At 43.5% G+C, this 576,716-nt stretch overlaps 8 protein-coding genes, 3 long non-coding RNA genes and 2 pseudogenes across 21 annotated transcripts in view; 7 read left to right on the top strand and 6 right to left on the bottom strand.

The window, feature by feature from the left end:
- Positions 1–2,812: 2,812 nt before the first annotated feature.
- Positions 2,813–19,618, bottom strand: LOC135529425 (uncharacterized; annotated as a pseudogene).
- Positions 19,619–21,306: 1,688 nt separating this feature from the next.
- On the bottom strand, positions 21,307–26,823 carry LOC135529412 (uncharacterized; the record flags this gene model as incomplete). The annotated part of the gene is made up of 2 exons (XM_064958173.1): positions 26,373–26,823; positions 21,307–21,899 (listed from the first exon to the last, which is right to left on the bottom strand). Coding segments are annotated over exons 1-2 (1,044 nt in total), but the record flags the coding sequence as incomplete, so codon positions are not given.
- Positions 26,824–78,641: 51,818 nt separating this feature from the next.
- LOC135539906 (uncharacterized) lies at positions 78,642–94,448 on the top strand. 3 transcript variants are annotated; one of them, XR_010455678.1, is made up of 8 exons: positions 78,642–78,932; positions 91,248–91,379; positions 91,483–91,563; positions 91,845–92,010; positions 92,581–92,635; positions 92,963–93,046; positions 93,244–93,332; positions 93,982–94,448. It is a non-coding gene; the product is annotated as an uncharacterized LOC135539906 (long non-coding RNA). The 3 variants fall into 3 exon arrangements; XR_010455676.1 differs by having other exon boundaries at positions 91,845–92,635; XR_010455677.1 differs by lacking the exon at positions 78,642–78,932 and adding an exon at positions 79,267–79,472 and having other exon boundaries at positions 91,845–92,635.
- A 3,080-nt stretch (positions 94,449–97,528) lies between these two features.
- LOC135539905 (uncharacterized) lies at positions 97,529–100,836 on the top strand. The gene is made up of 2 exons (XR_010455675.1): positions 97,529–98,813; positions 99,062–100,836. It is a non-coding gene; the product is annotated as an uncharacterized LOC135539905 (long non-coding RNA).
- A 422-nt stretch (positions 100,837–101,258) lies between these two features.
- LOC135539904 (zinc finger CCCH domain-containing protein 10-like) lies at positions 101,259–106,146 on the top strand. Of its 2 annotated transcripts, none has more exons than XM_064966146.1 (3): positions 101,259–101,395; positions 103,184–104,460; positions 104,588–106,146. In XM_064966146.1, the coding sequence occupies exons 2-3, from the start codon at positions 103,321–103,323 to the stop codon at positions 105,110–105,112; spliced, it is 1,665 nt and encodes a 554-aa protein (XP_064822218.1). In that variant the 5' UTR covers positions 101,259–101,395; positions 103,184–103,320; the 3' UTR covers positions 105,113–106,146. The 2 variants fall into 2 exon arrangements, with proteins under 2 accessions (XP_064822218.1, XP_064822217.1); XM_064966145.1 differs by lacking the exon at positions 101,259–101,395 and adding an exon at positions 101,981–102,254.
- Positions 106,147–110,975: 4,829 nt separating this feature from the next.
- esyt1b (extended synaptotagmin-like protein 1b) lies at positions 110,976–151,891 on the top strand. Of its 2 annotated transcripts, none has more exons than XM_064966144.1 (52): positions 110,976–111,727; positions 112,996–113,037; positions 121,158–121,292; positions 121,483–121,556; positions 121,679–121,751; positions 123,502–123,591; positions 124,816–124,871; positions 125,096–125,216; positions 125,482–125,658; positions 127,546–127,628; positions 127,888–127,936; positions 128,015–128,104; positions 128,316–128,411; positions 129,048–129,119; positions 129,286–129,372; positions 129,536–129,685; positions 129,968–130,087; positions 130,223–130,399; positions 132,099–132,184; positions 132,417–132,465; positions 132,612–132,701; positions 133,106–133,201; positions 133,382–133,453; positions 133,989–134,075; positions 134,205–134,351; positions 134,484–134,593; positions 134,674–134,878; positions 135,029–135,205; positions 141,346–141,428; positions 141,643–141,691; positions 141,826–141,915; positions 142,060–142,155; positions 142,339–142,410; positions 142,494–142,580; positions 144,548–144,694; positions 144,985–145,118; positions 145,925–146,060; positions 146,246–146,352; positions 146,484–146,625; positions 146,807–146,983; positions 147,285–147,367; positions 147,709–147,757; positions 147,959–148,048; positions 148,283–148,378; positions 148,620–148,691; positions 148,773–148,859; positions 149,027–149,173; positions 149,256–149,392; positions 149,672–149,803; positions 149,911–150,013; positions 150,266–150,315; positions 150,512–151,891. In XM_064966144.1, the coding sequence occupies exons 1-52, from the start codon at positions 111,368–111,370 to the stop codon at positions 150,537–150,539; spliced, it is 5,565 nt and encodes a 1,854-aa protein (XP_064822216.1). In that variant the 5' UTR covers positions 110,976–111,367; the 3' UTR covers positions 150,540–151,891. The 2 variants fall into 2 exon arrangements, with proteins under 2 accessions (XP_064822216.1, XP_064822214.1); XM_064966142.1 differs by having other exon boundaries at positions 133,067–133,201.
- A 477-nt stretch (positions 151,892–152,368) lies between these two features.
- LOC135539901 (E3 ubiquitin-protein ligase DTX3L-like) lies at positions 152,369–170,427 on the top strand. Of its 4 annotated transcripts, XM_064966138.1 has the most exons (15): positions 152,375–152,477; positions 152,766–152,825; positions 157,966–158,042; positions 158,139–158,228; positions 159,255–159,341; positions 164,946–165,071; positions 165,183–165,218; positions 165,365–165,493; positions 166,007–166,057; positions 166,233–166,361; positions 166,569–166,791; positions 167,130–167,272; positions 167,375–168,952; positions 169,109–169,326; positions 169,509–170,427. In XM_064966138.1, the coding sequence occupies exons 3-15, from the start codon at positions 158,019–158,021 to the stop codon at positions 169,576–169,578; spliced, it is 2,904 nt and encodes a 967-aa protein (XP_064822210.1). In that variant the 5' UTR covers positions 152,375–152,477; positions 152,766–152,825; positions 157,966–158,018; the 3' UTR covers positions 169,579–170,427. The 4 variants fall into 4 exon arrangements, with proteins under 4 accessions (XP_064822211.1, XP_064822210.1, XP_064822213.1 ...); XM_064966139.1 differs by lacking the exon at positions 152,766–152,825 and having other exon boundaries at positions 152,369–152,477; XM_064966141.1 differs by lacking the exon at positions 159,255–159,341.
- Positions 170,428–172,373: 1,946 nt separating this feature from the next.
- LOC135539899 (low-density lipoprotein receptor-related protein 1-like) lies at positions 172,374–363,439 on the bottom strand. Of its 4 annotated transcripts, none has more exons than XM_064966133.1 (88): positions 362,843–363,439; positions 328,244–328,366; positions 291,533–291,670; positions 281,449–281,568; positions 281,090–281,218; positions 280,261–280,521; positions 262,550–262,712; positions 254,087–254,309; positions 252,746–252,935; positions 252,478–252,621; positions 251,157–251,393; positions 250,780–250,960; positions 248,748–248,970; positions 248,392–248,581; positions 244,954–245,079; positions 244,187–244,327; positions 243,674–243,799; positions 243,160–243,276; positions 242,844–242,924; positions 241,514–241,681; positions 239,334–239,516; positions 238,898–239,095; positions 238,399–238,644; positions 236,728–236,925; positions 235,598–235,802; positions 235,210–235,374; positions 233,281–233,525; positions 232,609–232,740; positions 231,428–231,655; positions 230,988–231,162; positions 223,695–223,789; positions 223,451–223,600; positions 223,110–223,250; positions 222,855–222,980; positions 221,151–221,282; positions 220,820–220,954; positions 219,941–220,070; positions 219,019–219,145; positions 218,779–218,930; positions 218,323–218,447; positions 217,711–218,085; positions 212,104–212,293; positions 211,375–211,579; positions 211,066–211,258; positions 210,166–210,297; positions 209,838–209,966; positions 209,616–209,735; positions 209,400–209,513; positions 208,604–208,750; positions 205,737–205,859; positions 205,508–205,624; positions 205,236–205,364; positions 204,468–204,590; positions 203,119–203,259; positions 202,698–202,885; positions 202,334–202,517; positions 201,090–201,175; positions 200,849–200,968; positions 200,546–200,733; positions 200,125–200,330; positions 199,767–199,961; positions 199,517–199,665; positions 199,265–199,358; positions 198,934–199,170; positions 198,566–198,688; positions 198,330–198,455; positions 198,040–198,156; positions 197,178–197,284; positions 196,789–196,921; positions 196,554–196,676; positions 196,341–196,463; positions 196,084–196,224; positions 195,827–195,964; positions 195,603–195,722; positions 195,057–195,328; positions 194,758–194,936; positions 194,309–194,415; positions 194,042–194,161; positions 193,607–193,783; positions 191,675–191,815; positions 179,165–179,338; positions 178,751–178,912; positions 176,506–176,689; positions 176,273–176,374; positions 176,111–176,184; positions 175,758–175,851; positions 174,313–174,469; positions 172,374–174,157 (listed from the first exon to the last, which is right to left on the bottom strand). In XM_064966133.1, exons 1-88 carry the CDS (start codon positions 362,937–362,939, stop codon positions 174,017–174,019), a joined length of 13,686 nt encoding a protein of 4,561 aa, XP_064822205.1. In that variant the 5' UTR covers positions 362,940–363,439; the 3' UTR covers positions 172,374–174,016. The 4 variants fall into 4 exon arrangements, with proteins under 4 accessions (XP_064822205.1, XP_064822207.1, XP_064822206.1 ...); XM_064966135.1 differs by having other exon boundaries at positions 174,325–174,469; XM_064966134.1 differs by having other exon boundaries at positions 199,773–199,961.
- Positions 214,677–217,105, top strand: LOC135539900 (delta-type opioid receptor). The gene has a single exon (XM_064966137.1). The coding sequence runs from the start codon at positions 215,574–215,576 to the stop codon at positions 216,573–216,575; it is 1,002 nt and encodes a 333-aa protein (XP_064822209.1). The 5' UTR covers positions 214,677–215,573; the 3' UTR covers positions 216,576–217,105.
- Positions 363,440–433,547: 70,108 nt separating the features above from the next.
- Positions 433,548–493,669, top strand: LOC135539898 (RNA-binding motif, single-stranded-interacting protein 2-like). The gene is given in 15 exon segments (XM_064966132.1): positions 433,548–433,712; positions 460,518–460,678; positions 469,743–469,801; positions 470,341–470,349; positions 470,352–470,431; positions 475,842–475,999; positions 485,195–485,274; positions 486,498–486,607; positions 486,850–486,893; positions 487,174–487,267; positions 487,482–487,532; positions 487,826–487,936; positions 488,388–488,465; positions 488,877–488,964; positions 489,433–493,669. Coding segments are annotated over 14 exon segments (1,188 nt in total). The 5' UTR covers positions 433,548–433,640; the 3' UTR covers positions 488,958–488,964; positions 489,433–493,669.
- Positions 493,670–495,270: 1,601 nt separating this feature from the next.
- LOC135529401 (protein lifeguard 2-like) lies at positions 495,271–504,076 on the bottom strand (annotated as a pseudogene).
- A 12,248-nt stretch (positions 504,077–516,324) lies between these two features.
- LOC135539897 (nuclear receptor subfamily 1 group D member 1-like) lies at positions 516,325–526,696 on the bottom strand. The gene is made up of 6 exons (XM_064966131.1): positions 526,070–526,696; positions 520,594–520,899; positions 520,271–520,504; positions 518,379–518,926; positions 517,899–518,295; positions 516,325–517,798 (listed from the first exon to the last, which is right to left on the bottom strand). Exons 1-6 carry the CDS (start codon positions 526,083–526,085, stop codon positions 517,602–517,604), a joined length of 1,698 nt encoding a protein of 565 aa, XP_064822203.1. The 5' UTR covers positions 526,086–526,696; the 3' UTR covers positions 516,325–517,601.
- Positions 526,697–565,144: 38,448 nt separating this feature from the next.
- The window catches only part of LOC135527401 (uncharacterized), an 11,652-nt gene continuing 80 nt past the window's right edge, over positions 565,145–576,716 (bottom strand). Inside the window, exons 1-3 of the long non-coding RNA XR_010453432.1 lie at positions 576,543–576,716; positions 574,540–574,675; positions 565,145–566,415 (exon numbers count right to left, since the gene is read on the bottom strand). The exon at positions 576,543–576,716 is cut by the window's right edge and continues 80 nt beyond it. This is a non-coding gene — a long non-coding RNA (uncharacterized LOC135527401). The remainder of the gene's footprint in view (positions 566,416–574,539; positions 574,676–576,542) is intronic.

The following is a 576,716-nucleotide window of genomic DNA, read 5'->3' as shown; positions in this document are numbered from 1 at the left end:
ATTCATCCCGAGTACAATTCCTGGGATTTGTAGTGGAACCCGGTCGAGTCCAAATGGACCCCAGGAAGGTAGGGGCGGTAGCGGATTGGCCCACTCCCAAATCCATTAAGGAAGTTCAGCGTTTCCTGGGCTTCACAAACTTTTACCGCAAGTTCATCAAGAACTTCAGCTTGGTGGCAGCCCCTCTCTCAGCTTTAACCAAGGGTGGCAATGCAAGGTTTTTGTGGGGAAGAGAAGCTGAGACGGCCTTCCAAGGACTCAAGCAGCGCGTCCTCTCTGCTCCCATCCTGATACTACCGACTACGGATGAACCGTTTGTGGTGGAGGTAGACGCATCAGAGGTTGGTGTTGGAGCTGTCCTGTCTCAGAGGGGTGAAGACAAGAAGCTTCATCCGTGCGCTTTCTTCTCACACCGGCTTACCCCGGCTGAGAGGAACTACGATGTGGGGGATCGTGAACTCCTAGCGGTTAAGATGGCATTGAAGGAATGGAGACACTGGCTCGAGGGGGCTTCTCACCCGTTTCAAGTGCTTACGGACCACAAAAATCTGGAGTATATCCAGCAGGCGAAGCGGTTGAACTCTAGACAAGCTAGATGGTCTCTCTTCTTCAATCGATTCCAGTTTATCCTCACCTATCGGCCCGGGTCGAAGAATCTCAAACCGGATGCCCTGTCCCGAGTCTACGCTCCTGCCATTCGAGATGACACGGACATGCCTGTCCTTCCTGCTGCTAAGATCGTGGCTCCGATCTCGTGGCAAGTTGAGGATACCGTGAGACGAGCTCAAGCTATCGAACCGGACCCGAAAGGAGGTCCTGCCAATCGGTTGTTTATCCCCAAGGCAGTGAGGACTCAGGTCCTTCTGTGGGGGCACTCCTCTCGCCTCACCTGTCACCCGGGCGTAGGTCGCACCTTGGAGTTCATCCAGCGTAAGTTCTGGTGGCCTACCATAAGAGAAGACGTTGCCACTTTCGTCAATGCCTGCCCCGTGTGCTGCCAGGGCAAATCTTCTCACCTCCGCCCTCAAGGACTCCTTCACCCTTTACCTGTTCCCCACAGACCCTGGTCCCATATCTCATTGGACTTTATTACTGGCCTTCCTCCATCCCATGGCAATACTACTATCCTAGTCATAATCGACAGGTTTTCAAAGGCGGCCAGGTTCGTCCCTCTGACTAAGTTACCTTCTGCCAAGGAAACGGCTGAGTTGGTAATTAATCATGTGTTTCGAGTCTTCGGCATTCCTCAAGATATGGTTTCTGACAGAGGTCTCCAGTTCGCCTCAAGGTTTTGGAAGGCCTTCTGCCAACTCAGACTGTCAGAAGCCCCCATATCTTCAGGGTACCATCCGGAGTCCAACGGCCAAACAGAGAGGATGAATCAAGAGCTGGAAACCACCCTCCGATGTATGACTCGTAACAACCCGTCCACATGGTCGTCCTTTATTGTTTGGGCCGAATACGCGCACAACACCTTGCGCTCCTCCTCCACTGGTATGTCCCCACACGAGTGTCAGTTTGGCTATGCCCCTCCATTGTTCCCGGACCAGGAGGCAGAAGTCAGAGTGCCTTCAGCCTTGAAGTTCGTCAGACGCTGTCGGCTCATGTGGAGGAAGACCCGTCTTAATCTTATGCGTTCCTCACAGAGGTACCAACAACAAGCCAACAGACGTCGCCGTCCCGGGCCTACCCTGCGCCCCGGCCAGAGAGTCTGGCTCTCCACAAGAGACTTACCACTATGGGTAGAGTCTCGCAAGCTGTCCCAAAGATACATCGGTCCCTTTAAGGTTGCCAGGAGAGTTAACCCAGTTTCTTATCGCCTACACTTACCCAGATCCCTTAAGATTAATCCCACGTTTCACATTTCCTTATTAAAACCTGTTGTTTTTTCTCCCCTTGTCCCGGCAGACAGACCTCCCCCTCCGCCTCGTGTCATTGGAGGCCAGCCGTTACACAGGTTCCCTCAACACTAAGGCCGATGCGCTGTCCCGTCTCTATGACACCGAGGACCGGTCCATCGAACCCACTCCCATCCTTCCAGCCTCTCAGCTTGATGGCCCCAGTGGTATGGGAGGTGGACGCGGACATCGAGCGGGCGTTGAGGGTTGAACCTGCACCTACACAGTGTCCGACCGGTCAAAGTTACGTACCGCTTGGTGTCCATGATGAATTGATTCGGTGGGCTCACACACTACCGTCTGCGGGTCATCCGGGGATTGATAGGACAGTGCGGGGTCTTAGGGGGAAATACTGGTGGCCCACCTTAGCTACGGATGTAAGGCTCTATGTATCTTCCTGTTCGGTATGCGCCCAGAGTAAGGCTCCTAGGCACCTTCCTAGAGGGAAGTTACAGCCCCTCCCGATTCCACAATGGCCATGGTCCCATCTCTCGGTAGATTTCCTTACTGATCTTCCCCCATCTCAGGGGAACACTACCGTTCTGGTCATTGTGGATCGGTTCTCTAAGTCCTGTCGTCTCCTCCCATTGCCTGGTCTCCCTACGGCCCTACAGACTGCAGAGGCTCTATTTACCCACGTCTTCCGGCACTATGAGGTTCCAGAGGATATCGTCTCCGATCGGGGTCCCCAGTTCACGTCCCGGGTTTGGAAGCCGTTTATGGAGTGTCTGGGGATCTCGGTTAGCCTTACCTCTGGTTATCACCCCGAAAGTAATGGGCAGGTGGAGAGAGTAAACCAGGAAGTGGGTAGGTTTCTGAGGTCGCATTGCCAGGACCAGCCAGGAGAATGGGTGAGGTACGTCCCGTGGGCAGAGTTGGCCCAGAACTCACTTTGACATTCATCCACGACTATGTCACCATTCGAATGCGTACTGGGTTACCAGCCGGTCCTGGCTCCGTGGCATCAGAGTCAGACCGAAGCTCCTGCGGTGGAGGAGTGGGTCCAGCGCTCTAGAGAGACCTGGCGGGCAGTCCAGGATTCTCTCAGGCAGGCCAGTGAACGGCAGAAGAGAGACGCTGACCGCCACCGTAGTGAGGCCCCGGTGTTCGCACCAGGGGACAGGGTCTGGCTCTCGACCCAAAACCTGCCCCTCCGCCTGCCCTGCCGGAAGCTGGGGCCGCAGTGTGTGGGGCCATTTAAAGTCCTGAGGAGGATAAACGAGGTGTGTTATAGATTGCAACTTCCTTCTTATTATCGCATTAACACCTCGTTTCATGTGTCTCTCCTCAGGCCGGTGGTAGCTGGTCCCCTACAAGACAGTGAGGTACCGGAGGTCCCTCCACCCCCTCTGGACATCGAGGGATCCCCGGCGTACACAGTACGGGCGATTCTGGACTCGAGACGCCGGGTGAGGGGCATGCAGTACCTCGTGGATGGGAGGGGTCCGGTCCGGAGGAGAGGTGCTGGGTACCGGGGAGGGACATTTTAGATCCTTCCCTCTTGAGGGATTTCCACCACCTCCAAATGGATCGCCCCGCGCCTCGTCCTCCGGGTCGTCCTCGGGGCCGTGGTCGGCGTGCTGTGGGAGCCGCGCGTCGGGGGGGGGGGGGGGTGGTACTGTCATGAAACTCGCCGAAGATGGTGCCTCTTCCTCTTCGGGCGGTGCTCGGCGGTCGTCGTCGCCGGCCTATTAGCTGCCATTGATTCCCTTTCCGTTTGTTTTGATTGTTGGGTAACTGGGTACACCTGTTTTGTGTTAGGGTTTGTTTGTAGGCTATTTAAGGGCACTAGGCCTGCTGGGTATTTGTGAGGGCTTGTTTCTTGTTACTCTGTTTGGATGGTGTTATTTTTGTTCGTGTCTTTATTCTCCGGACTATTTTGTCCTGTTGTTTGGACTGAGAACTTGTACACGCCCTGTGTGTTGGCGTGACCGGTTTTGTTGCACCGGTGAAATAAATTGACAAACGACTGAACCCTGCTCTCTGCGCCTGATTCCACCCACCACTTCTAGTTTATCGCAACACAGTCCCTGAGCCTTGAGCCCGATAGTGGATCCAGATTATAGTGCAGGGATTGGAATTCATTTGTTTAGGTTTTTTTTCATTAAAAAAAATAAGTTCATTAGGTTAAATCAATGAGGGTCGGTCTTCAAAGAGAAACTATCCACTGATGCCAGTGTGGGAACTTCTCTGAGCTGGGCCTCATTTGCATAATTATTGAATATTAGTTTCCATAAACAGCCAACATGGGGCCTGCTCCGACAACAAAGGCACACGTGCTATATACTGATGTACTTTGATGTGCCCCTCAGAGCACTAGATATTTTCTAGCTAAAATTACACAACCAAAACCCTGCCCTGATAGTACCAAAGAGTACAGTATGTGCTGTTGACTCTCAATGAGGGCCACTTTGCAGTGGCCCACTGCTGTGTCTAGAGAGGGTATTGAAGAACACAGATACAACCACCCTCACAACCTCGCCACAAAAAATCACTGAGTGCTCCCCCTACCCCCTTTCCCTCCCTCTCCTTCCCCCATGACTGAGTACAGTAGGTTTCATCACGCAGTACATCCAGAGGAACATGAAGTTTAAATATTAACCATATCTTCTGCATGGAAACAACATACGCTCAGGGACACCAGTGCAGATTGTGGGGGGCCTGCACCAAGACTCCATGGCACCATTTCTACACACTAACACTGGTCCAGAGTCAGTCCATCTGACTCTATAGAAACGAACCTGGCCCCAAAGCAAGTTACCAAAGGTCCAAAGGTTAACCCTGTGTTCCAGTCGTAGAGGAGACAGATCCTGAGCTGATCTTAGACCAGTGCTCCAGGCACCATCTCCTCTCTCCCATTTGAGTCTTTTGTTTTACTTTCTATCTCATTCTCCCATACACCCTGAAGGCAGTTGGAGTGAAGGCTTGGATAAAAATTTAAAATACAATTTTTTTTTTTTTAAGTCAGTGAATGGAAAAGCTGTGATTAAGCCAGCCTGCTAGCAATGACTACCCTCTGAGGAGAGGAAAGGAGAGAGTAGGAGAGGAGATGAGGGGGAGAGCAGAGCGGAAGAGAGAAAGGGGAGGAGTAGAGAGGAGAGGAGCTAGGAGAGGAGAGTGGTCCAGGGAGTCAGCATGTAGCTGTCCCTGATATCAGCAGTGGGCATCAGTCTGCTACTGCTGACAGGATGAGAATACAGAAAAGAGCAGGGGCATCCGCACAGCTGACTGAGACCACACAGAGAGAGAGTCAGACAGAGAGAGTGAGAGGAGAGAGGGGCAGAGAGAGAGAGGCAAAGAAAGAGACAGACATGAGAGTGAGAGCAAAATGTTTGGGCCCACAAAAGTGTTGGTTTGGTAACAATAGTTCCCAGTGCCAACAGAGACCAGCTGGTACACACAACACAAGGCTTCATAACATAACCATGGACCCAGCCCAAAGAGACACTCTCCAGTGCCAAAGGTAATCCCTCCTGGCAGCAGACAGCAGACAGCGCTCTGTAAACACTTTCACATTATACTCTTCCTCCTCACAGAGTGTCTCTGTCTGCCTGGCTGCCTGGCTAGTGGTAGCTAGCCTAGCGTCCAGCTATATGGGGCGGCAAGTAGCCTAGTGGTTAGAGCGTTGGACTAGTAACCAAAAGTTGCAAGATTGAATCCTTGAGCTGACTAGGTAAAAATCTGTCGTTTTGCCCCTGAACAAGGCAGGTAACCCACTGTTCCTAGGCTGTCATTGAAAATAAGAATTTGTTTGAACAGTGGGTTAAATAAAGCTAAAAAAAATAGTAATATATATTTAGCCTTCCCACCCTACTCCTGTTTATATCATGGAAATGAGCTTGAGAGTTGTGCAGTTCAGGTCTCATTCCCCAGTGGTTCCATTTGGTATTTAAATGGGTCAAGCGGTGGTGATTTATTCATGCTCTGGGTCTTTAGTGCCACTCAGCCTGGCTGGCTGGCAGGACAGTTCTGTGCTGTGTGATGTGCTGTCCTCCAGCCCCTCACATAAGCTCTCCCTCCCCTTTCCCTTCCCTGTCCCGTCCAACATACCAACTCCACAGCCACTGAAAGCGAATCTGAAGATTTATTTGACCTTAGTGTATTGCACAGTATGCATAGAGTCTTATGAGTCACAGGCTATCATACAACGTGAGACATGACTCTAAAAGGCTCTGCATGGTCAGTCCGACATCTGAAGTGGCCGTACAGCATTTACTGTGATGCAGCCTCCACAGATGTCAGGGCTTTCATACTTCTTGCGCTTAGCGGAGCAGAGCTATTGTGAAGGAAGTTGTCGAGGAAGTGAGTTTATTTATACAAGACGTACCGCCCCCACCTGCCGTCAACCAATCATATCAATGTGTAGCTATATGGAGCCCTCTGCATTGTTAAAACATTTGAGATGCAGTATGGAGCTTTGGCCTCTACATGCCCCCGGAGGCTCCGCAATTGGGTCACACCATACATACAAAGCCTCCGACCACATTTTTAGGATCAAGCATAAATTGGCTTTTAGTGCTGTGCCAAGATGGACCCATCCATGCGATTCAGCACCATGGACAGGTGAAAAGACAAAAACACATTTACATACACTGTAAGTGCATAAATACTGAGTGAGTTGACCTAAATTGTATTATAGTTTGAATCCCACCTACCCACAGTGAACAAGACACACACACACATGAAAATATGCTATAAGCACACACACACACGCACAAACACACTCGCACACAGAGGGAGGAAGGAAGCATCGTATCCCATAAGCAGATCACAACTGAGCTCTAATGTGGAGTGGCACTCCTGTCAACAGTCCTGCTCCTTGTCTGTATTGCAGGCTGCAGCCATTACATCTCCCTCCCTCTTTCTCTCCCTTTCTTCTCTCGCTCTCTCTCTCTCTCTCTCTCTCTCCCTTCTGCATATCTCTCTGATTCACTCATTCACTCCGCATTTCTGTATCACTCTCACTCATTCTTTCTTTCTCTTTCTCTCTTTGCTTTTAGTGCCAATCCATTCATTCAAAAAACTACCCCCCTCCTTCACAAAAAGGAGGGCCACACAACCCATCAGACAAACTCAAGTCAATTTCCCCACTGAAAGACCAGCTTGATAATATAATCCAACTGTCTTGAGTTTAGCCAAGTCCCAGCCCTGGAGACATCAGGTTTAGAGCTGAGACATTAGAATATGTTTCTATAGCTGATATAGAGTCAAAGCCCAGAGATGAACATAGACCATAATTAGGACCCAGAGGTTTTCTTGATAATGGGAGATTTTCAATTAGGAAAAAGTATGTTCTGTTTCCTTTCCTCGATTACCTGTGAACGTTTTCAAAAGGAGGTGAGGAGAGAACTGAGGAAAGGACGTGAGGAATTGAGTTTCTCTCCATATTACATGACGAGGAAAAACTCCTAGCTCTATAGTTGACGGGTGACAACAAGAACTGGATGGCAGAGTGTTGAAATGTCACCTCCATCTTTATTCCTTTGTTGGCCTGGGTTTGTCCCTTTCCAGGGCTAACCGCTCACAAGCAGAGGGATGAAAGAGAGAGCTCAATGTCTCAAGGGGTACACACAACTTAGACACCAAACCGGTTTGGATTGAGCTGCAAATGCAAAAGTTACTACCTTTAAAATATTGATTCACTGCCTCTACTAACCTACAATATTTACATTGTCCCCTGCAGACAATCTTATATATTCATTCACTCATACATGATCATCTTCAACGGTTGCTAGTTAAACACCATATACTGTACACTGAGTGTAAAAAACATTAGCAAAACCTTCCTTATATTGAGTTGCACCTCCTTTTGCCCACAGAACTGCCTCAATTAGTCCTGGCATGGACTCTACAAGGTGTCGAAAACGTTCCACTGGGATCCCAGTAGATTTGCAGTTCTTGACGCATTCAAACTGGTGTGCCTGGCACTTAACAGTTCGTACTGTTAGGCGACCTAAACTGGGATATGCGTAACACCCCTGCTGTCCTACAATCTAAGCTAGATGCTCTCAATCTCACACAAATGATCAAGGAACCTACCAGATACAGCCCTAAATCCGTAAACACGGGCATCCTCATAGATATCATCCTGACCAACTTTACATTTACATTTAAGTCATTTAGCAGACGCTCTTATCCACCCTCCTCCTCCGCCGGCTCGGATGCTGAGCCTATGCAGCTGGGGGGTATCCGCATCTCGGCCAAGGAGAAGGAACGGAGAATCACCAATCGCCTCTGTCTCTACTGCGGCTCCGCTGGTCATTTTGTCACCTCATGTCCAGTAAAAGCCAGAGCTCATCAGTAAGGGGAGGGCTACTGGTGAGCGCAACTACTCAGGCCTCTCCTTCTGGATCACGCACTACCTTTCCGGTCCATCTCCGCTGGCCCGGTTCATCTGCTTCCTGCAGTGCCTTGATAGACTCTGGGGCGGAGGGCTGTTTTATGGACGAGACCTGGGCTCGGGAACATGACATTCCTCTCAGACAGTTAGGGGAGCCCACGGCCTTGTTCGCTTTAGATGGTAGTTCTCTCCCCAAGATTCAGCGTGAGACGCTGCCTTTAACCCTCACTGTCTCTGGTAATCATAGCGAAACCATTTCTTTTTTAATTTTTCGTTCACCTTTTACACCTGTTGTTTTGGGTCATCCCTGGCTAGTGCGCCATAACCCTTCTATTAATTGGTCTAGTAATACTATCCTATCCTGGAATGTTTCTTGTCATGTGACCTGTTTAATGTCTGCTATCCCTCCTGTTTCCTCTGTCTCTTCTTCACAGGAGGAGCCTGGCGATTTGACAGGGGTGCCGGAGGAGTATCACGATCTGCGCACGGTGTTCAGTCGTTCCAGGGCCACTTCTCTCCCTCCACACCGGTCGTATGACTGTAGTATTGATCTCCTTCCGGGAACTACTCCCCCGGGGTAGATTATACTCTCTGTCGGCTCCCGAACGTAAGGCTCTCGAGGATTATTTGTCGGTTTCGCTCGACGCCGGTACCATAGTCTCCTCCTCCTCTCCCGCCGGAGCGGGGTTTTTTTTTGTTCAGAAGAAGGACGGGTCCCTGCGCCCATGCGTGGATTATCGAGGGCTGAATGACATAACAGTTAAGAATCGTTATCCGCTTCCTCTTATGTCTTCAGCCTTCGAGATCCTGCAGGGAGCCAGGTTTTTCACCAAATTGGACCTTCGTAACGCCTACCATCTCGTGCGCATCAGGGAGGGGGACGAGTGGAAGACGGCGTTTAACACTCCGTTAGGGCACTTTGAATACCGGGTTCTTCCTTTCGGCCTCGTTAACGCTCCAGCTGTCTTTCAGGCACTAGTTAACGACGTCCTGAGAGACATGCTGAACATTTTTGTTTTCGTTTACATGGACGATATCCTGATTTTTTCACCGTCTCTCTCGATTCATGTTCAGCACGTGCGACGCGTCCTCCAGCGCCTTTTGGAGAACTGTCTTTATGTGAAGGCTGAGAAGTGCACTTTTCATGCCGCCTCTGTCCCTTTTCTCGGTTCCGTTATTTCCGCTGAGGGCATTAAGATGGATCCCGCTAAGGTCCAGGCTGTCATTGATTGGCCCGTTCCTAAGTCACGCGTCGAGCTGCAGCGCTTTCTGGGCTTCGCTAATTTCTATCGTCGTTTCATCCGTAATTTCGGTCAGGTGGCAGCTCCCCTCACAGCCCTTACTTCTGTTAAGACGTGCTTTAAGTGGTCCGTTTCCGCCCAGGGAGCTTTTGATCTTCTTAAGAATCGTTTTACATCCGCACCTATTCTTGTTACACCTGACATCTCTAGTCAGTTTGTTGTTGAGGTTGACGCGTCAGAGGTGGGCGTGGGAGCCATTCTTTCTCAGCGCTCTCTCTCTGACGGCAAGGTCCATCCTTGCGCGTTTTCTCTCATCGCTTATCGCCGTCAGAACGTAACTATGATGTTGGTAATCGCGAACTGCTCGCCATCCGCTTAGCCCTAGGCGAATGGCGACAGTGGTTGGAGGGGGCGACCGTTCCTTTTGTCGTTTGGACTGACCATAGGAACCTTGAGTACATCCGTTCAGCCAAACGACTTAATGCGCGTCAGGCTCGTTGGGCTCTGTTTTTCGCTCGTTTCGAGTTCGTTATTTCTTATCGTCCGGGCTCAAAAACACCAAGCCTGATGCTTTATCTCGTCTCTTCAGTTCTTCTGAGGTCTCCACCGACCCCGAGGGGATTCTCCCTGAAGGGCGTGTTGTCGGGTTGACTGTCTGGGGAATTGAGAGGCAGGTAAAGCAAGCACTCGCTCACACTCCGTCGCCGCGAGCTTGTCCTAGGAACCTTCTGTTCGTTCCCGTTCCTACTCGTCCGGCCGTTCTTCAGTGGGCCCACTCTGCCAAGTTAGCCGGCCACCCCGGCGTTCGGGGTACGCTCGCTTCCATTCGCCAGCGTTTCTGGTGGCCCACTCGGGAACGTGACGCGCGTCGATTTGTCGCCGCTTGTTCGGTCTGCGCGCAGACTAAATCTGGGAACTCTCCTCCTGCCGGCCGTCTCAGACCGCTTCCCATTCCCTCTCGACCGTGGTCTCACATCGCTTTAGATTTCATCACCGGACTGCCTTCATCAGCGGGGAAGACAGTTATTCTTACGGTTGTCGATAGATTCTCTAAGGCGGCTCATTTCATTCCTCTCGCTAAGCTCCCTTCTGCTAAGGAGACGGCTCAGATCATTATCGAGAATGTTTTCCGAATTCATGGCCTTCCGTCTGACGTCGTTTCCGACAGAGGCCCGCAGTTCACGTCTCAATTTTGGAGGGAGTTTTGCCGTTTGATTGGGGCTTCCGTCAGTCTCTCGTCCGGCTTTCATCCCCAGTCTAACGGTCAAGCCGAACGGGCCAATCAGACTGTTGGTCGCATTTTACGCAGTCTTTCTTTTCGTAACCCTGCGTCTTGGTCAGAACAGCTCCCCTGGGCAGAGTACGCCCACAACTCGCTTCCCTCGTCTGCTACCGGTCTATCTCCTTTTCAGAGTAGCCTCGGGTACCAGCCTCCGCTGTTCTCATCTCAGCTCGCCGAGTCCTGCGTCCCCTCCGCTCAGGCTTTTGTCCAGCGTTGCGAGCGCACCTGGAAGGGGGTCAGGTCGGCACTTTGCCGTAATAGGGCGCAGACTGTGAGGGCCGCTAATAAGCGTAGGACCAAGAGTCCTAGATATTGTTGCGGTCAGAGAGTATGGCTCTCCACTCAGAACCTTCCCCTTAAGACAGCTTCTCGCAAGTTGGCCCCGCGGTTCATTGGTCCGTTCCGTATTTCCCAGGTCATTAATCCTGTCGCAGTGCGACTTCTTCTCCCGCGCTATCTTCGTCGCGTTCACCCGGTCTTCCATGTCTCCTGTGTTAAGCCCGTTCTTCGCGCCCCCGCTCGTCCCTCCCCCCATCCTTGTCGAGGGCGCACCCATCTACAGGGTTCGTAAGATTTTGGACATGCGCCCTCGGGGCCGTGGTCATCAGTACCTAGTGGATTGGGAGGGGTACGGTCCTGAGGAGAGGAGTTGGGTTCCCTCTCGGGACGTGCTGGACCGTTCGCTGATCGATGATTTCCTCCGTTGCCGCCAGGTTTCCTCCTCGAGTGCGCCAGGAGGCGCTCGGTGAGTGGGGGGGGTACTGTCATGTCTTGTTATGTCTGTTCCTGTCCTTTCTCTTCACTCTGTCTCTCTCTGCTGGTCTTTTTAGGTTACCTTCTCTGTCTCTCATTCTTCAGCTGTTCTACATCTCCCCTAACTAGCTCATTCACTCTTTCTCACCTGTTCTCTCTTCCCCCTCTGATTAGGTCTCTATTTCTCTCTCTGTTCCTGCTACTTTCAGTGTCTGATTCTTGTTTGTGTTTTTGATGCCAGAAGCAAGCTGTCGTCTCGTTTGCTTCCAACTTGTCCTATCCTGTCGGAGTCTGCCTGGCAGGTGCATCCTGCACTATACTACGTTCTTTTTGTTCCATTGTCAACGTTGGAAGAGGATTTATGCCATTCCTGTTTTTCATTAAAGAACTCTGTTTTCTGTTAAAACCGCTTTTGGGTCTTCACTCAAGTACATAACACAGGTAGTCCTGAGGCATGGTCCTAGGGCTCAGGTCCCCCGGGAGGGGAGGGAGAGGGAGAGAGAGAGAATTAGAGGGAGCATACTTAAATTCTCACAGGACACCGAATAAGACAGGAGAATTACACCAGATCTAACAGACTGACCCTAGCCCCTCGACACAAACTATTGCAGCATAGATACTGGAAGCTGAGACCGGAGGGGTTGCGAGACACTGTGGCCCAGTCCAACTATACCCCAGGACAGGGCCAACCAGGCAGGATATAACCCCACCCACTTTGCCAAAGCACAGCCCCCACACCACTAGAAGGATATCTGAAGACCACCAACCTATTACCCTGAGAAAAGGCTGAGTATAGCACACAAAGATCTCCTCCACCGCACTACCAGCCACCGTAATAGGGTCAAAGGCAGAGAATCCTAGTGGGGAGGGGGAACCGGCCAGGCAGAGACAGCAAGGGTGGTTCGTCACTCCAGTGCCTTTCCGTTCATCTTTGCACCCCTGGACCAGACTACACCCAATCATAGGACCTGCTGCAGAGGTCAGTCTTCAGTAAAAACGTAAAGGTCTAGACCAAGTCTGCGTCTCTCTCATGGATAGGCAGAACATTCCATAAAAATGTAGCTCTATAGGAGAAAGCCCTGCCTCCAGTAGTATGCTTAGAGATTCTAAGGACAACAAGGAGGCCTGCATCTTGTGACCGTAGTGTATGTGTAGGTATGTGCGGCAGGACCAAATCAGTGAGATAGGTAGGAGCAAGCCCATGTAATGCTTTGTCGGTTAGCAGTCAAACCTTGAAATAAACCCTAGCCTTAACTCAGGGCTTGTCCCCTTTTTTCTCCACTTCCTGTCTGAATGATGTGTTCAAGGTAAACTGCCTCTAGTTCAGGCCCAGGATATGCATATAATGCAGGATATGCATATAATTGGTACGATTGGAAATAAAACACTTTGAAGTTTGTATAATTGTTAAAATAATGTAGGAGAATATAACACAATAGATATGGTAGGAGAAAATCCAACCTGATTTCCTTTTTGAGAGACCATCCTCTTAGAAAGGCAAGAGAAAGGTCATATAGAAAATTAGCTCCCTGGATGCAATTCCTATGGCTTCCACAGGTTGTCAGCAGTCTATGTTCAAGGTTTCAGGCTTGTAACATCAAAAACAAATAACAAATATCAGTTTTAGCAGACGGACACAGTCTTCTGGATTGTGGACAAATTTGTGTTTGCACGCGCATGAAGACATTACGCACCTGCTAAAATCAGTTTCCTATTGAACATACTTCTTTCCGTGAGAAATATTATAGTTTGATTACATTTTAGGGTATCTGAGGAGTAAATAGAAATGTATTTTGACTTGTTTACGGGTAGATTTTCGGATTCCTTTCTCTGCATGTTGAACGAGTGGCTTACTCAAATCAATGGCGCCAACTAAACAGACTTTTTGGGGTATAAAGAAGGATTTTATCTAACAAAACGACACTGTATGTTATAGCTGGCACCCTTTGGATGACAGTCAGAGGAAGATTTTCAAAAAGTAAGTGAATATTTAATCATTATTTGTGAATGTATGAAACTTGTGCCGGTGGGAAAATGTTTTGATGTGGGGTGCCACCCTCAAACAATCACATGGCATGTAAATCGGACAGTGCAGTTAGATTAACAATAATTTAATCTTTCAGCCGATATAAAACACTTATATGTACATACATGTTTAAAATCCATAATATTTATGATTATTTATTTGAATTGCGCGCCCTCCAGTTTCACCAGAAGTTGTCCCGCTAGCCGGACTCCTATCCCACAGGAGCCAGTGTAGAGGGGCTAGCACTGGTGTAATATGATACAAATTTTGGGTTCTAGTCAAGATTCTAGCAGCCGTGTTTAGCACTAACTAAAATGTATTTAATGCTTTTCCAGGTAGCCGGAAAGCAGAGCATTGCAGTAGTCTAATCATTTTTTGGACAAAAAGTTTCAGATTTTTGCAATGTTGCGAAAATGGAAAAAAGCTGTCCTTGAAATATCCTTGATATGTTCGTCAAAAGAGAGATCAGGGTCCAGAGTAATGCCAAGAACCTCCACAGTTTTATTTGAGATGACTGTACAACCATCAAGATTAATTGCCATATCCAACAGAATATGTCTTTGTTTTTTGGGACCTAGAACTAGCATCTCTGTTTTGTCCGAGTTTAAAAGTAAGAACATTTCCTCCATCCACTTCCTTATGTCTGAAACATAGGCTTCCAGGTTGGGCAATTTTGGGGCTTCACCATGTTTCATCTGAATGTACAGCTTTCTATTGTCCGCACGGCAGTGACAGTTAACATTATGTTTCCGAACAACATCACCAAGAGGTAAAACATATAGTGAAAATAATAGTGGTCCTAAAACAGAACCTTGAGGAACACCAAAACTGATTTGTCAGAGGAAAAACCATCCACGGAGACAAACTGATATCTTTCCAACAGATAAGATCTAAACCAGGTAAGAACTCATCCATGTAGACCAATTAGGGTTTCCAATCTCTCCAAAAGAATGTGGTGATCGACGGTGTCAAGAGATATTCTGTAGGATAAAAAAAACTTGAGTGTCTCCATTGATCCTAGGTCCTGGCAGTGTTGTGCAGACTCAGGACAACTGAGCTTTGGAGAGAAATACACAGATTCAGAGGAGTCTGTGTATATTATTACTGTCCAATATCATGGACAGTAATGGTTTGAGACCATTCCAAGATTTGAAAGGCACATAAACATTACCAGGCAACTTTTCTTCTATGTTTACAACTTAGGTCAGCTATGCTGACTTATGGAGTCCCTCTGGAAACCAAACTAACGAATCATCCAATAATTTATAAATAAATTATCTGGGCTCCCGAAAGGACTGATCTCTATAATATATAAACAACTTTTGAAAAGTTGTTTATATATTAAAACATATTCTGAGCTAGCCATTAAACAAGTATGGTCCACATATCTGGTTTTTGTGTGGGGAGGATGCGGGCAGGTGGATGGGGACTGGGGACTTCAGTCACTACAGAAAGGCATTCAGTCACTACAGAAAGGTACCAAAAGACCACACACAGGCACATCACACACAGGCACACACAACCTAACTAACCTTGTGGGGACACAATTTATAACCATTCAAAATCCTATTTCTTATAACCCTAACGCCTAACCCTAAAACTAACCTTACCTACTAAACCTAATTCTAACACTAACACTACCTTAACCCTAAACCACCAAGAAATAGCATTTGACATTGTGGGTACTAACAAAACTTCTGGTCCCCACAAGTATAGTTAAACACGTCTATATACACACACACACACACACACACACACACACACACACACACACACACACACACACACACACACACACACACACACACACACACACACACACACACACACACACACACACACACACTCTGAAAACAATATTCTCTCTCTTTCCCTCTCTCTGATCCTTTGTTTTAGAAAGGTTCAGGTGGCTGCTTTGATTCTCTCTTTCTTTTTGGATGGGAGGGGTGCAGTGTGTTAATTTAGCTCCCCTGAGAGCTCTTCTGGTGGAGGGAGAGATGGAGGGTATGGTTTCACTAAGGTTTCATGAAGGTTTATCCGCAATTTGCCAACACACACAAAAAAGAAAGACCCATTCACCCCCCTCCGATGAAGCAAACAGCTAGATATTTTTGTATAGAGCGCCATTGTATCATTCCAACAACAGCAAACTATTATCACTTCTATTTATGTTCATACCGAAGCTTGTATTGCATTTTCCTCCGTAGTTATTTGCATAGCTACACAGTCATGCCACTTAATCCATGATTCCATCCTTCTTCCCTCCTGGGAAGGACACTGACACACCCCACCATCTGGCTTTTAACTCCAAACTCACCATGTGAGATGCCCAGATAAGCAGCCACTGTGAGCTTGCAGTATATATTGACAGTATTTGAACGATTTCTGTCTGGAATAGCTGGGCTTGTTTGTACAGTGAGTGACAGTGTTGGGATGTGTTGCATACGCACTACTGTGTCAATACCTAGAGGTCAATGTTATATAGGTTAAAATAGCAGGTCTGATTCAAACCCTGATGCACATTTACCCCATTCCATTGACAGTTCAGTCATTCCACTCACCAAGCTAAATGGCCTGTCTAGTTATTTTTGGGCAACAGTCTTAGACAACATTCTTGTCTATAGGCCTGGTACATGAGGCAATGGCAACAGCTACGCATGGCAGCCAATATAGTAGCCTGATCCAAGTCCTCTAATCATGAGAGCACAAGTCAGAGTCAGAATTCCCACACAGGCCACATTGGCTATGTCAACGGAGAATTAGGGCAGCTAGATAATGGAGGAACCATCAAGGTGAATGGACAGCCCCGAAGTCTGGGCTTATATCTCAATAACACCAACCAGGAAATCCTCAGTAACACCAACCATACCAACACAACACCCCCCCCCGTGTTTGTGTTTCTCCTAGTGTGTGTGTGTGTGTGTGTGTGTATGTTCATTTGTTGGGTCTCTGGGACACAGCAGACCAGATGGTCCCTTGAGCCCTATACTCATCCATATTCATGAAGCAGGGTTTGACCCCACGACCTCTGAATGGGTCACCTCTGACCCAGCTCTTTGGAGTGTCAATAGATATGGGTTGGGGCTGTGGCAGACCCATCACGCAAATTGCACCGATCCCCACACCCGAATACCACAACGGAGTGCTTGACGTCTTCATACTGAAGGCATCTGAGAGGCTATGTGAACACCTGGTTAAGCCCAACCTCGGCATGCCTTCTCTGGGGTTCTCAAGCTCTGCTGTGGGGCCTATCTGGAGGTGAACATCTGCACTAACCAGAGAGGGCCTATAGAGGACTTAGACAGAGGGAGAGGGGTGGATGGTTCACAGGGTACAAAGCCAAGGGAACAGGCTAATGATGTCAGACTGTGGTCATGTCCAAATATACATACTTGCTTCCTAAATAGTAGGCAGTTTCAGTATGCAAAAAAATAAAGTTTAATAGGATGCAACATTTCGAAAATCAACTTTAAATGCCCAGATGTCATACTCATTTCGGGTTTTAACAACAGCTGATCAATTAGATATGGGGATGTGCTACCGGAATTAACGGATAGCGGGAAACAATGCAATCACGCATGATGCATTCTCAGTATGTGAAAATAGTATGTGAATTTTCTCAAATCAGGTATGGTTTAAATGTCAAGATGTTATATTTTGGCTCTTCATCTTTTCCACAATGCATTGGAAGAGATGGGTTGGGAGTGATAGTCCCTAGTTCTCTTCAAGTAGCCAAACAACAAAACTAAGCTACTTAATTGGGAAGATGCCAAATTGCAAAGCTCAAATTGTTCAAATGTATTATGACGAACCGGCTTAAAATGATAAGGAGTATTGCATCCTAGACTACATCTTTGAAAACAGAAGTCTTTATTATTATTATTATTTATACATTTTTTTATGCCCAAAGTGAATTTCTGTTTTGTCACTGAAAAAGTTTGTTATCTTAGCATTCAACAGAGCTTGTAAGCTAAATACTAAACCATCTTTTGATTAAATAGTTATTTTTAGCTAATCTCGGCCGTTTCCGATATGCTCAACGATATATCGTGCATCCCTAAAAAAAAACACTCAGTATGTGGCTGCATTATTGGACCTTTTGATTTGAACATATTGATTGTTTTCATTTTGTAGGCTAGGCTAGGCTACCTATTTATTTATTGACTTTATGGATCAAGCCTTAGTAGTCATTCTGATCTCTTTCCCAATGATCAGTGCTTTTAGTTTATTAAGTTGCGGTTCTGAATTTGCAATGCACCTGACTGTCCACGTTTTTCTGTGCAACTGCCTTTTGATTTGATAATTTGAAAAGTTTTGGTGTGTAGTGGTAATACTATGAAAGTTCAGATGCCAATCACCATATAAGTTCAAAGATGAAAAAGCCTGGAAGAAGGAGAGATGACTAGAAACGATTCGGTTGACCGTTTTATGTGTGGATTAATTGTCAGAGTAAAGGACCTTGTGCATTTCAGGAAAAATAACAACTCAATCTGTATATCGCAGGACAAATTAGCTAGCAACAGAAAGCTAGCTAAATAGGACAAGTCAAGTGCAAGCAAAGTAGCTAAATTGCCATAAATGTTTAATGCTTTTCGACCTGTCCCCAAATTAATGTCATTGGTTCAGAGTTTTTTGATATTTTAACCTGCATGTCGTGATTGCGTTTGTTGTAGGGGGACAAAATAAATGTATGCATGATGGCGCACGCGCGCAGCCGGTTTGGGTTGTGTGTAAGGGAATATCTGAATGGAATATAATAAAATAAAATAAAATGTATTTATATAGCCCTTTGAGAACAGAAACCCAGCCTAAAACCCCAAACAGCAAGCAATGCAGGTGTTGAAGCACGTTGTCTAGGAAAAACTCCCTAGAAAGGCCAAAACCTAGGAAGAAACCTAGAGAGGAACCAAGCTATGAGGGGTGGCCAGTCCTCTTCTGGCTGTGCCGGGTGGAGATTATAACAGAACATGGCCAAGATGTTCAAATGTTCATAAATGACTAGCATGGTCAAATAATAGGTCTGGGACAGGTAGCACGTCCAGTGAACAGGTCAGGATTCCATAGCCGCAGGCAAAACAGTTGAAACTGGAGCAGCAGCACGGCCAGGTGGACTGGGGACAGCAAGGAGTCATCATGCCAGGTAGTCCTGAGGCATGGTCCTACGGCTCAGGTCCTCCGAGAAAGAGAAAGAAAGATAGAAAGAGAGATTTAGAGAGAGCATACTTAAATTCACACAGGACAACAGATAAGACAGGAGAAGTACTCCAGATATAACAGACAGATCCTAGCCTAGCCCCCGACACAAACTACTGCAGCATAAATACTGGAGGCTGAGACAGGAGGGGTTAGGGGACACTGTGGCAGCTGTGTGTCATCTGCATAGCAGTGAAAGTTAACATTATGTTTTCGAATGACATCCCCAAGAGATAAAATACAGTAGATAGTGAAAACAATAGTGGTCCTAAAACGGAACCTTGAGGAACACTGAAATTTACAGTTGATTTGTCAGAGGACAAACCATTCACAGAGACAAACTGATATCTTTCCGAGAGATACGATCTAAACCAGGCCAGAACTTGTCCGTGTAGACCAATTTGGGTTTCCAATCTCTCCAAAAGAATGTGGTGATCGATGGTATCAAAAGCAGCACTAAGGTCTAGGAGCACGAGGACAGAAGCAGAGCCTCGGTCTGATGCCATTAAAAGGTCATTTACCACCTTCACAAGTACAGTCTCAGTGCTGTGATGGGGTCTAAAACCAGACTGAAACATTTCCTGTACATTGTTTGTCTTCAGGAAGGCAGTGAGTTGCAGCCTTTTCAAAAAATGTTGAGAGGGATGGAAGATTCGATATAGGCCGATAGTTTTTTATATTTTCTGGGTCAAGGTTTGGCTATTTCAAGAGAGGCTTTATTACTGCCACTTTTAGTGAGTTTGGTACACATCCGGTGGATAGAGAGCCGTTTAATATGTTCAACATAGGAGGGCCAAGCACAGGAAGCTGCTCATTCATTAGTTTAGTTGGAATAGGGTCCGGTATGTAGCTTGAAGATTTAGAGGCCATGATTATTTTCATCATTGTGTCAAGAGATATAGTAATAAAACACGTGAGTGTCTCTCTTGATCCTAGGTCCTGGCAGAGTTGTGCAGACTCAGGACAACTGAGCTTTGAACGAATACGCAGATTTGAAGAGGAGTCCGTAATTTGCTTTCTAATAATCATGATCTTTTCCTCAAAGAAGTTCATGAATTTATTACTGCTGAAGTGAAAGCGATCCTCACTTGGGGAATGCTGCTTTTTAGTTAGCTTTGCGACAGTATCAAAAATACATTTCTGATTGTTCTTATTTTCCTCAATTCAATTAAGTTGGAAAAATAGGGTGATCGAGCAGCAGTAAGGGCTCTTCGATACTGGACGGTACTGTCTTTCCAAGCTAGTCGGAAGACTTCCAGTTTGGTGTGGCGCCATTTCCGTTCCAATTTTCTGGAAGCTTGCTTCAGAGCTCGGGTATTTTCTGTATACCAGGGAGCTAGTTTCTTATGAGAAATGTTTTTAGTTTTTAGGGGTGCAACTCAAATCAAATTTTATTTGTCACATACACATGGTTAGCAGATGTTAATGCGAGTGTAGCGAAATGCTTGTGCTTCTAGTTCCGACAATGCAGTAATAACCAACGATCTAACCAATCTAGCTAACAATTCCAAACCTACTACCTTATACACACAAGTGTAAAGGGATAAAGAATATGTTCATAAAGATATATGAATGAGTGATGGTACAGAGCGGCATAGGCAAGATGCAGTAGATGGTATTGAGTACAGTATATACATATGAGATGAGTATGTAAACAAAGTGTCATAGTTTAAAGTGGCTAGTGATACATGTATTACATAAAGATGCAGTAGATGATATAGAGTACAGTATATACGTATACATATGAGATAAATAATGTAGGGTATGTAAACATTATATTAAGTAGCATTGTTTAAAGTGGCTAGTGATATATTTTACATCAATTCCCATCAATTCCCATTATTAAAGTGGCTGGAGTTGAGTCAGTGTGTTGGCAGCAGCCACTCAATGTTAGTGGTGGCTGTTTGACAGTCTGATGGCCTTGAGATAGAAGCTGTTTTTCAGTCTCTCGGTCCCAGCTTTGATGCACCTGTACTGACCTCACCTTCTGGATGATAGCGGGGTGAACAGGCAGTGGCTCGGGTGGTTGTTGTCCTTGATGATCTTTATGGCCTTCCTGTGACAGGAAGGCAATAAAGGGTGGCGGGGTAGCCTATTTGTTAGAGTGTTGGCCTAGTAACCGAAAGGTTGCAAGTGCAAATCCCCGAGCTGACAAGGTACAAATCTGTCGTTCTGCCCCTGAACAGACAGTTAACCCACTATTCCTAGGCAGTCATTGAAAATAAGAATTTGTTCTTAACTGACTTGACAAGTAAAATAAAGATAAAACTTTTTTTTTTTTTTTTTTAATCGGGTGGTGTGGGTGTCCTGGAGGGTAGGTAGTTTGCCCGCGGTGATGTGTTGTGCAGACCTCACTACCCTCTGGAGAGCCTTACGGTTGTGGGCAGAGCAGTTGCCGTACCAGGCAACTGAGTTAGGTGGTTAACTGATTTTTGTCCTCTGACGTCCTTGGGTAGGCAGAGCGAGTCTGGAAGGGCATCAAGGAATCTTTGTGTTGTCTGTGAATTTATAGCACGACTTTTGATGCTCCTTGGTTGGGGTCTGAGAAGATTATTTGTTGCAATTGCAAACGTAATAAAATGGTGGTCTGATAGTCCAGGATTATGAGGAAAAACATTAAGATCCACAACATTTATTCCATGGGACAAAACTAGGTCCAGAGTATGACTGTGACAGTGAGTAGGTCCAGAGACATGTTGGACAAAGTCGATGATGGCTCCGAAAGCCTTTTGGAGTGGGTCTGTGGACTTTTCCATGTGAATATTAAAGTCACCAAAAATTAGAATATTATCTGCTATGACTACAAGGTCCGATAGGAATTCAGGGAACTCAATGAGGAACGCTGTATATGGCTCAGGAGGCCTGTAAACAGTAGCTATAAAAGGCTGCATAGATTTCATGACTAGAAGCTCAAAAGACGAAAACGTCATTTTTGTTTTTGGAAATTGAAATTTGCTATCGTAAATGTTAGCAACACCTCCTCCTTTGCGGGATGCACGGGGGATATGGTCACTAGTGTAGCCAGGAGGTGAGGCCTCATTTAACACAGTAAATTCATCAGGCTTAAGCCATGTTTCAGTCAGGCCAATCACATCAAGATTATGATCAGTGATTAGTTCCCTGACTATATTTGCCTTTGAAGTAAGGGATCTACCATTAAGTAGCCCTATTTTGAGATGTGAGGTATCACAATCTCTTTCAATAATGACAGGAATGGAGGAGGTCTTTATCCTAGTGAGATTGTTAAGGTGAACACCGCCATGTTTAGTTTTGCCCAACTCAGGTCGAGGCACAGACACGGTCTCAATGGGGATAGCTGAACTGACTCCACTGACTGTGCTAGTGGCAGACTCCACTAAACTGGCAGGCTGGCTAACAGCCTGCTGGCTGGCCTGCACCCTATTTCATTGTGGAGCTAGAGGAGTTAGACCACCAAGTGCTGACTGGCCTGCACCCTCCCGTAACGGGAGGAGTAGAGACAAGAGAAGGCTCGTCATCAGACGCCGACTCGCTGCTTACTGGGGAGAAACGGTTGAAAGTTTCTGTTGGCTGAATGAGCGACACCGGTTGAGCATTCCTATAGCATTTCCCTCCAGAAACCATGAGAAAGTTGTCCAGCTGCGGGGACCGTGCGAGGGGATTTATACTATCATTACTATCTGTACTTACTGGTGGCACAGACGCTGTTTCATCCTTTCCTACACTGAAATTACCCTTGAAATTACCCTTGAAATTACCCTTGCCTAACGATTGTGTCTGAAGCTGGGCTGGCTTGCAGCACAGCTATCCTCACCGTAAGGCGATCTTTCTCCTGTATATTATGAGTACAGCGACTGCAATTAGAAGGCATCATGTTAATGTTACTACTTAGCTTCGGCTGTTGGAAGTCCTGACGAACCACGTCCAGATAAAGCGTCCGGAGTGAAAAAGTTGAATGAAAAAAAGTTGAGTGAGGGAAAAACCAAAAATATAAACTGTAATTAAAAAGTCTAAAAAGTAAAAACCGTAAAGTTGTCAGGTAGCAAAGTAAGGTTAGCAAAAAAACGCACAAAACACACAGCAACACGTAAAGAAGTCTGCAAGTTTTGCTATCAGAAACCGCTACACTTGACCCCAGGTTTAAGAAGTTAGCCTTCATTGATGCCAGAGCGATTGATGAGGCTCTTCAAAGAATAACCTCAGTAGCAGGGAGGGACAACCCCAGCAGTCAACTAGCTCAGGCACCAGGGCAACAGGAAGAAGTGGGATCAGATGGAGCAGTAGCACCAGCAGTAGTGCCACAAACGTCTGCTGTTTGGATGCTGTTTGATGAGAGAGCAACTGGGGATGCAGCACGATGGAATCCCTCAGCAGATGCCATAATGGAGGTCCGATCCTATTTGGATCCTCTGAGCTGGTAGAAGAACAATACCTCTGTCTACCCACGGCTTTCTAAAGTCATGACAGGGAGACTCTGCATAGTGGCCACATACATTCCCTCTGAGAGGGTCTTCTCGAAAACGGGACAAATAATACCTGAGAGAAGAAACTGTATCAGCCCCTCGAAAGTGAGGCAGCTTGAATTTCAGAATGCAAATCTCTCTTAACAGCAAAATATGGTCAGCATTGCTGTGTGCTGCTGGTTATAACATGGCAATAAATCAAATCAAATCCAAATCAAAATTTATTTGTCACATACACATGGTTAGCAGATGTTAATGCAAGTGTAGCGAAGTGCTTGTGCTTCTAGTTCCGACAATGCAGTAATAACCAACAAGTAATCTAACTAACAATTCCTAAACTACTGTCTTATACACAGTGTAAGGGGATAAAGAATATGTACATAAGGATATATGAATGAGTGATGGTACAGAGCAGCATAGGCAAGATACAGTAGATGGTATCGAGTACAGTATATACATATGAGATGAGTATGTAAACAAAGTGGCATAGTTAAAGTGGCTAGTGATACATGTATTACATAAGGATGCAGTCGATGATATAGAGTACAGTATATACGTATGCATATGAGAAGAATAATGTAGGGTAAGTAACATTATATAAGGTAGCATTGTTTAAAGTGGCTAGTGATATATTTACATCATTTCCCATCAATTCCCATTATTAAAGTGGCTGGAGTTGAGTCAGTGTCAGTGTGTTGGCAGCAGCCACTCAATGTTAGTTGTGGCTGTTTAACAGTCTGTTGGCCTTGAGATAGAAGCTGTTTTTCAGTCTCTCCAGCTTTGATGCACCTGTACTGACCTCGCCTTCTGGATGATAGCGGGGTGAACAGGCAGTGGCTCGGGTGGTTGATGTCTTTGATGATCTTTATGGCCTTCCTGTAACATCGGGTGGTGTAGGTGTCCTGTAGGGCAGGTAGTTTGCCCCCGGTGATGCGTTGTGCAGACCTCACTACCCTCTGGAGAGCCTTACGGTTGAGGGCGGAGCAGTTGCCGTACCAGGCGGTGATACAGCCCGCCAGGATGCTCTCGATTGTGCATCTGTAGAGGTTTGTGAGTGCTTTTGGTGACAAGCCGAATTTCTTCAGCCTCCTGAGGTTGAAGAGGCGCTGCTGCGCCTTCTTCACGATGCTGTCTGTGTGAGTGGACCAATTCAGTTTGTCTGTGATGTGAATGCCGAGGAACTTAAAACTTGCAACTCTCCACTACTGTTCCATCGATGTGGATAGGGGGGTGTTCCCTCTGCTGTTTCCTGAAGTCCACAATCATCTCCTTAGATTTGTTGACGTTGAGTGTGAGGTTATTTTCCTGACACCACACACCGAGGGCCCTCACCTCCTCCCTGTAGGCCGTCTCGTCGTTGTTGGTAATCAAGCCTACCACTGTTGTGTCGTCCGCAAACTTGATGATTGAGTTGGAGCCGTGCGTGGCCACGCAGTCGTGGGTGAACAGGGAGTACAGGAGAGGGCTCAGAACGCACCCTTGTGGGGCCCCAGTGTTGAGGATCAGCGGGGAGGAGATGTTGTTACCTACCCTCACCACCTGGGGGCGGCCCGTCAGGAAGTCCAGTACCCAGTTGCACAGGGCGGGGTCGAGACCCAGGGTCTCGAGCTTGATGACGAGCTTGGAGGGTACTATGGTGTTGAACGCCGAGCTGTAGTCGATGAACAGCATTCTCACATAGGTATTCCTCTTGTCCAGATGGGTTAGGGCAGTGTGCAGTGTGGTTGAGATTGCATCATCTGTGGACCTATTTGGGCGGTAAGCAAATTGGAGTGGGTCTAGGGTGTCAGGTAGGGTGGAGGTGATATGGTCCTTGACTAGTCTCTCAAAGCACTTCATGATGACGGAAGTGAGTGCTACGGGGCGGTAGTCGTTTAGCTCAGTTACCTTAGCTTTCTTGGGAACAGGAACAATGAGAAGAGAGAGCAAAGAGGGACCAGTTTAATGTTTTAGGTGGGATGCTGCAGTTTTGCACATTGTTATTTATTTTTCTTTTATAGGGTGTGTCATGACGTTGGCCTGGGGGTAGGTTTATGACAGTCATAAATACCTTTTCCCCCATTTTTCCTCTCTATACCCTACTGATGTTACATTTGCAAAACCCTTGATTAACATAGAGATTCTGGGAACATCATAAGGTGGGGGGAAATGAACTATGTTCTGGTAATCCGACCAACTGAACATATGCGGTGGTACTTAATGAATATGATGTCAGTTCGGTTGTCTTCTGAGACATTCTGATCAATGATAAGATGACATAAACTCTACAGTGGAAAGTCTACACATCAGAGTTATTGGATTCACATGGAATTTTTGTTAAATTTAAATGTTTGAATATGAAATTATTCGTGATGGGATGAAATGTGATTTTAGCTTCTAAAATGTGAGATTTGGGTTTTCATAAGATAGGGCTCTGCTCAATCAGTGGCCCGCCCCTGTGAAGGGACATGGGCTATAAGACTTTTCAAACACACCCTCCTCTTCCTTCCTATATAAAGCCTTGACGACAATGTTCCGAGGACGTGGGTCCACTGTCAGAATGGTTCAGATAATAACTACAGAACGAAGCCAACATCAGCGTGAGCTTTAGTTGCGAATGGTATGAACTTTGAACTCTTATTCACTACAGAAGTGATACCTCCTAGCCGTTGAATTAACAACAGCAGATGCAAACGAGGGTTAGGAAGGAACAGACAGAGTATCCCGTCTATCACACAACGACGTTACTAGAACATATGCAATTTACCAGCAGAGACATTCTTCAAAGGACAAAGGACTCGGTTTGGCAACACGGCCTTCCATCTACCACCAACCTACCGAAGCGCAGCTCAGAGTAAATATTTATTGCATTTTCCTTTTCCAAATGGGCAGTAATTTAGAATGCATAAGATACTGTATTTACGATAGCACAGCTTCACCCTTTGTTCCTCAGTCTTTCCACTCTTTCACTCAATCCCAGCCCATTTTCTTTTGTGTAACAAGCTGTCATATCTGTTCCGCCCGCTAGGGACGTTTTCCTTTATGATGTAATTTGTAATCAAGTTATGATTTAATTATGTGTATGTGTAATTCTGTGTGATTAGTTAGGTATTTAGTAAATAAATAATTGAACCCAATTTTGCATTGCTGATTCAACTTGTTAGCCAGGGTTCGTGCAGATAACCAAGAATTTACAACTTTCAGATCCTCCATAGGACCCGCTCCTCCATAGGTGCTGGTCCTCCATAGGACCCGCTCCTCCATAGGACCCGCTCCTCCATAGGTACTGGTCCTCCATAGGACCCGGTCCTCCATAGGACCCGGTCCTCCATAGGACCCGCTTCTCCATAGGTACGGGTCCTCCATAGGACCCGCTCCTCCATAGGTACTGGTCATCCATAGGACCCGCTCCTCCATAGGTACTGGTCCTCCATAGGACCCGCTCCTCCATAGGTACTGGTCATCCATAGGTACTGGTCCTCCATAGGACCAGCTCCTCCATAGGACCCGCTCCTCAATAGGTACTGGTCCTCCATAGGACCCGCTCCTCCATAGGTACTGGTCCTCCATTGCCGAACATGTAGCACCCACCTGGATGATGCCATGGCTGCTGAAACGCCACCACATCTTGGCAGTGACTAAGAACAGTCCCTGAGCCTCTTCTGCCATCTCTGGACACAGCATGCAGTAATTGTTGTAATTCTTCCCAAGAGATGAAACAATAAAGCCGGAGCTAAATTATTTGAATAAAAACAGCCAGCTAGCTATAAGCCAAAACAAATATACTTTTTATCCTAGTTCTGCAACTCAAGACCACAACATGTAAGTGATCGACCCCCAGAGCTGCCAAACCCCAAAAATAACAAAATTAGGTACAATATTTACAGTTCTCTCCGCCTAGGCAACTTCTCGGGACTATGGCAACCACAGAACCAAGTAGACCCAGCCTAATTGAAATAAGTGTGGGCACTCAGGTAGGTATATCAATGATGTAACTAAAGTCTGGATTGCTGATTCTACGTATTGGCCATTGAGAGTCTTTGAAGCCATCGGTTTGCCATATTGGACTATACAACTACAAGTAGTGAGTGAAGTTACAAACAGACTATACAAGTTAAATGTTTTAACTGTGATTAAATGTTTTCCACACACATAGCTACGTGTAGCCTACTTGGACACCGGGTCCCCACATTTCCCACTCTCCCACGCGGAATAGCCTGAAGCCACAGGGCTCGTCTTGTATTTCCCTACATAGGAGCATTGCGGACCGTTGCTCAGGATTTTGGGGAAAATACACAAATACATAAAATTAGAAAAAATAAAACACTCGCTCAAGTCAGGGATATTTGGAAAACGACAAAAATATACTTTCTCTTTATTCATGTTTGTATCGGTTGCTGCACACTAACGGAAAACAATTATTTGATTGTAGCTGGAGACGTTGGAAGGAATCCAACAGGTAAGGAAGGTGAAGTTGCAGGTTGCGTTCCCCTGGTCAGATGTTGCATGCATCAACCAATGGTGAGTGAGTGAGTGAGTGAGTGAGTGAGTGAGTGAGTGAGTGAGTGAGTGAGTGAGTGAGTGAGTGAGTGAGAGAGATCTCTGGCAGACTGCATGGCCTCGTGAGGACTAGAAGCCACTCTAAAGAGCCTCATCCATATAAGCTGATTACATTGCCACCAGAGACCCCCATGTTCTGTATCACTTTATTTTAGGTAGCCACGTATTATGCAGTAATTATGTGCACAATGGCAGCTAATTAGCCTAGCATTTATAATTGATATCCTCAATGTATTAGGAACTGGTTCAGCTCTCTCTACAGCAAGACTTTCAGAGGCTGTCTGGTTGAGTCAAGAGTTTCTCAGCATTTAACAACATCGCACACTCATGACATCACTGACACATGGCAGACGGTCCTGTATATGCTCGTCATTCTTCCCTACACCCATTCCATGTGGTGTGTTACCGTTAGCGGGGTTGGTTTTCAGGGATACAGCAGCTAATTAAACACAGCTTCCTTTTACGCTGAAAACTGGATGTGGGAATTCCGCTCAGGGATTTTTTTTATGCCTACTACGTTAGGTTACACCCACAGAAATACAATGGAATATAATTTGAGTTTTGTGGTTTGTGGCAGGTAGCCTTGTGGTTAAAACTTTGGACTTGTAATTGAAACGTTGCAAGATCGAATCCCCGAGCTGACAAGGTAAAAATCTGTTGTTCTGCCCCTGAACAGGCTGTTAACCCACTGTTCCTAGGCTGTCATTGTAAATAAGAACGTGTTCTTAACGGACTAGCCTAGTTAAATAAAGGTAAAATAAACACCTACAGCTGTTAGGAAAACATGTGGTGAAGGCAGGGAGGTAGCGATGTCACCATGCTGTGACAGAGTTTGGTAAAAGAGTTGTTTAGGAGCGTTCTCTCCAGATTGCTGCTGGGGGAGAATTAATCAATTAATCACTGCATGTATTAGTTCACTCCTGGTGGTAAAACCAATGAAACACTCAAAGAACAAGCATTAATTTACACACCCTCCATTTTCTGCCTTTCAATTCAATAATTTACAGCTACACACAGTAAAATCAAAGGTGTACATTTAACTCTGATAATGTACAATGCACACTATTTTCAGTGGCATATGAGTCCCACTATATGAAAATTGAAACAAAGCTGTTGAAAGTGCAATGCCCGAAAGGCAACAACATTCTCAGTAATGGTTATAGAAACGTTTTATTTGCTATAACTGTGATATGTTGTTGTTTATCTACCTTCGTTGAATGCACTGACTGTAAGTCATTCTGTATAATATTGTCTGCTAAATTACCCAAATCTAAATCTATATGTGAAAATAAACATAACAAAATGAACTGCAAGGGACGCTGGGTATTGCTATCGGCCTTGTTTTGGGGTGGAGCTCATTAGAATAACACTGAGCATCCTTTGCAAGTGTTAATTTTTACATACAGTATATGTATATTTAGTTCATTTAGCAGACGGTCTTATACCAATGCAGGGTGAAGGGGGCCACAAAATTGTGAATCGCTATTTCAAAAAAAAATGGTACAGAAAAGTATTTTGAAAATACAAATGACAGCTCTTGTATGCATCCTGTCACAAAATACATTTGAGTTTAGTTCAGCCCAGCGTAACACAAATTTCAAAATATATATTTCAAATACATGTGACAGAAAAAGTGCCCATATCTGGTCTACTGTATAGCAATATGCAACACCTACAGTGTAAAACAGAACACTTAGTCCAGTAAACTGGACTTGACGTAGTGCTGACACTGTACACTTTTTCAGCGTAACATGCTGACCACACAGCGTCACGTGCGCGAGTGTTGCAAAATAAATGTACATATACATGTTATTCTATCATTGCACCCAACAATGCTCGCTCACGTGCAAGCGTCTGTGTTGCCAGGCGCTAAAATAGAAGTAGCTTCTATTTGTGGCGCAGAGCACAGCTGCAAGTACTACCTCTCCCATCTCCTCATTGGTTTATAGAAGCAGATCCTCACTACCATCTCCTCATTGGTTATACCCACTCAGGTGATTGAAAGACGAACAGGCCGGTCGTTGTCATGGTAATAACAATCGCCATATATAGTCCAAAGAAGAAAAAGCCTGGTAGGAGGAGAGATGACTAGAAACGATTCGATTGACCATTTCATGTGGATTAATTTTCGGAGTAGAGGACCTTGTGCATTTCAGGTAAAATAACAACTCAAGGTTTATATCCCAGGACAAATTAGCTAGCAACAGCAAGCTAGCAAAATAGGACAAATTAGTTAGCAACTGCAAGCTAGCTAGCTAAATTGCCATAATTGTTTAAATGTTCCCAAATTAATATAGAATTTGTTTTGATATTTCAACCTGTGTGTTATGATCGTGTTTGGTGTGGGGGGACAAAGTCTATTTTCCCACGATGGCGCACGCGCGTGACCGGTTGGGTACGATGTAAGAAATGAATAAGTAAATAACGTTTAAACCAGAACAACCATTTTAGTAACGGCAATAAATCTAACTAACTGATTTGGAATTAGTTTGGAAAAATGTGTTATTTATCTTTGTGTAGCATAAGATGAATCAATCAACGCAGATAAAAACAATCGTAAAAAGTCTACCTGCTGTAGAGAATGCTGAGAAATATGATTAAGATGGGTATGGTTTTGATGGGACTGTTTTACTCTCCACAATGTAAATCAATAACTCTGGTTATTACAGTTTTTCTCAATTGCTAAAACACAATTTCTGAAACATTGCTCCATTTCCTGAAAACATTAAACACAAAACCTCATCTTCAAGCACTATTTACATAACCTCTGACTCCTCTTGCAAAATGGAACATTCGCCTCAAAACAGTTTTACCTGTGTTCAAAATCAAACACTGCTCTCAAATCATAAACAAAGTGATCAAAATGATATACACTCTCAAGCAGTCAGTAAACAATACAACGAAAAATAGAAAACACATTGTTCAAAACATACAATTCTCAGGGAGAAGTACATTTAAAAAAAAAAATATTCACACTTTTCCCTCATTGTCCTTTGATGAACAAAAACATGTTGTATCATAGTAGCTCAAAATTGATCAGAAATTACTACTCTGCTTTGCTCCTTGCAATTTTTTTTCTGTTCTTCCTCCTCCTTGTACCCCTATTTTTACAATACTGTACCCTGCATCTCACAAACCTGTCCTTTGTCTCTGTGATACTGTAATTCTTGTTCTTTGTTGATATGAACCTGCAACTAGTCAAAATCTATTGAGCAGTCAGTACTGTTAATAAATGGAAAGCACAATGTTCAGAGCCATACAATTCATCCAGTGTACAGTATACAGCCTACAATGCACTGTACTACATTATCCATTCTCAGACTTTCTCCTTCCCACCTTCAACAACCTGTTTGCTCTCTGAACTGGCTTATATTGGTTGTGTCACATCATTTGAAACAGGTTAAATCAATTTTGAGTGGTTATGTTCAATCAATGACATATGTTCTCTATTTGTATTTGATTGTTGCCACTTGTGTTTACCAGTATGAATGACATGTGCATTAGAGTGCAGAATGTGTTTTGAGAAGTCTAAGTGAGATCTGCAAATTGTGTTTTATCATGTAAAATGGTTTAAGGTATTGACAACAGACTGCATAATTAGCTAAATGTGTCCAGGCAACTGCAAACTTTGTTCAGCCAATGGGTTTTTAGTGTTTTAGCAATTGAGAAAAACTGTAACACCAACAATGGGAGTTATTTTACACCACTGTGTGTTTATTTCACTCTTACAGAGTGAATTTTACTCCTGAATAAAAACTAGAAATGTTACTCTGAAAAATCAACACTGGCCAATTTGCTGTGTGTTAGAGAGCCACAGTGATCACAGCCCACCGATGCTGAGATATGATCCATGGTGCAGCGGTCACCAGTCCCACTCTGGACTCATTACTGGGAATGGTAAGTGTTGGATAATGGGGGGAAACCAGTGGCGTGGAGGCACTAAAGGAGGCCCCAGCAGCCGGAACAGGAGACGCTGCATTAGGCCAGTAATGGAGCACTGGGAGGCCTGCTTTAGCAGATGATCCTCTCCATCTCCGGGTGATGTTTTCTGGGTGATGGCAGAGGTAAGGGTACTCCATCCATGACCAGGTAACAGCTTCTACTGGTTCACAATAGACTGGCCGGTTGAGAAGAACATAGTTCATCTTTCAAATGAAGATGAATGCGGTCAAAATATCTGCAATGGTTGATGGTCTAGAATTCTGTCTATTATCTGCATAGATGACTCTTGTCCAATGTTTCTGTTCTGTCCAGGTTATGTGTATACTGTAGGTATCATGCTTATGGCGTGCTTTTCTCCACAGTATGGGTCTGTAATATGACTTTGAGGCATTTAAAACATAAGAACACAGCGAGAGTGTGAGGGGATAGAGACATCATACATCACGGCTTTATATCTTTATGTGACTTTTGCGACCTTTGTAACCACTGACCACCCTTTAATTGACACATCAATACCTCCCTCATCTGATTGACAGGCCCCATTAGAACAGGGACTAGCTTTAATCAGTAATGAAATGGAACTCGTTAGCGATGTTACATCTATTTTGTATGTGATTCATCAACTCACTATAAACACTGTGCTGTGATGTCATCACCAGCCTGTGTTGGAAGAGACAGATAATTTACTTGCCAACATGTCCATTGACAAATGAAACCAGATTTAGGGCTCTATTCAGTCTGTAAAGATGAAACGTTGCAGATTCTGAAATATACATTTAAAGGAAATTTCAGACTGAACCAACATATGCAGAGTTTACCGTGAATGTAGTCTCCGATAAAGCATGAACATTGCCTTCACTATTCTATCACGCTGTAAAGCTGAATTTCTGCGATGCGGATTGAATAGAGCCCTTATTCTTTAGGTGGTTGAACTCTAATTGCAGTAATCAGGTGATCAAAATACAGAACTCCTAAAAAATACTAATTCCATTTGACCTGGATAAGTTAGAGTTGTTATGGTCCCTGTGAATTGCAGGGTTACAGCACACCAGAGCACAGTCACATAGGACTTCACGGTGTATTTTAGAAAGAGGTCAAAGCTTGTTGCAACTCTCCCACCCACATTCTTTACAAAAGGGAAGAATTTACTTTGAGATCATATTTTACATGCACAGGCCATGGTAACCTAAAGATGGAAGGAGTGAGAGACAAAGCGACGCGGAAAGACAAAGTAAGAATCACACTCACAGAGAATGAGTAAACTGTTTCTGTGTTGCTCCGGTTTTCTGTTCCTCCCACAGTTCCTGCTGAGAGAGGCTTCTCATGACCTCACCCACTAAAATGTGTCTATGTGTATCCAGCATCCCTGCAGTATTACACACAAACCAACCCTTTCACCCATGCACAATCAAACACCAGACACACTCTAACTTGTTCGTTCATAAGCACGCACGCACACACACACACACTCATTCCCTCTGTGTGTGTGTGAAAGTGGGATGATGTACCTGTCCGTCACCCCGTCACTCGATGGTGAGGGATGGGTTCCACTCAGTGCCTCCCAACCATCAAGAAAGGACCCGAGAGAGACAACCTTCATCTATATTCATCATCCTCATCTATATTCATATAGTCTCATTAATATTCATCAGTGGTTACACAGCTTTGATTAGTAAGCTCTGTGTGTATACCCAAAGATAATAATTTAACAGTTAACGCTCAGATTGGGGAACTTTGGAAGTTTGCCTTCAACCGCTACCTTTTCAGGTAGACTACCCTCTATTATACTCTATCCTCTATTCAACTCATAGTCTGTGTGAAGACAACAAAACATAGATTGTTAAGTCTTTACTTTAAGTTAAATAAAGATTAAATTATATAAATACATTTACTGAACCTGGTGATGGCCTACATCTTTAGAGCAGGGTTGGTGTGCCAAGAAATTGCAATGGACAAGGAAGTTAGTGTGAGCATTATTTTGCCTCTAAACTTCTCTCATCCAATGAAAACATGTCGAGAATTGGCTCTGAACTAGGATAACCCTTGAGATGTTCAATGTGTAAAACTAAGGCTGGTCAAGGCAGCTCAGGAAGAGATAAATAATTTGACAATAACCCTGCGTCATCTCTGACCCAACCAAGTTTAATCAAAGCATTTACATAGGGGATGTTTTATGAGTGTCTAATTCATTCACACTGTGTGGTTATAAATTTACACAGCGGGATTTATCAGGTTTTCCTTCCCGCTATCTCCTCTGAGACTCCGAACACTATTGGCCCACTGGGGCTGTAACTGAACACATATTAAAGTTGGCCTGTTTTAACTTGAGTGTTTTAATAAGGACTTTTTACTGGGGTTTTAGACCAAGGGCACATTAATATGTATGAGAATAGGCCCAGCTATTGATAGTGGATTGGTTAGAGAATATGCTATATTCTTTTGGGCTTCCTGCTCACTGTGTTTTGGTTTACACACTCTTTTTTTTAATCACATCCGTGTGTCTAGTTAGAGACAACACATTTTGTGTTACTTTTAACACAATCACTCTGTTGGCACAACATGATTTGTGTAAATGTTTCAACACATTTTGTGTCAATTCCTGGAATTATTGTGTTAAAAGCTTAAAACCATAAAACACACCCTAGAAGCGTTAAATTATTGACCAATCCAAATGTATTGTGCATCTACTGTACACTCTTAGAACAGATGTGTTAAAAACAACACGTTATTTTGTCAAGACATCTGTGTGTATTGCTGTGTGTATTGGGATGACAATATAATTTCCCAGTGTGCATTTGGCTTTTTGAGTAAATTGTAGAGTTACCAACCATTACTGTATTTGTTAGTGACAGAGACATGGTTGTTACATTTGTTTGCATTCCTTTCTGTGTTTATCACCAAGTGAGTTCCTGGGTAAATATTATTGTTAACATTTTATTCTGTATGACAATACATATATCATAAGGCCTAGTTTCAGCTTTTTTTACTAGTGGCCTAAAACTCATGGTTTACAAGCCACATCAGGTCTGCAAGTAGAGTTGAAAAATTCCAGTAACTTTCCAAAATATCCTGGTTGAAGGATTCCAGATTTCCTGCTTATTCCCTCCCATTTCCAGGGAGTCTGGAAATCTGAGGACTACCCATTCAGTCTTTGAGCAGTCCCAGACATCCCGATATTTTCAAACATGCTTTTGTAGTGTGAGATGTGCAATGACAAGTTTTGAGAACTGTGATCAGCAATAGCAAGAGCTCACTAGAGAATAAGCCAGTGAGATGATGACACACTGTATATAACAAAGTATTGAGATAAACTTTTGTTATTGACCAAATACTTATTTTCCACCACAATTTGCAAATAAATGCATTACAAATCCTACAATGTGATTTTCTGGATTTTTTTTCTCATGTTGTCTGTCATAGTTGAAGTGTACCTATGATGAAAATTACAGGCCTTTCTCACCTTTTTAAGTGGGAGAACTTGCACAATTGGTGGCTGACTAAATACTTATTTGCCCCACTGTGTGTGTGTGTGTGTGTGTGTGTGTGTGTGTGTGTATATATATATATATATATATATATATATATATATATATATATATATATATATATATTTTTTTTTTTTTTTTTTTTTTTTTTTTTTTTTTTTTTTTTTATCTACCTGCAGTAGAGCATGCTGGGAGATATAATGATATTGACTATGGTCCAAATTTGCCTAACTAACCTAACTTCTTGAAAACTGAGACGTTTTATATTTTTATAAATCAGGTCTAAAAAGTTTCAGTTTCAGCTATGCATTAGCATAAAATGGTCACTTCATAAAGAGTACATTTACCTTGTTTGTTGTTTTCTATACCTCCTGCTGGCTGGCTGAGGCTCACTCCAGGCTGTCAGTGGTCACTTCACTTTACAGAGTGTAAGGGCCAGGGTCTGGGGCCCCGGCATAGATCCATGATGAGGGTGTAACAATGTACACCAATCATGTTGTGTCAACAACATGTTGTCCCTAATTAGACACACAGATGTGCTAAAAATATCCCATATTTTCTAAGAGTGCAGTTCTGGAACTTTAACATTCACTGTGTTATGACTGACTATAGGGTTAGGAAAGTTTAGGATATTTAGGCTATTAAAATTAATCAATTGATCACATTTATTTTATAAAGCCCTCTTTACATCAGCAGTTGCCACTAACAGTAATCCGGCCTACACCCCAAAGTGCAAGAAAAGCAGTAGCTAGAGCGCAATGTCCATGAAACACTCCATAGAAGGAAAAAACCTATAGAGGAACCCGACAGTCACCAGTCTCTGAGAAGCAGGGCTAAAACAGTTCCTATTTCACCAGTAGGCAACACTGCCCAAAGTACAAGGAAAAGGACACCATGTTTGCTACTGGTTATATGCATGTGGTGATAACATTGCGGCAGAGTGCACTAGGTAAGGGTTGGCCCATTATTGTGTACAGTCTCTCTTTCATTTCCACCCTATTCTCTGTAGTCTGCTCCATGTCACAGCTACAAGCTGTCATTCATTCAGAACATTTGAGAGCCCATAAAATAATGAATCACAATCTGAGAGTCAAAAGTGAATGAAATTCTTAATTTTGTAAAATTCAAATGAAAAGCTCAAAGCCTCAGATGTTCCAGGCAAAGATTGAACAGCTTAAAAGACAGAAATCAAAGGGGGAAAATAAAGCCTGCATGAAAGGTTTGTGGCCTAGTTGTGGTCTGTGAAGTTTGACTGCAGCTCAGAAGATCTGTCAGCCCAAGGTTGTTTAGACCTCATTAAAGTCTAATCACTGAGGTACACAAATTATGATTCATAACAATTAGTGTGCGTGTGCTTGAACGTGTGTATACGTGTGCGCTTGTGTGTTGTGTGTGACAGAGAGAGGGAGTGTAAGTCATAAGAATGTGTGGAAAGGTCATACTGTTATGATGCAAATGTAAAACACAAGAGGAGTGCTTCCTCTCTTGTGCACACAATCCCCCCCCCCCCTCAGTACTGCACCAATAAAGTGATTATAATTGCCATGACAATGAGATGGCAATAAACCTATCAATTTAAGCAAATATAATATGTTAGTATTGATAGAGATATACATATCTCAGCTCTGCTTCATGGCTACACAGTGGGCACTGGGAAGCATCTCTCTCTCACTCCTCTCTCTCTCTCTCTCCATCTCTTTCTGTATCTCTCTCTCTCTCTTTCTCCCTCTCTTTCTGACAGTGGGTCTCTCTTCACACCTTGATGCAGAACATGTCATTTTCTCTTCTTGAGGTATTCACATTGCCTGTATTAGACTTGCTAATTCGGTCCATTTCTCTGTTCAATGTTGAATGGACCCATACATATTAATACTTCTCCGTTCCCCTGTGACCAAGTGACCAGTCATGTGCTCAGGGTAAAGGTGACTAATGTTATAAAGCTGCAGTCAAATGGCCGAGTGGCCTCATGGCCCGAATGTTATTCATATTTTTCATAATATCATAATGAATTTTTAACAATGTAACTGCTGAAAAAAATCAAGTGTTTCTATGTCAAACAGTGTTGTTTTATTTCAGTCTTCTGTGATGTATATAAAGTGTAATATTGGGATGTAAACTTAAAATTGAAAACATTTCAACTCTATATCTGACGTGGTACAGGTGTCTTCTTTTGTTTCAAAGTAGATTTGTTTAAAACTACCAAGAAACACTCTGTGTGACTCTGATTTAGTCCACTGCAGTAATTCATTAATTGGAGGAATAATGCCACCACTCACCTCTCGGAAGGGCAGACAAGTTGAGGTGATGACATCGCTGTCACTCCCAATTACTCATGTATAGCAGCTAATATAGCAGCTCATTTGACTGCACGGATCAGCATTGGAACATTGTGTCCACTGTTCTGAAATTACATGTTCAGTATAATTGTTTTTTATGTAATCGACATTTACATGTTGAGGGATTTGCTTTCATTTTTGAATAACAGAAAAATTACAGGTTGAGGGTTTGCGGTGCAGGACTGACTCTGACCTCTTGTCCTTTCAGTACATAGATCTTAAATGAGACCAAAATCAGCCACAATCCTGTCCTGACAGACACGCAAAGCAATGGCTCCTGGGAGCAATCACATTGGGTGTTTTAATGTTAACAAATCACATGACATTTGCTGTGACAAGTGAAAATAAAATGTGGAGAAGGAACAGTATACAGAGTCAAAAACACGCGTGCACAAAAACAAGTGCATGATCAATTATTTATCGCTTTTTCCATCGCAGTCCGTCTGAACAGTGCAGCAGGGCACGTCATTTTTATTTTTAATCCCAGCCCCGGTCCCCGGTCCCCACAGGAAGCCTTTTGCCTTTTATTTTTTATTTCACCTTTATTTAACCAGGTAGGCTAGTTGAGAACAAGTTTGCAACTGCGACCTGGCCAAGATAAAGCTCTTGCCTCTTGGTAGGCCATCATTTAAATAAGAATGACTTGACGAGTTAAATAAAGGTTATATAAACTCAGCAAAAAAATAATCGTCCCTTTTTCAGGACCCTGTCTTTCAAAGATAATTTGTAAAAATCCAAATAACTTCACAGATCTTCATTGTAAAGGGTTTAAACACTGTCTCCCATGCTTGTTCAATGAACCATAAACAATTAATGAACATGCACCTGTGGAACGGTCGTAAGACACTAATAGCTTACAGACGGTAGGCAATTAAGGTCACAGTTATGAAAACTTAAGACACTAAAGAAGCCTTTCTACTGACTCTGAAAAACAACCAAAAGGTAGATGCCCAGGGTCCCTGCTCATCTGCGTGAACGTGCCTTAGGCATGCTGCAAGGAGGCATGAGGACTGCAGATGGGGCCAGGGCAATGAATTGCTATGTCCGTACTGTGAGACGCCTAAGACAGTGATATAGGGAGACAGGACAGACAGCTGATCGTCCTCGCAGTGGCAGACCACGTATAACAACACCTGCGGGACAGGTACAAGATGGCAACAACAACTGCCATCCCTCCATCAGTCCTTAAACTGTCCGCAATAGGCTGAGAGAGGCTGGACTGAGGGCTTGTAGGCCTGTGGTAAGGCAGGTCCTCAACGCCGTCTATGGGCACAAACCCACCGTCGCTGGACCAGACAGGACTGGCAAAAAGTGATGAGTCGCGGTTTTGTCTCACCAGGGGTAATGATCAGATTGCCGTTTATCGTTGAAGGAATGAGCGTTACACCAAGGCCTGTACTCTGGATCGGGATCGATTTAGAGGTGGAGGGTCCGTCATGGTCTGGGGCGGTGTGTCACAGCATCATCAGACTGAGCTTGTTGTCACTGCTGGCAATCTCAATGCTGTGCGTTACAAGGAAGATATCCTCCTCCCTCATGTGGTACCCTTCCTGCAGGCTCATCCTGACATAACCCTCCAGCATGACAATTCCACTACTTGTTCTGTGCGTGATTTCCTGCAAGACAGGAATGTCAGTGTTCTGCCATGGGCAGCAAAGAGCCCGGATCTCAATTCCATAGAGCACGTCTGGGACCTGTTGAATCGGAGGGTGAGGGCTAGGGCCATTCCCCCCAGAAATGTCTGGGAACTTGCAGGTGCTTTCTGGTGCAGTCCATGAGGAGGAGATGCACTGCAGTAGTTAATGCAGCTGGTGGCTACACCAGATACTGACTGTTACTCTGATTTTGACCCCCCTTTGTTCAGGGACACATTATTCCATTTTGTCACGTCTGCGGAACTTGTTCAGTTTATGTCTCAGTTGTTGGATCTTGTCATGTTCATACAAATACACTGCTCAAAAAAAGGGAACACTAAAATAACACATCCTAGATCTGAATGAATGAAATATTCTTATTAACCTCTTGATACTCCCCAAATACCAGCAGCTGAAAAAGACGCACCAATTTCGACGGAGGACACCGGGCGGACACCTGGAAAATGTAGTCTCTTATGGTCAATCTTCCAATGATATGCCTACAAATACGTCACAATGCTGCAGACACCTTGGGGAAACGACAGAAAGGGCAGGCTCATTCCTCTCGCATTCACAGCCATATAAGGAGACAATGGAAAATGGAGCCTCAAAAATCCTGCTGGTTTCCTGGCTGCCGTTTCATCTTGGTTTTGCCTGTAGCTCCCGTTCTAGGGCACCCACAGAGAATATCTTTGCAGTTCTGGAAAATTCAGAGTGTTTTCTATCAATTATATGCATAGTCGAGCATCTTTTTGTGACAAAATATCTTGTTTAAAATGGGAACGTTTTTCATCCAAAAATGAAATTGCGCCTCTAGAGTTTCAAGAGGTTAAATAGGTTTTTCTTTACATAGTTGAATGTGTTGACAACAAAATCACACAAAAATGATCAATGGAAATCAAATTTATCAGCCCATGGAGGTCTGGATTTGGAGTCACACTCAAAATTAAAGTGGAAAACCACACTACAGGCTGATCCAACTTTGATGTAATGTCCTTAAGACAAGTCAAAATGAGGCTCAGTAGTGTGTGTGGCCTCCACGTGCCTGTATGACCTCCCTACAATGCCTGGGCATGCTCCTGATGAGGTGGCGGATGGTCTCCTGAGGGATCTCCTCCCAGACCTGGACTAAAGCATCCGCCAACTCCTGGACCGTCTGTGGTGCAACGTGGCGTTGGTGGATGGAGCGAGACATGAATTCCCAGATGTGCTCAATTGGATTTAGGTCTGGGGAACGGGTGGGCCAGTCCATAGCATCAATGCCTTCCTCTTGCAGGAACTGCTGACACACTCCAGCCACATGAGGTCTAGCATTGTCTTGCATTACGAGGAACCCAGGGCCAACCGCACCAGCATATGGTCTCACAAGGGGTCTGAGGATTTCACCTCGGTACCTAATGGCAGTCAGGCTACCTCTGGCGAGCACATGGAGGGCTGTGCGGCCCCCCAAAGAAATGCCACCTCACACCATGACTGACCCACCGCCAAACCGGTCATGCTGAAGGATGTTGCAGGCAGCAAAACGTTCTCCACGGCGTCTCCAGACTGTCACGTCTGTCACTTGTGCTCAGTGTGAGCCTGCTTTAGTCTGTGAAGAGCACAGGGCGCCAGTGGCGAATTTGCCAATCTTGGTGTCTCTGGCAAATGCCATAAGTCCTGCACGGTGTTGGGCCGTAAGCACAACCCCCACCTGTGGATGTCGGGCCCTCATACCACCCTATGGAGTCTGTTTCTGACCGTCTGAGCAGATACATGCACATTTGTGGCCTGCTGGAGGTCATTTTGCAGGGCTCTGGCAGTGCTCCTCCTGCTCCTCCTTGCACAAAGGTGGAGGTAGCGGTCCTGCTGCTGGGTTGTTTCCCTCCTACAGCCTTCTCCATGTCTCCTGGTAGCACCTCCATGCTCTGGACACTACGCTGACAGACACAGCAAACCTTCTTGCCACAGCTCGCATTGATGTGCCATCCTGGATGAGCTGCACTACACGAGCCACTTGTGTGGGTTGTAGACTCCGTCTCATGCTACCACTCGAGTGAAAGCACCGCCAGCATTCAAAAGTGACCAAAACATCAGCCAGGATGCATAGGAACTGAGAAGTAGTCTGTGGTCACCACCTGCAGAACCACTCCTTTATTGGGGGTGTCTTGCTAATTGCCTATAATTTCCACCTGTTGTCTATTCCATTTGCACAACAGCATGTGAAATTTATTGTCAATCAGTGTTGCTTCCTAAGTGGACAGTTTGAGTTACAATGTGTTGTTTAAGTGTTCTTTTATTTTTTGAGCAGTGTATATATGTTATTTCTGAAAATAAACGCATTTGACAGTGTGAGGACGTTTCTTTTTTTGTTGAGCTTAAATATAAAATTAAACCAGCTGAGGTGTTGCCTTAACAGATTCACCACATAAGGTGGTTTGCAAATTACATATGTGACCGACCGGCTCAAATCGGGCTTATGCAGCAAAATGTAAAAAAAAAAATGTTTTTACATTGTATAAAAGTAGACACTAAGAGCTAAAAAATGTTATTTCATACACTACAGTTGAGGAACAATGGGAAAGTAATTCTGCTTTGAAAGTTGATAAACTTGTAAACTCACTTTTGAGTAAATGGCCTTCGAATATTTTTGTACTACTATTGGAGAGCTCTTCTTTGTCTACACCCATTCAACATCGTTCACACCCTCTTAAGCTTTAGCCCCACCCATCTCTTTAACATTACTCACACTAGCAGAGCTGGTTAGGCAGTTTCATATTATCCAGAGCAGTAGTGACTGTAACTGTGCTGCTGGTAACAATTTAATTAAGTTTTTGCAGATTTTTACTGACATTCAAAGAGTATTGAGAGTTCGTAAATTAATCAGTTATGCTGCACTCTGACACACACAGACGAGAGTAGATGGCCAGACTGAATTTACGAACGCACCCAAAATGGTATTTTGTTAAGACATGTAGCTAGCTATCTAGCAAAACAATGAACCATAATCCCAACTCATGGTGTTACTACCCTGCATGAATCTGCAGGTAGCTAACCAACCAGGTTCAATGTTAGCCTATAACTAGCCAAGCAAATGGCTCTTAGATACAAATAATAAGATCATACACGTAACTTTAGCTAGTGAGCCAGCCAGCTAATGTTAGCTAACTCACTTTAACTTGAAATTAAATCACTTTCTGACAAATTTAGAAACGTGTAACATCTGAAAATGTAGCTAGCTAGACTATCTTACCCATAAACATTGATGGACGTGTCTCCTATCACGGATGCCATGGTTGCCCTTAGTTTGAAGTTGTAATCCGGAGTCAGGTGTTTAAGTAAAAGATACCTTTCAAAAAAGCTGCATAAAACAGGATTACCTACACATATTGACCAGCACAAATAGACAGAAGCATTGCTATATGGCAGACCAATCCAATCTCATCTCTTGGCATGTCCAGCCCACCCATTATTTCAGCCTCTGGCTGTCTTTTTCTTACAAATGGCATACAAGTTTGTTATTAAGGCACATGAAAGTTCACATGTTGGAGAAGGCATTTCTGCATTTCTGCCGCCCCAAAAAACGCATAACATTTTTTTTTAAAGTTTACGTTCAAACGGCTCGCCTGTGAAGTAGTGACCCGTGACATACGACTAGTTTCCCAAAACGGGTCAGATATACAGCATGTGTCATCAACACCATGTCACGGAAACAGCTGACACACTCAAACGTGGGTCGACCCTCCTAATATCGGTATGCGTATGTCAGGCTACGAACTTCAACTTGTTTCTTTAAGCAATACTTTGAATTTGACAGATCACATTATCATAAGTTTCTACACTAAACAAACATATACACACAACAGGTAAAGTGTTGGTTTCATGAGCTGAAATAAAAGATCCCAGAAATGCTCCATACACACAAAAAGCGTGTCTCTCAAATTTACATCCCTGTTAGTGAGCATTTCTCCATTGCCAAGATAATCCATCCACCTGACAGGTGTGGCATATCAAGAAGCTGATTCAACAGCATGATCATTACACAGGTGCTCCTTGTGCTGGGGACAATAAAAAGCCACTCTAAAATGTGCAGTTTTGTCACACAACACAATGCCACAAATGTCTCAGGTTTTGAGGGAGTGTGCAGTTGACTGCAGGAATGTCCACCAGAGTTGTTGCCAGATAATTGAATGTTAATTTCTCTACCAAAAGTCACCTCCAATGTCATTATAAAGAATATGGCAGTACGTCCAACCAGCCTCACAACCGCAGACCACATGTATGGTGTTGTGTGGACGAGCGTTTTGTTGATGTCAACCTTGTGAACAGAGTGCCCCATGGTGGTGGTGGGGTTATGGTAAGGGCAGGCATAAGCTATGGACAACAAACACAATTCCATTTTATCAATGGCAATTTGAATGCACAGAAATACTGTGATGAGATCCTGAGGCCCATTGTGAGGCCTATTTTTTTAAGTATCTGTGACCAACATGTGAAATCCATAGATTAAGGGCCTAATGAATTTATTTCAGTTGACTGATTTCCTCATAGGAACTGTAACTCAGTAAAATCTTTGAAATTGTTGCATGTTGTGTTTATATTTTTGTCTATTATATTTGAACGGTTGTTACAACACCACATGAATATACACTGGTGTAGTAGGAACAGACAGTGACAGCTCATCTTCTCCACCAAAATAATGCAGCACAATAGCTAGACTTTCATTTACTCACTGCTACCTGCCTTCCCCTTGTCCTGTTTCTCTTATGTTGGGGCCTCTACCTCCAATGGGACCTGTAAGGAGGCTGGTTACAGTGTCGTTCCTGGTTTCCAGGGCTGCTGTTGCTATGTGAACTCCCTAGCGACCAGCTAAACATATAAACATTGAACACAAAGGATGAAAAGGAAAATATACCTTTGATGCTGAAGAACAGAATATTTTTGGGGGGGGTTGTGTTTTTTCCTTCTTGTGACTGCTCTTGTCCTTTTGGAGGGTGGAGAGAACATGATCTGAGAAGTAGATTTGATTCCATTTGATTTGATTTGTCACAGAATAAAACCTCTTGCCCACAGTGCCTTTGAGAACGTATTCTCAAGGTGGACATTTCAAAGTGAGTAAAAGCACATATCAAATAAAATCAAATTTTATTTGTCACATACACATGGTTAGCAGATGTTAATGCGAGTGTAGCGAAATGCTTGTGCTTCTAGTTCCGACAATGCAGTAATAACCAACAAGTAATCTAACTAACAATTCCTAAACTACTATCTTATACACAGTGTAAGGGGATAAAGAATATGTACATAAGGATATATGAATGAGTGATGGTACAGAGCAGCATAGGCAAGATACAGTAGATGGTATCGAGTACAGTATATACATATGAGATGAGTATGTAAACAAAGTGGCATAGTTAAAGTGGCTAGTGATACATGTATTACATAAGGATGCAGTCGATGATATAGAGTACAGTATATACGTATGCATATGAGAAGAATAATGTAGGGTAAGTAACATTATATAAGGTAGCATTGTTTAAAGTGGCTAGTGATATATTTACATCATTTCCCATCAATTCCCATTATTAAAGTGGCTGGAGTTGAGTCAGTGTCAGTGTGTTGGCAGCAGCCACTCAATGTTAGTTGTGGCTGTTTAACAGTCTGATGGCCTTGAGATAGAAGCTGTTTTTCAGTCTCTCGGTCCCAGATTTGATGCACCTGTACTGACCTCGCCTTCTGGATGATAGCGGGGTGAACAGGCAGTGGCTCGGGTGGTTGATGTCCTTGATGATCTTTATGACCTTCCTGTAACATCGGGTGGTGTAGGTGTCCTGGAGGGCAGGTAGTTTGCCCCCGGTGATGCGTTGTGCAGACCTCACTACCCTCTGGAGAGCCTTACGGTTGAGGGCGGAGCAGTTGCCGTACCAGGCGGTGATACAGCCCGCCAGGATGCTCTCGATTGTGCATCTGCAGAAGTTTGTGAGTGCTTTTGGTGACAAGCCGAATTTCTTCAGCCTCCTGAGGTTGAAGAGGCGCTGCTGCGCCTTCTTCACGATGCTGTCTGTGTGAGTGGACCAATTCAGTTTGTCTGTGATGTGTATGCCGAGGAACTTAAAACTTGCTACTCTCTCCACTACTGTTCCATCGATGTGGATAGGAGGGTGTTCCCTCTGCTGTTTCCTGAAGTCCACAATCATCTCCTTAGTTTTGTTGACGTTGAGTGTGAGGTTATTTTCCTGACACCACACTCCGAGGGCCCTCACCTCCTCCCTGTAGGCCGTCTCGTCGTTGTTGGTAATCAAGCCTACCACTGTTGTGTCGTCCGCAAACTTGATGATTGAGTTGGAGGCGTGCGTGGCCACGCAGTCGTGGGTGAACAGGGAGTACAGGAGAGGGCTCAGAACGCACCCTTGTGGGGCCCCAGTGTTGAGGATCAGCGGGGAGGAGATGTTGTTACCTACCCTCACCACCTGGGGGCGGCCCGTCAGGAAGTCCAGTACCCAGTTGCACAGGGCGGGGTCGAGACCCAGGGTCTCGAGCTTGATGACGAGCTTGGAGGGTACTATGGTGTTGAATGCCGAGCTGTTGTCGATGAACAGCATTCTCACATAGGTATTCCTCTTGTCCAGATGGGTTAGGGCAGTGTGCAGTGTGGTTGAGATTGCATCGTCTGTGGACCTATTTGGGCGGTAAGCAAATTGGAGTGGGTCTAGGGTGTCAGGTAGGGTGGAGGTGATATGGTCCTTGACTAGTCTCTCAAAGCACTTCATGATGACGGAAGTGAGTGCTACGGGGCGGTAGTCGTTTAGCTCAGTTACCTTAGCTTTCTTGGGAACAGGAACAATGGTGGCCCTCTTGAAGCATGTGGGAACAGCAGACTGGTATAGGGATTGATTGAATATGTCCGTAAACACACCAGCCAGCAGGTCTGAGCATGCTCTGAGGGCGCGGCTGGGGATGCCGTCTGGGCCTGCAGCCTTGCGAGGGTTAACACGTTTAAATGTTTTACTCACCTCGGCTGCAGTGAAGGAGAGACCGCATGTTTCCGTTGCAGGCCGTGTCAGTGGCACTGTATTGTCCTCAAAGCGGGCAAAAAAGTTATTTAGTCTGCCTGGGAGCAAGACATCCTGGTCCGTGACTGGGCTGGATTTCTTCCTGTAGTCCGTGATTGACTGTAGACCCTGCCACATGCCTCTTGTGTCTGAGCCGTTGAATTGAGATTCTACTTTGTCTCTGTACTGACGCTTAGCTTGTTTGATAGCCTTACGGAGGGAATAGCTGCACTGTTTGTATTCAGTCATGTTACCAGACACCTTCCCCTGATTGAAAGCAGTGGTTCGCGCTTTCAGTTTCACGCGAATGCTGCCATCAATCCACGGTTTCTGGTTAGGGAATGTTTTAATCGTTGCTATGGGAACGACATCTTCAACGCACGTTCTAATGAACTCGCACACCGAATCAGCGTATTCGTCAATGTTGTTATCTGACGCAATACGAAACATGTCCCAGTCCACGTGATGGAAGCAGTCTTGGAGTGTGGAGTCAGCTTGGTCGGACCAGCGTTGGACAGACCTCAGCGTGGGAGCTTCTTTTTTAAATTTTTGTCTGTAGGCAGGTATCAGCAAAATGGAGTCATGGTCAACTTTTCCGAAAGGGGGGCGGGGCGGGGCCTTATATGCGTCGCGGAAGTTAGAGTAACAGTGATCCAAGGTTTTTCCACCCCTGGTTGCGCAAGCGATATGCTGATAAAATTTAGGGAGTCTTGTTTTCAGATTAGCCTTGTTAAAATCCCCAGCAACAATGAATGCAGCCTCCGGATAAATGGTTTCCAGTTTGCAAAGAGTTAAAAAAAGTTTGTTCAGAGCCATCGATGTGTCTGCTTGGGGGGGATATATACGGCTGTGATTATAATCGAAGAGAATTCTCTTGGTAGATAATGCGGTCTACATTTTGATTGTGAGGAATTCTAAATCAGGTGAACAGAAGGATTTGAGTTCCTGTATGTTTCTTTCATCGCACCATGCCTCGTTAGCCATAAGGCATACACCCCCACCCCTCTTCTTACCAGAAAGGTGTTTGTTTCTGTCGACGCGATGCGTGGAGAAACCCGTTGGCTGCACCGCTTCGGATAGCGTCTCTCCAGTGAGCCATGTTTCCGTGAAGCACAGAACGTTACAGTCTCTGATGTCCTTCTGGAATGCTACCCTTGCTCGGATTTCATCAACCTTGTTGTCAAGAGACTGGACATTGGCAAGAAGAATGCTAGGGAGTGGGGCACGATGTGCCCGTCTCCGTAGTCTGACCAGAAGACCGCCTCGTTTCCCTCTTTTTCGGAGTCGTTTTTTTGGGTCGCTGCATGCGATCCATTCCGTTGTCCTGTTTGTAAGGCAGAACACAGGATCCGCGTCGCGAAAAACATATTCTTGGTTGTACTGATGGTGAGTTGACGCTGATCTTATATACAGTAGTTCTTCTCGACTGTATGTAATGAAACCTAAGATGACCTGGGGTACTAATGTAAGAAATAACACGTAAAAAAACAAAAAACTGCATAGTTTCCTAGGAACGCGAAGCGAGGCGGCCATCTCTGTCGGCGCCGGAAGTAATTATATATATATATATATAAGAACAGTGTGTCTTCGGGATCTCTGTTGAAAAGTTTGTCCACCCTCTCGGTCTTCACGTTCAATGATACCGAATTCCTAGCTGCAGACTAGTAATTAGTATCAAAGATTTGTTCTTATCGATAGTCTAACCACGTGGTATGGTTAAAAGATTCAGCAATCTACTTAAACCTTAACTCCCTCTGTGATGAGGTACTGGTCTACAACCTTAGCCCTCTCGTGGTTATGAGGTAAGCTGGTCTGGTCTCAACTCTTCGCCATCTCATAATTGAGGTAAGCTCGGTCTCAAGATAAATTCCCACTGTGGGGTTTTATTCGGAGGTGCAGAAAGAGCCGGTCCCATGACGCCAACTCAATGTCTGCGCTCATGGGTGGGCCTCTGATTTAGGTAAACTCAAAAGGGAATTGGAGTTTCCTTCATTAAACAGTCTAAAATTACATTACGTAATTTCACAAATAGTTTTATCTTTACTCATTCATATTATACAACAATTAGATGTAAGCCTCATAACTGAGACTCTTGTATAAACAGGTTATGGTAATGTGGCTGTATGATATCTCATGAGTTTCACAAAATTGTACCAAACGGACCAGTTCGTAGCTGAATTCTTCACCGATATTTTATACATTATCCAGAACATGAATATTGTTCGGTTGTCAAGTTATGTGAGGTGGAAGAAATTTCTTTGTTCTCTCTATGAAAACTCACTCTTTCTCTATACTCTGGCCATGAGGAGAAATCTCCTACAGGAATTTATGACCTCTCTGACCACAGCAGCCTGAGTGTAGGAGAGAGAGAGAGGGAGATGGTGGTGAGGTAGGGGGATGGTGCTCGGTGTGTCCAAAGAGGGCAACGTCATGACAGTAACAAGAATATTTCCCAGGATATAGACATATCTGATATTGGCAGAAAGCTTACATTCTTGTTAATCTAACTGCAGTGTCCTATTTACAGTAGCTATTACAGTGAAATAATACCATGTTATTGTTTGAGGATAGTGCACAGTTTTGAACATGAATAATAAGTATTAATAAACAAATGAGGCACATTTGGGCAGTCTTAATACAACATTTTTAACAGTAATACAATGGTTCATTGGATCAGACTAAACCTTTGGACATAAACCTGCTGCAATCTGGTAGCCAAAATCTAAATTGCACCTGGGCTGGAATAATACATTATGGCCTTTCTCTTGAATTGCAAATATGTTTTCATTCTTTGTATTATCTTTTACCAGATTGAATGTGTTATATTCTCCTACATTCCTTTCACATTTACACAAACTGCAAAGTGTTTCCTTTCATATGGTACCAAGAATATGCATATCCTTGCTTCAGGGCCTGAGCTACAGGCAGTTAGATTTGCGTATGCCATTTTCGGCAAAAACTTTAAAAAGGGGCCGATCCTTAAGATACTGTATTATCAGAAACAGTTGCATTTCTATGATTATTACAAGAGCATGTGACCAAACACTTGTAAACATTATTGTACATGTAACTGAAAATATTAATTAAGAAGACTATGTAAACAATTTAAACTGTAACAACCAGTTCAGTAATGGGTGCAATAAATCTAACTAGCTGATTGGATTAGTTCAGATGTTATTTATCTTTGTGTAGCATAATATTAATCAATCAATCAATATACATGCAAAAACACAGATATTAAAAACAATCCCCAAAAATATATCTGCAGTAGAGCAAAATGGGAAATATGGTAATGATGGGCGTGGTTTCGATTGGAACGTTTTAGTCTCCACAGAGTAAAACTGACACAATCAAACCCTCACACTCAACACTGATTGTTAACATCAACACTGGGGTTCTTGGTCCTGCTTTAAATTAAGTGCAGCTTATAAAGGCTTCATAAAGCATTCATAAATACTACATGAATCATCTATAACCGTATGCTATGCTTTATAAAGGGTTCATAAATGTGGCATAACCGTGTGACATAACCACCAATGTCATATGCGACATAACCCACTATTTCAAATATGACATAAACCAGTGCTTTATAAAGGGTGTCATAAGCACCGCATGATAAAGGCCTTATATATTATATGAAATGGAGGTTTCACAAAGCATTCATAACCCTGTATGCACCTTGGTAGAGCATTGCAATGTCAAGATTGTCAGCATTGTCAGGATTCCTGTGACCACTCATCCATTAAAAAAGTAGTCAATCATGACAGTAAGTCACTTTGGAATAAGAGTCTGCTAAATTATATATATATATTATATTTCCATAAAACATTTCTAGGATGGCCCAACCTCTTTCCTTCTTAGGTGCACAGTCAATATTCGTGCTGACCTCAACCTTCCCCAAAATGTTGTTCTGCAGAATGACACACACTACAAAGTGCAGTCATGCACAGCAAACAATTTTGGTATTGCCTTTTAAAATCTGTTTTTATTTTTTGCCTACTTCTGTTTTTTCTTCCCAAATTCCATTTTCTCTGTTTTAGTTTTTCCAGGTGTTCAATTTCACCATTTCCCTATTTCCCTATTTATTTCTGGTTTTCCCCGTTTTTTCTCACTTCTTTAATGGTAAAACAACACCATTTGACTTTATGTGTTTACAACCATGCTTAAACCACATCAGGGGATGACTTTTGAGGTCTGGGAAAAATCTAAGAAACTTCCATTTTTGAGTGTAGTTGCTCTTTAATTCAGTGAGCGTGCCCTGCAATGTTGTTTGGTTAGCAGGTTTTCTGTAGCCAGTAAGTGCACATGTGATTCGCATTATGGCTTCCAATGGAATGGGTGGATTGTAATGCCTGCAACACTTCATATTATTCAGAACCCCATGAAATCACACCATATATACATTCTACAGATCCTACTGAGTATTCCCTACAATACTTTTACTTTGGCACCCAGAAGAGTTCTTGCTCTAAACCAACATGTATTCCACATACAGTGATTCGCATTGGGGGCATTTATTTGACCTTGGAACATGTTTTAAAACCAGGATTTAATGCACATCTAACTTATGAACAAATATGAATCATTGCTCATGTTTAGACAATTATTTTTTATACATCATAAATAAATACATGTCATTGGCACTTGTCTACTATTCGGGGATCTGACTTTAAATTAAGTACAGCGTCATGCTCTATAGTATATTGTTATGGATGACCGAAGGTGTCTCACTTCAAACTACGTATCACAGGATATTACACAAACTGCCAACAAATAGGTTCTTAACGTTCTGCTGATTTATGAAGGTTCTCTCATGATCCACAGGATACTGTATGGTGTGAGAGGTATTTCAATGGGTTAATAGACCTGCAACGCTTGCATTTTTGTGTGTGTGTCAGAACCAAGATGATTTGGTGTAGTTCAACCTGAGACTACTGCACTCTTCTGTTCCCATGCTGGAGCCCAAGGCTTGATTAAAACCTTTTGACAATGGTGCCAACATTTTGTGGCTGATTTTTCACCAGGCGGAGTGGGTGAATGTGCCAAAGGCCTAACTTGGGCCCAGCACCGCACGGTATGGCTTGTTTTTATTGTGTACATGTTTGTGTACTGAGGAACATGTATAGTAAGAAGAATATAATTTAACTTAGCTGAATAAAATAACAATTATATTTTTCCCATTACGGAGAGAGAGTGTGCATATGAAGTGGCCATGTTGACCATAAAAGTGATGATTTGAAAACAGGTCCTATAATGCTAGATTTAGAATTACAGTATTTGGAAACTAGAATGCCTTAAAAATAAAAATATGGATGGGCTGCATGATGCGACTATAGGCTTTTAACAGTTTGAGAAAGCCGCGAAAAAAGCTTAACTCTGTTCCTTTTCACCTATCTCTTTTCACCTATCTCAATTTAATTTTGTCTTTACTAATATGACAAATTTGTTTCGATTTAGAATGGAGATGGAAGTGCACGGTGCTGGGATATTCTGTACCTAAAAGGTAATGTCTCAGCCTATTAATTATAAAAATATTTTAAAAATCCCTATCATTAGGCTATTCAAAATCAAATACAAATTCATTATAATGGTAGGCTAACTCTAAATTTGTTTAATTTGTTTAATTTAGGCGTGACCAATTATTTACCAAAAATATCTTAAAATCAGTATTTTTTTTGATGTTTTTCTGATATGTGTAATATGTGGTAAGCTATGTATTGTATAATGGCACAATCATTATTTTAATTCTGTTTTTTGGGGGTGGGAGGGGGGCTTGGGCTTAAATACTATATTGGCATATGCCTATGCATAAGCTCTAATATGCGTGTTTTGAATTAATCATCACCTTAAAAAGCACTGTCAATTTAGTTGTGCTAGGCTTTGAAACAACATCCACTCATTTTCAACCTGTTGTTGAACCTTTTTCTTAAATTGACCAGTTGCAGTGAGGTGAGTTTTAAAAGCACATACTGTTTTTGTGTTTGATTTGATTTTCGATTGCATTTGCACTGATGCAATAGCGGTTAGAGGGACAATAGGGCCCTGAGGCCAAGCTTCCTGACATCCAGGACCTATATACTAGGCAGTGTCAGATGAAGGCCCTAAAACTGTTCATAGACTGTTCTCTCTGCTACCACACGGCAAGCGTTACCTGGAGCGTTACGGGAGTGCCAAGTCTAGGATCAAAAGACTCCTAAACAGCTTATATACTGCTGAACAACTAATCAAATGGCCACCTGGACTATTTCCCTGGACTATTTACATAGCTAGCTAATGATAGCCAGCTAGCTAAGCGTTAAGCAGTCGGTGGCGCATATTGAAACTGGTACCAACCAAATGTGACCTGTTACAGAAGCCGGGTGTATGACTCACATCAATACTTCACAGGAAAGGCATTTGAATGTAAAAAAAAAAGGTTTTCATTAAAGTATTTTTGTTGTTGTTGCAGAAAGGCCTTCTTGAACATGTGAACTTTCATGTGCCTTGATAACAAACTTGTATGTAATCTGTAAATATAAATAAATGTGAAAACACAAAGCTGTTGAGACATGGAGAAAATACAGAATCTTGCCTAGCCATGATTGGTTGGGATAATGAGAGGCCTGTGAATATTGTGGATATTTGAAAGATCTATTGGATGTACTAATACTAATATTTTCATTATAGACTACATTGAAAGTGTAGCTACAGCTTTCAATACCAGTGTATCCTATATACAGCTGCTGGTATAAACACAGCTCTGCCTTCTGTGGCTAAAGCAGTCTGGACTGGTTGAAGCAGAGTGGGAAGGATTATTTTGAAATTGTTCTACTTTTCCATGAATTATTAAAATCCATACACCGGTAAGAGTCTACAGTTAAAATGCCATTATAGCTACGTGTACATCAGTGGAGGCTGGTGGAAGGAGGAAGGAGCTACAGGAGGACAGGCTCATTTTAATGGCTGGAATGATGTGTTTGATGCCATACCATTAATTCAATTCCATCCATTAAAATGAGCTTATCCTACTATAGCTCCTCCCACCAGCCCCCTCTGATGTACATACACTTTTGTCTCAACTGTATCAAAAGGTTATTTTCATTGCTTGTTATTGTTAGCTATATAGCTCGTTAGCTAGACAGTTGTATACAGGTAGCGTTATAGCTTGCTTCATCCCACAATGGGCCATTGTTTACGGATGGCTCATTGCGGGACGAACATTAAGCCAGCTAGCTAAGGTGGCCAGTTGTATTTCTGCTGTTAATGTTGATTGCTGAAGTGCTAAGGCATGCATGACATGGTGATTATCTTTTTCATGTTTGCCAGTTTGCCATGTTTAACTAGCTAGCTACCGAAAATAGCCACTGTAGTGTGAACGCTGATCAATTAGCAAGCTAATCAAACCTCATGTTACATTATAGGGACACATGCTAAGTTGGCTAGTTAGTTAGTCACAATGGAATTATAGATAAATAGCTAGCTATTGGATTATATAATTTTTTGCATGTTCAACTAGCTGTCTAGCTAGTTGAGTACCATTTACATCTAGCCAGCTGGTAATTATGAAGCTAAATATTTGCTAAATCTAACTACTTATTTTGTGTCTGCATTTATTTTGATTATTTTCTACATTGTAGAATAATAGTGAAGACATCAAAACTATGAAATAGCACATATGGAATCACGTAGTAACCAAAAAAGTGTTAAACAAATCAAAATATATTTTCTATTTTAGATTCTTCAAAGTAGCCACCATTTGCCTTGATGACAGCTTTGCACACTCATGGCATTCTCTCAGCCAGCTTCATGAGGTAACAAAAAACATCAATTTTCCCTGATTGGTCTTCATGGAACTCATGTGTTCACCAGAAACGTCTTCTAGTAAACTATTTGCCACTAGCGGAAATAAAAATTGTGGCCACAGATTTGCCACAGATTCAAATATAACCTTGAGAGAATTGTTTGCCAGAAAAAAACATTACATTTGCAAACTTCTGGCAGCATTTTGTGGCACACTACTGCAGAAAATCTACCACAAACTTGTGGGAAGTTTGCTGCAACAAATGTATTTTTGTAAGGGCTATTAAAATCCTCTCTGAGATAAGGCATGTTAAACTCTCATTAAATTCAACTCTGATATAACGCATGTTAAACTCCCATTATGTTTTGATTAGAAGGCACAGGGCCCGGCGCCATGGTGATTGTGTTTTTAATCAGATTTTTCCTCACTGTGGAGCAAAGATGAAATGAGAAGAGGGGAGAAGTAACAAAGCTAAACAAGCTGAGAAAGCAGCAACATACCATTTAACTCCAACAACGGAATAGACTTTCTGGCGTCGCATTTTTTGACATAACGAAAGTATATGAGAATGGATCCAAAATGGGATTGCTATTCAAAGTGTTATATTGCTATGTGGGTAGTGGACCTTGATGAATTGTTTTATGGATAGGAAATGAATGGAAAGAGTGAATTCTATCAATATTATTAATTTTTGCCTAGCAGTGTACAACTCACAAAGTGACACTGAATATTGTTTTATTCATATACCAGTGATCTATTTAAAAACATACTGCAGTAGGAAGCTCCACAACATTACAGAAAAAACATTGTAATACTATGGACTCACTCTAAAATACTTTATATAGTGTTCACAAAAGCATATTTTACAATGTTAACAGAAAGAATGTTGTGACGTGTGGGGAAGGATTTGTCATCAGTGTGGACTAAAAGCATATCACGGGCGTGTCGCAGAGATAGATAGCTGACCTGAACATAGTTCCGTTTTCCATTAGCCAATGACAGGTTTTATAAACACCCTGCTATGGAAACAGCTGAAGGACATTTAACACATCATAATCAGAGTGACACGAGATGGGGGTTTGTAGTGCAAAAAGAAAAGGGCATCATGAACACCTTCCTAAAATTGAGTTGCACACCCCCTCAGAACAGCCTCAACTCATTGAGGCATGGACTCTACAAGATGTCAAAAGCATTCCACAGGGATGCTGGCCCATGTTGACTCCAATGCTTCCCACAGTCGTGTCAAGTTGGCTGGATGTCCTTTGGGTGGTGGACCATTCTTTATACACACGGCTACTTGCTATCTAGCCAATGTTAGTCATGTTAAAGGTTGGTGTGTCTCTGTGAAAAAGATAGCTAGCTAACATTGCCTATCAATAATGAACTAAGATTGAATTGTACTACACTGGCTCAGACGCTCGTCAGATGTGGCAGGGCTTGCAAACTATTACGGAAAACAAAGGGAAGCACAGTCACGAGCTGCCCAGTGACACGAGCCTACCAGACGAGCTAAATAAATGCTATGCTCGCTTCAAGACAAGCAAAACTGAAGCATGCATGAGAACATCAGCTGTGCCGGACGACTGTGTGAGCACGCTCGTTGTAGCCGATGTGAGTAGACCTTTAAACAGGTCAACATTCACAAGGCCGAAGGGCCAGACAGATTACCAGGACGTGTACTCCGAGCATACGCTGACCAACTGGCAAGTGTCTTCACTGACATTTTAAAACTGTCTCTGACTGTCTGTAATACCAACATATTTCAAGCAGACCACCATAGTCCCTGTGCCCAAGACCACCAAGGTAACCTGCTTAAATGACTACCAACCCGAAGCACTCACGTCTGTAGCCATGAAGTGCTTTGAAAGGCTGGTCATGGCTCACACCAACACCATTATCCAAGAAACCCTAGACACACTCCATTTTGCATACCACCCCAACAGATCCACAGATGATGCAATCTCTATTGCACTACACACTGACATTTCCCAACTGGACAAAAGGAACACATGAGTACAGCTCAGCATTCAACACCCTAGTGCACTCAAAGCTCATCACTAAGCTAAGGACCCTGGGACTAAACACTTCACTCTGCAACTGGATCCTGGACTTCCTGACGGGCCGCCCCCAGGTGGTAAGGGTAGGTAACAACACATCCTCCACACAGATAATCAACACAGTGCCCCCTCAGGGGTGCGTGCTCAGTCCCCTCCTGTACTCCCTGTTCACCCATGACTGCTTGGCCATGCATGACTCCAACACCATCGTTACGTTTGCAGACAACACAACAGTGGTAGACCTGATCACTGACAACAAAGAGACAGCCTATAGGGAGGAGGTCAGAGACCTGGCAGTGTGGTGCCAGGATAACAACCTCTCCCTCAACGTGATCAAGACAAATGAGATGATTCTGGACTACAGAAAAAAGAGGGCCGAGCACGCCCCATTCTCATCGACGGGGTTGTAGTGGAGCAGGTTGAGAGCTTCAAGTTACTTGGTGTCACCAACAAACTATCATGGTCCAAACACACAAGATAGTCGTGAAGAGGGCACGACAATGCCTATTCCCCCTCAGGAGACAGAAAAGATTTGGCATGGGTCTTCAGATCCTCAAAACATTCTACAGTTGTACCATCGAGAGCATCCTGACTGGTTGCATCAACACTTGGTGAAGCAACTTCTCAGCCTCCAACCGCAAGGCATTACAGAGGGTAGTGCGTACAGCCCAGTATATCCTTATGGTTAAACTTCCTGCCATCCAAGAGCCCATGCTCTTTCAGTGGAAAGCTACCGGTCTTATGCAATTCCAGCTCCTAGATTGCAATTCCTATGGATTCCACTAGATGTCAACAGTCTTTGTTCAAGTTTTCAGGCTTGTTTCTTCCCAAACAAGGAAGAATTTGGAGTTTTGGTACAGGGAGTCAGAGTTGGACGACACGCATTTGCTAATTTAGCTTTTCTATTGAACATACTTCTTTCCATATGAAACATTATAGTTTAATTACATTTTAGGGTACCTGAGGATTAAATAGAAATTTATTTTGACTTGTTTTAACAAAGTTTAGCAGTAGCTTTTTGGATTCCTTTCTCTACATGTTGAACAAGTGTATTACTCAAATCGAGGGTGCCAACTAAACAGAATTTTTTGGGATATAGAGAAGGATTTTATCCAACAAAACGACCATGCATGTTGTAGCTGGGGACCCTTGGGATTGCAAATCAGAGGAAGATTTTCAAAAAGTAAGTGAATATTTGATTGCTATTTGTGATTTTACGACGCCTGTGCTGGTTGAAAAATATCTTGATGTGGGGCGCCGTCCTCAAACAATCACATGGTATGCTTTTTGTTATAAAGCCTATTGTAAATCCGACAATGCAGGTAGATTAACAAGAATTTAAGCTTTTAACCGATATTAGACACTTAGATGTTTAATACCTAGATGTTTAATATCCATAATTGTACCTAGATGTTTAATATCCATAATTGTTATGATTATTTATTTGAATTGCGCCCTCCAATTTCATCGGAAGTTGTCGGCAGGTGTCCCGGACAAGGACGCCTAGCCCTTGAACAGTTAATCAAATTGCTAACAGGACTATTCGCATTGTCCCCACCCTCCATTTTTACGCTGCTGCTACTCTCTGTTTATTATCCATGCATAGTCACTTCACTTCTACCTACATGTATATATTACCTCAATTACCTCAACTAACTGGTGCCCCTGCACATTGACTCTGTACCGGAACCCCCTATATATAGCCTCGCTACTGTTATTTTGTTGTTGCTCCTTAATTATATTTATATTTTTTTCATCTTCTTAAAACTACATTGTTGGTTAAGGGCTTGTAAGTAAGCATTTCACTGTAAGGTTGGATTCGGCGCAGGTGACAAATACAATTTGATTTGATTTTGTGTGTCTCTGTGAAAAAGAGTTCGCTAACCATTTATACACAGCCTATTTATTTATAGGCTACTGTGATGATGTGTTTGCTTGATAGCTACTTGAATTGAGAGTGCGTGCTCTGTGTAGGGGCCGCAGAGGTGCAGCACTGCAGTGTTTGAAGATTTTCTATGTCCAAGGGGATCGGAGAGCTAGGATAGTTCAAGGTGACTATGGAGAAGACCAGTCACGTGGAGCATACTGCTGTACGCACAAAGCCATGGAGCTACTGACAACACTCCCTGTGGTACAGCCATCACTGGTAAGACGGGAGAAAAAGGGGAGGGGGGAGGTGAAGAGGGAGAGAGGTGAGGGACACAGGTGGAGTAGGAAGTTTGAGATGGGGAGAGTCTGAGATTTGGACTTTCTAAGTGTGTGTTTACTGTTTCTGTTTCCAAACAGCCTACCAGTCTCTGAATCTGGAGACACTGGTGGTGTTTGGGGTGGAGAGGAAGGTGGACTCAGTGGAGGACATCCCAGCCACTTGGCAGTGAAGGAGTCTGATTAATCTCACCTTGTCGCCCTTGTAGGTGTGTTTTGCACAGGCTGAAAGTTGATTGCATTCCATTTGAAACCAGACTGCCCCCAGGACATGAGCCAGGTCCCCCGCTCTGGCCGACGTTGAAGTCCGCTCAAAACAAAAGGGACGTAGGTTAAGCACATGGATTAATTGGTAGGTTTCTGTGTTTTCACATGCAACAGTGATTGCTTTTGATAAGAACCCTTTATCTGCCATTCCAATGAATACTAGTTAGAAAATTTGAACATATATTGATGGTAAAGATATGTCGTATAGGTTTCTGAACAATGCTGCCTTGTTGATAACATGACCAAGCGGAGCAGATTACTGTTCGATTTCAGAAAGGCGCTCCTCCCTCACCGCTTTTGCCAGTTTACGTCACGGCGGCTCAGATTACAGTTTTTCTCAGTTACTTTGGTGCATTTCTTAGATCAAAAGTCCAATTCTTGATACTACTTGTACAAATTCCAAATCATCTAGTCACTTGTGCACATCATTAAAGCAATTTCTTATTCCTTTGAACAAATTGCAATTGATAATGTACAAGTGTCAGCTTTTTCCCACATTATCAATTGCTCATGTCATGTTGATCAAAATATAGTAGATGGTTCTCTGTTGAATAGTCTTACCCCTCAAAACATCTAGGCATTAGTTCCTTGCATAAGCCTTTACATGCAAAATTGTTGAACTATTTGTCATAAACTGTCAAGCATAGTTTTACACATTTCTATTAGACCTTTTTTACAAAAACGTGAATTGATGAATAGTGCAGGTGAAATTGACCCTCACGCATGAAGGAATGTAAAGTGTTAGTTCAACCAACAATCAACCAGTTGTCTAAATTGCTCAAAGGTGCATCTCATGAAGGATCAATTGGCAAGCATATATAGACAGACCACAACCCAGAGTTGCAATTTTCCAATAATGGATGGACCAGGAAACGAACAGGGTCAACAGCCAAGAGGAGGAAGAAGAGGAGCAAGAATGTGTGGTGGAAGGCAAAACAGAGGAAGAGGCAGAAGAGGACATAGGCACATATCTGATGACATAAGGGCCACTATTGTAGACCATGTTGTCAATCATGGCCTTACAATGGCTGAGGCTGGTCGAATGGTGCAGCTGAATATTGGGAGATCAACCGTGTCCTCAATAGTTCAAACGTTTCGAAGAGAGAACAGGTATGTCCACCAATGTACAGTGCACTGTTACTATATATAAGCAGTATACTGTATACTTCCTACAATGCTTCATATTACAGTAGTCCACTTGTATTTCACAGCATGTAGAAATATCTATACAGATACATACTGCACCTTACATGCACCCACCTGTATGTTTTACAGTAAAATGTGTGTTCGCATAGTTTTTGTCTATGTGAAAGTGTGCGACGCATCACTGCATTTTTCCCCAAATAGGACTGACTGCAAGATTACCTCAAACTGGTGGCAGAGGACGCCTTTTCACACCTCAACAGGAAGAGGCTATTTGCACCATGGCCCGAGCAAACAATGCCATGAGACTCAGGGGAATACAAAGGACCATTATAGAAGACAACAATGTCTTTGAAAACATCCATACGGTTAGCATCTCAACCATCGACAGGATGCTGCATAGAAACCAGATGAGTATGAAACAGCTGTACCGTGTACCATTCCAAAGGAATGAGGACAGAGTTAAGGAGCTACGGTACCAGTATGTACAGGTAAAACATATATCTATGTAACTACTTTACAGCAACATTTTATAGTGTTTCATAGTACAGTAAGCATAAACTGCACACATTTCCATTGCTGTGGAAGGAACATGCAATATATGTACATGTTATGTCACTCTTCCTTACCAAAACAAATTCAACTGTGTGTTCTGGGATATAGAGCATAATGGAGTTGAAATCAAGTCAACCCTGTCACAACTTTGTATACGTGGATGAGGCTGGCTTCAACCTGACCAAATGCAGAAGACGGGGTCAGAATATCATCGGTCACAGAGTTACTGTGGATTTGCCAGGCCAACGGCGAGGAAATATCACCATGTGTGCTGCTATTTCGGAGCATGGTGTTCTAAACCATATCCCCCTTATAGGGCCATACAACACCCAGCATCTACTCAACGTTTTAGAGACTCTCTACAGGGCTCTCATCCCTGATGATGAGAGGGGTCTGTTTAGAGAGGATTTGCCAAAGTATGTGGTCATTTGTGATAATGTGAGTTTCCATCGATCAAACATCATAAGGCAATGGTTTGTGACCCACCCGAGGATGCTCATAGAATTCCTCCCACCTTATTCACCATTCCTTAACCCAATTGAGGAGTTATTTTCAGCATGGAGGTGGAAGGTGTACGATCGTCAGCCACACACACAGATGACCCTGCTGGCTGCAATGGATGCAGCATGTGAGGACATCACAGTAGATGCCTGCAGAGGATGGATAAGGCATTCCAAAAGATTCTTTCCACGTTGCATTGAAAGGGTAAATATCCGGTGTGATGTGGATGAGAATATGTGGGCCGACAGACAGGAACGTCTGGATGTGTAGAGACAGTACAACAGTGCTGCGGGCAAAGTTGTGCCTTAGGGGTGGTTTCCTGTGTTTCTTTCTAATTTAGTTTTTTTCCCTTGGTGCCCCTTGTTGTCCAGTCTCTTTCAATCAATAACCCACATACAGTACTATTGAAATATGCCATATTGATATTGATATATGCCATAGAAGTGCAGCCTTGTGCATTTTCAATACAGTAACTGTCATCCAAACTGTAGCCTAAGTTTACATCAAGTAATACTGTCAAAGTACACAGTTACATTGACAACATTTTAAACATTAAACATTTTGACGACCTTGTTCGTGAACAATGACTCAATGACTTATCATTCTGATGACACTGACATGATCATTGGCATGAATATTTACTTTTGAGAAGTGTACTAAGGATTTTTAGTGACTGACTAGCTTTAGAAACATATCTATTGTATATTGCAGTTTGTACATTGTTCTGAGAAATGCACTTATTATTTTGCACATGTTAGGGATGATGTGAAAAATGCACCAAAACGACTGAGAAACTGTAATAGACCTCCCTCAGTTTTGGCACTGCTACATCCTACTGTGTGTGTGTGTGTGACATATAAAGTATTTCCCTACACCATGAGGTAACGTTATAATCATTACCATATAAATACCTGCTATGCTAATGAGGTAACATTATAAACACTATCCTATACATGTAGCCTTTGCGAAAGTAATTTGGGGTTGTTTTTTCTGTCACACGCGTAAATCCTAAAATAGGATAATGTAAGAGGGTATTCACCGCAAGGTGAAGTCACCGTAATGTTCCGTCTAAATCACCATCAAGGGAAATACATCTGTTAGTAAAGTGCATAAAAACAATCTGAGTACAATATGTACCAACGGTAATGGCTCTGCTTTCTATAAATAAATATAAAAAACACAAAGACCACAATGTTTACAGGTAGTAGAATAGACTTCCTAACATTTCAAATTTCTAAGTACATGATGTCCATAAACAAAATTACATCTTGCATGAAAAACTAAAATAAATATTGTCATAAAACAGATGAATACTTACAAATACACTGTCCACGTGATGTCCTAACCTCACATGGAACAGTAGATCCTCATCTCACCTATACAGCACTGGGGGAAATGACAAACCACCATATATAGTAAGTTACAATTAAAAAATGAAACAAAATACAACACCCTGAAGATTTACATGAAATAGAATGTCATTCTGATAATTACTGACGCTTCAAATAATGTTATCAACTCCACAATGTGGTTCTGCGAGCACTGGTATTCAGCTAGCAGGAGGCTAACATCCTCATGTCAATCTGAAAGTATCAACAGGCTAACATGGCCATCTGGCATAAATATTACAAACAAACTCTTATACACAGCAGATGATGCAAAATATAATATATTTCAGTACAAGAGTAAGATAAAAAAGTATTATTTACCAATCTAATGTAACATTGAACCCACAATGGATTACAACAGCTCTCCAGTGTAATTGCTTGCTCTCACAAATTGCACAGGTGCAATCCCATAACCGCTTTCACACATTATTAACGGATCACTTAAAGGAGCAGTGACATCTAGTGGATATACATGAATACAGCTATATGCTTTTACCACCTGACTACATACAGTATAAATAAATACTGTTACGCCTGCTCCTGCTCTTCCTCCCCCTGGCGCTCGAGGGCGCCAGGATCCCCAGCATTACGCACTCAAGCCACCATCAGTACGCACAACTGCCTTCCTCCTGTCATGCACGTCACCGATCATTGGAGTCACTTGGACTCAATTACTTGTGTCATTACCTTCCCTATAGTTGTCTGTTCCCAAACTCTGTTCCCTGCTTCGGGATTGATGTTTCTCATGTGTCCTTGTTTTTTCGTGTGCTGACGGTGTTCCTGTTGTGTTCTATGTCTGTTCCTGAATAAATGTTTGACTCCCTGTACCTGCTTCTCCTGTCCGGCGTCGGTCCTTACAGGCTATGCTGATGAGGTAACGTTATAGACACTACCATATAAATACCTGCTATGCTTATGAGTGAGACAGAAAGTGATATGAATTACAATGCCTTCAGCATTTTTATGGTAACGATTATAACGTTACCTCATAAGTATCCATGGTAGTGTCTATAATGTAACCTCATCAGCATAGCAGGTATTTACCGTGCCTTCAGAAAGTATTCACACCCCTTGACTTTTTCCTAATTTTGTTATGTTACAGCCGGAATTTAAGATTTTGTGTCACTGGCCTACGCACACTACCCCATAATGTCAAAATGTAATTATCTTTTTAGAAATGTGTACAAGTTGAAATGTCTTGACTCAATAAGTATGTCCAGGTGTGCTTAATAATGGGCAGCAGGTGTGTGTTATGATGGTTGCCAGGGCTGGTGGTTAGTAGACAGGCAACGTTGAGCTACTGTCACAAGCTCCGAGGGTATGGAGCGGGCCGGGCCGGACAGCGGAAATGGATATCCTGGACGATGTTGGGGTTCAGGATGTTGGCAACTGGGATCCAACTGTACTCCTCAGGACCATTCCCCTCCCCAGTCGACCAGGTACTGGAGCCAACCCCCACGGCGTTGGGAGTCCATAGGCGGGGGTCCCCTTGTTGTTCAGGGGAGGCGGAGGAGAGAGAAACATGAAAAGAGTTTGAGATCCGATAGTTGGTGGGGAGTTGTAGACAAAAAGATAACTCTGTGACCCTCTGGATGACCTTGAACGGCTCACCAAACCGGGGGCTCAACTTCCGGTAGGGCAGGCGGTGCGGGAGTTTACATAGCGGGCAACCTCCCGCGCCAATGTGGACCACCAGTACTTAGCAGAGATAGATTGAATGGTGCGGGTGATACCTGGGTGTCCAGCGGCGTGTGTGTGCCCAGGTCAATAGCCGATCCGTTACCCCCATATGGACGTATGTGCGCTCTGAAGGGCAGGTGGGAGACTTGGATTCCCTCTCCAGAGCCTGGCAGATGTCCACGTCCACAAAGCACCGGAGCAATGATTCGAGAGGATGGAATGATGGGTGCACTCTGGATCGGAACCTCTCCTGAATCTTGGAGACGGGACAGGACATTGGCTTTGATGCTCTTAGAACCTGAGCGATATGACAGGGTGACGCCCACTTCGGAGGCATCCACCGCCACAACAAAGGGCAGCGTAGGATCTGGGTGTTTCAGCAATGGGGCGGAGGTAAAACTACCCTCCAGTAGGTAGAAGGCCTCAACGGCTGCAGGACTCCACACCAACTTACGAGGAGAGAGGTGAGAGGAGAAGTGATGGAGCTGAAGTTCAGTTTCGTAAAAAAAAACGGGCCCTGCAGAACTGTTCGATGGTGACCAGTACCAACGGGAGACAGTATTGTTACTTAGTGGTGATAAAATTGAGACCTTTGTAATCGATGCAGGGACGCAGACCCCCATCCTTCTTTGTAATGATGAAGAAACCTGACAACGCAGGAGAGGTGTATGAGCAGACAAAACCCTGTTGGAGAGCCTTCTGGATGTACTCCTCCATGGCCTTGATCTCAGCCACCGACAGACGGTAGACACGGCGGCACAGAGCCGTCTAGCAGGTCAATGACACAGTCCCAGTGGCAATGAGGAGGAAGACAGATGGCTTGGGTTTTGGAGAACACCTCTAGAGGAACCTGGTCAACTGCTGGGATGTCGGGCTGGAGGGCAACCATAAAACTCTCAACCGATGTGTAACCGCAGGGCAAGAGAAAGTAATTATTTCGGCATCCAGGTGATTTCCATCCTTGACCAGGAGATGGCGTGGTCATGACATTGGAACCACAAATGGCCGAGAATTGCTTTATGCACTGGTGCTGTGATGATGAGGAAATGCTCTCCTGGTGCATGGATCCCACGGTGAAGGTGGGTGGTGCTGTGACTTGTGTGATAATGCCTGATCCCACTGGTCGATTATCCAGGGTGTGAACCAGAAGAGGAGAAGAGAACGGGTACGATGGGATATTAATGGAGGAGATGAGGGCCTGGTCAATTAAATTCCCCCGTGGCACTGAAATCCACTAGAGCGGTAGAATCAACAAGAGGGACAGCCAACCAGTGAAATGGAAACCAGGAACGGTATGGCGGAAGATCATGAAGGACTCATGCCTTTCCTATGAGATGGATGATCACAGGGCCGCTGCTCTGCTCTCATGGATCCCAGGTTGCGATGCACCGGATATTGTTGAAGCTGATGGACTCTTCCATTCCTCTCAAAATTTTTAGAAAAGGCTGTTGCGCAGCAACTCACTGCCTTCCTGAAGACAAACAATGTATACGAAATGCTTCAGTCTGGTTTTAGACCCCATCATAGCACTGAGACGGCACTTGTGAAGGTGGTAAATTACATTTTAATGGCATCGGACCGAGGCTCTGCATCTGTCCTCGTGCTCCTAGACCTTAGTGCTGCTTTTGATACCATCGATCACCACATTCATTTGGAGAGATTGGAAACCCAAATTGGTCTACACGGACAAGTTCTGGCCTGGTTTAGATCTTATCGGTAGCCGTGGCTCTAGCTGGGAATCCGGCTCTGGCGAGGCGGGTTGAACTGCCGGTGTAGGTGGCGCAGCGGAACCCCTCAGATGTTGCAATTGTTGGGTCAGCTGGGATACCTGCGTCGCAAGGGCTTGTACTGCCCGACCTGTGCTGGAGATGTTCTCCTCTTGTTGATCCATTCTCGTGATACTGCGGGAAATGAATTCGGTCAGACTCGTTGAACTCGCTGCATCCATGGTCTGGTCAGATCGTTCTGTAACAATACAGAGGCGGATGCAAGATGCAAGCAACGATGGTTTAATGAATATAGTTCACAGCAGCAACAGGACAGACAGACTGTACTCAGACGGAATCCGACCCAGGGACTCGGGCGCATCTTCCGATGATAGCGTGCTGAGAAAACCAGGGGAGTGTGTCCGGATGAGTAGGAAGGAGCACAGCAGATAATCCACACAAGAGAAGAGCACGGACACACGACACAACCTCAGGGAAGAAACAACGATCTGACAACAAGAAACACTGGTTACAGAACATATAAAGGGAAGATAAGTGGTTCCAGCTGGCACAGACAATCAGGCCGAGATTGGGAACCACGCCCACACAAACGAGAGAGAGAGAGAGAGAGAGAGAGAGAGAGAGAGAGAGAGGCAGAGGATTCATGAACCGTGACAGGTGAAGCCCCAAAATTGCCCTTGCTAGAAGCATATGTTTCAGCCATAAGGAAGTGGATGGCTGCAAACCTTCTACTATTAAACTCTGACAAAACAGAGATGCTTGTTCTAGGTCCCAAGAAACAAAGAGATCTTCTGTTGAATCTGACAATTAATCTTAATGGTTGTACAGTCGTCTCAAATAAAACTGTGAAGGACCTCGGCGTTACTCTGGACCCTGATCTCTCTTTTGAAGAACATATCAAGACCATATCAAGGACAGCTTTTTTCCATCTACGTAACATTGCAAAAATCAGAAACTTTCTGTCCAAAAATGATGCAGAAAAATTAATCCATGTTTTTGTCACTTCTAGGTTAGACTACTGCAATGCTCTACTTTCCGGCTACCCGGATAAAGCACTAAATAAACTTCAGTTAGTGCTAAATACGGCTGCTAGAATCCTGACGAGAACCAAAAAAATTGATCATATTACTCCAGTGCTAGCCTCCCTACACTGGCTTCCTGTCAAAGCAAGGGCTGATTTCAAGGTTTTACTGCTAACCTACAAAGCATTACATGGGCTTGCTCCTACCTATCTCTCTGATTTGGTCCTGCCGTACATACCTACACGTACACTACGGTCACAAGACGCAGGCCTCCTAATTGTCCCTAGAATTTCCAAGCAAACAGCTGGAGGCAGGGCTTTCTCCTATAGAGCTCCATTTTTAGGGAACGGACTGCCTACCCATGTCAGAGACGCAAATTCGGTCTCAACCTTTAAGTCTTTACTGAAGACTCATCTGTGGTCATCCTGTCTGGGTTGGCGCCCCCCCCCCCGCCCCTTGGGTTGTGCCATGGCGGAGATCTTTGCGGGCTATACTCAGCTTCGTCTCAGGATGGTAAGTTGGTGGTTGAAGATATCCCTCTAGTGGTGTGGGGGCTGTGCTTTGGCAAAGTGGGTGGGGTTATATCCTTCCTGTTTGGCCCTGTCCGGGGGTGTCCTCGGATGGGGCCACAGTGTCTCCTGACCCCTCCTGTCTCAGCCTCCAGTATTTATGCTGCAGTAGTTTATGTGTCGGGGGCTGGGGTCAGTTTGTTATATCTGGAGTACTTCTCCTGTCCAATTCGGTGTCCTGTGTGAATCTAGGTGTGCGTTCTCTAATTCTCTCCTTCTCTCTCTCTTTCTCTCTCTCGGAGGACCTGAGCCCTAGGACCATGCCCCAGGACTACCTGACATGATGACTCCTTGCTGTCTCCAGTCCACCTGGCCGTGCTGCTGCTCCAGTTTCAACTGTTCTGCCTTATTATTATTCGACCATGCTGGTCATTTATGAACATTTGAACATCTTGGCCATGTTCTGTTATAATCTCTACCCGGCACAGCCAGAAGAGGACTGGCCAACCCACATAGCCTGGTTCCTCTCTAGGTTTCTTCCTAGGTTTTGGCCTTTCTAGGGAGTTTTTCCTAGCCACCATGCTTCTACACCTGCATTGCTTGCTGTTTGGGGTTTTAGGCTGGGTTTCTGTACAGCACTTTGAGATATCAGCTGATGTACGAAGGGCTATATAAATAAATTTGATTTGATGATGCCCCTCCTGGCCACAACAGGTGCAGAACCTCAGCTGTCTCCGGGGACACCACTCTGCTGCGGGGAGGTGTGTAGACCCTATCTCCATGGGTTCAAGCTCTGCCAAAGGAGGGAGGCATATGGCATGATAGGCACCGGAGCTCCCGAAGAAGGTTATCCAGCCAGATGGCCATTGTGATAATTGCGTCCAAGGAAAGCGTATCATCCCGACACGCCAACTCCTTCTGGACCTCTTAGCGCAGTCCTCTCCGGAATAGGGTGCGGAGCGCCCACTCATTATATCCACTGGAGGCTGCCACAGTCCGAAAGTTGAGGGCGTATTCCACAGCGGTCTGGGCAGCCTGATGGAGTTGAATAAGTCGTTCACCTCCCTTTCTACCCTCAGGAGGATGGCCGAAGACCACCCTAAACAGAGCCATGAACCTCTCTTAGGAACCCAGCTCCTCCTCTCCCAGACTGTCGTAGCTCACACTAACGCCTGCCCGGTCAGCAGGGAAATGACTGTGGCAACCTTGGATTTCTCAGTGGTGGGGGCTCCCGTCTGATGGGCGAAATAGAGAGAGCACTGGAGTAGGAATCCACGGCATTTCGATGGCGTACCATCATACTTCTCCAGAAGGGACAGTCGGGCATCGCTGACCCTGGCGAACTGCTGGGTAGGCTGGGGGAATGGCTCACTGTGACGGTAGCAAGCCCTCTGACAGTGGTATGAAGATCTTCTCTTGTGTTGTCGAAGCGGTGGAGAACACAGAGGACCTCATCCGTAGCCGTAGTTGTGCGCAGCTGGTCGTGGTGTTGGTGGAGTAGATTACCCTGTTTGTTGACCGTCTGAAAGATGATTTCTCTTCTGTTGCTTCCATATGTCGAGGTAGTATTCTGTTACCTACACGCCAGGAAGCAGGTGCAGAAGGAGAGTTTAATAATGATACATGCAGATAGGCAAAACATAAGAAGCATATAGAACGTGAATAAAACAATACTACCAAGTGACTGATGGCTATATAAAGTAACCAAGGAAATAATGATGTCCAGGTGTGCGTAATAATGGGCAGCAGGTGTGTGTAATGATGGTTTTCCAGGGCCGGTGGTTAGTAGACTGGCGACGTTGAGCGCGGGAGTAGGCATGACAGCTTCCAACCACACCTGCACACAGTTTTTATTTATTTATTTTTATCTGTATTGCTGTTTATCTGTATTATTGTTTATAACTTTTCTTTGGTGAAAATAAATTGAACTAAAATAAACTAAATTGACTCAGGAGTGTAAATACTTATGTAAATTAGATATTTCTGTACTTCATTTTCAATGAATTTGCAAACATTTTTCAAAAACATATTTTCACTTTTTCACTGTGTAGATGGGTGAGAACAAAATATTTTGAATCAAGTTTTAATTTAGGCTGTAACACAACATAATGTGGAATAAGTCAAGGGGTCTGAATACCTGTATATGAGTTTGCTAGATGATTGAAGTGACAATCCATTCAGACCATCCTTACTGATTAAACATTCGTAAACTACATGGTATAGGGAATAGGGTGCCAATTGGGATGTAGCCTGAGATACATTTATGTTGTTATATCTCTCACTTGTTGATACGGAGCACCAGCAACAAACATCATCTTAAAAAATATAATGAGTCAAAAACATTGAATTGGAACTTGATAAGCAGACCACATTAATATTTTTGGAGATTTCAGCTATGTGGGTCTCGTCTCAAAAGGCTTGGGCATACCTAAGAATAGTAGTATTGTGTATCTGTTTACTATTGCTAGCGTGGACATGGTGGGCAGGTCTGTGTGTGTGCGTAAGACATTGTGTTTCTCGACAGATGGTTGGAGCTGTTTTAAGCTTGGCTAAGATGAGCTCCGAGGAGCCAGCAGCTGTCCAGGAGCCTCCTGCTGTTTCCTCCCTATGATTTATCACTGCCACAGTCAACCCAGCCACATTACTTATTGCTGGAGGAAAACAACCTGCAAGGTGTTTGCTCCTGTTCATCTAAAGTGTCTCAATGGAGAGCTTGCTTGGTTCAGTCTCCACACTGTTTTTGCATCACAAATAGCACCCTATTACCTATATGGTGTACTACTTTAGACGTTTGATGCAAAATACAGTGTACAGAGTGAACAAAGCAGTGCCTCAGTGGAACGCCTGGTTGGTTCACTCTTTCTATGAATAGTTGGGCCTGCAGTGTATAGGCCTATGGGGCGCCTTGAGAGAAGACCTGCTTCTCCTCAGCTGCCAGAGAGAGTGGTGATGTTTTCCTCAGAGAGATTGGCCGCTCCTGTAATTGGTGGTGATTATTAAAGGCCTTTTCCTGCTGATCACAGCACTTACAGTAGGTCAACAACACAACAATACAACACCCCCACCGAGTAACACAGCCAATAACATGCACACATACTTTCTCTGTTCTCTGAGTACTCACTGATCAGTGATTGATGCTATTATGCAATACTGTGTACTCCAGGTGGGATCTCTCTCTCCCCCTCTCTCTCTCTCTCTCTCACACACACTTTCCTCTCTCTCTCTCTCTTTCCCCTCTCTCTCTTTCCTCTCTCTCTCTCTTTCCTCTCTCTCTCTCCCTCTCTCTCTCTCTCTCCTCTCTCTCTCTTTCCTCTCTCTCTCTTTCCTCTCTCTCTCTCCCACTCTCTCTCTCTCTTTCCTCTCTCTCCTCTCTCTCTCTCTCCTATCTCTCTCTTTCCTCTCTCTCTCTTTCCTCTGTCTCTCTCTCCTCTCTCTCTCTTTCTCTTTTTCTCTCTCTCTCTCTCGAAACAGAACTTCACAAGCCTGCCACTCTGTGGACGGCTCTGTCCAAACTGCCTACCTCACCCCAGGAACCCTCCAGACCCCCAGATGGTGGCTCAACTCCCAGGGAGATAAGAGGGAGACAGAGTAAGGTGGACTGAGAGAAACAGGAAGGAGAGGAAGAAAATAAAGAAACTAAATGAAAGAAAGAATGGGGGGAATGGAAAGAGAGAGATAATCAGTCAATGATTCCCTGATGAGCGTCTCAAACACACCAGGGGAGAGAACATGCTAAGCATAGCTGAGACACTAACTAACAGTCTACCAGAGTAATTTAAAATGATGAGAGGCAGAAAGGAACATTTCAAACCAGGCTTGAAACACCAGCAGTGCCTCTGTAGCTGCTCTAGGGTTGGTGACACATGTTCTGGACTGTGAGGATAACACACGGTTCTATTTCACAGAGAGAGAGAAGGTCTGAACTTCCTCCCTCTCACAGCAGGAGACCGGCCAATTAGAGACTGATTGGGGCGAAATGAGGCGCTGCAGTGGGAAGCGAAGGAGAGAGGAGTGGCATATAACTAAACTTACACTAAAGAACATTGGAGGAAGGGAAGAATAAAAATATTAAAAAACATACTACCTTTCATGAAAAGTGAAATGAATTGGGTGATCTTCACAGTCCAGGTCTTTCTCTCCACATGGCGTTGGCGGTTTTAATCAAACGCAGACAGTTGAGTGAATTAGCGTGTGGTGTTGATAATGAATGATGAGGGAAAGTCCTGCTGCCATGTCTGAATGATTTCTGCAGAGTACTGAGACTCGATGGAAGAGAGGGAGTGGGATCTGGTAGAAATGACTATTACAATGCAGCTATAATTATGTGTGTGAGTTATGATTGTTGTAGCCATGGTTAATACAACAAATGGCAGAACTATACTGAGCTGTTGCTCTGGCATCACACTATTTCATACCATTACATCAATATTGCTAAACACTTCCTGCTATCAAAAAAATAGTGTTGTACATTACACACAAGAAGACAACAATGTTGAAAATGGGAGTCTTGGGATCGGCGGATCGAGACCAGGGAGTTATTCCTAAATTAAGGTATAATGAAGTAATTTCACTGCAGTAGGAAGTTGATTTCACCCTGGCCAGAGAAAAACGCAGACATAAGCGCTTTCGGGTCCCATTCACGATCATTACTAAACTATTTAATCAGATCTAATCTAATTTTGAGGGTGCTCCATTTGTAATCTTTGCAGGTTACTCAATAGCCAATATGCAGCAGGGCTCTTAAAGTGGTGCTGCTACAGTGTCGGTCTGCTCATCTGGGGTAGTCTTCCCCCATATCATCTATCTCTCAGTAAAATCATTACTCAGCAATGTTCTACAGCTTCAAATGCATTCAGAGGTGCACAAATGTTACATTAATTGCAGGAATAATACAGTGCATAGATAAAACAACAAATAAATAACTACCTACAGTGAGCTACAAAAGTTTTGGGACAGTGACCATTTTTGTTGTTGATTTAGCTTTATACTTCAGAACTTTGGATTTTGAAATTATACAATGACAGCGAAGTGCACACTGTTAGCCTTCATTTGAGGGTATTTTCAGCCATATCGGGTGAACCATTTAAGAAGTACAGCACTTTATGTACATAGTCCTCCCCGCTGTGTTACGTCTAATCTATGAGACCAGGCTGTAAAAACAGACCCAGACAAAACTGTTGTGTCTAAAAGCAGTGCATGGTTGATGTAATATAAATAAAACATATGCTACCAAATTAGTTGGTAAAAGCATTGGTTTATTACATCCTCAGAATTGTCTGAGCATAATTTCAATATTGGTACGATTTACTCATGTAATTTAAGCAGTGCTCTCTTTGTATTAAATTCTGCTCACAGGATCAGGCACAGAGAGAGAATGTTTCCCAGACTGATTGAATTGATTCCAGTTGTCGAGCACAATGATGATGTGGCTTCTGTATAGATTAGTAAGTGAAACATATACCAGTGGCTAACAGGGGATTTTATGTCATTTCCTGGGTAGTGTCATGTCTTGTTATGTCTGTTCCTGTCCTTTCTCTTCACTCTGTCTCTCTCTGCTGGTCTTTTTAGGTTACCTTCTCTGTCTCTCATTCTTCAGCTGTTCTACATCTCCCCTAACTAGCTCATTCACTCTTTCACACCTGTTCTCTCTTCCCCCTCTGATTAGGTCTCTATTTCTCTCTCTGTTCCTGCTACTTTCAGTGTCTGATTCTTGTTTGTGTTTTTGATGCCAGAAGCAAGCTGTCGTCTCGTTTGCTTCCACCTTGTCCTATCCTGTCGGAGTCTGCCTGGCAGGTGCATCCTGCACTATACTACGTTCTTTTTGTTCCATTGTCAACGTTGGAAGAGGATTTATGCCATTCCTGTTTTTCATTAAAGAACTCTGTTTTCTGTTAAAACCGCTTTTGGGTCTTCACTCAAGTACATAACAGAAGAATCAGACCAAGAATGGACCCAGCGGCTCCGGACCCTTTTCACTCCGCCGTCGAGATCCAGGGAGCGATGCTAGGCAGACACGAGGAGGAATTGTCTGCTGCTCGACATGCCGTTGAGACCCTGGCCGTCCAAGTCTCCGACCTCACAAGACAGGTTCACCAACTCCACCTCGATCCACCGCCCACTTCCAGGGTTTCCGAGTCTCCGGAGCCCAGGATCAACAACCCGCCCTGTTACTCAGGGGAGCCCACTGAGTGCCGCTCATTCCTCACTCAGTGTGATGTGGTGTTCTCTCTCCAGCCCAACACTTACTCCAGGAGCGCAGCCCGCATCGCCTACGTCATTTCTCTCCTCACCGGACGGGCGCGTGAGTGGGGCACGGCAATCTGGGAGGCGAGGGCTGAGTGTATTAACCAGTTTCAGGACTTTAAGGAGGAGATGATACGGGTTTTTGACCGTTCTGTTTTTGGGGAGGAGGCTTCCAGGGCCCTGTCTTTCCTATGTCAGGGGAATCGATCCATAACGGATTATTCTATTGAGTTTCGCACTCTCGCTGCCTCTAGTGACTGGAACGAGCCGGCTTTGCTCGCTCGTTTTCTGGAGGGTCTCCTCGTCGAGGTTAAGGATGAGATCCTCTCCAGGGAGGTTCCTTCCAGTCTGGACTCCTTAATAGCTCTCGCTATTCGCATAGAGCGACGGTTTGATCTTCGTCGCCGAGCACGTGGAAAGGAGTTCGCGTTCTCCGTTGCTCCCCTCTCCACATCACTGCCACCTGCCGCATCACTGCCACCCTCCCCCGCCGGCTCGGATGCTGAGCCTATGCAGCTGGGGGGTATCCGCATCTCGGCCAAGGAGAAGGAACGGAGAATCACCAATCGCCTCTGTCTCTACTGCGGCTCCGCTGGTCATTTTGTCACCTCATGTCCAGTAAAAGCCAGAGCTCATCAGTAAGAGGAGGGCTACTGGTGAGCGCAACTACTCAGGCCTCTCCTTCTGGATCACGCACTACCTTTCCGGTCCATCTCCGCTGGCCCGGTTCATCTGCTTCCTGCAGTGCCTTGATAGACTCTGGGGCGGAGGGCTGTTTTATGGACGAGACCTGGGCTCGGGAACATGACATTCCTCTCAGACAGTTAGGGGAGCCAACGGCCTTGTTCGCTTTAGATGGTAGTTCTCTCCCCAAGATTCAGCGTGAGACGCTGCCTTTAACCCTCACTGTCTCTGGTAATCATAGCGAAACCATTTCTTTTTTAATTTTTCGTTCACCTTTTACACCTGTTGTTTTGGGTCATCCCTGGCTAGTGCGCCATAACCCTTCTATTAATTGGTCTAGTAATACTATCCTATCCTGGAATGTTTCTTGTCATGTGACCTGTTTAATGTCTGCTATCCCTCCTGTTTCCTCTGTCTCTTCTTCACAGGAGGAGCCTGGCGATTTGACAGGGGTGCCGGAGGAGTATCACGATCTGCGCACGGTGTTCAGTCGTTCCAAGGCCACTTCTCTCCCTCCACACCGGTCGTATGACTGTAGTATTGATCTCCTTCCGGGAACTACAGTCGGGCATCGCTGACCCTGGCGAACTGCTGGGTAGGCTGGGGGAATGGCTCACTGTGACGGTAGCAAGCCCTCTGACAGTGGTATGAAGATCTTCTCTTGTGTTGTCGAAGCGGTGGAGAACACAGAGGACCTCATCCGTAGCCGTAGTTGTGCGCAGCTGGTCGTGGTGTTGGTGGAGTAGATTACCCTGTTTGTTGACCGTCTGAAAGATGATTTCTCTTCTGTTGCTTCCATATGTCGAGGTAGTATTCTGTTACCTACACGCCAGGAAGCAGGTGCAGAAGGAGAGTTTAATAATGATACATGCAGATAGGCAAAACATAAGAAGCATATAGAACGTGAATAAAACAATACTACCAAGTGACTGATGGCTATATAAAGTAACCAAGGAAATAATGATGTCCAGGTGTGCGTAATAATGGGCAGCAGGTGTGTGTAATGATGGTTTTCCAGGGCCGGTGGTTAGTAGACTGGCGACGTTGAGCGCGGGAGTAGGCATGACAGCTTCCAACCACACCTGCACACAGTTTTTATTTATTTATTTTTATCTGTATTGCTGTTTATCTGTATTATTGTTTATAACTTTTCTTTGGTGAAAATAAATTGAACTAAAATAAACTAAATTGACTCAGGAGTGTAAATACTTATGTAAATTAGATATTTCTGTACTTCATTTTCAATGAATTTGCAAACATTTTTCAAAAACATATTTTCACTTTTTCACTGTGTAGATGGGTGAGAACAAAATATTTTGAATCAAGTTTTAATTTAGGCTGTAACACAACATAATGTGGAATAAGTCAAGGGGTCTGAATACCTGTATATGAGTTTGCTAGATGATTGAAGTGACAATCCATTCAGACCATCCTTACTGATTAAACATTCGTAAACTACATGGTATAGGGAATAGGGTGCCAATTGGGATGTAGCCTGAGATACATTTATGTTGTTATATCTCTCACTTGTTGATACGGAGCACCAGCAACAAACATCATCTTAAAAAATATAATGAGTCAAAAACATTGAATTGGAACTTGATAAGCAGACCACATTAATATTTTTGGAGATTTCAGCTATGTGGGTCTCGTCTCAAAAGGCTTGGGCATACCTAAGAATAGTAGTATTGTGTATCTGTTTACTATTGCTAGCGTGGACATGGTGGGCAGGTCTGTGTGTGTGCGTAAGACATTGTGTTTCTCGACAGATGGTTGGAGCTGTTTTAAGCTTGGCTAAGATGAGCTCCGAGGAGCCAGCAGCTGTCCAGGAGCCTCCTGCTGTTTCCTCCCTATGATTTATCACTGCCACAGTCAACCCAGCCACATTACTTATTGCTGGAGGAAAACAACCTGCAAGGTGTTTGCTCCTGTTCATCTAAAGTGTCTCAATGGAGAGCTTGCTTGGTTCAGTCTCCACACTGTTTTTGCATCACAAATAGCACCCTATTACCTATATGGTGTACTACTTTAGACGTTTGATGCAAAATACAGTGTACAGAGTGAACAAAGCAGTGCCTCAGTGGAACGCCTGGTTGGTTCACTCTTTCTATGAATAGTTGGGCCTGCAGTGTATAGGCCTATGGGGCGCCTTGAGAGAAGACCTGCTTCTCCTCAGCTGCCAGAGAGAGTGGTGATGTTTTCCTCAGAGAGATTGGCCGCTCCTGTAATTGGTGGTGATTATTAAAGGCCTTTTCCTGCTGATCACAGCACTTACAGTAGGTCAACAACACAACAATACAACACCCCCACCGAGTAACACAGCCAATAACATGCACACATACTTTCTCTGTTCTCTGAGTACTCACTGATCAGTGATTGATGCTATTATGCAATACTGTGTACTCCAGGTGGGATCTCTCTCTCCCTCTCTCTCTCTCTCTCTCTCTCTCTCTCTCTCTCACACTTTCCTCTCTCTCTCTCTCTTTCCTCTCTCTCTCTTTCCTCTCTCTCTCTTTCCTCTCTCTCTCTCCCTCTCTCTCTCTCTCTCTCCTCTCTCTCTCTCCTCTCTCTCTTTCCTCCTCTCTCTCTCTCTCTCTCTCTCTCTCTTTCCTCTCTCTCTTTCCTCTGTCTCTCTCTCCCTCTCTCTCTCTTTCTCTTTTTCTCTCTCTCTCTCTCGAAACAGAACTTCACAAGCCTGCCACTCTGTGGACGGCTCTGTCCAACTGCCTACCTCACCCCAGGAACCCTCCAGACCCCCAGATGGTGGCTCAACTCCCAGGGAGATAAGAGGGAGACAGAGTAAGGTGGACTGAGAGAAACAGGAAGGAGAGGAAGAAAATAAAGAAACTAAATGAAAGAAAGAATGGGGGGAAATGGAAAGAGAGAGATAATCAGTCAATGATTCCCTGATGAGCGTCTCAAACACACCAGGGGAGAGAACATGCTAAGCATAGCTGAGACACTAACTAACAGTCTACCAGAGTAATTTAAAATGATGAGAGGCAGAAAGGAACATTTCGAACCAGGCTTGAAACACCAGCAGTGCCTCTGTAGCTGCTCTAGGGTTGGTGACACATGTTCTGGACTGTGAGGATAACACACGGTTCTATTTCACACAGAGAGAGAAGGTCTGAACTTCCTCCCTCTCACAGCAGGAGACCAGCCAATTAGAGACTGATTGGGGGGAAATGAGGCGCTGCAGTGGGAAGCGAAGGAGAGAGGAGTGGCATATAACTAAACTTACACTAAAGAACATTGGAGGAAGGGAAGAATAAAAATATTAAAAAACATACTACCTTTCATGAAAAGTGAAATGAATTGGGTGATCTTCACAGTCCAGGTCTTTCTCTCCACATGGCGTTGGCGGTTTTAATCAAACGCAGACAGTTGAGTGAATTAGCGTGTGGTGTTGATAATGAATGATGAGGGAAAGTCCTGCTGCCATGTCTGAATGATTTCTGCAGAGTACTGAGACTCGATGGAAGAGAGGGAGTGAGATCTGGTAGAAATGACTATTACAATGCAGCTATAATTATGTGTGTGAGTTATGATTGTTGTAGCCATGGTTAATACAACAAATGGCAGAACTATACTGAGCTGTTGCTCTGGCATCACACTATTTCATACCATTACATCAATATTGCTAAACACTTCCTGCTATCAAAAAAATAGTGTTGTACATTACACACAAGAAGACAACAATGTTGAAATGGGAGTCTTGGGATCGGCGGATCGAGACCAGGGAGTTATTCCTAAATTAAGGTATAATGAAGTAATTTCACTGCAGTAGGAAGTTGATTTCACCCTGGCCAGAGAAAACGCAGACATAAGCGCTTTCGGGTCCCATTCACGATCATTACTAAACTATTTAATCAGATCTAATCTAATTTTGAGGGTGCTCCATTTGTAATCTTTGCAGGTTACTCAATAGCCAATATGCAGCAGGGCTCTTAAAGTGGTGCTGCTACAGTGTCGGTCTGCTCATCTGGGGTAGTCTTCCCCCATATCATCTATCTCTCAGTAAAATCATTACTCAGCAATGTTCTACAGCTTCAAATGCATTCAGAGGTGCACAAATGTTACATTAATTGCAGGAATAATACAGTGCATAGATAAAACAACAAATAAATAACTACCTACAGTGAGCTACAAAAGTTTTGGGACAGTGACCATTTTTGTTGTTAATTTGGCTTTATACTTCAGAACTTTGGATTTTGAAATTATACAATGACAGTGAAGTGCAGACTGTCAGCCTTCATTTGAGGGTATTTTCAGCCATATCGGGTGAACCATTTAAGAAGTACAGCACTTTATGTACATAGTCCTCCCCGCTGTGTTACGTCTAATCTATGAGACCAGGCTGTAAAAACAGACCCAGACAAAACTGTTGTGTCTAAAAGCAGTGCATGGTTGATGTAATATAAATAAAACATATGCTACCAAATTAGTTGGTAAAAGCATTGGTTTATTACATCCTCAGAATTGTCTGAGCATAATTTCAATATTGGTACGATTTACTCATGTAATTTAAGCAGTGCTCTCTTTGTATTAAATTCTGCTCACAGGATCAGGCACAGAGAGAGAATGTTTCCCAGACTGATTGAATTGATTCCAGTTGTCGAGCACAATGATGATGTGGCTTCTGTATAGATTAGTAAGTGAAACATATACCAGTGGCTAACAGGGGATTTTATGTCATTTCCTGGGTAGTTAATCACATGCAGTAAACAGGAACTACACCACCAGTAAACACGAAGAAAGAGAGTAAGAAAACATGCCAACAGAAAACATGCTTAGTTAGATCAGTCAGTCAACTTCAGATAAATCCAGTAGCTTGGTACTGTCATGAATAAATGTACCAAACCAGCATGTCGCTACACCTGGAGTGAGTAACATTTGAAATGGGACAGACGACAATGGGGCCGATGCGGTGCAGTTAAAAAGAGTTTGGACTTCCTAATGTGCACTTCTCAGGAGTCGACCGTACTCTATGTCATAGTGTACATGTTGAGAGCACCAGCGGGGTTTACAGGTAGGTTATCTTGACTCCAGAACGATTTGATAACAGCAGTATGTAGAGATCATCTCTGATATGTCCAACCACCCCAGCTAGCAAAGTGGATCTGAGAGTCAGATATTTTTTTTCCATATTTTCCTCATTGTTTCTGAGATCAGAAAATACAATTAACATTTAAATGAAATTCTTTAAGGGTCCTGTGTAGTAGTTTAGTATTTTGATACTTTGTGGAAGGCAATTGATAATCATTAAAAACTTTGAGGCTGGAACTCCCCGATTGGCACAGTGGTCTAAGACACTGCATCACAGTGCAAACTGCGTTTCTACAGATGCTGGTTCGAGACCCGTGCCAGCCGCAACCGGGAGACCCATGTAGCGATGCACAATTGGCCCAGAGTCGTCAGAGTTAGGGGAGGGTTTGGCCGGCCAGGATGTCATTGTCCCGTCACGCTGTAGCGAATCCTGTGGTGGGCTAGGCGCATGCAAGCTGACACGGTCACCAGGTGTATGGTGTTTCCTCTGACACCAAATGTTTTTTGTGGATGGGTATAATTGGTATGTATAAAATGTATAACAGTCTTATTTAATATGACTAAATCAGGTAATTTTGTATACATTTATTTAAATTAGCATCGGGTCGCTTCTGGGGTGATTCTGGTAAGATGCTGGCAAAGTCGGCTGAATTCCGGTGGACGGAAACGGCCCGATGTACTTGGGCCGATTCTGGACAGTTATTCATTTTGGCCGAGTCCAACACCCAATTCTGGGTCGATTCAATCAGTTCTGGCTCCCCGGAAGAGGGCCACTTCTGGGCCAATTCCTCATTGCTAGCTGGGACTCACTGTCAGATGATCACATCCTCCTCTCCTGCTCTCTTCCTTCTCTCATTACGGCACTTATTTATCTCTCCACAATTATTGTGATAGAATAGAACAGGGGGGGGGGGGCAGTTTAAGTAAGGATCAATCAATCCCAGAATTGACCAACAACCACTTATGGAGGATTTGTGAGGTTTAAGAAATAGATGCGGTAAAGGGATCATTCAAACTCGACCAAAACAATGGAAATGCCATGGCAACGCCACTCACTCATGTGAGGGACAGATTCAGAATCTCCTCATTGCCCTTATCTAAATTAGCCCACATTTAGGATATTGTTTATATGGGTATTTAACACTATTTTGGTAAAGAAAATGGAGTATGGCGTTTGTATGGATGTTTACCCCAATACATGCTCATGTCATCGTCACCAATCAACTGCATTACACTTAAAACTGGCTTCAACTGCCACTACCAATTTCTATATGCTAGCTATGCTACCAACTTATTCAAACGGAAGTTAGCATTTAGCAGACATTTTTTCTAACCCTGAAAATGATTATTTCTAAATATTATTTTTAATGAAAACAGACAAATATATCCAAGTAGGATTTTAATAACCACATTATGGGTCTGTTAGAACACAAAAATCATGACTGATTTCCACTTTGTAAGATGTGCCAATGACGGCATCTTTGTTCTTTTCCCCACAGTCTGCGTTCAATTGATCTCTTTACCGCATGTATACTGTGATAATTCCACCTAGATTATCAGCGATATTACCACATTACTTGATCTTCAAGTGTCACAGAGTAAGGGGTTTGGGGTTGACTTTGAATTAGGCAATAGAGTACTCACATTCAGTAACACAAGGATCATCTGAGGGCCCAGCTACAGTTAGTTTAAGAAGCACCAGAGTAGTGAAAGGTCACTGAATCAGCATTTAAACCGAAACAGAGAGAAGAGCAGAGAGAACAGTCCCAGAGTCAACACAGAGAGAAAGACTGAGTGTCCTTGGTGCCATGTCCTTGGGAGGAGTCTAACACACTGATTAATGACCCTGGAGCGGGACACACACACAAACGCACACACACACAGCCAGGGAGTTGGGCAATCAATTCATCACACTTTATTTTATTTGACCCCTACTACTGATTTGGTGTTGGCTATAGATCTCCACAGAACACTCCTCTCTGTATGCACCATTGCGGTAGCACAGGAAGGCAGGCCCGGCAATGACTCGTAAGTGCGGCTGCATATACACGCTGCATATACACGCTGCATATACACGCTGCATATACTCGCTGCATATACACGCTGCATATACACGCTGCTTATACACGCTGCATATACACGCTGCATATACACGCTGCTTATACACGCTGCTTATACACGCTGCATATACTCGCTGCATATACACGCTGCATATACACGCTGCATATACACGCTGCTTATACACGCTGCATATACACGCTGCATATACACGCTGCATATACTCGCTGCATATACACGCTGCATATACTCGCTGCATATACACGCTGCATATACACGCTGCTTATACACGCTGCATATACACGCTGCATATACACGCTGCATATAACCGCTGCTTATACACGCTGCATATACACGCTGCATATACACGCTGCATATACACGCTGCATATACACGCTGCATATACTCGCTGCATATACACGCTGCATATACACGCTGCATATACATGCTGCATATACACGCTGCATATACTCGCACGCACACACGCACACACACACACTTCTGTCAGAGACAGAGGGAATCAAACTCCCTCTGCTAAGGAGACACCCCCATCTCCATAGGGGCTTCATTATTGTGTTGGGGTATGAGGGTGAGTGCGGTTTTGGACAGAGAGAGCAAGATAGGCAAAACTACTGTGTCCTTGCTCTAAGGATTCTGCTGATTTCATTACATTTATATGTTTGATGGAAGCAGTGCATGTCACACACAAGGACAGTAAATGAACATGTTTAGAGTGAGGTGCTCAGACAGATATAGACAGACTTATCAGGAGGGTCAGAGAGGGTTGTGGTGGTCATGAGAGGGCATGTGTCGGGCCTGTGGTGGTCACTCTCCCAGTTTTTAAAATTCCTGCAGGTGCTGGCTGATCACCTGCGAGATGGTCTGAGACCAGCCACCCGGACAGCTGATGAAACTGAGGAATATTTCTGTCTGTAATAAAGCTGTTTGGTGGGGAAAAACTAATTCTGATTGGCTGGGCCTGGCTCCCCGGGGCCTAGTTAATTTATTTAATTTGACTGAATTCCAGATATGAACTGTAACTCAGTAAAATCATTGAAATTGTTGCATGTTACCTTTATATTTTTGTTGAGTTATACAGTACATGTCAAAAGTTTGGACACACAGACTCATTCAAGGATTTTTCTTTATTTTGACTATTTTATACATTGTAGAATAATAGTAAAGACATCAGAACCATGAAATAACACATATGGAATCATGTAGTAACAAAAATAGTGTTAAACAAATCAAAATATATTTTATATTTTTGTTTCTTCAAAGTAGCCACCCTTTGCCTTGATGAAAACTTTGCACAAACTTGGCATTCTCTCAACCAGCTTCATGAGTTAGTCACCTGGAATGCATTTCAATTAACAAGTGTGCCTTGTTAAAAGTTAATTTGTGGAATTTCTTTCCTTGTTAATGCATTTGAGCCAATCATTTGTGTTGTGACAAGGTAGGGATGGTATACAGAAAGCCCTATTTGGTAAAATGCCAAGTTCTTATTATGGCAATAACAGCTCAAATAAGCAAAGAGAAACGACAGTCCAACATTACTTTAAGACATGAAGTTCAGTCAATCCAGGAAAACATTTAAAGAACTTTGAAAGTTTCTTTAAGTGCAGTCGCAACAACCATCAAGCGCTATGATGAAAGTGGCTCCAATGAGGACCGCCACAGGAAAGGAAGTCCCAGTGTTTCCTCTGCTGCAAAGGATAAGTTCATTAGAGTTAACAGCACATCAGATTGCAGCCCAAATAAATGCTTCACAGAATTCAAGTAACAGACACCTCTCAACATCAACTGTTCAGAGGAGACTGTGTGAATCAGGCCTTCAAGGTCAAATTGCTGTAAAGAAACCCCTACTAAAGGACACCAATAAGAAGAAGAGACTTGCTTGGGCCAAGAAACACGAGCAATTGACATTAGGTTGGTGGAAATCTGTCCTTTGGTCTGATGAGTCCAAATTTGAGATTCTTGGTTCCAACCACCGTGTCTTTGTGAGACGCAGAGTAGGTGAACTGATGATCTTCGCATGTGTGGTTCCCACCGTGAAGCATGGAGGAGGAGGAGGTGTGATGGTGTGGGGGTGCTTTGCTGGTGACACTGTCAGTGATTTATTTAGAATTCAAGGCACACTTAACAAGCATGGCTACCACAACATTCTGTAGTGATACACGGAGGGGGATTCTAACCTGGACTCTTATAAGAAATCCTGTATTACCATCGGACGAACCATGAAACAGGCAAAGCGAAAATACAGGACTAAGATTGAATCCTACTACACTGTCTCCAACGCTCGTGGGATGTGGCAGGGCTTGCAAACTATTACGGACCAAAATAGCAAGCCCAGCAGCAAGCTGCCCAGTGACAAGCCTACCAGATGAGGTAAATGACTTCCATGCACGCTTCAAGGCAAGCAACACTGACACATGCATGAGAGCACCAGCTGTTCCGTACGACTGTGTGATCACGCTCGCCGTAGCCAATGTGAGTAAGACCTTTAAAGAGGTCAACATTCACAAAGTTGCAGGGCCAGAAGGATTACCAGGGCGTGTACTCCAAGCATGCGCTGATCAACTGAAAAGTGTCTTCACTGCATTTTCAACCTATCCTTGGCAGAGTCTGTAATACCTACATGTTTCAAGCAGACCACCATAGTCCCTGTGCCCAAGAACAACAAGGTAACTAATCTCTATTGCACTCAGCACTGCCATTTCCCACCTGGACAAAAATAACACCAATATGAGAATGCTGTTCATTGACTACAGCTCAGCCTTCAACACCATAGTGCCCTCAAAGCTCATCACTAAGTTAAGGAACCCGGGACTACACACCTCCTTCTGCAACTGGATCCTGGACTTCCTGATGGGCCGCCCCCAGATGGCAAGGGTAGGAAACAACACATCTGCCATGCTGATCCTCAGCACAGGGGCCCCTCAGTGGTGAGTGCTTAGTCCCCTCCTGTACTCGCTGTTCACCCATGACTGAGTGGCCAAGCACAACTCCAACACCATCATAAGTTTGCCGACGACACAACGATGAGACAGCCTATAGGGAGGAGGTCAGAGACCTGGCAGTGTGGTGCCAGAACAACAACCTCTCCCTCAAAGTGATCAAGACAAAGGAGATAATAGTGGACTAGAGGAAAAGGAGGGCCAAGCACACCCCCATCCGACTGGGCTGTAGTGGAACAGGTTGAGAGCTTCAAGTTCCTTGGTGTCCACATCACCAACAAACTAGTAATACATAAATAAATAAAAAATAGTATGGTCCAAACACACCAAGACAGTCGTGAAGAGGGCCTGACAAGGCCTATTCCCCCCCAGGAGACTGAAAAGTTTTGTCATGGGTCCTCAGATCCTTAAAAGGTTCTACAGTTGCACCATCGAGATCATCCTGATGGGTTGTATCAATGCCTGATATGGCAGCTGCTCGGCATCCAACCGCAAGGCATTACAGAGGGGAGTGCATACCAGGCGGTGTCAGAGGAAAGCCCTAAACATTGTCAAAGACGCCAACCATCCTAGTCATAGACTGTTCTCTCGGCTACCGCACGGCAAGCGGTACCGGAGCACCAAGTCTAGGTCCAAAATGCTTCTTAACAGCTTCTACTCCCAAGCCATAAGACTGCTGAACAACTAATCAAATGGCTACCCGGACTATTTACCCGGACTGTTCGCTGCTGCTACTCGCTGTTTATTGTCTATGAATAGTCACTTTACCTCTACCAAAATGTACATATTACCTCAATTACCTCAACGAACCTGCCACATTATTATTGTTATTTTATTGTTGCTCTTTTCATTTGTACTTTAGTTTACTTAGTAACTATTTTTCTTAACTCTTATTTTTCTTAAAAACTGTATTGTTGGTTAAGGGCTTGGAAGTAAGCATTTCATGGTAAGGTCTACTCCTGTTGTATTCAGGAGCAATGTGACAAATACTATTTTATTTTATTTGAAGTTTCAAACCTTGAGTTGGAGATGAGAGTGATGAGAGATGATGAGAGTGCACTACTGACACCTGCTGGACACAGTAGGAACAAGTGATGCCTGATGTATACCTGCTGTGAACAAGAATGTTCACAGCAGCTTTCTTCACAGGCTTTGCTCTTTCGGCGTTCTTGCTGGCTGTCTCCAGCGCCACCAGTTTACCAATTCTTCTCTACTGCATCTCTTTCAACACACATACATACACATAATATAGTTGTGGCCAAAAGTTTTGAGAATGACACAAATATTAATTTTCTCAAAGTCTGCTGACTCAGTTTGTATGATGGCAATTTGCATATACTCCAGAATGTTATGAAGAGTGATCAGATGAATTGCAATTAATTGCAAAGTCCCTCTTTGCCATGCAAAGGAACTGAATCCCCCAAAAACATTTCCACTGCATTTCAGCCCTGCCACAAAAGGACCAGCTGACATCATGTCAGTGATTATCTCGTTAACACAGGTGTGAGTGTTGACAAGGACAAGGCTGGAGATCACTCTATCATGCTGATTGAATTTGAATAACAGATTGGAAGCTTCAAAAGGAGGGTGGTGCTTGTAATCATTGTTCTTCCTCTGTCATCCATGGTTACCTGCAAGGAAACATGTGCCGTCATCATTGCTTTGCACAAAATGGGCTTCACATGCAAGGATATTGCTGCGAGTAAGATTGCGCTTAAATCAATCATTTATCGGATCATCAAGAACTTCAAGGAGAGCGGTTCAATTGTTGTGAAAAAGGTTTCAGGGCGCCCAAGAAAGTCCAGCAAGTGCCAGGACCATCTAATAAAGTTGATTCAGGTGCGGGATCGGGGCACCACCAGTACAGAGCTTGCTCAGGAATGGCAGCAGGCAGGTGTGAATGCATCTGCACCCACAGTGAGGCGAAGACTTTTGGAGGATGGCCTGGTGTCAAGAAGGGCAGCAAATAAGCCACTTCTCTCCAGGAAAAACATCAGGGACAGACTGTTATTCTGCAAAAGGTACAGGGATTGGACTGCTGAGGACTGGGTTAAAGTCATTTTCTCTGATGAATCTGCTTTCCGATTGTTTGGGGCATCTGGAAAAAAGCTTGTTTGGAGAAGACAAGGTGAACGCTACCATCAGTAATGTTTCATGCCAACAGTAAAGCATCCTGAGACCATTCATTTGTGGGATTGCTTCTCAGCCAAGGGAGTGGGCTCACTCACAATTTTGCCTAAGAACACAGCCATGAATAAAGAATGGCACCAACACATCCTCCGAGAGCAACTTATCCCAACCGTCCAGGAACAGTTTGGTGACAAACAATGCCTTTTCCAGCATGATGGAGCACCTTGCCTTAAGGCAAAAGTGATAACTAAATGGCTCTGAGAACAAAACATCGATATTTTGGGTCCATGCCCAGGAAACTCTCCAGACCTTAATCCCATTTAGAACTTGTGGTCAATCCTCAAGAGGCGGGTGGACAAACAAAAACCCACAAATTCTGACAAACTCCAAGCATTTATTATGCAAGAATAGGCTGCCATCGGTCAGGATGTGGCCCAGAAGTTAATTGACAGCATGCCAGGGTGGATTGCAGACGTCTTGAAATAGAAGGGTCAACACTGCAAACATTGACGCTTTGCATCAACTTCATGTAATTGTCAATGAAAGCCATTGACACTTATGAAATGCTTATAATTATACTTTAGTATTCCATAGTAACATCTGACAAAAATATTTAAAGACACTGAGGCAACAGACTGTGAAAATGAATATTTGTCATTAATTTTGGCCACGACTGTACACACACACACACACACACAGACTGGGCTCACAGATTATACTTATCAATAGTGATAAATATAACACTTGATAAACTACTTCAATATCAATAAAATATGTTAAGTGTTTCCTGTACTGTTTGTGATCTCTATGACTTATCAACAGCTGAGGGGGGTTGAGGATTTTCCTCATGACCTAATGGAAATTACAGTATGTCGTTACGCAAACAGTGAGCACATTCAGTTGCAACACTAATGCCGTGTTGTTGTTTACCAATAACAGAGCTGCTACAACAGATCATGTAGACAGGAAAAACTCCTATCCTTGTTAATTACAGATGATGTTTGACCTTGACCGAGATTCCAGAACCAGCCCCAGGCCCATAGTGCTCAAGTTGTTCTCAGCAACACTCTCAAAGTATTTCTGCCCAAGCAAAAATGCACAATTAGTGATGCATAAGCATGAATCATGGGAAATATGTTCCCAGTCTTTTTAACTTTCAGCGTTTGGTCAAATGGATATTACCTTATAAGGCGATGATGACATTTTACCTTGACTGAATCTATGACTTCAGAAACTTGACACATATCCAGCAAGAAGAAACAGGGTTGATGAGTCCATTTTAGACAAACCACCGCTTCATATACATACACAATGAAGACAGACATTGAACTGTATCTAAATGTAGATATGGTGTCTGTGGTGCAACTCTTTCACTTTGAGAAGAGTCCTCCTCCTGCTCCACACAGGGGTGCAGAGATGTTGAGAAGTATCCACATGCCACTGCTAATTCTGTGGAAACAAACACACACTGGAGACAGAAAGTCATTTGCTGGTTCACTTCTGACAATCTAACAACACACAAATCATGTGTCACGACTTCTACCGAAGTCTGCTCCTCTCCTTGTTCGGGCGGTGTTCGGCGTCACCGGCTTTCTAGCCATCGCAGCTCCATTTTTCATATTTCCATTTGTCTTGTCTGGTTTTCATACACACCTGGTTTTCATTTCCCCAATCAGTCTATTTGTATTTAACCGTCTGTTTCCCATCATGTTTTGTGTGTAATTGTTTTCATGTCATACAATGTTCTTTTGCGCTTTACTTTATTGTGCCGTGTTTTTGAGCGCGTTTGTTTTGTTGTGCTCCCGTTTTGGAACTTTAATAAAGTGCGCTTTATTTATCATACTCCGCTCTCCTGCACCTGACTCCGCCTTTATACACACCTTATGCAATATGCAAAAAGCACATTTCCAATGCACAGCATATAATACCCACTTGTGTGAAATAAGATGAATATAAGCACCCACTAAATTATTATTATTATATGAAGATTTGATAAGGCATGTAGGGATGGGGTTAGTTCTTGTTTGTCTTGTATAATGACATGTGGAAGGGTTAGGTCTTGGTTGTCTTGTATAATGACATGTGGAAGGGTTAGGTCTTGGTTGTCTTGTATAATGACATGTGGAAGGGTTAGGTCTTGTTTGTCTTGTATAATGACATGTGGAAGGGTTAGGTCTTGTTTGTCTTGTATAATGACATGTGGAAGGGTTAGGTCTTGTTTGTCTTGTATAATGACATGTGGAAGGGTTAGGACTTGGTTGTCTTGTATAATGACATGTGGAAGGGTTAGGTCTTGTTTGTCTTGTATAATGACATGTGGAAGGGTTAGGTCTTGGTTGTCTTGTATAATGACATGTGGAAGGGTTAGGTCTTGGTTGTCTTGTATAATGACATGTGGAAGGGTTAGGTCTTGGTTGTCTTGTATAATGACATGTGGAAGGGTTAGGTCTTGGTTGTCCAGTGTATTATACTGAGGTACCTTGTGGCCCTCCTTCCTCATCCCCTCCATGGCCTGGCTCAGATGGTTAAAGATGTCCTTCCTCACCCTCTGACGACCTAGAGCCACACACACACACACAAACACACACACGAAAGGGACTGATTAAGGGTACGAGTAACTCTCATTACATTACACTACTCATAAATAAATATTGTTTTACTGTCACATAGGTGCAGTGAAAGGTGTTGTTATACAGGGTCAGCAATGGTAATACGGTACCCCTGGAGCAAATTAGGGTTAAGTGCCTTGCTCAAGGGCACATTGGCAGATTTTCACAAACAGTCTATCTTGGTTAGCATCATATCTCTCAACACCAGGAGACAGTGATTATGTGGATCTCTGTGTGTCTCTGTGTGTTCTTTCCTTCATATCACTGCAGGTGAGTCCTACAGTAGCTACAGAATATTGTTATATTACATGCATTTTCAACTGTTACTCAGCACAAGTAAAAGTATCAGAGAAATGTATCCCAAAATATCTTGCATGTGTTGAGACATACAAAGTTACCAGAATATCTTGCAGATTAGTACATCTGAAATTATAAGAGGGATGCTGGTTGCTTTTATAAGTCTGTATTTATCAATACATTTATCAACAGTCAGTCAATACAGATGGATGTCTTGTTTTGTATGGTTTACCCAAAATGTTTTATAGCATAGATCTGTATTGCCTGGAAAAAAAACTTTGATATCTCTCAGACCTGTCAATTCATGTTACAAAGTTAAAGAAAATATATTTTGGTATTTGTTTCATTAGTCCACTGTTCATACAGTAAAATGTTTTGCAAGTCAACAATCAAGCTTTCAAGATATAGAACTTTCAAAATACAGAAAGTGTCACAGTATGATGCGTTTTGCAAAAATGTTACAGTAAGAGTTTGTAAACTGGCCATCAATACAAAATAACCTGTAGATACAGTAACTGCCCGGGTCTTATATTTCATGGTGTAGTGTGAATGGAGAAATGTAATCCTGCATTGATGTAAAGACCATTAGAAAAGGATAATATTGCTCTGTGTTACAGCAGGCTGTACTCTGTCAGACACAATTAAGGCTGTGATGGTCATGAAATTTTGTTAGCCAGTGATTGTCAAGCAAATACTGTCGTCTCGCGGTAATTGACCGTTAATTAACATAAACACGTGAGTTGGGTGGGTTGTCTATGTTAGTTTGTCTATGATTTTCTATTTCTGTGTTTGGCCTGGTATGGTTCTCAATCAGAGGCAGCTGTCAATCGTTGTCCCTGATTGAGAACCATATTTAGGTAGCCTGTTTTCCATTGTGTTAAGGGGGTGGTTGTTTCCTGTTTAGTGTTTCACGGTTCATGACTGTTTGTTTGTTGTTTTGTCTCGTGTTGCATATTTCATTAAATAATATGAACACTTACCACGCTGCACCTTGATACTCCTCTCCTTCCCCAGATGACAAGCGTTACAAAAGTCTAATAAATCCATGTAATATAGCCTACACGTTCACAATAAATCCATATTTTACTTTAGACAGGTCTGAAGAAACATGATATAAAGAAAATGTAGTTTATTTCAGAAGAACAGAATAGCATACTCTGAGTTGTCCTTATGTTAGGTCCTGATATGGCAATACCATATGGCTGTGTGCTACACTAGTTAATTTGGCAGACAAGATTTGCTTAGAATTCCATGGCATTATTTTATATTTTATAGTATGAAGAATACAATTGAACAAAGTTGAATAAAATAGATAGGATATTTTCTCTAAATGAAATGAGGGAGTGTGCACATTCGGCTATTCTATGTTGAGCGGTTAACAATGAACAATTAAACACAAAGACATGATGGGAAACAGAGGACTAAATACATGTAGCTTGATTGGGGAATGAAAACCAGGTGTGTATGGAACAAGACAAAACAAATGGACATGTAAAAAATAGAGCGGTGATGGCTAGAAAGCCAATTGCCACCCGAACAAGGAGAGGAGCTTACTACGGCAGAAGTTGTGACACAGGTATTTTTTATTTAACCTTTATTTAACTAGGCAAGTCAGTTAAGAACAAATTCTTATTTTCAATGATGGCCTAGGAACAGTGGGTTAACTGCCTATTCAGGGGCAGAATGACAGATTTGTACCAGCACAAGTAAGCTCAGGGATTTGTCAGCTCAGGGATTTGAACTTGCAACCTTTAGGTTATTGGTCCAACGCTCTAACCACTAGGCTACCCTACTGGCTATACTCCAGTTGTAAAGAGAAGCAATGTGCTTAATATTAGGAAAGTTGATAAATAAATATAGTAAGCCTAGCCAATAGAATAGAGGCCATCACTAAGTTTTCTTGTGCAAATTTCATAGCCTGTAGAAATGTTGTGCAACATGAGCTCATGGGCCCTCATGAAGTGTTTGATTAGATTTTTGATTACACTTGCATTGATGTCAGAGTGATTAGAGGGACAATAGAGTGCTGAGTACCAGGCAGTTAGCAAGTTTGGTAGGCTACTAATGACCATCAGCAGCATCAGAGCTTGCCTTCATGATTCGTGACCGGCGGTGTGGCAGTAATACAGTCACCGCAACAGCCCTAGGCACAATCCACTACTATTCACTACAATACACAGACATTGCTATGGTAGATTCAATTAATTGAATTCCAACTTGGTCATATTTTGCTCTGTGTCTCTGTAGGTTGTACTCTCGTAGAATGTAATCTGAAGGGGATCCACGTCTTCTCAGGCCAGTCTGTTCTCCTGCCCTGCTCCTGTGCTGACCTCCAAGCTAAACCTCAAAGCCTCACATGGAACTTCCAAAAACAAAACAGTGAGTGTTGGATACCATTAACCCAGAGTGATCTCTACAGGTACAGCGTGGATATGTTATATATTGTGGGAACCTCTCTCTCCACCTCTCACACATCATTAAGGAGGATCATGGGGTGTAAAGGCGTACAATCAAGGATAGAGAAGACAGGAACACATACTGTACATCAGACTCTTTGTAAAAGGTAAGAGATGCATCTCAGGCTTAGACAGCTGTGTATAGAAAATATGACAGGAAGCAACAGTATAAGGCAAACATCTGTACAACAATTCATGGTTTGTTCCATTAAATATATAAACTATTTCAGATTACTACAGTATATGGCATTGATAATACTGAAGGCTATCAGTAATACTGTTAGTAATGGGTAGTCTTAAGTGTTCATGGTAGCAGTTGTGGAGAACCATCATCTAAAATTGATAAAGTAAATAAAACACATGCCCTGTTCCTATTCTAACCTCCCAGAATCACATGGACTAAATTCAGAGATGGACAGAGACCTGAAACTATATCAACCCAGAGTGATCTCTACAAAGGCAGAGTAAAGATGTTTACTGAGAACTCTCCTGGGAACCACTCTCTCCTCCTTTCAGTACTGTAGAAATCAAAGAAATACAACTCTATGATAAAGGTAAGAGCTCCCACTCCCGAAAAATGAGCCCCAAGATTTAATCTTCAGCTACATAGTATTGACACGGACCGAATGATCCACTTTTCTGTTAGTCCGAGCAAACCAAAACACCCACCACCACCACCACCACCAATAACTCAACCCACAACTAGAACATCCCAACCAACAACTTCCTCTAAAAGTCAGTGTAAATCATTAAAGTGTCTTATATTGCTAACGACTGTTGCTGGTTAAACCCATACTTGTGTGACGATGTGTGAACAAAAAGCTAGATCGATATGCAAGTGATCACAGACTCTCTTTTTAGCGTGGACTGGAAGAGTCACCAAGTCCTGTAGGGACAGACACTTGGGGGACTTCAGAGAAAGCTCAATCTACGATCATTTACATTGTACTGGCTGATCTACCAGTCATTCCCATCATGGCTGGAGTTGCTCTGTACAGATACAGGATAAATAATGGTTACTTGTCCACAATTGCAACCACATAGATAAGCAATAAGTTGAGTTGGGGAAAGTGACAGGACTTATTGTGTGTATTAAACTCACTGTTATTTTATCCCGAGGAAAGAAAAACAGAGGAGAAAAGTAGCTGGAGCAAAACAGGGGGAAAGAATAACGATAAGGTAAATAAATTATTTAGAAGCTCTATCTTCTAGGGGTGTCAAACGCATTCTATGGAGGGCCTAGTGTCTTCTGGATTTTGGTTTCTCCTTTCAACTACTTACCAATCAGTCACCTTAATTCCTCAATCAAGTACAAGGGAGGAACCAAAACCCACAGATACTCGGCCCTCCGTGGAATGAGTTTGACACGTGCTCTATCACATTGAGAGTGTGGGGATATTAAGATCTGATGAAAGAATACATCCCATTTATCATTGTGTTATTTATATGAGGATGGTCAATTAGACAAAGTTACTGTTTGTTTCTCATTGTATCTCTCCTCTATAGGATGATCCTTCTGCAATGTATTCCACGGTTGCAGACAGAAACACTGGTTTAGGTGACAAGACAACCACACCACTCATTCCACCAGTAAGATAATGTTTGTGTGCATGTGTTTGTCTTTAAGACTGTTATTGATTAAATCATGTCAAATTCAGTGGGAAAATGAATGTCTCAAGAAAGATTGCATCTCAACCATTGTGCTACTTGTGTGCTAATGGATGTTGCATCTGTATCATGTGTGTATTACGTGTCTCATTGTATTTCTACTCTTCTTCCCTCTTTAGGATGATGATCCCTATGCAATGTTTCTGTGTGAACCGCAGCATACATCAACCAAGAGGAGACAACAACACTCTACAGTGCACCAGTAAGAGTAAGTGCAGTGTGTGTGTGTGTGTGTGTGTGTGTGTGTGTGTGTGTGTGTGTGTGTGTGTGTGTGTGTGTGTGTGTGTGTGTGTGTGTGTTAATTTTGTACACTCAGTGTATTTATACTAAGAACAGCCTCAATTTGTCGGGGCATGGACTTTACAAGGTGTCGAAAGCATTCCACAGAAAAGATGGCCTGTGTTGACTCCAATGCTTCCCACAGTTGTGTCAAGTTGGATGTCCTTTGGGTGTTGGACCATTCTTGATACACACAGGAAACTGTTGAATGTGAAAAACCCAGCAGCGTTGCAGTTCTTGACACACTCAATCCGATGCGCCTGGCACCTACTACCATACCTTGTTCAAAATCACTTAAATCTTTTGTCTGGCCCATTCACCCTCTGAATGGCACACATTGACAATCCATGTCTCAAGGCTTAAAAATCCTTCTTTAACATGTCTCCTCTTCATCTACATGAATTGATGTGGATTTAACAAGCAACATCAATAAGGGTAGCTTTCACCTGGTCAGTCTATGCCATGGAAAGAGCACTCAGTGTATTTATAGTGTAAATTAGCACAAATCTACATCCCTAGATGCTGCAGTGCCTGTGTCTCTGAATGTATCTTGTGTTTCTTATCGTCCCTTTATATAGGATGATCCCTCAGTGATATACTGCACCATCATCCACATGACAGGAAAAGGGAAAGCAGCTGTGAGTCTGGAGAGCAGTGGAGAAATAGAGTATGCCAGTATCAAGACAGGCAGATCCTCCTAGAGCCACTATACAAGGCTCACAGCCTTATAATACAGAGAGATCTAACAGTATTGTGCCCAGTATCATGAGGCTTTATCTGGCGCACTTAACTATAAATATGTTTTACTCTTCACATTCAAATCTTGATCTTACAACGCATTTAAAATACCATATGATAGAATTCAAATTTGATACAAATTACATGTATTTTGTCTTTCACTTTTCTTCTATAATACCATAAATTAAATGCATTCTGTAAATATGTATGATATATTACGTTTCTAAATGAAATTAATATCATTATTTTTATTAACAGTGTAAAGAATAGGACAATCTATGGCAATAAGGCAATAAAGTTTGAACAAAAAGTACGCTCTTCTCTTCATTTTGATATGTTGTGGTGTTTTATGTACATACATTGGCAATGTTTAGAATCATAGTTCTGCTAAATTCATGCTTAGTCTCTAATGATGGTATGTGGAGTTATATTGCAATGTGTAACGTCTGCTTCCAACTCACTCTCAAACACATAGATCCCCTGAACGCAGCTCACGCTCCAGATCCCAATCACTTAAATTCTGATCACCTGTTCACACACCTGTATGTCATTATCACACACTATTTAGTTCAGTTCTTTGCACCCCATCATTGTGAGGTTTTGTTTTGTTACACGGTCTAGTCAGAGCTCTGGTTAGTTCTGTATTAGTCCTCCCGTTTATTGTAGTTTTTGCCCATCCTCACTAACGACGCCTTTTCCCTGCCTGTACTATTACCTTTTTGGAGTCCCTGTGTATGCCTCCTCCCATGGTCATTTGCTAATAAACAACTGCTGTGCCCTGAGCTGGAAACCAGCACTCTGTCTCCCATCGTATTGATTACACAATGATGATAGAAATTCTCTTCAACCAGTATGCCTTTGTATAGACCCTCTATGTAGGGTCTATACTTGTTATCTAAAGTGGCTGAGCAGTTTTCCTTTTATGAAATGACAGATTGATGGTCATTTTGTCATGGATACGATTATCATGGTCAAATGAACTATGATTCCATTCAAAAACGGACATTTTGAGAAGAGCTGACTATAAGGAGAGCAGAATGACTGGTTAGAGAAAAAGGAGAAGCAGGGAGGTATGTAACCGGATGTGGGCTGAGAGTCAGGACATACCATTCACACTCTACTTTTACTTCCCATGTCACACAGGTACACATTGTCAGTCTACACTCACAGGGAAGAGGAGCGCCAAACTCAGTCCTTCTCTCAACACACAGAACATACCATTTCTGTCTTTCAACATCAGGAGACCGTCATGTGGATCTCTGTGTTTCTGATCAGCTCAATCCTTCACATTACTGCAGGAAATGAAGGTGAGTCCTACTGTCTTAACCTGTATGTGGTCATGGAGACCTCACTGTTACTGAAAACAAATGTGGGAAAAAATACTGTGTTTAGTATACAAAGTGTACACAATCGCATAAAGTGTTGCTTGTTGCTCTTACTCTGGGGAGATTGTTTATCAAGTCATCCTTCTGCAGTTCTTTTTCTGGTTCATAAACAATGTTTATGGCATATTTTTTACTTGTGATTAAATAAACCTCTGATTTACTTTGGATAAAAGTATCTGCTAAATGGCATGTGTGGATTTTGTTGCAGATTTCTCAAATAATTGCTCATAGTTTCAGACTTCATTTTAGAAAGCACTGCCCATGATGGATTGTACTGTGTACATGCAGAATTGTAATAATACTCATAGTAATAAGAATGATGTTGCTCTGTGTTTCAACAGGCTGTACTCTATCAGGCACTAACCATCCACTGCAGGAGATCACTGCATTCACAGGCCAGTCTGTTCTCCTGCCCTGCTCCTGTACTGTACGTCAGTTTGATACTCCCAGACTCACCTGGACTAAATTAACCCTAGGTCAGGAGCCTGTGATATTAACCCAGAGTGATCTCTACATAGACAGAGTGGAGCTGTTAAATAGAAAACGTCCTGGGAACCTCTCTGTCCTCCTCTCACACCTCACTCAGGATGATCAGGGAGATTACAGATGTACACTCGAGGATAGTGACAACTGGGACATAGAGAGGGACATCAGACTCTATGTTAAAGGTAAAATATTCATCTCAGGCTTAGACAGCTGTATATAGAAAGTATAACAGTAGAAGGCAAACATCTGTACAAAACCATTCATGGTTTGGTCCATCAAATATATAAGCTATTTCAGATTACTACAGTATATGGCATTGATAATACTGAAGGCTATCAGTAATACTGTTAGTAATGGGTAGTCTTACGTGTTCATGTTAGCAGTTGTAGAGAGCTACCATCATCTAAAATTGATCAAATTGCTCTGTTTTGTTGAAAATTACTTAATTAGTCATGCTATCCTGTGTTTTACTGCTTAAAGAATAGTCTCTTGTTATATGTTAGTGTTTTTTCTAACCTGATACAAACTTGTCTTGGTGTGACTTAGTCATAAGACTGGTCTTACAGCTAAGAGACATTTGGGTGCCACCACAGCATGTGAAATCCTGTGGGTTTACTATCTACAGAAAGTCACATGTATGGAACCTTGCAGAAAGGAGTAAAATATAGTGTTTGTTGTTGTGAATGCAGTTAGATGTATGGGCCCTCTGGCTATCAACCTTGTGCTATCTTAAGTTTACACAGACAACAAATTACCTTTTACACACAATCTGCTGACTGCCACATATACAGAAAGGGGTTGTATGTTTTTCTCTATAAAAGCATTGAGCTTTTCAACTATGCACTGTTTAGTGGATAGTTGATTCTCCATTTTTGCAAATCTTATAATAAAGTGTTGTTTGAAAGAATCTGCAGTCTCTCTACCCTTTGATTAGATATTCCACAACAGTTTCAACAGGCTGCACTTTGTCAGGTGCCCAATCAAGGATAGAGAAGAGAGGAACACATACAGGGACATCAGAAGAGAAGAGACTTAGAGTCTCAGGCTTAGATGGATGTGTATAGAAAGTATGACAGGAAGCAACAGTATACGGCAAACATCGGTACAAACAAACAATAAGTACAGTCCATAAAAATATATCAGCTATTTCAGATTACTATTTGTGTACAAGAAGAATAGCAGTAATACTGTTAGTAATGGGTAGTCTTATGCATTCATGGTAGAAGTTGTAGAGAACTACCATCATCTATAATGAAAAAAGTAAGTATAACACATTTCTACGTGTTTCAACAGGCTGCAGTTTGTCAGACTCTAACCAACTGGAGATAGTTCGATCCCCGGGCCAGTCTGTGCTCCTGCCCTGCTCCTGCAATGAACTCCAAGCTAAACCTCACAAACTGACATGGACTAAACTCCCCGCTATACCATTAACCAATCGTGATCTCTACAGAGACAGAATGGCAATGTTTCATACTGAGAGCTCTCCAGAGAACCTCATTCATCACTAAGGAGGATCAGGGGTGGTACAGGTGTACAATCAACAACCAAGACACTAGAGACATACATATCACTGTTGAAGGTAAGAGATCTGATAATGATCCATTTTATGAGTGTTGTCTGCACACTGAAAAACAAGCACTGCATTCACCATTTAAGTTGACTTTTTCATGCTCATATAAGATGTGCATAACAAAATAAGTCTGTAAGGGGATAAAGACATTACCATATACTACAAAAGCACTACCAACAACTGCTTCTAATGGTCCGTTTATGTCCAATGAATATCATGAAATTATACTCCACAGGCAGAATATTTCAAGGAAATTATTTAAATGTCTCAAAATTACACACATCTGCGACTGGTTTCTATCAAATTGTCATTACATTTTCTGTCTGACAGGTTCGAATTGATGACATTTGAACAAAAAACTACATCAGCATACAAGCTGACCACAGTATTCTGTTTTGCACTGAGCAAAGCTCCCTGTTCTACTGTAGACTGACTAAACATGTCCATATCCTGTAGGAACTGACACAGTGAGGAGAAGCTCCATCTGCATCCTCTCTGCAAAACATTACAATCCAATACGTCTTAATGGCTGTCCTACCAGTCATACTGATCATCGCTGGAATGGCTTTGTACATATACTAGAGAAACAAAAGTATTTATCCACAATTGCAACCACTAAAAAAAGCAATGTGGAATGTGGGAATGGTTCATTTTGTGTATTAAACTCTGTTTTTTTTATCCCAGGAAAGAAAACCACAGGGAATAATAGTAGAGGGAGCAAAAGAGGAGGAGAGAATAATGATGAGGTCAATGAATCATTTAGAAGCTCTATCACAGTGAGAGTGATGGGGAATGAAGATAGAAAGAATACATCCCACTTATCATTGCGTTGTTATATGGTTATGGGTTCAAAGTTACTGTATGTGTGCCTTATTTTCTGTCTCCTAGGATGATCCTACTGCAATGTATTCCATGGTTGTGGACAGAAACACTGGTTTAAGCATCAACACAACACCACTTAGTGCACTAGTAACAGAATTGTGTTTGTTTGTTTGTTTTTAAGACTGTTCCTTGATTAAATCATGTCAAATTCAGTGGGAAAATGAAGGTCTCAAAAAAGATTACATCTCAATCCCTGTGCTATTTGTGTGCTAATGAATGTTGCAACTTCATTATACAGTATGTGTCTCATTGTATCTTCCCTCTCTAGGATGATCCCAATGCAATGCATGCTACGGTTCAACACAGAAACGCCAACCAAGAAGATACAACTACACCACTCAGTGCTCCAGTAAGAGAACGTTTAGTGTGTGTGTGTGTGTGTGTGTGTGTGTGTGTGTGTGTGTGTGTGTGTGTGTGTGTGTGTGTGTGTGTGTGTGTGTGTGTGTGTGTGTGTGTGTGTGTGTGTGTGTGTGTGTGTGTGGTAGTATAAGCGTTATATATCATGTAAAATAGTGTGAATTTGTGCATCCCCAGATGTTAGCAGCATTGCCTGTGTCTCTGAATGTATCTTGTGTTTCTTATCGTCCCTTTATATAGGATGATCCCTCAGTGATATACTGCACCATCGTCCACATGACAGGAAAAGGGAAAGCAGCTGTGAGTCTGGAGAGCAGTGGAGAAATAGAGTACGCCAGTATCAAGACAGGCAGATCCTCCTAGAGCCACTATACAAGGCTCACAGCCTTATAATACAGAGAGATCTAACAGTATTGTGCCCAGTATCATGAGGCTTTATCTGGCGCACTTAACTATAAATATATTTCACTCTCCAATAACACATGTTTACTGGTTAACTGGGCACAGGAAATCAAGGGCGGGTTTACCTATGCTAACATGTGGAATTGTTTTAAGATGGTGTAACTATCGTTTAGCTACTTTTTTTTTGTGAAGCAGAGACATGCAAAGTGCCTTGAATGGCTTGTGATTTACCTAGTTCCCTTTTTATATTGCTGTTTTATATTACTGTTTTGTAATAGAGACGGATGACTTCAGCCATTTAAAGAAAAGGGAGATGTGGTTTGATGTGTATAGAAACATCTTTCGCAATCACTATTGCAAGAGGTTTCATTGGTGGCTATTCAAACTGATGTATCACCCATTTTAACATATGAATCTTATATTTCTGCCAAATAGCTGGTACACCTTGAAGAATTCATAATCTTTGAAGTTGACAACAAAAATGTTAGGCTTAAAAATACAAAGTTTGTTACAGCCAACTATCTTTGTAAAAAACAGCCTATTGTCAAAACCAGTCAGTTTGCTACTTCCTCTTTGGTCTAATGGACAAATCACAAATTGTTGTATTCCTGAACAAGAAAAGCACTCTAGCAATGTCATCAACTGAAGCATATGCTTTTAAAGTGCACAACTAACAGGGAATGTCATGTTAAAGTGTGTATGTTTCTGTACAGACAGTATCTGTAACGGCTTTCGTCTGGTGAAGGAGAAGCGGACCAAAATGCAGAGTGGTATTTTTGAGACATGTTTAATGACGAATGAAAAATGACCAATACAAAAACAACAAACGGAATGTGAAAACCTATACAGCCTATCTGGTGACAACAAACACAGAGACAGGAACAATCACCCACGAAATACTCAAAGAATATGGCTGCCTAAATAAAGTTCCCAATAATCACCTGACTCTGATTGAGAACCGCCTCAGGCAGCCATAGACTATGCTATACACCCCCAAGACAAAACACACCACAAAAAACCCATGTCACACCCTGGCCTGACCAAATAAATGCAGACAAACACAATATACTTCGACCAGGGCGTGACAGTATCTCCATTTGACAAAGTCACATTTTCCAATTACTCACTTCAGCACACTCCCACAGACACAAACAGATGGCCATCTACAGTATATTTTGCAATATACAAATATACAGATATTTCAGGTTTTTTAAAAAGCTAAAAACCTGTTTTTGCTTCTTCATTATGGGGTATTGTGTGTAGACTGATGAGAGGAATAATTATTTAGTCAATGTTAGAATAAGGCTGTAACGCAACAAAATGTGGAAAAAGTCAAGGGTCTCAATACTTTCCAAATGCACTTATCAGATCTGTTTTTGATATGTCCTCATTCTCAGCACTAACATGTCTGTGACTTTTCCTTTTAAAGATGATAATATTAACATGCTGATGTAGTAGACGCTTTTATCCAAAGCGACTAACACGAAGTAAACATATTTAGAAGCCTATATGTAGCCCATGGGCAAGTGGCTAACCTTGTGGATGTTGCTAACCCAATGCTGATAAACTTCACAAAATAAGTGTGAATTAACTGTTTTTGCCTGTCTCTTAAACATTGTGTGGAATCTTTATTATTTGGTTATTATTCCTAGCTACTAAGTTTACCATGTTACGAAGTACAAGAAATACAACAGGAAATGGCAAGTTGTAACTCTAAATCCAACAGGGGATTATTGGTGAAGACCCACCACAACAGACACAAGTCAAACACATTGAGGTGATTTGACCAATAAAATGACAAGGAAAGGGTAGAACATTGAGAAGAGATTAGAATGAAACAGATGGAGAAGAAGGGCGTTTGGTGGTAATAATGTGTTCCAGGCATTTGTTCTTGCTGAGCGTGGTGTGTACACTTCTGCCATCTTTTCCCTCATGTCGGAATCACCCCACAAGAGGCGCTCTGATGTCGTTATTAGCACAGGCGGTCGGTAGTGGAAAGACAGGAAGAAGAGAGATCATGATACAGAAAGCAGTGGGACGTCTAGTAAAGAAAGTATAAAGAGGGCCAGGGTAGGAAGCAAGAGTAGTGATGTGTTGGAGTGGAAAGTGGTGCTAGTGTTGAGAAGGCTTCACTTACACGCTATCCGACTAACTAATGCTGTAGAGAAAGAGGTAAGTGAAGTGAAATTAGCCAGATTCATTGGAAATTGTAGATTGTTAATATTGTGTGATAGCCAGGCTCAGCAAGAGAACATTTTGAAAATGGAAAATCTTAATGGGAAGAAGATTAAAAGTGATGTCCCTGGTGCTTATCCTAGATTGAGGGCAGTCATCACTGGGGTCCCAATATCTTTGTTCATAGATTATATTAAAAAGATATAGGCTCAGTCATGATGTAAGGTTATCAATATGACCCGGGTTGTGGAAAGCAGAAATGCCAGGTTGAGGGTATTGTGGAGATGACAAAATAGATATTGGTGTTATAACAGATGTTACTGTTGGTTGTTGACATGCTGAGCAATCCTAAAGGTGAAGTGTTTCAGCATGATATAGATCAATTTCAATGAGGTTGGGGAGGTGTTTTGGGGGGAGGGTGTGGTAGAAGTTAGGGATTTATTTGGTTTTGAATTTTATGTTCATGGTAGTACAGAATTCCATTCCAGCACAGTTGGTGGCGGCATTCACTTTAACTATTATTTTCGGGCCGCCATAATATCATAGAATAATTCGAATTAGCGCAAACGCAGCAAGTCTGGTGTTTGTTTTCATCCCCTACGTGCAGTAGATGGCAGCAAATCTGCAGAACGATGTGGAAATATTTTTGTAACAGTAGAGGTAGAAATCTTCTTCTCTGGTGGTTTTGTTTTGAGTCTTTGGGGGACCAAAACAACACGACGTAAATAATGTGTTAAAAGCCATTAGGAATGATAGTTAAGCATTTGTCTCACATTCGTAAAATAGAAATACCATCAGCTGACATCGAAAGTACACCGTTCCTTCTGCATTAAATGCACCTGAAGTCATCATTTTGGTAAGTTCTTTGACGGCTCGTCATAGGTAATTTAGATGGCTAACGTTAGCTGTGTAACCAGACATTGTCAACACACTATGTATCAGATGAATGCCTGTATCTAGTTTGCTTGCACAATTGTACCATGTGACTTTGCGGCGTGTACGGTTGCGTTCGCTAGCTAGCCACATAAATTTGCACCGGTTAGCTAGCTATATTAATAGCTACAACGTTAGATCGCTCTCCTTCAGCTACCCTCCCGGCTAAGCAACCTGGGCTGGGCCGTGATTTAAAAAAAAAATACATATATTTAACATTTTATTTCTAGCACTGACATGCCTTAAACCGCTGCGCCACTCGGGAGCCCAGGGGCTAACGTTATGTCGCTAGTTAACGTCGTTTAGCTAACCAGCTCGTTAGGGCCAAGGTTGCTATTTACCTCTTAAACAGCAAGAGACTGTTGCCTATAGTCAAGACAAGCTAGCTATGTTAGTCTTAACAGAGATTGTCTTTGATTTTTTATTTTCTTATTTAACCCGTGTTTAACTAGGCAAGTCCGTTAAGAAAACATTCTTATTTACAATGACCGCCTACTTGTAAAGCACCCCCGAGCCCGAATGAAGCTGTGCCAATTGTGCACCGGCCTATGCGACTCCCAATCACGGCCGGTTGTGATACAGACGGGATCGAACCTGTGTCAGTAGTGACTCCTACTTAGTGCCTTACCCCCTCTGGAGCCTTGTTGTTTAATATTCCTGTACCGGGCATTTGGTCTGTATCATTATACTTTCCACTAACTTCTGTGTTTGTCCAGTCAATGATTTTAATTGCAAGCGTTTGTTTTCGCAGATGCCATTGCCTATGTGTAGATTTATTTAACTATCTAGCTAGATAAGTCACACAGAATATATTTCAACTTGTTAACAACCAACTTGACGTGTATCTTTCAGATGCCATGGTAAAGGACTGCATTGGTCCGAAGAGCATCTGAGCTACAGTCATTATCATGGAACAGAAAAGGCTTTCAGAATAAGTCACTTGCCCACACACATGAGTGCTGTATTCCCCTTGCGCTGGGCCAAGCGCCATGCCTGACCGGGACAGCACCTACCTGTCAGGTGGTGGTGGGAGCAGCGGCGGGGTGGGTACTAGTGTAAGCGAGGAAGTGGGGTCTGGTTTAGGAGGGGGCACGGGAGAAGGCCGGGGGGGATCCGCAGGAGGTGAAGACTGTGGCTCTGGTTCTGGGGGCATGGGTGGAGGAGGGGCCCTGGGGAATGGGAACAACTGCGGGGGAGGTGGAGCCGGGGGCTCGGGGTCAGGACCGGCCCCGGACGGGGTCTGCAGAGACTTCTTGAGGAACGTGTGTAAGAGGGGCAAACGCTGCCGCTTCAAACACCCCGACTTCAACGAGGTGCCAGACCTCGGGGTGCAGAAGAACGAGTTTGTTTTCTGCCATGACTACCAGAACAAGGAGTGTGTCCGCTCCAACTGCCGCTTCGTCCACGGCTCCAAGGAGGATGAGGACTACTATAAGAAGTCAGGGGAGCTACCCCTCAGGTTGAGGGGGAAAGTAGCTGCAGGACTGGGCCTGTCCCCCATGGACCTCCCACACAGCCGAGGGGAGGTCCCCATCTGCAGGGACTTTCTGAAGGGTGAGTGCCAGCGGGGCAGCAAGTGTAAGTTCCGCCACGTCAAGAAAGACAACGAGTATGAGCCGGCAAGAGTGGGTTTGGGGAGTGTGTTGGGCCCAGGGGCCAGTGGGATGGTGAACACAGGCGGAGGGGTTGGGGTGGGTGCCTGTGGAGGCATGGCTGGACTGGTGGGGGGTGGAGGTGGGGGCAACATGATGGGGATGGGCTGCCCCAGCCTTGGGGGTTGCAGAGACCCGGGTATCTTAGGGGTGGGAGGAGTAGGGGTAAGTGGGATTGGGGGTTGCATCTCTATGGGGGCCTCAGGACCTCGTCGTTTTGACAGGGGCCCCTGCTCGGCGTATGACCCTCTGTTTGAGAGCGGTCTGTATGAGACATCGCCCCTGGAAGCCCCTGTGGACCACACAATGCTGCAGCTGAAGAGACGCAGGCTGGAGGGTCTACGGCTAGACGGGAACGGAGGGGGACACTATGAGCTTGGGGTGCAGGCGGCCCTCTCACCCCAGCCCCTGGAGTACAGGTTTCTGGAGGAGGAAAACACCCTACTGAGGAGGAGAGTGGATGAATTGAAGAAACAGGTCAGTCTAGCAGACGGGTGATGATGAACATCCCTCCACACATAATCAACAACCACACATAACAATACGATGTATCTATTAACTTTTTAAGATCACTCCTCAAACACCTTGTTAATCTTTTCTTCAGGTCTCAAACCTCATGGCCACCAACGAGGTGCTGCTGGAGCAGAATGCCCAGTTCCGGAGCCAGACCAAGGTGTCGGTGATGACCCTGTCCTCCACCCCAGCCCCCTCTGAGCAGACCATGGCGTCCCCCGTGGGCTCGGTCAGTTCCTACAACCACAGCATCGCCCAGACCCATACCACCCTGAGCAGCGCCGGGCTACAGCCTCGTACTGTCACCCTCACCCAGCAGGACCTAGTGGCCCCCACCGGTGGCCCTACAGTGCCCCCATCTAACGCTGCCCCACCCAGCGCTCCCCTGCCCCACCTCAACCCCGAGATCACCCCGCTCTCAGCCGCCCTGGTTCAGACCATTGCCCAGGGCATGGTGCCTCCTGTCTCCATGGCACCCGTCACTGTTTCAGTGGCACCGGTGGCTGTATCCATGGCACAGCCTCTGCCTGGCATCACTATAAGCCATGCCACCACCCCCATGGTGTCATACCCTATCGCCAGCCAGAGTATGAGGATCACCACCATACCTCACTGATGCAGCACACTCTCTAGGACCCTCCCATGGAACTAAAGATGGAATTCTACATACCATCCTTCTCTCAAGTTTTAATTACCCACTGCTGAATGACTTGAGGGGAGACGTTGAGGTGGGTGAGCCCTAATGCCCACATGCCATGGGCAGAGAAAAGGTTTATGATGATAGGATGCCTTCACCACACAAACCCTGCTCTGTGGCAGTGTTGCAGGTAGTCCCTGAGGTGACCTCTGAACTTCTTAAAGGTTTGTGTGCCAAAGGGACTTCTTCAAAGCGACACCAAAAATAACAAACTGTAAAAACATCAGGGTGATGTTCTTTGACAAATGACTGTCATGACATTTCAGTAGCTTCCATTATTTATGTTTATGGGTTTTGCTTGTGTAACTTTGCTTGTGTAACTCACAAGAAAATGAATTTGTCCTGTTATTACTAATTAAGTTATCTAGAGTAATGTTATGGGAGGATAAGATTACTGATTGACACACCATCAGATACATTTTTCAGTGTTTGAAGCATTGGTATCTTTGCCCTTAAACTCAGTAGAGCCTAAACAAAGGTAAGTCTACCATGAAGGGAATAGGTAAGCTTGGAATAGAAACACCTTTAGTAAACATGTGTTTGATCAATTCCAAATGTACTCAGCGTTTTATACATTTACATGTGTAATTTCTTAGTCAGAGCGACTTAGTTAGTGCATTCGTCTTAAGATAGCTAGGTGGGCCAACCACATTTCAGTCATAGCTACTTTGAGGAAAAATGTGCTTACAATCTGTAAAGTCAGTGCCCAGGTGGTTCCACCTTGGGGTGCCAGGACAAAGAATAGCTTTGACTGAGCTGGAGCTGCCCTCCCGTAGGGGTGGGAGGGCCAAGAGACCAGAGGTGGCAGAACAGAGTACTTGGGTTGGTGTAGGGTATCAGCATAGTGTACTTCTACACCTGCATTGCTGGCTGTTTGGGGGTTTTGGCTGAGTTTCTGTACAGCACTTTGTGACATCAGGGCTTTATAATAAATTAGATTGATTGAGCCTGGAGGTAAGGAGTGACAGGTCCTCTTGCTGCTCCGTAGGCAAGTACCTTTTAGTGGATACAAGCTTTCTTGGGAAGGTTGAACACCATGCAGGCTGCGGCATTCTGGTAAGTTGCAGGGTTTTGATGGAACAAGCAGGAAGCCCAGCCAACAGCGTTTGCATTTGTCCAGATGGGAGAATACAAGTGCCGCTTCCTGTGAGAGGTAGGGTCATGCTCTGTTGCCACCTGGGTGTCTTTGCTATGTCATCTGCATAGCAATGATAGGAGAGACCATGTGAGGATAATACGGAGCCACAGGAGAGCAGTCTCAGTTGAGTGACCGGTTTTGAAGCCTGACTTGTTAGGGTCAAGAAGATAGTTCTGAGAGCGATAGCAAGAGAGTTGGTCAGAGACCGCACGCTCAAGTGTCTTGGAAATAAAAGGATACCAGTCTGTAGTGTGATGTCAGAGGGGTCGTGTGTTGGTTTCTTGAGGGGGGAGTGACACAGGCCATTTTGAAGTTAGAGCGGACGAAGCCTGTGGTCAGGGATGAGTTGAGGGAAGTAAGGAATGGGAGAAAGTCTGGAGGGGATGGGGTCGAGCGGGCAGGTTTTAGGGCGGCCGTACCTCGAGTCACAGGATTTCATCTGGAGAGAGAGGAGAGAGATGTCTAGCAGTAGTTCTGTTTGAATGGGACAGAGAGGGAGGGGGTGGAGGATTGAGGAGGAAAATAGTTTCCTGGGGTTAGAGGCAGAAGTTGGAAATTTAGAGTGATAGTGGCTTTAGCAGCAGATAGAGGGGGGAGTGAAAGGGAGATTTAGTTACCTCCATTTTCACTCAGCAGCCTGCAGCCCTGTTCTGTAAATTCACAATGAGTCACTCAGCGGGGGGGGGAGGGCCGAGACGGACGGATGCAAAAAAGATGGAGCGTACGGTTGAAGAGGCAAAATCAGGAGGGAGAAAGATTTAGCAGAAGGGAGAGAATTGCGACAGCACATGACTGTGGGTAGGTGTTGAGTGGATAGGGTTGGAGGAGATGGAGACCGACACTGAACCAAAGTAGGGATCAGCAACCTGGAAGGGGGTTTCAGTGAAATTAGTAGGCAAACAGCCTCTAGTAAAAATGAGGTCAAGCGTATTACCAGCCTTGTGAGTGGAATGGGACTAGGAAAGGGTGAGGGCAAGGAGGGAAAATGAATTGATGGCAGGCGTTGCGAGGTTGAAGTCACCCATTACAAAGAGAGGTGAGCCATTGTCAGGAAATTAGCTTATCAAGGTGTCAAGCTCATTGAGGAACTCTTTAAGAAATCGGCTAGAGTGGCAACAAATCTGCCCAATTAGCTGATTCGCTTTCCATACTCTGCAGATACCCATACTTGAATAAACCTGGGTCAATGGAAACCTGCCGACTGAAGCGGATTAAACAGCATGGTATTACACAGGTGCACCTTGTGCTGGGAACAAAAGGCCACTAAAATGTGTAGTTTTGTCACCGTGATTGACCACGCACTACCGCACAGTAGGTGGCGGTATGCACAAACAAAATGTAGGAACGCCATGATAATGAAGAAGAAGAAAGTGCCTGCTGATTTGAGATGATTTCACAAAGCTAATTTATGCTTGGTTCAAAAATGTGGTAGGTGGGGGCGGTATGTTCTGTATAAACAAACTTACTTTCTTGACAACTTCCTTCACAATAGCTCTGCTCCGCAAGAAGTAATAAAGCCCTGACATCTACGGATGCTGCATCACAGTAAATGCTGTATGGCCACTTCAGATTCGGATTAACCATTCAGATCCTTTTATGATTGATGCGACAATGTGATCCGGAGGCACGCTATGGAGAGTGTGACAATTGCGGCGCCTCTTGAGGTTTGCGGAGGCCAAATCGAGTTCCACCCCGCATCTCTGTTGGCCTCCCAATTGTATCAATGCAGAGGGCTCCGTATAGCTCCGCATTGAAATAATTGGTTACGACAGGTGGCGGCGGTACATCCTGTATATACAGTGGAGGCTGCTGAGGAGAGGATGGCTCGTAATAATGGCTGGAACGGAGCGAATGGAATAGCATCAAACTCATGGAAACCATATGTTTGATGTATTTGATACTATTCCACTTATTCCCGAACAGAAAGCGCCCCAGGTTAGCCAGTCCGTCTTCCCGTACTACACACTCAGTGCCCCCCTGCCAAAAAAAGCACCATACTAATTGCTTTAGTACTGTCCAAGGTTAGAGGTGCGCTATTTGATAGGGGGAGCGGGATAATCTCTCGGACTTTCAGTGGGGAGACCTGAGGTCAACCTACCCCCGCCTGCCTAGCTCACAAACTAGAATCAGGACGCTCACTCCGACAAGGTTAATTGACCCACAGGCCCACACGGTGACATTATATCATTGACGTGACGTGCAAATGAGCGATAGAAAACCGATCGCGCAAATGTCACCATTCCCAAAAAAATTGTGCGGGTGTCCCGTGCCACCCCCGCAAGATGCCCCTTGGGCGGTTGCCCATGTCGTCTATACCTAAATGCGCCACTGAACACACTAGACAACTGCAACACAGTTTCCCCTGCCATAAACCCTCACATTGGTGCCACAAAAGAGAGAAGATGATTATGTGGAGGTTCGCACACAGAAATTCCTAAATGTGTGTCTTTTAGATTAAATTATTTGTCTGCAATATGTGATCTTTATGGATTGAGAGGTTTGAATAGTGTGAAGACAATATATTTGGTGAGAATCACAACATAGGGTACAAAATCTATTCTTGCTCTTAAAGGGACAGTAGCCTTCCTTGGGTGTACAATTTTTCAATTACAATATTATATATTCTGCAGTTATTCCATTGCTATTTATTCTGTTACCAATCAAATGTACATGTTAACGGGCCCCCCGGGTGGCACAGTGGTCTAAGGCTGTGCCACCAGAGACTCTGGGTTTGAGCCCAGGCTCTGTCGCAGCCGGCCAAGACCGGGAGGTCCATGGGGCGATTGGCCTAGCGTCGTCCGGGTTAGGGAGGGTTTGCTGGTAGTGATACCCTTGTCTCATCGTGCACTAGTGACTCCGGTGGCAGGCTAGGCGCAGTGCGCGCTGACCAGGTCGCTAGGTGCATGGTGTTTCCTCTGACACATTGGTGTGACTGGCTTCAGGGTTGGATGCGCGCTGTGTTAAGAAGCAGTGAACAGGCAGTGAACAGGCAGTTAACCCACTGTTCCTAGGCCGTCATTGAAAATAAGAATTTGTTCTTGGCCCCTGCAAGCCTTCGGAGGCTCCGCAATTGTGTCACACCCTCAGTATGATTAGTAAGTGATACGCAGTAAGGGGCAGTCACTTCCATCAAGGGTCTTTTATATATATTTTTTATTCTGTGTTACAGCATTCAACCCACATCATTTATAATGAATGTAATATTTAAAAAATATATCGAACTCGAAAAAACATGATTATTTTTTAAATTACCGAAACATACTAAAAAAGCACTAATCCCTCAGCACTAAAACAACGCTAAGGGTAGCAGAGTTTAGTCTAGAATGGAAACTGATTTTGTCAAATTGGACTTTTCGTAGCACTAGCAGGTTATGATAATTAACGTAGTAGGTTAGGATAATTAGGTTATGGTTAGGTGTTATGTACCTCAGCAAGCAAACCAAAAATGTTGCTCAAACAGAGGGGGGAACTAACAGGTGGGATTTTAGGAAGTGTTCTGAAAGTTGACTGGCAACAACAACTGGGACCTAAGACACCCACCATGAGCACCCACTAAATTTGCCCAAGAAGAGCTCAACAAAATAAAAACTCACACAAAACTTAAAGACAGGAAGCAAAACATAAAAATGAGGGAAATCAGATAAAGGATTGTTTTTTAGAAATCAAATAGGGAAAGCCAACCAAAGGTGTTAACCCTCCACATCTCTCAAGCCAACTGGGGCACTGACTAAAGAGGTGACACCCATCGGTGCGCCCAATGTGCTAAGTCCAAACTCGAAATATAAACGGAAAAACCAAATCCTGTAAAAGTTAGGAAAGGGGTTAGGGTTAGCTAAAATGCAATACATAAATAGTTTGACATCAATTTGACAAAAGCTGTACCATCTAGCCATGACCCTGGTACAGGCTTTGGGGGGGGGGTTGCGTTGGCGACCTGTCATTCAGGGCAGGTGGAGCAGTTTGAAAGCAATGTAAAAAAATATGAAAAAATAAAGCTGCATACAAACAATCTCTTTTTTGCTTTCTTGAGAATGGCAGCTCCAAAATGCAGATGTTTGCCCCAGCAAGATGTACTAAAATCGCCACTGGGGGATTGGGAAAGAATAGGAGCTCTGCAAGTGTAAAATAAATAGAAGTGCATGGGTTGTAGTCTGTGAATTTCTTTTCTGTATTGTATTAATTTTGGGTACAACTCTGAAAAACATAATGAATAGGCCTACTATATGTTTTTTTGGGGGGATCCAATGTGTTCATTTCCCCCGCAGCTGTGCCTTCTCGTCTCTCAAACCGAAATAGATGCCTGGGGTGGGAGAATTTTTCATAGACATTTTTACAGATTCGAACAATTTAATACTGCTTTCGCGGCACTTCAGCACGCAGTGACAGTTCGCTTCAGTTTTTCCGCAACCCTAACCTTTAGTTGCCAACTATCGACCCATGACAAGTCAAGCATGCGAAATCAGGAATTGAGTCATAATACGACTGCTGTTTTCTCTTCAGTCCTTGCTATCTGGGATCCTTAAGACGTCGAACTCTGACGTCACCCTATTGAAATAGACATTTTAACTGGTAATAGTTGGTTAAGGGTTAAGGGAAGGGACGTCCCAAGAATCCCTGATAGCAGTAATCATTCTCATTTTATAGGCTGGGCGTATTTCGGTTCTGCTAACGGCACTGGCTAGATTCTAGAACACAGCCCTGGCCTAGTCTAGTGTGTTTATATGTTTTTCCTCCTTGAAAGACAACACATGGAAGAGTAGCTAGCTCCGTATTGGAATGTGTTATTCTAATTGTTTAGTAAATGGCTTATGAAGTTGTGTACTCAAACGTTTAATGCCACGCATTGTCTAAATTTGGCAGTACCCGCTAAGAAGACTGTCTGGATTATGAACAAATAGATATGCAGTTTTAAAATCAACTAGATACCTAGCCTATTCGTCAGTACTGAGTTGTAGCCGACATTAGACAGCAGTCTGTTGAAAAGTAGGCATTGAAGAACTTGCGCTAGCTTACATTTTCTGTCAGAAAACGCCACGATGCAAAATCCGGACTCGGGGCAGGGAGAATCCACCAAGGACGCATCTGGGTCGGCCCATTCCGAAAAGAATACACCGAATAGTTTAGAAATTGAAACCCCCAAACCACAAGGTGTTGACGCTGTATCGGTTCTTTGGACATTCGGTAAGTGCCTAGGTGCCTTGCTGCCCGTTTATCTGGCAGGGTACTACCGGGTTAGCACCAGTCTTTTGGTGTTCGGGCTCATGGTCTACACGGGATGGAAGCACTCACGCGAGGCAAAAGAAGCTCGTCTGCGGTCCGCCATTCACCACAATGACAACGAACAACAATATTCAGACATGAAAATGTTAAAAAGTAAAAAGGATCTCCCTGCTTGGGTAAGATAACTTTGATAACCATTGGTCACTGATAAGGTGCTCCATTATCTATGTTTAACGTGGTCCCCTTCTCCCCAATCAGATGCCACAAGTCGACCTCCTCCACCTAGCTAGTTCTATGGTCCTATCGAGCCAGTCTGTTCCACACACAGAAAATATCAAAGGACCAAATATATCCTCGCAAATGTATCCTAACCATAGCTAGTTTAATCGAAATGATTACTGTGCACTAGGAAACATTCACATAATTTGAACATAGGGACAACAATGGTATTATACAGTTATTACATCTACATGCTAAAATCCCTGGCTCTACCTGCCTCCAATATTTGTATAGCTGGTATACTGTATGCAGGCCCTATGTCATCATCCCCATGCAGCCGAGCTGAGACAGAATAGATTTTTCTTCTCATATACGAAGGTGCCTTCCTGTAAGGTACTAATCTGAAGCACTCAGACCATTGATGCCTAGGTATAGATGTTGAAGGCCATTTGAGATGTACTGATTGAGGCGTGGTCTTTTGATACGGTCTCTTTTTCCTCTACAGTGTTTCTCTCTATTCTCTCTACAGTTTAATTCTCTATCTATCTCTCTCCCTCCCTATGTATGATTCCTCAGCCTCACCAGCTTCTTCTATATTAGGCAATTCTCAATGTCTTCCCTCGGGACTAAGAGGGGGAAAAAAGGAGGGAGTGAGTCAGAGAATGAGTATTTCAGAATAACAGATAAAGGGAATTAACAAGCTACTGGTCACAACATAACCTTTAGCACTTAGTCTGTTTGGGGTGTCAAATCTGTTTGGGGTGAAGAATGGTGTTTGTTTACACTATAATCAGTACTTGACTGAAATAGGTTCTGGTACTCATTATTTGGGTGCCAGTGCTGTTTATATTTAGGTGCAGGAGCTCCACAATACTTTTGAGTTAATATTCTATAAGAGGAACAGGAGCTCAAGTGGTAGAACATTTGAAGTGCCTGTACTCAGCTCCGTTGAGCTCCTGCCCAAGTCAAGCACAGACTTAAGGGAGTTCTGTTTAGTGCCAAAAGAAGGCATTGAGATGATGGTGCACTTATGTCTTTCTCACCCACTTCCTGTCCCTCGGATGTGTAAAGTTTCCGTTGTGGCATTCACTAACAACAAAGACAAAAGCACTGGGAAAAGCTAGTCTGATAACCCTAGCTATACAACTCATTATGTACATGATAAGACAACTCCTGTATTCCTCCTAAATCTGTGACTGATGTATTTATTTATAATTCCTCACAGGTCAACTTCCCAGATGTGGAAAAGGTGGAATGGCTCAATAAGGTACTGCGACATTACCTCCCTACATCAGTTTTCATCTGGTAACCTCTCCGCTTACAAATGCCTGCCCTTTAGAGAGTGCAAAGAGAAACCCTATTCATCATTCTCCCATTAAACACACAGCAAACACACATGCCTATCGCTGTCTCTGTGAGCCAGCTGCTATGTTGATAGACAGGTGGTGGGGCATGGTAGCTGAGCGATTAGTGCTGCTGCTACGCTGTCATGTTACAGCAGGGACACCCACCCCAGTAGCCTCGCCACTGTGTCTGGGCTGTAGGCAGCTCTCTCCACTCCTACAGTAGAGAGCAGAGCAGGCCCATTGCCAGGCCACTCTGTCAACCTTTCCATATTAGTTCTGCCTGACTCACAGGAAGAGGGAGGGGCCAACGAAACCCCTAAAATCCAATCAAATGGCAACAATTGTCCCTTCTCCCCAAACCTCTCTTTCACTCTGTCTGCAGCCCTGCAAATTATTTGTATTATTTTTTAAATTGAACCTTTTTTTTAAACTAGGCAAGTCAGTTAAGAACAAATTCATTTTTACAACGACTGCCTACCCATTGTAGCGGCTCAGCCTGCAAAACCAGGCTGGTCCTGTTTTCTAAGAATAGGCCTCAGTCAAGACTGAAATTATGATGTTCGCTACAATGGGAACACGAGGTCTGAGCACAGCTATCTCTTAGACAAAGCAGATATTTGAGTTGGATATCCCAACAGGAGCATCAGCAGACTTTAGCTGCCATTGCCCAGAAACCCTTGCTGTTCATGTTGCTGATGACTCACTCTAGATTTACCAGACTGTAATTTCTTTCTACAGCACGCATCAACAGTATACAGTGCATTCGGAAAGTATTCAGACCACTCCACTTTTTCCTCATTTTGTTACATTACAGCCTTATTCTAAAATGTATTACATTTGGATTTTTCCTCCATCGACACACAATACACCTTAATGACAAAGCAAAAACAGGTTTTTATACATTTTTGCAAATGTATTACAAATAAAAACCAGTTACCTTATTTAAATATTCAGATCCTTTGCTATGAGACTTGAAATTGAGTTTAGGTGCATCCTGTTTCCATTGATCATTCTTGAGATGTTTCTACAACTTGATTGGAGTCCACCTGATTGGATATTATTTAATTGATTGGACATTATTAGGAAAGGCACACCTATCTATTTAAGGTCCCACAGTGGACAGTGTATGTCAGAGCAAAAACCAAGCCATGAGATTGAAGGAATTGTCTGTAGAGCTCCGAGACAGAATTGTGTTGAGGAAGGGTACCAAAAAAAGTTCTGCAGCATTGAAGGTCCCCAAGAACACAGTGGCCTCCATCATTCTTAATTGGAATTTTGAAACCACTAGGACTCTTCCTAGAGATGGCCGCCTGGCCAAACAGAGCAATCGGAGGTGAAGGACCGATGGTCACTCTGACGTAGTTCCAGAGTTCCTCTGTGGAGATGGGAGACCCTTCCAGAAGGACAACCATCTTTGCAACACTCAGGCCTTTATGGTAAAGTGGCCAGACAGAAGCCACTCCTTAGTAAAAGGCACATGATAGCCTGCTTGGAGTTTTCCAAAAGGCACCTAAAGGACTCAGACCACAATAAATAAGATTCTCTGGTTTGATGAAACCAAGATTGTACTCTTTGGCCTTAATGCCAAGCGTCATGTCTGAAGGAAACCTTGCACCATCCCTATGGTGAAGCATGATTTTGGCAGCATCATACTGAGGGTATATTTTTCAGTGGCAGGGACTGGGAGATGAGTCAGGATCGAGGGAAAGATGAACGGAGCAAAGTACAGAGAGATCCTTGATGAAAACCTACTCAAGACCTCAGACTGGGGTGATGGTTCACCTTCCAACAGGACAATGACCCTAAACACAGCCAAGACAATGCAGGAGTAGCTTCGGGACAAGTTTCTGAATGTCTTTGAGTGGCCAAGCCAGAGCCTAGACTCGAACCCGATCTAACATCTCTGGAGAGACCTGAAAATAGCTGTGCAGCGACGCTCCCCATCCAACCTCCCCATCCATCTTGAGAGGATCAGCAGAGAAGAATGGGAGAAACTCCCCAAATACAGGAGTGCCAAGCTTATAGCATTATTATGCTATACGCTTGGCACATCTGTGGTTAGAGCGTTGGGCCAGTAACTAAAAGGTCGCTGACAAGGTAAAAGTCTGTCGTTCTGGCCCTGAACAAGGCTGTTAACCCACTGTTCCTAGGCCGTCATTGTAAATAAGAATTTGTTCTTAATTGACTTGCCTAGTTAAATAAAGTAAAAATATATATACCCCAAAAGACTTAAGGCTGTAATAGCTGCCAAAAGGGCTTCAACAAAGTACTAAGTAAAGGGTCTGGACACTTATGTAAATGTGATATTTCCGTAATTTTATTTTAAATGCATTTGAAAAAATTTCTAAAAAACAGTATTTGCTTTGACATTATGGGGTATTGTGTGTATATTGATGAGGGGAAAAAACAGTTGAATCAATTTTTAGATTTATAATTTTAATGGAATTTTACCCCTTTTTCTCCCCAATTTTGTGGTATCCAATTGTTTTAGTAGCTACTATCTTGTCTCATCGCTACAACTCCCGTATGGGTTCGGGAGAGACGAAGGTTGAAAGTCATGCGTCCTCCGATACACAACCCAACCAAGCCGCACTGCTTCTTAACACAGCGCGCATCCAACCTGGAAGCCAGCCGCACCAATGTGTCGGAGGAAACACTGTGCGCCTGGCAACCTTGGTTAGCGCGCACTGCGCCCAACCCGCCACAAGAGTCGCTGGAGCGCGATTAGACAAGGATATCCCTACCGGCCAAGCCCTCCCTAACCCGGACGACGCTCGGCCAATTGTGCGTCGCCCCACGGACCTCCCGGTCGCAGCCGGTTACGACAGAGCCTGGGCGTGAACCCAGGGCCTCCAGTTGAATAAATTTTACAATAATGCTGTAAACGTAGCAAAATATAGAAAAAGTCAAGGTGTCTGAATCCGAATGCATTGTATATTCTCTGCCAGGGAGGGAGTCTTGTCCTGCTTTTAGACAAACGTGAAACCCCCCTAGAACTCGACAGAGATCAAATGTGAGGCGGTCTACGAGAATCGGTCTGATCTCGTGCCAATTCATGGTTGGAAAAAGGACAAATTGAAAAAAATATTTGTTGTTGTGGAAATTGAGATTTTGGTTGTTTTGGATACTTTAAAACCTCTTGATACTCCCCATCCCGGATCCGGGATCGTGAATAAAGCCTCAGGCTCATTAGCATAACGCAACGTTAACGATTTCTGAAAATCGCAAATAAAATGAAAATAATGCGCCTGCTCTCAAGCTTAGCCTTTTCTTAACAACACTGTCATCTCAGATTTTCAAAATATGCTTTTGAACCATAGCAAATCACTAATTTGTGTAAGAGTATTGCAAGCTAGCTTAGCATTTTGAGTAGCATTTAGCACGCAACATTTTCACAAAAACCAGATAACCAAATAAATAAAATCATTTACCTTTGAAGAGCTTCGGATGTTTTCAATGAGGAGACTCTCAGTTACATAGCAAATGTTCAGTTTTTCCTGAAAGAATCTTTGTGTAGGAGAAATCGCTCCGTTTTGTACATCACATTTGGCTACCGAAACGAAGCGAAAATTCAGTCACCAAAACGTCAAACTTTTTCCGAATTAACTCCATAATATCGACCGAAACATGGCAAACGTTGTTTAGAATCAATCCTCAAGGTGTTTTTTCACATATCTCTTCATTTATATGCAGTTCGTGGAAGCCTGCTTTCCCTTCAGAATCGCATGGAAAAATACCAGCAGCTGAAAAAGACGCACCAATTTCGACGGAGGACACCGGGCGGACACCTGGAAAATGTAGTCTCTTATGGTCAATCTTCCAATGATATGCCTACAAATACGTCACAATGCTGCAGACACCTTGGGGAAATGACAGAAAGGGCAGGCTCATTCCTCTCGCATTCACAGCCATATAAGGAGACAATGGAAAACGGAGCCTCAAAAATCCTGCTGATTTCCTGGTTGCCGTTTCATCTTGGTTTTGCCTGTAGCTCCCGTTCTAGGGCACCCACAGACAATATCTTTGCAGTTCTGGAAAATTCAGAGTGTTTTCTTTCCAAAGCTATCAATTATATGCATAGTCGAGCATCTTTTTGTGACAAAATATCTTGTTTAAAACGGGAACGTTTTTCATCCAAAAATGAAATTGCACCCCCAGAGTTTCACCCTTTTCTTTATTGAAATGTAAAAAATATTGTATGATTACTTAAGGAAAATAGTTCATTAATAAGTTGTTGTTTTTACGTTAGATAGCATGCCCAATGTGAAAAGGTTAGCTCTAACTTTCCAGACCTGAGAGTGTCACAGCTGACTTGACCCAAAATAACATGCTACAGAGAAAATAAATCAGGCTGGTTTAGATACAGAATAATTAGCTAGCTAATTAGTAATGTAGTAGTATAACGTTGTGATTTACAATCAACGTAGTTATGAATGTTCATTTTGTCTATAATTAGCTGTACATCGGTGCTAACGTTCATAAGAGGTTTCTTTCTTCCGATGTTGCTTGATCAGTGGGTAGGCCTATTAGCTGACCAGAATGACATGACAAGTGCTCAAAATATATTTACAGTATTGCTGCACTTTTAGCCATTCAGAATTATTTAGATTTAAGGTAGCAACGCAATCTCATTGATATCCTATCCTAAACTTGGAAGCGAGAGGCATCTCGAATGACAATTCGTTAGCTGTGTCATTTTGAGCTGCATCCCATTTCTTGCTATCCCTGGCCACTCCCCTCAAAGATATAAAGGTATTGGATAGGTGTAGATTAGTTATCTACCAGTACAGTTACACCAATCCACTGCTTTTAATCTTTGAAGGGGTGTGAATGAGTGCACAGGTGAGAGAGTGCAAATTGGGATTATGCTCCTGTCATTCTTGTAATAGCACACACCCGCAGTCTTTCTGTTTTCTACCCCCAAAAAATATATAAACGCACCATGGAAAGTGCTGCTCCCATGTTTCATGAGCTGAAATAAAAGATCCCAGGATTTTTCCATACACACAAATGCTTATTTCTCAAATTTTGTTTACAAATTTGTTGACATTCCTGTTAGTGAGCATTTGATGCCTTGTCAAGATAATCCATCCACCAGACAGATGTGGCATATCAAGAAGCTGATTAAACAGCATGATCATTACACAGGTGCACCTTGCGCTGGGACATTAAAAGGCCACAATGTCTCAAGTTTTCAGGGAGTGTGCAATTGGGATGCTGACTGCAGGATTGTCACGAAGAGCTGTTTTCAGAGAAATTAATGTTAATATCTCTACCATAAGCCGCCTCCAACGTCGTTGTAGAGAATTTGGCCGTACATCCAACCGGCCTCGCAACCGCAGAACACGTGTAACCATGCCAGGCCAGGACCTCCACATCAGGCTTCTTCACCTGCAGGATCTTCTGATACCAGCCACTCGGGCAGCTGATGAAACTAATGAGTTTTTCTCTGTAATAAAGCCCCATTGTGAGGAAAAACTCATTCTGACTGGCTGGGTCTGGCTCCCTAGTGGTTGGGCCTGTCTCCCAAGTGGCTGCACCCCTGCCTAATCATGTGAAATCCATAGATTAGGGCCTAATACATTTATTTCAATTGACTGATTTCCTTATATAAACTCTAATTCAGCAAAATTGTTGCATGTTGCGGTTATTTTTGTTCAGTATCATTAGTCAATCATCATTGAAGCTGACTTCTAAGATAAATAGTAACAATGCATGCTGTTTGATTTAGCTAATTAGTTATAATTACTTTGAGCGAAACTGCCAGTATGCTCTGAATTACCGGAAATCAATGATTATTTTACGAGTGGTCCCAACGATCTTCTGTCACCTCATGAATGGAGAGATGAGAGCCTCTTCAATGAGGAGCAAGCAAGGTATGTGAAGCTTTCCATACTTCGTAACTATCATGCCTCCACTACCTGCATCTACTTTGTATTTGTTTAAGGTAGGCTATAGCCAATGTTGGTAGAGAGTGACAGTACTATTGAAGACAAGCTGATATAGCTACATTTTCACCTAAATGTTTCACTGACTATTTCACTAACCATGGTATTTTTCATCCCTGTAGCTCACAAAACATGTTAGCTAGCTAACAAGTTCATGTTAATTAATTGAGATATAGGAATAGAGATAAGAGACACACAAAGGTGTGATAGAGAGCCCCTTTGTGTGTGTGTGTGTTAACTTTTGGTCTCCATGACAATTTACTTTATTGTGGACCCAAATAAATAAGACTGATAAAGCACTGAAACATGCTTTTCTTCCCCTCTGGGTAAAATGGTGAAGGGAAGGGGCAGGCTCGTGGATCTGGGGGCCAGCGCTGGGTACAAGGTGGTCGTCACCATGGAGCACTTAACTAAGATAAGAATGATGACCTAGTAGTTTGTGTTTGTTCGAGATATCTATGTTTGTTTGTCAGAGAGTCAAATTCATTCATATCAATATGATTTAAATCCTTCTTCCCCACTGCCATCCGAGTCTTCAACAACATCAGGTTGCAGTCAACACCTGACACTACCCAGCCACTTTATTTGCTTTGCACACTAGTACTGTACTATTTCACTCTCTCTACTGCTATATTTACGTTTTGTGTGATTGACTTGTTGTGTTGTGACTACTTGTATTGTTTTTACATTGCCTGTATGACAAACTCATTTCATCTCATCTCTCAGCAGATAAGATTGTTCTTCCAGGCCATGGAGACGTCAGCAACTTGTTCCAGTACCCATTCCTGCAAGATTAATTTAAATTACAATAATTATTTTGGACATCTATAATGCCATCCAGTGTTGTATATAGTCAAATCAAACAGCTCTGTCTTTAGTGTGTGTTTCTTTTTTGCGTGTTGTTGTTGATAGTTCATAATCGCACAGAAATGTACACTTATTTTGGCTCCACGTATCTATTATTGTACAGTATAATAATTTGTTCTAGTAAACGTAACCGAATCTTTGAATGCTGTTTTGTCACTTTTTACTTTTTGGCTGAAGTCAACTTTAAAAGCTCATAACTATGGTTCTGATAAAGATATCTCAGTGATAAAAAAAAAGATCTGGGACAGTTTTAAAAATGTGTAAACATTTCCGGATATGAAGGTTTCCCTACGAAAACCGATCAACAAGCCTGCTAATATTGTTGCACTCGCCAGTTCTAGGGGTCTTAGGCCTAGTTAACTGGTATGTAATCTGAATGAATGTGTGTATTCATGTGGGAAGTCAGTGTTTGAGGACTGTGTTGGATGCACATGTGCCCAGGGAGACAGCAACCATGGCCAGCTCTGTCTTGACTCGTTTGGGTCAACGAGCCCAAGTGGATTATTAGGTTCAGATGGTGACGGAAACAAATATATACAAAAAGGAGAACTACAAACTAAAGATTCAAAATCAAACAAAAGGCTTATGGCCACCAAACCAACCAGCAGCCTCACAGCTTACAAAACTGGGACACTGACTGACGACTGCCTTAATTGGCAACACCTGGTGTGCTTATCAACCAGGCTCAGCACCTGGACAAGGTTGCTGCTGCCCTCTGAGGGAATGGAGTGTGGAAGTGTTTCGTGGATAGTGTTTGTCTATGTCCAAACACTAACCTTACCCAATAGGAACCATATTATCTAAACAGTGAAGGCTGGACATAAACAGATCTACAGGTAACGGGTGGGCCCAGAATCCTGAATATGTGAAACTATTGTCTATCATGGAAAAGACAGATGTGTGCAGAGCTGAAGTCTAATCTGTCACCTGCATGTTGCCCTGGTTCTTATTGACACATTGAGTGCGACCACCATAAGATAATCATGCCTGGGTATTTGAAGCTGAGACATTTTAAAGTAGTAGGCCTATTGCCATTAGAGAGTGGTGTGCTTGTGCTTCCACTTTACCTCCTGAAGTAGCAAGGGGTAGAACAAGTCTTGTCTGTGTTTCCCTCAGAGAAAATGTTGCAATAACCTGATTTAGTATTGCTGAAAAGCAATTACCTGGTGTGCATTACACAGATTATAGCCATCATCCCTGCTCCTCTCCCTTTCCCCCCACCTCAGATCCTGCAGCAGGTGTGGCCGTTTGTGGGTCAATATCTGGAAAAGCTGCTAGTGGAGACCATCGCTCCATCCATCCGTGCCTCCAGCACTCACCTCCAGACCCTCACCTTCACTAAGGTGGACTTTGGGGACAAGGTAACTTCGAAGATAACACCCATACACACAAACACTACTACATGTCTCATCATACTATACATGACACAAGATTTTCTTTCACTCTCACTGAGATGGACAGTATTGGTTTATGGGCTTTCATAGTCTTACATAATTGTGTTCTCTTGGTGTGTGTATGTTCTTTGTTGACTATGCTGTATGTGTGTTGTAGGCCATGAAGGTGGTGGGTGTAAAAGCACACACAGAGAATGAGAGGGGACAAGTCCTGCTGGATGTGTACATCAGGTGAACTTCAACCCTTCAATGTTTAACTTTCCTCCAGGCCTCAGAGGCACCATTCACTCTCTCTTCCAAAATCGGACCAATTATTGCAATGTGTTACAGTATCCTTCTCTTTTACCTTGCAGCTATGTTGGAAATGTTGAGATCAATGTGGAGGTTAAGAGGTATTTCTGCAAAGCAGGAGTCAAGGGAATACAGGTATGTTTTATTTTCTCTCTCTAGTCTGTAATAAGGCTGTGGGATATTATGGAAAATAGGGAGAAAAGAAGGTATTGACCTGACAAAGAGAAAGAGAGAGGCAGGAAGAGATATTGGTAACACAATAATGTTAAAACATAACTAAGAAATTACATCTTTATTTTTAATGTACAGTACCAGTCAAACGTTTGGACACATACTCATTCGAGGGTGTTTCTTTATTTGTACTATTTTCTACATTGTAGAATAATAGTGAAGACATCAAAAGCTACAAAATAACACATAAGGAATCAAGTATTAAGCAAATCAAAATATATTTTATATTTGAGATTCTTCAAAGTAGCCACCCTTTGCCTTGATGACAACTTTGCACACTCTTGGCATTCTCCCAGCTTCACCTGGAATGTTTTTCCAATTGTTTTGAAGGAGTTCCCACATATGCTGAGCACTTGTTGGCTGCTTTTCTTTCACTCTGCGGTCCAACTCATCCCAAACCATCGGGAGGTCGGTTGATTGTGGAGGCCAGGTCATCTGATGCAGCACTCCATCGCTCCCCTTCTTGGTCAAATAGCCCTTACACAGCCTGGAGGTGTGTTGAAAAATAAATGATAGTCCCACTAAGCTCAAACCAGATGGGATGGTGTATCGTTGCAGAGTGCTGTGGTAGCCACGCTGGTTAAGTGTGCCTTGAATTCTAAATAAATCACTGACAGTGTCACCAGCAAAGCACACCACCACACCTCCCCCTCTATGCTTCACGGTGGGAACCACACATGCGGAGATCATCTGTTCACGTACTCTGAGTCTCACAAAAACACGGCGATTTGAACCAAAAATCTCAAATTTGGACTCATCAGACCAGAAGGACAGATTTCCACCGGTCTAATGTCCATTGCTTGTGTTTCTTGGCCTATGCAAGTCTCTTCTTATTGGTGTCCTTTAGTAGTGGTTTCTTTGCAGCAATTCAACCATGAAAGCTTTATTCACGCAGTCTCCTCTGAACAGTTGATGTTGAGATGTGTCTGTTACTAACATTTATTTGGGCTGCAATTTCTGAGGCTGGAAACTAATGAACTTATCCTCTGCATTAGAGGTAACTCTGGGTCTTCCTTTCATGTGGCGGTCCTCTTGAGAGCCAGTTTCATCATAAGACTTGATGGTTTTTGCAACTGCACTTGAAGAAACCTTCAAAGCTCTTGAAATGTTCTGCATTGACTGAACTTCATCTCTTAAAGTAATGATGGACTGTCATTTCTCTATGCTTATTTGAGCTGTTCTTACCATCCCTACCATGTCACAACACAACTGATTGGGTAAACGCATAATGAAGAAAAGAAATTCCACAAATGAACTTTTAACAAGGCACACCTGTGACTTCCTCATGAAGCTGGTTGAGAGAATGCAAAGAGTGTGCAAAGCTGTCATCAAGGCAAAGGGTGATTACTTTGAAGAATCTTTGAAGAAAATATAAAATATATTTTGATTTGTTCAACACTTTTTTTGGTTACTACATGATTCCATATGTGTTATTTCATAGTTTTGATGTCTTCACTATTATTCTGCAATGTAGAAAATAGTAAAAATAAAGAAAAACCCTTGAACGAGTAGGTGTGTCCAAACTTTTGACTGGTACTGTATGTATGTATAAACAAATAATTCACAGTCTATACTTATAAATCCCTAAGTGTTTTTATAAATTTTGTCAGTTTTGCGATTTTATATTAATGTATTCCCTCCTCTCTCTTCCCAGCTGCATGGGATGATGCGGGTGATTCTGGAGCCTCTGATTGGAGATGTCCCCATCGTGGGCGCAGTCACCATGTTCTTTATCCGCAGGCCGGTGTGTAGCTGAAACCATCCCCCTCTTTCCTTAACACCATCAGTCTGTCCATCTTTCCCTTCATATCCTCTTCTCTCCCAACACTCCACCATCTCACACTCCTTGTTACTTCACACGAAAAAAGAATGGTTCCAAATAGTACCAGGTAGGTTCTTTGGCTTGTAACCATAGCGGAACCCTTTTTGGTGCTATATAGAACCTTAGAACCCTTTTTGAAGGTTCTATAAATAACCATGCGCATTATGTTTGAAATGGAGCCTACGGTCCACAATGGAGCCTAAGGCCCACAATTCTGATCTTGTCTCATTGCTCCAATGGGCAGTGAAGGTCAAGTCATGCGTCCTCCAACACATGACCCGCCAAACTGCGTTTCTTTACACCCGCCCGCTTAACCTGGAAGCCAGCCGCACCACCTTTCAACTGAGGTCAGGCGCCACGAGGAGTCGCTGGAGTGCGATGAGCCAAGTGGAGTCCCCCGGCCAAACCCTCCCCTAACCTGGACGAGGCTGGGCCAATTGTGCTGATCACGTCCTGTTGTAATACAGCCCGGGATTGAACCTGAGTCTGTAGTGACGCCTCTAGCATTGCATCACAGGGCCTTAGACTGCTGCGCCACTTGGGAGGCCCCTTTGTAGATCATTTTGAAGAACTACAGGTTTATTATTCTGGTCAGCCATATTATATTGTTAAAATTTCATAGGTGTTATAATTGTGTTAATTGGCAAGTTGAATCAAATGAGCTATTTCTAGATCAGCTGGTGGTCCCTGGGGAAAGAATTGAGAATCACTGACTGATTTAGTCAACCAAGTGACACAAGATACTGTCACTGGCCATAGTCATATATAATGTGTGTTGGCATAACACAACACATTAGATTAACTGGAATGACACCCTCACTCACAGTTGCACAAAAAGAGCTGTGTGCAAAACCACACCCCAAAATATTCTAATGAGCCATCGCCCGAACATTTGAATTATCACTAAAAGAGCAAATTGCCCTTTTCTGATCTGTAAAGAACCATTGAAGAGCTCAAATTGTTCTTTGAGTAATTATGGTTCCACATAGAAACATAACCCTTCCCAAAGAACCTTTGAGGGACCCTCATTTTTTTGTGTGTTGTTCTACTGTACATGTGTTATGTATCTCTCTTTGTATTGGATGTCTGAAACCCCAACATTCCTCACCTCATATTTTCCTTCATCTCCTCACCTCTGTCCTATAGAAACTGGACATCAACTGGACTGGACTGACCAACTTACTGGACATCCCTGGTCTGAAGTGAGGCTGACTCTGTCTGTTGTTATTGTTCTGTAATTGGAGTCACTATGTCATGTGATGATAATTCACTTCATGTAACACTTAACTAAAGTTTACTGTATGCCCCAACTGATACAATCAGTGCTATGCTATGATATTGCTGTATTTTGATATACTGTGTTTGTGCACTTCCATGTGTCTACTGTATATATAACGTCGAGTGTTCCCTCTCCTGTGTTTCTCAGCATTATGTCTGACACCATGATAATGGATGCCATAGCTTCCCACCTGGTTCTGCCCAACCGTCTGACTGTTCCCCTGGTAGCAGACCTGCACGTTGCCCAGCTTCGCTCTCCTCTGCCGAGGGTGAGTCCACACTCTCCACAAACACACATTTATTTACTCAGACCACAGACTCTGTGTCTTGTCTGAGCTTAACTGCCAAACTGATATACAGACGTTACACACAGTAGAGCTTATACCAGTATCAATCCTCTCACTGTCTCTCCCTCCCTCCCTCCCTCCCCATTAAATAGTTCATTGTTCCCTCCTACTCTGTATCTGTGCCCTCTCATCCCTCTATTTCTCTCTCTCCCTCTCCCCTGCTTTCTCTATCTCCTGCCCCTTTCAGGGTGTGGTGCGTATCCACCTCTTGGAGGCTGATGACCTGCCAGCTAAGGACAACTACATTAAGGGGGTGATAGCAGGGCTGTCTGACCCTTACGCCTTGTGTAGGGTGGGTCCTCAGACCTTCACCTCCCACGTTGTGGACAACACTGTCTGTCCCAAGTGGGGAGAGATGTACGAGGTGAGGGGGCCAGGAGCCAGAGGATTGCGTAAAATCACTCATTCCTATTTCATTGAATGTCATTGCCATATGTTAGTGTTGCATTTACTGTTGAAAAACAGCATGTCTTCATTTCCAATTATTTGTTTAGGGAGAGAATGCATTACTTGGTAGAGAATGCATTGGTCCAGTAGCAATTTGGGGATTCCCCTATGTATGTTTGTCTAAGGTTATTTTATTTTTTTACAAGACAATTACTCTGCCAATGACACACAGTCAAACTGAGTAATCATAGAGTAAAGAGCCACATTGTCTCCACATTGATGTCTCAGTGTTGTTGGTCCTCATGGTGTTGTGTACAGTGCATTTGGAAGTATTCAGACCACTTGACTTTTTCCACATTTTGTTACGGTACAGCCTTATTGAATTACTTTTTTTCCACATTAACCTACGAACAAACCCCGATAATGACAAAGCGAAAAAAAGATATTTCGAAATGTTTGAAAAATATCAAAACTGAAATAACTTATTTACATAAGTATTCAGACCCTTTGCTATGAGACTCGAAATTGAGCTCAGTTGCATCCTGTTTCCATGGATCATCCTTGAGATGTTTCTACAACTTCACCTGTGGTAAATTCAATTCATTGACATTATTTGGAAAGGTAAACACCTATCTATATAAGGTCCCACAGTTGACACTGCATGTCAGAGCAAAAACCAAGCCATGAGGTCGAAGGAATTGTCCGTAGAGCTCCGAGACAGGATTGTGTCGAGGCACATAACTGGGGAAGGGTGCCAACAAATGTTTTGAAGGTCCCCAAGCATTGAAGGTCCCCAAGAACACAGTGGCCTCCGTCATTCTTAAATGGAAGAAGTTTGGAACCACCAAGGCTCTTCCTAGAGCTTTACGCCCCGGCCAAACTGAGCAATCGAGGGAGAAGGACCTTGGTCAGGGAGGTGACCAAGAACTCAATGGTCACTCTGACAGAGATCCAGAGTTCCTCTGTGGAGATGGGAGAACCTTTTAAGAAGGACAACAATCTCTGCAGCACTCCACCAATCAGGACTTTATGGTAAAGTGGCCAGACATAAGCCACTCAGTAAAAGGCACATGACAAACCGCTTGGAGTTTGCCAAAAGGCACCTAAAGGACTCAGACCATGAGAAACAAGATTCTCTGGTCTGATGAAACCAAGGTTGAACTTTTTGGCCTGAATGCCAAGCATCATGTCTGGAGGAAACGTGCGCCATCCCTACGGTTAAGCATGGTGGTGGCAGCATCATGCTGTGGGGATGTTTTTCAGCAGCAGGGACTGGGAGACTAGTCAGGATCGAGAGAAAGATGAACAGAGCAAGGAACAGAGAGATCCTTGATGAAAACCTGCCCCAGAGCACTCAGGACCTCAGACTGGGGCAAAGGTTCACCTTCCAACAGGACAATGACACTAAGCACACAGCCAAGACAAGAGTGGCTTCGGGACAAGTCTCTGAATGTCATTGAGGGGCCCAGCCAGAGCCCGGACTTGAACCTGATCGAACCTGTCTGGAGAGACCTGAAAATAGCTGTGCAGCTCCCCATCCAACCTGACAGAGCTGCAGAGACCCAAATACAAGTGTGCCAAGCTTGTAGCGCATACACAAGAAGACTCAAGGCTGTAATCGCTGGCAAAGGTGCTTCAACAAAATACTGATTAAAGGGTCTGAATACTTATGTACATGTGATACGCAAAAATGTCTAAAAGACAGTTTTTGCTTTAACATTATGGGGTACTGTATGTAGATTGATGAGTGGAAAAAACTATTTAATCCATTTTAAAATAAGACTGTAGCGTAACAAAATGTGTAAAATGTCAAGAGGTCTGAATACTTTCCGAATGCAACTGTTTGTCCATGTGTGTATGTCAGGTCATAGTCCATGAAGTACCAGGTCAGGAGCTGGAGGTGGAGGTGTATGACAAAGACCCAGACCAGGATGACTTCCTGGGAAGGTAGCTACATCTCACTGCCTGTCCATGTGTTTCTGTGTGCCACATTGACACTTTTGACTGTTTCCCTTCCCTTTCACCTCACATAGCCCTGTAACTGAGTAAAAAGAGTACAAAGTCTCCTAGTGTTTTACATGTAGTGTTCTCTTCTCTTCCTTAAATACTGCTGGATCTCTTTTCCTTCTTTTTCTCCATTGTCTTGTTTTCTCTCTTTTTGTTTATTTCTCTTTTTGTCTCTCTCCCACTCTGCCGTTTCCTACAGAACCAAGATAGATTTGGGTATTGTGAAGAAGTCCACAGTTGTTGATGAAGTGAGTTATTTTGAGTATTGAATATCTGACACGGTTAGACACTACTTTGTCATCACAATCTGTATTTTTGTTTCTCAGTGGTTCACCCTGAAAGAAACCAAGTCAGGACGGGTCCATTTCAGACTGGAGTGGTTGGTCTTGCTGCCCAATACAGAGCAACTGGAGCAGGTTTGCATCCGTATCCTCCCTATCATAATATTCCTCCCAAAGTTAATGTTACAGCAGTATGAGGCCCATTCCGTCTTGTTTGATTATACACTATTCTGACTGTGTACGCTGGCAGTGAGCTGTAGTGAAGGAATGTGCAGAATGAAAAGTGCTTAGAGCTAAGTGCCTCTCCCCTCTTCTCAACTCCTCCCCCTCTCCCTTCCTCTCTCAGGTTCTTCAGAGGAACAAGACAGTGTCCAGTAAGACTTCTGATCCCCCCTCGGCAGCCATCTTGGCAGTGTATCTGGACAAGGCTGAAGCCCTTCCTGTGAGTCACACCTCGTCAACCTCCCCCTCCTCCTCCTCCTCCTCTCTCAGCCCTTAAGCTGCATCCTGTCTGTGGCTGCGAGGGTAGCGCTGTAACTGTCACTAGGGTTCTTGTTACACAGAGTTGTTCCCTACCCTCGGCCCTTGTTCACTTCCCATCACTGATCTGAGATAATTGCAACATCGGCTTTAAAGGCTAGCTGTCACGGCATGTTGTTTTCACCTATCCAGTCCTGTCTGATCTGCAAAAGGAAGTGAATGGGAGCCAAGGAAAGGGAACAACCTTCTGGAATGAAACACACCCATAGTCGTGCTGTGTTTAGACTTCCTGAAACTCTTGGCACTCAACTCTGTTTCCTCTTTCTGTTGTTTTTCGGCGGTTGCTATGCAACATCTATGCCAGTGGTTACCAACCCTAGTCCTGAAGAGCTACAGAGTGTGCAGGCTTTTGTTACAAACCCAGCACAAACACATCTGTTTCAACTAATCAAATCTAATTATCAATAACTTGATTAGTTAAATCAAATGTTGATAGTGCTGGGCCGAAACAAACGCCCCCGTAGTGCTACATTAATAAAGTGTTAAAGTTGTTTGTGTGTTTTATATGTTGATGTGTGTTTGTATGTGTGTGTTTTAGATGAAGAAGGGCAACAAAGAACCCAGTCCCATGGTGCAGTTGTCTGTACAGGACATCACTCGAGAGAGCAGGGTAAGACTACCAGAGTAGTGACTTACTAGACTTATTCCATCCGGCTCCTATAGTGGAATTGAAGACCAAAGGTGACTACCATAGTAATAGACTATCATAACCCTTTGCTTTGAAGTCAAACCCACTCCTATTTAGCATTCTCCCTATTCCTTAACACTGTTTTTAGACCTGTTGGACGACAATCAACCCAGAGTGGGAGGATGCCTTCACCTTCTTCATCCCAGATCCACGCAAGCAGTCAATAGACATTCAGGTAACTTGATATTCTAACTCCATTACATGTTTTGCACCAATTTGTCATTATTTGAATGCATTATTTCTGTCTGTTTCCTCATAGCAATCTGTTGAATGACCACACTCGTTCCTATGTGTGTATTCTTCATTGAACATTCTCACTATCCTCCCATCTCTTCCAGGTGAAAGACAACGACCGGATACAGACTCTAGGTACCCTGTCCATCCCTCTGTCCCGTCTGCTGTCCAGCCCCAACCTGTCTCTGGACCAGTGGTTCCAGCTTGACAAATCTGGCCCTGCCAGCCGCATCTACATCAACACTGTACTCAGGGTAAGGACAGGTTCCTCCTCTCAATCCCAACCTACAGTAAGGTGGATGCACATCTCTAAAGCTCAGTTTGGCCTATGTGTAATGCATTCTTCTCTCTCTCTCTTTCTTTCTTTCTTTCTTTCTTTGTCTCTCTCTTTGTTTATCTCTCTCTCTTTATCTATCTCTCTCGCTTTGTTTCTCTCTCTGTCTCTCTCTCGCTTTGTTTCTCTCTGTCTGTCTCTCTCTCTTTCTCTCTTTCTTTCTCTTTCTCTCTTTTTTTCTCTTTCTCTCTTTTTCCCTCAGGTGCTATGGTTGGATGAGGAGAACATTCCCACTTCCTCTACAGAGGCAGCTAGCCTAGCAGCTGGTTTCTCAAAAATACGCCCCCAACAGACCTCCCCTGACCCCAGCTTTGCCACAGAGGTAAAGCATGTAATATACATGGACATACATGTTATTGTTAGTAACTAAGGTAGTTACAATCAAACCAAGTTAAAGTATGATTGCAATGTTGAAGAGTCTGAGTCTATGCTGAATTTCAGTGTTTTGTTGTTTTAGGGGGTGCTTAGAATCCACCTTCTAGAGGGCCAAAATCTGGTCCCAAAGGACAACATGATGGGGGGCATGGTAAAGGGCAAGAGTGACCCCTATGTTAAGATCAACATCGGGGGTGAGACTTTTGAAAGTCGGGTCATCAATAGGAATCTCAACCCCACCTGGAACGAGATTTATGAGGTACGATATCAACCTAATATTATCTTAATTTTCAAGTCGGAACATTTTAACAAAACAAATAAAGTAATTGGTTAAAACGGACAGTCATACAACTGTAGGGTTATAATGAGTTCAAGGAGGCTTCTGGTCATCAGAAAACAGAACCATAGAAAGAGTGCTTATCAATGATCAGTGATCATTTTGGAAGCTATTTTAGATTTTGTTTTAGTGTTCGTCTTTATGACTAAAATACCTTTTAGACTTCGTCACATTTGAGTATTTTCATCCTTAGTTTTTGTTGTCAGCGGCTAAAACTCTGGACCATTTTAGTCTAGTTTTAATCACAGTAATTTTATTGCATTTCCCCCCATGAAATAATCTATATCATCATTAAGATAGCCTTGTCCAACTCGACCCTCATATAGCTGGCACATTGCTATTGTGGCAGATTATAACCTATGCCAGCCATGATTTACCATAGGCTAAAAAGCCTTGGCTACAGGTAAACAATTTAGGCATACATCTCTTTTCTCCCCATCATAACCTTTTGGATTGGAGTAAATAATATTGACTCCCCTAACAGGGGGAGAATCTGTGCTTTCCAACAATGCCAGAAATGTTAGGCTACTGTACTCTAATATTCAGCAAATAGCATTCATATTTCCAATTGGGGGGAAAAAACTACTGCAGTCGCATTTGCAAAGCGCGAGAGCTACAACACAGATTAATAACATAGAGCTTCTGATGTGATCTAAGCAGAAATAGCCTACATGAAAGTAAGAGAGAGTAAACATGATTGTTTCTAGTTTAGGTTAGTTACAACTGAAGTGTCCTGAATGCGCATGTAACGGCTCTCGGTTGTAGAATGAAGAGTGGACCAAGGCGCAGCGTCGTAGGCGTACATCGTCTTTTTATTGATGACACCAAAACAAAATAACAAAGACAAAAAACGAAAGCGCACAGTTCTGTCAGGCTCAGATACTAAACAGAAAACAAGATCCCACAAACTTAGGTGGAAAACAGGCTGCCTAAGTATGATCTCCCAACTAGAGATTACGATAGACAGCTGCCTCTGATTGGGAACCACACTCGGCCAAAAACAAAGAAATAGAAAACACAGAATTTCCCACCCGAGTCACACCCTGACCTAACCAAACATAGAGAATAATAAGGATCTCTAAGGTCAGGGGGTGACAGCGCACCAGTTCAAAAGATTGACGAGTGACTGAAGTGACCTCACGGGAGCTGTGTGGAAGAGCCGGACCGCGTAATTGAAAGACGTTAATTCTGCCAATGAGAGGATTGCATTAAATATTCTGCAAAGGCATTCATGTTTATGATTGGACAAATCAGATAAAAAGGAGCTTCATGTCAAATTGAATGTCCATTAGTCTCACGTGAAATCCTCGTCTCGTCACAATTTAGTCAACTAAAATGAAAACTCATTTCTCACATTGTTTTTTTCATGGCATCTCATATCGTTATCGTCATTAGCTTTCGATAGGAAAAATTGGTCATGGGGCGAATATTTTTCGTCATAGTTATTGTTGACGAAATTAACAATGTTAACAACCAGGACAGCAGTCTACCAATGAGTATTTACCCATTATTTGGAGGACAATATTAGGTGACCTCAAAATCTCAGTGCTTCCCTGTGTGTTTCCAGTTTTAGTATGTAGGATATTGCTTTTACTGAAGCTGTTGTTGTGTTGTCTCCCAGGTGGTTCTGACCACGCTGCCTGGCCAGGAGCTCCATGTAGAGCTGTTTGATAAGGACATGGACATGAAAGATGACTTCATGGGCAGGTATGCAGGTTGTGACCTAAATGGCAATATATTCTCTATATAGCGCACTACTTTAGGGTGTCATTTGGGATGCAAATGGAGTCTCTGGGAACTAGATAGATTTCTATGTGTGGTGACTTTGGCACCCCTTGGGCATGGACATGTAACTCCCACGGATTAGATTTTGCTCCATTTTCCGTTTGTTTGTACAGTTGTTTATGCTCTAACCTGATATTCCTATGTACCTATACAGGTTGAAGATTAGTTTGAAGGATATCATCACCTCTCAATACACTGACCAGGTGAGATCTGCCTGCCTGCATCAGAGTTAACATGACTTCATACTTTCCTTCACACAAACAGACCAATGCATATGTTGCCATCCTATGTAAAAGCTCATTAGTTTCCCTGTGGTAGACTGCACTGAGTTGTTGGCTCTCTGTTCCAGTGGTACACTCTGAATGATGTGAAGTCAGGTCGTGTTCACCTGGTACTGGAGTGGGTACCTACAGTATCAGAACCAGGCATACTGGACCAGGTCAGCCCTTCTTCCTCTTTTATTAGAGATATCGTATTGTGATAAGATAATCTCTTTTGCAAAACATAAGCTTTATAATAGGCAGTATTAAACAGTAGTGTCATGGGGCTCCCGAGTGGCGCAGCGGTCTAAGGCACTGCTTCTCGGTGCTAGAGGCATCACTACAGACCCTGGTTCAAGTACAGGCTGTATCACAACCGGCCGTGATTTTTGAGTCCAGTAGGGTGGCGCACAGTTGGACCAGGTTTGGCCGGGGTAGGCCGTTATTGTAAATAAGAATTTGCTCTTAACTGACTTGCCTAGTTAAATAAAAAAATACAATCATTATACACACTGCCATCAGAGTAATGCATCCTTGTACACAGTGCCATACAGACCCAGTGACCGGTGTAAATGTCCCCAAGGTGTTCCAGTTCCAGTCCAGGCAGTCCTACCACAACAAGGTGGTTCCATCTATGGCTCTACTCTTTGTGTTTGTGGAGAGGGCAGACGGCCTGCCAGTGAGTCTTTGCACCTCTTTCTCAGTTTGGAGGGAGTCTTGTGATTTTGTGTGCAGGGCTAATGTTAATGATGTTTATGTTTAGAGGACTAATTCTATTTTGCATATGAACCTGGGTGCCTCTTTTGTGCACGTGTAGTGTGTTTGTTTTGAATGTTTATTTATTGTGGCGTGTTTCCAGCTTAAGAAGAGTGGGAAGGAGCCAAAAATGGGAGCTGAACTTGTTGTGGGGGGGACTTCCCATAAAACTACGGTGAGACATACAACCCATTCAATGTGTCCTGTTAAAAATGGACATATGACACTGTAAAACCATTTAATGTGTCTTAAAAATAATATGGTAATATTAATATGGTATTCGACCCCAAGCCATAAGACTGCTGAACAATTAATCAAATGGCCACCCAGACTATTTACATTGACCCCTTTTGTTTTTACACTGCTGCTACTCGCTCTTTGTTATCACTTTACCTCTACTTAGATGTACAAATCACCTCGACTAACCTGTACCCCCGCACATTGACTCTGTACCCCTGCACATTGACTCTACCGGTACCCCCTGTATATAGCCTCGATATTGTTATTTTATTATTACTTTTTGTTTTATTTTTTATTTAATGTAATTTAGTTCATATTTTCTTAACTCTATTCCTTGAACTGCATTGTTGGTTAAGGGCTTGTAAGTAAGCATTTCACGTATATGGCGCATGTGACAAATACAATTTGATTTGATATTTTGATCTGTGACAGTGAATTACTGCTCATGCCTCCTTTCTATCTCTATTAAGGTGTGTGATCGCACCATCTCACCCCAGTGGGACGAGGCTTTTTACTTCCTGGTTCATGACCCTAGAGAAGAGCTCCTCATAGTGAAGGTAAGTGTGTATGTTAAAATATATTTTTTAGATCAGAGCTTAAAGATGTGGGTTTTTATAAAAGGGTACTATACTCTTCACAGAATTACGAGGTTATTCATCCTTCTTCCATTTTCTCTTCTCCTCTAGTTGTCTCACAGTTGGACCTTGCCTATTGGTTCTCTGGTGGTACCAATCAGAGAGCTGCTGTCAGAACCAGATCTGGTCCTGGATCAGTGGCTGAGTCTGGATGGAGCCTCACCTGACAGTCAGATTCTACTGAGGGCTGAACTCAAGGTGAGACATACTTGCACTTAACAAACACTCGATTACTCTGTAGGAGTCACTTTAGACATGTGTTAATTCAATACATGATATTTTGTAATAAGGTTATATGGTGGTGTTATTAAATGTGTTGTTCTACTACAGCTTCTGTGTCCCAAGAAGTGTGAGATTGATGTGGAGAGGGCAGATCAATCCAGAGCTCAAGCCGCCTCTACTGCTGAACAGAGACTGGAGAGAAACACAGTGCAGAAGAGGTAGAACAAATGAGGGTGTACTAATACACACATACACACAAACACACACGATTAACCAATTTCTATTTTATTCCACCAAGTCTGCTCAGGTCTAGTTCAGTGGACACTCCCAGTGCTCCAGTCCCCAGCCTTCCCTCTATCCCAGCACCAGAGCCAGAGAAGGCTAAGAAAGTAACAGCTACTGAGATGGTCTCTGGGAAAGTACCTGAGGAGCTCACTGAGGAACCCAGTCCTCCTGAAACACTCCCCACACACACCAACCCTAATCCCAGTTTTGGCTCTGAGGTGAGATCCAGTATGCCAGTGAAGGCCATTATTACATTTTTTTTTATTTTTAGGTATACAGTATAGTACCACATACAGTACTGTGTGAATTAGGTATGTCATGCTATACTGCTGTATTTGTGCAGTCTTGTTACAAGTGTTTGTTTTTAGGGGCTGCTGAGAATCCACCTACTGGAGGCCCAGAATCTTATCGCCAAGGACAACCTGATGGGTGGCCTGAAGAAGGGCAAGAGTGACCCCTACGTCAAGATCAACATCGGAGGGGTCATGTTTAAGAGTCATGTGATCAAGGAGAACCTTAACCCTGTCTGGAATGAGATGTATGAGGTATGTATGGAGGGAGTTGTAGTTTTTAGGAAAAATGTGTTGTCTATATTTTAAACCGTAAACCCACATTAACTTGTATTTTGTCAGTACAGCTCCATGTACATAATATATTATACAGTATTACATAATACTTAGTAGTGTTACATCGGTCTAATCATAAACACATAGTAGGGTGTTCACCCATAAAGGGATGAATTAATTAAAGGTTTACACAAATATGTCCATTCAATTCAGTAAGAAAAATAACAGTCCAAACCCCATGTCTCTACCATACAGTGCGTTCGGAAAGTATTCAGACCTCTTGACTTTTTCCACATTTTGTTAGGTTACAGCCTTATTTTGAAATGTAACTGAAATCACATGTACATAAGTATTCAGACCCTTTAATTTGTTGAAGCACCTTTAGCAGCGATTACAGCCTTGAGTCTTCTTGGGAATGATGCTACAAGCTGGGCGCACCTGTATTTGGCGAGTTTCTCCCATTCTTCTCTGCAGATCCTCCCAAGCTCTGTCAGGTTGGATGGGGAGCGTCGATGCACAGCTATTTTCAGTTTTCCAGAGATGTTAGATCGGGTTCAAGTCCGGACTCTTGCTGGGCCACTCAAGGATATTCAGAGACTTGTCCCGCAGCCACTCCTGCATTGTCTTGGCTGTGTGCTTAGGGTCGTTTTCCTGTTGGAAGGTGAACCTTCACCCCAGGTCCTGAGCGCTCTGGAGCAGGTTTTCATCAAGGATATCTCTGTACTTTGCTCCATTATTTTTCCCTCGAATCCCAGTCTCTGCCGCTGAAAAACATCCCCACAGCATGATGCTGTCACCCCCATGCTTCACCTTAAGGATGGAGCCAGTTATCCTCCAGATGTGACACTTGGCATTCAGGCAAAATAGTTAAATCTTGGTTTCATCAGACCAGAGAATCATGTTTCTCATTATTTGAGAGTCCTTTAGGTGCCTTTTGGCGGGGCAGCCAGCTCTAGGAAGAGTGTTGGTGGGGATGGCATCCCAGGTGTACTCCAATCAAGTTGTAGAATCATCTCAAGGATGATCAATGGAGACAGGATGCACATGAGCTAAATTTCTAGTCCCATAGCAAAGGGTCTGAATACTTATGTAAATAAGGTATTTCTGTTTTAAAAAATGTATACATTTGCAAAAAAAACAGAAAACCAAAAAAAAGGTTTCAGCTTTGTCATTATGGGGTATAGTGTGTAGATTGAATAAGGCTGTATGACATTACTTTTGTGATTCAAGCATGACGCATCACCCATCAACTCACGTGGTTGCTATGACTTAAGCTCCACCCACTAAACCTGACCTGTATGGATCTCAGCCACTCCCACGAGTCTTCTGATTGGTCAAAACGTTCTGATCGTTTGAGACAAGCCAGGATCTATCTACTCAAATAGGGACCACAGAGCCTGCCTCATCCAAATATCCATGGATCAACGAATGTAATTTATTTTTGTATATATTCTGCTGTCAGTTCAATTACATTTACAGTTCATAAAGGTTAAAACATTGTAAAATAAACACCTCTACAGCAATGTTCCCTCTAAACTGGGCGCGTCACCGTCCGCGCACTTCGTCCAGGACTGCCGCGCAGAAGATATGCCAATGACGTGCAGAGACGCAAGAGATTAAATTTAACTGAATTCGCCCCATTAGTTTCACTATATATATCAACGTTTTTCCTGTGATGAAATCAACATTATATCAGCCCCTTTTCAATGTAAAAAAAACAAAATCTGACGAGTCTGATTTTTGTTGTAAGCAGAGCCAGAGCGCAACGGAGTAGAATTATTTTTGGCGGGGGTCTTTCAACCAATCACCCGCGAGAGAATGCACTTTTCAGGTCAGAGGTCAGAGCGCAGAGTCGTGCGTGTGCACATTTGTTGATATTATTTGCTCGTTGACGAGTTATTAGCCCAGTTGAGTATTATCCCAGTTATAGAGAAGTATAGGTCAGCCATGGGGAGTTACTGCTTCCTACAAGCAACACAATCTCACACTCAATTCATGCAAAAATATACACTAAGTATTTCAGCAGATTTCGTGACATGTACAAAAACTGTTTCAGCAGATTTGGTGTGTTTCTGTGTGGCTTAATTCGTGTGAAAAGACGAAAAAAAAGTGATTTTATTCGTAGGAAAATACACATTTTTGTGCGACTTCATTGATAGGAAAAAAAACATTGGGGGGGGGGGGCCAACGAGTCAGGACTATGGTAGATTTTGGCCAGTCGTGTTCTACACTGCTTTTTTTTGTGTCCCACATTTATTTATAGAAAAAAAACGTGTTAACAACCCAATATTGTTAATCAACCAGGTTGTCACCGAAATACATATAATATTATAGTTGCCTTACGTTTTTTTATTTTTTTTTATTTAATGGCAATGCTGTTTTATATGCTTGTTTTCACTTAATACTTTGGGATACTGGTACTATGTCGGATTTTATGAGGGTCGCCAGATTGGAGTAAAAAGCTGTATTTGTCTGTGGTTTTTGTGGTATCGATGAAGGTATTTGATTTGGGAATGGGGATACATTTTCTTGATGGGAAATTAATTCAATAAATGTGGGGAAACAAAAGACCGGCAAAAAAAATCTGTTTGGTTTAAATTCCCCTTGTGTACCTTCATGGTATTTTCAACTATAACGAGTCCGGACTAAGCTCAATTAAGCCATATCAATGCAGTTAAACAGGTTAATGTAAAAAATAATGAATTTTGTTGGTTTATACTTATGGAACTTCCAAGGCCATTTCATGATGATTATTATGGTCGTGTCAATCTCACGTCTAGTTATGTGATCTCGTGGTGGGAAGCATTCTGTTTTCAACATTGTGTTGGGTGCAATTACATTGATATAAGCTACAATGGGCGTGAAGGATAGAAGTAGTCACCACACGTGGGATAGAGCCTTACATCAACGTTGCCTGAAGCTGAATGGAAAGTGCTATGCCCTGACCAGTTATTCAGAAGAAAATCCTCTGACTTTTATCATTATTACAATGTCTGCTAACATTGAACATAGCTTAAGGTTAGGGTATTTAATTAATTTAAACTATTCCCAAGTGATATGGGCAATAAACGGTTTCTTTTCCCTTAACGTGACCTGACCTCGACCCCCTTATCCACAGCTCTCTTCCCCCCCTTATCAGTACTGCCACATGACCGTTTTCCCTGCACTCAGCCCCTCCCAAGCTTAATTGCACCCCTCATGTCTTTATTATAACTAATGATTAACAATAGTTAAAGCTCAGAAATCCATACCCATCACCTAAGTAATGTGTGGTCATTTGTAGCAGTTAACCTCAGATGGTCATACAAATAAGATGTCAATGTCTGTTTTCTCACTGAAAAATGTATGTTTAGCCTAAATACTAAAATAAAATGCAGGTACTTACCAACACCCGCCTTCACACAACTAACTCCAAATCTGAGTAACTGTCTGTTAAATGGAATCTTGATGTCATCCGCATTGGGATGTCATCATTTATGACCACTCTTAAGTTTCCTGAGCCCTGTGCGCAGTTGCATAAAACACATTGAGTGAAAATGTTGTACAAAATTCCCCATAATTTTAATCTCAAAATAATTGAAATGGTTGAAAATAAACCATTTTGTTACATTTAAATATTTCCTGTGAATTATTTATTTTTTTACATGTTTTTTTCCAATTACCTTGACTGTTCTCTGAACAGAAAAGATATTTGCTTCAAGTAGCTCCTAAGCAACCTGTATAGCTGTCACGACCGTCGCATGAATGATTAGACCAAGGCGCAGCGTGAGTAGAGTTCCACATTTTAATGATAGTGAAAACAACACAGATATAAACAACACAGATATAACGATCGTGAAATACGTAGCGCACATAGGCACTCATAATTGGGAACCATACACACACCAACATAGAAATATAATACCTAGAAACCCCCCTAGTCACGACCTGACCTAAAACACCATGGAGAACCCCCGAGGGGGTCCGCACCCAAAACCTGAAACTAGATAGGGAGGGTTAGGGTGGGCAACTTGCGTCGGTGGCTCCTCCGGTGCGGGACGTAGCACCCGCTCAGATCGTAGATCGTCGCTGGAGGCTCCGGGCCGTGAACCGTCGCTGGAGGCTCCGGGCCGTGAACCGTCGCTGGAGGCTCCGGACCGTGAACCGTCGCTGGAAGCTAAGCTCCGGACCGTGAACCGTCGCTGGAAGCTAAGCTCCGGACCGTGAACCGTCGCTGGAAGCTAAGCTCCGGGCCGTGAACCGTCGCTGGAAGCTAAGCTCCGGGCCGTGAACCGTCGCTGGAAGCTAAGCTCCGGGCCGTGAACCGTCGCTGGAAGGGAAGCTCCGGGCCGTGAACCGTCGCTGGAAGCGACGCTCCGGGCCGTGAACCGCCGCTGGAAGCGACGCTCCGGGCCGTGAACCGCCGCTGGAAGCGACGCTCCGGGCCGTGAACCGCCGCTGGAAGCGACGCTCCGGGCCGTGAACCGTCGCTGGAAGCGACGCTCCGGGCCGTGAACCGTCGCTGGAAGCGACGCTCCGGGCCGTGAACCGTCGCTGGAAGCGACGCTCCGGGCCGTGAACCGTCGCTGGAAGCGACGCTCCGGGCCGTGAACCGTCGCTGGAAGCGACGCTCCGGGCCGTGAACCGTCGCTGGAAGCGACGCTCCGGGCCGTGAACCGTCGCTGGAAGCGAAGCTCCGGGCCGTGATCCGTCGCTGGAAGCGAAGCTCCGGGCCGTGATCCGTCGCTAGAGACGCCGGGCTGTAGACCGTCGCTAGAGACGCCGGACTGTAAACACGCACTGGTGGACGAGTGCGGGGAGCCGGCAGAGGACGTACCGGGCTGGTGAGGCGCACTGGAACCCTGGTGCGTGGAGCCGGCACAGGTTGCACAGGAGTGATGACACACTCTTCAGGGCGAGTGTGGGGAGCAAGCATAGGACGTACCGGGCTGGGGAGGCGCACTGGAGGCCTGGTGCATGGAGCCGGCACAGGTTGCACCGGACTGATGACACGCTCTTCAGGGCGAGTGCGAGGAGCCGGCATAGGACGTACCGGGCTGGGAAGGCGCACTGGAGGCCTGGAGCTGGCACAGGTTGCACCGAGCTGCGGAGGCGCACTGGAGGCCTGGTCCGTGGAGCCAGCACAGGTTGCACCAGACTGATGACACACTCCTCAAAACGCCTGCGCTGCAGCATACTCCTAGCCAACATCTCTCCGATATCCCTCCTCAAACTGCTCCATGGACTCCCAGACGGTCTCTGGCTCTCTCCTTGGCCGACCACCCCTTGTGCCCCCCCCCCCCAAAAAAAAAACTTGGGGTTGCCCTTGGGCTGTTTGTGGCCGCGGACCCCGGCATTGTTGCTGTCCTCCTTTATTCCTCGGCGACTCGCATCCACCTAGTATCTCTTCCCATGACCAACTTTCCTTTACCTCCTGGGCACGCTGCTTGGTCCGGTGGGATATTCTGTAACGACCGTCATATGAATAATTTGACCAAGGCGCAGCGTGAGTATAGTTCCACATTTTAATGATAGTGAAACTTCCAAAACAACACAGCTATAACGATTGTGAAATACGTAGCACACATAGGCACTCATACAAAATAATATCCCACATCGCAGGTGGGAAAAAGGACACACTAAGTATGATCCCCAATTAGAGGTAACAATCATCAGCTGCCTCCAATTGGGAACCATACACACCACACCAACATAGAAATATAATACCTAGAAACCCCCCGAGTCACGACCTGACCTAAAACACCACGGAGAACCCAGAGGGCTCTCTAAGGTCAGGGCGTGACAATAACGACTATAGAATTGACCCCAGCTCTGGCCAAGTGTAACCAACATTGTATTCTGACTGTAGTCAACCTTGTTTTCGTCTTTAGCTCTCTGCAGCACGGTCTCTTCTTTCTCTATCTAATTGTGGTCTTTGTCTGTGGAAACTGTCCTCTATAACTCCATTTCATTAAATATATTCCTCTCTGATGAGTGAAAAGTGGAAATGCGTACTTTGTACACTTCACTGTAAAAATATTAGTATAAAGTATTTTACATTTTGTCTATCACTGTCTGTTGTGCTCTATATGTGTGATTCCTCCCTATGGTTTTAACATCATTGTGATGTTTGTCCCCAGACTGTGATGACACCACAGGCAGGTCAGGAGGTCCAGGTAGAGCTGTATGATAAAGACATGGACAAGGATGACTTCCTGGGCAGGTGAGAAACTGCTTTTGTGTCCCAAATGGCACTCTATTCCCTATAGAGTACATTACTTTTGACCAGAGGCCATAGGGCGCTGGTCTGGTACTCAGCCGATGTCCTGTAATGTTTTGTTACCCTGTTGTTGTCTTGGTTTGAAGCATGCTTTGTAGTTCCCTGTAAGTGTTTAGTTTTACTTTGGACTACAATGATGCTCCATTTTTTTGTACAGGTGTAACATCAGTATGAGAGACATCATACACTCCCAGTATACAGACCAGGTAAGGTTTACATGTCTCCCTCTTCTCTTGTACTAAATAATGTCTGTACTCTCTTACATTGGAACACTCATTTTCATATTGCATTACTTTTAGTTTCAGTACACAATCTTATGTGTGATTTGTGTCTGTTCCAGTGGTACACTCTGAATGATGTGAAGTCAGGTCGTGTTCACCTGGTACTGGAGTGGGTACCTACAGTATCAGAACCAAACAGACTGGATCAGGTCAGTTCTATTTCTCTCCTCTCTCTCTACAAATGTAGCTTTTTTCTCCTTCTTCTTTTGCCCTATCTCTCATTCTATTACTAGTTGTTAACCTTTTAACCACCTGTTTAGGTGTGATTTAACTCTAACCTCCTCATGTTCCAGGTGCTGCAGCTGCAGTCTCTCCAGTCCTACCAGAACAAGGCTGTTCCCTCTACTGCTTTGCTCTTCGTCTACATGGATAGAGCCCACTCACTGCCTGTGAGTCACCTCAGACACTGAGCCACTTTGAGCTTATGAACCCTAGCATTGGTTTGTTGTCATTGGGTCTGTTGTCTTTGTAATATGGGTTAAGCACAGATGTTGCTTTTTTATTTTGTTTCGTGTCTCACAATTAGTTTTTGTTATGACTGTTGCATTGTTTGATCTCTATGTTTTTTGTAGTTTAAGAAGAGTGGGAAGGAGCCAAAGGCTGGAGCTGAGCTAGTTCTGGGGAAGACAACCTACAGAACCAAGGTGAGATACAGTACATGTAGAGCTGAGATGTTTGACTTGTAACAGGATCTGCCTTGAATGTGAACTTATTTGTCTCTCTGAAGGTGTGTGATCGCACCAATTCCCCCCAGTGGGATGAGGCTTTCTACTTCCTGGTTCGTGACCCCAGAGAGGAGATACTCATAGTGAAGGTGAGAGTTCAGTCTGCTTCAGGATGGAGTTGCTAAACATGGATAATGTTTAATCTAAACATAATGTCTCTCACTAAGGGTGTAACGGTACACATATTCGTACCGAACCGTTCGGTAAAGGGACCTTAGTTCGGTCTGCATTGTGAACCCGAAGGAATAAATAAATACAAATATATTGGCAAAATAAAAACACTAAGCCTATATACTTTGCGTTGTAGGCCTATGCCTCTTGAGTAAATCTGAGCTGATAAAACATTTCAGGCTATTCCGTTAAAATAACTAGAGCAGATGTACACGTTGTAATCAAAATTAAAATCTTAATGGCCACATTTCAAATTGTCCTTTTGTGAAGCGCAGCCGGGAACTAGTTCTGTATGATGGCGAGTGGTGGGATCGATAAACCAGAATTGGAGGGTCCTCCATCATTTAGATGTCCAGGTTGGGAACATTTTGGATTCTCAGTAGATTACAACGACGATGGACAGAGAGTTGTGGATAAAAGATTAACAGTATGTCGCCACGCTCAACAAGAATAGCTTATGCAGCTGCCAACAACTCAAATATGTTGACACATTTACGCTGACATCACCCGAGTATACCGGAGCAAGATGGAAACGCAAAGAAACGACAACACAACATTGTCTCCCAATGCATTCAAGCAGCCTTTGGCAGCTGATTCTGGCCAAAGAAATTACAAGAGCGATAGGTAGGCTATATTTATATATATTTTTACAGTATTTGGTTTATAGCACCCTGTAAGTGTGGTGCTTACTGGCGGAAGAGAAGTCAGGCGCAGGAGAGCGAAAACTGATTTACAACGGTGTCGTTGAATATCCATAAACCACGTCAACAGAACAATACAATAAATGGGTCAAACAAAACCCGGTGAATATCAGCATACTGTGCATAAGCACTACAAGAAAACAATTACCGACAAGGACATGGGGGAACCAGGTGTGATGGAAGACAAGACAAAACCAATGGAAAATGAAAAGTGGATCCGCAATGGCTAGAAGGTCGTTAACCTCGACTGCCGAACGTCACCCGAAAAAGGAGAGGGACCAACTTCGGCTGAAGTCGTGACACACCCCTTCTGTGTGGTTGAGAATAGGGGGTTTCAGCACCTCGTGAAAGTGCTCGAGCCAAGTTATGAACTTCCCTCTTGCACCCATTTCAGCAAACAGGTAGTACCCGCTCTATATAAGCAAGCCAAAGTTTTCAATGAATTGGCCAATGCACCATGTGTTGCGCTTACTTCACAGTGACAGCCTATCATATTACGCCAGAGTGGGAGATGTACTGTGCTACAGACACGCCCCCTTTACGAGAGTCACAAGTGCGCATCTGGCACTAAAGGAGGCAGTGTCTTGGTGCGTTTGTAACCAAGTAGGAAGTGGAATTTTACCACATACGACTGGGAAAAATCCACTTGAATGGCCCTCCAACTTCTAATTTAGTGGGAAACTCATCTATAGTTCTGAGCACCCACTTGTCCCACATGGTGACCTCTGATGTAACCTACTAAGGAAATATCTCTATATATCAGCATTTTCGGGAGTTAAATGCAACAACAAAACATTATTCATAAAAAGCCATCTATTATTGTGTTTTTTTTTACTTTATAATTTGTTTTCAAGCCTAATTGCTGTACTCTTAGTTTATAGTTGATGTAGCTTGTTGGCAGTTAGACAATTGTTCAAATCACATGAATGCGTCCAACTGGTATTTACGTCTGGTAAATTTCCACCTCCCATAATGCCCATCATAACAATCCTGTCACAACAGTCAATCCTGGGAACATTGTGAATGGCATTTAATTGCCCCGCTGTACCGAAACCAAACCGAACCATAACCCCACTGTAAACAGCTTGCACAGTCACTGTTAAATGCAATTCATCCATACAAATCTCCCATTCTACCTTTTTCTCTTTTCCTTTCTAATTCACTCTGTATTTATATTTCTCTAGCTCTCCAGTGCTTGGGATCAGGCGATAGGTTCTCTGGTGGTACCAATCAGAGAACTGCTGTCAAAACCAGATCTGGTCCTGGATCAGTGGCTGAGTCTGGATGGAGCCTCACCTGACAGTCAGATTCTACTGAGGGCTGAACTCAAGGTGAGACACGCACACTCATACTCGCACTCACAAACATCAACTATCAATGTGAGGAACAAAATGTGCCATATAGTACACAAAGTGCATTTATGTAATTTAGCAGACGCTCTTATCCAGAGCGACTTGCATATATTTTTGGTCCCCGTGGGAATTAAACCCATAACCCTGGCGTTGCAAGTGCCATGCTCTGCCAACAGAGCCACATGGGACATGTTATGTACTTTTCCTGCACCAAGCAGTCTAATCTTAAAGCTATTGGTAAGTAATTAGCTGCATGTTTTCATTCACAGATCCTGAACTCAAAGATGACTGAGGGTGTTGGGCTACCACAAGGTCCAGAAACTATTACTCTTGGGAGATACAGTGAGGAGCAAGTTACTGCGACCAATGAGGAGAAACAACACAATGAGGTGCCATCTGAGGAGTGAGTTTTGTCTTGGCCCCTCCCAGTATTCAAATTGTTGAATTGTAATTATAAGTTGATTGCAAATGCAAATGTATGCAGTGTAGGGTTTTCACGTGGCAAGGGACAAAACATGAAGCGTACAACATTTCCTGAAGAGAAAAGTCCTAATGTTTGAAACAAGCAGCCTCATGTTTGTAACGTACTGCGTGTAGTGGGTGAGAAGTCAGGCGCAGGAAGCAGAGAGTTCAGGGTAGTGCTATATTTAATGCACAAAACGGCGAACATCAGCCAACCCCACGAAACACAGGGCGCACCACAAAACAAATGACCCAAACACGGGGACTTAAACAGTCCAGCAAAACCCACGAAATGGGAAACACGTAACCCATAGACGTGTACACAAGTTACACAAAACAATCCCACACAAAGAGCAGGCGGGCCTACTGGTAAATAAAGCCAGACTAATCAGCCTAAAACACAAACTGGTGAAACCAATAAACAGAAAGGGGAAAAGGCATCAGTTGCAGCTAGTAGGCCGGTGACGACGACCGCCGAGCGCCACCCGAACAGGAAGGAGAACCACCTTCGGTAGGAGTCGTGACAGTGTTGTCCCCCAGAATGACATGTTTTTTTATTGCACACAATATATTACATACAGCAGGTTTTTTAAAGGACCAAAGAGTTTAATCTGCTTTGTGTTTTCCTTTTTGCCACGGAAAATCAGGTATCGTATTTTTGTGATACTGGTACCGTGACAACCCTAATAAAGTGTATGTAAATTATAAAACTCTTCAACATGTGTGTATCTTTGTGTGTATTCTCAGGTCTGTTGCAGTCTCCAGCCAACCCGCTGTCTCAGAACCTGAAGAGGAAGAGGTCTTTGAGGCTGCCAAAGAAGACCCCAGCCCTCCTGAGACACTCCCCACACACACCAGCCCTGATCCCAGCTTTGATACTGAGGTGAGATCCTGGATGTGGATGTCTGTATATGGGTTTCGAGATGCATTCTGTGGATGTGTTTTTATTGAAACCAAGAGTTTATGTATTAACAAGACAGATTCTGATTGATTTTGATACGAATTGCATGACCGACTACAACTTTATAGCTGCAGGTGAAAGTATTGATGAGTGTTTTTGACCGACAGATAGAGGAGCCAGAAGACTGTGAGGTGGAGGAACCTATCACTATCACCCAACAGTCAGTCACAGCAGACACTGAGGAGCAAGAACCCTGGCAGAGGCCAACGGCAGGGTGAGCTCCATTCAACAACGCATGCAGAGAGCTTTTCATGTACTCTGACTCTGCATAGACAACCTTCAGTGTGGTGAAGCAACTATAAACATGCTGTGTGTGTGTTTGTGTTCCCGTGTGTGTATACTCAGGTCTGGTATAGAAGACATTGCCAGAGCTACAGTGTTTAGCCTTCCCTCTGTGTCTGTACCTGAGAAAGCTGAGGCCATGCCTGATGTCGTCCTTGAAACCCGCCCTCCTCACACAACACCGAACCCCAGCTTTGGCACAGAGGTGGGTGCTTCACTGAAGGGACAACACAAATATATTGCTTAGACCAATAGTTTGAACCAAAATGTAAAGGATTAAACCAAAAATGTATTAAAAAAAACTATAATATTTCATATTTTGAGAATACTAGGATGTCTTCAAAACGTGCTTGAGTGTCACTGGGGTTATGTTGTTTGTCCTGTAGGGGGTGATGAGAATCCACCTATTGGAGGCCAAGGATCTGGTTGCCATGGATAAACTGATGGGGGGCCTGAAGAAGGGCAAGAGTGACCCCTACGTCAAGATCAACATCGGAGGGGTCAAGTTTAAGAGTCATGTGATCAAGGAGAACCTCAACCCTATCTGGAACGAGATGTATGAGGTATGGAGGGAGTTGGTGTTTTTAGGAAAGCTCATCTCTCTAGGACAGGGTGTTGGACATTGTGCACATTTAAATGAGCAGTAAAATGTGCGGTGCCTTAAAAAGTAAAAGCTATACATTTTAGAGTAGAGATCGTTTGTATGAACTGCAGTATCTCATTATGAAGGGTTTTGTCGTAAAAATGTATCTGAGACCACTAGAAGTTTGTGACCTTTGTACATTTTCTTCCTTATTATCATGTAATAGTATTATTTGTGTTTAGTTTTGTTGTTATTGATTTTCATTGATGTGTGTTTCCCAGACTGTGCTGACCCCCCAGGCTAGAGAGGAGATCCAGGTAGAGCTGTATGATAAAGACATGGACTCTGATGACTTCCTGGGCAGGTGTGTTCTAACTGGACAACTATACACTGTTTAATTAGTAACCTGTTATTGATACTCAAGGGATAGTCCCAAATGGCACCCTATTCCCTTTATAGTCCACTACTTTTGACCAGAGCCCTATGAGCCCTGGTCAAAAATAGTGCACCAAGTGAGGAAACAGAGTGCTATTTGGGATGCACACAAGATAAGAGGTACTGTCTTTATACACTTTGGCCTTATGGTAGACAGCTTTGCAAAGTTTTCTACTTTTCTACTATTACGTATCAAACAGATCTATATAAAAAGTCACAAGAATCTAATGCCAAAAAGTTGCCAAAACATTTTTTTTTTTGTGTGTGCAGGTTCATGATCAGGCTGAGTGATGTCATCAGGTCCCAGTACACAGACCAGGTGAGTCAAGTGTCTTTATACAGGAAGTCAGGGCAGAGTTTGGAATTGATTTAATTCCTCTGTCCTGTAGCCCTTTTATGACTTGTAATATAAGTTTTGATTGTGAGGTTATTACTGTTGTCACAGTCTAGCTTTACATTCTACCTCTACTGATTGTGCTAGATTTGTACACAGTCTAAAGCGTATATTTCTGTGTTCCAGTGGTACACTCTGAATGAAGTGAAGTCAGGTCGTGTACATCTGGTACTGGAGTGGGTACCTACAGTATCACAACCAGACAGACTGGATCAGGTCAGTCCAACTCCTTTCTCAGTTTCTTCTGTCTCTCTCATCTCCTATCTCTTTCACTATGATTTCAGTTCAGCAATCTCTTTCCTCCCCGTCCTATCAGTCACTCCAAGAAAGTCTTTCTATTTTCAGAAAGCAGTTGATTCACATTACATAACTCTTGCTATGTGGCATAACAGAGCACAGCATTAGTATCACGAGATGTCTCAATGTAACTCTTTCCTTCCCAACCTCCAGGTGCTGCAGCTGCAGTCTCTCCAGTCCTACCAGAACAAGGCTGTTCCCTCTACTGCTCTCCTCTTTGTCTATATAGACAGAGCCCACTCACTGCCTGTGAGTCACCTTTGACCTTTTACCTCTGAAGGGATTCTGTTGTCATGTTGCCATGATCTTGATGGCCTATTGTCATCTGATGTTTGTGATAAACTGTGATGCTTCACTTGGTTATTTTCTCTTGTGTTGTTTCATTGCTGATACATTATCTCACCATAATAGTCTTACATTATCCATTTTTTCCCAGTTATCTCAGTTATGTCCCTAATTGACCTAGAGTGACCTTTATCTGTGTTTCTAGTTAAAGAAGAGTGGGAAGGAGCCAAAGGCTGGAGCTGAGCTAGTTCTGGGGAAGACAACCTACAGAACCAAGGTGAGACTCAGCTTACATTATCACGCTTGTAATTTGTCTTAGATTGACCAACTAACGTCTCTTTTCCCTATCTCTCTTAAGGTGTGTGATCGCACCCACTCCCCCCAGTGGGACGAGGCTTTCTACTTCCTGGTTCGTGACCCCAAAGAAGAGATGCTCATAGTGAAGGTGAGGGGTTGTTTGAGTGTCATTGCAAGCACTTTGCTTTCTCTTGCGTTACTCATTTACAACAATATACCATTTCTTTATTGTCCATTAACGTGGACATTTAGTTCAGTTCAGCAGCAGGTCAGTCACTTAAGGGTGTCTCTGTCTCTCTCTATCTCTACATGTAGCTCTCCAGTGCTTGGGATCAGGCGATGGGTTCTCTGGTGGTACCAATCCGAGAGCTGCTGTCAGAACCAGATCTGGTCCTGGATCAGTGGCTGCACCTGGATGGGGCCTCACCTGACAGTCAGATTCTACTGAGGGCTGAGCTTAAGGTGAAAAACACACACACACACACTTCTGTATCATCTATTGTTACTGTTGAAATTATTACTTACAAAGTGTATCTTTCAACAGATTCTGGACTCTAAAATGGTGGAGCTTATAGGTCAAGGGACACTGCCGTGCGCTGCAGGAAACTGTGGGCAGGTGAAGCTGTCTCTTTGCTATGCCTCAAAGGAGAAGAAACTCACCATTGCAGTCCATGCCTGCAGGTCTGCATCGGAGTGTCTGCATCAACTCAACTCTTCATATAGCAAGAGCACAGAGTTTGTCATTGTCAGGTCACATGATGGTCTGAAAACACTATTGCCCCCTACATATAGCCTAGCTTTGATCTCACTGCTAAAGAAAGGGTCCATTCGTGTAATGATATCCCTATTATATATTTTCAACAAATTCCTCATACTGTACCTCTTTCTCTTACTTTACCATTTGACCACACTGGTTTTTAAGGCAATGGATCATGTTACATGTTGTGTGTTTCTGTATAGGGATCTGGAGTCCTCCAGTAAAGATGGCCTAGACACCTACATCTCCCTCATGCTGCTGCCAGACAAAACCAAGGCCACCAAGAAGAAGACAAGCGTCAAGAAGAGAGACCTGAACCCAGAATATAACGAGAGGTGTGAGATGTTATGTGTGTGTGTCTCACTGCCAACTGAGTCATTTGAACCTGTCTGTGTTAAATGGCGGCAGAGTGTAAAAGTATTGTCCCTGCCCCTCTGTGTAGGTTTGAATTTGATCTGTCTGTGGAGGAGGCCAGGCGTAGGTGTCTGAGTGTGTCGGTGAAGAACAGCTCAGCGTCCTTCAGGAGCAGCGATATCATTGGACAGGTCAGCCTGGGCTTGGATTACAGCATCTTCTTTTATGGCTATATTTTACTCATCATACTAAACTGTATCAGCTGGGTAGCTTTGGAGTAAACATGGGTGTCTGAACATTGTTTTTTTTCTTTCTCATCTGGTGCAAATGATGACTCATGCTTCTGTTCCACCCATGCAATATCATGTTAGTATTATGCAAATGGCACTTGTTTTGAATGCTGTGTATAGTAATATTTGTTCTTATCAAACTTCTTCTTTCAGGTGCACATAGAGCTGGCTCAGATTGACCTGGCCTCTGGTGTCACAGAATGGTGAGTAGTAGCCATAAAACAGGTAGCAATTAATGAATTGATTTCGCTAACGAAGGTCGGTTGACTGACAATTTAGCCATAATACACTGACCTTGACGCTGTTATTATGTGTGCGTCTTCTCATTGGAGTGGTAGCCATACAAAATTATCGGTTAATTAACTAAACCAATTTTACTTTACTTTAACCCTCCCACAGGTTTGACTTGAAAGAGGAGGCTGAATAGTGGATCTGTCTGCAGCTGTCATACCTGTTATACCACAGATTTAAAATTAACCTGAACAGCCTAACTCACGCTGATGCCTTCCCCCAACTACCTTTACCGCTACTGCAGCCTGCTCTGTCCTTTCACCTCTCGTCACTTGTCTGCCTGTTAATGTCTATCTCTATATATTCACATATCAATATTATCACTAAAGACAGGGCAACTCAATACGTCAGACAATCTGGATTGGACCAGAAAGTCAGTATTAGACAGTTTAATCCGAAGTTTATACCTAGTATTAATAGTTATGATGTAATAGTTATGAAGGTCAAAATGTGTATATACTTACGGATGTTACACACTTTAAGAAGGTTAAGGCTTATACCTGCATACTTTAAGAACTGATGAGGGTTATACCTACTTATGAAAGTTACTTGAAAGTTACTATAATGTATATTACCAACTTGTTAGGGTTATTTGAAGCTCATTTGAAGGTTATGTACATTGAAGGTTAATGTACTAATGAATGATAGTTATATGCATTTATCTTGCCAGTGAGGAAGGAGTTCATGTTATCTAGGTAAAGAAACTCTTTCCTTAAACAGGAAGTGAATAGGGACCAGCAAAATGCGTTGTCAGGATACAGTATCAGTTCGGTATTTGATAATACCAAAGTAACAAACATGATTTGGAAGATATATCAGGGAATTCCATAATATATTATGAAATGTTATTTGTTGTGGGTTGTTAAGCATGTTAATATTAATAGAAGGATAATGAGGAATATGTAAGATTGAAAGTACAGTATTATGGGCTTAGATACAGTATGGGTCCTTGCATATTCAGTCTCATGTAGTCAGATACACAATACACCTTAACCCACACGCCTTTACTCAGTGTCTAGTCAGGAACCTCCCTTACTAAAAGAGCATTGCTTTTATGTTACCTTACTTTGCCTTATGTTATTAAACAGAGACTACCACTATAGTATATAACAATGATATATACAGTACTGTCATCCATATATTATCCATGTGAAATGCACCCAATAGCCAAAGTCACTCTGATAATACAGATTACAGATACTGACCAGTGGGGTTCAAATGTGTTAAATGGAGTGTTAACAGTTATTCCTTTCAAACTATTTATCTGCCATTTCATTGTCATAGTGTTTGTTATGCTCCATTCCATTTTGTTACATATCTTTTTGTTTAAACTTTTAAAGCATTTTACTTGCCCTTGTGTTACTATACTGCTTTGTGTTTTACATTTGTGTATTTTTGTTTTATTGCAGCAGATTTTTTAACGCATTACAGTTGTGCATATATTGTCCCTTTGCCAAAATGAAAAAATAAAGATGGTAATACAATCAGTGTGCATCGTGGCAGTCAAAACACTTTTTGCACCTTACGAGAGCAATCTCCTGTGGTACAGAAACTAGTCCTCAAGTCCTACAAACCTATTAGTGGGGTTCAACATTTTACCAAAATTATTCTGCAAACTGATTAAAATGCCATATTACTCCGTGTGGTATACAATAAACTATTATAAATGCAGCAAGCACAATATTTTTCAAACAACAGACGTGGCCATATTCATCAACGTTATTTGAGTCGCTCCTTGTAATTTTGGATAATTCCTATTTCCTTTCATTTCGGCAAGACCAAACGAGGAAATACATCGTTTTTAAAATACTTTTTCGGTTTGAAATCTAAAACTGGATATCAACTCGTTTTCTCGTTTATACTTTCCAAATTGTACATCGAGTAACAGAAACAAAACAAACGAAAAAACGTAGCCCATTTTTTATTTTTGTTCATACCTGGAAGTACACGCCCCCTAATATAATATTCACGGTGCATTAATGGCTGTGTTTAGTAGCTAGCGGAAGTAAGTTAACCTTAGTCTCAACCTGCTACAAAACGAAGTCCCCAGCCCAGAGGTACCTGCTGCAGAAAGGTGAGATTTCTACGTCTGAACCCACAAACACAAACAGTATCAATAGGCACCAGCCAGACAGAAGATCTAGCTACAGAAAGTAACGTAGAAAGTTTGTAGCAGGTTGAGGGACTAACGTGATTTACTTTCACTAGCTAGCGTTAGTTACCTTGAGGGACTAATTACTTTCACTGGCTATCATGATTATAGCCAGTAACCTGCTAGCTCTAGTCAGTTAGCCAACTTGCTAGCTACAGTAGTCAGCAGTAACGTTAGCTGGCAGTCTTTCATTTTCGTTTTCTTGTACAGCCCCAGTTGTCAAAATATGTTGCAAGAATTTTGAGTGAGAACGCCACGCAGTGCGCACTTGTAAGTAAACTTTAATCGCACCTAAATTGTATATATTTTCTTTTCTTTTAGGGTTGTATGTGGTTCTAGAACTTTTACCAGCCTATCACGAAAGCAACTGTTTACTAGAATTTTGTGGATTCATTTTAATCGATATGCAAAGATGATCAATTCTGTGTAAAACGAAAGTGATACTATTTTCTGTATTTGGGCAGTAAAGCAGGCTACATAAAACATTGAGTTGATCCCATATCTGTTTTAATACAAGAGACAATACACAATCTTATTTGTATCGACATTGCATTCGAGGTGTGTGTAAAGCAGAGTATCCCTATTTGACTGGAGTGTATGGGGGGGGGATGAAGGTCATAAATAATACTCGTGAAGCTACTGATACCTCTCCATGAAGTCACCTAACGTCTTCCTAGCGCCATAAAATACCACTATGTATTAACATGGACTGTCAATGGAGAAAAGTTTTTTTTTTCCCTAAGTCGTCAAACTACCGGCTCGTTCACGTCATGTAGATATAGTGTTAGTTTGCATGTATGTTGTATTGTAGCGACCCGCCCAGACAGGTGTGTGTTACATGGAACCCAAACCGGCTGCGCGTGTGCGCCATCGTGAATAAATTATTTTGTCCCACCACACCAAACGCGATCACGACACACAGGTTTAAATATCAAAACAAACAAGCAATTACATTAATTTGGGGACAGGTCGAAAAGCATTAAACCTTTATGGCAATTTAGCTAATTTGTCCTATTTAGCTAGCTTGCTGTTGATAGCAAATTTGTCCTGGGATATAAACATTGAGTTGTTGTTTTACCTGAAATGCACAAGGTCCTCTACTCCGACAATTAATTCACACATAAAACGGTCAACTGAATTGTTACTTACCTTACAGATCACAAAGACGTCCACATTCCACTCCATTCATATGCAAATACATTTGATTGTACACTGGCTTGCCTGGCTGGCATGTTTTTCATTTTAAACAGGCCTTTCCTTAGCTAAACTGAAATAATATTAGTCCTCTTATGATTTAAAAAAACTCAGCTCATTAGTACACCCTTGTGGTTGAATATATCTATTGTATGTCCTATGATACAACAATGTTGAACTAACAAATACCATCAGGGATAAGTTACAATTTACAATAATTAACACCTTATGAAACAGCTGTGAAAACCAATCTGGCAATATTTTAGATTTAAATTCATAAACTTAATTTTTTTGGTGCATGTGTGTCAATTTACTTTCAGAATTTTTTGTACACTCACATGGCAATCAGACTGAAATACTGAATTTCAATGTGTGGAATAGAGAGGTGGTGGGTATTGTGTGGATGGGAGGTTCTGCTTGTCACTTGTTTTCATCACGTAGTCAGTCTTGGAAGGTGGACTCGAAGAGGGAAACTGCAAAGTCCAGGTGCTGCTGCCGTCTTTGTTCTGAGTGTTTGCAGTGCTACTGTTTTTAGCTAATCTGTGCATCTCACATTATGTTCCCTGTACGATAGTTTTCTTGCTCTTAGCAGATAATGACAACTTGACAATAACAGTAGCTGATGTAATGAAAAGTTGGGGGGTGGTTGGTAATGAAGGACATCAGCTGGATCCATGTCTGGGTGTTGGGCAGAACCCCTAGGTCCTGGAGAACAGGAGCAGAGTAAAGGGAACAGGGTAGGAGACAGACGTAAACAAGCAAACACACAGGTTAAAGGATTATCAGATATGTAAAAATACAGTTATTGAATCATTTAAATGTTTGATTAGACATGCAGTAATGTTAATGGCAGACAGAAAAGAAAGGATAAGGGATGATCCCTCAAAGATAGATGAGTTGTGAGAGAAACTCCAGGGTGGTGTCATGACCACTGGAGTCATATACCTTAACAGTACCTACCTGGAGCTAGTTGATGACTTGGTGGACTGTATATTATTTAGGGTTAGGTTTTACTTAGCACTGTGTTCTCTCCCAGGTGCTTGTAAGAGCACAGATGACAGACCGGTATGATTCCAGTTGAGGTTGTTTAATGACGCTGATTCACAGAGCAGTAACAGCACAGCACAGTGTATGGCTTAACAATTGTGTTAACTAAGAGTTTGTGTGGTTCTGAAAAGGGGGAAATGAAATACAATAGTAAATGGCAGGTATAGGCTTAATACAACCTCCAATTACATAACCAATTGTAGCCATATTATTTATATCTTATCTGCTGCACAGGGCAATACAACCTAACAACATGGCTGTGACTTCACTAAGGAATGATCAGAGGAGTGCAACTACACAGCACCATCATCCTCACACTACTGCATGAACTTGAATGTATAATGCATCCACAAGGCTCATTGCTAACAAAATACCCACAATAAGTATACATCCATATAACCACAGGGCATAAGACTACGCTAATAACGCTAATTAGCATAACAACGGAGTGCGTCCATAACACATGTATTGTAAGAAATATGAACTCACATTTCTGAAGGACGCACACTGGCCTTGGCTAAAACAAAGAATGCTAACTAGAGGTAATCACAGGAGATGGCTGGAACTCATCCTTCTACTCAGAGATTGCCCAGCATGCTCTGCTCCACATCACCGGTGGGCTGAGTTACAGCTCTCCCAGGATGAACTAATATTTATTCTCAGTAGTCTTTCGTACACTGGAAGTAGCGGTTACTTAACGTGGCCCAGTGGTTAGTCTTGAGATTGACTATTTTGAGGAACCCTTGGGCCAGTGTTGGGTATTATTGACAGCATGGCGATGCCGCCCAACACGAGGCGGCAAATGCAAATAGTTATGAGATTTTTATATTCACCTTATCTGATGGTGACCCCAGCTAGGAGCACCAAGCTTTCCCGGGGCTCACCTTCCTTTCGCCCTTCTTCCAAACCAAGTCATTCGCCCGGATGTCAAAGCACTTGGTCCCCTTGATTCTTCACCGGTGGCTCTCCCTTTTTCTCATGCGCCTTGTCCATGTTCAGTCTCACCTTGATTGATAATATAAATACATATCTTATAGGTCAGAAAATACATTTTCCCTGGTCAAAAACCCCTACATCCTTCAAAGACCACAGTCAAGGTGTTCTGATCTGTTTCGACAACTTCCACCACATCAGGTGGAGTATCAGTAACATTTTTTAAAAACTTTTAGTTAATTAGGCAAGTCAGTTAAAAACAAATTCTTATTTTCAATGACGGCCTAGGAACAGTGGGTTAACCGCTTGTTCAGGGGCAGAACGACAGATTTGTACCTTGTCAGCTCGGGGATTTGAACTTGCAACCTGTCGGTTACTAGTCCAACTCTCTAACCACTAGGCTACCCTCCCGCCCCATTTGGGAAGTATACATAGCCACATTCGCTATTGACTTTCGGATATATGAACCAGTTTTCCAAAAACACTTGTGTTATACAGTTTTTATATACAGAGGAAGGAGACACAAACCTTCTCTCAGACTGAGGAGCAGGCAGACAACTTCCCAAATAGGGGAGAAGCACTCAAAACCCACTAGTTCTTTCAAAGAAAATAATACAAAAATGTTAAGTCCGAAGACCTCTCGTATTACCAACCTTACTACAAAGGCAGCAAATATTTTTTTATGAAAAGCCGTCATTAACATATTCCCAGAGATAGCAATATATTCAGTATTCGCTGAATGAAGTAGCCTACATCCCAATTAATTTATTTCATTGATGAATGAAATTGTAATACTACAGCACATTCAATTACAGAATTATTGTAGACTATAGACTACTCTTATCTACCGTGTACAATACCATAATCATTGATCCAGTTAGTCACAAAAATAAATAGGCGTTGGTTAAATTGTGATTTTAGTTAATGGAGCGAATTTGGAGTGACTTTTTCCCCCGCTGTGAGCACGGAGTGGTTTTTAGCTGAGCAGTTGGAAAGGACGTGGAGCGCCAGACATTTCCATGAGCGATGAGTGGGATTTCCAACTGCTCAACTCCACTCACATACTCAGGTGTAAATTGTTCAGTGTTGTCTGTCAGGTAAGCGCAGACTGGGTTGGTTGTCAAGTTAGGCCAATATAACTTCAGATAAGGAGGGTGCTGGGCAATAATGTTGAAAGAAAAACATCTTTGAAGGGGAAATCTGCGATTGATACATCCATTTTGACTCATAAATTAATGATATGAACCCATCGATTCTTGAAGAATATAACTTCTAAATAAATGCCTCATGAGTTTGTATCAACTGTGGTACCCCATCAGAACCCCAAATATATAAGCTTGTTTTACTCCAATGTCTGTAAACAATGTAAATGTAAACCAACCTTAAAACATGGTTTCAACTATAATTTTGATATCGTGGTTGGTCAGTCCTTGCATCCATAGCTCTGTTTATACATCTGAGAATGGTTATATTTCTACAGCCCCATCCCTCAGATTTTTACCAGAACAGGGGTGGGGAAATTGCTTTAACTACTGCTTGCCGCTTTAAAGGAGTCCAAAGCCTAGTTTATACCTGCAGCTAACGTGTCCTTTGCCCTGACATTCACATTCCGATCGTGCCCACATCTTCAGAAATAGTGTCTACATGTTATTAAAATGTCTTTTATTTGTGTCCTCGTTGTGACCACATTTCCTGGTCCTTCCCTGTATGCAAATTGTTTGACTGCTATTCTTTCAAAATGTTTATTTATTTTAAGACACATTGATGTCATAAGTCAATGGGGTCACCTGTCAGTGATTTTAGAATGTGGGATAATGATGATTTAAAGAATCATCTATACTTGTAATATATCCAGACCCAATCCGTGCCTGACGACCTCCGAAGGTGTTGAGGAAGATCTGATCACAATCAGACCACAATGTGTATTTTAATCATCTACACCTGTCTGGAAATGTGGGCACAATCAGAATGTGGACAAGATCAGGACAAATGATGCCTGTCAGAACCGGGTATAAACGGGGCTTAAGACATGCTGAGGAACACAAGAGTAATAGAAAAGTGAGAACCAACCCAGTGTCCCCTAATAGCCAGAGAAAGCAATTGCCTTTTCTATACTTTATGATAATACAATGAAAATTTTAGTTCTAATTTCACACACATAGTAGTTTTTCACATACCAGCCTGATGTGCATTGTGTTCAAATGGGCAATTAAAATGCTAAACCTATGGTGTTTAGGACTGGCTGAAGTGAAAGTGACGTCTTGAGTGGTGTAAGCACAGAGACTGAACATGTCAGACGTAGAGGACATGGATGTGAGTATATGCACTTGTATTGTGGCTAGATCATGGAACATTTTTATCCTAAAAAAAACTTAAGATGACAACTTAACAATCATTATTCCTTTCAAGACATCAACTGCAGAGATGAACAGAAACCATGAAGTCTCTGGACCAGAACAGCAACGACCCCATGACCTTTCGCAAATACAGATTCATGTGGTAGGTATCAAAGGATGGGACCAGGGGTAGCATATGTTACACCGGTGTGACATTATTAAAACCGGTGACTTAATTTGGGTATTTAGGGTTAACATCAACTAACAGTATTTCATAAAGGCCTACAATGTTCTTGTGCTCTAATTATGACTAAACACTTTTGTCTCGGGGTAGGCTACTTCTATTTAGAATGTGAAAATGTAGGCTATTGCGTTAACCACATGTTGAGGAGGCACAACCGTTCATCGATTTGACAGCTTCTCCAATGCAGTTACACGCCCGACATCACCGAAACAAAAGCAAAGAAACGGCTATGCATTTGTCAGTTATTGCGGGTTAGCGCTGGAACTGATTGAATATAGGCCTTAGGCTTGGATTCTATCCATTCGCAGTGTGTCGACCATGCACTATTTATGCACTGGATAAGAGCGTCTGCTAAATGACTTAAATGTAAATGTAATGTAAATGTAAAGGCAGTTTGCTATTGAGCCAACATGTGGAGCGTTTACCGTGAATGTGATCTCTTGAATGCGGGTATTGTTGCTTTTAACCTTTTGCTATTAAGCTAAATCAGGGTCACAGAGTGTTTCTTGGAAGTCTTAAACAAATCTACTTTGAAACAAAAGTATACACCTCATACACATGGTTATGGGCTTTAAAAAAAATAAGACACCTGTACCATGTCAGATATAGAGTTGAAATGTATTCAATTTTGAGTTTGCATCCCAATATTAGAATTTATATACATTGCAGAAGACTGAAATAGACCAACCATTTGACATAAACAACTGATTTGCGGCTGGTTTTGCATTGCCGACAATGAGGGATCGGCTTGAATCCTGGCCTTCACCTACTACTGGACTAAAAAGCATCCTCAATGGAGCAATAGAGTGCGTCCCGAGCCTTGTCCTAAGACTTCAGTTCAGAGCCACTAAGAGAGAGAATTCACCAATATAATAAGAACTATAACTTTGTGAAGGCACAGGTTTATGATGGTTAAATAAAAGTGCTCTCCACTGTCTCTCCCAGCCCACAGGAACATCCAGTGGCCCTGTAACAGTGATACAGTCACAGCCTCAACGGTCTAGTGTTTCTCAAAGTGCTTTTACTTACAAGGTAAGGAGTTTTATAGGACTCTATTGTGGTATACTAGCACCGCTTACTGATGCTCAGTATCTTTTGAGAGCTGTAAACAGTGTCATTTAACCCGTAAATCTAAGCCGGGACAGGGTTGGGGGGTTTACTAAGCTATAGGATCTTTAAAAAAAAGAAGGTCATACCAAGGCTAATTTTGCTATTTGATTTAGAATTTTCAGACCCCTTGAAGTATCGAAATATATTAGCTCACACAAACGGATTGAATAACAGATTCACTGCATGTACCAGATAGACCCATAAAGAAAATCTAAAGGAAGTTTGGTCTGATGTGTCTGTCCTGTATCTGAGAGATATAAGAAAGACTAGGAAACATTTTTTTATATATATATATATCCCCTTATTTTTGGCACTAAACATTCTAAGCCCCTGTCTAACCTGGGGGGGAACATTTTGTTATTTTTCTTGACATGTACAGTGCCTTGCGAAAGTATTCGGCCCCCTTGAACTTTGCGACCTTTTGCCACATTTCAGGCTTCAAACATAAAGATATAAAACTGTATTTTTTTGTGAAGAATCAACAACAAGTGGGACACAATCATGAAGTGGAACGACATTTATTGGATATTTCAAACTTTTTTAACAAAAAACAAAACAAAAACAAAAAATTGGGCGTGCAAAATTATTCAGCCCCTTTACTTTCAGTGCAGCAAACTCTCTCCAGAAATTCAGTGAGGATCTCTGAATGATCCAATGTTGACCTAAATGACTAATGATGATAAATACAATCCACCTGTGTGTAATCAAGTCTCCGTATAAATGTACCTGTACTGTGATAGTCTCAGAGGTCCGTTTAAAGCGCAGAGAGCATCATGAAGAACAAGGAACACACCAGGCAGGTCCGAGATACTGTTGTGAAGAAGTTAAAGCCGGATATACACTACCAGTCAAAAGTTTTTGAACACCTTCAACACATTCAATAGTTTTTATTTATTTATATTATTTTCTACATTGTAGAATAATAGTGAAGACATCAAAATAATGAGAACACATATGGAATCATGTGGTAACCAAAGAAGTGTTAAACAAATCAAAATATATTTGAGATTCATCAAATACTCACCCTTTACCTTGATGACAGCTTTGCATAATTCTGGCATTCTCTCAACCAGCATCACCTGGAATGCTTTTCCAACAGTCTTGAAGGAGTTCCCACATATGCTGAGCACTTGTTGGCTGCTTTTCCTTCACTCTGTGTTCCGACTCATCCCAAACCATCTCAATTTGGTTGGGGGATTGTGATGGCCAGGTCATCTGATGCAGCACTCCATCACTCTCCTTCTTGGTGGAGATGCGTTGGGTCAATTTCCTGTTGAAAACCAAATGATAGTCCCACTACGCCCAAACCAGATGGGATGGCGTATCGCTGCAGAATGCTGTGGTAGCCATGCTGTTTAAGTGTGCCTTGAGTTCTAAATAAAACAGTGTCACCAGCAAAGCACCCCCACACCATAACACCACCACCTCCATGCTTTACGGTGGGAAATACACATGTGGAGATCATTCGTTCACCCACACCTCGTCTCACAAAGACACTGCAGATGGAACAAAAGATGGAACATCTCCAATTTGTACTCCAGACCAAAGGACAAATTTCCACCGGTCTAATGTCCATTGCTTTTGTTTCTTGGCCCAAGAAAGTATCTTCTTCTTATTAGTGTCCTTTAGTAGTGGTTTCTTTGCAGCAATTTGACCATGAAGGCCTGATTCACACAGTCTCCTTTGAACAGTTGATGTTGAGATGTGTCTGTTACTTGAACTCTGTGAAGCATTTATTTGGGCTGCAATTTCTGAGGCTGGTAACTCTTAATGAACTTATCCTCTACAGCAGAGGTAACTCTGGGTCTTCCATTCCTGTGGCGGTCCTCATGAGAACCCGTTTCATCATAGCGTTTGATGGTTTTTGCGACTGCACTTGACAAAACTTTCAACGTTTTTAGAAATGTTCCCGATTGACTGACCTTCATGTCTTAAAGGAATGATGGACTGTTGTTTCTCTTTGCTTATTTGATCTGTTCTTGCCATAATATGGACTTGGTCTTTTACCAAATAGGACTTCTGTATACCCCCCCCACATTTCAGGTGACTACCTCATGAAGCTAGCCCATCCAACTACCTCATCCCCATATTATTTATTTTTGCTCTTTTGCACACCAGTATCTCTACTTGCACATCTATCACTCGTTAATGCCAAATTGTAATTATTTTGCCACTATGGCCTATTTATTGCCTTACCTCCCTAATATTACTACATTTGCACACACTGTATATAGATGTTTCTGTGTTATTGTCTGTACGTTTGTTTATCCCACGTGTAACTCTGTTGTTTTTGTTGCACTGCTTTGCCAGGTCACAGTTGTAAATGAGAACTTGGCCTCAAATGTAAAATATATTTTGATTTGTTTAACACTTTGCTTACTACATGATTCCATATGTATTATCTCATTGTAGAATAACAGTGAAGACATCAAAACAATGTAGAAAATAGTATAAATAAAGAAAAACCTTTTGAAGGTGTTAGGTGTTAACTTTTGACCGGTAGTGTACTTCCATTCAGATGAGTCTTGTGAGGCTTGTGGACATCCTAAAGCAAAACAACATGTAGGTGTTCGTGGGAGTCTCACCTTTCCAACAGAGGGGTCATATTAGTATGTAGCCCAAACTGTTTGGACGCTACAGACAGAAGTTAGCAGATCTCAATACACCTCTAACCTGTACCCCCTAACACTGACTCGGTACCTCCTGTATATAGCCTCGTTATTGTTACTTTTGATACATTTTTTACTTTAGTTTATTTGGTAAATATTTTCTTAACTCTTCTTGAACTGCACTGTTGGTTAAGGGCTTGTATGTAAGCATTTCACGGTAAGGTCTGCACTTGTTGTATTTGGCGCATGTGACAAAGTTTGATTTGGCGTGTTGGTGGAGCATTCCAGAGCTGAGGGGCCTCATGTCAGAAGGCCCTGTCACCCATGCTAGTGTGACCAGGCTGAGTCTGATGATCATAGTGTGCGTGCTGGGGAATAATTCTCTAGAAGTTGGCATGTGTATTTAGGCGCATCCCCTTGAGGGCCTTGAAGGTGAGCAGCATAATCTTACATTGTATCCTGTATTGAACAGAAAACTCAGACTATTTGCATTGTCCCCCCCCCCTTTTATACTGCTACTACTCTCTGTTTATTGTCTATGCATAGTCACTTTAACTCTACCTACATGTACATATTACCTCAACTAACCGGTGCCCCCGCACATTGAATCTGTACTGGTACCCCTGTATATAGCCTCGCTGCTGTTATTTTACTGCTGCTCTTTAATGATATTTTTTGACTTATTGTTTTACTTACCAACAATGCAGTTGTAAGAAAAATAAGTGTTAAGGGCTTGTTGGTAAACATTTCACTAAGGTCTACACCTGTTGTATTCGGCACATGTGACAAATACAATTAGATTTTTAGATTAACTAACTTCAAATAATGACTCGGGACGTCGGATTTGATACGAAAGCTTCTTTTAGTAAGAATACTGGTTCACGTTACCTTTTACAACAATTGTTTTGGTACAGAGCAATGCAGGTAAGATGCTGTCGGAAAGTCAGCTACAATCACTAAACACCTGCACATAATTGGCGTGTTATCACTCATTCCTCTCGCAAGGCATTCTGGGACTTGCAGTCCCAAAAAGCGTAATTCAACACAACCCAATACAATTACATATGCAAATAAATCTAAAGAAATATCTTTAGATACAGTTCAAATAATAAACTTAAACATTAACTCAAACACATTAAAGTTACAACATTGATAACGTTTGAAAATTTGATTTGATTTTCACCGCAAATGTGGAAGTGGGACATAGGCGGATACGGTGGATTGAGGCACATCCAATGCAAAGAAATACCTAAACCCTTTTTCAGGACCCTGTCTTTCAAAGATAATTAGTTAAAATCCAAATAACTTCACAGATCTTCATTGTAAAGGGTTTAAACAATATTTCCCATGCTTGTTCAATTAATCATAAACAATTAATGAACATGCACCTGTGGAACAATCCGAAATTCAGGTCACAGTTTTGAAAACTTAGGGCACTAAAGAGGCCTTTCTACTGATTCTGAAAAACACCAAAATAAAGATGCCCAGGGTCCCTGCTTATCTGCGTGAATGTGCATTAGGCATGCTGCAAGGAGGCATGAGGACTGCAGATGTGGCCAGGGCAATAAATTGCAATGTCCGTACTGTGAGACGCCTAAGACAGCGTTACAGGGAAACAGGACGGACAGCTAATCATCCTCGCAGTGGCAGACCACGTGTAACAACACCTGCACAGGATCGGTACATCCGAACATCACACCTGAAGGACCAGTATAGGATGGCAACAATAACTGCCCGAGTTACACCAGGAACGCACAATCCCTCCATCAGTGCTCAGACTGTCCGCAATAGGCTGAGAGAGGCTGGACTGAGGGCTTGTAGGCCTGTTGTAAGGCAGGTCCTCACCAGACATCACCGGCAACATCATCGCCTATAGGCACAAACCAACCGTCGCTGGACCAGACAGGACTGGCAAAAAGTGATGAGTCGCGGTTTTGTCTCACCAGGGGTGATGGTTGGATTGGCGTTTATCGTCGAAGGAATGAGCGTTACACCGAGGCCTGTACCCTGGAGCGGGATCGAGGTGGAGGGTCCGTCATGGTCTGGGGCGGTGTGTCACAGCATCATCTGCCTGCAATGACAACAAGCTCAGTCCATCTCAATGCTGTGCGTTACAGGGAAGACATCCTCCTCCCCCATGTGGTACCCTTCCTGCAGGCTCATCCTGGCATGACAATGCCACCAGCCATACTGCTCGTTCTGTGCGTGATTTCTTGCAAGACAGGAATGTCAGTGTTCTGCCATGGCCAGCGAAGAGCCCTGATCTCAATCCCATTGAGCATGCCTGGGACCTGTTGGATCGGAGGGGGAGGGCTAGGGCCATTCCCGCCAGAAAATCCGGGAACTTGCAGGTGCCTTGGTGGAAGAGTGGGGTAACATCTCACAGCAAGAACTGGCAAATCTGGTGCAGTCCATGAGGAGATGCACTGCAGTACTTAATGCAGCTGGTGGCCACACCAGATACTGACTGTTACTTTTGATTTTGACCCCCCCCCCCCTTGTACAGGACACATTATTCCATTTCTGTTAGTCACATGTCTGTGGAACATGTTCAGTTTATGTTGAATCTTGTGTAAATATTTGTATGAACATATGTTAAGTTTGCTGAAAATAAACACAGTTGACAGTGAGAACTGTTCTTTATTTGCTGAGTTTAGTTTAAAATGTCAGATTTATATGGGGGTATTTGTATTATGCTGATGAGATTTCCACGGTGTGCGGACATTAACCTTAGTTACGCCTCAGGGACCTGAAGTGTATGTATTACATGACCTCATGATACTGTGACTCAACTAATCTCTGAAAAAACAGGATTATTATCAAACCAATAATCAAGTTTTTCTATTGGACTGTCCAAAGTGGCTTCCTTTTTTGGACTAGAATTGCCGCTCATACTGATGTTCAGTTATTCCTTCAGGCAGAAATACCCGAGGACGTGTCTGAAGAAGACGCATCAGCCCGAGAGACTGCCGATCGGTTCTCCCAGACTTTTGGAGGAGGGACACCTTCAGCAACCTGTGTTAATATCCCAAGCTCTGATGATGTTAGTCATTTTATTTTTAGACAGCTGTGAATATTTGTATAATACATATTAATGTGCAACAAGGGCACACATTCACTGGACAAATCATTATTTCCACATGTTATAATCCAGGACCCTGACCTGTATCAAGCAGATAATGACTTTAAGGTGAAGCATCCCTCAGCATTACATGTTTTCTTTTTATTGGTGTTTTTAGAATATATATCTCCATAAGGCTAAAAGTATATCTCTTGAAGCATTAATGATGGTAGATATTTTACAACATGTACAATATTTGACATCACTCTCTCTAGCCTCATTCATCCTCTTCCAAAGAGATGAGTGTGGATTATCCTGCTGAAGGAGATAATGGCTCTGCTGGAAACAAACAATCACAGCGAGATCAACATTCTCCCATCAACCCCCAAAGCACTCAGGATGTGGTAATGATTCTATCTAGCAGATCAAAGGATGTCATTTTACTAGTTTTAGACACTACTGTAGTACTCTCTGGTCAAAGCTCAGGAGACAACCGTTTCTGCTATTGCCCCTGTCAATCAGGTTCTGATATCTGCCTTGAAAGCATGACGTCATCCTCTTATCTTATCAGTTACTAAGCCACCTGAACACCGCAAAAATAATTACATGTAATTTTTTCAGGACCTGAATCAGGCAAAAGACGAGAGAGGGGAAAAGCAGACCACTGGACCTCTAGATGAGGCTACAGTCTGTCAGTGTAGTGTGGCCTGGGGGGAAAAAACATCTCTACTTAAACTGATATATTTCTATGGGGATTCTTTATTATGCTAATAATAAAGCTGTGAATATTTGTATAATACATTGATTATTGTGCAACAAGGGCACACATTCACCAGACAAATCACTATTTTCATATGTTAAAATCCATAGTTGTCTCTCTAATGATTAACATCATATTAATATTCTGTTGTTTCCAGGACCCAGACCTGTATCAAGCACCCCTGTATGACCCCAGACACTTTGGCAATGTTAGTAATTTTGTCTTTTGTTAGCTGTGAAAATCTGATGAATGTACTTTACTGGTTTTCTTTTTTTTTGCGTTTTTCAAATGTATATCTCTTTAAGGCAACAATTATATCTCTAAAGCATGAATGGTGGTGGATATTTTATGGCATTTACAATATTTGACATCACTCTCTCTAGCCTCGGTCATCCTCTTCCAAAGAGATGAGTGTGGATTATCCTGCTGAAGAGGATAATGGCTCTGCTAGAAACAAACAATCACAGCGAGATCAACATTCTCCCATCAACCCCCAAAGCACTCAGGATGTGGTAATGATTCTATCTAGCAGATCAAAGGATGTCATTTTACTAGCTTTAGACACTACTGTGGTACTCTCTGGGCAAAGCTCAGGAGACAACCGTTTCTGCTATTGCCCCTGTCAATCAGGTTCTGATATCTGCCTTGAAAGCATGACGTCATCCTCTTATCTTATCAGTTACTAAGCCACCTGAACAACGCAAATGTAACTTTTTCAGGACCCGAATCAGGCAAAGGATGAGACCGAGGAAAAGCAGACCACTTTAGATGAGGCTACAGTCTATATCCGTGTGTTGTGGCCTGGGAAAGCAATATTGTCATGGAAGTCTATACTTCAAAAAAGTCTCCAGTCGTGGTTGAATAATAACTTTAAAGATACAGATTGCACCGTGGAAAGGCTGAACGGAGACTTGGCCGAAGTCAAGATACATCCCCCATCAGGTTAGAAGGATGCATTAATACCTGTATCATTTCAATGTTGAGGAGACGCTCAAGACATAGAGGTGCTGCTATAAGAAAATAATCTTCACTAACATTTACATTTAAGTCATTTAGCAGACGCTCTTATCCAGAGCGACTTACAAATTGGTGAATTCACCTTCTGACATCCAGTGGAACATTGATGCAAACAATGTGTCCCTGTTTTAAATGACCAAACCTTTAGCAAAGGTTTTTTGCCTTGTTAGCAAGTTGGATTTGGGAATACATTTGTCTTTTATTCTTAAGAGTTTTAATTATTATTATTGTGTGATTGTCTGCTATTCATCTGCCCTGTTAAGTCGTTGAGGACCTTCTGAAGCTGAAGGAAACGCGGGTGATCTTCAAAGACAAGGCCAAGACATCAGCCACTGTGCGGTTTCAATCAAACAGTGAACCCAGCTCAATGGAAGACTTGCCTCCAACATCCAACATGCCACAGGATGTATGTAAATCAAATGCGTGATTATTTGACAGCATTTTCAAATCAACTATAATATAAAAAGTATAATGTACATCTTTTAAATATTATTTCCCCTGCCTCTAGGTCAAACTCCCAATAACTGTAAGTGCTAGCATTGACATCGGTGGCTACAAACCTGAAGTACGGGCTGACCTTCACCGTCATAACCACACCATCGATCACAAGTTGGCTGTAAAATGGAGCTTTGATGAAGTGAACCAGTTCCACAGAGAGTTTACCAAGACCGTCAGGGAAGTGGAAACCTCGCCAGGAGCGGATTGGAACGATAATGCAGAAGCGGCACAAAGCATGACTCACAATGGAATGAAGACCCATGAAGACCCTGGGCAGAAGGAAATTACCTTTCCAGTACCACTGATCCACTTTGTGTACTTAAATCAGGCCTACCGGAAGGAGATGGAGGACATAGAGAAAAGAAATGGAGTCGAAATCAATGCAGAAGTGAAGGTGTCCATCAAAGAGGACACACAGAAAACAGGCAGAGATGTTATGCTGGCCAAAGCCCACCAGGAGTTCAGTGACCTCTTCCAGAAGTATGTAGTTGATTTGGACAGCATTTCCACCCATCTGACACCTGGGGATCCAGGAGACCTCATGAATACACTGAAAAACATCCAGAATGAGGAGACCAGGCTGGTACTAAATGTGTCTGCCAATGGCTGCGTTGTGTTTGGGCCGGCTCAGAGCATCATGGCAGTCGAGAAGGCTCTTGGGATGAAGACTACAGTAATGACATTTGGAATGGATCACAGCTCCACAGAGAAAGCATCTGGATTTGCTGGAGGACCTGTTTTGAGATCTCCAAAAACACCACGGATGATTGAGATGAACATCAAAGATCCACTTTTGTCACATGGGCTGGCCATGAACCAGACTCACTGGGATCTAATGAAATCTGCCTTTCATGAGAAAATAACAGCAATCAAAAATAAATTTAGAGTGGATTTCATGGAGGAAAAGTATCCAGGCAAATTAAAAATTAAAACCAGACCTACAACATCACACACTCCACCGGCAGTCTCTCTGGAAAGCCACGCCATCAGAGCTCTCATGCACCTCTACCAGAAGGTTGCGACATCAGCGATGAGCTGCCACGTGCTGGACCCTACCCATGCAAAGACTGTGGGGGACAAGCTGGAGGAGATCCACCCTCGACACCGCTGTGTCTGGGCAGGAGAAAACTATGGTCCCTGGAGGCTGATCGGCCTACCGCAACATTTGGGCCCTGCTGTCAAAGAGCTAGAGATGATGCTGAAAAGGCCTATGTTTAAAGAAGAAGACAAGCACAAGATTGAGTATCCTGGCGACAGATCCAGCACTGGAGCAGCCATGGGGGGAGCAGTCGGAGATGGAGGAGCAACAGGAGGGCCTGAAGATGGTAATTGCTCCATATGCATGGACAGATTTATCAACAAGAGGAAGTTGTCCTGCAGCCATGAGTTTTGCACAGATTGTCTGAGGAAGGCAGTGGAATTCTCAGGCCCCAGATGTCCTTTGTGTAATGATGTGTTTGGAAAGGTGGAGGGAGACCAGCCTGAGGGAACAATGAATGTGAAACATGAAAGTTACCGCTGCATACCTGGATACCGTGGCTCAGGCATGATAGTTATCAGCTATAATATACCAAGTGGAAAACAGACGGTAAAAGACTTTAATTTTTTTCATCATAAATTTAACAAATTTACAGCACTGAATTATCTCATCATGCATTGTTTGTACTAATCATCACAGTGAGGGTTAACAGCAAAATGTTTAACTACACTGACAAACATTTTCTTGACATTTTCCTGACTTCAGAAGAAACATTCCAACCCTGGAAAAGGGTTCATTGGGGCCCATAGAATAGCTTATCTCCCTGACAACCAGGAGGGCAACGAAGTGCTGAAGTTACTGGAGAGAGCTTTCAACCAGAAGCTGATTTTCACAGTTGGGACCTCCAGAACCACTGGGACAGACGACTGTGTGACATGGAACGACATTCACCACAAGACCAACATCGATGGAGGGGCACAAGTGTAAAATACCTAAAATTATGGATATGATTATATTAACCTTCTGTAGCAGTTGACAATTATTTTACATTTGATTCATTTACAAAGGGTAATAGGATATTTTCCACTGCCTTGGAAGTGCCAAGTAACCTGCCTGGGGGAACAACAATTCATGATTGTATTGTGTGCTTTGTGTTTTTCCACAGTTTTGGTTATCCTGACCCTGACTACCTGAGCAGAGTGAAGAGTGAGCTGAAAGCCAAAGGCATTGAATGAAGACTGTCTTGAAAATTAAACAGACGAGTTCAGTTGAGATTTTAAACTGTTTAGAATAGATGCCTTTTAAATAGTTGATCCATAATAACAGTACACTTTCTAATCAAACAGGGAGGGGACATGTATTCTATGAAATCAAGATGTTTGTTGATTAATATGCCATATTTACAATATCATTAACCTCAGTGTGGGTTGTTTTGACTAATGTACTCCAATAATCTTTGAGAATATCTGTGTGTCTGGAACCATTTTGATCAATATTTTTTTTTTTAACAAATGGAAACTTTTGATTGGTGTACAAGTAGTTCATAATAGATGCTTGAATGCAGGGTGACAGGTAGAGCTATGACAAAAATACATATTGAATTTATAGAAGTACGGAACATAAAAAGCACTGACAGAATTATCAAACAATTATACAGAATAGTTTGCCTAATGACAAACTGAGCTGTTTTCTACATACTTCAGGCTTAGAAAGGACTGCCATTGTTTGTTTTGCGGTGAAGTCTAAATGTGGGATGTTGTACTAAAGTGATCAGCTTTAGCTCCGCCCGCACGCTGGTGAGTTTCACTTTTTTGCGGAAACTCACATCCGTGGCACAGCGTTCGGCCGGAGCAAGGAGTTTGGGGAGCCAGGCAATAAAATAGTAACATTGAGTCGAAACAACTTCAATATATTAATTACCAGTTGGTGAGCTCTCATTAGATAAAGATACTTGCTGGAACTGAAAAGCTTGGTTCAGTGCTCACTTATGAAGGACACGTGTGATAAACCCGAATGCTCACCCTTGTTTAAGTTTGTTTTGAATTTTGTTTGATTGGCAATGAGAATAAAACACAGTGATCTCACTTTTGTGGTTAACTTGGTATTAATTGTTGTATCGTCCACAATATGCCAACTCGAGTCCTGTCTAGTTAGATATAAAAACAACCAGAGAGGTGACTGATGTTCAAAGGTGACCAAACTGCGATACTAATGGAGTGTTGCCCTGCACGATGAGTACATTTTTGACAACTGTAGCATTTTAGCTAAGCCTAACCCTATTCCAAACCTTAACCTCGTTCTCATAACCTGCCATGTTAATTATTCTAAACTGCTATCCATTTTAGCGTCGAAACAATAATGGAGCGCTGATGTTATCCATCCACTTCTTTTGCAACACCACTTTCAGACACACTCCCCACTTTCAGACACACTCCAATTATGCAGTTAACCATACTTGCACCAATACCGTGTTCACGTGCTAATGGGAACTAGGAGAGTCCGAAATGTTTGACGTGATTATTGGTTGGAGATATACAGTTGAAGTCGTAAATTCACATACCTTAGCCAAATACATTTAAACTCAGTTTCACAATTCCTGAAGTTTAATTCTAGAAAAAAAAAATCCATGTTTTAGGTCATTTTAAGAATGTGAGATGTCAGAATAATAGAGATGTGTGTCAGATTTTATTTCTTTCATCCCATTCCAAGTGGGTTAGAAGTTTACAGATACAAATTGAGTGTTTGGTAGCATTGCCTTTAAATGGTTTAACTTGGGTCTAATGTTTCAGGGAGCCTTCCACAAGCTTCCCACAATAAGTGGGTCAGGTTTGTAAGCTCCTTGTTCGCATACACTTTCAGTTCTGCCCACAAATTTTCTATAGTGTTGAGGTTAGGGCTTTGATGGCCACTCCAATACCTTGACATTGTTGTCCTGAAGCCATTTTGCAACAACTTTGGAAGTATGCTTGGGGTCATTGTTCATTTGGAAGACCCTCAGCAAGTAAGAAGCCACTGCTCCAAAACCACCATAAAAAAGCCAGACTACGGTTTGCAACTGCACATGGGGACAAAGATCGTACTTTTTGGAGAAATGTCCTCTGGTCTGATGAAACAAAAATAGAACCGTTTGGCCATAATGACCGTCGTTATGTTTGGAGGAAAAAGGGGGAGGCTTGCAAGCTGAAGAACACCATCCCAACCTTGAAGCATGGAGGTGGCAGCATCATGTTGTGGGGGTGCTTTGCTGCAGGAGGGACTGGTGCACTTCACAAAATAGATTGCATCATGTGGAGGAAAGTTATGTGGATATAATGAAGAAATATCTCAATACATCAGTCAGGAAGTTAAAGCTTGGTCGCAAATGGGTCTTCCAAATGGACAATGACCCCAAGCATACTTCCAAAGTTGTGGCAAAATGGCTTAAGGACAACAATGTCAAGGTATTGGAGTGGCCATTACAAAGCCCTGACCTGAATCAGAACATTTCTGGGCAGAACTGACAAAGTGTGTGCGTGCAAGGAGGCCTACAAACCTGACTCCCGTTACACCAGCTCTGTCAGGAGGAATGGGCCAGAATTCACCCAACATTTTGTGGGAAGCTTGTGGAAGGCTACCTGAAATGTTCGACCCAAGTTAAACAATTTAAAGGCAATGCTGCCAAATACTAATTGAATGTATGTAAACTTCTGACTCACTGAAATTGTGATACAGTAAATTATAAGTGAAATAATCTGTCGGTAAACAATTGTTGGGAAAATTACTTGTATCATGCAAAAAGTAGATGTCCTAACCAACTTGCCAAAACTATAGTTTGTTAACAAGAAATTTGTGGAGTGGTTTAAAAACAAGTTTTATTGACTCCAACCTAAGTATATAAACTTCCGACTTCAACTGTACACGTGCTGCAATCGAACAGTTAGCAAATCAGACATTTCAGGTCTCCGACTAGCACAAATGCATAACAATGTTATGCCAGTCATGGCATCTTCTGAAAGTAATTAGGTACTGAAAGAAGACAAAATCCAACTGATTGTTTTCTGTACAGTTCTTAATTTTATTTATAACAATCTTATTTATTCTGTAAAGTACTCCAGCAAAAATGTTAACATTATTTTTTATTTTCTTTCCAGAAGAAAGTTTGAACCTCCATGCATTTTGTACTATAAATGTGTAATTTTTCATTATAAAACAAGGATTAATCAAAAACAACTTAAATCCCAAAATGCATTTATGATTTTGCAAAAATGTTCTTTAAGTAAAATGATTGTACTTCTCTCCTTTTAAAAAGAAAAAGAAAAAATGCAACAGCATAAATCAAAACTTACACTTGCTGACAGTTAAGCAAAATAAGGATTTGTTATTCTAGTTACTTGAATGTGTTTTTTCACATGCATTAAAATATTGCTGATCACCTGACAGAAACAGCATTTTGGGACAGCGGCCGAGCTTAAAGACACATCGGAGCCACCAAAATGGCAGCGCCAGCAACAGGGTACAGGAGACCCAAGAGATGATCAGGAATGGTAAAGGAAAAACAGAGGGAAATGCTATGCAAGAGAAAGAAATGAATGCACTTCAGAGGGATCTGTTCCAAAACCATAAAAGCACAGATCTCAAGGTTAGAAGGATTCATCTGTACAGGCTGACAGACAGCCAGTCTTTAGGCCAGAAACCAAATTTAAAAAACAGACCAAATGTTTTCCCATCTCTTTTCTCTGTCCTCTGGCACCACAGTCCACTGAAGGGGTGCAGACCAACGGGTGACGTTCTTCTCAGTAAAGGTGTCACACTGTCACAGGTTCTCTTGTCCATCCCTTCGTTAGAATGCTCTGACCTGCTGTGATATGGCCACTGGGCACACTTCCTACCACATGGAAGCATTCACAAGCCTAGAATGTTGAACACATCTTCAACATCATCACCAGAGATTAGTCAGTCACTCCTCAGTCGCTTCAACACTAGGCTACTTTATCATCACAAGCCCTACACACCGTTAGAATATGCTAGAAACAAACATATATTGACCTGTGTTACATCTTACGGTATATACACCGTAAAACATTACATTTGTGCAAGGAAGAAAACAATTTCATGAAGATCGTTCTCTGAGAAAATAATATGGAAATACTGAAGTTGCCATCCGATTTTGACATTTTACACGTGCTGTACACAAATCGTGCTATATTATTCCTGTCTTTCGCACTCCCGCAGACAAAAAACTGTCAAGACAACATTGGTATCAACTTACAAAACTTTGAGTTAGCCTCCCCCCGCTCGAAGTCAACATGAACAGAGTTGGCACTGGTGACATGGAACAATGTTTTTTTCTCTATACAATTCATACAAAAATAAAAATTGTCCAATGATTATGTTTTAACTTCTAATTTTCTTTTTCCATTTCATTTTGCACAGAGGTAGTGGCTATTTAGGTAAAGGGGAAGGGACAAAAAGTAAATAAAAAATATCTTATAGAAAACGCTTTTGTTAATTTTTGACCAGAGGAATCGTAAAAGAACAAAATATAATACTGCAATCACATACAAAAGTAGTCCTTCATTTTTGTACATTTTATACAGTGTTCAGGCTTTTTATAGCTTTTTTTCTTCATTTTTTTCTTTAAAAGGCAAAAAGAGGGGTGTGTTTGGAATGGTACGCCCCAGGCTAATGGACATTCTATGCCAGCGGGTCCACCAGGGGCTCCTCATCCCCCCGTGACAGAAGCTCCTTCTTCTCATCCGTGCTGGCCAGGGAGTTGCGGCTGTTGTGGGCTCCCATGTACAGGGTGGCGTACACTGGGTTGGTGAAGTTGGTGGGCTGGGAAGAGACCAGGGAGGACCATTAGATCAACACTTACTATGTATGATGAATGTAGTTTTTGTATGTTGCCTCATTTGTGTCCAGGGTGTGTGTTTGCATGTACAGGTCTGTGTGACATGGTGTAAGTGCATTTTTGGGCTTGCTTTTATTACCGTGTGTGTTACCTTGTCTGGGTCCAGTGTGAAGTCTGAGTCTAGAAGCTCCCCAGCATCGTCGTCTGGCTCGCCCTCGTAGATCTTGTATGCTGGGTTTCCTATCTCCACATTCATGGCTCCGTTGGTCATCCTCTGGTGCTGGAAGCCCTTGGTCCTGCAGACACAGAGGTGAAAGGTCATGACCCGAGGTACAGACGGGTCCCTGAGCGAGTCCACACAGCGCAGGCAGCGACACGACCACATCACAGAGTCAGGGAGGGGGGGTAGTGGCTGTCACATCACTGTGCATGGATCCAAAGCCACAGCACAGGCAACAACACAAACCCAGCATTCACCTAGCTAGAATACACTAGACACACTGGTCCTGGAGAGGGGTTTGTAACGGTACCCTAAAATGGTACTACGGAATGACTGTTTAAAAGTTTGCTTGAAAAACGTAAGCAAGGTCAAATCTATTGATGTCTTGAAAATCTATAGGCATTTTGGATAAAAATGTATGTTGTCAGTTTGGAGCGTTAGCATTTCGGGTCAAACCTTGGACTTGAAGGATAGTAAATGCTAGATTTTTCATGTTGCATTTTCCAAATCCTGGTTTGGAACAATGCAGTCAGAGCGCCCCCTCTCTCAGTACGGAACATACAGTAGCACTCTGCACAACAACACAGTATGATGAGAACAGCATGGGGTACTATAGGCACTCTGGGGCCATAGACTGATCTATTTCACAGCCTCTCCAATAGATCACCACCTGTTTAATAGCCCCCTAGAAGTACAGTATAGTGGGGATGTTTGGAGAGAGGGACCAATCCTGAACAATGATTCACAACAGAGAGAAAGAGAGTCGAGACACTGACCACAGGACTATACACTGCACAGCAAAAGAGACTGATGAAGGGAGAGATGAAAAGAGAGAAATGGACGGGATGCCATTTTGAATTGAGAGAGAGAGAGACAGAGAGAGACAGAGAGAGACAGAGAGAGACAGAGAGAGACAGAGAGACAGAGAGAGACAGAGAGACAGAGAGACAGAGAGAGACAGAGAGACAGAGAGACAGAGAGACAGAGAGACAGAGAGACAGAGAGACAGAGAGACAGAGAGACAGAGAGACAGAGAGAGAGAGAGAGAGAGGGGATGGAAAGCGTAACCCTGGCAACCGTTACCGCGCGAGTCTGGAGCAGGATTTGCCCGGCCTGCCAGACCTGAGGGACAGAAGAGATGCAGTTACTCACAGCAAAGAGAGAACCAGAGATAGAAAGAGAGAAAAGGAGCAAACAGTAAAGACCAAGAGATAAAGGAAAGGGAGGCTGAGAGTACAGAGACCATGAAGAAGCCAGAGCTTGAGAGGCAGTTAGTTAATGTCCCAGTGTTACTCTTCTAGTGTATTGGAGTTGTGTAGTGTTGTGTAATGTAGTGTGGTGTTGTTTAGTGTGGTGTTACTCACCCCCTCATCCTCTTTCTGTACCAGAACACCGCTCCTCCCACCAACAGAATCAACAACAGCAGTAGCAGCATTAGGACCACTATGGAGGCAGTACCTGCACACAGACACACATAAACAGTGTACATAGTTAGGCTGAGTCTGGCGACCGTTCTACACAGAACTGGCAATCCTGGAGGTGATTTTTGATGGTAGGAGACTTCAATTGGCGTCAAGTTGATGTGCAGCCAAAATAATGTGTGAAAATGTAGGAGCAGCTCGTGTTTTATTTTGATGGCCAGCCGACATCTACGTTTAAACTCACAAGCAAACGTTATGCCTCTACTTTTTGCAAACCTTTAGAATAGTTTACTTACGTCCACCAGACTCTGAGGAGTCTACACTAGAGGCCACCACCTCACAGCGATGCCCCACCCAGCCTGCAGAACACCTGGGGAGAGAGAGAGATGTTCTCTGTTTGCTATGACGTTACATTCTAGTGAGTGAGTGTGAGAGTGTGCGTGTGTGTTTGTACTCACTTGCACTCTGGTAGGTGTGTGTGTTGGTTGACAGAGCACTGGCCATTAGCACAGTACTCATCACACGTGTAGCAGCTGGGTTGGACTCTGCCGTTGGTGCAGCTACAGGACACACAAGTAACAATAGGTTGGGACAGGTGTGTGGGTGGTGGGTGTGTGTTATGAATTGATGTGTGAATGTGTGTTGGTGTCTGTTTCTGTCAATATCAGTTTCTCTGTGTGTGGACACTTACACGCAGGTGACCTCTCCTGTGGGCTGGAAGGAGTTGGTGGGGATACACTTTCCGTCGCGACAGTAGTGACACTTGTCCACCTCACAGGTGCTGCCGCTGTATTGGGGCAGACAGCGACACTGGCGCGCCCCGCTGGTACTTTGCAGACATGTGCCCCTGTTCAGACAGTGGCCCTCGCAGCTACCTACTCATACAGGCATACAGAAGAGACAGCTATCAGTCTGAGTATACTGAGCGCAAGGAGCCTTAAGGTTGATCTCAAAAGAGTACCAAGCACTTTTATGGTGCTTTCTACAAAATGTTAAGTGCCATAGTGTTATACTGCCAGTAGGTGACAGTACAGACAGAGTTTATTTTAGTTCATCACGATCCACATTATAGAATATCATTTAGCAGATGCTATTATCCAGCGTGACGGCAGGGTAGCCTAGTGGTTAGAGCGTTGGACTAGTAACCGGAAGGTTGCAAGTTCAAACCCCCGAGCTGACAAGGTACAAATCTGTCGTTCTGCCCCTGAACAGGCAGTTAACCCACTGTTCCCAGGCCGTCATTGTAAATAAGAATTTGTTCTTAACTGACTTACCTAGTTAAATAAAGGTAAAATAAAAACTCACAGTTAGTGCATTTATCTTAAGGTAGCTAGGTGAGACAACCACATATCACAGTCAGTAGTAGCTATGTTTCCATCAATTTGTTGAAAGATTTTTTAAGCATTCTTATGTTTGCAAAAAATAAATGTGAATTTTACCATCAAACTGTCTTCTAGCGAATAAAAAGCTGTGCATAATCACGTAGTCAGTGGACACAAAAAGCACTGTCGTATAACTTTTGATTGATCAAATAAAAAACAGACTATGAGTTTGTGTTAAGATCCTGCCGACAACGCAATCGGTTAGGTTCTATTATTAGAGTAAGAACGACTTGGAAAACCATGCAGTTTATTTGGCTAAGCTACATCTGCTAAGGGTTATGATAAACTTCAGAGTGATTAAAGTGCATGGTGATAAGCTTGCTGTGCCTTTCCATTTGTTTGGTTCTATTATTAGAGTAAGAACGCGACAGACACTGAAGGCTTGGACCAAGTCTGAGTCTGATGCAGCTGTATTGACCCTCTGGGGAGAATAAACTTGGTTTAAGCTTTCAGTGTCTGTCGCGTTCTTACTCTAATAATAGAACCAAACAAATGGAAAGGCACAGCAAGCTTATCACCATGCACTTTAATCACTCTGAAGTTTATCATAACCCATAGCAGATGTAGCTTAGCCAAATAAACTGCATGGTTTTCCAAGTCGTAGTGGGAGGACCACACAACATAGCATTGCGTGACTGCCAATTTACCTCAACATGATGGATATTCTATCAAAAAATTGTGCAATAAATAGTTACCACAATTGTTTGCATATACGGTAATCTAATCACCGACCCAAAAAATATCCACCCTTGTCTAGCGTATTTTGTTTTGTGGACAATTTGACAGTGATGGGTTCTGACTTATAAACTTGAAATATCCTAAACCACGCCATGCAGAGAGGGGAATGCTGAACGTTTACATTCTGTCAGAACATGTTATTGTTAGACATCAGGTATCCTTTGGAAAGGAGAAGGGCCACAGTCTGGTACAAGTCAACAGGACAGCCATGAGTTGGGGAGGAGTGAGGAATTTGGGCCGAGGTCAGTTCAGATGAAGTGAGAAAGAGCAACAGATGTATTGGCTGTCCAGATGTGTAAGGAAGAGACTCAGCAAAGCAGAAAGGTTTAAATACCAGTGCTTGTGTAAACATGTTATCTTATGCAGCCGTGTGACCCAGTGGGTGAATAAGCTTAGTTTGAGCTTTACTAGTCTTCCGTAAGTTTTTAAAATGTATAATCTAACATCAGGCCGGTCGTGAGTTCTTTATCCGACAGGTACTTTACTCACATTAAAATGGTTGGATGGAAACCTGCTTATAGTAAGTAAACATTTTTCTTAATAAAGCAGGTATCAGCAACGTCAGTGCTAGTAAGAAAGGACAAGTGGTAGTGCAAGAAAGTCAAGTACAACAGTAGGTTTTAGGTTTGTTCTCCTCCCCTTATTCGGATGGGGTAGGGGTGTGCTGTGGGATTATTGAAGATACCTTTTGAAGAGGTAGGTCACATGATGCAGTACAGAGCATTTATAGGCAAAAACAACAAGGAAATATTACATGAAATAAAAAATAAGATCAGACCGGGGCAGACCAACAGAAAGACAGACAGTGAGACTCACTGTACTGGCACTGGTCCCCCAGGAAGTCAGCAGGGCAGCGGCATGTGGGCTGGTTGCCAGCGCTGACCGTGCAATTCCCTTCGTTCTGACAGTAGTTCTTACAGGTTTGGAGGTTACAGTTAGGACCAGTGAACCCTGTCAGACAGCGACACGTAGGGGAGCCTGGGGAGGGAGGGAGAGACAAGACAGACATGGTCCGACAGAGATAAGACAGGAAGAGGAGAGAGAAACTTAGGAGACTTGACCTCTAACATCAGACTAACATCAGGACTGCTCATTGAGGATAAAATCCTTGACTCAATACACAGCTGTCTAGTTGTATTATTTGTTTATATATGTCTCACTGTTCCTGGCTTAATGTGTTATTCTGACTCCTCTCAGACAGCCAGCCCTCCTGTCAGGGTAGTGTATTACCTGTAGGAGAGGCCGTGCAGGTGCCTCCATTCTGGCAGTAGTCCCTGCACTGGTCCACCTCACACTTGTCTCCTCCGAAGTTGGGCTGGCAGCGACACTTGGGCTGCTTCCTGGCGTTGAGGAAACAACTGCCTCCGTTCAGACACTGGACATTACACGTACCACTGGGAGGAGCTGGGGGAGGAGAGAAGGGGTGAGTGTGAAGAATTACAGGTAGGGATTAGTGTGGATGTGCGTTTAATGTTTCTGTCATCATTTTGAGTTTTATGTGAGCTAAAAAGGACTTTTATACCCACTGCAGACTATTACACAGACAGACTATAAGATTAACTTTGTGATCACAACGCTACTTCTGCAATACGGTGTGTTTGGAATACACACACGTTGGATGTCAAGCGGAGACCACAACAGGATTACAAACATGCAAGCGAGCACCACGGAGCCGGTGTACTCGAGGGAGACTAATGTCCCTGCACTCATCAGTACCACCAACAACGAGACCCCCGGAATACTACAACATCCCAATCGGGTTACGGGTGAGGAGAAAACAGGGACGACAAAGGCAACACCAGGATCTGGAATATCCTGGACAAGTGCTATGTCAATATCAAAGACTGCTACACCCCCAACATCAAACCACTGATCTCCAACTCTGACCACAACGCTGTCCAGATCATCTCTGTCTACAAGACTAGGGCTGTTGCAGTGACCATATTACCGCCACACCGGCAGTCACGAGTCATGATCGCAGTAAAATTCCACGTGACCATAGAGTCACGGTAATCTCCTTTTATGTACTCTGGACATTCATTAGTAGTAACCAACAATTAGCGATCATCATGTTGCTAATGGCCTGGTACGCAGGGCTTGATTGTCCCTCTAACCACTCTGACATCAATGCAAATGCAATGGAAAATCAAATCAAAACACTTATCAAAGCAGTATGTGCTTTTAAAACTCACCTCACTGTGATTGACCAATTTGAAGAAAGAAGTTTAAAAAAAATAGGTTGAAACTGGGTGGAAAGCATGGCCATTGTGGATGTTGTTTCAAAGCCTAACAACTAAATGGGCAGCATTTTCTAACATGATGATTAATTCAAAACACTTATATGCATATTAGAGTTTATGTATAAGCATAAGAACCCAAGCCCGAAAAAAAAAAAAGATTTCAAATAATGATTGTGCCGTTATACAATACATAGCCTACCGCATATTACACTTGTTTTAAAATATATTTTTGGTACATAATTGTTCTAGCCTAAATTGAACAAATTCAGATTTAGCCTAGAATTATAGTGAATTTATTTTTGAATAGCCTAGTAATAGCATTTAAAAAAATATATTTTCATAATGAATAGACTGACATTACCGTTAGCTACAGAAGGTAACTATTGATGTTCCCGAACAGATTTAATTTATTTCCAAATGAAGCACAGAATAGCTACAGTAACGGGGTTGGAGAGTCCAGAGTGGAATATCCTCTGTGGCACAGGGAAATGACAGGAGTAGCCTACCCAACATGAGTGAATAACCTACCGATGGGAAAGTAGCCTTCATTCACTATTCCAGTGCATATGGACGACATGTATTTTTTGTTTTGCCATTATTCTTGCCCATATTATAATGGGCCATTCTAAATTGAAACTAATTTAAAATACTAGTAAAGACAATATGTAATTGAGATAGTCTGATGGCCCTTATGAAAACAAATTGCAGTCAGAGTGTAGTACAACTGCAGTTTTCTTCAATTACTGCGTCCAAAATATAGCAGTCGACTGCAATTACTGCAGTTCCCAAACTGCAATCTCTTTTTGTGAGGGGATTAAAATATGAGCACTTGATGAGACAACCTGTGTGGCCTGAGGCAAGAAACAGTCGCAAAAAAAGCTAGCGCTTTCTCAAATCATCAATAGCCTATAGTCGTATCATGCAGCCAATATATCTTTTGATTTCTAAAGGCATTCTAAGGTTTGTAGAGCTGCCAAATAACTAACTCTAGTATTTTAAAAAAATCACTTCATATGCATGCACTCTCACTCCGGAATGGGAAAAATATCCATTCAATTTTATTAAATTAGTTCAATTATATTCTTCGTACTATAAAATCATGTAATCTAAAAAGATTGCTCAGGACTTAAGCGTACAGTTCATTCGGAAAGTTTTCCGACCTCTCGACTTTACAAAATGCTGTTACATTACAGCCTTATTAAAAAATGTATTGAATTTACACACAATACCCCACAATGACAAAGCAAAAACAAGTTTTGGAATGTATGCAAATGTATATTTAAAAAAACAACTTAAATATCACATTTACATAAGTATTCAGACCCTTTACTCAGTACTTTGTTGAAGCAGCAATTACAGCCTCAAGTCTTCTTGGGTATGACGTTACAAGTTTGGCACAACTGTATTTGGGGAGTTTCTCCCATTCTTCTCTGCAGATCCTCTCAAGCTCTGTCAGGTTGGATTGGGAGCGTCGATGCACAGCTTTTTTCAGTTCTCTCCAGAGCTGTTCCATCGGGTTCAAGTCCGGGCACTGGCTGGACATTCAGAGACTCTTGGCTGTGTGCTTAGGGTAGTTCTCCTGTTGAAAGGTGAACCTTCGCCCCAGTCTGAGGTCCTGAGCGCTCTAGAGCAGGTTTTCACCAAGGATCTCTTTGTACTTTGCTCCGTTCATCTTTTCCTAGATCTTGACTAGTCTCCCAGTCCTTGCTGCTAAAAAACATACTCACAGCATGATTCTGCCACCACCATGCTTCACCGTAGAGATGGTGCCAGGTTTCCTCCAGACGTGACCCTTGGCATTCAGGCCAAAGAGTTCAATCTTGGTTTCATCAGACCAGAGAATCTTGTTTCTCATGGTCGGTGAGTCCTTTAGTTGCCTTTTGACAAACTCCAAGCAGGTTGCAGTGTGCCTTTTACTGAAGAGTCTTCCATTTGGACACTTTACCATAAAGGCCTAATTGGAGTGCTGCAGAGATAGTTGTCCTTCTGGAAGGTTCTCCCATCTCCCCAAAGGAACTCTGGAGCGATGTCAGAGTGACCATCGGGTTCTTGGTCACCTCCCTGACCAAGGCCCTTCTCCCCCGATTGTTCAGTTTGGCCAAGCAGCGAGCTCCAGGAAAGAGTCTTAAACTTCTTCCATTTAAGAATGGTGAGGCCACTGTGTTCTTGGGGACCTTCAACACTGCAGAAATGTTTTGGTACCCTTCCCCAGATCTATGCCCTTCCAGAGTTCTGTCTTACTATCCAGGTCTGTAGATCTATGCTGCCTGCTATAGACTCTGTGCATTGACAAAATCAAGATATTAGAACTGCCAAAGGGGACAGTGTACTCCAGCAACTGTATCATTTCAATCATTTTAGTCAGAGATAGCCTTTCTGAACATTCGAGTTCTGTCATTCCACTGCATCCAGGTCAACTGTGTCTACCCAAACCAATTCCAAGCTTCTACCCTTTGGTGGTCCCAAAAATCCACCTTTCCAGAAAGGCAAGTCTCTCAACATCCCTGCTGCCTGCTGGATCACCACAGATAACACTGCTACTCCTACTGCCCTCTCTTCGTCCGCCCAGTGTTCTGTTCTGGTCATGGTGGACATCCATCTCTCCCAAGTGTGAATCACAGTTACCAGAATGCCCCCTCGCATCTATCCTTCATCCTGGGCGACTTTAACCTCCCCACGCTGCTAGATGTTCCACCTAAACCTGGGACCTCTATCCATCTGTCTCTCTCCTCTTTTGACCTCATGCCTCCGCTGTTCTTCCACTAACCTCATTGCAACTCCCCTCCAAGTCTCCGACCACTACCTTGTATCCTTTTCCCTCTCGCTCTCATCCAACACTTCCCACACTGCCCCTACTCAGATGGTATCGCCCCTCTCTCCCCCCGCTGTTCTCCTCTTCCATCCTATCATCTCTTCCCTCTGCTCATACCTTCTCCAACCTATCTCCTGATTCTGCCTCCTCAACCCTCATCCTTTGACTCTCTATGTCCCCTATCCTCCAGGTCATCCTCCCGCTCCGTGGCTCGACAATTGCGAGCTAAGAATCCGGGCAGCCGAGCGGAAATGGAGAAAACCGCCTGACCTGGCATCCTTTCACTCCCTCTTCTCTACATTTTCCTCCTCTGTCTCTGCTGCTAAAGCACAACTAAATTCCAAGCATCTGCCTCTAACCCTAGGAAGCCTTTGCCACCTTCTCCTCCCTCCTGAATCCTCCTCCCCCTCCCCCCCTCCTCCCTCTCTGCAGATGACTTCCCCAACCATTTTGAAAAGAAGGTCGAACACATCCGATCCTCGTTTGCTAAGTCAAACGACACCGCTGTTCTGCTCACACTGCCCTACCCTGTGCTCTGACCTCTTTCTCCCCTCTCTCTCCAGATGAAATCTCGCTTCTTGTGACACAACTCCCGTTGTATCCCCTTCAGACCATTTCCGGAGACCTTCTCAGCTCATCAACTCATCCCTGCCTGCTAGTTCCGTCTTCAAGAGAGCGAGAGTTGCACCCCTTCTGAAGAAACCTACACTGGATCCATCCGATGTCAACAACTACAGACCAGTATCCCTTCTTTCTTTTCTCTCCAAAACTCTTGAACGTGTCATCTCTCTCAGAATGACCTTCTTGATCCAAATCAGTCAGGTTTCAAGTCTAGTCATTCAACTGAGACCTTCTCTGTATCACGGAGGCGCTCCGCACTGCTAAAGCTAACTCTCTCTCCTCTGATCCTTCTAGACCTATCGGCTGCCTTCGATACTGTGAACCATCAGATCCTCCTCTCCACCCTCTCCGAGTTGGGCATCTCCGGTGCGGCCCACGCTTGGATTGCGTCCTACCTGACAGGTCCCCTACCAGGTGGCGTGGCGAGAATCTGTCTCCTCGCCACGCGCTCTCACCACTGGTGTCCCCCAGGGCTCTGTTCTAGGCCCTCTCCTATTCTCGCTATACAAAGTCACTTGGCCTGTCATAACCTCACATGGTCTCTCCTATCATTGCTATGCAGATTAATCTTCTCCTTTCCCCCTTCTGATGACCAGGTGGCCGAATCGCATCTCATGTCTGGCAGACATATCAATGACGGATCACCACCTTGAACCTCGGCAAGACGGAGCTGCTCTTCCTCCCGGGGAAAGACTGCCCGTTCCATGATCTCGCCATCACGGTTGACAACTCCATTGTGTCCTCCTCCAGAGCGCTGAACCTTGGCGTGATCCTGGACAACACCCTGTCGTTCTCAACCAACATCATGGCGGTGGCCCGTTCCTGTAGGTTCATGCTCTACAACATCCGCAGAGTACGACCTCACACAGGAAGCGGCGCAGGTCCTAATCCAGGCACTTGTCATCTCCCGTCTGGATTACTGCAAATCGCTGTTGGCTGGGCTCCCTGCCTGTGCCATTAAACCCCTACAACTCATCCAGAACGCCGCAGCCCGTCTGATGCCCTTCCCAAGTTCTCACGTCACCCCGCTCCTCCGCTCTCTCCACTGGCTTCCAGTTGAAGCTCGCATCCGCTACAAGACCATGGTGCTTGCCTACGGAGCTGTGAGGGGAACGTTCATCCACCTCTGGTGCATCCTACCACTGAGGAAGTACAAAACTGTTCTGCTCTGGCCCCCAATGGTGGAACAAACTCCCTCACGACGCCAGGACAGCGGAGTCAATCACCACCTTCCAACACCTGAAACCCCACCTCTTCAAGGAATACCTCATAGATATCATCCCCTTAAATGATTTAGATGCACTAAAAGTTGCCCTGGATGTCAAAATTCACCTGCTGACTTAAATGTTTAAATGTAATTGAATGCCCCCATCTATCTTCAGAGCTCGCGCTGCTAGGTGACCTAAACTGGGACATGCTTAACCAAGATTAATGAACCCACCAGGTACAACCCCAAATCCGTAAACACGGGCACCCTCATAGATATCATCCGAACCAACTTGCTCAGCTCATTGCCTGCGTCCGTCAATGGGCCTGTGGTCAAACGACCACCCATCACTGTCAAATGCTCCAAAACACTTCAGCGTGCAGGCCTTACTAATCGACCACCCATCACTGGCCCCTAAAACACTTCAGGGGTATCCTGGAATGACATTGACCTCATCCCGTCAGTAGAGGATGCCTGGTTATTCTTTAAAAGTGCCTTCCTCACCATCTTAAATAAGCATGCCCCATTCAAAAACTTTAGAACCAGGAACAGATATAGCCCTTGGTTCTCTCCAGACCTGACTGCCCTTGACCAGCACAAAACCATCCTGTGGCGTTCTGCATTAGCATCGAATAGCCCCCGTGATATGCAACTTTTCAGGGAAGTTAGGAACCAATATACACAGGCAGTTAGGAAAGCCAAGGCTAGCTTTTTCAAGCAGAAATTTGCATCCTGTAACACAAACTCAAAAAGGTTCTGGAACACTAAAGTCCATGGAGAATAAGAGCACCTCCTCCCAGCTGCCCACTGCACTGAGGCTAGGAAACACTGTCACCACCGATAAATCCACGATAATTGAGAATTTCAATAAGCATTTCTCTACGGCTGGCCAAGCTTTCCACCTGGCTACCCCTACCCAGGTCAACAGCCCTCCACCCCCCACTGCAACTCGCCCAAGCCTCCCCCATTTCTCCACCCAAATAGCTGAAGTTCTGAAAGAGCTGCAAAACCTGGAACCCTACAAATCAGCCGGGCTAGACAATCTGGAACCTCTCTAAAATTATCTGCCGAAATTGTTGCAACTCCTATTGCTAGCCTATTTAACCTCTCTTTTGTATCGTCTGGAAAGCTGCCGCGGTCATTCCCCTTTTAAAGGGGGAGACACTCTAGACCCAAACTGCTACAGACCTACATCTATCCTACCCTGCCGTTCTAAGGTCTTCGAAAGCCAAGTTAAACAGATTACCGACCATTTCGAATCCCATCATACCTTCTCCGCTATGCAATCTGGTTTCAGAGCTGGTCATGGGTGCACCTGAGCCACACTCAAGGTCCTAAACAATATCATAACCGCCATCGATAACAGACATTACTGTGCAGCCGTATTCATGGGCCTGGCCAAGGCTTTCGACTCTGTCAATCACCATATTCTTATCGGCAGACTCAACAGCCTTGGTTTCTCAAATGCCTCGCCTGGTTCACCAACTACTTCGCAGACAGAGTTCAGTGTGTCAAATCGGAGGGCCTGTTGTCCGGACCTCTCTATGGGGATGCCACAGAGTTCAATTCTCAGGCCGACTCTTTTCTCTGTATACATCAATAATGTTGCTCTTGCTGCTGGTGATTTTCTGATCCACCTCTACGCAGACTAGAGGTCGACCGATTATGATTTTTCAACGCCGATACTGATACCGATTATTGGAGGACCAAAAAAAGCCGATACCGATTAATCGGACGATTTTAAATTATTTGTAATATAACAATTACAACAATACTGAATGAACACTTATTTTAACATAATACATCAATAAAATCAATTTAGCCTCAAATAAATAATAATAATCCAGAAACTATCATCTCGAAATGTTTATTCTTTCAGTGAAATACAGAACCGTTCCGTATTTTATCTAAAGGGTGGCATCCATTAGTCTACATATTCCTGTTACATTGCACAACCTTCAATGTTATGTCATAATTACGTAAAATTCTGGCAAATTAGGTGGCCCAAACTGCATATACACTGACTCTGCGTGCAATGAACGCAAGAGAAGTGACAATTTCACCTGGTTAATATTGCCTGCTAACCTGGATTTCTTTTAGCTAAATATGCAGGTTTAAAAATATATACTTCTGTGTATTGATTTTAAGAAAGGCATTGATGTTCATGGTTAGGTACACATTGGAGCAACGATACGCACCGCATCAATTGTATGCAACGCAGGACACGCTAGATAAACTAGTAATATCATCAACCATGTGTAGTTAACTAGTGATTATGATTGATTGATTGTTTTTTTAAAAGATAAGTTTAATGCTAGCTAGCAACTTAACTTGGCTTACTGCATTCACGTAACAGGCAGTCTCCTCGTGGAGTGCAATGAGAGGCAGGTGGTTAGAGCGTTGGCCTAGTTAACTGTAAGGTTGCAAGATTGAATCCCCAGGCTGGCAAGGTGAAAATCTGCCATTCAGCCCCTGAACGAGGCAGTTAACCCACCGTTCCTAGGCTGTCATTGAAAATAAGAATTGTGTTCTTAACTGACTTGCCAAGTTAAATAAAGATTAAATAAATGTGTAAAAAAATATATATATATATTTTAAAGTGTCCAAAACTACCGATTTCCGATTGTTAGAAAAACTTGAAATCGGCCCTAATTAATCGGCCATTCTGATTAATCGGTCGACCTCTACGCAGACGACACCATTCTGTATACCTCTGGCCCTTCTTTGGCAACTGTTAACTAACCTCCAGACGAGCTTCAATGCCATACAACTCTCCTTCCGTGGCCTCCAACTGCTCTTAAATGCAAGTAAAACTAAATGCATGCTATTCAACCGATCGCTGCCCGCACCTGCCCGCCCGTCCAGCAGTACTACTCTGGACAGTTCTGACTTAGAATATGTGGACAACTACAAATACCTAAGTGTCTGGTTAGACTGTAAACTCTCCTTTCAGACTCACATTAAGCATCTCCAATCCAAAATTATATCCAGAATCGGCTTCCTATTTCGCAACAAAGCATCCTTCACTCTTGCTGCCAAACATACCCTCGTAAAACTGACCATCCTACCGATCCTCGACTTCGGCGATGTAATTTACAAAATAGACTCAACAAATTGGATGCAGTCTATCACAGTGCCATCCGTTTTGTCACCAAAGCCCCATATCCTACCCACCACTGCGACCTGTTCTCTCTCGTTGGCTAGCCCTCGCTTCATACTCGTCATCAAACCCATTTGCTCCATGTCATCTACAAGTCTCTGCTAGGTAAAGCCCCACCTTATCTCAGCTCACTGGTCACTATAGTAGCACCCACCCGTAGCACGCGCTCCAGCAGGTATATCTCACTGGTCACCCCCAAAGCCAATTCTTCCTTTGGCCGTCTTTCCTTCCAGTCCTCTGCTGCCAATGACTGGAACGAACTCCAAAAAAACACTGAGGCTGGAGACTCATATCTCACTCACTAGTTTTAAGCACCAGCTGTCAGAACAGCTCACAGATCACTGCACCTGTACATAGCCCATCTGTAAATAGCCCATCCAACTACCTCATCCCCATACTGTATTTATCTTACTCCTTTGTACCCCAGTATCTCTACTAGCACATCCATCTCCTGTACATCTATCACTCCAGTGTCTAATTGCTATATTGTAATTACTTCGCCACCATGGCCTATTTATTGCCTTTACCTCCCTTATCTCACCTCATTTGCACATGCTGTATATAGACCTTTTCTACTGTATTATTGACTGTATGTTTGTTTTACTCCATGTGTAACTCTGTGTTGTTGTATGTATCGAACTGCTTTGCTTTATCTTGGCCAGTCCGCAGTTGCAAATGAGAACCTGTTCTCAACTAGCCTACCTGGTTAAATAAAGGTGAAATAAAATACATTTTCAAAATCCTGTCTCGGAGCGCTACAGACAATTCCTTCAACTTCATGGCTTGATTTTTTCTTTGACATGCACGGTTAACTGTGGGACCTTATATAGACAGGTGTGTGCCTTTCCAAATCATGTCCAATCAATTGAATTTACCACAGGTGAACTCCAATCAAGTTGTAGAAACATCAAGGATGATCAATGGAAACAGGATGCACCTGAGCTCAATTTCGAGTCTCATAGCAAAGAGTCTGAATACTTATGTAAGTAAGCTATTTCATTTTTAATACATTTTCAAAAATTTCTAAAAACCTGTTTTCACTTTGTCATTATGGGGTATTGTGTGTAGATTGATGAGGGAAAAAATTATTGAATTCATTTTAGAATAAATCTGTAACGTAACATAATGCGCCACTGTATAAGACAAAGCTAAAGAAAACCAGACCGAGAACGAGAGAGGCAAAGGGAAACAGTCTAGTTTGCCTGATAAGGCAGGCCAGCTGCGGAACTAGGGAGGAGCAAGGAATTTGGCTCAGGTCAAGTCAAAAGATAAAGTGAGAGAAAAAAACCTCTGGGGAGGGAGCCAGAGGTTAATTAAGTTCCTGCTTAGCAACAGTGATGTATTGGCTGTCTTGATGTGTAAGGAGTTGACCCCGCCTAGTAGGAGGTTCGAAATATATGTGCTTTGTCTTTACAGCTGTATGACCCATTGGTTGAATAAACTTGGTTAGAGCTTTTCCTAGTATTCCATTTTCCAGTTTTTACCCTGTTTGTTCAGAAGCTAACAATAGTATAAATAACACAACCAGCATAAATACAGACTATATGACCTTCTTTGTAGAGACAGTAATACCCACTAAAACAGTTAGGGCCGAAAAAGCTCTCAAAGAAAAGAAAGTGGCCTTCAATAACAAGGACAAGGGGGTTAAGGGCTCTCAGAAACAGATCAACACCATGCTGCGGGGGGGGGGGGGGTGGAGTGCCAAGCCATGAAGAGCCTGTGAACCCACATGTGAAGGAACAGAACCTGTTCTACAAAAGATTTGACACCCATAATCACACAAATGACTGCTTTGCTGTCCTACGGAATGTCCCTACCTTTCACACAGAGGAAATCAAGCGCAAACTGACGCTAGGCCAATTGTGCGTCGCCCCACGGTCGCGGCCGGCGGCGACAGAGCCTGAACCCAGAGTCTCTGGTGGCCTTAGACCACTGCGCCACCTGGGAGGCCACAAAGGTTTTTAAACTGCTGAACCCAAGGAAGGCCTCTGGACAAGATAATGTGAGCCTAGTCCTCCTCAAGAACTTTGCTGAGGAGCTTGGCCCAGTCTGGCAACCCATCTTTCAGTTATCCATCGACTCAAACACACACAGGCCTGGAAAACGATTCACATCATCATGAAAAAATGACTGTGGATCTGACCTCAGAGCTCGTCAAATGTCTGGAGAGAAGTGTCTCGAAACCTAAAAAGATCCTGCAGAGGAAACTGGACCCTTAACAGTTTGTCTATAGAAACGGGCGCAGTACAGAGGATGCAATGACCACCCTCACACACACCTGATCCTGAAACACCTAGACCAATCAAAAACCTACGCCAGAGAATTCCTTATAGATTTTTCCTGTGCTTTTAACACCATACAAACACACCTTTTACTGGCCAAAATGAAAGAACTGGACATTAACCCACACCCCATTTATGGGTAACACTCATTTCTCAGTAACAGAACTCAAGGTAAACAACACTCTCTCCCCTCCTGTGGTCACCAACTGGGGAGTCCCACAAGGTTGTGTGAGCTCACCTGTCCTTTTTATTCTGTACACCAATTGCACAAGTCAAAACACCAAGCATTTAATGATTAAGTACTCTGATGACACTGTCCTGCTGGCCCTAATGGAGGACAACAGCGACCTCCCACTGTACCTAGACAGTGTATACAGCCTTGTGCAGTGGTGTGACAAACTATTTGGACCTGAATGTCACAAAAACACAGGAGGTTATCTTTGAGCCCAGGTCAGTGGCTGACCGAAACCAGGTAGTCATTCACAGTGAACACATCCAGCAGGTCTACTCTCATATATATATCATGTTGACCATGCCCTGAGATGGAGTGTCAAAGTGGACTGTGTGTGTGCTAAGGTGCAACAGTACATGGACTTTCTCTGCAGGCTTTCGGGGCAACCTTGGAAATACTGAACATGTTCTTTTGCTCCACTATCCAGAGTGTTTTGCAGTACTGCATCACTGCTTGGTACAACAGTGCCACAGTACAGGCAAAAACCAGGGTGTCACGCCTGCTGAAAACTGCCTAAAAAAAATATTGTCAAGCTGACCATCAAAACCTTTCTGGACAGCTACCACACAAACATGCTGAGGACGGCAAACAAAATATCAGAGCCCCCCTCCCATGTGCTCAACTCAAGAGTTTGTGCTTCTGCCATCCAGGAAGCGCTACAGACTCCCCCTGTGCAAACTGGTCAGGTACAAAAATGAATTTGTGCCACATGAACCCTTATGAACAAATAAGGAGGAACATTAGGGACACAGTAGATTTACTTATTCGGGAACGGGCAATAGCGAAAAGTGAAATATAAAACTTAAATAAGCATGGACATTGAAACTATTGGGTTTGTGCAGTATGTGCAAAGCTCAGGGACCGTGAACATTAAGGAGATGTGTAACATTGAGTACAGGAGAGACAGCTATGTAATGTGGAAGGGAGGGGTAAGAGTCCTTAAGCGGATTTATTCTTGTTTTTATGAATGTTTGACGTTATGTCTGGCCTATGCCATGTCTCAACATATTGCAATGCATTTTCTTGTAGGTAAAGTAAATATCTATGAAACTCAGACAAAGAAATCGAATCTGTATGTGAACTCATAGACAACGCAATACATGTTGAATATAACAGTTTAGGTAGAAGGGTGTTAGTGTATACTCATAGGGGGAGAGTGTGGGTGTGTAGGACTTTGTATACTCACAGATAGGGGAGAGTGTAGGAGTAGGGAGCTCCACACAGGTTCCGTTGTCCAGGGTGCGTCCGTTGGGACAGGTACAGACTGGACCACTGGGGCTGAGCAGACACAACCACTCACACTTCTTCCTGTCACATGGGTTGGTCACTGACAGAGAGCAAGAAAGAGAGAGAGACCAACAAGTTAAAAAGCGACTGCCCCTAAAATGCAACTTCTCTTTTTGAAAACAGCCTGTGTCATCGATACGCGTCAGAAACGGAGATTTGCGAGATGATAGGAAATCCTTTTATGTCACAGAATGAAGAATACCTGAACAGTTTTCCATGGGTTGGGTTTATTTTAAACCTGCCCTCATGCCCACAGCACCCAAATAATCATCAATTCGGAGCGCAGCGGCACACGACCACATCATTATGCCCATGGTCAATTTGTTTTGACATTTGATATCAAACTACATAGGACAATATCTTTTCAAATGTCAATATCTCAATTTAAATGACTTAAAAACCTCAAACCAATTATAAAATTGTAGAAATTCACATACAAATATTGAACGTAGTTAATGAGACAATTAAATATGTGCAAAATGAAAATATTGTCCCATTTGCATTGTGTAATTGACAGTCCCAAACTAGCCCCAGATATAGGCTGTCCAATGTCAAACCAGCTTTGCCACGGTCCACAGCAGCAGGCTGAAGCCAATTGACAAAAAGAAGTTGGCTAGCGCTAGCTAGCCTAGTCGACTTCAAAACCTGGTTAGACTGTTTTAAGTTACATAGAAGAGTGACTGTGTACTGTTTTGGCAGCGTGAATGTACAAACACTTGCCACGTGCGAACACACACACACACACCCAAGCCAACTCTCGTTTGGCTTCAGTCATGGCCACTGCATTTCTTAATGATAAGTTTAGCCCTCCTTTAACACAATTATGCCAGACTGTAAGTCTGTCTCTAATAGTCTAAGGGCCACCCCTCAAAAAAGGCATTCCGTGATTCAGGAAACAAAACTGCAAAGTTTAAACATCATTACATTGATAATGTTATGAATACTGTGTGGATCAAAAATGGTAAAAGTTAATAAAAATGTATAATTCAAAAGGTACGTTTTCGAAATCATAGCTCATTTTGGGTAATTCCCCCTAACAACATTATGAGGTTGCCATGTTACATCTTGGTTACAATTATTACATGTGTTCCGTTGTCCATGCATTCAGAAAGCAAGGCATTTAGGCTACCAGACTGGAGGAATGTACAAATAATATGAGAGAAGAAGCAGTTTTAATAGATTTCTCATAACGCCGCTTTATTGAGCTTATTTTGAGAGCTGTGCTAGCTAGCAAACATGCTGTCTTTAGTTTGTCTAGCAGCCAAGAGCAATGATGGCCCCTGTAGGCTGAATACAGCTGCCAAAACCTATTCTATTAACTGAGACAACCACTGCACATGGTTAAAACTTTTCCTCATTTGGGGTTCCTCTGGATCAGTGTGCAACAGACGTAACCAAGGTGAAATACAGCAATGTCGGACCTTAGCTAGGGAAATTACCTCAGATGCACTGTGATTGATGCTAAATATAATAACTTTGATTAAAGAAACTAAATGTGCAGTTTTTACACGTTTTTAAAATCACACAGTATTCATGTTCATAACTTTATCTACTTTGTGTTGTTGAAATTTTGCAATTCTGTTTTCTGGGTCACGGAACAACACATTTTTGATGGGTGGCCCTTGGACTTTAAAGATCTAAGCCTAACTTGAGATCTTTGGTGTGCAAGTCAATTTGTCGTAGGCCTAGTTCTGTGCACACATCTCAAGTTAGAATTCAACCCTGAAAGAGCGTTTAGAGAATAGCCGTGTTGACCTCTACTAGGGCTGTGGCGGTAATGACATTTTGTCAGCCGGTGATAATCATGATAATAACCGTGATGTCCACTCACTCTCAGGCTGTTTGTTGCGGTGGTAGAGTACGATGTCTGTGGCGTGGTTCATTCCTGTAGTCAGGTTCTCCATGGGGCCTTTGCCATACTTGTTGACCCGGAACACAAAGTTGTTGATGTAGGTGACGCCATAGATGTAGTCCTCAAACACATCAATACTGAACGGGTGGTGGAGCTCTGGAACAAACAAGACCGAATACCACAGCTCAGACCATCTCTTTACCAGTTAGACATGCTATTAGCTATGCTAAAATACAACACTTGCTGAGGATATCAGCATGCTCCAATTTAATGCACCAATTCTTGACAGTCCCAGTACCATGAGAAGACTCCACATCTAGAAGTGGGCCCACATATCTCTAATTAAAACATCATTCTGTGGCTTAGCGATGTCAGCCCAGGTCTTTAAACCCAGACCCGTGCAGGTCACTCAACTGTTCTTAATGCTGGTCACTGCCACCACCGGGTCGCTGCCATTCAGCCTCACACTGCCAATCACTGACAGCTTAGCATCGGCCCAGTACAGACGCTCGTTAAAGTAGTCCACAGCCAGGCCTGGAGAGACAGAGAAAGAGAGGCAGAGAGACAGACAAGCAGAGAGGGAGAACAGTCATTGAGACATGTCAGTTTGAGGCTAAGCTTATTGAGTGAAACAAAGCTCTACACAGCCCATCCTTCAATTTTTTGTTATATATATGTTACCTGTGGGCCACTGGATGTTGTCCTGTACCAGTGTCTCTCTCATGGTTCCATCCATGGCAGCAGTCTCAATCTTTGGGTGGTTTCCCCAGTCAGCCCAGTACATGGTCCTAATGGATACACAGCATCGACAATCAGTTACATGCGCCATCACATAGTAATGCGTTTGACCATCACATAGTAATGCATTTGACCATCACATAGTAATGCATTTGACCATCACATAGTAATGCGTTTGACCATATCTCCTGGATGTCCAGTTGATTTGTCCCTGGTCTAGCACACCATCTTTCTATCGTCAGTCTTATTTAAATACTGTATCAGAAAGCAGTATGTGCACAAAGGAGGATGTGTTTGAGGACTCAGGAATTATCTTCCAGACCCATGTATTTCCACAGTAGTCCAGACTACTCTCCCACCCCCACTATCCTCCTTTCCCAAGGCAGACTCACCCTCTCTGGGGGTCCACTACGATGGCGTAGGGCTCGTCAATCATGCCGGAGATGAGGGTTTTGCGGTGTTGGCCTGATATCTGGGCCACCTCGATCACATCTCGGCCAGAGTCCGTCCAGTAGATGTTCCCTGCCACCCAGTCCACGGCGATGCCACGGGGCATCTTCAGACCGGGGATCTGAACACGGGGAGAGGGGGGGTTGGGAGGACAGTACCAGTTAAATCATTGTTTGTGAGAAAGGGCCAAGGGCATGACACAAGAGCAGTCAAGACTATCTGAGCACGGACAGACACACACCTCCAGGTTGGCGACGCGGGAGTCGCTCTGACGACGGTGGCGGTTGTTGTTGCCGTTCGGTGACGAGGATGAGGATGGCAGCTCGTAGGAAGAGATTCTGCCCGTGTGCCAGTTGGTCCAGTAGATGCGGTTGGTCTTGACGTGCAGGTCCATGGCATCGATGCGCACGTTGGCGTCGCCCTGGAAGGTCTGCTCGTAGCGCCAGTTGGGCATGCCAGGGTCCAGGCTGCGGATCTCGTTGTCGTCGGCGATGTAGAGCACCTGTCTCAAGCCTGGGTGACAGAGGAAGGGAGGTCACAACCCGAGTTAGGACATCCCCTCTGACTTACGGTTATAAGGCCATCCCTATACAACGCAATTGTCTTGCGTGGCTAAGAGCTATTTGGCACACACATCCACTAACTGATATCCAACTAAAATGTAACACACAATTGTGACAGAGGCTAAAACATTCAAACAGAGACAAATTCAGACAGGTTTCTACAGACATAGCGAAGCAGTAACTGTAACCGATCCACTGGTAATGCTGAACTGAGCAGTACTCACTGTCAACCTTGCAGGTGTCATTGATCCTGGTAAAGTACTTGTGGCAGCTGCACTTGTGGGAGCCCTTGGTGTTGTTGCAGATGTGGGAACACACTCCAAACTGCTTGCACTCATTCTTATCTGTGAACAACCCCCCCCGAAAAGCAAAAGGATTTGGGTTACAGATCACTAGGCGACATTTAGTCGTCACAGTAACAGAGAGTGTATCTGTAGCAGTGCTGCACCTTCACATCGGTTGTTGCCTGTGGTCTTGAAGCCAGGTTTGCAGGAGCAGAAGGCCTCAGTGCCGTTCACCACACAGTGGGCCTCATCACCGTCACCACACACTGTCCTGTTATTGCGGCAGTCATTCAGGGAAGAGTCTGCAAAGAACCAGACAGGACAGAGTCAAACTTGCAGACAATAACATGTACATACATACATATAGACACACACACACACACACACACACTACTCTTGCATGCCGAGATGCAACACACACCTTTCTTGTTGCAGCCGATCTCATCAGAGCCGTAGTCCTCACAGTTGTTGAAGTAGTCACAGCGCAGGTTGGAGCTGATGCAGCGGCCGTTGGAGCACTGGAACTCATCCTTCTGACAGACTGGCGTGGTAGGAGGAGTCTCTGGAGGAAGACAGGGAGGAGGCTGCATTATTTAAACTCCATAACCATCTAGTCAACTCCGTAACTCTTTATTGCAAAAGTCCACTCCATAACGCTCTACTACTAGAAAAACTCACGGCAGTTGAGCTCATCACTGTTGTCCCCGCAGTTATCAACACCGTCACAGTGCCTGGCTATCGGCAGGCAGACGCGGTCGTTGTGGCAGCGGAACTGCCTTCTGGGTGGGCACTGGAATTTAGCTGAGGGATAGAGGAGGAGAGAAGAGATGGCAGGTGTGAGGTAGGTGTTGAATGATCCTCAGGGACAGTGTTATTGATGTGGGGACTCACTGCACTCCTCTGGGTTCTCATCAGAGTTGTCTCCACAGTCGTCCTCTCCGTCACACTTCCATGCCAGGGGCTTACACAGAGTGTTGTTACACTGGAACTCATCCAGGGGGCAGTGTCTACCCACTGAGCCAGAGAGAAAGAGAGCGAGAGAGACAGAGTTACTTTTTTCTATGAAATACATACCCACAACTTGTACTGAACAGTACACTAATGTGTGTGTATAAAAAAAACTCACAGCCGCTGTCACACTTCTCCTCGTCACTGCTGTCCATACAGTCAGGGTCTGCGTCACAGCGCCAGCGGATGGGGATACAGTGGCCATTCTTACACTGGAACTGATCACTGTCACACTTCACATCACAGCCATTCTGCAGGAGGACACGCAGGGACATCACTTACTACGTCACACTAATGACAATGCTATTCATAAATGAACAATCCTCTAGTAATGATGTATTCGTTGTGACAATGAGTTAGGACATGTACTAGTAAGATTGGGGATGGCATTGACTTTCCATATCACTAAGCTTCAACAAAAAAATCATGTTTGGGAGCAACAGTGAGGGATTTTTCATTTGATGTGAGTAATTTTACTCTATTTTTAATAACTGAGTGTTACTGTACCTCGTCTGATCCATCAGCACAGTCATGGTCTCCATCACACTTCCACCTCCCAGCGATGCAGCGACCGTTGGTACAGGAAAACTCACTCTCTGAACACTGCCTTGGCACTGATGGGAGAGAGAGGAGGGGTGAGGAGAGGAGGGGTGAGGAGAGGAGGGGTGATGAGAGGAGAGGGGAGGGGAAAAGAATAAGAACTTCCGGACACAGACGTATGTCATGAGCGTAAAATGGCTGTACAGACAGGAGGAAGAGACTGGTAGCAAGGGACATATCAGAAGATGGGGGGGTGGGAGTACACTGGGTCACATGGTACATTGAGGGGGAGGGGCTAAAAGGACTAGTGGGATTGGAAAGGAGCTGAGAGTCTGGATAGAGTAGAAACACTTTATGGAGTCAAGGAGCAAAGCTACTTTTTAAATATTTTGTGTACATTTTTGTCCCCTAATGGCAATAGGATAGTTAGTGTAGACAGACAGTTGGGGCTTGGGTAGATTGGTGGTAGGTTGGGGGTGTTCATGCTGATCGTGAAGACACCTACCTCTAAACCACGTCAACAGGCCAGTGTGAAATGCAGAATAAACATGAGATGATGTGAGATGTGCAAATGGCCACAAAGTTAAATCAAAGCAACGGAAATCAAAATATTGAATGTGCAGCGCAGTTGAGTGAACACACAAACAACAGTGTGCCTTTAAAAACTATTAAATGATCTGTTTGGGGAACAGATGTAACTGAACCCATACAGTGAAAGAAGGCATCATATACAAATAGAACACACATATATTCTGTAGCTCTAATCTCCCATAGCGAGAAGAGACAGGAGACCGAGCATCACAGACTGGACAGAGCAGAGGGGACCTACCACACTTGTCCTCATCGGAGTTGTCTCCACAGTCGTTGTCATAGTCACATTGCCAGCGACCCGGGACACAACGGTTGTTCTTACAGCGGAACTGGTACGGCTCACATGTCCTCTCATCTGAGGACACGACACACAGAATACAGTCAAAGTAGAACTTATAACACATTTTAATAGTATACAATTATGTAAAACACATTACACAAAAGAACCTTGGGAATCTCTCCATTCCTATCCCACCATCTCGCCTGCATCTCAATCTCTCTACCGCCAACCCTCCGTCCATCACTCACCACACTCCTCCTTGGGTTCGTCTGACGCGTCCCCACAGTCGTCCTCTCCGTCACACTTCCACCGTGCCGGGATGCAGCGACCAGAGTCCTTGCAGCGGAACTCATCCACGCCACACGTCATCTGGGCTGGAGGGGGAAGTTAAGAGATCAGAGAGAACACAATGAAGGGCGGTAGAAAGAGAAGGGGAGGAATCAGGGAGAAGGATGCTGGACGTGACAGTAGAGTGGATCCGTACTGCAGTTGGCAGGCTCGTCGGATCCGTCCACACAGTCGTTGTCCCTGTCACACACCCAGACACGGGGGATACAGCGCTTGGTGATGGCACACTGGAACTGGTTAGGGGCACACGTCACCTCCGCTACACGGGACAGAAAGGAGAGAGGTGACCGTCACTTACCAATATCCGTATATGATGCATGGCTTTCGCTCCTAGTCTTTATAAACATACATTTAAAATGAATTTAAATTATACATGTAAACGTGCATAGAAAACATGGTAGGCCGAACACAAAAACACTGGTTTGAAAAAACGAGACGTTGGTGCAGTACAATACACCCCCCCATTTAAACCCTCCAATACTGTAGGAACAGCAGTCTACTCACGGCAGTCTTTCTCGTCCTCTCCCTCTCCACAGTTGTCCTGGCCGTTACAGCGGAAGATCCCTGGGATACAGCGGCTGGGGTGGCTACACTTAAACTGGCTGGGCAGACACACGTGGATGTCACAGTTGGCCTCGTCAGAGTTGTCCTGGCAGTCGTTGTCTCCGTCACAGATGTAGGCTGGGTTGGTACAGATGCCTGTACCACACTGGAACTGGCCGGGCCTGCACTTGAACTCCGCTACAGGGGATACCAAATACAACATCAGTCAACCAGGACTTCAGTACAGTGCAGAGATGATAGTTAGTGTTCATGGACTAGGACTGTCACTCACGGCATTCCGCAGGCTCGTCTGATCGGTCCCCACAATCATCCTCTGTGTCACACTTCCACCAGAACGGAATGCACTTGTCATTCTTGCACACAAACTGCAGGGAGGGAGTGAGTGAGGGAGGGGTAGGGAAAAGGATAGAGGATGGAGAGGAAGAGGGAAAGAGATGGAAAGAGAGATGGTGGGGGAAGAGCGTGAAAGATTCGTTCTGAGCACACAAAGGCAGAGAAAGACACAGACGTTGGCTAAACTCACCTGGCTGGCGGTGCAGTTGGACATACACCGTCTCCCGTCACTGGCCAGGTAAAAGTTAGTAGGACAGGCACACTTGTACCCCCCTCCAGGCGACAGCAGGCACAGGTTACTGCATCCTCCGTTATTGGTCTGACACGGGTGGTTGGCCACTGTGGGTCAACCAAACACACACAATAGGCCCAGGTCAGGGGAGTGCAGGCACACGTCGATACATGACGAGGTGTTCAGGTGGAGGTAACAGTAGACTTACTCATACCCTCTGGCTGGCGGTAAGGGTGGTAGATGTGGACATCCATGGGCCGGTGGAGCGTGCTGATCAGCATGGTCTTGTTGGTGCCCTGGGTCTTGTGACACCTGTTGATGGACTTGGTCTCCCAGTCGGTCCAGTAGATGTACTCCTCAAACAGAGTCATGGCAAAGATGTGGGGGATGTCCTGGCTTAACACTGCAGGGGGGAGGCACACAGGGAAACAGACGCGTCAGATACGAGTAGTGATTCATTTACTCATGAGCTTGTGGTGTGTATAGTGTACACGACTTCCGTTTCATGCCTGTGTGTTGTAATGTCAATATCCAAATGTGCACACGTGTATGACAGAGTGTGTTACCAGTGTGTCGGTTGGTCCCGTCCAGGCTGGCAAACTCAATGTAGTCCTCTCTGGCGTCAGCCCAGTAGATGCGGTCGTTGATGAAGTCCAGAGTGAGGCCGTTGGGCCAGGTGATCCTGTCCTCTACAATAACCGTCCTGTTGGAGCCGTCCATCCCTATCCTCCCTATGTGGGGGTTGTCACCCCAGTCTGACCAGTACAGGTACCTGGCAGGAACACAGCTCAGTGTGAGGCTTCAGACCCACTCAGAACACCCAGGTGAGTGGTCATAACGTCACACTACATTCTCAGCAAAGTGAGGATCAATGAGTCTCTCTTGAAGTAAAATAATCAATGCTGTAGTCAATATTTGAGCAGCATTCAAAGAAAATAAGAGAACATGAATGCAATTCCTGCTTGTTATTTAGAGCTACGTTCGTACCCGTTTCGTACGTCGACTGCCACAGCGCGTGGTTCCCTCAGACCGGTGTTGACCAGGACTGTCCTGTAGGCCCCGTTCAGCTTAGACACCTCGATGGTGTCCCGCCCCTTGTCACACCAGTACAGGTTCCCTCCCACCCAATCAACAGCCAGACCATCAGGGTTGCTAAGAGATGTGCGGTGAAGGACCTGCCAAAGAGCCAATCGGAAATTACAGTTCAGTTCCCCACATTATGCAACTAAATGTAGGCTACCAATCAAATGTATGTTTCTAAGAGGTAAGAAGTAATGGAGCCACACTGACTTGTACGTCGCTGCCGTTGATGTGCATGCGTCGGATCATGCTGCCCTGAGTGGTCACGTCTGTCCAGTAGATCATCTGCTGTCTATAGTCAAAGTCCAGCGCCACCGCATTGTTCAGGCCCTAATACACACACATACACACAATGGGAGAGAAATGATCAAACATAGCATGATGGTCATAAGGGGCAATGTGCTATTTCCACCTGTTGTAGGTCTTTGAGGTGTTGAGGCTCCAGTCTCACCTGTTTGAGCAGGGTGTAGTTGGAACCATCAAGGTTGAGTTTCCTTAGGTAGTAACGGTTGGCAAAGATCAGGAAGGGCTCCTCCTCTGGACAAAAGAAGGATTTTTTAGAAGAAAAAGGTCATGAAGTTCAACTTCAGGCTGTCCTTAGTAAAGCTTTTACCACCTCATACCCCCGTCCACCAGCTCTTACCACCTCATACCCCCCTCCACCAGCTTTTACCACCTCATACCCCCCCTTCTCCACCAGCTTTTACCACCTCATACCCCCCTCCACCTGCTCTTACCATCTCATACCCCCCTCCTCCACCAGCTTTTGCCACCTCATACCCCCTCCACCTGCTCTTACCATCTCATACCCCCTCCTCCACCAGCTTTTGCCACCTCATACCCCCTCCACCTGCTCTTACCATCTCATACCCCCTCCTCCACCAGCTTTTACCACCTCATACCCCCCTGCTCCTCCACCACCTCATACCCCCCTCCTCCAGCTTTTACCACCTCATACCCCCTCCTCCACCAGCTCTTACCACCTCATACCCCCTCCTCCACCAGCTTTTGCCACCTCATACCCCCTCCTCCACCCCCTACCCCCTCCTCCACCAGCACTTACCATCACATACCCCCCCTCCACCAGCTCTTACCACCTCATACCCCCTCCACCAGCTCTTACCACCCCCCTCCACCAGCTCTTACCACCTCATACCCCCCTCCTCCACCCGCTTTTACCACCTCATACCCCCTCCTCCACCCGCTTTTACCACCTCATACCCCCCTCATCCTCCACCCGCTTTTACCACCTCATACCCCCCTCCACCTGCTCTTACCACCTCATACCCCCTCCACCTGCTCTTACCACCTCATACCCCCCTCCACCTGCTCTTACCACCTCATACCCCCTCCACCTGCTCTTACCACCTCATACCCCCTCCACCTGCTCTTACCACCTCATACCCCCTCCACCTGCTCTTACCCCCTCATACCCCCCTCCACCTGCTCTTACCACCTCATTCCCCCTCCACCTGATCTTACCACCTTATACCCCCTCCACCAGCTCTTACCACCTCATACTATCCCCCCCCCCTCCACCAGCTCTTACCACCTCATACCCCCCCTCCACCACCTCTTACCACCTCATACCCCCCCACCAGCCACCACCTCTTACCACCTCATACCCCCTCCACCACCTCATACCCCCCCTCCACCACCTCTTACCACCTCATACCCCCCTCCACCAGCTCTTACCAGAGGTGGACTTGCAGATAGTGGGGTCACTGGGGCTGAGCTGGAAGCCCTCCACACAGAGACAGTGGAAGGATCCGTGGGTGTTGATGCAGCGCTGTGTGCAGGGGTAGCTGGTCGTACACTCGTCTATGTCCACGCACGTCTTCCCATCATCCTTCAGACGGAAGCCAGTGTGGCATCTGCACTGCACGACCACACAGGAGAGGAGAGGTAAGGCTGTGTGTACTACTTCACAATGGTTAACCTTTCCGACAAATAGTTGTTACGTAGTTGACACTATAAAATGGCAATGACTACAGATGAACAGTCATCACAGTCTACTATTTATTTAGCAGAGTCTCTCCAGGTGTAGGCGCGTCCTTACCTTGAAGCCTATCTTGAGGTCCTCACAGAGCTGAGAGCAGCCGCTGAGCTTGCTGTTCAGACACTCATTGATGAAGCAGTTGAGCTCGTCAGTGCCGTCACCGCAGTCATCATTACGGTCACACAGCAGCGTCTCGTTGACACAGTTCCCGTTGCCGCAAGCGTACACTGTGTCGTTACATTTCTTCTCTGTTTTGGGAAGAGGTGGAGGACAGATTGGAGGATGGGTCAGGAAGAGGAGAATGGAGAGTTAACATTAAGGAAGAGGGGGCTTGGCTCACACATTGGCCTAAATCCAATATCGCAATTTAGCAGGGATTTAGTAAATCCCTTACAATTCCTTGCGAATAGTGGGCTGAGATGGAGATCTCTTAGGACCCAGAGAAAATAGACAGTTAGCACCATCTGTGAGTGTGTCTAACCTGGGCCGTTGCAGTGGGGGTTCTTGGGGGCTTCATCAGAGCGGTCGTGACAGTCAAACTCTCCGTCACACTCCCAGGAGCTCTGGATGAGGCAGCGCCCATTGGCACAGCGGAACTCATTGGATCCACACGTAGGGTACTCTGAAAGGAGAGACGATTGATTGGTTGGTTCATTAATTGCATTTTTCTATACAGTTATGTCACTGGTAGGCCTATCACATACACTGTATATACAAAAGTATGCGGGCATCCCTTTAAATTAGTGGATTCAGCTATTTCAGCCACACCCGATGCTGACAAGTGTATGAAACTGAGCGGACAGCCTTGCAATCTCCATAGACAAACATTGGCAGCAGAATGGCCGTCCTGAAGAGCTCAGTGACTTTCAACGTGGCACCGTCATAGGAAGACACCTTTCCAACAAGTCAGTTTGTCAAATTTCTGTCCTACTAGATCTGCCCCCAGTCAACTGAAAGTGCTGTTATTTTGAAGTGGAAACGTCTAGGAGCAACAACGGCTCAGCTGCGAAGTGGTAGGCCACACAAGTTCACAGAATGGAACCGCCGAGTGCTGAAGCACATAGCGAGTAAAAATTGTCTGTCCTCGGTTGCAACACTCACTACCAAGTTCCATTGAACTCTGGAGCAGTGAAAACACATTCTCTGGAGTGAGGAATCACGCTTCACCATCTGGCAAATCTGAGTTTGGCGGATGCCAGGAGAACTATACCTGCCCCAGTCTATAGTGCCAACTGTAAAGTATGGTGGAGGAGGAATAATTGTCTGGGACTGTTTTTCATGGTTCGGGCTAGGCCCCTTAGTTCCAGTGAAGGGAAAACGCTACAGCATACAATGACATTCTAGACGATTCTATGCTTCCAACTTTGCGGCAACAGTTTGGGGGAAGGTTCTTTCCTGTTTCAGCACGACAATTCCCCCCTGTACACAAAGCGAGGTCCATACATAAATGGTTTGTCGGGATCGGTGTGGAAGTACTTGAGCCCTGACCTCAACCCCATCAAACACCTTTGGGATGAATTGGTACGTCGACTGCGAGCCAGGCCTAATTGCCAAACGTCAGTGTCCAACCTCACTGCAGCAATGTTCCAAAATCTAGTGGAAAGCCATCCCAGAAGAGTGAAGGCTGTTATAGCAGCAAAGGTGGGTCCAACTCCATATTAATGCCCATGATTTTGGAATGAGATAGTCGACGAGCAGGTGCCAGATACTTTTGGTCATGTAGTGCATCATGAAAACAGAATATTCATTCCAAATGTTTCAGGATTAACACAATGATACTATGATAGTGTGTGAGTGTAAGAGGGGGTACAACAGGGGTCATCCACTCACCACACTCCAGGGACTCGTCAGAGCCGTCACTGCAGTCTTTGTCATGATCACACACAAAGTGCTTGGGAATGCACTGTTTGTTCTGACACATGAACTCATTCTCATCACAGGTGTTGTTGAACACTGAGACACAGACGGACAGACATTAGTTAGTCAATAAGCTACTGCATTATCAAAATAATCTGTATACCAGCAAGTAAGTATTTGATAATGATTGCATAAAGAACTTTTGTTAAACTCAAATTGCTTAACATTGTTTGGGGTTAAGTAACATCTCCCATAATTCCATAGGTAAAGATGTATCCAGTCAATAGTCATCCATCCTCCTCTGATCCACTACTCACCACACCCAGCCTTGACACTCTCATCCACACCCAGCCTTGACACTCATCCACACCCAGCCTTGACACTCATCCACACCCAGCCTTGACACTCATCCACACCCAGCCTTGACACTCATCCACACCCAGCCTTGACACTCTCATCCACTACTCACCACACCCAGCCTTGACACTCTCATCCACTACTCACCACACCCAGCCTTGACACTCTCATCCACTACTCACCACACCCAGCCTTGACACTCTCATCCACTACTCACCACACCCAGCCTTGACACTCATTCACTACTCACCACACCCATCCTTGACACTCTCATCCACTACTCACCACACCCAGCCTTGACACTCATCCACTACTCACCACACCCAGCCTTGACACTCATCCACTACTCACCACACCCAGCCTTGACACTCATCCACTACTCACCACATCCAGCCTTGACACTCTCATCCACTCCGTCAGGACAGTCCTTGTCCCCGTCACACTTCCAGTGCTGGGGGACACACACGTGAGAGCCAGGACACTGGAAGGCATGTGGACTACATGTCTTATTCTCTGTCAGGAGAGGTGAGGGGAGGAGGGGGGACAGATATGGGGCAAGGGAATTACTCTTGGGTGCATTCGTTTTGAATTCGTCTAGTATTTCCAATTGAGTGACCGCCCTGTTAGAGATTGTGTGTGGCGTGAATCATACTCACTGCACTTGCTGCCCTCGTCAGTCCCATCACCACAGTCATCAGCGCCGTCACACACCCAACGGTTGGGGATACAGCGGTGGTTGCCGCATTCAAACTGGCTGGCCGAGCAGAACTTATCTAAAAGAGAGAGACCAAAGGGGGTGGTGCAATGAAGACAAAGAACATCTGTCAGAAATGTGTGGTGAAAGACTAGTGATGAGCAGTCCAGTAAAAAGCCATCTGAACTGACCACAGTGTGTCTCGTCAGCTCCGTTCTCACAGTCGTTCTCCTTGTCACAGGTCCAGCTCATAGGGATACAGCGACCACTAGGACACGCAAAGAATGAAGCAGGACACTTGGTCTTCCTCCGGTCTGCTCGACAAACAGATGGACAGATAGTGGTTCATCAAAACAAATGTTATTGGTCGCATACACATATGTAGCAGATGTGTAGCGAAATGCTTGTGTAATAATTCCAACAGTGCAGTAACATCTAACAATTCAAAACAATACATTCAAATCTAAAAGTAAATAAGGAATATATATAAATATTAGAATGAGCAATGTTGGAATCTTGAGTGTATATACACTACCTTTCAAAAGTTTGGGGTCCACTAAAATAATTTATCAGAAATAGGCCAGTATCCCGGAGTCGCCTTTTCACTGTTGACGTTGAAACTAGTGTTTTGCGGGTACTATTTAATGAAGCTGCCAGTTGAGGACTTATGAGGCGTCTGTTTCTTAAACTAGACACTAATGTCCTCTTATTCAGTTGTGCACCGGGGCATCCCACTCCTCATTCTATTCTGGTTAGAGCCCGTTTGCGCTGTTCTGTGAAGGGAGTAGTACACAGCCTTGTACGAGATCTTCAGTTTCATGGCAATTTCTCTCACGGAATAGCCTTCATTTCTCACAACAAGAATAGACTGACGAGTTTCAGAAGAAAGTTCTTTGTTTCTGGCCATTTTGAGCCTGTAATTGAACCCACAAATGCTGATGCTCCAGACACTCAACTAGTCTAAAGAAGGGCAGTTTTATTGCTTCTTTAATGAGCACAACCATTTTCAGCTGTGCTAACATAATTGCAAAAAGGGTTTTCTGATGATCAATTAGCCTTTTAAAATTATAAACTTGGATTAGCTAACACAACGTGCCATTGGAACACAAGAGTGATGGTGGCTGATAATGGGCCTCTGTACACCTATATAGATATTCCATTCAAAATCAGCAGTTTCCAGCTACAATAGTAATTTACAACATTAACAGTGTCTACACTGTATTTCACCTTGTGAAGATGCTGGAGGAAATAGGTACAAAGGTATCTATATCCACAGTAAAACAAGTCCTATATCGACATAACCTGAAAGGACGCTCCGCTCAGTTCCAAAACTGCCATAAAAAAGCCAGACTACGGTTTGCAACTGCACATGGGGACAAAGACAGTACTTTTTGGAGAAATGTCTTCTGGTCTGATGAAACAAAAATAGAACTGTTTGGCCATAATGACCATTGTTATGTTTGGAGGAAAGAGGGGAGGCTTGCAAGCCAAAGAACACCATCCCAACCATGAAGCATGGGGGTGGCAGCATCATGTTGTGGGGGTGCTTTGCTGCAGGAGGAACTGGTGCACTTCACAAAATAGATGGCATCATGTGGAGGAAAATTATGTGGAAAATAATGAAGAAATATCTCAATACATCAGTCAGGAAGTTAAAGCTTGGTCGCAAATGGGACTTCCAAATGGACAATGACCCCAAGCATACTTCCAAAATTGTGGCAAAATGGCTTAAAGACAACAACGTCAAGGTATTGGAGTGGCCATCACAAAGCCCTAACCTCAATCCGATAGAAAATTTGTGGGCAGAACTGACAAAGTGTGTGCGTGCAAGGAGGCCTACAAACCTGACTCAGCTACACCAGCTTTGTCAGGAGGAATGGGTCAAAATTCACCCAACTTATTGTGGGAGGCTACTCGAAACGTTTGACCCATGTTAAACAATTTAAAGGCAATGCTGCCAAATACTAAATCGAGTGTATGTAAACTTCTGACCCACTGGAATTGTGATACAGTAAACTATAAGTGAAAAAATCTGTCTGTAAACAATTGTTGGAAAAATTACTTGTGTCATGCACAAAGTAGATGTCCTAACCAATTTGCCAAAACTATAGTTTGTTAACAAGAAATTTGTGGAGTGGTTCAAAAACGAGTAAACTTCTGACTTCAACTGTATGTACAGCAATAGTTGAATAGAAGGGCCTTGACTAGAATACAGTATATACACATATGAAATTAGTAAAATGGTATGTAAACATTATTAAAGTGATCAGTGATTTCATGTCTGTGTACATAGTGCAACAGCCTCTAAGGTTGAGTAACAGGGTGGTGGCCGGCTAGTGACAGCGACTAAGTACAGGGTGGTGGCCGGCTAGTGACAGCGACTAAGTACAGGGTGGTGGCCGGCTAGTGACAGCGACTAAGTCCAGGGTGGTGGCCGGCTAGTGACAGCGACTAAGTCCAGGGTAGTGGCCGGCTAGTGACAGCGACTAAGTCCAGGGTAGTGGCCGGCTAGTGACAGCGACTAAGTCCAGGGTAGTGGCCGGTCTAGTGACAGTGACTAAGTACAGGGTAGTGGCCGGCTAGTGATGGCTATTTAACGGTCTGATGGCCTTGAGATAGAAGCTGTTTTTCAGTCTCTTGGTCCCAGCTTTGATGCACCTGTACTGACCTCACCTTCTATAACATCATAGCACGTTTGTTTCACAAGAATACTTATTTACTGACAAACAAACAATTCTACTTTTAATGACATTTCTAATCTTGCAGTTTTGTGATATCTTCGGTCCCTCTTTACTTTTCGTACTCATCTTGAATTTGGGAGAGTTTAATAGACTTGTGCTATGTGTTAATGACATGTTGGTGTTTTAATGTGAACTCTGGGGGCTCCCTTAGCAGCTGGTTGCCTTAAAGAGATACGCTGAATCAGAGTCCACAAGGACAACAGTCTGAAAACATTTCAAATGTTGCAGCTTATTGTGTGTGTGTGTGTGTGTGTGTATCTGTGTTTGGGCATGTGTTATGTGTCTATGTGTGCACGTGCGTGCGCATGCGTGTTCACCTGGGCAGTTCCTCTCGTCGGAGTAGTCTCCACAGTCATTGGCTCCGTCACACACCCAGGAGGATGCGTAGCAGAGGCTGGTGAACTCACACTTCTGGAAGGTCACACCCTTCACCCCCAGCCGGAAGTAGCTGGAACAGTCAGTAGCTGGTGGACAAGGACAGGGGTTACACAGTGAGTATATATATTATAAAGTCAGGCTAAACTCATTTAGTTCATTAGCTTCAGCATCGTATCTAACTTCACTGACATTATTGTCCCCATGGGGAAATGTTGATGCAGTGTCATGTACACATTTAAAGTGGCAAAAAAACTGACAATACAACTTTCATAACAGTTAGATACCAATAAAAGGAGAGTAGCCTGCTGGCCTTACTGGGTTGATAGGAACATCAGGCCAAACTATTTAGAAGGGATATCACGCCTGGCACAAATTCTTGTCGAGTTGTTTTTTCCTACCGAGGGGTGCCCTATACCTGCACCCAGAGGGGAGTAGTTCAAAGTTCAGGTACAGGAGGTGGCTTGGGTCTAAAATGACTTTGTGACCCTTGGAGGGCCCTGACCTTAAAGATCTCATCCAGCTGTAAATTGACATTATACATTATGACAGAGCAACAGGTCCAAAATTAAGTCTGGATTAGTGTTACCTCTGATATTAGATTTAGCTGAGTCTAGTCTAAAGATAAGTCTGTTCTTTCTTGAGTTGAGTCTAGTCAATTCTGAAGCCTGGGTTTGTTCGAGTTTGAACTAAACCTAACAAATCGATTTAACTAGCCTGGCGCCCAATGTGACTCACAGCAGTTCATCTCGTCGCTGGCGTCCTCGCAGTCTACAATCTGGTTACATTTGCTGGAGTTGGTGGTGCAGCCACCGTCTCTGCACTGGAACGTCTCTGCCGTGCACAAGGTGGCTGGAACATACACAGATCCACACATTACACTGGTGACAACCATAGAACATCCACCCAGACTACCACCCACTATATACTGCATGAGATAGCGAGCCTGCTTACTGTTGCAGAAGAGTTCGTCTGAGTCGTCCCCACAATCGTCCTGTCCGTTACACCAGGAGCTGTGTCCCACACACCTGCCATTCACACACCGCCTGTAGCCCTTCTTACACACCCGGTTGGCTGAAGACGTACAAAGGGCAGGAGAAAATAACGTTAGAAACATTCATCACATTATAGCTTATAGAGGTCGTGTAAAAGAATGTGTCCGTCGGTCTCACTCACCGCAGTAGGACTGTTTCTCGTCTGACTTGTCCTTGCAGTGGGCCATGCCGTCACAGGTCAGAGTGTAGTTCACACAGTCTCCATTCCCACACTCAAACTCATCTACACTGCCGCACGTGGTGTTTAGGGCTGAGAGGGACAGGAGGAAAGAGACACTTCACTTCATAATAAAAAAAACATGGTTTTAGTGCTGAACATTTCAAAGTTCAGCCCCATTGGCTGTTCTTACATCATTAATGACATGATAAAATGCCCTCATCCACTCTCCCTCCCCATGTCCCCTAGTTCTCGCATTTCTCCATACCCTTCCCTATTCCCTCTTTCTCACCGATGCAGGTGTTGTCCTCCAGCAGTTTCCTTTCGCCATCGCCACGGCAAGTACAGTTGACCCTGCCGTCTGAGGTCAGAAGACACAGGTCCTGACAACCTCCGTTGTTCACCCGACACAGAGAGAACTCGCCTACACAGAGAGAGGGTTAGAGCACGCACGCACAGTGAGTGGTCAGAGACCACAACTCTCCATCTACTTGTGTCTAATATAAACTGACACAGTGTAAATGGGATTTGCAGCAATTACCACAGGTTTACTGTGTGTGTTGAGAGTGGGGAGGAGGTAAGCAACTGGGAAGTCAATAGTGGGTGTTGAGGGGGGGAGTTGAGAGAGACAGGGCCATTGATTTGAAGTGATAGAGGGAGATTGGAAACTCAGTGAGATGAACAAGTGTGAATTGAACTGGACGAGGTAGAGAGATGAGGAAATATGTGTTTCATGGGACTGTTGGAGCAGAAGATGGGGATTGTGTGTGTGTGGTGTGTGTGTGTCTACAGGGTGATAGATTGGGGCAGTGGAGTCTCAGGTGGTCTCATTCTCCAGGTGTATGGAGCTCCCCTCAGCTGTGTCACACTCTCTGATTACTTCTGGCACCTCATTAACTTTGGTGGCGCAGCAGTGTGTGTGTGTGTGTGTGTGTGTGTGTGTGTGTGTGTGTGTCAGGAGGCTGGTGGGAGGACCAATAGGACAGTATCAAACATATGGAAACCATGTTTGACTCGGTTCCATTTATTCCATTCCAGCCAATACAATGAGCCCGTCCTCCTATAGCTCCTTCCACCAGCCTCCTCTGGTACGTGTACCACTCTGCTTGGCCACACCAACCCCCCACCCCTTTATCTGCCCTAAAAAAAAAAACATCCACCCAAACCCCACCCTCTTTTGTTGAGAACTCACAGCTATTAGTGTCGTTGGCCACAGCGACGATGCCCATTGGCTGCTGGGGGATGTCGGCTCTGAGGAGTTTCATGTCTCCGCCCACGTACTTGTCGGCCCTGAGGACAGCCCTGCGGACCCAATCGGTCCAGAAGATGTAGTCTCCATACACCGCCAGGCCAAACGGATGGACTGGCTCATTCTTCAACACCACCTATAGGGGGCAGCAGAGATACACACAAAAGTTGAACCGTCAAGTGTGTTTCATGAGTGTGGGTGGGTTATTGCGTATTCATCATCTGCGAGTGTGTGGGTGCCAGTGTTACTCACGTAGCGGCGGCTGCCATCGTACTCGCAACGTTCGATCTTGTCCAGGGTGGCGTCGGAGAAATAGAGTTTCTCAGCGCGGTGGTCTATGGCCAGGCCGTTGGGGGTGCGGATGTCACTGCCGATGATCACCAGTACATTGTTACCAGACAGGGTGGCACGCATGATACTGGGGGACTGTTCATTCCAGTTGGTCCAGAACATCAGGCTGGTGGGTGACAACACGAGGGAACTTACAGTATAGAAGGCAGATGTGTGTAAACGGTCTGATTCAAACAGCACAACTGGTTTGTGCATGGTGCTTCCCTTCCAACACCATGCAGGTTCCTGCATAAGCCATATACTGTATACAGCATACTGAATATATTAGTTAGCTTTATGTCTCTTTGGATAAATCGATCTGCTAAATGACCAGAATATATTAAGATTGCAAAAGAAGTGCTGTAGGAGAGGCAGGTACATGGGATAAACGCTATCCAAGGAGAAAATCTATGAAAATCTACTTACATCTATACTGTACTTCAATCTGTATTCATCCAATTAAAACACCTTAGGACAAGGGTCAGGATATGGGAATGTTAGCTAGTGTCAGACGAACTGCAACAGACTCGTATCAGATACTCACTCCTGACACTAAAGACTAATAAAACCATATCAATTAAAACCCTTTGACCTGGGTCAGAAACTTGGAACAGTGCGATTTATGACCCTTATGGCCCAAGAGACACTCACTCCTGACACTCGTCCAGTACGAAGGCCCGGGGGTGGTCGTCTCCAGACATGCTGACCACGGTGTCGCGGTCCCAGGCACCCCAGCGGCTCTGGTTGACCGTGTGGCGGGTGATAGTGGAGGTGGTATAGCTGGTCCAGTACAAAGTGTCCCAGCCACGGTGGTACGCCAGGCCCTCTACCGAACCCACATCTGACGAGGGGGAAAGAGGCAGAGGGGAGGCAAGGGGAGAGAGAGGAGGTAGAAAGAAGGAGGATGAGTGGAGAGAAGGGGGGGGGGCAGGAAGAAAAAACAGAAAGGAAAGAAAGACCGGGAGGGAGGAGAAGAGACAAATACCACGTCAATCCCAGTTGAGTGTTAAAAGGACATGACTCAGGTCTCTGGCAGCAGCACAGAGCTGGCAGGCAGAGTGGAGCTGGATGCCATAGCAGAGGAGGTCCAGAGACTACTCACAGGACACTACTCCGAGGACATGACAGGCCACTGGTAATGATCTAGAACCCTCTGTGATCTAAGGCTTTCATCCAACTAACAGCTCTCCAAAAGGTCACAACATAAATGGCTAACAGCTCACAGCATATTTCCTTCCATTGCTCTTTTTCGTCGATAGTTGGGAGTGTTCACAGCCTTCTAATGAGTAACTGGCTGAGTTCAGCCCAGCTCAGCTTAGCTCAGCCCAGTTCAGACGAGAGGAGACTGGGGAGAGTAGAGCTGGCCAAGATGGAGGAACACACTGTACTCTGGTGGTGGAGAAACACACTCCCACAGTCACACACACCCTTAAAGTCTGCCAAGGACACTTTTGGGTTACGCACAGCACACCTACGGTCAACTAATTGTTCCAAAAAGACGAATAGTCACTTGCTTGTTATCCCAGTAGAAACAGAGGGGCTGGAATGATGTAATAGGCATTCTTCTGAAGCAGTTATGACCTAATAAGTACATCACATGTCTGGCCAGTGTCTCTGGGAGGTTCAACACCAGGTGGGACACTTTGCACTTCACCTCCATTTTTCTATTCCATCACCACAGACGTGAGTCACGGACTGGCTAGCAGGGTATTGTGAGAGATTCTGAATGAGACCATGCTAAGGACCTAAGAGCTGGTGTGCGGAGAGCCCAGGTGTGCTACGTTAAAGAAATTCCCTCTGGTTTTCCACTCTCATAAATCAACGCTTTAAAAAATGGATGAAGTGCAACACTAAATCTGCTCCCTCAATTCCCTCTCTCCTCTGTGCTTTTAATAAATCATAAATCGTCAGACTGTAAGGCTCTACATTTTCCTATCCTCGTTTCCCCCTTTCCTCACACCTTTTAACGCTGGCTTCCCTATCTGTGTATCGCTGCTGTATAGGCCCGTCTCTGTCCTGTAAGCTGACTGCAGCAGTTGAAGTTTACAAAAGAGCTGAATTTACAACCTCGTGGTAAATGTAGAGTTCACCCTCTTATCCTGAGCCACACACACGGGTCATTTCATGTCATTTCAGCCAGCCATGTCACCCACCATCTCAGATGGTCCTGAAATTGTTTCTGTAGTTAGAAACGGATAAGATTAGCATTCCAGAAACATTACATTTACATTTAAGTCATTTAGCAGACGCTCTACCTTGTTGAAGAATCAATATACAACCTTTGGAATGCATTCCCTGTGAACCTCTATTCCCCTCTTCAGATAAATTAGCCATTGAAGTCGCTATACCATAAATGAGTGTGAAAATACCAAGTTTTACCTACTAGATGTCACTGTTCCTGTGTACTGCCACCACACCCTTTGATCCATTATGTTGGTCTCTAGTGTTTATTAAAACGGCTCACAACATATTCTTTACAACTTTGTGTAGAAAACCAATTGCTTTTTGTTCATTGAAAGATTGTGAAGAAGCAATACTCCAAGCAGCAGCTCCATACTACTTTGCTGGGGTGGGATTGGCGTAGGTGGTCTGTGGGTGGCTAATTGTATTGTATTCCTCATGTCTTACTCATTGTTAGGAATAATTATGGTCCAAATGGGATGTTAGATACTATATTTATTGAATATGATATGAATCCTATAAATTAAAATGGCAAATTTGGGTGCAAACTATTAGTTTAATTTTTCAGAGATCAAATTATATTTAAACAATGTTCCAGGAATGCTAACTCTTATCTGTTTTCTAACAACAGAAACAACTTCAGAACAATCTGAGATGGGTGTCAAAATCCTCTTTCTTGTGCTTTTTGAGGTGTAACGACACACACATACTAACACACACACACACACACACACGCACAGTTTTATGGCACTTATCTGTGTGTGATAACAGACCACAACACTCTAGCTGAGTGTTTGCTCTCAGGGCAAAGGTAAACAATTACCCTGATTTCTCAAGTTTCAAGTTGTAATGTCACATGCACAAGTACAGAGTGTGGCTGTGTGTGTGTGTGTGTCAAACTCTGTGAAAGGCTTTGATTGTCCTGTACAGGTCCTCCCATTGACAAAAGACCAACCCATCTCTCTTGCGTTGGCACTGTCAAAGCCATATAGTACAGAAAAGTCCAGAGTCCACATGTTATTTACTGTGATTCGCCTCTTTCTTCAAGCCCATACATATACCTGCCTCTCCTACCGTACGCTGCTTCTCTCCCTCTGTCTCTTCAGAGATTCCTTCCTGTGGGCTCTGAATAGGCAGACTGTCGATGACTTAGCAGTGGAAGACTGATTGAGGCGTCATACAGAGGCTTTCTGATGTGAGCTGACCGGAGACAGAGTCATCCAGAGAGTTTAGACCCAGACAGCCACCACTGTCAGACAGACATAGCAGGAGCCCTGGGGAGAGACTGAGCCCGGCGGCTAGCTGGATGCTAAATCAATAGCATCGCAAACGTCAACAGAGGGGGGCTGATGTCTATGTTCTCTCCTTTCTTTGGAGGGACTAGGACAAAGGTAGAGCTGATTGGCAGGACGAGAAAGGATTGATTCAGATTGTGGGAGACCTCAGTCACGTGTCTGGTAACAGTCCCTCATCAGTAGTCTTTCAAAAGGACCATTTTTGGAAAGGTAAACACTTCAGAAGAAAAAGAACGACACTTTTCTACTGTGAGTTTCTGGACTATGGAGAGGAAAATACTGAGCGAGACAAACCCATCGAATCCTAACTGACAGGAGGGCAACTTCAGTGGTTATGGTCAGAAGAATTAACTTTGAGAACCTATGTAATGTCAAATCTGCTGAATGTTCCTGTTGATGGCACACCTTAGTGTTATCGACTCTCCGTTTCAATAATAATTCCCACACGCTTTTGTTATCAGTGGCTAGTTGATCAGTCATAAGCAGAAGCCTAGTTTTTACAGCAGGTAGATATCGACCCATGGGAGTGTCATCTTGCTGCTAGGATTTTTTCTCATCAGTCATCACTGCTTCACTGTATCAACTCTGGGCTCAGTGTAAGGACTAAGGAGTAGCCCCTTTAAGGCTGGTCTGTCTGTCCTCTCCATGGCGGATAATGGATCTGTGTGGAGGAATGACAGTGGTTCTGGTGATGAGGAGACTGGGGTCAGCAGTGTGGAGCTGGTCCTGGTTCTAGTGGTGGATGTCCTGATCCTGGTGCTGGGTGTGACGGGGCACTCCCTGGTGATGGTCATCCTGTGTGGTCGTCGAAGGGCAGGTCCGGGGGGTCAACACAACCAGGGGAACCTAACAGGGACAGACACCCTCCTGCTGGCCCTGAGTGCGGCCGACCTCATCCTCCTCTCCATGCTGCCCTTCCACACCGTCGCCATAGCGATGCAGCACTGGCCCTTCGGGGACTTCCTGTGTCGGCTGGTGAGCTTCCTGGGTGCCGCCTGCTCCTCGGCTAGTGCCTTCACGCTGGCCGCCCTGGCCGTGACGCGATATCTGACCGTGGTGGAGCCAACCCAGGCCTACCGCCTTCTTACTCCTCGCCGCGTAGCGCTGACCTCCGCTGCTCTCTGGCTTCCTGCTTGTGCCCTGGCTGCCCCACAGCTGGCCTTCCGCTCCGTGGGTGACCGGCGCATCTCCCCCGATGGCCTGGCCTGCTTCAACTTCCTGTCGCACAATGGCCAGCTGGTGTATGGAGCCTGCCAATTCCTGCTGTCCTTCGCCCTACCACTGGGCGTCATCGCTGTGGCCTACAGCGGGATCTACTTGTTCCTGTGGCGGAGTTGTAGGGACAGCAGAGCGCCCCAGGTGGAGCGATACCAACGGAAGGTGACCCAGACATCGGCCCTGCTGGTGCTGGCCTTTACCCTGTGCTGGTTGCCCTCCTACGGCCTGACCTTTGCCCTCCTGGGGGGAGGCAGCCATGGGGCCACGGGGTCATCACCGCGCTTCGGGCCCTTCAGCGTGTTCGCCCGCATCACGGCCACCTCCTCTACCGTGGCCAACCCCATCCTCTACGTTCTCATGTCCCAGAAGTTCAGACAGGACCTGCTGGAGCTGGGTGCCAGGGGCGGTGCCAGGGGTGGGAGTCAGTAACCGTGACAACAGACAACTATACAAGACTGGTGGACATGTCTCTAAATCTCTAAGGTTAAACTGTGTGTCCATGACAAACTGGATGTGGGCTGAACATCTGTTGTCTGAGAGCTTGTGGGAAGAACTAAAATAAGTGTCATAATAACAACTCTACGGGACTAAACTACAAAACCATTTCTACCCAAATCTCACTGCTACTCCAGTACACAACTATCACACTAAGCTGTGGTACAAAGCTCGAGCTCCAAGGTTCAATTGAGGGACAGCACTTGAAGTAAGGAGTCTCCCCACTGTGAGACAACAGTCTAAAAGGAGGATCTGAACACTGAGAATCAAAGGCCTCTGTCTAGAGGGCCTCCTGGGACATGGCAAAGAACAGACATCTGGGAGAAATACATTTATGCTTGTAAAAAAACAAAACAAGAGAAAAGCTTTAAAGGATGTGAGCTCTTTTACACATTAATACCATTCTGTAGCGATTGTTGTTTCTTTCTGCGATGTTCTTCTGAGATAAAGAGAATGAAGGTCTAGCTGTGCCTCAATCTGGTTTATGTTGTTGTGTACAGTGTGTTCCCAAACTAAGGTAGATATGAAAGCTTTCCACTGTTTCCCAGACTCTCAGAAATAATAGTTGGCCACTTGGTTTTCCTGCCATGTTTCAGTTGGAGGTCGAAAACAAGTTTGGTTTTGAGCCCCGGCTGTTTCTTCCTGGAGAATGCTACCCATTGGGGGGTCTGCTGTAAGTCACCACCAAATAGGGTTTGTTCTTAGTGAAGGAGGAGGAGAGGGGGATGAAAGATGCTGCTTAACAAATGGGAGGGAGAGAGAGCCATCTAACAGAGGAAAATGTTTTGGCACATTTCTCAAACTTCAGCCAAATAACCTGATATAACTAGTGCTCACCTACATTCTCTTGGCCTTATCAATTGGCATTGACGACAGAGTAAATCAATGAATTATGGGTTGTGAGGGAAAAGTTATGATTCGGGGGATGATAACAGATCAAATAACATTATTATTTTTTTAAATTAAAATGTTAAATCACATACACAGATTACAGCAAGTATAAAAGGTGCAGAGAAATGCTTATTTTGATTGGATGAATAAGAGAGGAGAGAGAGGGTGAGTAACATACTTTCCACCAGTGTCTTGCGGTCAGAGCCATCATCATTGATCTGCTGGATGTTCCCAAAGTGGATGTCACTAAAGAAGATGCGATTGGCTCCTTTCCCTCCTCCTCCACGGTAGTCAAACGTCAGAGCTATAACGTTCTTCATGTGCTCAGGATCCTCAAACGGTTTTATAGGAGCGTTTAGGTTCTCTTCATCCGATAGGTGAACACTCTTTAGAATGGTCCGTTCTGAGTAGAGTAGGTAGCCGTCGTAGTCACGGCAACCCCGTCCGTCCTCGGCCAACATGCCGTGAGCACAGGCACATGTACGTTCTGCGTTGCCACGGAAAAGACACAGTTGCTGGCAGCCGCCGTTGTTATCCTTACACACATTCGTTCCTGTGTAGAGGGGAAATATATTTAATATTCACTGTAGATTTTTAAAAAATCCCTCTCAATAAAATAATAATTCAAATATGAAACATTTGAAAAATATCACATTAAATGGTATTCTGAATAAAATCTTTAATGGGTTTGGGATTTAAAATAATTGTATTACCAAACTTTACAGCATTATTGCCCCTATAATCATCTCTGAGTAGACTCTCTAAACGAACACATCCACACACTGCCCACCTTGCTGCCTGGCCCGGTTGAACACTTTGATGTCTTTGAGCTGTACTCCGATGCCAGTGCGCAGAGGCACAGAATCTGTAGCGTTGTCTTTGCTGCCCCTCTTTATGGAGCCATTGGCATGAGTCCTGATACAGCACAGACAGAGAGAGACATGACATCAGGGAGAGAGAGACAGACTAAGTAAAAGGAGTGAGGGAGACACCCTGGCTGAGAAGGAAGGTGAAAGATGAGTGAGAAAGACGGAGTGAATAAATTCGGTGACAGTAAATACATGAGGGAAAGAATGTCAGAAAGAGGGAAAGAGTCATGACATCAGTGCAGAAAGAGAAAGGGTGAAGGAGCCAACAGCTGAGATGCAAGGTGGCAGATTATGGTGAGGGAGTGAATTCATTCCAGACAATGAATAGGTGGAAGAGTGAATATCAGAGAGAGGGAGAGAGAGAGATAGAGACAGACCTGTCACTCCAATAGATGTATTTCTCAAACACAGAGACAGAGAACATGTCCATGTTGTTGTTAGCCAGCACCACCTCTCTGTTCTCTCCGGTCTCCAGGTTGATACGCTCTATCTTGTCTGTACGAGCGTCACACCAGTACAGAAGACCCTCCTGCACACACATACCAGGACAGGGAGTTCAGTTTGTGTGTGTTGTGGTGGTTATTTGTCTGTGTGTCTGTGTGGGTGTTACACTGTACCCGGTAGTCTATGGAGATGCCATTAGGCCAGCTGATGCTGACGTTGACGAGTACAGCTCTCTGAGACCCGTCCAGACGAGACCTCTCGATCCGTGGGTACTGACCCCACTCTGTCCAGAACAGATACCTGTACACACACACAGAGAGTGAGGTCACTTTCCCCTTATTGAGCTGACTAAAGTACTTGGAGTAACCCTGGATTGTAAACATGGTCAAAAACTATATTGATACGACAGTAGCTCAGATGGGGAGAAGTCTGTCCATCATAAAGCGCTGCTCTTCCTTCTTAACAACAATATCAACCAGGCAGGTCCTACAGGCCCTAGTTCTGTCGTACCTGGACTACTGTTCAGTCATGTGGTCAGGTGCCACAAAGAGGGACTTTGTGGCTCAAAACTGGGCAACACAGCTGGCCCTTAAAAGTACACAGGGACCTAACATTAATGATATGCATGTCAACCTCTCATGGCTCAATGTGGAGGAGAGATTGACATCATCACTAGTTGTATTTGTGAGCGGTATTGACATGCTGAAGGCACTGAGCTGTCTGTTTAAACTACTAGCACAAAGCTCAGATACTCATGCATACCCCCACAAGACATGTTACCAGAGGTCTCTTCAAGTCCAGAACAGACTATGGGAGGCACACAGTACTACATAGAGCAATGACTACATGGAACTCAGGTAACACCTTATGGAACAGCAGGGACTGTGAAGAGAGACACACACGGGTACAACCACAAGTACTAGTACACATACACCAACATTGTAATTCTGTTGTATGGTGGTATAATACTATGTGTATTGTAGACATGTAGTGGTGTAATAATGTTATGTGATGTTCTGTTTTATCTTTTGCCTTAATGTGCTCCCCAGGAAGAGCAGCTGCAGCAGATGATGTCAACCCCCCCCCCGTGCTCACCCTTTTTCTGGGTGGACAGTGATGGCGCGGGGCTTGTCCAGGCCCTGGGAGATGACCACGTAGCGGAAGGAGCCGTTGAGTCTGGCCACCTCAATCACATCAAAGCCCTGGTCAGTCCAGTAGATGTTCCCTATGGAGGGTCAGAGCACCAACACAAAATACAACAGCAATACAAACCAGTCACACTTTTACGACAGTGTATTTTAAACAATCAACATGCTTTACAGTACAACAACATTAATGGGATCAACCACAAGAGTCTAACTGATAAAGTAGTTCTGTGGAAGGTTCCTGTATCTTTTGGGATGAATAAAGTTCTATACATTCACTGTATATGACACCTAATACAACTAGGCAAATGGAGAATTCTGCCGTGTTGTTGTGTTGGTGTTGCAGTGTTAACAGGGTTTCCCAGGGTAACCTCAGAGGGCTGATGGAATGCTGCAGTGTTCATTACTCATCCTGCAGTAAGGCTTCGCTCTGTACGCACCCATGTCATGTGACCTGGGCTATACAGGAACCTATCTGGGCTATAGACGCACCTATCTGGGCTATAGAGGCACCTATCTGGGCTTCTTCCCATCTCCTCGGTCTATAACCCTCTTCCTCTTCCTTTGTTAGCGTCTCACTCCCTCTGACTGTACTTCTCTCCCTGGCCTTCTCCCTCCCTCGCCTTGCAAAGGTGAAGATGTGATCAGAATGAGTCTCATCTCTCTTCTGTAAGGCTGTGAAGCGTGTCAGCCATGAGTCTGACAGATGCCGAATGTGTGTGTGTGTGTGTGTGTGTGTGTGTGTGTGCACAGTATGAGTTAGTATGCACGTGTCTGTACATGTGCGTGTATGAGTCTGCATGCATGTATATGTGTGAGCGCGCCTCACCAGCGATCCAGTCCACAGCGATGCCCTCCACTCTGCCGATGCCGTTAGTGACCACATCTTCTCTCCAGGTCTGGTCTCTCTTAGCTCTGCTGATGGTGCTTAGGCCCATGTCCACCCAGTAGATCGTATCATTGTCTGGAGGGGAGAGAACCATCAGTACAGAACAGCAGATCTACTATACCCATTATACTCTTTCATTAACATGTTCATGTGGAATGCACCTATTACACTGGCTAGATTCAGCATATTTTCATGACAAGATATTTTTCATCACTACAGATCTAAAAAAACAACTAGATTTTCCAAGGCGTGTGTATGTGTGCGTCCCTACCTGCATGGAAGTCTATTCCCACAGCCAGGGAGGTGCCTGACACTGGCACCAGAGCGTCTGACTTGTCCGAGGGATCCAGGGGAATGCCACGGATGCCCTCATGAACAGAGTAAAGCAGGAAGGAGCCCACTCCTGAGGCCGAAGGAAACATTACACAGAGTTTATCACTGGACACACTAAGAGGTCAGTGGCAGTACAAGACATGGAATCTTTCCAGCTGAAAACAAATGAATGATTACGATATTATAAACTCCTCTCACTGTCAACCGTCTTAATTTTCAGCAAACGTAATGTGTAAATATTTCATGAACATAACAAGATTCAACAACTGAGACATAAACTGAACAAGTTCCACAGACATGTGACTAACAGAAATGGAATAGTGTGTCCCTGAACAAAGGGGGGGTCAAAATCAAGAGTAACAGTCAGTATCTGGTGTGGCCACCAGCTGCATTAAGTACTGCAGTGCATCTTCTCCTCATGGACTGAACCAGATTTGCAAGTTCTTGCTGTGAGATGTCACCCCACTCTTCCACCAAGGCACCTGCAAGTTCCTGGACAATTCTGGGAGGAACGGCCCTAGCCTTCACCCTCGATCCAACAGGTCCCAGACATGCTCAATGGGATAGAGATCCGGGCTCTTCACTGGCCATGGCAGAACACTGACATTCCTGTCTCGCAGGAAATCACACACAGAACGAGCAGTACGGCTGGTGGCATTGTCATGTCAGGGTCATGTCAGGATGAGCCTGCAGGAAGGATACCACATGAGGGAGGAGGACGTCTTCCCTGTAACGGACAGTGTTGAGATTGCCTGCAATGACAACAAGCTCAGTCCGATGATGCTGTGACACACCACCCCAAACCATGACGGGCCCTCCACCTCCAAATCGATCCCGCTACAGAATACAGGCCTCATTGTAACGCTCGTTCCTTCGACAATAAACGCAAATCCGACCTGTCTCCCTGTAGTGCTGTCTTAGGCATCAGGGTAGCCTAGTGGTTAGAGCATTGGACTAGTAACTGAAAGGTTGCAAGTTCGAATCCCCGAGCTGACAAGGTACAAATCTGTCGTTCTGAACAGGCAGTTAACCCACTGTTCCTAGGCCGTCATTGAAAATAAGAATTTGTTCTTAACTGACTTGCCTAGTAAAATAAAGGTAAAATAAATTTTAAAAAAAAAACAGTACGGACATTGTCATTTGTTGCCCTGGCCACATCTGCAGTCCTCATGCCTAAGGCACGTTCCCGCAGATGTGCAGGGACACTGAGCATCTTTCTTTCTGTTTTTCAGAGTCAGTAGAAAGGCCTCTTTCGTGTCCTAAATTTTCATAATGGTGACCTTAATTGCCTACCGTCTGTAAGCTGTTAGTGTCTTAACGACCGTTCCACAGGTGCATGTTCATTAATTGTTTATGGTTCATTGAACAAGCATGGGAAACAGTGTTTAAACCCTTTACAATGAAGATCTGTGAAGTTATTTGGATTTTTACAAATTATCTTTGAAAGACAGGGTCCTGAAAAGGGGACATTTCTTTTTTGGCTGAGTGTATTATATTAAATATAGCACATCCAAATGTAGCTTGTGTTTGTTTGACTAAAAACTGAGGTAATGTTTTGTTTCCATGACTGCAAGACCAGGCATCTATGACCTTTCAAATATCAGAATAAAGATCCAAACAAAATGTTCACGGTGTGTCTCACCCTCGCAGGACTGTTGTCCACTCCTGAGGCTGTATCCAGCAGTACACATGCAGGCTCGTGTGGTGGGGGAGGTGGGCAGGCACAGCTGGGAACAGTCTCCATTGCTATTACTGCACAGATTGGTGCCTGGAAACACAACACACAAAAACACTAACAAACACGCTCACATAGATTAAAATGGTCATTTCTAATCTATAGCTACCATGCTGCCCAAACATAATGTACACTCTCACACACACAGACACACACAAACACCTTTCTGCACGGTCTCGTTGTAGATCTTCAAGTGCATCATAGCTGAGGTGCTGTTTCTCAGGACCTTCCAGTTCCCTCCGTCACGCTTGTCACAGGTTCCTATCTGGTCAGTCCCCTGGTCCGCCCACCATAGCTTCTCCCCTACACACAACAGCCAAAAATCACAATTTCATCTCTTCACACAAGTGGGCCAATCAAAATGACCCATCGTTCTCATACTATGATCACTCAAAGAACCGATGTTGAGACCTACTGTAGCTCAAACTGTTCGGGACAGAAAGCTAAAGGCAGCTAGGAGGCAGAATGTACAGTCCTAGAGAGAGTGGAGCCAAGATACATACCCATGATGGCCAGAGCTGTGGCCTTGGTCAGTTTGCCCTTGACCCCCTCCAGAACCTCCAGACCCGAACCATCCAGCTTACAGCGGCTGATGGTGCTGTTCCCTGAGCTGACCCAGTACAACTGCTCTTTGTCAAAGTCTATGGACAGACCTGGAGACAGACAGGGAGGAACATTATGGATGTATCCAAAATTGCAATTTATTCCTTATATATAGTGCACTATTTTTTCCCTAGAGCCACTCACCCACTGGGCCTTTCTGATTGGTGAAGAGGACACTGCGGTTGCTGCCGTCAGTGTTTGCCATGCTGATGTTGTCTCCATCTGTCCAGTACAGCTTCCTGGAACACAGAGAGAGAGACAGAATATCAATACATCATGCTACTGAAATCACTAGTGAAAAGACCTGCCGTTCATTAGCCTGGATAGCGCCGAACAGTGTGTTAGCATTAAAACTATGTGAAAACTATTTATTCTGTTTTCACACACAATTAGACAACACCCATCACAATGCTCATACTGATTTTTTTATAAGTGAGAAAGGGATTGTTTAAAACTAGCAAAACCATCAACAGCTACACATGTGGAGGTCCCATATGGACTATTTATCTACTGAACATCTCCTTGACAGATGTAAATGTATGTAGTTATATATCTAGTTTACAATCTATGTAAAAACTTAAAAACGTGCTCTGTGTTTTAACAGCAGCATCTTCCATTGGGTATAAAGTACAGGAGCCATGTTTTATTGCAGGGTAAAGGCTAGCTTAGAATACTGTGTGTGGATGTTGATTGGGTTAGGCCAAGCAGAAAACATGTCAGTGGGGATTGGCTAGTGTAGAGTCCTGCAGCAATTGAGATTCACTGCATTCAAATTTAATGCCCCATAAATGGCTTCTCTTTCTCTGAAATTCTCCCTCACAGAGGCATATGTAGGCTACACATAAAATTGGGCTGAAACAGACAAAATCATAAAAATAAAAAAAAACATGTACAGAAACACATGCAATCAGAATTCAGAAATGAATTGGCCCACATGGAAAACTAGAAACTGTAAATGATATGGTAACAGGACAAAGAAGTATTTCCATGACAGAATGAAAAACACATTTTGGACTGACCAATGTAGACATGTTCAAATGTATCACATTTTGACGTGTAAGCTTTTGGACATCAGAGCAATGTTGAGGGAATCCTATTTCAGTCAGAATAATATACTCATATGATAAGATATACAAAACCTTGCAGAGAGCCTATCCGACTGACAATCTCTTAGAAAAAATATTAACTATTGGAACCAAGACTTAAAAATAACTGATATGGGCACAAGATGAAGGGAGTTTTGGAAAATAACGAACAAAATTACAGTTGTACACCAAATCAAGTATAAACTAATGTATAGGAAGTTTTACAATGTAAATGTACTTTTAATTTGTCCAACTGCATATTTCAAGACATGGCATATGAGGGTGCGGGGAGATACCCAATGGGTTGGACAATATTATTTCCGTCACTTATTTTGAAGAAGCTATTACTTAAATACAGGAAGTTAAATGATACTCCAATGTTAAGATAATGGAAGAATCCAATGATTTATAATTTTAATGTTTGCAGCGAATACAGCCGAGTCTTCTGGGTATGACCCTACAAGCTTGGCACACCTGTATTTGGGGACTTTCTCCAACTCTTCTCTGCAGATCCTTTCGATCTCTGTCAGGTTAGATGGGGGGTGTTGCTGCACAGCTATTTTCAAGTCTCTCCAGAATTGTAAGATCGGGGTCAAGTCCGGGCCACTCAAGAACATTCAGAGACTTAACCTGACGCCACGCGTTGTCTTGGCTGTGTGCTTAGGGTCATTGTCCTGTTGGAAGGTGAACCTTCACCCCAGACTGAAGTCCTGAGGTCCTGAGCAGGTTTTCATCAACAATCTCTGTACTTTGCTCCGTTCATCCTTCCCTCGATCCTGACTAGTCTCCCAGTTCCTGCCACTGAAACACATCCCCACAGACTGATGCTGCCACCACCATGATTCAGCATAGGGATGGTGCCAGGTTTCTCCAGATGTGACGCTTGGCATTAAGACCAAATAGTTCAATATTGGTTTCATCAGACCAGAGAATCTTGTTTGTGCCTTTAAGCAAACTCCAAGCGAAAAACTTTGTCATTTTATTACCATAAAGGCCTGATTGGTGGAGTGCTGAAAAGATGGTTGTTCTTCTGGAAAATTCTCCACAGGGGAGCTCTGTCAGATTGACCATCAGGTTCTTGGTCACATCCCTGACCAAGGCCCTTCTCCCCCAATTGCTCAGTTTGGCCAGGTGGTCAGCTCTAGGAAAAGTCTTAGTGGTTCCAAACTTCTTCCATTTAAGAATGATGAGGCCACTGTTCTTGGGGACCTTCAATGCTGCAGAAATGTTTTGGTACAATTCCCCAGATCTGTGCCTCAACACAATCCTGTCACAGAGCTCTATAGACAATTCCTTCAACCTCATGGCTTGGTTTTCGCTCTGACACGCACGGTCAACTGTGGGACCTTAGACAGGTGTGTGCCTTTCCAAATCATGTCCAATCAATTGAATTTACCACAGGTAGACTCCAATGAAGTTGTAGAAACATCTCAAGGATGATCAATGGAAACAGGATGCACCTGAGCTCAATTTCAGGTCTCATCGTGAAGGGTCTGCATACTTAAGTAAATAAGGTATCCGTTTTAAATCTTTAATACATTTGCCAAAAAAAAAAAAATATCAAAAAACCTGTTTTCGCTTTGTCATTATGGGGTATTGTGATGAATTACATTTATTTAATCAATTTTAGAATAAGGCTGTGACGTAAAACAAATGTGGAAAGAGTCAAGGGGTCTAAATTGTTTTTTATTATTATTATTATTTTTTTTTTTAGGGGTAGATCAGCTTTAGTGTTGCAGATTGTGGCTTCCATCAATGTTATAACATATCAGTCAAATGTTGACACCTCCTCATTCCAGGGTTTTTCTTTATTTGGACTATTTTCTACATTGTAGAATAATAGTGAAGACATCAACACTGAGATAACGCATATGGAATCATGTAGTAACCAAAACAATTGTTAAACAGATTGTTCAAAGTAGCCACACTTTGCCTTGACAGCTTTGCACACTTGACATTCTCTCAACCAGCTTCATGAAGTAGTCACCTGGAATGCACTTCAAGAACAGCTCAAATAAGCAGATAAATTACAGTCCATCATTCCTAAGACATGAAGGCCAGTCAATATTGAACATTTCAAGAACTTCGAACGTTTCTTCAAGTGCAGTGGCACAAACCATCAAGCGCTATGATGAAACTGGCTCTCATGATGACCGCCACAGGAAAGGAAGACCCAGAGTTACCTCTGCTGCAGAGGATAAGTTCATTAGAGTTACCAGCCTCCGAAATTGCAGCCCAAATAAATGCTTCAGAATTCAAGTAACAGACACGTCTCAACATCAACTGTTTAGAACAGACTGCGTGAAGCAGACGTTCATGGTCGAATTGCTGCAAAGAAACCACTACTAAAACAACACCAATAATAAGAAGAGACTTGCTTGGGCCAAGAAACACAAACAATGGACATTAGACCGGTGGGAATCTGTCCTTTGGTCTGAAGAGTTCAAATTTCAGATTTTTTTTGCAACGCATGATCTCCGCATGTATGGCTCCCACCGTGAAGCATGGAGGTGAAGGTGTGATGGTGCTTTGCTGACACTGTCTGTGATTTATTTAGAATTCAAGGCATACTTAACCAGCATGGCTACCAGACCATTCTGCAGCGATACCCCATCCCATCTGGTTTGCTCTTAGTGGGACTATCATTTGTTTTTCCACAGGACAATGACCCAACACAGCCTGGAGATGTGTAAGGGCTATTTGACCAAGAAGGAGAGTGATGGAGTGCTGCATCAGATGACCTGGCCTCCACAATCACCCGACCTCAAGCAAAGTGAAGTAAAAGCAGCCAACAAGTGCTCAGCATATGTGGGAACACCTTCAAGACTGTTCAAAAAGCATTCCAGGTGAAGCTGGTTGAGAGAATGCCAAGAGTGTGCAAAGCTGTCATCAAGGCTATTTGAAGAATCTCAAATATAAAATATTTGATTTGTTTAACAGTTTTTTGCTTACTACATGATTCCATATGTGTTATTTCATAGTTTTGATGTCTTCACTATTATTCTACAATGTAGAAAATAGTAAATTAATAAAAACCCTTGAATGAGTTAGTGTTCTAAAACTTTTGACCGGTAGGGTATATATATTGTTTAATATATTTTCCTTTACTATATTCCCCTAACCCTACCACCCCTCCCTTAATTGGAGTAAACTAAATCGACAACAACACCTAGGCCTCTACTTCCAGCTTATACACTATATAAATTTCACAAACACAGTATATTTTGTTTGTTTTTAGTCCCATGAGCCTTCAGCTACCTTCAACTCCTCCCATCTTTCTCTGAAGACCATCCAGTTTAGATTTGTATTTGCTATATATTTTTCACTGTGCTGTTTCACAAATGTTCTGAACCTTTTACAGACAGTATAATTTTACATGAGTTCTTGTTTGTCCCACCCTTCAGCTCCACTCAACCCCTCCCATCTGTTCGCCATACATTTTTCAAGTACGCTGTGATGTTTCACAAAGGTTCTGAACCTTTCTATTCTCATAGTTCCTACAGAATGTAAATGAAAAAGTAACATTTTTGCTACGAGTATTATTATATTACTGATCGATTGACTATGACTTTTTACAACACAGCTCCAGGTAAATATTGTAATTCTTCAGACATTCCTGAACCTGCGACCAAAAACAAGCTTTGAACAGTACCAAAACAAATTATCTAATGATTGTCTCTTCGCAGCTAAATCTGCAGAGCTGGGATAGTTGTATCCCCCATATAACATTATATTGGTTGCACGAATTTTGTATAATAATTTTAATTGAAAAACTCAAAGTTCTAAATCCAGTGTCGTTTTGTGTATCAGTTCATGTGCCATGGAATCGGTACATCAAAAATCTCCACCCACCTATTGGGCACAGCTGTCAATTTTTTGGTCCTTAAATGAAACTGGTAGACTTATATTTATCACAATTTTCTTTAACCAATTTGAGTCTTCAATGCAGGGCCACTAGACAAGTTCCTTACTTTCCCCCCTTCCACTTACCTCTTCCATTTGTGCGGTAATGCTGCAATTAGTTGGTTGTAACATTTCCATATATTTTTGTTAGCTGCACGTGTTACATAACTCCACCATATATTATTTTTTTTTTTTTTAGAAATGAGTATATTTGAGTTTAACCACAACATTCTTTGTAATATTTGTTCTGTCTTTTCTGGTGGATTAAACAAAAAAATGGTCAGGGAGGTGACCAAGAACCCGATGGTCACTCTGACAGAGCTCTAGAGGTCCTCTGTGGAGATGGTTGTCCTTCTGGAAGATTCTCCCATCTCTGCAGCACTCCACCAATCAGGTTTTTATGGTAGAGTGGCCAGACGAAAGACACTCCTCGGGTAAAAGGCACATGACAGCCCACCTGGAGTTCAATTAAACTATTTGGCCTTAATGCCAAGTGTCACGTCTGGAGGAAACCTGGCACCATACCTACGGTGAAGCATAGTGGTGGCAGCATCATGCCGTTGGGATGTGTTTCAGCGGCAGGGACTGGGAGACTAGTCAGGATTGAGGGAAAGATGAACTGAGCAAAGTCCAGCGCGATCCTTGATAAAAACCTGCTCCAGGGTGCTCAGGATCTCAGACTGGGGTGAAAGTTCACCTTCCAACAGGACAATGACCCTAAGCACACAGCCAAGACAGCACAGGAGTGGCTTCAGGACAAGTCTCTGAATATCCTTGAGTGGCCCAGCCAGAGCCCGGACTTGAACCCGATCGAACATCTCTGTAGAGACCTGAATATAGCTGTGCAGCGACACTCCCTATCCAACCCGACAGAGCTTGAGAGGATCTACAAATAAGAATGGGAGAAATTCCCCAAATACAGGTGTGCCAAGCTTGTAGCGTCATACCCAGAAGACTCGAGGCTGTAATCACTGCCAAAGGATCTTCAACAAAGTACAAGGGTCTGAATACTTATGTTAATGTCATATTTCAGTTGTGTTTTATTTTAAATTTGCACAAATTTCTAAACCTGGTTTTGCTTTGTCATTATGGGGTATTGTGTGTAGATTCATTAGGGGGGGGGGGACTATTGAATCCATTTTAGAATAAGGCTGTAACGTAACAAAATGTGGAAAAAGTCAAATGGTCTGAATACTTTCCGAATGCATTGTATACAGTATATCAATTCCAGTTGTACTTTATCAAAACCTTTTGTCTATTGCTTTTGTCTATTTATGTTTCTGTTTATTGTAAAAAAATAAGAAAAATGTATGCAATCAAAGACAGCACACACACACTTTGATGTGATGCCTGCCTAAAAAAAATATAGGGCGATTCATGTGCATTTGTGATTGCTTTAGCATGTGTGTCACTCTATTTCAATCAAGGAGGTACTTAACCCCCCCTCCACTTCCACCACACCCTGCATTTGTTTAGGTATCATATGCGTTTGAATACAGTTCCTGCAAACAATTTAAACATCCCAGTCTCTCCCCTTATCCCCCCTTTCCCAGCCCCCTCCTCTCCTGGACTCATTATAGGCAGTGTGTGTGGGGGGGGGGGAGACAGCTTCAGCATCTGCTTCTGGTTTTTCCCCCATGCCAGCAGCTAAGCCCAGATCGGAAACATTCCTCAGCTTAAGTAAGTCTCTCAGAAAACAGAGAAAGGACAAAAAAGGCAGAGGCATTCTCAAAGATAATATCCCCTCCGCATCCGCCCCACACATACTCACAAACACACTCAGACAAAGAAGAGCACTCTTACTCACACACACACACACACACACACACACACACACACACAGAGAGATAAAAACACAAACAAGAAATGTCTGTTAGTGATCTTAGGAGCGGATGTATGCCTGCTGAGCTTTTGTCTCTTGAAAAAGACCAAAAGACAGAGAAAGAGAGAAAAACAGAAAAAAGTTTTAGAGGGAAGTAAATTGAGGCGAGAGAGCGAGCGAGAAAAATTGAGACACAGAGATCGGCCAGTGTGTGACAGTGTGTAAATAATGTATGGCTTTCAGCACAGAAGCCATCTGTTGAGAAAGAGGAAAGGGAGAGAGAGAGAGAGATAACAAGGGATAGATGAAAAGGGAGAGATGAGAGAGGAATTGGAGTCCCTTCTAGAGCGGGAGAGCTGGCTGCTCTTTGCTAGAGGTCAGCCACGATCTCTAAACTACCCTGCCTATCATGGCAGACTTCTAGCTGTGGGGAGCCTGCCTGACAGTCAGACTGTCTCTGTGTGTGAGTGTGAGTGTGTGTATGCATATATGTGTGTGTGTGTGTGTGTGTGTGTGCATGTATGTGTGTTAGAGGTTAAAGCAGTAGGGTGTCTGACAGCCATTTCTTAACGCTGCATTGATCTCAGTGAAACAGCTTTATCATGTCTGTGTGTCTGTTCTACTTACCCCAGTATGGGGTGCAGCACCAGACAGTGAGGTTTATCCAGACCCTGGATGACAGCGTTCTTAAATGATCCATCCAGTCTGGCCACATTGATCTGCTTCTTATTGGCATCATAGCTGGTCCAGAACAGGTTCCTAGACACCCAGTCTACTGCCAGACCATGAGCGTTGGGCAGGTCTAGGGAAAGACAAAGTTATCCAAGAGACAAAGCAAAAATATAAAATGTTCATTAAATGACATGCGTTTCCCTACCCTGTACGAGGTCTTCGAACACAAGGAGACCCACAAATATGTAGGTTTCTAATTTGAATTAACTACCCCTCAATGCTAAACTAATTAAATGACAGATTTTTGGACTCATTGATTGACTCATTCTGTATAAACTAGCTATTTGACTATTTCAACCAAAGCAGGGTAGATATTCCCACAGTAAATTCCCTACCAGCAGACACCACGGTCTCCACTCCGGTGCCGTTGATGAAGGCTCTCTTGATGGTCTGGGTTCGGACGTCTGACCAGTAGATCCGATGCTCCACGGCATCATAGTCCACCACAGTCACGTTGTCTATGTCTGGCACCGTGAAGGAGATGATGTAGTTATAGTAGGGGTTGTCTATGTCCACTCCCCTGATCTCTATCTGACGGGCATACAGCAGGAACTGACGGGACTCTGGAGAGGGAGAGAAGGACATGACATATTAAGGAGGGAGGAGAGGAGAGTTAGGGAGGGGTGAGTTAGGGAGGGGTGGGTTTGGGGAGTTATGGTGAGTATGTACGGCTTCAATTCAATCGAATGGACATACAGCAGGGACTGACTGGAAGAAAAGGGGTTCAATTGTGATGGAGTGTGTGTGAGAGCACGCGTACGTGTGCTAACGAGTATGTGTGCGAAATGTCTTTGCCACTTAAGAGTCCACTTAATACAATCTGCCACAAAAACAAGCAGTCAGGAGTGAGGCGTGTATGTTAACTGATTGTACTTGGCTCTTCTCAGCCTGTCTAGATCAGATAGCCCAGGCATGTGTGTATACTCTAGGTAGTGAATGAGATAGAGTTGTGGCTGATGCCAGCTTTAAACAGTGGGCCTCTCCATTCCTTTACGCCACAGATAATAGAAACTGCTCCCCTGAATACGAAACACACACATACACAGACGCACACACACATCCTTTCACTTTAGAGACAAGGCCTAAACCCCTCAAACTCTCTTGGCGTCACAAGTGACAGAATCCAGGAGATAATCCTGACTGTTTGTGGACTGTGACACAAAGCCAATGGGGGGCTGGGGTGATCCCACTCATGAGGGATGTTTGTTCCCTCTAGACCCCCTGTGGTTAGAATAAACCTCTGTACGTGGGTACTGGAGAAGAGACCTGTCTCTGAATCACACACACCATGAATCCCACTGTCATTCTCAGCAACTCCACCTCTCTGCCAAGCACAGAGAAGGAGACAATCTGCCAGCTCAGGGGAGGAGGAAGAGTGTGGGGGGGGGGAAAGATACGTGTGTGTGTGTGTGTGTGTGTGTAGGAGCAGCGGTTTTGTTTGTCCACCTGTTCGATTGATTGTATGTGTGTGTGCGTATGTGCGCGCGCGTGCGTGTGTGTGTTAAGGTGTGTTCACCATAGCAAGCGTGTTTGTCGGCTCCCAGCTTCATGAGATGAGGGCAGGCACAGGAGAAGGTCTGGTTGTAGTTGATGAGACACAGGTGAGAACAGGGACCTGTGCCATTGTTAGCTGCACACGGATTAGGAGCTGTGGAGAAAAAGAGCGAGAGAGCAGGGATAGAGACAGTGGTAAAGAGAGAAAGAGGTAAGGCGTAGGCACGAGGAAAATGGAGGGTGGTAGAGAAAGACATGAGAAGAGAAGGGGAGGGAGAGCGAATGAGAGGGGGGAAAGGAATTGGTAGAGAAGAGATGAGGGCGAAATGGAATGCGAGAGATGAGAAAGAGAGAAGGAAAATGTGAGGAAAGGATAAGCAAGGGGACGAGAGAAGGAAAGGGAAGAAAAATATCAATTACAATCATCCAGTATGTGCATATAAAACAGCTCTTACCACTCAGGCAGCAGGCCTATCTGTCTCATCCATAAATGGATGGTTTTCTGAGCATGGCCATTTTGAGGTGAGTGGTTGTGACAGGGGAGGCCAGATGCCACTACCCTCCTGAATGACACATGGACTTAGAGAAGCTGTCAATCAAAGTGGCCACTGACTCGGGACACTGTCAATTCAAAGTAGCTAACCTCTTTTAAACACCAAGTTTGTTTGCAGGTGTGTGTGTGTGTGTGTCTTACCTTGGGGCTGTCTGGAAGGATGGTAGACCTGCAGGTCAAAAGGTTGTGTGTTGGTTCTCTGGACCACGGTTACGTTGTTACCGGTCCACTTATTAGCCTTAGCCAGCGTGTTGGTCCTCCAGTCCGTCCAGTAAACCTCTCCCCCATACATAGTGACTGCGAATGGGTGCGACAGGTATTCGTGTCCCCTCAGCACCTCGATCAGGCCGGAACCATCGTATTTGGCTGAGTAAATAGCATCAGACCTGGAGGATGGATGGAAGACAACACAATACAGTGACTTATGACAGCCTTGGGTGCAAAGTCTATGCACTAATATATATATATTTGCGAAAGTATTTGGCCCCCTTGAACTTTGCGACCTTTTGCCACATTTCTGGCTTCAAACATAAAGATATAAAACTGTATTTTTTTGTGAAGAATCAACAACAAGTGGGACACAATCATGAAGTGGAACGACATTTATTGGATATTTCAAACTTTTTTAACAAATCAAAAACTGAAAAATTGGGCGTGCAAAATTATTCAGCCCCTTTACTTTCAGTGCAACAAACTCTCTCCAGAAGTTCAGTGAGGATCTCTGAATGATCCAATGTTGACCTAAATGACTAATGATGATAAATACAATCCACCTGTGTGTAATCAAGTCTAAAGCGCAGAGAGCATCATGAAGAACAAGGAACACACCAGGCAGGTCCGAGATACTGTTGTGAAGAAGTTTAAAGCCGGATTTGGATACAAAAAGATTTCCCAAGCTTTAAACATCCCAAGGAGCACTGTGCAAGCGATAATATTGAAATGGAATGAGTATCAGACCACTGCAAATCTACCAAGACCTGGCCGTCCCTCTAAACTTTCAGCTCATACAAGGAGAAGACTGATCAGAGATGCAGCCAAGAGGCCCATGATCATTGGATGAACTGCAGAGATCTACAGCTGAGGTGGGAGACTCTGTCCATAGGACAACAATCAGTCGTATATTGCACAAATCTGGCCTTTATGGAAGAGTGGCAAGAAGAAAGCCATTTCTTAAAGATATCCATAAAAAGTGTTGTTTAAAGTTTGCCACAAGCCACCTGGGAGACACACCAAACATGTGGAAGAAGGTGCTCTGGCCAGATGAAACCAAAATTGAACTTTTTGGCAACAATGCAAAACGTTATGTTTGGCGTAAAAGCAACACAGCTCATCACCCTGACACACCATCCCCACTGTCAAACATGGTGGTGGCAGCATCATGGTTTGGGCCTGCTTTTCTTCAGCAGGGACAGGGAAGATGGTTAAAATTGATGGGAAGATGGATGGAGCCAAATACAGGACCATTCTGGAAGAAAACCTGATGGAGTCTGCAAAAGACCTGAAACTGGGACGGAGATTTGTCTTCCAACAAGACAATGATCCAAAACATAAAGCAAAATCTACAATGGAATGGTTCAAAAATAAACATATCCAGGTGTTAGAATGGCCAAGTCAAAGTCCAGACCTGAATCCAATCGAGAATCTGTGGAAAGAACTGAAAACTGCTGTTCACAAATGCTCTCCATCCAACCTCACTGAGCTCGAGCTGTTTTGCAAGGAGGAATGGGAAAAACTTTCAGTCTCGATGTGCAAAACTGATAGAGACATACCCCAAGCAACTTACAGCTGTAATCGCAGCAAAAGGTGTCGCTACAAAGTATTAATTTAAGGGGGCTGAATAATTTTGCACGCCCAATTTTTCAGTTTTTGATTTGTTAAAAAAGTTTGAAATATCCGATAAATGTCATTCCACTTCATGATTGTGTGCCACTTGTTGTTGATTCTTCACAAAAAAATACAGTTTTATATCTTTATGTTTGAAGCCTGAAATGTGGCAAAAGGTCGCAAAGTTCAAGGGGCCGAATACTTTCGCAAGGCACTGTATATATAACTGTATGTCCTCTCTCTGACCTGGCGTCGATCCACAGGATGCGTAGCTCCAGGTAGTCTACAGTGAGTCCGTTGGGCCAGCCCCCATTTCCTGTCTCCTTATGGATGGTCCTCCTTCCCTCGCCACTCATGGAAGCTGCCTCGATCCTTGGCATACTGGCATCCCAGTCCGTCCAAAACAGAATCCTACAGAAATAAGGATGGTCCAGTAAACCCAATAAACAAAAACCAATGACTGAAATCAAGACTCAGTTTTAAGCCGTGTGTATACTCATTCCTAGCCTGGTCCCAGATGGGTTTGTGCTGCCTTTCCAACTCCTATGGTCATTGTCAACATAAGAGTTAGCAATACAGCACCAACAGATCTGGGACCAGGCTAACCCATTCCCAGCAGTGTGCTGGTTCTCACCCGTAGCGGGGGTCCAGGGCGATGGCCCGGGGGTGCTCCACCTCCCCAGCCAGCAGAGTGGTCCTCATGGTTCCGTCCAGCTTGGCCACTTCTATCTGGTCCAGGTTACTCTCCACCCAGTAGATGTTCCCTGCTATCCAGTCCACCGCCAGACCCTCTGGAGTGGCCAGGCCATACTGGATCACCACGTCAAAACTAGTCAGAGCTGGAGCAGGGAGGGAGGGAGAGGTTGTGGTTCATTAGATTGTGAAGCTTTGCTGAGATCGTTTACCCTTTTCTGTAGACCTATTCAATTTTTGTCATTAAAAAGTTGTCAAAGTGTCTTACCAGTACCATGAACATCAATCACACAGCGACAGTTTCTAATGCCAATGCAGCCCCAGCGTATCTAATAATGCCACCTACACAGCCACGACTCTCCCTACAACTGACAGGATACATTCTACTCCTGTTTGAGCCTAAGCAAACAACATGACGTGAGGCGCCAGTGAAAATAAAAGAAGCGAGGAGAAGAAACTATTCTTTTCATCCCCCTCTCTCACCCATTCATTTTCCCATTACAGGTCCCTAATCAGAGAGAACGGCCTAATTATTAGTCATTATCCTGACTGGAGTAGACACACACACACACACACACACACACACACACGCTCATTATGCTTCCCACTGTAATGAATGGGCCTCTTCTGCTCTATAGATTGTCTTTGATTGATTGGTTTTGCATTTTTGAAGGTAGCGGTTTAGTTTTGATTGATTGGCTTTGCCTGTTTGGAAGGTGACAGTGTGGGTTTGATTGATTTGTTTTGTCTGTCGGTGTGGAGCTGGACCATCTGCTTTGTTATTTACCAGCTGTTTCCCTCAGCAGCTATAGGCCTGTACAGCACAGCACTACTATTCCCAGAATTCCCCACTGTGAAGGCAATTGGGAAATCATGGAAGTTGGGGTACTCCACTAAAGACAAAGTGTGCTGTTGGTCTCAATGACTATAGTTTGTGTAAAAAGTGGAGAAATCCAAGTGGAGAAATCCAAAGCATACCTTTCACTATAGTGAGTGTGCATGAATGTGATAGTGGACCTGAATGAGGACAGAGGCTGTATACATTATGTGTGTGTAGTAAAAGACACTCACCTCCGTTCTCGGACAGTTTGCCGCGGTAGATCTTGTCCTCCACCACGTCGGTCCAGTAGAGAGCATTCTCGGCGAGGTGGAAGTCCAGGGCGATGGTGTTCCTCAGGCCAGGCACCAGCACACTGAACTCTCCCTTGTTTAGGTCGATACGTCGGATCTCATGGCGGTTGGAGAAGATGATGAAGGGCTTGAAGGGATCTGAGGTGAAGACAGGAGATTACATAATCATTGTGATGTACTGGTGTCTGTTGGTGGCATCGGTGGGATTCCTTGCATCTATTTTGCACATTGTGCATCCTGGGTAATGTAGTAAGAAAAAGCTGTAAATCGAGGAATGTTTCCTCCCAAGGCTTGATTATAAGGGTGTTGGGTCCTGGTTTCAACTTATTCAAAGTAGAAATGAACAGCTTTAACAGTAAATGCCTTCCATTATTTCAGTTTGCCTGGTCATGACTAAAATCCAGTAACTAAACAATACTGTGGCTACCCATTAGTCGTTGGCTGTTAGGAACCTGAATACAACCATAGTAGTGTGACGCACACACAGTGCTATGTGGCTAAATGAAAGAGGAACGTAGTTAGGAACCCTGTCTAATCCCTGGTAATTAAAAGCCTGTATGTATTAAATGGAGGAGAGTTATCTCCGGACGACAGCCAGTGTGATGAATGGTTGTGTGTGTGTGTGTGTGTGTGTGTGTGTGTGTGTGTGTGTGTGTGTGTGTGTGTGTGTGTGTGTGTGTGTGTGTGTGTGTGTGTGTGTAACTCAGACTGTTGCTGTGGGTGCAGGGCTGAATTATATGCAGCTTTATTTGAGTCAGTGGCTAGTTTCTGTGAGGAGGTTAGAGCATTGAGTATGTATGTGGGTAACAGTGTTCTCCCTCCATTACATTGATTGAGTTTTCCCGATCCCTTCCTCTTATTCTTGCTATATTTATCCCTCCTCCTTTTCCCCTGTACAAGTTCCCCAACTCTCCTCAATCTACCTCCTCTTCTTTGTTGTTAGTCTTCTACTCATCTCCTTATCCCTTTCTCTCTATCCAACTCTCACAGCTAGAAGCCCCCCCCCCCAACTATTCTCATGTCCCCGTTTCGATATTCTGCTCTCCCCCTTCTGTTCTTCAATCCCTTGTCTCCCCTCCAGCTCTCTTCTCATCCTCATGTGAACACCGCCTCTAGCCTCCTGCCTCCTCGCCTATCCTCTCCCACCCTCTGTTTATTGTCCAGAGTGGTGGTATCAGCTCCCAGTCAGAGTTTGGTGGAACCACTGAAACCACCCAGCTTCCTGCCAATACGCCTCATCCACTCTCTCCTACTCACTCACCTCATTTGCTCGCTCTATCGCCTGAACAAAAACCACAATGCTTCCTGGAAATGTACTGTAATTTCCTTTTCCTTCCCTTGCGGATCCTAAACCCCAATCCCCTCTCTCACTTTGACTCTCCCCACATCCATCATGTTGACACACATCACCCTCTGTGCCTGTGTCTTTCATTCTCATAATCCTTAGAATCTCTCCGTTCTCTTCCATTTCACTCCAAACCACCATATCCCCCTCTTCTTCTCTCCTTCCTAGTTTCACACCCTTTAACCTCCCCTGCTCTTCCATTCCCTCTTTTCTCCAAGCCTCCCATCACCCTCTCCTCTCCATCTCCTCCAACCCACCCTCCTCACCAGTGCTCTTGCAGTTCTCCTGATCAGGCTCCAGCTCCCAACCCTCATAGCAGGAACACTTGACACTGAACTTGTCCTGCTCACAGCGCTGGCTACACTTGAGGTGTTTGGCACAGAAGCTCTGGATCTGACAGGTCTTGTTGTTGGAGTCCAGCTCCATGCCCAGGGGGCAGGAACACACCACGCCTTCCCCGGGGGCTACTGTACAGTTATGGCTGCAGTCGCCGTTATCCAGCGAGCACAGGTCTGCAGGGAAAGAGAGGGATGGGTGTTACGGGAGGAGGTGACACTGAACAAAAACAACGGGCCAACACTCTTCTAGAGCTCTCCCTCATGCGGAATACACAACAATGACATAACAGGCATCATAAAGAGTCACGACAGTTCAACTTGCAATATTCCCGGTTTTACTCTGGCACGTTGGTGTCAGCGGTGGGATCCCTGTCCTACCGCCCGGTGCATCCTGGGTAATGCAGTCTTTAGTAGCAGCAGGTCTTACCACAGAGTTTCTCGTCAGAGCCGTCAGGGCAGTCGTCTGTGCCATCACACAGCTTCTCAGCGGGCAGACAGATGGTGGAGTCATTGGCACACACATGGTGGGAGAGCTTACACACCAACGCCTCACAGTTGTCCTCGTCTGAGTTGTCCTCACAGTCACTGTCCCCGTCACACACCCAGGCCTTACTGATACAGCGGGCTAGGGATAGGTCAGAGGGCAAAGGTCTTACAGGCAGATACAGTCCACAATAACAAAAATACAGCTACAACCAAATGCAGTCCATCTCCACCAGATAACTCTGAGCTACCCATTTCAATACTGTTACATTGATGTTTTTCAACAGGCAAATCACCCCCCCCCCCCCGTTTCATTTAAACTCCCACAATTTTTTCCTTATTGCTGTGTCACAACCATCCCATTCCCCCAGTCTCCGTACCAGAGTCTCTACAACCAAACTTGACGGCGGGGTCACACATGTGTGTGACACCTTCGCAGTTCTTCTCATCGCTCAGGTCCATGCAGTCTGTGTCCCCGTCGCAGCGCCAGCGCATGGGGATGCACAGACCGTCCATACGACACTGGAACTCATCCGTGTGACATCCGCCAGGGGGACGCGTGGCTGGGGAGGGAGAGTGATGGAAAGAGAGAGAAATGAGGACTATTATATCACTACCATAACACTCAAACAATTACAGAAATGAAAATGTATTAAAAACAGAGACATTTAGGCCTCTGAGTTTTTACAGAACCAGGTATAAGGGCGGCAGGATAGCCTAGTGTTTAGAGCGTTAGACTAGTAACCGAAAGTTTGCAAGTTCAAATCCCCGAGCTGACAAGGTACAAATCTGTCGTTCTGCCCCTGAACAGGCAGTTAACCCACTGTTCCTAGGCAGTCATTGTAAATAAGATCTTGTTCTTAACTGACTTGCCTGGATATCGAGTCATTCACTACCTGTAAAGGTAAAATAAAAAATAAATAAAATAAGCTATGACTTTTCATCTGTGTTCATACTTTCTGTAAGAGTTGGAGTAACTGAGTAACTGATTAACTGCCAATGCGGGTGATTGAGAAAATGCTAATGCACCACATTAGGACAGTCATTCACTACCCGTTTCTCCCACTGTGGGGCTCCAATGGGTTATCAGGACACTCTATCCCAGGGGATCAGTTTGACCAGAACATCACGCATCAATGATGGACACTATTCACCGACTATTCACTCAATGGGTAATAAAAAGGGACTGGCAAAACCAACAGGCATCTGGCACAGACAAAGACACAGATGGCAAAATTTGGCAACGGTGTTGGCATGTGTGTGGACCTCACAGTGGGCAGAAGCTTGACAATGCCATGAGACAAAAGATGACGTGATTCATTCATACACACAATACATCAAATCACATCATTAACAAAATGCTGACATTCACTAACGACCTGTCACGGCTAAATGAATGGAAACCAATGACCCAAAGATGCCCACGAGTCAAGGGTTGGCAGTGCCACAATGCCAGGGTGATGCATCGCACTGAAGGGTACAGCTTTCACGCAGAGGCCATGCCCCAGTGGATTACCAATAGAGCCATCATTGGCATCGGTGATTACGGAATGAATTGAAAGACTCCGACGTCAACGGCCAATGGCTGTCAGAGTTTCATGTGTCACGTCCAAGAGAAAAAAGTACTGTAGGTTTCTTTTTGATAAATGGAAATAGTGTGCTCCAAAATGGCTGTGCAAGTGTGGAAGACTATGAGACTAAATCTGTGTAAGTATGTGTGTTAGGTTTCATTGTGCAGGTGTTTGTGTGAGCATGTGTGTAAAAGATCCTGAAGCATCCTGCCTGCCCTCCATTAAAACCTCAGGATTCTGCTTCTCCCTGGGCCCTGCGAGGGGAGCCAAAACCAGACCAGCCCATTAGCCAGCACCACTGGTGGGGGGGTTACAGGCCACAGATAAATGTTCATTCAAAATTCCCCTGATAGTATTTCATATTTAACTTGTCTGTTTCTCATCTAAGACTTTGTTTCTTTTGGTTCAGATGTAATAAAGTGCTTTGGAGTTGACCACAGGAAAGTTTCCTTTCAGGTGAGGCTTTCTACAATTCTCGACCAACTAAACAACACGGGACATAATCGGATGCAGTGTTCACTGTATAAATAGTGAGCTTGTTTCCCCAATTCTTAATTATATGTTCGAAGGAGATACTAGCAGGTTTATAAGCTAGAGGGAGAGATGGAGTAGTGTTTATGACATAATTGCATGTCTGTTGCACAACTAGGAACATGATGTAGTGAGGTTTCACACAGTCAACAGCCATCTAGAAGCCTGTTGTAGACTAACCCTTTCCATTTGGCTGGTCTATAGCACATACAGTAATATGGCATTAAGTTGTCATGGTTGGTGGGTTATGAAGCCGACACTCACATACAGTAATATATTTGGCACCTGATTGGTGCGTTACATACAGTAGTTGACACACCCAGACCAGCGATTGGTTGGTTACGGAGCCGACATGGAATCAACACTCACCATGATTGGTGAGATACGGAGTTCACACAAAGATTGTGAGAGCGTAACCCACCAGACAGCGATTGGTGGGCTACAGTGCCGACACTCACCCTGATTGGTGCAGTTGGCGTGAGTCTCGTCGCTGTAGTCTCCACAGTCGTTGTCCCCGTCGCAGGTCCAGTAGTCCGGGATGCAGCGGCCGCTGTTACACTTGAACTGGGCGCTGGAGCAGGAATGGCTGCAGCCTGCCTCGTCACTGTTGTCCCCACAATCATTGTCTGCAAGGCAAACGCAGTCAAACCTCTACCTCGCACCGCTCATACACACAACATGGGCAGACTAGAGTGAAAGACAAAAACTACATCTCCCAGGTTATTGTTTATGTACCTGGTCATTTCCATTAGTTATGAAGAACACTGTCAATGTCAGTTCTCTCGTCACTCAGACAATAGGTTTTTATCACAATGTAAATAGCCTTTACACAACTATTGTTCATAATGCAATTTCCATTACATAAAATGCAGACTCACATACAAAAACACTTAACATTACATTTACAAATGAATTTCAATGTGAGGAAAAAAGGAGAAGAGATAGAGGAAAATAATCACAGAAACTGCATAGATCAAACCATGCACCACGAGTGAATGTACCCAGCACTGATACATTGAGCTTGGCAGCAGAGGAGATGCTTCCCCACAGACCTCATCTAAGCACTTCTAACAGGGAGGTTTGTCTGGTAACTAAACCTTAATGGTGTCCACTGGCAGATAAATAAAAGTAAGCTCACTATTGCCGATAGGGTTGAGGCCAATTGGACCTTGTTGTTTAACAATGATGACCCACCACCCCGAACAACAGATGTTCTCCATCTTTGATTCTTGTCCATTCATTACGATTACAATGGTGAGCTCTTCCTCCTGCATTAAGTGAGTAGAAGCAGTAAGAGCCTCCGTTATCGGTCTATTGAGATGAATAATGAACTACTGTTAAAGGGTAAAGCTGCCGTTAATAAGGAAAGCATCCCTGGTTCCCCCTACAGTAGCAGGTCTGCCCCTCCCTCTCCCTCCCCTCTGGGGCCCCCCTAGCGAGCCCTGGCTTTGGTGCATGTTGATCTATGCACTAACCGGTCGGGTTCGGACAATTCAACTCATCAGAGCCGTCCCCACAATCCTTTTCTGAAACAAAGAAATCAACGGAGACAGCGGAGTGGGCGGACGGCACGACAACAACACACATTGAACAACAACAACACAACGAGCCAATGACAATGAGAGAAGAAACAAACACAAACACCCTTGCCAAATAGAGGAAAGCTGTAGTCAGACAGACATGTGGACATCAAATGACATGCAGAGCAACGAGTCAGTGATAAAGCTGGTGATGACTAGAGATGCACACGCATTAGGAGAACGAGGAAGACGAAGGAGAGACACTCACCATTGTCACAGCGCCAGTTGATGTTGATGCAGCGTCCGTTATTGCAGGTGAACTGGGTGAGAGGGAAACAGGTGGGGTAGGCTGGATGGAGAGAGAGAATGAGAGAGAGCAAATGGAAGACCGAGTGCTTCGTGTCATAAGAAAAAACAGTAACTTACGACTTTACTAGCTATGACCATGATAGTTCCGGGCCGCACTAGGAGCCTGGGATTCAGTGATATGGGTATTGTGTTTCGTCTTTTCTGAGGAAGATTTATTTTCTGTGTGTTATAGCATAAAAGAAAGATAAGGGTCAAAGTTGAGGCAGGTGAACTACCACATGACGCAGGCTCGTCAGAGCGGTCCCCACAGTCATCGTCCAGGTCACATGTCCAGGAGATGGGGATACAGCGACCGCTGGCACACGAGTACTGGTTGGGGGGGCAGGTGCGTGCTGAAATGGTAGGAGTGTGGGAGGGGCATTGAGATTAATAAACAGTTATCCTCAGGAGAACAACTCCAATAGGATGTTATTAGATTTTGCCCTTTGAAATGTTACAACAGGAGGATTCGTGGGAAATGACAAATGACATTTTGAGGATCTCCAGAGCATTGTGTGGATTCAGTCCATGTACACTGGGCTAAGCTGAGGGAAAGGTCAGCCCTAAACAACCATTGTCTGAATGATGTGTACGACAGAGAAAGAGAGAAAAGACAGCAAAACAGCAAAATAAAGAGCTAGAAAGAGAGAAAATAATGTGTACAGAATATGTGTGTGTTACTCGTGTGTGTGCGCGTGTGCACATCTGCGTTTAAGCGTGTGAGTCTGTGTGAGTGTGTGAGCGTCCTACCAGAGCAGGTGGTGTTGGACTCATCCTCGTCATTGCCACAGTCGTTGTCTCCGTCACACAGCCAGCGCAGAGGGATACAGCGGTTGTTCTGACACTTAAACCTGTCGGTCGGACAGGTGTGCTGGTCTGGAGGGGGAGAGAGGGAGGGATTGAAGAAGGATAGAAGGGGTACAGAGTGTAAGAGGGCACAGACAGACACAGACTCTCTGGCTAGGCTACTGGAGCCTGTCTGCACTCTGACCACAGACAGACAGAGAGAGCTTTTCCAGACCCACCAACATTCCCACATTCCTTCACACACACACACACACACACACACACACACTCTCCCGCAGGCATGTGCAAATACAAACTCCACATAAACACACAAAGTCTGTCGTTTCTCAATTCATTCTGGCATCAAAAGACTGTCAAATTGAAATACTGAAAGGCCATCTGTCTCCAGCTGCACAGAGACCAAAGTAAAGGTAGCTGATCTAAAATCAGTGTGTGTGTGTCTGTATGCACACTCACGGCAGAGCTCGGGGGCCTCGTCGCTGTTGTCCAGACAGTCATTGTCACCGTCACACTTCCATCGCTCCTGGATACAGCGGTTGTTCTTACAGGCAAACTCCCCTGGCTGACACTGAGGAGGAGGGATGTAGGTGGGGTTGACTGGAGGGAGAGGGGGAGAGGGACAGAGGAAGAGATAGACATGGAAAGAGAGAAGTTGAATGTTTAAATAACACATTTCACCATTTCAAGTTTAATGAGTGGAGAGGGACAGTGAGATACTAGCTAATACACTGCAACCAACACCAATCACATCAGCAACCAACAACAAATACAAACCCTGTCAAAGCAGTGAGTTAACATGAGCCCAGTGTGTGTGTGTGTGTGTGTGTGTGTGTGTGTGTGTGTGTGTGTGTGTCAAGCCTACTGTCAGACCCTAATCCGCCCCCCCTCTCCACACCCTTAAAATCTGTGCTGACTGCTCCATGCGTGAGAGGGATTTCTATTTGCATTCTATACACATTTGTTCTTTCTTCCCCTCTCACAGACACATACACTGACAGTTCAACTTTGACATAGAGTTTTATTCTAGGCTAATCTCTATAAACCCTGATGTCGGTAGCATGTGATAAAATTCCCTTCCACACGAGTTCACACACACACACACACACACACACACACACACACACACACACACACACACACACACACACACACACTGTGGGAGTTTTGAATTGAGTGTAAACTCCTGGTCTCCTATAGGTGGCCCTTGCTCCCGGACCTCTCACCTTTACAGCTGGTGTTATCTTTGTCATCTAGTAGCTGGTCCTCTGCACAGGCACACTGTCTCCCATCAGGGATGGCCAGACACAGACTACTGCAGCCACCGTTATTCACACGACATGCATTAGAACCTGCACAGAGAGAGAGAGAGAGAGAGACGGGCGGGGGGTTATAAACACACAGATTAGTGTCTGAATACAAGGGTTTGTGCATGCAATGTATGTGTGTCAGAGATACAGCGCAGTCGGAAAGTATTCAGACCCCTTGACATTTTCCGCATTTTGTTATTTCAGACCCCTTGACATTTTCCGCATTGCTTAAATCGTTTTCTCCCCATCAGTCTACACACAATACCCCATAATGACAAACCAAAAAAACAGGCTTTTTTTATAGAATATTAAAAGTACTCAGTACTTGTTGAAGCACCTTCGGCAGCGATTACAGCCTCAAGTCTTCTTGGGTATGATGCTACATCCTTGGCACAACTGTTTTTGGGGAGTTTCTCCCATTCTTCAGATCATCTCACGCTCTGTCAGGTTGGATGGGGAGAGTCGCTGCACTGCTATTTTCAGGTTTCTCCAGAGATGCTCAAGCGGGTTCACTTCCTGGATTTGGCAGGGCCACTCGAGGACATTCAGAGAATTGTCCCGAAGCTTGGCTGTGTCCTTAGGGTCGTTGTCCTGTTGGAAGGTGAACCTTCACCCCAGTCTGAGGTCCTTAGCAGTCTGGAACAGGTTTTCATCAAGGATCTCTCTGTACTTTGCAATGTTCGTCTCCCAGTCCCTGCCGCTGAAAAACATCCCTACAACATGATGCTGCCACCACCATGCTTCACCGTAGGGGTGGAGCCAGGTTTCTTCCACACGCGACACTTGGCTGCAGAGATGGTTGTCCTTCTGGAAGGTTCTCCCATCTCCACAGGAGATGTCAGAGTGATCATCAGGTCACCTCCCTAACGAAGGCCCTTCTCCCCCGATTGTGCAGTTTTCCTAGGGATGGCCGCTCAGCCAAAGTCTTGGTTGTTCCAAAGTTCTTCCATTTAAGAATGATGGAGGCCACTGTTCTTGGAGACCTTCAATACTGAATAAATATTTTGGTACCCATCCCCAGATCTGTGCTTCAACACAATCCTGTCTCAGAGCTCTACAGACAATTCCTTTGACCTCATGGCTTGGTTTTTGCTCTGACATGCACTGTCAACTGTGGGACCTTATACAGTGGGGCAAAAAAAGTATTTAGTCAGCCACCAATTGTGCAAGTTCTCCCACTTAAAAAGATGAGGCCTGTAATTTTCATCATAGGTACACTTCAACTACGACAGACAAAATTAGAAAAAAAATCCAGAGAATCACATTGTAGGATTTTTAATGAATTTATTTGCAAATTATGGTGGAAAATAAGTATTTGGTCAACAACAAAAGTTTCTCAATACTTTGTTATATACCCTTTGTTGGCAATGACAGAGGTCAAACGTTTTCTGTAAGTCTTCACAAGGTTTTCACACACTGTTGCTGGTATTTTGGCCCATTCCTCCATGCAGATCTCCTCTAGAGCAGTGATGTTTTGGGGCTGTTGCTGGGCAACATGGACTTTCAACTCCAAAGATTTTCTATGGAGTTGAGATCTGGAGACTGGCTTGGCCACTTCAGGACCTTGAAATGCTTCTTACGAAGCCACTCCTTCGTTGCCCGGGCAGTGTGTTTGGGATCATTGTCATGCTGAAAGACCCAGCCACGTTTCATCTTCAATGCCCTTGCTGATGGAAGGAGGTTTTCACTCTAAATCTCACGATACATGGCCCCATTCATTCTTTTCTTTACACGGATCAGTCGTCCTGGTCCCTTTGCAGAAAAACAGATGCAGATGTTTCCACTCCCATGCTTCACAGTAGGTATGGTGTTCTTTGAATGCAACTCAGCATTCTTTGTCCTCCAAACACGACGAGTTGAGTTTTTGCCAAAAAGTTGTATTTTGGTTTCATCTGACCTTCTCCCAATCATCTTCTGGATCATCCAAATGCTCTCTAGCAAACTTCAAACAGGCCTGGACATGTAGTGGCTTAAGCAGAATTTGAGTCCCTGGCAGCGTAGTGTGTTACTGATGGTAGGCTTTGTTACTTTGGTCCCAGCTCTCTGCAGGTCATTCACTAGGTCCCCCGTGTGGTTCTGGGATTTTTGCTCACCGTTCTTCTGATCATTTTGACCCCACGGGGTGAGATCTTGTGTGGAGCCCCAGATTGAGGGAGATTATCAGTGGTCTTGTATGTCTTCCATTTCCTAATAATTGCTCCCACAGTTGATTTCTTCAAACCAAGCTGCTTACCTATTGCAGATTCAGTCTTCCCAGCCTGGTGCAGGTCTACAATTTTGTTTCTGGTGTCCTTTGACATCTCTTTGGTCTTGGCCATAGTGGAGTTTGGAGTGTGACTGTTGAAGTTGTGGACAGGTGTCTTTTATACTGATAACAAGTTCAAACAGGTGCCATTAATACAGGTAACGAGTGGAGGACAGCCTCTTAAAGAAGAAGTTACAGGTCTGTGAGAGCCAGAAATCTTGCTTGTTTGTAGGTGACCAAATACTTATTTTCCACCATAATTTGCAAATAAATTCATTAAAAATCCTACAATGTGATTTTCTGGATTTTTTTTTCTCATTTTGTCTGTCATAGTTGAAGTGTACCTATGATGAAAATTACAGGCCTCATCTTTTTAAGTGGGAGAACTTGCACAATTCGTGGCTGACTAAATACTTTTTTGCCCCACTGTATAGACAGGTGTGTGTCTTTCCAAATCATGTCCAATCAATTGAATTTACCACAGGTGTACTCCTATCAAGTTGTAGAAACATCTAAAGGATGACCAATGGAAACAGGATGCACCTGAGCTCAATTTCGAGCTTCATAGCAAAGGGTTTGAATACTTATGTAAATAAGTTCTGTTTTTTTATTATTATTATAAATTTGCAAAAATGTCTATAAACATCTTCACTTTGTCATTATGGGGTATTGTGTGTCGATTGATAAGAAAAAATAAATATTCAATCCATTTTAGAATGAGGCTGTAACAAAATGTGGAAAAAGTCAAGGGGTCTGAATACTTTCCGAATGCATTATATCTCAAGTTACAATTCAGACCTAGCTGCAGATCTGTCATCTGATATGAGAACGGTCACGATAATAAAGTGATGAGTGATTGGGTAGACAGATGGATGGGGTTGTGTCTGGGTAGACAGATGGATGGGGTTGTGTCTGGGTAGACAGATGGATGGGGTTGTGTCTGGGTAGACAGATGGATGGGGTTGTGTCTGGGTAGACAGATGGATGGGGTTGTGTCTGGGTAGACAGATGGATGGGGTTGTGTCTGGGTAGACAGATGGATGGGGTTGTGTCTGGGTAGACAGATGGATGGGGTTGTGTCTGGGTGGACAGAGTGTAGTGTCCTGTACCTTGCTGCTGCTGGGCGTCATACATGCGGATCTCGAAGATGGGCGGCCGTTCGTTACGGAGCAGGGTGACGGTCCTGGTGACCTGGTCCAGTTTGTAGATGCTGCCGCTGCGGTACTCGTTCCAGAACAGGAAGTGTTTGTAGTGACACAGGCCAAAGGCGTGGTTCAACTCCTGACCCTCGTATACCGTCTGATAGCAACAGCACAACACAAGGTCATATTCATTAGTGCACACCTTAGCAAAACATTTTGCAACTGAAACACAGGTATTGTCAATGTCTGACCTTGAGTTCGGTGTTGTTGAGGTGGTCATAGTAGGGTTAGGGTTAGGGGTTAGGTTAAGCACTAGTAACCACCTTGCGTTCAGTGTTGTTAATGTAGACCATCTCGATGCGGTCATAGTATGCGTCCACCCAGTACAGAATGCCCTGTGGGATGTCCAGACTCAGACCATTGGGCCACAAGACTGTCTTACTGGTCAGGAACACGTTCCTGTTAGAACCATCCATCCAGGCCCGCTCAATCTTCCCTCTTTTACTCTCCTTGGGATCTTCCTCCCAGTCAGTCCAGTACATCCACCTTGGAAGAGAGAGAGGAGGGGTGGGTGAGCAGGGTGTGTGTGTGTGTGTGTGTGTGTGTGTGTGTTTTAGTCCATTGTGACTGGACAATTCTGCCCTAGCTGACATCTGATCGAGTAGCATTCTATAGGACGTCTCCTAACCACCCTCGTCCACCCCCACAGTGAAGGGTCCCCTAGTCTGGCTGTCAATATACTGACTAATGACATTCTCTCCAGATTGGAGCTGTCTGTCAAAGCCCCTGATAGATGAACACCAAAGGACTATCGATCCAGCCAGCCGGCCACCACTATGACCAAGTCCAATATCGGCTGTTATACAACTCATTATGTAACACCACTCTCCTCTCCTCACACTGTCGTATGAGTGACCATCTGACTCAATCAATTTCTCCCTCCCCCTCTCCCCCTTTGAGACTCATCCCCTCTACCGGTCTCTACCTCTCATCTTTACCTCTCCTTCCCCCATTCTCTCTATTCCTCCCTACTTCTACCTCGGGTTAGATCCATCTCACTCTCGCTCCTCCACTCAGTCTCCCTCGCTCTCCCCTATTTCTCTCGCTCTCTCTGGCTGGCTGATTGATTACAGGTCTTAGTGGAGGTGAGCGCTTCTCCAGGAGAGTGTGTGGACGCACATCTCTCTGTCACGGCCAATCTGAAGTGTGTTTGTGTGTGTGTGTGTGTGTGTGTGTGTGTGTGTGTGTGTGTGTGTGTGTGTGTGTATTGCTCTAGGGAGCGGGCCAGGTGAGGGTACATCAATATGAAGAGTCACACACAGATTAAGACCGCTTGGAGAGAGAACCCCGGGTGCCCAGTACACTGCAGCTCAGTTGGTGGAGCATGGCTCTTGTGACCCCAGGGTAGTGGGTTTGATTCCAGGGACCACTCATAAGTAAATATATGCACGCATGACTAAGTCGCTTTGGATAAAAGCGTCTGCTAAATACCAGATTATAAACCGGGTAGTTTGTCTCCTGGATGCTGAGGTATATCAGCCTTTAACTGGTGGAATGACGTTGGTAACCAGTTTATAATAGCAATAAGGCACCACTGGGGATTGTGGTATATGTCCTATTGCTTAATTATCTCACACACACGTTTGTTTTACTATCCTTGTGGGGACCCAACAAAATTATATTTTCCCTTAACCTAACGCTAACCTAACCTTAAAACCTAATCCTAACTCTAACCTTAACCCTAATTGTAATCATAACACCTATGCCTAGAAAGCCTTTTCCTTGGGGACCGGCGAAATGTCCCCACTTGTCCAAATTATCCTTGTTTTACACTCCTTGTGAGGACTTCTGGTCCCACAAGGATATTAAAACCACACACACACAGAATTGCTTTGAAGCGCCATGAGGGGACAATGGGGGCTTAGTGACAGGAGGCTATTATCGACAGATGACCATCTGCTCTTTTCTGACCCACACACATGTGCATGTACATTTTGTATGCACGTACACTAACACCAACACACACACTAACCCACACCCCCCAGGGTCAACTTTCCAATCTTCTCCCTGCCACATCACACACATGGGAGAGGCTCATTAGAATATCAAAAGAATCTATTAAGAAGCAGAGGGAATCAAATACTCCCAACACACACACACACACACACACGCACACACACACTGAATTAAATTAAAACCTACCACCTCCCACAAAACAACTTTTACCTAACCTCTCCCACACATCCAACCCACAAACTTTAAAGTTGCAGCTCAACAGTTTAAAGACCAATCAGAAACCACTATCTTTCCTTTCATCTTTCTCCCACCATCCCCCCCCCCCTCTCCGTCTCTTACCCGTGCAGGGGGTCCACTACGATGGCGCGGGGGTGGGTCATCTTGCCATCGATGAGAGTCTTGCGAGTCTGGGAAGCCTTCTCCAGCCTGGCCACACTGATGGTCTTCTTGGGCCCATCATCTGTCCAGTACAGGTTATCAGCCATCCAGTCCACCGCTATACCCTCGACTGTATGGATCCCTGGAACACAGAGGAATAGGTGGCGAGAGGCCAGTCACCCTATTATACACAACAAAACTGGACAAAGACAGAGCTAAAATGACCACCTCTACCCTCACAAGAGCACCTGACAAGGTGCTAGCATTATCTTGGAACCAAAATGGCCACTACTCCCTATTACTGGAATGATTCCCCAAAATGGCCAACATTACCGTACCTTCCTTCAGAATGGTGTCCCTTTCTGTACCGTCGATCTTCTGGCGGCCGATGAGGTAGCTGGTGGCGTCGGCAAAATATATGAAGTCACTCTCTGAGTGGAAGTCAAGGGCTCTGGGGTTCATCAGGTTCTCTATAGGGATCATGTACTCATCTGGGACCTTAGCATTCATGTCCATCCCTCTGATGACCCCTGGACGACCTTTACCGTACACCAGAAACAGCTCATGCTCCGGCTCTGAGAAACAGCATGGGAGATCGAGAGGACTTACTGGGTATGTATTCATAACACAGCTCAGAGTAAGAATGTTGATCTAGGATCAGCCATCCTCCTGTCCATGTAATCTTATTCATTATGATCTAGAAGACAAAAACTGATCCTTGATCAGCACTTTGAGATGCTTTATGAATAGGGGCTTTTGACTGTAAACTTATTATAAACACATATCTCGTTAGCGTCTAAAAAGGATTTCAAGTCACACTACAATTTAAAACAGACAGAAACGGCGCAAGAGCAGCATAATCCCGTCAACCTAATGAGAATCGTAAGCGATTTTCAAATCATTCAAATGAACAAGCGGGAGTTCCGTATGGCATGGCGGACGGGAGAGGCTTCTGTTGAATCAATCTACCGTGGTGTGGTTATCAAGGCCACCAAAGGGTTATAGTCTAGAAACAGATCAATATGTGCTTGCTTTCATATCCTCACAGAATATTAATACATACCTTGCGGGCAAAGTGAATCAATCAGGGATGCGGTTGCAACTTACATGATGCAGCATACCAAAGTAGTCAATTGGAGAAAAGCCTGGTTAATACATGCACATTAGGGTTGTCCCAGACCTTAGCTCAGGGGCATGCGGTTTTCCTGGCTGAACCTTCACTGCCCTTGGCACAGGTTCAATCACAGAATCAATCTATGCCTCCGGTTTAAAGTTACAGTGGAACTTCAGTAATGTAGACATTGATTAGGGAGGTTGGCTGTCAATGCCAGGTGAGTCAGACGATTTCTACTGCTCAGACATGAGATTTAGCTGCTCAAAGAGACCGCCGCAGAGGAGGAATAGATAGCCAGATTTGTGAAGGAGCTGATTGGAGGAGCTGAAAGTGGATTGGCTGTGACATCTGTGCCGTAGACTATCGTATGTAGGAATGGGTTGGCTGTGTTGTATCTCAGAGCAGATGTAATTCAGCATCTTAAAGCGGATTGGCTTGGGTTGTAAAAGTGCCTTAACAGATAATAGGCTGTGCTATGGAGTATCTGAGAGGTGATTGGCTGTGCTGTGGTGTACCTGAGACGAGACTGGCTGTGTGGTACTTACTCTTGCAGGACTTCCCGTCACTCCCCAGGCTGAAGCCAGAGCGACAGCGGCAGGTGCGGGTCTTATGGCTGTTCCCCAGCAGACAAATATCAGAGCAGCCTCCTGCCTTCCCAAACTGGTCTGGCTCACATGCATGGCTACGCACTGGAGGAGAGGACTTTTTTTAGTATTCAAATTCATTTCAATTATACCACTATGTCTGTGGGTTAAATATAGAATTGATTTGACAATATCCCCAGCATAAAATACCGAACCCTATAACAGTTACCTGGGGGCTGGCGTCTCTGGTGGTAGACGTGCAGGGCTCCTCCCTTGTCGACGCGGGTCACCACCTGGTAGTCAGAGCTGTTGAAGCGGTTCACTCGGATCACACTGGTCTTCGGCTGCATGTTGGCGTTGTCCGAGTTAGTGGCATACAGGTAGTTCTCAAACACCGTCAGACCGTACAGGTGCTCAATCTGACAGAGGGTGGGGAGAGGGAGGGAGGGAGAGAGAGAATAAGGGAGGGAAGAGAAAAAGAGGCGGAGGGAGAGAGAATGAGTGACGCAAAAGCCCAAAAAGTCACAATCAATACAGCATTCCCCTTCACACTCATTCACTCAGTATGTCCGAACCCAACCGCAAAGGTGCTTCACAATTCTAAACATCAACCTTCGCATGACACAGGGCTCCATTTTATTCAATGCACTCTAGCACGCCTAAACAAACACACATTCATCCGTGAGAAGAAAGCCAGGCATACTGTCCCAGTAAACAGCACTAACGTCACATAGATGTTGGAGGCCCATCAGTGTTTCAGATCAGAGCAACTAGCGTCCATTAAGATGAGGCAGGGCAGGGATAAACACAGATGCTCTCTGCAACACAGCCCATACCACACCATCAATAACCATCCATGGACTTTAAACTGCTGCTGATGGCTATCTGGCACACACACACAAATGAAGGGGCTTTGTGTGTGTGTGTGTGCGTGTGTGTGTGTGTACACATGTCTCTGCCCCCAGGCCCAGTGAGTAAATGAGGGCTATTACTTGTGCAGACAGAGACAGCTAGCGATAAAAGCCCTGCTAACAGGTTTAAAAGGCGCTTGGCCACGCCTGCCGCAGCACCGTCCAGAGCTCAGCCTTACCTCCTACTAATCAGCACTCTAATGAAAAGGCTACTGTCCACCCCCTGCTCTCTGGCCATAGCTCACCGGTCTACAAACTACTACAACCGCAGGGGAGAAAGGATCCTCACAGGAGAGAAAAACAAGGGAATCTCTACATAGATTTACACACAAAAAGGGGGGCACTTGGTTTTAGTGCCAAGTATTTCCATTTAAGATTGAACTGCTTGGAAAACTATGAATGTAAAGTTCACAGCTCCGTACGCTACATAAAGATGTCCATCTGCTCTACACAACATTAACAATCTGCAACATTCCACAATGTTAAACCCACTTAACTGATCCCTTCCAGAACTCTGAAGTATGCTAGCTTCCAGACAGTCTCAGGTTGATGAGCTCACCAGCAGGCCCTGAATGATAGTGTGTCTGTTCTGGCCCTCGATGTCCTTATGTGCGCGTGTGCTTGTGTGTGCATGTGCGTGTATGTATGTATGTCCTCACCAGCAGGCCCTGTATGATGGTGTGTCTGTTCTTTCCTTCGTAGTCCACCACCTCTATGTAGTCCAGGTATGCATCGGCCCAGTAGACCAGCCTGCTGACCAGGTCCAGGGTGATACCGTGGGGGAACACAATCTTACTGTCCACCAGCTTTGTCCGGTTCTGACCATCCATGTCACAACGTTCCACCTTGGGGATCTGCCCGTAGTCTGTGAAGAACACTTTACTGTGGAAGAAGAATAGGGGAGGGAGATGATTAGACTAGAATTCTAGATTCTAATTTTATTCCAAACATATTTTAGCAGGTAAGTTAACTGAGCATGAGGATGTTTTCATTTCCAGCAACAACCTAGGGAAGAGCTGCGGGAGAGGAGAGACAGCTGCTTGACAGTGATTGGTGAATTGATAAATGTAGGGGAAACTTGGCTCTGTAGTTGAATACCCCTTATTACCTTCATTAGGTTATATATGGAGGACTTTTTGAGTGTAATAACAGTTTGTCCAACAACAACCTAGGGAGACCTCCTGGGCCTAACTAGAACATTTGATATTCTATTTTGTCTTTCTCCTTAAAAAGCTTGTTTAAAAAACAGCTTGTTTTCTCCTTAAAAAGCTTGTTTACCGTGCCGCCTAAACACTGGTCCTAAACAGGTCCTAAACAAGGGAAACTAACTATGTCTTTCTCCTTAAAAAGCTTGTTTACCGTGCCTCTCTGGTCCTAAACTGTCTTTCTCCTTAAAAAGTCCTAAAACAGGAGGAAACTAACTATGTCTTTCTCCTTAAAAAGCTTGTTTACCGTGCCTCTCACTGGTCCTAAACAGGAGGAAACTAACTATGTCTTTCTCCTTAAAAAGCTTGTTTACCGTGCCTCTCACTGGTCCTAAACAGGAGGAAACTAACTATGTCTTTCCTCCTTAAAAAACAGGAGGAAACTTGTTTTCTCCTTAAAAAGCTTGTTTACCGTGCCTCTCACTGGTCCTAAACAGGAGGAAACTAACTGTCTTTCTCCTTAAAAAGCTTGTTTACCGTGCCTCTCACTGGTCCTAAACAGGAGGAAACTAACTATGTCTTTCTCCTTAAAAAGCTTGTTTACCGTGCCTCTCACTGGTCCTAAACAGGAGGAAACTAACTATGTCTTTCTCCTTAAAAAGCTTGTTTACCGTGCCTCTCACTGGTCCTAAACAGGAGGAAACTAACTATGTCTTTCTCCTTAAAAAGCTTGTGCCTCTCACTGGTCCTAAACAGGAGGAAACTAACTATGTCTTTCTCCTTAAAAAAGCTTGTTTAACTGGTCCTAAACAGGAGGAAACTAACTATGTCTTTCTCCTTAAAAAGCTTGTTTACCGTGCCTCTCACTGGTCCTAAACAGGAGGAAACTAACTGTCTTTCTCCTTAAAAAGCTTGTTTACCGTGGTCACTGGTCCTAAACAGGAGGAAACTAACTATGTCTTTCTCCTTAAAAAGCTTGTTTACCGTGCCTCTCACTGGTCCTAAACAGGAGGAAACTAACTATGTCTTTCTCCTTAAAAAGCTTGTTTACCGTGCCTCTCACTGGTCCTAAACAGGAGGAAACTAACTATGTCTTTCTCCTTAAAAAGCTTGTTTACCGTGCCTCTCACTGGTCCTAAACAGGAGGAAACTAACTATGTCTTTCTCCTTAAAAAGCTTGTTTACCGTGCCTCTCACTGGTCCTAAACAGGAGGAAACTAACTATGTCTTTCTCCTTAAAAAGCTTGTTTACCGTGCCGCTCACTGGTCCTAAACAGGAGGAAACTAACTATGTCTTTCTCCTTAAAAAGCTTGTTTAGTGCCTCTCACTGGTCCTAAACTAACTATGTCTTTCTCCTTAAAAAGCTTGTTTACCGTGCCTCTGGTCCTAAACAGGAGGAAACTGGTCCTCCTTAAAAAGCTTGTTTACCGTGACTGGTCCTAAACAGGAGGAAACTAACTATGTCTTTCTCCTTAAAAAGCTTGTTTACCGTGCCTCTCACTGGTCCTAAACAGGAGGAAACTAACTATGTCTTTCTCCTTAAAAAGCTTGTTTACCGTGCCGCTCACTGGTCCTAAACAGGAGGAAACTAACTATGTCTTTCTCCTTAAAAAGCTTGTTTACCGTGCCTCTCAGGTCCTAAACAGGAGGAAACTAACTATGTCTTTCTCCTTAAAAAGCTTGTTTACCGTGCCTGGTCCTAAACACTGGTCCTAAACAGGACTGGTCCTAAACAGGAGGAAACTAACTGTCTTTCTCCTTAAAAAGCTTGTTTACCGTGCCTCTCACTGGTCCTAAACAGGAGGAAACTAACTATGTCTTTCTCCTTAAAAAGCTTGTTTACCGTGCCTCTCACTGGTCCTAAACAGGAGGAAACTAACTATGTCTTTCTCCTTAAAAAGCTTGTTTACCGTGCCTCTCACTGGTCCTAAACAGGAGGAAACTAACTATGTCTTTCTCCTTAAAAAGCTTGTTTACCGTGCCTCTCACTGGTCCTAAACAGGAGGAAACTAACTATGTCTTTCTCCTTAAAAAGCTTGTTTACCGTGCCTCACTGGTCCTAAACAGGTCCTAAAAAGCAGGAGGGTCCTAAACTAACTATGTCTTTCTCCTTAAAAGCTTGTTTACCGTGCAACTGGTCCTAAACAGGAGGAAACTAACTATGTCTTTCTCCTTAAAAAGCTTGTTACCGTGTCGCTTGGTCCTACCGTGCCGCTCACTGGTCCTAAACAGGAGGAAACTAACTATGTCTTTCTCCTTAAAAAGCTTGTTTACCGTGCATCTCACTGGTCCTAAACAGGAGGAAACTAACTATGTGCCTCTCACTGGTCCTAAACAGGAGGAAACTAACTATGTCTTTCTCCTTAAAAAGCTTGTTTACCGTGCCTCTCACTGGTCCTAAACAGGAGGAAACTAACTATGTCTTTCTCCTTAAAAAGCTTGTTTACCGTCCTACTGGTCCTAAACAGGAGGAAACTAACTATGTCTTTCTCCTTAAAAAGCTTGTTTACCGTGCCTCTCACTGGTCCTAAACAGGAGGAAACTAACTATGTCTTTCTCCTTAAAAAGCTTGTTTACCGTGCCGCTCACTGGTCCTAAACAGGAGGAAACTAACTATGTCTTTCTCCTTAAAAAGCTTGTTTACCGTGCCTCTCACTGGTCCTAAACAGGAGGAAACTAACTATGTCTTTCTCCTTAAAAAGCTTGTTTACCGTGCCGCTCACTGGTCCTAAACAGGAGGAAACTAACTATGTCTTTCTCCTAAACAGGAGGAAACTAAAAAAAAGCTTGTTTACCGTGCCTCTCACTGGTCCTAAACAGGAGGAAACTAACTATGTCTTTCTCCTTAAAAAGCTTGTTTACCGTGCCTCTCACTGGTCCTAAACAGGAGGAAACTAACTATGTCTTTCTCCTTAAAAAGCTTGTTTACCGTGCCGTCACTGGTCCTAAACAGGAGGAAACTAACTATGTCTTTCTCCTTAAAAAGCTTGTTTACCGTGCCTACTGGTCCTAAACAGGAGGAAACTAACTATGTCTTTCTCCTTAAAAAGCTTGTTTAAACCGTGCCTCTCACTGGTCCTAAACAGGAGGAAACTAACTATGTCTTTCTCCTTAAAAAGCTTGTTTACCGTGCCGCTCACTGGTCCTAAACAGGAGGAAACTAACTATGTCTTTCTCCTTAAAAAGCTTGTTTACCGTGCCTCTCACTGGTCCTAAACAGGAGGAAACTAACTATGTCTTTCTCCTTAAAAAGCTTGTTTACCGTGCCTCTCACTGGTCCTAAACAGGAGGAAACTAACTATGTCTTTCTCCTTAAAAAGCTTGTTTAAACTGGTCCTAAACAGGAGGAAACTAACTATGTCTTTCTCCTTAAAAAGCTTGTTTACCGTGCCTCTCACTGGTCCTAAACAGGAGGAAACTAACTATGTCTTTCTCCTTAAAAGCTTGTTTACCGTGCCTCTCACTGGTCCTAAACAGGAGGAAACTAACTATGTCTTTCTCCTTAAAAAGCTTGTTTACCGTGCCTCTCAAAACAAGAGGAAACTAACTATGTCTTTCTCCTTAAAAAGCTTGTTTACCAGTGCCTCTCACTGGTCGCTATTTCAAAGAGAAAAACTAAACAAGATATTTTGTCACAAAAAGATGCAGCTACTGTTCGAAAGAAAACACTCTGAAACAAATATCTAAAGCTTCTACTTGGCATCCAGGAAATGACAAGGATTTTGAGGCTCTGTCTTTCAAATCATTTTTCTTAAAAAGCTTGTTTACCGTCCTAAACAAGCTAACGCTTGGAAGAAAAACCTTTTAAACAAGATATTTTGTCACAAAAAGATGCATATGTTCAAAAGCATTGTTTTTTTGAATGATCTCCCTTATATGGCTGTGAAGAGGAATGAGTCTGCCCTTTCACATGTGTCAGATCATAAGACCAGGACCACATTTACCACGTGTCCGAAATTGGTGCGCAAAAGTCACCTGCCAGTATTTTTCCATGGGGCACAGAGAGAGAAGCAAGCTTCCACGAACTGCATGTCAATGAAGAGATATGTGAAAAAACACCTTGAGGATTGATTCCAAACAACGTTTGCCATGTTTCGCGATATTATGCAATCCGGAAAAAGCAAGAGGTGACTGCAGTTCACAGGCGCAATGTAGAAAACCGATTTCTCCTACACACAGACGCTTTCAGGAAACACTCGCATCTGGTATGTGGCTGGGAGTCTCCTCATTGAAAACATCAGAAGCTCTTCAAAGAAATGATTTTATTTATTTGGTTATCTGGCTTTTGTGAAAATGTCCTCAACAAAATGGCAGCTTCATTAAAAATTAGTCAATTTCTATGGTTCAAAAGCATATTTTGAAAATCTGAGATGACAGTGGTCTCAAACGCATTATTTTCAATTTGCGATTTTCAGAAATCGTTAAGTTGCGTTATGCTAATGAGCCTGGGATGTCTCCCGGCCTTCTTCAGGCAGAGTTGCAAAGTAATTGTCAACGCCATATGCTCAGACTGGCCAATAAAAAAAAAATTATTAAGACGGGCAAAAGAACACCGACACTGGACAGAGGAACTCTGCCTAGAAGGCCAGCATCCCGGAGTTGCCTCTTCACTGTTTAAGTTGAGACTAGTACACAGCGTTGTACGAGATCTTCAGTTTCATGCCAATTTCTCGCATGGAATAGCCTTCATTTCTCAGAACAAGAATAGATTGACGAGTTTCAGAATTTCATTGTTTCTGGCCATTTTGAGCCTGTCATCGAACCCACAAATGCTAATGCTCCAGATACTCAACTAGTCCAAAGAAGGCCAGTTTTATTGCTTCTTTAATGAGAACAATAGTATTTAGCTATGCTAACATAATTGCAAAAGGGTTTTCTCATGATCAATTAGTATTTTAAAATGATAAACTTGGATTAGCGAACACCGTGCCATTGGAACACAGGAGTGATGGTTGCTAATAATGGGCCTCTGTACACCTTTTTTTTCTTCTTTTTTTAAATTGACGTTTCCAGCTACAAAAGTCATTTACAACGTCTACACCGTATTTCCGATAGATTTTATGTTATTTTAAAGATTGTGGAAGGCTTCCCAAAACATTTGACCCAAGTTGAACAATTTAAAGGCAAATCAGTCACACACACACAAATATTATATAATCTCTAAATTACAGCCAAGAATATTACTCTCATCCTCTTATAGCAGCTGGACAACATCAGGCAGGGGAAGTAAATGTACCAGAGTATATTACTGCACAGACAAGTATAGCACTGGGAATTGGTTGGAATGAAAAACAAATACTTGCACATGCGCGCACATACACAAACAGAGATACGCACACACACACACACACACACACACACAACAAGCCCTTTTGGAATTGAATTCCGAGACCAGTCATAAACAGCAGGGCTGAAATAAAAACATGACTATAGAAAACCAGTGAAAAGGCAGGATTTGGGAGCCTTCAGGGGCTCAGGACTGAACAACACAAATGAAACATCTGCACTAAATTACTGCTCCCCCAAAACTTCCAGTCAGAGAGGGGAATGGAACACTTCCAAGTGTTTCGGAAAACTGAAACCCCTTCGCCCCTCCACCCACCCCTCAACCCCAGCCCATTGTTTTGGGTTGTGTAACAATGACTACGGTGGCCCAAATACTGGGCCTCTCATGGGACTGTTATGGCGTGTTAAAGCACATGCTCTGGGACATTGGTCTGTTCCCATGGGATAAAGGAGGGAGGACAGACAGACTGCAGTGTGAAATTCGCTGTCTCACTGCGTACATGCAAAGAAATGCCCATCCAACCTTAACCAACAAATGGGGGCATTGAATAGGGTTAGATGATGAGTGTGAATGTGTGTATATGTAAAATGATTTTGCAGGTGTGTACATCTATTCAATTCAAATGACCTTCATTTCCTTAAAGGGAACTTTATGTGTGGTAATTAGTGGTCGAACGATTATGATTTTTCAACGCTGATACCGATTATTGGAGGACCAAAAAAAGCCAATACCGATTAAAAAGGATGATTTTTTTTATAATGACAATTACAACAATACTGAATTAACACTTATTTTAACTTAATAAAATACATCAATAAAATCAATTTAGCCTCAAATAAATTATGGAACGTGTTCAATTTGGTTTAAATAATGCAAAAACAAAGTGCTGGAGAATAAAGAAAAAGTACAATATGTTCCACGTAAGAAAGCTAACGTTTCAGTTCCTTGCTCAGAACATGAGAACATTTGAAAGCTGGTGGTTCCTTTTAACATGAGACGTCAATATTCCAAGGTAAGAGGTTTTAGGTTGTAGTTAATATTTTTATTTTACCTTTATTTAACTAGGCAAGTCAGTTAAGAACAAATTCTTATTTTCAATGACGGCCTAGGAACAGTGGGTTAACTGCCTGTTCAGGGGCAGAACGACAGATTCGTACCTTGTCAGCTAGGGGGTTTGAACTTGCAACCTTCCAGTTACTCGTCCAACGCTCTAACCACGAGGCTACCCTGCCGCCCCGAGAGAGAAATAGGACTATTTCTCTCTATACCATTTGTATTCCATATACCTTTGACTATTGGATGTTCTTAGAGGCACTTTAGTATTGCCAGTGTAACAGTATAGCTTCCGTCCCTTGAACCAGGAACACATTGACAACAGCCATCCTCGAAGCAGCGTTAGCCTTGCCGAGCAAGGGGAACAACTACTCCAAGTCTCAGAGCGAGTGACGTGAAATGCTATTAGCGCACACCCCGCTAACTAGCTAGCCATTTCACATCGGTTACACCAGCCTAATCTTGGGAGTTGATAAGCTTGAAGTCATAAACAGCGCAATGCTTGAAGCAGAGCGAAGAGCTGCTGGAAAAATGCACGAAAGTGCTGTTTGAATGAATGCTTACGAGCCTGCTGCTGCCTACCATCGCTCAGTCAGACTGCTCTATCAAATCATAGACTTAATTATAATAATACAGAAATATGAGCCTTTGGTCATTAATATGGTCGAATCCGGAAACTATCATTTCGAAAACAAAACGTTTATTATTATAGCATATACCCTGACTCTGCGTGCAATGAACACAAGAGAAGTGACAATTTCACCTGGTTAATATTGCCTGCTAACCTGGATTTCTTTAAGCTAAATATACAGGTTTAAAAATATATACTTCTGTGTATTGATTTTAAGAAAGGCATTGATGTTTGTGGTTAGGTACACGTTGGAATGAATGCACACTGCATCGATTATATGCAACACAGGACACGCTAGATAAACTAGTAATATCATCAACCATGTGTAGTTAACTAGTGATTATGATTGATTGATTGCTTTCATAAGATAAGTTTAATGCTAGCTAGCAACTTACCTTGGCTTCTTACTGCAATCGCGTAACAGGTAGGCTTCTCGTGGAGTGCAATGACAGGCAGGTGGTTAGAGCGTTGGACTAACGTTAGTTAACTGTAAGGTTGCAAGATTGAATCCCGGAGCTGACAAGGTAAAAATCTGTCATTCTGCCCCAGAACAAGGAAGTTAACACACTGTTCCTAGGCCATCATTGAAAATAAGAATGTGTTCTTAACTGACTTGCCTAGTTAAATAAAGGTGTAAAAATTATAATAATAAATTAAATCGGCCAAATCTATGTCCAAAAATACCGATTTCCGATTGTTAAGAAAACTTGAAAAATCGGTCCTAATTAAAAATCGGCCATTCCGATTAATCGGTCGACCTCTAGTGGTGATGGATTGGTATAAGATACATAACATAGACAAAACACGGACGCATAAGCAGTCTGGGGGCGTGCGTGCAGCCTGTGTGTGTGTGTGCGTGCAGCATGTGTGTGTGTGTGTGTGTGTGTGTGTGTGTGTGTGTGTGTGTGTGTGTGTGTGTGTGTGTGTGTGTGTGTGTGTGTGTGTGTGAGAATGTGTGTGTGCGTGTGAGAATGTGTGTGTGTGTGAGAATGTGTGTGTCCTCACCCCATAGTGGGGTCCAGGGCGATGCCCTTGGGGTTGTACAGCTCCTGGTCCAGCAGGGTGACACACGTCTGACCGTCCTTGTCACACACAAAGATCCGGTCGTCCACGTCATCCACAAAGTAGAAGTTTCCTGTTAGCCAGTCAATAGCCATCTGCTCCACATCTGGACAGCAGAGAGAAAAAGAGAGAGTGAAAGAGAGAGAGATGAGTGGAAAGAGGGAGGGAGTAGGGGAGATACAGAGAGAGAAGAGGAAGGGGGGGGGCAAGAGAGAGAAAGGAAAAGGGAGGGAGAAAATAAAAATAGACAGAAAAGAGGAGACAGATGAGAAACAAAGAAAATGCTTTACATGTCGACTGATACATCTTCATTGACCTGTTCTCCCTCAGGCTCGGTCTATGTGGGCACCTGCACGCTGTATGATCTAATGTACCGTACGTTTTAGTATTGTGGTAAAGGAAATGGTGGAGTGAGACATTGAGGTAATGGTAGGGAGCTCCATCATGACTTGATAGTCCCAGTGACTATAACCATATCTAACTGTCCTGCTCGGCCTGGCTTTCTGTCCGTCTCTGTCTCACTGCTAGCTATGTAAACATTCCATTATGCACTCATTGCTGATGTTTCTAAATCTACAGCACATTAACCTGGCACCGTATTGTGTGTGTGTGTCCTCTACATACTGTATGTGCAGCAGAGTGGTGATGGAAGAGAGATACATATTAAGGTATAATATAACATGCAGCGTGGCACAAAGCCTTGACACTCGCTTACAGAATGACACACAGCAACACACACATAAGCATTCAGGCGCACGCACACAGACACACACTCAGACTCACGCAGGTCGGTTGCCTAGAAAGCCTGGCAGCCTCTGTAATTCGGGTTATTCTTTGCAATTTCCCTGAATGTCAAAAGAGATGACCGTGACATTGGCAAATTAGGCTTCCTCTAAGCAATGTTCCTGTCATTCACAGACAGACTCACTCTCGCTTACTCTCCTTCTTCCCAAGTCCACCAACAGTATGCAGACGTTTCCCTGAACCACTGATACAGGGTCCAATTCTTTCTAAAAACCTGCTGATGGTTTGGCTTAGGATTGGAATATCTGATCCTAGATCTGTGGTCACGGGGCAACTTCTATCCCGGCACTCCAGTACTATTATACCCCCTGCTTCACTGTGGCTGCGTTCGGTATTAGTTAGTTATCCAGTGTTTGTGTTATGGTCCTTTTTAATTAGGTTGTTCCAGCTGGGAGAGGAGAGTGAGAATGTGGTTGTTAGAGTGGTAGAAATTGTACTGTGTAATCTCCCATTAAGACTGGTAGATTTTCCCATGGCCTGAGGATAGACTCAGCCCCACCCCTCCAAGAACTTCAAAGACCTGGACAAACACACAGGCCAGACCTGATCTCAGATACTACTATACGTGCTACATTGAGCTTGTCTGTTACAATAATATGAATAGAAAGAAGTGCAAACCCCGTCCACCTGGCACTGTCCAGACTAAAGCAAATCCTCAGTTTCAACCCAAGTCTGACACACACACACACATAAATATGTGATGCCCCACCCCACTGAGACTTGAAGGGAAAATGCCCTGCTCCACCCAAACAATGCCGAATACAGCACATACAGAGGGCAGAGGAGAGAGAAAGAGCAACACACACACTCCCACAGCAACCATAGACTGAGTGTTTGCCAGACTTACAGAAAGAGCCCCATTGTCAGAGTTGAAGGAAAAGGAGAGATGAGACACTGGGGAACACAGTGATACAGTCCCCTAAAATTGTAATATTATAACTGGGTTTAAAGTGTGTGTGTGTGTGTGTGTGTGTGTGTGTGTGTGTGTGTGTGTCTCTCTCTCGCGCTCTCTCTGAGGCAGGGGGCATCCCACAAGGTGCATTTTATTGAGCAGATGCCCCAAAACTCAACCTACAAACACTCTTTAAATCTCTCACACACACGTCTGGTGGCGCGGTGTTGATTTAGGAGGGTCAAGGGGATAGTTCTCTAAAAGAGGAAAGAGTAGGATGATGAGGCAAATTCCATGGTCTAAGAGGGCAATAACAGTATGTCTAGTGAAAGCTTACCAGCTCATGACCAATAAATCTAAATGGAATTCAAAAGGAGGTTTCATTGTTACACACACACACAATTTTCAATGTGATTGAATGGAGAGGGCAGGCAAAATGGATTACATTTATGCACTTAAGAAAAATATTTTTAATTGACAAAGGGGGGAGATGAAGAGATTTTATGGTTTCCATTAGGAAAATGTATTATGCAGCAGCAGCTGGCTTAGAGGAGGAGATTTTATATATTTTTAAATACCTTTATTGTGCCAGTAGGAGAGGAGAGGAGAGAAAGAGGTTTACGGGAATCAGGGGTCATATTCCCCATGGTGCTTTTTATTTTAACATGGAACCACGCTTAAACATGCCCAGCTGGCCGCCAGGCCAAACTACGTTGATTAAGCCACGGATAAAACAAGAGAAAAGAGGAAGAGGAGGAAGAATGGAGTGTGGTGGAGGAGGGTTGAAAAATACCCTAACAGTGTGCTCAACAGCTAAAAACAAAAGAGTAGAAGAAGTCCATTGCCTCTCATTGGAACTGATAAACAGAAACTCTGACCGGGAAGCCAAATACTTTTTTCCACCTTCCTCCCTCGCTCCCTCCCTTGCTCGCTCACTCCCACTCTACTCCCACTTCTCTCTTCTTCCTCCATGCATCGTCACCCCATCCCTCCCCCATCCTGTGTTTCCTTCCCTAGAAGAGAGGAAAAACAGTCTGCATTCATTTACTGCACTTCTGTCTGACCAAAATTGCACTATAAAAACAACACAACATAATTGAAAAAACAGACCACAGTGCCTTTTTCCTTTTTTCCTCTCCTCCAAATAGGTTGTTTACTCTGCTCAGCCCTCTGCACCTCAGAGAGAGAGAGGACTAGATTTATATACAGGGAATTTGTGAGGGCGTATTTCTAACCTGCACTTGCTATTGGACTAATCAGAGCCACATCTACAGTGAGCTCCAAAAGTATTGGGACAGTGACCATTTGTTTCTGTTTTGGCTCCAGCACTTTGGATTTGAAATGATACAATGACTATGAGGTTAAAGTGCAGACTGTCCACTTTAATCTGAGGGTATTATTATCCATAATCGGTTGAACAGTTTAGAATTTTTTCGGTGTATATTCCCCCATTTTAGAGGAGCATAAGTATTGGGACAAATTCACTTATATGTGTATTAAAAGGAGTCAAAAGTTTACTATTTGGTCCCAAATTCCTAGCAAGCAATGATTACATCAAGCTTGTGACTCTACAAACTTGGATCCATTTTCTGTTTGTTTTGGTTGTGTTTCAGATGATTTTGTGCTCAATAGAAATGAAATGGTTCTAAACACTTCTACATTAATGTGGATGCTACCACAGATCGTCCTGAATGAATCGTGATTAATGATGAGTGAGAAAGTTACAAATCTCACACCCCCAAGACATTACCATTACAATACCAGGGGAAGTTAGCATTTTTGGGGCGGTATGATATTTGTTCATCTAACTTTCTCCCCCTTCCTCTTCACATCCACCTTCCTATCCCCAAAGCCAATCTCCTACATTCAAAACACTCCAGTCTTAAACACCATCTGGAGAACGCATCACACGATAAGGGAAACTCGCACAAAAGAAAAAGCGGGCTAAAGGAGAAGGGAGAAAAGAACACGCTTCTCCGAAACGTGGTACTGGTTAAGACCAGCCAGGGGCACGCACAGTCAGAGGGACAAGAAGAACTGAAGAAGAGGAGGGAGAGAAAAGAGGAGAAAAAAGACAGCAATGCCAATCATTTCAAAAGAGTTTAAGGGGTGATTAGATGGGACGGGGTGAGGGACGGGGGGAGCAAGACACAGAAGATGTTCTTATATATATATATATATAAAACACACACAAAGAACATCTTGTTGAACGTGGAGTGGTGGCAGAGAGCAGCAAGTAGGCCCTGATCACCCCCATCCCCATTACTTTCCCATATCCCCCTTCCCCATTACTTCACCATAACCCCCTTCCCCATTACTTCACCATCACCCGCTTCCCCATTACTTCACCATCACCCGCTTCCACATTACTTCACCATCACCCGCTTCCCCATTACTTCACCATCACCCCCTTCCCCATTACTTCACCATCACCCCCTTCCCCATTACTTCACCATCACCCGCTTCCCCATTACTTCACCATAACCCCTTCCCCATTACTTCACCATAACCCCCTTCCCCATTACTTCACCATAACCCCCTTCCCCATTACTTCACCATCACCCGCTTCCCCATTACTTCACCATCACCCCCTCCCCATCACCCCCCTCCCCATCACCCCCTTCCCCATCACCCCTTCCCCCATAACCCCCTTCCCCATTACTTCACCATAACCCCCTTCCCCATTACTTCACCATCACCCCCTTCCCCATTACTTCACCATCACCCCCTTCCCCATTACTTCACCATCACCCCCTTCCCCATTACATTACCATTACCCCCTTCCCCATTACTTTCCCATAACCCCCTTCCCCATTACCTCACCATAACCCCCTTCCCCATTACTTCACCATCATCCCCTTCCCCATCATCCACCTCCATTACTTCACCATCATCCCCTTCCCCATTACTTCACCATAACCCCCTTCCCCATTACCTCACCATAGCCCCCTTCCCCATTACTTCACCATAACCCCCTTCCCCATTACTTTACCATCACGCCCTTCCCCATCACCCCCTTCCCCAGTACTTCCCCCTTCCCCAGTACTTCACCATCACACCCTTCCCCATCACCACACCCTTCCCCATCACCCCCTTCCCCATTACTTCACCATCACCCCCTTCCCCATTACTTCACCATCACCCCCTTCCCCATCACCCCACCATCACCCCCTTCCCCATCACCCCCTTCCCCATCACCCCCTCGCCATCACCCCCTCGCCATTACTTCACCATCACCCCTTCCCCATCACCACACCCTTCCCCCCACCCCTTCCCCATTACTTCACCATCACCCCCTTCCCCATTACTTCACCATCACCCCTTCCCCATCACCCCACCATCACCCCCTTCCCCATCACCCCTTCCCCATCACCCCTTCGCCATCACCCCCCCATTACCCCACCATCACCCCCTTCCCCATTACTTCACCATCACCCCCTTCCCCATTACCCCACCATCACCCCCTTCCCCATCAACCCTTCCCCATTACTTCCCCATCACCCCCTTCCCCATTACTTCACCATCACCACCTCCCCATTACTTCATCATCCCCTTCCCCATTACCCCACCATCACCCCCTTCCCCATTACCCCACCATCACCCCCTTCCCCATTACCCCACCATCACCCCCTTCCCCATTACTTCACCATCACCCCCTTCCCCATTACTTCACCATCACCCCCTTCCCCATTACTTCACCATCACCCCCTTCCCCATTACTTCCCCATCACCCCCTTCCCCATTACTTTACCATAACCCCCTTCCCCATTACTTTCCCATAACCCCCTTCCCCATTACTTTCCCATAACCCCCTTCCCCATTACCTCACCATAACCCCCTTCCCCATTACTTCACCATCATCCCCTTCCCCATTACTTCACCATCACCCCCTTCCCCATTACTTTACCATAACCCCCTTCCCCATTACTTTCCCATAACCCCCTTCCCCATTACCTCACCATAACCCCCTTCCCCATTACTTCACCATCATCCCCTTCCCCATTACTTCACCATCATCCCCTTCCCCATCATCCACCTCCCCATTACTTCACCATCATCCCCTTCCCCATTACTTCACCATAACCCCCTTCCCCATTACCTCACCATAGCCCCCTTCCCCATTACTTCACCATAACCCCCTTCCCCATTACTTTACCATCACGCCCTTCCCCATCACCCCCTTCCCCAGTACTTCCCCTTCCCCAGTACTTCACCATCACCCCCTTCCCCACACCCTTCCCCATCACCACACCCTTCCCCATCACCCCCTTCCCCATTACTTCACCATCACCCCCTTCCCCATTACTTCACCATCACCCCACCATCACCCCCTTCCCCATCACCCCCTTCGCCATTACTTCACCATCACCCCCTTCCCCATTACTTCACCATCCCCCCCTTCCCCATCATCCCCCTTCCCCATTACCCCACCATCACCCCCTTCCCCATTACCCCACCATCACCCCCTTCCCCATTACTTCACCATCACCCCCTTCCCCATTACCCCACCATCACCCCCTTCCCCATCAACCCTTCCCCATTACTTCCCCATCACCCCCTTCCCCATTACTTCACCATCACCACCTCCCCATTACCCCACCATCACCCCCTTCCCCATTACCCCACCATCACCCCTTCCCCATTACCCCTTCCCCATTACCCCACCATCACCCTTCCCCATTACCCCACCATCACCCCCTTCCCCATTACTTCACCATCACCCCTTCCCCATTACCCCACCATCACCCCCTTCCCCATTACTTCACCATCACCCCCTTCCCCATTACCCCACCATCACCCCCTTCCCCATTACCCCACCATCACCCCCTTCCCCATTACCCCTTCCCATCACCCCCTTCCCCATTACTTCACCATCACCCCCTTCCCCATTACTTCACCATCACCCCTTCCCCATTACCCCACCATCACCCCCTTCCCCATCACCCCCTTCCCCATTACTTCACCATCACCCCTTCCCCATTACTTCACCATCACCCCCTTCCCCATTACCCCACCATTACCCCCTTCCCCATCACCCCCTTCCCCATTACTTCACCATCACCCCTTCCCCATTACTTCACCATTACTTCACCATCACCCCCTTCCCCATTCCCCACCATCACCATCAACCCTTCCCCATTACTTCACCATCACCCCTTCCCCATTACTTCACCATCACCCCTTCCCCATTACTTCACCATCACCCCCTTCCCCATTACTTCACCATCACCCCCTTCACCATCAACCCTTCCCCATTACCCCACCATCACCCCCTTCCCCATCACCCCCTTCCCCATCACCCCCTTACCCATTACTTCACCATCATCCCCTTACCCATTACTTCACCATCACCCCCTTCCCCATCACCCCCTTCCCCATTACTTCCCCATCATCCCCTTCCCCATTACTTCACCATCACCCCTTCCCCATCACTTCCCCATTACTTCCCTTCCCCATCACCCCTTCCCCAGTACTTCCCCATCACCCCCTCCCCATCACTAATCACCATCACCCCCTTCCCCATTACAAATCTCCATCACCCCTTCCCCATTACTTTCCATCACCCCCTTCCCCATCACCCCTTCCCCATCACTAATCACCATCACCCCTTCCCCCTACTTCACCATCACCCCTTCCCCATTACTTCCCCATTACAAATCACCATCACCCCCTTCCCCATCCCCTTCCCCATTACTTCACCATCACCCCTTCCCCATTCCTTCACCATAACCCCATTACCCCCTTCCCCATCACCCCATTACTTCCCCATCACCACCTTCCCCATCACCCCATTACTTCCCCATCATCCCCCTTCCCCCCCTTCCACATCACCCCCTTCATCACTAATCACCCCCTTCCCCATCACTAATCACCATCACCCCCTTCACCATCACTAATCACCATCACCCCTTCCCCCTTACAAATCACCCCCTTCCATAACCCCCTTCCCCATTACTTCCCCATAACCCCCTTCCCCATAACCCCTTTCCCCATCACTAATCACCATCATCCCCTTCCCCATCACCAATCACCCCCTTCCCCAATCACCAATCACCCCCTTCCCCATCACCAATCACCCCCTTCCCCAATCACCCCCTTCCCCAATCACCAATCACCCCCTTCCCCATCACCAATCACCCCCTTCCCCATCACCAATCACCCCCTTCCCCAATCACCCCCTCCCCTTCCCCATCACCAATCACCCCCTTCCCCTTCACCCCTTCCCCAATCACCCCTTCCCCTTCACCCCCTTCCCCTTCCCCATCACCAATCACCCCCTTCCCCTTCACCCCTTCCCCCAATCACCCCTTCCCCAATCACCCCCTTCCCCCCTTCACCCCTTCCCCCATCACCCCCTTCCCCAATCACCCCTTCCCCAATCACCCCACAATCACCCCCTTCCCCATCACCAATCACCCCTTCCCCAATCACCAATCACCCCCTTCCCCAATCACCAATCACCCCCTTCCCCAATCACCAATCACCCCCCTTCCCCAATCACCCCTTCCCCAATCACCAATCACCCCCTTCCCCAATCACCAATCACCCCCTTCCCCAATCACCAATCACCCCCTTCCCCATCACCAATCACCCCCTTCCCCATCACCAATCACCCCCTCCCCCTTCCCCATCACCAATCACCCCCTTCCCCTTCACCCCCTTCCCCTTCCCCATCACCAATCACCCCCTTCCCCTTCCCCCCCCCTTCATCACCCCATCACCCCCTTCCCCCATCACCCCCCCATCACCAATCACCCCCCCCTTCCCCAATCACCAATCACCCCCTTCCCCAATCACCAATCACCCCTTCCCCAATCACCAATCACCCCTTCCCCAATCACCAATCACCCCTTCCCCAATCACCCCTTCCCCAATCAATCACCCCCTTCACCCACCTTCCCCAATCACCAATCACCCCCTCCCCCTCCCCATCACCAATCACCCCTTCCCCATTCACCCCTTCACCCCCTTCCCCATCACCAATCACCCCCTTCCCCTTCACCCCTTCCATCACCCCCTTCCCCAATCACCCCCTTCCCCAATCACCAATCATCCCCCATCACCAATCACCCCCTTCCCCAATCACCAATCACCCCCTTCCCCAATCACCAATCACCCCCTTCCCCAATCACCAATCACCCCCTTCCCAATCACCAATCACCCCTTCCCCAATCACCAATCACCAATCACCCCCCCCCTTCCCCATCACCAATCACCCCCTTCCCCATCACCCCTTCATCACCCACCAATCACCCCTTCCCCATCACCAATCACCCCCTTCCCCAATCACCAATCACCCCTTCCCCATCACCAATCACCCCCTTCCCCTTCAATCCCCCTTCCCCTTCCCCATCACCAATCACCCCCTTCCCCATCACCCCCTTCCCCATCACCCACCCCCTTCCCCATCACCCCCTTCCCCAATCACCCCTTCCCCCTTCCCCATCACCCCTTCCCCATCACAAATCACCCCTTCCCCATCACCAATCACCCCCTTCCCCCATCACCCCTTCCCCAATCCCCCTTCCCCATCACCCCTTCCCCTTCCCCCATCACCCCTTCCCCATTACAAATCACCCCCATCACCCCTTCCCCCTTCACAAATCACCCCATCACCCCTTCCCCCCAAATCAAATCACCCCCATCACCCCTTCCCCCCCAAATCACCCCCATCACCCCTTCCCCTTACAAATCACCCCCATCACCCCTTCCCCCTTACAAATCACCCCTTCCACCATCACCCCTTCCCCATTACAAATCACCCCCATCACCCCTTCCCCCTTACAAATCACCCCCATCACCCCTTCCCCCTTACAAATCACCCCCATCACCCCTTCCCCTTACAAATCACCCCCATCACCCCTTCCCCCTTACAAATCACCCCTTCCCCCTTACAAATCACCCCTTCCCCCTTACAAATCACCCCTTCCCCCTTACAAATCACCCCCATCACCCCTTCCCCCTTACAAATCACCCCCATCACCCCTTCCCCTTACAAATCACCCCCATCACCCCTTCCCCCTTACAAATCACCCCATCACCCCTTCCCCCTTACAAATCACCCCCATCACCCCTTCCCCCTTACAAATCACCCCCATCACCCCTTCCCCTTACAAATCACCCCCATCACCCCTTCCCCCTTACAAATCACCCCCATCACCCCTTCCCCCTTACAAATCACCCCCATCACCCCTTCCCCCTTACAAATCACCCCCATCACCCCTTCCCCCTTACAAATCACCCCATCACCCCTTCCCCTTACAAATCACCCCCATCACCCCTTCCCCTTACAAATCACCCCCATCACCCCTTCCCCCTTCTAAATCACCCCCATCACCCCTTCCCCCTTACAAATCACCCCCATCACCCCTTCCCCCTTACAAATCACCCCCATCACCCCTTCCCCTTACAAATCACCCCCATCACCCCTTCCCCCTTACAAATCACCCCCATCACCCCTTCCCCATACAAATCACCCCCATCACCCCTTCCCCCTTACAAATCACCCCCATCACCCCTTCCCCCCTTACAAATCACCCCCATCACCCCTTCCCCATTACAAATCACCCCCATCACCCCTTCCCCATCACCCCCCTTCCCCATTACCCCTTCCCCATTACCCCTTCCCCATCACCCCCTTCCCCATCACCCCTTCCCCATTACCCCCTTCCCCATCACCCCCTTCCCCATCACTTCACCACCTCCCCATTACTTCATCATCCCCTTCCCCATTACCCCACCATCACCCCCTTCCCCATTACCCCACCATCACCCCCTTCCCCATTACTTCACCATCACCCCCTTCCCCATTACTTCACCATCACCCCTTCACCATCAACCCTTCCCCATTACTTCACCATCACCCCCTTCCCCATTACCCCACCATCACCCCCTTCCCCATCACCCCCTTCCCCATTACTTCACCATCACCCCCTTCCCCATTACTTCACCATCACCCCCTTCACCATCAACCCTTCCCCATTACTTCACCATCACCCCCTTCCCCATTACCCCACCATCACCCCCTTCCCCATTACTTCACCATCACCCCCTTCCCCATTACTTCCCCATTACTTCACCATCACCCCCTTCCCCATTACTTCCCCATCACTCCCTTCCCCAGTACTTCCCCCTTCCCCAGTACTTCCCCATCACCCCCTTCCCCATCACTAATCACCATCACCCCCTTCCCCCTACTTCACCATCACCCCCTTCCCCCCTTCCCCATTACAAATCACCATCACCCCTTCCCCCTTCCCCATTACAAATCACCATCACCCCCTTCCCCCACCCCCTTCCCCATTACTTCACCATAACCCCTTTACCACCTTCCTTCACCATAACCCCATTACCCCCTTCCCCATCACCCCATTACTTCCCCATCACCCCATTACTTCCCCATCATCCCCCTTCCCCCCCTTCCACATCACCCCCTTCCGCATCACTAATCCCCATCACCCCCTTCCCCATCACTAATCCCCATCACCCCCTTCATCACTAATCACCCCCTTCCCCATCACTAATCACCATCACCCCTTCCCCATCACTAATCACCCCCTTCCATAACCCCCTTCCCCATTACTTCCCCATAACCCCTTCCCCATAACCCCTTTCCCCATCACTAATCACCATCATCCCCTTCCCCATCACCAATCACCCCTTCCCCAATCACCAATCACCCCCTTCCCCATCACCAATCACCCCCTTCCCCAATCACCAATCACCCCCTTCCCCATCACCAATCACCCCCTTCCCCAATCACCAATCACCCCCTTCCCCAATCACCCCCTTCCCCAATCACCAATCACCCCCTTCCCCAATCACCAATCACCCCCTTCCCCCTTCCCCATCATCCCTTCCCCCCTTCCCCATCACCCCTTCCCCCTTACAAATCACCCCCATCACCCCTTCCACCTTACAAATCACCCCCTTCCATAACCCCCTTCCCCATTACTTCCCCATAACCCCCATCACTAATCACCATCACCCCTTCCCCCTCACCCCTTCCCCCTTACCCCTTCCAAATCACCCCTTCCAAATCACCCCTTCCAAATCACCCCTTCCCCCTTACCCCTTCCAAATCACCCCTTCCCCACTTACCCCTTCCAAATCACCCCTTCCAAATCATTACCATCACCCCTTCCCCATCACTCATCCCCCTCACCATCACTCATCCCCCTCACCATCACTCATCCCCCTCACCATCACTCATCCCCCTCACCATCACTCATCCATCACTCATCCCCCTCACCATCACTCATCCCCCTCACCATCACTCATCCATCACTCATCCCCCCCCCACCATCACTCATCCCCCTCACCATCACTCATCCCCCTCACCATCACTCATCCCCATCACTCATCCCCACCACTCATCCCCACCACCATTCCCCATCACCATCACCCATCACCATCACCCTTCCCCATCACCCATCACCCTTCCCCTTCCCCATTCACCCTTCCCCATCACCATTCACCCCATCACCATTCACCATAACCCCCTTACAAATCACCCCCATAACCCCCTTACAAAATCACCCCCATAACCCCCTTACAAATCACCCCCATAACCCCCCCCATTACAAATCACCCCCATAACCATAACCCCCTTCCCCATTACGTCGCCATAACCCCCTTCCCCATCATTACCGTCCCCATAACCCCCTTACGTCCCCATAACCCCCTTACGTCACCATAACCCCCTTACGTCACCATAACCCCCTTACGTCACCATAACCCCCTTACGTCACCATAACCCCCCTCCCCATACGTTACGTCACCATAACCCCCTCCCCATTACGTCACCATAACCCCCCCCATCCCCATTACGTCACCATAACCCCCTCCCCATTACGTCACCATAACCCCCCTCCCCATTACGTCACCATAACCCCCTCCCCATTACGTCACCATAACCCCCTCCCCATTACGTCACCATAACCCCCTCCCCATTACGTCACCATAACCCCCCTCCCCATTACGTCACCATAACCCCCTCCCCATTACGTCACCATAACCCCCCTCCCCATTACGTCACCATAACCCCCCTCCCCATTACGTCTCCATAACCCCCCCCATCCCCATTACGTCACCATAACCCCCTCCCCATTACGTCACCATAACCCCCCTCCCCCATTACTTCACCATAACCCCGACTGCTGCTTTACCATGGAATCCTTAAAACACTCAAGCTAATCAAACTGGCCTTAGAATCAATTAAACCATTAACTTAAGGCTAGCTGACAGAGTTGGTAACACTATGATAGGTGTATTACGTAGTGCCAGCTCCATCCTACAGTACTTAGGATAGGTGACCACACACACACACACACACACACACACACACACACACTCCAATACAATACAATGTACTAAAATACAGATATCTGGGTTTTCACAAACAGCCATTTTACATAGCTAGACATGGCTCAGACATTGGGGCCTCCAGTCAAGAGGAGACTGCTACACAGACCTAATCTTTTAAACCCCCCCCCCCCCAACTAAAGCTAGTGTACAGCTAGACATGGTCTTAACTCAAATCCCCTTGTTAAAGATCATCATTAAACCTACTCATTTCCGCCCAGCCTCTCTGTCCCAGTAACCTAGACATTGTTTATTTTTATCTTTTAATGAGGGCTTCCCAGTACTGTAACACCCAGTAGGGGTGGCAGTGCATTGATGGCTGTGTAGGCAGGCACAGTGTTAGTTAGTGGCTAATCTGGGGCCTGCCCTGGCCCTGTGTGGCTGTCTGTGAGGAGCTTCCCTCCCTGGCGATGTACTTTAGTGAGGTCAGGTCACTGATTGGGTAGGGGGTTAGAGCAAAGAATGCTTTACCAGGCACGCGCCTGCCTTTGACCAATTAGCTCCTTTACGCGGAAGCACATTCCCACATCCACAATCCACCCATCACCCATCACCAGTCTGTTCGGCTAAAGTGTTAGGCAAGTGTGATTGTTTTTAAAAAAGGGATTATTCCGTGCTTATAAAACGCTGTTAATAACAGTGGATTATTCACATTTTGGGTTAAAGACGTAGCCCTTTACACTCGTACCGGTAAACGGGTTGAAAATGGCTGATTTGGACACTGATAAGTGCCTAAACTGAATGCAGTGGTTGTACAGTGACATGCTATATACACACACACACACGACGTCAGAGCTCTGGCGCTGCGCTTCACAGGTTGACTGACAAACGTTTTGAACTTGCGCACCGCTTGCAACAAAAAGTTGACCCAATCCCTCCTGCTAATTGGGCAACTTTTGAAATTGTTTTGTCTGAGTGAGGGACTTGCTGTAAATTAAGAGGACTCTTAAGTAAATTTTGAAAGATGAGACGTTAATGATTATAATAAAATACCGCTTTGATGTCATACAAGCCAAACACCTGTGAGTCCAAACATTCACTTCACATTTCCATATCATAAAACTCATTTACAGCGTTAACATTCATGATCACTATGTTTGATGTACAGCTACAAGATGACATTCTGTGTTGTTCTGAACAGAAGGAGCCTGTTGTATTGTGAAGAAAAGTTGCAGCGGACCGCGTACAATTATACACAAGTACTGCGGACACCGCTTCAAATGAGTGGATACGGCTATTTCATCTATACCCGTTGCTGACAGGTGTAGAAAATTGAGTACACCGCCATGCAATCTCCATAGACAAACAATGGTTGGAGAAGGGCCTTACGAAAGAGCTCAGTGACTTTCAATGTGGCATCGTCATAAGGTGTCACCTTTCCAACAAGTCTGTTCGTCAAATTTCTGCTCTGCTAGAGCTGCCCCAGTCAACTTTGGTAAGTATTGGAGGTAAGATATATATATATATATATATGCATACACACACAGAGAAAGTGAGGAACAAAACAGAGCATGAGAGAGAGAGAGCGAGAGAGAGAGCAGGAAGAGCACATCTGGACCGCTCATCTGTGTGGCATGCCGAGGTCATGAATCACTGCGACCGCAAACCCTTCATGTCCTATGTGACGACCACTGCCATTGGCTGCCTGCTCGACCGGGCCGCGTCGACTCAGCGAGCGAGGCCCGTTCATTCGCTGTCACACTCACACGCCAAGAGCCTCAGCAAACTATCAACTCTCCCTAGCTTCGTCTCTGAGGGCTAGGCGAGCTATAGCACTGGAGCGTTGACAAACACTCCTCAGACAGTGTCATATTACCAACAACATCTCTAGTGCACAGTCAAGGTTCCAATCTGATACACCGATAGGAAAATAAAATATTACATATTACAGAAAGAAAAAATATGCAACATCCATATTGGATGGATAACTAGCTAAAGGTCGTAGCTTCTATTCTAAGGGTTTCTGTGAAAATAACAGCAATAAGGGGGAGACAGACAACATATGCTCCAAAGAATTGTGGCAGTTTTAGAAGAGCTATATTTTTTTCGTTTTTACACACACACACGATAACTCTGGAAACAGGAAGTAGGTGATGTGGTGGCAGGAAGTGGAATGCCAATTTATTGTTTCCTCGCCACGGCAATACAGCCCCGGTCCTGTCGCTCCACTCTGACAAGGGCAGGCAGCACTTCACAACACAGCACACTGGAGCAGCCGTGTGTGTGTCTTTGTTGCTTGTGTGTGTGTTGCTTCATGGGTGTGTGTGTGTGTGATAGACATGTGTATCCATGTGTGTGCGCGCGCCTCTATCATATGTGTGTCCCATGTGTGCCTATGTGTCCATGTGTGCCTATGTGTCCATGTGTGCCTATGTGTCCATGTGTGCCTATGTGTCCATGTGTGCATGTGTCCATGTGTGCCTATGTGTCCATGTGTGCCTATGTGTCCATGTGGTGTGTGTGTGCGCGCGCGTCAGGCAGAGAAAGGGGGAGAATCTAGCTGAAGCTGTTGGAATTTCCTGCACATTCCTTTGGTTCAGAATCAGCACACATACACAGCAAGGCGAGCCGAAGGGCTCTACTGCTCAATTAGACAGGAACGGGGTGAGATGAGAGAGGGGGAGGGAAAGGGGAGGGATAGTGGTTTGAGGGTCAGGGGTGAAGTATCTCTAAACTCACGCAGTAGAGAGTGTGTGTGGTTAGTCTCTGTAGGTTGATGCATTAAAGCTGTCTACTTGTTTACCCCCCTCTGCCTCTGTTCTGACACACTGAACACCAGCTATGGCCACCACTGTGTGTGTGTGTGTGTGTGTGGGGGGGGGGGGGGGGGCTGATACGTTTCTACTATGAACATATGAAGTGTGTGTGAATTAATCATACTCATTAAAAACTGTAATGTTGTCAAGTGTGGTCCACAAGGGGACCTGTAATAAACAGGTATGTACCAGTACTGGATGTGGTGCTGTTTTTGTTCTGTTTCATAGTGGAAAGTCTCCTCTAAAACCAGGCCATGAGTGTGCAGTAAACTGGGGGAGGTAGGGAGGCAAGATGGGAGTGGAGGGAGGGGAAATGGGACAGGGAGGGGAGACTGGGAGAGAGGGGGGTGGACCTATAAGCTAAACACACGCTCATACACACATGGTTTTCCTTAGATCCACAGGCTCTGTTTTTCCTCTTAGTTTTTTTTACTGGAAGATAAATTGCTTCGGAATTTTTCCAAACTGGCCGTTACACAACTCCGGCTACAGTGTTAACACACCAACACGCACGAATTGCAGGCACACACACACTTCCTCTACGTGTAGAACTGCCACAGTATGTGTCATATTCAACTGGAGTTGGTGGTAGACAGAGGGAGATGTTGATGCTATGATGTAATGTGCCTGCTGTGTTGTAACAGTGTACTCCACTCAACTATTCATGCTGTAACAGAGGGTGGTACTCTATTGTACTAACTGTTTGCTGTTCTCACAGTGTAGATGTTAATGTACTTGAGGGTGTAGCTGTTGATGGTGTATTATCTGACTGTTACTCAACTTGAGCAGTGCGGTATGATACAATGTAGTGTACTAAAGTGTACTGTATAGTTACGGAGTAATACTATGCTGTATCTTACTGTACCATACTCTCCTACAGTGCACTCAGTGCAGGCAAAGTGAGGTGTATTATACTATAGTGAGGCAGATGTTGATATTGTACAGTACTATCATATAGGGTAACACTGTATATGGATAGTCCCATGTAGATTTTCAGTAGATGTTCAATAACTGTCAACAAAATTTAAACTAACCATCCACAAACCCTAACCCTTGTTGTACGTTTTTATTTAACTAGGCAAGTCAGTTATGAACAAATTCTTACTTACAACGACAGCCTACCCCGGCCAAACCCGGACGACGCTGGGCCAATTGTGCGCCGCCCTATGGGACTCCCAATCACGGCCGGTTGTGATACAGCCCGGGATCACAACCGGGACCTCTACGCCACTCGGGAACCCTATTCTAAACCTAACCCTAAATAAGTTGCTTATTAACAGATTGTCCATCTATATGGGACTTACTATCCAAAATAAGGTGTGACCTTTCATAGTGTATGGCATACTCTTCGACAGTGTACTCATGGTGCAGGCTGAGGGAGATGTTGATGTATTGTGTAGTATTATATTGTACTATAGAACTCACGGTGCAGGCTGAGGGAGGTGTTGATGTATTGTGTAGTATTATATTGTACTATAGTACTCACGGTGCAGGCTGAGGGAGTGATGTATTGTGTAGTCTTATATTGTACTATAGAACTCACGGTGCAGGCTGAGGGAGATGTTGATGTATTGTGTAGTATTATATTGTACTATAGAACTCACGGTGCAGGCTGAGGGAGGTGTTGATGTATTGTGTAGTATTATATTGTACTATAGTACTCACGGTGCAGGCTGAGGGAGTGATGTATTGTGTAGTCTTATATTGTACTATAGAACTCACGGTGCAGGCTGAGGGAGATGTTGATGTATTGTGTAGTATTATATTGTACAATAGTCCTCATGGTGCAGGCTGAGGGAGATGTATTGTGTAGTATTATATTGTACTATAGTACTCACGGTGCAGGCTGAGGGAGATGTTGATGACCCTCTCGTCAGCGAAGCTCTTGAGGTTGGGGATCTTGGCACACTTGAGGTGGGTGGAGGCGGGTGAGTCGCCCACGTGGATCCAGCAGACCTGCTCCTGAGCGTAGAGGAAGTCCATGGCGGTGGTCTGCTTGGTGGTGGTGGACAGCAGGCTGATCGTGGTGCCGCTCAGAGACGTGGCCTGGATGTTCTGACTGTTGGCGATCAGCAGCACCGAGTTCCTTTCTACTGGTACTAGGAGAGGAGTGGTGTGTAAAGGTAGGTGATCAACAAAGTGGTCAACTGTCACACCCTGGTCAAAATATATTATGTTTATCTTCATTTATTGGGTCAGGCCAGGTGTGACATGGGTTTATTGTGGTGTGTTTCGTCTTGGGGTTTTGTGGGGTGTATAGCGTAGTCTATGGCTGCCTGAGGCGGTTCTCAATCAGAGTCAGGTGATTATCGTTGTCTCTGATTGGGAACCATATTTAGGCAGCCATATTCTTTGAGTATTTCGTGGGTGATTGTTCCTGTCTCTGTGTTTGTTGTCACCGGATAGGCTGTATAGGTTTTCACGTTCCGTTTGTTGTTTTTGTATTGTTCGTTTTCAATCGTCATTAAATATGTATCAAAGATGCCACGCTGCATTTTGGTCCGCTCCTCCTTCAACAGAAGAACGCCCTTACATCAACAGGTCATAAGAACTCCACACAGTATATTTACACTAGATTGAAAGCCCCCTGGAAAGCATTGAGGGGACCGTTGAGGAAGAAAAAAAAGAGATGAGTGGTGGTAGTGGTGACAGGTGGTTAATACCTACCATTTTTGGCCTTGCAGGAGCGGTTGTCGGGCTGAGGCAGGTAGCCCTCCACACAGCTGCAGGTGTACGAGCCCTCTGTGTTGGTACAGGACTGGCTGCAGGTCCCGTACACACTGCACTCGTCAAAATCTGGCCACAACACACAGTAGATATTACACATGGGACAATCACTGGTTAGCTATAGTTATGGAGGATTTGTGCACTCTTTTTCATGGTCCTTTGACCAGGAATAATTGCCCACTAGACTTTTACAATTAGGTTAAACCTGGTATAGGCCAGGCCTACTGTTTAAAGCCAATAGCAGGCTGTAGGTTGTCACAGTGTCTAGAAGGCTAAAGGTTCTGGTTGGTGGAACTCACCTTTACATGTTTTGCCGTCCAGCCCTATTTCATATCCACTCTTACAGTAACACGCAGTGCCCGACGGAGTCACCGAACAGTTGTCCTGGCAACTCGACAGAGTGCAGTTGGCGGCGAATTCTGTAGAGAGACCGGGAGAGAGGGAGAAGAGATAGGAAAGGATACGTTAGAGTCACTTTGAGGAGCAATTGAGAGGCAATGTCTGTAGAAACAATGGATGGGCTGGAGGAGGGTAGAGGGTAGAGGGTAGATGAGTGGAGGAGCGGTGGAGAAGGGAGCAGGACACAGGAAGAGGGTATTGGCATGACAGAGAAAAGGGGAATTCATAAATATTCCGTAATTAAAAGGATGTTACTTTAAGCCTCCTGCTGTGTTCCGGTCGAATTGGACCAATTTACAAGTTCTCGCTCTGAAAAATGTAGTTCATTTAATAAGGATCCATGACTTTGTCCACACAGGGCCCCTGAACACACAAAATACATTTGGATGATTTTCATACAATTCTGGGTGGTTTATTTAACTTTTATACACCTGTGGTGTTCCCTGTCAAAAAATGACCAGACATTAGAAATGAATGGGTGAGACTACAATTAGTGAATAAAATTGAGTTCAGGCACATGCCCATTCATCAGAAGGACACTCACCCCACCCCAACCTCACTCCCCTTCTTGGCTTCCATGGAAACTCCCACGGGAACCACACCTGTTGTCATTCTCACTTACAATCGCAACATTGTTTCAATAATATATAGAACTTTTCTCACAGCTCTGGTATATAAAGCTTTTTTGAGGCATTGCTCACAATTCATTCTGGGGCAGCACAATGACCAAATGATATACTGTATGTGAGGATGTTGATCATATCTGATCATGACACTGGTGAGGAGGAGAGTCCTTGTTAAACTTTGACAAAAGTAGCCAGTGATAAATAGCACAATATATTTAATCTGAGTATTTTTTATAGTCAAAATAATCCATACATTACTTTTTTACTCAAAAACGAGTTGTATGAGCTCCAGTCAATGAGGCCTACAGGCCATAAAAAGCAAATAGAAGTTCAAAACTTGCAATGTTCACAAGAAAATAAATAAATAAAAAGACCTAACACAACATTAGGTGGTAATATATGTATTATTATGGATTTATAAATCAGTTATAATGGGGCGGTCAATGAAAGTAGGTTACTTTCATTTATTATTACCTTTATTTAACTAGGCAAGTCAGTCGAGAACAAATTCTTATTTTCAATGACTGCCTAGGAACAGTAGGTTAACTGCCTGTTCAGGGGCAGAACGACAGATTTGTACCTTGTCAGCTCGGGGATTTGAACTTGCAACCTTTTTGTTACTAGTCCAACGCTCTAACCACTAGGCTACCCTGCCGCTCATTGCTCATTGTGTCTGTTGCCTGTCACGTGTGCTCCCTCTCCAGCCTCTAGGTGACCAGGCTGGTCGTCATGGTGCAGACCTTTCACCATCGTTACTCGCACCTGCGCGTCAGACTCACCTGAACTCCATCACCTCCCTGATTACTACACACGGTAATCAGGGAGGTGGAGTCCAGGTGAGTCTGATGATGCGCAGGTGCGCGTAACGATGGTGAAAAGGTTTTCGCCATAACGACCAGCCTGGTATAAATAACTCCTCTTGGTTCCTTCCCTAGGTGTTATTGTTTCTGTTCCAGTGTTTAGTCTGTGCGTTGTTCATGTTTCTTGTTTTGCATTTATTTATTAAAACACTCACTCCCTGAACTTGCTTCCCGACTCAGTGCACATCGTTACACTGCCAAATAGCCTACTTGGCTTTCACAACTCTGGAAGACTGACTAGTTGGGGACAGCAGGTAGCCTAGCAGTTAGAGCATTGGAACAGTAACCAAAAAGTTGCTTGTCGAAACCCGAACTGGCAAGGTGGAAAATTTGCTCAGCCCTTGAGCAAGGCAGATAGCCGCCAACAACTACTGCTCTGATGATGTCAAAACCAGTTATGTATTAGGGGACGCTATTAAAATTTTTGGATGAAAAACGTTTTAAACAAGATATGTCACGAAAAGATGTTCGACTATGCATATAATTGACAGCTTTGGATAGAAAACACTGACGTTTCCAAAACAGCAAAGATAGTCTGAGTGCCACAGAACTGATGTTACAGGTGAAACCCAGATAAAAATCCAACCAGGAAGTGCCGCATTTTTTGAAACCGCCTCATGCCAATGATTCCTTATATGGCTGTGAATGAGCTACGAATGAGCTTACATTTTCCACGTATTCCCCAAGGTGTCTACAGCATTGTGACGTCTTTTTACGCATTTACATTGAAGAATAGCCGTAAGAGACCATATATAGCAAGTGGTCACATGGTGTCTCCCGCAGAAAATCTTGCGTAAAATACTGAGGTAGACAGTTTTCCAATCGCTTCTTATGAGAAACCAATTGCAGATGGATATATTATCGAATATATTTGTTAAAAACACCTTGAGGATGGATCCTAAACAACGTTTGCCGTGTTTGTCGATATTATGGAGCAAATTTTGAAAGTTTGGCGTTATAGTTGTAGCATTTTCCGGTGGAATTCTCAGCCAAGCATGATGAACAAACGGGAGCTATTTCACCTACAAAAATAATCTTTTTGGAAAAAAGGAACATTTGCTATCTAACTGGGAGTCTCCTGAGTGAAAGCATCTGAAGTTCTTCAAAGGTAAATGATTTAATTGCTTTTCTTATTTTTGAGAAAATGTTACCTACTGCCAGCAGAGCCTAGCATAGCATTATGCCATGATAAACTTACACAAATGCTTGTCTAGCGTTGGCTGTAACGCATATTTTTAAAATCTGAGATGACAGTGTTGTCAAAAAAAGGCTAAGCTTGTGTTTGAATATATTTATTTCATTTCATTTGCGATTTTCATGAATAGGAAAAGTTTCTAGGGGTATTTATGTCCGCTGCGTTATGCTAATTCGTTTAAGGCTATGATTACGATCCCGGATTGCTCGTCGCAAGAGGTTAAGGCAGCCCCGCCACCTCTCTGTTTTGGTTAAAAATGGAAGATACATTTCGGTTGAATGCATTCAGTTGTGCAACTGACTATTAATACTATGCATGCCAGTCTCTCCTGACTTATTGTTGGAGGTAAGACTGAATGCATCACTCCGGTTTTTTATTTGGAAATTCCCAATTTTTTACGTAGTCAACTTTCATACAGCACCGACATGACACCAGGGGACTTTTCACAGTCCCCAGGTCCAGTATTATACAAAGCCATGAGTGCATGCAACTCCCATCTTTTACAGAGCAAGTGAACAGCAAACATGGTTTAAATAAACAAATTAAGCAACACCTCACGGCACAACGCCTCTCCCCCATGTGACATACTTGTTGTGTGTATGTACTGACATGTATGTGTAACACATACTACATGTTAATGTTTTTAAATGTCGATTGTAAAGTCTTTTGTCTGAAATGCATTTTTCGTTGTGTCGGACCTCAGTAATACTAGCTGTCACTAATGGGGATCATAATAAATAAAAATACAAATCGGAATCCTCTTCCCTTTCCCTAGCTCAGGTTTGTTGCCATGTAAACTCAGCAAAAAAAGAAACATCCCTTTTTCAGGACCCCGTCTTCCAAAGATAATTCGTAAAAATCCAAATAACTTCACAGATCTTCCTTGTAAAGGGTTTAAAATCTGCTTCCCATGCTTGTTCAATGAACCAAACAATTAATGAACATGCACCAGTGGAACGGTCGTTAAGACACTAACAGCTTACAGACGGTAGGCAATTAAAATTTAGGACACTAAAGAGGCCTTTCTACTGACTCTGAAAAACAGCAAAAGAAAGATGCCCAGCATCCCTGCACATATGTGTAAATGTGCCTTAGGCATGCTGCAAGGAGGCATGAGGACTGCAGATGTGGCCAGGGCAATAAATTACAATGTCTGTACTGTGAGACACCTAAGACAGCGCTACAGGGAAACAGGACAGACAGCTGATTGTCCTCGCAGTGGCAGATCACATGTAACACCTGCACAGGATTGGTACATCTGAACATCACACCTGCGGTACAGGTACAGGATGGTAACAACTGCCTGAGTTACACCAGGAACGCACAATCCCTCCATCAGTGCTCAGACTGTCCGCAATAGGCTGAGAGGGGCTGGACTGAGGTCTTGTAGGCTGTTGTAAGGCAGGTCCTCACCAGACATTACCGGCAACAATGTCACCTATGGGCACAAACCCACTGTCACTGGACCAGACAGGACTGGCAAAAAGTGCTCTTCACTGACGAGTCGCGGTTTTGTCTCACCAGGGTTGATGGTCGGATTGGTGTTTATCGTCGCAGGAATGAGCGTTACACTGAGGCCTGTACTCTGGAGCAGGATCGATATGGATGTGGAGGGTCCGTCATGGTCTGGGGCGGTGTGTCACAGCATCATCTGACTGAGCTTGAACCGCAAGTCCATGAGGAGATGATGCACTGCAGTACTTAATGCAGCTGGTGGCCACACCAGAGACTGACTTACTTTTGATTTTGACCCCCCCCCCCCCTTTGTTCAGGGACATATTATTTAATTTCTGTGGAACTTGTTCAGTTTATGTTTCAGTTGTTGAATCTTATGTTCATCAAATATTTACACATTAAGTTCGCTGAAAATAAACGCAGTTGACAGTGAGAGGACGTTTCTTTTTTGCTGAGTTTAGGTTGATCATCTTTACCTTAGATATGTCTTTCCATCATGGACAATAAATCACTAAAAACTGCAAAAAAGTAATTTTATATGTTGGAATCAGTAGCCCAGGCTCTAGCCATATAGGACAGTGTGTCACACCAGACCCAGAGCTGGGGGCTTGCCTCTGGGCATAGGGAAGCAGGAAAGCCTGGGGATAAAAAAAAAAAAAAAATGGGCCCCTGGGCCTTGGAAAAAGTGCACCTCTCAGCTTCCTATGGGTAATCAATGCTCCCAAAACCCAGTGAACTGTACTCACACCCAAGAGATGAGAAGTCAGTGCATGTAGGAGTGTATGTGTGCATGTTAAAGAGTGGGTGGTTTTAGTGAGTGGGAGAGTAGGTTGTGTGAGGTGTGTGTGTTGTGTGTGGGTGTTTAGTGGTTGGTAAAGGGATATACAGAGAGCTGGCCCTAGCTACGGGCATCCACACACCCCATCACATACACAATGGGGTTTTTGTGTGCCTGACCAGGGAGAGAAATCCACAGGCAAACACTGCAGCCCGGCACTAATCAATCCCTCATAGGCAGGACAGGCCTGTGCCAAGGCGGACCTCAAACACACACACAACCACACACATTGAATCATTCATTCATACACGCCTTAATATTGCTGTCACACGCTCACACAATGACACAACTCTCATCTCACGGAGTCATGAGTTGTCACCACTACATCCTGTGAGAAAACCTGTGTATGCCGGGCCAGTGTTCTGAGTCAGAGCAGCAGAGACAAAACAGCAGCGGTCACATTAGACCTGGATAATATCTATCACTCACACCATTTAAGGGCAACATCAGCCCATTCACACTGTCACTGTACAGAGAGGGGAGAGAAAGGAGGGGAAAGAGAGAAGAGAGAGAAAGAGAATGAGAGGTAGAAGGAAAGGGAGAGAAGAGGGGAGGGGGAAATACACTGCTCAAAAAAATAAAGGGAACACTTAAACAACACAATGTAACTCCAAGTCAATCACACTTCTGTGAAATCAAACTGTCCACTTAGGAAGCAACACTGATTGACAATAAATTCCACATGCTGCTGTGCAAATGGAATAGACAACAGGTGGAAATTATAGGCAATTCGCAAGACACCCCCAATAAAGGAGTGGTTCTGCAGGTGGTGACCACAGACCACTTCAGTTCCTATGCTTCCTGGCTGACGTTTTGGTCACTTTTGAATGCTGGCATTGCTTTCATTCTAGTGGTAGCATGAGACAGAGTCTACAACCCACACGAGTGGCTCAGGTAGTGCAGCTCATCCAGGATGGCACATCAATGAGAGCTGTGGCAAGAAGGTTTGCTGTGTCTGTCAGCGTAGTGTCCAGAGCATGGGGGCGCTACCAGGAGACAGGCCAGTACATCAGGAGACGTGGAGGAGGCCGTAGGAGGGCAACAACCCAGCAGCAGGACCGCTACCTCCGCCTTTGTGCAAGGAGGAGCACTGCCAGACCCCTGCAAAATGACCTCCAGCAGGCCACAAATGTGCATGTGTCTGCTCAAACGGTCAGAAACAGACTCCATGAGGGTGGTATGAGGGTCCGACGTCCACAGGTGGGGGTGGTGCTTACAGCCCAACACCGTGCAGGACGTTTGGCATTTGCCAGAGAACACCAAGATTGGCAAATTCGCCACTGGCGCCCTGTGCTCTTCACAGATGAAAGCAGGTTCACACTGAGCACATGTGACAGACGTGACAGTCTGGAGACGCCGTGGAGAACGTTCTGCTGCCTGCAACATCCTCCAGCATGACCAGTTTGGCAGTGGGTCAGTCATGGTGTGGGGTGGCATTTCTTTGGGAGGCCGCACAGCCCTCCATGTGCTCGCCAGAGGTAGCCTGACTGCCATTAGGTATTGAGATGAGATCCTCAGACCCCTTGTGAGACCATATGCTGGTGCAGTTGGCCCTGGGTTCCTCCTAATGCAAGACAATGCTAGACCTCATGTGGCTGGAGTGTGTCAGCAGTTCCTGCAAGAGGAAGGCATTGATGCCATGGACTGGCCCGCTCGTTCCCCAGACCTGAATCCAATTGAGCACATCTGGGACATCATGTCTTGCGCCATCCACCAACGCCACGTTGCACCACAGACTGTCCAGGAGTTGGCAGATGCTTTGGTCCAGGTCTGGGAGGAGATCCCTCAGGAGACCATCCGCCACCTCATCAGGAGCATGCCCAGGCATTGTAGGGAGGTCATACAGGCACGTGGAGGCCACACACACTACTGAGCCTCATTTTGACTTGTTTTAAGGACATTACATCAAAGTTGGATCAGCCTGTAGTGTGGTTTTCCACGTTAATTTTGAGTGGGACTCCAAATCCAGACCTCCATGGGTTGATAAATTTGATTTCCATTGATAATTTGTGTGATTTTGTTGTCAGCACATTCAACTATGTAAAGAAAAAAGTATTTAAATAAGAATATTTCATTCAGATCTAGGATGTGTTATTTTAGTGTTCCCTTTATTTTTTGAGCAGTGTAGATAGAGAGGTAGAGGGAAAGGGAGAGAAGAGGGGAGAGAGGGAAATAGAGAGGTAGAGGGAACTGAAGTTTCAAATTAAGAGTTTGTTCTTAAAGGTGGGGCACCTAAAGTAGCTGGCTTCCTTGTTTGTTTTCCACAGTTCAGAACAGTATCGTTGAGTAGCACAAAATATGAAACACAAGTCAGCACATTTGCCCATTGCTGGTGGCAATCCATAGCTACATTGCTTTATCAAACTTCTGAAAGCTCTGTAAAAGCACTAACAGGTGTAACTTACAAGATCCCCCATAAATCACACCACCACCTCAATGTCAATGGGGGTACCGTGACGCAGAAACACCAATGGGACATAAGCCCCATTGCAGGTCAAGGTACAACGAATGTATAAAACATTAAAGGACACCTGCTCGATCCATGACATAGACTGACCAGGTGCATCCAGGTGAAAGCTATGATCCCTTATTGATGTCACTTGTTAATTCCACATAAAAATCAGTGTAGATGGGGAGGACACAGGTTAAAGAAGGATTTTCAAGCCTTGAGACATGATTGCGTATGTGTGTCATTCAGAGGGTGAATGGGCAATACAAAAGATGTCGGTGCCTTTGAACAGGGGTTATGGTATTAGGTGCATCGGTTGTGTCAAGAACTGCAACGTTGCTGTGTTTTTCCACGCTCAACAGTTTCCTGTGTGTATCAAGACAAGGTCCACCACCCAAAAGCCAACTTCACACAATTGTGGAATCATCATTGGGAGGGTGGGGGGTATTGATGTAAGCACTCTGATAACCATGAGGAACGTATGAAGTATGGGTAACCCCACTAACCTGCCATTTGACTACCTGGGAAGATGAAAGCTGGCCTATGGAGATGCGCACACCCATACCACTCAAAGCCCTGCCAGCGTGAAGCGGCATGACAATTTGATTCCCGCCTCTCTCCGTGTTACTGCCATAAATATTTAATCCTTCTGAAGGGGTGGAAGGATGAAGGGATGGAAGGATGGGAATTGAGGTGACAGGTGTCTCATGGGATCCAAAGTGGTTGTGGTGTTGACCACACTTAAAATCCTAGTGTTACACTAACACGTGTGTGTGTGTGTGTGTGTGTGTGTGTGTGTGTGTGTGTGTGTGTGTGTGTGTGTAAGAGAGGGAGTATGTGTTAGTGTGACTACAGTATGTATTGAAGTGAATGCGGGTGTGGACATTTCCCTGTGCACACAGTACAGAAGCACTGTATAACAGATACTCAGATATTCTAGTCTAGTATTAGGTAGTGAAGGGGGGGGGGGAATTGGTAGTTACATATCACAATATTATTTTGAACGATATTATATTGATACTTAGACTCCATATGTCGATTTGTAAAAAATAATGTTTGTTTTTGCTCGGTAGATTATTTGCTATTTTGCACAAAAACTCTTGTATTTTTCATCCTATAGCCTGTTCTTTTTAAATAGTGAGCCAACATGTTTTCAGCACTTTTCTTTCCATGACTGATCAAAATGTATTTTCTCATGCTCGCTCTTGTCCATCTGCAGCAGACATGGTGAGCACTATGTTTGGAACATTAAATCGCAGTATGGAATCACATTACATATCGTATCGGCAGCTAAGTACCATGATAATATTGTATCGTGAGGTCCCTGGTAATTCCCAGCCCTTAGTACTAGGGTACTATTTTTTTACCCCCCTTTCGAATTTATGCCGTTGGCCAACCATGACCCATTCATGGATTGTACCAGCCATGGGTATTAGACAACCTTTAGTGCTTCAGCTAACACCAATCTATCCAGCCATCCTGTCCTCTAGCTCACCCGTCCAATAAAGATCCACTGGCTTTTCACACAGTCCCGTTTTTCTTTCTCTCCATTTAGTCAACCAAATCAGAATCAGCACGTGTTTTCAGTTAAGAACTTTCGTTGGCACAGTTATTTTGGAAAATAGGTAATCAAGGCTGGATAATCATGATGAGTGTGCTCCCAGTTTTTGTTTTGGAAAAGCCAGAGTCACAGTGTGAACACAGAAACAAACTGACACACACGTTTAGAAGTCTGATCCGCTTTATACACTCACACCCAACACTCAAACCTTCTTACAGAGCTGTAGCTAAGGTATGGGCAGTATAGTCATGACAACAACACCTCCCATGAGAAACAACATAACAGTGTGATAATACAGATGGGCAGAAAGAGAGAGAAAGGGGTGGGGGGGGGCTAATTTAAAGAGGGGGATGTAAGAGGAGTGGTACCAAGATTAGAGAGAGGGGGAAATGGAAAAGAGAGCAATGGGGACAGCTTTCTATAGCCTTACATTAGACGAGGACAAAGACCTTGGCAAACAATTTGCTTAATTTAAAATTATTTTTTTTTAATGTATAACTTGTCTGTCCACTCTGTCCTATACATTAAGCACATTCAGGTCAATAATAGTTCAGAATAGGCCAGAAATGGGAGAAATACTGTAGGTAGCCAGACTTGCAAAACCCCAAGGGAATTCAACAATGCTTGGTGGAAAAAAATCAGTTTATTATAATCCTACATATGTTTTTCTACATGTAAAATCTGCAGTAATCCGTAATCATAATTCAATTTTATAGACGGAGTAATGTCTGATGTGGGCAGCATGTATGTTCTGTGTACATTAATGTGGGGGTAGGACGGTAAGCCTTAGTGCATGGCCATGCTAGAATCAATCTGCCATGACCAGGCCACCTCCCCTTCATTGTTATGCTGCAATATTCCCTGGCTGGGCGGAGATTGTATGGGGGAGGGTTAGGCGACAAATACAATGCACTGTACTATCTGTACAGGCTACTTGAATAGGGGGAGATGGAGGGAGAGGCAGGGAGGGAGGAAGTGAGGGTGGGTGTGTGTGCAGTACCTCTGCAGTGCGGCCCCTCGTCCCAGCCATCGGTACAGTCCGGAACGCCGTTGCATAGTTTGCTCATGTGGATACACAGCTCTATCCCCCCACACTGGTACTCGTTGGGTGGGCACCGCGACACACGGCTGTGCGGACCTGAAACACAGGCAGGGACAAAACATGATTTAGACCAGGGATCCCCAACTGGCGGTCCAATTTAATTTGGCCTCCCAAGTTCTGAGAAACATAATATTTGTATTTAATTAGTTTTTTTAATGTTGGACATAAAAGACCGTAAGAACACCAGCAAATCAGTTCCGTTATTTCAATTTTGGAAATCTGAAAATATTCCCACCCATAATAGAGATATAAAAATATAAAAATGTCAGCAAGGTTTGAAATGATTATGCTTTAGTCAAATGTGTTCTGTTTGGGCTTCTTGCGATCCATTTTCAGTCTACAAATGATTTATAATTATATCTCAGCCCCCTGACCATCCACTCAAGAAGCATGTGGCTGAATGCAGTTGATGATCCCTGATTTCGACCAACATTAACAAAGGCCTGTACTGCACCTTTTCAATGAACCTCTATCCCTCCTCTCCTTTCCAATCTTTCCCTGTTGTAGTGTTCTACCACCACTCTTCCTTCAAACTCCATCACATCATCCTGATTCTATATACAGATGTGCCCTGTGCAGCAGTTTTAGACAAAGGTTCAACCACAGAGGAACGTGTACAACTCTTGGGGAATAAACAGTGAACCGTTGTCTAAGAGTCTGCTTTGTCAGGGCACAGCAGGGGGAAGTGCAAACACATCATTACCCTGGTTGAGATTGGCCAAATTACTACCACACACACACACACACACGAGGGGGGAAAAAATAATACCAGCCTTCAGCTCTGGTCAGTGTGAAATTGGTGGTATGACAACGTACTGTATGCCGAGACAGGGAAGCAGAGGAGGGGTTAAACAAATGGGAAATGTGAAGTTTAGACTGTAGGTCAGAGTTTCTTGGTCCTGGGGACCCACATGGGTGCACTATTTGTTCTGGCCCAGAATGAAGGCGACGCCTCAGATTCAATTGATCATCTCACCAAGCCCTTGATTAACTGAATCAGGTGTGTTGTTAATGGGCAGGAACAAAACAGTGCAACACAATAATGCCCCAGGACGAGGAAGCTGTAGTTCAGAAAGGCCTGTTCGAGGAAGCTACGCTCTCCGAGATGCTTCATCTGTATTGCTTTATTTAATAGAAATCTGTTTAAAAGGCTAATCGTCTTCTTACTAGAGTGCTTAGGGCCTCAGCGAAGACTCCTGCCCAGGGCTGCCCAGCTACAGTGGACTAGACCAAAACAGGGCTTTGCCCACAAGTGGGACTCAGTGAATGACTCAGCAGATTATATTTGGAACTCGAGGCCAACCACGCCACCAGACTGACTGTTCCCCAGGACCAGCCAATCCTCCAGTCTGTCTGTCGCCCAAAACATCACGTTTCAAATCTCCCCAGTCCTCCCCTGTCCACATCCATTTGGAGTTGTATTAGGTTAAAGACATTTCAATGTGAAATTGTTGCTGAACAGAGGGCTTACGATTTTAATTTACGACACTAACGCCTATTAGAAAATATAAACATACAGTTGAAGTCAGAAGAATACATACACCTTAGCCAAATACATTTAAACTCAGTTTCACAATTCCAGACTTTTAATCCTAGTAAAAATCCCATGTCTTAGGTCAGTTAGAATAAAGTGGTGATCCTAAGAATGTGAAATAATAGTAGAGAGAACAATTTATTTCAACTTTTACTCATTTCATCACATTCCCAGTGGGTCAGAAGCTTACATACACTCAATTAGTGTTTGGTAGCATTGCCTTTAAATTGTTTAACTTGGGTCAAAAACGTTCCAGGTAGCCTTCCACAAGCTTCCCATAAGAGGTTGGGTGAATTTTGGCCCATTCCTCCTGACAGAGCTGGTGTAACTGACTCAGGTTTGCAGGCTTCCTAGCTCACACACGCTTTGTCAGTTCTGCCCACAAATGTTCTATATGATTGAGGTCATGGCTTTGTGATGGCCACTCCAATACCTTGACTTTGTTGTCCTTAAGCCATTTTGCCACAACTTTGGAAGTATGCTTGGGGGCATTGTCCATTTGGAAGACCCCTTCGTGACCAAGCTTTAACTTCCTGACTGATGTCTTGATGTTGCTTCAATATATCCACATATTTTCCTACCTCATGATGCCATCTATTTTGTGAAGTGCACCAGTCCCTCCTGCAACAAAGCACCCCCACATCATGATGCTGCCACCCCCGTGCTTCACGGTTGGGATGGTGTTCTTCGGCTTGCAAGTATCCCCCTTTTTCCTCCAAACATAACAATTGTCATTATGGCCAAACAGTTCTATTTGTGTTTCATCAGACCAGAGTGCATTTCTCCAAAAAGTACGATCTTTGTCCCCATGTGCAGTTGCAAACCGTAGTCTGGCTTTTTTATGGCGGTTTTGGAGCAGTGGCTTCTTTCTTCCTTGCTGAGTGGCCTTTCAGGTTATGTCGATGTATGACTTATTTTACTGTGGATATAGATACTTTTGTACCGGTTTCCTCCAGCATCTTCACAAGGTCCTTTGCTGCTGTTCTGGGATTGATTTGCACTTTTCGCACCAAAGTACATTCATCTCTAGGAGACAGAAAGCATCTCCTTCCTGAGTGGTATGACAGCTGCGGGGCACCATGGTGTTTATACTTGATGACTTTTGTTTGTACAGATGAACGTAGTACCTGCGTTTGGAAATTGCTGCCAAGGATGAACCAGACTTGGAGGTCTACAATTTTGTTTCAGAGGTCTTGGCCAATTTATTTTGATTTTCCAATGATGTCAAGCAAAGAGGCACTGAGTTTGAAGGTAGGCCTTGAAATACATCCACAGGTACATCTCCAATTGACTCAAATGTCAATTAGCCTAGCAGAAGCTTCTAAAGCCATGACTTCATTTTCTGCAATTTTCCAGGCTGTTTAAAGGTACAGTCAACTTAGTGTTTGTAAACTTCTGACACACTGGAATTGTAATAGAGAATTCTAAGTGAAATAATCTGTCTGTAAACAATTGGAGAAATGACTTGTGTCATGCACAAAGTAGATGTCCTAACAGACTTGCCAAAACTATAGTTTGTTAACAAGACATTTGTGGAGTGGTTGAAAAATGAGTTTGAATGACTCCAACCTAAGTGTTTGTATACTTCCCACTTCAACTGTATATGTTACATTAAAGTAGGATGCAGTAAAATGTTTTCCTAGGATGTTTGTGATGCTAAAGCTGTAACTATGGCCATGTCTAGACTTCAAAGTTCATGCAGTTATTGTATTCTGATCATTGAATTCCGAAAGCGTCCTGCGTCTACACCTACATGTAAACGTGTCTACCCTGTCCACATTGTGTTCGGATTCCCTTGTCACGCGCTATATTCAAATGCAGTATGCAGTCTGCAAACGGTGGAACAGGCTAAATCTGATAATCACACAACTTGATGGCAGTCGTCAACTCCTGTAGCTAACTAGCCAGCTAACCTCTGTAGCTTGCCAGCAAGCTAGCTAGCAAAGCTAAATAAGTTTGTTGGCTAGCATTTATGAAGCCATCAGACATTCCTCAGATGCCAGGAACGCATTTCCTCCAACGTTTGATGAAAAAAAAAAAGTTGCCTCTCGCTCCTAAAAACAGACGTTTTCTGACTTGTGGGCGAAGTGCTGATGACGTTGCCCAATATATGCGCTTTCGAAAGCCTGAATGTGCCCAGACTGAGGAGAAATGTGCACACAACCCCCTTCTGAAGTAGTTAGCCAGATCTGAACACAATCCAAACACGATAAGGCTTTTATAGATCTGTCTTTTCAATGTGACCTTCATATTGTGATAGCAGAAGTCACATGCAAGTGTCAAGTGTAGACACGGTCTATGTGCTGTACACTGCTTTGATGTTGCGCAACACGGTTTACTGAAATGGTGTTGCTGTGCCTGTTATTTGTATGAAATCATTGTTTGTGCGAGCATAGCATCATGTTCGGAGAGTGCTTAGAAATCTGGGACAAAAACCTAAAGTCCTGGGTGGTCAGCTGCATCTTGTATTTTTTATTCACTCAGACAGATTGGATGGACACATCTCTCCTGTTAGTCCCTCTCCACGTTTCAGTTCTTTACACAATACCATGAACATTGCCTGGGCTTACATGGGAGAGTTCAAGGAATAGGTAACAAAGAAACTCATGGCCTCCAAAACAAAGCTTGCTAACCTTGAAGAACAGGGGATGAGTTTGTACTGATAATTATGGCTAATTGGTCCATATTTTCAACTGCAAACTGAATACAAACATAACTCCTGCTAACTGCTAATTAGCTGAAAGATGAGCCTTCACTGTAACTTAATGCCAACCTTGGAGATCTGTAAGTGTTGCCCAAAAGTAGCATTCTATGATTAGTAACACTTCAAGGGGAAACATTTGTTTACAGACACGAGCAAAATGTTCCCCCTCGTTGAATGGTATTTTTCAGGATCTTTCAGATGTAAATGAGAGTCTGTGGGGTACAAAGTCTGGAACTGAACGCTCCCTTCTCTTAGGGGTCCATCTCTCTCCGCCCACACGAAAAACCAAACTGTTGGTCTTGGCAATCTCTCCCCCATCCCTCTCCCCCTCCCATATCGCTCCCTTTTCTAACATCTGCTGACCCATTTACAAAAAAATAATCTAAAACATGGGGCAGAATGTGGGGAGAAAAGGGGGATAAAGAAAGGTAAATGGAGAGTGAGAAGCAAGAGAAAGAGAGTGGGAGAGAGCGAGAAAAAGGCTAAAGAGGGGAAAAAGGGATCACCTCATGCACAGTAAGCTGAGTGAGCCCCACAAGGCTCCATTCTAAAGGTAGCTGGCAGGGCTTTGGTGGAAAACGCACTGCTAATGTGAATCAGACAGCCTCTTATTTAACATTCCTCGGTTGGGAAGAACCAGGTTAGAGAAACCCAGGCAGACAGGAAAACCGGAGCTCATTCTCTCATCAGGACTCATCAGTTAAAAACAGTTCAACAGGTTTAGTGTTAAACACCAACTAGTTTCTCTTAATGTCTGACTATTGCAAAATCGCAGCTGACTTTCAAAAGACACTGGCCAAAGGGTATCTGTAGTTTTCAATGAGTCTTCGGCTCGGCCAGGGAGAAACATGGTGAATTAAAATTATCCTGGTGTCTCCATCAGCATGACTCTGTTGGGCTGTCTTTGTGATAATGTCATGAGGTTGGTGGTGGCGTGGTGACTATACTTTTCCTCTAGAGCCTGGTGGAGGACTAGGGGATCAACGACTAAAGAAATGCTATACACAGTGTTTCCTGACCGCTCCAGTCTCAGCCTTCAATATTTATGCTGCAGTAGTTTGCGTCGGGGGGCTAGGGTCAGTCTGTTATATCTGGAGTAGTTCTCCTGTCTTATCCAGTGTCCTGTGTGAATTTAAGTATGCTCTCTAATTCTCCCTCTCTCGGAGGACCTGAGCCCTAGGACCATGCGTCAGGACTATCTGGTCTGATGACTCCTTGCTGTCCCCAGTCCACCTGGCCGTGCTGCTGCTCCAGTGTCAACTGTTCTGCCTGCGGCTACGGAACACTGACCTGTTCACCGGACATGCTTCCTGTCCCAGACCTGCTGTTTTCAACTCCCTAGAGACTGCAGGAGCGGTAGAGATACTCTTAATGATCGGCTATGAAAAGCCAACTGACATGTACTCCTGAGGTGCCGACTTGCTGCACCCTCGACAACTACTGTGATTATTATTATTTGACCATGCTGGTTATCTATGACAGTTTGAAAAACGCGGCCATGTTCTGTTATAATCTCCACCCAGCACAGCCAGAAGAGGACTGGCCAGCCCTCATAGCCTGGTTCCTCTAGGTTTCTTCCTAGGTTCTGGCCTTTCTTGGCAATTTTTCCTAGCCACCATGCTTCTACACCTGCATTGCTTGCTGTTTGGGGTTTTAGGCTGGGTTTCTGTACAGCACTTTGAGATATCAGCTGATGTACAAAGGGCTATATAAATACATTTGATTTGAGTTTCCCATGCACATTAGAGGGAGGCCTTTACCAGTGAAGGTCAAGATGGTACCACAGACATCATAGAGTCAGCTACATCAAACACCTGGGGCCCTCATTTATAAATATTACATATGTACAAAATATACCCCAAAACATGCATGCACCAGTTTTCACACAAAGGTTGGCATTTATAAAAACTGACCTTGACGTGAGAATGTTCTTACCTCAATGCAAACTGTAGACCACGCATAAGCCTATGCACAATTCAATGTGGTTAAAGTATTGCATTGCAAGCAGGCAAATCATATTTTGTGCAAATGCGGGGATTGATGTAACATGCAACAATTTCAAAGATTTTACTGAGTTACAGTTCAAATAAGGAAATCGGTAAATTGAATAAATTAATTAGGGCTTAATCTTTGGATTTCACATGACTAGGAATGCAGATTTGCCTCGGTTGGTCAGATACTTTTCTTTAAGTAGGGGCGTGGATCAGAAAACCAATCAGTATATGCAGCATGACATCTCCTTCACATCGAGTTGATCAGGCTGTTGATTGTGGCATGTGGAATGTTGTCCCACTCCTCTTCAAAGGCTGTGCGAAGTTTCTGGATATTGGCGGGAACTGGAACACTGTTGTACACGTCAATCCAGAGCATCCCAAACATGATCAATGGGTGACACATCTAGTGAGTATGCAGGCCATGGAAGAACTGGGACATTTTCAGCTTCCAGGAATTGTGTACAGATCCTTGCTACATGAGGCTGTGCATTATCATGCTGAAACATGAGGTGATGGCGGGAGACGAATGGCACGACAATGGGCTTGTGGATCTCGTCATGGTATCTCTGTGCATTCAAATTGCCATCGATAAAATGCAATTGGTGTTCGTTGTCCATAGTTTATGCCTTCCCATTCCACAACCCCACCATGGGGCACTTTGTTCACAGCGTTGACATCTGCGAACCGCTCGTCCACACGACACCATACATGCTTTCAGCTTCTTGATATGCCACACCTGTCAGGTGGATGGATTATCTTGGCAAAGGAGAAATGCTCACTATCAGGGATGTTAACACATGTGCACAACATTTGAGAGAAATAAACGTTTTGTATGTACGGAAAATTTCTAGGATTGTTAATTTCAGCTCATGAAACATGGGACCAACAATTTACATGTTGCGTTTACATTTTTATTTAAGTGTATAATAACAAGTCGCAGTCATTTGCCATTAGTGAGAAGAGTGAAAATCTATTTTCTTTGAAATCTAAAATAATTAGAAATAGGAATCAATTTCCTATTTCATTTCCATAATCAGGGCAGAATAAAACTCCTCGCATTTTCTGACTGATGGTTTCATAGGCTACTCCCAAAGGAGCCTATACAACAAATTAATAGGATACCATTTGTCCAATCTCTCATTTAATTTGAAAATAGGCTACAACGGTAGAACAGCCAGTTCACTGTTCCACTGACGTGTGAAGAGTTGTTGGGAAGCGTCGGGATTTTGGCCATAAGGCCCTTCATCTACTTCCCTAAAGTCAGATGAACTCGTGGATACCATTTTGTTTATGTCTCCGTGTTGAGTCTGAAGGAAGTTAGAGGTAGTTTCGCAAGCCAATGCTAACTAGCATTAGTGCAATGCCTGGAAGTCTATGGATATTTACTAGCATGGCACAGACCATTAGGTAACACTTATAGACTCTAGAAAAGCTATTTCAAGAAGTTTGCTCTACGCAATCCGGAGTGTGATGAGTTTTTTCCAAGGGTGTTGTCCATACCAATGACTGTTGGACCAAAAGAGTATGTGAATATCTAGTGAAATACAGTGCCTTGCGAAAGTATTCGGCCCCCTTGAACTTTGCGACCTTTTGCCACATTTCAGGCTTCAAACATAAAGATAAAACTATTTTTTGTGATGAATCAACAACAAGTGGGACACAATAATGAAGTGGAACGACATTTATTGGATATTTAACTTTAACAAATCAAAAACTGAAAAATTGGGCGTGCAAAATTATTCAGCCCCTTTACTTTCAGTGCAGCAAACTCTCTCCAGAAGTTCAGTGAGGATCTCTGAATGATCCAATGTTGACCTAAATGACTAATGATGATAAATACAATCCACCTGTGTGTAATCAAGTCTCCGTATAAATGCACCTGCACTGTGATAGTCTCAGAGGTCTGTTAAAAGCGCAGAGAGCATCATGAAGAACAAGGAACACACCAGGCAGGTCCAAGCTACTGTTGTGAAGAAGTTTAAAGCCGGATTTGGATACAAAAAGATTTCCCAAGCTTTAAACATCCCAAGGAGCACTGTGCAAGCGATAATATTGAAATGGAAGGAGTATCAGACCACTGCAAATCTACCAAGACCTGGCCGTCCCTCTAAACTTTCAGCTCATACAAGGAGAAGACTTGGCTGCTCTCTGATCAGAGGCCCATGATCACTCTGGATGAACTGCAGAGATCTACAGCTGAGGTGGGAGACTCTGTCCATAGGACAACAATCAGTCGTATATTGCACAAATCTGGCCTTTATGGAAGAGTGGCAAGAAGAAAGCCATTTCTTAAAGATATCCATAAAAAGTGTCGTTTAAAGTTTGCCACAAGCCACCTGGGAGACACACCAAACATGTGGAAGAAGGTGCTCTGGTCAGATGAAACCAAAATTGAACTTTTTGGCAACAGTGCAAAACGTTATGTTTGGCGTAAAAGCAACACAGCTCATCACCCTGAACACCCTATCCCCACTGTCAAACATGGTGGTGGCAGCATCATGGTTTGGGCCTGCTTTTCTTCAGCAGGGACAGGGAAGATGGTTGGAGCCAAATACAGAACCATTCTGGAAGAAAACCTGATGGAGTCTGCAAAAGACTGGGACGGAGATTTGTCTTCCAACAAGACAATGATCCAAAACATAAAGCAAAATCTACAATGGAATGGTTCAAAAATAAACATATACAGGTGTTCGAATGGCCAAGTCAAAGTCCAGACCTGAATCCAATCGAGAATCTGTGGAAAGAACTGAAAACTGCTGTTCATAAATGCTCTCCATCCAACCTCACTGAGCTCGAGCTGTTTTGCAAGGAGGAATGGGAAAAAACTTCAGTCTCTCGATGTGCAAAACTGATAGAGACATACCCCAAGCAACTTACAGCTGTAATCACAGCAAAAGGTGGCGCTATAAAGTATTAATTTAAGGGGGCTGAATAATTTTGCACGCCCAATTTTTCAGTTTTTGATTTGTTCAAAAAGTTTGAAATATCCAATAAATGTCGTTCCACTTCATGATTGTGTCCCACTTGTTGTTGATTCTTCACAAAAAAATACAGTTTTATATCTTTATGTTTGAAGCCTGAAATGTGGCAAAAGTTCGCAAAGTTCAAGGGGGCCGAATACTTTCGCAAGGCACTGTACATTGTTCTGCGTGAATGATTGTGTAGAGACTTTTCTTCAGTGAAATAAATCCATACCCTGGCTCAATGTAGAGATCAGGGTCTGAAACACTGATCTCGGATAAATACGGGCACCGACTTGAGTCTAATGCAGCACTTTTAGATTTTTCATACGTCTGCATATTCTACAAAAGCAACAGAAAGAGAGGGAAGTGAAAGATGAAGAGGGAAGTAGTGGATCAGAAAAGGAGAAGTTGTTAGCATAAGAAGAGGGTATTTACGGCTGTGAACGTCATGGAATTTTGATAGCAAAAAAATATAACTTATGCACATTCTCCTTTTCCCCGCTCCTGACCACATGTGCTGGAATTTAAATATAATTAAAAGAACGGGCATCCCATTCAAGTCAGTGATTACATAATGGGTGGAGTGGCGGCCATTTTGAGTGTTCCCAGAGCCATGTATTTGGAGAGTTGGGTCAATGCCGTTTCTGCATTTTCATGACACTTCAACATTTTATGGTAGCCATGTAATGTCAATGGACAGCAAACATGGGGAATATTTAAACCATATAGAGATCCTATTAATTTACTAGAGGGGCGGTCAAAAACCCTCAAAAAGTTACAGAATGGGGTAAAAATGGCAGCCATATTGGTCAGGGAGAAATTCAAACCAGTCTAATAGGAATGAAATGACAGTAGAGGCATAATCCTGATTTTACTTACGCAGGAAACTAAAGTTAAGATGTGATATAATTTCACAAATTGTGTAATGTAATTGTCAACCTAAAATTGTCACATAATTAAAAAATAAAGTTTATAGGGGTGATATACGCATTGTCAGTGTAAATGGGGCGGCAGTGTAGCCTAGTGGTTAGAGCATTGGACTAATAACCGAAAGGTTGCAAGTTGAAATTCCCGAGCTGACAAGGTACAAAATCTGTCGTTCTGCCCCTGAACAGGCAGTTTACCTACTGTTCCTAGGCAGTCATTGAAAATAAGAATTTGTTCTTAATTGACTTGCCTAGTAAAATAAAGGTAAAAAAAGTAGCGATTCATTCTATAGCTTGAGGACTCCTGATATCTGCAGGAGTGATAAGTATACATGGTTTGCCTTCATTTGTTGTGGTCTTGTACTGTATTTGTGCTAGCTAGGGCCTTAAAGTGCTGCCTGTCTTCCCAGTAGCCTACAGTAGCCTGCGGACTGCTCATAATTTGCAGATAGTTGACACATCAACCAGGATCAAGGGGCAGTTTAATCTGTGACTTGTTTTTGGTAATCAGTGGCTGTAATGGGGGGGGAGCAGTTTAATCTTTTTGAGATATATATATATATATATATATATATCCAGCTTCCCAGGCTCCATCTCAGGAAGGAAAGGGAGGCAGGCTCCACACCACTCTCACTTGAGTAATTTACAGATTATATAATTTTGCTCTTTTGTAGCTTTGTCAACTGTGTGTATTTCTATACCTGTTCGCACCTCTCCCTGTAGGCTTTACAGATGCTCCCCATCCCTTGGCGGCAACCCTTCTAATTTAGTGTACCATGCGAGCACAACCCATGTGGAATTCTGGCAGTGTTTGGAACTGCTGATGTGCAGTCAAAAATGCAAAGTTTATCTCAGCCTATGCTGCCCTTCAGTCCCTTGACTGTTTGGCCCTGACAGAGACATGGATCACCCCAGAGAACACTGCTATTCCAGATGCTCTTTCTTCATCTGACTATGTTCTCTCTCATAGTCCGAGAGTATCTGGTTGACGTGGTGGTGGCACAGGTCTACTCAGTTCTCCTAAATGGAGATTTCTCTCCCCCTCACATCTCTTCATTTGAATTCCATGCTTGTCCACTCAAGCTTAACATTATTGTCCATATTGTCCAGGTGCCCTTGGAGAGTTCCTCAATGAGTTTGACACCTTGATAAACTAATTTCCTGACGATGGCGCACCACTCTTCATACTTGGCAACTTCAACCTCCCGATGTCTGCCTTCGATTAATCTCTTTCCAACTCCCTTTCCCCTCCATGCCTATTTTGAACCCCCCCCTCCCAGTCCCCTCCCACTCACAAGGCAGGCAATACACTTGACCTCGTCTTTACTAGCGGCTGCTGACCTACTAATCTCTCTAATCTCAAAAACAGAAATACCTTATTTTCATTAGTATTCAGACCCTTTGCTATGAGATTCCAAATTGAGCTCAGGTTCATCCTGTTTCCATCGATCATCCTTGAGATGTTTCTACAACTTGATTGGAGTCCACCCGTGGTAAATTCAATTGATTGGACATGATTTGGAAAGGCACAAACCTGTCTATATAAAAGGTCCCACAGTTGACAGTGCATGTCAGAGCAAAAACCAAGCCATGAGGTCGAAGGTATTGTCCATAGAGCTTTGAGAAAGGATTGTGTTGAGGCACAGATCTGGGGAAGGGTACCAAAATATTTATTCAGTATTGAAGGTCCCCAAGAACACAGTGGCCTCCATTCTTAAATTAAAGAATTTTGCAACCAACAAGACTCTTCCTAGAGCTGATCGTCCAGCCCAAACTGCGCAATCGGGGGAGAAGGGCCTTGGTCAGGGAGGTGAACAAGAACCCGATGGTCACTCTGACAGTGCTCCTCTGTGGAGATGGGAGAACCTTCCAGAAGGACAACCATCTCTGCAGCACTCAACCAATCAGGCCTTTATGGTAATGTCCAGCCAGAAGCCACTCCAATGCAGATGTCAGATTGACCATGCACCCAGGTACACAATACACTTCTCTCTCCAAAATACACTCCCGCAAATTTGTGCACATTCATTGTGTTAATTGTTTGCGTTTGATTGTTAGTGTATATCAATTCCCCCTGACATATATCACCAGTAGTACCTTTACCGTTAATTCCTAATCTACAAGGTTTGTTACTTTGGTTACGGTCATTTTTCTTAATGCATTCAATGTTATTATTCCAGTCTTCCCATTCTTATCGTCTGAGTGGACATATTGTTTGCAGAGTGCACAACCTATTCTACATGTGAGAAACAAGTGCTTTATTTCATTTAATTTACGAGTTGTCAATTTAGTTGTCGTTCTTTGTTTGGAGCACTCCTGTCAATGTTGAGTAAGGACACGCATGCATAGAAGTAGGCCTATAGGCTAACTGGCCTGCGCGCAAATGTAGGTATACAGTATATTTGTGACCATTTTGGGAACTGATCGCATTTCTGATTGGTTTAACGCACTACCACCAATGACATGGAGCTTTTCAAAGTAATGTTTTCACCTCAAACAGCAACAAAACAAAGTCTTTATATCCATTGAGAATTACAATAGTTCCTCAACGTATTTGAAAAATCTTTCCAGCTCTCTTTCGATAACCACGCAGCGTGAAAGGGAAAAATGTAATGCTCTGATCCAGTGGAAACGTCATAAAATAGGCCCACCTGATTACTTCTTATCAGTGCTTGACTTGGACTGAAAATAGGTTCCGGTACTGTTTATATTTAGGCTATTTTTACATAGTTGGCATTAGAAGTTACTTTTTAGGTTTGTATAATTTTTCATTTAGATTTGGATAGAATTTTGATTAACCAGATGAATGATTGAGATATGAAGACGTTATTATAAAACTAAATCAAAATTACACGAAAATGTGCATATGAAAACCCTAACGGAGCTTCATCTATTGAAATCAGATGGCTCATTCATCAAAGCGCACTGATATTGCAAATTATTTTAATGACTTTTTCATTGACAAGTAAGCCAGCAACAAACGCTGACACTACATATCCAAGTATATTGGACCAAATTATAAAAAGACAAGAATTGTACTTTTAAATTCCGTAAAGTCAGTGTGGAAGAGGTGAAAAAAGTATTGTCTATCAACAATGACAAGCCACCAGGGACTGACAATCTAGATGGAAAACGACTGAGGATAATAGCAGGCAATATTGGCACTCCTATTTAACCCTACTGAGGAGCGTGTGCCCTCAGGCCTGGAGGGAAGCTAAAGTAATTATGCTACCCAAGAATAGTAAAGTGCCCTTTACTGGCTCAAATAGCCGACCAATCAACCCGTTACCAACCCTTAGTAAACTTCTGGAAAAATTGTGTTTGACCAGATACAATGCTATTTTACAGTAAACAAATTGACAGATTTTCAGCATGCTTATAGGGAAGGACACTCAACAAGCACAGCACTTACACAAATGACTGATTGGCTGATAGAAATTGATGAAATGATTGTGGGAGCTGTCGTTAGACTTCAGTGCAGCTTTTGACATTATTGAATATAGTCTGCTGCTGGAAAAAATTATTTGTTATGGCTCTACACCACCTGCTATAATGTGCATAGTTACTTGTCTAACAGAACAGTGTTTTTTAATGGAAGCCTAGCAAATATAATCCAGTTAGTAAAAAAAATGTAAAAGCAAGGGGCCTAAACGGCTATCCTGTGGAATTCCTGATTCTAACGACATGCCACTGACAGAGTAAAGCCAGAGTTTCTATGTATGCGGATGACTCAACACTATACACGTCAGCTACTACAGTGACTGAAATGACTGCAATACTCAAAGAGCTGCAGTTAGTTTAAGAGTGGGTGGCAAGGAATAAGTTAGCCCTAAATATTTCTAAAACTAAAAGCATTGTATTTGGAACAAAACACCCACTAAACCCAGAAACCACAACTAAATCATGTAATAAATCATTTGGAAATTGAGCAAGTTGAGATGACTACATTTATTGGAGTAACACGAGATTGTAAACTGTCATGGTCAAAACATTGATGCGGTAGTAGCTAAGATGGAGAGAAGTCCATCTATAATAAAAAGTGATGCTCTGCCTCCTTAAACAGCACTATCAACAAGGCCTTACGGGCCCTAGTTGTCACACCTGGAGTACTGTTCAGTCGCCACAAAAAATGACAATTGGCTCAGAACAGGGCAGCATGGCTGGCCCTTGCATGTACACAGAGAGCTAATATTAATAAAATGCATGTCAATCTCTCCTGGCGGAAAGTGGAGGAGAGATTGACTTCATCACTACTTTTATTTATGAGAGGTACTGACATGTTGAATGCACCAGGCTGTCTGACTAAACTACTGGCACAAAGCTCAGACACCCATGCATACCCCACAAGACATTCCATAAGAGGTCTCTTCACAGTCCTCAAGCCCAGAACAGACTATGGGAGGCACACAGTACAACATAGAGCCATGACTACATGGAACTCTATTCCACATCATGTAACTGATGCAAACAGTAAAATTTGATTTAAAAAAACAGATAAAAAAACACCTTATGGAACAGCAGGGTCTGTGAAGCAACACGAACATTGGCACAGACACACACATTGTCAGACTCCAGTCATCCCAAGTTAAACTGTTTTCTCTGCTACCACACGGCAAGTGGTACTGGAGCGCCAAGTCTAGGACCAAAAGGCTCCTCAACAGCTTCTACCCCCAAGCCATTAGACTTTTTATTATTACTTTTTATTTTAGCCTACTTATTTTCTTCTTCTTGAACTGCACTGTTGGTTAAGGGCTTGTAAGTAAGCATTTCATGGTAAAGTCTACACTTGTTGTATTTGGCGCATGTGGCAAATAAAGTTTGATTTGATGCCCACACAGAGATTTAGTAATGTAGATATGTGGTAGTGGTGGAGTAGGGGCCTGATGACAGTGTTGTGAAATCTGTGAATGTATTGTAATGTTTTAAAACTGTAGAAACCGCCTTAATTTTGCTGAATCCCAGGAAGAGCTTTGGCAGCAGCTAATGGGGATCCATTATAGATACAAATACAAAACTGGCACGCAGATCGGTAGAAATTGTAAGATAAATTGGTTTGCTGACTCCTCGTAGTCTTTTACCAGCAACTTTGAGAGTAATTGCAGAATCTGCGAAAGCCAGCAGAAGGAGAATAGTTGGGTGAGATTACGTTTTTTCCTTTTCAATATCTAAATCTCTGGCGCCTGAGGCATTTATCTTATTTAATCATACCGTAAGCTTAAAGCATCAGGCAAGCTCAATGCATATAGTTAATTTTATTAAAACACATCGGGTGTGTCTATATGCCAAAATACATGTTGAATATCTTTGACCAATCAATTGGTCGAAAGAACAGAGGACTTTCAGTCGACCAATATTATTATTTATTTCTTTAGTCGGGGACAGCCCTAATGCTCAGCAATAGTGATATTGTTCCTTGTACGCATGAGGGCTGTCATCATTGTCTTATGCTGGGGGCAGCATCATAGCAATGGGCTAGGCTGTGTGATTGTGTATGTATATTATACCTGTTTTGCTGATTGGATGAAGCTGCATTTCAGACTTAGCTTGCACAGCTGGGATCTTACCTCGATCTAGGTCTTCTGTTTTAGCAGTTCGGCAGTCAGGTTTGGGTAGATGGTCCTCTTCCCTGCATAGGTCAGACCCCCAGATCCTGATGCAAGGCTAACTACAGCTCCACAGTAGTTTCATGTCCTGTGACCCGCACATTGAATTTACAGGAATGATTTTAGAGTGATTCCATTTTCTCTTTTAGGAGTTTGTTTATCCCTTCAAACTTAGATCACGTTTTTTCCCGGTCATGGAGTCGCACCTCTGTCGCATTGGCATGAATAGGTATCCACTTTATCAGTGAGCACTGACAATTATTCATTTACTGGTTTTAATTGTAAGTTGAGGGCAGAGAATCTCCACAAACAATCTCTCATGACGGTCTTCATTCATAACCATCGGTTACACGGTTATATGGCTATTATGCCAGGCCTAGAAGGAATCCCCCGAACACTCCACGTGGTACCATGTGACTTTTTTATTCATTTTAAAAGGCCCCTACCAAAGGGCAATGCCACCCCCATTTCAACGCAATTCCTGCCCTAGAGCGGAAATACTTGCTTAGGTTCCACCGGAGAATGACGCGGGATACTTCTATATAAAAATATGAATTGGGGCTGGGAAATAACGTCCTGGTGACTTACACGTGGACCGGAGAAACACCTACAAATAGGGAACTGACAGCTGTCAGTTTAGCTAGCTAGCATGCCAACCTTAGCTAGCTCGATAGATAGCTAAATGTTATCTTGCTAACCTTATCTTTTGTTGCCGGAGGGTTTTTAACTACACTACACCTTATTCAAAAGATGAGCCAGCTGGCTACTGGTTCTGGATTTGTCATATAAATTTTTTTGTATACAGACTAGCTCAAAAGTAATTGAAAACTGACCAATTATCCAATGGATTATGGAAATGTTCAGGTAAAAAAAAAGTGGATGTGAAAAAGCATAAGTTTGCACTCCTTATTTTAGTTTGCTCTGTGGCTCAGGTGACCAAGTGTAGGCTATGGTGAAAAGTTGTTTGGCTAAGTCGGAAATGAAAAACCTATAGAGCTGGCATGACTGGTGAGGTAGGTTACTTGGAGTACTATTGAGGTTACTACTAAAGGACAAGCTAGCTAGTTGGATCAAAAGCTAGTAAAAACATTCAAACTGTCAGATTTGAAAATGTTTGACAAGACATTCTGTGGTCATCCTGTGTAAAAAAAAATGAAAAGAAAAAGAGTAAAAACTTTGCAGGTGTTTCTGATTAATAAACAATGCCATGCTGGTGGGTGGTAAGTAACATTCAAATAAAACCCAGCTCTGAAATGAAACTTAAGCTACAGAAGAATGCACGAAGTGGGCAGTTCAGATTTGTCACTTCAAGCCCAAATAAATTATACTTTCACTAAAACGATGACTTGACTTAAATCATTGTGCAACACCATGGGTAAGCTCTGGCCATCCTTCAGCTCGAAAAAGTGGATTACTGGTGTGGGCGTCCTTTCTTGTAAATCTAAAAGGCCTTACAATAGGATACATTAGGATGCTTGCATGGTCAGGGGGCCAGAACATTTTGTAAAATGCAAGTTGACTGCAAGAAGTCCACACAGATATACATTTGACCAAAACAATCATTTCAAACCTTGCATTCAAACCTTGCAAACATTTGTACACGATAACAGATCTCGCTACCATGCGTGGGAATACTTTGGAAAATATGTCTAAAATGAAATTCACTCTGGAGATGATTAACTGGCTTTTTACAGGTTTTGTGTCCAAAAAATATTTGTTTTGCTCTTGAAACTTGGGGGGGGGCAGCAATGTTTCAGAATTCACGTGCAGTGCAGTGCAGCATATTTAGGTTGGTGGAAAAAGTCAATGTAAAACACTGCTGTACTAAATGTTCTGCTAAGAGGTCCATAACAGTTTGTTTCTTTCTTTCAGAAATGGCCACAGTCCTTTGTGCTTCAGAGCATGTCACTGCAAAAATATTAAAACATTCTGGCAACAGCTCCCAAAACATTTTATAAAATGTGCCATTGCCCTTTCTTTTGGAAACTGCAGTGGCCTAATTCCAACCGTTCCAGAGTAACAGTAGATAGGAGAGTTATTGTCACCATGAAAAGTGAATGATTGGCATTTTTCAGGTGGAGTTATAATGCTTGTTCGCGGTGTGCAGTTTTTGGACGGGTCTGATTTATAAAATGGGAAACATGCTTAAGTATGGCGTACGCCAAGTTTATAAATCTCAATATTTGTATACGTACTGTACTCATTTTTTCCAGATATGGCGTATGCAGATATTTAGTGTGAAATGTATGCAACGTTTATAAATGAGGCCCGAGAGCTGTGCTGGTCACTTCTTCCATAAGTCTGTCTGTATGAATCTCTGGAGGCCTTGGGATGAAAGGTGTTACTGTACAGCCCATGTGTCCAATCTCTCACCACACACTCCCCCGTATACATCCTCCACCACACCCAGACCTCATACTCTACCATCAGTCCCATCCAAGCCATTGCACTCAGAGTCAATGCTTACATTTCTGCTTGTTGAGAATACAAGGGCTAGGCTATGCTAACCAAATGGCCAACTCAAAAGCAATATTTTATCTCAATTTCAGTAGGAATATAACAGATGGGCAGGCTATAGGATTTCTCTTTGACAGCTTTTACACTAAATATCTGAATACGCCATTTCTGAAAATAATGTGTAAAGTATTGAGAATGTGTACAGTACAAATATTGAAATGTATAACTTTGGTGTATGCCATTCCATAAGCATGTGTCCTGTTATAACAGACTGTGCACTCAAATTATTTTGAACATTTCAGCATGAGTTGGGCCAGGAGTTTTCCTGACTATGTGATCTGACCAAGTTTGTCCTGGTAAGGTCAGATGGATCAGAAAGAAGCCCTAAGAATGAGTTATGGCTTTTCCACAGAACATAACAGTACAGCGACTTTTCCAGCTCTCAACAAAGCCTTTCTACTTTAAGCATCTATCAAAACAACGGGATTCGGGGACAGTGGCAGATTTCAGACACTGAACAAGCGCACTTTGAGACCTTAAGCTTCTTCACATAAGTGGCACCGTCACATGGTGAGGTGGGGCCAGGGAAAGAGGTTACAGGAGAAGTGGGGCCATTGTTTGGGTCACACAAATCGGCCTGTGGCCCTTGGCAGCACGATAAGCCCCGCTAAGATAGGGCATAAGCGGCATCACATGTGGACTGTGACCTCTGAAGGTTGGCTGTGACAGGGCCACATGTTCTCACCATCGCGGATTAACCAAACACCAGCAGCAGGAATATGACTTGGCAGCAGCAAAGTTATATTCAGAGAAACAGGACAACTTCCCCAAAATGCAAAGTTTTTCCAGAAAATCGTTGGAGGAATCCATATTTCTTCCAACTGGGACTTCTCAAAAAACATGGGCATTGTGGGAAAGTTACCAGCATGTTGCAACCCGAACTACAAACATTTGGAGTTGAGGTTGATGACCAAGCAGCCATTTTGAATAGGTCGGATCCAAACTAAGTTCTCTTGAACATCAGCGTTTGAGAACAAAAACTGGTTGTGACTATCCTGGGACATTATTAGTCAACAGACTGTAAACTGAACCACCAGGCTCTGCTGAGGTGCAGCTTCAACAGTATAGTGTAAAAGAGGCAGTGCTTTCTGGGGCTGTAGCGAAGACCCATGTTCCAGGTACGGCCGCGACTTTCACTGAGCCCAAAGCTCGTTTGGCTGGCTGGTTCCTGAGATTTTCCGGCAGCATGCCTCACGTCTTCACTCACCTGACAACACAATGGTCAGTCAGCTCGCACCAAACAAACAAAGCAGCCTCCACATGAGGGAAATAGAGCTGTTAACAGGGCCTAAAGATGGATGCAGGAGGGGACAGTTCAATTATAGATTTGTCATTCAGCATACCGGCTTAAACCAACCCGTGAGAGTGACTATCATTAAGTCAACTCAAGCAGTCCCTTCTATGTAAGCCCTAGATAGGCTCTGACATCCTCTCAGTACTAGGAGTTCATTCCCTCAGACTTGCAGCGTTGTCTCATTTTTGTGTAATGGTCAACAGGTTGTGACTATCAAACTCACTGTACCTGGGAGTTACACGTTCACAACTTAATATAAACCAGTGTCGTTTTCAAATGAATCAACAACCAAATAGGCCTAAATAATTCAAATGTGCTGCATGTGTCCAGGCTGCCAACAGGTCCTAATGAGGGTGAGCTAATACCCCGTATCTCTGACCACTAGTGACCACTACCCTCCCTGTCAGGCTAGAGCCAGGCCCCAGCTTCCTGTGTCGCCCCTGGAGTGCATTTTTGGACGGTGGGTCCAAACCCTGACCCAGCAGCAGCAGCTGTAGCCCAGATGCATGGTTCAGCTTCAGAATCCCTCTCTGCAAAACCTGCAGGAAGGCTGTGGGAAAACAAAAATGGCTGCCAACAAGAACCAGCCTTCTTCCAACAGGATGACTCTAGAGGAGTTGTAGTCTATATCTGTATTCAACAAGAGAATTATTACAAATGCGTGATGAAACTATTTCGCAAGAGGTATTTTCCCATCAACTGTTCACTTCCGTGACAACCAGCTCTGGACAACCAAACAAACAAAAAACCTCGCCACCCACACGTCCTAGCCAACACAGTTTGTTATTTCTCTGACAGGCTTCATAAACACTTCACTCCCCCCAATGAATCTACACTACCACTGGTTGAGAATCCACAGTAAGCTTATGCCTCAAGAAAGCTACACTGGATTACAATAGACCATCTGTTTCTACTCTTTACATTAAAATAATCTCCTAACATGTACTGTTATGGTTCATTTAGACCAATTCATGTGGATGTCCCTAGCCAAGAACAGACCATTAGCCTGGTTGGCTTTGTCTAAACTTGTCTTTACTGGAGCCTGAGAATGTAATGAAAACACTAATGGTTTTGTGATTGTCATTCTGATGTACTGTCACTAACCAACACAGAAACTCAGACTCCAGTGCCTGCCTATAGAATGCAATTCCAGCCCTTTAGCGCAAACTGTGCAGAATGGGATGTTGTGCGGGACTCCAGTCTTGTGGCCAGTCCACCCTGGGCCTGGTGGTTCCTCTCTGCTCCTATCCAGTCGACTTGCCTCCCCCACGCCCTCTCCTCCTCCGAGCCACACTCACATTCCTGCCCCAGGGGGCTCTGCTCTGGGGGACCTGGCAGAGCCACAAGCCAAGCAGTAAGACTAAATCGAGCTCTCAAAGCACAACAAACCCATCTCTTTTTCCTCTCTCCAAACACTTAAGCCCTGCCCTGTTCTGCTGATCCAACACAGCTCCTTAGGGGCACTGCTAGTAGCAGGAACACTCAACCTGTCTGAATGTGTGTAACAGGGCTTTCTTTAGGAACATGTGGCACTGCGACATTTGACCGGCAGCATTTTAAATAATTGACCAGATTTGAGATATTTACCGGACCCAATCAGTGCGTAACCTGATTAGGGCATCCACCCACAGTACTACGACTGATAGAAATCGCATTTAAATTATGGTCATTCATATTAACAGAACATTCAAGTGGAGGATGCAATGATGTGCAGTCCTTCTTACGGTATTCTGATGTGCACTTTGAATAACTCTCCACATTTACTTTCTCAGCTAACAAGATGTGTAACGAACAGCAAAAATCACTAGCCTTTGTCAATCTACTATCCCCCATAGTAGTAAAGTTGACATACTCTATTGGTCAGCTTGTTGAGAAAGAAATAGCCTAGTCGAAAAAGACTCTGGAACGATAGAGCCCAAATTCATACAATAAATAAAACGCACATGGTAGCAAAAACTAACTAGCAGAAATTGTTAACAAGTTAGAAATGATTTAAACACACTGCTGTAGTCTACTATTTACCAGTTAACACAAAATAATTTGTCATATAACATGTATTCACCCCACCAGTATTGTAATCAAAACTGATTTTCTGGATTTTTACTGTAGACTCCGTCTCTCACAGTTGAAGTGTACCCATGATAAAAATTACAGACCTCTACATGCTTTGTAAGTAGGAAAACCTGCAAAATCGGCAGTGTATCAAATACTTGTTCTCCCCACTATATACAACCAGTAATAATATATATAATACATGTTATGACAAATTATTTTGTGTTAACTAGTAAATAGTAGCCTACAGCAGTGTGTTTAAATAATTTCTAACTTGTTAACAATTTCTGCTAGTTAGTCTTTGCTAACATGTGGGTTTTAGCTTGCTTGAGCCTGCTAACTGAGTGTTAATTCACCTGTTTCCATACATGTTTCATTTTAAAACATTTTACAAAATAATTGTTTCATCTAACTGGTTAACTGTACATGGAATTGTATTTTTTATATATTTTTTTAATACAGGAAAATGCCACAGGCACTATCTGATGCGGAGACATTTCACTGCAGCTAAAAGCTGTGTACATTTGCCAAATCGTATGTGAAGAATGCAACAAAGATGCAGAATCATCTGGCCAAGTGCATAAAGTTCCCTCAGCACTCACAACAAGCAACCTCTGATAAAAAAAACCCTCTCATCATTGTCACCTCGAATAGAAGTAATTAGACACCTTATCGATAGCAACAGCTCATGGTCCTCCTGGAATCAGAGTTTCTATTTTTACTCAATGGAGGAACGTAGTCAGGGAAATGCTGATGAATGTCTTGCTCAAGCTGTATATGCAACTGGTTCACCTCTGATGCTCACAGGCAATGTGTATTGGAAGGGATTTCTGAATGTTCTTCGCCCAGCATACACCCCTCCAACCGACATGCTTTATGATGACACAAAAATAGAACTGTTTGGCAATAATGACCATCGTCATTAGAAATAAGAGCTGAAATAAATCACTAATATTATTCGGACATTTCACATTCTTAAAGTAAACTGGTGATCCTAACTGACCAAAAACAGGTAATTTTTAATAGGATTAAATGTCAGGAATTGTGAAAAACTTTAAATGTAGTTTCAAAGGTGTATGAAAACTTCAACTGTTTAAGCAACAGTTTTGGCCGCCTGGCTCGTTGCGAACTAATTTGCCAGAATTTTACACAATTATGACATAACATTGCAAAACCTTCAATGTAACAGCAATATTTAGACTTATGGTTGCCACCCATTCGATAAAATACGGAATGGTTCCGAATTTCCCTGAAAGAATAAACGTTGTGTTTTCGAAATTATAGTTTCCACATTTCACCATCTTAATGACCAAAGGCTCGTATTTCTGTGTTTATTATACTGCTCAAAAAATTTAAGGGAACACTTAAACACAATGTAACTCCAAGTCAATCACACTTCTGTGAAATCAAACTGTCAACTGAGGAAGCAACACCGATGGACAATAAATTTCACATGCTGTTTGCAAATGGAATAGACAACAGGTGGAAATTATAGGCATTTCGCAAGACACCCCCAATAAAGGAGTGGTTCTGCAGGTGGGGACCACAGACCACTTCTCAGTTCCTATGCTTCCTGGCTGATGTTTTGGTCACTTTTGAATGCTGGCGGTGCTTTCACTCTAGTGGTAGCATGAGACGGAGTCTACAACCCAGACAAGTGGCTCAGGTAGTGCAGCTCATCCAGGATGGCACATCAATGCGAGATGTGGCAAGAAGGTTTGCTGTGTCTGTCAGCGTAGTGTCCAGAGCATGGAGGCGCTACCAGGAGACAGGCCAGTACATCAGGAGACGTGGATGAGGCCGTAGGAGGGCAACAACCCAGCAGCAGGACCGCTACCTCCGCCTTTGTGCAAGGAGGAGCACTGCCAGAGCCCTGCAAAATGACCTCCAGCAGGCCACAAATGTGCATGTGTGGGGGGGTGTCATTTCTTTGGGGGGGCCGCACAGCCCTCCATGTGCTCGCCAGAGGTAGCCTGACTGCCATTAGGTATTGAGATGAGATCCTCAGACCCCTTGTGAGACCATATGCTGGTGTGGTTGGCCCTGGGTTCCTCCTACTGCAAGACAATGCTAGACCTCATGTGGCTGGAGTGTGTCAGTAGTTCCTGCAAGAGGAAGGCATTGATGCTATGGACTGGCCCGCCCATTCCCCAGACCTGAATCCAATTGAGCACATCATGTCTCGCTCCATCCACCAACGCCACGTTGCACCAGACGGTCCAGGAGTTGGCGGATGCTTTAGTCCAGGTCTGGGAGGAGATCCCTCAGGAGACCATCCGCCACCTCATCAGGAGCATGCCCAGGCGTTGTAGGGAGGTCATAAAGGCACGTGGAGGCCACACACACTACGGAGCCTCATTTTGACTTGTTAAGGACATTACATCAAAGTTGGATCAGCCTATAGTGTGGTTTTCCACTTGGATTTTGAGTGTGACTCCAAATCCAGACCTCCATGGGTTGATAAATTTGATTTCCATTGATAATGTGTGATTTTGTCATCAGCACATTCAACTATGTAAAGAAAAAAGTATAATAGGAATGTTTCATTCATTCAGATCTAGGATGTGTTATTTTAGTGTTCCCTTTATTTTTTTGAGCAGTGTAATAAGTCTATGATTATCTATTTGATAGAGCAGTCTGACTGAGCAGTGGTAGGCAGCAGCAGGCTCGTAAGCATTCATTCAAACAGTACTTTACTGCGTTTGCCAGCAGCTCTTAGCAATGCTTGAAGCACAGCGCTGTTTATGACGTCAAGCCTACCAACTCCCGAGATTAGGCTGGCAATACTAAAGTGCCTATTAGAACATCCAATAGTCGACGCGTCATAATTCCTATATTAACTACAACCTAAAAACTTCTTAACTAGGAATATTGAACCACCAGCTTTCATATGTTCTGAGCATGGAATTTAAACATTAGCTTTTTTACATTGCACATACACTTTCTTCTCCAACACTGTTTTTGCATTATTTAAACCAAATTGAAAATGTTTAATGTTTTTTTTGTTGACTAAATAGATTTTGAATTACATTAAGTTAAAATAAAAGGTGTTCATTGTTGTAATTGTCATTATTACAAATATATACATTAAAAAAAATTTTTTTTTAAATCCGCCGATTAAATCGGTATCAAGCTTTTTTTGGTCCTCGGCGTTGAAAAATCAGTCGACCTCTCGTTAAGATTTCCCTTCACTGGAACTAACGGTCTGAGCCCGAACCATGAAAAACAGCCCGAGACCATTATTACTCCTCCACCAAATTTTACAGTTGGCAGATGGTGAAGCGTGATTCATTACTCCAGAGAACACGTTTCCACTGCTCCAGAGTCCAATAGCTGCAGACTTTACACCACTCCAGCAAACACGTGGCATTGTGCATGGTGATCTTCGGCTTGTCCATGGACACCCATTTCACAAAGCTCCCGATGAACAGTTCTTGTGCGTACGTTGCTTCCAGAGGCAGTTTTGTACTCAGTAGTGAGTGTTGCAGAGGACAGACGATTCCCATTCTGTAAGCTTGTGTGGCCTACCACTTCACGGCTGAGCCGTTGTTACTCCTAGACGTGTTCACTTCACAATAACAGTACTTAGTTGACCGGGGCAGCTGTAGCAGTGCAGATATTTTACGTACTGACATGTTGGAAAGGTGGCATCCTATGACGGTGTCACGTTGAAAGTCACTAGGCTCTTCAGTAAGAACATTTCACTGCCAATGTTTGTCTATGGAGATTGCATGGGCTGTGTGCTCGATTTTATACTCCGGTCAGCAACGGGTAGCCGAAATAGCCGAATCCACTCATTTGAAGGGGTGTCCACAAAGTATGTTTTCAAAATGCATACCGCCTCCAGCTATTTGCAGTGGTGTGACGTGCTGAATGACTGCCTTCCATTGTGGATGCGTCTGCTGTTTGAGATGCTGTAGCAGCAGCTCTCATGCTGTCTGACAGATTTTCCGCTCAAAGGCCATGCATCTGTATGCATGTGATAAAGATACATAACGAATATATTGTACCCAGCTGCCAATTTTATTCCACCAAATTATGCAGATTAACCTATAGATTGATAAGCATGACCAATCAAATGTGTTCACGTCGACTGGTATTTCCATCAATGAATAGGCTAAAAAGCATGATTTCGCATTGAGCTAATTTTTTCTTCTCCCAGACAATTGGCCGGCGACAATTTTATTCATCAGCTTTTCTATAAATTAAAAAAATAAAATAAAAAAAACAGCCAAAAGCTGGCTATTACCAGGTAATGAAACCCTGGTGCATGACCATGCTAGGGAAAGCTTCAATCTGAGGAATCTGACAGGACAATGCATTCCGAAAAAGGACACCGCAACCATGATGAAAAAATAAGGAGAAACACACCCTTGAAGCATAGTTAAAAGGAGAGAAAGTAAATTGGCTCAGTATTGGCGGCAGTTCCCTCACCCACTCCACAAATGGTTCCTTCCTGAGCTGTCAGTGACACCCATACATCAAAGCAGGTTATACAGTCAATCCATCCTCACATTCACAGACCACTCACACCACAAATAACTAACTCACACACACATTGAGATGTGAATAACCACTCAATTATTTTATTCTCTTTTACTCTACAACAGAGAGCAGATTAACTTAACACCATTGCAATTTTTCCATCTTGAAAAGAGATGGCGCTAAACTGCCCTAAATGACTAAATAACTTCTGCAGTTCAGTGCATTGTCTCGTTTGACTTGGACGACTTCTTACGACTAGCACGAGAACAGAGACTAACAATAATACCGTTCATAATCATCACCAATCAAATCATAACACAGAACTTCTAAAGTTCACACACGTGGCATTGTAGCCTGGCCCAGCAACAGTGATCTCACTCAGACACCAGACTAATGATCCATTATGAGAAACAGCTATGCAAACCACGGAAAAGGCCTGAGGTGGAGGGAGAAAAGAAGCGAGACAAAAGAGGAGAGAATAAGCCAATCTGTCTGTTCCATTATGCATATGGGCCTCCTAACCGGATACAGTTGTTTGTATTACCACCTTCTCATCAGGTGGCTTAGTGGTGGGGAGGGTTGTAACAGAGCCATAAGGCACAACCCAGGAAGGGAGGCGGGGGATAGAGGTAGAGGAACAGAACCAAGGGGGGGGGGGGGGGTAGAGATAGCTGAAGGGAGGAGTGAGGCAGAATAACAGAAGGAGGGCAAAGTGGGAAGACAGGAAGGAGGTCTGAGATGCTAAGACGACCTGTATCCTCGGTAATTAGCCTGCACTCTAGCCTCGAGTACTAGCCTCCTCATCTCCAAACTCTTACTTTCCCACTAGGCCCCTTCCCCTGTTGTATCCCCCCTCGCCTCCCACTACCCCTCACCAACAGGGCCCTGACTAGATCACATAATGGCATTTTTAAAATTGTAAACCCCTGACACACTTCCCTTAGCTGAATAAAGGCCTGGGCCTCATGGCTCTGCCTCAGACGGCTCAGCCTGGCACACATCTCTCCCTCCCGTCTAAACTGCTGTCACATCTAATAAACACATCCCGCTGGACACACATGTAGGGACAAAAACATTTGGTGTGTGTAATATATTTATCAATCCACAAATTTCTTGTTAGCAAGTCGGTTAGGACATCTACTTTGTGCATGACGCAAGTAATTTTTCCAACAATTGTTTAGACAGATTATTTCACTATCACAATTCCAGTGGGTCAGAAGTTCACATACACTAAGTTGACTGTGCCCTTAAACAGCTTGGAAAATTCCCAAAATTTATGTCATGGCTTTAGAAGCTTCTGATAGTCTAATTGACATCATTTGAGTCAATTGGAGGAGTGCCTTTCAAGGCCTACCTTCAAACTCGGTGCTACTTTGCATGACATCAGAAGAAAATCAAAGGAGATCAGCCAAGACCTCAAAAATTGGAGACCTGCTTGGGAGCAATTTCCAAACGCCTGAAGGTTCATCCGTACAAACAATAGTACACAAGTATAAACACCATGGGACCATGCAGCCGTCATACCGCTCAGGAAGGAGACACGTTCTGTCTCCTAGAGATGAATGTACTTGTGAGAAAAGTGCAAATCAATCCCAGAACAACCTTGTCACCTTGTGAAGATGCTAGAGGAAAAAGGTACAAAAATTATCTGTATCCACAGTAAAACGAGTCCCATATTGACATAGCCTGAAAGGTCGCTCAGCAAAGAAGAAGCCACTGCTCCAAAACCGCCATAAAAAAAGCCAGACTACGGTTCGCAACTGCACATGGGGACAAAGATCGTACTTTTTGGAGAAATGTCCTCTGGTCTGAATAAACAAAAATAAAACTGTTTGGCCATAATGACCATCGTTATGTTTGGAGGAAAAAGGGAGAATTGCAAGCCGAAGAACACCATCCCAACCGTGAAGCACGAGGGTGGCAGCATCATGTTGTGGGGGTGCTTTGCTGCAGGAGGGACTGGTGCACTTCACAAAATAGATGGCATCATGAGGCAGGAAAATTATGTGGATATATTGAAGCAACATCAAGACAGTCAGGATGTTAAAGCTTGGTCGCAAATGGGTCTTCCAAATGGATAATGACCCCAAGCATACTTCCAAAGTTGTAGCAAAATGGCTTAAGGATCACAAAGCCCTGATCTCAATCCCATAGAAAATGTGTGGCAGGAACTGAAAAAGCATGTGCGGGCAAGGAGGCCTACAAACCTGACTCAGTTACACTAGCTGTCAGGAGAAATGGGCCAAAATTCACCCAACTGATTGTGGGAAGCTTGTGGAAGGCTACCCGAAACATTTAACCCAAGTTAAACAATTTAAAAGGCAATGCTACCAAATAATAATTGAGTCTATGTAAGTTTCTGACCCACTGGGAATGTGATGAAATAAATAAAAGCATTCTACAACATATAGATTTTACATTCTTAAAATAAAGTGGTCATCCTAACTGATCTACGACAGTGAATTTTTACTAGGTTTAAAAGTCAGGAATTGTAAAAAACAGTTTAAATGCATTTGGCTAAGGTGTATGTAAACTTCCGACTTCAACTGTGCACGCACACACACACACACACACACGTTCAAAAGTTTGGGGTCACATAGAAATGCATTTTCTTTCAAAAAACAACACTGTATGCCTATGTAGATATGCCATTTCCAGAGGCCCATTATCAGCAACCATCACTCCTGTGTTCCAATGCCACGTTGTGTTAGTTAATCCAAGTTTATAATTTTAAAAGGCTAATTGATCATTAGAAAACCCTTTTGCAATTAAGTTAACACAGCTGAAAACTGTTGTTCTGATTAAAGAAACAATTAAACTGGCCTCCTTTAGACTAGTTGAGTATCTGGAGCATCAGCATTTGTGGGTTCGATTGCAGGCTCAAAATGGCCAGAAACAAAGAACTTTCTTCTGAAACTCAGTCTATTCCATGAGAGAAATTTCCAAGAAACTGAAGATCTCATACAACGCTATGTACTACTCGCTTAACAGAACAGCACAAACTGGTTCTAACCAGAATATAAAGAGTGAGAGGCCCCAGTGCACAACTGAGCAAGAGGATAAGTACATTTGTGTGTCTAGTTTGAGTAACAGACGCCTCACAAGTCCTCCATACACACACACACTCTGTATATACACATATAAACGCAGCAACAAAAAAAAGTCCCCTTTTCAGGACCCTGTCTTTCAAAGATATTTGGATTTTTACGAATTAACTTCAAAGATCTTTATTGTAAAGGGTTTAAACACGGTTTCCCTTTCTTGTTCAATGAACCATAAACAATTCATGAACATGCACCTGTGGAACGGTGCATGTTCTCCCAACCCCTCCTGTCTTAGCCTCCAGTACTTATACTGCAGTAGTTTGTGTGTCAGGGGGCTAGGGTCAGTCTGTTATAGTTGGAGTATTTCTCCCGTCTTATCCGGTGTCCTGTGTGAATTAGTATGCTCTCTAATTCCTTCTCTCGGAGGACCTGAGCCCTAGGACCATGCCTCAGGACTACCTGGCCTGATGACTCCTTGCTGTCCCCAGTCCACCTGGCCGTGCTGCAGCTGCTGCTATAGTTTCAACTGTTTTGCCTGAGGCTATGGAACCCTGACCTGTTCACCGGACGTGCTACCTGTCCCAGGCCTGCTGTTTCAGTCTCTAGAGACAGCAGGATAGGTAGAGATACTCTGAATGGTCGGCTATGAAAAGCCAATAGACATTTACTCCTGAGGTGCTGACCTGTTGCACCCTCGACAACCACTGATTATTATTATTTGACCCTGCTGGTCATCTATGAACATTTGAACATCTTGTCCATGTTCTGTTATAATCTCCACCCGGCACAGCCAGAAGAGGACTGGCCACCCCTCAGCCTGGATCCCCTCTTGGTTTCTTCCTAGGAAGTTTCCTCGACACCTTGCTTCTACACTTGCATTGCTTGCCGTTTGGGGTTTTAGGCTGAGTTTCTGTACAGCACTTTGAGATATCAGCTGGTGTAAGAAGAGCTTTATTGCCAATTAAGGTCACAGTTATGAAAAGAACTTGGGACACTAAGGAGGCCTTTCTACTGACTCTAGAAGAAATATGCCCAGGGTCCCTGCTCATCTGTGTGAACATGCCTTCGGCATGCTGCAAGGAGGCATGAGGACATGCAGATGTGGTCAGGGCAATAAATTGCAATGTCCGTACGGTGAGACACCTAAGACATTTCTACAGGAAGACAGGACGGACAGCTGATCGTCCTTGCATTGGCAGACCACGTGTAACACCTGCACAGGACTAGCACATCCGAACATCACACCTGCGGGACAGGTACAGGGTGGCAACAACAACTGCCCGAGTTACACCAGGCATGCACAATCACTCCATCAGTGCTCAGACTGTCCGCAATAGGCTGAGAGAGGTTGGACTGAGGGCAGGTGCTGTTGTAAGGCAGGTCCTCACCAGACATCACCGGCAACAAGGTTACCTATGGGCACAAAGTCACCGTCGCTGGACCAGACAGGACTGACAAAAAGAGCTCTTCACTGACTAGTCGTGGTTTTGTCTCATCAGGGGTGATGGTCAGATTCAGGGAACTTGCATATCAGGGAACTTGCAGGTGCCTTGGTGGAAGAGTTGGGTAACATCTCACAGCAAGAACTGGCAAATCTGGTGCAGTCCATGAGTAGGAGATGCACTGCAGTACTTAATCAGCTGGTAGGGGTGGCCACACCAGATACAGACTTACTTTTGATTTCAGGGAATACATTATTCCATGTTAGTCACATGTCTGTGGAACTTGTTCAGTTTATGTCTCAGTTGTGTAAATATTTGTCTGAACATAAGATTCAACATGTTAAGTTAGCTGAAAATAAATGCAGTTAACAGTGAGAGGACGTTTCTTTTTTTGCTGAGTTTACACGGTTTGTCATCAGTACCCACACAGGCAAGCTGTCCCTGCTGTTGGTCTAATGTCTTAATAGGTTGTGACTTCTTGTGTTGTCTTCCATAATGTTACCTCAGAACTACAACTACTGTAGGACTTCAATTTCATTTTGAAGAAAAGGTCACAGAAACTGTGTAATGCAAATGAACACATACAGTGCAAGAGAGCGAGAGAGACAGAGAGGAGAGACAGAGAGGAGAGACAGAGAGGAGAGACAGAGAGGAGAGACAGAGAGGAGAGAGAATGTGAGATGGGTTACGCAAGAGAGAAACACATAGGGTAAACTCATAGTGACCTCACACCTGTAACAGACTCTTGTGGGAACAGCGTGCTGGATGATAGCCAGCTCCAGGAGACAGAGGGAGGGTTCAGCAGACAAACATCTACTAGCTCAACCACAACCAAATAAAAGCGATCAAGCAAGTATACTGACCAAAAATGAATAAATAAAATCCTACATATCCACCCCCTTAGCTGAACTACAAAGTAAACAACCCATCTACAAGCAGACCCGTGAGAACCGTCAGATAAAGACTCCTTTAAAAAAAAACTCAATGAATCTGGTCCTGACACGTAATTCCTTTTAGTCTGTTACACAAGTAGACAAGGAAAATCAACAGCAAAATTACATCACAACACATTACTAAAGCTGCTTCATGTCCAGACTTGGTCAGATGCTTGTTATTGGAAAATGAGTTCTATCGCCTTAGCAGCTAAGGGAACCGTCTGTTAAACAGAACCTTAAAGGCCTGCAGCGGCAGGGGGACGTCACTACAGTGTTACGCACTTCCTGTGGTTCCAGCCGGTCGCAGTCAGAGCAGCGTTATGGGGACACAATTAAAACACAGACAGACTGAGGAGCCAACATGCCCCAAGACAACTGACCTGACTGAGCCAGCTTAAGATAGCCTACCATTCAGAATAGTGTGCAGGGGGAGTGTGTGCGTAAATTCTACAGTGTAGTTGATTAATCTGATCCTAAATCACAAAGCAGAAAACGAAACAATTGTGTGTAACTGCATTTGCATTACGCAGTATGTTCTAATCCATGTTAATAAAAGTTATAGGCCTATAAGACTTAGTCCCGGCAGGCAGCATCACTCTGATTGGCTGTTCTGTTCTGACCAGGCAGGACTGGACACAAAGATGAACATTGTAGGGGTGCGCTGTGCTCTGCTTGTAGGAGGGCTGACCAGCTGCATGTCCACAGTGGTTGACTTCACTTCAATGGCCACCACACATATCAATAAAAGACAAAGGGAATCATTCAGCATGCATAGATAAATAAATGCCACTCATGCATCCACCCTGATCCTTCACTCAATAGCATCAGCAATAGCACACACAAATGTTTGAAGTAACGCGAGGAGATATTACCGAAGTTGGGGTTGCTCTGAATTTGTCTATCACGCAAATATCTTCTTGGCCTCTTGTTGTGGTAATAAAGCACAAACTTAGTTCTGTATTCTCACTTCTACTTTGGTCTGTGCTGCTACCAACACAAATACAGTATTATCCAGCGCCTGGCCTTTTCTCCTGTCCTTCTGACCCATTTCATTTGTTTTTCTCCCTCATGTCATGGAGAGCGAGGGCCCCACTAGGAGTGGATTCGTATAACTGTTGTTTTTGTCAGGGAGGGAGAGAGGGGAGTGAGAGAGAGAAGGGGGAATGTAGTTACTGTTGTTTCTGTCCCAGATAGACAGGGGTGTAGGCTGAGGCCCTGCAAATGAAGAAAAAAAACAGCTTGTGAAAAACAGCAGGTTTCTCCATTGGTCTGGGCCAGCCTGTGATGACTTCCAGACACACTGATGGGCGCTCCCTCCTCCGCTCAGTTCCCCTCCCGTCCTCGTCTAGACTGCCTCCATGGCAATCTCCCCTTTCCTCTCGGTCACTCCCTCTCTCCCTGGTTCCATTTTTCTCTACTCCCCTCTCCCTTGTTTTCTTTCGATTGCTCCTTTCCCTTTCTTCTAGCCTTGGTTTCTCCTTCCTTCCAGACTGAGCGCTGAGCTGAGCGTTTCTCTCCGAGGGAGAAGCTGACCAAATGGACAGGGCTTCTTTGATCCCCCCCACCCTCTGGGACACTCTTTCCAACAGCGTCTGATCTCCAATAAAGGCATTGAGTCGGGGGGGGGGGGGGGGGAATGACAGCCATCGTATTTTTATGTTCCAGCCTGTTTGGTTTTGTCTTATGACCAGTGTTGGGGTGGTTACAACAATAATAATAATAAAACTCATCATTTGCTATAACAAATTGCTTTACTTATTTTCCCTGTTAACAACGTCATCGTTACATAGGCTTATACACCAACACAAGTAGCCTAATACTGACACATTCTAACGTGGATAAGGACAACATTTCCTCAACTACATATCCAGCTACCAGCTTGCTCAGCTCTCCCTGGGTTACAGCCCGTTCTCCTGAATGATTCAAATCGAGCCTGGGATGAGGTAGGCCTACAGTCGTCTTCAGAAGCAGTGGTCAGGTCTCGGGGGTCTCTCGCTATGAGTTTCGTGCCGGCGTGTTGCCTTTGTAGGTGACTCAAGAGAATGGAAGTAGTGTTTCTAGCAGTGGAGAGGTGTTTCTCACCTGGGTACAGTTTACATTTTACAGTTATATTCTTGTCATTTTGTCCTACCAAATTTAAGTAATGGGAGTACAGCTACACTGAGAAAGTTGACATTTTAGAAGCTGCTGCCATTTTCCATCTCCCTCACTAATGCAGTTAGTAGTAGTGTGTAAACAGAACATGGGGTTGGGGGGGATTTTGTTTTATATTGCACCAGAGGAAATAATCACAAATATTTATTTGGATCAATAACTATTATAGGAAGGGAATGATAGCGGAAGTAACAACCTGTGTCTTTAATCAGTAACTAATACTATTACTTAAATTGAAAACAGTAACTATGTTATAGCACTCGCTACCGCAAAAAAAATGATATTGCTGTAACGCGTTACCCCCAACCCTGCTTATGACTGCCACCTCTGTGGCGAGGGGTGTAAAAGGAAACCGTTTCTTTCAAAGCAAAGATAAACTTTGTAAATCAGGTAATTGGGTATGACTGAGTTGCGTGAAGGCACACATGAATGAACAGCCAACGCTCTCTGTAACGGATGAAGCTTCCCATTGTTTTCCCCAGCCAGACCCACTGTGTTGAGTCTGATTATGTGTTAATGTAAGCCTGGTTATAGAACCACACCCTCTCTTACAGAGCATTTGGAAAAGTATTCAAACCCCTTTACTTTTTCCACTTTGTTACGTTACAGCCTTATTCTAAAATAGATGAAATTGTTGTTTTTCCTCAAAACACACAATAATACCCAATGACAAAGCAAAAACAGATTAATACACAAACAAAAATGTTTAAAAAAAAAAACATTTACATAAGTATTCAGACCGTTTACTCAGTACTTTGTCAAATCACCTTTGGCAGCCTCGAGTCTTCTGGGTATGAAGCTACAATCTTGGCACACCTGTATTTGGGGACTTTCTCCCATTCTTCTCTGCAGATCTCATGCTCCGTCAGGTTGGACGGGGAGCGTCGCTGACTAAGGCACTTCAACTGCTCAGTTTGGCTGGCCGGCCAGCCAGCTCTAGGAAGAGTCTTGGTGGTTCCAAACTTCTTCCATTTAAGAATGATGGAGGCCACTGTGTGCTTGGGGACCTTCAATGCTGCAGAAATGTTTTGGTACCCTTCCCCAGATCTGTGCCGACACAATCCTGTCTCTGAGCTCTACGGAAATTCCTTTAACCTCATGGCTTGGTTTTTACACTGACATGCACTGTGAACTGTGGGACCTTATATAGACAGGTTTGTGCCTTTCCAAATCAATTTAATTTACAACAGGTGGACTCCTATCAAGTTGTGGAAAACATCAAGGATCAATGGAAACAGGATTCACCAGAGCTCATTTTTTGGGTCTTATAGCAAAGGGTCTGAATACTTTTGCAAAAAAAATCTAAAAAAAACAGTTTTTGCTTTGTCATTATGGGGTTTTGTATGTAGATGAGGGGAATTTAAAAACATATATTATAGAATAAGGCTAACGTAACAAAATGTCGAAAAAGGGGTCTGAATACTTTCCGAATGCACTGTAAGTAACCGGACTGCAGTATAAATAGGTTCATACTATAGCACTAGAACTGTAGGAAGCACTTAAATTGAGTCCTTATCCGTGATCGCTAGCAAATCGGCCCTAATTGCCATCAGTTTATCACATAAGTCATCCTCCCTCCATGCCAAGGAATCCTTCCTCTGCTGAGAAGACTTCCCCTCTTATTTCTTCTATCAGGGGAACATAAGCAACCATCCTTAGGGTAGTTAACGTTGGAGACTTGACTCCAGCCATATTTATGGTGAACAAATGCAATCAAATTAAGCATACATAATAAAAGAGGTACCGCAATCGCTTTTCTAATTATAATGGGTGATAAGGGAGAATGATACAGTCAAGGAACTATAAAAGTGGAACACCTACCTTTAGCTAAACATCTTAAAGCAGCAGTTCAAGTTTAGATCTATATTTTTAGGGTTTGGTGTATATGTTTATGTGCAGAAAGAAGTTGAGCATCGCACCCATGCACACAGGCACAAATACAATGAGCTCCAATTTGTGTGTTGTTTTGGCTCTGTACTCCAGCACTTTGGATTTGAAATGACATGACTGTCAGCTTTAATTTGAGGGTATTGTCATACATACCAGATGTACCGTTTAGAAATTACAGCCACTTTTTGTACATCGTCCCCCCATTTTAGGGGACTAAAAGTATTGGGAGAAATTCACTTCATGTGTTTTAAAGTAGTCAAAAGTGTAGTATTTGGTCCCATATTCCTAGCAGGCAATGATTACATCAAGCTTGTGACTCTACAAACTTGTTGGATGCATTTACTGTTTGTTTTGGTTGGCATTTCAGATGATTTGGTGCCCAATAGAAATGAATAGTAAAAAATGGAGTGAGTCATGTTGGAGTCGCTTATTGTAAATAAGAATACATTTCTAAACACTTCTACATTAATGTGGATCCTACCATGACTATGGGATAGTCAGGAATTAATCGTGAATAATGGTGAGTGAGAAAGCACAAATATCAAACCCCAAGACATACTAACCTATTTATGTGTACGTGACAATTAAACTTATTTTTTTTTGAACAGCTGGTGAATGTGTAGGACATAAGGAGAATAACTGGTCCATTAAACTCTGGGTGCACTGGACAGTCTGTAGACTCAATGTGACAGAAAGTGCATTCTGTTAGACATGACTCATGCCACAGCTAGGCTAACTAGACTCAATATGAAACAGTGACAACCATGATGTACTGCATTGCCAAACCATAGGACGGCTGTAGGGGGACGTTGTGACCCATTTAAAATGGATGATTCACTCAAACGGAACACCAACAAAGCATGACCTTTGGTACTCAATCCAACCAATGTAAAGGACTTGAGAATAACTAGCTACAGATGCAGAGGGAATAAACAAAATGGACATAATTTCCTACATTAAAATGTCTGTCCCTCACAGTAGCCTACTTCTTAGCATTGTGTTGCTAATTTCCTTCATAGCCACACAAGTGGAAAATGGAAACAGACGAACAGCACGCGAGAGATAGACTTACAGACATCCAGCGATTCATCCGAGCCGTCTGGGCAGTCCTTCTCCCCATCGCAGCGCCAGCCCTTGGAGATGCACGTCACCTGGTCCTTACAAACAAACTGCTTCGGACTGCACGTCTTTGGGGCTGAAACAGACAAGACATGAACTGTAAAATGATGTAGCAGATAACTCTGTAGCGGCAAACATGCAATACAACGTTGAGTAGAAAGTTTGTTGCATAGAGGTTGATAGAGAAGGCAAGGAAAGTTAAATAATTGTGTACTGCATATCCTTGAAAATGTTCCAATGTTGGAAGGGGGCTCCAAGTGAAAAAGTTTGGGAACCCCAGCTTTAGTGAAAGGGGCCAAGAGTGGACACACACACAGGTCTTGTAGGTATTTGCGTCGGCTTGCCCCCAAATATCCAGGTCAGTGTTCCCAGGCCAACAGCAGTGATGCAACACATCTAGACTATCAAAGGACATCTTGTTCTGAAAGCAACCCCCTCCCTCAAGCCCCCAAACCCCAAAAAATTGGAAACAGTCCTCTATCCAGAGCCAAAAGGGGGAAAGTACTCAAAGCTGTACCACCTTAAATCCTCTCCTGTGCACAGGAACATATAACACACACACACACACACACACACACACACACTAATCAGCATAGTTATGTAGTTTAGGAGGGCTGAGGGAGTGATGGTTTAACATGCAGTTAGCCAGGCAGGCATATGGGAGCTAGTGAAGGAAAAATGAGGAATGCTGACCTAAAAATCCAGTCAGAAAAAAGTGAAGACTTTTTTTTTATAAAAACAAAATAACTGGAATACCTCCTAGGAGACCTTGAATACTTTTGTTAAATTCTAAACTAACAGCCTGGAACTTTCCAGACTTGGAATCGGTAGTTATGGAGAAACATGCAAGAGTCGCCCCGAGTCGTAAAACTGCACTTCAAAGAGATATTAAAATTAGTTTCTAAACTGAAATAGGGTGCATTGGTTCATGGATCAATTAATTCACTGGCCAGTCAGTGATGTTTTCCAGACATTAGGAAAGCAGCCATTTTCTCAAACTAGAATGCAGGCACAGTGGTCTGATTTCAGAAAGGTATACTACTCATTTAACTCATGTATTTCGCCTGAACAAGTCAGGGGATTATTAGGATTGGGACACAGCATGTCAAGGGAGGCTCTACAACCGGCCTACTTATTTCAACAAAAAAACAAGGTAGGTTAGCAGAATCGAATATCTTCCTTTTACTGCACTGAACAACAAAAAAAATATAAAATCGTGGCCTCCAGAGTGGCGCAGCGGCCTAGGGCACTGCATCACAGTGATACTTGGCTCATCGTGCTCTAGTGACTTCTGGTGGCGGGCGGAGCTCGGTCGTCAGTTGAACAGGGTTTCTTCCGACACATTGGTGCGGCTGGCTTCCAGGTTAAGCGGGCGGGTGTAAAGAAACGCGGTGTGGCGGGTCATGTGTTGGAGGACGCACGACTCCACCTCCAGAGCCCGTTGAGAAGTTGCAGCAATGAGACAAGATTGAAATTGGGGAGAAAATGTCAACCAGAGCTGCTGTCAGAGAATTGAATGTTAATTTCTTTAACATAAGCCGCCTCCAACGTTGTTTTAGAGAATTTGGCAGTACGGCCACCCGGCCTCACAACCGCAGACCACTGGTATGGCGTTGTGAAGGCGAGCGGTTTGCGGATGTCAACTTTGTGAACAGATAACCCCACCGCCACCATGGGGCAATGATATGAGCAGTCATAAACCTCTTACAACAAACACGATTGCATTTTGTCAATGAACATTTGAAAATGTCCTTTATTGAACTGTAACTCAGGAAATTGTATAAATTGTAGCATGTTGTATTTATATTTTTGTTCAGTACATTTCTAAAATGTCCAGTTGGCCTACAGCAGCCATACTCCCCTATAACATCAGTGATGTGTCAGTGTACAAGATGAGAGGCTTTGGCAAACGTGTGAGTGCCAGGCTGTTTGACAGACAGTGGTACAAGTTATTATTAGAGAGACAATTTGAGTATGTGAATGAGGAAATGGAATGTCATCGTCTTTGAAGTTGAAGAGGCACTCATCAGAAGAGTGACCACAGAAAAGAGGGAGGGTCTCTGTCTGGGTGGCTAAAAGGTACGTGGGGATATATGGGGTGTGGTAACTAGTCTCTCTCGTTGGTTACATCTCCACAAGGCTGTCTGCCAGTGAAGTATCAGTACCTTCCCTCTCGAACAGTGCTCTTTAGTATTTTTCTTAAAACAGAAAAGTCTTGTTACTTGGAGAAATGCAATAAAAAAAAAAGGCCCCCTAGATTCCAGAACATTCTTTCCATCTAAGGTGCCACCAAATAGTCTTTGAGATGACCACTGACTGAAACATTCAGTTTGTTTGTTTGTTTTTCATCAAATAAAAATGGGGCCATGTTGGGTTATTTTAGGGCATTCCACTGGCGGGCTGCTGGGGTGAAGGGGGTCTTTATATGGCTCTCTGGCACCGGCGTGTACACACACACAGACGTCTGACTCCGAAATGCAGATCTTCTCTGCTCATCCTCGTCTTCCTGACAGTGCTACCTGCACCTCAGCCCGACTAACTACATACATTCTCTCGCCAAGAAGTCATGAGTTATCCCTGAATTATTGATGTAATGCAACCATGCTTGTGAAAAATTTGCTCTTATTTGTTGTATTGTTTGTTTATGAGGAGGCTACGGTAGATGCCACAGAGACAGGAAAGCCAGCCAGGCAGCTGAAACCTGAACGCTGCTTGCTGTGTGTGACGGGGCCTACAGAGAGCAGCCGCCATGTTTGCAACAGCCATGTGTGTAATGGATCTCAGAGACAGTAATGGCTGTGGGATTAAACTAGTGTTCTGTTAACATAGCAGCAGCAGCTTCAGACACGACTCAACGAGCAGCTGACAGGAAGCTACCGGGGAGAGCAGGAAGTGGGTCAGGAGGTAAAGCTACTGTAGCAGATTTTAACTGTACTACTAAATGGGACTGTTGTGACCAGAAGGGATGTTCTAGTGGGAGGAAGAGGCAATAAGTAAAGAGAACGGTGACAAAAATGACAGAGTGACACAAGCAAGATTATTTTTCCTGGGCATTTCCTTTATCATATTAGAACTGATAAGGAAAATCTGTATTTTCCAGTCTGGGTGGCAATGCTGGCTAGAAACCTGCATTATTAAATAAATGATGCTATGGGCAAACTGGTGGATCGCAGCCGAATGGCTAAAAGGAGAAAGGGGGAGGACACAAAGTGGAGAGAAATGACTGAACAGAATAGGGGAGAGGAGAATGATGAGTAGAGCACCAGGGCGAGCCATCAAAGTTATTCTGCTGACCAGTAGGAGGAGGAGGAGATAAAGGACTGATGCTCAGGCCCCATCCCAGATCAGGCCAGCTCGGGACAGGGGAAAAGCAGAGGGAGCTGAGGCAGGAGGAGGTATTTGAGATGGGTCGGGACAGGGACAGAATGTCACACCTGCTATCAATGAGCTGCCCGCCTCTCTATGTTTACCCAACTGGATGTGTGTGAAAACACTCCTTGTCACAACCATTTGGGCTAAATAACAACTCCCACTCAACCACCCCCCAGGAAGGGCTCAAGGCAAATACAACCTTTTCTCGCCTAGCAACAGGACCTCCAACTGCACACAAACACATATAATAAATAAAACTGGAGCTGCGCCAGGGAACCCGCCAAGTCAAGCAAAGAGCAAGATGGGTACAGCACTATACTAGACAGGGGACAGAGAAGTCTGCTGTACCACTCCACTTACAAAGCCTATGAGATACTGGATGTCTGAAAGTAGGCTACAATCAACTACATAGAGAGAAGTTTACTGCTGAAAGAAATAGAAAAATGTAAATAACTTCACAGTAACATTATGGAAGACAACACAAGATGTCACAACCTATTAAGACATTAGACCAACAGCAGGGACAGCTTGCCTGTGTGGGTACTGATGACAGACCGTGTGTACTGTATATGTAAAATCAGCAGAAAAATAATCATCCTGTCACTGTCAACTGCGTTTATTGTCAGCAAACTTAACGTGTGTAAATATTTGTATGAACATAAGATTCAACAGACATAAGCTGAACCAGTTCCACAGGCATGTGACGAACAGGAATTGAATAATGTGTCCCTAAACAAAGGGGGGGGGTGGCCACCAGCTGCAGTAAGTACTGCAGTGCATCTCCTCCTCATGGACTGCACCAGATTGTGCCAGTTCTTGCTGTGAGATGTTACCCCACTCTTCCACCAAGGCACCTGCAAGTTCCTGGACATTTCTGTGGGGAATGGCTCTAGCCCTCACCCTCCGATCCAACAGGTCCCAGACGTGCAATTGAGGGATTGAGATCCAAGCTCTTGGCTGGCCATGGCAGAACACTGACATGCCAGTCTTGCAGAAAATCACGCACAGAACGAGCAGTACGGCTGGTGGCAGTGTCATGTCAGGATGATCCTGCAGGAAGGGTACCACATGAGGATGTCTTCCCTGTAACACACAGCATTGAGATTGCAGGCAATGAAAACAAGCTCAGTCCTGTCTGACCAGCGACAGTGGGTTTGTGACAATGGGCAATGTTGCCAGTGATGTCTGGTGAGAACCTGCCTTACAACAAGCCTACAAGCCCCAGTCCTGCCTCGCACAGCCCATTGAGGACAGTCTGAGCACTGTTGGAGGGATTGTGCGTTCCTTGTGTAACTCGGGCAGTTGTTGCCATCCTGTACCGGTCCTGCAGGTGTGGTTACACGTGGTCTGCCACTGCGAGGACAATCAGCTATCCATCCTGTCTCACTGTAGCGCTGTCTTAGGTTTCTCGCAGTATGGACATTGCAATTTATTGCCCTGGCCACATCTGCAGTCCTCATGCCTCCTTGCAGCATGCCTAAGGCAAGTTCACGCAGATGAGCAGGGACCCTGGGCATCTTTCTTTTGGTGTTTTTCCAGTCAGTAGAAAGGCCTCTTTAGTGTCCTAAGTTTTACTAACTGTGACCTTAATTGCCTTCCGTCTGTAAGCTGTTAGTGTCTTAACGACCTTTCCACATGTGCATGTTCATTAATTGTTTATGGGAAACTGTGTTTAAATCCTTTACAATGAAGATCTGTAAAGTTTTGGATTTTTACTAATTATCTTTGAAAGACAGGGTCCTGAAAAGGGGGTGTTTCTTTTTTTGCTGAGTTTATGTATGGAGACCTAATAATAGTTATGGAAATGTTGCAGCTGTCAGAATCAATTGGAAACTAAATCTTGAATAGTTTAATAACAATAGGCCCTCTGATGAAACGAAGTGAAAAACATTGCAGTACATATTCTGCTGTTCTATCGTGCATGTAACAATGTCCGAGGGGGAAGAAAATAAATAAGCTTTAAGACAAGAGAAACATTTAGTAAAACATCACAATTTATGAATACAGAATTCCCTGGTCTCATGTTTACTCTATCCATCTAGTCAAGGTTGTACTTCAGTCAGTAGTGACGTTAAAATAACTGGTAAAAATCAGTACAAATAAGTAAAGTACCCTAAAGTACTAATTAAGTATTTCTTTTGGTTACTGTACAACTTTTACTTCACTCCTAATGAAAATAAATGTACTTTTTACACATTTGACTTCTCACCCAAAAGTACTCGTTACATTTTGAATGCTTAGCAGGATAGGAAAATTGTCTAACTCAAGAGAACATCACTGGTCATCCCAACTGCCTCTGATCTGACAGACTCAAATGCAACACAAATGCTTAGTTTGTAAATTATGCCTGACTGTTTAAGTGTGCCCCTGGCTATCCGTAAATAAAATAGAGAATTGTGCCGTCTGGGTTGCTTAATAAGGAATTTGAAATGATTTACATTTTTACTTTTGATACTTAAGTATATTTTAGCAATTACATTTTCTTTTGACAGTTAAGTATATTTAAAACCAAATACCTTTACTCAAGTGGTATTTTACTGGGCGACTCACTTTTACTTAAGTAATTTCCTTTAAAAAGGCATCTTTACAGAATTGTCATACTTGAGTGAAATCTGTACTTTTCCCACCACTAATAGATATGAAAGGCAGACTGCCAGGTAAGACAGACATAATATAGCCCAGTCACCAGACAGACATGGTTACTACACCCCAGGCAGTAACAGAGCCCCCCCAACCACCACCCTTATTGACAAAGTCACTGTGGGGTAGACACCTGCAGCCAGGCAGCCACTCCCCCAGACTACAGTACATCTCAACTCGTTAACCCTGGGCTATTATCACAGGAAACTTTCTTCCCATGACCGTGCAGGTTGGACTGCTGTTGTCCCGTTTGTGTACTCTATGTAAGCGTGTGTGTGCACACACACACACTCGCACAGGCTTGTACATGACTGCAGCTGGATTCCGTTAGAGTACATACACAATACTGTTTGGATAAACTTCCTGAGAGAAGACAGGCTGTATTATGGTCCAGACCTCCTAAGAGCTTAAGGGGAGATTCTCTCTCAGTTATGGCCCATTGTTATTGGGATTGGCTCTAAAGTATAGGTCTAGGTACAGTGTGTATTGAGAATAAAGAATCTGGCATGGGTATAAGACACCAGGTATGTGACAGGAGGCTGAGAAGAAAGCCAGAGTGGCCATTAAATGGTTTTAATGAGTTGATGGGAATAGGGTCCAGTAAGGAAAAATTGCATGTACTACCTTTTTTTCCCCACAGAGTAAAACACAATCCTAGACAGAGTAATTATAAGTCCTATCCTAAATATGTCTTGGTGTTATTTAACAAGTGATAAAACGTCATTACCTTTTGCAAATATTTAAAGGAGACAAGAGGGGGGGGGGGGGACATAAACAAACTTGAGTTGTGTGTAATCTTTCTTCCCATCATGAACTCCCCTCTTGGCTAGTCTCACAGTTCCGGCCTCCTCCTCAAACACACAAATCTAAAACAGTTTCATATTCACACGAGAGAGGAAGAGCTTAGCGCTCAGATACATCCTGCCAAATGGACTTGGTCATTCAAAACTGAACAGACATAAGAGACCAAGAATGAAAACAGCTTCAGAAGGATAAGATTTCCCAACAACATGGCTTCAAAAATCAACTGGACTACCCTTGACCTGGAAACAGAGCTAAAAGACCCTGACATGATGGTTTCGCTCAACTATTTGCAGAATGTACTTGGAAGTCCATTAAAACAATGAGGAAAAACAATGTGTTTGCCCCTATGGAGAGCAGAATTCTCTGGAGACAGCCCCATTGAATTCCAAACCTTGGGGATTTCACCGGCTGCAAGCCCAAGTGTGACCAATAATGGGAAAGCAAACAGCCGCAACGAAAGGCCGAGTCAGGCAGAGGGAGCGAGGTCAGGGAGTGAAGAGAAAGTTGGGGAGAGGGGGTGTTGAGGGGATGCGTCCCCTTGGAAGCTCTGTCATGCCTTTGGAAGTCCTCTCCTGACCTCTGGCCTGACCTGAAGATGTTACACTGTGGATCTAACTGCCAAAACAAGAACAGTGTTAACTCCATGTGGCTACAGTGGCCTCCTCCCTCTCCATCCAGCAGACTCAATGTTTAGTCATGGAAGAGCGTGAAAAGGTTCCCAATTTGTCAAGTTGCAAAATAAGCCCTGGGGCACCAGCTGTGCATCTTAAAATACAGAGCTCTGAGTTTTGAAGGCCTGGAAAAATGCAAAACTTGCCCGTCCACAAGAGAACAAACAGAAGGAAAACAGAAATTTGACAGACTCAGGGCTGTGGTAAAATGTTCATGAAATGCAGGCAGTTTCTGATTGATCTTTTAAAAGGATGGGGTGACTTTCTTGAACGCAGGACATTTTGGATCTTTTAATGAGCGGAGCCTGCTTGATATCCCTGTGAATAAAGGCCTTCATTAACATCACATCAAAGAGGATAGGGCACTGGTGTGTGTGGGTGTGTGTAGGAATATTTGGTTTCTGTCTTTTTATAGTATGGTGTGTGTGTGTGTGTGTGTGTATGTGTGTCCATAAGTGTACACAGTATAGTGGGCTTCAAAATACACTTTCCAGTGACACTGACTCACCCAATGATGATGAAGCATAGGTCACTCACCAGTAACGGCTGATCATTCATGCCAATATCTCAAGACAAGCTACTTTGAATGATTGAGCAAACAGCACCGTTTTTCAAAGTTGAGCATTTCTTTAAGATTTACTGACAGATTAGTCTCTTTTCATCAGTAGGCATTTGCTTTCCAAAACAGTAGGTCTACATTTTTCCCACAATTGTATTTTGACATTTGTGAATGGCAAACTGACAGCTGCAAACCATAAAAATATAATCCATAGATGGCAGTTCCCATTATGGGTGGCAGGTAGCCTAGTGGTTAGAGCGTTGGGGCAGTAACTGAAATGTTGCTGGGTCAATCCCTGGAGATGACAAGGTACAAATCTGTTGTTCTGCACCTGAACAAGAAAGTTAATCTACTGTTCCCCAGTAGACAGTCTTTGTAAATAATGTTCTTAACTGACTTGCCTAGTTAAAATAATAATAATAATTCAAGTCAGGACTGGCAGCCATTGCTAGTGTACACATGAATTTAACAGTCAAAGTGCCAAGGTTAGAGGATCCAAAATCCTTCGATGGATTATATCTCTGGCCACAATGCAACAAGCTGTTCTATATTTGGTGCATATGCTGCCCAAATTGAAATTGTAGCCTTCCTGACAGTAAAAACTTTTTTTAGAAGCGATTGACCTGTAGCTAAATTATGCTCGCTGGTATAGGGTTTTGAATTATTTTATTTATGTATGTTCAGAGATGAGTAATATCACTTGAGGATTTTTTTATATAGCCTAATTTAGGCAACAAAAAAAACACAATCGGAGGTGCTGCCCCAGCATCCATACTTCCCGCAGCTATGGACCCAGTACTGCTTAAAACAGAAGTATTTTTTAATATATATTTACCCCGTTTTCTCCCCAATTTCATGGTATCCAATTGTTTAGTAGCTACTATCTTGTCTCATCGCTACAACTCTCTTACGGGCCCGGGAGAGACGAAGGTTGAAAGTCATGCGTCCTCCGATACACAACTCGAACAAGCCGCCTGCTTCTTAACACAGCACGCATCCAACCCGGAAGCCAGCCGCACCAATGTGTCGGAGGAAACACCGTGCACCTGGCAACCTTGGTTAGCGCGCACTGTGCCCATCCAGCCACAGGAGTCGCTGGTGCCCCTCCCTAACCCGGACGACGCTAGGCCAATTGTGCGTCGCCCCACGGACCTCGGTCACGGCCGAGCGTGAACCCAGAGTATCTGGTGGCACAGCTGGCGCTGCAGTACAGCGCCCTTAACCACTGCGCCACCCGGGAGGCCCAAAACAGAAGTCAATTTTGTTCAGTGTTATGCATTTTCAGTATCCCGACTGTTCAGTATTCCCTAAAAGCCCTCCTTTATAATTTAATGGCATCCAATACAGTGGATTTGGGTTTGTCAGGCAAACATTTAGGAATTATCATCTGGAACTCATAATTGGAATTTAAGATAAGTATGTGCAATGTGACAAACTTAATTGGTGATGGATTATAAGCCTTCTAAAAAAGGATTTATAAGGATTATAAGCCATCAATACCGGGGGACATCTAGGCTTATGTGCCATTTCTCTTCAAGAAGACTTTGGCCCATCCTTCTTCAGTTACTATATGGAAGACAAAGGTTCTGAGCCACCAACAAACCAGACATTTAAAATCGGACCCCAAATGCTTTTATTCCCGAAGGGAAGCCTCCTCTTGTAGTCTGAAATTGTCAATTGAGGGCTGAACCTTAGGAAAGGAGTTTCTCATTGGCGAGTGAAAGAGTTTTTTTTAAATTGATTTTCAAACAATTATTTTAAAGTTTCCATCCAAAGCTCTTCCAAGAGTAGCCAAGACACATTTTATTTGGCTTAAGTTGCTGGCTCTCTGACATTGTGTCTTCTACATTTGTATCCAGTCATAGCTGACAGACATTGAATATCTCAGGTCTTTGTCTCCTTACTCCCTGTTCACTCTCCTGAAACTCTATGACGGTCAGGTTAGGTTGTGATCAATAAAACGTCACAATAAAGGTGCAGAGTTGCAAAGAAAAAGCCATCTCAGACTGGCCTATAAAAATAAAAAGATGGGCAAAAGAACAGACACTGGACAGCATCCCGGAGTCACCTCTTCACTGTTGACATTGAGACTGGTGTTTTGCGGGTACTAGTTAACAAAGCTGCCAGTTGAGGACTTGTGAGGAGTCTGTTTCTCAAACTAGACATTCTAATGTACTTGTCCTCTTGCTCAGTTGTGCACCAGGGCATTGCACTTTCTATTCTGGTTAGAACCCGTTTGCGCTGTTCTGTGAAGGGAGTAGTACACAGCCTTGTACGAGATCTTCAGTTTCTTGCCAATTTCCCGCATGGAATAGCCTTCATTTCTCAGAACAAGAATAGACTGACGAATTTCAGAAGAAAAGTTTTGCTTCTGGCCATTGAGCCTGTAATCGAACCCACAAATGCTTATTCTCCAGATACTCAACGAGCCTAAAGGCCAGTTTTATTGCTTCCTTAAATCAGAAGAGTTTTCAGCTGTGCTAACATAATTACAAAAGGGTTTTCTAATGATCAATTAGCCTTTAAAAAAAACACTTGGATTAGTTAACACAATGTGCCATTGGAACATAGGCGTGATGGTTGCTGATAATGGACCTCTGTACACCTATGTAGATATTCCATTTATTTTATTTTTTTGCTGTTTCCAGCTACAATAGTAATTTACAACATTAACAATGTATGTGATCAATTTGATGCCATTTTAAAATGGACAAAGTGATTTTCTTTCAAAAACAAGGACATATCTAAGTGACCCTAAACTTTTGAATGGTAGAATATATCTGAAATTGTAGCTTCCTAGACTATTTGCATACTTGCAATCAAAATCGGCAGAATTCTCTCCATCTCCTTAGCCTTCATACTGTGCTTCCACTGATTTCAAAACTCGATCCTAGGGAAATGGAGAGCATTAGCAACACTTTTGAAGTTCTTTGTGATACCTTTCAAAAAACCTGAGTTGGAAAAGGATTACCTACACATACCAAGTAGCTCATGTTAGACAGAAGCGTGCTACATGGCAGACCAATCCAAACTCATCTCTCAGCTAGCAGGAAAGTTACTCTTTCTGTGGCTAAACCAACTTGGCTCGTAATTGAACAATTTTATTCATATTTAAATATGAAATACAAGTTTGAGGCACATGAAAAGTTACATCCCAGAAGGCATTTCTGCCAAAAAGTTAGTTTCCTGAAACGAGTCACATATTTTGAGTTTAACATTGTCCTGTAGGGCCTCCCAAGTGGTGCAGGGATCTATGGCACTGCAGTGCTAGCTGTGCCACTAGAGAATCTGGGTTCGCAGCAAGCCGCGACCGGGAGACCCACTGGGCAGCACACAATTGGCCCAGCATCGTCCAGGTTAGGGAAGGGTTTGGCCAGCAGGGAAGTCCTTGTCCCATCGCGCACTAGTGACTCCTGTCCTGTGGTGGGCTGGGCGCAGTGCACGCTGACAGCCACCCGGTTCTTCCATCCGACGCATTGGTGCGGCTGTCTTCCGGGTTAAGTGGGCATTGTGTCATGAAGCAGTACGGCTTGTTTGGGTTGTGTTACGGAGGACACACGGCTCTCGCACACGGCTCTCGACCTTCGCCTCTCCCGAGACCGTACGGGAGTTCCAACAATGAGAGAGTTGGATACCATGAAATTGGAGCAAAAAAAATAATGTTTTAATAAAAAAAAAATAGAGATTGTCCTGGTAAAGCTGTCTGACTGTCGGCAAAGCTGACAAGCAAATATTCAGACATGCCAAATAGCTAAGCTAGATGTTAGCCAAATTAACGTGATCCATCATTAGCTAGCCCATTTGACGTGGTCCATCAATCAATGTCTGTTTAAGTTGCTTTCCAGCAGCAATCATGCTTAAAACAATATTAAAATCAATGTTGAAAGGTGGATAATATTAGCTAGCTATGGTATGTTGGTTGGGGGGAGACAAAAAAAAAAAAACGAAACTACCACAATGTTGAGGCAACTTTACAAAATTTCTAGCTGACAAACATTTCCATCTAGCGATACATGGGCAAATGTGACCTTCTGCTGCTTGACATGCAGAGTCCACAATGGATGGAAAATGTACCTAAACCACACCAACAATACATGGCCAAAAGTATGTAGACCCTACAAATTAGTGGATTGGGCTATTTGTCACCCCCATTGCTGACCGGTGTATAAAAAGCGAGCTCAGCCATGCAATCTCCATAGACAAACATTGGCAGTAGAATGGCCGTCCTGAAGTGCTCAGTGACTTTCAACATGGCACGGTCATAGGATGCCACCTTTCCAACAAGTCAGTGTCAAATTTTTCCCCTGCTAGAGCTGCCCCAGTCAACTGTAAGTGCTGTTATTCTGAAGTGAAAACATATAGGAGCAACAACTGCTCAGCCGCGAAGTGGTAGGCCACACAAGCTCACAGAACGGGACCGCTGAAGCGTGTAAAAATTGTTCTCGGTTGCAACACTCACTACCGAATTCCAAACTGACTTCGGAAACAACTTCAGCACTAGAACGGTTCGTCGGGAGCTTCATAAAATGGGTGTCCATGGCCGAGCAGCCGCACACAAGCCTAAGATCACCATGCACAATGCCACACGTCGGCCGGAGTGGTGTAAAACTTTCCGCCATTGGACTCTGGAGCAGTGGAAATGAGTTCTCTGGAGTAATGAATCACGCTTTCTCCATCTGGCAGTCCGGACAAATCTGGGTTTGGCGGATGCCAGAAGAATGCTACCTGCCCCAATGCATAGTACAAACGGTAAAGTTTGGTGGTCTGGGGCTGTTTTTCCATGGTTCTGGCTAGGCCCCTTAGTTCCAGTGAAGGGAAATCGTAATGCTACAGCATACAATGACATTCGACATGATTCTGTACTTCCAACTTTGTGAAAACAGTTTGGGGATGGCCCTTTCCCTTTTCAGCAGGACAATGCCCCAGTGCACAAAGCGAGGTCCATATAGACATTTTTGTCAAGATCCGTGTGGAATAACTTCACTGGCCTGCACAGAGCCCTGACATCAACCCCATCAAACACTGTTGGGATGAATTGGAATGCTGAGTGGGAGCCAGGCCTAAAAAAAAAAAAAAAAATAAAAAAAAAAAAAATCGGCCAACATCAGTGCAGACCTTACTAATGCTCATGGCTGAAGGGAAGCAAGTCCCCGCAGCAATGTTCCAACATCTAGTGGAAAGCCTTCCCAGAAAAGTGGAGGCTGTTATAGCAGCAAAGAGAGGGACCAACTCCATATTAATAACCATGATTTTGGAATGAGATGTTCGACGAGCAAGTGTCCACATACTTGTCAGGTAAAGTACAGTTTTACATCACTCAAATGGTGGCTAATATTGAGCGATAGAGGTGTACTCCAGCTGTGTTTTGTGCTGTAATGCATGGGAGCGGGCTGTGAGCTTGTCCCCCAGGTGGGAATGGAATGTTAGGAAGATAGTTGTATCATTGGGTACAACCTGACAATACTTCTTTCACAATCTTTAAGGCTGCAATTGACCTTGAAACAAATTAAAATGTCATGCTGTTTTGTTCAACGTTTGTAATACAGCCCAAGTGCTGTCTATGTCACTGATGTACTGTAGTGTACTGCCCTGGCCAATGGACTGTTAGAGTCCTGTCAACATCTCAAAGGGTGAAGAAAAAAAGTCCAGATTCATGGAAATTCTCAGGGCATTTGTTCACTGCAGAGGTGTTGAATGGGGGAGTGATTGACATCACAAGCTTGTTGACATCTCTAGAGACAAAAGGTGTTTCCAAAGGGAAGGAGGGGAGATGAAAAGGTACAGCGGAGTTCCAAGAAAAGACAGTGTGGACCCCCCCCACACCAAACCTCTGCTCTGGATAGAGAAAGGTAATTCATCTGGGAAGTATATTGAGTGGTGGGGATGTGTGTGTGTGTGTGTGTGGGGGGGGGGGGGGGGGGGGATGAAGCCATGGATGAAAGGGTGAATGTCTTGTTGCGTAACATCAAGGGACTTTAACGTCAACTGCACTGGGTGAAAGGAGAGAGTTCAGCATCCACTCACTAGTTCGGTCTCTCTGCTCCAATGCCCTCACAAAGCACATGCTTTTGTCCACGGTGACCCTCAGCTTACATGGTGCTCCATTTATACAGCTGGCTGCTATTTACCTCAACCAGCCAGGTTAGGCATTGTAGCTCAGGGCTTAAACTGTAGTATGCCACTGCCACCCGCTGTGGTGAACTGGAGTGAAGCGGGCCTGGGGCTCAGGATATGTGGGACATTCACTTTATTGAATTCAATTGCATACACATGGCACCACTTACAGGGCTGGGCAATCTGAACAAGACAATATCGTCCCATAATGGAAACAACGATCACAATAATGGTATAAAGCATATGAGCGCGCCTAGGGGCCGATTCAGACATAGAAGTGTGTAGGAAAGGCACACATTTCCTCAGTTGGTATTAAGACTTACCTTATGCAGGTGTGTAAGGAGCTTTGCAGGCATGCTTCCATTGTGCAGGCTGAAAACATTTACTTCAACTGCTAAAAACCCTCCCACTTACTGGCCAACAGATTCTCGTAGAGTTTTCATTCAATAGGGTTTATAATACACTGCTCTTAAAAAAGGTAAGTAGCATAAACATAACCACATGTAACATGGATTTGCATTAGTACATGCATAAAAAGTCCCAAAGTTTCAGCTCACTTTTCTATTTTCGAATTATTACATAAAACTGATCAGAATATTTTTCTAGGGTGTGATGTAATAAGGAGGACCCGGCAAGCCATCCAATAATGTAAACTCCAACAGAAATAAATTAAATTTAAATAAAATAACTTGCACTCATTTCAATTGCATTTTCAGACCATTTACAAGCAAAAACTTTATGAATGTAAAACTTTTTTTTTTAAAGAAGAGTGCAAGCTGAGTTAGCTTCCAAAGCGAGGGGGAGGTGGGCGCTTTGTCAGACCAGGGGAATGTCAAGGAAATCCAAAATAGATATTTTCCAGATATCCGTCAGCTGGCACTAAGCCAAAGTGGGGAAAAAAAGGTACAAAACCCCATAGCCTACTTCAGAGAACATTCCCGAAAAGTTGACAAAACAAAAAGGAGAACAGATGAGGTACTACACAATTAGAGCAAGCAGGTATGTTTTTCGTTTTGAGCCCATGGCAAGAAGTCACCAGAGCCTGCCGTGCTAACGGGTTCCCACTAGATAACAGCCACAAATTCGGTGATGAGCTGCATGGCAGTACGTTCCCCATCTGCTCACCTCACACGTAACTAGATCCTGACAACAACTAAGTTACTTTGTCTTTGACCACACTTTTATATTGGTCAGTAAAAACTTATGCATCCTACCCTTTAAAAACATGGTGTACCTTTTTAATTTGTATTTTGACAACAGACTCACTAGAATACATAGAGAACAGGTTCAGAATATAGGGATCAATTAAGATATCCATTTAAAAAAAAACACACATTTGTCTCCGTTTAAGCACCCAACTGGTAGACTTAAATACTCTGATCTTGTACATTTTTTTGTCAAATTTTGGGGTTAAGAAAGTATGATTGAATAATAAAAAAACAGATTTGGAGAGCCTTTACACATTAAATATATTGATCAATCAAAAATAGTGCTTTGATTCATCCTGAAAGTTGTCATATTCAAGTCCAATCCATGAAATATTGGAAAGCGGAAAAGTGTACAATAGGGGTTGAACAATAGTCCTTTAAATCTACCCCATATCATGGAACTCTGACAACAGTCAGTAGCCATGAACCGTGCACCAGACTCCAGGTTTAACCTGCTACGTGTGCTTCAAGTTATCATTATCCAAATAAGCTACATGTCCAAAATTATTGTACACCGTTAGACTAATATATGAACCACTAATGCTAGCGACACCCAGGAACACCTGCACGGACATGACAGAGGAAAGAAAAGTAAACGGAATGGAATAATGCGAAATGTAGGCTACAAATTGAAGGAAACTAAACACTAAAGTGACAGTTGTAAATGTGGGTATTTCTGACGGTGGCTCCCAATAGTGGCTAATATTTAACATGATACAAATGGTAAAATAAAAAAACCCAGGTATGTGTGTATATAACATTTTAAAGCGCATTTATCAACTCAGCAGGTTCAGCCCTACAGAAGAATATAGCTTGGGTCTCCAAATTTTCTTCCACGCAAATTACGAGGTCATACAATTAATAATAGCTCAGCCATTTATAGCATACTCAACTGTGGAAAAGGGCGCCAATACATGTCATGTTTTTATTTAACCAGGTAGGCCATTTGAGATCATTTACAACTGCGTCCTGGCCAAGATATGCAACTCACATGATTTTCAGTTTGCTTCCATATGACTGGTTTCACATGTCTCCAGGGATCACATGGAAAAATCTAAAAACTGTATTTACAATCCCCTTTTCCAAACGATTTACTAATTTACAAAGCTCTTGTACATTTTTAATGCTGCTGGTCAAATGTCCGGTGCAACATTTTCCTAACAGAAACCGTGGCATGTGGGTTCACCTTCCAAAAGGTCAACGACCCTAAGACAAGCAAAGACAACGCAGGAGTGGCTTCAGGACATGTTTCTGAATGTCATTGAGTGGCCCCAGCCAGAGCCCGGACTTGAACCCGATCAAACATCTCTGGAGAGACTTGAAAAATAGCTGTGCAGCAACACTCCACATCTAACCTGACAGAGCTTGAGAGGATCTGCAGAGAAGAATGAAAGAAACTGCCCAAATACAGGTGTGCCAAGCTGGTAGCGTCCTACCCAAGAAGACTTGAGGCTGTAATCCCTGCCAAAGGTGCTTCAACAAAGTACTGAGTAAAGGATTTGAATATATAAATAACACACACACACACACGTGTAAAAATGATACTTCCATTTTTATATAAATTTGCAAACATTTCTAAAAACCTGTTTTGCCTTTGCCATTATGTGTAGATTGATGAGGCAAAACAATTTAAATCATTTTTGGAATAAGGTTGTAGTTCTCCCGATTGCTCCTTCGACCTCATGACTTGGTTTTTGCTCTGACCATGCACCTTATATAGGACAGGTGTGTGCGCGCGCCTTTCCAAATCATGTCCAATCAATTGAATTTACCACAAGTGGACTCCAATCAAGGAAGATCAATGGAAACAGGATGCACCAGGGCTCAATTTTGAGTCTTATAATGGTTTGTTAGATTCAATATAGGCTTTGTGGAATTGAATGAACAGATGTTGCACTACGGTTTCGTGATGAAATGTAGTGTAGTTGAATTTATTCCGCCAATGTGTGGCGGTTGTCTTTTTGCTGTCAAGGCCTTATTGTATATCACAGTGGCATATGAACGAATGGGTTATAGAGCGAACAGGTTGTAATATGGCTCTTTTTTGTTACTGGCTTCACTTCCTCAGTGATATTACCCAAGCATCGCTACACCTTCATTTCTTAGATCTCCACCCCAAACAAATAGCATGTGCTATTCTCATGCTGAAGTTCAAGGTCAGAATACACAGAGTTATGTTCCATTTAGGCACACTTGACTATGGTCTGAATTCTCCCCATTGAATAGGTTAAGAGCAACTGGCCTCTGGAGAATTCCAACAGTATACATACTACACACAGCCATAGCAAAGCCAATTCATTCACAGCATACTAGTCAGACCTACTACTCTCAATGTTGCAACTTAGGACCTACATCACGACAACACAATTCCAGGACAGGTCTTGAAGATCCATCTCTCATTGAAAGCCAAGGCAATAGAGAGCTTGTGCAATTCAGGATTGAAGGAGCCCATATCTACAGTTCTGTTGCTTATCTGTTTGGGAGTGAGGGTAAGAGTAAGGGAGGAATAGATGGAGCAAGCCAAGGAGAAAGGGAGGAGGGAGGGAGAACGTCAACGACTGAATTAAGATGAGTCAAGTTAAGAATGAAGGATGAGCTGGGAATAGAGCCCTACGCAAAAAAATAAAATAAAAAAACATTTTATCTTGCCGGTTCCGAATTAGAGTGGTCTTGAAAGCACCATTAACTGGCCTAAATGGGTTTCTTCACTATAAATGTGGTGTTTCAACCACTGGTGAAGACTGACTTGGCCTATGAGGTATTCGTCACATATCATTGTCGGAGGCCTAAAATCAGTCTCATGGTTTAAGGCATTTCCCAGGTGCCACTGAGTCAGTGTGGGCTTGGGAAATGTCCCATTTAAGAGATTATGTTCACCCTATCTTTAAAGACGCCAGATTAGGTTGTGTGAGTTGGCGAGAGAGAGAGCGAGTGTATGTCAGAAAAGAAGCTCCTTTAGGTAGAGGCTGTTACCACTGGGGAAGTGAAAAAGTTCACACATGAGGGAAAGACCCAGAGAAAGAAGAGGGGTTGGAATGACATGGTTATGAAAATGTCCCTGCATAATTTTTTAGAAATAAATTGCTGCATGTGTACAGTATATAAAAATCAGCAAAAAAATAAAATAAATTAAAAAAAGTCATTTTCAGGACCCAGTCTTTCAAAGAAAATTCATAAAAATCCAAATAACTTCAGATCTTTATCGTAAAGGGTTTAAACACCGTTTCCCATGCTTGTTCAATGAACCGCAAAACAATTCATGAACATGCACCTAAGACATTAATAGCTTACAGACGGTAGGCAATTAAGGTCACAGTTATGAAAATTTAGGACACTGAAGATGCCTTTCTACTGACTCTGAAAACACCAAAAGAAAGATGCCCAGGGTCCCTGCTCATCTGTGTGAACGTGCCTGTACTCTGAGATGCTTAAGACAGTGCTACAGGGAGACGGTCAGCTGTCCATCCTCGCAGTGGCAGACCATGTGTAACACCTGCACAGGATCGGTACATTCGAACATCACCTGCGGGACAGGTACAGGATGGCAACAACAACTGCCCGAGATACACCAGGAGTCCACAATCCCTCCATCAGTGCTCAGACTGTCCGCAATAGGTTGAGAGAGGCTGGACTGAGGGCTCGTAGGCCTGTTGTAAGGCAGGTTCTTACCAGATATCACAGGCAACAACGTTGCCTATGGGCACAAACCCACTGTCACTGGAACAGACAGGACTGACAAAAAGTGCTCTTCACTGACGAGTCGCGGTTTTGTCTCACCAGGGGTGATGGTCAGATTTGAGTTATCGTCAAAGGAATGAGCATTACACTGAGGCCTGTACTCTGAAGCAGGATCGATTTGAAGGTGGAGGGTCCGTCATGGTCTGGGGCGGTGTGTCACAGCATCATCGGACTGAGCTTGTTGTCATTGCAGGCAATCTCAATGCTGTGCGTTACAGGGAAGACATCCTCCTCCCTCATGTGGTACCCTTCCTGCAGGCTCATCCTGACATGACCTTCCAGCATCACAATGCCACCAGCCATACTGCTCGTTCTGTGTGTGATTTCCTGTAAGACAGGAATGTCAGTGTTCTGCCATGGCCAGCGAAGAGCCCGGCTCTCAATCCCATTGAGCACGTCTGGGACCTGTTGGATCGGAGGGTGAGGGCTAGGGCCATCCCCCACAGAAATGTCCAGGAACTTGCAGGTGCCTTGGTGGAAGAGTGGGGAACATCTCACAGCAAGAACTGGCAAATCTGGTGCAGTCCATGAGGAGATGCACTGCAGTACTTAATGCAGCTGGTGGCCACACCAGATACTGACTGCTACGTTTGATTTGGACTCTCCCGTTGTTCAGGGACACATTAATCCATTTATGTTAGTCATAGGTCTGTGGAACTTGTTCAGTTTGTCTCAGTTGTTGAATCTTATGTTCATACAAATATTTACACACGTTAAGTTTGCTGAACATAAAACTCAGTTGACACAGAGGACGTTACTTTTTTGTTGTTGCCGAGTTTACATTATGGAGCTTATCACATGTACAGCTTACAGATACAGAGCCTTGAGTGGAAATCTATCAGACAGTGGGAGAGCTGCTGCTACAGCATCCCAAACAGCAAAAGCTTAGGAAGGCAGTCTATCAGCACATCACTTTGCAATGAGCTGGAGGCAGTATGCATTTTGAAAACATATACTTTGTTTCAAACCTGAACATTTTACTACATATTGTCAGGATTGTCTTACATTGCATCAAAGTATCCTAGTCAAATCAGACCATATCCATGGAGGAAATTTTATATAAACATTATCTCATTGTCCAGTAGCCAAAAGCACAATCCTAGTCACATTAGCAACCCATGCTAGTTGTTACATGATGGAACTAACATTTGCTTGTAGCCTACTGTCTTGTGCGCATTGCTGCGCTTGTGTGATGTAAAACAAATAACAATTAAAAGAGTATCAACATTGAATTTGGGATCTATCGTCCCACAACTGTTCCAGAGTCTGGAATAGGCTGTCATTCTTGACAAGCTGACCAATAGAATAGGTCAACTTTTCTACTATGTGGGATAGTAGATTGACACAGACTAGTGATTTTTCCTGTTCATTACTCATTTGTTGGCTGAGGAAAAGTACGTGGTCAGTTAACATCTTCAAAGTGCACATCATTGTATCCTCCACTTGAATGTTAATATGAATAACCATAATCTAAATGTGATTTCTGTCATTCTGAGCATGCCCCAATTAGGTTACACAACCAATGCAGATGGGTCTGGTAAATTCAAATAGTTGCCTGTCATTTGTCCGGTGCCACTTTTTCTTAAAGAAAACCCTGGTGTGTGTGTGTGTGTGTGTGAGAGACTCGTTGGCTGGGTGTCATGCAGGTATATCTCTCAGCTCATAATGACATTTCACATTCCCACCCCCCGTCCTCCTAGAAGTTAACTTTAGCCCTGTAATTAGGAGTCATTCAGTCTCAAATATCTGTCTTGAACACAGCTAAGGGTTCAAAATGTTACCTTTGTGTAGTCGCCTATGAGCAGTCAGGGTTTTATTAAATTCCACTTAGGAGTAGGTCTTTAACGGTCTCACATCTCCAGAGTTATTTTTCATTGAACTAGGCAAGTTAGTTAACAAATTCACCATGACGGCCTACTACGACCAAACCCGGACGACGCTGGGCCAATTGTGTGTCGTCAATTTAGTCTTAAGATGCTAATATTATTCTTTGTAATGTTACAGTTTTTCCATTTCCTATTCCTAGGTTTACTGGCACAATGATTTGCTATGAAGTTGACAGAAATACTGGGCCAATAGTTGTTTGAAGACATGACTAAGTATTTATGTTCTAGTTCATGTATGGGTGTCATCGTGTTTTCGTATAGCGATGTGGTGGTGCTAATCAAGCCTTCCCAGCACAGTCAACCCACAGAGGTTTTGGGAATACTGTTGGGGAAGTTTCCAGAGTTACTGGAAGAAGATCCTGGTTCTTTTTTCACTCCCTCGCCTCCTCGTTATTCTCAACCTGAGATGGCTATCCTTGGCAACACCCTTTAATTGGTGCAATACAGATGTACCAGCGTGCCCAAGGCCATGCGTATAGCCTGGCAATTGAACTGTCTCTTGTCTACGCCCAAATGGCAGACTATTCCCTATGTGGGGCACTGGGCTCTTGTTCAAAAGTAGTGCCCTATGTAGGGAGTAGGGTGCCATTTGGGATGCAACCTGTCTTATCTCCAGTTTGATGCCTGAGGCGATCAAGGACAGACTATCTTGTCAGGTTTTACTATTGACTGACTACTTTCTGACAGGCCAATGCTTGCTGAACATAGGCCTTATACACTGCACTAACACATTCTCCTGAAAACACATTTACATTTTCACCATCTGCAGGAATATCCTTTTCATTTTGAAAATCAGTCACAGACCACTGTTAGGGTGTCCATTAAACAAAGCCCTTGGTGGCCTGAACCTTGCCCTGTGTGAGTTGGGTACATGTTTTGTTCTGGATATTTTATTGCCTTTGATTGTTGGTATGTGGAGGTCAATCAAACAACCTGGGGCTTCCTGGCTGTTAGGCCCCATACCTGGCCATTGACCATCCTCACAGGGCTGTGGACAAAGCCTGTGAAACATTTAGAATCCTGCCTGTGTTAACCACGGAATGATGTTAGTATGCCATTAGTGCCTCTAAATCACCACTGTGTGTGTGAATGTAGCCTGGGGTTTAAAACACCTTTAAGTGAGATTAGTGATGTTTTTTAAACCCCACTCCTCCAGTCAGTACATACGGTGTGCCTCTAGTACACCATAGGCAATTCAATGCTGGGCATTTCCATCAAAAAGGAACCATGACCACCAACGTGAAGTTCATAGGAGCATATCAAACTGGGCGTCAAATGAAAGCTAAGAATCTATATTTCAGGGAAATTAAGGTATATACATTTTTAAACCACTTTCCATAAAAAAACATGGAATAAGCAAATGCTTTGATTTCTGGATAAACAAATAGAAAAGGGATTGTATGAAACATCTACCAGGAAAAAAAAAACTCTTAAAAGCAGTGGCGATTTTAGCATGTACATTTTTGGGGGGTAAACTCAAAAAATGTTTTGGGGATACATACCAGCAAAGCCACTACACAACACAATAATTGCACTATATCGGTGGCAAACAGAGCCCACAACCTGACCTACATAAAGCTGTCCCAACAGCAGAGCTTTCTTTTCAGCGCCATGGATAGAAGCATTTCCGTCGCTACATCCGGCTATCAGCGGAGCGCTGTCTGGCAGTGAAACAGTTCATTCAGCCTTATTTAAAACATAAGGGTACAACAAACAGATAAGAGGAAATCCGTAATTTCGATAAAGACTAATGAGCAAGCTAGGAAGAACGTAGTTAATAATTTTCAGCACTTTTGAAATGTACAGCGACAGAATTCAGAAAATGGGCCGGTCTTAGTGTTCTCCCTGTACACCAAGTCAGAACCATAGAATAAATAAAGGGGGTTTTTCAGCAGACAATGAAAGCTCTTACAATATTCAATAATTACATTTCTCTAAAACTGGTTATAGGCTACATGTGCACTACCAAGTCAGAGCAGTAGTTGAAATTAAGAGGGGAAAATAAACCAAATTATTAGGGTGAGGCACATGGCTACTAAAAGTTTACTACACAACATACTCAGTATTACTTTCTTAGCTACAGTATACATATCTCCCTGGCATATTACATAATTTATGCAGTAGCATACAAAACATTTTTGGACTCACCTTGTTGTGCTGTACGCACTTGAACAGTAAGGTAGCGCGGCGGTCTTTCGTGGGCAAATTTTGTCAAACTTTGTCAAAGTCTGGCATTCTCTGCATGTATGGGTGCTTTCAAGACAACTGGGAACTCGGGGGGGGGGGGAGGTTGAATCATGATGACGTCAGTGATCTGAAGGTTGTAGCTCTAGAAAGAGGCCCGAGGTCCAGACTTACAATTCTGAGTTGGATGACCGTTCAAAACATATTTTCCTTGTCAGAGCTTGGCGGCAGAAATCATGCTGGCTTGACAGCATGGCCAATTTTGAATGTTTAACATTTTAAACTTGGAAAAGAGACCCTTAAACTCAGACTTGGGACCACACACCCAGTCAACTGAATAGCAGGCTAGTGATAGTTTTGCAATGCTTTGACGTCATTTTATCTGTGGCCAATGATCGTGAGAGCCTTCTTGGATGGGCACTTTCGCTGTGCCTCTCACTCTCCAGTTGATGTCACCTCTCCTGGATCTTACCAACACCTACCCATGTGCCCCCTCTTTCCATTTACTGTAACTATCCTCCTCACCCACTGAGCACCGGACACCCATGGACGTTGACATTTGGCAGTTGACATTAGGTCAGTCCGCCCTGGCGTTGATGTTAATGTCCACAGACGGACCGGACCCAATTATATACGTACTGTATGTTTCACAAGTTTGGATAATACAGTACAATAGTAAAGAATAGTACAGTATATTGTGCTGCACTGAACTCTGCTGTACTCCATTGTTAGGCACCGTCTCTATGATGTCCAAACTTGTGAAACATGAGGAGAATGACATTCATATCCATAATGACGCAGTACAGATCAGGGACCCATGATGTAATTCCGTTACCCTGTGTAAATCCACTTCACTCGCTGTAGTTCAATAATCAAAAGAGATGTATTTTTAACCTCAAGGTGCCATGTCATTCTTTCTGCAGACATCTTTTAATCTGGAGCAGATATATAAACAGAGTTTTTGGAAAACGTCATCGCATAACAACCTGAGAGGTTTTACCGTAATTGTCTGCAGTTCTCCAATAAATTTGTTTTTGTAAATTTCAGTGGAAATTAAAAATAGTTATTGTGCATAGTCTTGTATAGTTTGTTAAACTTCAAAATCAATGACTTGTTTGATATACATTTTAAAGTAAAAAAAGAAAACTGCAGTCAGTGTAATTCCGTTACCATGGAATTGTGCTGATTCCATTGTGAGGGGAAAAAATTGCTCGTGGTCAAAGGCTTTCATCACACCTGATTGGACAGAGATAGAGGCTGTCTTTACTATGATGTAACATCCTGGACAGGGACACACTGTCACATTGATGTCCTCCATTTTCACACCTCATTGACCAGGGACAGAGGGAGTGAAGTGTACTGGACTGGTGATGTTTGTGGACCAAATGAGATGGCCCTAGACACACTGGTTGATGATGTAACATCACTAAAAGCAGGCAAAAATTGCATGTGTTTTTCATAGGAGATGGAATCAATAAACTACGGTTGTAATGCGTTTTCAATGTGCGAAGGCTGGTGCGTGCCAGGGGATATGCAATAAATACATATTTTGTCAACTCAAATCTTTCTCACTGAGAATGATAACATACTGAAATGATAAAATGTTTTGCCCTCACTTCATTGCTAATGCTGTTACGTAACCTAGCGGTTAAGAACATTGGACCAATAACGGAAAGGTTGCTGGTTCAAATCCCCAAACTGACAAGGTGGAAAAATCTGCTGTCCTGCCCTTGAGCAAGGCAGTTAACTGCCAACAACTTTTCCCTGGGTGCTGATGTAGTAATTGATTAAGGCAGCCCCCTGCAACTTTGATTCAGAGGGGTTGGGTAAATGCAGAATGCATTCAGGTTGTGTGAATGAATGCATGGTACATCAGACGATTAGATCTCCAGCCTACCAATTACATTTAGGGTAAATTACTTATCTTGGTCAGACAGTGGGTCCGATCCATCTCATTATGGTTTCGGTTGAGTTGTATTGTGCAATAGTTGTATGGTAATGGTTACGATGCCACAACTGCTATTGAATCATCCCTCAGAGTTGCTTACACACTACATTCATGGGTGTCTACAGTGGATGATGGACAAAAAGGGGTGAAAACGGTCTTAGGGATGGTAGGTAAGTTTAAGTGAGAACAAGGTTGTGCATCACACACTGCCTGCATGGTTGTGTTGGTCCCGTGAGAAGACACTAAAGGATTTCATTATAATCTCCAAAATGTTTCCCTCAGCAGCAGCAATCTAAGTAGCTTTAACTGTCATGCCTGGCCTACTGCACTGTAGGTACAGACTGTACAGAACCTCAGTCATGCAGTAAATGGAGGTCTCTTATTTGGAAAATAATTATTACAGATTCCCTTATTGTTAACAGGGGATTGCGGTCACATCAAAGAAGCAATGGTCTGATGGTTCTTCCTCTTCCCACTTCTCTGTTGCAGTTTAATGTGTAATCTTCATTTCAAAGTGATGGGGGGGGGGTTAAGTCTCCACCCACTGTGCACCACCACACCATCCAAACTGCACTTTATAAGAATGAGACCAATCAAATGTGATCTTATTAACCAGTTGGATTTAGGGGGCGCTATTTTAATTTTTGGATGAAAAACGTTCCCGTTTTAAAACAAGATATTTTGTCACGAAAAGATGCTTGACTATGCATATTATTGACAGCTTTGGAAAGAAGACAGATGTTTCCAAAACTGAAAACATATCAGTTCTGTGGCACTCACAGACTGTTACAGGCGAAACCCAGATAAAAATCCAACCAGGAAGTGCCGCATTTTTTGAAACCGCCTCATGCCAATGACTCCTTATATGGCTGTGAATGAGCTTCCGTTTTCCACGTTTTCCCCAAGGTGTCTACAGCATTGTGGCGTCTTTTTAGGCATTTCCCTTGAAGAATGGCTGTAAGGGACCATATATGGCATGTGGTCACATGGTGTCTCACGCAGAAAACCTTGCGTAAAATACTGAGGTAGCCATTTTTCAAAATCGCTTCTTATGAGAAACCAACTGCCTTGACGGATATATTAATTATATTATGTTAATAACACCTTGAGCATCCTAAACAACGTTTGCCGTGTTTGTCGATATTATGTAGCTAATTTTGAAAAAAGTTTGCCGTTATAGTTGTAGCACCTTTTGGTCAATTTCTCAGCCAAGCATGGTGAAGAAACGGGAGCTTTTTCACCTACAAAAATAATCTTTTTGGAAAAAAGGAACATTTGCTATCTAACTGAGAGTCTGAGTGAAAGCATCCGAAGTTCTTCAAAGGTAAATTATTTAATTTGGTTGCTTTTCTTATTTTCGTGAAAATGTTGCCTGCAGAGCCTAGCATAGCATTATGCCATGATAAACTTACACAAATGCTTGTCTAGCGTTGGCTGTAACGCATATTTTGAACATCTGAGATGACAGTGTTGTTAACAAAAGGCTAAGTTTGTGTTTGAATATATTGATTTCATTTGCGATTTTCATGAATAGGAAAAGTTTAGGGGTATTTATGTCCGTTGCGTTATGCGTTTGAGGCTATGATTACGCTCCCGGATACAGGTTTGCTTATCGCAACTGGTTTTAAATGGGTCTTGCCTCTCCATACCAGAGACATACACCAAGTATTCCAAACATTAGGAACACCTTCCTAATATTGACTTGCGCACCCCTCAGAACAGCCTCAATTAATTTGGGTACGGACTCTACAATGTATTGAAGGCATTCCACAGGGATGCTGGCCCATGTTGACTCCAATGCTTCCCCACAGTTGTGTCAAGTTGGCTGGATGTCCTTTGGGTGGTGGACCAGTCTTGAGACACATGGGGAAACTGCGGCGCATGAAAGACACAGCAGCGTTGCTGTTCTGGCGGGTAGGAACGTTGGGCCAGTAACCGGTTGGTGGATGGAATCCCTGAGCTGATAAGGTAAAAATCTGTTGTTCCTGAGCAAGGCAGTTAACCCACTGTTCCCCGATGATGTGGATGTTGATTAATGCAGCCCCCCGCACCGCTCTGATTCAGATGGGTTGGGTTAAATGTGGAAGACATTTAAGTTGAACTGACTTGGTATCCCCCTTTCTTGACACAAACCATGGCGCCTGGTTCCTACTACTCAGGCTCCTGAGTGGTGCAGCAGCCTAAGGCACTGCGTCTCAGTGCAGTGGCGTCACTGCAGACACCTTGGTTAGAACCCAGGCTGTATCACAACCGGCCATGATTGGGAGTCCCATAGGGTGGCGCACAATTGGCCCAGCGTCGTCTGGGTTTGGCCGGTGTAGGCAGTCAGTGTAAACAAGAATTTGTTCTTAACTGACTTGCCTAGTTAAAAGGTTAAATAAAAAATACCATACCCGTTCAAAGGCACTTTCATGTTGCGTCTTGCCCATTCACCCTCTGAATTGCCACAAGGCGTAAAAATAATTATTTAACCTGTCTCCTACCCTTTATCTACACTGACTGAAGTGGATTTAACAAGTGACATCAATAGGGATCATAGCTGTCACCTGGATTCACCTGGTCAGTGTGTCATGGAAAGAGCAAGTGTTCTTAATGTTTTGTACACTAAGTGAATCTACTACTTACATTTGACCGGTCTCAGGTCCGTTGTGCCCCACCTAGTCAGGCCCATTTTAATTGGCAACCCTCCTAGACATGAGCATATTCCCACTTAATTCTATACAGTGCACATACATACTAGAGGTCGACCGATTAATCGGAATGGCCGATTTCAAGTTTTCATAACAATTGGAAATCTGTATTTTTGGACGCCGGTTTTGCCGATTATTATTTTTATTTATTTTACAATTTTATTTAACTAGGCAAGTCAGTTAAGAACACATTCTTATTTTCAATGACGGCCTAGGAACAGTGGGTTAACTGCCTTGTTCAGGGGCAGAACGACAGATTTTTACCTTGTCAGCTCAGGGATTCAATCTTGCAACCTTAAGGTTAACTAGTCCAACGCTCTAACCACCTGCCTCACGAGGAGCCCGCCTGTTACGCGAATGCAGTAAGAAGCCAAGGTAAGTTGCTAGCTAGCATTTAACTTAATCATAATCACTAGTTATAACTAGTTTAGCGTGTCCTGCGTTGAATATAATCGATGCGGTGCGCATTCACGAAAAAGGACTGTCGTTGCTCCAACGTGTACCTAACCATAAACATCAATGCCTTTCTTAAAATCAATACACGAAGTATATACATTTAAACCTGCATATTTAGCTAAAAGAAAGGTCAGCAGGCAATATTAACCAGGTGAAATCGTGTCAATTCTCTTGCGTTCATTGCATGCAGTCAGGGTATATGCAACAGTTTGGGCCGGCTGGCTCATTGTGAACTAATTTGCCAGAATTTTACGTAATTATGACATAACATTGAAGGTTGTGCAATGTAACAGGAATATTTAGACTAATGGATGCCACCCCTTAGATGAAATACAGAACGGTTCTGTATTTCACTGAAAGAACAAACATCTTGTTTTTGAGATGATAGGTCATTAATATGGTCGACTCCAGAAACTAAGGCTCGTATTTCTATCAACTCCTGAGCTTAGGCTGGTGTAACCGATGTGAAATGGCTAGCTAGTTAGCGGGGTGCGCGCTAATAGCGTTTCAAACGTCACTCGCTCTGAGACTTGGAGTAGTTGTTCCCCTTGTTCTGCATGGTAACACTGCTTCGAGGGTGGCTGTTGTCGTTGTGTTCCTGGTTCAAGCCCAGGGAGGAGGAGAAAGCTATACTGTTACACTGGCAAGACTGAAGTGCCTATAAGAACATCCAATAGTCAAAGGTATATGAAATACAAATAGTAGAGAGAAAGTCCTATAATTCCTACAAATCTAAAAGTTCTTAGATTGGAATATTGTATACTCATGTTAAAAGGAACCACCAGCTTTCAAATGTTCTCATGTTCTGAGCAAGGAACTTAAACGTTAGCATTCTTACATGGCACATATTGCACTTTTACTTTCTCCAACACTGTTTTTGCATTATTTAAACGTTTCATTATTTATTTCAGGCTAAATTGATTTTATTGATGTATTATATTAAGTTAAAATAAGTGTTAATTCAGTATTGTTGTAATTGTTATTATAACAAATACATTTTGAAAATCGCCCAATTAAATCGGTATCGGCTTTTGTCCTCCAATAATCGTTATCGGCGTTGAAAAATCATAGTCGATCGACCTCTAAACACATACGGGTTTCTGTCAGGAGAATTTATCACCAGACAAGTGACTGGGAAGATTTTTATTTATCTGACATTTGAGAAATTTACCGTTCATCATTGGGTCCGTAACCCATTAGGGTGTCCATCCACGCAGCCAGCGCCATCAAACTATGGATATTGGCCAAATGAGACATTTACATGTCCTTAAAAACAGCCTATAACAAATTACAAAAACACTATTACTTGTTTTTCAATGTGCAAAACTTTATAGCGTAATCTTTTACTTTCCGAAATCAATAATTGTCCGCCTCACGGTTCAACTGTTAGGGATTTGAGCCATAGGCATCCACCGTATGATATTAATATGGGGAAAAAAATGTTTTAAAGAAGCTTAGGCCTAGCCCCAGGAGAGATCAATGTATGCCGGCGGCATTCTACGACACCAACAAGCACTTATGTATCCTTGTCAGACTGGGAAACCCTGCTCAGTAGCCCAACTCTGTCCTCAGGACCCCAAGGGGTGCATGTTTTTGTCCTAGCACTACACAGATGATTCAAATTCTGAACTCATCATCAAGCTTTGATAATTTAAATCAGCTGTGTAGTGTTAGTGCAAAAATGTGCACCCCTTGGGGTCCAGAGGACAGAGTTTGGGAAACACTGGGCTACAGTGTCTGCTATACAGATACACACAGGAGGCTAATTCGCAATTCTATCCGAAAAAATTTTAAGTAAAAGAAGCATTATATAGTTAGATTATAGGAGTAACTCTGGTAGGCCTAAAACATTGTTTTTCACCTCAAGTTCAACTGTCAGAGTTAATGGGAGCACTGGTGCGCACTACCTTCATATCATAGGCCTGCAGTAAAATAGGTTAATAGCCACACCTTTACAAAAGTTTCTGAACTTCAATAGGGTAATATCAATAGTCAGTCAAGCCATTGATTAGAAGGAAAATATGAGCAGGACATTATAGCTGCAAACACAACGTTACAATTGGAACTTAAACACCCCCCCCCCCCCCCAAAACATATGGATGTATAAGCAAACTAAATACAGAGCACACGATTAAAAAGACAGGTTGAACTTAATTTATCCAATGAAAAATGTCTCAACAGAATGAAACAAAGCACATTTTGCATATTTAAAGAACTGATTTAGATTAATACATTGGCCTACAATAAGGATATACAAGAATAAAACAAATTAAATACTACAAAAAATTATAATTGCATCCTACCTGCACAAGGCAATTTTTGTGGTGTTAAAAAATATTCTGCTTATGTCCTCTATTATGTAAATGTAGAATTGCATTTATATGCATAATATATATGCATATATAATATGCTTTTATAAAAAGGCTATCCCACCCCAAGACCATGCAAAAAAAAAAAAATTGTCCCTGTGTGTGGAAATCCCAAACATGTGTCTGCACAACTGTATGCCAGTAGGCAAAAATAATAATTAATTTTTAAAAAGCATCCCCACCCCACAAACTCAAAACATATTTTAGCAGCTATGACTGGGACTAACTGCAATTGGCTAACTGAAGAATGTTTCTGAAAGTCTGGAAAAGGGCGTCTTTTAAAAATGTGTCACCAAAACACTCAGAGGCGTGCACAGGTAATTGTTTCCAGAAGTTCCAGATTTGGTCATTTGGGGTATCCAGTTGAGGTTGGGAGCCGCCTGTTGTGTAGCACCTTCCACATTCTGACTAGATGACATAAGAGCGCTAACACAAACTCACTAGAACTTAATAGCTATAAATTGATAAGACATAAAAGGTATGTGCAGCACAGAAGGCATGCGCAACACTTGAGCAGCCTAGATGGGCAGTTGCACAAGCTCCTTCAGTTGACAAATCACTATTATTTTTTGTTAGTCTAGAAGGCCTAATCTTCCAGAAGGTCTCATGCTCAAACAAATGCATTGAGATAGATTGTTGAGCTGCTTAACTTGTGCAAACACCAATTGCATGACATCCCACTCATCTTATTTAGTTAACATTACACAGTCATCAGCATGTTAAAATGAATGAAATATAAAAGACAGGATGAGGAGTAGCTTGGAAGACAGAGGCTTTTAAACTCGAAGCTTTCTTTAGGAAAGCAGCAGCGGTGGTGGTTCTGGTGAAAAGAAACGGCATGGGTTCATGAAATAAGCAGGCCTTGTATTTTGTTTAATTCTGCAAAATACATGGGCTACACAGTACACTACAGTAACCTTCATGAAATTGGAGAAAGTATTAGGCTACATGCCTTTCACGCAATGTAGCCTTTTTAATGACAATTAATGCAATATGTATTTGATTCAGTAATGAGCTGAAAGTAGATGCCAGTAGATGTTTGAAGGGTCATTCCATTTGATTTCAAATCACTTTTTGACCACACACAGACCTTTTGATTTGAGTGCAACTTTCCATACATACATTGCATACCCCACTATAACATGAGACATTCATGTACATCTTAAAATCACTGGAAAATATGAATAGTTGAGTTTGATATGATTTAAAAGCTTACCAACAGTGTTGTGAAATTATTTTAGAATTCTCTTTTTTTTAAATGGTAGCATGTTGGCATGTTTTTAACCATTAAATGGGTACTGCGAGATTAAGATTTAGTATTTTGTCTACTTACTCAGAGTCAGACAAACTCATGGGTACAATTTTTATGTCTCTGCGTGGAGTTTGGAGATGATGAAAGTTAACATATTAGCACAATTGCAGGAAGCTATGTGGTTGGTCATTTAGTCTTACAAAGCTATACATAGTAGTCAATATTTTATACATTTGTTAAAGTTACAGAGTGACAATCATAAGAAACAAGATTGTATCCACTTCCTCATTCTTTCCCGGAATCCGCATAGAGATCACAACATTGTATCTGTCCCATTATGGCGTCTGAGTTCACGTGCAGCGCCATTGAGTAGCATGCAACGTTGCGATCTCTATGCAACAACAAGGAAAGAATGAAGAAGTGGACAGAATATCGTTTCTTATGATTATCAGTAACATTAATAACGAATGCATAAAATAGCGATGACTTTGTATTTGTTTACTTACAAGTCTAAATGCATTTGTTAATGAAATGATAAGTATTAGTATTTTTGTCTGCAAGGTATCTTCCGTTACGTGTCGGACCCCAGGAAGACTAGCTGTCGCCATTGGCGTTGGCTAATGGCGATCCTAATAATAACACAAATAATCATAAAATCATATGTATAGCGTTGTAAGACTATAAATTACCAAATAAAATGTTAATTAGTCACATATGCCAAATACAACAGGTGTAGACCTGAAATGCTTACTTACAAGCCCTTAACCAACAATACAGTTCAAGAAATAGAGTTTAGAAAATATTTACTAAATAAACAAAAGTACAAATAAAAAAATAAAAATAACACAATACCGAGTCAATGTGCAGGGGTATAGGTTACTCGAGATAATTTGCATATGTATGTAGGGGTAAATAGACTATGCATAGATGAGTAGCAGTGTAAAAACAATGTAAATAGTCCAGGTGGCCATTTGATTAATTGTTTAGCAGTCTTATGGCTTGGGGGTAGAGGCTGTTAAGGAGCCTTTTGGCCCTAGACTTTGCCCTCCGGTACCGCTTGTCGTTCAGTAGCAAAAAGAACAGTCTGACTTGGGTGACTGAATCAACCACGCAGCTTTAGTGTTGTTAGAAAGTCAATTTCTCTGCTTTTAAGAGGCGCTGGCTACTGTACCGGCAGATTTCTAGCAATTGTGCTAAGCTAACGATATAACTTCAATCATCACTAAACTGCAAGCAGACACATAAAAATGGTATCCATGAGTTTCTGACTCTGGGTAAGTAGAAAAAGTGATAATTGATGTTAAACAAAATCTCGCAGTATCTGAAAACACATAATCGCCGATTTTTCCTTCTTCAATTTCCACTTATATTGTAGCGAAGACCTTAATTTATATAATCTGAGGTGTTTGTGTTATGCCCAACATCAGTTGAGAAAAAATAATTCTCTTGAATACAGGATGGATTTAATTTCAATTATAGAAATATAATTCATATAATGGACCTATCCTTTCAAACCATTGCAATTTAACTGGCACAATTTAAAATGTACATTTTTACTTCCAATTTACTTTCACAAAGGCGGGCACTGGTCCACCTGCCATCAAATGTCAACTTAAAATGTGAATGTCTGTTCCATTATCTATATTTCTATGATTTCAACAGGATTCTATCGAATATTGACAGTAGAATGTATAAGAACTGATATTCCCATTCAAGTCAACCTGATGTGGACCTCCAACCATATGTGATACCATCTGAAAGTTGAAATTGCCACCCTGTATTCAAGAGTATGCTGTGTCAACTGATGGTGGGCACAACCCAAACAACTCAGATTATGTCTAAACTACATGTGATTTTTTTTTTAACAATCCAAGTATACTAGTTTAGACAGGCTATTTTAAGTTAAAGAAAACAAAATAGTTTGACAACCCTGTTAGCTTTTAAATGATCAAACGACACCGTTTATTTTTTCCAATGATTAATTGAATTTCTCATGGTATGGTGGGGTATGCAAAATGGGTCAACTTTGAGTGTCTATCTCCTGAATGTCTTGGCATTCAGGTCCAAAATGTCACTGACCATTTCTACCTTCGGCAAATATATATGGAAAGTTTCGTTCAAACCAAAAGGGGTGGGGTCAGAAAGTGATTGAAATCAAATGGAACGACCCTGAAGGAAGTTGCAACATTGTAGCCTAAACACTCATTCATATCGTATGTAAAAATGAATGGCTACATACTGACTGGTTACATTTTGTAGCCAAAGACCTCACTACATGAATGTAGATGTGACAATGTATCGCATCGTTTTCTGTGAATTGCCTACCTATTCACCGAATATAACAGTCGCAACCAAATAACAAGATTAACCTATTCAACGTAGATATGGCAATTGACAACAGATGTGAATTCCAATGGCTGGTATACAAATAAGCGACTGTTTTTACTTGCCCTGTGCTAAATCAAATAGCCACATAGCCTAACAATCACTTGAGAGCTAATGTGTATTCCATGCAGCAGCGCACCGGGCAAACATAGGCAGAAATTATTCTTGCAAATAGCCCTAAACCGGGTCAAATGTATTTTTTTCTGAATGGTTCAAGAAAGGGCAGTAAGGACGGCGCATAAAATAGAATTAGCGAAGGTTATCAGTGCGGCTTACCGTCAATGGCTCTGGCTGGAACGATTACCTCCAAACTGTGCAAAAATCCCAAGAAAAACAACCCAACCGCCAGCGTGTTCGCTGTGGCGCGAAACATTGTTTCATAAAAGAGATAAAAACAAGATAGACGAAATAAAACTCATCCACCACCGCTTTTTGGTCCTGTCAAGCGAGAGTTCGCAGTCAGCCTGCGAAATGTTTCCGTGGCTGAGCGATGCTCTGTCGATGCGCAACGGAGCTGCAAGGGCTTTGTGCTCGCAACGAGAATAAAAACTGTGTACTCTATCAGAGCTAAAGCCAAGGCTTCTCCAGCCCCGGGAATGCTACGGGTTCCTTTGATGCATGGATACCATGTAGCTGGAATTATCTGTTAGCTAGCCTTTCTGGGTTGCAGCACACGCATGCAGAAATGAAGAAGAAACCGGAGAGACGGCGCCTATGATGTGCCCAAACCATACAGGGGTGTCTTTTTCTTTGTTCTCCGTGACAGCCGGCGACACAGTTCTGACAACCACAGCAGAAAATAAAAAAAGTAATAGCAATTTCTCTCCCCAACCGCACCACCTCTGTTGCTGGTGGTAACGCAGATTGAGTCGGTATTGAGCCTCATCCCCTTAAATCAGCGGGCTGATGTGTGTGACGTCACCAACACCAATGGCTGGCCACATTTCTGTCCACCGAGCATCCTGCGCGCCAGGCGACGATTGGGCAAATTATTTTCGGTGACAAGCTCCACGAATCAAACCAGAGCGCGAAGAGTGTATGTTGATAATAGTGCTACCCATTTTCAGTTGTCTTAGATGGATATGATTATTTTTCTTTCAAATGCTAGTGGCGTCGTCATCTCCTCATCCAAAACATGTTTCGAATGCCAAATTTGTTCACAGAATCTGCTGAAATATTGATATTTGCACATGTGTCGTACAGGATAAGCTAGCTAGAAAGGCCTACAGTGGCAGCCTAGATTGTGCGAAAGCGGACAAATAAATGTATGAAAAAACATTACATAATTTTGTTATATTTATGTCTGGGTAAAGGTGCATACTTCAGAATTGTTAGCATAATCCTATATCTAGAGACAATTTATTTGCAAAGTTTCAGGACTATTTTGTCCTGGGATGGGGGTGAAACATCCCATAGCAAATCAAAATGATGAATAAAGAAAACGAAGTGTGGAAGGTGTTGAAAAGCTCACATTATATCTTTGTGGGTAGCCTAGTGGTTAGAGCATTAGACTAGTAAGCAAAAGGTTGCAAGTTCAAATCCCAGAGCTGACAAGGTACAAAATTTGTCGTTCTGCCCCTGAACAGGCAGTTAACCCACTGTTCCTAGGCCTTCATTGAAAATAAGAAATTGTTCTTAACTGACTTGCCTGGTAAAATAAAACACTTTATGTAGGAGAGACTGTGCTTGATGGTATTTCTCAGGAGTATATTTTACAATACCATTTTCATTATTAGGAGAAAGACCAAGGTGTTGGGTAATATCTTATTCCAACATGTAGTTAAACACCATTAAACACACTGTCGACTTGTGACAACCAGCCCCATCACTGGGTTGTCACATAGTATGGGGTTGGTTGTCACAGTGTTTGCCATTTGTTTTTCAGCAACAATTTAACTAATTTACAAAGTTTGGGAAAAAATAAATGTAACAATTTAACTAATTTACAAAGTTTGGGAAAAAGTAAGCCTTTATTTGAGGAAAAATAAATGTAACATAGTTAGATGATTTTACATTGTAGTTCTTACTCCACTCAAATCATCATGTTAATGCTTAATAAAACAAACAACAGTAACCATCTGATATTTGGATGAAAATAAAATATTTCGATAAAGTAAAAAAAGTAAAGTTAACACTTTTTGTTGAAAACAAAGAACGCTCTTTCAAACAGGAATAGGTATGTTTGTGTGTGCCTGTGTGTTTGTGTGCGTATGTCTGTCTGTGCATCTGTGTGTGTGTGTATGCGTGTGTGTCAGTTTTGACAAGCAGGTCGGACTGGACCAAATCTGAACCAATCATAGAAGTCTAAGTTTCACAAGTTTGTAAAGCACAGCATACAGCATACAGTACAGAAAGAAAAGAAAAGTATAGTATAGTTCAGTACAGTACAGTAGAGCAAAGTAGGATACAGTACAGTAAATTAGAGTATAGTTCTGTATAGTAGAGTACAGCACAGTAGGGTAGAGTACTGTATTGTATCCTACTATACTCTACTGAATTAAACTCAACTGTAATCTACTGTACTCTGATATACTGTACGCAACTGAATTAAACTGTACTCTGTTGAAATAAACTCTGTACTGTCCACACTTGTGTTACATAGATGGGTCGTTCCATCAGTTTGGTACCTTTTGAGAAGTCTAACTTAGTCATAAATTTTTTTAAACCTAATTTTAACCCCCCAAAAATTACTAAGTGTCTATTAAGTGCCAAATAAAGTAACAGAGTTGACCGTAACAGGGTTGACAATTTAATCTTAAATCAGCTATAAATACCCTTGTTGTGTGCAATAGTGAGCGACAATTGAATGCAAGCTTCACCAAAAAGTATAAATTGTTTAAACATTTTTATCTATGAGTAACAGAGTTGACGTGTTATGGTCGACCGGCTCAGTTTTACACCACAAAAGAACAAGAAAATTGCCAAAAAGAGTACAACCAGCTCACCTGCTTTTGCACAATGTTTTGATTATTAGATGTTAAATGTTTCATTTTCACCATATTAAAACAAGAGTTCAGTTCAAGATACAGGGTTGACCTTCAAGTGAGGGACTGACATCAATATATCACTAATCACATAAAATAAATATGAATCTTCTGAAATTACTTTTTCAAAGCAAAAAAATAACTAAGGTTTTACAGTGATGGTGATAACTTGAAGAAATATGGGGCTTAAGTGGGTTAAAATCTTCATAGAAGTCACAGAGGGTGCATGGAGGGACATTAATAATCAGATTGACTGAATTATCCATGTGGTCTATATTAAATGGCACTTTATTTAATATAACAGGCTTTTAAAATACAATGTTGTGGCACAATTTCAACTTGAAATATGAAAGGGACGCAAAAGGCACTCATTTTGTGTAATGACCTAGATGTCATTTGAATACATTTAAATCATGACTGTACTGTGTTTTGTTTTTGTCTGACACAAGTAAATAATGACAAACATCTCACTAAGCATTTGACTTCAGGTGATGTCTTTTGGTATTTTTTTGGTGCAGTCCGGACCGAGCTGGATTTAGCCCAAAAATAGATGTCTCTAATTGGTTCAGATTTGGTCCGGTCCGGGACGGCCTTGAGCACAGCAGAGTACAGTACACAGTACAGTTAAGAAGTGTATAGTACAGTAAAATACAGTAGAGCACACTAGAGTACAGTAAAGTAAAGAAAAGTAAAGTGTTCTGTATTGTGCCCTACTGTACACTACTGTACTGAATTAAACTACTGTACTCTACTGTACTGTTCTCTACTGAATAAATCCATACTGTCCTGTACCATACTGTGCTGTACTCTTCTGTGTTCTACTGTGCTCTACTGTGCTACTGTGATGTTCAAACTTGTGAAACATAGCCTAGACGTCTATGATTTGTTTAGATTTGGATCTGGTCCGCACCGGACAAATTTGGACTTGTTTGGGGGCAGCGCTTATTAGAATAATACCCAGCGTGCTTTGAAAGTGTTTGTTTTTACATTTACATTTTGGTCATTCAGCAGAAGCTCTTATCCAGAGTGACTTACAGTCTGTGCATTCAACTAAGGTAGATAAACAACATATCACAATCATAGCAAGAAAAAAATATCTGTAGCCGTTAGAATGTTATTGTAGTTGAAGTGTTGTGTCGGTTTATTCCATGTGTTTGACTGCTATGAACACCATAACTTCCAGTTGTAAAACTCTTGGAAAAGCTAACATAAATGCATATGATAGATGGGAGCAATAATAAATGTTTTGTTGCAATCTTCAGTTGGCTCCTCTTTCCAATTAAGAGGTGTGATTTCACGCCTGCTCGTCAAACATATGACTTGGCAGTTGGTCCCCCTTTGCTACTGTAACATCCTCCACTCTTCTGGGTAGGCTTTCCCCTAGATGTTGGAACATTGCTGTGGGGACTTGCTTCCATTCAACCACAAGTGCATTAGTGAGGTCAGGCAGTGAGGGGTGATTAGGCCTGGCTCGCAGTCGGTGTTCCAATTCATCCAAAAGATGTTCGATGGGTTTGAGGAAAGGGAAATACCTAGTTAGTTGTCCAACTGAATGTATTCAACTGAAATGTGTCTTCTGCATTTAACCCAACCCCTCTGAATCAGAGAGGTGCGGGGGGCTGCCTTAATTCGACATCCACATCTTTGGCACCCGGGAAACAGTGGGTTAACTGCCTTGCTCAGGGGCAGAATGACAGATTTTTACCTTGTCAGCTCGGGGATTCCCTCCAGCAACTTTCAGTTACTGGCCCAACGCTCTAACCACTAGGCTACCAGCCGCCTGCGCAGGGCTCTGTGCAGGCCATTTAAGTTATTCCACACCGATCTCGACAAATAATTTCTACATGGACCTCACTTTTTGCACGGGGGCATTGTCATGCTGAAACAGGAAAGGGCCTTCTCCAAACTGTTGCCACAAAGTTGGAAGCACAGAATCATCTAGAATGTCATTGTATGCTGTAGCGTTAATATTTCCCTTCACTGGAACTAAGGGGCTTAGCCCGATCCATGAAAACAGCCCCAGACCATTAATCTTCCATCAAAATTTACAGTTGGCACTATGCATTGGGGCAGGTAGCGTTTTCCATGCATCCTCCAAACCCCGATTTGTCTGATGGTGAAGCGTGATTCATCACTCCAGAGAATGCGTTTTCACTGCTCCAGAGTCCAATGGCAGCGAGCTTTACATCACTCCAGCCAACGGTTGGCATTGTGCATGCTGATCTTAGTCTTGTGTGCGGCTGCTCGGCCATGGAACCCCATTCCTTGAAGCTCCCGACGAACAGTTCTTGTGCTGGCAGTTTGGAACTCGGTTGTGAGTGTTCCAACCGAGGACGGACGATTTTTACGATCTTCTTTCTTCAGACTTGGAGGTCCTTTCTGTGAGCTTGTTTGACCTATCACTTTGCGGCTGAGCCGTTCCTCCTCTTAGACATTTTCACTTCACAATAACAGCACTTACAGTTGACCAGAGCAGCTTTAGCAGGGCAGAAATTTGACGAACTGACTTGTTGAAAAAGTGTCATCCTATGACGGTGCCATGTTGAAAGTCACTGAGATCTGCAGTAAGGCCATTCTACTGCCAATGTTTGTCTATGGAGATTGCATGGCTGTGAGTTCGATTTTATACATCTGTCAGCAATGGGTGTGGCTGAAGTAGCCGAATCCACTAATGTAAAGGGGTGTCCATATACTTTCTTATGTGGTGTATAATGTTTACTTAATTTAATGTATAGGACATCTGGTCGTAGAATCAATTACCAAGAAATATGGATTTTCAATGTCTGTAAATAGGGTTAAAATAACTTATTTGCAACTTTCATTCATCACCTAAAATGCACCCGATTTCAACTTCTGAAAAATTTATTTTCGGAATGATGTCTTCTATCCTTTCATTCAGCTCCTGAAATGCATGTGATGTCAATGTCTGGTTAAAATACGTATTTTCCACGTAATATTGCTTACTGGGATGTGCTGCTGCTCAGATTGAGAAATAATGTCACCCGAGCCAAAAAAATTATCATCCATGGAAAGTTCTGAAGTGGTCTGACTGCCAAAGAGGCCACTTAGTGAAAACCTCTGGGTGTAATTATTACAACTCCCTACAGATTGGAAATGCTTACCCTGCGTTGCACTTGAAACCAATCAGGATGGTTGTGAAACAAGACGAAGGAACAACAACAAAAGTCAAGCCATTTGAAATAGGTTGAAGTTACTATTGCATTAGATTTCTCAAGGGACTGGGAGAGACCTTTGAATACGATTTTTGGTCAGCATCAATCATTAAAACATGTTATGCTATTCTAACAAAGTTGATAATGCACTTCACAACCATAATGACTCTACAGCTTATCTCTGCTTAGCTGGGTCATTAATCTACTATTTTATCAAACCGGGTATGTTTAAAACGTCTTAGGGCTAGGCCCCTTTTTTTCCAATTTCCGCCTGAATGACATGCACAAAGTAAAATGCCTGTTGCTACTGCCCTGAAGCCAGGATATGCATATAATTGGTATCATTGGAAAGAAAACACTTTGAAGTTTGTGGAAATGTTAAAATAATGTAGGAGAATATAACACAATAGATATGGTAGAAGAAAATCAGAAGAAAAACTAAACAGAATCTTTTTTTGGAGAGACATCTTCTTAGAAGGGCAAGTAAAAGGTCATATTGAAAATTATCTCCCTGGGTGCAATTCCTATGGCTTCCACAGGGTGTCAGCAGTCTATGTTCAAGATTTCAGGCTTGTAACTTCAAAAACGAATAGGAAATATCAGTTTTAGTACAGGGACACAGTCTTGGAAATTCGTGTTTGAGCGGGCCATGAAAACAGGACGCAGCTGCTAAAATTGGCTTCCTATCGAACACACTTCTTTACGTAAGAAATATTATCGTGTGATTACATTTTAGGGTATCTGAGGAGTAAATGGAAACGTATTTTGACTTTTTGAAACAAAGTTTAGGGGTAGATTTTTGGATTCTTTTCTCTGCATGTTGAACAAGTGGATTACTCAAATCGATGGCTTTTTGGGAACAGAGTTTTTGGGATATAAAGAAGGATTTTAACTAACAAAATAACACTAAATGTTATAGCTGGGTGTCACGTTCTGACCTTAGTTCCTTTGTTATGTCTTTTGTTTTAGTATGGTCAGGGCGTGAGTTGGGTGGGTTTTAAATGTTAGTTTGTCTATGATTTTCTATTTCTGTGTTTGGCCTGGTATGGTTCTCAATCAGAGGCAGCTGTCAATCGTTGTCCCTGATTGAAAACCATATTTCGGTAGCATGTTTTCCATTGTGTTTTGTGGGTGGTTGTTTCCTGTTTAGTGTTTTTGTTTCACCTTTCAGGACTGTTTGTTTGTCGTGTTTTGTTGTTTTGACTAGTGTTGCATATTTCATTAAATAATATGAACACTTAACACACTGCACCTTGGTCCTCCTCTCCTTCCCCAGACGACAAGCGTTACACTGGGACCCTTTGGATGACAAATCAGAGGAAGATTTTCAAAAAGTAAGTCAATATTTAATTACTTTTCAAATAACACACATTACTGTTGATGAAGTGTGTCATCCGGGCAGTAACTCAGGTCAAGTTAATTCTAGGTAGCCACTAGTTACCGAAGCCACAAAGTCAAAACGCCTGCCTATTTCTGCAATTTATCTTCTTAAAAATTCATTTTAAACATAACCCTAACATTGTGGCGAAATCTGCACGGAGCCTTCACCGTGCACTGCCACTTTAAGAGCACATGAGCAGTAAGGAAGGAGGAGATAAAGAGAGCTCATTCAGCTCTTTGGGGGGGGGGGGGGCTCTTGGCTGGCGCGACAGTTTGATTGTGTGTGCTGTGCTGCAGAAGTTTTTTTGTTTTCAGCGTTTGTAGTTTATAAAGTATTTAACTCAATCATCGGTGTGATCGCTTTAGATCGTGGTTGTTTTTGTTTGGGACTGCGCCCGTTATGGATCGCATGGATTAGTAGCAACATTGTTGCGAAGCCTTAACATACAAACCAACAAACCATCGGACAGTCAGACCGTACACCGGCAAGCCTGAAGACCACAGCTAAGATTTCTCTTTTTCTCTTCCCTCTCGTTCCAGTGCTTTACCCTGCAACAGACTCTCTATTTTTCAAATGCACTTCCCATTGAAGTTCATTTGAGCTGGACTATTATTGCCCTGCCAGAAGTATTTTGATGGACATTTTAGTTAAAAGGGAGGTTGCTTGCAAGTTGTGTATTGTTATGTGAACTGTATTGAGGCGAGGTGTACTAAAGACATGTGGCCGAGAAGACTGTGGACATTTTTAAGGCCTTTGTTGTGTCGATGAACACCCCCCACATTCATACCCTCTGCACTCATCCAATAGAAAATAATACAGATTATTGCAAATCCTCTGTTGATGACTGGGTTTGTTCTTGTATGAAGTTGCTGTTTAATTGTTCTGCCATTATTAGTATTAGTATTATTGTATGAGGTATTCTTGTTGGGGTTACCCCTGTGCTGTGATGTGGCTTTTATATGGTGTGTATTCTCTTTTCTCTCCACTGGCTATCTGGTAAACAGGCTACACTCTAGGCAGTCTCTTCTGCTGATGTGTTTGGGTCTGGTAGTGGTACTCTCTCTATTCTACTCTTTTCTTTCGGCATGGTTAATACCTGCGCCCGAACAAAATCTTTCTTTACCCCTCTCTAATAAATACCGCTACAACATTAACCATACTGCTAACCCCATGCCTAAAGAACATTAAATTAAGACCAAAAAGCACATTTTTGTTTTCAAGAATTTTTACAATATAACCAATTTTGACTTTGTGGCTGTGGGAACTTGTGGAAACCCTAATTGTATTATTTGCTGATGTAGACTGGAGCTCCTGATTGAATTATATTAAGGCCGTTGACTTCGATAAGGTTTGTGTTGAATTTATTATGGATTTATTATGGATAAATGATTAAACAATATCCCCGTTTTAAATAGAATTGTATCTAGGTAAACTTATACTTTGTTTGATAAGTGATTGACAATATGAGTTCATAAGAAGGGATTGTGTGACACGGACAAGGAGTAATAAAAGTTAATGAACACCATTCCAACTAGGCAGAAACAAATGGGTTGTGGACTGGGTAAACACATAAGGTCGTTAGCCTATGGTTGACCCAACTGAAACTTAGCTCTGGGGTTTTTAGATAAGGCAGTGAGTGCATTCCTAGGTTTTCTGTTATTTATAACTGTCAGTTCAGTGGTGATCGATTATGTTGAGGGGTCAAAAGTTATCTGGGAGTGTGTTAGTAAGTTAGAATTAACTTTTCACCTTACTTTGTCCCGGTCGAGAGGAGGGGATTCTGTTAAAGCAGTGAAATGACGTCATGATCTGTATATAAACTGCTGCACGTGATTAAGTGGCAGCGCGCTCCGAGAATAAATTCTATTACCTATTATTTAAAGACTGGTCTGCGTCCATTTTATGCAAACAAGAAATCTTACAAATTCTCATAAAATAGATTAAGGGCTTTCAATTGATGAAAGCACATTGGCATAATTAAATTATAGTAACAATTGGTCCTTCGAGTGGATTCCACAAACTTCTCTGTCGTCCGAAGGGAAAAGCCGAAAACCGTGCACGGACGAGGGTGGACTCGTATTTAAAGTCCTGGCCTCCAGCAGAGGTTTAATAACAGGCCGGTATATATATCTTAGGTCGACAGAGAACGTGACGGAATCGAACCGGCATTGCTTTTCCCAGTCTACAGGACGAAGGTAAATAGTCTTTATTCTCGAATTTGGGCGGAATCATTTAAGATATTTTTGATTGAAGGTGCTAAAGGAGTTTGGATTTAATCAATGATAGTTGCTTGAATATTTTGAACAAATACAATGGGTTTCTACTTTGTGTGTAACCAAAATCGATAGGAAGGAACGAGTCTGAAATGACTCGTGGTAAGGTGCACTACCGAAAGTAAACTAGGACTTAATAAATCTTGGCCTTGCAAACCAAAAGATTTTTTAAGGGTGAGATATAGTAAGTATTGTTAGATGGGACGGTCATTCTGTACAAAAAGGATAGCCATTAATTCAATAAACATACCTAAATAATGTTTTAACCTAGTAGTCTATCTGTATATGGGAAGTAGTCTGACTATGAAAAGTAGCAGATAGATAGATATATTAAAACAGGTGAGGATAAATTAGGCTTGGTGAGAAGACAGGGCAATTCTAGGCGGACATAATAACTGAACCCATTCAATACTGAAAGAGATTAATATCCACGGAGAGGAGAGGGAAGCCAATTCTAGAGTAGTGAGATATGAGATATTAATGTTGAAAGTCCCAAGGGAGCTTATAATTGTATACGGGTGAAATGTAATGTCCAAATTAAAAGTCATCTATAGATGAGGTTTCCAGAAAGGAGAATACATACTGATTATCATTAAAGAGACACACACATAGTCAGACAGAAAAGCAACTAAAGTAATAAACGGTAAATAGCAGATTCATTGAAAACACGCACATAGGTAAGTGATTAAAACCTCTTAGAGATCGGGCTACTTTTTTCAACATTCTGTTAAAAATCGCGCATCATTTCAACGTCCTGCTACTCATGCCAGGAATATAGTATATGCATATGATTAGTATGTGTGCATAGAAAACACTCTGAAGTTTCTAGAACTGGTTCAATGGTGTCTGTGACTATAACAGAACGAGTTCTGTGGTCAAAATCGCCAGAAAACCTGGTCACTAAATCGACGGAGAAAAATCAATCCACCAGTCTATGTATTGTCTATTGGAAGGAAAAATACTTAAGGGTGAGTATACAGTTCCTATAGCTTCCACACGATGTCGCCAGTGTTGTGATTTCGATTCAACTACATCCTTGGTCATCTCAGTAATAGCCACATCCGGTTGTCAGGTCCACAGCTGTGAACAATGGAACCGGAAAAGTTGGCTACGTTTCCCAAACTTGTGCCTATTGAATACAGATCGCTCCGTGATCAATTTGATCGTTTATTAACGTTTACTAATACCTAAAGTTGGATTACAGAAGTAGTTTGAAGTGTTTTGTCAAAGTTTATAGGCAACTTTTTTAATTTAAAAAAATAACGTTGCGTTTAAAAACTGTGTTTTTCCTGGATCTGACGGTCTTCATAAATGGACATTTTGGGTATACAAGGACCGATTTAATCAAAAAAAGACCCAATTGTGATGTTTATGGGACATATAGGAGTGCCAACAAAGAATCTCGTCAAAGGTAATGAATGTTTTATATTTTATTTCTGCGTTTTGTGTAGCGCCGGCTACGCTAATTCCTTTGTTTACGTCCCCTTCTGGTATTTCGGGGTGTTGCCTGCTATCACATAATAGCTTCTCATGCTTTCGCCGAAAAGCATTTTACAAATCTGACTCGATGGCTAGATTCACAACGAGTGTAGCTTGAATTGAGTACCCTGCATGTGAGTTTTAATGAACGTTTGAGTTTTAACGAGTAATATTAGTATTTGGCATAGTGCATTTGCATTTACTGTTGGCAGGGGGTGCGGTTGCGTCCTGGGTGGGCCAGAGAGGTTAAACACCATAGCTATATAATGGTAAGGATTAAAGATGGGTATAAATTCCTCAAAGGAGGTGCCGGAACTAACGGGAGACGGAGCGTTATATGGAACAGGAAGACAAGAGAAACAATGGTTTCGGTCTAAAATGGAGAAAGAAATATGATTTTGATGGCCGCCTAAATGTAGAAAAGCTGGAAACACTTATAAAACAGATACATAAAGAATGTGGAAAAAATGTGAAAAAGCAGAATAAACGGGTTATACACAGCCGGAGTTTGGCTTTCAGAAGCAAAAAAGAGTTGAGGGTGAAAAAAGTACTAAGCCTAAAAGGAGCAAAGATGGGCTGCTCTCCGCTCCCGCAGATGAAAAAAAAGGTTAACCAATTGGGTGTAGGTGAGGGTATCAAACTATATCCTTCTCGAATATGCCAAAAAATACAGAGGAAATCTAGTAGATGAAATAGTGGTGGTGAGAATACGGCTGCAGGAGCTACCTGCGGGATTATCACCCATATTTGTGAATCCTGCTGAAGCCAAGGGAGGTATAATAGAGGTAGAAAAAGGAATAAAGTCGAGAAAAGTGGATAAGGCGAGTCAAAAGAAAAAGAGAAAATGTTTTAATTGTAACGAAATTGGACATTTCGCCCGGGAGTGTAACACTCCCTGCAAAAGACGTCACCGCCAATATTGTAGTTTAACTGAGGGAAAGGTCAGAGGCGACAATCGGGTAAAGAAAAAGAAGGGTCAGATACAAAGGGAGCGAGATTAATGAGAATCCTAACTGAGGGAAAACTTTAGGCGTTTAAATTAGGGCTATTTTCTGTTGTCCAGATGCCGGAGTAACAACTACAGATAACTGTAAAATGGGTCTATTTGCGGAGAATCTCAGTCAGTTCCATAGCATTGCTGGTATAGTGGTGAGTGAAGCAGTCTTACAAACTGCGATCAAGGGTTCGGTTCCCAGCCGAGGCATTAAACTAAAAAATATATATATTTGAGTTCTTGGTGGTAATTTACATTTACATTTACATTTAAGTCATTTAGCAGACGCTCTTATCCAGAGCGACTTACAAATTGAATTCACCTTCTGACATCCAGTGGAACAGCCACTTTACAATAGTGCATCTAAATCATTAAGGGGGGGGGTGAGAAGGATTACTTATCCTATCCTAGGTATTCCTTGAAGAGGTGGGGTTTCAGGTGTCTCCGGAAGGTGGTGATTGACTCCGCTGTCCTGGCGTCGTGAGGGAGTTTGTTCCACCATTGGGGGGCCAGAGCAGCGAACAGTTTTGACTGGGCTGAGCGGGAACTGTAAATGGTAGGGAGGCGAGCAGGCCAGAGGTGGATGAACGCAGTGCCCTTGCTTGGGTGTAGGGCCTGATCAGAGCCTGGAGGTAAAAGCACCATGGTCTTGTAGCGGATATGGAGAGCGGATGACGTGAGAGAACTTGGGAAGGTTGAATACCAGACGGGCTGCGGCGTTCTGGATGAGTTGTAGGGGTTTAATGGCACAGGCAGGGAGCCCAGCCAACAGCGAGTTGCAGTAATCCAGACGGGAGATGACAAGTGCCTGGATTAGGACCTGCGCCGCTTCCTGTGTGAGGCAGGGTCGTACTCTGCGGATGTTGTAGAGCATGAACCTACAGGAACGGGCCACCGCCATGATGTTGGTTGAGAACGACAGGGTGTTGTCCAGGATCACGCCAAGGTTCTTAGCGCTCTGGGAGGAGGACACAATGGAGTTGTCAACCGTGATGGCGAGATCATGGAACGGGCAGTCCTTCCCCGGGAGGAAGAGCCCGTCTTGCCGAGGTTCAGCTTGATCCACACTGATATGTGGTGATCCGTCATCCACACTGATATGTGTGTCTGCACCGCCATGATCTTGGTTGAGAACGATAGTCACTTCTTAGCCATTGGTCATCAAAGGGGAAAGGAGAAGATTAATTGTGTGTCGATAGCAATGATAGGAGAGACCATGTGAGGTTATGACAGAGCCAAGTATAGCGAGAATAGGAGAGGGCCTAGAACAGAGCCCTGGGGGACACCAGTGGTGAGAGCGCGTGGCGAGGAGACAGATTCTCGCCACGCCACCTGGTTGTCAGGTAGGACGCAATCCCAACTCAGAGAGGGTGGAGAGGAGGATCTGATGGTTCAAGAAGGATGAGAGCAGAGGAGAGAGAGTTAGCTTTAGCAGTGCGGAGCGCCTCCGTGATACAGATTGAAACCTGACTGATTTGGATCAAGAAGGTCATTCTGAGAGAGATAGCGGGAGAGCTTGAGTTTTGGAGAGAAAAGAAAGAAGGGATACTGGTCTGTAGTTGTTGACATCGGAGGGATCGAGTGTAGGTTTTTTCAGAAGGGGTGCAACTCTCGCTCTCTTGAAGACGGAAGGGACGTAGCCAGCGGTCAGGGATGAGTTGATGAGCGAGGTGAGGTAAGGGAGAAGGTCCCCGGAAATGGTCTGGAGAAGAGAGGAGGGGATAGGGTCAAGCGGGCAGGTTGTTGGGCGGCCGGCCGTCACAAGAAGCGAGATTTCATCTGGAGAGAGAGGGGAGAAACCGTAAACTAGTTATTTTGCAGAGAAAGTTATAGTCACTAGTATTGGTATAAGATATAAACTGAACGTTTTAAATTGTTTGTTTGGTTCAAATTGAAAGACTAATTCATTCAACTTAAAATAAGGATGAAGCGATGTCTGTTCACTAAATGATCTGTTGGGAATAATATATTGGGAATAGAGTCGTAATTAAAATGCTAAATCAAAGACGAGACAGTAACTTAAATCAAATAAATTCTGAATAATAACGAGGAAACAATTACGATAGATTTGTGCCCATCTAAATGTTTTTATAAATTTAGCGAATTGGGAGATGAGAGATGTTGATTGATGTTGTAAACTCAGGATTCAACAGATGTGATAAATTAGGTTTGGTTCATCGAACCCGAAATACTGTTGCTGCAGACAGCCAACAATTATTTACAATTCATTGAAAATCGTTGCGAATTGAGTCGAGGTTGAGCACTTGTTGATGACATCACTCGCGAGGCACTTTTGTCACCACGGAAATGATGTCGTGACTGGGGGTAACGGAGAAAATTGTTTGTGTCTTTTAGAAGGAAAATGCGTGCATTATTGTTTTGAGTCACTTTTCAGAAGTTGATAAAAATGTCCAAATACATTTTTAAAAGGAGTATGTAAGTCGTCAGAAAAGATGCTAAAAACTAGCTGCTGATTCGCTAGGTGGGCATCATTGATTTGTGGCGTTTATTTGGACTGTATTAGGCTATGAGAAAGGGAGATTGAATGTCTGAATCGTAAAACATTGTGATAATGGATTCTGATGGTTATTGATTCCTGGTTTGATTGTTAATGTAACACCAGTGAATTTGAGCACTGTTTCCATTATGTGAAACAATGTTAGGGTATTAATGTTGAAAAGCAACCTCTATAGCAAAACATAATTGCATCTGTTTCGGGAAACTAGGTAGGTTGAATTTGGTTATTTGAGCTTTTTCCCCTGATACGTAGACATCTGTAACAGGGGCAAATAGATTTTTCTTGAGGAACACACAGATGATGGTTTGTTTTATCGAGATGTAAACGTGAGTCTCTGAGTAATTGTGTCATCTGAAGCATTATAGTAGTGAGTTTTTGTATAGTTTGTTTTTTGCTGATAAAAGTGGTTTGTTTATTTGGTTACTGATGATTGGTTATTCTAGAAGTTGATTTAACTTAATTAAACATTTGTTCTGGTGTGTTTAAGTAGGATTCTTCATACCAGGACGGATGGAAGTTATCTAAAATATGTGAGTTGAAGGAGCCAAGGGGAAAATATGTTTACATTTTTATTAAATATCTTGGATTAAATTACGGATTTCTTACACTGAGAAATGTACAACATTTGCGGCAGAGGGAAAAATTAATACATTTGATAATAATGTTATCAGGTTAATTGTATCTAAGGGTAGCATGTTCATTTAAGTAAACATATACATTGACATTGTTTAAAACTTATGATTAATAATTTGAGTTAACCTCTTGAAACTCTAGGGGCGCTATATCATTTTTGGATAAAAAGACGTTCCCGTTTTAAGCGCAATATTTTGTCACAAAAAGATGCTCGACTATGCATATAATTGGGAGCTTTGGAAAGAAAACACTCTGACGTTTCCAGAACTGCAAAGATATTTGCTGTGCGTGCCCTAGAATGTGAGCTACAGGCAAAACCAAGATGAAACGGCATCCAGGAAATGAGCAGGATTTTTGAGGCTCCGTTTTCCATTGTCTCCTTATATGGCTGTGAATGCGAGAGGAATGAGTCTGCCCTTTCTGTCGTTTCCCCAAGGTGTCTGCAGCATTGTGACGTATTTGTAGGCATATCATTGGAAGATTGACCATAAGAGACCACATTTACCAGGTGTCCTCCCGGTGTCCTGCGCCGAAATTGGTGCGCAAACCTCAGCTGCAAGTATTTTTCCATGGAATTCAGAGAAGAAAGCAGGCTTCCATGAACGATATATCAATGAAGAGATATGTGAAAAAACACCTTGAGGATTGATTCCAAACAACGTTTGCCATGTTTCGGTCGATATTATGGAGTTAATTCGGAAAAAGTTTGACGTTGTTGGTGACTGAATTTTCTGTTCCTTTCGCTAGCCAAATGTGATGTACAAAACGGAGCGATTTCTCCTACACAAAGATTCTTTCAGGAAAAACTGAACATTTGCTATGTAACTGAGAGTCTCCTCATTGAAAACATCCGAAGCTCTTCAAAGGTAAATGATTTTATTTATTTGGTTATCTGGTTTTTGTGGAAATGTTGCGTGCTAAATGCTACTCAAAATGCTAAGCTAGCTTAGCATACTCTTACACAAATTAGTGAATAGCGATGGTTCAAAAGCATATTTTGAAAATCTGAGATGACAGTGTTGTTAAGAAAAGGCTAAGCTTTAGAGCAGGCACATTTCAGAAATCGTTAACGTTACATTATGCTAATGAGCTTGAGGCTATAACTGTATACAGGTTTTTTTCATAGCAAACGTGAACAAAACGGAGCGATTTGTCCTACACAAATAATATTTTTTTGAAAAACTGAACATTTGCTATCTGAGAGTCTCCTCATTGAAAACATCTGAAGTTCTTCAAAGGTAAATGATTTTATTTGAATTATTTTCTTGTTTTTGTGAAAATGTTGCTGGCTGAATTCTAGGCTTATAGCTATGTTAGCAATCAATACTCTCACACAAATGCTTGTTTAGCTATGGTTGAAAAGCATATTTTGAAAATCTGAGATGACAGTGTTGTTAACAAAAGTCTAAGCTTGAGAGCAAATATATTTATTTCATTTCATTTGCGATTTTCATGAATAGTTAACGTTGCGTTATGCTAATGAGCTTGAGGCTATAAATAGAATCCCGGATCCGGGATTGCGCGACGCAACAGGATAACAGAGAAAACAAATCCTATTTATCATTGAGAATAAATAGGGGAAGATAAGATACATTCAGGTTTGGATAGTTATATTAAGCCAATAGGGCAGGGAATTACATAGAAAAAATAAGTTTCAGTTCTTAGGGGTGATAAATTACTGTAGATAAGGCATTCCACACTTTGCAACATATATTAAATTCATGTTATTGTCAGATTTAATACTGAGGGTCCCTGAAGGAAAGAGCTTGTTAGTGTAGGAAGGATTTTGATATGGTTAGCATTTATTAGACTTTGTTTGATTATTAGAAGTTTTTTAAATAGTATTAAATTTAACAGGAATATAGGACATCTGTGATGATTTAGGATTATTGTTAGGATTAAGATAGATTGATTAAGGAAATGTAAGGACTTGAGAGATTGCCACTCATAGACATGTTTTTTCTAAAATCAATGATATTAGATAAAGTCAAACAGTTAGAAGCTTAGTGATATTTGAGAGATATGAGAGAAAAGGGTTAAAATATATAAGTAGCACAGATAGTTTTTAAAGTAGATAAGAAACTTGACAGAGTATTGGTACCGGATTGACATGAATGGACGCCCAAGGGAGAATTGGACATGTGGAAAATGAAAGGGGCGCTCCTATGTGATGATGTCAGACATAAGGATAATTTACTAATCTTACCTAAGTCATTGTTTAAGAGTAGGCAAGGTTGTTACCTGGGCAGAGCCAGGTAACAAAGGGGGATGGGTAAATTGTGTTCTAGGATAGGATGTGACCTACGGGATAATTAACTGATAAAAAAATAGTAGCTAATAATCAGATAGAACAAATGAGAAACTGTTTGTTAACCAAACCTGTATGTCCAATATTTTATGCACTACAGGTGAATTACAGGTGAAGTCACTCAATCCAGTCCCTGAGGCCTGTTGGGGGCACCATACCTACCAAGGACTCCTGGAGACAGCTAGCAGAAAGAACTACCCGGATTCATATCACACTGCGGGAGGGTAAGACACACTGACACTGGCAAACAATAACAGAGTTTGAGAGGAGAACTGGAATTAACAGAATTCTGGGGGCCATCTCTTTCAAATGAAAAATACCTTACCTGTCCTTTCCTCACTGTTCTTGTTCATAGAAGTGAAAATGTGTCTGACTCTTGCTAATGATGTGTTTTCTGGAAGAGGGTGGGGCTTTATAGGTGAGCTGTCCATCCTATGCTGTATGGTTGGAGATCTTATTACCACACCATGAACCCGAGAAGGCCAGAGGGTAATATTGACATAGTTAAACAAGGAGAAATTAGTATTAACCAAGCATAAGAGATCACTTAAACAGGAAGTGTGAGTAGGATAGGGAGGGATGTCTCAGTGGAGTTCTATGTAGACCAAGTGGTGTCTCTGACTCCTTGGCAGTTCAGGACTAAGAGTAGCTATTATGGAATACATCTATGCAAGTCTCTGTGTAGTTCATGGAAACAAGTTGTAGCTCACATCCAGTAAGAAGGCTACATGAATCTACATACCCAGCATGGAAGGAGATGGAGTGTAGTGAAAGTAATGGTTTCAGTTGATAACCTAGTGCATTCCAGGTAGAAAAAGTTAGAGCAGCTGATTGCTCTATAGTCAGCAGAATACAAGCAGAGTCCCTGACAAAGCAGATACTGACTGTGGAGTTGTCCAGAGCCAAGAGCCGGTGTGGATAGTTCAGAAATGGAATTATTCACCTAAGGGGAACAGTCTGTATGGTAAAGCTATTCATGGAAGCAGGAAAGCCAGATAATAAGTTGTATGGATTTGCACTATTTATATCCACATGTTCCTCTGAAATCTGAGCTTCCTCCTTTCACAGAGGCAACGGGAGACTGTTTATTATTTGATTCAGTATAGTACTCCTGAGAAATATGTGGGGCAAAATCAGTACTGCAATAGGACAGATAATGTTACTTCTGATGCGACCAATGAGTGATTTGGCAGGCTGGTTGAGATCTGGGGATTTCAGTAAGATAAGGAGGCCCACGGCTCACATCTGTTGATTGTGTGGGAGAATGACACGATGGCCAGTATTACTGGCTAATTGAACAGAGGTATGTGTACTGATACATTTGAGAATGCCCTTTACACTCATTCAACACCATGACATGGTGTTGACTAAACGGGAGAAAAGAAGTACTCCGACTGGGTCTTTTGATGGTAGGGTTTGTATTAATAACATCGCGGTTCCAAGGGTGCCAGATGAGATCAAAGCTATAAATTAGATCCTGGTAGGATTAGAGTCAAGTATTTTTTGATGGTCCACTCTCAATGAGAATGTGGATTGGATCAATTATATCTATTAAAAATCCACAATGACTTGACAGAATAGAATAGTCTTGGATGTTTGCTGGCTGAAGAGGGTGGGAGTGTATAGGTAATTTGACTCCGGGATATACAGTTAGGATGGATCAGTGACCAAGGCCTTGTCTGGTTTACACACCCTAGTTCACGAGTTGGAAATTAACTCAGGGGTGGATACTGCTCTGACTAATTGGGTTGACAGTGTGTTTGGAAGATGGAAAAATGTTATGATTACTGTGTTATGGGCTACCTTCACCTGTGTGACTGTGTTAGTTTGTACGGATGTGGTTGATTGCGTGTATGAAAGTTATCATTTCCAGAACTCTGGAGAAATCGATGACACTTCAGATAGAGGTATATGGACCAATCCTAAAGCTCTGACCAGTGGAATACAAAATACATGGCTTGGACGTAATAGAAGAATCCGGATCCCTTCACTCGCGAGGAGACCATATTTGATGTTTAGGAAATTTAGATGTTTTCTTGTTTCAATGTATAGACTGTTTTTTCATGAAGATTAACAGAAAATCCGGTAAGTAGAATTAAGATTCTGATGTAGGATAGAACAGTCATTGAAGTTGATTATGTACATACGTGTATTGGTTTGTCTTATTCCTAGGATATCATTGAAGCTTCCTTTTAGTGTTTAATGAAAGTATGAATTGTTTAGTCATTTTCAGGGTGGATTGTTGAATTTATTATGGATTTATTATGGATAAATGAATAAACAATATCATCATTTTAAATAGAATTGTATCTAGGTAAACTTATACTTTGTTTTATAAGTGATTGACAATATGAGTTCATAAGAAGGGATTGTGTGACACGGACAAGGAGTAATAAAAGTTAATGAACACCATTCCAACTAGGCAGAAACAAATGGGTTGTGGACTGGGTAAACACATAAGGTCGTTAGCCTATGGTTGACCCAACTGAAACTTAGCTCTGGGGTTTTTAGATAAGGCAGTGAGTGCATTCCTAGGTTTTCTGTTATTTATAACTGTCAGTTCAGTGGTGATTGATTATGTTGAGGGGTCAAAAGTTATCTGGGAGTGTGTTAGTAAGTTAGAATGAACTTTTCACCTTACTTTGTCCCGGTCGAGATGAGGGGATTCTGTTAAAGCAGTGAAATGACGTCATGATCTGTATATAAACTGCTGCACGTGATTAAGTGGCAGCGCGCTCCGAGAATAAATTCTATTACCTATTATTTAAAGACTGGTCTGCATCTATTTATTGCAAACAAGAAATCTTACAAATTCTGATAAAATATATTAAGGGCTTTCAATTGATGAAAGCACATTGGCATAATTAAATTATAGTAACAGTTTGTTGCTCCAAGTTCACTGTATTAGTCACACTCAGACATGAGTTAGCTACCTGCATCCATTATTTCATTTTCCCCTAGATTACACAGAACACACTTGTGTGAGCTATGACCTAACTTGCATGTCTGACTTGTGTCATCAGCAAACTTAATGATACAAGACAACCATGACACAGCCTACAGGTAGGAGATCAGAGACCTGGCAATGCGTTGCCAGGACAAGAACCTCTCCCTCAACGTGAGCAAGACAAAGGAGCTGATCGTGGTCTACAGGAACAGGCCCCTATTTACATCGACGGGGCTAAAATGGAGTGGGTCGAGAGTTTCAAGTTCCTTGGTGTCCACATCACCAACAAACTGTCATTGTCCAAACACACCAAGACAGTCGTGAAGAGGGTACGACAACACCTTTTCCCCCTCAGGAGACTGAAAAGATTTGGCATGGGTCCCCAGATCTTCAAAACGTTCTACAGCTGCACCATCGAGAGCATCCTGACCGGTTGCATCACCACCTGGTATGGCAACTGCTCGGCATCTAACCGTAAGGCTCTACAGAGTGTAGTGTGTAAGGCCAATTACATCACTGGGGCCAAGCTTCCGGCCATCCAGGACCCACAGTACCAGTCAAAGGTTTGGACACACCTACTCATTCAAGGGTTTTTCTTTATTTTTTATTATTTTCTACATTGTAGAATAATAGTGAAGACAACACTATGAAATAACACATTGAATCAAAAAAATTAAAAAAAGTGTAGCTAACCTTTGCCTTGATGACAGCTTTGCATTAGAGCCAATCAGTTGTGTTGTAACAAGGTATGCGTGGCATACATTAGATAGCCCCTATTTGGTAAAATACAGCTCAAAATACAGCTCAAATAAGCAAAGAGAAATGACAGTCCATCATTACTTTAAGACATGAAGAACTTTGAAAGTTCTTAACAACTTACAAGTCCTCAACTGTCAGTGTCATTAAGTGGTACCCGCAAAATGCTGGCCTTCTAGGAAAAGAAAGCCAGATCTCAGACTGGCCAATAAAAAAAACATTAAGATGGGCAAAAAGAACAGACACTGGACAGAGGAACTCTGGCCAGCATCCCGGTGTCGCCTCTTCACTGTTGATGTTGAGACTGGTGTTTTGCAGGTACAATTCAAATGAAGCTGCCAGAACAAGGCCAGTTTTGTTGCTTCTTTAAATCAGGACAGCTGTGCTAACATAATTGCAAAAGGGCTTTCTAATGCTCAATTAGCCTTTTAAAATGATAAACTTGGATTAGCTAACACAACGTGCCATTGGAACACAGGAGGGGTTGCTGATAATGGGCCTCTGTAGATATTCCATTAAAAAAATGTAACAATAATTGCCATTTCCAGCTACAATAGTCATTTACAACATTAACCATGTCTACACTACTATTTCTGATCAATTTGATATTATTTTAAATGAAGAAAAAGGTGATTTTCTTTCAAAAGCAAGGACATTTCTAAGTAACCCCAAACTCATGAACGGTAGTGTATGCAACCTCATTGACCCTCCGGAAGACCTTGAAAGGCCCCACAAACTGGGGTCTCAGCTTCTAACAGGGAAGACGGAGTGGGTGGTTCCTGGTGGAAAGTGAGATGAGATCACGAGGATGGAACACGGGAGCCTCACTGCATTATCGATCTGCCTGCATCCTTCTGCCGCCCCCCTGGAACCTCACATGGGCATTGTTCCAGACCTCTTCTGTGCACCTGAATAACTTGTCCACCGCAGGAGCTTCAGTCTGGCTTGGGATCTACGGAGACAGGGCTGGCTGATAACCCAGAACACACTGGAAGGGAGTCAGCCCGGTATTACTTCCGGCGCCGACAGAGATGGCCGCCTCGCTTCGCGTTCCTAGGAAACTATGCAGTTTTTTGTTTTTTTTTACGTGTTATTTCTTACATTAGTACCCCAGGTCATCTTAGGTTTCATTACATACAGTCGAGAAGAACTACTGAATATAGGATCAGCGTCAACTCACCATCAGTACGACCAAGAATATGACTTTCGCGAAGCGGATCCTGTGTTCTGCCTTTCAACCAGGACAACGGAATGGATCCCAGCCGGCGACCCAAAAAAACGACTTCGTAAAAGAGGGAAACGAGGCTGTCTTCTGTTCAGACTACGTAGACGGGCACATCGTGAGCCACTTCCTAGCATTCTTCTCGCCAATGTCCAGTCTCTTGACAACAAGGTTGATGAAATCCGAGCAAGGGTAGCATTCCAGAGGGACATCAGCGACTGTAACGTTCTTTGCTTCACGGAAACATGGCTCACTGGAGAGACGCTCTCGGTGGCGGTTCAGCCAGCGGGTTTCTCCACGCATCGCGCCGACAGAAACAAACACCTTTCTGGTAAATCTGTTCACCTGATTTAGAATTCCTCACAATCAAATGCAGACCGCATTATCTACCAAGAGAATTCTCTTCGATTATAATCACAGCCGTATATATTCCCCCCAAGCAGACACATCGATGGCTCTGAACAAACTTTATTTGACTCTTTGCAAACTGGAATCCATACATCCTGAGGCTGAATTCATTGTAGCTGGGGATTTTAACAAGGCTAATCTGAAAACAAGACTCCCTAAAATGTATCAGCATATCGATTGCGCCACCAGGGCTGGCAAAACCTTGGATCACTGTTATTCTAACTTCCGCGACTCATAGAAGGCCCTGCCCCGCCCCCCTTTCGGAAAAGCTGACCACGACTCCATTTTGCTGATCCTGCCTACAGACAGAAACTGAAACATGAAGCTCCCACGCTGAGGTCTGTCCAACGCTGGTCCGACCAAGCTGATTCCACACTCCAAGACTGCTTCCATCACGTGGACTGGGACATGTTTCGTATTGCGTCAGGCAACAACATTGACGAATACGCTGATTCGGTGTGCGAGTTCATTAGAATGTGCGTTGAAGATGTCGTTCCCATAGCAACGATTAACACATTCCCTAACCAGAAACCGTGGATTGATGGCAGCATTCGCGTGAAACTGAAAGCGTGAACCACTGCTTTTAATCAGGGCAAGGTGACTGGTAATATGACTGAATACAAACAGTGCAGCTATTCCCTCCGTAAGGCTATCAAACAAGCTAAGCGTCAGTATAGAGACAAAGTAGAATCTCAATTCAACGGCTCAGACACAAGAGGTATGTGGCAGGGTCTACAGTCAATCACGGACTATAAGAATAAATCCAGCTTAGTCACGGACCAGGATGTCTTGCTCCCAGGCAGACTAAATAACCTTTTTTGCCCGCTTTGAGGACAATACAGTGCCACTGACACGGCCTGCAACGGAAACATGCGGTCTCTCCTTCACTGCAGCCGAGGTGAGTAAAACATTTAAACGTGTTAACCCTCGCAAGGCTGCAGGCCCAGACGGCATCCCCAGCCGCGCTCTCAGAGCATGCGCAGACCAGCTGGCTGGTGTGTTTACGGACATATTCAATCAATCCCTATACCAGTATGCTGTTCCCACATGCTTCAAGAGGGCCACCATTGTTCCAGTTCCCAAGAAAGCTCAGGTAACTGAGCTAAACGACTACCGCCCCGTAGCGCTCACTTCCGTCATCATGAAGTGCTTTGAGAGACTAGTCAAGGACCATATCACCTCCACCCTACCTGACACCCTAGACCCACTCCAATTTGCTTACCGCCCAAATAGGTCCACAGACGACGCAATCTCAACCAGACGGCACACGGCACACTGCCCTAACCCATCTGAACAAGAGGAATACCTATGTGAGAATGCTGTTCATCGACTACAGCTCGGCATTTAACACCATAGTACCCTCCAAGCTCGTCATCAAGCTCGAGACCCTGGGTCTCGACCCCGCCCTGTGCAACTGGGTACTGGACTTCCTGACGGGCCGCCCCCAGGTGGTGAGGGTAGGCAACAACATCTCCACACCGCTGATCCTCAACACTGGGGCCCCACAAGGGTGCGTTCTGAGCCCTCACCTGTACTCCCTGTTCACCCACGACTGCGCGGCAACGCACGCCTCCAACTCAATCATCAAGTTTGCGGACGACACAACAGTGGTAGGCTTGATTACCAACAACGACGAGACGGCCTACAGGGAGGAGGTGAGGGCCCTCGGAGTGTGGTGTCAGGACAATAACCTCACACTCAACGTCAACAAAACTAAGGAGATGATTATGGACTTCAGGAAACAGCAGAGGGAACACCCCCCTATCCACATCGATGGAACAGTAGTGGAGAGGGTAGTAAGTTTTATGTTCCTCGGCATACACATCACAGACAAACTGAATTGGTCCACTCACACAGACAGCATTGTGAAGAAGGCGCAGCAGCGCCTCTTCAACCTCAGGAGGCTGAAGAAATTCGGCTTGTCACCAAAAGCACTCACAAACTTCTACAGATGCACAATCGAGAGCATCCTGGCGGGCTGTATCACCGCCTGGTACGGCAACTGCTCCGCCCACAACCGTAAGGCTCTCCAGAGGGTAGTGAGGTCTGCACAACGTATCACCGGGGGCAAACTACCTGCCCTCCAGGACACCTACACCACCCAATGTTACAGGAAGGCCACAAAGATCATCAAGGACAACACCCACCCGAGCCACTGCCTGTTCACCCCGCTATCATCCAGAAGGCGAGGTCAGTGCAGGTGCATCAACGCTGGGACCGAGAGACTGAAAAACAGCTTCTATCTCAAGGCCATCAGACTGTTAAACAGCAACCACTAACATTGAGTGGCTGCTGCCAACACACTGACTCAACTCCAGCCACTTCAATAATGGGAATTGATGGGAAAGGATGTAAAATATATCACTAGCCAGTTTAAACAATGCTACCTAATATAATGTTTACATACCCTACATTATTCATCTCATATGTATACGTATATACTGTACTCTATCATCTACTGCATCCTTATGTAATACATGGATCACTAGCCACTTTAACTATGCCACTTTGTTTACATACTCATCTCATATGTATATACTGTACTCGATACCATCTACTGTATCTTGCCTATGCTGCTCTGCACCATCACTCATTCATATCTTTATGTGCATATTCTTTATCCCCTTACACTGTGTATAAGAAATTAGTTTAGGAATTGTTAGTTAGATTACTTGTTGGTTATTACTGCATTGTCGGAAATGGAAGCACAAGCATTTCGCTACACTCACATTAACATCTGCTAACCATGTGTATGTGACAAATAAAATTTGATTTCATTTGATTTTTGATGTAATGAATTCTGGGTGTACTCCACCCAGGGAAGTCATTTAGGCCCACTCCCCCAGACGGTCCTGGCAGTGACTCCTCAGGAACATCTCCAACTGCTGGTTCATCATCTCCACCTGCCTATTAGAGCGAGGCAGGTTTATTTTTATTTTTATTTATTTCACCTTTATTTAACCAGGTAGGCTAGTTGAGAACAAATTCTCATTTGCAACTGCGACCTGGCCAAGAAAGCATAGCAGTGTGAACAGACAGAGTTACACATGGAGTAAACAATAAACAAGTCAATAACACAGTAGAAAAAGAGAGTCTATATACATTGTGTGCAAAAGGCATGAGGAGGTAGGCAAATAATTACAATTTTGCAGATTAACACTGGAGTGAGAAATGATCAGATGGTCATGTACAGGTAGAGATATTGGTGTGCAAAAGAGCAGAAAAGTAAATAAATACAGTATGGGGATGAGGTAGGTAAAATTGGGTGGGCTATTTACCGATAGACTATGTACAGCTCCAGTGATCGGTTAGCTGCTCAGATAGCAGATGTTTGAAGTTGGTGAGGGAGATAAAAGTCTCCAATTTCAGTGATTTTAGCAATTTGTTCCAGTACCCGGAAGTGAGGCTGACCGTGACCCCCAGGTTCTATGAAGGCTCTCCACACCAGTGAAGTGAAATGTTGGTGTCAGGCATAGGTGTATAGGTGGCAGGGAAGTCAGGCGCAGGAGAGTCAAACGGAGTGTAAAAATGGAGTCTTTTAATAAAGTCCACGTAGTATGCTCCATCACACTAAAATGTACACAAACAAAAATGGGTACGAGGACCCGACGCGCACCTATACAACAATCAAACTACACTGACAATAAAACAATCTCTGACAAAGACATGAGGGGAAACAGAAGGTTAAATACACAACAGGTAATGAATGGGATTGAAAACAGGTGTGTGGGAAGACAAGACAAAACCAATGGAAAATGAAAAATGGCTCAATGATGGCTAGAAGACCGGTGACGTCGAACGCCGAGCACCGCCCGAACAAGGAGAGGCAACGACTTCGGCAGAAGTCGTGACAGTACCCCCCCCCCCCTCCCCAGAGCAGGCGATGTGGCAGGTTTCGGGTCGAGAGCCAGACCCTGTCCCCTGGTGCGAACACTGGGGCCTCACTGCGACGACGGTCTGCGCCAATTTTCTGGCGCCTTACGGCACGCTGAAGGTGGACGTGGGCTGCCTCCCAGGTTTCCTCAGCGTGCCGAAACCAATTGTCTACCGCAGGGACCTCGGTCTGGCTCTGATGCCAAGGACACATTGAAAGGGAGTAAGATTAGTGGAGGAGTCACGTAGCGAGTTCTGAGCCATCTCTGCCCAGGGCACGAACTTCGCCCACTCCCCCGGCCGATCCTGGCAATAAGACCGCAGCAACCTACCCACATCCTGGTTAACTCTCTCCACCTGCCCATTACTCTCGGGGTGAAAACCTGAGGTAAGACTAACCGAGATCTCCAGACGCTCCATGAACGCCTTCCAGACCCTTGATGTGAACTGGGGACCCCGATCAGACACTATATCCTCAGGCACCCCATAGTGCCGGAAAACATGTGTAAACAGGGCCTCTGCAGTTTGTAAGGCCGTAGGAAGACCGGGCAAAGAGATGAGACGACAGGACTTTGAAAACCGATCCACAACGACTAGGATCGTGGTGTAACCCTGTGAAGGTGGAAGATCAGTCAAAAAAAAAAATCCACCGACAGGTGCGACCATGGCCGTTGAGGAACGGGTAGAGGTTGTAGCTTACCTCTGGGCAGGTGTCTAGGAGCCTTGCACTGGGCGCACACCGAGCAGGAAGAAACATAAATCCTCACGTCCTTAGCTAAAGTGGGCCACCAGTACCTCCCTTCAAGACAGCGCATCGTCCGACCTATCCTAGGATGACCAGAGGAGGGTGATGTGTGAGCCCAATAGATCAATCGGTCGCGGACAGCAGAAGGAACGTACAGACGACCAGCTGGACACTCAGGGGGAGAGGGCTCTGCACGTGACGCCCGCTCAATGTCCGCGTCCAGCTCGCACACTACAGGCGCCACCAGACACAAAGCTGGGAGTATGGGAGTGGGATCGTTCCTCTGTGTTATACAGCCGAGACAATGCGTCTGCCTTAACGTTCTGGGAGCCTGGTCTGTAAGAAAGAGTAAACACAAAACAAGTGAAAAACATGGCCCACCTTGCCTGGCGAGGATTCAATCTCTTCGCCTGCCGGATGTACTCCAGATTGCGGTGGTCAGTCCAGATGAGAAAAGGGTGTTTAGCCCCCCTCAAGCCAATGCCTCCACACCTTCAAAGCTTCTACGACAGCGAACAGCTCTCGGTTCCCCACATCATAGTTTCGCTCCGCCGGGCTGAGCTTCTTCGAAAAGAAAGCACAGGGGCAAAGCTTCAGTGGCGTACCCGAACGCTGAGAGAGCACTGCTCCTATCCCAGCTTCGGATGCATCCACCTCCACTATGAATGGCAAAGAGGGATTCTGATGAGCCAGCACAGGCACCGAGGTAAACAGAGTCTTCAGGTGCTCAAAAGCCCTGTTCGCCTCAGCCGACCACTGCAAGCGCACCGGGCCCCCCTTTAGCAGTGAGGTAATGGGAGCTGCCACCTGACCAAAACCCCGGATAAACCTCCGGTAGTAATTGGAAAACCCCAAAAAACGCTGCAACTCCATTACCTTGGTTGGAGTCGGCCAATTACGCACGGCTGTAATGCGGTCGCTCTCCATATCCACTCCTGAAGTGGAAATCCGATGCCCTAGGAAGGAGATGGATTGTTGGAAAAACAAGCATTTCTCAGCCTTGACATATAGATCATGCTCCAACAGGCGACCAAGCACCCTGCGCACCAGGGACACATGCTCGGCGCGTGTAGCAGAGTATATCAGAATATCATTGATATACACCACTACACCCTGCCTGTGCAGGTCCCTGAAGATCTCATCTACAAATGATTGGAAAACTGATGGAGCATTCATCAACCCATATGGCATGACAAGGTACTCAGAATGACCTGAGGTGGTGCTAAATGCCGTCTTCCCCTCATCACCCTTCAGAATACGCACCAGATTGTACGCACTCCTGAGATCCAATTTTGTGAAAAAACGTGCCCCGTGCATTAACTCAATAACCGTATTGATAGAGGTAGCGGGTAACTATATTTCACTGTAATTTTATTAAGACCTCAATAATCAATGCACGGGCGTAAACCGCCATCCTTTTTTTTCAGAAAAAAGAAACTCGAAAAGACGGGTGAAATGGATGGCTGAATGAACCCCTGATGCAGGGATTCAGAGACATATGTCTCCATAGCCTCAGTCTCCGCTTGCGACAGGGGATACACGTGACTCTTGGGATATGCAGTGTCTACCAGGAGATCTATCGCACAATCCCCCCCTCGATGGGGTGGTAATTGAGTCGCCTTCTTTTTACAGGCGAGAGCCAAATCGGCATATTCGGGGGGAATGCGCACGGTGGAGACCTGGTCTGGACTTTCCACCGTAGTAGCACCAAAGGAAACCCCTAAACACCTACCTGAGCATTCTCGCGACCACCCCGTGAGAGCCCTCTGTGGCCAAGAAACAGTGGGGTTATGACAAACTAACCAGGGTAGGCCTAGCACCACAGAATACGCAGGAGAATCAATAAGAAAAAGACTAATCTTCTCCTTGTGACCCTCCTGCGTTATCATACACAAAGGTGCGGTTACCTCCCTGATAAACCCTGACCCTAATGGTCGACTATCTAAGGCATGAATAGGGAAAGGCATATATCCTCAGGAACAATAGGGATCCCTAAACTATGAGCTAGACTTTTATTAACGAAATTCCCAGCCGCACCTGAATCTACTAGCGCCTTATACTGGGAATGCAGTGAAAAATCAGGAAAAGAGACAGAGACAAACATTAGTGCAGCAGAGGGCTCTGGATGAGAATGGTGCCTACTCACCTGGGGTGACGCCAGAAAGCCCTGCCTGCCCTCTCTATTCCCAGAGGAACCAACCCAGCACCGACCAGCAGTGTGCCCTCTGCGACCCCCTCCGGTCTCCCTGCGCACCATCCCTCCCAATTCCATAGGTTCGGGAGAGAGGGTGCGGGAGGATGGAACAACCAGACCCCGATCTAGACGTCCACGAGTAGCCAGCATGTTGTCCAGCTTGATGGACATGTCCACCAGCTGGTCGAAGGTGAGGGTGGTGTCTCTACAGGCCAGCTCCCGACGGACGTCCTCGCGTAGACTACAACGGTAATGGTCGATCAGGGCCCTGTCGCTCCATCCAGCGCCGGCAGCCAAGGTCCTAAACTCCAAAGCAAAATCCTGTGCACTCCTCGTCTCCTGCCTCTGATGATAGAGGCGCTCACCCACTGCTTTGCCTTCAGGTGGATGATCGAATACGACCCGGAATTGGCGGGTGAACTCCTCAAAATGGACCAACGCCGCATCCTCCCTTCTACACACAGTGCTGGCCCATTCCAGGGCTTTCCCGGTGAGGCATGAGACGAGGGCGTAAATCTCACGGTCAGATGGTACTGGGGAGACCGTGGCTAGATATAAGTTCAGCTTAAGGAGGAAACCCTGGCAGCATTTCCGTTGTATCCCGTGGGTAGGGATAAATGGATCCTCGATTCCGGAGAGGAAAAAACGTTCACGGGAGATTCCGGTTGTGGTGGCGCTGGAGAAACTCCCTGTCTCTCCCAGCGATCCATTTTCTGGACAATGTGATCCTCCAAGTCCATGGGCCTAGTGTCCTCTCCTGCTGACTTCATATTTTGGTCAAATTCTGTCAGGCATAGGTGTATAGGTGGCAGGTAAGTCAGTCGCAGGAGAGTCAAAAGGAGTGTAAAATGGAGTATTTTAATAAAGTCCACGTAGTATGCTCCATCACACTAAAATGTACACAAACAAACATACATGGGTTTAACCTATACATGTCATGTCTTGTTATGTCTGTTCCTGTCCTTTCTCTTCACTCTGTCTCTCTCTGCTGGTCTTTTTAGGTTACCTTCTGTCTCTCATTCTTCAGCTGTTCTACATATCTCCTAACTAGCTCATTCACCCTTTCCCCACCTGTTCTCTCTTCCCCCTCTGATTAGGTCTCTAACTTTCAGTGTCTGATTCTTGTTTGTGTTTTTTGATGCCAGAAGCAAGCTGTCGTCTCGTTTGCTTCCACCTTGTCCTGTCCTGTCGGAGTCTGCCTGGCAGGTGCATCCTGCACTATACTAACGTTCTTTTTGTTCCGCTGACAACGTTGGAAGAGGATTTATGCCATTCCTGTTTTTCATTAAAGAACTCTGTTTTCTGTTAAAACCGCTTTTGGGTCTTCACTCAAGTTCATAACAATACAACAATCAAACTACACTGACAATAAAACAATCTCTGACAAAGACATGAGGGGAAACAGAGGGTTAAATACACAACAGGTAATGAATGGGATTGAAAACAGGTGTGTGGGAAGACAAGACAAAACCAATGGAAAATGAAAAATGGCTCAATGATGGCTAGAAGACCGGTGACGTCGAACGCCGAGCACCGCCTGAACAAGGAGAGGCAACAACTTCGGCAGAAGTCGTGACAGTGGGCACGTCGAAGATGTCCTCCGAAGGCCATTGTGTTGGAAGACCTGCAGTGCCTCATCAACCTGGAGGGTGGTAGGGAGGCCAGAGAGAGGGAGAAAACAGAAGGATTTATAAATTCTGTCCACAAGAACCTTAACAGTGGTGCAACTGTATGCCCGTGACAGATGGGACCAAGGCCGCTGAGTCACTGGAAGGGGGCAGAGTTTCCTTGCCAGAGTGTGCCAAGGAGATTGTTTGGGCATAGATGGAGCATGAATTAGGGAAAGGGAGATGCATTCAGTTATACAACTGACTAGATATTTCACTGAAATGTGTCTTCTGCATTTAACCCAACCCCTCTGAATCAGAGAGGTGCTGCCATAAACGACATCCACGTCTTCAGCACCCGGGGAACAGTGGGTTAACTGCCTTGCTCAGGGGCAGAATGACAGATTTTTACCTTGTCAGCTCGGGGATTCGATCCAACTACCTTTCAGTTACTGGCCCAATGCTCTAACAACTAGGCTACCTTCTGCTAGGCTACGGGAAACATCATGGGAAAAGTTGGGCCACCAGTACTTAGTGGAGATGGTCTGTCTAGTGTGTGTGTCCAGCGGCAAGGGATGCATGCGCCCAGGTCAACAGCCAATCCCTCACCTCCGTGGGTACGTATATGTGATGTACGTGCGTGATGGTGCCAGATCCCAATGGTTGTTTATCCAGGGCATGGAACAGAAAAGGATAGGAGAGCAGATATGTGGTGATGTTCAGAGAGGAGTTGAGGGACTGTTGATAAAATTCCCTGCGGCACCGGAGTACACTAGAGCTGTGGAGACAACACCTGAGGGACAGCCAGCAAGGGAAATAGAAACCAAGAAGGATTTGGCGGAAAATGATGAGGGAATACTTACGCCTACCCGGGGAGATGGACAGCCCTGTGATTATCTCTCTGCCCTAGTGGACTTCAGCTTGAGATGCACCAGACACCACTGGAGCCCCTCCTGCCCGCAAAAGTGACACGCAATGTCTCCAGTGCTGTCATAGAGAGGTGTTTGACCCATCATCCCGGCACACCAACGCCGTCTGGACCTCCTCACGCAGTCCTCTTCGAAATAGGTTGCGGAACACCGGCTGATGCCATTTGCTGGAGGCTGCCACAGTCCAGAAGGTGAGGGCGTACTCCTCAGCGGTCTGGGCACCCTGCCGGAGTAGTTGCTCACCTCTCTCTCTGCCTTCTGGTGGATGGTCGAAGACCGCCAAGAATAGAGACATGAACCCCTCGTAGGAACCCAACTCCTCTTCTCCCCTCTCTCAAACTGCCACAGTCAAATCCAATGCTCGCCCAGTCAGCAGGGAAATGATCGGGGCAACCAAGGACCTCTCGGTGGTGGGGGCTCCAGTCTGATGAGCGAAAAAGAGCGAGCACTGGAGTAGGAAGCCACGACATTTGGATGGAGTCCCGTCATATGTCTGGGAGATAGTTGGGCATCACTGACCTGGGCTGACTGCTGGGAAGGCTGGTGGACTGGCTCACTGGGACGACTCGTGGTAGAAGGCTCTCCGCTATTTGCAAGTGAATCCTCTCGGGTGGAGCACCTCATCCATAGTCACACACAGTTGCGCCAGCTGATCGTGGTGCTGGCAGAGTAGGTGTACCTGTTCGCCAACTGTCTGGTACACAGTTCTCTACTGCTGCTTCCATATTTTGTGAGGTAGTATAATGTAATGGGAGTAGGGAAACAAGTGCAGTGTGAGTTTAATGACCATGGACCTAATGCAAACCAAGAGCAGCATCTAACAAGGAAACATAAACAATACTACCAGATGACTGACAGAACAGAGTGCTAGATAAATGGTAAGTAATCAAGGTAGTAATTGAAGTCCAGGTGTAACTGATGATGGCACGCAGGTGTGTGTAATGATGGTTGCCAGGTGTGCGTAATGATGGGTTGCCAGGACCAGTGGTTTGTAAACCGGTGACGTTACACGCCGGAGCAGATGTGACATAGATAAAGCGCTTCATTGCCAAAATCCCAAACTATCCCTTTAAGATGAATACACTAACTGTAAGTTACTCTGGATAAATGTCGCAAAATGACTAAAGTGTAGAAAAAATATATATATATATATTATTTATATATTTAATCATGATCTTTCGGCTCACTTTCCTACTGTGCAACCCCCTCTCTGTAGTCTCTACATATCTATTTTATCTCTGTGTGTGTGTATGTCTCTCTCTCTCTCTCTCCCCTTCCCTCTCTCGCTTCCCCTCCTCTATCCACCAGGCTGTAACTATCTCTCTATCGCAGTAGATGCATAAACGCTGATAAGCATGCAAAGGCAGCAATGCTGCAGTGAGAGAGAGGCCAATGTCTCTCTCAAGCTTTTAGTCTTCTGACACACACACACACACAATATTAAATTGCCAGGGCAATGTCACTCTAATAGGTTAATTAAATGGACGTCTTGCTTGGCTCCTCTCATCCTCCTCCTTCTGTCTGTTCTTCTCTCGCTCTTTTCCCTGGAGTGTCAGTTCATTTTCTATGGTTAGAAGCAGCAAGCTTTTGCATAGGGTTTATGGGATTCTAGGAAAGATGTCAGCGTTCCTCCTGAAGAATCTGCCAGTGTGGTTAAACTGTAGTGAACAGTGGTCACCTTTGTTTAATACCCAAGGCAAAATTTGAGGTAATTAAATATCTCTTTGTTTATTTTATTGCAATTGTATAATGTACATTTCAACTTCCGAAACCGAGAGAAGTAAGATGTCAGAGAAATCTGTAGAACCCAAAGCTTAAACACTTGCATTCCCAGTGACATGTGGCACAAGTCTGACCCTTAGTGGATGTGATAAAACATGGCATATACCAACCAGCTGTAAAACATTGAGAGGATTATATTTATTCCCTTGGCCTTCCCCAAGTGAATTGGGTTAGCGTTGGTTGCTTTCGTTTTGGAACCGTGCTGCCTCCCGAGTGTGAGCAAGGTGCCTTGTTTCGGCCGATAGCCCCCAAAAATAGATGCTGTACGTTTCTAAACGATGCATCATGCTGCAGTATTGACAACATGACAGATTGGGGCAGATTACTGTTTGATACTGTTTCCTTGGTGAGGCCTTGGCTCTGTTCAAAACAGAAAAAGGGAGCTTATGGAAACTGCAATCAAACTGACCGGAGAGAAACATCCTTCTCATCAATGGCTACCAGTGTTTTCTTCTCCTATGAGGAATTGGCCTGTCAAAAGAATGTCATCTGTCCTCCCTTTCCTCACCACATATCGATCCAGCTCAGTATCCTTGCGGCTCTGAGGCAAACAGAAATGTTAATGAATTGCCTCAGAAGAAGTTTGGGGTTGTGTTGTCCATGCATGTGCAGCACAATTGGCCCAGGACGCGGAGACTCTAATTCTAGGGCAGTAGCTGTGTTTATCATTGTGGTTGTTTATGTTAGTATACGGTTGCTATCTTACTGTAATGTAGCTGTCTGTTCCTGGCCTTAACCTGTTCCATTTGTGTCCTTGGCTCTTTCTCAAATCCTTTCCTTTGTTGCGAGCATCCTTTCTCCTCAAAATGCATTAGAGAAAAATATCTGAGAGGAAGGACTTTCTCCAATATGGTTGCAGAGGAGGCAAGGAGATGGGATGTGAGGAATTGCAGAAATACAGATTGCGATCAAGCCCCATGCAGACTAAGATCACCCTGACCTTCCCTTTACGGTCCGTGCTATACGAGATCCTTGGGATGTCCCAACACATTATTTTTTTTTTTTAAATGGTTAATGGGGAAATATACATTTCTCAACTTCATTTTCATCATCACCACCGTCCCAATATCAACATTTGTGAAAATGGCGCATTTCTATGTTTTGTAGTCTAAAAGATAGAGGAAGGTAAGTGTTTTCAATGACATCATCAACCAATTGGTAGAAAACTACTCATAATTGGTTAAAATCACACATGATGCACACCAACGTCATTGGAAACACTTATTATCCCCTCCTTTCCCCCCCACATATGCTAGGGTGGTGCTAGAGATGATGACTAATATAAAGTTAAACAAATTTCCCTTTAAGTTTAGGGCAGGAACATCCCAGGGAACCTGGAAAGCACTGACCTTCCCTTTACCCCTCAGGAGGATCACTTCGTCCCTCCGGCCTTTGATAGGCATACTTGAGGCTCCGGTAGGCTCTTCCTGTCTCCCTCTGTGAAGGCTTCCTAGATTAAACCACTTCAAACACAGCCTTTGTACAGAGTCCCTTCCACCCAGAATATCAAACCGTTTTCCTGCTGCCTCTGATACTTTGATAGACTAGCTTGTTGCTACATTAGACTGAGTGCTTTGTAAGGAACTGGAGGGCGTAATCTAGTGTTATTACTTGGTTTCCAAGAGTTGAGTGTCTCATAGCCCACATAGAAACAGTAACTGTCTACATGCACTACTTAATCTATAAAATGTAGCAGCTTGGTCCAAGCAGTCTCCTCATATTAAGAGACCAAGGTTCTAAAACTAAACCAAAACGAAATAAATAGAGAGAGAATGAGAAAAAGTAAGGACTTACAATCAAAGACACTATGCATGCCCGCACACATACAAACGCACACGCTTGCCCACACACCCCATATAAGGTTTCTTCCTGAACTCCTATATCCAACAGTATAGTCTTATGAACTCAAGATGGCGCCATCTTCCTGTCATTTTTGCACACTCACTCCACAAACCAACAGAAAAGTAATTGAAACAGGCCGTTCTCATCATAAAGAGAAACAATCAACAAATCAAGGGGCAACAGTTACTGCATAAATGTTTCAAATGTCCCCTTTTCTCCTCTCAGACAAGGCATCTTACAGATACTTTCCGCATTCGTCTCCAGTTCAAAAAGTGCAGAGGACTCATTCCATTCCCTCACTCTCATGGGGGCTGTGAGCAAAAAAAGGCTCTGTACTCTGAGCACTCAAGTCTGGCAGGTGTGGGGTTTATGGAACACACACACACACACACACACACACACACACACACACACACACACACACACACACACACACACACACACACACACACACACTGGGGCCAAGCGAGCATCTGGGGATGTTGCAGCTGGCCATTCTGTCATGTGAGGTGGTGCTGGTAACGGGTGAACGCATCCCCAACATTACCCTTGAAGACACAGGTGGTTTTATGGGAAGTCCTGGTGTCTGTTGGTCCGATTTTCAGTTTCAGAAGGGACCTTTATGGTAAGTGTTGAATGGCTACAATGCATTACAGGGCAACGGGCCCCTATTATTAACATCAAAGGAAACATTAGTTACAACTCCCAGACGATACAGGAAATGGAAAATCTCATCACATCCTTCTGCCTGCGTAATACCTAATGCTAATGTCAGACAGTTGGAATGTTGGACGCTAAGTTTGTTTAAACACATCCTGTAGAACTGCATCCCAGACCAGCACTTTGGCCTGCACTGAATATACTGCTAGTATTCACATGACAATGGGATCCTCGTGTTGTTACTGCAGCCATACATTAGCCAACTACACTTTAGCCTTAACAAAGGACAAAGTAGTAGTAACTGTCTGCCATGTTGTAGGTAATTAGGCTCTTTTCCAGTGTTGTATGGTTGTATCAGTGCTTGCTGCTCGCTGTGTTTGTTGACATCATATCCATGGGGACAAGGTTCAGCTGGCAATCTGGCGAGTGTCAGTGTGAACGGCGGAGACTCAGTCCTGGGACATAAGGGCGTGTGGGTGGGGTCTGTATAGGACAGGCAGGGCCTGCTCTACTCTACAACACCACCCCTTATGCTCTCTCCCAAATTGTGTTTGACATGGCTAGTCCCATGGCATCAGCAGCCAATGAGTGATGGTGTCCCATGATGATGACATAGTTAAAGAGACCATGTCCATTGGAGGTTATACTTTCACTGCATTAAGATTCCCTCTAGAAGAATCACATGTAAAAACATGTAAAAACATGTAAAAACAAAACTACATTTAAACATTTATGACCAAACATCAACGAACACAATGGAACAGTGTGTGTCGCTGTTTAGTATTGTAATGTTCCCGAACTGTTGCAGTCAGTGACAGGTGCAGAGGCAGATGGGAGGCACGTTTGGGATTTGTGCTAGGTCAGAGACGCTGGGCACCCTCCAGACTGAGACCGGCACATCTGTAGACAATCCCACTGCAGACCAGGCTTAGCAGGACCAGCTGTGGCGTGCAGGGCGGTAAGGATGGAACTGGGGAGAGGAGCTGGACAGGATAGAACACAACTTTTTAAGGACAAACCAGAATTGGATGATAGTTTGAGAATTAATTTGAATCAAATGCTCTTGTAAGAGGATAAATTACTTGAGGTACTCTTGTTTGCCAGGCTGATTTATCATGCTGAGATGATAAATGTTAAATTCAATTACAGACTTTTCTGGGACTACAACACCAGGCATGTACGTCATCACACTTTCACTCCAAAACTGTAGTAATTTCCTTTTCCACCTCTACAGAGTTGTATCAGAGCTGCCTTCGACATAACAATTCTCTCATGCTTTCGCTCTCACTCGCTCTTTGATCAATTCAAAGGGGCCTTATTGGCATGGGAAACATGGGTTTACATTACCAAAACAAGTGAAATAATCAAACAATGCCAAAAACCAACAAAGGGTATTAAACAAAAAACTAAAAATGAACAGACATTAACAGTAAACATTACACACAAAGTTTCAAGAGAAGAACAATGTTTAAAAGATTATATTAGGGATCAAAAAATGTACTGTATAACATTTAACTGTTACATAAGTGTTGTGACAATGTGCAAATTCTAAAATGGTGTCACGACTTCCACCGAAGGTGTTCGGGAAGTGCTCGGCGGTCGTCGTCGCCGGCCTACTAGCTGCCACCGATCCGTTTTTCCTTTTCGTTTGTGTCTGTCTGTTTTGTTATCACCTGTGTCTGATTAGTTCATTGCGGTGGGTTTATTAACCTCCGCTGCCTGCTAGTCTTTGTATGGGATTATTTTGCTGTGTTAGCTCTGTTAGGGGTGCGTGTTTGCGCCACAGGTTTTTTTTCCCTCACTGTCGTTGTACCTGTTGGTATTGTATTAGCAGTAGAGGTTTCTCCTCCGTGTGTTTCGTGATTTTCCCCGCCTGTTGTTGATGGGTTGGGACTTATAATAAACGACTGTGCCAACTGGAATTCCTTGCTCTCCTGCTCCTGCACCTACCTCTTCTTAGGAGGCACCTAACAAATGGTCCTTTTGTAGCTCATTTGGTAGAGCATGGCGTTTGTAATGCCAGGGTAGTGGATTCAATTCCCAGGACTACCCATAAGTAAAATGTATGCAAGCATGATTGTAAATTGCTTTGGATTAAAGCGTCTGCTAAATGGCTATTAATATAATAATATACAAATGACGGGGGAAATAAACATGTTATACTTACATTGGATTTTGACCCACTGGTTGACCTTTACTTGTGGCAGCAGGTCACAGATTTTAATACTGTGATTGCACACTGTGGTATTCCACCTCAGAGTTTGTCAAAATGTTGATTTGTGTTAAAATTCTTTGTGGGTTTGTGTAATTTGAGGAAAGTGCATTTCTCTTGTATGGTCGTATATTTGACCTAAGGTTAGAAACTGCAGCTCGGTTTCCACCTAATTTTTGAGCAGTGGCCACATATATCCTGTCATCTCTTAAGAGCCATGTCTGTGTATGCTGACCTCTCTCAATAGCAAGGTTATGCTCACTGAATCTGTACATTGTTGTGGAAATTCTACACAGGGACAGTCGAAGTCAATCTTAAATGAATCATTCTTTATTAACAGCAAGCTGAAGAGGTCATAGTCAAACTTAGATGCATAAAGTATCAGTCTGAAGTGAGCTCTGTCAGGGCAGTCCTGTTCTCTTTACTGCTTACACAAACAAGTGTTTTTTGCATGATTTAGCTTATTCATAATTAATTCATCGTTAATGTTTGGTTCATGCATGTGACCGACCGATACCTCACGAGGCTTCTCTCCAAACTGAGACCTTGAAACGGAGATATCCCTTTCGTTCTCAAAATAAGGTTCTGGCCATACTGGCAAATTGCAGATACTAATAGTGAGGATTCCTCCGAGCCACGATCAATCAGTCACTTGCATTAATACAGAAATTGGTTATTAGAAAAGCACAAACACAAAATGTTCCATCACATTCCCTCCTTTTATCACTCACTGTGATTATCATTTCATTTTATTCATTTGGTTATTACTTAAACTATCAAAGGAGTAGGTAAACAAAATCAACGCATAAAACCAGACACTTCATCCTTTCAAACCCTTCATTCTGGGTTTACAATCCAACTTGTAAAACCATGGCTTAAGACCTTTGCTTCATACAGTTACACATATGCTTCATTGCCAGAATCCATAAATTAAATTGTGTAATGACATTTTCAGCTAGAGCTTTTGTTGTGAGTGGCATGTTGATGACAGATCGGTATCTCAATACATTTTGTCTTAATTACTATACATTCCGCGGTGTGAAGACCTCCACAATCAACCTGATACCCCAAATAAACTATTTTGGACAAGCCTTAATCAATTACAGACACGGTTGACCATCCCCTCCCTCTCGGCATTCCATTTTTCTGGTGCTTCTTCATTTCCTTCTTCAGATAGTGTTTCAGTTCGTCCTCCCAATGGCACATGTTCAAAGTGGATGGCCCTTTATAATGTCCCAGGAATTATCTGATTTCCTCCAGCAAACAAAACTCTCACCAAGGCCGGCACCATCTTTTGCGGTCCATTATATCTTGTCTAATTTCCTACCAGTACACCAGCAGCATGAGAAGTTTGGACAGGATCTTTCTCCATGCTCTCTCCACGTGGGCACATATCACTCATGAGAGAAGGCAGTTGATAGCTTCGACTGGATGCTGTGTACAGGTTGCTGGCTTGGACTCAGGTTTCAGGTAGAAGTGGTGAAGGGCCATCGTGAATGCCACTGTTGCCATTACTTAAGCCTATTAGAGGGGGTGAGGCTCACACTGTTCTTGGCCAAATTATCCCTTCTGTGCATCTAGATGCCGTCTGTGGTCACCTTCAACATAACCTCAAGAGGACAGACCAGAACAACAGTTTAATTTAGGGATTTTCTGATTCAGTAAATCTAGACAAATGGTTGACAAATTGGTATGGTATGACAAATTATAACTACTACCAATATTCTTAATACACGCATCTAACACAAATTTCAAAGAGATTAACAAGACACTGATGAATTTTTCAAATTGGCTTATACTCCCCCATCATATCGGCGATCTCACCGCAGTTACAGAGTCAGGGAGTTAGAGGGCTAATCCCGACCATCCAGCAGACCAAATCTGGTGAGATTTGTATTGAAACAAGACAAAAACAAAACAACAACAATACACTTCTTCCCTTTAGACACATGACTCACATTGTAATTCATATGTAAAAAACAAAAAAACTACAGGAGAGGGTTAAATCAAAATAACAAATAAAATTTGAATTACAACCATTTAACTCCATAAGGAAAACCATTGTTTCCCATAATATAGACAAGACAGGTTTCCCTCATTCAGGGGCATCTCTCTCTCTCTCTCTCTCTCTCTCGTGGTCCGAATCACACAGGACTGATAAATTATAAATGTAATTCTAATTATCAGTGTTTACATATTGCAATTAAATGTCACCCAATGTCTCTAGCCTTTCTAGTGAGGGTGATCAGGCCTCAACAGAAAGTCAGAACAGAGATCATTCAACACATTAAATTGGTGTTTCTTTCCCTCATAATTGAAAGATATTTCAAACATTTCAAACATTTTGTATACCATGTTCACATTGGGTTTTTCAGTATATTTCTTATCAGGAGAACTGACGTATGTGCAACAAACTCTGACAATAGAACTTCAGAAAATGTCATTTGTGTGCCCTTTTTAAAAAGACCCCACACAATAAATCAGTATTAACACCACTAACAAATATTCAATAACAGATGGATTGTGGTACTGGCGTTTGTGGTAAAATGTAGGGTAAAGCCTTACTTAATATGGGAGCTCCCTTAACAGACGGATTCGTGTACCTTTTTATACAAACTTCTCCCAAGGCACCTTCCTCAGAAAGCATTTCAAAAGGAGGGATACAGAATCATCGGTATACTCATCAGAAAACTTGTTATTGGACATTCCATAAGTCCTGGAAGAAAGAAATGAACATGTACTTAGTTTGCATATCTTAATCAGTCCTAAAAATTCTTAATCGAGTTTACTGCATCTTGGGCAGGAAGTCTTGATAAATCCATGCGTATACAGAACTTCAGACACATCAGATGATACGGTGTCCTGTTAAGCTGAATGGACACCATTCATTTTGACCTGTTGCATTGACATATGATCTGAATTGACGATGACATCAACTAGTGAAAATATGAAACCTGATGTTTAACAAATCTGCTACGACATTCAAAAGGTTGGTGCTGGCTTATCAGCTCAATATTTGGTACTTGGATCAAATCAAATGTATTTATAAAGCCCTTCCTTACATCAGCTGATATCTCAAAGTGCTGCACAGAAACCCAGCTTAAAACCCCAAACAGCAAGCAATGCAGGTGTAGAAGCACAGTGGCTAGGAAAAACTCCCTAGAAAGGCCAAAACCTAGAGAGGAACCAGGCTATGAGGGCTGGCCAGTCCTCTTCTGGCTGTGTCGGGTGGAGATTATAACAGAACATGGCCAAAATGTTCAAATGTTCATAGATGAACAGCAGGGTCAAATAATAATAATTACAGTGGTTGTCAAGGGTGCAACAGGTCAGCACCTCAGGAGTAAATGTCCGTTGGCTTCTCATAGACAATCAATCAGAGTATCTCTACCACTCCTGCTGTCTCTAGAGAGTTGAAAACAGCAGGTCTGGGACAGGTAGCACGTCCAGTGAACAGGTCAGGGTTCCATAGCCGCAGGCAGAACAGTTGAAACTGGAGCAGCAGCATGGCCAGGTGCACTGGGGACAGCAAGGAGTCATCAGGCCAGGTAGTCCTGAGGCATGGTCCTAGGGCTCAGGTCCTCCGAGAGAGAGAGAGAGAGAGAGAGAGAGAAAGAATTAGAGAGCATACTTAAATTCACACAGGACACCTGATAAGACAGGAGAAATACTCCAGATATAACAGACTAACCCTAGCCCCCTGACACATAAACTACTGCAGCATAAATACTGGAGGCTGAGACAGGAGGGGTCGGGAGACACTGTGGCCCCATCCAACAATACCCCCGTACAGGGACAAACAGGCAGGATATAACCCAACCACTTTGCCAAAGCACAGCTCCCACACCACTAGAGGGATATCTTCAACCACCAACTTACCATCCTGAGACAAGGTTGAGTATAGCCCACAAAGATCTCCGCCACGGCACAACCCAAGGGGGGGCGCCAACCCAGATCTACTTCAATTGTGGACACAGCTCCATGTAATGGAAACTGATTATTGTTTTAGATTACATTACCTTCTTACTTAAATCAGTGGTGCTACCCAAACTATAGAATTGACTAATAATAATTGGAAATGGTCAAAAACGTCTCTTATTCAATTATTCAAACCTCTGTCCCAAATTTTCCCACTGTGTCCCTTTTTAAGCCTGTTTGAGTTCAGTGAGTACTGGCGGCTATCTATTGTTCCACAGGAAACTTATCTCTAACCCAAACACCAGATGACAGCCTCTAATTTAACGTCAGTCCCAAGCCTCAACCCCTCTGTTCGTCATGTGACCTTGTATTGAAACATTTACTTCTTCAAAATTACTAAAACATTGCATTATTAGAGTGCTATCTGAAAGCCACTAATATTACCATTCACTTTGTTATCTTCACTAGTCTGCATATGTTTCCTTAAACTAGCACTCCCTTCTTCCCAATAGGAAGAACTTCTCAATCACTATTGCTAATACACTTGGATCACTCTCAAACAATGTTCTGCTTTTTCCCCTATTACAAGGTTTAAAAACAAAACAAACACAACTTTCTCGTTATTGGAAGGCATTGTTTTCATTTTAGTCTACCCAAACAATGTCATACTTAATATTTATTACCAATTTCTGTTGGATATACACTTTCTGCTTCACACTTATTAAATGTATATTATTTTAAGATGAGCATGTAATGCGCCTAAATTTATAGAATACATCGGCCAATTGAGAAGGGAAGAGAAATTTTCTGGGATTAAAACATGTAATAAAACTGGGCTAGCACTGTCTATCAGTCCCCTGCAGATGGCGTGCTCTGTCCAGTCTCCACCTAGCAAGTAAAACTCTAATCCAATTTACATTTACACATTGTTACTTCATCAAATCTATTAACCCATTATACTATTTATTTCTCAAATACTTTTTTCACCACTTCCGTGTGTGTGTGTGTGTGTGTGTGTGTGTGTGTGTGTGTGTGTGTGTGTGTGTGTGTGTGTGTGTGTGTGTGTGTGTGTGTGGTGTGTGTGTGTGTGTGTAATGAACACAGCAACAAAAAAATGTCCTCACTGTCAACTGCGTTTATTTTCAGCAAACTGAACATGTAAATATTTGATTGAACATAAGATTCAATATCTGAGACAAACTTCCACAGATATGTGGCTAACAGAAATTTAATAATTTTGCCAGTTCTTGCTGTGAGATGTTACCCCACTCTTCCACCAAGGCACCTGCAAGTTCCTGGACATTTCTGTGGGGAACGGCCCTAGCATTCACCCTCCGATCCAACAGGTCCCAGACGTGCTCAATGGGATTGAGATCCGAGCTCTTTGCTGGCCATGACAGAACACTGACATTCCTGTCTTGCAGGAAATCACTCACAGAACGAGCAGTATGGCTGGTGGCATTGTCATGCCGGAGGGTCATGTCAGGATGAGGCTGCAGGAAGGATACCACATGAGGGAGGAGGATATCTTCCCTGTAACACACAGAATTGAGATTGCCTGCAATGACAACAAGCCCAGTCCGATGATGCTGTGACACACCGTCCCAGACCATGACGGACCATCCACCTCCAAATCGATCCCGCTCCAGAGTACAGGCCTCGGTGTAACGTTCATTCCTTCGACAATAAACGTGAATCCGACCATCACCCCTTGTGAGACAAAAACGCGACTCGTCAGTGAAGAGCACTTTTTGCCAGTCCTGTCTGGTCCAGCAACGGTGGGTTTGTGCCCATAGGCAACGTTGTTTCCGGTGATGTCTGGTTTGGACCTGCCTTACAACAGGCCTACAAGCCCTCAGTCCAGCCTCTCTCAGCCTATTGCGGACAGTCTGAGCACTGATGGAGGGATTGTGCGTTCCTTGTTTAACTCAGGCAGTTGTTGTTGCCATCCTGTACCTATCCCGCAGGTGTGATGTTCGGATGTACTGATCCTGTGCAGGTGTTGTTACACGCGGACTGCAACTGCGAGGATGATCAGCTGTCCTCCCTGTAGCATTGTCTTAGGCGTCTCACAGTACAGACATTGCAATTTATTGCCCTGGCCACATCTGCAGTCCTCATACCTCCTATCAGCATGCCTAAGGCATGTTCACGCAGATGAGCAGGGACTCTGGGCATCTTTCTTTTGGTGTTTTTCAGAGTCAGTAGAAAGGCCTCTTTAATGTCCTAAGTTTTCATAACTGTGACATAATTGCCCACCGCCTGTAAGATTTTAGTGTCTTAACAACCGTTCCACAGGTGCATGTTCATTAATTGTTTACGGTTCATTGAACAACCATGGGAAACAGTGTTTAAACCCTTTACAATAAAGATCTGTGAAGTTATTTGGATTTATACTAATTATCTTTGAAAGACAGGGCCCTTTAAAGACAGGGTCCTGGAAAAGGGACATTTCTTTTTTTTTGGTTGTATGTGTGTGTGTATAACCAAATCTCCAGTAACCGATTTATACAGGTGACAGTTTAATTTCATATCTTCCTACACACACACACCTTAGTGTTCCATTCACACATTTAATTTCCCTATATAACGTTATAAATCAACTTAAGTATTCACATCCACGCCACCAGCAATGATCACAGCACAGCCAGCCCGAGAGGTACACATGTTATCATGGAAATCTCAGTGTCCGGGGGTATCAATGAACAACCCTTATCCATCTCGCCTGTTACCCTCTCAAGCTTTTCAATGGCTTCTCCTGTCTGTGCTCACTACCTGTAGATCGACAGATGGAGGTGGACAGAAGCCCTTGATAACATTATAAATCACACAGAACTGGTTGGGGTATTCATTCAGACACGCACCTCTTTCACATCCACATTCACAGTACTATTCCTTAGGCTTTCCATGATACCGTTACTTGCCCTCGATCTAGTCTTCTCACCAAAAGACCAGTGAATAAATAGCCTTCACACCATAAGACTGTGTACCATTTTATTGTTAAGTTAAAAAAAACATTTTTTTCAGATACATTTAAATTGACTTACTGAAATTCATTTGCCGTCTCCCTCAATTGTTCATGGATGATGCGTCTCCTCCTGGGCAGCTCACAGTAAGGGTCTGGACGGGTCCTCGTCGTCTTTTGGTCAGATGGGAACTTCCCTTACGCTTCATAAAATGCACCACCAGTTTTCCTTGCAGACCCCCACTGGAAAACTCCGCAGGCAGAATCAATCATCCAGTTCGTGATGCTAAATTGTCATGGAAGTCAATCTTAAATGAATCATTGTTTATTAACAGCAAGCTGGAGAGGTCACAGTCAAACTTAGATGAATAAAGTACTGGTCTGAAGTGAGCTCCCCCAGGGCAATCCTGTTACAACTCTTATATACTGGTTACACAGACAAGTTATATTTGCATGATTTAGCTTATAGCCTCGTTATTGTGTTACTGTTCATTTTATTTTCTACTTTAGTTTATTTAGTAAAAAATGTCTTTCTTAAGCATTTCACTGTAAGGTCTACACCTATTCTATTCGTAGCATGTGACTAATACAATTTGATTTGATTTGAAACAGACGTTTGATTTCAGAGTCTAGTAGGGCGAGCCGGGTGCTGCGGACTTCTCGTGCCCTCACCAATTAATTGATATAAATGTTGAAGAGGGTGGGGCTCAATCTGCATCCCTGTCTCACCTCACCCCCGGCCCTGAGGGAAGAGATCAGTGTTTATTGGACTGCACACTTATTGTTTGTACATTGATTTTATAATATTATAGGTTTTCCTCCCAACACCGCTTTCCATCAGTGTATACAGGAGGTCCTCATGCCAAATTCAGTCAAAAGCTTTTTTGAAGTCAACAAAGCATGTGAAGACTTTGCTTTTATTTTGGTTGTAAATTAGGGTGTGCAGGGTGTATACGTTCTATGGTAATTTGGTAAAAACCACCAGAGGAGTGACGGGGAGACCAGAAAAGCCAAAGATGAAACACAATGCAGACAAGTGGGCATTAGCCGGCCAAATGATTTGCGCAAAAATAAAGAGTTTCTCTCTGGCTTTTGCTTACTTTTAATTTCTCCTCCACTCACTAAAAACCTCTGCATTCTAAAAGAGAAGTGATTGGGCCTGTTCAATGATTGGTTTATTTCAGAATAACTCCTCTGTAACGGCGTTCTTCGTTTGTTGGAAGAGAGTCGGACCGAAATGCAGCGTGGTGGTTACTCATGTCTTTAATGAAGGAAAAACAGAACGATACATGAAATAACTAATAAATACAAAAACAACAAACGGAACATGAAACCTATTACAGCCGATCTCGTGAACACTACCCAGAGACAGGAACAATCACCCACGAAATACAAAGCGAAACCCAGGCTACCTAAATACGGTTCCCAATCAGAGACAACGAGAATCACCTGACTCTGATTGAGAACTGCCTCAGGCAGCCAAGCCCATACAACACCCCTACTCAGCCGCAATCCCAATAACCACAAAACCCCAATCCGAAATATAACAAAACAAACCCCTGTCACACCCTGGCCTGACCAAACAATCAACGAAAACACAAAACACTAAGACCAAGGCGTGACAGAACCCCCCCCTAAGGTGCGTACTCCCGGACGCACCTCAAAACCATAGGGAGGGTCCGGGTGGGCGTCTATCCATGGTGGCGGTTCCGGCTCGGGACATGGACCCCACGACATAAATGTCATAGTTCCTCCCCTTCGCGTCCTGGGATAATCCACCCTCGCCGCCGACCATGGCCTAATAGTCCTCACCCAGAACCCCACTGAACTGAGGAGCAGCTCGGGACTGAGGGGCAGCCCAGCACTGAGAGGAAGCCCAGTACTGAGATTAAGCTCAGGCAGGTAGTAGGCTCCGGTAGATCCTGGCTGGCTGGAGGATCTGGAAGATTCTGGCTGACTAGCAGATCTGGAAGAGTCTGGCTGACTGGCGGATCTGGAAGAGTCTGGCTGACTGGCGGATCTGGAAGAGTCTGGCTGACTGGCGGATCTGGAAGAGTCTGGCTGACTGGCGGATCTGGAAGAGTCTGGCTGACTGGCGGATCTGGAAGAGTCTGGCTGACTGGCGGATCTGGAAGAGTCTGGCTGACTGGCGGATCTGGAAGAGTCTGGCTGACTGGCGGATCTGGAAGAGTCTGGCTCACTAGCGGATCTGGAAGAATCTGGCGGATCTGGAAGAGTCTGGCTGACTGGCGGATCTGGAAGAGTCTGGCTGACTGGAGGATCTGGAAGAGTCTGGCTGACTGGCGGATCTGGAAGAGTCTGGCTGACTGGCGGATCTGGAAGGGTCTGGCTGACTGGCGGATCTGGAAGAGTCTGGCTGACTGGCGGATCTGGAAGAGTCTGGCTGACTGGCGGATCTGGAAGAGTCTGGCTGACTGGCGGATCTGGAAGAGTCTGGCTGACTGGCGGATCTGGAAGAGTCTGGCTGACTGGCGGATCTGGCTGCTCCATGCAGATTGACGGCTCTGGCGGCTTCTTGCAGACTGACAGCTCTGACTGTTCCATGCAGACTAACAGCTTTGGCAGCTCCTTGCAGACTGGCAGCTCCATGCAGACTGGCAGCTCCATGCAGACTGGCAGCTCCTTGCAGACTGGCAGCTCCTTGCAGGCTGGCAGCTCCTTGCAGACTGGCAGCTCTGGCTGCTTCATGCTGACTGGCAGCTCAGGCTGCTCCAAACAGGCAGGAGGCTCCGGCAGCGCTGTAGAGGAGGAAGGCTCTAGAAGCGCTGAACAGGCGGGAGACTCCGGTAGCGCAGGAGAGGAGAAAGGCTCTGATAGCGCTGAACAGACAGGAGACTCCAGCAGCGCTGTAGAGGAGGAAGGCTCTAGAAGCGCTGAACAGGCGGGAGACTCCGGTATAGCGCAGTAGAGGAGAAAGGCTCTGATAGCGCTGAACAGACAGGAGACTCCAGCAGCGCTGTATAGGAGGAAGGCTCTAGAAGCGCTGAATAGGCGGGAGACTCCGACAGCGCAGGGGAGGGAGAAAGCGCTGGCTGCGCTGAACAGGCGAGGCGCACTGAAGGCCTGGTGCGTGGTACTGGAACTGGTGGTACTGGATCGAGGACACGCACAGGAAGCCTGGTGCGGGGAGCTGCCACCGGAGGACTGGTGTGTGAAGGTGGCACAGGATGAACTGGACCGTGAAGGTGTAATGGAGAGCCTGAGAGCAGGACTGGCACAGGACGTGCAAGGCTAGGTAGGTACACAGGAGGCCTAGTGCGTGAGGCTGGCACATTTTTCACCAGCCAACTAACACGCACCTCAGGACTAGTATGGAGCGCTGACCCAGGTGCCATTAAATCCCCGACACGCTCCGTCGGACGAATCTTGTACCTAAAGCACCAAGCTAGCAACTCCCTCATTACTCTCTCCCCAATTTCCCAATTAACTCCTTCAGTCTCTGCTTCGCTCACCTCCAACACCGGTTCTGGTCTCCTCCTTGGCTCCTCACGATAAACAGGGAGAGTTGGCTCTCCTGACTCAGCCACTCTCCCTCTGAGCCCCCCCCCCAAGAATTTTTTGGGGCTGACTCACGGGCTTTCCTCTGCGCCGTCGTGATTGCCTCTCCAACTCCATTCTCCTATAGCCCTCTTCGCACTGCTCCAGCGAATCCCAGGCGGGCTCCGGCACTCTCTCTGGGTCGACCGCTCACCTGTCTATTTCATCCCACGTCGTATACTCCATGCTTCTGCTGTCCATAACGACCTCCCTTCGCTGCTCCTGCTGTCGCTGCCTGTTAACACGCTGCTCGGTCCGTGTGTGGTGGGTGATTCTGTAACGGCGTTCTTCGTTTGTTGGAAGAGAGTCGGACCGAAATGCAGCGTGGTGGTTACTCATGTCTTTAATGAAGGAAAAACGGAACGATACATGAAATAACTAATAAATACAAAAACAACAAACAGAACATGAAACCTATTACAGCCTATCTGGTGAACACTACACAGAGACAGGAACAATCACCCACGAAATACAAAGCGAAACCCAGGCTACCTAAATACGGTTCCCAATCAGAGACAACGAGAATCACCTGACTCTGATTGAGAACCGCCTCAGGCAGCCAAGCCCATACAACACCCCTACTCAGCCGCAATCCCAATAACCACAAAACCCCAATACGAAATACAACAAAACAAACCCCTGTCACACCCTGGCCTGACCAAACAATCAACGAAAACACAAAACACTAAGACCAAGGCGTGACATCCTCTCTATAGCTTTAGTCACACTGTTTTGTGTCACAATCGGGGTGTGAATCGTTTTCCCGTGTAACACTGTACCTACATGCCTGGGTGGATGCTCCTCTCATCGTTGGCCTCAATTGTGTATCTCATTCCTCTGGTGAAGAAGCCCCACAGCAGATACTGTACATACAGACAAGGGTGAACATATCAGCATCTGCTTCTTAGTGTAGTGCCTCAAATGATATGCTGGTTTACTAATAATGGTTTCAGGCCAAAACATATTTCTGGTATTTCTGGCTGTTTAGTGTAGTTCTATGTCTGAGTTTATTCTCAGAATGAACTAATAGAAATACCTATTGGTTGTGGATGCCGATTTGTAGTCAGCCTTCAAGACAAACTTGACTTTCCGCTGATTTTTTTTCACCTTAACCATAAAGGCTTGATAAAGCTGTAACACTTTCACACAGGGCTCTCTTGTATATTGCCCTCTCCTGATGAGGCCCACAAAGGGGACGGACGGCCGGACTGATAGACACACACACACACACTATGGGTTGCATCATTATTTGGAACTATGATCATCCCCTCCGTAGTCTGTGCTCCCCCTCCAATTCTTCCCTCCCTGCCTCCACTAGCCTCAGAGCCAGATGGATTATCTCATCAATCACGTCTCCCAGAGCGCTCTGCCTCCTTTGTGTATCCCACCAATACTGTACTATCCCCAGCCAGTCAAAAAAACAGTCACAAAAAATCAATTACCTCATCAGCCCCACTCTATTTATCTACACTTTGTGAAGCACTCAAACAGGAAACAGCTAATCTAGTCCAGGCACGAAAACCTCTTAATACAGTGCTTCACAGAAATGTATTGTATGAGGGTTTGGCAGAGGTTCGGGAAGCCTGATACATTGGAACACGCACATACATATATATATTATTATTATATATATATAATATATATAATATATATATATTATATATAATATATAATATATATATATATATCATATATATTATATATATATAATATATATAATATATATATATTATATATATATCATATATATATTATATATATATATAATATATATATATATATATAATATATATTACATACATACATATATATAATATATATATATAATATATATTACATACATACATACATACATACATACATACATACATACATACATACATACATACATACATACATACATACATACATACATACATACATACATACATACAGAGAGAGAGAGCATGCAGGGGCACTAGGCAGAGAAGTCGGGGGGGGGGGGTGCAGAAGAGAGGCAGAGATGGAGAGAGAATCCAGTGACAAGAAAGAGGTCTTATCAGTGAGGGGCTGTCACAGAACACAGTGATTCCTGGCAATCAGACAGCAGCTCCCAACCCAACACTGTCTTCTAGAGAGAAAGAAGAGCTTCCCCTATCAAACCCAGCCAGAGATCTCTCTCATTACCAATACACTATTCATCTCTTATTACCAATACACTATTGATCTTTATCTCAGAGGGTTGCATAGTTAATACCCTAAAGGCCATGTTCCTCCTGTGTGTTCCTGCATGTAACTTATGGTGGCAATATATATGATGCAATAACTATTGTAAAATGTTAAAGTCGATCTGTGTTCGAATACTCATACTAACCATACTATCTGTGACGTAAATTGAGTATGTAGTATGCTTATTGGTCATAGTATGGCTATAGTTAGTATGCCAAAAGTTCCCAGATGTCGTACTAAATTCAGAGTTCCAAAATACTAACTATACAAGCAGTGGACACTTTCTGTGCTTTTAGGGCCTGTCATGACAAATAGTGTCCCCTTCTACATCACAATGGGATTCGATGAGTTCTAACTGTTGTTGCTAGGGTTCTTGCACCAAATCGTCTGTTGCTTGGCTCTATTTTACCTCGCAGTGGTCGTCACTTGCTCTGAGACCTTGAAGTAGTAGATCCCCTTGCTCTGCAAGGGTCGTGGCTTTTGTGGAGTGATGGGTAACGATGCTTCGTGGGTGACTGTTGATGTGTGCAGACCACGTAAGGACCACGTTCAGTCACAGGCTGAGAAGGACGTGGAAGTATATGACCTGCTGTTAATTTATTTTCTGGCCCTCCAAAAGATATTTGTAATAATATGCAATATATTTGCATTTATTTCTGTTATCAATCAAGGTGAGACGGAACATCAACAAGGTGCAGGATAAGCAGAAGGAGAGCTACCGGAGGAGAATCAAGGGGACCAGTTGCTTCAACATCTGGGCGAATGACTTGGTTTGGAAGAAGGACGAAAGGAAGGAGAGACCTGGAAAACCTCGTTGCTCTTTCGCTCCTAGCTGGGGTCATCATCCGTTAAGATGAATGTGCATAAATTTGTCTGTCCATCGTGACTGTCATTTGTTTTGTCTGATGTTTTCCACACCCTTGTTTTCACTGCTTGGCTGGCTCCCCACCTCAAGACGGTAGATATTTTGCTACATTGGATCATGTTGTAAATTGTATGTTATTGTAAATAAATAAACTCATTTTTTTGGTAATTTTTGTTTTATTTTGTTTCAGAGATTTTTGTAGTGCGTTCCAGTCATTGGCAGCAGAGAACTGGAAGAAGAGGCGGCCAAAGGAGGAATTGGTTTTGGGGGTGACCAGAGAGATATACCTGCTGGAGCGCGTAATACAGGTGGGTGCTGCTATGGTGACCAGCGAGCTGAGATAAGGGGGGACTTTATCTAGCAGGGTCTTGTAGATGACCTGGAGCCAGTGGGTTTGGCGACGAGTATGAAGCTAGGGCCAGCCATCGAGAGCGTACAGGTCGCAGTGGTGGGTAGTATATGTTGCTTTGGTGACAAAACGGATGGCACAGTGATAGACTGCATCCAATTTATTGAGTAGGGTATTGGAGGCTATTTTGTAAATGACATTGCCGAAGTCGAGGATTGGTAGGATGGTCAGTTTTCAAAAGGGTATGTTTGGCAGTATGAGTGAAGGATGCTTTGTTGCGAAATAGGAAGCCAATTCTAGATTTAACTTTGGATTGGATATGTTTGATGTGAGTCTGGAAGGAGAGTTTACAGTCTAACCAGACACCTAGGTATTTGTAGTTGTCCACATATTCTAAGTCAGAGCCGTCCAGAGTAGTGATGTTGGACAGGCGGGCAGGTAGCGATCGGTTAAAGAGCATGCATTTAGTTTTACTTGTATTTAAGAGCAATTGGAGGCCACGGAAGGAGAGTTATGGCATTGAAGCTCGCCTGGAGGGTTGTTAACACAGTGTCCAAAGAAGGACCAGAAGTATACAGAATGGTGTTGTCTGCGTAGAGGTGGATCAGAGACTCACCAGCAGCAAGAGCGACATCATTGATGTATACAGAGAAGAGTCGGTCCAAGAATTGAACCCTGTGGCACCCCCATAGAGACTGCCAGAGGCCCGGACAACAGACCCTCCGATTTGACACACTGAACTCTATCAGAGAAGTAGTTGGTGAACCAGGTGAGGCAATCATTTGAGAAACCAAGGCTGTTGAGTCTGCCGATGAGGATGTGGTGATTGACAGTCGAAAGCCTTGGCCAGGTCAATGAATACAGCTGCACAGTATTGTTTCTTATCGATGGCGCTTAAGATATGGTTTAGGACCTTGAGCGTGGCTAAGGTGCACCCATGACCAGCTCTGAAACCAGATTGCATAGCGGAGAAGGTATAGTGGGATTCTAAATGGTCGGTAATCTGTTTGTTGACTTGGCTTTTGAAGACCTTAGAAAGGCAGGGAAGGATAGATATAGGTCTGTGGCAGTTTGGGTCAAGAGTGTCCCCCCTTTGAAGAGGGGGATGACCGCAGCTGCTTTCCAATCTTTGGGAATCTCAGACGACACGAAAGAGAGGTTGACCAGGCTAGTAATAGGGGTGGCAACAATTTCGGCAGATAATTGTAGAAAGAGAGGGTCCAGATTGTCTAGCGCGGCTGATTTATAGGGGTCCAGATTTTTCAGCTCTTTCAGAACATCAGCTGACTGGATTTGGGAGAAGGAGAAATGGGGAAGGCTTGGGCGAGTTGCTGTGGGGGGTGCAGTGCTGTTGATCGGGGTAGTTGCAGCCAGGTGGAAAGCATGGCCAGCCGTAGAAAAATGCTTATTGAAATTCTCAATTATAGTGAATTTATCGGTGGTGACAGTGTTTCCTATCTTCAGTGCAGTGGGCAGCTGGGAGGAGGTGTTCTTATTCTCCATGGACTTTACAGTGTCCCAGAACTTTTTTGAGTTTGTGTTGCAGGAAGCAAATTTCTGCTTGTAAAGGTTAGCCTTGGCTTTTCTAATTGCCTGTGTATATTGGTTTCTAGAAACGTTGCATATCAAGGGGGCTATTCGATACTAATGCAGAACGCCATAGGATGTTTTTGTGCTGGTCAAGGGCAGTCAGATCTGGAGAGAACCAAGGGCTATATCTGTTCCTGGTTCTAAATTTCTTGAATGAGGCATACTTATTTAAGATGGTGAGGAAGGCATTTAAAAAAAACAGGCATCCTCTACTGATGGGATGAGATCAATATCCTTCCAGGATACCCCGGCCAGGTCGATTAGAAAGGCCTGCTCGCTGAAGTGTTTCAAGGAGCGTTTGACAGTGATGAGTGGAGGTTGTTTGACCGCTGACCCATTACGGATGCAGGCAATGAGGCAGTGATCGCTGAGATCTTGGTTGAAAACAGCAGAGGTGTATTTAGAGGGCAAGTTGGTTAGGATGATATCTATGAGGGTGCCCGTCTGTACGGCATTGGAGTGGTATCTGGTGGGTTCATTGATAATTTGTGTGAGATTGAGGGCATCAAGTTTAGATTGTAGGATGGCTGGGGTGTTAAGCATGCTTCAGTTTAGGTCGCCTAGCAGCAGGAGCTCTGAAGATAGATGGTGGGCAATCAGTTCACATATGGTGTCCAGAGCACAGCAGGCGGCAACGGTGAGAGACTTGTTTTTAGAGGGGTGGATTTTTAAAAGTAGAAGTTCAAATTGTTTGGGTACAGACCTGTATAGGAGGACAGAACTCTGCAGGCTACCTTTGCAGTAGATTGCAACACCGCACACCTTTGGCCATTCTATCTTGTCTGAAAATGTTTTACTTATGGATGAAAATTTCTGAATTTTTGGTAGTCTTTCTAAGCCAGGATTCAGACATGGCTAGAACATCCGGGTTGGCAGAGTGTGCTAAAGCAGTGAATAAAACAAACTTAGGGAGGAGGCTTCTAATGTTAACATGCATGAAACCAAGGCTATTATGGTTACAGAAGTCATCAAAAGAGAGTGCCTGGGGAATAGGAGTGGAGCTAGGCAATGCAGGGCCTGGATTCACCTCTACATCACCAGAGGAACAGAGGAGGAGTAGGATAAGGGTACGGCTAAAAGCTATCAGAATTGGTCGTCTAGAACAGAGTGTAAAATGAGTTTTCTGGGGGCGATAAAATAGCTTCAAGGTATAATGTACAGACAAAGGTATGGTAGGATGTGAATACAGTGGAGGTAAGCCTCGGCATTGAGTGATGATGAGAGAGATATTGTCTCTAGAAACATCATTGAAACCAGGTGATGTCATCGCATGTGTGGGTGGTGGAACTGAAAGGTTGGATAAGGTATAATGAGCAGGGCTAGAGGCTCTACAGTGAAATAAGCCAATAAACACTAACCAGAACAGCAATGGACAAGGCATATTGACATTAAGGAGAGGCATGCTTAGTCGAGTGATCATAAGGGTCCAGTGAGGTTGGTTGGGGTCACGGCGATTCAGACAGCTAGCCGGGCCATCGGTAGCAAGCTAGCATAGGATGGAGGTCTGTTTTTAGCCACCTCGTGCGTTTCCGTCGGTAGATTAGTGGGGTTCCGTGTGGTAGAGGGGATCAATCCAATTTGCAAAATAGATATAGTTATAGTGACCCAAGAAAAATTGTCCGATAGATCTATTCAGATAGCAGCCGATAAGACAGCTAACTATTAGCGGGCCGCAGATGGGCGTTCAGGTAACGTCGCGACGGACGGGGCAGTTGGATAACTCCCTCGGGCAGATAACATCGGTAGTCCAGTCGTGAAGGTCTGGCGGGGCTCCGCATTGGCTGTAAAATGGGTCCGGATAGGTGATTGTAGCCCAGGAGTGACTGATGGAACTCTTCAGCTGGCTAGCTCCGGAATAATTGATGTTCGCTCCGGGATTGACGTAAGCCAATAGTCACATGGATAGCAGCTAGCTAGCTGCGAGATCCTGGTGTAAATGTCGAGAGCTTGCAGTTGAAATCTGGGATATGGAGAGAAAAATAGGTCCGGTATGTTCTGGTCTGAGTCGCATTGTACAAAACTGGTGATAGATTTTCGAGCTAAAGGATAGCTGATGACCACAAACCGTGGTTAGCTGAACACTAACGTTAGCCAGTAAACTGGCTAGCTTCTGATTAGCTTCTGGCTAGCTTCTATTGTGGATTTCAGATTTGAGGTAAATAATACTTTTTTTAAATTGGTGATGCGGGTTGCAGGAGAGAGTTTTGAAGTTGAGTTTTTGGAAAATAAAATATATAAAAGATATGTGAAGAAAGGTGTAAATATATATATACGGGACACGACAAGACGACGACAAAGGACGTCTGACTGCTATGCCATCTTTGCGGGATAATAACCTGGTGTAGTATATTGTTTTAAATTTGTATAAAGATGTGTTTTCTTGCAGACATTGGCTGTGAAGTTGGTTGGTAAGTATATAGCACATGTATCTGTCTTGTATTCCAAGTAACGTTTACAAGCAAGTAAATATTTGTACATTTGTTTGCTGGTAAATATTAGAATGCAACTGGGTAAAAAATTAAATAATGAAAATATCTCGGCCTGTACCTTGACGTGGTGAGAGGGCTTCCAACTAAACCAGGCCTGTGTTATTGAACCCCGAACTGAGACTGGCTACCTGTCGAGGACAGGTAGCAGGTGATGCAGCTAGTTTTTCGTGTCTCTTGATTCTGCCTCTCTCCTCATCCTTGAACTCTTTATTTTCTCTCCCTCAGATTAAATTCTGCATCTATTGATCTCAAATTGCCCACTCATCCCATCCATCTCATTACATAATCTAAAGATACTGTTATTGTCATGTTGCCGTTAACTGCTAGTAATGTTTACTAGCCGTATCATACCGGGCACATAATATGTGAGATGCACAGATGAACTAAAAACACTCGCACTGCAAACATTCAGAACAAGCGGAGCAGCTGTGCCTGGACTTCGCAGTCCCCTCCTTCTGAGACTGAACAAGTGACAGGCAGAACCTCCCAACCACACAGCCCCCAACTCTCTATTCCACACACCAGAATTAAGTATTTCAGTTTGATTGCCCAATGAGTGCACAAACAAATTATCTGTGAAAATAAATGAAGGACAAGCCTGTATCACAAAAATATTAAAGTTGATGTATTAAAATCTTAAATTGCTAGGTTGGGCTTCACAGCTGTTTCACAAGTTGTTCATTATTGTAAGTTGTAAGGTATCCTTTGTTATTTATTTGTTCCACATTATTCATGGTTGTATCCTAGGACCTGCAATAGATACATATATTCAACCACAAGGGTGTACTAATGAGCTATGCTAAATATATATATATTTTTTTCTTAATCAAAGTAGAGGACTACTGAAAGTATATTATTTCAGTGTCGATAAGGGAATGGCAGGTTAATTAAAATAACATTACAGCCAGACAAGCCAGTGTATGATTAAAAAGGATTTTCATATGAATGGAGTGGAAATTAGCTGACTTCATGATCTGTAAGAAAGTAACTTTAATGTGTCATGCAGATGACGTTTTTGACATTTCCGAAACGTAGCAACGTTTAAGATATGGATTTCATGTTGCAATGTTAACAACGTACCCAAAGTAGTTAGAATTAATGTTTTAATTTTATTAGCTAAACAAAACCTATTTAAACAGTGAAATTGTCGTGGAAATCAGACTTGTTTGCATAACGACAAAGTAAAGAACGTAATTTAGGCTGTAATGATCTCCAAAATTCGAATTATTAGGTAATCACACCGTTGATATAGCAACGTACGCTAATAATTTCTCGAATCCCATTGTGAGTGGAGGGGGACGTTATGTGGCCCATAATGCAATTCTTCAGAAAATGGGTGTGGCTTGACCACATTTTCAGATTTGAAGAAAATGGTGGAAAATATGCAGCCGAAATCCGACGACAGCGAATACAAATTCATTGCTTTAACTAATTGTGACAAATGTTAAGAAAAGATTGAGCAAAGTAATGACTTCTTAAATAAGTTACATTACCTGTTATGTTGGCTGACAATTTGTTAGCTACGCTATACTTACGAACCACATTAAAAAAAATGTAAAAAAAAAAAAAAACACAGCATTACAGCAGTATGTACCGGCATGTTAGCTAGTTACATAACGTTAGTTGGCTACTAAAACCTCAAACTTGCCAGCTAGTATATTGACTATAATCTAACTGACTACCCAACGTTTATTGACTTGATTATCCCCAAGTGGCATAGTCGTTGTGCATTCTCAATATACATTTCAGAGCACTCGTCTTGAGTGTGCCAGAGCGCAGAATAACTAATGAAGTTAGAACACTCAACACCCGTTGAATATATGGGCTCCCGAGTGGCGCAGGTGTCTTAAGGCACTGCATCTCAGTGCGAGAGGCGTCACTACAGACCATGGTTAGATACCAGGCTGTATCACAACTGGCCGCGATTGCGATTGGGAGTGCACAATTGAGTTAGGGTTTGGCTGGGTTAGGCCGCCTTGTAAATATGAGTTTCTTCTCAACTGATTTGCCTAGTTAAAAAAAAAGGTTCAATAAAAAAAATACTAAATAAGTCTGGTGTCCGTAAACATCTGCAACAAAAAAGTGTCATTAAATTGTTGCCAGCAGAACAGCTACAGTCACCACGCTGGATAACATTAAAACAGCTTAACCAGCTCTGCTAGGACGAGTAAAAGGTCAGAGTGAGGTGTTCTCTCATTTGTGTCTGGAAATAGCAAGCTAGCCAACGTTAGCCAGTTAGCTTGGTTGATTGACTGCCGTTGTGAGGTCAGAATGCTCATCAACCCTACTCCTTGGCCAGAGCGTCCAGTGACACGCTCTGAATTTACGAAAGGAACATCTGACAATGCTCTGGATTTGCGAGCACACACTGGTACTCCAGACTGAGTTCATGAACACACCCAAAATTGTAAAATGTCTAGCTAGTCATTTGTTATGCTAACAAACTAGCAAGAGTTTGCATATCAACAGCATCAACTTCCGGTAGATCGGCGAAGCAGTAGTATGCACCACTGAAAGGATACTGTTCATTTACAGTATACTAAAATGAACTATTAGTATATAGTATGTCGTATATATTCATTAAGTATGTAGTATACAGTATGTTAGTATGGGTATTCGAACACAGCTTAGGTGTAAGGATTCCATTTGTTGAAGGCAACCATGTTGCAGAAGTGCTAATACATGATACAGAGAGAAATATAGCATTAAGGAAGATGTAATACTGTAAAGGGTAAGTGCCACACCCTCGTCTATACAGGTTTGTGTTATAAATGATGGCGAGAGCTCTCTGAGATGATGACCCTATTGGCCTTCAGAGCCTAATGATTTATGGGTCACGATGGGTCACAATAAATAGTATCACCAACCTCGATTTGCATACTTTTTTTTGATCGTTTGACTTTGACCTTGGCAGGTCAGGGCTTCCCTGTCAAGGGTTGGCAATGATATGGACAGCATAATCAACCTAGAATACCAAGAGAACAGCGTTTACAAGACACTGTGGGATTGCCATGGATACCGTCACAAACCTTAAATGGATTTATTTTGCCCTTTTTCTCCCCAAATTTGTGATATCCAATTGGTAGTTACAGTCTTGTCCCATCGTTGCGACTCCCGTACGGACTCTGGAGAGGCTAAGGTCGAGAGCCATGTGTCCTCCAAAACACGACCCTGCCAAGCTCACTGCCGCCTTAACCCAGAAGCCAGCCTCACCAATGTGTCGGAGGAAACACTGTCCAACTGGTGACCGTGTCAGCGTGCATGCGCCTGGCCCGCCACAGGAGTTGCTAGAGCGCGATGGGACAAGGACATCCCGGCCGGCCAAACCCTCCCCTAACCCGGACGATGTTGGGCCAATTGTGCTCCGAACCATGGGTCTCCCGGTCATGGCCGGCTGAGACAGAGCCCGGGATGGAACCCGGACGCAGTGCCTTAGACCGCTGTGCCACTTGGGAGGCGAGATGGATTAATTGACACGAAGACAGAGTAGAGAGAGATTTTTACCTTCAATCTGGTCAACATTCACATTTGAATAAGGCAAAGTGACAGCCTTTTATCACAAATCTGTGCCCACTGTTTGTTGTAATCAACTTAATTCTGAGTTCCAATTTAAAAGTGTTGTTATTGTGACTTAACATGCAATGGAAGGAGCTAGCTCGAGCATTACAATTATTTACTAAAGTTTGTCTTTGTTTTCCCCTCCTAAACCTAACAAACAACAAAAAGTAAACGTTTAATGTAAACTATCTGTGGGTTTTAACCAACAAACTCTCACTCTGCCATAGTAGAGTTAGTGATAGCATTAGCATGTAGGAGAGTTTGTTTGTTTTCCTCTCTTCTTCAGGGACAGATTGAGAGCTGGCTATGCTGATAACACCTAAGGAATGCCAGGAATGCACAAACAGCCCTTCCTCCATCCGCTCTACTCCATATCCATCCATCCCTCCCGCCTTCCCCTATCCTCCCTTTCCCTCGCTTTCTCCCTCTCTCTCTCCCCATCTCTTCAGTCTCAGAAATCTGTTCCACAAATGACTTCCATCTGGAGAGTAGAGTAAATACTCAGTTCTAGTACAGGGCTAGTAAAGAGTTTAGTTCTAGTTCAGGTCTAGTAAATAAAAAAGAGAAAGAAAACAGAATGTGGGAAAAGTCTACAACACTGCTTACATTGAAGCGCACCCAAATGCTGGCAGATTTTATCCCTTGGATCCTTTAGGAAAAACCCTCTGCTGTCTGGAAGTTGTGTGGCGAGTGTAGACAATCTGAGTTAGATACTGGAACCCTAGAATCACTAGGCTCGACTCTTATCGACAAACACACAGTTTCACTGTGAGAAACCGGAACTAACACCAAGTCCTCAAAAACGACTGTCCTTCGAATGCAGAGAGCGAATGTTTTACCAGGCACAAACAATTCCATTAATGATTGTGTAGTGCGCCAGGCCAGTCAATACCCTGACTGTCTTAATCAAATGAGTACAGCGTGTGTCCAGACGTTTCACACAATGACTTATCTAATTACTTAGTTGAAGGATGAACAAGCAAATTAACTCTGGAATAGCTGGAGCACGGAGCACTACTTGGGTAACACTTACTTGATGTGGCTTTTTATGAAGTGTTGTAGTGCCTTAACAACTATGTTTGACACATTACAGATACAGTCATAATGCATCAACAAATTGTATAACAATTCATTAGGGCATTATTAGCTGTAATGTTATACATTATTCACAACATGTAATGACCCCTCTCACCTCTCTCACTTTATAAGAATCTTCTTTGTTATGAAGTGAGTCTGTTTGTTAAATATGAACTGTTATGAAAATGTTTTCATAAAAAAACAGATGTTTTAGGCTTAGTTATAGTGAAACACATCAATTCCGGTCTTCATTTGGACCATTTGTTGAAAAAGTGGTTTTGGTAGTGGAGTGTATTCATGGATGCCAAGGGAAGCTAGGCTTCCCCCAAAAAATTACCAAGAGAAAACAACATATAAAGTAAGGTATCTTTCGTCTCTCTGTATTTTCATAATGTTCCTTCAATTCGCAAGAGGCTGAATGTATCTCAGCGGAGAAAGCATTCTAGCAAGCAAAACAGCGCCTCTCTATCTTTGCATGTGTAGGCCATCTATCTGATGCTGTATGGTCATAAAGAGTATGACATTGTTGCCTCCCGTAGCATTCAATGCAAGGGAAGCCAGCAAGCATTTGTTCTCCCTTGATTAAAAAAGTATATATAATAGCCAATCAGTGCTGAGCTAAACTGGGACTGGTAATTGCACACCAAAAAAAAGGTGTCAATAGAAGCCAGTTTGGATTTGGCTTCATTCCTATCACAACACATCAAGAGAAATAGCCTATGTTATTGACAGAAACAACGTGAATTGTTGCATCTCATTGTGTTGTTGTCCTCCGGTGGCTAGTTTTCTAGCTTAAATGGGCCCTTTCCTAAATTAGCAATGGATGGAGATAGGGATTTGTACTTGTGGTTTTACTTAATTCTCCTTAGCCTACTGGCCAATGATTTATTCTGCCATCATGTCTTTTTATTGTCTCGGCCTTAGGCCTATATATCTTGGATGCAAGGAATATGAACAATTATGTTTTAATGCAAACAATGCAATTATCACAACACATAGTTTGTAGTATGGCTTTTTTTCTGGCTTCCCCAGTGATTTTACCCACAAACCGTTACTGTATTTTGGTCTTTTATAAGTAAATCTAGCTCATTGTTCCCATAGCGATTCAAGTCTACCATTGAAATTGTGATGGAGATGCACCTTGAGAAGGTGCCCTTAAATCATCTCAAGGAAGGGGTTCTGTTACGTTTGTTTAAAGGTGAATTAGACCAAGGTGTAGCGTGGTAGGCGAACATCTTACTTTATTTTTAAAATGAACACCCAACAAAACAACAAAATACAAAACGACCGTAAAGTTCTGCAGGCTATAGACAAATTAAGGTGGAAAACAGGCTGCCTAAGTATGATCCCCAATCAGATACAACGATAGACAGCTGCCTCTGATTGGGAACCATACTCGGTCAACAAAGAAACAGAAAAACTAGAATGCCCACCAAATCACACCCCGACCTAACCAAAAGAGAAATAAAAAGGCCCTCTAAAGTTAGGGTGTGACAGGTTCAGTATGAAATATACTTCCTTCTACACTGAACACAAATATAAACACAACATGCAACAATTTAAACTATTTTACTGAGTTACAGTTCATATAAGGAAATCTTTCAATTGAAATAAATTCATTTGGCGCTAATCTATGAATTTCACATGACTGGGGTGATGGCGATGGATAATGCCACGACAGTGGGACTCAGGATCTCTTCACGGTATCTCTGTCCATTCAAATTGCCATTGATAAAATGTAATTATGTTCATTGTCCGTAGCTTATGCCTGCCAATACCATAACCCCACCTCCACCATGGGGCAGTCTCTTCACAATGTTGACATCAGCATACCGCTCGCCCACAGGACTCCATACAGCTGGTCTGCCATCTGCCCGGTACAGTTGAAAATCAGGATTCATTCATGAAGAGCACACTTCTCCAGTGTGCCAGTGACCATCGAAGGTGAGCATTTGCTCACTAAAGTTAGTTACGACACCAAACTGCAGTCAGGTCAAGACCCTGGTGAGGACGACAAGTATGCAGTTGTGCTTCCCTGAGGCGGTTTCTTATAGTTTGTGCAGAAATTCTTTGGTTGTGCAAACTCACAGTTTCATCAGCTGTCCGATGACTGGTCTCAGATGATCCTGCAGGTGAAGAAGTCGGATGTGGAGGTCCTGGGCTGGCGTGGTCACACGTGGTCTGCGGTTGTGAGGCCGGTGGGACGTGCTGCTAAATTCTGTAAAACGACATTGGAGGCGGCTTATAGTAGAGAAATTAACATTAAATTCTCTGGCAATAGCTCTGGTGGACATTCCTGCAGTCAGCATGCCAATTGCATATTCCCTCAAAAGTTGAGACATCTGTGGCATTGTGTTGTGTTAAAAAACTGCCCATTTAAGAGTGGCCTTTTATTGTCCCCAGTACAAGGTGCACCTGTGTAATGATCATGCGGTTTAATCAGCTTCCAGATATGCCACATCTGTCAGGTGGATGGATTATCTTGGCAAATGAGAAATGATCACTAAAAGGGATGTAAAAAAAATGTGCACAAAATTTGAGAGAAATAAGCTTTTTGTGCATATGGAACATTTTGGGAATCTTTTATTTCAGCTCATGAAACATGGGACCAACCCTTTACATGTTATGTTTATATTTTTGCTCAGTGTATGTGTGCTGGACTGTACCACCTCAAGGTTTACTATAAAAGCAGCTGACTGCGGCACCTTTTTTTAGCAATGGTCTTGTTAAGTGGAGTGTGTCAATATATTTAGCATGATGCCTCCTTGACTAAACTACAGGCATTACACAAAATTCAAAAGCAAGTAAGGCACATTTCCGCAAATGATCAAATTCAACATTTTTGCATACCACTTCATTCACATGTTTTTACAAAGAAAAAAAAACATGTAAACTATGAGGATTATACGTTTATATTCATAGCTACATCCATCGTAACGAAAAAATAGATGATAATGGTGGTCAGGTCAACTCAGGTCAATTTTTTTCCTAACTGCATAGATTGATTGGTGGCTCAGCCTGCTAAGAGTGTGGGTTCATAGTTCAATGGTTATATGTTTTAATTTACAATATTCATCCCGTGCCCACACACTTCTAATTCTGAAAAGTGAAAGCATGCCTGTGAGAAGGGTCGCCCTGGTAGTAGTTGTAGGTTTTTATACAGTACGCATGACCAATCTGAGTTGATTTGACCATTGTAATAGAGCCACTGCTTAAATACTGCAATGCGGGTTGGATTGAACTGAACATCTCATCTTCATTTTCAAGGTGATGATTGGACTTTTCTTCCCAACACAATACCGCAAAAAAAAGTCCTAATTTCAAATATATTTTTTTGCATCCCAAGAACTCGACACCTTACACTGTAAGCTAACTGTCCCGAGCCTTATTTGTTTGTGTTGCACATCATTTTATTATGCGTGCCAGTGGACTTCTGGTAGGTGCTTTTGAGAGAAAGTGTTGGGATCAACTATGCTTCCACACCCCCAAAATTGATATTTATGTGCAATTCCCCCCACCCACAACTTCTCACCTGAATGCATTTTTTAAAAGGGGTTTGGGAAAGGCTGATATTGGGGTTGAGAGTTAACCTTTAACAACAGCTGGTGGGAAATCTCTAATATTAAGGGAGTCTCGAGGATCTGCTCGCCTGAGTTGGAATACCTCATGATGATCTGTAGATCGAACTATTTACCACAAGTTTTCATCTGTATTCTTTGAAGCTGTCTATTAACCACCACAAACCGATGCTGGAACTAAGAACATACTCAACGACCTGTATAGGGCTATAAACAAACAAGAAAATGCTAATCCAGAGGCGGCACTCCTAGTGGCCGGTGATTTTATTGCAAGAAAACTGAAATCCATTTGACCTAATTTCTACCAGCATGTCACCTGTGCAACTAGAGGTGAAAAAACTCTAGATCACTTTTACTCCACAAACAGAAAAGCATACAAAGCTCTCCCTTGCCCTCCATTTGGCAAATCTTACCATAACTCTATCTGCCTGATTCCTGCTTCCAAGCAAAAACTCAAACAGGAAGTACTGCATTTGTAAATGATGTTGGAGTGGTACCAGAAGAGCTAAATGTCTTCTATGCTCGCTTTGAGGCAAGCAACACTGAACCATGCATGAGAGCACCAGTTGGACACTGTGATCACGCTCTCCGTAGAAAATGTGAGTAAGCCGTTAAACAGGTTAACATTCTGACAGATTACCAGGACGCGTATTCAGAGCATGCGCTGACCAGCTGGCAAGTGTCTTCACTGATATTTTCAACCTGTCCCTGACCCAGTCTGTAATACCTATATGTTTCAAGCAGACCACCATAGTCCCTGTGCCCAAGAACGCCAAGCTAACCTGTCTAAATGACTATCGCACAGTAGCATTTCATAGCTACAGATATGAATGCTTCGAAAGGCTGGTCATGGCTCACATTATTAACACCATCATCTCAGACACCCTTGACCCACTCCAATTCGCATACCACCCCAAGAGATCCACAGATGACACAATCTCTACACTTCCTTTTCCCAATTGGACAAAAGGAACACATGTGAGAATGCTGTTTATTGACTAGAGCTTAGTGTTCAACAGCATAGTGCTCTTCAAACCCGTCACTAAGCTAAGGACCCTGGGACTGAACACCTCCCTCCGCAACTGGATCCTTGACTTCCTGATGGGACTCCCCCAGGTGGTGAGGGTAGGCAACAACACATCTGCCAGGCTGACCCTCAACACCAGGGCCCATCAGGGGTGCCTGCTTAGTCCCTTCCTGTATTCCCTGTTCACTCATGACTGCATAGCTGCTCACAACTTCAACACTATCATTAAGTTTGCAGACGACACAATGGTGGTAGGCCTGATCACTGAAGATGATAAGGCAGCCTATAGGGAGGAGGTCAGAGACCTGGCAGTGTGGTGCCAGGACAACAACCTCTCACTCAACTTCAGCAAGAAAAAGGAGCTGATCGTGGACTACAGGACACAGAGGGCCGAGCACACCCACATTCACATTGATGAGGCCGTGGTGGAGCGGGTTGAGAGCTACAGCTACACCATTGAAAGCATCTTGACTGGCTGCATCACTGCTTGGTATGGCAACTGCTTGGCATCCGATTGCAAAGTGCTACAGAGGGTAGTGTGAATGGCCCAGTACATCACTGGCATCCAGACCTCTATACCAGACAGTGTCAGAGGAAGGCCATAAAAATTGTCAAAGACTCCAGCCACCCAAGTCATAGACTGTTCTAACTACTACCTCATGGAAAGCGGTACCGATCCACCAAGTCTGGAACCAACAGCAGCCTCTAGGCGCTAGTGATGGCTATTTAACAGTCTGACAGCCTTGAGATAAGCTGTTTTTCAGTCTCTCTGTCCCAACTTTAATGCACCTGTACAGACCTCACCTTCTGGATGATAGCGGGGTAAACAGGCAGTGGCTCGGTTGGTTGTTGTCCTTGATTATCTTTTTGGCCTTCCTGTGACATCGGGTACTGTAGGTGTCCTGGAGGGCAGGTAGTTTGCCCCCGGTGATACATTGGGCAGACTGCACCACCCTCTGGATAGCCCTGCGGTTGCGGTCAGTGCAGTTGCAGTACTAAGTGGTAATACAGCCCGATAGGATGCTTTCAATTGTGCATATGTAAAGACTTGTGAGGGTTTTAGGTGCCAAGCCAAATTTCTTCAGCCTCCTGAGGTTGAATAGGCGTTGTTGACTATGGACCTTTTATAAATTATATGTTAATGTAAAGTGCTACTGAAATATATTATCTGAATGTTATTGTGTCTGGCCGTTTCAAAAACAAATACACCTGCTCAGATGAAAACAATAACATTCACACTGAGCACAAAAGAGGAGGGGTGGTTAGCTGTATTCACAAAATGTCAGAACAGGCTACTAGGGGGAATCCAGAGAAGAGAAGTTTACCATGGTGCAGACTGCGACTTTTTGCTATCACACCCTCACTCTTTGCTTACACGTTCCTTTCTTTCATTTGCATTAGCATTTGCCAGACATGAGAGCGCATTTAGAACACAAGAATAGTACATTATTAATCCATGAAGATTAACCATATATAACTGAACAGCTACAGGAACAGTTCATGTGCACAAAGCATTTTAAAAGCTGTAAAACACACAGATCCCCTGAACGCACCTCACTTTCCAGCCCACACTCTCAAACACATAGATCCCCTGAACACAGCTCACTCTCCAGATCCCAATCACCTGAATTTTGATCACCTGTTCACACACCTGTATGTCATTATCACACACTATTTAGTTTAGTTCTTTGCACCCCATCTTTGTGAGATATTGTTTTGTGACACACTTCTATTCGGAGTTTTTTTCCCATAAACTAATCATCCTGTGTATGATAGTTTTGGCCTGCCTCACACGATGCCTTTTGCCTATTCCCTGCCTGTACGGATTTCCTGTTATCAACCTATTGCCTGATCTCCATACAACATTACTAGCCTTTTCCTTGCCTGTTCTATTGCCTTTTTGGACCCCCTGTCTATGACCTTCTGCTTGCCCCTGGACCCAGCTACCTGCCTCCTCCTGTGGTCCTTTACCAATAAACACCTGTTGCACCCTGCGCTTGAAACCAGCTCTCTGTCTCCCATTGTGTTCATTACAACTTGTGGAAGACTGTGGTGTAGATATGTCATGTCTGTTTTCATTCGTCATATAAATCACTATCATGTATTCTGAGAACAACCAGTCCTTTATGTTGCTCTAAAATATATTATTGGTGCATTAGCCTAAACGAGCAACAAAATACTGTTCTGTTATTCAGACACTACACACAAACTCAAGTCCCACACACATACACACACAAACACATGCAAACATGCATATAATGAACAATGCCCATATGCACGCACAAACACAACGGACATGTTGTTTTTCTTCTGTTGACGACAGATGGGGGCTTGTGCACCAACTACACACCTCCCCTTTAAACCTCTACAAAGCCCCAGACCTCCCCTTTCACACACTATGAAACACATTCCAGCTCTCAATTACAGCACTGACTCACTGATGCTGTCTGTGTGTGGTCTCTTCTGGAGACGATCACTTTGATCTGGAGGACGGAGTCACCAATACACATGTTGTTTCAGTCTATGGAATTCTTTCTGTGTATCTGTTCGTCTGTGTACAGTATGTGTGTGGTCTAACTTTACTATGCTTTTGGGTTCCAAAATCCTCCCAAGGATAGTAAAACAAGGAACATTTGACAAGTGGAGACATTTTGCCAGTACCCAAAAGGAAAAATGCTATTTTGGCTTAGGGTTTACATTTTTAGGTTTAGAATTAAGGTTAGGACTTGGGGTTAGATTTAAGGTTAGAGTATCCTGATTTTAAATGAGAATACATTTTTGGGTCATCACTTGCACAGTAAAACCAACGAATGTGTGTATGTCTGTTTAAGTAATGTAAGTAATCCTTCTCACCCCCCCCCCCCTTAATGATTTAGATGCACTATTGTAAAGTGGCTGTTCCACTGGATGTCAGAAGGTGAATTCACCAATTTGTAAGTTGCTCTGGATAAGAGCGTCTGCTAAATGACTTAAATGTAAATGTAAATGTTTAAATAGATTCCATTGTTGCTTAATTAAAATGTGCTCTCTCTCTCTCTCCCTCTCCAAGGCACCTGTGTTCTGACTGCTTCTCTGCTCTTTCTCCTCCTGCTCTGTGTACATTCTGACCTTGAACCCGACGCTGACAGTCTCAATGACTCAACCCCCTAACTAATTTCCTCACACAGACACGCATGAAACACCGGAACTATTTACTACAGCCATTCACATCAATGGGACACACACCATCCCTCCCCTTCCTCCCACTTCCACCCCACTTTGATGTTGGTGCACTGTTTATTCCCACAAAAGTGTTGTTTTGAGCTGGGTGTGTATATGTATGGAGGATAGTGGGTTCTCCCCATGCAAGGAGGTGGAGAATTGATCAAGTGTCTTCAGAATTGATCAAGTGAAAAATGATTAAAAAATAATCCCTTTCTACGTGTGTAAAGGAGTATGTTCAAAAAATAATACATAACTACTAACTAAGTAGGCTGTTGTTGGAGCATCAGATATGGTATTGATTATGTATGTTACTGGTTTGACCCTGATCAAGACTTAGAAACTATGTCCCTGTCCTGACTGGTGAGACCCAGAAGAGTGCTGAGGCTAAACAGTGTTTAGGTTTAGGGGGAGTCACAAAACAGAAGGGATTACTGCCACATACACACACACACACAAATGACACACGTTCCTCTCTCATGTGTGCACACACTTTCGTACGCACATACACACATGTACTATACAAACACACACATGCAATACTTGGACACCACAGAGGTAATCAGTGGGGATTTAAAAGTCAGAACACTCAGGGTGGAAGGGGCTTGGGTTGCTTAGCGACGGGCCTGTTGATGTCCAAACAATGTTAGCGTCATCAGAGCGGGGTTCTGCTGAGTGCAACAATGTCACTTGTGTTATCTGTCCCCCGTCTGCAGCTAGTTAGTGGAATGCTCCAACCCAACAGCCGTTGGGCAGACAGACATGACTTAGCCTACATCTCTGAGACACATTAACAGTGACACACTCTCTCTAAAACACACACTATAGGCTAGGTATGCACTCAAACAAACACATGCAAACTCATGCACATCCAGTTGCAGCACACAAGCAATCTCACAGATGATTGTAAAGTATTCAACTAGTATACAATGTTGTACACACAGACAGACAGACACCCACCACACACACACCACTTAATTCTGGAATAGTTTGAGGATGATCTCTCATAACTGTCTCTCACCTAACACATTTGTGCAAAACGTCATGAAGAGAAAAAACATTTCCATGAAGGAAAATTAGGAATAGGGTCATGTCCACAAAGCACTGTGCTACTCCATAGGAGCAGGATGCATTCTCCAAGGGAAGGGGATAGGGATGCAACATGCTGGTGGATTATGAAAACTCTTGAAGGAATAATTGCTTTTCAGATGAATGAAAAACAAGGTGAAATGTATATTTTGTTTTCTAATGGTAGCTTCTTTGAATATCAATTCCATAATAGGTGACATATTAGTGAGGTGAGATTTAGTGAGACTTTTAAAACTAATTATTCGAATTGCAACACATCGATATTTTAAGTGGATTTCTGCCAGTTTTAGACCTTATTAAACAAGGACATAAAATGGATCAAATCTCACAAGTATCCATATTTCTGTGGTGCACAATTTCAGTGAAGGATCAAATACTTTGCGCTCTGTGACACTGTTGATTCGTCCCAGGTTTAGATAAGATTTTACATAGCAGAACTTTGACAACCTATTGCCAATACAGTCTTTATGTTTGGCTATCAGAAACCGTTCCATCCGCATGGTTGGTTTTTGGCGCGCTAGGACCCAGACGCGTGAAAGCGCAGCGCTTGGCCGCGAGCAGCAGCACTGGCGGCAGCGGGGCTCGGATCGCTTCCCCTGATTCCAAGCTTAACTTCCCGAGCTGCTGACGTCACTTGGCAGCCTGGGCTGTACTCGCCGCTCCATACATAGCGTCGAGAAAAATGCTGCTCTCCGTACCGCCAAGGACAGGAATCAATCCATACAACGGCTATAACAGCAGAAACGGCAAAAAGGTAAACCCTTTTCAGTTTTTTTTGCGCTCCCAGTCGACAAGTGGGACAACACGCCCGTGTCAGTGGCGACAGAAATCTGTGTAGTGCGTGACAGCAATCTGCAGTGTCCTTGAAAAGCGAATCGTACCAAACCAACTTCGTTCTCCGTGGAGAAAATTGCTGCTCACTATTCTGCACCCCCACTGTGGTATGTGTAAAAACTGCTATTCGGTGGTCCGGGCATCGATGCAGCCTATATATTTAGTTTTTATTCACGATTTGGGAAATTCAACCGTAGAGAGCAATACACGAACCATATACTTCTGTTCAGTCATTAGAAAAAGTCAGTAATGGATACAAACTTTTATGGACAACTGTACAGTATTGGGTCAGTGTACGTCTGTGCGTAAATGTGAATCCGAAAAGGTGGGGGTGGGGTGCAGATGAGGGAGACAGGGAATGTGTTATTCAATGTAGCCTTAATTGATTTCAGTCTCCTTTTCGGGATGGTGAACAATGAACAGTGATATCAAGTGTCAAATCAAGTATCCATTGTCTACGCAGCCGCGTAAGTTTGGCAAAGTTTTTTTTTTAAGGCAAAGATGCCCCACCCCTTGAAAGAACCCACCATTGTGACGATACCTACTTTACTCAAATTATGAATAACAAAATAACAGTTACATTCAAAATACTGTAATGTTGTAGCCAGCAACAATCAATCTGCAACTGAAACGTTACAATTAACGTCGGTGATTGGACATTGTTAAACATTGTAATATAACACATCTACAATGTAGCCTACCGCTTATGTAACAGTAATAATACATTTTTTGGGGTTTAAATTGTTTTTATGGCCTTACTATTAACGAGATTTTACAATGTTATTACAACATATATTTTGTTATTATATTGATTAAGATTATTCGATGTTCTGTTCAGTTCAAAATAAACACAATACAAGATCAAAGCTATTGGTATCTATTAATGCAACACCTGACATATTTGATCAGTTATGCTGTAGCCATAATAGTTTTACCACAAAGAGAAATGCAATCCTGTTTTCATAGTTGTTCTGGTGAAGTGAGGTTACCATAATTAACAGCATTTCAGTCTCGCTCTGGAATATGAACATAGGATAGAACTTTACATTTTAATTAAGGTGTTTTACTTAACTGTCATCAACTATAACAAATGAAGATATATCTCATCAGCCTTTCACATTTGGCACATTTCAGGGTTGGTTAGGTTGCTCTTGGATGCATTTACACAACAGGAAAAACTCACATTGTTGAAACAATGCTTTTATATGAATATATTTGCATGTAAAATGTGGCCTGTCTTTTATTATGTTGCTTGCCTGCCAAAGAGGCCTTTGAATAGTGTTTGGTATCCCTTCAAAGCCTCGGTCCTGTTGTGCAGGCCTGCCTGTGGCTGCTTGTGTTTACCTTTCCTCTACCAGAGCCTGATGTCATTTATATTGCTTGAAGGAGGAGGAGGGTGTGGTCCTTTTCTCTGTTGCATCAGAGAGGGAGAGATAGACAGAGAGTGAGAAAGAGAGAGCGAGAAAGAGAGCGAGAGATACAGGACAAAATTAATACCACAGACCTACACCAATCTGTGACGATGCTAATTTTAGAAGTACATTGTCTTGTTGTGACATATTACTATATCTATCATGTCTAGACAATCATGTCTGCTACATCACTGAATTGAAACTGAAACAACGGACATCTCCAGTTATCATACAATTGGCCTAATTTTATTACTGTATTACTGAGGTAAGATTATTGTGATTTAGGGATTGGGGGAAACTAAGGGAATCAGGTTCCAGGAGTAAAATCATTAGCCTGTTAGAGTTCTAGGATTTTGTTTCTATAGGTGATTTCCCAAAGTGACTTTTCTTTCTCAAATTCCACTTCTTCCAATAGGTGATATCAGTGTACTCTATTTCCTCTGTTTTCTTTGATGAGATATGTTACAAAATGTATAATGTGACTGGTTGAATCAAAGGAAGAGGATGTGTTCCTGTTTCACAAGCTTTGGCCTGATTTCCCCTATATTCTTGACTTTACTGCCCTCATTCTGGCATGATGTCACTCCATGAAACTCAACCGACTCCTTAGGGATAAACATTAAGAATGCTCCATAGAAATGTGCACTCCTAAGAAGACGATCAACCAACACCGAGTGTACAAAAAATGAAGAACACCTTCCTAATGTACACCTTCCTAATACTATCATACCCTGTTCAAAGGCATGCCAATATTTTGTCTTGCCCATTCACCCTCTGAATGGCACACGCATTCCATGTCTCAATTGTGTCAATGCTTGAAATTCATTCTTTAAACGGTCTCCTCCCGTTCATCTGCACTGTTTTGAAGTGGATTTAACAAATGACATCAATAAGGGATCATAGCTTTCACCTTTACCCACCTGGTCAGTCTATGACATGGAAAGACCAGGTGTTCTTAATGTTTTGTACACTCAGTGTATATACTATAGTATTCTAAGTAGCCTGTGTTACACTGTAGGGCTTATGAGTAAGGACATAACAGTCACAGTCCATATGAAACAGTGTATATCAAATATATTATGATTCATTTATTGTGAGCTGAAATGTAATGACGACAACAAGCATAATATTTCTTCAGTGACAGTTTGAGTTCTGGTTCATAAGGTTAAGGTTTGATGATTGAGTAGCTTAAGCTACCGCTGTGAACTAATGTTTATTGATATCGAGAGAGAGAGAAAGAATGAAAAGGTTTCTTTCCTAAGGATAGACTTTTTGAGTTATAATTTTACATATTCTCAGCCCTCACAGATTTAAACAAGTTTGCTGTTCCCTCTGTATTTCAGTAATACAAATATTTCTACATTAAAGGGAAGGGAGATAGCCAGCATGTTGGTGCATTGCAGGCAACGGTCAAATATCTACGCTAATCCTGTTTTTGTTTATGTTTAGAAATGGGTCTGTGTGGTGGAGTCCACTAAGATGTCATATGCACTAAGATGTGTGGAGAGGTTCCTCGAATATCTCTCTCCCCCTCTCTGTTTCTCTGTCTTTCCCCATCAACTTGTCTCTCTCCCAAACTCCCTCTCCCACCCTCTCTGTCTCTCTCGCTCTCTCTTTCTCTCTCCATCTGTCTGTCTCCCTTTCTCCCTCCCTCCCTCCCTCCCTCCCTCCCTCCCTCCCTCCCTCCCTCCCTCCCTCCCTCCCTCCCTCCCCTCCCTCCCTCCCTCCCTCCCTCCCTCCCTCCCTCCCTCCCTCCCTCCCTCTGTCAAGCGTTTCCGTATACCTGAGCGGCTGGCAGGAGTAAATAAGAGACAGAACACAAAATATACAGCGTGCTGAGCTGAGGGCTGAAAAAAGAGCCCTTTGTGTGTGGGAGGTGATTAGCAACCAGATGGCACCAGGGGTTTGGTTACTGTGGTGCCTCCAGAGTCACCTGCTCACCCTCCTCTGCCTGCCCCACTATCTCAGTTTTTCTCCTTTCCTGAATTTCCTGGTAGAAAATATAAAACAAGGAGGCAGGTTAATCCAAACCAAAGACTGAATGTTTCTATACAGTATTGTGTTCTTTTGTATGTGCACATTTGTTTTTTTTGCAATCAAATTTAGAACTCAATTAATGTGAATGAATGACGATTGAATGGCAGATATCATTTGCAAAGTCTATCATTGTATTATTGAGTGTTAATATATGCTGGTGTTTAGTGCTAAAACCCATGATAAAATAAATTATACAAAAGGCATGGTGCCTTGTCTTTGTAAGAGGATACCTTTCAATTTATAAAGATGGAACATTTTTACTGAATGGCAATAACATACAGCGGTCTCTCTCTTTAATACTTATGACTAAGTATTAAAATGCAACATGAAAATGAACTTAAGCGACCACAACAAGTACCTGTTTATGAGGGAAATATCTGTGAGTGTTCCACAAAAAGCCTATTCACTGTAAGATCCCCTGAGGAGGCCTGGTGGAAGTGAGGCCCTACATGCCTTTCCTTTGAGTTAAACCATTTCATACTTTCACTTTCAACCCCCCAAAACCTTTGAAATATCACCAACATTGTAGGATGCTAGCCCTAATGTAAACCAGGGAGCTTACTTTCAGCACTATTTTGGCTTTCATGTTCCTTTCTTTGGTGCTGAGAGATCTGAGTAGGGTAGATGACAGCTATGGAATTTTTTGAATCTAAAAAAATATGTGCCACACAACAATGGGTGTTTGTTTGTATGTCTGAAAGGCTCAGAAGATGTCTGCCATGCTCACCAAGTTGTGTATCTTGTCATGACCAGGCTTGCCTTCATCCATAAATGTATTTTATTTTACTGCATGCACATAGAATTGTATCGAATGTAGCCGCCTAACCAACTTAAGAAAATATATTTAAGCTTAGTAAATTCAATCTTCTCACGAATAGACCATTTCAGTATGTCCTTTTTTAGAAAAGGTATGAAATTCCAATCGAGAAATAACATGTCTTCTCCATGAAATCGGTCGTCACTAATTAAAACAGCCACAAAGTCATAATTATGGTTCAACATCACCATTTCTAAAATGCATCTTAAAATCAGATTTTAAACCTAACCCTAACATTTACCCTAACCTTAACCACAAATCTAACCCAATGCCTAATTCTAACCTTAAATGAATGGCAAAAATAATAAATAATGTATTTTTGTCCATTTTGACTTTGTGGCTATGTTATCTAGTGGAAACCCCATCTCGAGTCGATTGACTCACCGGTACGTCTATCTAAGTAACAAAATAACATAATCTACATCAAAATCCGTCAGTCTAAACTAGAGATACCTGTGTTTTTGCTTTGGATGCATCTCAATCCACCATATCTGCCTATGTCGCACTTCCGCATCTGCGGTGAAAGGTGACAGAGCTAGAGCGGTATGTCATACCATGAGACATCCTGAAAATTGGTCTTCTAACGAAATGTCTGTCGTGTCCGAATGGTTTAACCTATTATGACCATGCTATGGAAAGGGGGTGTTCTCAAAAACACATGCTGTTCTCCATTTTGCTCTATGGTGCCAAGAAGTGTCATGGGACTCTTCTGAAGATAATCAGTACCGGGTTAAAAAAAAATTATGAAAGTAGTTTTATGCCTCCCCCAAAATGGGTTAAATATGTGTACAAAAAAAAGTTTCCTGAGCTTTCATATTCTACATATAGGACACACACATATATCCACATAATTTTCCTACCTCATGATGCCATCTATTTTGTGATGTGCACCAGTCCCTCCTGCAGCAAAACACCCCCACAACATGATGCTGCCACCCCCCGTGCTTCACGGTTGGGATGGTGTTCTTCGAAACATAACGATGGTCATTATGGCCAAACAGTTCTATTGTTGTTTCATCAGACCAGAGGACATTTCTCCAAAAAGTATGATCTTTGTCCCCATGTGCAGTTGCAAACCTTAGTCTGGCTTTTTATGGCGGTTTTGGAGCAGTGGATTCTTCCTTGCTGAGCGGCCTTTCAGGTTATGGCGATATAGGACTTGTTTTACTGTGGATATAGATACTTTTGTACCGGTTTCCTCCAGCATCTTCACAAGGTCCTTTGCTGTTCTTCTGGGATTTATTTGCACTTTTCTCACCAAAGTACGTTAATCTCTAGGAGACAGAATGCGTCTCCTTCTTGAGCGGTATGACGGCTGAGTGGTCCCATGGTGTTTAAACTTGCATACTATTGTTTGTACAGATGAAAATGGTACCTTCTGGCGGTTGGACTTGTGGAGGTCTACAATTTATTTTGATTTTCCCATGATGTCAAGCAAAGAGGCACTGAGTTTGTTGGCAGGCCTTGAAATACATCCACAGGTACACCTCCAATTGACTCAAATTAAATCAGTTTGCCTATCAGAAGCTGCTAAAGCTGACATAATGTTCTGGAGTTTTCCAAGCAGTTTAAAGGCACAGCCAACTTAGTGTATGTAAACATCTGACCAACTGGAATTGTGATACAGTGAATTATAAGTGAAATAATCTGTCTGTAAACAATTGTTGGAAAAATGACTTGTGTCATGCACAAAATAGATGTCCTAACCGACTTGCCAAAACTATAGTTTGTTAACAAGAAATTTGTGGAGTGGTTGAAAAACAAGTTTTAATGACTCCATCCTAATTGTATGTAAACTTCTGACTTCAACTGTATATTTAGTATCTCTACCAGTAAGTCTTCTGTTGGGTGTCTGTGCTTTGTTACAGACTTGGTATATCTGGCCGTTGTTATATTGTCTCCTTTGTATTGTCTCCTTTGTAGACTATGTCATGGATAATACTCTGTATAAGAGCCAGATAAAATAAGTCTGGGCTTTTAAGTCCCGTATAGAAACATGCACAAACCTTTTGTCCCCCGGGGGAATATCAAAGAGGCCTTCTCAAACATGAACACATTGTTCTTTTCAGCAGCATCAATGACCAGGGGGATGTATTATCAGACACTACACATTTATGCATTTTAAGCTGGGCTGGTGTAGTGGATAGGTGGGATAGTTGCAGTCAGTGGCTTCATTCCATGCTGACTGCATTGCAGACGCCTGCCCGATCTGACAACGCCTGGATAGGTGTTTACCATATCAGCTAAGCATATCATATGACATTACAATCTGATGCCCAACCTTGCAGTCGATGGGAAGGTACATGTGTTAGTTGATGCAAAGCAACAACTGCAATGGAGTTGGCCTGGAATGCGACCACTGGTGTAGTGGATGGGTGGGGTAGGTTCAGTATGTTCTACTGGTGTAGTGGAGGGTTGGGATTGGTGCAGTCCGTGAGTAAGATTTACTGATGTAGTGGCTTGACACTGGATCAACTTGGTCGGGGTAAGTGGCCTTTGTCCCGCTGGCCCCGCTCCAGCTGTATGTTTATCTAAGTCTCTGTCATTGTTTAATGCATCAGACGTTTGAAAGTGGTCTCTCCCTCCATTGCCAACCACATGAGTAGTACAAGGTGAGCAGGTATAGAGAGCGAGAAACAGGGGGAGAGAGAGAGAGAAACAGAGGGAGGGAGAGTCCTTGGAGAAAGCACAGCTGTCTGAAATATGATGCCAAGCACTGCAGTGATGCCAGGTACTGACACGAACATTACGCCTGAATGTGAGCAAGAAAGACAAAGAAAAGGATGAAAGAGTTAGAGAGAGAAAAGGGCATGGAAGAGGGATACAAGGGAGAGAGAGAGGAAGGCAAGAACAGTAGGAGAGAGTGAGAGAGCGAGAGAGGGTTCTAGGGGGAGAAGCGGGGGAGGGGGGACGACGGGAGCCTGTTTGTCCTTTGTCACCTGGTAGGAATGCAGAGTGGCTGTCTGGCTGGCTGATGAAAATGACTGATCAGGAGCAAAAATAAAGGTATGTCCTGTCTGCCTCTGTGTGCTCTATCGGCCTGCCAACTATAACCCACAGCACCGGAACGTTCAGCCTATGTTCAGAGGAACATTTGCCAGTCACCTGAGGCCAAGGCCGAGAATAATGACTTTCTTTTACTGTAAGCAACCAAGCCCATTGCTCTGTGGTCGTACCGTGTTGGCTGGAGGACAGGATAAGGAAAAGTAACTATTTGGTGGATCTGAGAGCACAGTTGTGGAATAGATGGATTTCGTTATCAGATGCGTTATACATAGATTCAAATGTTGAATGATCTACTGTAGTTTTAATATCAAATTGACTCATTGGGTTTAATGTTGCAAAAACGTTAAGCATTTTACAACAAGTCTTTAGTCTAAATGTACTCAAATGTGGGTTATTTTCTTGGCTCTGAAAGAGTATTTCTAGTTTATCAAATATTTTCTCAACTAACCGAATTACCTATCATAAAGACTATGTAATTTGGGCCAACTGGAGGCTGCTTCTCAGACAGTTCACCAATTTGTATGTCACCGTCCTCTCCTTTTGGTGGTGGGAACAAATGTTCCAGCTATAGGATACAGGAAACCAGCTATAAACAGACAAGCCCAACAGGAAGAAAAAGATAGAAACAGAGAGCAAGACCGACAGAGTTATATCTAAGGGAGAATGGGTTTGTGCGCTCAGATTTGCTGAAACTATTAAACCACAGTGTGGCCTATAAAATGGTCAGTGAACAGCAGTGTCTTCTATCCCAGGCCATTCTTCTGCCCATCATGGAGGAAATGGGGAATATATTAAAGTTTGTCTGATATATGGACAGGGAAACGGGAAGCATTTGAGTGTAATGCAGATTGGGTAGCCTAGTCTGAGTGGAAATTGTCAGGTTGGTAGCAGAGGGACTGCTGAAGGAAAACGAGTTGAGGTTTTAGTGTGTGTGTGTGTGTGTGTGTGTGTGTGTGTGTGTGTGTGTGTGTGTGTGTGTGTGTGTGTGTGTGTGTGTGTGTGTGTGTGTGTGTGTGTGTGTGTGTGTGTGTGTGTGTGTGTGTGTGTGTGTGTGCGTGTGTGCGTGTGCGTGCCTGCGTGTGTGCGTGTGCCCTGGAAACGAGAGTGGTCACAGGATAAGGTTACTATTATGAGTTAGTCTGAGGTGGCTGCATGGTCAGAGAGACAGGTTGGAAACCCAGACCCACTTCCCTACAGACAAAGATAGCCAAGCTAGACTGTGTGAATGTAACAAGTACCTTTGTGAATGAGTTCATTACAAGCAGAAAGCTACAGGCTATTTAGCCACGAGGTTTGGTATGATGGAATTACAGGCTCTGTAGCCACTAAGTTTGGTATGATGGAATTACAGGCTCTGTAGCCACTAGGTTTGGTGTGACGGAAGCAGCTCCAGTCTACTCAACATCACACATACTTGCTGTGGTCATAATCCCTCATTTTGGGAAATGGAGAGCAATTAGATTGCTTTGATCGTCCACAGCAACTGTGTGTGTAGCCCTAGTTAAAGGTTACTGTAGAAATCATGTTCCTATAAAGATGTGGGCACACCATTCCTGCAGGTTTTCTATTCTACATAGGACACACACAAACGCACCGACATTCATTTCTAGAATATATAATGATCAGTATTCATGTGTTCATTACAAAACAAGAGTGAGAAAGGTATTTGCTGGAAAATGATTGCACACCGTTAACACCAAGTGGGTGCACTGGTGTGTGTGGTGTAGTGTGCAATGTTCCCTCAAAACTGCATGCGTGCTGGGGCGCGCAGCTCCCCGGGACTGCTGCACAGAAGAAATATCAGCTTGCGTAGAGAAGCACGAGATTGAACTTCACTCAACTTTCTAGTTCCCTGTTTGTTTTCCCCTTTAGTTTCCCTCTACAGTGAGAGTTGTGATCGAATCAACGCAATATACTGATTGCAACATATCGAAACAAAACAAACTATGCAAGAGATTTTCTTGTAGGCAGCGTGCATTGGAGTAGGATTCTATTACATTGACAGGCACGACCCATACTCTACCAAACTGGTGCGCCATAACCAATCAGAGCTGCAGTCTCCCTATATGCATTGCCATATATGGATCTGTGCCATTCACTTTGAACAGGACTGTGTTCACAGTATGAGTGGTCGTGAGCTGTGCCTGTTTTGAGATCAAAGCGAGAGCTGCATGTAGCCAGTGTGCACATTTGTTCATATTCTTTGCTATTAAGTGAGTTATTAGCCCAGTAATAGCTAATTTCTAGTCAGCAATGGGGGGAGTGGTTTCTTCCTCCGAGAGCACAAAACATATGCATTTCTAGCCATCTTTGAAAAACCAGTCAGGTTAACAGCTTTTTTATGTCTTAAAGGTAAGCTAAGTAGCCATTAGGTTAGCACAATTTGTCTGAATCTCTGTAATAATGTTGTGGGATAATAATGAATTGTATTTTGTAAAGTGGTTTCTTGCATCAAACAATACAATATTTTCGTTCACCTCCTTATCTGAAGGACAAGTGGATAAACAGGTTCATGTCAAGCCATGCATGTTTTTTTTTTCAAAAGTCTCATGAAATGTAGGCCTATGTTGAACACCACACATTGGCTGCTACTGTTGGCTGAATGATAGAACAGCTATTTCCATGTTAATATATTATGGGATGCATTTTCTCCCATTGTTTTTGATGTTAGTCCACTCTGATAGGTCTACATCATGAACAAATAGCCACAGTAGCCTACTTGGCCACTGTTATAACTGTAAATTAAAGTGGGTACAGCCTCAATGACCACAGTAAACGCGCACCAAAAGTTGCACAGAATTTTCAAATCTGCTCTGTGGTTGTATAGTGTGTGTGTGTGTGTGTGTGTGTGTGTGTGTGTGTGTGTGTGTGTGTGTGTGTGTGTGTGTGTGTGTGTGTGTGTGTGTGAGGGAAAGAGAGAGAGGATGGGGGGGAGAAAGGGAGAGAGTGAAGGGGAGATTAAAACTCCATCTTTTTGTGTTTTAATTTGACCAGGGCATGCCCACGTGTCATCTAACATGAACAAATACAGAGAATCTTTTCAAGCTGAATCAGCATTGGAGGACCTGGAGAAATGAGCCTGCGCCTGGGCTTCAGGGGGTTCAGTGGCGGCTCATATGGGGGGGATATCTCCTTTTTTTTGTTCAGGGGACACAAAGGGGGACACTGTGTCCCTGTGGATGAGGTGTAATTAGCGGGATTCGGCCCCTGCTCTTGACTCGCCCCTCTGTGTCTCGACCCCCCCCCCCCCCCACTGAGGTATTCCTAAACATGGGGAGTCTGATCTGTAGACAAATTGAACCATTGTCCCCCTGGTGCAGTTCGTCCACTGAGCCTGGCCTAATTAGAACCCCTTCAGGAGACAAGCAGGGAACAGGAGAGGGCCTCTATAGGAGAGCAATACTATAGGCAGTATTCTACAAAACACCTTGGAATAGGCTACTGCAGAGGCGCTGGCAAGGATGAAGAATATTTTTTATTTTTTATTAGTCAAACGACACGTGGCGGTTCGATTGGGAAGGTGAATGGAATGCTTCAGTTGTCTTAAGAAATGGAATTAAACACCACAACAGATCTCAAGGAACTACACTGGACTTTGTGCAAACTGGAAACCGCATATCCTGACTCCGCATTTATTGTAGCTGGCGACTTTAATAAAGCAAATCTATGGAAAACGCTATTGAAGTTCTATCAACACATTGCCTGCACTACTCGCTCATCAAGAATTTTTGACCATTGCTCCTCCCCCTTCCGGGATGGCTACAATGCCCTCCCCCACCCGCCCTTCAGCAAATCGGATCACTCCTTCATTCTGCTCCTGTCACGGCTTTCGTTGTGGGAAGGAGGAGCGGACCAAAATGCAGCGTAGTTGTGATTCATTTTATTTATTAAGGAAACTATACACGATTAAACTAACAAAATAACAAACGTACGAAAACCGAAAACAGCCCTATCTGGTGCAAAACACAGAGACAGGAACAATCACCCACAAACACACAGTGAAACCCAGGCTACCTAAATATGGTTCCCAATCAGAGACAATGACTAACACCTGCCTCTGATTGAGAACCATATCAGGCCAGACATAGAAATAGACAAACAAGACATCCAACATAGAATGCCCACTCAGATCACACCCTGACCAACCAAAACATAGAAACATACAAAATAAACTATGGTCAGGGTGTGACAGCTCCTCCCTTCCTATAGGCAGAAACTTAAACAGGAAGTACCCATGGTAAATACTGTTCAACTTTGGTCTGACCAATCAGAATCTATGCTTGTTTTGATCACGCATCTTGGGATATGTTCCAGGTTGCCCCTGAGAATAATATTGACGTATACACTGGCTCTGTGATTGAGTTAATCAGGAAGTGTATAATGGACGTTGTTCCCACTGTGACGATTAGAACTTATCCAAACCAAAAACAGTGGAAAGATGGCAGCATTTACGCAAAACGGAAAGCGGGAACTATCGCATTTAACCACAGCAAGGTGACTGGGAACATGGATGAGTACAAACAGTCCAGCTATGCCCTCTGTAAGGCAATCATACAAGCAAAAAGTCAGTAAAGAGACAAAGTGGAGTCACAATTCAACGGCTCAGACACAAGACATAAGATTTAGGGACTCCAGACAATCATGGATTATAAAGGGAAAACCAGCCATGTTGTAGACATCGATGCCTTGCTCCCGGAGAAGCTAAACACCTTCTTCGCACGCTTTGAGGAAAACACAGTGACCACCGCCGCTCACGATGACTGTGAGCTCCTGTTCTCCGTGGCCGTGGCCAACGTGAGTAAGACATTTAAGGGTGTTAACCATTGCAAGGCTGCCAGCCCAGACGGAATCTCTAGCCGCGTCCTCAGAGTATGTACCAACCAGCTGGCTGGAGTGTTTACGCACATATTTAATCTCTTTCTATCCAGTCTATTGTCCCCACTTGATTCAAGATGTCCACCATTGTTCCTGTACCCAAGAAAGCAAAGTTAACTGAACTAAATTACTATCGCCCTGTAGCACTCACTTCTGTCATCATGAAGTGCTTTGAGAGGCTAGTTAAGGATCATATCACATCCACCTTACCCTACACCCTAGACCCACTATAGTTTGCATATCGCCCCAACAGATCCACGGATGACGCAATCGCATTTGCCTTTGCACTGCACACTGCCCTATCCCATCTGCACAAGATGAATACCTATGTAAGAATGCTGTTCATCGACTACAGCTCAGCCTTCAACACCATAGTGCCCTCCAAGCTCATCACTAAGCCTGGGGTCCTGGGTCTGAACTAGAGGCCGACTGATTAATCTATCTAATCTATCTGGCAATAATAAAGTGCCTATTAGAACATTCAATAGTCAAAGGTATATGAAATACAAATGGTATAGAGAGAAATAGTCAACGCGTTAATAATTCAGATAGTAACTACAACCTAAAACTTCTTAACTGGGAATATTGAAGTACTGGGAAAATTGAACCACCAGATTTCAAATGTTCTCATGTTCTGAGCAAGGAACTTAAACGTTAGCTTTTTTACATGGCACATATTGCACTTTTACTTTCTTCTCCAACACTGTGTATTTGCATTATTTAAACCAAATTGAGCATGTTTCATTACTTATTTGAGACTAAATAGATGTTATTTATGTATTATATTAAGTTAAAATAAAAGTGTTAATTCAGTATTGTTGTAATTGTCATTATTACAAAAATATATTGCCAATTAATTGGTATCTGCTTTTTTTGGTCCTCCAATAATCAGTATCGGTATCGGCATTGAAAAATCATAATCGGTCGACCTCTAGTCTGAACCCTGCCCTGTGCACCTGGGTCCTGGACATCCTGATGGGCCGACCCCAGGTGTTGAAGGTAGGCAAAAACACCTCCACTGTTCACCCATGACTACATGGCCGCACACATCTCCAACTCAATCATCAAGTTTGCAGATGACACAACAGTGGTAGGCTTGATTACCAACAATGACGAGACAGCCTACAGGGTGGAGGTGAGGACCCTGGCAGAGTGGTGCCAGGAAAATAACCTTTCCCTCAATGTCAACAAAATGAAGGAGCTGATCGTGGACTTCAGGAAATAGCAGAGGGAGCACTCCTCCATCCACATCAATAGGGTCGCTGTGGAGAGTGTAAAAAGCTTCAAGTTCCTCAGCGTGCACATCACTAACAACCTGAAATGGTCCATCCACACAGGCAGTCTGGTGACGTAGGCGCAACAGCGCCTCTACAACCTCAGGAGGCTGAAGGAATTTGGCTTGGCCCCTAAGACCCTCATGAACTTCTACAAAGGCATCATTGAGAGCATCCTGTCAGACTGTATCACCACCTGTTATGGCAACTGTACAGTCCGCAACTGCAGGGCTCTCTGGAGGAAGGTGCGGTCAGCCCCCATCCCTGGGGACACACTGCCTGCCCCACAGGACATTTACTGCAACCGGTGTCACAGAGACAGTACAAGTGCACCAAAGCTGGGACCGAGAGACTGAAAAACAGCTTCTATCTCCAGACCATCAGACTTAAATTGTCACCACTAGCCAGCCTCTGCCCAGTATCCTGCCTTGAACTTTCGTCACTGGTAGTCCATCCTGCACCTTAGAGACTGCTTCCCTATGTACATAGTCATTGAACACTGGTCACTTTAATAATGTTTACATACTGTTTTTCCCACTTCATACAGATCCTTCAGGAACTATTCATACCTCTTGACTTATTCAACATTGTGTTGTGTTACAGCCTGAATTCAAAATGGATTACATATATATTTTTCTCATCCATCTACAGACAATACCCCATAATTACAAAGTAAAAACGTTTTTAGACATTTTTGCAAATGTATTGAACATGAAATACAGAAATATTTCATTTACATACTGCAAGTATTCACACCCCTGAGTCAATACTTTGTAGAAGCACCTTTGTCAGTGATTACAGCTGTGAGTCTTTCTGGGTAAGTCTCTAGGAGATTTCCACACCTGTGCAACATTTGTCAATTAGTATTTTTTTTAAAATTCTTTAACTTCTCTAGAGTAGGGGGCAACATTTGGAATTTTGGATGAAAAGCGTGCCCAAATTAAACTGCCTTCCACTCAGGCCCAGAAGATAGGATATGCATATAATTGGTAGATTTGGATAGTAAACACTCTACACTTTCCAAGACTGTTAAAATAGTGTCTGTGAGTATAACAGAACTGATTTAGCAGGTGAAAACCTGAGAAAAATCCATTCAGGGAGTATAATTTAGTTTTCTATTCAATGCCTTTACAGTATCCATTGACTTAGGACTCAAATTGCAGTTCCGATGCATTCCACTAGATGTCAACAGTCTTTAGAAATTGTTTCAGGCTGAGGGAGTAAGAGCAGTCTGAATGAGTGGATCCTGCCGTGTCACAGAGCTTTTTCATGCGCACGACCGAGAGAGTGTCTTTCTTGTTTACCTTTTATATTGACGACGTTATTGTCCGGTTGAACTATTATCGATTATTTAGGCTAAAAACAACCTGAGGATTGAATATAAACATCGTTTGATGTCACGAATCCCGTTTCCTGAGTCTGTTTTTTGCCTGTGTTCTGTCCTGGAGTGTTTTTTCCGGCGTCCTGGAACGCTCCCTGTCTGGTTGCCGGGCAATGTAGCCAGTTGGGAGTTCTGATTACCCGCACCTGTATCCCATCAGCTATCTGCACACCTGGTCCTGATCATCATCTCTCCTCTTCATAAGCCAGGACCTGACATCCATTCCCTGCCGGATCGTTAGCCATGAACAGTATGTCGTGCCATAGTATCAGCCTCAAAGTTGGATAGAATTTGTTTTGTTGTTTTTTACGTATTGCTTGCCTTAAACTTACCTCCGTTTGTTCTGTCTTCAGTTACTCACCCGGATCATTTACCCCATTCCCGCCTGGTCGTCGGAGAATTCCGCTACCCCATTGGATCCACCTATTTACTCCCATCAACTCACCACCGCTGCCCGCTACGCCACCTGGATATATCTACCCATTCACATTCACTTGTAAATAAATACTCACCTTCTTCCTACGCTCCTTGTCCTGGTCTGCTTCTGGGTCCAATTCTGGTAAACCCTGACAGAACAATCCGGCCAGTGATGAACCCAGCGGACCTGGACTCCGTTTGCCATACAATTACCCAGCAGGAGAAGATGTTGGGACAACACAACACGGCGCTACATGAGATAGCGGGTTAAATCCGGAACATATCGGATAGATTAACGAGTATCCAGGATCAGCTCAGGTTGCCGGCGGATTATCCACCACCTGTTTCACCCATATCACCTGCCGATTCGGGAGCGGGTTCCTTCCGTGAGCCCAAGGTTCCGACACAGGAGAAGTACGAGGGAGATCTGGGAGGATGCCGTTCATTTCTTTTACAGAGTGGGTTAGTTTTTGATCTGCAGCCCTACTATTACGCCACAGATAAGGCTAGGATAGCTTTTGTTATTGAGCTGCTGCGTGGTAGAGCTCTGGAATGGGCTTCAGCTGTTTGGGAACAACGGGACACATGCATGACGTCATACCAGGGTTTCACGGCTGAGATGAGAAAGCTTTTTGACCATCTAGTCCGAGGTAAGGACGCAGCTAAACGTTTGTTCTCTCTTCGCCAAGGAGCTCGCAGTGTGGCAGACTTTGTGATAGAATTCCGGACATTGGCTGTGGAGAGTGGTTGAAATGAGGAATCACTACAAGCGTTTTTTTTACCAGGGGTTGTCGGAGCAACTCAAGGACGAGCTGATCTCCTATCCAGAGCCTAGTGACCTAGATAGTTTGGTCACCTTAGCTATTCGGGTATATAATAGAGTCCGAGAGAGAAGGAGGGAGAAGCAGTGGGGTCCATCTAATCAATCTGAGACTCGGTTACCATTCGGGTCAGGAAGTGGACCAGAACGGGTTGATCATTTTCCCTCACACGGGATTAGTGGAGGAGTCCTGCCACCAGATCCTGAACCTATGCAAGTTGGGCGGCACGGGTTAACTAAGGACGAGCGCCAACGTAGACGTGAGACCAACAGCTGCCTCTACTGTGGTAGCTTGGGACATTACATCTCCGTTTGTCCTCAGCGCCCGTTAAACTGCTCGGCTCGTTAAGTTTGGGAGGTTTGTTAGCGAGCCAGTTTCAACCTCTCAAGAGCCCTGTCAGACCTCGTTTTCCTGCTACCCTCATAAATAAGAATCAGAGTTTAGCGATTAACGCTTTCATCGATTCAGGTGCCGATGACAGCTTCATTGATGCCGACTTAGTGGAACAGCTGGGGCTTTCCAAGGAGCAATTACCGGAAGCCATTGAAGCAACCACTCTGAACGGCAGTAGTCTGGCACGGATCACTATGAGGACTGAACCGGTTAAGATGTTGTTGTCGGGGAATCATTCAGAGGTTATTTCTTTTTTCATTTTGCCTTCCCCCCCATGTTCCTCTGGTTCTTGGATACCCCTGGCTAAGAGAACACAATCCTTCGTTCGATTGGGTGACTGGTAAGATAACTAGTTGGAGCATTGAGTGCCATGCTAACTGCCTCAGGACTGCCTGTTCTCATGCTGTCCCCAGTCGGGTCAGTGAGTCTGCTCCTCCTGATTTGTCCCTGGTTCCTGAAACATATCACGAGTTGGGTGAGGTGTTCAGTAAGCAGAAAGCTCAGTCACTTCCTCCCCACCGACCTTATGATTGTACAATTAAGCTGTTCCCTGGAGCTGCCTTTCCCAAGGGACGGTTATACAGTATTTCTCGACCTGAGCGGGAAGCCCTGGAGACCTACATAAAGGAGTCTCTTGCTGCAGGTCTCATTCGTCCCTCGTCATCACCCCTGGGAGCTGGATTTTTTTTTTGTGAGTAAGAAGGATGGCTCTCTTCGACCGTGTATTGATTATCGGGGGTTGAATGATATTACGGTCAAGAACAAGTACCCCTTGCCCTTGATGAGCTCCGCTTTCGATTCTTACAGGGTGCTACTGTGTTTACGAAGCTTGATCTACGCAATGCGTATCATCTGGTTCGGATCAAAGAGGGGGACGAGTGGTTGACTGGATTCAATACACCTATGGGACATTTCGAGTACCAGGTGATGCCGTTTGGACTTTCCAACGCTCCAGCAGTGTTCCAAAGTTTGGTGAATGACGTGCTGAGGGATATGATCGGTCTGTTTGTGTTCGTTTACCTGGATGACATCCTGATTTTCTCCAAGGAGCTTTCCAGCCACATCCAGCATGTTAAGCAGGTCCTGCAGCGGTTATTGGAGAACCGTCTGTTTGTGAAGGCAGAGAAGTGTGATTTTCACGCCCACACTACATCCTTCCTCGGGTACATCATCTCCAGGGGTGAGATCAAGATGGACCAAGAGAAGGTTCGGGTGGTTCGGGATTGGGCCCGGCCCGGTACGAGATTGCAGCTCCAGAGATTCCTGGGATTTGCGAACTTCTATCGGAGGTTTATCCGTGATTACAGCCGGGTGGCCGCCCCTTTAACTGCTCTGACGTCTTGCACCAGAATTTTCTGTTGGACTCCTAAGGCAGACCGAGCATTTCTGAACTTAAAGAGCCGATTCACCAACGCACCGATTCTCTCTCAACCTGACACTTCCCGTCAGTTTGTTGTTGAGGTGGACGCGTCTGATGTGGGGGTGGGCGCCATCCTGTCCCAGCGTAGCTCCACTGACGGTAAACTCCATCCCTGCGCCTTCTACTCTTGTCGTCTTTCACCAGCTGAGAGATACTACGATGTGGGTAACCGGGAGCTTCTCGCTGTGAAGCTTGCCTTGGAGGAGTGGTGTCACTGGTTGGAGGGAGCGGAGCAACCGTTTGTGGTCTGGACTGACCACAAGAATCTGGCTTACGTGTAATCGGCTAAACGTCTCAACTCCCGTCAGGCCAGGTGGGCTTTGTTTTTTGGACGCTTCAATTTTTCCCTGATTTGCCGACCTGGGTCGAAGAACGGCAAAGCGGACGCCTTGTCCCGGATGTTCTCCAAGATGGATGAGAGTGGGGCCAAGACTGAGACGATTCTTCCCCAGAACCTTGTCGTGGGAGCCGTTACATGGAGGATTGAGGAGGAGGTGATGGCGGCCCTTCGGACGCAGCCCGGCCCCGGTAATGGTCCACCCGGTCGGTTGTTCGTGCCTGAGTCGGTCCGTTCTGCTGTTCTTCAGTGGTCCCACGCCAGCATGATAGCTTGTCACCCTGGCGTTGCTCGGACTATGGCCCTACTGCGCAGACGATTTTGGTGGCCTGCCATGGGAGAAGATACCCGGAGGTTTGTTGTCGCATGTCCTGTTTGTGCTCAGAACAAAAGTACCAATCGGCCCAGCTCTGGGCTTCTTCACCCCCTACCTATTCCTCGGCGACCTTGGTCGCATCTGGCCCTGGATTTTGTCACGGGATTGCCCCCTTCTGTTGGGAACACGGTCATTCTGACCATTGTGGACAGATTCAGCAAGTTTGCTCATTTTGTCCCTCTCTCCAAGCTTCCATCTGCCACGGAGACGTCCGAGATCCTGGTTAGGGAGGTTTTCAGGGTCCACGGATTGCCCAGTGACATTGTTTCTGACCGTGGTCCTCAGTTTACCTCTGCTGTCTGGAGATCCTTCTGTTTGGCCATTGGAGCTACAGTCAGTCTCACTTCTGGATTTCACCCACAATCTAATGGTCAGGCGGAGAGAGCCAACCAGAAGATGGAGTCCACGCTGCGTTGTCTTGTCTCCTCTGATCCCACCTCTTGGTCATCTCAATTACCCTGGGTCGAGTATGCCCATAATACCCTTCCTTCATCTGCCACTGGGATGTCCCCCTTCCAATGCCTGTACAGATACCAACCTCCCTTGTTTCCTTCTCAGGAGAGGGATCTTTCGGTTCCTTCTGTCCAGGCCCACATTCGTCATTGCCACCGGACCTGGCATCGGGCCAGGAAAGTCCTCCTTAGAGTTTCTGACCGGTATCAGATCCAGGCGAATCGTCGCCGTATTCCTGCTCCCGCTTATACCATCGGAGATAAGGTTTGGTTGGCTACACGGGATCTTCCTCTACGGACTGAGTCGAGGAAACTGTCATTGAAGTTCATTGGTCCGTTTGTAGTGGAGAGGATCATTAATCCTGTTGTGGTCCGACTCAAGTTGCCTGCTGCATTAAGAGTACATCCCACCTTTCATGTCTCCTGCCTCAAGCCGGTTCTCCTCAGTCCTCTGTTGCCCCCTCGTCCTCCTCCTCCTCGGATGATCGGAGGTGGTCCTGTCTACACGGTGCGCCGCATCATGGACTCCAGACGGCGGGGTCGAGGGTTCCAGTATTTAGTGGATTGGGAAGGATATGGTCCTGAGGAGAGGAGTTGGATTCCTCGGCGTCAGATCCTTGATGATGACCTGCTTCGTGACTTTTACCGCCTCCACCCTGGCGCTCCGGGTAGTCTGCCCGGTGGCGTTCGTCGGAGGGGGGGTACTGTCACGAATCCCGTTTCCTGAGTCTGTTTTTTGCCTGTGTTCTGTTCCTGGAGTGTTTTTTTCCAGCGTCCTGGAACGCACCCTGTCTGGTTGCCGGGCAATGTAGCCAGTTGGGAGTTCTGATTACCCGCACCTGTATCCTATCAGCTATCTGCACACCTGGTCCTGATCATCATCTCTCCTCTTCATAAGCCCGGACCTGACATCCATTCCCTGCCGGATCGTTAGCCATGAACAGTATGTCGTGCCATAGTATCAGCCTCAAGTTGGATAGAATTTGTTTTGTTGTTTTTTACGTATTGCTTGCCTTAAACTTACCTCCGTTTGTTCTGTCTTCAGTTACTCACCCGGATCATTTACCCCATTCCCGCCTGGTCGTCGGAGAATTCCGCTACCCCATTGGATCCACCTATTTACTCCCATCAACTCACCACCGCTGCCTGCTACGCCACCTGGATATATCTACCCATTCACATTCACTTGTAAATAAATACTCACCTTCTTCCTACTCTCCTTGTCCTGGTCTGCTTCTGGGTCCAATTCTGGTAAACCCTGACAGTTTGACATGTTTCTATGAACTTTACGGATACAATTTTGATTTTTTTGTCTGCCTGTTGTGACTGCGTTTGAGCCTGTGGATTACTGAAGAAAACACGCAAACAAAATTGAGGTTTTTGGATATAAAGAGAGACTTTATCGAACAAAAGGAGCATTTATTGAATAAATGAATGTCTTCTGAGTGCAACCATATGAAGATCATCAAAGGTAAGTGATTAATTTTATCTCTATTTCTGACTTGTGTAACTCTTCTACTTGGCTGGTTACTGTTTGTAATGATTTGTCTGCTCGGCTATGTTCTCAAATAATTGTTAGGTATGCTTTCGCCGTAAAGCATTTTTGAAATCGGACACCGTGGTTGGATTCACAAGAAGTTAATCTTTAAACCTATGTAAAATAGTTGTATCTTTTCTGAATTTTTATAATGAGTATTTCTGTATTTGAATTTGGAGCTCTGCAATCTCCCTGGATGTTGGCCAGGTGGGACGCTAGCGTCCCACATACCCTAGAGATGTTTTAAGCTCTGTCAAATTGGTTGTTGATCATTGCTAAACAACGATTTTCAGGTCTTGCCTTTAATTTTCTTTTAGATTTAAGTCAAAACTGTAACTCAGCCTCTCAGGAACATTCACTATCTTCTTGGTAAGCAACTCCCGTGTAGATTTGGCCTTGTATTTCAGGTTATTTACCTGCTAAAATGTGAATTAATATCCCAGTGTCTGGTAAAAAGCATAATGAACCAGGTTTTCCTCTAGGATTTTGCCTGTGCATAGCTCCATTCCATAACTTTTTTTCCTGAAAAACTCCCCAGTCCTTGACGATTACAAGCATACCCACACCAAGATGCAGCCACCACTATGCTTGAAAATATGGAGAGTGGTACACTATGTGTTTTATTGGGTTTGCCTTAAACATAACACTTTGTATTCAGGACAAAAAGTGAATTGCTCTTCCACATTATTTGCATAATTCCTTTAGTGCCTTGTTGCAAACAGGATGCATGTTTTAGAATATTTTTATTCTGTACAAGCTTCCTTCTTCTCCCTCTGTCAGTTAAGTTAGTATTGTGGAGTAACTACAATGTTGTTGATCCATCCTTCGTTTTCGGTAACTGGAAGGACGCCTGTATCTTTGTATTGATACACCACCCAAAGTGTAGTTAATAACTTAACCATACTAAAAGGGATATTCTATATCTGCAAATTGGGGGGGGGGGGGGGTACAGCGATGAAGAAGTTAATCCAAAATCATGTTAAACACTATTATTATTGAGTCCATGCAACGTATTTTGCGACTTGTTAATGAACATTTTACTCCTGAACTTATTTAGGTGTGCCATAAATAAAAAGGTTGAATACTTATTGACTCAGTATATTTCATCTTTTCATTTTTTATGAATTACCAAAACTTTCTTAAAACATAATTCCACTTTGACATTATGGGGTCTTTTGTGTAGACCAGTGACAGAAAAACATCTAAATTTGATCCATTTTAAATGCAGGCTGACAACTTTCTGAAAACAATGTATGTACAGTATATACTGTTTTCTAGTCAAGTCTCATCCTATATAACTACTGCTGTACGCACATTTTGTATTCATATACTGTGAGTATACACTACCGGTCAAAAGTTTTAGAACACCTACTCATTCAAGGGTTTGTGTTTATTAGGGTTAGTGTTAGTATTACTATTTTCTACATTGTAGAAGAATAGTGAAGGGTTAGGGTTAGTGTTAGAATAATAGTGAAAAACTATCAAAACTATGAAATAACACAAAAAGGTGTTAAACAAATGCACTTATATTTTATATTGCAGCAAAGAAAACCCCTACTAAAGGACGCCAATAAGAAGAAGAGACTTGCTTAGGCCAAGAAACACAAGCAATGGACATTAGACCGGTGGAATTTTGTCCTTTGGTCTGGAGTCCAAATTGGAGATTCTTGGTTCCAACTGCATGGAGGAGGAGTTGTTATGGTATGGGGGTGCTTTGCTGTGACACTGTATGTGATTTATTTATAATTCTTGGCACACTTAACCTCTTGAAACTCCCCATCCCGGATCCGGGATTGTGACTAAGCCTCAGGCTCATTAGCATAACGCAACGTTAACGATTTCTGAAAATCGCAAATACAATTAAAATAATGCGTTTGCTCTCAAGCTTAGCCTTTTCTTAACAACACTGTCATCTCCAGATTTTCAAAATATGCTTTTGAACCATAGAAATTGACTAATTTGTGTAAGAGTATGCAAAGCTAGCATAGCATTTTGTGTAGCATGTAGCACGCAACATTTTCACAAAAGCCAGATAACCAAATAAATAAAATCATTTACCTTTGAAGAGCTTCTGATGTTTTCAATGAGGAGACTCCCAGCCACATACCAAATGCGCAGTGTTTCGTGAAAGCGTCTGTGTGTAGGAGAAATCGTTCCGTTTTCTACATTGCGCCTGGCTACCGAAACGAACCGAAAATGCAGTCACCTACAACGTGAAACTTTTTCCGGATTAACTACATAATATCGACCGAAACATGGCAAACGTTGTTTGGAATCAATCCTCAAGGTGTTTTTTCACATATCTCTTCATTGACATGCAGTTCTTGGAAGCTTGCTTCTCTCTCTCTGCCCCATGGAAAAATACTGGCAGGTGACTTTTGCGCACCAATTTCGTCGCAGGACACCGGGCGGACACGTGGTAAATGTGGTCTCTTATGGTCAATCTTCCAACGATCTGCCTACAAATACGTCACAATGCTGCAGACACCTTGGGGAAACGACAGAAAGGGCAGACTCATTCCTCTTGCGTTCACAGCCATATAAGGAGATCATGAAAGACAGAGCCTCAAAAATCCTTGTCATTTCCTGGATGCCAAGTCATCTTGGTTTTGCCTGAAGCTCACGTTCTAGGGCACGCACAGAGAAGATATTTGTATTTCTGGACACGTCAGAGTGTTTTCTTTCGAACAGTAGCAATTATATGCATAGTCGAGCATCTTTTTGTGACAAAATATCTTGTTTAAAACGGGAACGTTTTTCTTCCAAAAATGAAATAGCGCCACCATAAGTGTAAGAGGTTAACCAGCACGGCTACCACAGCATTCAGCTGCGATACGCCATCCCATCTTGTTTGGGCTTTGCTTTTCAACAGGACAATGACCCAACACACCTACAGGCTGTTCAAGGGCTATTTTACTAAGAAGGAGAGTGATTGAGGGCTGCATCAAATGACCTGGCCTCCACAATCCCCCGACCTCAACCAAATTGATATGGTTTGGGGTGAGTGAAGGAAAAGCAGCCAACAAGTGCTCAGCATATGCGGGAACTCCTTCAAGACTGTTGGAAAAGCATTCCAGGTGAAGCTGGTTGAGAGAATGCCAAGAGTGTGCAAAGCTGTCATCAAGGCAATAGGTGGCTTTTTGAAGCTTTTGATTTGTTTAACACTTTTTTGGTTACTTCATTATTCCATATGTGTTATTTCATAGTTTTGATATCTTCACTATTATTCTACAACATAGAAAATAGTAAAAATAAAGAAAAACCCTTGAATGAGTAGGTGTTCTAAGACTTTTGACCGGTAGTGTATAGGAGACTAATGTCTATAGACACACCATCATGTCCATACATATTTACTGTATATTCCGGACTCTGACATTGCTCGTTGTAATATTTCTTAATTATTGTATTTTTTGGGATTTGTGTATTTGTTTTGTATTTTTAGGTAGTTGGAGCTAGGGACATACTGTATGCATTTTGCTACACCCATGATAACATCTTCAAAATATGTGTATGTGACCAATAAAATTAGATTTTTAAAACATGAGTTATTCGTGTATGTGATACATACACATACACGAATGAGCGCACGCACACACACACACACACACACACACACACACACACACACACACACACACACACACACACACACACACACACACACACACACACACACACACACACTCATTAAATCTTTCACAATAACAAACGGTCACAGCCTCTAGCCACTGGTGTTTATGTACTGTTGAAGGAATGTTTATTTGAGATTGTTAAAAGCATCGTGTAACGTTGTTGTGCTAAAATGGTATTATTTCGTCAATATACTTGTTTTGGAAACGGCTCTCTTTCCTGGGAAGCAACTTCAATCAATCTCCAACTTAATGAAAGAACACAACGCTACTCAAACCATTATTACTGCCATAAGAAAACGATTTCACTTAACAGTTGTGAAATAAAAAATAGTGGATTCAAGTGAAGCTAAAAAACATTTACTCTTGAATCCAACTATTCCAGACTCATTCATGGGAAACTGTGATGCTTTGCCTATTGGGCAAGAGCTCTTCAAATCAAATCAAATTGTATTTGTCACATACACATGTTTAGCAGATGTTAGCAGATGTTATTGTGGGTGTAGTTTGTGTGTAGCGACTCAGTGTGTTGAATAACTGATCCTCCCCATAGGCTATTTTAGCACCACTCAGAATGCTGCTAAAGTGCTATAGGGAGAGTTGTTTATAGGCTGCATTAAGCAGCTTGTTATAAACAGTTATAGCGGGTCAGAGAATGCTGCTCTTCTGTGCTAGGCTCAGCTGACAGGGAACTCTTCCCAAAAGAGTGTTTTGTTAATCATCGCTGGGAGCTCTCCTGTCTCCTCGTTTCCCCTTTGCTGTGACATATTTAAGTAACCACGGTGCTCATGAATGTATGGACCTTGGACCTATTGTGGACTGAGCTGACCTCACAGTTCTAATTGTTTACTATTTTGGCACCTTTTTAGGGAGTCGAGCAAAGGTTAGCTATGCTGTATTGTTGAGGACACAATTGTCTTAGGGGGGCATGAGAGGGAAATGTCTAAACAACTGAGTTGAACATGTGGGTGTTGTGGAATAGGCCCGACCGGATGTTTGTGTTGTGTTTTGAAGCACTCCCTTTATACAGAGAGTGTGGTATGGGAGAAAAGACAGCCCATGACTTCTCACAAAGAACGAAAGATAGAAAGTGTTTACACACGTCACGGAATTCAGCGCCATCAAACTAAGCAAATATTGGTGTATGTTGTTCTTTGACTCATTGGGTTTCGCTGTGCAAAGCAGAGGAATTTTCCGCGGTTTGGAAATTGATAGAGAAAAAAGGAGCAGTTGCCCAATACGGTGTAAGTAGAAAGAGGCCCGTTTTCCCAATATGCCCTAGGCAGCAAAGAGGCCCCACGTTCACTTCAGAATGCAATATTGGTGAATTTTGACATGAAGGCTGTGTGCTATCGTTTAACACTGCTCTCACACAATTGCCTGTCTCTTGACCCACCATTTGTATTTGTTAAAAACCAGGGTTTGAGTTTTAGTCCTTTTGAACGGTAACAGCTATAACAATTAAAAGCATGCTATGAATAATTTATGAAAATGTAAAGTTCCTGAACTGGTCTCCCGAGTGGCACGGTGGTCTGTCACTGCATCTCAGTACTAGCTGTGCCACTAGAGATTCTGGGTTCGAAATTCTGACTATGCTGCATTCTGGTTGGCGATACAACCTTACAGCCTACACGTGTTGCGACAAGGATCTGTTCGGTGTACAATTGGCCCAGCTTCGACCGGTTTAGGGGAAGGTTTCGCCAGCAGGGATGTCCTTGTCCCATCGCGCACTAGCATCTCCTGTGGTGAGCCGGGCGCAGTGCATGCTGACAATGTCTCCAGGTGCACAGTGTTTCCTCCAACGCATTTGTGCTGCTGGCTTCCGGGTTAAGTGGGTGTTGTGACAAGAAGCAGTGCGGCATGGTTGGGTTGTGTTTCAGAGAACGCACGGCTCTCGACCTTTGCCTCTCCCGAGTCCTGTACTGGAGTTGCAGCGGTGAGGCAAGACTGTAACTCCCCATTGGATATCACGAAATTGGGGAGAAAAAGGGGTAAAAGTAACCAAAAGGATAAATAAAAAGTACCTGAACTGAATACACACCCACACATATTCTGAACCACCTAGAAAGAGAGGAATCTATCAACTCCCACTCCCACCCTTTTATTATATTCTCCAATTCCAAAATCACGACTTTAAATTGTTTATTATCTTTGTGGTCCAGCAGAAGACCCGAGGAGCGTTAGTGCCTGGACCTCAAAGCCAGTTCCATTGCTGATTCTCATTCTTCCCCTCTAATTAAGGATCCATTTAGACATTGGACACCAGGTGGGTGCAATTATCAGGTAGAACAGTAGTACCTCTGACCTCCAGGCTCGGATTTGAATAGCCCTAACTTATAACCGTCTCTTCCTCTCGCTCTCTCTTGTTTTCAGTATACGTATATGTCCTATGTAACCGTCTCTCTTTCCCTCCCTCTATCTCCATCTCTCTCTTGTTTTCAGCATACGTATGTTGTCCTATATAACCGTCTCTCTCTCCCTATCTCTCTGTGTTCTCAGCATGCGTATGTGTCCTATATCATTGTCTCTCTCTGTTTCCAGCAGGCCTATGTGTCCTCCGGCCACCAGATGGCACCCCCCAGTCCCAACACCAACAGCAACAACAGTGGCGGGGGAGGGGAACAACTGAGTAAAACTAACCTGTACATCCGTGGTCTTCACCCCGGGACCACAGACCAGGACCTGGTCAAGCTATGCCAGCCGTAAGTCTTCTTCTCCTCCTCATTGTCTGCCTTCGTTTACACGGGTAGGGTGAAGTTTCCTCTAGACCACATTTGTCAGACCCATTCCACAGAGGGCTGAGTGTATGCGGGGTTTCACTCCTCCCTTGCACTTGATCGATGAATTGAGGTCACTTATTAGTAAGGAACTCCTCTCACCTCGTTGTCTAGGTCTTAATTGAAAGGAAAAACCAAAAACCAGCATTCATCAGGCCCTCCATATAATTAGTTTGACACCCCTGCCCTAGACGCTGATGTAGAAGAAGAGTACTTTATTAATCCTTACAGAATGGAAACGTGTCTTCTTCTGTACCTAACCCCTGATATAGCCACACACAAACACACATTTAGGTTAGGAGTGTGGTGAAATAGCCCCTTAGACACATCTAAGATCATTTTTGTATTTTCATCATGGTAGTTAGGGTTAGGATCAGCAGGAAGCTGATCCTAGATCTGTGTCCACGGGTGACTTCTACCTGGAGCTTTTCAACAGGTGCTGCTTTGCCACAAAGTGGCTACAGTTATTACTACCAGGCTACCTCCATATTCAGTAAGCCTACCCTCAGATCAGAACTGGTTGACTTTGCTGCATTATGGTTGGCGATACAACCGACACGTGTTGCAACAAGGATTGTGGCTGGATATTGCTTACTCTCAGGGCTGCCATGTCACATTTGGCGAAGGTTGCCCCTGACGCATGCACTGACCAAGGCCGTCAATTGTTTCAGGTACAATGCACATTACAGACTCACAATATAAGTGCTGAAAGTAAAAGGCTCGTGTCAGCAGCAGTGCTACAGTTTGGGTGGTGCTGCTCAGCCTTTGGCAGCGTTGGAAGGGCATGGATGTTAACTTCATAACAAGCTATTCTTTATAATCACATCATTTATATAATGACACTATGAACATCAAATGTAATCAAGTGGGTGTTTCATAGAATTGATACCTAGGTTACTTTCTGAATGTGATCAGTTACTAGTTACCTATGAAATTGTAATCAGTAACGTAACAGTAACGTAACTTTTGGATTACCCAAACTCAGTAACGTAATCTGATTACAGTTACTTTTGGATTACTTTCCCCTTTAGAGGCATTAAAATAAGACTAAAAGGATCCATCAAATGCATTTTTGTGCAATCATAGTAGTCTCTGACTTGTGGTGAGACTCGCTCAGGTGGAACAAACTTAAACTTGTGCCTTTTTGCAATTATTTATTGAATGTCATTGAGAAAACAGATAGGTGTCAATGTACATCCTTTCTCAATTTAAAATTAATTCAATAAGTAATTATATAGTTTAAAAAAAAATCAAATCTGATTACAATATATTTGCTGGTAACGTAACTGATTAGTTCATTTTTTTAACTGATTAGTAACTGATTAGTTCGTCATTGATTACATGTAATCAGTTTCTCCCCAACCCTGCCCCCGGAAAACAACTGTATTCACCCCAGTCCAAATGAAGAATTTGAATCAGTTTTTAGCAAGTGTGTATCTGTACATTTGAAATGTGTGTGAAGAAAAAAAAGAGGGGATTAAACACAGATAGAAACAGAAATTAAAATAGAGGTTAACAGGAAGGAGAGAAGGAGGGAAGAGGAAAACTAAAACACACACCCAACAAGTCACCGCCTACAAACAACACACACCACTTATACTACTCTCTCTCTCTCTCTCTCTCTCTCTCTCTCTCTCTCTCTCTCTCTCTCTCTCTCTCTCTCTCTCTCTCTCTCTCTCTCTCATCCTAGAAGTGTTTCCCTATAGTTCCTCACTCCAGCAGTAGTGTAACAGTCACACTCTCCTGTAGAAGAAACCAGTGGAGTATTGCAGATAGATTATGAACTGGTTTGGCTCATGCAAGTCAGGGCTGATCATTGTGTTCCAGGAATGATTTATTTCTGTAAACATATACTTAAGCTTCTGTGGAGTGGGAGAGAGGTTAGAGGACATCATATTTGCTATATCAGGCCTTTAATTTCCTAGCAGCATGTACTACCTTGACCGTCACTGCCCCCTGGCCGTAATGCCCCTTAAAAAAATCCATGCCTTGCGGCCAAAGTGTCCGATGTGCCCTTCGGCTGAATATAATAATTAAAATTCCCTCTCTCACTCACATGGCTCTCTCAGATACCTCAATTCTTATTAGCCAATGCCCGTTACATGATTGGGTCCTTCTTACGTGCATCGCAGCCCTGAAGTAGGCTACTAGTGAAAACAAACCCATCGGGGATTCAATGGCGTGCGTCCTTCTTATCGAATTCCAAGGCGCATTTTGAAGATGTTAGAATAACTGTCCACGTTTACTTTTCCTCAGCACACAAGATGAGTAACGAACAGCAAAGGGAGCTAGCTTTAGTCAATCTACTTTCCCCCATAGTACAAACGTTGACCTATTCTATTGGTCAAGCTGGTCATTCTGTCCGAGGAATAAGTATTCCAAACAGACTCTGAGACAGTTGTGGGACAATAGATCCCAAATTAATACATCCACTTTACATAAAAAAAATGTTTAAAAGCAATGAGACTGATATAACAGATCAGAACATTTAGCTTAAAATGTTGATTAGGCTATTTCTTCACATCATACGTGCAGCAATACGCACACGGCAGTAGGCTTTAAGCGTGAATGTTCCAAAATGAAAGGAACGCAGGAAAACACCGTTCCACAAAGCACAACGCAAATGCGAGTGGTTTCATATGACAGAGATGAAAATATCCTTTATAAAGAGGGAAGCTCTAATGAAGCAACAACTTGCATGGGTTGTAAATATGACTAGGATTGTGTCTTTTGGCTGCTGAACAATGAAAGGAAGTTGAGAACATGAGAGAAATAACCCTACTTGTTTCAATGGTATATGAGGAAATGTTCAGAAAATAATCCCCTTAACATTCCTATGGTCGGCATGCCTCAAATTGACCCCAAAAAATGTCCAGGTTTTAAATAATTTTGTTTCTGGTTAAATAGTAAACTGACTGCCACCGTTCAGAGGCAAGGTGGCTGATTGTTGTGGTGCGATACAGACACGGGCCTTTCTCTCTTATCTGAATGACAGAAGCCTTTAGACATTAATATGAATTATCCTACATTATATTTGTCATACATGACTGGAGTTGATCAGATACAGTACCAGTCAACAGTTTAGACACCTACTCATTCAAGGGTTTCTTTATTTTTGCTATTTTCTACATTGTAGAATAATAGTGAAGACGTCAAAACTATGAAATAACACATGAAATCATGTAGTTACCAAAAAAGGGTTAAACAAATCAAAATATATTTTAGATTCTTCAAAGCTTCTCATAAAGATAAGTTAGTCTAGCTGTGTCCAGTCCAGGTGGTGCTTGTACAGGCAGACCATCTATGGGAGGAAGGATGTCAGCCTTGCGCTGGAGCTGAAACCTGGTCCCGACTGAGTCCGAACGCTCCTTGGCGACAACAATACCAGGCTCCGGAGAATCGAAGCTGTAAAACAGGAAATACCACAAAAAAAATTGAGAAGACATTACAAACTTGCATAACGTCAATTATCCTCCTAAGTTTAGATAAGAAGAATAACCTCATCCAATGCAATGAAAATGATGTTCGCCTGAAGTGCTGATACTGCTTGATCTGTGGCAGTGGCCTAAAGTACGTAGTCAGGTGTTGTTGCCAGCCATAGCTTTCCACCAGCACCTTACCATCCTCCAGTCCAACCAGCTGTGGGATGTTGATCCCTGTCACAGTGCTGTCCTTCACAACACCAGAAATCTCAGACAATGTGTTCACACTGGTCTTTGTGAAGCGCTGTTTAATGAGGCCGAAGCACCAGTCGGGGGCAAACTTGATGCAGCAAGTGATCAGGAAGTGAAGGTCCAGACTGTGGTGGAGCAGCACAATCTTGTTCTGGTCACTGCAGTTATCACAATTCAGGCCCCCACATGTTTGCCAAACTCCGTAGTTGGTGCATGTAGTTGATGACTGTGCTGCTGCCTTTGCTAGATGACATGCCTTTATCAATCAAGTAGTTGACTTGTTGTGGTATTCCTTCACAGCAGACACCTAACAAGCCACACCTGCAACGAGTTAAAAACTAGATGGGACATGGCTGCATAGGGTCAGAAGGATAATGCATCTGCAAACAACAACAAAAGAACATTAAGATAAATAAACATTTGTGCTTGAGATGTGGGGCAGCAATTTTCTCCACAGATTCTTGAAGGAAGACAGCACGACTACACGTACCTTCGGAAAATAAATACATGTGAGATCAATAAAAGTAGTGCCAATCATGTTGGAGGTCAATTAAATAATCAAAACATGATGTTTATGCTTCATATACCAAGTGGTGTCATCGATTCCACATTGCTGCTTTTGTCACATGAGATGGCAGCAGCTTTCCACCAAAGTTTGTGTCCTTTGTGGCGTCCTGGTAATACTATTAATACATTATCCTCTGTGTAGTTTTGATGAAGTTCACAACTCTCTGCAAGTCCTCATGCTTCAGGTGCAACCTGTGCTTGCTTGGGCCAGCTCTCTTTTTGATGGGAGGCATTAGACCATTCTCCTTGTATGACTGATGGAGGAGAGTCAGGCGTGTTCTACTGATGCTGAAAGACAAATTCCAGATCAGAATATTTTTGCATTATTATACAATAGATGGCTGTAATCTCCGTCAGACACACCTGGCTAACTTGATGTGTCATGTGTGTCAAAGTGGAGTCTTTGTTTAGCTATATAACTAAAGATGAACCATAATCCTAATCCATAGAGTTCTAGCAATACAAACTGATTGTCATAGCTAGCTAAAGTTAACCAAAATTGGTTCAATGTTAGCTAGTTAGCTAGCTTTAGCTTGCAATGAAAACAACTTTCTGCTAAAATTAGTTAAGTATAACATCTGAAACTGTAGCTAGACTCTTACCCGTATACATGGATGAAAGCTTCACGGCAGACTGCAACCCCTTTCATTAAATAAGACGTCCTGTGACGTTTCCATTTTGTTTGTACAGCTTGCTTGGCCTGTTGTGTCTGATTCATAATGACAATGCCATAAGAATCAGATCTTTCTCCCTCTCGTCACGGATGCCACCGTCGCCCGAAAAAAAACTGCAGTAGAAAGGATTATCTACACATAACGAGCAGCTCATTTTAGTCAGAAGATGCTACACGGCAGACCAATCCGAAACTCATCTCTCGGCATGTCCAATCTATTCATTATCTCAGCCAATCATGGCTAGCGGGAAGGTTCCTGACTTTTTTTGTGGCTAAACCAACTAGGTTTGTAATTTAACAACTTTATTGGTATTTACAGTTTGCGTACAAGTTTGTTAAGGCACATGAAAGTTTAAATGTTCCAAAAGGCATTTCTGCCAAACAAACACTTTTTTATTTTATTATAAAATGCCTCTCCTGTGAAGTTGTGACTTGCGACATACGACTAGTTTCCTGAAACTAGTCACATATATGTATTTGTGTGTAATTAAAAGTCGCATTAAAATTTGGCTACATTTTCTGGCGCCTTCCTTCCGTCAGCATTGGTCTGGATAAGACAGACTGTAGCCAATCCTAGACTCTAAATTTACATACACTTGTGTTTTTCTTAACAGAATAGCTAGTGTTTTTCATTTTTTCAAATATATTTAATTGGCTATTTTGGTTAATGGCCTCCCCTAGCATGTGGCCTTGGCAGATTGGATTACCTCTTGAAGGCCAAATGGCCTTGCCCCTAAAATCACGTAATGCCAGGCCTGCCCTATATAGAGCTATAAGGGCACAAGACGAGACCCAAATGCAGACACAGGAGGCAGATGGTTGAGCTACGATATTTATTACACCAAAAGGGGTAGGCAAAAGGCAGGTTGGGGACTGGCGAGAGTTCATAAACCAGGTCAGAGTCCAAAAAGTACCAGGGGATAGGCTGGCTCGAGGTCAGAACAGGCAGAGTGGTCAGGCAGGCGGATTCGGCGTCAGGACAGGCAAGGGTCAAAACCAGGAGGGCTAGGAAAAAACAGAGACTGGGAAAAAATAGCACACTAGCGACTCTTGTGGCAACCCAGGCGCAGTGCACGCTGACACGGTTGCCAGGTGCATGGTGTTTCCTCCGACGCATTGGTGCTGCTGGCTTCCGGGTTAAGTGGGTATTGTGACAAGAAGCAGTGCTGCTTGGTTGGGTTGTGTTTTGGATCTTCTCTCCCGAGTCTGTACGGGAGTTGCAGTAATGAGACAAGACTGTAACTACCAATTGGGGAGAAAAAGGGGTAAAAGAAATTATCATCGTTTTTTTGAAAGACTGTTACATTCAGAAAGCCTGGAGATGAATGTGTTGAATGAACAATCAGGAAAAATGGATACATTAGGAACCATGGCCAGAAGCATCAAGGGCATGCATAATGGATGCACACACCATAACATCCAGCCCAGGCACCAGCAAACCACTCCATTCTACTATTATCCCATACCTTCTGAGGAAGTAGTGGGGGCTAATGGACTGGGATTTACAGGAGGTAGGGGGTCAGGCACGGAGAAGGCCTGGGGAGAGGCCATCCAGTGAGGGGAAACATAATTGACTTGGAAAAGAATACCATGGCATGCTGGGAAAAGAATGCCCCAGGCCTGTAAGTGGGTCAGAGTTGACGGCTAAGACTTTCTTCCCCCCTATCGTCCCCTCCCTACCAACTACTCACACCCTTTACAACAACTGTTGATGAAGTGGAGGTAGGAGGAAGGTCAGAGAGTTACCACCTCACAACCTTGAACTGATAGAATGTCAGTTCAGAACTGATAGAATCACTTTGTCAACAACAACATAAGCCATTTCTCTCTCTCTCTCTCACACACACAAACTGTCTCTTTATATCACACTCTTGTAATTCTCTAATTCAAATGTCAGTTATGTTTGTTTTACATTTTGATACGTGCTTATTGCAGCAGTGTATGGGATGAGGCACTCCAAGTACATTCATGTAATATGAGGATATCAAAGGAGGAATGGAATTAATGTATCCCCAAAAAATCAGAGCCTTTAACTATGCAATATAATTAATAGTAATATGATTTTCTTTACTTGCAGTATTGGCTATGTGTTTGATAGCTTTCCTATCAACAGTTGAGCCATGCTGCCGGTCACGTACAGTATACAGTAGGGTGTAAAAAGATAAATGTATATACAATATTTATTTAACCTTTATTTAACTAGGAAAATCTTATTTTACAATGACGGCCTACCCCGGTCAAATTCTCCCCTAACCCAGAAGACGCTGGGCAAATTGAGCGCCACCCTATGGGAATAGGATCTGGAAATAATAGTATACCTTTATTTAACCAGGCAAGTCAGTTAAGAACACATTCTTATTTTCAATGACAGCCTGGGAACAGTGGGTTAACTGCCTGTTCAGGGGCAGAACGACAGATTTGTACCTTGTCAGCCAGGTTAACTTTCCTGCAATGCAGGACATTTAAAACTTGTAGTGTACTTGATTTTTCCTTACCAAAAATATATCAACCCCTACAAAAATGTCCATTGCTGCTGCAGGATTGCTGTAACAAACTGGCTCAAATTAAGATCCTACAGCTGTCTGTTCACCAAGAAATCGGTATTGGGTGTTTTTGTATGGTTGTGGACATATGGCTGAAGGTAAAAATTGCTCCCTATTCACAGATCTAGGATCAGATTACTTCAACTCCCAATCCTTACCTTAACCAACAGAGGAATGAAAGAAAATCTGCCTCTGTGTCAATGCTTAGGGGCAACAATCTTACTCCATGTGTGGATGTTAATGCTAACAGCCAGGCTTTAGTGGAGCAGGGGAGAGTGAGAAGAGAGAAGAGAGAAGTCTCCCCTGGAAGCATGGGTTCCAATCCCACTTCTGACATGCATTTGATTTCTTATACCATGTATACCATTGTGCTTTAAAGCTTCTCTGCATACTACAACTCTACTAGATCTCTCAGATCAAGGTAGATTATCAGTGGTCTTGTATGTCTTCCATTTCCTAATAATTGCTCCCACAGTTGATTTCTTCAAACCAAGCTGCTTACCTATTGCAGATTCAGTCTTCCCTGCCTGGTGCAGGTCTACAATTTTGTTTCTGGTGTCCTTTGACAGCTCTTTGGTCTTGGCCATAGTGGAGTTTGGAGTGTGACTGTTTAAGATTGTGGACAGGTGTCTTTTATACTGATAACAAGTTCAAACAGGTGCCATTAATACAGGTAATGAGTGGAGGACAGAGGAGCCTCTTAAAGAAGAAGTTACAGGTCTGTGAGAGCCAGAAATCTTGCTTGTTTGTAGGTGACCAAATACTTATTTTCCACCATAATTTGCAAATAAATTCATTAAAAATCCTACGATGTGATTTTCTGGATTCTTTTCCCTCATTTTGTCTGTCATAGTTGAAGTGTACCTATGATGAAAATTACAGGCCTCTCATCTTTTTAAGTGGGAGAACTTGCACAATTGGTAGCTGACTAAATACTTTTTTGCCCCACTGTATATATATATATATATAAGGACCAACCGTCCTGCCCAGCTCCACAGTACGTTGAAATGGAATTGTACTTAACTTCTGGTTTCCCACTGACTGTTTTTGTGCAACCCAATACACTTGAAAGCAACTGCATCGCTAAAAGCACCTGTGTGTGTATTTTGAGGAATCAGAGCGAACAGGCAGGATAAAGACAAGCCCAGAACAAATTGGTTTTTGGCTCTGGGGCTCTTTCTCTTGCCAGCTGAAAACAACACCAGGGAACACAGTTACTGTACACCCCTTCCATCAACACTCCACCTCTCAACCCCACAGACAAAGAGGAGGAGGGGTGAGATAACAGACGAGTGTGTTTCTGCACCAGTAGTGATCACACTAAAGAAGCACAATTGAGTCGAAGAGCGTGTATGGTTCAGGTTTACACCTTAACCACAGCTTTGGGAATGGGTGTGTGCGTGCATGTATGTGTGTGCGTGATTAATCAGCCGAAGGAAGTGTTTGTGTCTAAATGTTTGAGAGCTTCCACGAAATGTCCGATAGTCACCTCCTCCGCACATGGTCTGATGTCATGTTTTTGTGTTTTGAAGATATGGGAAGATTGTGTCCACGAAGGCAATCCTGGACAAAACCACCAACAAGTGCAAAGGTGAGTGTTCAGAGTTCAACAGGTTCTTTGGTTCATGACACAGATGCCACTGACATTTAACCTGGACAGATCATAGTGTTGTGTTGTCTCCTTAAACATGATCATGGACTTATGGACTTAAAAACTTGATCACAGCTGCATTGTACAATATTAGACTGTATTAGGCTATATGAAAGATGTTTTTAGTATTAGTCTGGTTACAGGTCTATTGCTACACTGTATAAGTTCATGAAGCCACATCCACAGAGTGGCGTTGGTTAGACATGTTGTGGAAGCACACGGTCAGTAGGACAAATAACAACAGCCGTAGAAGGCCATAAATATGTCATACTGGGACTGGTGGGCTTTAGTGGCCTGCACCAAGCTCTTGTAATTTCACGGAATGCCTTTAGACTTCAAGCACCTGTAGTTCATCTAACAACCGTTTTGAATGCCAACTTCACTCATCAATCATGAAAACGATGTACACCTTCATGACTGTAAGGAAATGTGTTGTGTATATGTGTTGTGTATATGTGTTGTGTATATGTGTTGTGTAGGCTATGGCTTCGTGACTTCGACAGTCCGGCAGCGGCCCAGAAAGCGGTGAGCGCCCTGAAGTCCAGTGGGGTCCAGGCTCAGATGGCCAAGGTAAGACTCTCATTTAAGTCAACTCCACACACTCTTCATATTCATAGTAACACCTGATCTATTATTATATTATTTTGTATTGTGAGTTCAATCACATCTACTTGAATGTGACTCTTTACAATTCTGCGAGACTCCTTCCTGCCTCACTCTCTTTATTTTATTGCCAAATGTTCCCAAAAACTCGACTTTCAAAGAATTTCTCTCAGACTGGATGATGGATCTCCTTTGATTTGATGGTGAATTGACAGCCAGTCCAGCCAAGTTGAACAACAAAAAGCATTGACATTCCTATAACGCAGTGTACATGCAAACACACTCCCTCCCACAGTATCAGTGGTATCAAATGTGAGCTCTTTTACTGTATGTTGTTATGGCGTGATTGGCAGTAAGTGCCCTCTTGGCACTGACTCAAGACAAACTGCCATAGGTTCTGCAGAGATGTGTTTACCCTCGTTAGCTGGCAGTTGACTGGCAGGCAGAGAGGGAGGGTGAAGAGGTCACAGGATTAGACAGGAACTGGTCAGACAGGAACATGAAACTGGTCATCTCTCCTCCTTTTCAACCCTATTCTCCCATCTCCCTCTGCCCCTTTTCATCTCCCTTACCCTTCCTCTCCCTCTCTCTCACCTATCCTTCTCCCTCCTTCTCTCTCCCCTTCCTTCTTTTCGTATCTCAACCTCCTTTTCCTCAACCTCTTCACTACCCAGCCCATCTATCCCTCTCTCCTTACTCCTCTCTCTTCCTCCTTTACCTGCCCCACCCACCCATCCCTTACTCTCCCTCCTTCTTTGTCTGGCTGGCTGTATGCGTGTCCTGCTAAGCGGCCCCTGCTGTGGGCCTTGTTATGAGCTCTTTGTGTGGGTGTCTGTAGTCAAAGGGGCTGTTGTGGGCCCATTAAGCTGATCCCTCTGTGCCTCTCAGGCCCCCCATTGAGAGGGCCCTGGGGAGTGTGCCACCGCACCCGCCGTCAATGGGCCGAGGACAATGAGCTGCCCTGTGCCTGCATGGGATAGTGTCTGGGCACGGGGCATTCGCTATATGGCTTCATTCACTCCACTCCAACCCTGCTCTCAGTCCACACCCAAACAATGGGGCCCAGGTCACTTCACTACTACAGCTGGAATTAATTCACTCACTTCAGAATTAAGACAGACGATCCATTACAACTGAACATCAGGGTCCACCAAATCACTCCTGCTACCCAGATATTGTATCCAAATACGCACTGTATTAGAACACAAGGGCCTAATTTACCCAAACAGTATAACTGAGGAGTTGGTGGTGGACAAAACAGAGGAGAGTGCCCTATTAAAAGACAATTTGGACCGGTGAGCAATGGTGAGCTTTTCTGCATCATGGCCTGATCTTCTGATCTGTGCTTAGGTTATCAGGTTATCCAGGTATAACTCTAGGGCACTGGCGACAACAGGATTTGTGCATTCCTGATTTAAAACTGTGTTTTTTTTAAATCAGAAACTGAAATCAAATACTATGGCATTAGGTTAGGTTCTTTCCCCGTACTTCCACTGAATGTGGGTCATGTTGTTGTCATGTTTCCATTGTGTTGGTTCTTTAAAAGTGTGGGCCATGCTGAGCGTTATCATAACTCCCAGCCAGTCAGTCGTCTCTACAGAGGAGTGTCTATGGCTATGGGCTGGCTGGCTACAGACAGGGAAACAATGGAAAGGGATAGAAATAGACTGCTCTTTACTTCCGAGAGCCTCACGCACCACCTGCCTGGTACATAGACATACGCACACACAAGAACAACACCTCGACAGACTGTCTTGACCAGAACCTGCACTGTAAAACATTTATTGTAAAATGTACAGTAACTTACTGGTAGTAATTTGCCAGTAAGTTACTGTAATTTATTTTACAGTACAGATACTCTAATCCTTTTTACAGTTCCAAAAATGTTACCGTAATGTAATTTCTAGTATCAAGTCAGTATCTGTAGCCTAATTTACAGTACCAATTACAACATATTACAGTAATTACATTACATATTACCCTGTGTTCTTTGTAAGTTTTTATTTTTACATTTTACATTTTGGTAATTTAGCTGGCACTCTTGTCCTTAGCAACTTACAGTCAGTGCATTCAACCAAGGTTGATTAAAAAAACACATCGCAGTCATAGCAGGTTAAATGCTTCTGTAACTGTTGCTGAAAATGTCGTTGTAGTTATGGTCTTACATTTAAATAAAAATTTGGAACAAAATATCTTATGATATATCTCTGACTATCTCTGGGTAGTGCCAATACATTACTGAAATATTCAAGGGTTGTGTGTTACCAGGGGAGAGAGAGAAAGAGAGCATGAGAGGGAAAGGGGGAGAAATAGAGAGGGAGCAATGAAGAGATTTAATTTGTGGTTGGGTGTGGTCCCAACATCATTTCAGTATCTGCGTCAGAGGAGCCTTTTAAGATATGTTGGCCCCGCATGCAGAACAGGATTAGATGGACAACAACTACATTCTAATATGTTTAATGTCACATAAAACGTTTATAAAATACATGTAGATACATTTGCATATTAAGCATGTAATGCCTTAAAATGTGTACGAACTGTCAAAATGCTGAATTTTGGCACTTTAGCAAGCCTCTGTATAAAAACAGATTTATTGAAAATTAGATTTTTTTGAATTATCCATGTGTTCTATAGGATACATAATTAATTTTTTTGATTTAACCTTTATTTAACTAGGCAAGTCAGTTAAGAACAAATTCTTATTTACAATGACGGTCTACCAAAAGAAAAAAGTTAAAAGAAATCTGCCTACCAAAAGGCAAGAGAAATCCAGACCCAAAGGACAGATTTTGACCGGTCTAACGTCGATTGCTTGTGTTTCTTGCCCAGCAAGTCTCTTCTTATTATTGGTGTCCTTTAATAGTGTTTTTTTCTCCCAGCAATTCGACCATGAAAGCCTGATTTATGCAGTCTCCTCTGAACAGTTGATGTTGAGATGTGTCTGTTACTTTATTTATTTGGGCTGCAATTTCTGAGGCTGGTAACTCTAATGAACTTATCCTCTGCAGCAGAGGTAACTCTGGGTCTTCCTTTCCTGTGGCGGTCCTCATGAGAGCCAGTTTCATCATAGCGCTTGATGGTTTTTGCAACTGCACTTGAAGAAACTTTTGCACACCAGTATCTCTACTTGCACATCATCATCTGCTCATTTATCACTCCATTTTTAATCTGCTGAATTGTAATTACTTCGCTACTCTGGCCTATTTATTGCCTTCCTCCTCATGCCATTTGCACACACTGTATATTTTTTCTATTGTGTTATTGACTGTACGCTTGTTTATTCCATGTGTAACTCTGTGTTGTTTGTGTCGCACTGCTTTGCTTTATCTTGGCCAGGTCACAGTTGTAAATGAGACCTTGTTCTCAACTAGTTTACCTGGTTAAATAAAGGTGAAATAATACAATTAAAAAAACATTTAAACAAATATTTTGATTTGTTTAACACTTTTGGCTACTACATACAGTGCCTTGCACAGTATCTCAGACCTGCCTGGTGTGTTCCTTGTTCTTCATGATGCTCTCTGCGCTTTTAACGGACCTCTGAGACTATCACAGTGCAGGTGCATTTATACGGAGACTTGATTACACACAGGTGGATTGTATTTATCATCATTAGTCATTTAGGTCAACATTGGATCATTCAGAGATCCTCACTGAACTTCTGGAGAGAGTTTGCTGCACTGAAAGTAAAGGGGCTGAATAATTTTGCACGCCCAATTTTTCAGTTTTTGATTTGTTAAAAAAGTTTGAAATATCCAATAAATGTCATTCCACCTCATGATTGTGTCCCACTTGTTGTTGATTCTTCACAAAAAAATACAGTTTTATATCTTTATGTTTGAAGCCTGAAATGTGGCAAAAGGTCGCAAAGTTCAAGGGGGCCGAATACTTTCGCAAGGCACTATGTGTTATTTCATTGTTTTGATGTCTTCACTATTATTCTACAATGTAGAAAATAGTAGAAATAAGGAAAATCCCTTGAATGAGAAGGTGTGTCCAAACTTTTGACTGGTACTGTATTTAAAATGTATTTTTTGTCCCCGTATAGCTTGACATGCTTCAGTGCCATGAATCCACCCAGGAATTCCTTATTGTCAGATCAACAGAGTGACATCGTCACCTAGCTCAACTCCTGCTCAATCCCCTGTGAAAACTGAGTGTTTGTCCCAAATAGCACCCTATTCCCTATATAGTGGCAGGGCCCTGGTCAAAAGTAGTGCACTATATAAGGAATAGGGTGCCATTTGGGACGCAGTTTGAAGCTCCAGTAGGCAGCTCCCTGTGTCCTACCACTCTCCTGTCTGACTTGGTATCAAGCTGACTCTTTGCTTATGGTTCAACAGAGATAAGTGTGGAATTACAGGTCTGTTGCTTGAACCTGTATGTTTGGAGGGAGATGGAGTGAACAGTGGTATGTAGTGTAGTCATACAGTTTGGTGTCACTGGTGTGGGTGGTGTTTTTGACTGGTGATGACGATGGTGCGTGAAACTAGAATTTAGACTTGACTTGACTGAAACGCTAGCTTTAAACACTATATCTAAAAAAATAAGCCCATATCCTCTCTATTACTCCCTACCTGGGGCATGGACCTGGTAACTTGGTATTCACTATCACATTTCATAAGTTGTTCTTCCCTTGTGGTCTCTCAAACGTTGCATAAAAACGATTTGTGATAGCGAAAGAGACTGTGGGATAGACTGTATCAGGAGAGAGAGAGACTAATGAATGAGATGGAGAAAAAGGAGGACTCCCATGGGAGGGAGTTCAACCCGTGATGGAAGCACAACTCCTATGAACAAACACACTTCTCTTCCCCTTCATCCACTCCTCCCCCTTCGTCTTTCCTTCCTCCTGAGTGCTCCTTCCCTTTCTCCTCTCCCCTATGTTTGTTGAAGCTCCCTCTTCTGCCCCCCTCCTCCCTCTCTTTGGCCCAGCCCCTACTTGCCTGGTTGCCAAGCTCCTGTTGCTGTGCGAACTCTTAACTTCACGCCTGGTTTCCTGCCTGTTTCTACACAGTCACACAAGGTTTCACTTTTGAGCCCTGGAATCAGAATCGTCTCGCATTCCTCTTCCTTTTATTCATTCTTCTGCTTTGGGCTGTTTCTCAGTCATTCCACATTTCTACATACTTTTCCTCCATTATAACGCATACATTTTCCAGCAGTTGTATGTGTTTTTCAGAGGTGAAAAGCACTCACATACAACCCACATTCAGTCAAAAAGCCATTGTCAGTGCATACTGTATGAACTTGTTATATCTTCTATCTTTCATAACCATTACATCACAAAAATGTCAACTACATTTTTAACAGTGAATGTAAACCCTCTTTGTTTGTGATTACACGAGTCTGATTTATGTGTGTTTCTCTTATGCAGCAACAGGAGCAGGACCCCACCAACCTGTACATCTCCAACCTGCCTGTGTCCATGGATGAGCAGGAACTGGAGAGCATGCTCAAGTCCTTCGGCCAAGTCATCTCCACACGCATCCTCCGCGACGCCATCGGGACCAGCCGTGGCGTGGGTTTCGCCAGGTACTTTATAGCAATAGCATGTTACACACTACTGGCCCTATTCCCATTAAGGAAATGATGCTTTTTTTTACTCATGCCTTTCCTATGCACTTCTCAGTAGTTGGTATTCAGACTTACCTGATGAAGGTGCGTAAGGGGCTTTGCAGGCTGAATAAATGTCATTCAACTGCTGAAAACCCTCCCACTTGCTGGCCAACAAATTTCCTTGTGAAGTTTTCATTCAGTGGGGTTTTCAGAACATTGATCTTAAGACATCCCTTTAAATACGGTGTACCTTTTAGTTAGATTTTTTTCGACAGACTCAATATAATATATCAAGAGAAAAGGTTCAGAATTAATGATAGAAAGCCATGTAAATATATGCATATTTGTAACGGCTTTCGTCTGGTGGAAGAGAAGCGGACCAAAATGCAGCGTGGTATCTTTGAGACATGTTTAATGACAATGAATACGAACAATACAAAAACAACAAACGGAACGTGAAAACCTATACAGCCTATCTGGTAAACACAGACAGGAACAATCACCCACGAAATACTCAAAGAATATGGCTGCCTAAATATGGTTCCCAATCAGAGACAACGATAATCACCTGACTCTGATTGAGAACCGCCTCAGGCAGCCATAGACTATGCTATACACCCCCAAGACAAAACACACCACAAAAAACCCATGTCACACCCTGGCCTGACCAAATAAATGCAGACAAACACAATATACTTTGACCAGGGCGTGACAATATTCGACTCCGTTTCATCTCCCTTTGGAAGATAAAAAAATCTCTTTAGATTATGTAGGGTTAGGAAAGTATTTATGAATCATGAAAAAAAAACGGTTGGAGAGCCTTTACGCACGAAAGAAAACAGCGGTTTGAATCATTCTGAAAATGACCACATTCAGTTCTTTAACCCATGGTAATGTTGGAATATAAGTGTATATAGAATTATAATAGGGAGAATAGTGTACAATAGTAGGCTATACCATAATACACTAACCATTGAACTGTGTGACACAGCCAAGTATTGCTCCATGTGTCTGGTTCAGACTGTTATGGCCTGGTCTGCGCTCTGCTCCAGAACAATTGAATAAGCCAACATATCTTTTTTCATATTATCAACTGTTACTAATGATCATCCGCAACTAGGGCTTTGGTGGTCACGAAATATCGTCAGCCGGTGATTGTCAAGCAAATAACTGTCGGTCTCACTGTAATTCACCGTTAAATAACACATTTAGCATCTCCTTGCTTCCACACATGCAGACCTTTGGAACATCTACATTTTAAAAGTCTAATAAATCCATGTAATATCGCCTACACCTTCACAATAAATCCATTATTTATTTTAGACAGGTCTAAAGAAACATGATATAAAGAAAATGTTTATTTCAGAAGAACAGAATAGCATATTTTTATGTTAGGTCCTAATCTGGCTATGCCAAATGGCTATGGGCTACAATAGTTCAGTTAGCAGACAAGAATGCTTTGAATTCTGTGGTAATATTTTACATTATTTTATAGTATGAAGAATACAATTTTACTAACTTGCGACCAGACAGCATGCGTCCGTGTGCGCCATCGTGCACATGTTGATTTTGTCCCCACACCAGACACGATCAGGACACACAGGTTGATTTTGTCCCCACACACCAGACACGATCAGGACGCACATGTTGATTTTGTCCCCACACACCAGACACGATCAGGACACACAGGTTGATTTTGTCCCCACACACCAGACACGATCAGGACACACATGTTGATTTTGTCCCCACACACCAGACACGATCAGGACACACAGGTTGATTTTGTCCCCACACACCAGACACGATCAGGACACACAGGTTGATTTTGTCCCCACACACCAGACACGATCAGGACACGCAGGTTGATTTTGTCCCCACACACCAGACACGATCAGGACACACAGGTTGATTTTGTCCCCACACACCAGACACGATCAGGACACACATGTTGATTTTGTCCCCCCACACCAGACACGATCAGGACACACATGTTGATTTTGTCCCCACACACCAGACACGATCAGGACACACATGTTGATTTTGTCCCCACACACCAGACACGATCAGGACACACATGTTGATTTTGTCCCCACACACCAGACACGATCAGGACACACATGTTGATTTTGTCCCCACACACCAGACACGATCAGGACACACAGGTTGATTTTGTCCCCACACACCAGACCCGATCAGGACACACATGTTGATTTTGTCCCCACACACCAGACACGATCAGGACACACAGGTTGATTTTGTCCCCACACACCAGACACGATCAGGACACACATGTTGATTTTGTCCCCACACACCAGACACGATCAGGACACACAGGTTGATTTTGTCCCCACACCAGACCCGATCAGGACACACATGTTGATTTTGTCCCCACACACCAGACCCGATCAGGACACACATGTTGATTTTGTCCCCACACACCAGACACGATCAGGACACACATGTTGATTTGGTCCCCACACACCAGACACGATCAGGACACACAGGTTGATTTTGTCCCCACACACCAGACCCGATCAGGACACACATGTTGATTTTGTCCCCACACACCAGACACGATCAGGACACGGACAGGTTGATTTTGTCCCCACACACCAGACACGATCAGGACACACAGGTTGATTTTGTCCCCCACACCAGACACGATCAGGACACACATGTTGATTTTGTCCCCACACACCAGACACGATCAGGACACACAGGTTGATTTTGTCCCCACACACCAGACACGATCAGGACACACATGTTGATTTTGTCCCCACACACCAGACACGATCAGGACACACAGGTTGATTTTGTCCCCACACACCAGACACGATCAGGACACACAGGTTGAAATATCAAAACAAACTCTGAACCAACTAAATTAATTTGGGACAGGTTGAAAAGCATTAAACATTTATGGCAATTTAGCTAGCTAGCTTGCTGTTGCTAGCTAATTTGTCCTGGGATATAAACTAGAGGTCGACCGATTAATCAGAATGGCCGATTAATTAGGACCGATTTCAAGTTTTCATAACAATCGGAAATCTGTATTTTTGGACACCGATTTGGCCGATTTTTTTATTTTTTATTATTATTATTATTTTTTTTTTTACACCTTTATTCAGTTAACCTCTCTGAGATATGTGGGACACTAGCGTCCCACCTGGCCAAAAGCCAGGGAAAATGCAGAGCGCCAAATTCAAGTAAATTACTAAAACTTTCATTAATTCAAACTTTCATTAATTCACGCATGCAAGATAGCTAATTAAAACTACACTTGTTGTGAATCCAGCCAACATGTCAGATTTCAAAAAGGCTTTTCGGCAAAAGCAAACGATGATATTATCTGAGGATAGCACCTCTGTAAACAAAGAGAGAAAAGCATATTTCAACCCTGCAGGCGTGAAACAAAACGCAGAAATAAAAATATAATTCATGCCTTACCTTTGACGAGCTTCTTTTGTTGGCACTCCAATATGTCCCATAAACATCACAAATGGTTCTTTTGTTCAATTAATTCCGTCGATATATATCCAAAATGTCCATTTATTTGGCGTCTTTCATTCAGAAAAACACCGGTTCCAACTTGCGCAACGTGACTACAGAATATCTCAAAAGTTACCTGTAAACTTTGCCAAAACATTTCAAACTACTTTTGTAATATAACTTTAGGTATTTTTTTCATGTAAATTATCGATCAAATTGGAGACGGGATGATCTGTGTTCAATACAGGAGGAAAACAATCTGTAGCTAGCTTTCTGGTCACGCACGTCTACCTAACAGTACACTTCAAGTGACCCTCGTTCAAGATGGCCGTACTTCTTCATTACACAAAGGAAAAACTTCAACCTATTTCTAAAGACTGGTGACATCCAGTGGAAGCAGTAGGAACTGCAAGAAGGTCCCTTAGAAATCTGCATTCCCAATGAAAGCTCATTGAAAAGAGAGTGACCTCAAAAAAAATAATCTGAATGGTTTGTCCTCAGGGTTTCGTCTGCTAAATAAGTTCTGTTATACTCACCGACATGATTCAAACAGTTTTAGAAACTTGTGTTTTCTATCCAAATCTACTAATAATATGCATATCTTTGGGCATGCATTTCATCCGGACGTGAAAATACTACCCCCTGTCACCAAGAAGTTAAGAACACATTCTTATTTTCAATGACGGCCTAGGAACGGTGGGTTAACTGTCTTATTCAGGGGCAGAATTACAGATTTTTTCCTTGTCAGCTCGGGGATTCAATCTTGCAACCTTACAGTTAACTAGTCCAAAGCTCTAACCATCTGATTACATTGCACTCCACGAGGAGACTGCCTGTTACGCAAATGCAGTACGAAGCCAAGGTAAGTTGCTAGCTAGCATTATACAATCAATCAATCATAATCACTAGTTAACTACACATGGTTGATGATATTACTAGTTTATCTAGTGTGTCCTGCGTTGCATATTATCGATGCGATGCATATTCGCGAAAAAGGACTGTCTTGCTCCAATGTGTACCTAACCATAAACATCAATGCCTTTCTTAAAATCAATACACAGGTCATATTTTTGAACCTGCATATTTAGTTAATATTGCCTGCTAACCTGGCTCGTTGCAAACTCTGTGAAGACTATTTCTTCCTAACCAAGATAGCTAACTTCGCCAAACGGGGGATGATTTAACAAAAGCGCATTTGCGAAAAAAGCACAATCGTTGCACGACTGTACCTAACCATAAACATCAATGCTTTTCTTAAAATCAATAAACAGAAGTATATATTTTTAAACCTGCATATTTTGCTAAAAGAAATCCAGGTTAGCAGGCAATATTAACCAGGTAAAATTGTGTCACTTCTCTTGTGTTCATTGCACGCAGAGTCAGTGTATATGCAACAGTTTGGGCCACCTAATTTGCCAGAATTTTACGTAATTATGACATAACATTGAAGGTTGTGCAATGTAACAGGAATATTTAGACTTAGGGATGCCACCTGTTAGATAAAATACGGAACGGTTCCGTATTTCGCTGAAAGAATAAACGTCTTGTTTTCGAGATGATAGTTTCCGGATATGGCGGTTGGCAACCAACTTTAAGGTGCATTACCACTACCGACTAGACTGGAGTGTGGACCTCAGTTCATCTTTCAATCACCCACATGGGAAAATGCTCCTAATAACCAATGAGGAGATTTTTTTTTTATTGTTACCTTTATTTTACTAGGCAAGTCAGTTAAGAACAAATTCTTATTTTCAATGACGGCCTAGGAACAGTGGGTTAAATGCCTGTTCAGGGGCAGAATGACAGATTTGTACCTTGTCAGCTCGAGGATTTGATCTTGCAACCTTTCGGTTACTAGTCCAACACTCTAACCACTAGGCTACCCTGCCGCCCCAAGTTCTATTTTAGCGCCTGACTACGCAGATGCTCGTTGCTCTAATATTTAACATGATAGAAATAGGAAACAGAGGGAGTCGGGGAGCCTTTAATAATAAGAGCTTTGAGACTGCCCATCCCTGCAATTAAAACGCGATACAGTTTAAATTCTGCATAATCGCAAAGCATTTCATATAGTTTATCTTGCGAAGGTTGATCTGTTGATATGCCTCAGTGTAGAGGGCTGCGGGTCATGGCAGATCATTGCGGAGCGGTCTTCATTGTTCATGCTGCAGGTGGGAGCGGATGGTCAGACAGAGGACTTTGGGATGCTTTGCTGTCCCCCAGATGATCAGAAAACGGTCGTCTTTCTGCTTTGTGTGCGTTAGCCTGGGCCTACCTGTTGTATTAAAAGCACAACTTTGTCGCATTATTCACATTCCGAATTCACTGCTTCAAATTCAGTAGCTTTCCTCTCCTGGTTGGGGCGTGTGAGATTAAGTGCACCTAGTATACAGTATTTGTGGTCTCATTAGAGATAGAGTAAGTTGCCTATGCATGGGCGGGGAATCACTGGCAGTTATCTTTATAAGTAAATGTACTTCCTAAGTATGATTAGGCTGTAGTTTACTACATTGCCTAGAAATAAATATTGATCGTTATTTGTCTCCGTCTGAAAATCATCCCACTCCTTAAAGGTAGGTTGGAAAATGATCTCAAGAGAAAGTGCAAGTTTCCATCTCTGCTCTCTTCAAACTACACCTAGCATATTGGTTGATATAGCCCAGTAATACCGATAGCTTAATATAATGAGCCATGTGAGAATCTCTGGTGATTTACCCTAAGCTATTTGGGCGGGTGTGGTATGAAAAGCTGCGGGTGAAGAAATCTGTCCCCTGCAGACATATTCATGGTTTCCTGGCACGTAAAGGTGATGGAATAATTAGGGAATTAAGAATTAAGGTCAGAATACGACGTATTTATAGACACACCTCCGTCACACCTTCATTTATTCAATCTCCACCCAAAACGAATTGCAAGTGAATGGCACGCAACCCCATTTGTTATTTTATTTTACCTTTATTTATACAGGTTTTTTCTCATTGAGATAACATCTCTTTTCCAAGAGAGACCTGGTCCAATGGCAGCAGAGGGAACAATGTTTCAGACAAAACAACTTACATACACTAACACAGCATTAAACAAAACTATAAACACACATGCAGTACAACAAAAACATTGTACATTAAAAACACAAACGTCTTGACTAAAAGCAGCTGGCCTAAAAACAATTACACTCTTCTATGATATATACATGGATCAAGTGTTTAAACTCCACCAACGAAACTAGATCATCACATTTTAAAACGTTCATGACGGAATTCCAGGACCACGGAGCTAAGTAACCAAAACTATTTCTACAATGTCCTGTTCTAATTTTTGGTACTGTTCGAAGCAAATCAGAATGGGACCGTAATTGATATTTATTTACTGACCGGACTAAAAAAGAACAGAGATAAAATGGCATTTGACCCAATATGGTCTTATAAAACAGTGTATACCAGTGTTTAAGCCTACGCAAGGTCAATGACGACCAGCCAACAGCGCTGTAGAGATCACAAAGATGTGTTAGACATTTCTGATTTGAAATGAACCTATATATATAAAACATCACTAAAATGTAAAATCACTAAAATGTAAAACCGACAGTAATGTACATCGTACCAGCTCCTTCCTGGCCTCAAAAGAAAAACAAGCCTTATGCCGGTAATAAAATCCTATTTTCAGCTTGAGCTTCCTTATCAAGTTCTCTACATGCACAGTGAAGCTCAGCTTATCATCAACCCACACACACAAATATTTGTACACTTTAACTTGCTCTATAGTATGTCCAGCCAATGTAGCAATGACATGATTTGTAGCAATGACATGATTTGTAACATGCCTGGCATTTGAAAATACCAAGCCTAAATAAGTTCAGTAGTAATAATTTGATTAACAAGTCCCATACTAAGTTGAATGGATTTACTCTGTGTGCGATAATAGTGTTTAACATTTTTTTTAATGACTGCCTCATCTCTGTACTCCACACATACAATTATCTGTAAAGACCCTCAGTCGGGCAGATTCAACCACAAAGACCAAACACAGATTCAACCACAAAGACCAGGGAGGTTTTCCAATGCCTCGCAAAGAAGGGCACCTATTGGTAGATCAGTAAAAAAACAAAAGACATTGAATATCCCTTTGTGCATGGTGTAGTCATTAATTACACTTTGGATGTTATAGCAATACACCATGTCACTACAAAGATACAGGTTTCATTCCTAACTCAGTTGCCGGAGAGGAAGGAAACTTGGGGAATTCAACATGAAGCCAATGGTGACTTTAAACAGCTACAGACAGTGATAGGAGAAAACTGAGGATGGATCAACAACATTGTAGTTACTCCACAATACCAACCTAAATAACAGATAGAAAAGAAGGAAGCCTGTACAGAAAAAAAATATTCCAAAACATGCATCCTGTTTGCAATAAGGCACTAAAGTAAAACTGCAAAAAAAAACTTTATGTTCCAAAGCGCTATGTTTGAGGCAAAGCCAACACAACACATCACTGAGTACCGCTCTTCATATTTTTAAGCATGGTGGTAGCTGCATCACGTTATGGTTATGCTTGTCATTGGCAAGGACTAGTGAGTTTTTTTAAGATAAAAGAAAGGGAATGGAGCAAAGCACAGGCAAAATCCTTGAAAACCTGGTTCAGCCACTGAGAGACAAATTCACCTTTCTGCAGGACAATAATCTAAATCCCAAGTTCAAATATACAGTGGATTTTATTGTTCCTGAGTGGCCTAATTACAGTTTTGACTTACATCGTCTTGAAAATCTATGGCAATACTTTAAAATGGATGTCTGGCAATGATCAACAACCAACTTGACAGAGATAAAAACATTTTTTAAAGAATAATGTGCAAATATTGTACAATCCAGGTGTGCAAAGCTCTTAAAGACTTACCCAGAAAGACTTACTGTAATCACTGCCAAAGGTGATTCTAACATGTATTGACTCAGGGGGTTAAACTCTAATCAATAGATATTAGTGTTTTTTTGTAGTTCGTTGACAATTAAAGCCCTTTGAATCCCTCTTTGTAACACAACAAAATGCGGGAAAAGTTGAGTGCGCATTCTTTCTGAAGGCACTGTACGCATGGAGAGAAAAGTGCATAAAAAGGAAATTACGTTTGATTTATGCATGCTTAACTCGTTTTGGAATTGGGCCCTACATGCCGCACCAGCAGCAGCTTTAGCAACATGCTACATGCTACACCAATAGCTACATGCTCCACCAGCAGCTATACTAAAGCTACATGCTACATTAGGGTCGTTCAATGAAATGAGTACACAAATATAGCGTTTTAAAAACCTGTTATCTTAAATGAAGTGCCCTTTAGTATAGACCACATGGAAAATTCTATAAATTTGTCTTATATGAAAAAAGACTCGCTAGTGCTAATGACCCTCTGTGACTTCTAGAAAGACTTAAGCCCATTTAACCCCAACAGTCCTCCAAGTTTTCAGCATAATTGTAAAGCCCTAGTTATGTTGTTGCTTTGACAAAGTCATTTCTGAAGATAATTATTTATTTAATGTGATAAGTGATAAATTTTAAGTTACACTACTCAAAAGGCACCTAATTGGTAGAATAATCCTATTAGCAGCCATAGGTACATGCTATATCAGCAGCAACAGGGATCATACCAGGATCTCTCTGATTAATGGGCTTGAATGTTTGACTGTGTTTCAGGATGGAGTCCACAGAAAAGTGCGAAGCCATTATTCAACATTTCAATGGGAAATTTATTAAGACTCCACCAGGAGTTCCAGGTGAGCAGATCTCTCTACCTGTCTCATCTATGTGTTCTCCACCATGCCCAGATGTTATGATACCACATGATCCTCTGTTATTTACTTCAGATGGCAGATCTCTATACCTGTCTCATCTATGTGTTCTCCACCATGCCCAGATGTTATGATACCACATGATTCTCTGTTATTTACTTCAGATGGCAGATCTCTATACGTGTCTCATCTATGTACCACATGATTCTCTGTTATTTACTTCAGATGGCAGATCTCTATACCATGTGTTCTCCACCATGCCCAGATGTTATGACACCACATGATCCTCTGTTATTTACTTCAGATGGTAGATCTCTATACCTGTCTCATCTATGTGTTCTCCACCATGCCCAGATGTTATGATACCACATGATCCTCTGTTATTTACTTCAGATGGCAGATCTCTATACCTGTCTCATCTATGTGTTCTCCACCATGCCCAGATGTTATGATACCACATGATTCATTTACTTCCCAGATGGCAGATCTCTTCAGATGGCAGATCTCTTCATCTATGTGTTCTCCACCATGCCCAGATGTTATGATACCACATGATCTCTGTTATTTACTTCAGATGGCAGATCTCTATACGTGTCTCATCTATGTGTTCTCCACCATGCCCAGATGTTATGACATCTATGTGTTCTCCACCATGCCCAGATGTTATGATACCACATGATCCTGTTATTTACTTCAGATGGCAGATCTGTCTACCTGTCTCATCTATGTGTTCTCCACCATGCCCAGATGTTATGATACCACATGATCCTGTTATTTACTTCAGATGGCAGATCTCTCTACCTGTCTCATCTATGTGTTCTCCACCATGCCCAGATGTTATGATACCACATGATCCTCAGTTATTTACTTTAGATGGCAGATCGAGAGCTGTATTCAGAAACAATCACTATCCCCTACCCCATACAAACTTTCAGAGATCTGAGAGGATTGGACAGGTATAAGCAATATGGCAAAAACTTCCATCTCTCAGAGGGCAATGTGGAGATAACACCATATTGCTTAAACCTATTGAATCCCCTCAGATCTCCACAAGTATCTAGAGGTTAGGGGCTAGGGATTTTGTCTGAACAGGGCCTTGGTCTCTGATCCCAGGCTCCTGGTTTCCCCCTCAACTCTCCCAGTGGATTGGTATTCGTTGCCTCCTACAGAATTCACCCTCTGATTCCATCAGTTTCTCTCTCCCACAGTGCCCCCGGAACCATTATTGTGCAAGTTTGCAGACGGGGGACAGAAAAAGAGGCAGAATCAGGGGAAGTACCTTCAGAATGGCAGGCCCTGGGCCAGGGATGGAGAGACGGTGAGAGGCTTGATTTCACGAGTGGAGGCATTCATGAATTGCCGTTTTGGAATTAGAGACTGCATGCTCTAAATAAGGTCATTGTCAAAGCAAGAGAGAGCTGGAATCTGATCTCACAGAGATAGGATTGTGTGTCTTAACCCTAAACATTCTTAACCTAACTAAACATTCTATTTGGGCATATCTGTGATTATGTCACCTTCATGGTTTTTTATTCGGAGTTCTTTGTGTTGTTGTCCCAGGGAGGGATGACGTTAGCATATGACCCCACAGCCTTACAGAATGGGTGAGTACAGAGAGACAAAAATGGAGTCAGCCCACCCAAAAACAAACATCAGTCAGGCATTCTGTCCCTGTTAAACAGAGACACCTGGTGGATACCGGAGGCATTACATCACTAGTTTATTTTGTTGCGCTGTAGTTTTATCTGAAAGTTCAATCATTTTATAATAACTTTCATGCACAAGCCATTATAGATTCATATTATTTATGCTTATTCATTTTAGAGTAAATCCTTTGTAAGGATTTTTCTGACATGCATGGCTTGCTGTGTGTATGTTGTGCAGGTTCTATTCGTCACCCTACAGTCTGACCCCAAACCGGATGATCGCCCAAACGTCCCTCTCTCCCTACATGCATTCACCAGTCTCATCTTACCAGGTCAGACACAGAACACACACACACACACACACACACACCACCATCACCAAACCGCCATTCACAAACACATGAAGGAGGAAATCTCTGTAGCCATTGGAGCTATGTCATTGTTATTGTTATTTGTATTTCCTGTCCGGATTCAGATTTCATCTCTACTCATTCCCCTGTGTGTTTCCGTGTAAAGATGCTGTGGTTTCCTCTTCTCTCTCTCCAGCTACATAGTCCCTCCTGGATGCACCACCAGTCATACCTCATGCAGCCTGCAGTGAGTAGTAAATAGTATTCTCTACCTCTGCTGCTAAAGTTTACTCCTTACTATTCCCTCCACATCTGGTTAGCTTGAAGTTCTGCTCATCTATCTCTCTCGCTCTTATTCTCTTTGTCATTCTGTCTCTATTTATATTCCTCTCTATCTTCTCTTCCTCTCTCTCCCTCTATCTCTCTGTCACTCTCTGTAATCATGTCTCTGATTTATTGGCTTACTGTCCTTCTCTCTTCCTCTCTCCACTTATCTCTGTCTCCACCCTCTTTCTCTCCCTCCCTTTCACTCTCTCCCAGGGCACAGTCCTGACTCAAACCATGGACCATGCCATGTCCATCCAGCCCACCTCCATGATGGGCCCCATGACCCAGCAGCTCAGCCACCTATCCCTGGGCAGCACAGGCACGGTTAGTACCCTACAGATACCCACTCCATCTCCCCTCCACTCCCTTAAACACCCCACAGATACCCACTCCATCTCCCCCTCCACTCCCTTCAACATCCCACAGATACACACTCCATCTCCCCCTCCACTCCCTTCAACACCCCACAGATACCCACTCCAACTCCCCCTCCACTCCCTTCAACACCCCACAGATACCCACTCCACCGTCCCCTCCACTCCCTTCAACACCCCACAGATACCCACTCTACCCCCTCTCCGTTGGTCCCTTAGTCTCATCTCAAGACTAAAACACATTGAACAAATCTGAGTGGAGCTAAGGTGAATCGAGTTGTACTGAATTGCAGTTGAAAATAAAAGCAGTTGCCTATGCATGATGTTGTGAGGCCTGTTGACGTTGGATCTCTACACAGTAATAATGACTGATGGTTTCTTCTCTTCTCGTCCTGTCACAGTATATGCCTGCCAACACTATGCAGGGGACATACATCCCCCAGTACCAACCAGTGCCTCCCTCCAGTGTCCCTGTAGAGGTAAGACCCCAACCAACACCATAAGCATTAACTATACAGAACTAATTAAAGGGATACTTCAGTATTTTGGCAATCTACTTTATCTACTTCCCCAGAGTCAGATGAACTTGTGGATACCATTTTTATGTCTCTGCGTGCAGTTAGCGTTAGAGAAATTGCCAACTAGAGTTAGCACAATGACTGGGCGTCTATGGTAACTGATAGCATACTAGTTGATAACATAGACTTCCATTCATTGCGCCAACGCTAGTTAGCATTGGCTCGCGAAACTAAACTACCTCTAACTTCCTTCATACAGGAATCCTGAAGTATTCCTTTAAAGGGATGACAATAGGGTGTTTCTCTTACAAGAAGTTCTCAACTCAGGGACCTATTAATACTTTCCACTCCATTTCCTTCCTTTTCTTGAAGGAGAACGGAGGACAACAGCAACAGGTTGCTATAGAGACACCCGCAGAACACACAAACTACTCCTACCAGCACACCAAGTGAAGCTAAGGTAGGATTATGTCAAACATCAACTCTATAAATAAAGTAGTCAAAAGTTTAGTATTTGGTCCCATTTTTTGGGCATACAATATAGCTCAGTATTTGAATGATTTACTTTATTCAGCCATTATTGATCATCTTTATCAAGGGTGTTAATATTTTCGTACCACACTGTATTTGCTAACTTAGTTTTGGGGTACATTACTACTTAGTTCTTGTTCCTCCCTACTAGCTCCATGTCAGAACATTGCATGTAGGAGCCAATTTGTTAGTTCACAACAAAAAAACTAAAGCGTGTCAGATATTGACCACCTTAAAAAATGTGAATTTATTGATCAGCATTGATCAGCATTCTGGAAATATACTGATTTACACAGATATATAATGATATGGAAAGTATTTAGACTTATGAAATATTGTATGTTACATCTATTATGTAAAAGGTGTAGTGTGACAGAGGTAAGTGTGTGTGTTGCAGCTCGGGGTCAGGAGGCCATCTTGCTGACTGAACCACAGAGGGTTGGTTCTCTACAAGAAGATAACAGAGCTCTGTTAGCACCAGACTTGAACACCGTTGACAAAAGGAATACGTGTGTGCTTTGAAAAAGAAGTTAACATGCTTATTTTGTCTGGACTTTTCCTCTCTCTTCTTCAAGAGTCAATCAGCCAAAGGAGCCTTCTGCAATGGAAGCTTTGATCTCTTTTGATAACTGAAAAAAATAAACTAAGTTGAACAAAGAAACCAATTTGGAAAGGGGGAAATGACACAGAACGTTATTTTTGTGCACGTAAAATAACAAATTCTTATTTTTAAAAGCATTCTGGAGTTTCAGAGTGGTAAAAGGAAAGTAATTACAACACAATGTGTCTTTTATTTTTTGGTAAAATATGCAAACTTTAATTTTAAATTTTTTATGTCTGTTTTTTGACATTCTATTCACAGCAGTTTGACAATATTTTGTACATAAAAAATATACTAATACACATTTAGTTGTTTTAATGTTTTAGTGTAGGATACTTTTAAGTACGGAAAATGCAAAACAAACCGTTTAAAGCTACTTCTCTCTAAAACTAATCCAGTAAGGCAAAGTTCAGTTAACTCACTGGCAGATGGTAACATTAATAATTTATAGATTTAAAATTAAGTCAAACTTAAACCTTATAAAGCATTCACTCATAAACACTCAGAATTTGTTATGAGCAGAGGACAATCATGATTATTCTTATTTATATGTACATCATAGTTCTATTTTTAGATATTTAGTCATATTCAAACATGTCACTTGCTTTTGTGTAAATTTTATTTAATAAAATTCTTTATTTAACAAATCTGGTAAATGCCAAACACTGGCAATAAACATGATACCACTTAGAAAATAATTAATATGTGTTAAATAAGAGCTAAATGATTTTTAAAAATTAAGCACATTTGATATTGCTGTAAAACTTTCTTACGAGAAGAAAATTAACTATTGTTTTTTTTTTAGGGTATCATGTAATATGACACATCCAAATGTCACCTTCTGTCTCCAAAAACTTGAGACAAAATTGATTGTTATAATATTATTCAACATTTAATAAATTAATTACTATATTATACAATCTTTTTATTGGATTTTATTGGATTCATAGACCGTATAATAATAATTATACAAAATAATAATTATACAAAATACTTGACTTGGTTTGTGCTAGAGTCCATGCCACACCAGTGTCCATAACAAGTGGTTTTAAGCGGTTTTGTTCTGGTAGTTGTTCAGATGTCTATAGGGAATTTCACCTTTTGTACAAAGTAGACTGACAAATAAGTGGACATGCCTTAGTTTTGCGCAGTTGGGTTACTATGAAATAGGTGTGCAAAATAGCTCAAACAAATAAATTAAAAAGCAAAGCAATGAGGGGAGAAGTAGGACTAAGAAGAGTCCTTAAGAGTCCTTAGTTGTTGAGAAAGGGAGCTGCAAGTCTTTCTCAATGCTGCTGTTGTCTCCTGAGGTTTAATTCCTGACTGTCAATTAATTTGATAAAACAATTTGTAGAAAGAAGTAAAGTATGTTTTCTCTTTTGGGCGTTCACTTGAACCCTTCTGAGCTGTCATGCCTTTTGTTATCTTTGTTGTTGATTTAGTTGTTATAAAACGTGTTTTTGATGTATTTTATTGTCAAAAGATTTGAGATTTTAGCAGTAGGGAAAAAGTTTAGATTTGAGATTTTATTTTATAAGAGATTCATAGGATTTTGTTTTATTGTGTTGAGTTTGTGCGTTTGCACATGGTCCATGCAAACTTAAGAGATGATTTGATGTTTTTTTTTAAATGTTTCTTCACGTTCATTTCCGTTCCAGAGCACTGTGTTGTTCAATATGATATTGTTTTTCAGGCCTGTGTGAAATAGGCTTTAACTGAAACACGTCCACGTTTATCTTGGAGACACTCAATGACACTCAATGGCAACCTTGCCCTCCAGCTCAGACCAGTCCAGTGGAGATGTACATCTCGTCTAGTGTAAAAGCATTCTCTTGTATCTGTCAGAGAAAATGAGGCTGCTATCCAGAAAACACCAAACATAATATGAAAGTGTTGGTAAAAAAGTGTCCCATAACTAATTGTTCTACAGCAGTTAACTAAACCTTGGAGGAATTGCCATGCGTAAACTTGGCGGATTTTGTTAGAAATGACGACCAAAGTATGTCTAAGCCTTAACTGTAACCAGGCAGATTAGCCCTATTTAAGAAGGGGAAGCCTCTTTCTCCTCATTGAAAGCTATTCAGTTTCAGTTACGGTTGAGGGTTTGGCAAAGAAAAGTTCATACAGATGCAATCAATATCAGATGTTATATTGACGTAATATTATACAGGGCTGAGTTGAACCATGCCTTGTTAAAACCTAGTGTTACCCTAGTAAACATCCCCCCATCACACTGGATCTTGGGTTTTTGCCATTCTTCAGTATTAATGACATCACATACTGTTTCTTCTTCCTTCCCTATCTCTATACCTCGGTCCTCGCCCTACAAAACGTTGTTAATTATTATTTATGTCTGCAACACCAAAGATGATGAAGCCATCCACCTGTCAGCAAAGCGATCTGTCAGAGTATCTGTCTTGGAGAACATGCCTCTCTCATCCATATTGGCATACAAAGCTACAGTAATGCTATAGTAACATCTTCGCTAAGTGGCAGTTCCCTGGTCAGTGGTGAACAAGCAATATGTTTCCTTTAGGTTCTGAATGAATGTATTGTTGAATAGAGATCCATACATGTGTGCTTCATTTATCGACATTTGCTTGTTTCGGTTTGGTACATCCAGCTGAAGACCAGTATATGCTACTGTATCTTTAATACAGAGAACAGGGCAATGGGTCTACTTAGCTTTTTTAGTGTTGATGAGGAGAGCTCAGCATTTATCTATCTTTCTGTAAATATTAGGACTATTTTCTGCTCTTTGTTTTGGTTGAACTCATGTCAAGACCATTGTTTGTTCCTGTTTCCACCTTTGTTGATGTGAGTGTTTTGTTGATGTCTTGTGATCTGTCCAGATAATACACGTTTTCAGATCCAGTGCTCCTCATGAAGGAAAATGTCATGGTTTTATTTTCTATTGTAATAAACTGATAGTCCATGTATCAGCCATCACTTTAAATACAAAAAACGTGGTTTTGAAACTATGAAATGACCAGTTGTTACACTGCAGTCTTGTTCATTGAATCAGATTTTCAGATTTGACAACTTGCTTATTGCTGTTTTTTGGGGAGAGCAAATCATTATATGACACTCAATTCCTTGTGAGAATGTAGTATTAGTCAGGTAATCCACTGTGTTATGATGAATGGTGTTAAAGGGATCCAAAAATCTATTGTTTGTCAGTCGTCTTCAGACCTCAAAAGCGATATAATGTCCATCTGTTCTGTAGATCTAAATTTCAATTTTGGAGTGGACTTTCACTTTAAGTTACAACTAGCTACAATTACCTGTAAATCATTGTCTGAGGGAGCACATTTGAGGCTATTGTATGTTTCCCTGGTGCATAAATTTGACAGGTATCTTATAATACCAAGGAAAATGAGCAAAAATGAGATGTGAAACAGAGATTTCACTTGCACTTATTTTCAAACCATGCTTATGTAAAGTAAAACCCTCATACCTAGCATTATCCTGTCCTCACTTGTTGTCCAGATCATGTAGCTTCAATGGCTTATTTCATAGTTTCAAAATGTTTTGCTGCTAAAACGGGATGTCCCAGCAGTGGATAGATGGGAGCCACACTGGTTGTTCAAAAATGTCTTACTTTAACCTAGAATATCAAAAGTAGATCAGATTAAAGTATAGTTAACATTCACAAATTATAAAATTACATTTGAGACACATTTTGTGAAAGTTGTACTCTGAGTCATTTTGTAATCTCTTGGGTAATTCGGCAGAAATCTGACATTTTGAACATACAACTTTCTCATCTCTCTCACTGCTTGTAAAACATTTCCTTATTTATACAATAACTCATTTTGTACAGTGTATTAGAGAAGAGAGGTTTTGATATTTGGTTCGTTTGTTAGCTGGCTAGCCACTCGGTTACTTTCGTCTTCCTGTGCCAGAGTTGCTCAAGTCTCTGTAACTCTTGTTTTTTATTCCTAAAAAAAAAGTATTTTCTTTCTTTGTTTTACTCTTAGAATTTTAACATGTCAATGTTCTTTTTTAATTAAAAAATATGTTTTTTAATGGCTGTATCTGTGTTCCAAAAAGTTATTACCAAAATTATTAGAATACAATTGAAAGAAAGACAAGTCAATTACATCAAAATTCCAAGTTTATTTTAGTGTTGAGCGAATCGTATTGTTTGTTCAATATACATTTTTCAATGTGGTAACCAAAGTGATTGATATCCATCGAAAAGGTGTAAGCTCCTTTCCCTTTGGCTGATCATAGTAACATCCAAACATATCCAAACACAACTTTATTGACCAAGCCTTGACACTGTAATAATGATACTGCATTCAAAAGGCTATACATTAACCTGACAGAGGAGTCACAATAGAACTTGCAACTGATAAACCAATTGTAGAATCTAATAGGATTGTTCATGAAACTTCTTCCCTTTGGATTTGAAGTCATTCTGTACGTGTCTGGGTATGTATCTGTGTAGCTAAACGTGCATAAAAGCAATCCGTACAAGATAGAGCCTTCATGACCATATAGAAACTACTCTAATCACATTGTAGTTTGGAAAATATTATCTTGCCATACCTGGAAGTTCCAGTATGTAGTTCCAGGCTGGAACCTTAGCAATGTATTTGATCCAGATCAGAATCTGCAAAAATGTACAAAATAACTGACAATAAAATGTAATCTCGGAAACGCATCTGAAGATACTCTGTCATATCAGAACTACAGTTAAGACAATTAAACTCAACCCTGCTGAGTTCCAAAGATTTCCTGAATCAATATGATAGTTTAGGAAAACAGGAAACAGGTATATTTACAGAAAGATAGCATGCTTGAAAGATACAGTATCAATGGTTACTTATTTTTGTCTTCTTTGTGCTGAGTTGATGACAGACAAGAACCAGAAATCGGTTTCCCTGAAGACTAGAAAGAACAATAAGTTAAAGTATTATACTGTTTTAGTATTAGATCAGTGTCGCCAACATTCTGTGACACAGAGCAGAAGACAAACACACTACTTACTTACTGTAAGTGCCCTTCTAAGTAATGGCCAGGTTTGTTGTTTCCCAAAGCTGACCTGCTCTCCAACTGTTCGCCATAAACAAGGTGAGGTATGCAATCTCGGCACCCAGAACCACATCTTGTGTGTTCACTGGCCAGCTGCTCAATTTAAAGGTAAACAGCCTGTCAGGACGAGAGACTATGAGACGTGAGAAATATCCTATTTTATTTTCTCACAGAAGTACCAGGGTTGTTTGAGAAGAAGACAGAAATGAAAGAAGCTCTTAAAGACGTCCTACATTTATTTCTTTTTACTTTTACTGTTGAAAAGCGATATCCCAGTAAAGTACACACACACAAAATACAGTAAAGTACACACAATAAAGGGTAAAAAAATATATGTTTTGAGAAAAATAGTGGTTTTTAGACATAACTACAAATATCAAGGAGTAGGACATAACTGGACAACCTATTGATATGTGCCTTTTGTTCAGAACTTTAAGTTTAACTTTAAGTTCTAAGGTTGAGGGAGATTGGGCTGAGGGAGTGCAGTGAGCCAAAACACCCATGTGGTCCAAATGAGAAATAGACAGACATCTAGTTTGATAGATGTTTTTATGTTTCCCAACAGATTGAGAGACAGATGGGTAGACAGATTTATCAGTCACGGCCCCCTCCAAAACATGACAGTAGGAAGCTGAACAGGTTTACTATGTCCAGGTAGAGGTTCAGGGTGGCAAAGACGTACTCCTCTGGACTCATAGTGTAGCGCTTGTTGCCTATCAGCAGCTGGGTGTCAAACGGCAGAAACTAAGAGAGGTGGAGAGGGGGTGGTGAGATCAAACCATTTCGCTACAGACTGTAACCCAATGATTAGGGCCAGAAATTTGTCTTGACCATGTGACCTTGACCAGGAAAAACTCTGGGCCTTCCCAATGATGAATGTGTGTTGAATATCTGCCACTCACCAGAGTGAAGAGGATAGCTCCTATCACAGCGTAGATGGCTTGTAACCAGGACACCTGTGTCAGACAGTAAGAATTTTATCAACTAATCCTAATGAGGATAGGCCACCAATCTAGGAAAGACACTGGCATATAATCATCTCACAAGATTAAAGTGATACTTTGGGATTTTGGTAATGAAGCCCATTATCTACTTCCCCAGAGTCAGACAAACTCATGAATACCATTTTTTATGTCTCTGCGACCAGTATGCAGGAAGCTCACAAAATTACCTCTAACTTCCTGCATAATGGAAGCAGAGACATAAAAATGATATCCACGAGTTTACCTGACTCTGGGAAATAACATAAAGGGATTTATTGTCAAAATCCCAAACTATCCCTTTAAAGGAATACCCAGGACTAATCGATCTTGTACATGCTAGTCTCTACCCACCCAAATGGGGAGAGTGAGGGCCAAAAGCCTTACCGTCACTCTATATATAAACTCACTATCAGTCCCTCACAACTATTCTTATCGCCTTCTGGAAAGGTACACATGCTCATTACGCCATCATGTGACCTAATTGTCCTTATTTACAGTGTCAGCTGTCAATGGAAGCTAAGCAGGCAGACGGGCTACTTACATATCCGAAGGGGATGACGATGGAGAGTATGATGCAGCAGAACAGCATGACCATAGTCAGGACAAACAGGACTCCCTGGTAGGAGGTGAAGTCAATCTACAGTCGGAAACAAGGGAGAGAGAATAGGGGTGTGTTGTTAAAATGCACACATGGTCTATCCGATTGCAGCATATTCATTTTGTCAGAAGAAAACAATTTAACAAAAGATTGCACTGATACATAGGGTTAGGAGTTTTTCCTGGTCAGGTCATGTGGTAAAGTAAAACTCCTGGCCCTAGTGATACATACTAATTTCATTCATGACTATTTACGTTATCTGTATGTTTTTTGTTTCAATGAGTAGGAAGCCTGTGGGGATTGGGGTCATTTTTATCACCTTGGTCTGGAAGCTGAAGATGGTGACAGACATACACACCAGAGCAGTGATGCCTAGACACAGGACCACTGACTTGGTGTTGTAGAAGCTGGAGAAACAGAGTTGGTTAATCCATCAACCATTCACCCTACCCATACTTTGTAGATGTTGATAGATGTGTTAATTCATTCTTATATTCATAAATAATTTATGTCAACATTTGAGCCCCCAACTAACTCGGTGGAATGCATTCAGTTGTGCAGCTGACTGGGTATCCCCCCCCCCCCCCCACACACACACACACACAATAAACACAAGTCATTTACCTGGACACAAAGCCCATCATTCAGGCCAGGCTGAGAGTCTGAGAGCAGACAGAACAGAGACAAACACAGAGCGGAGTGAATCAGGTGCACAGACAGGTAGGGAGAGTATTGAGTACATGCTATTCTCTCTATTTCTTTCATATTTGTTACTCATCATACTCACAGAGAGAGCCAGCAGAACAAGGTTCCAGGGAAACTGTCTCCTATTATAGAGATACAGACAATTCAGGTTGGTGAGTTCACTCTAAATATTGCAAGTTATCATTTACAATGGACGATCACAACCATTATCTAGGAATAATGTTGTAGATACATTACTGTGTTATACACCTGATTAATGTGTAATAAGTGTTGGTGTTCATGTGTATTAAAACTACATTCACTATTTGATTTAGTGAATATTACATCTGTTTTTTGATATGACTGTCAAGATTTGATGTCAGTGCTGTGTGCTACCCAGATTGTAATTTTCATAGGAGGGAAACTCTTACCTGATTTGTTCACCATAGCAGTTCAATGCGATGTAGGTGGCCAAGAACATCATGCTGTTGAAAAGCAAAAATAAACCAGTTCATTATTAACACAATTCCATAGCTAATCACCCCCTTCCTGTTACCCATCGGCCCACCATTTGCGCATACGTCATATGCACAAGTCTCCCAACCCTGAGGGAATAAAAATGATGGAGGGTGTAGGGGCTAATTAGTAGTCTGGCTAACACCTAATTCAAAGTCCTCCGACTTCAGAGGTTGGAAAGGCTGTTTTGATGTTGTTGGCGTGATGTCGATAATGAAGGGTGCTGTGCTTTTACTGGTTGGTGCTCCTCTGTGTCTGTCTCACTAAAACACCCACGGGCACTAGTGATGCTTGGGTTGCCTCATAACAGGCAAGAAGCAGAGATGAAAGAGGAAAGACAAAGCGAACTTTACCCGTGTTAACTAGACTGGAGAATTCAATCTATCGATTCATTACATTATTCTGGTGAGCAAGGGTTTCTTTAGTCTTCTAGGGCAACAAGTAATGCCAGAAGATAAGCTGCATCTATTTAATTATAGACACGTTGACTGACAAATAGCCTACCATATGTCAGAAATGATAAGCAGAAACATAGGCCTATCTAAAAAAAAAGGCCTGTCAAAAATTGTTCTGCCATCTGACTGTACAGCGCATTTTTCTATATTTGCAGGTTAGGGTCAGGCCTCAGATTTTCACTTTATACATATAGTCGGGCGGTTGCGGATGGGTTATTAGCAATTTCCGGCAGGTGTGGGTGAACAAACAGCTGACCTGCACATCACTAACATGCACAGCTCTCCGGGTGCTATGAGTCACTTCAGCCAGGCTAATAGACCCTCAGATAGCACTTCAACTGACTTAGCTACACTGAAGATGGTCTATTATATTGACAAGATATTTGAGTGACCGCTCTAACAATGGAAATGCATGTCCTCAAAGAGGGAATGCAGGCGGGACTCCGATATAAAGTCATTTTTTGGTAAGATGCGGAAATGCCACGTGCGTCCACTTATATCAGTGCATTCTTATTAACCTAACCCTAGCAATTACATTTTTTGTTGACCAAATTCGGCACTCTCATTGACCTCCAAAGAAAAACTCCTCACTTTGTGGGCTTATTTTCGTGAACGGATTTTGGGTCGAGTAAAATGTCTCACTTTGCCTCTTCCTATCTGGCTACGCTGAGCGAAGTGGTATCCCATAACGCAGCAATTTGTTTTTGAGTTTGCACAATTTCACACAAAATAATGGAGGCTTGTAATTTCTTTGTGTCTGATTTAGAATAATATGAAATACATCCTTAATTAAATACTGTTACTGAGGTTTATATCTTGTAACAGGGGGAATTTTCTCAGTTGAAAGTCCTGCTAATTTTATTATTGAAATGTCAAACATGAATTCCATCATTCAAGTCACGAGTGTGTCCCAAAGATGATGGGTTTATTTGATCACCAATCTTGAAGTTGCCCTCAGAGTTTCGTCAGCAACACGTGCCAACGGAGGGCCCTGCAAGCAAGTTGGTAGGGGTGAGGGGCTGGTTTGGGATTCACTGTCTCGGTGAGGAAAAGTCAGCACATGTCAATCAAGATGTTAGTTGTCACTTACTAGGAGCACATGTACAGGAGGGGGGTGTCTGAATGTAGAACCTCACTGGTGCACTGTGGAGAAATGAGAGCGTGTTACACAATGTAGAGTGCACACACACACTCATGTTCATCAAATGTATTGGATATTTATGTTTTGGATATATTTGCAATGTATTGGATATGATACATACCAGAATGTGAAGAGCGCAACAATGGCCACAGTCACACAGAGTTGGATCATCAGGATGGCATAGACCTATAAGGATACAGAGAGGTGGAATAAGAGGGGACGGCCCAGATACACCCTCAGAATACTATACTACATGCTAGATCATGCATGCTTAGAAAAGTCTGTGTAGCTCAGTTACAGTCAGATCATTATCTGGAAGGATAACGGCAGACGAAAACAAGTGTTTCTTATTGGACGGGTGGTTCTTATAAATTCAGGTTGTCCCTCGCTGTTTTAGTACCTTTCTGATGAAGATCCTCCTGGTGGCCTGGTCATCCCAAGAGAACTGGGTTTGCATCTCCTCATAATCTGACAGGGAGGGAAGAGAGGGAGTTAAACATCTTGTTAAAACAGCAGATATGTAAAGATTCAACACTGACATTTACATGTTACGCCATTTAGCAGAAGCTCTTATCCAGAGCGACTTACGGTTAAGTGCCTTGCTCAAGGGCACATTGACAGATTTTTCAACTAGTCAGCTTGAGGGTTCAAATTAGCAATCTTTCAGTTACTGTCCCAATGCTCTTAACCGCTTGGCCACCTGCCACCCTGGTTACATCACACTCTAAAATATTGGTGGCAGGTAGCCTGGCGCGTAGGAGCGTTTGGCCAGTAACCTAAAGGTTGCTGGATCGAATCCCCAAGCTGACAAGTAAAAAATGTGTTGTTTTTCCCCAGAGCAAGGCACTTAACACACTGTTCCCCAGGCGCCAATGATGTGGATGTTGATTCAGGCAGCCCCTGCACCTCTCTGTTTCAGAGGGGTTGGGTTAACTGCGGAAGACACGTTTCAGTTGAATGCATTCAGTTGTACAACTGACTAGGTATCCCCCTTTCCTGCCCATTTGTCTTTGTTCTATAGTAAGGTGGTTGGTGTGCGTCCAGCAGTAGAAGACCACTGCATACTATAGCTAGAAAGGTGTCCATTGATAGAAGGGGATGAGATATCCTGTGTAACTGACTAGTTGAGATACAAAGATGTTTTGTTATTACCTGCAGTAGCCTCTTCATAGCTGGGTGGGTGTTCTTTGCCTGTCCTTGGGGATAGCTGGTTATATGGTGAGATACACAAATGATCAGAGATACCAGTCTTTATACATTGAGCCCCAAACTATTGTGACAGGGACAATTCTGCGGTTGTTTTGGCTCTGTACTCCAGCACTTTGGATTCGAAATGATATACACAAATATAATACCCCACAAAAAATGCTAACCTCCCCTATTAATGCAAGGGTGAGAGGTCAGCATGTCTTGGGGGTATGATATTTGTGCATCTGTAACTTTGTCACTCATCATTATTCACGATTTTTCGGGATTATCCGTAATCATGTTGGCATCCACATTCATGTAGAAGTGTTTAGAAACATATTATATTATTATCTACAATAAAAGTGACTCCACAAGCTTGTTGTAGTCATTGCGTACTATGAATATGGGACCAAATACTTAACTTTTTACTACTTTAACACACATATAAGTGAATTTGTCCCAATACTTGTGGTCCCCTAAAATGGGGGGACTATGTACAAGAAGTGCTGTAATCTCTAAACGGTTCACTCGATATGGATGAAAATACCCTCATTAAAGCTCATAGTCATTGTATCATTTAAAGTACAGAGCCAAAAGAACAACAACATTTTCCAAGTCCCAATACATTTGGAGCTCAATGTATGTAGAATCAAACTGAAATACACTTTTAATAAACACTTCACTCGTACAAGGCCGGCTCGGCCCTGTTCACGGATCACGCGTCACGTGTAGGACCCCTGACTTAATAAGATAATATATAATAACTATGGAAGACACTCTTAGGCTATGGATGGATGAAAGTCTGAATAGTAAAATACACAAATTGAAAATTGTATAATTGGTAGTGCAGTTTCCCTCTTGTTATGTCAGTCACTGTGTGACAACAGTCAGGTTTTCATTGACCCAGGTTTACTTGACAAAAGGAATATTGCAAAAGAAAATTTAATATAAGAGACATTTTCTAAAGATCAACAACATTTTTATCTTATTCACAGTTGAGGATTTTTATTTTGTCTGACTTTCTTATTGCAACAAATTATGATGGAAACTGCTTTTTGAATAAATTATGTTTGCTGAATAGTTTTGAAGGTACGCAGGGCATGTGATAATTTTGCACGCCCAATTTTTCAGTTTTTGATTTGTTAAAAAAGTTTGAAATATCCAATAAATGTCATTCCACTTCATGATTGTGTCCCACTTGTTGTTGATTCTTCACAAATAAATACAGTTTTATATCTTTATGTTTGAAGCCTGAAATGTGGCAAAAGGTCGCAAAGTTCAAGGGGGCCGAATACTTTCGCAAGGCACTGTATATTTATTTCCAAAAGGTTTGATGCTTCAATGTCTTTAGATATTTTTGTTAGATGTTACTATGGAATACTGAAGTATAATTACAAGCATTTCATAAGTGTCAAAGGCATTTATTGACAATTACATAAAGTTGATGCAAAGAGTCAATATTTGCAGCGTTGACTCTTCTTTTTCAAGACCTCTGCAATCCGCCCTGGCATGCTGTCAATTAACTTCTGGGCCACATCCTGACTGATGGCAGCCCATTCTTGCATAATCAATGCTTGGAGTTTGTCAGAATTTGTGGGTTTTGTCCACCCATCTCTTGAGGATTGACCACAAGTTCTCAGTTGGGTTAAGGTCATGGGGAGTTTCCTGGCCATGGACCCAAAATATCAAAATTTTGTTCCCTGAGCCACTTAGTTATCATTTTGCCTTATGGCAATGTGCTCCATCATGCTGGAAAGGGCATTGTTCATCACCAAACTGTTCCTGGATGGTTGGGAGAATTTGCTCTCGGATGATGTGATGGTACCATTCTTTATTCATGGCTGTGTTCTTAGGCAAAATTGTGAGTGAGCCCACTCTCTTGGCTGAGAAGCAACCCCACACATGATTGGTCTCTGGATGCTTTACTGTTGGCATGACACAGGACTGATGGTAGCGCTCACCTTGTCTTCTCAGGAAAAGCATTTTTCCGGATGCCCCAAACAATCGGAAAGGGGATTCATCAGAGAAAATGACTTTACCCCTGTCCTCAGCAGTCCAATCCCTGTACCTTTTGCAGTATATTAGTCTGTCCCTGATGTTTTTCCTCGAGAGAAGTGGCTTCTTTGCTGCCCTTCTTGACACCAGACCATCCTCCAAAAGTATTTGCCTCACTGTGCGTGCAGATGCACTCACACCTGCCTGCTGCCATTCCTGAGCAAGCTCTGTACTGGTGGTGCCCCGATCCCGCAGCTGAATCAACTTTAGGAGACTGTCCTGGCGCTTGCTGGACTTTCTTGGGCACCCTGAAGCCTTCATCACAACAATTGAACCGCTCTCCTTGAAGTTCTTGATAATCCAATAAATGGTTGATTTAGGTGCAATCTTACTGGCAGCAAAATCCTTTCCTGTGAAGCCCTTTTTGTGCAAAGCAATGATGACGGCACGTGTTTCCTTGCAGGTAACCATGTTAGACAGAAGAAGAACAACAATTCCAAGCACCACCCTCCTTTTGAACCTTCCAGTCAGTTATTCGAACTCAATCAGCATGACAGAGTGATCTCCAACCGTGTCCTCGTCAACACTCACACCTGTGTTAATGAAAGAATCACTGACATGATCTCAGTTGGTCCTTTTGTGGCAGGGCTGAAATGCAGTGGAAATGTTTTGGAGGATTCAGTTAATTTGCATGGCAAAGAGGGACTTTGCAATTAATTGCAATTCATCTGATCACTCTTCATAACATTCTGGAGTATATGCAAATTGCCATCATACAAACTGAGGCAGCAGACTTTGTGAAAATTAATATTTGTGTAATTCTCAAAACTTTTGGCCATGACTGTACATCCAGCATTTTTAATTGACACGGGATAGTTAAATGGAAACACACAGTAGCAGTCAATTGTTACATCAATTTTCTATGCAAACTTTCTAAACATTGACAAAAAAATCTTGGGACAAATTCATGGAAACATTACGTAGCTATAGCCATGAAGCATGGCTTGAAACAAACTAATGTTCTATCGAGTCAATTTTTTAGGTCGTGAGGTGGGAGGGGCCCCCAACCAAATCTTGCTTGGGGCCCACAAAAGGCTAGAGCCGGCACTGCTCTCTTATAACATAAAACTTACTTCATCCAACTCAACTTCTTTCAACTCAACTTCCTTTTGCTGCTATAAGACAAAATGGGCAAGTGAAGGATAACATGTGAAGGATAAACAATTTATAAACTTGCTATATTGTATTCTATAAATGATTCTATTCATGCATTCAACTCCTTGTGATCCACTGATAATCCAGATAGGCTACACATAGAGGCCTGTATCAGTATAAACAAACCTCCATGTTTCATCAGTGTTTAGGATAGGATAAGGATTAGGATACTCTCAGTAGGCAGCCATCTTAGTTTGGCCGACATATAGGGCGCGTTCCTCTGCCCAGGCGTTGTTGATGTATGCCAGATCTTACAATGCCTGGATAGGTATTTTACATATCAGCTAACCACATCATATGTTATAGCAATCTTGTGCCCGACGGCACAGTCAATGACGTGGCACGCAACTATTGGTTGATGCATGCAACGTCTGAGCAGGGGAACACAACCAGAGACTTGTTTACAGTGAATAAGCATAACATTTAAGAAATAGAGAAATATTTGTCTGTCTCTTTCTCTCGTTTTTAGACTATAGTCTATGATGATATTCTATAGTATATCAGAGAGAAAACCACATATAATGTCTGTAATTGGAAATTCAGAACAACAACCAATTTCTGTTCACATCAGCTTTGAAATAGTAATTTGACAAGAGAGAGAAATCTTTACCTTTCCCTTAGTCATATTTGTGTCTTTTTGGCACCTTGTAGTGTTGAATTGCTGTTGTTTATGGTGTTGATATCCTTGTTCTTATGATGTTAATGGCTTGCCAACCTCAGTAGTAGATTTCCTTCTATATAATAAAGCTTATTTTCTCTTCTTTTTATTTTTGTATCCCTTATGTATTTTTCTGTCCTTTTCTTTCAGCTGTGGTACAGTAGAAGAGAGAGGTTGAACTTGTTCTTACAGTGGCTGTGCTGAATCTGTGGGAACTGTGCGGATTACACCATCAAAGCTCTGAGCACCATTAGGAGGTTAATCCCTCTCCAACTCTGATCCCATTTACCCCCTATCTCTGCTGTAATGAGGCCGTTCTCACAACATCCAGGTAAGGCTTCAGCATTTTGACATGCAGGAATGTACCACTGCCTCAATCAAAGAAGGGGTGGTTAATCTGTTTGTAGTAACACTGACAAACACGTTTCCCAAAGGGCTCCAGAGCAATTAGGAGGCCCAAACCAATACACTGAATGATCAGCTGATGATCCAGGCAGGGGGAACTGTGTTGCATATCTGAATTACATGTCCTTTACAGTATATAACATACTGACCCCCATAGTAGAATTACAGTAATAGGAAAGGGAGCTCTGCCAGTCAAAACACATCCAAATCTATTTTCATAATACATTTTATAAACCTTTTATAATATCATCAATAATATCCACCTCTCTATGTCTCTCTCTCTCTGTCTGACTCTCCCTCTCCCCATACCTCCCTCCCCATACCCCCTCCCTCTATCGAGACCAGCAGTCCACCACCAATTTCACGATTCCGTGAATAGAGCTGAACATTCTAAACATAATTTCTTAGAACTTCTTTTACAATCAACCATGTATTTTTTTATGTACAGTGCCTTTCGTAAGTATTCAGACCCCTTGACTTTTTCCACATTTTGTTACGTTACAGCCTTATTCTACAATGGATTAAAAAAAATAAAAATAAAAAATCCTCAGAAATCTATAAGTATTCAGACCCTTAGCTCAGGTGCATCCTGTTTCCATTGCTCATCCTTGAGATGTTTCTACAACTTGATTGGAGTCCACCTGTGGTAAATTCAATTTATTGGGCATGACCTGTAAAGGCACACACCTGTCTATATGAGATCCCACAGTAGACAGTGCATGTCAGAGCAAAAACCAAGCCCTGATGTTGAAGGAATTGTCTGTAGCGCCCCGAGACAGGATTGTGTTGAGGCACAGATCTGGGGAAGGGTACCAAAATCTTTCTGCAGCATTGAAGGTTCCCAAGAACACAGTGGCCTCCATCATTCTTAAATGGAAGAAGTTTGGAACCACCAAGACTCTTCCTAGAGCTGGCCGCCCGGCCAAACTACGCAATCGGGGGAGAAGGGCCTTGGTCAGGGAGGTGCCCAAGAACACGATGGTCACTCTGACAGAGCTCTAGAGTTCCTCTGTGGTGATGGGAGAATATTCCAGAAGGACAACCATCTCTGCAGCACTCTACCAATCAGGCCTTTATGGTAGAGTGGCCAGACAGAAGCCACTCCTCAGTAAAAGGCACATGACAGCCCTCTTGGAGTTTACCAAAAGGCATCAAAAGACTCTCAGACCATGAGAAACAAGATTCTCTGGTCTGACGAAACCATGATTGAACTCTTTGGCCTGAATGCCAAGCATCACGTCTGGAAGAAACCTGGCACCATCCCTACGATGACGCATGGTGGTGGAATCATCATGCTGTAGGGTTGTTTTTCAGCGGCAGGGACTAGGAGACTAGTCAGGATTGAGGCAAAGATGAACGGAGATCCTTGATGAAAACATGTTCACGTGCGCTCAGGACCTCAGACTGGGGCGAAGAACACCTTCCAACAGAACAACGACCCTAAGCACACAGCCAAGACAATGCAGGAGTGGCTTCGGGACAAGTCTCTGAACGTCCTTGAGTGACCCAGCCAGAGCCCAGACTTGAACCTGATCGAACATCTTTGGAAAGACCTGAACATAGCTGTGCTGCAACGCTCCCCATGCAACCTGACAGAGCTTGAGAGGATCTGCAGAGAAGAATGGGAGAAACTCCCCAAATACATGTGTGCCAAGTTTGTAGGGTCATACCCAAGAAGATTCAAGGCTGTAATTGCTGCCAAAGGTAATTCAACAAAGTACTGAGTAAAGGGTTTGAATACTTATGTAAATGTGATATGTATTTTTTTCAAGTTTTATAAATGAGCAAACATTTCTTAAAACCTGTTTTTGCTTTGTCATTATGGGGTATTGTGTGTAGACTGATGCGGGGAGAAAACTATTTAATCCATTTTAGAATAAGGCTGTAACCAAATTATAAATTTTTTTAATCAAGTGGTCTGAATACTTTCCAATGGCACTGTTTATATAACCCATTAAATGGATAAGAAAAACACAGCTCGTGAAACAGTGACATCATGCCTTTGTGTAAGACTAGTTTAGTAACAGCCAGGTGGATTAATAAGATAAAGGCTAGGTACAATATGGACCTGAGATGACCCACGCATAAAATCATAATGGGATCCACCCACAACAACCTTTGATCTGGTGCTGGAACATTCATTTCTACAGAATTTAAAAACCACTTATCTAACCTCTGGTGTCTCTGTTCCACTTCCATCGTACAGTGTCGAGATGGAAAACATCAGCCAACCATAATATGGTTATTGTGAAAAATCCCACTCTGCTCTCCTGGTTTCTCTGAATGCTCGTTACTCTGGTATGACATAGCTTGACTGAAACTAGGAAAGCAGACAAGGTTTTCATTTCTCACGGTTATGTCGGTCTGGTTGTCTTTCCTAGTCTTTGGTTGCCATCACTGTGCTTTATTACTTTGGCAATCATAAGATCTATTTAATTAGCCTCTAGAAAACTTCCACTCCCCCTCTAGAAAACTTCCACTCCCCTCCTACTAAGTGTGTTGGGCACCGCCTAGAGTTCTAGACAGTACACTTCCAATGCCTAGAGGGCAGCAGAAGCTAGGTTGTGTTCTGAGAGTGCCGGTAGCCGGCTTGATATGATCCCTGATTGGTCACAGTTGTGCGTGTCGGCAGGTGATTGCAGAGTGAGACGTGGCTTGAGTAGCCTCTGAACCTTCCCACATGTTTGATATCTTGTAATGGCATGTCTGTTTAAAAAAAATGTATGATTGTTTTGGTCACCAACAATTGAACATCTATGATCTGCTTGGGCTGGTTGACTACAGAGTCAGGACACCAGATTTGTGGTATTCTTTGCTGGACGTTACAGGTTTGCCTATACAAAACGTTGCCCTAGATTTTTCAACTAACCTGGTATTGGTGATACTGTCTTCGTTCTGTATTCGGCCAAACATTTATCTTCAAAAATGTCCATGTCCAGTTGCAGGTGTTTTATTTGATGACTTTTATAATGCTTCCTTTTGCTCCATGAAGTAGTCAAACAATATGTACGCCACCAATCTTGTCTATTTCAAATGTTCTCTTCTTCGCTCATAATGGCGTTCACACTCATTTAATGTACATGCCTCCACCTATTGTACAGGTAATGAACTTGAGAAAAATACAAAATCCATTGTGGAAAGGGGAAATAAAACAACATTATACAAAAATAGATACAACAAAAAAAATAGATTCCACTCCTTCAGTCATAGTCAATCAAAATCACATCCATACACAGGCTCAGGGGATCATCTTCAGTCAGGATTCCCTGCTATGTTATAGCTGTTTATTCCTGAATACTCAAAAATGTTGCATCCACCTTCACTATCAATGTATGTGTATCCTTCAACTGGAGAACGACATTCTGAATCTCAACTGGCTGCTGGGCGTCCACTGCCATAGCTTCCTCAGGTCCACTCGCTCCAACTATTTCCGTGCAGGAGACCTTCAAAGGTAATGTTTAAAGTGCATTCCGCCACCTATTGTTCTGGAGTGTGCAATCAATAATGGTTTGCCTAATTCTGTACTACTAAGAAAAATAAATAAACAAATAAATCCCTACTAATTTCTAACAAACCTTCCCCCATCTGTGATTGGGAGTCCCATAGGACGGCACAGATTTGGCCGGGATAGGCCGTCATTGTAAATAAGAATTTGTTCTTAACTGACTTGCCTAGTTAAATAAAGGCTAAATAAAATACTTTAAAAAAAAATTCATTCCATCATGCTGAGACACTCCATCCTTAGGATTATTCAGCATTTCAAAAATCATGTCGACAACCAAAATAATCATGCACCCGGCAAGTCATGTTGGGGCGGCAGGGTAGCCTACTGGTTTGAGTGTTGGACTAGTAACTGAAAGGTTGCAAGTTCAAATCCCCAAGCTGACAAGGTACAAATTTGTCGTTCTGCCCCTGAACAGGCAGTTAACCCACTGTTCCTAGGCCTTCATTGAAAATAAGAATTTGTTCTTAACTGACTTGCCTAGTAAAATAAAATGTTGATAACCATTTTAGTGAAAGCTATGAAGTCAATTTGATTTACTATCAAAGTGTCCCTTGACACAGCATATTTATGGGAGCAAGATTTCTGAACAGATGTCAAAACTATGTCAGGACTTGTAGAACCCTCCCCCCCCTCCCTCCCCCTCACAATTACATCATGTAGCCTTCACATTGTTCCCACAGTCACCATAATCATGTTCCCATCCACACTTGGCACATATTTTCTTTCCTTTACACTGAGCAGCTGCATGTCCCATTCTTCGGGATTTAAAACACCGCAATGGGGATGGGACAAATTCTCTGACATTGAAAATAATTAATCCGATCTGTACTATTTCAGGCAAAACCTTCTCAAACCTAAGAACCACTGATAAGCTTTCATTTCTTCATCCCTCTTTCCTGCAGATCAACCTTTCACCTCAATCACTATACCTCCCTTCACATTGTCTTTAATATCATCTATGGACATAGACAGTGGGACCCCAGACATGACTCCCTTTAATTTTAGCATAAGCTCCAGGAACATGGCTTTTGATCTACTTCCCTTGCTGAGCACAGCTAGCACAGACTATTAACAGTTTACCATTTCCAATGAACCGGGCTAGTTTTACTTCACCTATCTCTTTCTTTACGGCATTGGTTAATCAAACATCATCACAACTTTCCACTCTGACACATCATTACTCTTGTTCCCAACCTTCACCCTCTTCACACTCTCTTCGCTAAAAGCTAAACTGCTTTCAGTAGAATGGTCTCTCTTTTTCCTATTACTTTCCACCACAGACCATTCATGTCCTTGACACTCATCCTCCCGACCCATATCATGTCATGAGAACTATCATCCATATTCCATGCATTCCAGCACAGCCGTTGCTTCTCCAACCCTCTCTCCATATGCTCCATCGCCGCATCCTCACTACTCGCCGCCATCACCAGGTGCTTCCTTGGCACACTCCCCATCCCAGGTCAGTGTCATTATGTCGTACACATATCCTTCCTGTTTGGCCCTGTCCGGGGGTGTCCTTGGATGGGGCCACAGTGTCTCCTGACCCCTCCTGTCTCAGCCTCCAGTATTTATGCTGCAGTAGTTTATGTGTCGGGGGGCTAGGGTCCGTTTGTTATATCTGGAGTACTTCTCCTGTCCTATTCGGTGTCCTGTGTGAATTTAAGTGTGCTCTCTCTAATTCTCTCTTTCTCTCCTTCTTTCTCTCTCTCGGAAGACCTGAGCCCTAGGACCATGCCTCAGGACTACCTGACATGATGACTCCTTGCTGTCCCCAGTCCACCTGGCTGTGCGGCTTCTGCTCCAGTTTCAACTGTTCTACCTTATTATTATTGGACCATGCTGGTCATTTATGAACATTTGAACATCTTGGCCATGTTCTGTTATAATCTCCACCCGGCACAGCCAGAAGAGGACTGGCCACCCCACATAGCCTGGTTCCTCTCTTGGTTTCTTCCTAGGTTTTGGCCTTTCTAGGGTGTTTTTCCTAGCCACCGTGCTTCTACACCTGCATTGCTTGCTGTTTGGGGTTTTAGGCTGGGTTTCTGTACAGCACTTTGAGATATCAGCTGATGTACGAAGGGCTATATAAATAAATTTGATTTGATTTGATTTGATTACCTCATGTAGATTTATTTTTTTTTTTCTATTAATAACGGAGCATTTTCTAAAATCAAACAAACCACCTGCAACTGGACGAGGAGATTTTAGAAGATACGTTTGGCTGAGAAATCGAGAGCGAAGATAGTATCGCCAATACCAGATTTGTTTGGCAAATCTGTCCATAACTCTATCATCCTGATTCCTGCTTACAAGCAAAAACTCAAACAGGAATTACCAGTGACAAGCTCAATATGGAAGTGGTCAGATGAAGCAGATGACAAGCTGCGGGACTCTTTCGCTAGCAGAGACTGGAATATGTTCCGGGACTCATCCGATGACATTAAGGAGTTTACCACATCAGTCACCGGCTTCATTGATAAGTACATTGACGACGTCGTCCCCACAGTGAACGTAAATACATATCCCAACCAAAAGCCATGGATTACAGGCAACATCCGCACTGAGCTAAAGGCTTGAGCTGCTGATTTCATTGAGCGGGACACTAACCCGGACACTTATAAGAAATCCTGCTACACTCTCTGACGAACCATCAAACAGGCCAAGCATCAATACAGGAATAAGATCGAATCCTACTACGCCAGCTCTGATGCTCGTCGGATGTGGCAGGACTTGCAAATTATCATGGATTACAAAGGGACTGTCATTAAGTTTGCCGACAACTCGACGGTGATAGGGCAACATGAGACAGCCTATAGGGAGGAGGTCAGAGACCTGGCAGTGTGGTGCCAGGACAACAACCTCTTCCTCAACGTCAGCAAGAAATCGTGGACTACAGGAAACAGATGGCTGAGCACACCCCATTCACATTGATGAGGCTGTAGTGAAACGGGTCAAGAGCTTCAAGTTTCTCGATGTCCACATCACTAAGTATCTATCATGGTCCAAACACACCAACACACTCATGAAAAAGGCACGACAACACCTCTTCTCCCTCAGGAGGGTAAAAAGATTTGGTATGGGCCCTCAAATCCTCAACAGGCTCTACAGCTGCACCATTGAGAGCATCTTGACTGGCTGCATCACCGCTTGGTATGGCAACTGTTTGGCATTCGACCACAAGGCGCTACAGAGGGTAATGCGTATGGCTCAGTACATCACTGGAGCTGAGATCCTATCTCAAGGACATCAGACTGTTAAACAGCAACCACTAACATTGAGTGGCTGCTGCCAACACATTGACTCAACTCCAGCCACTTTAATAATGGGAATTGATGGGAAATGATGTAAAATATATCACTAGCCACTTTAAACAATGTTACCTAATATAATGTTTACATACCCTACATTATCCATCGCATATGTATACGTATATACTGTACTCTATATCATCTACTGCATCCTTATGTAATACATGTATCACTAGCCACTTTAACTATGCCACTTTGTTTACATACTCATCTCATATGTATATACTGTACTCGATACCATCTACTGTATCTTGCCTATGCTGCTCTGTACCATCACTCATTCATATATCTTTATGTACATATTCTTTATCCCCTTACACTGTGTATAAGACAGTAGTTTTGGAATTGTTAGTTAGATTACTTGTTGGTTATTACTGCATTGTCGGAACTAGAAGCACAAGCATTTCGCTACACTCGCATTAACATCTGCTAACCATGTGTATGTGACAAATAAATTTTAATTTGATTTGATTTGATTTGATCCCTGCCATCCGGGACCTCTATACAAGGCTGTGTCAGAGGAAGGCCCTAAAAATTGTCAAAGACTCAAGCCACCCAAGTCATAGACTGCTCTCTCTGCTACCACACAGCAAGCTCCATGTCTGGAACAAACAGGACCCTGAACAGCTTCACCCCCAAGACATAAGACTGCTAAATAGTTAATTAAATAGCCCAGGCAGCTATTTGGTTAACTATCTGAATTGACACTTTTTGTACACATTTTTGACTCTTCACATACTCTGCTGCTACCTCACATACCTCGTACCCCTACACATCGACTCGGTACTGGCACCCCTTATATACAGCCAAGTTATCTTCGCTCGTTGTGTTGTCTATTATTATTTTTATTATTACATGTTTCTCTTTTCTATTATTTCAACAACAACAGCAAAATATCTTTGTATTGTTGGGAAGGGAACACCTGTTGTTTACGAAGCATGCGATGAATAAAATGTTATTTGATTTTAATCAAGGTTCCCCAAATGGCGCCCCCCCGAGCAAAATTGTAAAAGCACCAGCAACTGAGCTCTAAGTTTGTTACATTTTGGAAATATGTTCCAAAGTAAACCCACGCATAGTATAGATATATATGTGATCATATACAAATGTAAGCAAGGTTTGAAATGACTGTTTTAGTCAAATATTAGAGCTGTTTCTTGCTGTCAATTTGCAGTCTACAAATAATTAGTAATTATGTTCTGGTCCTCTGATCATCCAGCTCAAGTAAAAATCCTCCTGCAGCTGAATCTAACTGATGATCCCTGATCTATGACAACGTTTTGCATAGGCAACCTGCAACGTCCAGTAATGGATACAAAAATGTTTTGGGTATATTACATTATGTGGTGTACAGTCTGTAGCTGCTGGTAAGTAAGCTATCTTTCTAGGCACACGCAGCCAACACCCTGATCACGTATGTTGACTTAATTTCACGTTAAATGCACACATTCAGACAGGTTATAGCACAGTTAGTCAAGCCTAAAACACCTAGACATAGCGGGAACAGGCTTATCCTTGTGCTGGATGGCTAGTTGGTTTTGTAACAATCCTGCTTAAATAAATAAAGACTGATAAACTAATTTCAACAGTGTGAAGCTTGTCAACTGTAAAACTAAATGTTTAGTCTTGACAGCTTAGTTTCAGCCTATGGAATCAAGAATCCAGACCCATTAGATAGAGATGTTGCTTAAATTGTACTTAGGCGCTGATCTAGGACCAGCTTACCTTCATTAAGGTCTACCCTTAATCATTAGGGGGGGGGCAAAACTGACCATATATCAGCACCCAGTAGCAATCATACTCCATACGAGTCAGCAACACTCTGTGTCATTATGAACACTAGATGGTGATAGTGTACTATCTGTAAAGTTATCCTACTCTGCTGTATGGTTCTTTATCCACGCGTAAGAATAGCACTGTAAATCCGCGTTCACGTACTCGTCGGAAGAAGGGAACTGAAATGTCCGATTTACTAATTCGTTGAAGGCGGGCACGCGTATAACAACAACCAGTTAACTGTTAATAATTCGGACATTTGGGTTCATAATTGACCGACGATATACTCCACAAGTTTAGCGAGTCTTATTTTCAGACTTTATAAACGTATGTTCTTTTTTTCTTCATTCTTCTCATGTTATATATAGTCTGTGACGCACTTGTTAACGCTTTAGCTGTAACTGTCCTGTAGGTGGCGCATGAAGATCTGTTTTAGTCGGTTGACTGTGTGTTCCAGACAGAGCAGTGTTCTACACAAATGTACCCTTCATTATGTTACCAATGTTCCCAAAGGTTGGTTCTATTTATAACTTCCAAATCTGCTCTCATAGCTGAAAAACACTTGGGAGTTTTGGCTCCCTTGACAAACTACAGTATTTGAGGGTAAAATCAGGTAAAAATGCAGTCAATCTGGGGGCAAAGTGAATATTTAGCTTCACTCGCAGCTGGCCAGTAAACATTTTCAAACATAAAACTGCTATTAAAGTACTTTAATTCACATCTGTCTGATGTGAATGCCCTAATTTAGGGGACAGGGCACTGATATAAAACTCATAGACATGTGACTGGTTACCTTGATTATTTCCTACCTAGGCAGAGAGGAAGAGTTGAAGCGAGAGGATTTGCTCTGCCCAAAATCTGTCCACGAAATGAGGAATTTTTGTATGGAGTTTAATGAGAGAGAACTTATAATGGAATTGCTCATTTGCTACATGAGGCTTATTTGATCAAATAGAAGTTTCGCAATGGTTTGGTTGTTATGAATGCACTGATATAAGTGGACACAGGTAGCACTTTAGCAACTTTATATCTTGAACCAATGACAAATGTATTTAAATGTCAGTGGCCATGCTTGACAGCGTTACCCAACCCCTCAGAGTTTTTCAACTGTTCAGTACAGCACCGTTTCCCTTCAATTGAATGTTCCAGAACGTAAAAATGTACTGAACAAGGCCCTGTTGTTCACTCGTGTATCTGCCCTCTCATTGGCTGGAATGCTCCTATCTGATCCCGCCTCCTTCCGCATGCATTCCATATTTGATGATATGTACTGTATTTCCATTGTTAGAGTCGACTATCTTGTCAATATAATAGATAATCTTTCCCCATGGTCATGGCTACAAGGGTGCTGGGGTGTGTGTGGGCCCTCCAGATGTTAGATGCCCTCTAAATGCCCTCTGTATCTTGCTCTGGTCGTTATATCTTTACCTTCACAAGGACACACACACATGCATGGACACTTTCTATCTGATCGTAATCATTATTTTCTTAATCTCCAGAAAAGTACAGATTTCAGATGCACTGTGGACACATCCCAACTCTAATCTGTACCTAGCTCTGCGTGGACACGTCCCAACTCTCATCTGTACCTAGCTCTGCGTGGACACGTCCCAACTCTCATCTGTACATAGCTCTGCGTGGACACGTTCCAACTCTCATCTGTATCTAGCTCTGCGTGGACACGTCCCAACTCTCATCTGTATCTAGCTCTGCGTGGACACGTTCCAACTCTCATCTGTATCTAGCTCTTTGTGGACACGTCCCAGCTCTCATCTGTATCTAGCTCTGCGTGGACACATTCCAACTCTCATCTGTATCTAGCTCTGCGTGGACACGTCCCAACTCTCATCTGTATCTAGCTCTGCGTGGACACGTCCCAACTCTCATCTGTATCTAGCTCTGCGTGGACACGTCGCATCTCTCATCTGTATCTAGCTCTGCGTGGACACGTCCCAACTCTCATCTGTATCTTGCTCTGCGTGGACACGTTCCAACTCTTATCTGTACCTAGCTCTGCGTGGACACGTCCCAACTCTCATCTGTATCTAGCTCTGCGTGGACACGTCCCAACTCTCATCTGTATCTAGCTCTGCGTGGTCACGTTCCAACTCTCTTCTGTATCTAGCTCTGCGTGGACACGTTCCAACTCTCATCTGTATCTAGCTCTGTGTGGACACGTCCCAACTCTCATCTGTATCTAGCTCTGCGTGGACACGTCCCAACTCTCATCTGTACCTAGCTCTGCGTGGACACGTTCCAACTCTCATCTGTATCTAGCTCTGCGTGGACACTCATCTGTATCTTGCTCTGCGTGGACACGTCCCAACTCTCATCTGTACCTAGCTCTGCGTGGACACGTCCCAACTCTCATCTGTACCTAGCTCTGCGTGGACACGTCCCAACTCTCATCTGTATCTAGCTCTGCGTGGACACGTTCCAACTCTCTTCTGTATCTAGCTCTGCGTGGACACGTTCCAACTCTCATCTGTATCTAGCTCTGCGTGGACACGTCCCAACTCTCATCTGTACCTAGCTCTGCGTGGACACGTCCCAACTCTCATCTGTACCTAGCTCTGCGTGGACACGTCCCAACTCTCATCTGTACCTAGCTCTGCGTGGACACGTCCCAACTCTCATCTGTACCTAGCTCTGCGTGGACACGTCCCAACTCTCATCTGTATCTAGCTCTGCGACAAGTAGTGTTCAGACAATCAATCAATCAAATGTATTTATGAAGCCCTTTTTTACATCAGCAGATGTCACAAAGTGCTATACAGAAACACAGCCTAAAACTACAAAAAGTAAGCACCGTAGATGGAGAAACACACACTTGACACATTTACCCACATTATTTTCTATCAAATATATTTGACACAGTTCGCATCCTAATCATTCTGTCCCTGCATGGTTCTTTGTTATATCTGCTCTTTGAGGATGAGTTTGTGTTAACTTGTGAACTGTGTGCTTATATACACACACTGATACAAATGCCCTTAACAGCCTGTAACAAGGCACTTAATTGATCTGATGCACATTATCATTAATTTGGTATAATGGGTGACAAAAGCTGGAACATCATTGTTAAAAGTTACCTTACTTTGCTAGGTTACTGCTTTGCCTGTTGTGCAGCGTGGCATGTTGGGTATTGTTAATAGTGTTAGTGGCTTTTATATAAGTCAATAACACACGGAAACGAGTGAAGAGTCATACACAAGAAGTACAGTATACCATCTCATTTAATATTGGTTCTCTATGGAAGAAGTTTAACCATGAAACATTTACAAAATATACACAAGGTAATGCATCAATCAATCAACAATAGTTATATTTCAATAATGTAGGTTCAAATCAAAGTTTTTTTTTTACATGGTTTGTGCACCAGTTCCATCAGTAAGGATGAGTGTTGAGGGTTGTAAGGATCAGTTCATGACAGGAAGACCACTGGCCCCATACAGTAGATGCATACCTTGCACCCCCCCCCCCACACACACAATATCGTGCACCTCTCAAACATAGCACCCCCGCTTTGTGTCTTCAATAGTGCTAACATCATACAGCAATCAACTCAAATGAAGTAGGAACCTGTCTCAAATATTATGTACAATATGTTCAACAATAGAATACCTTAATACATATAACCCGACAAATTAGGTCTAAAATGACCAAATGTCTCCCTGATTACAGTATTGAAATATAATGCTTCATACTCTCAATTCTTACAAATGTAAATAATACATTTTCTCATCAAATCCCAAATATTGGATTTCCAAAAAGATTCATGACATGATTTTGAAAATATCTTAGGCTGTTTTAACAGTGCATACACAGTCAGTTAGGGATCTAATAGTGTGTTATACATTGCTATTGCTCTGTCATATGGGCTTGTTGATGTATGGAAAGTGCTGTGTTTGAATGTGTAGAAAGAAAATGGCCCTTTCTCTTGTGAAAAGGGTGTGCTTCCTTCTTGCTGGTTTTCTGTCTGTCTGTGGCAGGACAGGAGGACATAGTGATGCGCGAAATGAGAGAGGAGGAATGGAACCGTCTTTTGGTCTTCAGTCACTGTTACTATCATTGGGAAATATGTGTAATGGAGGATTTGTAGACTCTCGTCCTTCAACTATGGGAGTTAAGTTGGACTAAGATGAGGATTTGCTGTCTAACTCCCAGGACACCAACTTGTTAGGCAGATTATACGTCTATGAGAGATTCTACCAGCTGTGAGTATTGTTCATGAGGTCATAGTTCAAGAGACTCCCTCCTATTATCCATTTTTCTCTGAGATGCCTCTCAGTCCACTCATTCACCCTGTCCAACCCTGCTTCTGCCCCAGTCCCAGCTCCAGCACACACAGCCCATTGAAGAGAGCCTGAGGATGACCGGCTGCTGGCTTATGGCTGGAGTGAAGGAGTCATGAGGGTTTTCACCAAGAGGACTGCCCCTTTCGGGGGTCCGGTAGTCAGTGGGTGCCCCTGCGGGCTGTGGTTCCTTCAGGCCCTTAGGGGTCGATGCTAAAGGCCAGCAGCTTGTCGGAGTGCATGTTGTTGAGGGTGCGCAGGTCGGGCAGGCGCAGCAGCAGCTTGGGGAAGAGGGCGCTGTCGTCGGGGCAGCGGCGGGTGATGAGCGAGCGCAGGGCTTTGATCAGACTCTCCTGAAGCTGCTCCACTGCAACTACATCAGCCACACCTGAACAGTCTGAGAGAGGAGACAATGTTATATACATGGTGAAAAATCTAAACATCTGTGATTTTTAAAAAAGATTTAGAGAAGCGTGTGTTTCTTATCAGTCTCTTACCGGCAGACACTAGCACCACAGCCATGAAGAGGGCCATCTCGTCGGGCTCCAGGCCCAGAGATCCCAGCTTCTCACTAAACTCAAACATGGCGTCCAGCAGAGAGCCCATACCCAGCGCCCGCAGGGATGTCAGGGGATATGTCTGGCCGTTCAGGAAGGTCACCGTCTTCTCCTTGGGGTCGAACAGTGAGCAGAACCTGACCATCAGCACCTGGAAGGTGCCGGCCTTAAGCAGCATGACCTGGTCATGCTGGCTGAGACTCTGGAACCCGGGGATGCTCTTGGCAAACTCCACCACCTCCTTGACGGCCGGGGTGAAGCACTGGGAAAAGGCGTCCCAGATCTGCTGGCTGGATCGGTCACGGGGGGCCACGGGACATGCGTTCAGGGGACATGCCTGAGAAAGAGGGAGATGGTTAGAATGGCTCTATGACCCATGCATTGTACATATAGTATATATACTGAGATTTAATGACTCACCAGAACTTTGGTGCCTCCACTCAACTTCCAGGGGCATGTGGTCTGGTTTAGAGACTCGCCGGCTGAAAAGTTGTTGTGATCGGCTTGGAAGGTCTGAGCGGACTGGCTGCCATTGGACATTGGGCATTGACTCTGATTGGATGATGGTTGGTAGGTATATTGGGCGTTGTCAACATTGTTGTTGCGTGGGTAGCGAGGGGGGGTCTGGTAGCTTTGTGTGGGATGTGACTGGTACCCCTGAGAGGGGTTGGAATGGGAGTGGGTTTGGGGTGCGGGGTGAGCGTAGCCAGAATCATGTGCTGGATTGTTGCGGATGTTGTTGCTGTTGACGACCATCTTGATTACTGGCTTCACATCCTCTTGGGCAAAGATGTTGCGGTAGGCAGTGGAAATGGACTCGCCAGGTTCTGGGCTGGCCGGGGCCTCGGAGGAAGAAGGGGAGGAATCAATCTCCATGGATGCTGATTCGTTGAGGCTATTCATGTAGCTCTGCATCTCGTCCAATAGCCTCTGCTTTTCACGCTTTGGGATACGCCCAAAACGCACAGCTGAGGAGGAGGACATGGGGAAAATACATTAGCCAATGAATGGATAATACAGATGGCAGTGACTGGAGCTGGTATAGCAGTAGCCTATTACTTATCAGTCTAATTCAACCTTTACTCCCTGACACTGATTGGGAATGCAATCACTGTGTTGTATTATTACTGACTACTCCTACAGGGTAAAGAAAGCTGGGGGAGCTTTTCTCCTCTCTCTATAACCAGTCTGTTTCAATCGACCATGAAAATACATGGTTTACCACCCCATCCCCCTCCCTCTCCTCTTCATCTCTCCAGTCCTTCCATCCCCCTCTCCATAGCACACGTCCTCTGGCAAACCTATTTATAGTCTGCTACTGTATGCTACACCCCTTCCCCCTGATCTCTCTCTTCCTCTTTCTACCTCGCCCCTTGCTGACTCTTGCTCTCTAGCTCCTTCCTCTGTGTTCCTGTTAAGAAACACAAAGTAGGTTCTTGGGTCAGCTAGAGTAAACGTTGTCATTGTGAGTGACAGAGTGAGGGAGGAGTGGTCAAAGTAGAGGAGTGGAAAAAGTGAGAGGGTAATAGGGTATGAGTAAAGGGGTGAAGTGGTAATGAAAGGGTGAAAGAGAGTATCATGGGCGAGAGGGAATGTGAAAGGGTGAGGGAATTAGAGGATGATTGAATGAGAGTGAAGGGTAAAAAGATGGAAAAGGGAAAAAGGGGGTAGGTAAGTGACATCAAACGTCATTTTAAATAAATGCCTTGCATTCCTAAAATACATCTTCAAATAACAGAAGTATTAAAATAACATATGGAGCGAAAAGGCCAAACCTATGCTTTGAGCTTTGTTGGGTAATTGGTGCAATGGTGGATCATTTTCCTCCTCTATAGCATTTTCCTTTTATAGGTCACCTCAAAAGGTTTGCTCCAGAAAAGAAGATGATTTATTATCACCTAGTTTATAGATACCTCTGGAGGGTATGGTGGCCTGTAGGGAAATGATGTCATACAGGAGAGGGATGGAGCTGAGCCTCTAACTGTACCAACTGTACTATCCTCCAATAACATTCTAATAGTTTACCATTAGAACATGACCTATTAAATGCCTGTATGTTATAGACTTTGTGGTAATACTTCTAATAGATGTGCAAACACATTCAACCTAACACGGAGCGTAATGAAGCGGCCTGTGGCCTAATTTCCAGAAATAAACCGTATTTGCCACAGTTTTCCCCATGACTGATGACTACTGGGACTCCCCAACTGCTTCTGTCATCAATCAGAAACTATAGGCAAATGACTTAAATGTAAATGTAAATAGGCCAGAGGAGAGAAAAAGAGGGAGAGGAAGATCGAATGTTCTCTTACCATCTCTGGACATGCCCACGTAGAGACACTTCTTGAAGCGGCAGTGCTGGCAGCGGTTTCGGTTCATGCGCATGATCAGGCAGCTCTCGTTCTTCACACACATCTTGTAGTGGATGTTCTGCTGGATGCTGCGGCGGAAGAAACCCTTGCAGCCTTCACAGGCGTGAACGCCGTAATGGAAGCCAGACGCGATGTCCCCACACACCTTACACAGGAGCACCATGCCTCCTGTCTCTGTGAGGTACACAGAAATAGGAATGATTGGTTAGACATTACAATAGAAAAATATAAGAAGAAAGAAAGCCAGTAGAAGTGGTACTTACTGGTGAAGGTGCCAGTGAAACTGCAGGGCCTCTTGGCCAACATAGGATGGGCGTAGGTGTTTCCAGAGGATGTAGCGGCTGTAGTGGCATTGGCTTCAGGGAACTGGAAGACTAGTTTGGGCGAGGGCCCACCCCGGTTCTCCCCTCTTTCTCTCTTCAGAGGGCCAATCTCAGGGAATGAGACAGGCTCAGGAGATGAGGGTTGGGAGTGGGAGGACCGGGGGGACTGGGTCTGGTACCCGCTGGAGGGGCTGCCAGGGCTGGGGCTAGCACTACCAGATGATCCAGCATACAGTATCACACCACCTGGAGTGCAAAGATGAGAGGAGAGAGAGGGAGGGCAGTTAGTGTTACCATGTCACAAGGTAGCAGACATTAGGCTATGCTGTCAGCAAACTAGCTGTGCAAAGATATCTAGATTCATATCTGTGTCGAAGGTAGGTAGGTCAACTAACAGATAAGTGTTGAGCAATAGGCACTTGGCTGGGTTACCAAACATGAACACACATCCTGCCCGAGGTCGATATTTAAACCACAATCAGTCTCAGAGAAGCTGGTAAAAGGTAATAGAAGGTCAGAATGTGTCGGGAAAATGAGGTCAAGTCTAGCCTCGGGGGCAACCAGATCTTTGTCAATAGTCTTTTTCCAAAATGTGGATCTATAAGATTTCAAAAAAGCATTATCATTTTTGCTTTGACTAATTCTGTGTTTGATGTGAGACCTTGAATATATACAAAAACAAAATAATGTAAAAAGTATTTAAAACATTTCCCGATTTTGTAAGAAAAAAATCTAGGCTATATAAATTGTACCGTACCGCGCCCACTCAAAAGTTCTAGAACGTTCCAAAGCAAGTTTGGTACGTAAACTCGGAAATGGCTCATAACTCCCTCCCTCTCCCCATCTCTCTACCCCTCCCTCCCTGTAAAGATTGTGCTCTGTGTACGAGAAGAGCGACAGCACCTCACGTGTACGTTCAGCCAGCCAGCCAGCTGCCTCCTCGCGCTAACAGCAAGCCTCGCTTTTCCCTGTTCATGCGCCCGGAGCTTGCTCAAACTGCCTGCCCGACTCACATGGACTCCTGACACACAAGGCGCTTTCCGCAGTCCCGTGTAGACAACAGTCGCAGTACAATAACAGGCTGATGAGAGCTCACGGTTGAAAGACAGAGGGTTTACGTTTGAAAGAGAGAGGACAGGCTACTGTGCGGGTATTGCATTCCACTGAGTCAACGGAACCCCCCCGTAGCTTGTCTGGAAGATGAAAAAGCGGTTTGAATATAATTTCAGCCAGCATTACATGTTTTCAATACAGGTCAAACCCATCATTGTGCTATCTGAAACAATAGCCGTGTTTCTCTCTCTGCCGGAGGAGACAAGTGCTGCCGGCAGGGATATTATGTTTAGCTTAAAGTGAGTGTGCCTGACTATAATTCCTCTGCCAGCATGTGCCAACACCGACTGTGGTAACTGCTGGGGCTTCACTGTTTTTGCGTGTGGCAGAGCTTCCCCTCTACCTGAAATGTCGGACTTTAATTCCACCCCCACCCACTCATATAGTCCTGAGCTGTTGGTTTGGTTTCCATTGTCAAGTGGCAGCCCAGTGAGGGGGACCTGACCCCTGACCTTCTCTATGGCAGAGACAGCATAATTCACCAGAAACCTGAGCCTGGCCAGGTGGCTCGAGGAAAGGCCCCTCCCTGGAGCACTATGCTATGACACAGGTGGGGAAGGGCTGTATGACTCAGAGCTAGGATAAACATAGACAGTAACTAACCCCTCCTTATTCCCTCCCCCTTTAATGGAGGTCCCACCCACTCTTAGGGCATAGAAAAGAAGGGAGACAGCCAGGTGACATGTGTGTATACTTGGCCGCGAGTCCTGAGACAGGTGGAAAAAAACTCAGCTTGGACTGAAATGCATATCAATGAAGACCAAATAGCTCTTCAATAATATTGTAATCCTGTAATTTCTAACATGTCAATATAGTGACTGTCGGTTTAGTTTATTGAAAGGCAAGCCCATATCCCTCACCATCTGACAATCAGGCTTCTGAGTTCTCACCTTCACCCCTGTACTATAGTCACACAGCTATAATGGTAATATAACCACTCCTGTTGTGGAACCGCTGTACTGTCACTATGGTTGAGGTCAGCCTTATCTCCACTGCTTCGTTGGAAGTCAGATAAACGTCCATGGCTCATGTCGGGTGAGGAGACTCGTGGTGAGCTAATCTGATAGTGGGTTGGCTGGATGGAGTGCTCAGGAACGTGTCCTCCTTTCCCCCTCTCTCTTGGTGACCCTTACTCACTCCCCCTTCTTCTTTCCCTCTAGACATCCCAGACACTGCCTCCTTGTCTAACCTATCATCTCATTGGCCTAATCTATCATCTCAACCTCGCCATTTGTAAGTGTTTGGTGTGTTACATTGACATGGTAAATCTATAAATAAATTACAGTGAATAAGACGGGGGTGAACCACTGGTTATACACATAATTACATTGAATACCAGTAGATTAATAATGATAAATCCAGGCAATCACAACTGGCTGTGATTGGGAGTCCCATAAGGCGGAGCACAATTGGCCCAGCGTTGTCTGGGTTTGGCCTGTGTAGGCTGTCATTGTAAATAAGAACTAGTTCTTAACTGACTTTCCTAGTTAAATAAAGGTTAAATTAAAAAAAAGATATATATATTGTCCAGTTACTCATATTAACTTCCCATCCGGCTCTGATGATTGACAGAATAGCAGTCTTTGCATTTATTGGCAGAAGAAGTGGGGCAATATAACAATTAGTGTATCTTGGAGTAGAAGCCTATAGAAACTGTATGACATAGAAAACAGTGTATTTTGATCCACCATATAAACTATATTATAAATATAGTCCAGCCTACCCTCCAACCTGAATTTAGAGAATTTGAATTTGCTACTTGTCAGGGTAATTTGTGATATCAGTGAGTGAACCATCGCTACAATGTATTCTCAACATGTGACATTTTGTGTATTGCTACCATGTATTACAAAAGTATCACAATATCCACTATATTGAATATACTGTATATCAAACTATTCAGTTGTCTTTCCAAATTAAAATATATTGGCGTAAAGAAATCAACATTAAACTAGTGAATAGGGTACTAAAATGTTCTGACCCACTGACCAAATTCTGGCAGCAGCAAAACAGAGTTCCCGGAAAGGCTGTGAGTAGGAGTTCCCGGAAAGGCTCATGGGCGAGGGGAGAGCGCAAGGGAGATTAAAAATATGAAGGCGAGGGTGGGAATCACGCGCTGCACGTGGATGCGGAGGTTTATGCACGTGAAGTCGGCTCTTGACAGGCAAGGTGGGAACTCGGGTAAATCAGGCGCATGATGCCGACCATTATCAGACTGTTGCCATGCAAATAATAGCTAAGATACTTATTAGACTTGAGAACATGGCTGTAAATAGGGGACTAGGCCATTCAATATCAATGCCACTGTCACATTCCCTGCTGTCTTCGTGGAAATATACTTGGCAAATGAGTTATTCCAGGCTCAAATGTGTCATAACATGACCGTTATGGTAATTACCTCATATTATTAATGGAACCTGAGTCAAAAGGCAATTATCTATTGAATTAACGCAATTTGAATATCTTTACCTTTAGAATATTGAGTGGTAAATGGTGTCACCTCATAGGCTTTCAGGGTTTCCCTTTATATGGGAACCACTCCCATATTGTGACCTGCCATGGAGATTCATTCACTGCTATGAATTCATGGACTATGGAGGCCAACTTGGTCAACATATCAGTTGAAATAAAGGTTGAACACTCCCCATTACTGAGAGTTGGCTAGTGGTCATCATGCCACTGATGCCAATGACCCACTAACTGATAGGATATGTTTGGCACCCAAACATATGCATATATTCAAATGAATTTTGGGTCATTCATATCTGAATTACTACTTTTTGTATTCCATATCTTGTATTTTGTATATTTTGTTATATTGTACATCTTATATTGGTAAAAATGTTTTGACTGTAGTTCTGCTGGTGCCTGCAGTAGATCAGGGAAGACAATATTTCATAATAAAACAGTTTTTATGACCAATTCACCACCTACTCAATTTAGACCTGGCTTGAATAGCTGTTAACTGTTCAATTGTGGCCTTCGTGTCGGGACCAGCTCTTTTAAAAATGGTTTTGTCTCTCATGTCTATGGAATTGGCGTGATAGGTCCTTGACACACCATTGAGAGAGAAAAAAGTTATGATGCCCAGCAGCACTGAACAAACTTGGGGAGACACCAGTCAGGTAGCTTGAGAAGTTCTGAAAATGCCTTTCTGGAGTAGTGCTGCTGATGAAAGGATTTGGAACGGTTTCGTTTTCCCCTTGTAATCCGGTTTGATTCAATTACTCCAACAATTCTCAACTCTCCAAGCAAAGGCAATCCATAAAATTGCTATTATGTAAAAGGAGCTAACACTAAATCAATAATGGAATAGTCACATGAAGTGCCGACCAGCACGTGCAGGCACCGGGGACTGACAGAGCGTGTAAAGTGGGACCGGTACTGAACGTCAATTTGTTATTTACATGTAGGGAATCGGGAAGTAGCGGTCAGCTCAGTCGCCGCAAAATAGCAAAGATTGTGGCATGCCATACGACAACCCACTCCCTCCAAACCATAGCATCACTCACATTATTACCATTCATCCAAAAACACACTTGGCATTAAAATTTAGATTTAGCCCATCTATCTTTGACAAAATAGCAGCAAAATTATACAAAAGCCAGTTTTGAGATATAGTTAACAAAACCGTTGTTCCATATGGGATAGGAATCGCAATTCCAGATAGTTTCGATCTTCTTATCTCCAATGTATACTACAATATAAACATTTTAAAAATAGGTAACCTAAAACATTACTTATTACACGATAGAAAGTAAATACGCGAAATAGTATATGTCCAATACCAACCCGAAGTAGCATTTCACTTAAAATGGAGGGATGTATTGCAAAAGGACATAGCAAAAATTGTATTATAAAAAGATGGGTTAATCTGTGAACATCGGATGGTTTGAGTTAAAAACAGAATGAATGGTGAATTGGTAGCTGTGGGTAAAAATCCATCCCTTGCAGAAAAAGGAAATTACGAATGTATGTATAATTAGTTAACTACATATACTGTTTATGTGAGCGAAAATAGCTATTAGTAGCAATAGAAGACATATTATCTGCCGAAGTGGTGGTAGGGTTGGGGGAATACAAAAAAGCCTCGGGGCAATACATGATCATGACATTATCAATGAACTCATTACCACTACGCACGGTACGTGTACCAAACACAGTGAAGGGATATACCTAAACAGTACACATTACATTTACTCAGTAGTGTTAATTTACAAGTAGTGTATTCGCAAATACATTTATGTTTTAGCCTACAACTGACAATAGCATTGATTGGTTATAACTTGGAAATGGAACTCACCAGGGCTGTTGTCCATTTTTTCCGGTATTTGGTTGATTCTAAACGGTATTGGAATTATTCAATGTTGGTTTCTCTTTGCGTCAATGAGGAGTTTCGTTGATATAGGTGAAATAGTCATGAACCGCCAAGAAAGCATAGAGCGGGAATCCCAATAAGAGCAATGAGACTGTACGCATGTCATTGGGGTCAGTCAAACCCGTCAAGTGTGGAAAAAAATCGAAACTGATTTAGAGATCAGCAAAACCTAAACTGGTATCGTTTGACGAAATGTTTGCAAATCGTCTCCAAGGTGTGTAATTCAGTGCCTTGCTGCCTCTAGCCTGCTTCGCTTGGTGTTCGTAGGTCGTGTGGTGTACAGTAAACTATCACTGTAACATAACAAGCATTATTTGAAAAGAAATCCCAAGCATTCGGCTTTTAGTGCCAGTGAGTCACCATGAACATCTCCAAAGTCAAAAGTGTGAAAGTAGTTTAGGCACACCCACTCATTAATAGGCAATACACCGCGCCCACACTACACCAGCACGTTTTCAGGTGTTTGAGAAATGTGACCATTTTTTTTTGTCCCTTCAACCTCTGTTTTGTATGCCAAGGATTACACTCACACTCTCTTTCTCTGACTGCATCTGTCACGCTCTAATAGAGTATCTCATCCACCTCTTGTACACCCCCCCACCCTCCTCTAGCCCTTTATTCGTTCGCACGTTTTCATTGGTGGAGAGCTAGAGTGGAGGCGAAACCGTTGGACTCAACATTTGGGAGGCTAGTAAAGCTCGGTTGCATGTGCGCGCGGCATGTGAGCCGCCGAGCCTTGTGTCCTACTGACATACATTCTATGCAAATATATGAGGCCTTGCGATAAGAAGGGTGGACGGAGAGGGGGCTAGCCAGGGCTAGCACATGGGAAGGAGGCGGAGCTCACCGTGCTACGGCTCCCTCCATCTCGCTATCAAGTTCTGCCTTCAGAAGCGATTCGTTTTTTCCTAGAATCACAGCATCGGAAATTGGCATGAATCGTGGTGGGAATGTGGGTCAACATCAATTACATGAGAGAACACATATCAAGCAGCACAGCTTTCTCAAATACAATGTGGTGTCCTAAGTAAAGGAACCACATAGGAATCCCGAGTGCCCATGTTTTCGGTGGTTCGACACGGATTTGAATGTAGGTCATTGGGCTCTGCTGGAGGGGCTCTTAGTACGTGCGCCTCATGTTGTATTATCATATATGCTAACGAATTTTGAATAAAGAAGTAATGAAGAGTGACGCAGATGCTCTGCCTACACCTATGTTATAACACATTATTATACAATTGGGTCAAATGGGTCTGTGTGTGTTATATGTTCTCTGTGGCAGCTGGTTAGATATGGTCAATGCTGATAGGCTACTAGACGCCGTCACTTTTAAACCTCGTGAACCCAGCATGGGTAGCCAATGACACGACAGCCAGAGCGTCAGAGCATGTCCTCACGTGTTTTTCGTAATGAAGCATCGCCACTCCGTCGTGGAGTTCACTGCGCCGTAGATCACTCCTGCTGGCCAAACTTCATGATATACCAGGGCAGTAGGTGAATTATATATGCGTCATATTGCACAAGTTTAAGACCACGTTGTTTCCGATTCAAGAAACGTGTATAGCCATACGTCATTGTCATGTTTCAGACATTGGTCATATATGCCGCGTTCAAGTACTAGTCGGAACTAGGAAACTAGGACATTTCCGACTTGCTAACTGGTTGAGGATATACGCGTGCCGCTTTCAACCAGTTTGCAAGTCGGACATTTCCGAGTTTCCTAGTTCCGACTAGTACTTGAACGCGGCATTAACCACACATGGAACTGCGCCCTTTGGGCATTAACGTGCAATTATGAACAGAATGACACGACAGTTCTGGAGTTTACAGTCATTTAATAACTATTTATATGAACTGATTCAGAGTCGGTAAATTACACATTCATAAGCACAGCATAAGGGTATAACATTAATTTTAATGGAACATCATAGAAGTTTGACGGATTTTGAATAAAAGCATCATGATTTGACAAAGTTACTTGGTTATGACACACTTGACCAAAACGGAATGGTATCCATATTGTTATATGTGACCTGTCTTTATGATATTGAATATAAGAAATACAGATATAGGCTACATTGTCTGTTAATCAAACACCACCATTAAAAACTGTAGTTCGTTAATATTTTATCATTCTGAATGTAGCAGTTATGTACTGTGCCTATAGATGTGTAATTCATTATCAATATGAGATTTTATTTGTATCAAGACATATTTCTGTAGTTAAATAAATTGCAGTCAGGCAAATCACATTTAATCAGTTAATCATTGCAGTTAACCACAAAGACTTACAAGAATGGCACAATATAAATGATTCATTTAATGTTAGTCATTGTTTTCATAGCTCAGTGTGTAGGACTACTAAATATACACTGCACAAGAATATAAATGCAACATGCTATAATTTCGAAGATTTTACTGAGTTACAGTTCAGACCAGTTGCCTCATGTGTTTACGGACATATTCAATCTGCTGTCCCCACATGCTTCAAGATGGCCACCATTGTTCCTGTACCCAAGAAGGCAAAGGTAACTGAACTCAATGACTGTCGCCCCGTAGCACTCACTTATGTCATCATGAAGTGCTTTGAGAGGCTAGTCGAAGATTATATCACCTCCACCTTACCTGTCACCCTAGACCCACTTCAATTTGCTTACCGCCCGATATGTCCACAGATGATGCAATCTCCATCACACTGCACACTGCCCTATCCCATCTGGACAAGAGGAATACCTATGTAAGAATGCTGTTCATTGACTACAGCTCAGCATTCAACACCATAGTACCCTCCAAGCTCATCATTAATCTTGAGTCCCTGGGTTTTAGCCCCGCCCTGTGCAATTGGGTCCTGGACTTCCAGACAGGCCCCCCCCGGTGATGAAAGTAGGAAACAACTCCACTTCCCTGATCCTCAACACTGGGGCCCCACAAGGGTGCGTGCTCAGCCTCCTCCTGTACTCTGTTCACCAATGACTGAGTAGCCATGCTTCCTCCAACTCAATCATCAATTTTGCAGACGACACAACAGTTGCAGGCTTGATGACCAACAATGACGAGACAGCCTACAGAGAGGAGGTGAGGGCACTCAGAGTGTGGTGTCAGGAAAACAACCTCTCACTCAAAGTCAACAAACAAAGGAGATGATCGTGGACTTCAGGAAACAGCAGAGGGAGCACCCCCCTATCCACATCGACAGGACAGCAGTGGAGAAGGTGGAAAGTTTTAAGTTTCTCGGCATACACATCATGAACAAACTGAAATGGTCCACCCACACAGACAGTGTGGTGAAGAAGGCACAACTGCGCCTCTTCAGAATCAGGAGGCTGAATAAATTTGTCTTGTCACCTAAAACCCTCACAAACTCTTACAGATGCACAATTGAGAGAATCCTGTCGGGCTGTATCCCCGCCTGGTACGGCATCTGCCTGCCCACAACCGCAAGGCTCTCCAGAGGGTGGTGCGGTCTGCACAACGCATCACTATGGGCAAACTACCTGCCCTCCAAGATACCTACACCACCCGATGTCACAGGAAGGCCAGAAAGATCATCAAGGACAACAACCACCCGAGCCACTGCCTGTTCACCCTGCTGCCATCCAGAAGGCGAGGTCAGTACAGGTGCATCAATGCTGGGATCGAGAGACTGAAAAACAGCTTCTATTTCAAGGACATCAGACTGTTAAACAGCCATCACAAGCACAGAGAGGCTGCTGCCTATATACAGACTTTAAATCATTGGCCACTTTAATAAATGGATCACTAGTCACTTTAATAATGTTTGCATATCTTGCATTACTCATCTCATATGTGTATACTGTCTTTTATACCATCTATTGCATCTTGCCTATGCCGCTCTGTCATTGCTCATCCATATATTTATGTGTATATATTCTTATTCCATTCCTTTACTTAGACGTGTGTGTATTAGGTAGTTGTTGTGGAAATGTTAGATTACTTGTTAGATATTGCTGCACTGTCGGAGCTAGAAGCACAAGCCGTTTGCTACACTCGCAATAACATCTGCTAACCATGTGTATGTGACCAATAAAATGTTATTTGATTATAAGGAAATCAGTCAATTGAAATTAATTAATTAGGCCCTAATCTATGGATTGCACATGACTGGGAATACAGATATGCATCTGTTGATCACAGATATCTTTAAAAAAAAATGGGGGCGTAGTTCAGAAAATCACTCAGTATCTGATGTGGCCACCATTTGCCTCATGCAGCACATATCTCCTTCACATAGAGTTGATCAGGCTGTCGATTGTGGCCTGTGGAATGTTGTCCCATTCTTCAATCGCTGTGCAAAGTTGCTGGATATTGGTGGGAACTGGAACACGCTGTCATACACGTAGATCCAGAGCATCCCAAACATGCTCAACGGGTGACTTCTGGTGAGTAAGCAGGCCATGGAGGAACTGGGACATTTTCAGCTCCCATGAATTGTGTACAGCTCCTTGCATGATCATGCTGAAACATGCGTTGATGGTGGCATATGAGTGGCACTACAATGGGACTCAGGATCTCGCCATGGTATCTCTGTGCATTCAAATTGTGTTCATTGTCCGCAGCTTATGTCTGCCCATACCATAACCCCACCGTCACCATCGGGCACTCTGTTTACAACGTGACAGGTGAAGAAGCCGGATGTGGAGGTCCTGGGCTGGCGTGGTTACACATGGTCTGCAGTTGTGAGGCCAGTTGGACATACTGCCAAATTCTTTAAAACGGCTTATGGTAAATAAATTAACATTCAATAACTGGTCAACATTCCTGCAATCTGCATGCCAATTGCACTCTCCCTTAAAAGTTGAGACATCTTTGGCATTGTGTTGTGTGACAAAACTGCACATTTTAGAGTGGCCTTTTATTGTCCCGTGCACAAGGTGCACCTGTGTAATGATCATGCTATTTAATCAGCTTCTTGATATGTGCGTATGGAAAATTTCGGGGATCTTTTATTTCAGCTCATGAAACATGGGACCAACACTTTACATGTTGCGCTTATATTTTTGTTCAGTATACATACTGTTTCACAAAATGTAGCCTATAGTTGTGAGGGATTACTTACTGGGCTGTATTTGTAGGGTCATCATATGTTTTCCTAACTCTGCCCAGGGACTACTTTGGTCTAGTTATAGGCTGGGCTATGAGATATACATGGACACATGTTGCTCTCTCATTCTCTCTGGTGGACTGACTCTCTAACCCTTCTCCCTGAAGTGTGCAATACTTGTCCCCTTCATAGATTTAAAGCATTGGATTGGTGTAGGGATAATCTGTAGTTGTCTTGTTCAATGGAAACAATTACACATGTTATAAATATATTTCTTTCCTAAGGTTCCTTCCTTTTCAATCCACGAGGGGGAATGAATCAGTGCACATTTCAGGGAACGGTATAAACGGACCCTAGCCATTCTCTACATTGGGAACCAAGTTGGAATTCCTACAGCATTGGGCAGTTTATCTTTTTGATTCTAAGCAGCTGTTGACAAATTAAAACAAAAAATAAGTATTTTTTGTGAATGATTGAGTGTTGGGTAATGGTATGCCGAGGCTGCAACTTGCCTAGTGGTTAGAGTGTTGGGCCAGTAACCAAAAGGTTGCCAGAGCAGATCAAATTTTGAATAAAATATGTGAAAAGTCCGGGCTGCACATAATGGGTACTAAATTAGTCTACCTCTTAAAAATATTTATTTGTATTCATTTTCAAATGTTAAAAACTTACAAATTGACATTTCTTCTGTAACATTGGAACAACAGTGATTTATGTTGAAAAATATGTAATAGCATAGTCAAGGAACTCAAAGCCAGACTCTCCAAAGAAGAAACTGTTTTCCAAATGTTTATATGCATTGACTGGTGTATTTGTTCTTTTGAAGATGTTGGTATGTGTTTTGTGTGTGAGTTATCAGTATGTGGATTGATTAATAGCCTCAGTGTTGTGTCTGAGGGTGTTTTTTATACGTTCTGATTTTGAATAAAGATATCATAAGTGACGCAGATGCTTTATACCTAGGTTATAACACATTGTGATACAATTGGTCTTATTGGGTTGATTTGTGCTAAATGTTCTCTGTGGCAGCTGGTTAGAGCCCAGCACGTGTAGACAATGTCATGACAACCAGAGCACCAGAGCATGTCCTCACGTGTTATTCGTAATGAAGCAGCGCCACTCCGTGGTGGAACTTTATGATTTAGCAGGGCAGTCGGTGAATTATATGCGCGTCATATAAGCACAAGTTTGAGAGTACGTTGTTTTCTATTCGAACGTATATCGAGTCATTCGTTATTATCATGTTTCAGACATTGGTCGTATAACCATACATGAAACTGCGTTCTCTGGGTAATTACCCACATAATGTCACGAAATTCCTACAGTTTACAGTAATTTAGAAACTATATCTACTCATATTTAGAATTGGCAAATTACACATTCTTAAACACAACATACATGCGACAAAACATTAATTTTAATGGAACGTCATAGAAGTTTGACGGATTTTGAATAAAGAGGTCATGATGTGATGCAGATGCTTTAAACTTAGTTAATGACACACTTGACCAATGGAAGGGTATCCATAATGTTATATAAGACCTCTCTTTGTGACAATATTGAATATAGCACAAACAATAAAGTTATAGGCTACACAAACGCAGCCATTAAACAATTTAATTCATAAAAGTTTTAATTTATAATTGTCTATGTAGCAGTTATGTACTGTGCCTATAGTTGTGTATTTCATAAAGAATATGAGTTCATTTGAAGAGTCATTTGTCAGAAGTTAAATAAATTGCAGTTTACCACATTTAATCACTTAACCATTGCAGTTAATCACCGTTAATCACAACGATTTACAAGAACGGCACAAAAATAATTGTTAAATCAATTTGAGCAATTGATTTCATAGCTCCATGTGTAGACTATATTGTAAACACATACATACACATAGTTGCGAATGATTACTTATTGGGCTGTATTTGTAGGGTCATCATAAGTTTTCCTGAGCATGCCCAGAGACTACTTTGGTCTAGATATAGGCTGGGCTATGAGATATGCTTGACCTAGTTACCTGACCAAGAATAACTAGGCTATTTGCCCTAGTTGGCATGATGCACTCTAGTGGACATTCTTCTGATGCATTAACACAACATTTTGTAATTTCCTCAATACTTTCTGATTAAGTGGATGATAATTAATGGAAAGTGTAAATGTCAATTCAGTATGTAGAAATGCTTATAAAGCTGTGTACATTGTCTTTACATGGACAGATGATCGATCTCTCTCTCTCCCACTCTCACTCTCTCTACCCTTCTCCCTGATGTGTGCAATTCTAGTTTACTCCCCTTCATGGATTTAAAGCATTGGATTGGTGTAGGGCTAGATGGAATTTGATTTGTCACATGCTTCGTAAGCAATAGGTGTAGACTAAGAGGGAATGCTTACTTGTGTGCCCTTCCCAACAATGTAGAGAGAAAGAAAATATAGAAATAATAGAAAAGTAAAACGGTAATAATGGCCTCCCGAGTGTCACAGCGGTCTAAGGCCCCACAAACCCGGGTTCGATCCGGCCACGACCTGGATACCCTTGATGCGGCGCACAATTGGCCTAGCGCATCCGGGTTAGGGGAGGGTTTGGCAGGCCGGGATCTCCTTGTCCCATCGCGCTCTAGCGACTCCTGTGGCGGGCCGGGCGCATACACGCTGACACTGTAGCAAGGTGTACGGTGTTTCCTCTGACACATGGTGCGGCTGGCTTCCGGGTTAAGTGAGCAGTGTGTCAAGAAGCAGTGTGGCTTGGCAGGGTCATGCGGGAGTTGCAGAGATGGGACAAGACTGTAACTACAAAATTGGATATTATGAAATAATACATACACAATGATAACTTGGCTATATACTGAGTTGATGTGCAGGGGTGCGAGGTAGTTGAGGTAAATATCTACATATAAATAGGAATTGGTGTAGGGTAGAGGTAGTCATCAATGAATAAGCTGACTCAGTCACCGGATTCATACAAAAATACCTAGATGATATGATACCTATTGTGTCTTTCAAAACGCTTCCTTTCAAAACCGTGGATTGATGACAGCCTTGTCGGAAACTGAACTCCCTATGCAACTGGGTCCTGGACTTCCTGACGGCCCCCACCAGGTGGTGATGGTAGGCAACATTACATCCACACTGATCCTCAACACGTGGGCCCCACAAGAGTGCATCTTCGACTGCGTGCCTCCACGACTGTGTATACCCACGACTGCGTGGTCTCACACAGTTCCAACTCCATCATCAAGTTCACTAACATCTTGACAGTAGGAGGCCTGATTACCAACAACGACGAGATGGCCTATAGGGCACTCTGACGGTGTGGTGCCAGGTAAACAACCTCTCCCTCAACATCAGCAAAACAAATGAGCTGATTGTGGACTTCAGGTGGAACCAGGTTGGGCATGCACCCATCCTCATCAATGGGGGCGCGTGGAGATGGTAAAAAATGCCAAGTTCCTCGGCATAAACATCTCAGAGGAACTGAAATGGTCAAACCACAGAGACACCATGGTGAAGAAGGCACAACAGTGTCTCTTCCAACCTCAGGAGGGTGAAGAAATTCGGTCTGTCCCAGAGGGCCCTCACTGTTCTACAAGAGCACCATTTAGATCATACTGTTAGGCATACTGTTAGGCTGCATCATAGCCTGGATCGGCAACTCCACCGCCGCTGACTGCAAGGCACTACAGAGGGTGGTACACTCACCCGAACGCAGCATTGGGTGCATACTGCCTGCCATCCAGGACACGTAAAACACCAGTGTCTCAGGAAGGCCAAGAAGATCATCAGGGACCCCACACGGCTTCTTCTCCCCGCTTCCATCACTCAAACGCGGGCGTACAGGAGCGTCATGGCTAAAACTAACAGACTGGCCAATAGTTTCTACAACTAGATCATCAGGCTGCTGAATAGCCACAACTAGTCACTAGTCAGCTACCTGTTTCAGCTCCCCCACATTATATTTTTCCCTCCCCCTCAATGGACAATTACCCTGCCCACACTCCAATGGACATTTTATTTATGTTTATCATTGTCACAGTAATAAACATGTATATATTTTTATTTGTATATTTGTTGTTGTTTTATTCACACCTGCACTGTTTGAACTCGGTGCGTAAGAATTTTCTCGCTACACTGAAACTCCATCTGCGACCCTGTGCATGTGACAAAATTAAAATAGAGTTGTTTTTTTTCAATGGAAAACATTACATGTGTTATGTGTATATTTATTAAACCAGTCCATTCCTTTTTAATCCACAAGGGGGAGTGAATGATTGCACACTTCAGGGAGAATGGTAGAAATAGACCCTAGCCATTCTCTAAATTGGGAAGCCAGTTGGGCAGTTCAGCTTTCTCCTACTAGAGGGTTTCGCTGTTGGCAAATAAAAAGAAGAACTGTACAACAATTTATTTATTTAACCAGGCAAGTCAGTTAAGAACAAAATCTTATTTACAATGACGGCCTATCCCGGCCAAACCCTAACAATGCTGGGCCAATTGTGCCCCGCCCTGTGGGACTCCCAATCACAGCTGGTTGTGATACAGCCTGGAATTGAGCCAGGGTCTGTAGTGACACCTCTAGCACTGAGATACAGTGCCTTAGACCACTGCACCACTCAGGAGCCCCACAAGCATTAAGCCCTTCTGTAGTATCCACAAACAAAATAGTGTAGTGGCATTTTTATGTGTTTTTGTCAGCGAGTCCAGATTGTGTTTTGGGTGATGGTATGTGTTGTGTCTATGGTGTCCTTTACTTAGATGTTCTTCTTATTTTATAGTGAAGCGTAATCTATTGCCTTAGTATCTTCTTTGGAGAGTCTGGGTGTATCAAGGAACAAGGTAAGGCCCAGATGTAGACACAGGAGACAGATGGTTGGAGTCTTACAATGTTTAATAATCCAAAGGGGTAGGCAAGAGAATGGTCGTGGACAGGCAAAAAGGTCAAAACCAGATCAGAGTCCAGGAGGTACAGAGTGTCGGACAGGCTCGTGGTCAAGGCATTCAGAATGGTCAGGCGGGCGGGTACAGAGTCCAGAAACAGGTAAGGGTCAAAACTGGGAGGACTACAAAAAGGAGAACCGGGAAAAGACGCTGGTTAACTTGACTAAACATACAAGACAAACTGGCACAGAGAGACAGGAAACACAGGGATAAATGCACTGGGAAAATAAGTGACACCTGGAGGGGTGAAGAAAATCACAGGAACAGGTGAAACAGATCAAGGCGTGAAAGTGCACCCCCCCTACCCCCCCATAGAAATCGGCTATGAGGGCTGGGTCCAAGATGTCTTAGCAGGGACCCAGCACCTCTCCTCCGTGCCATAACCCTCCCAGTTTACCAGGTACTGGAAACCCCTGCCCAGTGGTAAAACCTTCAGGAGGGGTCTCACCGTATACGCTGGCTGGCCACCGATAACCCAGGGGGAGGGATGGGCCTGGAGACAGAAAACAAAGGACAGTGAGACAGGCTTAATCCTAGACACATGGAAGGTAGGGTGAATACGGAGGGTACAGGGTAACACAAGATGGACAGCAGTGGGCACTCAGGACTCTGGAGATGGGAAAAGGAACAATGAACCGGGGAGACAGCTTGCGGGACTCTACCTGAAGTGGCAGATCCCAAGTGGAAATCCATACCCTCTGCCCAATGCGGTAGCGGGGAGCTGGGGTCCGGCGACGGTCCGCTTGTCGACGATACCTGGAGTTGGTCTTGAGAATAGCCGCCCTGGCTCTTCTCCAGGTACGTCGACCCCGGGAGACAAACATCTGGGCCGAGAGTACGCTGACCTCCTGGTCTTGTTCCGGGAAGAGTAGAGGCTGATACCCCATGGAGCACTCAAAAAGGGAGAGTCCCGTGGCAGAATTGGGAAGGGTGTAAGAGTGTTCCAGGCATACTCCACCCAGACCTGTTGACGGCTCCAGGTAGTGGGGTTGATTGAGACCAGGCACCTTACGGTGATCTTCAGGGGAAGAGTAGAGGCTGATACCCCATGGAGCACTCAAAAAGGGAGAGTCCCGTGGCAGAATTGGGAATGGTGTAAGAGTGTTCCAGGCATACTCCACCCAGACCTGTTGACGGCTCCAGGTAGTGGGGTTGATTGAGACCAGGCACCTTACGGTGATCTTCAGGTCTTGGTTGGCTCGCTCTGACTGACCGTTAGTTTGGGGATGGAATCCGAATGACAGGCTGGCCGACGACCCAATAAGGGTGCAGAATGCCTTCCAGAACTGAGACGAGAACTGAGGACCCCGATCGGAGACCATGTCTACCGGGAGTCCATGGATCCGGAAGACATGCTGCACCACAAGCTTGGCTGTCTCCTTGGCAGAAGTTAGTTTGGGGAGAGGGATGAAATGGGTGGCCTTGGAGAACCGATCGACTACAGTCAGAATGACAGTATTTCCATCAGACAGAGGGAGCCCATTGGCAAAGTCCAGAGATAAATGAGACCAGGGACGTTGAGGGACCGGTAGTGACTGAAGGAGGCCAGAAGGAGCTTACCATGGAGTCTTGTTCTGAGCACACACTGTGCATTTGGCGACGAAGGCAGAAACGTCAGGAACCATTGTGGGCCACCAGAAATGTTGTCAGAGGACGGCTAGTGTACGACGGGATCCTGGATGACAGGTTAGCCTGGAGGAATGAGCCCATTCCAGGACACGGGACCGGACTGGATTAGGGACAAACAGCCGGTTAGCCGGGCCCCCTTCAGGTCCAGGCTGGGAGCTTTGTGCTTTGCGGATCAGGTTCTCAATCCACAGTCGCAGCAAAGCATGAGGTAGGGAGAATGGTTTCAGAGGTCGAGGGTGTGGCAGAGGAACTGTATAGGTGGGAGAGGGCGTTGGGCTTCACATTCTTTGATCTTGGTGGTAGGAGATGGTGCAGTTAAATCTGGTGAACAGGAGGGCCCACTGGGCCTGCTTGGAGTTGAGGTGCTTGGCTGTACAGATATATTCCAGGTTTTTATGGTCAGTTCAGACCAGGAATGGCTGTTCTGCTCCTTCCAGCCAGTGCCTCCACTCTTCCAACGCCATCTTCACCGCCAGGAGTTCTCGGTTGCCAAAATCGTAGTTCCTTTCAGCAGGATTGAGATGATGGGACAGGAAGGCACAGGGAAGAAGCTTCTGGTCCTGGGCAGATTGCTGGGACAGGATGGCCCTCACTCCAACATCCGAAGCATCCACTTCCACCACAAATTGACGCGAGGGGTTAGGATGGATGAGGATGGGTGCTGTTGTGAACCAATGCTTCAGGTCCACAAAGGCTTTGTCGAAAGCTGGAGACCATTTGAACGGTACCTTGGGTGAGGTGAGTGCCGAGAGGGGGACCGCCAGGGTGCTGTAGTCCCGAATGAAATAGCAGTAGGAATTTGCAAACCCAAGAAACCATTGCAACTGCACCCTAGACATTGGTTGAGGCCAATCCACCTCTGTTTTCACCTTTCCTGGATCCATCTGAACATTGCCCTCAGCATTGACATATCCCAGAAAGGTGATTGTAAGAGCAGTGAAACTCACACTTCTCGGCTTTCATTAACAGTTGGTTCTCCAGGAGGCGCTGAAGGACATGTCTGACATGAAGAACATGTTCTTGTGCAGATCGGGAAAAAAACAGGATGTCGTCAAAGTACACAAACTCAAACCGGTTTAGCATGTACCGAAGCACATCAAATGACCAAAGCCTGGAAAACAGCAGGGGTGTTGGTGAGTTCAAATGGCATGACCTGATACTTATAAGGTCCACTGGCTGTGTTGAAGGCTGTCTTCCACTTATCCCCCTCGCGTATCCAAACCAGGTGGTAGGCATTTCGAAGGTCCAAATTGGAAAATATGGTGGTGCCTTGGAGTGGTTCAAACACCGAGGAGAGGAGAGGTAGGGGGTAACGGTTCTTGACAGTAATGTCATTAAGTCCCCGGTAGTCAATGTACGGACGCAGGGTCATGTCCTTCTTCTCCACAAAGAAAAACCTTGCGCTGGCAGGAGATGCAGACGGACCGACTGCCCCAGTGGCCAGAGACTCCTTTATGTACTCCTTCATAGCTCTGGTCTCTGGTCCAGACAGGGAATCCAATCGATCCAATCGAAGATCAATGGCACAATCATAAGGACGGTGCGGGGGAAGGGAAGTAGCACGTGCCTTACTGAACACTTCCAGGGGGTCATGGTATTCTGTGGGGATAGCAGAGACATCCACAGTCTTGCTAACATCCAGAGGAAGACGACAGGAGGAAGGCTGTGCAGCTTTAAAGCAGTGGGAATGGCAAAATGGGCTCCAACCCAGGATGGAGCTTGTGGTCCAATCAATCATCGGATTGTGCTTTTGAAGCCAGGAAAATCCCAAAACAAACGGAACATGGCGAGATGCAATGAGGAGCAATTGTATTGTCTCACTGTGGTTACCAGAAACCCGTAATTTAACGGGCACAGTACTATGGGTGACTTCCCCTATAGAGCGGCCGTCCAGTGCTCTAGCATCCATGGGCACAGAGAGAGGCTGAGTGGTAATAACAAGCTCCGAAGCTATCGTGGCATCCATAAAACATTCATCAGCCCCAGAGTCAATGAGCACTCGGAGAGATTTAGATTGGTCTCCCCACAGCACAAGAGCAAAAAGGGGTGTGCGGTTGATGGGAATTAGGGAACTCCCAGTCTGACTCACCATAGTACTAGTACCCACTAGAGACAAGGGTTTCCTAATAGGGCAGGTAGCTATAAAATGTCCTGCCCCTCCACAGTACAGACATTATTCATCATTCATGAGCGTTCCGCAACTGATAACCTAGCTCTTCCCAATTGCATAGGCTCAGGAGTGTCCAACTCACGTCGTAGATTCCCAAGAGGGCTCGGGTGGCTTCGAATACTCTCGGAAGAGCTGCCTTCCAGATTCCCTTGGAGGTGAATGCGCCATAGAGGGTGCACGAGTGTGCCCGAGACCTGACCTTTCACTCTTGCGTTCCCTTAGGCATCCATCAATTTTAATGGTAAGGGCGATAAGGGAGTCGAGATCCATCGGCAATTCCTGAGCAGCTAGCTCATCCTTTACTTCCTCAGATAATCCGTGCAAAAAAGTATCGAAAAGAGACTCCAGATTCCAGGCACTCTCGGCAGCCAACGTGCAAAAATTACCCGCGTAGTCTGCCACACTATGGGAGTTTTGACATAAGTCAAGCAGTTTACTGGCCGCCTTTCTCCCGGAAACCGGAGACTCAAATACCTTTCTCACTTCTGCCATGAATTCCTCCAGATGACCACAAATGGCAGATTGTTGCTCCCAAACTGCCGTAGCCCAGGAGAGCGCCCTTCCCGACATTCGAGTAATAATATACCCTCTCTTCCATCTGTCTGAAGGAGACGAAAATGGCTGTAGCTCAAAAATAAGTGAGCACTGAGAAAGCAAACCCCTGAGAAAGAAAACCCCGGCAGGTACCAGGATTCCCCAAATATCGCTCCGAAAGAGGTAAGCGGAGTTCTCGGGGAGCCGGGATAGGCTCCAAACTCACCACAGATAGGTGGAAAATGGCTGAGTGATTGGGGTTTTTCAGAGGTGGTGGGCAGCCTCTGAACTAACTCCCTGATTTTCTCCATTAATAGCCTTTAACCTATGGTTGTAGCGTTCCGTCAAGGACCTGAGCCCTTCCAAAAGGCCCTGTATCAACTCCTCATGTCTCCTAATGGTGGCTCCCTGCAGGGAGACAGCGTGGCGGAGCTGATCTAAGTCAAGTCTGCCTGGTCTGTCGTGGCCAGTTCGTACTATCAAGGCACAAGGCGAGACCCAGATGCAGACACAGGAGGCAGATGGATGGAGTCTTACAATGTTTAATAATCCAAAGGGGTAGGCAAGAGTGGACAGTCGTGGACAGGCAAAGAGGTCAAAACCAGATCAGAGTCCAGGAGGTACAGAGTGGCAGACAGGCTCGTGGTCAAGGCAGGCAGAATGGTCAGGCAGGCGGATACAGAGTCCAGAAACAGGCAAGGGTCAAAACCGGGAGGACTAGAAAAAGGAGAATAGCAGAAGGAGTACGAGAAAAGCACGCTGGTTGACTTGACTAAACATATGAGACGAACTGGCACAGAGAGACAGGAAACAAAGGGATAAATACACTGGGGAAAATAAGCGACACTTTGGAGAGGGGGGGAGAAAATCACAAGAACAGGTGAAACAGATCAGGGCGTGAAAGGGTGTGAGTTCCTTGACTGTGTGTTTGTGTGGATTAGTGTTTTTACGGTTTTCCATTTGTTTCTATGCATTGACTGATGTGTTTTTGCTTTTGAACATGTGTGACTGTGCCTGTGTGTGCACCTTTTCTGTGTGTGCATATATGCCTGAATAAGTGTGTTTGTGATATGGAGACACTCTGGGTATGAGTTTTGTCAAAACATGCTGTGACAGGGCATGCTGATAATTACAGAGGGTTTTGTAACTCAACAGAAACTGCTGCCAACACACACACCTGTCATCGCAGCCTCCATCATCGCTCTCACACATGCACCGACACACACATGATGTACCCACCCATACATTATATAGGCACACACTCAGGCATGCACTTCACATATGCAGACATGGAAAAGACAGCCATACAAACACAAAATATAAACAGAGAGGAAATGTAGAAACACACATTTAAAGAGACTCACGCAAATGCAGGTATGCTCAAAAACTATTTTAATCAGCACTCTCACTATTTCTCTTGCTCTCTCACTATTTATCTTGCTCTCTCTCTCTCTCTTTCTCTCTCTCTCACACTCTCGCTCTTTTGCTCTTTCACTCTTTCGCTCTCTCACACAGAAAAACATTTAAAGTAAGTTGTTCTAGTGTCAATGGGTGTTTAAAATCTTTTACAGCTAGGGGTTCCGCTAGCGGAACGTTTCAACAACATCTGGTGAAATGGCAGAGCACGAAATTCTAAAATAATTATGAGAAATATTTCACTTTCATACATTCACAAGTGCAATACACCAAATTAAAGCTTAACTTCTTGTTAATCTAGCCACCATGTCAGATTTCACAAAAGGCTTTACGGCGAAAGCAAACCATGCTATTATCTGAGTACAGCACCCATCAAACAAACACGACAATCATAATTCAACCTGCCAGGCGCGACACAAAACTCAGAAATAATGATAGAATTCATGCCTTTGTAGATCTTCTTCTGTTTGCACTCCAAAATGTCCCATAAACATCATAAATGGTGCTTTCGTTCGATAAATTCCGTCGTTATATCTCCAAAATGTCCATTTATTTGGCGAGTTTGACTCAGAAAAACACTGGTTCCAACTCGCGCAACATGACTAGAAAATATGTAATAAGTTACCTGTAATCTTGATCCAAACATTTCAAACAACTTTCCTAATACAACTTTAGGTATTTTTTAACGTAAATAATTTATCAAATTTTAGACAGGATAAACTGCGTTCAATAGCGGATAAAAACAAAGTGGAGCTAGCTTTCAGGTCGGGCGCCCCAACCACAACAGTATAGTAGACCCAACCCTTGTTCTGAACAGCCCTACTTCTTCATTACTGAAAAAAAAAACATCAACCAATTTCTAAAGACTGTTGACATCCAGTGGAAGCGATAGGAACTGCAAGAAAGTGCCTTAGAAATCTATATCCACATAGAAACCCATTGAAACACGGTCATGTCAAAAAAATAATTTCTGGATGGTTTGCTCTCGGGGTTTCACCTGCCAAATAAGTTATGTTATACTCACAGACATAATTCAATCAGTTTAAGAAACTTTAGAGTGTTTTCTATCCAAATCTTCCAATTATATGCATATCCTACACTTTTCATCCGGACGTGAAAATACCACCCCCTAGCCCATAATGGTGTTGCCTTCGCCTCAATAGAGACAGACAGACACAGAGAGACATACAATGCATTCAGAAAGACATTTTCCACATTTTGTTATGTTACAGCCTTATTCTAAAATTGATTAAACAAATAAAAAATCCTCATCAATCTGTACACAATACCATGTAATTACCCCCCAAAAATGTTTTTAGAATTTTAGCAAATGTATTACAAATCAAAACAGAAATAACTTATTTCATAAGTATTCAGACCCTTTGCTATGAGACTCAGGTGCATCCTATTTCCATTGATCATCCTTGGGATGTTTCTACAACTTGATTTGATTCCACTTGTGGTAAATTCAATTGATTGGACATGATTTGGAAAGGCACATACCTGTCTATATAATGTCCCACAGTTGACAGTGCATGTCAGAGCAAAAACCAAGCCATGAGGTCAAAGGAATTGTTCGTAGACCTCTGAGACAGGATTGTGTTGAGGCACAGATCTGGGGAAGGGTATCAAAAAATGTCTGTAGCATTGAAGGTCCCCAAGAACACAGTGGCGTCCATCGTTCTTAAATGGAAGAAGTTTGGAACCACCAAGACTCTTCCTAGAGCTGGCCGCTCGGCCAAACTCACACAGATCTACTTTAATTGAACAATCATTTCCACATGTGGATCAAACTGCTTATCAACCGTTCAACCTCTTACTCCCCCTCTCTTCCTCCCTCCCACCTCTTTCTCATTTTTCCTCCCCGTTTTTCTCAATCCCTTATTTTCCCTTTCCTACACTCACTACCCTCCTCATGCCCCCTTTCTACCAACCCTCTCTCTCTCTCTCTCTCTCTCTCTCTCTCTCTCTCTCTCTCGCTCATGTCTGATTGAATTACCATAAGTGTAACTCATTGCCAAAATATGCCAGGTTCTTGTGATTAAGAGTGACTTTTTGTAAGACCAGAACATTCCACATGATCGCAAGGATTTACAGAGAGAGAGAGAGAGAGAGAGAAAGAGAGAAAGAAAGAAAGAAAGAAATGAAGAGGGAAAGAAAGAAAGGGATCAGGTGGGTGAATGTTGTAAAAAATAGTTTGAGGAATTAAAAAACAAAATAGCTCGGGACATGTAGAGGAACCAGAAAGTGAGAGTGAAAGAAAAAGGGAGAGTAAGGAAAGGAGACCAAGTAAAGTGAGAGATGTAACGAGAGAGGAAGTGAGGAAGAAGTACATTTCTTTACATGTACTTTTGGGATCTTTTTGAAAGTTGCACCATTATGTGGACCTGGCCCCACCCACATCCGATCTACACGTCAAAGGGGGTTGGAGGCAAAGGAAAAATAAATAAATGCCTCCAAATATAACAATATACATTTCATAAATATTTCAAAAGTGTATGAATAAGGCGTATTAAACACGTCTGTAAAATCACAATGAGGACATAGCAAGTTTTCATTAGTCATAGGGTACATCATACGAAAAACTTCAGAATAATCTACAAGAGACACATTTCATGTTCAAATTCACAACATAACATACATAGGCATTTCATCATTAAGTCCTTTAGGAAATAATGTCTGGAGGGTGAAAATCCCAAAACATTCTCTTTTACTCAGAGTATTATTAATAATATCACCTCCCCTGTCTGATATCTTAACTTTCTCCACGTCACAAAATCTAAAGGTGGAAATGTCATGCTTCATGTCATTTAAATGTAGAGAGACTGGATAATCCCTGTCATTTCTCCTGATTGAACTTTTATGTTCACAAATTCTCTGTTTGAGAGAGCTGGTGGTTTTATCATGTTGTTGCACTGTGCACATCCTCTGCATTTATAGCTACCATTTGGTAGAGGCCGTAAAAGAGTTTGGCAAATTTTATTTTGTGGCTGGCAGTTGGCATGAACCCATTTATCGCGTCAATTGCGACCTCTCCTATACACAATACGTGGTGGATATTTAAATTCAGCCGGCAAAGCTGGGTCCTGATGATAAAATATGCCAGTGTTTCTTGACCACACCTCCCACTTTTCGCGAATTCAAAGTATATGTAGTTGTGAACATTACCGAGTGTTCTTTGGCTTTAGTGGGTCTTTTTTTGTAGCAGTTCATCTCGTGTTTTTTCCAATGCCAAATTATGAGCTTCATCCTCACATTGTGAGGGATAACCTCTTCTTAGAAACCTCATGCGCATCTCCGCTGCTTTTTCTAGATAATCCTCTGTGGACTGGAATATACAGCGCAGTCTAAAAAGATGGCTTCTTGGAAGTCCTCTTTTTAATGGCTCAGGGTGGAAGCTGTCACTCTGTAATATAGTATTTCTGTCAGTTTCTTTTCTGTACAGAGTTGTAAATAGGGTTCCATTTGATTTCTCAATCCACATATCGAGATAGTGAACACGTTGAGTGTCACGTTCAATAGTGAATTTGAGATTAGGGTCAGTGTCATTGAGTAGTGCCATACAATCTGACAATTCTTCTTCAGTTCCTTCCCATATACAAACAATGTCGTCAATATATCGATACCACTTCAGGACTTTATTCAAAAATGGATTCTCGTTTACATTATTAACAAAATGTTCTTCAAAAAGACCCATGTAGAGGTTAGCATAACTCGGAGCGAATGTGGAGTCCATCGATGTTCCATTCGTTTGGAGGTAGTATTCATCATCAAACCTGAAATAGTTGTACGTCAAAACATATTCAGCCAGTTCTAGAATAAAGTTTGTTGGTGGATATTCATTAGTATCCCCCCCCCACATGGGGAATGCTGGTATATAGACTCTCGACATCTAATGTGACCAAAATACAGTCTTCTTTTAAACCCGTTATTGGTGAGATCTTGTTTATATAAAGTCCATAGACTTTTACATATGATGGCAATGCTTGCACATGAGATTTAGTAAAAGAGTCTACAAAGTTCGACAAAGGCTCTAGCATTGAGCCTATTCCTGCAACCACTGGTCTGCCTTGATAGTTGCCTTGTTGTGTTTTAGGTTTGTGTAATTTCGGTAAAATATATATGCATGGACGTATGGCACATTTGCAGCAAAGATATTCATATTCAGGTTTTGATATCAGGTTGTTAATAGGACTTGCTACAGATTCGAGCATATATCCCTTTGGAACACCTGTGTGGGATCAACACTCAGTTTTCTATCGAAACGTTCATTGCTGAGTTGTCTCTGAATTTCTTCTTTATATTTTTCATGGTCTAAAATAACCACAGCACCGCCATTGTCTGCAGGTTTAATAACCAAAGATGAATCTTTCATTAATTCATTGATTGCCAGTTCTTCTGTTCTAGTGAGATTCTTCTGAATGTGGTTTGTTTGTCTCGTATATACTGACATGGCTTCTTGATCGACTAACCTACAATAGGTATTAATCGAGGAGTTGTTAACCATGGGACAGAATTTGCTTTTGGGCTTAAAATGGGTACCAGTTCTTTGATCTGTTTCTAGGCCCGAATCAGTGTTTTGCGAAAACACATGTTTAAGTTTAATCTTGCGAAAGAATTTAAACAGATCTTCTTTCGTATCGAATGGTTTATCTGTACATGTAGGTACAAAAGAGAGGCCCTTAGATAAGACTGAGACTTGAGCGTCAGTAAGGTATTTTTTGGAGAGGTTAATTACCGTGTCCCGCTGTAGCTCCGTGTCCACGGCCTGTGTTCCTGGTCTCCTCTTCGACCGCTTGCCTCTCCTGCATCGTTTCCTTTCTTTCGTGGAGCCCCCTGTTGCTTCCGGGCAAAAAAAACGGGCTGTGTGCCTTGGTAGCTGGAATCACTGTCTGTAGGGAATTCACTCTCGGTGGATGCCCCTGTGTCCAAGTTTCCATGTCCTACCGCTGCTACGTATCTGTGTCCCCCAATCAGCGGTGCGTCCCTCCATCGGCCTCTCCATGCTCCTGTTTTTGGGCCTTCCCATGCGTACACCCGGCTGAGCTGGTAGTCCTCTGTGTCTCGCTGGTATTTCTTGATCTTTGTTGCTTGTAGAGAGTCTCTGTATTTCCCAATGGACTGCTTGATCGTATCGTCTATGGCTGTAAAATTAAGGCCTAAAATCTCCTTCATTATAGCATCATGTTCGCTAATCTTAACTTCAACTTCTTTCACTTCCTTCGACACATGTTCCACGATTAATAGCATTAAATCTAATGAGCATTTGTTGAGTATTTCACCCCATTGCTGAACAAAAGTTTTGTCGTTTTTCCCTATTGTAGGCTCCTTCTGCATTCTCAGTCCTCTTGGAATGTGCTTGTTGCACCAATACTCGCTAAGAGTGGTGCCATGCAGGAACAAATATGTTTCTTTCTCTCAGAGTCTCTGTAGTTGGATTTTGAGTTTGACAGTCGAGCGTGGAACTGGGTTGTCCATGTTGGAGGTAGGAAAAATAATCTTATTGGCATCTTCTTGTGTGAATGAAAGGGTACTCGCACAATGCGTGGTAAGTGAGTTGATCTCTCGTAGTGGATCCATTGTATACTTGGTACGTCTTTTACTTCTGTGTATACTTACAAGATTTCAGAGTGCAGAGTGAAAAATAGGTCTACAAAATTCAAAAGTCACTCGCACATCTGAGCAATCTAATTTGCAGGTGCATGGCAACAATCGAACAAGATGAAGGAAAAAGGAAACCGCACACTGCTCTTCATAGTATCACCGATCTTTAATAAGCTTATGTATCGGCCACACGACCTTCGTCAGAGCTTTTGGGATTTTTTGAAAGTTGATAATGAAATGCCTATGTATGTTATGTTGTGAATTTGAACATGAAATATATGTCTCTTGTAGATTGTTCTGACGTTTTTCGTATGATGTACCCTGTGACTAATGAAAACTTGATATTTTTATTTTTTTAACTAGGCAAGTCAGTTAAGAACAAATTCTTATTTTCAATGACGGCCAAGGAACAGTGGGTTATGCCTGTTCAGGGGCAGAACGACAGATTTGTACCTTGTCAGCTCAGGGGTTTGAACTTGTAACCTTCCGGTTAGTCCAACGCTCTAAACACTAGGCTACCCTGCCACCCCTATGGCCTCATTGAGATTTTACAGATGTGTTTAATACCCCTTATTTATACACTTTTGTAATATTTATGAAATGCATATTGTTATATTTGGACCACTTATTTATTTTTCCTTTGCCTCCAACCCCCTTCAATGTGTAGAACGGATGTGGGTGGGGCCAGGTCCACATAATGGTGCAACTTTCAAAAAATCCCAAAACCTCTGACGAAGGCCGTGTGGCCGATACGTAAGCTTATTAAAGATCGGTGATAGTATGAAGAGCAGTGTGCGGTTTCCTTTTTCCTTCATCTTGTTCGATTGTTGCCATGCACCTGCAAATTAGATTGCTCAGATGTGAGAGTGCCTGAATTTCTTTACATGTGAAATAGTTATTTTTCACATGTTTACCTTAAATCTCACAGGTGAAACCATATTTACACATATATTAAATTTAGAGAAACAGGAATCGCAGTTATCAAGTGAAAGTTACAAGGAAAAAAAGTTACAAGGAAAAAAAATGTGAGAACAAATTAATTGTAAATTAAAAAAATAGTTTCAGTGATTTAAAAAAAATGATAATGCAGTTATATAAATCAAATCAAATAAATAAAACACCTCCCTCTTTACTTAAATGTTCCCTCTCTTTGATTATGTTACCCTGTCCTTTGCTTTTGCTAGCTTTTTTTCCAGCTGCAGATTTTGGCACATTCATTCCAGCAACATATCACCCTGCATCCCACTTCTGGTTTGCCTCTGAAGCGAAGCAGATTGGGTCCTGGTCGGTCCCTGGATGGGACCCCAGATGTATCAAGATGTTGTGAAAAATAAGTATGTGAAATAAAAATGTGTAAAAATAAAAACCGGCAACATTTGGCTGTGTAGGCTATTTGGCACGCATATACAGTTAAGCCCGAAAGTTTAGATTATTATTTTTTTTTTATATATTTTTTCTAGCGGGAGAGAAGGCAATGCAGAGAAGGAACATGAGGAATAAGACAGTCATGTTTGTTGACAGAGGTGGGTTCAGCGCAGGTTCACTGTGATAGCATGGCTGATTTCTGAGGAGCATTTACAGTGCCTTGCGAAAGTATTCGTCCCCCTTGAACTTTGCGACCTTTTGCCACATTTCAGGCTTCAAACATAAAGATATAAAACTGTATTTTTTTGTGAAGAATCAACAACAAGTGGGACACAATCATGAGGTGGAATGACATTTATTGGATATTTCAAACCTTTTTAACAAATCAAAAACTGAAAAATTGGGCGTGCAAAATTATTCAGCCCCTTTACTTTCAGTTCAGTGGGGATCTCTGAATGATCCAATGTTGACCTAAATGACTAATGATGATATATACAATCCACCTGTGTGTAATCAAGTCTCCGTATAAATGCACCTGCACTGTGATAGTCTCAGAGGTCCGTTAAAAGTGCAGAGAGCATCATGAAGAACAAGGAACACACCAGGCAGGTCCGAGATACTGTTGTGAAGAAGTTTAAAGCCGGATTTGGATACAAAAATATTTCCCAAGCTTTAAACATCCCAAGGAGCACTGTGCAAGCGATAATATTGAAATGGAAGGAGTATCAGACCACTGCAAATCTACCAAGACCTGGCCGTCCCTCTAAACTTTCAGCTCATACAAGGAGAAGACTGATCAGAGATGCAGCCAAGAGGCCCATGATCACTCTGGATGAACTGCAGAGATCTACAGCTGAGGTAGGAGACTCTGTCCATAGGACAACAATCAGTCGTATATTGCACAAATCTGGCCTTTATGGAAGAGTGGCAAGAAGAAAGCCATTTCTTAAAGATATCCATAAAAAGTGTCGTTTAAAGTTTGCCACAAGCCACCTGGGAGACACACCAAACATGTGGAAGAAGGTGCTCTGGTCAGATGAAACCAAAATTGAACTTTTTGGCAACAATGCAAAACGTTATGTTTGGCGTAAAAGCAACACAGCTCATCACCCTAAACACACCATACCCACTGTCAAACATGGTGGTGGCAGCATCATGGTTTGGGCCTGCTTTTCTTCAGCAGGGACAGGGAAGATGGTTAAAATTGATGGGAAGATGGATGGAGCCAAATACAGGACCATTCTGGAAGAAAACCTGATGGAGTCTGCAAAAGACCTGAGACTGGGACGGAGATTTGTCTTCCAACAAGACAATGATCCAAAACATAAAGCAAAATCTACAATGGAATGGTTCAAAAATAAACATATCCAGGTGTTAGAATGGCCAAGTCAAAGTCCAGACCTGAATCCAATCGAGAATCTGTGGAAAGAACTGAAAACTGTTGTTCACAAATGCTCTCCATCCAACCTCACTGAGCTCAAGCTGTTTTGCAAGGAGGAATGGGAAAAAATTTCAGTCTCTCGATGTGCAAAACTGATAGAGACATACCCCAAGCAACTTACAGCTGTAATCACAGCAAAAGTTGGCGCTACAAAGTATTAACTTAAGGGGGCTGAATAATTTTGCACGCCCAATTTTTAAGTTTTTGATTTGTTAAAAAAGTTTGAAATATCCAATAAATGTCGTTCCACTTCATGATTGTGTTCCACTTGTTGTTGATTCTTCACAAAAAAATACAGTTTTATATCTTTATGTTTGAAGCCTGAAATGTGGCAAAAGGTCGCAAAGTTCAAGGGGGCCGAATACTTTCGCAAGGCACTGTATATAGGAAAGCTATTCACCTCTCATTGGACACACTTAGAGTATGGAATATGCACTCCCTCCTCACCAACACACACATGTACTACACACACATACACAAACATTTTAAACACACTGACAGTCCACTGCCTCATACCGGATGTAAAACCACAAAGTAATGTACAGTGTTGCTTGAAAATATGTGAACCCCTTGTGCAATTACAATGTTTTTTTTACCATGAAATCTTCATTTAATCAGAACCAGTCTTTTTGATCTGACATAACAGGTTTATAATTACCAATACCATATGTTGGTGTAGAGGAAATCAAGTGTGTAGTAGAAAGAAAAAATGAATTAGTGCAAGTGCAAAAATAAGTGAACCCTTTGTTGCATTGGTTAAATCAAGTAGGTAAGTAGATTCAGGTGGGTAAATAATTGGGTACCAAATGAACCAATCAAAGGAGAGATCATTAGGAAAGCGTTTGGGCGGGACAGAAACCTAGAGATAAGAAACCTGGTCAGTTTGGTGTAACCATCCAGGTGAATGCAAAGCACACCAAGCCGAGAGGAAAGGAGATCTCAGAGGACATCAGGACAAGGGTAGTGACAGCACATCAGTCTAATACGATCATCTCAAAAAGATTTGAGCTCCATCAGTCCACTGTGAGGCAAATAATTTACAAATGGATAGCATTTAACATGACAGCAACTCTGCCTAGAAGTGGACACCCTTCCGAAATATCCCCAAGAGCCCCAAGAACAATATTAAATCAGATAAAAGCCAACCCAAACATAACATCTAGAGAGTTGCAGACCTCCCTCACTGCATACAATAAGAAGAACACTGAATCAAAATGCCATTCATGGGAGGGTTGCTAAGAAGAAGCCTCTGCTGTCATAAAATAACCAAACTGCCCGTCTTAACTTTGCCAGAGACCACCTGGACAAACCTGAAGGTTTCTGGAAGTCCAGTCTCTGGACTGAAGAATCCAAAATGGACCATTTTGGTCACAATCAACACCGCTATGTTTGGTGAAAACCCAACACTGTCTACCACAATAAGAACCTTATCCCGACAGTCAAGCATGGTGGTGGGAATGTCAAGATCTGGGGCTGCTTTTCCTCCTCTGGACTACTCCACATCATTCCATGAATTCTGGGGTATACCAGGATATTCTTGAACAGAACCTCAGGCCATCAGTCAAGGAACTAAAGCTGGGCCCAAAATGGGTCATCCAACAAGACAACAACCCAAAGCATTCATGTAAATCTACCGAAGAATGGCTCAGGGGAAAGAAGATTTGTGTTATGGATTGGCCAAGTCAAAGTCCTGACCGAAATCCAATTGTTAAATGAACCACGTTTGTTAAATAAACAATGAAAATATATAATATTTGTTTCTGCATTTACTTGGAATGTCTTTATTACGAATTGGGGTTTAGATAAGAATTGTATATGTTTATTTGAATATTTTATAGCAACATCATGACCAGCCCTGTAGGGTTCACATACTTTCAGTCAGCACTGTATGACATTCCATCAGTAAACTCGTTCTCTCTGTCACCCCTTTCTCTGCTGTTTATATTGCACTGCATCTTGGCTGCAGCTAAATTTGTATGTGTGTGTGCATGTGTGCGTGCGCGTGTGTGTGTGCATGTTTTATTATACTTGTGAGTACCAGAAGTCCTCACAAGAGTAGTAAACCAACATAAATTCAGAGAAGTGAGGACATTTTGCCAGTCCTCACACGTAAAAAGGCTATTTTAGGCTTAGGGTTAGGTTTCTGGTTAGTGTCACGCCTTGGTCTTAGTATTTTGTGTTTTCGTTAATTAGTTGGTCAGGCCAGGGTGTGACATGGGTTTATGTTGTTGTATTTCATAGTGGGGTTTTTTGTAGTATTTGGGATTGCGGCTGAGTAGGGGTGTTGTATAGGCTTGGCTGCCTGAGGCGGTTCTCAATCAGAGTCAGGTGATTCTCGTTGTCTCTGATTGGGAACCGTATTTAGGTAGCCAGGGTTTCACTTTGTATTTCGTGGGTGATTGTTCCTGTCTCTGTGTTAGTGTTCACCAGACAGGCTGTATAGGTTTTTTCACGTTCCGTTTGTTGTTTTTGTTATTTCGTGTATCGTCATTTGTTCCATTAAAAACATGAATAACCAACACGCTGCATTTCGGTCCAACTCTCTTTCGACAAACGAAGAACGTCGTTACAGTTAGAATTAAGGTTAAGGTTAGAATTGGGGTTAGTGGCTAGGGTTAGGAGTTAAGGTTAGGGTTAGGTTTAGGGGTTTGGGAAAATAAGATTTTGAATGGGAATCAATTGTTGGTTCCCAAAAAGTCCTCTCAAGTGTAGGAAGACATAGCTGTGTGTATGTGTGCGTGTGTGTTAGTGGTGCACGGGTCAGCTGTTTGTTCACCTGCACCCTCTCCCAATTGCTAATAACCCATTCACAACCGCCTGACTTTATGTGATTAAGTGAAAATCTGAGACCCGCACCCAACCCTAACACACAAATATAGTCAAAGATGGCAGAATGATTTTTTGACATAATTAGATGTGTTTCTGCTTATAATTTCCACTATTTGTTAGTCAACTTGTCTATAATTAGATACATGTAGCGTCTCTTTTGTCATTATATTGTATGTTGCCTTAGAAGACTAAATAAACCCTTGCTCAACAGAATAATGTCATAGATTGATAGAATCAATAGAACTAGTTGAAATCGGTAAAGTTGTTTATGTCATCTTACGCGGAGCAGATACATTTAGACACTGGGGAGAAAATACAAAAAAACGGGAAAGATTTTCTGTGAAAAATTAACGGAATACCCCGGCCAAACTCTCCCCTAACCCGGACAATGCTGGGCCAATTGTGTGGCGCCCTATGGGACTCCCGATCACGACCGGTGATGATACAGCCCGGGATCGAACCAGGGTCTGTAGTGACTTAGACCACTGCACCACTCAGGAGTTGAACTAAGCTCATGAGGCATTTATAAGTTATATTGTTGAAGAATCAGTAACAGTCAAAAGTTTGAACACACCTACTCAGTCAAGCATTATTCTTTATTTTTTACAATTTTCTACATTGTAGAATAATAAAACTATTAAATAACACACCGGAAATCATGTAGTAACCAAAAAAGTGTTAAACAAATCAAAATATATTTTATATTTGATATTCTTCAAAGTAGCCACCCTTTGCCTTGATAACAGCTTTGCACACTTTTGGCATGCTCTCAACCAGTTTCCTGAGGTAGTAACCTGAAATGCATTTCAATTAACAGATGTGCCTTGTTAAAAGTTAATTTGTGGAATTTCTTTCCTTCTTAAAATTAAAAAACTCCTTCGGGATCGGTGTCCCGCCCATGGGACGGTTGAGCTAATGTAGGCTATTGCGATTAGCATGAGTTTCTAAGTAACAAGAAAATTTCCCAGGACATAGACATATCTGATATTGTCAGAAAGCTTAAATTCTTGTTAATCTAATTGGACTGTCCAATTTACAGTAGCTATTATAGTGAAATATTACCATGCTATTGTTTGAGGAGAGTGCACAATTTTGAACATAAAAAGTTATTAATAAACAAATTAGGCACATATGGGCAATCTTGATACAACAATTTGAACAGAAATGCAATGGTTCATTGGATCAGTCTAAAACATACACTGCTGCCATCTAGAGGCCAAAATCTAAATTGCAGCTGGGCTGGAATAATACATTTTGGCCTTTCTCTCGGATTTCAAAGATGGTACCAAAAAAAAAGAACGGTTGTTTTTCTCTTTGTATTATCTTTTACCAGATCTATTGTGTTATATTATCTTACATTCCTTTCACATTTCCATAAACTTCAAAGTGTTTCCGTTCAAATGGTACCAAGAATATGCATATCCTTGTTTCAGGGCCTGAGTTGCAGGCAGTTAGATTTGGGTATGTCATTTTAGGTGAAAATTGAAAAAAGGGACAGATCCTTAAGAGGTTGTGCGAGTTTGAGCATGTGTCCATTAGGCCTGTGGATTTTTTTTTATTAGCATCAATTAGATTGAGCAATAAAAGCCCCACTTTTATTTCATAGGCTGCAAGAACGTATTTTTCACTGTCTTTCCACTGGTTTCAAAAACAATGATTGATAGGCAGCTTAAACTTCTTGAATTCAAGCCTTATTGGGTTCAAATACACATTTAGATGTGTGAACTGTTGTCCACAACCACCACAATCTGTAAGACGCAAATAGATAAATGAGAGAGCATCAGTGTGATTCACATCAATGAGCTATGTAGATATCAATAATAAATTATGTCCGTATAGACGTGGACTACACCACTGCTGTCATCCTTACCTCCAAGCGTTTATTCAAGTTGAATAATCTTTGCATGCTAACAGCAGTATCACCATTGGAAGACATAGTTTGGACTGTAGCCTACAAAAGCCTATTCTTGATCTTTTTAAGCGATCCATCAAACCAATTTGGTGTGTCATCGTAGTGGTATCTGACTTGTGGTCAGACTCACTCAAGTGGAACAAACTTAAACTTGCGACTTTTTTCAATGCTGATTTCAATGTCATTGTGAAAACATTTAAACATTTAAATTTTAAATGTAATCCTCGAAATAATCATCTAGTTGTTCAAAAGTATCTGTAATCTGATTGCAATATTTTTGCTGGTAAAGTAATACAGTATTACAGTTGCATGTAATCCGTTACTCTCCAACCCTGTGTATCATTTTACTGCAAGAAATTATTAATTCTGCAGGAGTTATTATTAAGGCTATGTGAGAGGTTATAGACATACAGTCAGTGTCCAGATTTCATTTTCCATTTAACCCATCTAAACAGTAGGCTACAGTTCCCTTGACATGCCATAGGCCTATTTGAAGACCCATCTTGTGACTGTCGAATTTGTATAGCGCCTCACAAAACATAGCCGGCATTGCCATCATCCTCTTTAACCACTTATGAGTCAACCTGCACATCACTAGTGTGTGTGTGTGTGTGTGTGTGTGTGTGTGTGTGTGTGTGTGTGTGTGTGTGTGTGTGTGTGTGTGTGTGTGTGTGTGTGTAATGTGTGTGTGTGCGTAATGTGTGTGTGTGTGTGCTCGTGTGCGCGTGTGCGTGAAAATAAACACCAACCCATGGCACAACTGCATTAACAGAATTACACCATGGCTTAATGTTTTAATTACGCCACGTGGTGCTGTAGTTTCGCTGTCAAATCTGAACCTTAAACATAGGTTTAGGCATTCATTCCGAATGGTTAAGGTTTGGGAAAGGCTTAAAACAAAACATGTGTCGACCGCTGGGATTGAACACGTGACCTTCGAAGCTATTAATTCTGAATGGTTAATCTTCTGCCTCCCATTATGGTGTTGTATGCATTTCTTGATGTATTGTATTACACCTTGTTGACCGCATTTATTCTATGGTACTTCTTCTGTGGTGCTGTGCCTGTAAACAGGACATAGGAAGCATTGGGATCAGTTGACCAAATTTCTGCACAGTAATATGTACTCTCTTGCCATCCTTGTTGTTTTTGCCTTCAAAAAGCATTGCCTTTTTACATCGGTACATCAATCATGAAGTCCCGAAGGTTTTGAGAAAGCCTAATCCTGACTCTTGACGTGGTTTTTGAGTGGAGTTTGGCTGGCTGTCTAATTTCGGTTACACACACTCAAAGCAGAACAGTAGAGTAAAAAGGCAGGTGACCAGCTGGCACAGCAACTTCTACGGCAGTGGAGCCCACGCCAGGGCAGAGGAAGCATGCGCCCATGCATTATTCGTCGACAGAGAGGCATGGATTGAAGTAGAAAAAGATACATTTGAAGCTGAGTTAGACACGTTAATTCTTCATAGAGTGGCAGCCGCAACACTGGCTCAGGTTGAGATCTGGAAGGCAGCAGTAAAACTACAGGATGAGGTTTTCCACAATAAAATGAGCCATCCTCTAACACAAAATGACACACATACATCAGGAAGCAAGCTAAGCAACGTCCTAGTCATCCTTCCATGTTTGAACTTGAACCAGCATACAACAACATTAGGTCACCTTCGCCACCCCATCACAACGACACCCTAGTCACAGGGTGTGTCAGACACATGTCAGCAACCTATTGACTCTAACCAAAGAGCAGTACAACTTTAAGTCAACTGGGAAACATGCAGCATACTCCAAGCCTCAAATCTCACTTCCCAACCAAACAGGAGCCCCTGCTACAAGAGCCCCATAGACTAAAAGAGAACCAGACCAGTCATGGAACCACCTAACACAGCCCTACACCAGGCAACACTACACATCTTTGGGAAACCAGTCCGAAGCCAAAATGATAGACTTTACTAAGTATCAAGCACGTCAAGAGCGTGAACACAGGGCTCGCACAGTTTGACGAGCAGCCTGAGAGCTTCATGGCATGGCAGCTATTATTCAAAAACGCTACCAAGTGCCTGGACCTCACTGCTAGTGAGGTATTGGATCTGGGTAAAGAGTCCTCAGAACACGGAAAGAGGATACGCTCGGCACACATCAAAGACCCAAGCGCAGCACTAAGAAAGGCATGTATCAGACTAAAGCAGCGTTACAAACCGGAAATCATTGAAAGCTTACTCTTCAATAGGTCAGACAGCTTTGCCAGAATCTCCAGCGGAGACTTTTACGCTCAGCGAGCTCAGCGAGCTCATGAAGGAAGTTCAATCAGTAAAAGTAAATGGATACCTGCCTGGTCAATGTAGGAAAGCAAAGGCTAGCTTCTTCAAACAGAAATTTGCATCCTGTAGCACAAACTCCAAAACGTTCTGGGACACTGTAAAGTCCATGGAGAATAAGAGCACCTCCTCCCACCTGCCCACTGCGTTGAGGCTAGGAAACTCTGTCACAACCGAAAAATCTATGATAATCGAGAAATTCAATAAACAATTTTCTACAGCTGGCAATGCTTTCCACCTCGCTACCCCTACCCCGGTCAACAGCTCTGCACCCCCCACAGCAACTTGCCCAAGCCTTTTCATTTCTTCTTCGCACAAATCCAAATAGGTGATGTTCTAAAAGAACTGCAAAATCTGGAACCCTACAAATCAGCTGGGATAGACAATCTGGACCCTCTCTTTCTTAAATTGCAACCCCTATTCAGCCTGTTCAACCTCTCCTTCATATTGTCTGAGATCCCCAAAGACTGGAAAGCTTCAGTGGTCATCCCCCTCTTCAAAGGGGGAGACACTCTAGACCCAAACTGTTAAATACCTATATCTATCCTACCCTGCCTTTTTAAAGTCTTCGAAATCCAAGTTAACAAACAGATCACCGACCATTTCGAATCCCACCGTACCTTCTCCGCTATGCAATCTGGTTTCCGAGCTGGTCATGGGTGCACCTCAGCCACACTCAAGATCCTAAACGATATCATAACCGCCATCGATAAAAGACAATACTGTGCAGCCGTATTCATCGACCTGGCCAAGGCTTTCGCCTCTGTCAATCACTGCATTCTTATTGGCAGACTCAACAGCCTTGGTTTCTCAAATGACTGCCTCGCCTGGTTCACCGACAACTTCTCAGATAGAGTTCAGTGTGTCAAATCGGAGGGCCTGTTGTCGGACCTCTGGCAGTCTCTATGGGGGTGCCACAGGGTTCAATTCTCGGGTCTTTGTATACATCAATGATGTCGCTCTTGCTGCTGGTGATTCTCTGATCCACCTCTATGCAGATGACACCATTCTGTATACTTATGGCCCTTCTTTGGACACTGTGTTAACAAACCTCCAGATGAGCTTCAATGCCATACAACACTCCTTCTGTGGCCTCCAACTGCTCTTAAATGCAAGTCAAACTAAATGCATGCTCTTCAACCGATCGCTGCCCGCACCCACCCGCCCGTCTAGCATCACTACTCTGGACGGTTCTGACTTAGAATATGTGGACAACTACAAATACCTAGGTGACTGGTTAGACTGTAAACTCTCCTTCCAGACTCACATTAAGCATCTCCAATCCAAATTTAAATCTAGAATCAGATTCCTATTTCGCAAACAAAGTATCCTTCACTCATGCTGCCAAACACACCCTCGTAAAACTGACTATCCTACTGATCCTTGACTTCGGCGATATCATTTACAAAATAGCCTTTACAAAATAACATCATAACATCATTTACAAAATAACACTCTACTCAAATTGGATGTAGTCTATCACAGTGCCATCCGTTTTGTCACCAAAGCACCATATACTACCCACCACTGTGACCTGTATGCTCTCGTTGGCTGGCCCTCGCTTCATATTCGTCACCAAACCCACTGGCTCCAGGTCATCTATAAGTACTTGCTAGGTAAAGCCCTGCCTAATCTCAGCTCACTGGTCACCATAGCAGCACCCACCCATAACACACGCTCCAGCAGGTATATTTCACGGGTCATCCCCAAAGCCAACTCCTCCTTGACTGGAATGAATTGCAAAAATCACTGAAGCTGGAGTCTTATATCTCCCTCACTAACTTTAAGCTTAAGCATCAGCTGTCAGAGCAGCTTACCAATCATTGCACCTGTACACAGCCAATCTGTAAATAGCCCACCAAACTACCTCATCCCCATTATGTTATTTATGTTTTGCTCCTTTGCACCCCAGTATCTCTACTTGCACATTCATCTTCTGCAGATCTATCACTCCAGTGTTTAATTGCTAAATTGTAATTATTTCGCAACTATGGCCTATTTATTGCCTTACTTCCCTAATCTTACTACATTTGCACACACTGTATATAGACTTTTCTATTGTGTTATTGACTGTACGTTTGTTTATCCCATGTGTAACTCTGTGTTGTTTGTGTCACACTGCTTTGCTTTATCTTGGCAAGGTCACAGTTGTAAATGAGAACTTGTTCTCAACTGACCTACGTGGTTAAATAAAGGTGAAATAAAATAAAAAAATAAAAAAATTGCTTCCAGTTCCGACAATGCAGTAATAACCAACAAGTAATCCAACTAACAATTCCAAAACTAATATCTTATACACAGTGTAAGGGGATAAAGAATATGTACATAAAGATATGAATGAGTGATGGTGCAGAGCAGCATAGGCAAGATACAGTAGATGGTATCGGGTACAGTATATACATATGAGATGAGTATGTAAACAAAGTGGCATAGTTAAAGTGGCTAGTGATACATGTATTACATAAGGATGCAGTAGATGATAGAGTACAGTATATACGTATACATATGAGATGAATAATGTAGGGTATGTAAACATTATATTAGGTAGCATTGTTTAAAGTGGCTAGTGATATATTTTACATCCTTTGCCATCAATTCCCATTATTGAAGTGGCTGGAGTTGAGTCAATGTGTTGGCAGCAGCCACTCAATGTTAGTGGTTGCTGTTTAACAGTCTGATGGCCTTGAGATAGAAGCTGTTTTTCAGTCTCTCGGTCCCAGCTTTGATGCACCTGTACTGACCTCGCCTTCTGGATGATAGCGGGGTGAACAGGCAGTGGCTCGGGTGGGTGTTGTCCTTGATGATCTTTATGGCCTTCCTGTAACATCGGGTGGTGTAGGTGTCCTGGAGGGCAGGTAGTTTGCCCCCGGTGATATGTTGTGCAGACCTCACTACCCTCTGGAGAGCCTTACGGTTGTGGGCGGAGCAGTTGCCGTACCAGGCGGTGATACAGCCCGCCAGGATGCTCTCGATTGTGCATCTGTAGAAGTTTGTGAGTGTTTTTGGTGACAAGCCGAAATTCTTCAGCCTCCTGAAGTTGAAGAGGCGCTGCTTCGCCTTCTTCACGATGCTGTCTGTGTGAGTGGACCAATTTAGTTTGTCTGTGATGTGTATGCCGAGGAACTTAAAACCTCTTGAAACTCTAGGGGCGCAATTTCATTTTTGGATGAAAAACGTTCCCATTTTAAACAAGATATTTTGTCACAAAAAGATGCTAGACTATGCATATAATTGATAGCTTTCGAAAGAAAACACTCTCACGTGTCCAGAAATGCAAAGATATTCTCTGTGCGTGCCCTAGAACGTGAGCTACAGGCAAAACCAAGATGAAACGGCATCCAGGAAATGAGCAGGATTTTTGAGGCTCCGTTTTCCATTGTCTCCTTATATGGCTGTGAATGCGAGAGGAATGAGTCTGCCCTTTCTGTCGTTTCCCCAAGGTGTCTGCAGCATTGTGACGTATTTGTAGGCATATCATTGGAAGATTGACCATAAGAGACCACATTTACCAGGTGTCCGCCCGGTGTCCTGCGTCGAAATTGGTGCGCAAAACTCAGCTGCAAGTATTTTTCCATGGAATTCAGAGAAGAAAGCAGGCTTCCACGAACGATATATCAATGAAGAGATATGTGAAAAAACACCTTGAGGATTGATTCCAAACAACGTTTGCCATGTTTCGGTCGATATTATGGAGTTAATTCGGAAAAAGTTTGACGTTGTTGGTGCCAAATGTGATGTACAAAACGGAGCGATTTCTCCTACACAAAGATGCTTTCAGGAAAAACTGAGCATTTGCTATGTAACTGAGAGTCTCCTCATTGAAAACATCCGAAGCTCTTCAAAGGTAAATGATTTTATTTATTTGGTTATCTGGTTTTTGTGAAAATGTTGCGTGCTAAATGCTACTCAAAATGCTAAGCTAGCTTAGCATACTCTTACACAAATTAGTGAATTGCTATGGTTCAAAAGCATATTTTGAAAATCTGAGATGACAGTGTTGTTAAGAAAAGGCTAAGCTTGAGAGTAAGCGCATTATTTTCATTTTATTTGCGATTTTCAGAAATCGTTAACGTTGCGTTATGCTAATGAGCCTGAGGCTTTATTCACGATCCCGGATTCGGGAGAGAGGGAGAGAGGGCTCAGAACGCACCCTTGTGGGGCCCCAGTGTTGAGGATCAGCGGGGTGGAGATGTTGTTGCCTACCCTCACCACCTGGGGGCGGCCCGTCAGGAAGTCCAGTACCCAGTTGCACAGGGCGGGGTCGAGACCCAGGGTCTCGAGCTTGATGACGAGCTTGGAGGGTACTATGGTGTTAAATGCCGAGCTGTAGTCGATGAACAGCATTCTCACATAGGTATTCCTCTTGTCCAGATGGGTTAGGACAGTGTGCAGTGTGGTTGAGATTGCGTCGTCTGTGGACCTATTTGGGCGGTAAGCAAAGTGTGGGTCTAGGGTGTCAGGTAGGGTGGAGGTGATATGGTCCTTGACTAGTCTCTCAAAGCACTTCATGATGACGGAAGTGAGTGCTACGGGGCGGTTGTCGTTTAGCTCAGTTACCTTAGCTTTCTTGGGAACAGGAACAATGGTGGCCCTCTTGAAGCATGTGTGAACAGCAGACTGGTATAGGGATTGATTGAATATGTCCGTAAACACACCAGCCAGCTGGTCTGCACATGCCCTGAGGGCGCGGCTGGGGATGCCGTCTGGGCCTGCAGCCTTGCGAGGGTTAACACGTTTAAATGTTTTACTCACCTCGGCTGCAGTTAAGGAGAGACCGCATGTTTCCGTTGCAGGCCGTGTCAGTGGCACTGTATTGTCCTCAAAGCGGGCAAAAAAGTTATTTAGTCTGCCTGGGAGCAAGACATCCTGGTCCGTGACTGAGCTGGATTTCATCTTGTAGTCCGTGATTGACTGTAGACCCTGCCACATACCTCTTGTGTCTGAGCCGTTGAATTGAGATTCTACTTTGTCTCTATACTGACTCTTAGCTTGTTTGATAGCCTTACGGAGGGAATAGCTGCACTGTTTGTATTCGGTCATGTTACCAGTCACCTTGCCCTGATTAAAAGCAGTGGTTCACGCTTTCAGTTTCACGCGAATGCTGCCATCAATCCACGGTTTCTGGTTAGGGAATGTTTTAATTGTTGCTATGGGAACGACATCTTCAACGCGCGTTGGACAGACCTCAGCGTGGGAGCTTCTTGTTTTAGTTTCTGTCTGTAGGCAGGGATCAGCAAAATGGAGTCGTGGTCAGCTTTTCCGAAAGGGGGGCGGGGCAGGGCCTTATATGCGTCGCGGAAGTTAGAATAACAGTGATCCAAGGTTTTGCCAGCCCTGGTGGCGCAATCGATATGCTGATACATTTTAGGGAGTCTTGTTTTCAGATTAGCCTTGTTAAAATCCCCAGTAACAATGAATGCAGCCTCAGGATGTATGGATTCCAGTTTGCAAAGAGTCAAATAAAGTTTGTTCAGAGCCATCGATGTGTCTGCTTGGGGGGGAATATATACGGCTGTGATTATAATCTAAGAGAATTCTCTTGGTAGATAATGCGGTCTACATTTGATTGTGGGGAATTCTAAATCAGGTGAACAGAAGGATTTGAGTTCCTGTATGTTTCTGTGATCACACCACGTCTCGTTAGCCATAAGGCATACACCCCCGCCCCTCTTTTTACCAGAAAGGTGTTTGTTTCTGTCGGCGCGATGTGTGGAGAAACCCGCTGGCTGCACCGCATCCGAGAGCGTCTCTCCAGTGAGCCATGTTTCCGTGAAGCAAAGAACGTTACAGTCTCTGATGTCCCTCTGGAATGCTACCCTTGCTCTGATTTCATCAACCTTGTTGTCAAGAGACTGGACATTGGCGAGAAGAATGCTAGGAAGTGGGGCACGATGTGCCCGTCTCCGTAGTCTGACCAGAAGACCGCCTCGTTTCCCTCTTTTACGAAGTCGTTTTTTTGGGTCTCCGGCTGGGATCCATTCCGTTGTCCTGGTTGAAAAGCAGAACACAGGATCCGCTTCGCAAAAGTCATATTCTTGGTCGTACTGATGGTGAGTTGGCGCTGATCCTATATTCAGTAGTTCTTCTCGACTGTATGCAATGAAACCTAAGATGACCTGGGGTACTAATGAAAGAAATAACACATAAAAAATTGGATTTGTGTAACGGTTCTCGTCTGTCGAAGGAGAAGCGGGCCAAAATACAGCGTGGTGGTTATTCATGTTCTTTAATAATAATGAACTAGACATGAAATAACGAACAAAACAAATATATACCTATACAGCCTATCTGGTCAACACAAACACAGAGACAGGAACAATCACCCACGAAACACTCAAAGAATATGGCTGCCTAAATATGGTTCCCAATCAGAGACAACGATAAACACCTGCCTCTGATTGAGAACCACTCCAGACAGCCATAGACTATGCTAGATACCCCCACTAAGCCACACACCCAACACCTAACAACACCCCAAGACAAAACACACCACAATAAACCCATGTCACACCCCGGCCTGACCAAATAAATAAAGACAAACACAATATACTACGACCAGGGCGTGACAATTTGGTTTGATATCTGGCTGTGCTCCATGCCATAGGCTGTAGGCTTGTTCATTTAGCTGAAAAGATATGCCAATAAGTCCCTTGCCATTATTTTATTTTGTGTGATTTGATAGTAAGAAGAACATAATTGAACTTAGCTGAATAAAATAAAATAAAAAAAATTTACATTACGGAGTGAGTACGTACATGAAGTGGCTATGTTAAGCGGAAAAGTGATCATTTGAAACAGGTCCAATATGCTAAATTTAGAGAAACTTTAGTTTTGAATGATGCAAACCTTATAATGTCTTAGAAATCAAAACATAACTAAACAAAAATATAAACGCAACATGTGAAGTGTTGGTCCCATGTTTCATGAGCTGAAATAAAAATCCTAGAATTTTTGCATATGCTCAAAAAGCTTATTTCTCTCAAATTTTGTGCACAAATTTGTATACATCCCTGTTAGTATGCATTTAATTTCAAGATAATCCACCCACCTGACAGGTCTGGCATATCAAGAAGCTGATTAAATAGCATGATCATTACACAGGTGCACCTTCTGCTGGGGACAATAAAATTCCACTTTAAAATGTGCAGTTTTGTCACACAACACAATGCCACAGATGTCTCAAGTTTGGAGGGAGTGTGCAACTGCAGGAATGTCCACCAGAGCTGTTGCCAGATAATTTAATGTTCATTTCTCTACAACAAGCTGCCTCCAATGTCATTTTAGAGATTTTGGCAGTACTTCCAACAGGCTTCAAAGTCACAGACAATGTGTATCCACTCCAGCACAGGACCTCCACATGTGGCTTCTTCACCTGTGGGACTGCCTGAGGGGGGCTTCCTTATGTGAGGAAAACCTCATTCTGATTGGCTGGGACAGGCTCCCCAGTGGGTGGGCTTGGCTGTGATTGGGCCTATGCCCTCCAAGGCCCACCCATGGTTGCACCCCTGCCCAGTCATGTGAAATCCATAGATTAGGGCCAAATACATTTTTTTTAATTGACAAATGTCCTTATATGAACTGTAACTCAGTAAAATCTTTGAAATTGTTGCATGTTGCATTTATATTATTGTACAGTCACACCTGTTTGTGGGTGACAAAAAGAGGGCCAATTATCATTTTTCGGACAGAAAACAGTTTTCAACCAGCGATTTTTGTGAGACAATGCTTACACACACACACACACACACACACACACACACACACACACACACACACACACACACACACACACACACACACACACACACACACACACATGCACCAGGGCCATGCATCCATTACATTCATAGATAATGCTCTTGTTGTCAAACTTCAATACATATATTTTTAACATAGGGACCATTATTTTCAGCAAAATCACACTCATCCCACTGTAAGCAAGCTTCTGGCTTACTGCTGAAAGCAGTGAGGGGTTTAGTATATTTTTGTTCAGTATATATGGGCTCCATGGTGCGACTATATCGGCCATTGATGATTTGAGAAAGTTGCAGAAAAAAGCTTGCACTCTGTTCCTTGCCCCAGGCTACACAGCTGTTCTCTCATCAAGTGATCATCACATTTTCACCCATCAGACTATTCTCAATTGAATCTTGTCTTTCGATTTAGAATGGCCCATTATCAAATGGGCAGGAACAGGGTCAGGGGAAAAAAGACATGTCATCTGTATGCACATGAATAGCGAATGAATGGAGGCCGTGTGCTTTCAGGCCGGTCCATTTTGTAGGCTACTTGGGTTTTATAGCGGAGCATGTGCTCGTTATGAGTAGCTGAGAAATAAATACAAGAACAGTTATTTCACTCCACATATCAACCACTGTTTGAGTAGCTGCCCAACAGGTGATATTCTACCCAAACTCTGTATGCAATGGGCTCTCTAACCATCTTCCTGCAGCTAACCAGTGGCGTATATTCATGGATGCCAAGGGAAGCCAGGCTTACACAAAAACATTTTCCAACATAATATTTCTTCAAATCAAATGTATTTATATGGCCCTTCGTACATCAGCTGATATCTCAAAGTGCTGTACATTAACCCAGCCTAAAATCCCAAAAAGCAAGCAATGCAGGTGTAGAAGCATGGTGGCTAGGAAAAACTCCCTAGAAAGGCCAAAACCTAGGAAAAAATCTAGAGAGGAACCAGGCTATGAGGGGTGGCCAGTCCTCTTCTGGCTGTGCCAGGTGGAGAGATTATAACAGAACATGGCCAAGATGTTCAAATGTTCATAAATGACCAGCATGGTCAAATAATAATAATCAAAGTAGTTGTCGAGGGTGCAGCAAGTCAGCACCTCAGGAGTAAATGTCAGTTGGCTTTTCATAGCCGATCATTAAGAGTATCTCTACCACTCCTGCTGTCTCTAGAGAGTTGAAAACAGCAGGTCTGGGACAGGTAGCACGTCCAGAACAGTTGAAACTGGAGCAGCAGCACGGCCAGGTGGACTGGAGACAGCAAGGAGTCATCATGCCAGGTAGTCCTGAGGCATGGTCCTAGGGCTCAGGTCCTCCGAGAGGGAGAAAGAAAGAGAGAAAGAGAGAATTAGAGAGAACATACTTAAATTCACACAGGACACCGGATAAGACAGGAGAAATACTCCAGATATAACAAACTGACTCTAGCCCCCGACACATAAACTACTGCCGCATAAATACTGGAGGCTGAGACAGGAGGGTCAGGAGACACTGTGGCCCCATCCGATAATACCCCCGGACAGGGCCAAACAGGCAGGATATAACCCCATCCACTTTGACAAAGCACAGCCCCCACACCACTAGAGGGATATCTTCAACCACCAACTTACCATCTTGAGACAAGGCCAAGTATAGCTCACAAAGATCTCCGCCACGGCACAACCCAAGGGGGGCGCCAACCCAGACAGGGAGATCACGTCAGTGATTCAACCCACTCAAGTGATGCACCCCTCCCAGGGACGGCATGAAAGAGCACCAGTAAGCCAGTGACTCAGCCCCTGTAATAGGGTTAGAGGCAGAGAATCCCAGTGGAGAGCGGGGACTGGCCAGGCAGAGACAGCAAGGGCGGTTTGGTGTTCCAGAGCCTTTCTGTTCACCTTCACACTCCTGGGCCAGACTACAGTCAATCATATGACACACTGAAGAGATGAGTCTTCAGTAAAGACTTAAAGGTTGAGACCGAGTCTGCGTCTCTCACATGGGTAGGCAGACCATTCCATAAAAATGGAGCTCTATAGGAGAAAGCCCTGCCTCCAGCTGTTTACTTAGAAATTCTAGGGACAATTAGGAGGCCTGCGTCTTGTGACCATAGCGTATGTGTAGGTATGTAAGGCAGGACCAAATCAGAAAGATAGGTTGGAGCAAGCCCATGTAATGCTTTGTAGGTTAGCAGTAAAACCTTGAAATCAGCCCTTGCCTTAACAGGAAGCCAATGTAGGGAGGCTAGCACTGGAGTAATATGATCAAATGTTTTGGTTCTAGTCAGGATTCTAGCAGCTGTATTTAGCACTAACTAAAGTTTATTTAGTGCATTATCCGGGTAGCCGGAAAGTAGAGCATTGTAGTAGTCTAACCTAGAAGTAACAAAAGCATGGATTAATTTTTCTGCATCATTTTTGGACAGAAAGTTTCTGATTTTTGCAATGTTACATAGATGGAAAAAAAGCTGTCCTTGAAACAGTCTTGATATGTTCGTCAAAAGAGAGATCAGGGTCCAGAGTAACGCCGAGGTCCTTCACAGTTTTATTTGAGATGACTGTACAACCATCAAGATTAATTGTCAGATTCAACAGAAGATCTCTTTGTTTTAGAACAAGCATCTCTGTTTTGCCCGAGTTTAAAAGTAGAAAGTTTGCACACATCCATTTCTTTATGTCTGAAACACAGGCTTCTAGCGAGGGCAATTTTGGGGCTTCCCCATGTTTCATTGAAATGTACAGCTGTGTGTCATCCGCATAGCAGTGAAAGTTAACATTATGTTTTCGAATGACATCTCCAAGAGGTCAAATATATAGTGAAAACAATAGTGGTCCTAAAACAGAACCTTGTGGAACACCGAAATTTACAGTTGATTTGTCAGAGGACAAACCATTCACAGAGACAAACTGATATCTTTCTGACAGATAAGATCTAAACAAGGCCAGAACTTGTCCGTGTAGACCTATTTGGGTTTCCAATCTCTCCAGAAGAATGTGGTGATCGATGGTATCAAAAGCAGCACTAAGGTCTAGGAGCACGAGGACAGATGCAGAGCCTCAGTCTGATGCCATTAAAAGGTGACAGTCTCAAGTGCAGTGCAGTCTCAGTGCTATGATGGGGCCTAAAGCCAGACTGAAGCATTTCGTATACATTGTTTATTTTCAGGAAGGCAGTGAGTTGCAGCGCAACAGCTTTTTTTGTTTTATTGAGAGGAATGGAAGATTTGATATAGGCCGATAGTTTTTTATATTTTCTGGATCAAGGTTTGGCTTTTTCAATAGAGGCTTTATTACTGCCACTTTTAGTGAGTTTGGTACACATCCAGGGGATAGAGAGCCATTTATTATGTTCAGTATTGGAGGGCCAAGCACACGAAGCAACTCTTTCAGTAGTTTAGTTGGAATAGGGTCCAGTATGCAGCTTGAAGGTTTAGAGGCCATGATTATAAAATTTAAATCTTCAATTTGCAAGAGGCTGAATGTATCTCACAGGAGAAAGCATCCTAGTGAACGAAACAGGGCCCTCTATCTCTCTATGTGTCGGCAATCTATCTGATGCTGTCTGGTCCAAATGAGTATGACATTGCTGCCGCCGTAGCATTGAAGGCAAGGGAAGCCAGCGAACATCTGGTCTCCCTTGACAAAAAAAGTATAACATATTAGCCAATCAGCGTTGAGCTAAACTGAGCGGGCTCAGCTGTGAATGGTTCTGGCGCACCAAAAAAAAGTGTAAAGGGAAGCCAGCTTGGATTTGGTTTCACTCCTATCAAATCCCATTGAGAGCATACGCAATTGACAGAAAAACTTGAATTGTTGCATCTCGTTGTGTTGTTGTTCACCGGTGGCTAGCTAGCCAGCTAGCTAAAATTGTCCCTTTCCTAAATTAACCATTGATTTTGGACTTGTGGTTTTACTTCTCCGTACTGGCCAATGATTTTAATGTTGATTCTGATCCAACCATTAATTAATTAATACATTGTTGTACCCCTGGCCTGAGAGGATGGAAGTTCAATATGCAGCTAGATGTATAAGGCTAATGTTAACTGGCTAACATTGCCAATGAATGGAAGTTAAGCTAGCTAGCAAGCATTTTAGCCAGGTAGCCTAAGACACAAAAAAAAGTGTGTACTGTATGACAGAGTTCACCAACATGTGAGAATGATGACAATGGCGTTTCTCTACAATTAGGGTGAGTCAACATGTTTTCCTACTTGTTGTAATGTTGAAGTTGAAATTGTGCTGGAATAAGTGGAGACGACTCTTGCTTTTTTTGCGACTTGCAGTAACTCTCTTCGGTAATAAACCAGTAGTTGTTTAGTGGTCCAAAAAGGTTGGAAACATTACCTTGCTTGACCATCCTGTAGGTCATGTAGATCTGTTACTGTACGTGCAATATACTTTGTGGACTTCACTGGATAGAGGTTGCTATCCGGTTTTGTGATAAAACAAAGGTGTGGTTGAATTTATTCTGCCACTGTGTGTTCTTATTGTGTCGGCCTTCAGGCCCATAGATCACGGTCGCAAAGCATATGAATAGAGCAAACAACGCAATTATCACAATACATAGGTTTGTAATATGGCTATTTTGGGGGAGGGGCTTGACTTCCCCAGTGATTTTATCCACTCACTACTACTGCAGCTATCCAGTGCTTAACTTCTTTGGGACTGGGGGGCAGTATTAAGTAGCTTGGATGAATAAGGTGCCCAGAGTAAACTGCCTGCTACTCATATTCTAGCCCAGAAGCTAGAATATGCATATAATTAGTAGATTTGGATAGAAAACACTCTGAAGTTTCTAAACATGTTTGAAGGATGTCTGTGATTATAACAGAACTCATATGGCAGGAAAAACCTGTAAAAATCCAACCAGGAAGTGGGAAATCTGAGGTTTGTAGTTTTTCAAGTGATTGCCTATCCAATATACAGTGTCTATGGGGTCAGATTGCACTTCCTACGGCTTCCACTAGATGTCAACAGTCTTTAGAACGTTGTTTCAGGCTTCTACTATGAAGGGGGATCAAATAAGAGCTGTTTGAATCAGGGGTCTGGCAGAATGCCATTAGTTTAGTCACGCGCGCGGCCATGAAAGTGAGCTCTGTTCCCTTTCATTTCTAAAGACAAAGGAATTGTCCGGTTGAAACATTAATGAAGATTTATGATAAAAACATCCTAAAGATTGATTATATACATCGTTTGACATGTTTCTACGAACTGTAATGGAACTGTTTTGACTTTTCGTCTGGACTAAGTGCCCGCGCCTTGTGAATTTGAATTTGTAAACTAAACGCGCGAACAAAAAGGAGGGATTTGGACATAAGTGATGGACTTTATCGAACAAAACAAAAATTTATTGTGGACCTGGGAGTGTATTCCGATGAAGATCATCAAAGGTAAGTGAATATTTATAATGCTATTTCTGTCTTTTGTGACACTTCTCCTTGGTTGGAAAATGGCTGTACGGTTTTCTGTGGCTAGGTGCTGACCTAACATAATTGCATGGTGTGCTTTTACTGTAAAGTTTTTTTTAAATCTGACACAGCGGTTGCGATAAGGAGAAGTTTATATTTAATCCCATCCATAACACTTGTATCTTAGATCAATGTTTATGATGAGTATTTTTCTAATTTGATGTGGCTCTGCACTTTCACTGGATGTTTGTTTGAGACAATGCATTTCTGAACATAACGCACCAATTTCAAATGAGGTTTTTGGACATAAAGATGAACTTTATCGAACAAAACACACATTTATTGTCTAACATGGAGTCCTGGGAGTGCCACCCGGTGAAGACCATCAAAGGTTAGTGATTCATTTTAACGCTATTTCTAGCTTTTGTGACACCTCTCCTTCTTTGGAAAATGGCTGTATGATTTTCTGTGGCTAGGCGCTGACCTAACATAATCCCAGAGAAGTTAATTTGGGAAACCAAGTGAAATCTGTTTGGGAACATCAATAGTAACATGTTATCGCAATGAAACATTTCACTAAACAGTTGACAGCCTGTTTGTCTGCTCGAGAAAGGAGTAAAGGAGATAGAGGAGTTGATGGAAATGCATAGTGGTGGAATATTCTGTATATCTAAAGGTAATGTGGCACCCAATTAAATATGAAAATCTAAACATTCCCTATTGCTAGGTTATTCGAAATCAAATACACATTCACCAATTGTAGGTGAACTGTAAGCCACCATGCACAATCAATGAACCAACAGCATTGCCTAGGGCTATACGTTCTCTGCCAGATTTATGGATATACATTTTGGAGGGTAGCATAAAGTTACCAGTCCATCCAGTATGCATAATAATACAGTTGTCACACCCTGATCTGTTTCACCTGTCTTTGTTCTTGTCTCCACCCCCTCCAGGTGTCGCCCGTTTTCCCCATTATCCCCTGTGTATCTATACCTGTGTTCTCTGTTTGTCTGTTGCCAGTTCATTTTGTTCGTCAAGCCTATCAGCGATTATCCCCTTGCTCCTGTCTGTTTCTAGTGCCCTGACCCTGAGCCTGTCTGGTGTTCTGTACCTTGGCACACTACACTGGATTATTGACCTTTGCCTGCCTTTACCCTAAGACTGCCTGCCATTCTATACCTTTTGGACTCTGATCTGGATTACTGACCTCTGCCTGCCCTTGACCTGTTGTTTTGCCTCCCCCTGTTCTAGTAATAAACTTTTGTTACTTCGACACTGTCTGCATCTAGGTCTTCCCTATAACGTGATAACAGTCCATACATACCAATTATGTACCCAAGGACATCTTAAATCAGTTTGGTTTTATGTTTTTCTTTCATGCATAATATGCCAGTAGGCTATGTATTGTATAACTGCACAATGATAATTAGAATTCAGGTATTTTTTTTTCGTAAGCCTACGCATACAGTCTAATATGTGTATGGATGTTTTGAATTAATCATCACCTTAGAAAGCGCTGTGTTAGTCTTTGAAACCACATCCACAAAACCATGTTTTACACTGTTTCTGTCACGAACGTCGTCAGGGAAATGACCGGACCAAGGTGCAGCGTGGTGTCTGTACATTTATTTTTATTTAGAATGTCACCAACAAAAACAAGAAACAACAAAAATGAATGTGAAGCTTACTAGGGCTATACAGGCCACTAACAAAGTCAAGTACCCACAACTAAGGTGGAAAAACAGGCTGCCTAAGTATTATTCCCAATCAGAGACAACGATAGACAGCTGTCCCTGATTGAGAACCATTCCCGGCCAAAACAGAAACAGAAAACATAGAAATAAAGAAACTAGAATGCCCACCCTAGTCACACCCTGGCCTAACCAAAATAGAGAATAAAAGCCTTTCTATGGCCAGGGCGTGACAGTTTCAACCTGCTGTTGAACTTCTTTCTTCAAATTGATCATCACAGGGAGATGAGTTTTAAAAGTACAAAAGTTCTACTGTTTTGATGATACGATTGCATTTGCATTGATGTCAGAGTGGTTAGAGGGACAATAGTGCCCTGAGTACCAGCCATTAGGGCTTGATGGTAGTTGGTAAATTTGGTACTACCAAAGCATGTCCAGAGTGCATAAAAGGAGATTACCGATACTCAACTGTGACTGCCGGTGTGGCGGTATTACAGTCACCGAAACAGCCCTAGTAGGACCCGGAACCTTCTAGGAAGTGAGGGAAGTGGTGCTTAAAAGGCAGACACAGGAGATGGGGGGATACCCACAAAGCCTGGTCGACCTCTCTCTTGGAGTAGCCTCCCGTAACCAGTGACAGAACACACAGGAGCTGGGAGACATTCGACCCGACCAACGACTCAAACCCTCTCTGTGTCCCGCAACTCAGACTCAGCCGATGTACGGGCACCCGGGAGAGGAAGTCACTATCTTAAACACCAAGCCCCATAAAGAATTCGATATGATTGTTAAGAGAACCTGCACCACGTCTGTTTAGGGAAACATTGCCAGCCGTCCCCTAGTCTCGCACACAAAATGATTCAAGTGAGGGCAGCCTGAGCATGTCCTGAGCCGAAGACATACAAGACAACCAACATGAGTATGTTTTAATTAACAAAACCGGCTCGCTAGCCTTTGACGTTTCGGTCACATCAGCCAACTTACTCATTGCTATAGTCAGGCCAAGCAATTTGAAGAATAACTAATTGTTTCTAATTTATCACCTGTGGAAGGCGGGGCTACCAGCGAGGCGTGGATTTCATTGGCCTTGACAGGTGTGACTGTAGGTTGCGAGAGTCCTACACCCCATAGTATGTTTTACCAAAGTTGAGCTGCCACAGGGCTTCCAAGAAAAATGTATCTCTCGAGACTCAAAGTAAGACGAACATAACAAGTGCTTTCCCCAATTCTCCTTCTTCATCTGCTATCCCCAGCAGTAGCAGTGGCCATGCGAGAAGTGAGAATCGTGCCATGAGAAACGTAAGTTCAAATCCCCCTGTATTTTTTTAGACACAAAACAGATGTTAACATGGCTACTGACCCCAACGCAGAAACCACCACAAAGACATAAGATGGCCCAGGTAAAAACTGCCACATCCACAATCTACCTCATCCGCTTAGAAAATGCAGAGGCTTCAGAGCTAAGACCAACAACAATGTTTTTCATGTGTTATGCATCATCTTTTCACCTTGCAAGGGACTGTAAGATAGCAGTGAAATGTAATGAGTGTGAAAGTGACTGCCAAAACACAGCTATGGACCTCAATGGCCTTCACCCCTGCATCTGACAACTATGGGGAGGAGGACGAAACCCCAACCACTGCACCTGCAGTCAGCTCCCTGAGTTATGTGACACCGGTCCGACAACATGGTCATGCTCTAAAATATGTCTGGTGAGAGTATACCCCCAGGAGTAGCGTGAAAACACGATCAAGATATACACAATACTCAATGACCAGAGCATCCGATCACTGACAAGGTCAAACTTTTTCGATCGGTTCAGCAACCAGGACAGCCCATCCCCCTACTCACTGAGGACATGCGTGGGAGTCGTGGAAACAGCAGGGAGAAAAGCTGATGGCTTCCAGATCGAAGCAGTGAATGGAAGAGTAAGCCCTTCCTCCACTCAAGGAGCGCAATGAGCGCAATGACATCCTCAACAACTGATCTAACATACCTACACCATTGGTAACCCACATCCTGTAGCTGGATCCAAGTGCCAAAATCTGTCTGTTACTAGGGAGAGACATTATCAGATTACACAAGGTGAGAGAACAAATCAATGGACCACACAATGCCCCCTTAGCTCAGAGACTCAACTTAGGCTGGGTCCTAGTGGGGGAACCATACCTGGACAATGCACACAAGCCAAGTGTGAGCAGCCTCAAAACAGATGTGGAGAACGGGCATCTCTCCTTCCTCACTCTGTGCCTGAACCATGGCGGGGAGCAACAGGTTGGTTTCTCCTATGCATTCAAAGCAAGCCTTGTTGAAAAGACAGACAAGGACAAGACAAACAGCTGGGTTTCTCCTCTCACCTTCAAAGCACCCAGTCCTTCTCTTCCTAAAAGAGAGGCTCATCTCGGGCTTAGCCGAGCCACCCATGGCCGTTGTATTGTGTTACACCTTGTTACACCGCATTTCTTCTATGGTACTTCTTCTATGGTGCTGTGCCTGTAAAACAGGACATAGGAAGCATTTGGATCAGTTGACCAACCGTGTTGTTTCTGCCTTCAAAAAGTATTTCCTTTTTACACCGGTATATCAATCATTAAATACTGGAGGTTTGGGAAATCCTGACTCTTGACATGGTTTTTGAATGGAGTTTGGCTGTCTGTCTTATTTCTATTACACACACCAACAGGAGGACAGTACAGTTAGGGTGTCTAGCACTGGTTGAACACACAACCTTCGGAGCCGGAGTTAGCTTGCTTAAACGTCCTTTGGAGCAAGAGTCTACGGCTTAAACATCAATCGTCCCCAGCCACAACACCCTAGCAAGCTGCCAACCTAGTACTAGAAGCTAAACGTTGCACTCAACGTTGCACTCAACCACATTTCGCCAGGTCCAAACGTAACCTGGTACCCGCAGAATTGGCACCTGGCGTATTCTATAAGAGAATAGTGGGCTAGTGTGTGGGTGTGGGTGTTTGTGTGTGTGTGTGTGTGTCAGGCATGTGCACAGATAGAGGTCTAAGGGTGCTTGACCGCCTTTCCCATTTGCCCTCCTATGAGAAAAGTGCCCTTTCAGATTGGTGTCGTTTTTAAATTGTGACATATTTATTAAACATCTAGTCTATTTCCTCTCTTGTTATTCAAATGAATTGCCCTTCAAACAGCTATTTTCTTATTTATGAATCTTGGAAAATTCCTCCTTCACCACCCCGCCCCCCTCCCCCTGTGGTGGTCAGTGCAATTTATGATGAGGGAGGAGGATTTTCTTTTCATGAGCACCTGCAGAAGGTCAGACTTTTGGATGACTGTCATTCATATTCCCTTCCCCCAGTTCAATGTAACAGCGACGACTGTCATTCATATTCCCTTCCCCCAGTTCAATGTAACAGCGACGACTGTCATTCATATTCCCTTCCCCCAGTTCAATGTAACAGCGACGACTGTCATTCATATTCCCTTCCCCCAGTTCAATGTAACAGCGACAACTGTCATTCATATTCCCTTCCCCCAGTTCAATGTAACAGCGACGACTGTCATTCATATTCCCTTCCCCCAGTTCAATGTAACAGCGACGACTGTCATACATATTCCCTTCCCCCAGTTCAATGTAACAGCGACGACTGTCATTCATATTCCCTTCCCCCAGTTCAATGCAACAGCGACAACTGTCATTCATATTCCCTTCACCCAGTTCAATGTAACAGCGATAGGTTTAGGCTACTACATGATACTCTAATTTTCTCTCTACCCATCATGAGGTTGCTCTAACCTAGCCTATGAATTTTACAATGTAGGTGCACACAGGTCGAGATAAAAATTTGAGATGACAGACAGTGTCACATGGACAGACAGTGACACATTCAATACCGTCTTGCACACTCCTGCCTGCATCTAGCTCATCTAGGGTGTAATCATTAGTTCAACAGATACAAACAAGAGATTTTATTAGACAAATTCTGGTATTTTTATTCCCGTTACGTTTGCTTCCGTTTAAGAAACATTTTTCAACAGAATCAGCAGAATGAATACACCCTTGATCACGTATAAACACAGATCAATTTCAAAGCAGCCTCATTGTATTCCCTCTCAGCTTTTCCTTTCGTTTGTGGACCTCAATGAACAACACATCAGTTGTATTTGACCAGGGGAAAAAAAACTTTCCAAGCCAAACCATGTCATAACCGCTACACACACACCATATTGTTTTTCCCTTATTAGCTAAAGTAACGTCCTAGTCAACATAGCTAATAGAACTAATGCATTAGTAAACCCGCTACAATAATGCAGTAGTATTACAGTGTATAGTCAGTGAGCAGTTACACAGGCAGTCCCCGGTGGCAATAAATTAATTAAACCAAAAGCTTACCTTGGAAGAGATTTAGTGTTGTGTTGGATAGTTGTAGCCAGCTAGCTAACATAGCATCCCTCTGTTTGAGTCAGGTGTATGAGTAACTAAACTAGCCAGCTGCATTTGCTAGCTAAGTAATTGAAACTTTCTCTCTCTTGCGTCTCATTCGGTGTTGAAGAAATTAATTTGTTG

This window comes from Oncorhynchus masou, chromosome 5 (genome assembly GCF_036934945.1).
Source record: "Oncorhynchus masou masou isolate Uvic2021 chromosome 5, UVic_Omas_1.1, whole genome shotgun sequence".
NCBI classification, from domain to species: domain Eukaryota; kingdom Metazoa; phylum Chordata; class Actinopteri; order Salmoniformes; family Salmonidae; genus Oncorhynchus; species Oncorhynchus masou.
Note: the sequence above shows the minus strand (reverse complement) of the source record. Positions and strands in the feature narration are given on the sequence as shown.

Excerpts from the sequence above, each read along its gene's own strand:
- esyt1b (XM_064966142.1), top strand. The coding sequence starts at position 111,368 with ATGCAAAATCCGGACTCGGGGCAGGGAGAATCCACCAAGGACGCATCT. Across the intron at positions 123,592-124,815 it reads TGTTCTTTATCCGCAGGCCG|AAACTGGACATCAACTGGAC; the intron begins GTGTGTAGCTGA and ends TCTGTCCTATAG. Across the intron at positions 150,014-150,265 it reads GCAGCGATATCATTGGACAG|GTGCACATAGAGCTGGCTCA; the intron begins GTCAGCCTGGGC and ends TTCTTCTTTCAG.
- LOC135539897 (XM_064966131.1), bottom strand. Across the intron at positions 518,927-520,270 it reads CGTGGGCATGTCCAGAGATG|CTGTGCGTTTTGGGCGTATC; the intron begins GTAAGAGAACAT and ends CCTCCTCCTCAG. Across the intron at positions 518,296-518,378 it reads GTGGAGGCACCAAAGTTCTG|GCATGTCCCCTGAACGCATG; the intron begins GTGAGTCATTAA and ends CCTCTTTCTCAG.
- LOC135539904 (XM_064966146.1), top strand. The coding sequence starts at position 103,321 with ATGCCTGACCGGGACAGCACCTACCTGTCAGGTGGTGGTGGGAGCAGC. Across the intron at positions 104,461-104,587 it reads TGGATGAATTGAAGAAACAG|GTCTCAAACCTCATGGCCAC; the intron begins GTCAGTCTAGCA and ends TCTTTTCTTCAG.
- LOC135539899 (XM_064966133.1), bottom strand. The coding sequence starts at position 362,939 with ATGTTTCGCGCCACAGCGAACACGCTGGCGGTTGGGTTGTTTTTCTTG. Across the intron at positions 244,328-244,953 it reads AGATAACACCAGCTGTAAAG|TCAACCCCACCTACATCCCT; the intron begins GTGAGAGGTCCG and ends CTCTCCCTCCAG. Across the intron at positions 231,163-231,427 it reads GGAGACCGTGGTGTCTGCTG|ACCTGCCCAACGCTCATGGT; the intron begins GTAGGGAATTTA and ends GTCTTTCCCTAG.
- LOC135539901 (XM_064966139.1), top strand. The coding sequence starts at position 158,019 with ATGTCAGACGTAGAGGACATGGAT. Across the intron at positions 166,058-166,232 it reads ACCCCAGACACTTTGGCAAT|CCTCGGTCATCCTCTTCCAA; the intron begins GTTAGTAATTTT and ends CACTCTCTCTAG. Across the intron at positions 166,792-167,129 it reads CAAGATACATCCCCCATCAG|TCGTTGAGGACCTTCTGAAG; the intron begins GTTAGAAGGATG and ends TGCCCTGTTAAG.
- LOC135539900 (XM_064966137.1), top strand. The coding sequence starts at position 215,574 with ATGGCGGATAATGGATCTGTGTGGAGGAATGACAGTGGTTCTGGTGAT.